Source organism: Melanerpes formicivorus, unplaced genomic scaffold (genome assembly GCF_026170545.1).
Source record: "Melanerpes formicivorus ecotype bairdi unplaced genomic scaffold, bMelFor1.0.p_v2 SCAF_5, whole genome shotgun sequence".
NCBI lineage: Eukaryota > Metazoa > Chordata > Aves > Piciformes > Picidae > Melanerpes > Melanerpes formicivorus.
The window spans coordinates 27,566,012-28,142,727 of NW_027142357.1; the positions used below are offsets into that span (position 1 = coordinate 27,566,012).

General features: G+C 39.3%; 1 protein-coding gene and 1 long non-coding RNA gene across 2 annotated transcripts in view; one reads left to right on the top strand and one right to left on the bottom strand.

Annotated features, from left to right (window-relative positions):
• The window catches only part of LOC137441031 (uncharacterized), a 5,668-nt gene extending 1,288 nt beyond the window's left edge, over positions 1-4,380 (top strand). The window contains exons 2-3 of the long non-coding RNA XR_010987297.1: positions 924-966; positions 3,727-4,380. This is a non-coding gene — a long non-coding RNA (uncharacterized lncRNA). The remainder of the gene's footprint in view (positions 1-923; positions 967-3,726) is intronic.
• Positions 4,381-43,414: 39,034 nt separating this feature from the next.
• On the bottom strand, positions 43,415-347,038 carry CNTNAP5 (contactin associated protein family member 5). Its single transcript, XM_068138943.1, has 24 exons — positions 346,715-347,038; positions 267,640-267,750; positions 260,775-260,968; positions 211,665-211,812; positions 202,347-202,550; positions 200,291-200,475; positions 196,901-197,044; positions 183,649-183,913; positions 180,658-180,807; positions 179,495-179,666; positions 160,705-160,811; positions 146,056-146,175; positions 129,980-130,180; positions 99,598-99,754; positions 92,181-92,308; positions 91,841-92,011; positions 89,502-89,720; positions 80,120-80,359; positions 77,999-78,223; positions 63,665-63,795; positions 62,305-62,389; positions 51,535-51,753; positions 45,811-45,882; positions 43,415-44,665 (listed from the first exon to the last, which is right to left on the bottom strand). The coding sequence occupies exons 1-24, from the start codon at positions 346,788-346,790 to the stop codon at positions 44,469-44,471; spliced, it is 3,921 nt and encodes a 1,306-aa protein (XP_067995044.1). The 5' UTR covers positions 346,791-347,038; the 3' UTR covers positions 43,415-44,468.
• Positions 347,039-576,716: the final 229,678 nt, after the last annotated feature.

The window sequence follows — 576,716 nt, forward strand, 5'->3', positions numbered from 1 at the left end:
TAAATTGATCAGTTGTGAATCTCTGCATTTGTTATTTTTTATGTCAGTGGAAAGGTAAAAAAGAGCCTACATCCAAAACACCCTAATTTGATCAGCCTTGGCAAGAGGAAATAAAACCTTACAAAGACTCACTTGATTTTCTTTGAAGGACAGATGGGAACCATCACAACATACAGTATCCAGGCTTCAGCATGCACAATTCAGATGTGAAGTCAAATGCACATAACAGCATTTTCTAACTCTGGCAAACTCTACAGCATGCAATTTTTCTTTTCCTGCTAAATATGGAGCCTGAGCTAGATATAGCAGCCATAATTTTGAAGACAACTTCGCTGAGCTAGGAGGCTGGAATAAGGACCTCCAGAGGTCCCTTCCAGCCCAAATTTCCCTATGATTATGATGCTAGAAGTAAGACTCCCTCAAACTTTGTTCTCAGCTCCTGTTATGAGTCACTGAAGTTCTAGATCTATAGTTTTAAAACCACCATATCTTCTAGGCTCTTTCCAGTCCTGGAAGGCTTTACTGACCCACAGGTGGATGCCAATATTTTCATATTTCTGTATGCTTTTCTTTTGAATTGAAGCTCTGGAAGATTTCCTGCACTTTTTCCCCTCAGGGTGAACTCCCTGTCACAGCTCTCACTCAAAGAAGCATCAAAGTACAGTTTGATGGAGCTGAAATAAGACATATACGAATCCTTAAGTAGCTGGCAGGTCTCTGAGAAATAGCAAAAACCAGTAATCAACTGGGTATAGCTGTGGCACATACCTTACCTGTAGCCCCACAGACAATGTTTTTCACCTTTTAAACTATCTATTAACAAAGGTTGAATGGAAACCATGAACATCCATTCTTATGCTGCCTTTATTTTTTTCTTTACCATGATACCACTTTCCCTAAACTGATCATGTGCTTCTTTCTAGGTTGCCTCTGGAGAGGGAAGAACTCTGAAGGTTTAAAAGACTGGTAAGAGAGTATTCATTGTTTCATGCTGTTTCCCTCCAAGCAACTTGCTGTAAGCAAAAGCAACAGAAAAAAAAAAATGAATATACAAGATAGAGAAAGAAACAGCCCGAGGAGAAAACATTCATAGCATCATTTAGATGAACTATGCAGCTATCTCTCAACACAGTTATTTCACAAGCATGTTTCTTCTCAACCTTGTATTCATTTTCTGTCTTCCTTCATTACATTAGTGATTCTTTTTCCCTGTCCTACTCTGACTACAGTCTGATAAACATGCTTATTTTTTGGCTGTATTAGCCAGGTGGTTTGGATTGCTGTCCCACAGGTGACCTAGCAGCTCAAACTAATAACACATATTTCATTGTCAACATCTTACTCTCCAAGCTTGTTGAAGATATTTTAGATGTCCAAACTGTAGTGATATATTTTGGGGATAACAACATAGAAATGGAATTAGTGCCTTTTGGACCTTTCCTTTCTTGCAGCATTGGACTGGTCTAGATAAATGGTTTTATTATCCAGCTTATTTCAGTTTTCTTTTGTTTCAAAGTCTCTGAATTTAATAATGTTTTCACAGAACTCTCAGTAAATTTTTCACATTTGTTCCACTTGGTTTGTTCTTATAGAGCAAAATCTGCAAGTTCTGGTTCTAACTAAAAATAGAATAAATTGAGACATTCCAATATCATGAAGGTGTGATTGGTTTAATTTACATTGCACAGTGCCTAAGGCTGAGACATTTATATGTGTAGTGTACCTATCATAATGAGGCTTCTCAACTAGAAAGAAGAAACTGGACTGTGTTTGAGATTCCTGGCACACAACTGAGGCAGTGTTCATGGTAAAGATAAATTTGTTTCAGAAATAAGGTAGAATAATTTTTTTATCTTCCACAGTTTACCTTATCACTAAACTTGAAGGAACATTGTACCTTCAAGTCTGTGACAAAGTTGGTTGAAAACTTCTAGTACAGTCAAAGCTAAATGGACACAGGCCAGGATGCTGTTTTCCTTCTTGGCCACCTGAGCACACTGCTGACTCAGGTTCAGCTGGCTGTCAACCAGCAGCCCAAGGTCCTTTTCTGTCAGGTAACTTTCCAGCCACTCTGCCCCAAGCTATGGCATTGAATGGGATTGTTGTGACTCAAGTGCAGGACTCAGAACTTGGCTTGGTTAAACCTCATATTGTTGACTTCAGACCATCAATCCAGTCTGTCAGGATCCCTTTGCTAAGCCTTCCTACCCTCAAACAGATCCCACCCAATTTAGTGCACTCAGTTCCCTCATCCAGCTCACTGATGAAAATATTAAAGGGAATTGGCCCAAATACTGAGCCCTGGCGTGCATCACTTGTGACTGGCCAGCAACTGGATGATTTCGATTTCTTTGTTTTTGTAATGTTTATTCTGGCCATAACTAGACTTTTCACTTGGTTTTAATGGGGAGAAACAACCTCTAGTCACATTCATGCAAAAATAAACAGTTTCAAGTTTAATTATGAACCATTAGCATATCTATTCTAATGTGAGGGGTTTAAAACATACAATTAACCTGTATAGATAGGGCCTAATAGTTGTAGAAAGGGTGCTGGTTTGTTTTGCCACAAGTTTCCACCAATGGTTCAGGCTGGGTATTCCAGGTAAGATCTGTATGAATATGTTAGCTCAGACACTGAGCCTTGCACTCTATCCTGTTAGCCACACTACACAAACTGTGGCTCCAGTCTGGAGCATCCCAACCGTAAGATTACCAGTCTGCTTGCAGTGTGGTTACAGCTGGCTCCATACACTGGCCCTGCAGACTCATACATAGCCACCTAGGGGTAGATCAAAGTGTTCATTTCCTTAATAGCAGGGATATGAAAAAGATTAATTGAATTTCCTCAAAGAAACAAATTTATTTAGCTTTGGGGGGAAAAAAAGAAAAAAGGTGAAGACCGTGGAAAATCAGGTGTGTTAATATTGTTAAAAATGGGCATAAACTAGCTATGGCTACATTTAAAATAGAATTTGGATGATGATTTCTGACATTCAGAGGGACAAAGTAGCTGAATAACTTTTAAATTACCTGACTTGTTTTAGAAGACTCTTCATCCTTTTTCAAAAGTACTCTGAATAGCTTAGTAATTTCCCTTTTTAATTGAGGAACATGATTCACTTCACAGTGAACATTGTGAGGAAAAACGAATAAATGGCTGTGGGATGCTAAAAGAGATTCTAAATATTAGATGGTCAAAGAGGTTCAGCTGTGAACGCTGCCAAAAGCTCAACATGTAAAATGCAAGCTGTCTTGTCTCCAGGCCATTCTGGAGTTTATCCTACTGTATCTTTTCAAATTAGCCATATTCTGGTAATATGTTATGTAGTGTATGTGAGCCAGAGCATAGTGAAGAAGACAAGAAATACTGTCTTTCACTTGAAGAGAGTGGATTCATGCAGGTAAAATGAGCCATAGTATTTGAAATGTCAAAGCCGTTAATACAGCTTTGCATATGTTTGGCTGCTAATTTGTATTTATAATTGAAGCACAAGGAAAAAAAAAAGGTGGCAAGAAGCAGGTGACAGGTTTTCCCCAAAGTGTCTACTCCAATCATTTCTAATGATAAAAGCATTTAGAGTCTAAGAGATGAAACGGATTTTCTGATCAACTGAAACAAGTATGAGAGTTAACAATGTGTGGGACAGGAAAGCAGGTTAATTTAGTGCACTTCGGCAGCAAGGTCGAGATGCTTACAACCAAGAGATGTTTCTTTTATCTCTAGGAATGAAGATCAATGAAGCTGGCTTGACAAGTGGCTGAAAGGAGTCTTGTGAAGAAAAGATGGCTCTGTTTTGGCTAAAACTAATGAAGCAAGGGCAGAAAAACAAGAACCACGGAGCTTCAAAACATATTTTGAATGCTATAGTATCTGAGGGAAGACCTTTGAGTACAATTTTAATATTAAAGCTGACACCCTTCCTTCAATATGATAATGAGCAAAACAAAATACATTCTAAACATGACTGTTACTCAACATGCTAAACGCCACCTAAAGAAGGCAGAAACAGCCAGGATTTGGACATAAAAGAAAACATGAGAGGAACAACTCTTTTTGAGGAAAGATTATGAGTTTAGCGGAGATGTGGTCGACAGACTGTGCTCCTTTTCCTCCAACAAAGACAGGGATTCCTTCTTTGCAAGAACTACACATTCAGCATATTACAGCTCAACTTCTGCTACCATTACCATTTCTATTATATTAGTGCTGTGTGCATCTGACTTTGCTGGTTGTTACCCAAGATTTATTAACTTGAGCTCAATCACTTGCAGTTAGTGCATTTATCACTGACAATTCTGAATCTGTGGTATCTGTTGCTTTAATAAATTAAACCTATCAATTATTTTAGCTTTCTGAACATGTGTCAGTGAACATCCTTATTGAGAGACTGGAACTGCTAATTTTGTCAAACATTAGGCTCTGTAAGAGTCCTGGGGCTCTAAAACAGGCAGCTATCAGGATCTTACACATAATGTGATACCAGCTCCCCGTATCTATATATATGAAAATCCAAAGAACTTTGATATACTCTAAATCTTTTTTTTGTGAGGTACATATTACCAGCTTGTGGGTATTCTGTGAATCAAAATCCTTTAGAAATGTGCAAAGCTAATATCTTCCTAACAAACAGGAAGTGAAGATACTTGCTTTCAGGGATCTCTGATGGAAATTGGAGATTTTCCCTTCTCAGTCAATAAAGCTGTGTCTTCAAGCAGACAGAGAAGGTAGGGGGGGGAGAGGGTAGGGTTGGGGGGTGGAGGGTGGAAAAAGTTTTCAGCATCAAGAAAACAGATATTTTTAACAAGCGTAAGGTGATAATATTCCAATATACCCTGCTCACCATCTCGGCAGTGGTTAGCATTTTAACCATTCTCACAGGTTTTCCTATTCTAATCTGAGGAAACAGTTCAAGTGACAGGGAGAATTTCCCTAATGGGCTTATATTTGGTGGCAGATTGTAGTGTGGGCACCAGACATCTCTCACTGCATGCTCTAGAAAGAAATAAAACCAAGTTGTCGCACTTGAGCACTTATTTGACATGAAATTTTCATTTCATCAGGCACAGTGTTGGTGCTTTGAATTCTAAACACTTGGTCTTCTGATGCTGTAAACTGCTACGTGAGCTCTAAAGCAAACCACTTCATATTTTTCTTGTGTCAGTGTTTCTCCTTATTCCCATACCAAGATAATTCTTGGAGAGGTCACACAATGGGATCTTTTGCCTGCGAGCAACTTCTTCAGATCTGACTGCAGAGCTCCAAAATTTGAACTGTAACACTGATTCTGTTTTATGTCAACAGGAAAGGGGGAGTTACTTGAAAAGAAAATACTGATTTAACTTTCTCTTTGCTTAACTTCCTGGCATCTTGAACAATATTGAGTATGTCTATGCATCTATGTACAAGTACACATGATTGAACACCCATGGACTTGTGACTGGTGTAAATTAGGTACCTATTTGGTTATCCTTCTCAAAGGCCTCCTTTTGGAAGAGTAAATTGTTATATACTGCCCAGGTCCTCTGACCTCAAGAGAAAGAATCAGAATCTTTTTCATTTCTTTTTTATTACTGTTGTTGTAATCACAGATTTACTCATCTCTAAGCTATTGGGAGTACACTGCAGAAATAATTATATTTATCAGTCTTGCATTTAGAAGAAGTGGCCAGGCTACTTGAGATCAACACCTGAGCATGTCAAAGAGTAAAAGATAAATTCAAGATGATTTCATGGTTTTCTTCTCAGTGGACTTCATAATTAAGAAGATAATTTTGTCTCATGCTGAAATATTTCCAATCACTGACATTTGATGTTTGTCTCAGTTACTCCTCTATCATCAAACTTTAGGTATTTGCCTCTGATAAAAGTGGGGTATTAGCATGGATGGATTGCTCTAGGTTTAGATAAACCTTTCTCTTTGCCTTGTACTTTGAAAAGAGTTAAGTGTGAGACACACTTGTCCTTTACATTGGATTAGCAGCTAGAAAAATGGGGAGAGAGGTTTGGTTTTGTTTGTTGGTTTGGGTTTTTTTTTGTGAAATGTAGCTGCAGTGGCATTTCACATACACAGTGATTCCACAGTACTTCAAAGTTTACTATAGCTGGAGGAATAGCTAAATGATAAGCCAGCCTCTTTGTTGGCAACCCACAGCACAGACTTCCAAAGTGAACTTGGTACTGTTTTTGTTCTTCGTTCCATTGATTTGTGAATCCATACTCGTCATAAAGTGTGATTTTGTTCTTGTTTCTCACACTTCCCCTGAGCTAACTGTGACTGTTATTGTGTTTTGGACTTGTCTTCAGGTTCCAACTGAGATTTTATACCTTTGATATAGAGTGCAAATTAAAAGAAAAGAAGAAGAAAAAAAAAACAAACCACCACCAACAAAAAAACCCAAACCCACAAACCACACACCCAAAACAACCCAACCCACACCCCCAATAAAAAGAGAAAAATCCAACAAAGGAAAGCAAACAAGGAGGGAAAAGATGGGTCCTAATATCTATGGGTGGTCATTTTCCAGCCTGGTCTACAGGAAAAGATTTCTTAAATTATGTTTTTTATCCTCAGAGAAACAATGCAGTTGTGCACTTCATTTTGCGAGCATGGATTGAAGGGTGCACCTACAGGAGAGGTCAGCTGCTCTGTAACCAAGCTCTTATCTTAGTCAGGGCCACAGTGGGGCATGTCCTTGCCTCACTGTGTCATAATGTCTGGTTTTACTGATCAAAAATAAAGAGGAAGAAGAGGAACATGGATGAAACCTGGAATTCAGGAACAGGATTTGGGGGATTATCTCCAGCAGGCTGCTGCTTCTTGATGCCTCCATTCCTCTATAAATGCAAAAATTATTGCAGAAAAACTTAAACTCAGGGATGTGACAGGTTTAAATCTTCCTCAGACATGGAACTGAAAGATGCTTTTACATTTGGAGAGGTGAGATGCTGTTATAGAATCTAAAGGTTATACAGAATGGGAAATGATCATATATTAGGAAGACATTAAATCTTATCTTCAAACAAATAATGTTTATTCCCTGTATTATTCTATGCGGAATTCTAAGGCTCAATTCAGATCTCTGAGCATAGTTGTGGGAAGCCAGAAATTCTGGTCTTATTTCTTTTAATGACACAATATCCTCACTATCTCGGTTTTCTTTAATCTAGAATTGGAATAATCTATCTTCTAACAGACAGCATGCTGATGATTTGTTTCATGTTTCACTCTAAAAATGATATGTTATTATGAATCCATCCCTTCTTGCACTGAGTGTGTGATGATAAGGAATTGCAGTACCTCTAAGTAAAGGCAAAACATGAAACAACAGCTGCTTCTTTGGCACTGATGAGTTCACTTAGAATTTTTTGTATCCCAAGCTATACAAATAGAGAAGCTTAGAATAAATTGCTCACATTACATTCCTCTGAGATTTCACCCTCTACTATGCCCTGGTGATACTACACCTGGAATAATGTGTCCAGTTTTGGGCTCCCCAGTTCAAGAGAGACAAGGATGTGCTGGATAGAGTCCAATAAATAGCTACAAGGATGACTGCAGGACTTGAACATCTCCCCTGTGAAGAAAGACTCAGAGAACTGGGGCTGTTTATTCTTGAGAAGAGAAGGCTGAGAAGTGATCTCATCAACATCTATAATTATCTGACAGGTGGGTGTCAAGATGAAGGTGCCAGTCTCTTTTTGGTGGTGCCCAGTGATAGGACAAGGAACAAAAGTCAAAAGTTACAATCTAGAAAACAGGAGGTTCCACCTCAAGACTTCTTTATGGTAAGGGTCATGGAGCACTGGAACAGGATGCCCAGAGAGGTTGTGGATTCTCCTTCTCTTGAGACTTTCAAAACCAACCTGGATGCATTCCTGTGCAGCCTGCCCTAGGTAATCCTGCTTTGGCAGGAGGGTTCAGACTCAATGATTTATGGAGGTCCCTTACAACCCCTAACATTCTGTGATTCTATGATTCAACAATTCTTGTTACAGAGCTCCTTTGCAGGGTTAATTGTCAAACTTTAGTTTGGGACTATATAACATACTTCATGACTCCATAACTTGACTTAAGTATTACCATAAATGCAGTAGGTGATAAAAAGAGTTGCTTTTCATACTACTTTGAAAGATTGATCTCATATCATTATTCATGATGGAGTAAACAGGTTTTTATTCCAGGTTACTAACTGCACTATAAATGCTCACTTTAAGTCTTCTGGATCTCACCTAACTCTCATTGAAGTTGATGAAAAGGTGTACCTTGATACCCATGTTCTTTGGATCAGATTCCTTACCTAGAATGACTGTGATTTACCTTTCCTTGGTCATCTGGAGCCATATTTTCAAAACTGCCTCAAAAGAATGAAATGTTTAAAAACAGATGCTGATTGCTCAAATGTTGTGTCCTCTTCTCTCCCTTGCAGTGAAGTGATGGAGCAATTGTGCAAATTATACTGATTGTTGCACCCCTTGCCTCATCTGCTACAAAGGAATGATAAGACAGATGCTCTTTATAAAGTCCTTGTAAATCTATCAAGGGAAAAGCGCTATGGAAGAGTTAGATACAAGAGATATTGTGGAAGTTCCTATGTGCTTTCATTTTTCTCTGACATTGTGCACGTACTTGCATTTCCTGAGCTCAGGAATTGTTGTGGGTTAAGGCCTGCAGGAGGGTGGGATGGAAATCTGACTCCTTAGATGGACCCCCAGGTGGGTGGGAGGTGGACCCAAGGTGGGCAGAGAAACCTGACCCCTTGGGCAGGGTCCCTGGGTCATGTTCCACTCATACTTCCTAACACTCTGTATGAGAGGGAGCCACTTCCTACCCTACCACTCTCTTCTTGCCTTCACCTTCTTGCCTGGTGGAGCTGTTTTGCTGCTGCTGAGAGCTGGTGACCACATGGTCTGGGCCTGCCACTTCATGTCTGGGCTTGCCATTTGGAGAATCCACCGCCATCCAATCTGGTTCTGTATACATACCTGTATATATTCTTTTCCCTGATACCTCTGTACTTTCCTCTTCCTTAAATACCTTTATTTTTTTGTTTAAATTACTTTTTTTAACTTCTGAGTCAGTACATGTCTTTTCTTTTGTGGTCTAACCTTTTGTCTTCTACTACCTAACTTTTCCCTGCTTGGAGAAGCAGAATGGGGGGCAACCTACATCTGTCCTGTTGGGGTTTTGGATCTGGGAAAAACTCAAATGGCTATAGGAACTCATCTGGGCAAAGCCACCTCCTGGATTTCACCTTGTGACTGCAATACACCTTTTAAAAGTAAGAATGTGATAACAAGTGCTGACACTGGCAATGCCCTGGAATAAATAGTTTTAAAACATTGTCAGTTTTTCATTACTGAGTATTTAGAAGAGAAAGACACAGAAACATCTACCAGGAAGGAAACCATTTTTATTGGGAACAGGCAGTAGAGTAGAAAGCAAGCTGAGGTCCCTGCTGAAGGACTATGATTTTTTAAATTGAATTCCAAAAGCAGATTGAGATCAAATAATAGCAGTTTTGTAACAAGGATCATTTTGGTGCTCAAATTGATGTTATTCTTGCTGGAATTAATTCCAGCATTTGGGAAGTGCTTGACATTTGTTACTGTGAAAAAACATAGCATTGCAAGGAATGACGCCACAGTCCATACCCAATAGCACCAAACAGGATTATCAGTCACTGTGGAGGATATCTGTTCTGCTGCTCTTCACGAGGTACAAGGCAGTTAGAAAAGATACAGAGAAGAACCTATCATGGAAAGTCATTCCTCTCAGTTGCTGAATTCCTTTATTAGGCTTTGCACAAGTCTAGTTGGATGATTCTTAACATGCATGCAACTAGGTGTGGACAGAACCTCAATTACTCCTTTTCCTCAGGTTGTGTCACCACTTAAAGCACCTAAGCTAAGTCACCACTGTCACAGGAGTTTGCTATCTCATGGCAAGACCAAGTACAGCTGGGTTCCCTGAAGGAGGAATCAGCTTTAACTTGGTAATTCCTGAGTGCTGAGAGTTGCAAAACTTTGGTTGTTCTCTCATTTGTTCCACACTATAGGGTGCCCTAGATAATACCTGAAATCAATCAGGAATGTATCATATGTATATCTGTTTGTATGCATGTATGTATAGTGTGTATATGTATCTCTCTAAAAATGGGGATGTATATGTGTATGTGTGTCTCTATGTACACACTATTTATAGCTGGTGAAGCAACAGTGAAGAAAGTTCAAGTTACTAGCTCAAGTAACTAGAAAAGGAAGATGATGTTAGTTTTGGACAGTGCTTTTCTGTCAGGAAAAGTCCAATACATCATTTTGTCACTAGACTGTGGACTGGAGTTTGCAACATCACTGAGTAAGTCCACTACAGAATGTTGTCTCCTGCAGATAAAAGTTGAGTGGCTGTTTCTGTGAAGGAATTTTGTCTCTCTGAGCACAGATTCAGGACACAGCTGCACTTACATGGACCTTGTTATAGCATTTCTTAGATCATACCAGAGAGACTTATGACCTTCATAAAGCCAAGAAGGACAAACACTGCTGCTTTAAAAGCTTTTAGGAACTGATCGTTTTTCATGCCCACTTGTCTGTAGCAGTTATAGTAAATTTGCTGTTCTCTGCAAGGCTCCAAGAAACACTTCCCTTATTACAGAACCACAACAAAAAATACTGTAGTAATATATGTCTGGCTTCAAATACAGCTGTATTGCATTTGTTAATTTCCACTTAACTTAATATCAACTGTATGCAGGTGGTTCTTTTGCCTTCAGAAGGTGACATATAGAAGTCCATACAAAGGGGATTGGTTTTCATTTACAGCTTTCTTAGATTCAGATGTCCCTAAAATGTATTATTTTTGCTATAGCAGTAAGTGCTCTTGCCATAATCCAGAACCCTTTTAGTTCTGCTCTGTGTATGTACTAAGGAACAGATCTTTGCCCAAAGTTCTTATAATCTCAAAAAGTATACAATTTCTACTATTTTCATTATTATTATTCTTATTAACGCACTAAGTAGCACAGTGCTTCTCAGCCTTTGGATTTATTAGACCAGAAGTGAATTACCAAACAGAAAATCTTACTCTCCCAGAAATAGGAATCCAAAGGATTTATCTGAACCTTATTGTTCTGCATGCTATGCAAATGGAAAGAGTGTTCTTCTGACACCAAATATATTATTATTTAAATGTGAGACAAGATAAAATAGGTGCAGAGTCCATGGAAACAGACAGACTCACAGTATACTCTTCTGAAAGTTCAGCCCTCAAAGACAACAGAGTCTGGCTTGATCTTTCTTTTCAGTGCTGTGATATAAATAATTAACACTTTGCAACAAGTGCCCTTCAGATGGAAATATACAATTAAGTTGTCCTTAGCTTTGCTATTCTCTTTATTTCTAACAGTTCCCAAAGCTAGTATTTATGTTCCCTTTTTTATGCATGGCTAAGGAGAATTTTTCAGGCAAGAAAGCACAAGCTTAACTGTGCAATAATTTCAGGATGTTTATTTTGAGATTATTTGACATATTTCAGTTTGTTTGTGCAGCAGTGGAATATGGTTTTGGTTTGTTTCTTTCCCAGGTGGCATTTGCAAGTTCTGGCAATAAGTCTGCAAGGCATTTTGCCCAGATTTCCAAAAACAGCTCCACTTCTTAACAGAGTGTAATAACCAAGATTGGAGATTGGAAACAGATAGAATACCCTTTTGTGGGAATTTTCACAGATCTTGGTCAAAAGCAGTAATATTTATGTTTGTTGAAGTTAAGCATTAAATTGAACTGAAAATTATTCTCCCTCAGGAGTAGAATTGTGTGTAACACTTGAAAAAAAACCAAAACCAAACCAGCAACAAAATCCCCAACAAATTAACAAAGGAGAGCAGAGCTGCAGAAAGCAGGACATTTTCTGTTAATTTTGATACAATTTATTCCTAAAATATTAAATCATATATAGGATATATGAACATTAGGAGGTAGTACGGTCTGTGAAAAGAGAAACTGAACAGGAGAAAAATGAAAACCACCACACACCCACCAAAACAAAACACAACCAACCAACCAAAGAAAAACAAACCACAAAAGAAAAACAACCCAAACAAAACCAACCAAAATAACCCCAAACCAAACAACAAAAAACACAACAAAACCAACCAACCAAAAAATGAAACAAACAAACCAAAACCCTAGGCCAAAAGCTTCAACTCAGGAGAAATAGGGAAAAAAAAATAAGGGAATCAATTACGAGATCTGATTTAGCACAACAAAAGGGGTTGAGAAGCAACCTAGTCACCGTAAGAGTCTAAACTACAGGAGTATAGTTTCTGTGTCTGTAGTGCTGTGCGTGCCCCTGAGACATATTTTCCAGTTGAGCAGGCCACAACCTTTTGAAGTAAACCTGGGGATGTGGGCAGCAAAGGAGCTGCCCACGGTAGCGGGGTCCTCAGTTTGCCTGATCAAAGGACCAAAATTCAGGTACATTTGCTGTAGAGGTATAACCAACTGACTCGGGCAATGGAATTCAGCATGTAAGGAATTGATGAGACCATGAAACTGAAAGAAAGAAAAAGGCCTAGTGTCTTTTCTTTTTTTCCCCATAGTTTTCTATTCTTTTGGAAAAATGATGCTAAACAAAATAAACAGCTGGGATGTGCAGGCACTTACTTTCTTTCAGAAACAAGAAACACAAGCTGAGCATTTCTTCCAACTGAGCTACTAAATACTGCAAGGATCACAATAAATTATTGAAAGGTGGTAATACTGTAAGATTTTTGGAGTTAAAGGAGGTGAGACCTATGCCATGGGAGCCCTTCCTGCAAGTTCAGGTTCATGACACTCACATACTTCCCTTCACCAGGGGGGACAAAATTGTTTATTTTTTTACAAACTGTGGATGTGAAGCATATTCTAGAGTTCAGTAATGGTGATTCACAATGCAGTATCAAATATTAATGTTCTATAGGACATCTGGAAAATACTGACTGGAAAATTAAAGAGAGATTAATGTTCCTTCTGATGTTTTTATCCTCTTCATGCCTCATCATCATGACCACTGTACCATGAGATCAACAAGATTAAATATCTTTGAAACCTGCTCACCAGTAGAATGTAAAATTCAGGCTGAGGTAAGAAGTTTAGAACAACTGACCTGCATGATTAAGGTGACAAATTAGACGTCCAGCTGGACATCTTTGTTCTAAATAAGTGAGTTATGAATCCATGATGCATGGATGTGTTAACTTCTCATCTGAACCATAATTCATAAAAGCTGCAAACACAGATTTTGTTGCTGATTGTTCATGGTTCAAGGGACAATGAATAACACTGGTCAGCACAGAAGGCAGTGGGAAAGACAAAAAGAACTTTGAGTAAATAAGAGTAAAATAAATAATAAATAAGGTGAATGCTAATTATATGGCAAATTATATGTTAAATAAATAATACATCTATTATATGATGTTCATATATGTATCTGCACATATATATATACACACACATATATGTGTATATGTGCAAAATGGAATATATGCAGACTCCACATATATGTGTAATAATCAGATACTTCATTGTCCATCTTCCTAGCTCAAGAAGTCATAGGTTCAAAATGCAGCTTTACAGTCAACAGGAAAAATGCTAACAAATATTCTTCTGGATTCTGTGGAACAGACTAGTTTGCATTGCTGAAAATTAGTATGAATAGGCTGGACAAACATTTGCTAGTCCTTGACATAGCTATGTTTTAGCCTTAAAATTACTTTTCAGCACTCTGCTAACCCTATGATTCTATAGGAGAGGATGCTCAGGGGAGACCTTATTGCTCTCTACAACTACCTGAGGGGAGGTTGTAGACAGTCCGGGGCTTGTCTCTTCTCCCAGGAAACCAGCACCAGAACAAGAGAACACTATCTCAAGCTGCACCAGGGGAGGTTCAGACTGGACGTTAGGAAGCAATTGCTAATAATGAAATGTTTCATAGAATGTAGGGTTTAATATCATAACGAGAAACAACTAAGACATTTTCCTATTCCTGGGAATTACTTCTTGTTTATTGCTCAGAAATGTTGAGTAACACAAGCACCTATAAGGAATGTAATGAATCTCCTTTATGGCAGTCTGCAGGCTTCATGAAAGAATATTGCAGAATTTTCAGGATCAGATGAAGAGGAAGCTGTTTGGAAAGGGCACCACTAAATAAATTCAATCTAAAATAAATGTTGAGTGATTCAATCATCAGAATGTATGAATAGAATGAGCTCTGAAGTGAAACACAGTGACCAAAGAAATTAGTGGAGCCAAGTTGCTAAGCAGAGATAAATAGGCATCTAATTGGGTTTATACATCTCAATTGAGGTACTTATTCAAGTGCAAAAAACTCACAACATTTAAAATAATTTGATTTAGAAATTGTTTTCATGGAAAGCATTTGGTATGAAGTTTCCTGTATCAGTGTAATAGAGTGACGGCAGAAAAGAAGATATTTCCAATTAAACACTTGAAAGCTTCATACCCATAAATTAGTCAGTAGTCAATAAAGTTCGCATGAACTGTGGCTCTGAATGGGAAAGTATGTTCTCTTCAGAAAAATCAATTACTTGAAGAATATAAACATAATCTACAAATTCTGATAGGTCAGTAATTATCTTTGTAGTTAAATGGCAATTACGCTTTTTAATGTGCTTATTTGTTTTCTTCTATTGGTGGATATCAATGTAGCTCCAAATTTTTGGGTGTCCACACAACTCTGGGGAGCAATAGAATTATGTACATCCCTTGTTAACTACCTCTTTAATATTATTTACTATCAGTCAAAATTAGTTTGGGATGCCATTACCCTGAACATTTCAAGTGTATGCAGATAAAATAAACAATCTAGTTTCTAGATTACCCAGTATCATACTCTATTGGTTTTGGGGTTTTGTTTGTTTTCTCTTGTTTCCTTCTTAACTCATTCTTGGTGCTCCATGAAATGAGATGTGGGAACAAGCTATTTAATAGCTTCTTAAATATTTAATATTCCAGCTGATGAAGGATGGAAGCTTCAACATGAAGTTAAAGCCACATATCTTACTGGATGGGGTCTTATGCTGCTAGAGTTTGCAAGGTAACTTGAACTTGGTTACTCAAGGAGTCCCTTGTTGGTATGTGTGTGGTAGCTGTACTCTGACTCAACCTGCTTCTCCAAAAACTTTCCAAAGACCTAGAGCACTGGCTGTCAAGTATTTTGGCCTCATCCCTTTCTTCTTTCCTTTGTGTTAGTAGTCATACTGTTGCACTGCTCTCACCTTACCTGATGGTACTTCATTGTATACATGCCCTGGCCGCTGTCACTTTGATGCTTCCTGGTTTTGGCATCATCAGCATGGAAGTTACTATATTGCATGCAAAAATGCTTAGCAGCTGAGTGGGTTCTTTTACAGGAGTGAAAAACACAGGATTTGACCTCACCAGATGGGAATCTCAGATCTTGACTACAGCTCCTGGTTTGATGTATGTGAGCCATATTTCTGGTGGAAGGATGTGCTCAGATGAAAAATTTTGGGCACTTAGAGTTCACCGCAAGTTTCCCAGTGAGTTCAGACTCCAGCTTGGGGTTATATACTTCCAACCTGTCTGCTTTTATTTCGTATAAAGAACCCCATGGATGCAAAGACATACCTTGTATTTGTTGTAGCTTTGAGAATTACAAATAAGTAAAAGTTTGCCTGACTTTTACTGAGAAAACAGTCATGATAAAAGCAAAAATTCAGTAATGCACTTGTTGAACCAGTCTAAAATGAAGTCAAACATTGACCTCCTAGATTATTTCTTACATGGAAGCAAGGAAAAGACAGGTGCTGCTCTTTGCTGGAACTTAATAAAACATGTATAATTCAATGGAAAGAAAATAGCCTTCTAGTTGAAAAGCATGTTTTCAAGACAAAGAGATATGTCATACAAATGCTGATATAAGTAAGTGAATTTTCAGTTTTGAAATGTTAATCTTATTTAATTGTATTTCATTTAATGGAAGGTTGTAATAGCGCAGATAAAACAATTAATGTGGAGATCTTTTCTAAATGGAAATGAAGTCTGTTTCCCAGTATTCTAACAAACTTTAAAAATATGTAAAACTGAAAAAAAAAAGATAAAAAAAGAAAAAAAGAAAGGTTTTGTTTGTTTGAGTATTCTGAATATACACGTAATGATTTTTATCTTTTTTATAATGTGACTCAAAAGAGAAACAGTTTCCAGTGACATCATGAGCATCAAGCGGCCTTTGACCAGGTAAAGAAAGAAGTAGTCCAAGCAATGGGTCTGGGACCTGTCTGAACTGGTCCAGCCATTAAGAACATTTTGTACATGGATGCAAGTGACAATGGTCCAACCTGGTGCTTGTGGCAAAGAGCTCCAGATGAGACATGTGGGCATCCATTTGGTTTCTGGAGTCAAGGCTACAGAGGCTCAGAGGGAAATTGCACTCCAACAGAGAATGAGATTCTAGTTGCCTGTGAAGGAGTAAAAGCTGCTTCTGAAGTAATTAGAACTGAGTCGCAACTTCTTCTAGCTCCTAGATTGCCAGTTTTGAATTGGATGTTCAAAGGTAAAGGTTCTACACCACATCATGCCACAGATGCCACATGGTCCAAGTGAATTCAGTGTATTCCATAAAGGAATCTAACTTTAGCTGAGAGAGTTTAAATTCAGTGTTGTACAGATACAACATTGCACCCAGAAAGAAGAATCCATGAGTCGTCTATGGTGCACAAACCCTGAGTCACCTGAGAGTCCCTGTTCCTTTTCTTTGCCTCATCTGCAGAGAAACAAACTGTTTTCTGTTTTCTTGTTTCCTGATTTTTTGGACTTCTGAATCATCTACGTCTGAGATAGCCAGAATGGACTATGAACTTTATGTGGTCATTATTGTAGATATTGTTTTAGATTAGATGATTAGTATTAGCAGGCAATGAAATTGTTTAGGAGGAGCGGATTGTGGTGGTTTTAGTCTATGCCTTTAAAATTTAGTTACAGATTTTGAGCAGAAAAGTAGAAAAATATATATCATAGTATCATAGTATCAGTCATGGTTGGAAAGGACCACAAGGATCATCTAGTTCCAACCCCCCTGCCATGGGCAGGGACACCCCACACTAGATCAGGCTGGCCACAGCCTCATCCAGCCTGCTCTTAAACACCTCCAGGGACGGGGCCTCAGCCACCTCCCTGGACAACCTATTCCAGGGTTTCACCACTCTCATGGTGAAGAACTTCCTCCTCACATCCAGCCTGAATCTCCCCATCTCCAGCTTCATTCCATTCCCCCTAGTCCTATCACTACCTGAGATCCTGAGCAGTCTCTCCCCAGCCTTCCTGTAGGCCCCCTTCAGATACTGGAAGGCCACAATTAGGTCACCTGGGAGCCTTCTCTTCTGCAGACTGAACAGCCCCAACTCCTTCAGTCTGTCCTCATAGGAGAGGTGCTCCAGCCCTCTGATCATCCTCATGGCCCTTCTCTGGACACGTTCCAGCACCTCCACATCCCTCTTGTAATAGGGGCTCCAGAACTGGACACAGTACTCCAGGTGGGGTCTCACCAGGGCTGAGTAGAGGGGGAGGATCACCTCCCTCGACCTGCTAGCCACACTTCTCCTGATGCAGCCCAGGATCTGATTGGCTTTGCGGGCTGCAAGTGCACACTGAGAGCTCATGTTGAGCTTCTCGTCCACCAGCACCCCCAAGGCTCTCTCCTCAGGGCTGCTCTCCAGCCAGTCACTGCCCAGCCTGTATTTGTGCCTGGGATTGCCTCGACCCAGATGCAGGACCCTGCACTTGCTCTTATTGAACCTCATGAGGCTGGCTTGTGCCCACCTCTCCAGCCTGTCAAGGTCCCTCTGGATGGCCTCCCTTCCCTCCAGCGTGTCTGCTGCACCACACAGCTTGGTGTCATCAGCAAACTTACTGAGGGTGCACTCAATGCCACTGTCCATGTCACCCACAAAGATGTTGAACAAGACAGGTCCCAGGACTGATCCCTGAGGGACTCCGCTTGTCCCTTGCCTCCACTGGGACATGGAGCCATTGACAGCCACTCTTTGGGTGTGGCCATCAAGCCAGTTCCTTATCCATCTACATAAATCACTATTGTATGTAAAAAGGAAAACAAAAGATTATTCTAAACAAATTCATTGGGTAAATATCTGGAATAAGAGGAGCTGTACCATAACAATTCTTCTCTTTTCTCTTCTCTTCTGATCTCTTCCTGTTTTGCTTCACTCAGGAGAGAACCTGCTTATTGGCTGGCTTTGGCTAAGTCTAACTTGTCTGCTCCTTTCTCTTGTCCCTGTTGCACAGGGGGTAAGGGAGGCAGGGGGGCAGAATCTAGTAGCTCATTGGCCAGGGGTCCTTATGCTGCTTATTAATTGTAAATATCTGTATAATATTGTAAATACTGTATATTTTGTATACATTCATTGCATTCCATTGTAGATTTTGCTTGTAAGTACAGTTTCATTTGCTTCTGAGTTGGTCTGGCAAAAGTTAAAGCTGGGGGGAAACTTCAACCCACCACACAGGTAACAATTTTTATCTTCTTTATAATTTTCATCAAACTTAATGCCCTGAAATCCTCTTAAGAAGGAAAAAGGTGTGGAGAAACATCTCTTGCAGGTCTGTGTAATGAATGCCGAATGACAGCTACTCTGGAAAGCAAGAAATTTATTTTTGTTTGTTTAGTTTGGTTTTGTTTGGGTTTCTTGTTTTTGTTTTTTTGGTTTTTCTTTAATGAAAGAGTGTTGTCATTTTGTACTCATCCCAGACAAAAAGGATACCACTGTGAAAGTCCTGTGGATGAGGTAAAGAGACAGACTGATTCACCACACTTCTGAGTTTTGCACTGTGCACAGCAGAGATCGTTCCCAAATGATGAGAATGAGGACTATTTATGAACTTTAAAATTGTTTTTTATTACAAAAGCAGCATAGGACAGAGACTCACAAAGCCTACTATTTGAGACATGAATTTAACTTTCTACAGGTTACCTCTCACACCTCTATTTTTGCTGGATTTCATAGCAGAGAAGCAATCAGCACAAGACTGTTTAATCTGTCCACAGAAAGAAATAACTCAATACTCCAAATTTTTTTAACCTGACCACCTTTAAATTCCATCAACAAAGGACTGTGACAGCCCTCCCCCCACCTCCTCCCATCTTTGGGATTCTGTTCCCTTTGTTTGAATTAACACAGCACAGGCAATTTTTCCACTCACGTTTCACAAAGGTTTATTTCCCAGAAGTCCGAAGTAGATGGTTAGCTGCTTTTAAAACTTGTGGAGCTCTGTAATTGGAATACTAAATTATTCTGTGCACAAACCCTCCTCAGATGCTGCTCACTCACAACATACACCAAACTTTGGGGGTTATGTTATCATTTCTCTCTTTTTCTATTGAAAATGTACAGAAAATGTACTTTACAGGAAAATTACTTTTAAAAAGGTAATATCTTGATCTGGTGGTTCTAAAACATGTTGGTTTGTTTTTTTTCCCTGTGGTCATGTTGAACTGACACATTGTGGCCTCCACAGGTTTAATGTTGAATGTATTCAGCATGATCAGGGTTACTGTGACCTGAATGTTATATAGGATCTATACATAATGTTTACCAGAGTTAAACAAAATATTGCAGCTAGAGAAGTACTCAGTGGAGTGTGGTAGGCCTAGTCTATTGAACTGGAAACATACTTTAAAATTCTCTTAAAATACAAGATATTTATGTATTTTATGTATTCATGCATGTTTGCATATATGTATGTACATGTCAATATCTCTTGATGTGTGCATGGGTGTATATGTACACAGCCTTCTCTGAAGCTAGCTAAGATATAATTAGATAATGTTTTAGAATAGAATAGAATTAACCAGGTTGGAAAAGACTTTTCAGAAAATGTGTTGCTTTAAAAGTTTTTGAGATATTGAAACAAACCAACCACTTAAAAACCAGAATACATTCTAAAGCCACTGACTTTGGAATATCTCATATCAAATAATTTATAATCTTTCTTGAGGGCATATGTTAATTTCCTTATAAGAACTAGAGCCCAGCTTCTTAAAGGTATTTCACTTTCTAATTCCCAGTGAAATCAGTGTGGATTAGAGACTTAAATTGGCATTAGACTTTTAAATAATTTTGAGAGTCTGGATATAGTCTCTTAACCACAATGGCATTTATAGCAATTAAGACAAATAATACTCAAATTATAAGTATGAACTAGTTTACATTATTAAATGAAAATTATCTCTGTCAATACAGTTAAGGCAGTCTCCCAAATATGGAAGCATTCAGCTGTGGATTTAAATTGTTGTTTCTGAAAGTGTCTCTGTCCAGAGAGGGAAAGAGACTTAGTTCTTTTGAATATTCCCATGTTATGATATTAGGGGCACAAACAAGGCCAAAATATCAACAGTGAGACTATTTATTAACAGAGTAAAGTGGACGGAACAGAAGAAGGGAGAGAGAGAAAAAAATAGAGAGAGGGGGAAAAGAGGGAGAGGGAAGTGGAAAGGAATTATATTACCACATTCCCCACTCCCCCAAGACAGTTTGGGTCTGTGGAGGAAGGGTGCTGCTGCTTTGGCGTGGAGGAGGTGTCCTTGTTGGCTGTGCTGTCCTCCACTGGAAGAGGGGAGGGAGAGATCCTGAAGTCCAAGTCCTTCTCTGAGCAGTCTCTTCAGCTCCATAAGTTGCAGCAGGCAGAATTTAGCACACAGAAGGAGGCTTCCTCCTGATCTGCTTCTTCCAGGCTACATGGTGATTTCTCTGTCCTTTTCTCTCCTGGTATTTTCTTTGGTTTTCTTCAGAGAGGAATTGCCCAGGTGTTTTCCTTCTCTCAAGCCAGTAGTTACTCAGATCTTTTATACAGTTTTTTAGGTATGTGTCCAGGTGGTGAATTTATTGTCCTTTCACCATCCTCCCTTTCTGTGTTACCAGATGTGTGGAGATGATTTTGGTTTATGCATATTCCAGAGAGTATCGATAGCAGTGGCATCTGCCCATTATTTCCAGGGCAGCTGCAGTCTGGTGAGCAATCTTTATCCTTTGTTGGGGCAGGTGCAGTCCAGTGAGCAATCATTATCATTTGTTGGGGCACATCTCAGTTCATGATACAATCACAAGGTGATTTTGCATCCAGGATTTGTAGACAGGATTCCTACAGAAAGATAATGGGACTGAGAGGTAGTCAACATCCTGAAAAAAGTCGCCTGCTAGAAATAAGGAGATTTTTCAGTATCAGTCTACAAGTGAATATGATTAAATAGTGCCTAGTCACAGGCCTTAGCATTATCTTAGTCATGCAGATGACTAGATTAGAGGTCACTTATCCTAATCCCATTACAGGGCACCTACTTGTCCTGTCTTACCATATCTTCATTTAGATGCTGCATTCTGTTATGGTTTTGTGTTATTCTCTTGCTCCTGCAAATATTTACTCTGTGCTACTGGATGATTGTTTTCTTCTGCCCCAGAGGTGGCTTCATTCATCTCTGCAGTGGCAGAAATAACTCCTAAACAGTGTTTGTGTTCATAAAATGTTCATGGATACCTGAGATGAAAGTGATGGATCTGTTGTAGAGCCCAGCTGACACAGGTGGCTGAGTTATGTTAGCTGGTGTAAATATACATATATATACGCACACAGAGATATTTGTATAGCTTGTGAAAGGGTTGCTTTCTTACTAGTCTATTGTTGTTCAGGATCTCTCCCTCCCCACCTCCAATTAGCTAATTTGATACAATAAAAGCATTCCATGCATTTACTTCCACAATCACTTTGCTTTGGTTTTGGTTTTGTTCTTTTATTTTTCTTTTTAAACCAGCAATTGTCCTTTTAAATAGCTGATGCTAATTCAATAACTAAAACATATCCAGATTATTGTGAAAACTGGTGGTAGTCTGTGGATTAAATTAATAAGGACAAAGAGAAGTTAAGCTCATTAAGGCTTGCAGGGGTTAATGAACAGGAGCATTAGGCACATATTGAGAATTGTAAAGAGGGGCTTCATTGGCATGTGATCTAATGCAAAGGCTACATCTGAGATGGTGTATGGGGGCATGAATAAAATATCACAAGTGAGGGCAAAGATCTGCAGAAACCAGCTACTCCACAGTTGCTTTTAGGTAATGACCAGCATGTTGTGAAAACATACAGCAGATCTTCCTGTTATAAAAGATGGATGGGTAATATCAATTGTGTGGTACAATGGTTGAGGGCTGTGGAATTTTGTGGAGGCAAAGCCTTTGCCTGATGGAAAAGTCATGGGACTGATGCCAAGCATCCAGGTAAGCCAAAGCAGGGTCTGGTCTGTTGTCACATGCAACAACTTGCAGGACAAGAAAAAATGGCCTCAGATTGTGCCAGGGAAGGTTCAGATTGGATATTAGGAAAAAATTTCTTCATAGAAGAGGTTATCAAGCATTGCAACAGGCTGCCCAGGGAGATAGTGTAGCCACCATCCCTGAAGGTTTTTAAAAGGTGCATAGATTTGTGCTCAGGGTCATAGTTTACTGGCTTACAAGTAGAGGTGTAGTGGTGGGATTGTGAGCTCTAGGTGAGCAGTTGGACTCAATGACCTCAGAAGTCTTGTCTGTCTTCAACAATTCTATGTTTCTATGGTTCTAAGGCTTTTGGGGGAACTCGTTATTCTATACAGGTAGGAATTGTTGTAATACACTGAACTCTATTGCTGCTTTAATGATGTATCAATTGTACATGAAACATAGTTGCACTTGGGCTATATGCTATATATATGTGCATGTAAAAAGCGTGTCATGTTTTAGCTAACTGCTGAGCTTGTGCACTATAACACACTGTGGTACAACGCAGCATATGCAAACACCATTGTGAATGTCCAGAATATCAACTGCAATAATGTCCAGGTTAGATTATTGAAACTAAACAAACGAAAATCCCTAAACTAAAACCAGAACCAAACCCCTTTCCTTACTATTTTCAACCGACCCAACGGGATCTGACTGCCCACGAGTTAATAAATATTTCATGGATGAGTTCAGTCACGCAGATGCTGTAACTGAAATATCCAAGAGAATTTGTATTCTGCACTATTGGCCACTATTTTTGTAAGGCAACAAAAGATGCCTGCATTGGCAGGTGGTAGGCAATAAACGTCACTCCAGTTCTCCCAAATTTGGATGATAGGAGGTAATATGAGAGTGGCTTGGAAAAGGTAACCAGGCAAACCTAGGTAGGCAACAAGGAATAAGTAAAAATAAGCCAAATGAGGCCTAGAAACAGCAAAGATAGAAAATGTATTAAATAGAGGACATAATTAGAATTGACTGCAGTACAGAATGTTCAGTATTAGGCCTTTTCAAAAATGTTTGATATTGGCACTTTCTCTCAGGAGAGGTGGGTGGTTTTAAGAACCTTTGTGAGAAGGAGCTTTATACAAATGGATGGGCTTGCTTTACACAAAAGTACTCTACCATCTGTGTCAAAGACAGGATCTCTCAGGTCCCAGAGGAACCAGGAGACATTTGCTTCAGGTGTTGACCATTCTTTAAGCATATTTGGCTAATTCCTGGTAGAAATTCTGCTACGCATAGAGTACATTGATTATTCTAGAGGAAGCTTATCCTAGTAATCATCTGAGAAAGAAAAAAAAATTGCTGGTGACTTCCAAAGGTCTTGGATTTTCCCTAGTGTATTTAGATAAGCTGAAGTGTGAGGTCTCCGAGGCTCAACAATTTCGTTCAGGCTTCCCCGGGACCCAGAATTATGTATCAACAAAATACTCCAAGAGGACCAGATTTTTAATCCTAGCTGACCTCTGGTGCACAGGTGTGTGGTTGCCCTTCTACAGTGGTGATAATACTTCCTGTGCACAACATTTCCATGGGGCAGAGCACTAAAAATATATTTTAAATAAAAGTATCCACTGAGTTCTCAGCAAAATGGTTGCATTTGAAATTGTTCTTCCTTTCTTCCTATGTCCTTGATTTGAGGATTAGCAAGTAAACAGGAGAAACAAATTAACTTTCATGCAGCTCTTTTATGTGCATCTCAGTAACCTCCAATATGGAGGGAAATGCAACTGAACAAAGATGCAAATTATCAATATTAAAAGGTCATCTTCACTATAATTGATGTATTGGGACATAATTGGAGTACTGAGGAATGCTGAGTGAATTAGTTTTGTTTGTGGTTTAAGGAACAGAAATCAACCCGTTTGAATAGCACAACAATATTATGGAAACTTCCTCTGAAGTAGTAACTTTTTACATTGAAATGCAATAGAAGATTAGGACCTCTACAAGTGGTACCATCTTTGCATAAAGTAAGACCAAGCTTCTGTCCCCAAATGTTTTATCAAGATGAGACAGCCAGCACATGTGCTACAAAGGCCAGACTAAAAGCCAGAAAGTCTAATTTATCTGCAGAAAGATACCACACTTTTGCTAAGCCTGGGTCATGACCGAGCCTATCTTGAAACCTAAACCGGAAAGTTCATTAGCTGCAGGCCAGCCCTCCCCTGCCTACAGGGCTCATGATAAAGAGAAGGGCTACCATTAATTTCAAGAGGCAAGAACTGAAGGGCCACATTGCTAGATCTTGTTTTATTTTTTCTTACTATTAACTGAAACTTCTCACAAATGCCAAAGCACAAGGGAGATTTGCTTTGGGCAGGGTACAGTGGAGGTCTGGTGCCAAACCTTTGGCAATAATTTGCACGGAGGTCTGTCCCCTCAGTGAGGTAAAAGGTTGCTGAGTCTGTTACTTGGACCATTTTTTCACACTTTATAATTAATTCTTTTCCTTCAACGAAAATTACATCATTTTTTTTTACAGCTCAGTACCATTTACTGGTGCAAAAATCATCTTTTGAGATCTGCAGGCTGTTTCACAGATATTTGACATCTTGGGTAGGAGAGTGTTTCTGCATGGAAAACTCACCAAATTTTGGGAGTTGCAACAAAGAATTTAATGTTACTCAGTACTAAGATTTATTTCAAGTCCTAATTTCTTAAACACAATTTGAAAACGACTCAGTCCTTTTAATGAGGATCTGGTTTGCTGTGTAAAACTATACAAAGCAATGATTCAAACCATATACCACAGACAGTGCCTGCAGATATTTTGACTACTGATCAGGGGGTTATGCTTTTTTATTTTAAACTGCTTTGATAACTATTACTACTGAGGGGAGTGTGCAATATTTTTGGTAGTCCGAAGCAACCAGTCTCCTGATCAATGTGTGGGAGCTGTGGATGTATGAAACACATGGAATGTTGCCCACATGCTAAGGGGCCATTATGAATTGCTAATAGTGGTCAGCACCACTAACATTCTTTATGGGACAGGAATATCATGTAAGATGGTTTCTGCTAGGAAGCACTTAGTCTTCAGATTAGGAATGCATTATCATAATGACTTCTGAGACACCTGCCTCTGAGGCTCTGAACACTTTAGGAGATGCTCTGAGCTACTTTAGTGCATGAAATCTCCAGGTAAGAGACCTGGGATGATATCTTCAAAGAGACACTTCAGAACTTATAATATCCAAAGGTACCTTGAAGGTATCTTTGAGCCTTATCTTTTCCTCATAACAGTTATCCTTTGCTTAGATATCAAAAAATTTAGTAAATGCATTTGAAATTCAACACATTTTGGACAGAAAAGAAGAAAAGGTTCTTTTCTGAAATTATTGAACATAAAAATGGGAAGGATGATAATAATAGGGTAAAAGAAAGTTTTGAATAAAATGGAATCATATCCTTTTAATCATCATATCCTTCTATATCTCTATTATATCATTCTTCTAATTGGTTTTGTTAGTAAAAACAATAGAGAATAGCAGCCAACCAGCTCTAGTGTCTGTATTCACAAAAATGTCACATGTAGGGAGTTTTTGTAGAAAAGAATATTGTAGGGTCTGGGAATTTAGTTTTATGATCTATGTGGTCTTGGTTTACTGAATATGCTTGCAATGTTTCAAGACTTTTCCTTATATGAATGAAGAAAATGAAGCAAGCAGTGCCACAAGCAGAACAAAGTCCTGTTTCATGTGGCTTTAGATGCTCTGACTGAATTCTCATCTCTCATCTAATGAAAACCTGGCTAAAGCTTATCCTAGAGATGGTTCTAGCAGGTGCCTTTCCCGAGGCAGCAGAGAAGGATTTCTTTTTTCCTGCCTCATACACGGCTGTGTGTTTTCCTGAATCTCAGGAATAGTTAAAAATGCACCCTGCCAAATGGATAAATAAATGGTGTTACTACATGTGTAAGTAGTTCTCAGGTAAAATACCAGTAGATGGCACTTGAGAATGTGCAGTCCTATTCCTTGTTTCTGCAGCATAGTAAGTCGTCTTCTTGGGCACCATGAGGTATTTTATCAGCACAATGTTTTATAACATTTCCAACAGGAGCCCCCTCAAAGAGTCTCTTGATCACTGGAGGCAGCTGCACTCCCCAATTAGAAGTCACCTGTAGCTGGGGTGGGTGAAAACATGTTGGTACTCTTAGGGGGAATAGTTTTTACTCACAAATATTATGATTTCTTTTGAATACTAAAAGATGAGATTGTTAGAATAAGGAAGCACAGGTGTGCTTTACAAAATGGGCAAGCACACATCTGGTAGGTGAAGAGAAAGCCAATTTTATAACTTTCAAATGACACACAGTGGGCAGCCTGGGCCAGCTGTGTACCAAGCCATAAAGCCACTGCAGTGCCACAGATCCTTCCCCTTCCATGTTAAGCCTTCTTGTGCCACACCACACAGAAGCATATCTCCCTTTATTTGAAGGAAAGTTCAAGTGAAATACCACAAAATGATCCAAGATAACAACTATCTTACAGTAACGAGATAATCAGTAACAATGGAAAGACACAGATCCTTTTTCAATACACCCTGGTAAGATCATAGTATCATAATATCAGTCAGGGTTGGAAGGGACCACAAGGATCATCTAGTTCCAACCCCCCTGCCATGGGCAGGGACACCCCACACTGGATCAGGCTGGCCAGAGCCTCATCCAGCCTGGTCTTAAACACCTCCAGGGATGGGGCCTCAACCACCTCTTCATATTACCCTTCCAAGACAGAGATCTTTTTATGACTCTTGAAAGAGAGACAATGGAGCTTATAAACTTTAGAGAAAGATTAACATGGATAATGGTACCTCTGCCTCCTTGCAGTGGTGTTTCCTTCTCCTTTGGTCCACTAATTCCCCCAGCTTCTTCAGACAAACACCACACCAGAAAGGTAATATGATCAAAATGTGATCTTTAGAGAGGTGTCAGAAAAAGAGCATTAAATTAGGACTATTGATGGTGGTGGGAATCAATGGTGAAGCAGATGTACCTCCCCTGTGTTCTTCATGCTGCCATTTGAAGAGATCACAGGTACCCTGCAGCAAAACATGTCATGTGCCACTTCGGTGGCTACTGGAGTACTGCCTGTTACAAGTAGAGGTGATGCTCTATTTTGCTGCTCTGAATAGCTTGTTTTAAAGGAATAGTAGAAAAAAGTCTGCTGCCCTTGTTGATACAGTCCCCATGCTTTCTTTGAAACTCTGCCACCAGTTATGCAATGCTGAAAGGCTTTTAGGCTGGCTTGCTTAGACTTTTTTCATTCTACTACTGTACTACAGGAATCTAGTAAGTTAAATATCTTGTAGGTAGTTATTCCTTGATCTGGCAAAGGTGGGGATATTTATTGTGACTGGGAAAAAAAGAGAATAAAGAATAGAATAACCATGCAACAAAGCATCCTATCAAGTCTCCTCCTGAACACCTCCAATGATGGTGACTCCACCTTCCCCAGGCAGCCCATTCCAATGGGCAATCACTAGAGAGAGGGAGAGAAAAAAAAATCAGGTAGGTGTGTATGGAATTTATGTAATTTTTTCATAGATATGACTTCCCATTTTCCTAGCATCTCTACCACAAGGGACCTCTGAGCTGTAGTTGGAGGCAAACAGCACGCCATAATGTGAGAGAGAAATTCTGCTAGCGCTTTGCTAGAGTAATGGGCAAGATTATGCATTTTTATCCTCTGGAAAAGCTGGTGTTGCAAAAGGCCTTTTTGTCCCAAGTGAGCACCTGAATGATATTTTTATCAACATGTCATGAAGAAAATATACTGTTTCTGAGAAGAGTTTTGTTTTTCTTTCACATAGCTGCATGCAATTTCACCTTTACTCCATTGCCAATTCATCCGAAGCCTCTTTCTCTATTGATTAATGAGGCATATTTCATATTGTGTAGAAGATTTTCAATACTCATGAAAACACTGACAAAATGTTCACATTTCTGCAAACAGTTTATAGGCAAAAAAATACTTTTTTTTTCCAGAATTATTATTATTACCCAGACTTACATTTGTTTCCTATAAACCTTTTCCTGCAAGGTGGATTTAGAAACACAAATTCATGAAACCTTGCAGCCAGTTCTTGGTGACTCAAATCAAGGCTCTATAATGCCTTAGAGCGTTGCTTCAGAGAGAATAATATCAGTGAGGAGATTTCCATGAAGGGGCTGGTCCTCTATTCATTGAAACTGGGGCAATATTCTGGCTTCAGCTTGTGTGGAAGAAGGAACTCAACATTTTTCCCCAGTCACACAATCAGTCAGTTTTAGTGGAACAGATTTTGAGGGTTATGCTACGTTATCACCCCTTCCTGCGTTTCTATAATTTAAATCCTGAAGAGCGATCAAATCATCCATTAACCTCCCACAACAAGCCCTAAAATATTTTATAATCCTTAGAGCCTTCTCCTTGCAGGGAGGTGAAATGGTAGATGGAAAGAGAGGTAGAAGGGAGAAAAATAGAGTGATCTTATTTAGGTCTAGCTGACCCTCGAGTATAGATTGAATAGCTGAAGAATTAAAAATTAATAACTGCAGGAGTAAGCAAATAGGGAGAATTTGATGTGTCTGTGGAGGATGAGAATACATGTGAAGGTGAGAATATCTGTGTGTTACAATGCAAAACATTTCCCAGTGTTCAGAGAACACCTGACTAACATTCAGCAAAACCAGAAAACTGTGAAAAGGTGAAACAGTGATAATCCTTCAAAAAAACAAAAACAAAAGCAATACAACCAAAACCCCAGATCTGTGGGTAAGCTAAGAAGTTGTCTGGGGAAAATTCTGCTGAGATATCATGGTAATGGTTTGGGTAATACAGCAACTGTAATACCACACAGTCTGTGTATTAAGATCAAGGGTTGCTAGCTCTGGGATAAATACCCAGTTGAGTTAACAAACTGCATCACTATCTTCTATTTGGAGGGGAAGAATATAAGCATGGAGGAGGAGGTGGAAGAAACATCAACAACAACATCAAAAACCCCCAAACTGCATTTTTCTGAGGGCCCCAGGGATAAGGAAATGCAGGAAGTAGAAAATAATTTATTACAGTATAGTATTTTATTTCAGCCAGAACTTTGTCAGAGTGCTACAAAGTGCAACTCAGCTTTAATCAGTGGAAATTCCGAGCTTGATTCATTTTTGAGTAGCATTAAATTTCATTTGGTTTATAATGATATAAATGAAGAGCTCTCAAGGTGATCTAGTCTTTAATAGTTACTAGTGAACTTGGCCCACACATTGCATTAGTTAACTGTACTATAAAGATGCTAATGAGGTGAAGGGTAAGTAGGTAATTTTTTTTTTGGTAGCATAATTCCAATGAACTATGAAGGAATTTATTATGGTGTAATTTGTTTGTTCTGAATATCTTGGTCTGTAGTGCAAGCTAGTGGAAAGCTGGAGACAGTTAAGGCACCTATTTAGCAGCAGAAGTTATTTTTATACAAAAATTTAAGAAAAAAACAGAACCAAACCATAAACAGGAACAGAAACATAAGTAATATTAAAAAAAAAAAAAAAAAAAAACCATTCAAACATAGTGACTCCAGAAAAACAGATCTCAGGTATTTTGAATGACAGTAAACTGCAAAAAATGTGAAAATACTGAAAGAGGTGAACTGGACTGTTTGATGGTTCTGGCTAGCAATAGGAAATCCACTGGAACAACAATGATGGGGAAAGTTGAACATCCCTCTCACTGACTCAGGAGGTATTTCTGACCTATTGAAGTCACAGAAAAACATCCTGATGATTTTCTAGAAACTTTGACTCAGATATTTATCAACTGCTTAAAAATTCCTGAAGCACATGAGTGTTGCTGTAAGGTTAGAATAGAATAGAATAAACCAGGTTGGAAGAGACCTTCAAGATCATCGCATCCAACCCATCATCCCACACCACCTAATCAACTAACCCATGTATCCAAGCACCCTGTCAAGTCTCCTCCTGAACACCTCCAGTGACAGCGACTCCACCACCTCCCTGGGCAGTCCATTCCAATGGGCAATCACTCTCTCTGTGTAAAACTTCCTCCTGACCTCCAGCCTGAACTTCCCCTGGTGCAGCCTGAGACTGTGTCCTCTTGTTCTGGTGCTGGCTGCCTGGGAGAAGAGACCAACCTCTGCCTGTTTACAACCCCCCTTCAGGTAGTTGAAGAGAGCAATAAGGTCACCCCTGAGTCTCCTCCTCTCCAGGCTAAGCAGCCCCAGCTCCCTCAGTCTCTCCTCATAGGGCTTGTGTTCCAAGCCCCTCACTAACTTCGATGACCAAAGCCAGGAAGACAAAACACAAGCAGAGTATAGAGAGAGAGCACCCAAGAGACCAAAGACTCCCCTCAAGCAACTTGTATTTGTATCTCTCTTCTTAATATGGCTTCATGGGATTGGTTAATATGGCTGCATGGGACTGGTTAACAGACTTTTCTTGAGACTCTTGCTGGCTAATGATACTCGTTAAGCTAGCACAGTTGGCTCCTATCTAATCTACTATAGTTACTTGTTAAGCCAATGCAGGTGGTTCCTATCTCATCTCACAGTTTCTCACCCTTAAACATTCAGTCCAGGGGACTTTCCAGATTCTCATGGGAACACAGATTCATCGCAGGCTCCCCCCACATGAGTAGCAACTCGGTGGAGAGGGAAGGCAGGCAGGGGGACAGTTTTGAGATTAGATAGCAGAGTATCCTGACAACCCACATGCAAGTGTTTTGAAAAGTCCTCAGCTTTGTTAATTCACCTGAATGGCAACAGCTCCAGCCTGTATATGGTGAATGTTAGGTGTGGAAAACAGCTGCCCAACATTTTTTTTAAACTATGCTGGTTACTTTTAGTTCAATGTCTCTTTAAACCTGAACTGCTGCCTTATCATCACACTCTGAGAAACCTGCCTTCTGGCAGTTCCCCTTTGATTTTTTTTTGTTTATAAGGTGCAGATGCTTAGCAGCAAACATATTTTCTCCCCTTCTCATCCCTTTGCACTAAGAATACAAAAGGAAATTTCTTCAAGATTTCATGCTGTTCAAGAAGTCAGATGGTTATCTGGCAGACTTATGACTTCACTGGATTTAGTGCCTGTGTGTGAAGATGTACAGGTTTGATTAAAATGGGCACTTGCTCTGCAAAGCTCTGTACACCCTAGGAGATCATGCTATGAAAGTGTGCAAAGGTATATGGCATTGCATAGTCTCCATGCACATACACATAGATGCAGTTTTGCAGCTTGACATTGTGTTGGAGATGATTCAGCTTGCAAAGTAGGATATCTATATTGAAGAGTTAAGGGTGAAATCTGGCTGCTTGCATACTGGCATCTGGTGCCACCATAGACATTTTTTGATACAGTACTTGTCTGTCTACTATTCTGATCTCTCAAGAAGTCTTCTATCAGATCTGCCAACCATATGTTTGTGTTGGGTATAGCAAATAGCAGTAGAAAGTGTACTGAACCCTTAAATTAGGTGCTGCAACCCAAAACTGAACCTCATCCTTGTCGAAGTCAGAACAGATTTTAACTTCACCTTTGACTTGCCAAGTGGAAGACAGTGTCTGACCTTAGAAAAGCATCAACTTATATTTAATCATTAAAAGGACTCTCATGTTGGCCTTTTCATTTATGCTTGGTGGGCATTGGTACTGTGTTACCTTCTCAATAGACCTAAGTCCTTTCTAGTCTGGCTGTGTTCTCCATCCTTATGGAGAAGTTGTGAGTTTGTGTTTGGATGCTCAGTTGGGTATTCCCGTGCATCTCATGAGAAGGCAGCAGAAACAGTGTGTGAGTATGAGCACTATATTTTCAAACTATGTTTGATATTATTTTCTAGCTGTAAAAGAGAATTCCCCCCCGGCCCCAACTCCCCCTCAATTATGCATAATGTTAAACCTGCAAAGTAACACTGGCAATGACACTAATGTTTCTGAATATCAGAAACATTATCATTATCAGGCTCTCTTGTGCTGAGCTCTCAAAAGCCCATAGATGTGAATAATATGTTTGTGTGGTTCCTTCCCACCAATTATGATCAAATAGATTAAATTAGTGCAACACAGGAACTTTAAATTTTAACTCTTCTGAACATCACTGGAAGTTGCTCTGATCCAAATCCTTGCAGCTAAACAGTTCTTTTCAGTCCTGGTTCTTAATCTCTTTCCATGGTGGCATATGGTGTATGTGGCACCTATGTTCGGAGGCAAGCATAAGCTCATTAGCTCTTTGTATTTTGGCAGACCACAAGTTAACTCTTCACAGTTTTCTCTAGAGATCTTTTCTTGTACTAAGACTCTACAAAAAGACCAAAATAACAGAAGCTCTAGTCTAAGACAAGCAAACATCGACAGGTTTTTGGCACAAGATGGTGAATGTCAATAGACGAGCCAACATTATGGAGATTTGGACCCCAAATACTTAAAGTCTCAAAAATATTCAGTCAATTAGAAGCTTTTAAACAAGATTTTATCATTTTATGAGAGCGTTGTCAAATCTAGTGAAAATTTAAACCTAATTAATTCCCTACTAGGGTAGCAAACTGCTCTGTTGCTTGGTTTACACAAATACATGAATAGACTGGGCCTGAAACATAATCCTTACCCAGAATATCCACTTTGAATATGGATCTTTGGTATATGTAAGTAGTGCTGTTGTGAATGTTTCCTCTTTTCCATCATGCAGTCCTGCCTGTGTTCCTATTAGCCATGCTTTACTATGGCTGAGAAATCAGCAGAGAAGCTGTTCCTGATTTTGTCACACTCCAACCAACTTCAAGTGAGAGATGACTTTAAAAAATAGAAGGTCCTAAGGAAGTCTTACTACAAAAAAAATAATCTTTCTGTCACTCCATCTCCAGCAGCTGTCTTGTCAGGGTTACTGCATTTTAGGCACCAGACTCTAGGACCACCACCTAGCACTGATGTCTTTATGGAAGTAAAAAGTCCATTGTACCTTTCACTTCTTTTGTCATCACTTCTATTCCTACCCCAAGACCAATACTGTGCCCAAGTACACAATCCTTCATTCAGGAAAAAAAAATAAAATCCTTCATTTTAACCATATAAACTTTCTAGCAGACTGCTAGGTTAGGTTATTGAAGCTGAACTATTTCATACTGAGTCTTTCATTTGTTATGTAGCAGCTTGTTGCCTTTCATACATTCATCATCCAAACATTTCTTACATTAGATCCTGTTCATTTCCTGCTCTGTCCTGTTTGTTACACGTTATTTTACAATGAAGCTTGTAACACAAAATATTCAATTCTCTTCCACATTAAAGATTTTCTTTTTCTATGGCAGCAGCTTAGCAATGAACTCCTTATTAAATGAAGTATAAAGCAGAGATCTTCTGACAGACCTGTCCATTCCTGTTTTTCTTATTGCCCAACACCTTCCAAAGCAGGAATGAACTAAGAAGTGGTCTTTTGGACCACTGGTCACCCCCTTGTATTTCCTAGTGAGGCAGAAGCACTGTAATCCATCACATGATGGATTTCTTGATGGAATAGCATTTGATGTGTCTAAGGGGCTTGTAGCAGACTCTAAATCACACTGTTGTTGCCACATAAGTGTTCTGGCTTTGCAGCGTGGCTTGGCCCTCATCACTGCCGAGGTCTAATGACATTTTTTTTTTAGAGAAGGGTGCAGGGAGTAGTTCTGAGGAAAATAAATTGGGGAGAGGGGAAAAATATTCTGTAGATTAGGTATGCAACAATTATTCCTGACACCCTGACTGGTAAAATTAATCACTAAGTTATTATTGGGCTGCTTTCTGTGCTTATACTGGGCGGGGGGAAATTGCAAGAAAAGGTGTAAGGGAAGTGGGGTTGGTTTCTCTGAAAACAAGGAAGGCTGAAATGTGGAGCTGGAGGGATAAGGTCTGTTGTGTGGCAGGAAGGGATCAAGCTGTTCCTTCTATTCCCTTGGAAATACAACAAACTGTAATGGGCTTAAATTGAGGCAAAGGCTGTTTAGTTTAGGCTTTGAAAAAGACAGCAAGGGTCTCACACTAAGAAGAGTTAAATACAGACAGCACTGGTGTAGGGCAGGTGGAAGAAAAATATGTCCTTTTATGGCTGGTTTTTTATGATTTCTTGCTAGGCTAACAGGTATAGAAAAATAAGCACTGACTGCAGCAGCCTAATGCACACACTGTGGGGGAAAAGCAAAACAGTACCACAGCTAACTATAGCAGGGCTCCCCTGCATTTCTTTCACAGCAGTGCCCACTTAATGGTATTTGTCTACATACATTTGCCACTGGGCCTTTGGTTGAAGGAATAAAGCTTTAACACAAAGCACTTGCTGCTGATGCTGCAAATGAGGTGATTCTTTTTTTCCATTCTGTCTGATAGAAAAGGACAGCAGGTGCTGAGGAAGAGGGAGATTTGATGACAGCCCACCACAGCACTTTCTCCCCTCTTCCAGACATTGCTAACTAGCCATAAACTGCAATTAATGATGTTTTGTCAGGCTGCCGAATAGATACATGCATTTCCATTACAGTAGTGCAACGATTTAATGCCACTTTCTGAATAATGTCTTCAACACATCACATGAGAGTTCAGGAAGACAGAAGCATAATGAATTAAAAAAAAACAAAACACAAAACAACACACAAATTTAAAAAACACACAAGCACAAAACATCTAGGAGGCAGAAGCAGCCACCTAAAGTGCTAAAGAACAAAACAAAAAGCTCTCTCTGCAGTCAGAAAAACAGAAAACAAGTCACAGTGACATTTCTAGACTGTAAGCCATGCAAACAATTACCAAGGAGTGGATTAAAATAAAGTTGTAGGAGTCAGAACTATCCTTACATGCCTTTGCAGGGTTACTGCTCCCACTCCATTAGCTATGAAGAAGGAAGGATGGAAGATTTATATTGATATTACTCTTTCTTGTTAAATATTTTCCTGAGAAAAGTAACTTTGTATGGAACTAATGAAGTTTCTGCTATGTCAAGTGATATCTAACACCTGTTCCTGCACACACCAGAAACAAGGGGGACACCAGGATTGTGCTGTAGGGTAGGATGGGTTTTGTGCCTGCATGCCTGCTTGTGGACTAAGACACCTCTGATGGGCTGGATCAGCCCTGCAGGATGTGCACTGTTGCCTGTGAAACTGCAAGGTTCAATCCCCAGTTGCAAAGCTCTCCTGGCAGGATAGCACACCTCCATACAGGACATGTTAACCCTGTCTTCTGGATGATAGCCCATCCAGAAATGAAGGGCAAAACCCCCAAACTTCCCAGAGAAGTTTCTAATACAATGAGACATAGCTTTCTTGCTAGTATAAAAGTCTTTGGCTGACTGAAACACAGGATGTGTAAGCACTGAGAGTTTAGGATGGGGGATCACACCAAATCCAAGCATGTGAAACTCTTGAGGAGGAGTCCTCCTCTTTGTACTAGGATTTTCTAAGTGAGTGTCTACTGGCTCTTGGTCAATAGTATCAAAGACTGAGATTTTTCAAAGGAGAATAAGAGATTTATGTGCATGGTTTCCACATAGCAGGGTAATAATAATCAGTAGGACTGACAGATCATGCCAAGGACACCTGTGAAGGTGGCAGTGTTTGAGTGCAATCTCCATGACAGCCAGAACTGCAGTTGTTGCATGAAGCAGGACACGTTTGCTCTTTATGCATGACAGGCTGGAGAGAGAGTATGTATGTGTGTGCACACATATGTGTGCAGGAAAACCTGGATAGCTATAGAGTTATGGCTAGACATGTTTCCTAACCACAACTAAAGCACATCTTAGGCATCTCTACCCCAAGGTAGGTGCTGAAAACCAGCATTAATCAGTTATGTCAGGGATGTGCATGATGACCAGATATTCTCAGAAAATTACTTCTAACCATAGCTGAAATCAATAAATCCAGGTTGATGGGCACTTCAGCTTTTATTAACATCATGTGAGATCTGTTGGCTTATAGTTAACACGTGAACACCTGAAAATTAGGACTTCTAATGTCCATTCAGTTAGAAGAGAAAAATAAAAACACAGGAGGAGGCGTTTGTCTTCCACACAAAATCATACAAAAAGTCTCTTTTTATTAAATATACATTATTTACAGTTTAAGTCTTTCTTCTGTACAACAGTAACCATAGAAAACCAAAGAAGCTAAGGCTAAATTTTTATTCTTTTTTTCAGTCCCCAAACAGTGTATTAAGACATGTTACTTTGTCTACAAAACTGACTTGGACTGAGGCAACTTCCCGTGGACTTCTCTTTAGAAAACCAGATAGTGAAAGGGGAATAATCTAAATCTCCATTTTGCTTTTTACTGTAACTGAGAGACTCTTGCATTACGCTTGGACAGACCATTAAAAAAAAAAGAAGAAGAAGAAAAAAGTCTTGTTTTGGTTTGGTTTTGGTTTTTTTTTGCTTTGCTACTGAAATGAGCAGTGTTCTGAGAGATTTAGTTAATATAATTTGAGCAGAACAAAGTAAAACGACTGATGAAGCGCTCACATATAGAAAGATCCAAAGTTTTATTGTTACAAGTATTTCATCTTGGTTAGGTTTCATAGCCTGTGGAACTGCTCTTCTTGCCCTTTCTCAGGGGTTTTTTATGATACAGTTCACCACAGTCCACTCAGGGGTGGACTCTATCTCCATTAAAATCCCCACAAAATCCTCCTAAAATCAGTGGGTGGGTATCCAAGTTGTGCCACCCACAGACCACATTTTCCCATACATTTCCACAAACTCCTGAAGGTGACTTATATCATGGGCTTAAGTGGAGCTGAAATTTGTTGCCTTATCCCAAGTTTTATCTACAGTTCTGCTAGAAGACACAGACGACCGCAGTGAATGCAACTCTTGTTGACAGCAGTAGGGGATGATGAACATAAGGTCCTGAGGTGAATACATATATGTCAACCCCAGTTTACAGGAGATCATCACCGCCCTTGCCCAGGGCAATTCAAGGCTAAATTCATCTGTGATGCATCCACATTGATCTCAGCAGGATAACAACCAGCTATGAATTTGGCTGTTTCTTTCAGAAAGTGGGTTTCAAAGCAGGGCAGGTACAATAATGTTTAGCTTCTCGCTGTCATCTAGATATAATGGTCTATGTTAAACATGTGATTTGTAAAACTCAGATGTTTTTTTGGCTGGATGCTTGAGATAAAACCCAAACTTGTACCTGCTTGTTCTCCTAATGTCTATGGGAAATTTCATGGAGTGGGTTGGGTGTCTGCATATTCCTCTGTATCATAAATAGGATATGAGGCTATGACTGGCTGTGTCTAAACTTTACCTCAGAAGCAATCAGTTTTCTTTCTTAACAATATGTGTGCTCAGCACTGGCAGCAATGACAAAACACCTCAGAAAATGGTTTGTCTAAATGATGCAAGAAGGAACTGTAAAGGGCATGCAAAAGTGACTAAATAATTTCTCATGCAAAAATTGTATCAGATGGACTCTCTTTGAGATAGTGAGATTTAAATTCATGAAGAGAGTAATGATGAGAATACCAAGAAGCAAATGGTGTTGCAATGTGAACAGCAGTCAGTAGTTTAGAAAAAAGCTGCCACAAGTATCCTAAGTGAGGGAGAGATGGGGAGAGGAGAGTCCCTGTGCAGACAGGGTGTTTTGGATCACCTGTTGTATCCAGTGTTTTATTAAAAGTTACATCTGCTTGAGAGAAGCCATCCCAGATTCTTCTCTGGGGTATTAGAGCTCTAGTGATAGAAGTGGAGAGATTCAGATTAATGTTGGCCAGAGGTTTGAAATTCTCTCTCGCATTTGAAGCATATCTCTGGTACTTTGCAGATAATCAGGACAATTAAGGCTATGTTTGGCAGGCTTACTAGCAATTTATTCCATGGAAAAATTGAATCATGGAAAGAGATCTGAAACCTCATATCTACGTGACAGTTACCATGTGTGTTTTCCAGCAGCATAACTATTCTGAGAACGTTTGATCCTGCACTGCCTCACTGTAATTGTAATTTGGAGATTTAATGTCCCCATCCCCCCTTACAGGTCACCACTTCCAGGTGGCTACATTGCTATGGTAGAATGCAGTCTCCCTTCTGGCTGAATACCCAGCTGACATTTTGAAAATCACGTAAATTCTGTGAATTTGTGGTTTCTGTGACTGCCAGGAATAAAATCATAACCTTAGTTAGAATAGTAACACAAGTTCCTCTTCCTCCTACCACCAATTTGATAGCCCCACACATTAAAGAAAAAAAAAATGAGATAAAGAGAAAGTAGAGGTGAACTAGATGTGGAGTGACACTGTCAACACAAACTGTTGCCTTAATCCTTCTTTAGCTTGGCTTGTAGACTCAGTACATTACAAACAACAAACAATGAGCTTACAAATTACAATAGTTCACCAGAAAGTGTGCTTTTTTTCCCCCCGCCCCCAGGTTTTCTTTTTGTCAGAGTAACTTAGTGCAAAAGATCACAAAAATAAGTACCAATACATTAAAATATCCAAACTGCTATATGCATGAATCAGAATAACCAACCAAAATAAAAAACCCTATATTGGACCCAAAAAGAAGACTGTGTGTAGAAGTTTCATGTACAAAAGCAGCACAGAGGAGGGGGCCGCCCACAACAAAAGGGGAGATGGAGAACTTTTCATTGAAAAAGGAAGTGCAGCAAAGTGTAAAATCAAAGGGAACAAATCATGTTTTGAAGTCGTGATAGTTACTTGTGAAGAAAACACCCCAAACCCCAAAGGACATAGTGCAACTCTAACTGTAGCCAACCAAGAGGCCTCCCACCAAACTCAGAAGACTGTGGATAAGGCCCTTGGTTTGTCAGGGATGTAACTGTATCACTTGACTTGTTTGATAAGTAGGCATCACAAAACTGCATGAAAGCTTTGGAATAGTACTCGTCTTAGAGATCCTCAGGAGGTCTCAGCTTTTGCTCAAGTCTTTTTTACAAAGCATTTCTTGCTGAAAAAGAAAATACATATTTTTTTTTAAAAAATCCCTTTGTGTCTGTGGAAGGCTGGCAGTGTAGGACAATACATGAAATTGGGTCTTCCATGTAAGCTTTGTGTAGGATGGCAACAAACAATGGCCTGAGATAGTGGAGCACAAGGGGCTCAAATTTCTGCCTCCTCTTGTTAAGCTGAGGTGAAGGACATATTTCAACTGTTTGGCTTATGCTGACAGAAAAGGAGGTTTCTTTCATTTCAAATTTTCCCCCCAGGAAGTTAAATTATCAAGAACTTTGGGATTCCTGGTATCAGACATATCTGCTAGGGGCCAGCAGTTATGAAACATGACAGACAGGAGACTCGCATCCTTACTGGAGCTGCAGAGGTACTGGTGAGACCACACCTGGAATACTGTGTCCAGTTTTGGGCTCCCCAATTCAAGAAGGACAGGAATCTACTAGAGAGGGTCCAACAAAGAGCTATGGGGATGATTAAGGGACTTGAACATTTCTCCTATGAAGAAACACTGACAGAACTGGGACTGTTTAGTCTGAGCAGGAATCTTATTAGTGTCTGAGGAGTAGACATCAAGAGGAAGGGGACAGGCTCTTCAGTGGCACCCATTAATAGAACAAAGAATAATGGATATAAGCTAGAACACATGAAGTTCCAGCTCAACAAGAGGAGAAAATTCATTACTGTGAGGGTGTTGGAGCACTGGAACAGGCTGCCTAGAGAGGTTGTGAAGTCTCCTTCTCTGGAGACTTTCAAAGCCAACCTGGATGTGTTCCTGTACGGCCTGCCCTAGGTGATCCTGCTTTGGCAGTGGGGTTGGAGCCGACAATCTCTGGAGGTCCCTTCCAACCCCCAACATTCTCTGATTCTAATGGCACCAGACATACAGGGCTAGAAAGGCATCTTAGCAATCTGAGTTAGCTTTTGATTATGAAATGTGTGTAGATCTGTCCCTGTGTATGCTACCTGCCAAAGCTTATATATGAGGCAATGATCTTGAATCTAGAATAGACTAGAGCTATAGTCTTTGAAGCCTCACAGATTATTGATCAGATGTGCACCAAGGAGTGGTCCTTTCTTGATCCCAGCTGGCATGTCAATAAAAAATCCAAGCTACTTTTAAGATCTGTGCAGATGTGTCTATGAGAACTGCAAGAGCAAGATAAAATTCCTATGTAAGGGCAAATTCTGCCAGACACAACTAACATATTGCCATGAGCCTACCCTGTCTTTAGGATCAATGGAGAGAAGGATGCACCTCTAGGGAGTGATTTACCTAATTTTAAAGATGCTTGAGACATTTGCCCTGTCCTCACTGATCACAGGACAGGACTGGATGACAAGTGTAAAATGGGTAGCTTGTAAAACCAAATGTAAAATGAAACCAACCCAAATCATTCTGGTTCTATGACTGATAAAAACAGCCTTCAATTCTTCCATAGTTCTAGGGCTCAGTCTTATGCCCAGCAAAATCAATAGCTGACTTAATTAGGGGAAGAGTCACATCCTCTCACCATAGTGAAACTATACAACGTATTGATTGCTCCTCAACCAATATGTGAAGTAAGCAATAAAACAAATGCTAATATAAACAAATATCTCATTAAAATAAGGGTTTGGCTTATAATGCAAAGCGTGTTCAATTGCTAAACAGGATGGATTAAGTCTGGCTAGATTAGGTTAAAATCAAGCATAGAGAAAAACCCTCATGTTTGTATTCTGGCTATCAGTTTTAACTTAAATGTCAGGGCAATCTCATGAATCATCACAGTCTGATAGCAGTACAGACCTAAATGGTTTGTTTTCACACCTGGTTTAGCCAATGTGAGTTAAAAGCCTGTCTTTGGTCTGGCTTTATTTTCACTGCAGACATGCCCTAAGTGCTTGGGCATGGCAAGAAAAAGAAAAAGAAACAGAAGTAAACCCATTAAAAATTTTCTCAAAACACTCACAGCATCTTGTCTCTAATAGTGAATAGGGACAGATGAAATACTGCAAATTACATAGGTGACTTACTTAGGACCAATGTTTTATTTCCAAAAGAGAAATGAGACTGAACTTTCAAAGGTATTTAAGTATCTTGCAGTTTTAAAAAAACATTTCACAGCAAGGGTGAAGCAGAAATCCAACTGAAATTAATTTGAGTCAAGGGCTTATCCTACTTAGTCACTTAAGCATTGACACATATCCTTAGGAGACTAAATTCCTTTGAAAGCCCACACTTCACTCAGGTGGTAGCCTACGTCTCATGGAAAGTTAGTGGGATTTAGATTTCTGACAGACAGTCTTAATTTGTCTTCTATAGCCAGACACCAGAGTTCTCAGTCCTTCTAAGCATCCAACTCAGACTTTGCATGACTAAATATCTTTGTCTGTATGGCTGTTATTTGCCAAGTAATTTCTGAGAAACAGGAATCTTCAGTGCTTAAATCCATATCTAAGTGACTTACAAATTTCATAGTCTAAAAATCTCTGCCCGTCAAAATCAATTTCAGAAGACACATACTAAAGGTGGTTGTAGCCAGGAGGGGTTTGGTCTCTTCTCCCAGGCAACCAGCACCAGAACAAGAGGACACAGTCTCAAGCTGTGCCAGGGGAAGTTTAGGCTCAAGGTGAGGAGAAAGTTCTTCACAGAGAGAGTTGTTGGCCATTGGAATGTGCTGCCCAGGGAGGTGGTGGAGTCACCGTCCCTGGAGGTGTTCAAGAGGGGACTGGACGTGGCACTTGGTGCCATGCTTTAGTAGTCATGAGGTCTGTGGTGACAGGTTGGACTTGATGATTTTTGAGGTCTTTTCCAACCTTATTGATTCTATGATTCTATATCACTAAATGACTTGGTATCTCTCTGCCAGCCCCTCAGTTTTGTTATGAAATTTGTCTTGGGAGAAGAAAGAGAATCCAAGTGATGCTTCCAAGCGATTCTTTTATACTTTCATGTTTTCCACTGAAATAAATCCTAACATTTTATACTTAAAAAGGTATTGTCCCCTGTGTTTACTGAAAAATGTTATCAAGAATGATAGCAAAAAGAATAAAAGGAGACTCCTACATTTAAAAAGCAATTAAAAAATCCCAGCAGAAATGTTTTGCAATACATGGGAAAAAAGGTCTAAGTTGAAATGTGGAAAATGAAAGCTAATGAGTCCATCACTACACATCTCATCATTCAGAAACATTCTCAAGTAATTATGTATCATGCAACCAACCAGCATGAGGCAAGAGGGCTGTTGTAAACCACATGCCAGGGATATCATTCCAAGATTGCTTTCTCAGCATCAGACACTGCTTCTCATAAAGTCTTCCAAAAGAATTGGCAAGGAACCACCAAATCTAGACTGTCATTTATTTTTTCTTCCTTGTCTGTCCCTTTGGCCCATCAGAAAAATAACCAGCAACATACCTTTGCAAGGCAGTACCAGGAAAAATAGCATGTGTAACCTCATCTTAGTTTGCTGTAGGTTATTAACTCATACAGTGACTCTCTATTTTTAATCTGTGTAAAAAGAATCATAAGGCAGAAACCTCAGGATGGCTGCAGGATGGTACAGAAGGCCAAGAAAGAGATTCAGCTGCACAATTAATTGTCTTGAATTAATTCATACCAGGAGTTCAGGATTATTTTTTTTTCTTAGCTGTTGGATTGATTCCATTCCTAACAGAACTCTTCAAGTGTGACAGCAAATACTACATACTCTTCAGAAGCCCTGAGAAGGCAGTATGCCACACAGACACAAGTAGGGTGTGAAAAACCTCCCTTGGTAGGAGTTGTCCATTTTTTCTTTCGGGATGTCTGTGACTGAAAAGAAGTTTTTTTCAGTCTCACACTGAAACCATGCAGCATAAGTAAAATGGGCAAGATTTGAGTCTTCAGCATTGTTCTCAATCAGGAAAGGACATAATACTTTAGAAAAACAGGAGAGAAGATTAATACAAACTAGAGTGCTTGGGAATTTAGAAAAAAAAATTATTGTTTCCCTAATGTTCTGCTTTGTCAACAATGTTGATCAAATATCAACCTTTTAAAACACGACCTCAGACCTCTCTCTACTTAGCTTTGGAGAAGATATTCCAAATTCTACAAAGAGGAAATACTAATCAATCTTTCATGCAGTTTTGGGGGCGGGGGGGGGGGGGGGGGAGCAGATGCTGTGTAGTTGGATTTTTTTTTCTTTTTTAGAAGAAGTGATAGAAGTCATGAATCATGTTCAAGATTAAACTACCTTTGCTTTTTGCTTGTCTGTGTACTTTTTCTTTGCCACAATGTCAACAACGTTTAACCTCAGCGTGTGATAATCCTCCATATGGCATGAACAGTTATATGCTGCATTTCTAACATTTCAGACAAATATAGAGCACCTAAGTCCTAGCAGCTTCCTAAAACCCTTGGAGATTCAAGCTACTATTTTCCATGCTTCAGCTAGAGTTATGCTAGAGTATGTTGGGTCTACATAGTCAGCCTTATGAGATGGAGGTGAAAGAGGTGCATGGGAATGACATTTATTGTTAATACATATACTGTTGGAAAAGTACTGATAAGCCTAAAAGTTACAGTAAAAGGACAGGAAGTTGGGGGAAGGAGCTCAATCAGGGCATTTTTATTTTTCCTCACCTCATACCAGCTTCTTAGCTAGTATCAATTAATGTAACGCAATTGAAATCAATAGATATATATCAATTCATATAATTTGAGAATTTGGCCAGTTCTTTATGACTGTTGTTACTAAGCCTGGAAAATAAATCAGGCATTTTGGTCTCATTCATTCCCTCTATCCTGTCCCAGTATCTGTAGAAGCTACGTGTTCAGCTACTTTACCTCTACTTTACATAGTCCAGTTCTAACGTAAAAGCGATGAATTAAATGGCTCTTGAGAAAACCAGAAACAAATGTAGGGACTTTGAAACATCCAGGAACCCATAGCAGAAACCAGGTGTGCATGTGGATCTTATTTTGTGCAGGGTGGAGTAACATGTCTCTTGAGCTGCAGAAGTAAACTCTGACTGCCAGGTTCTTTGTGTAGAGAATGAGGCACTGTGACTGTTACCAGTGTTTCCTGTACAGGGCGGTGTTTTCCAACTGAAAGTCAGCAAAAAATGAATGATTAAAAGAAAACTACAAAAAGTAAAAAGGAAGGAAAAAAGGAATAAAGGAAGGTAGGTTAGGGGAGTAAGAGCAAGAAGAAATTGCATTGTCCATCAGATGAAATATTCCCGTTTGCACTCGCTCACTGTGTTCTGCAAGTCAATGTCAGCTTTATAGGAGCTCTCGAGGTTTTCTGGGTATTCTTTCTCCTTTGTCTGGTTACTTCGATGTGCTTGTTTGTGCTGATAGAGGAATCTGCTCATGATGGCAATGATGCAAAAGATGATGAATATCACAACTGCTATTACACCTGAAAAGGGGGAAAATAGGAAGGAAGGATAAAAAGAGTATAAAACAAACCCAAATCCAACCCCCCAGTGACCTCAAAAATACACTCCCAACGCACAACAGCTAATGGATATGACAGATCAGTTCACCTCAGTCTGTACACAGTTATCTTCCTCTATCACACCTTTCCTAGTAGCTTTTATTTCTATTTTGTCTCTTTAAGTAAGACTTATAGCAGCAAGCTTTGATGTAATTCACCTTCTAATTTCAGGTAAATTCTGCGTTGGAAGTAAAGTTTGGTCAGTGTGTTTGTTTTCAAAAAGATAGACCTGTATGCTCATTCAAATTCCTGCTCTGTCGTATTTTCTTGTGTGTTATCTCTGGAAACCTTGCATGAGCCTTGTATACTTTACTTTATAGCTTCTAGATATTATCAAAGGCAGTTCCCTACAGGGCATCCTATAAAGTAAACAGAGATAATTTGCCTTCCCAGTTCTTAAAGGAAAATGAAAACCATACATGAAGCTATGAGGACAACTTTCCCTAGTATATAAATACTTCCACATGACCTAGTAAGTCACCACAACATCACTAGCTTGCAGAGAGTGAGCTCAAGAAATCAGAATATTATAGAATGGTCCAGGCCAGAAGGGGCCTCCAAAGGTCATCTAGTCCAACCTCCCTGAAGTCAGAAGGGACAGCCCCAACTAGACCAGGTTACCCAGGGCCTCGTTGAGCCTCACATTGAATATCTCCAGGGAAGGGTCCTCAACCACCTCCCTGGGTAATCTGTTCCTAAGTTCCACCACCTTCATGGCAAAGAATGTCTTCCTGATATCCAATCTAAATCTGCCCTTCTCTAGCTTGAAGCCATTGCCCCTTGTCCTGTCACTGCAGGCCCTTGCAAACAGTCTCTCCCCATCCTTCATGTAGGCCCCCTTCAGGTACTGGAATATTGTGAATATTGTGTTGAGGCTCCCCTCAGAGTGGTGTATAAGACTGTTACTAGTTAACTTAGTCTTAGATCACAGAATCACATGGAATCAGAGCATGGCTGACATTGGAAGGGACCTCTGGAAGTCAACTTGTTCAAATGCCCTACTCAAGCAGTCAGACACTGCCTTGACAGAATTATTTTTCAATTGTAATCTTTAAAAATGAACTTACCTCCAATCACAGCTGAATCACTTCTGACTGCATTGGTGAGAGGTTCTCTTTCATCTGTCTTCCCAAAAGGATCTGCAGTTGGTTAAACAAAACAGAACTTATTTTCTATATCAACTATATTCATTTTTCCTCTGGCTTAGAGAGAAGCATCCTCTTACAGTCATGAATTCTAAGCGTCCTCTTACACTCATGAATTCTAATCTGTTTTCAAAAGATGTGATTTAGGGGACTGAAGAATCAAACCAGAAAGCTCTCTGAAAAAAATAAAGTGAGCTTGCAGGACAATTTTCTTCTACATCTTCAGGAGCAAAGCCTGTTAAGGGTATATTTAAAATGAAATAGAAAGGCTCACAGTAACATCTGAAATGGTTCTCTCAGTTTATTGGCAAAAGAATCAGACAGACATTCTAACTAAATAACCCATCAGGAACTTATCTCAGAACCTTTTTTTCTTTTCTCTCTTTCTATTTTTTTTAATTAACTTAAGAAACAATATCAGAAAGAATCAAAAGGAAAGGAAGGGCAGACAGACTTAGATCTGACCTATGTTTGTAGATGTAGATACAAAAGTCAAATTTAATTCCATAAAGAGAAGCAGTCTCTGCTTGGCATAGCTTCCTGGAAGGGATGATTTTGTCTCTGTTGCAGAAATTCAGTGGTCAAATTGGATTCAAAATCGAGAGGAGGAGGACTCAGAAATCTGATATTAAAAGTTGCTCAATGTTGGATGATTCTTGTATCCTATCTATAAATATCTACTGTCAATACACGGGGCCAGGGAGTCTATATGATGCCTGTTTCAAATTCAGTTTTATAAACCTGGGAAGTCAAGACCTCCCTGAAGTCCCTGGAGTTACAGCAGTGTACCTACTTTAGTCTTGTAAGTTTCAGAAAATGCTGTTTTCTACTGCTAGTTGAATCCAGCTTTTCTGCACTTTCACCTTTTTATTTTTCCTTTCAGTTTACCTTCTCCTTTGATGAGATTCCTATCTCTTTTTCCCTCCTTTACAAGCTTCCAGACTATTATACAGAGGATGTATGTGAGAGTTACAGATGACTGTCTGTGCTATATATTATGCTGCTTTGTCAAACTGATCTTTTTGATGAAAGAGGTGGAAGCCTAAGTGAGAAACCTGGTGTTGGAAGGTTTGTTGTAATAGAACATTCTTGCCTTATTAGGTGACTCAACTACATTTTGGTATCTCATTGACCAAGATTTTCTTTATTGAAACAAGCAGTAATTTTGTATTTGTGTATCAGGAGGCAGTATTTAGTTTCATAAGGGGGAATTTTTTTCCTTATTCTCTAAATCACTGATACTGGCCCCAAAGATGAGAAGCAGCCAACAGTCTTTTCATGTTTGTCATGATTTAAAAGGTGTAACTCTACTGCTAGTTTTAGGAGTAGAAGGATTTCTCATTGATAATACACATACTGAAATGTGAGGGTTCCCCAGTTCTGCAGTTCATTGACTGAGCTATTAGCATAAAAGGAACATCTGGGGCCAACTGACCAACTCCCATACACTTGTTATCAATGTGAATGGTGGTTGCCAATGATAGATTTGGCCACTGAGTTCGAGACCTACTTATATGAGGCCCCATGCTTGGATATTGGGTGCCTATAGTGATGTTGCCAAGAAATAAATGGTCATGACAATGCTTCATCTAATGTAATACATGTGTGGGACTGAGATGGGAATAAAAGTTGATGTTTTACACATAAATAAAGATAAGATCCTGGAAAAGGTTAGGTTGGAAGGGAAATCTGGGGGTTATTTAGCCTAATCTCAAGCCTTTGAGCCTGAGATCAAAGCACAGCCAAATCAAAAAATCAGATCCAGGTAGCTCATAATTTAGTACATTATGGGAAGGTTCATCTCCTTTATTTTTCAGTATCTCATAGTTAGTTAAATAAATCAAAATGATTAACTTAGGTTCTTTTTATTTAGTAAAACAGAGGAAAAAAACTGCAGATACTCTATAGCCTAAAGATGGCTGTCAAAGATAGACAGTGCAATTTGTCTATTTCTTTCCACAAAGTAGTAGGGGAATAATCATTGTTTTAACCTCACAATGATTTAATGTTCAGATACTGGAGGTTTGGTAAGGTATTTTCTACCCCAGCGCTCAACTGGTGCAAGTGAAAATAGTTACAGTAAAAATTCACATCTGTTGAACATTAATCCTTCCATACTAGAGAAAAATCTCCAGCTGGTATCTGGTGCATAGCATTAGTAAATAGAGTCATGAAAGACTATTAACTATGCATGAAAAAAGCATGAAATTAAATTTCTACCTTAAAAATTAAATAAGACATCACTCATGCCTAAAAGATTATGTAAGATCTGACAATAAATGCTATTAAAGCTCCACTGGTTTTTGGCAACTGTTACCAGAATTTAAGCACTGAAAGGAAACCAGAACAAATGTTGGAGATCATTTTCAGAATGGAGGCCAACAGACACAGGCCTTAAGAATTATGTTTTGCCTGAGAAATAAAATCAGGATATAAGGAGAGGAATGTTTGTTACAGAAGAGCAGATGGTATGTGATGGCAGAACCATCTCCAGTGGGAACACAATAAACTCTGAAACTCAGGAAAAAGCAATACTGTGTCTCTTATGAGATCTTTACAGGACATCCTTCTCCTTTAAAATAAAACTGATGACATTACACTGCATCTGGAAGCACTGCTGAAGTCAGAAGGCCCTTCTGGAAATCATCTAGTCAAATCAGGGTCTACTGCAGCAAGTTTCTCAGAGCTGTATCCATTTGGGTTTTGAATATATCCAATGATTAAAACTTCATAGCATTTCTGGGCCTCCTCCCACCTTTGCTTCATTTCCCATTCATTCTGATGGGGAGGTGGTGGAGTCGCCGTCACTGGAGGTGTTCAGGAAGAGACTTGACAGGGTGCTTGGTTACATGGGTTAGTTGATTAGGTGGTGTTGGATGATAGGTTGGACGCGATGATCTTGAAGGTCTCTTCCAACCTGGTTTATTCTATTCTATTCTATTCTATTCTATTCTATTCTATTCTATTCTATTCTATTCTATTCTATTCTATTCTATTCTATTCTATTCTATTCTATTCTATTCTATTCTATTCTATTCTATTTTAACTTGGAGGAGGTGATCCTTGAACCAGCTCTCTGGGAGTCCTCTAATCGACAGAGTGATTCTTCCAAGCAGGTCCATGACCAAGTCAAATGTTGTTCTCCTGAAGTCTGGAATTGCAGTGATACTTTCTGGTTTGTTGTTTTTGACTTTCCTTTCAGGATCTTGATCTCTCCCATCTCATATTTACTACAGTCCAGGCTGTCCTGGCATATCCCTTGTCAGTTTCTCCTTGTTTAGAAGTACCAGGTGCTGCACAGATAGCAGAGTGAGACAGGGGCTTGCAATGTTTAAGCTGCTTCTTTTTCAGAAGAAGAATTTTTCTGTGTAGCTTCTGATTCATGAAAGTCTTTGGCACTTTTTTACTTTCAATGCATGATGACCTTCTCTTTAGCTGGAGTAGACAGCTTAAGACTCTACCATTCACACAGCTAAATCTGCTCTGGCATTTACAGTATTTTAATATTAAAAAAAAACATACCACAAACCCCAAAGCACAGAAAAGTCTACCATGTCTATGCCATCAGAGTTCAGAATACCAAAACCTCTCCATGTACCTCAAGCAAGGAAGAAAGCGATTTGCAGATCTTTGTTAAATATCAAAACCACAGTAAGTCACCTTTTATTTCATGTTTCCTAATCAGAAACAGTGTGTATGAATAACTGAGCTGTGAGTGAATGGATTTTATTCCACATCTGTCTGCTTGGAAACTCTCTTGAAGACAACAAGTATTCCTCTCTGAAGGAAAGAGCTTCAATTGTTTTCAGAGCTTCAATTGTTTTCATGTTATAAATATAGAAAGCTTTTTTCACACATTTAAAGAGAGATTTCCTAGAGGGCTTTTTTGTTGTATCTGTACATTAGAAAATCGACAGAGTCAACTTTGAAGTTCTATTTTTCTTCTCAGGCACGAAATAATGAGAAATTGGGGACTGAGGAATTGAGATATGAGCAGTAAATTTGAAAGCTAATCCTTAACTCTCTCTTCTTTTTTATTTCTTCAAATGTGTCCTTTCCATGTATAAATCTAATTCTCAAGTACATCTATACAAAGTATAATTTGCTATAAATTGGATTTTTTTTTTTCAACAAGAATCTACCACCCAGTACTCTTACTACAGCATAGAAAGAAATGAAGTCTCCAGAACTAACTTGTTTGAAAGATCTTATTCAGGCTTTAATCAAATCCAGGGTGACTTGTGACACAATAGTGTCAGTTAATTCATCACAATGAGAGTATATAGTATTTTAAAGCAGAGAGTGGCAAAAACAGGCATGAAGTTTAATAATAAGTGTGCACTTCTGATGTAACAGTACTTAACTTTCACAACTGGGTGCAACTTATTATGAGCTATAAATGTTTAATTCCAAGCATGCTACACTCTGTGTTCTGTCCTGCAGTTCTCAGCATCAGGTTTTTCTGTGTTCAAACTCTTTAGAAATATTAGATCAATGAGGCGACAAATCACAGGGCAAGAAGGTCATATTTTCAGTATCACTGCCCATTCAATATTTTAAGACATTCTTCCGTGCATGAGAGCAGATACCTTAGATAACTCTGGGTGGTGAGAAGAAACTAGGGAGGTGGGGAACAGTACAGACACAGACAGACACTGGCAGACGCTTTCCACAGAATAATCAGCAGCCTTTTTCTCTATGCAGAATGCTAATAGCATCATTTGTTTTCTGTTGAATATCCTAGGCAGAAGCTGCAGGAAGCGGGGATTTGATGCAAGTACAAATGTCAAAGAGATCATATTATTGTCTAAACCTCAGTTTTATTAGCTATCATAAAAGAGAAGGTGGCTTCACAGGTCAAGGGGCAAAAAATAGCCTTTAATTTGTATCCCTTTCTGGTCATTAAGAATTCTGCCATATCTACCGGTGACTAAAGCAGCAACTTGATTGCCTTCATTCTTGGTGACAACACTTCCAGCTGCTCTGCGTATCCTTCTCTGCATACAAATTCATATATGAAAATTACTTAAGATTCCCAGAGGAGAGTTTCAGGATTGAAAAAAAATAAAAAATTAACTATTTGGATCATCTTGCTGGTACCACTCAAGTAGTGCTCCTTCTCTTTAACATGAGAGAATAAAGTACAAGCAATCAATGAAAATCATGCACATGTGTCGAGGGGCTTATTCAAGGAGGTTTTGTTCATTTCTATAGGGCAGGAAGAAATTTGACTTGTTTGTTGTATGACTCCTATTACTTCATCACCACTGGGAAAGCAAAGCTGTCTAACATTTATGTTCTCCTTTGAGATCTGCAGCACTGGAACTATTTAGAGTGCACAGGATGGAAAATCAGGTGCATAATCACACTTCCAATGCTGTTTCTACTATACCTTTGGAATTTGTTGTTGTTGTTGTTGAAGGCATATTTTAGGCAATCTATGAACTTATCCTGAAAACTTTGTTTTAGTACAACAACTTTTAAAAGGACCTTGACAAATCTTAATGCCCATCCTCAATACTCTTAGTTTTGAGAGAAAACACAACTTCCCAGTTCCCAGCTGTCACAACTGCATTTCAGCAAAAAACCAGAAACCCCATTGTATAGTACCCTTTAAATTCTCCATTCCCTCTTCACAGGACGTACCTGATGAGGAATATATTGTGGTTACTGTGTTCACATCAGCTTCCATTGTGGATGCACAGCTGGATTCAGTCAAGGAGCCTTTGACAGTCACAGGAGCAATGCTTGGATGCCGTAAGGCAGCTTTCAGGGGAGCAATGTGGTTGTACTGAACAGAGGACAGGCAGCCAGTGAAACCATAGGCATTTGCCTTTGAGACTTCAGGGTCCAGTGGCACACTATCTGCATGGCAACAGAAAATCACTCTGGTTATTATCTGGTTTAGGAAGGCATTAATTAAGAAATTAATCTTTTTTTGCCTTACCACATTTTTACTTCTCTTCATCCAATCTCAACTGTTCAGGTTTACCTTTAACAGTCTACAAGTCAGTCCTCCCTGGCCTGACCCATGAGGTTCCCATCCCCAGTCCCTCCTCTGCAATGGTACTTGCTTTGAATCAAATTGGCTCAGACACAGAAGACTGCATTGCAAACAAAGGAGGACTTGTGGGTGGATATAATGACTGGAGGCCATCCTGGGCAGAGAGATCACAACATTATTGATAGAATTCTCATTTGTTGAGGAAGAGGGTTACCTTGGACTTCCAGCAGGTAGACTTTGGCCTGTTTCAGAGACTGGTCAACAGACTCCCTTGGGGGCAGTTCTGAAGAGCCAAGGAGACCATGAAAGCTGCACATTCTTAACGAAGGGAGTCTTAAATGGTGCAGTCCCTATCCCCATGTACTGAAATATGAATCTGAGGAAAAGGTGGCCATCCTGGCTGAATACATAGATTTAGTTGCAGTTTAGGGAGAAAAGGAGAGCTTATGGCCATTGGAAGAGGTGCAGGCCACTCAGGAAGACTAAAAAGTTGTTGTGTGACTATGTAGAGAGAAAATTAGAAGGGCCAAAGCCCAAGTAGAAATTAATTTGGCTTCAGCTGTTAAAGTGAACAGGAAATCCTTCTACAAATATGCTAGCAACAAAAGGAGGTCCAAGCAGAATCTCTGTCCTCTGTTGGATGCAAGGGAGAACATAGGGGCTGTCTTGAGAAGATTGTCTGGGCTGTTAGTAACTGAAAAATAGAGACATGGGAAAGGAAACAGGCTTTGCCACTGGAAAAACTGTAGCCTTACAGGGGTTCACATCTGCTGTTCACAAAGTGTGTAGGAATTGGCTGTAGTCATGTTTTTAATGAGATTTTGGCAGGGATGTTATAAAACAGACAAAGAATCGTTTCCAAGTTCCTGCAAGAAGGCTTATATAAAACTGAAAGATTGATTTACAGTATTTGCCATCTTTGTTGAATTTATAAAACCCTTAGTAAACATTCCTAGTCTTAGCCTTTCCAGTTTTTTAGTTCTGACACAAACGGTGGATTTGTTGGTGCCTTTCAGGCATCAGGCAATCTAAACTGCTCTGTTTTGCCCCAACGTGCAAAAGGTAAAGCCTAACAAATAATGAATTCTTTTTTTCATGGTACAATAGTTTGAAAAGTCTAAGATACAGTACTTTTGAAAGCTTTTTTGAAAAAGTCAAATTAAGGGCCAATTCCAGGAGCCTTTTGTCAAAGTAAGCTTTTAATGAATAAGAACTAAGAGGTTTGTTGTCGAAATGCAAAACAAACCAAAACAAAAAACCCCACCCAAAACACAAACCCCAACAAACAAACAAAAAACTCCAACATACAAACAAAATCCCCAAACCTCAAAGCAAACAAACAAACACCAACAAAAAACCCCAACCCAACCCAAAACCAATCCCTCTGGCAAAAATCCCACTAGCACAGGTACAGATTGCTTTATTATATGGCTTCTGGTGGATGCTTTATGTCTTTCAGAAAGTGAGGGTTCTGCTGTTCTCAACAAGAGACCTGCATAACTTGCCTGTGAACAATTCGTGCTCCACTCTGAATTTTTGAACAGATGATGTAAATCTGTGACTATGACATGGTTACCTCTGTGAAGGCTTATTAAAGGCCGCTCTGTCACTTGAACTCTTTAAATCGTGACAAAAATGTTTTTCTCAAGAGTTATTTTCACTACATGACACAGTCCTCAGTTAGAGAAGCAACTTGGTGAAGTTCCAAAGTCTGTGTTAAAGCAAGGTCACATGAAATATCAGTGGCCTTCCTCGGACCTGGTTATTATGCTGTGAAACTTTCCATGCATTTGACTGGCCTGTAAAATGACACTGAAATGCTGCTGATGCCTTGGTTTGTTCTTCTGACATTTTGGCACTGCATTTTTGTTCTTGATACTGGAGACCTTTGGATGATTTCAACAGGGAGGGTGACAAGGCAATGTTCTTAAGCTTTTGAGTAACCTAACTATTCATTCTCCACATATTAAGTTTATCCATATCTTTGGGAAGCAATTTTAAATCTTTAAAGTTTGTGTCATATTTGCTTTCCAGTTTCCCATGTATTGGCAACCAGAAAAACTTTCTGTCATTAAGTCTAACATGGAGTTGTATTTTCTATGACTTTATTGATGGTGTGAACGTTATTTATCTGCTGATTAATTCCTAGTCACCAAAACAGACATCTTGTTCTACTGCTGTTTCTTTGTGCATCTCTGCCATATACAGCACATTAGTTTTATGATTTTAAATACAGCAATTTTAAGTCTTAATATCTCAATAATGAGGAATTAATTTTCAACATAAAATTAATTTTCACCATCTCAGAAAGAATTCTCTAGAGCCCAAAATTAAAATTGACATAGTAAGTGATAACTAACAGGACAAGGAACTGGAATCAAAGAGAAATCAAGTGTGATTTTTGTGTAGCGAGAGTGGCTCAGAAAACCTTCTTTCAAAAGACAGCACTGTGGAAAATGGGATCATAAGCACAATCATATATCTTTTTGTTCTTTCTTCATAAACACTAATTTCATGTCACTCAGAAACTTAAATCTGAGCCCAAGGCTTACTTGTGTGTTCACTTATACCCAGAAAGGCCTATCATGGATTTGCTTAATGGAAATTTATTTTTAATGTCAGTGAGAGCAGACGTAGTCTCTTTTAAATGTCTGTGCCCTAATTAATTAAACTAAGTGAACTGCTGGTAGAAGCACAAAGGGTAATTTACTCTATATGCTGAAGCACTGATTGTCCTTTTTTGAGTCTGAGAAATAGAAATACAATTTTTATGGGAGTTAAAGTGTGTCTATCACCTCATTTTGTCAAGGTGCTGAACAGCAATGGCAAGATTACTTCTTGGACATTGTCACTAGATTTGAGCCCATGACCTTGAAGTAAAAGTCTTGTAGTCTCAACATTGCATCTGTCTCAGAAGAACTGACTAGCAGGTACTATGTAGTTATCTGATGCGAATCTTTACTTTAGGAAGGACAGAAATCATGTCTTGCATTAGACAGGAATCTACAAAAAGGCATGTTTGAAATAATCACAACTCCTGGTGTGAGCCTGCTACAAAGGCAGAGTCAACAACACAGATTTTTTTCCTGGTTAGAACCATTGAGCTCAACCCATTTGGCTCTTGCTTTTAAAAAAGGATATCTGAACATAAGACAGGCTCCAGGCACCTCCAAGACACTTCTGAAAAAGGAAGGGACAGCAAGAGCAAAGTAAAGGTACTCTTTCTCACAAATTTTCCCAGGAATGAGCAGAATAAACTAGGACTTGCCTGCTGGCAACTGAACATTTTGTGCCATGTGGAACATTTGAGAATTCTTACTTCATTAGGCTTAGCAAGAGACAATTTCAGATATGCATTTACTAAGTTTCCTAAAGACAGATTTGTCATTGAAAATGAAGCATTGCTTGGTGATGCAATGTGAAATTTCTTACATATCATGACTTTTGACATTTAAATCCTAATCTGTCACAACGCAGCCACCCCTGTTTTGATTTTGCATGGGCTTAAAATACAATCTATAAAAAGAAAATACACAAGAAAATGGAGAGACAGTATGCAAAGTGTACCATATGCAATTCTTCATCAAACTTTGCTTAACTGCTGCCATCTTCATCCCAAATGCCTCATTTCCATTTTCCTTAATGCTTTACTAGGCTACAAGGAGGAAAACCACTGATTGATAAAGGTGCCCCATAAGAGATCCTTTTCTGGGAGATAGTCCTTCTAAGAAATAAGTATTTAGGGTGAGTCTGCAGCAAAGAGCCTTGCAGTGACCAGAAGAGTCCAGCCAATATCTCTTGCAAACATTGCTGGATTGTTAAGAAAAGCTAGAGCACAATATTACAAGATTGTGACTTTAAATTTCTCAAGGAAACTGTAAACTTATGAATTCAATAAAGGGAATGACTTTCTATGAAAAAAAACACCAATGGGGGACTTAAGTCTTTTCCATAAAAATGCTGTAAAAGGCTGTGCTTCTTTAGGAAAGCTTTTGTACCTGAGAGTTAATGTCACACAGTATCACAGTATCACTTAGGTTGGAAAGGACCTCGAGGATCATCGAGTCCAACCTGACACCACAGACCCCATGACTAGACCATGGCACCAAGTGCCACGTCCAATCTCCCCTTGAACGCCTCCAGGGTCGATGACTCAACCACCTCCCTGGGCAACCCATTCCAATGCCGAATGACTCGCTCAGTGAAGAACTTCCTCCTCACCTCGAGTCTGAACCTCCCCTGGCGCAGCTTGAGACTGTGTCCCCTTGTTCTGGTGCTGGTTGCCTGGGAGAAGAGGCCAACTCCCTCCTGGCTACAACCACCCTTCAGGTAGTTGTAGAGGGCAATAAGGTCACCCCTGAGCCTCCTCTTCTCCAGGCTAAACAATCCCAGCTCCCTCAGCCTCTCCTCATAGGGCTTGTGTTCAAGGCCTCTCACCAGCCTTGTTGCCCTTCTCTGGACATGCTCAAGTGTCTCAATGTCCTTCTTAAACTGAGGAGCCCAGAACTGGACACAGTACTCAAGGTGCGGCCTAACCAGAGCAGAGTACAGGGGCACTATGACCTCCCTGCTCCTGCTATTATATATATATATATATATATATATATATATAATAGTGGCCACACTATTCCTAATGCAGGCCAGGATGCTATTGGCCCTCCTGGCCACCTGGGCACACTGCTGGCTCATATTCAGGTGGCTGTCGATCAGCACACCCAGGTCCCTCTCTGTTTGGGAGCTCTCCAGCCACTCCGACCCCAGCCTGTAGCTCTGCATGGGATTGCCATAGCCAAAGTGCAGCACTCGGCACTTGGACTTATTGAATGCCATCCCATTGGACTCTGCCCATCTGTCCAGTCGGTCGAGGTCCCTCTGCAGAGCCTTTCTACCCTCTAATTGACTAACATCTGCCCCTAACTTTGTGTCATCTGCAAACTTGCTGATGACTGACTCTACCCCTTCATCCAGATCATCAACGAATATGTTGAAGAGGACAGGGCCCAGCACTGATCCCTGGGGGACACCACTGGTGACTGGCCTCCAGCTGGATGCGGCACCGTTCACGACCACTCTCTGGGCCCGGCCCTCCAGCCAGTTCCTAACCCAGCACAGAGTGTCGTGGTCCAATCCACAGGCTGACAGCTTAGTCAGCAGTTTGCTGTGGGGGACGGTGTCAAAGGCCTTGCTGAAGTCCAGGTAGACCACATCCACAGGCCTCCCCACATCCACCAGGCAGTCACCTGATCATAGAAAGAGATCAGGTTGGAGAGGCAGGATCTGCCCTTCCTGAATCCATGTTGGCTGGACCTGAGCCCTTGGCCATCCTTCAGGTGCGCAGTTATTGCTGCCAGGATAATCTGCTCCATCACTTTCCCTGGCACTGAGGTCAGGCTGACTGGCCTGTAGTTTCCAGGTTCCTCCATCCGACCCTTCTTGTGGATGGGGACCACGTTGGCCAGTTTCCAGTCATCTGGGACCTCACCTGTGAGCCAGGACTGGAGGAAAATGATGGAGAGTGGCCTAGCTAGCACATCCGCCAGCTCTCTCAGCACCCTAGGATGGATCCCATCTGGTCCCATGGACTTGTGGATATCCAAGTGGCTCAGCAGGTCCCGAACTAACTCCTCATGGATTTCCAGGGTATTACTCTGCTCCCCGACCCCAACGCCCAGCTCCGGAGACCACTCGTCCTGAACTCCTGCCTTGCTGTTAAAAATTGAGGCAAAGAAGGTGTTCAGGACCTCAGCTTTATCCTCATCCTCAGTAACTGTGTTCCCCTCCAGGTCCACTAGGGAGTTCAGGTTCTTCCTGCCCTTCTTCTTATTGTTAATATATTTATAAAAATGCTTTTTATTGTCTTTGACTGAGGTGGCCAGCTTCAGTTCCAGCTGGGCCTTAGCCTCCCTAATTTTATTCCTACATAATCTAACAGCTTTCTTGAACATACCTCGAGAAGCCTTCCCCTCCTTCCAAAGGTGATACAGCCTCCTCTTCCCCCTTAAATCCTCCAGGAGCTGCTTGCTCATCCAGGCCGGTCGCCTTCCCCGCCGGCTTGCCTTCCGGCACGTGGGAACCGCCAATTCCTGTGCCTTCAAGAGCTCCTGTTTGAAGTAGGTCCAACCCTCCTGAACCCCTTGGTTCATGAGGGCTGGTACCCAGGGGACTTTGCAGACAAGTTTTTTAAATAGGCTGAAGTTCGCCCTTCGGAAGTCCAAGGTGGAGGTTCTGTTGGTGTTCCTCCCAATCTCCCTGCATATTGAAAACTTCACTATCTCGTGGTCACTGCACCCTAGGCAGCCTCCCACGATCACATCTCCCAACTTAACTTCAACTTCAACTTCAACTTCAACTTAACTCTTCTGATTTAATAATCCCATCATCTCTGCCAGTATAATATCACTCTTGGATACTCTCTAATCTTTCAGTATATAGATGCCATTTTCTTCTTGTGAACTTTTAATGAGAAAACTATTGCAGAAACCATACTGCACCTACATAATGATTTTAATAAAATAGCTTCCCAGATAAATGTTCTTCTATGTGTATTTTATACAAAAGCTGAAAGACACAACTAGAGTGTTTCATCTTAGGCTTTTAGAGGTAAAAGATATCATGATCATGTGCTAAACTATACAGTTCTTCATACTGTCAGTGTGGGAAGGTCTGCTAATTCATCATAGAAGCATAGAAGCAATCATAGAATGGTCCAGGCCAGAAGGGAGCTCCAAAGGTCATTCGGTTCAACCTCCTTGCAGTCAGCAGGGACATCCCCAACTTTGACCAGGGCTCAGGGCTTTGTCAAGCCTTACCTTGAATACTCCAGGGAAGGGGCCTCAACCACCAAAGTCACATTTACACATGTCACTTTGAAGACATGTGTAATTAGGTCAACATGGATAGGTGCTAGAGATATCTTTGTTTATCTTCACAGGGACTGTAATGGTGAAAGATTTAGACATGTTGGGGCACAGTGAGAAGTTTTCAAATATTCATTAAGGTTAATCCCCAAACAAATTATGTTTTCCACTGGGATAGCAGCTTTTTCCAGGCAAGGTTTAAACATATGCAAGCATGTCTCTGAGATCAGAGCATTACAGAATAATTTAAGTTGAAAGACACCTCTGGAGGTCATACAGTTCAATCCCTTGTTCAAAGCAGTCAGTTTCAGAGTTAGGTCAGATTGCCAATAGAGTTCATGTGGTTAGATACAGCAGTATGGTCTCTGCAAGGAGTACTTAAAGTAAATGAAGTGGGACTCTGGTTAAGATTTCACTGAGGCTTTGCCATAAACTGTATGACCCCTTTGAGGCCTGAATCCAGTATTTGTTAAAATCCATGGAAAACCTCCCATTGATATTGATGAACTTTGGTAGTTTTTTTCCCCCCTGTCTTGGTTCTCTACTTGTGAAGTAAAAATGACAACAATAATAATATTTTTCTATTGCTGTCAGATACTGTGAGGATGAATTCAACAAATGATGTCTGTCGGCTACTTGATTGCTGCTTCTTTTTACTCCCTTGTCTTCAAAGCCATACTTATATTTAGATTGATCTTCCTAAGGCAGCTATATGGCCCCATTACTGTGGATCTGAACAGCTCACAGCCTTTAATGCTTTTATCCTTCTAGCACCCCTCTGATGTAGGGAAGTTCTATTATCCATGCTTTACTGATGGAGAACAGAGATAGTAAAGCCCAGACTGGTTCCACTGGGAATAAAATGCCTGCTTATCTTTATATCTGCACATAAATGGTTTGTCCAAGGTCATTCAAGCAGTCTCTGGCAGAGTGAGTGTCCCCATGTTTTTAATTCCAGTTGAGCCTACTCTGCCTTAAAAAAATGGAGGGTTTTTTCCCTTGGAATTGAGAACTGGGTGTAGGCTAACCATAGGAAAATAAAGACATTTGAGAAGTAGAAAAAAATATCTGAGTTTAAGCAGCTTTTGACTAAAGTGCAATAGAGCTGGGAGGCAGTAGTAGGGTGGAAAGCATTACTATTTAAGAACTGGCCATTGTGTAAAAATGCACATTTCAAAACTTCCAGCTGTGCTAAAAAGGTTACCATAAGAAAATTTGGTGAGACTTCAAGCTTTTATGATGTCCTGCTGGAAGCTCTCTTTGAGATTTCTCAGCCAGTGGGAAATGAATGGTGGAATTGAGACTTAAGGTGGTATAATCACCTGGTTAAGCACCAAGGGTCAGACTGTTAGAGCAGGCAAATGAGAAGTGGTACAACAGGAATGAAGACTGACAAATTTTCACAACACTGACAAAGTTTCAGAAAAGTACGGTGTTGGAAGAGGTTTTTGCATAGCTTTAGAAGACTATAGGAAGATGTAAAAGAGGTTGTTTTCAGATAGCTTTGTAGGACAGTAGGAAAGATTTGCCTTTGCTCGAGTTAGAGAAAGCTATGTTTTGTCTTTGATGCTGAGAGTAATGTAAACACCTTGTAACTGAAGGAGACGAGCTGGGTAGAATTTGGTTGGATGTGTTAAAATATTGTTTTGTTATTTTGATCTATTGTATGCCTTAATTACATGTATGCCAGTAGAAAATGACCAATTGAGATGTGACACATGTGCCTTCTGATAGACTATATAACTTTGCTGTATAACGTAATAAAGGTCTTTGCTTGCTTACATCTGGTCCTGAAAGCATCGCTCCGAGGTGAATCTGGACATCTGTACTTTTACAGTACAGCATGGATATGTAGGCCATGTAGAAAAGAAAGGTTTTTTTAATATGGTTCTATTTCAGTGGACTCTTAAATTTTCCTAATGAATGCTTTTAAGTATTTAAATCCCAGTGGCATCCAAAACAAACACTAAAGGAATTCTAGGTCTGCTTCAAAGTATCATATGCCTCTGGAGGTTTATGCCTTGCTGAGGGCATGAGCAATAACAAGGAAGAACTTGAAGAATATTTGTTTAGGTCACCAGTATTCACCTTCTGGTGAGCCATCATTAAAGAAAGCTATAGTTGACTTTTCACCCATACAAGTAATATAACTGATGGCCGGATTTATGCAAGTTCTACATCTCTAAAATGACAAGGTCCAGCTCTCCTCTCCTCTTAATACAAGAAGGCAGTACTCTTGACTTTGGGTTTTCTTGTGGTTTTGTTTTGTTTTCCTGAGCATGGGACAGTGTGCAACCTCAGTAAGTTTGGCCAATGTACAAAATTGGGAAGAGCAATTGGTAGATGAGATAGCTGTGCCACCATTCAGATGGACATTCACAAGCTAGAGAAATAGAAAAACAGGAACTTCATGAAATTCAACAAAAGAAACACAAAGATCTGCACCTGGGTTAGGAATAACCCCATCACCAACACTGATGGGGCTGACCACATGGAATGAATCTTTGCAGAGAACAACACGGGGGTACTGATGGACAACAAACTGACCATGAGCCAGATAAGTGCCTTTGGAGCAAAGGCAACCAACAACATCCTGGCATCCAAGATTGCTGCTGGAGTGCTGATTCTAGTTCTGGCCTCCTCAGTGGAACAGAGACATGAACTTACTCCAGAAGTCCAATGAAGGACTGCAAATCTGACTAAGGGACTGGAGCTGAAGAATGTCAGGTCCCCAAATTTGTTCTCATAGGCTTGTAAGATTGCTGGATTCTGAACAAACAGTAACTATAATTAAAGGGAAAATCATGATCTACTTAGTAAAACATGATGCAGAGTGCACTGTTGTCATTATATAAAATTATTATTAATAAAACAGATAACTGTAACAGATGTCAGGCTTAATATGGAGGCCCAATTCTAACAATGGACTAAAATATCTATAACCAAGGATGCATTTAGAAACTTACTGGAAATTTGTAAGTCTCTTATGTAAAAAAATATTACATACTTGGCAACAAAATCACAGAGTTCTACTTTCCAAATTTTAATCAAAGTTTTTCTGTTCTTGTAATGGTTTTGTAGCATGAAAGGGTAAAGGCCTAGAAGGTCCAACAATAGAGCATTCAGAATTGTGGCCTCAGTTCCATAAGTAATACTGATATTCCTTGCAGAATTGAAATGGAAAAGGATTGGGAGAGGATGAAGGTTCACATTTCTGTTCTTCTTACCATTAGGAAACAGAGATAGCTTAAGAGGAGCAAGCTGTAGTCAGCAAAGTTATACCATTAGTCTACAATGCCATCCTGTGCAGCCACACAGGCACTACGAATCACTTTACTGCAGGGCGCTATGGGAAAAGTTCACGTTGCTATCAGTGCAAACAGGTGAAGCTGCCACATTTTTTGCATCAATGAGATATATAAATAGGACAACTGGAATGTGCAGGCCAACTCTTAGAGAAAAAAACAGCCAAACAAAACCCCAATTCTATTAAAAAGCCAACACAGAACAACCCACCTCCAGCACTAACACTGATGAACTTTTAGCAAAACCTACCTGTGACCTTGCCCAAGGTGAGTGATTTGATGGCCTTAAAATCAGTCTCAGAAAAGTTGTGTTTGAGTTTGAGAACTTGATCAACCTAGAAGAGGTCAACAAAATTAGTTCATTACAAAAGCATGTAGACACTCCTAGATGTCTCTGTACTGCAAACGTCTGGGAATGCTCTCAGCTGCAAATCAGTTAATTCTGCCCCCAAGCGTGATTCAGTTTCTAAAGATAGCAAAGTGAATGTGCTTTGATTCTAGCAGTAGAAGCTGAACGGTACACCAAAATAGTCATATATAGGGCTTTGAAGAAACTTCCCCTGCAGAAAAGCTTAAAATGTTCGATTCTGAAATCCCCCTGCTTCCCCAACCTGTGTAGTCACTTCAGAACAAACTCAAAGGAGGCATAGAAACATATTGTGAAGAATTAGCTCTCCATACAAGAAAACCACAGTGAAGGAGACAATAGAAGACTGGTACTCCAGGAAAACCCTGGCTTTTAGCATAAGCTTCCTTCCTAGATAATCAGGCCTACCCAACCTAGCTACATGCCACCTATGTTATCATTTTACCATCCAGACATGGAAACTGTAGAGGAGAAAAGCTTGGGGTGCTTCCCAAGTTTCTGTCTCCTCCTTATTCTGTTCCTTAACACACAACTTCTATGCAGACTTTGTCACCCTTCCTTGTTAAATAACCATTGCCCAGATCTAGTCAATTTGTTTTGTAAAATGAACTATCATAATTAACCTCAGAAGGTATGCAGGAGCAGTAAAACACTCATCTTCACCCTGCCCTGGAAAAAATGGAAATGCAGGAAAACAAGGCAGAGGAACGTTCTTGTCTCCCAGTGGGCTGTCACATTCAGGATAGCTTGATTCTAGTTAAAAGATAAGGCACCATAATACACCATATCGGTGGCTGTACTCTGTGTTACCTCTCCTTTTGTGAGAGGGTAAGGCAGTTTGGGTTACATTTGTTTTTGGAACACATACCTTAAATGACACTACATTCCCAGGTGCTCAATCCTAACCTGTTTTTCTCTCCTTTGCCAGGCTTTCAATGATCCAAACTGTGTGGTTCCTCTGGGATTACAGATACCCATAGTCCCAGAACCACTCCAAAGGTCCAGGTTAATTTCTGCCAAAAGGTATTTCCCAATTCACAGACTGTCAGAGACAAGGGAAGGCTCAATGAACAGCAAACACCATGGTTGGGCAGTTTTTGAAGCAGGGTCGGATGGAGTTTTGATTTAATCTATAGGGTTGTTCTGCTGCTGGACCAGCTTTGGTTGCACCTGATCAGTGTGAAACCTTTGACTCCTGCTGGTGATCAGGCATAAATACCAGTGGGTCTGAGCCACAGTGTACCTGAATGACGAGCTCTCTGCCTTCTCTGTTAATCTTCACATGGTGCAGCTCTCGGTTGGCAAAATTTCCGGAGTCAATGGTGAAAATGAGGAGCCCATCCTTACTCAGCTTGTATCGGACCTGTAAGCTGCCTTAAGAGCAGAGCAAAATTCTATGTATAAAACTTGTGACAATAAAGAGAGACTGTTCAGTATCTCTACACAACATATAACTCATTTTGTTCTTATTACAGTAGAGTGACAAGGTTAAAAAGTCAAGAAGGAGTTCAAATTAATAAACAGTATGGGGAAAAAATAATGTGCTGGAAAAGCTTTTCTTCCTACTAGCTAACAAACTCTGCTATGGAGAAATATAACTTAATTGAGTAACAAAGTATATCAAAGGAGAGTGTGTCTGTCTGCAGGTCAGACATTTCCTGCTGCCACAGAAGCTGATCTAGATTAGTCTGTTAAGGATCGCTTCCACCAGAGGGCATGCAGGTCTTGCACTATTCTATTAAACTAATATTGGTGATTTTCAAATTCGCTTTCATCAAAATGTAACACACAACGCAGAAGATGGTGACACCTCTGAAAATTATAACTTAATTTCAAACATTTAAAGGCTTAGGCTACTTATGATTTCTGTGCAATACAAGAAAAGATATATTGCAAACGATTACACAGACAAATGCAAATTACCACAACCCTGAGCAAAGAGTCCTTAATTTATATCCTGGTTTGAAAATCATAATAAAAACACTCCACTCTCTTTCCATATCAGCACTTCTTCAGCACAAATTCAAATCATTCCACGTATCACTAGATTTTGTAGACAGCTACAGGCACATGTTACCTGCGCTGAATGATAAGAGTTGACTGATTGTTCTGCCACCGAAGGATAGATGTGTTCATGGGTTTTTTTAGCTCTAGAACCAGTCACAGTGTTTGAATAGGCAATACTTGTGTGCACATTGCTATGCAGTGCCATGTCAGAGAAGGCCATACTACAGCCGCACATGTGGTACACTGCAACATTACTCAGAGGCACCTCTGACCCCCCAAACAGGCTGGCTGTTTGATAAGGTGCATGAACAGCCCTGCTTGGCTCCTATATTCAGCTCTATAACTGCTGCAAGACTGACTGCAGGTCTCAAGAGAGGACATACCTGCTGCTTTCAGCCTTTCTAATCTACCCTCAATAAGGTTGGCCCTTGTCCTACAAGCTACTGTAAAACAACTTTATAAAAGCTTAAAACAATGTATAAATTTCCTGCTCAGGGGAAATTTTGCCACAAGTCAAGGTGAATTTGACAGTCCTTCCAGACTGGACCCAGAATCTTGTTAATACATCCCTTTTCCTGTTTCCCCACCAGGGTGTTTGGATGCTCAGGCTCTTAAGAGCTCTACTTCTTGTAACATTCATTTTATCCCAGATGAGGGCTGCTGCTCTCTGAGCTTTGAAAGATAGAAACAGAGCTTCCAAAAAAATGAAGGAAAATGGAGAATGAGCTGCTTGGATGAAAGCTTTTCATTGGGCTGCTGGATTAGGTGAGCTTGGAAATGAAAAAGAAAAAAAAAAAAGAAAAAGAAAAAAAGATAAAAGGCATTTGCTTTCTCATACACAGTCACAGATGTTAGAGGGAAATTTGTGAAGCGATCAAGGTCAGTAACAACTGATAAATTATTCACTGTGATTTTACAGGACTTGATTCAGCTGCCCCGAAACACATTGCAAAGCTCCTATCTCCTCATGGCATAGCCAGGACATGGAGCTACTGTCCATCACCATTAATGTCACACTTAAGATTCAAACTTAAATCACAATCCCATTTTCTAGTAGTGATGAAAGATCCATCAACAGGGATTATCAGTGTAAACATCTTACAATTGTTTTGCTCTAGAAAGACATGAGAAAAGAAGTCCAAGTGCAAGGAAGTTAAGGGACCTTCTTCATGCTTCCTTGTTAGGCCAGTGGGAGACGTGATAAAAAATGAAAACATTGCCTGACTCTGTACACCACTGCTGAGGCGGCCACATAGAATATGCTGAAACAAAGATGTGATAGTCTAGTAAAGTGACCCAACCTGAAAATCACATCCTAGTATGAATACTTTATGGGCTGCCTCTTAGAGCCTTTAAAAGGGGTGTAATAGGAAAAAAAGGAACAGGGCCTAAATTTGGTCTGTGACCTTGAACCAGTTGCTTAGTTTGTACATGTGAAAAAACTTCTGTGCTCTTCTTTGAATGCTGTGAACACATCCACATATAAAATATAAATAGTACTACTATTTCCAGATGATTAACTTAGTAACCAGCACATTTATGTTCAAAGTGAGACAGCAAAATATGCAATTTCTCTAGGTTTTCAGATTCTGCAAAGGGGGATTTTATCCACTGACTTTACCAGAGAAGTATTGATTTTAAAGCAGAAACCTTTTTACACAGAGAGAGTGATTGCCCATTGGAATGGGCTGCCCGGGGAGGTTGTGGAGTCGCCATCACTGGAGGTGTTCAGCAGGAGACTTGACAGGGTGCTTGGTTGCATGGGTTAGTTGGTTGGGTGGTGTTGGATGATAGGTTGGATGTGATGATCTTGAAGTCTCTTCCAACCTGGTTTATTCTATTCTATTCTATTCTATTCTATTCTATTCCATTCATTGGGAGACAATGGGGGAGGTTCTTGACATCCATTAATAACAGATCAGACTTTCTATAGTAACACAATTTTACCTTAAAACATTAAAAGTGATCAGCGATCAGCACCTTATTTTATCAAATTGCTTTGAATTCCAATGGCAAGCTTTTTTTCATTTTGGGTGGTGGGTCTTCAGAACCACTGAATCCAAGCTGGCATTTTGCCTGGGGTCACATGTGCATTAATAAAAACCAGAAGTACATGGGCTCATCTCTCCAGATGTGTTTTGGAATTTACACAAAAGTTGATTTTGACTTGCATTCATTACCAAAACTTATTCTGCTTTCAGAGTACAGAATAATTTGTCTAGCAGATTACATTGTTATTTTGCTACTTGACAGGCAAAATAAATGGATTATTAATTAGGATTATTATTAAGGGTTTTTTTTATTATTGTTGTTATCTGGTCCACTGACTTTCACCATCACATCAGCCTGGTGTCACTAACTGCAAATAAAAAGCTGTACATAAACCAGCTCTACTTTCCTTATTCCTTATTCTCTCTCTATTTTGCATCATTTCTGTCTCACAATAGGGATTCATACTAATCATGAACAATGTAATCTCCGGCAGTCTTGTGGCAGTCATGCCTGTCATCCTCTTTTCAGTTCCCTGTGACTGAGAATGCACACCTGGAGTGCCATAATGCTCAAGCTACACACTGCCTGTCGTGTTTTCTTTCTTCTCTAATGTATGTGGAATTGCTGGAGGCAATTTCTATTAAGTCCATAAATGAGGAGGGAAGGAAAGACAGAGGTGTTATGTTTTTGGCCTTGAACTGGAAAATTTTACTGGGCATTTTACTCTAGCAGTTTTAGGTAAGAGCAGATTCACACTTGTTTATTATAGTAATCCCTTTTTGTTTCAGCTTCTACAGACCAGCATAGAGATATGCTGTGCTAGCTCCAGAACAGCTCAGGAGTGGAGCAGGCATAGTTTAGCCTTAATGTTACAGAATAGCATGGCCTCTTTTCAACACTTCTGAAGGAAATGAGCCCATGTAGGCTCACATGTTACTGTGATGAGACCACTAGCAGTATCAAAGCTGACTTGCTACATATGATTATGTTCTTCTGCCTGTAATTTGCAGTAGTATAATCCATGACTATAGATAGGGATGAATGACATCTCTCAGCTGATACCAGATACAGAATAATTTTAAGAGTATCCAACTTCTGGAAAACAGCGACCAAAAGGGCAGAATTTATGATATCCTAGGCTGGTGACTAGGTTGAGGATGACTCTTCTGAAACAAAACACTCCCAGGAAATTCCTTCAGTGGTGATAGAGGCCTGAGCTAGTACTTGCTATCAATACACTAACAATTAGTGTAACCAACCTCCAGGCAGCTACAGGAATAGCATCATGTATTCAAACTGCATCTTTTTGCTGAGGGCAAGAAAGCTGTAGTAGCAGCTCTTAAATCTAGTGGCAGCTCTTAAGTCTAGTTGCAATAGGAACATTAAACTAGTTAGAGATTTCAAAGTGTTCAGCCTGAAGAATTAAAAAACCTTAGTCCCAAACAGTAGTGTGTTACATATTCTATATCCAAAAGCTTTATTGAATGTGTCAACAGGAGGGTTGTCTTTTGGGTTTTTCTTTTAATTGCTTGTGTCTACAGCAGTACCTGAGTGGAATGTCAGAAACACTGCCTACTGGAAAGATCTCACCCTGTGCTAGATTATTTGGGGAAAAGGTTAAAGATGCTCTGTGGACAATAAAAAAGTGGATTCCAGGAATTTGTTTTATAAATCCACCATTCATAAGCAAGGTTCTTGTCACACAGCACCACAGGTCTTGTGTCATTTAGTTTTGATGAACAAAACAGCAGAAGAGAATGACATGCACTTGGGAGTCTGAGACTTCTCTACAGGACCTTCATTTACATAAACTGGTTTTAAATGAGCCCAGATTGAATCCAACATCTCTGCCAGCTTCAACAGCACTTCTTAATTACTTAAACTGGCTGAAGCAGCTGGCAAGACATCTTGCATCATTTGATGAAGCTGAGGTTAGTTCAATGAGCACATGGGTGACACACGTAAAACATACAACTTTATCACCATCATGTTATATGGGAAAAATAATTTCACTCAGGGCAGCTGACAATTCTGATCTGGGAGAGATGTACATGTATAAAATAATGAAAATAATGAAATTTATTAAGAAAAGAGCCATAGACTACCCCTCTGTATCCCCTTGCCTCAAAGGCACCCAGAAATAAAGGAGTTTAAGACCAACAGAACCACTTACTGCTGCTACCCTTGTAGAATTGTAAGATAACTATAGCACTACATCCACACTCAGCACTCACCCTCAAAACTCCCCTGAGCTATAGCTAAAGAAAAAATAATTAAGGCACAATTAAACAAATAGTGAGGAGAAGAAGAAGTATTTCTATCAGAAAGCCATTTGTAGCATGAAATCTAGAAGTGTTTGTTCCTTCCTGAATCACAGAGCAGCAAATAAAAGTTTTCAGTCATCTCTATGTCTCTCTGACACAATATCTCTCTGGCAACTTGCACAGCTTCAGCATGACAACGTCCCTTTTCATAGCCTAGATATTTTAAAATGAACCAGCATTTTCTCGGTAAAAAGCAGCTGGCTAAGAAACCTGCTCCTTAATTAGCAGCTTCTCCCCAGGGATATTTACTCAGTAAATTCACTCTTCAGTGGAAGTGCCGCTGGTGATTGGAAAGAACAGGGCCCATCTCTTCAGCATCCAGTGGCATTTAACTAAGAAAGTACTTGCACATTTTTAGGAGGTGACTCTTGCTATTTGCTTTGCATGGAGAAAACAAGGAGGTGAAACTGCTGAACATGTTTGCTGAACATATGACTACTCAGCTACTGCATTTGTTTAGATGACACTGTTACACAGAGTTTAAAAAAAAAATAAAATCCACCCCCAATTTGTCATAATCTTTCACAGCAGTGTAAAGCAAAGGTGTCTATTTCTTATTTCCTCCCACTCAGTGCTTGAGACATTCAGAACTTAAGGATCATGTTCAGGCCATCCTATATTAAAAAAACACTTTCATGTTGCATTTCTTCAACTTTGAAAAAAACACACCCCTACAAGCCCCTAAAGGAGCTTATCTGGAGGCCCATGACCTCAGTTCACTTTGCAATCCTGCTAGGCAGTTGGATTCAGACCGAGAATGTCACTTAAGTATCAACAAATGTAGCTAGTTCCCTTATATGACTGACAAATGTGTTTAACCTTCATAGACATCTCATTCCCACCAGTTAGTTTAACACAGGCTGACCAGCAATTAAAGAGGGACTGGCAGATGGTTCTTGCTCCAGAGCTAGGAAGTATTGCAGGTCTAAAAGATGACTCAGAGGACCACAGTCACAGAGCTCATTATGCACATACTAAGTGGCTTAAACACAGAGCTTATTCCAGTGATTATAAAAAGGAACTATTATCTAAACAAAACCAGTGCATGTCCATGCTGATGTGGCTGGGCCTAAAATGGGAACAGGGCTGAACCATAGTCATGGGACAACACTAAACACTGGCTCTCCATTTCAGCTCATGGGTAAACATACAGAGTGGTGTATTTACGGAGGCAACGGACAGAGCACTGACACAACTTGGAATCTACCAGCATGATGACTGCTGACAAATCACCTTCCTTGTGTCAATTTATCTTTTGGTGAAATAGATGAATGTGAGCATCCTTTGGAAAAATAACAGGAAACTTCGGGGTGAGCAGCAATTAAAAAATATACTCTTAGTCATTATCAGTATCTCTGCTTTCCCAAATATTGCTTTTTCAGGAAGAAACTCATTGCTTGTTTTTTGTTTTTTTTTACAAAGTGATGCTACATTAATTACCTTTTTCCCCTGAAGAGTGACTGAATGTAAAGATGAAGCAAAGAGCTAGGGACATCTGATGCAGCTAAATGTCCTTGAAATTACCTGCTCTCTGATGAGTTTTATTCTAGTACATTTTAACCTATACTTTTTTCTACATATTCTTTGTAATTTTAAAGTCACTCTAAGATGCTTCATTAGCAAAAGCTATCTGCATGATACTATTGGATCTGATGTTCAGATCTCACCTCCTCTCTTTGAACACAGACACACACACACACACACAGAGGATGCCATTAATCTTCTCATGATCAAGACATTCAGTAGGCTCTATGGTTTTGTATGTAGAAGAATCTTACCAGGCTTTCATATCACACTGTATTTTTCATTTAAAACTAGCATAGCAGCCAGGCTGGCAGGAAGAACTTTTATTCTGTAACCACTGAATGAAATAAAACGTGTCATCGCATGAATTTCATTCCAAAAGTTCAGCCTGGCTTTGCAAATTATGCACCACGGTAACTCTGTAAGAACAGCTTGCAGGCAAAAAAGACAGAGTACCTTTTGTGATATCCTAAGGGATTCCTTCCAATTTGCCCTCACCAAGACTGTAGCTTATAGCTTCCATTCTTTTCCTATTATCTTTCAACCATTCCTGTTTCATTTATGGCAGTTGAGACACCTGTTCAAGCAAGGATTGTTTCATGCTGACCTAACAAATAACCATAATACTCAGCAATGAGAATATGGAAAAAGATGATGTGAACAGAGAAAAAGAAACAATCAACTTGAGCACTACATAATGTCTGTGGAGCAGGAGAGCAAGCAATAATATTTTAAAACTAGAGGAAAAAAATAATCATATGCCTCCCTTCTCAAACTTCTTTTTCACTCAACTTATAATAAAAACAGCACAGAACTTTAAGGATAAATGGTTTTCTGAGGTTAATGATAATTTGTGTTGAGCTTTATGGACACTGCCTGGATGGTCACAAATCTCTGGGAACTGCTCTGATTCTTTGACCAGCTAGTTAACCTGAGCACTGCCTAGGTCATAGGTCATGCCAGCATCTTTGACTGGAGAATTTGGACCTTTTAATCAATGGCCTTCTCCTGATTCTGGCAAACCCTCAAGAGAATTATTTGAGTTTCCTAATAAGCCATAGCCATTGGCATACAAAGAACTGACTCATGTTCCTAGGTCATATGATGGAGAAAATTAGGATGAAAACTTCTACTTAGTACTTGTACCTAGTACAAGAATGGTATTAACAGTGGCATTGTGATTACTCTTCTGTAGCAAAATACATGCTTATACAGACATAATTTCACTGCTTCACTTTTGAATGTGTACTTCTGCAATCTTTCACAGAATCACAGAATGGTTGAAGTTGCAAGGAACCTCTGGAGGTCATACTGTCCACCTCCATCATTCTCAAGCAGGGACATGGAGACAGCTGCCCAAGGCCCTGTTCAGACACCTTCTGAATATCTCCAAAGAGCGAGATTCTGCAATTTTCTAGGCAAGATGTGCCAGTCCTCAGTCACCCTTACATTAGAAAAAAGAGTTTTATGTGTTTCAATTTGTCTCTGTTGCCTCTTGAGTGGCCTTGCAATGATATCTGTCAGCTTTCCTAGCACTTCTGTGTGCATCCTATCAGGGATCATGGATTTATGTGTGCTGAATTTACTTAAGCATTCTCTGATCTGATCCTCTTCCACTAAGACGACATCTTCCTTGCTCCAGAATTCTTCTTTGACCTGGAATTCCTGTAGGCCAGTCTAGCTTGTAAAGACTCAGGCACTCTCAGTTTCATCAGGAAAGAAGGACAAAGTCACCTTTTCAATATCCATCCAAGATAACTGATATGTTATCAGGAAAAAATAACACGCTAGTAAGACAGAGCATACAAGCAAGACAGAGAAGGAGGCTTGCTTGGGGCCAGGCTGGTTCCTTCAAGTATTAATAGCTTGGGCTCTACATTGTGTAGAAACAGATACACTGTTCCCAAGGGAGCACTTGAGTCAGCATTTCTGATAGACTAGAGATCTCACCACACAGCTCTCTATGTCCACGACACACATAATTCACTACTGAAGAATAACTGAGAAACAACTAATATCAATCCTCAGGGCTAAAAGTTTTGGTAAAATGGTTTCTGAAAAGACCTTCATTCCAGAATTATTGAAAAGCATATCTGTATTTCCAGTATCCATTTAAACATAGGATCTTGTGACCTTCTGTCCTTCCTCTCCACTCTTTTCAGGACAGTCACACAGAAACTGAATAATAAAAATGACTTTCCAACTGCAAAAAGCAAGTACTTCAGTCTTCAAGGAGATAAACACCTTCTTCAAGCAAATGGGAATGTATGCTTTCTTCTGGGCTGATTATCTGCAGCCAGTGTTCTGAGGTTTTATGCCAGATACCAGTAAGTTCAAAGTCAGTCTGTATAGATGCAGAGCACATATCAATTATTAACTGCATGCTCAGCTTTTCCTGCTCAATGTAATCCAATTACAGTTCCCTTGTTTTTCTCTTGTGGGTCTTCAGAACATCTCTTGACCCTTCAGCATGCCAAAATGATCTTTATGAGTACAAACATGTCCATGAATTCAGCTAATGAGACAGATCTTTCAGTTCTCTCCTCTTGGAAAGCAGATAAAGAAATCTGCCAGAGTTCTTGGCTGAATGTTGTAGTTGCTTCTCCTTTCAAGTTAGTTTTGCACACTTAGAGGTTGAGAGTGGCCATATGCTAAAAAAACCAAAAAAATATGTTGGATTTGGGTGCCAAGTCCACCTCAGAGACTTTGCAGTGCTGGATTTCAAATGAAAACTCTAATCAGCATTGCTACTTTCTGTGAAGCATGCTTGCAGCAGGGAATCATCCAAAGGACCAGAGATGTTTCTAGCAGTAGTTCTTCTGTTTACATAAATGAACCAATTGGGAGATCTCCTGCCACCCCAGACCTTTCTATTTGGGGTGCCACAAGCAACCTCCCATTTACAAGCAACTGGGGAAAATATCTTTTGCATTCAATGTTCCCAGCCAAAACTGTCTCCCACACTTTCCAACACAACTCATTTTTCTGCTCCTGCTCTGTTAAAAATAACTATACCTGAACCCTGGCACCATTCTCAGTCACATAAATGGTGCAGATTGTTCAACGGATGTGGAAAGTCTCTAAGACAGAAGGTGTTCTCAGAAGACAACTGCACTAGCAATAGCACAGCCTAGAAAGTCTTTCCACAGCAGTTAGTTATGTTCTATGGTACTCACAGCCCAAAACCAAAATCTTCAAGGTGATAAAGCAAAAGAATCAGGAAATTGACCCCTCAAACCCACCCCAGTGTTTCAGTGAGTCCTACTTTCCTCATTTAGGGGCTTTGCCTCATGGAACTCCAGAGTGCACAGCATGAACAGAATCAAAAGGTTCTTTGCCTTAAAGACTGAACTAGATTTTTTGCCTTTCTTTACTACTGAATGACAAAAGCTTTGATTTTGCCTGAGAAAAGTTGTTGGAGATGAAGCTCAACAAACTTGCAAAGCAATAACAACATGGGAATTCATATGGCTTCAACAGAAAGGCTTCTTCTGACTAGAGACAGGAGGAGATTACAGTAGATTTCTAGTTTATTAAAAATATCAGTAGCTTCTCACTGATGGCACTGGAGTTGATCTGGGTTCTGCTAGTATGGTCTGAGTATCAGAGACCTAACTTTTGTTTTTAACTATCCCTTTTGTGTTGTCTTTAATCTTACCTATGAAATTTCAGTCTTACTTTCTAAAACAAATTGAGAACAGAGCTCACTGGGATGGCAATAAGTACAGGGCAGAAACAAACCAAAAAGAAAAGGACTCAAATTGTTTAGTTTCTTATGAGATCAGATAATAAATACAGATAAATTTTCAATCACTCTAGGATAGTTTGAGATTCTATCTCTTTACTTTGATGCTGGCTATCTGCTGTTTTTCCAGATTAGGAATCATTGTTTCCATGGAGAAAGCCAACAACACTGAGAATCAAAGACTTGGGGAAACATTTTCTAGACAATATACTTCATCATATTCATATCACATTTTATCACTTGCAGAGGGGAAGGAAAAATGGAGAAAGGAGAAGCACTTATAGTTTCTCTCAACACTTTTCTGTGCCATTAATTATTGTCTTTATGGATCAAGGCAAAGATACTAATATTAAGGCACTTGTAGCTTGGTGAAATCATGTAATTCAAAACTGTACGGTGAAAATTTAGAAGGAAAAGAAAAAAAAGATACCTTTGTCTTGGTGGTAGCTTCCTGTGATATGGACTGACACACTGAAAAGGCTAATTGGAGATATTTGCCCATTTTATGTACCTTAGTAATGGGCACCATAATATGAAATTGTTCCAGCACTAATATTAAAACTACACTGCCAATTATTGCAGTACTATTAATCTTGTGAATGTGGGATCAATGTGACTGTGAGAGCTTCACATATATACCAATCTATATATAAATACACATACCCATCGATATATAATACGTACACATCAATATGTATGTGCAGTTTAAACATCCAAGGGTATAATATGTGAGTTTGTGGAGAAGGGGACAATGCTATGTTATGACATGATTTTCAAAGACATGTAGGATTTAGAAGCATAAATATTAACTTATGGTGGAAAGAACACCCAAGTGATCTTTAAAAACATCAACTTCAAAAAGCTTACCTGTAAGCGTCCAGGACATAAGCCAACTGATCAGAGGTAAGAGTAATCTTGTGATACAGATAACTTCTTTGGGTGGGAATTATATCTAGAAATATTAGCTGCTAGACACTACTGAGCATTTCCTTCTATGGAAGGAGGACATCTGAATAGGTCTGGGCTTGTAGTTACTACATTGACATATGGTGGTACCCAACATCTGTTATAACTTTACCACCCTTATGAACTACCTTCCCTCTAATGCTTCAAGGAGCAGAAGGGCTTTCTGTGTGGGCAGCATTGATCTGTATGGGTAAAGCCATGAGTGGGAATAAAGTAATTTTATTTCTTTTCACAGACCTGACTCTGGCCTGCTAGAAAACTCTAAATGAATAATTTTACTACCACAATTCTAGTGTCTCAATCAATATGTACTGTATCTCCTAGTGGTATCACCTTCTTTACAGACTGACAGTGCAAAATATGTTGGGGTTAAATGTGATTATTTCTTAATTTTACTGAAACAAATTGATTTAACAGGAAATATTTCACACCTGACTGAATTAGACCACAGCTGCCTACAAGAATTCACTCTCACAAGCTCCTTTTATTATAGTCTAACTATGAATGAGCCTTGCAGACACTTTAGCTCCTTTTATGGTAAATATTTAACAAGGCAAGTCTGAATTACAAGAAAAAAATATTCACATTTTCACTTTTATTAACTAATAATTTGCCTAGTAATTTTGTGGATAATAGAAAAGAGGAATAAGCAGTTTGAAAAATACATATAGAAGGTGAGGTATCAAAGTATACTTAGACTATTCCAATATAGTTTCTAAAAAAGTGGAAAGGGTCTTGAGATTACGGCAAAGAACATAACCGCTCAAGTCTTAAGTGAGAATGTCCATTCCTATTTCACCTGGACTCTAACTTTAATTTAACCAATCAGTTATCCAGCAGGGACATGCTTAGGCCCTACTACACATTGCCAGACACAGCAAGATTCCTTGAAAGACAGCCAGTAAAGAGAAGGAATTGCGCTCACTTTCAACGCTACAAAGGACATTGTTATTCGTAGTCCAGGAACTTTAATGCATGCATAAACCTTTTGGAGGAACAAAGAGTAACATATCTGAGTATTATTTTCATTGGAATAATTTCAATTCCAACATGACTAAGGAATAAGTGAGTATGAGATTAAAAAAAAAAAAAAAAAAAAGGATGATTATGTTTGGGACAAACATACTGAAATGACTCTCTTAAAAGAGTCACACGGAAGCATGCACAGAGTAACCCTGAACAAAACCTCAGGAGCTAACCAAGGTCAGCTTAGTAAATCTGTGCATATAGTGCTACATTTTATATTCCAGAATTTTGGAACCTAACATCTCAACAAGCCTCTAAACTACTGTTGCATTATCTTCTTTTTACAAGTGAGTAAACAGAGGTACAGATATGATAAAAAAGCGCCACTCTTTCAATTGCTTGAGTGTTCTGCGAGCTGCACCACCCTGATTTCCAGAAGTATTGAGATTCCCTGTCTCTGTGTGAGCCAAGCAGAGACCTGCAGATGGTGCAGCTGCCAAAATGAAGTTTATCTCTGTTCCTGCTAGGCTGCTACAAGAGATCCTAGTGTTTTGATTCCAGTCCTGTCCCCAACCACCATTACATTTGCCCCTTTCAGAACTTCACAATTATAGCTAGCTTATGATTGTATTTCATCAATAAAAGTCAACTGACTCATGTTTCTAAGGTCATTTTACACTACTCTGGCAGCAGTAAAGGTGATTTAAATGGATATTACATTTTCATTCACTTTAGGGCTATTTTCAATTGCATGAGTGTCATCGAGAGACCTGAGTGTAACAGAAGCAGATTCCAATGTCTGACCTCAGCAGGGGATAACTTCTGGCACTGTGGACCTACATACTGGAAAATTCCTACATCTGCAAATCACACACACTTGCATTTGAGAGCATATCAGAGACAGAAATCTGGGACTGAATTGGGAGAGTGGAGAGTTTCCTCAGTAGTTTTATTGCTCTGCTGCAACTTCACTTTGGGGTGATGGGTCCAGGCTGATGCTGTCCCAGCTGACCCTCCTAGGGATTTGGATACTCATCCCATGCCAGCTGGCACGCTAGCCATGTGACATAACTGGAAGATAAACTACTAAAAAGCCCAGACAGAGAATAAAAATCTTTGTGCTTCTTACCTTCCCCCTTCCCCCCCGCTTTTTGTTTTCTTAGAGTTTTGTTTTACTGGTACTTGAAAGCTTAGCTATTTTGAAATTTGCAAGGCTTCAGAGTGGTCTGGGTCATTCGGTCAAATGTCCATATCCAAACCACATAGCATTAACTTTCTATTGTTCTGCCACAGGCTAGTGACTCACCAACACACTTACTCATCACTTCCAGTGCCTGATAACTCTTGAATAATTCAAACATCCCCATTTGTCTTGGACGATGTTCATCTGGAGTGAGTTTTCTGAAAGCACTGCAAGGACTCAGAAGCTAGAGTCATATTGAGAAGCCACAGAACCTATGCCACCAAAATCTTGACATGTTTTCAGAAAGTCCCCACACCATGTGTCTTTTAATAAAACCTGGATTTGCAGCTCATGTTTTTGTCAGTGAACCTAGAAAACTTTTACATTTTCTGGCTTCAATATTCAAACATACTGGTCATATTCCATTGAAACAACCCAGTGAAGAGCAATACATGTGCCAAGACAGAATGCAAAAGATAAAATGATAATATATTTCTGCACCAAGTGTTCTTGTACATTCATGGTATTTCTCATTCCCTTATCTTGGAGGCCTAATGGATCTCAGTGTGGAATAAATAGCAAAGGACTGCTATTGTACAGTCTTGCCAAATGAAACTCAAAGCACATTTTAAGCCCCAACAACATGATTATTCAAAGACTGAATAGGCAAGTGTAGCACTGAATGCCAAATAAAGGGCTATAAACAAGAGTGATAGCCATTTGTGTGAACTGAATACCATCAAGTTAATAAAGTTGCAGACACAGAAATGAACTTAAATCAGTGCAGAATTCTATACTATTCTCACAAAAAAAAAAACCCTTAACACAGCTACCCTGGTCTCTCTTTGGTAGCAAATCAAGAGTACTTACCATTCTTGGAGAGAATTACAGCCAAATATTCATGAAGGTAGGTGTTGATGTACAGCAGAAGGCTTGGAGTATGTGCAGTGAGAAAGCTAAGCGCAATATTTTCCTTGGATATGACAGCATCTGCATAAATGGCAGAGCTTGAGGTGCTTGCATTTTTTGTGACGGGATAAGGCTCTTGGAAAATATAGGTAATGGAAGTGCCGGCTTCAAATAATGCAGAAACATCTGAAAGAATACATAAACCAAGGGGATAATTTCAGCTACTGCATTTTCAGGTCTCCCAGACAGGCATGGACATGAACTGACTGCCTCAGAAGCAGAACACTGCAAAACTCCTCTGACCCAGCTGACACCACTGTTCCTTATTTAGGTGAGCAGTATGTCCTTCTTTACAGTCTGTTTGCAGGGCACAAAGAAGGACAGTGTATGGAGAGAGACCTCTAAATTAAACTATTTTAGTTCTGAAATCAGAATTATACAGAATGGAACAGGCCAAAATGTCTATTAGCCAAATAAATGCCTGCTTTACCATCTTCTGACAGCTGACATGTAAGGCAATATTCTCTGTCTTCCCCCCTCAGGAAAGACAGTATGTTTGTCCTTTCTAGTCTCTTTCTTTAAACAAAGTAATTATTAAAGCAACACATTGGACCAAAGACAACCAGCAAGAGAAGTTGACTAGGCTAACTCCAAAAGAAGAGAAACACCTATTTGTGCATGCACAGATTCCAAGAACTCCTGCTTGTGTCTTCAATAAACACAGCACAGTCTGGCCACGACATACAAAGGTGTGATAACAGCATGATTTTATCTAATGTGAGGCACAATAAAGTCAAGATGGCAGTATCTCCAGCTACCGACTGACTGCAAGTGCATCTTCACCTCTACAGCAGCATCTCACACCAGGAGACTGTGGTTATTTGATATGCCTCTTTTGGCATTGGTGCCAAATCCTCAGCTTGTGTGAGTATAGTGGGACTGTGCTACAACTAGGCTGATTTACACCAGCAGATGATGTGACTCTCTGAGTGAGGTGAGCAGCAGCCACAGTAATTAAAATCCTTGTTGCTATTGAGCAGGTTTACTATTTCTTTCCTTTTACTAAGCACATGCTGTCTAAATTAGGTGTTCTTTATTTGCCCCACTGCTTTTTCTGGTGTTGGCAACATCTATAAGCCACCAGAAATGTTTGGTGAGGACATGTTCAAGAGACTGAATGCTTTACGCTTATTTTTAAAATCTCTTAAGTTCTGAATGGGTTGTCACAGGAATGGTAAACACACCCACATTCTTGTAACACCTTTGTTCAAAAACTCTGCAAAGAAAAACCCTTGAGATTTTAAGGTGAACAAAGCTGCATGAAGTTTAAAACCAAGCAAAGTAAATGTTCAGACACGGGCAGACAAATGTTACAGAAAATTACAGCCCTATATTGTTAATATCTTGTGCCTCGAGCACAAGCCCTACAAGGAGCGGCTGAGGGAGCTGGGATTGTTTAGGCTGGAGGAGGCTCAGGGGAGACCTTATTGCTGTCTACAACTAACTGAAGGGTGGTTGTGGCCAGGAGGGGGTTGGCCTCTTCTCCCAGGCAACCAGCACCAGAACAAGAGGACACAGTCTCAAGTTGCACCAGGGGAAGTCTAGGCTCAAGGTGTGGATAAAGTTCTTCACAGAGAGTGTTGTTAGCCATTGGAATGGGCTGCCCAGGGAGGTGGTGGAGTCACTGTCCCTGGAGATGTCCAAGAGGGGATTGGACGTGGCACTTGGTGCCATGGTTTAGTCATGAGGTCTGTGGTGACAGGTTGGACTTGGTGATCTTTGAGGTCTCTTCCAACCTTGACGATTCTATGATTCTAAGATACAGGTAACTCAATAGAGGAGTCATAGTGGGACACAGTTGGTAACTTTAATAGTACAACTAGCACCATTCTGATTTCTGAGGCCATTAGTGGAGTCAACAAAAGGAGGCATTATAGCCCGCTTAAGATAAACAGTAATGCTGAAGGGTCAGCTGATATTAGAGCATCTTCTTGTAACATGAGGGACATCAAGCTGACATGGATGAAATTGTGACATAATTCAGAGACCACTAAGGACCTGGGACCAAAGCTTGCTGCCTACCTTCCTTGCAGAAAGGTCCTTCATATGCTGAGTTGGTACAATCACAGGAATAACCATTATACTTCTCCACACATCTTCCTCCGTTATGACACAGGTTACCATAACTGCTGCAATGTCCTGGACATCCAGGTTTAACACCAGGTGTCATTTTAGCTCTCTCCTCAAGGTCAAGTTTCTGTCCATTTAAATGTAGAGATCGAATGCATCCCAAAAAGCCCTTAAGTCTGGAGGCTGTTCCCCCTGAAAAAGAGAGAAAAAAGGACATGCTTTCATTGTTGAATCTGCAGAGTAATCAAAGCCCAATATCCAATCCAGGGGTATAAATATGAATCCATGAATTTTAAAACCCAAAATTCATTATATATCAATGCATACAGTGGCAAAAGTTGTCAAACTTCCAGACCTGAAAACTAGAGGTCTCTATCTGTATGAAAGGACTAAAAAGCTATATGTGACACGTTCTTGTTGCCATTCTTCTCTTTTCTGCCTTATCTACTGCCCTGTCTGGCATTTAAACTGCAAATTCATTTGGGAAAAAGATTAGCTTCTTTATCGTATGTCTGCGTATCACATAATACATGAAAAATCCAAACCTAAAATGTTGGGCTTATTTTTTTTTATATTTGTTGCCATAGTGCAGAGCATAAATAACACCCTAATCCTAGCAGTAGGTGAGTTACACATTCTGATGAGGCCAGATAGCAGGGATGAATCACGTTCAGCATGAGGCCTGCTGGCGGAAGGGAAATTAAATATTTGAGTCTGAACTTTATGCATGTCTGCCCAAACTGTTGCTGCACGTGAATGGTTACTTAGCCAAGAAACAGGACTTCAGGTCACAGTTGTATTATTTATTACAGTTATTAAATATAATTGCATGTCTTCTTGAGGACCAGAGCTGCATGGATCTACACAATTCAGTCTCTGCAAGCTAGCTAACATATTTGCCCCATGAAATTGCTAACAGGGTTACAATGAAGACACTTCTTTTCGGTAAGAGATGATCTCTGATAATGATAATAATGACGATTGTTAGAGCACTTCATGAAAATATCTCCACTTTTCTTACTGTAGGCTTTGTTTGGTGGTTGCCAATAATTTGCTTCTGATGACACTGCAATTTTGATTTCTACTAAGAAATCTAATTCTGGTTCAGGAGCTGCCAGCATTTGTAGGCTCTGAAATGCTAGATTCACTGCAAAAGTAGCATGAAAAAAATTACCTTTCCTAATTATTCTTCTGAAGAATTTGGTTCTACATCAAACTTCATGAGATAAGAGATTGCATTTGTTTAGTAAGTCCTTGCAGAACAGCATCTAGATTTTAGTTTTGTCTTGTGTTTTTCAAAAATTGTTTAATTAAAGCAAGACTTCTGCAAGCTAAGAGAATGAAGCAATGGTCTGAAAATAAATCTCACCAAACCCATGCTGTTCTGCTAAAAAATTCTAGCACATTTTTCTTTCTTGTACACTAATAGGAGAAATATTGGATTTGAATTAGAATAAATGAACTACAGGTAGTATGTGTGAAACAGGTTTATTTTGTGGTAATTTTATGATGTCTTTCTCAGAGAAACAAATATTTTCAAATTCCTCTCTAGCTAGCTATTCTTTTCAGGTGAGCAAATGTTAACTCACTTATTTTAAGGGCCCTCTGAGGACAATAATTGGGCCCTCTGCATTTGCAGCACTGTGCACACATAATCCTTTCCTTCGGGGATTTTGCTCCAAAACCAAACGTACCATGCAAAACATTCTGTAATGTCCAAACAAGTAGAAATGTGATTTCCCCCTTTAAGGTTTCTGATTACCTTGGTTTGCGTGGGAGGTAATCATAAATATTACAAGCAGAAATGGTGAACTATTGCTAACTATTCCACAGATGTCATGTTTATTGCATTATTCATATTTTTACTTCTCTCTAAAGCACTCTGGAAGCCATGTGAAGTTCCTCACTCTTCTCTTTTAGTTTCTGGAGACTATAGAGCTTAACTGAGACCATCTATATGATCCTAGATTTACACAGTGTTGATTAAGCAAGTATGTTTATTATTTGGACAGTTTTCTTCAACTGACTAGATCTAATCTTCAAATACATCCCCATGAAGCAGAGAAAAACTCCAAACAAACACACAGACCTCCTCTCCAAATTAGGCTTTGCAGATTCTTCATATTCTAACTGACCTGTTGAACTGGACAATTCCATGGATGCAACCTAGAAGTTTTATTCAGGAAAACAGATTTTAGAATAAACTTCAGGACCACAAACATGAAGGTTAAAGGGTGTTCTTTGTTGAGTGGAGGCAACAGTCAAAAGAGCCAAGTCCTTTTCAGCAAGGTATTTATGCAGTTTAATTTTACTGAAAAATTTTGGAGGAGAGAGTCTGAGAGGAGGGGGCAAATAGCTCATAACTGACCACTTGCAGTGTAGCTTGGTGATACAATTGGCTAAATAATTAACATTCTATCAATGGTTGGAAGATTTGCTTTAAAAAGCAAACAACTTTTTGCTGGTAACAACTGGAACAAGGAGGCTACAGCAGCATGAGTAAGTATTAGGAACATTCTTGCTTTATGTAACTCATACAAAGAAAAGGAACTCTCATGGGAGTATAAGATTCGTAATTATTATTACTCAGCAGTAGGAGAATTTGCAATCATATTCCTCAGAAGACATCCAAGTCACATTTGTTAGTCTCAAACTGAAAGTTGCAAAAAGTACTCAGGATACACAAAGGACTTAAGAACTAATTCCTCCTTCTGGCCTCCAAAACATCCCAAAGTGTCTACAGATCCCTTTAAAAACAGCAATAAACAAACTCTGTTCTTTCTTTTTCTTTTTTTTTTCTTTCTTTTTTTCCATCTCCTAAGAAAATTTCTCAGATGTTGACTGTCTCTGGCGTACATTGCATTTTTACAACACACAGAGGACAGTCACTAAGGATTTCTTGCTCCCTTGATTCCAAAACAAAACCAGGAAGCCAGGAACTTAACTTTGCTAGTCTCCCTTAATATATCAAATGAACAGCACAAAAGCTTCTCATCAAAGACTTACGCATGAAATTAATTTCTTAGGATTTCTGTTTTGCTTCTCAAATGTTAACAGTCTGTGTGCAAATCCTTTTCTCAAAGAGGCCTGTGGAGACTCTTTCCATGCCCTGCCCTATACTGGAGTATTATGGTCATGCTTTCTCCGTTAGATAAGTTTCATTTCAGACTATGCCATGACCAGAGGTGATGACGTACCTCCTCCAGGACCACAAGGATACAGCAGAGGACAGCTGCTGTATGTAGAAGGATGTCACTTCTTCTGAATGCTGAAAGTGACTATCCACTGAAAGAAGTAACTTTTCCTTGTGCCTTTAGAGTAAGTAATGTGCCAAATTAGGCTATTGCTGGGTATTTGGTCAGCTGATATTATCTAGCCTGCATTTGTTTGGGGTTTGCTCCTTCTACTGTAACACTTTTAAATTAACAGAAGAAACAGCCAGGTGCAAGAATATCCTTCTTGTGACTCAGGATAATAAATCAGCTAGATGCCCAAGACCCACTAAAAGGAAGCAAGAAATGGTTTTCCAATTCCTTTAAGCTGCTTTAAAACCCAAACTTGTTTGATTTTGAGTGTACTGGCAAGGAAAAGTCAGTTCTCCCTTCCACTTGCACATAAAGAAAGATATCTCAGAAGCCTGCCATATATTCCATGTGTCAGTGTCAGTGTCGAATTTAAGCAGACTTTTTAAGTTCTTGGAACAAGAGCAGAGATAGAAAAACCTCTTTCTGGCAATGCATAGATAAATACATAATCAATTACACATTTAACACAAAAGCTGATCATAAACACTGCTTAATCTACACTCTGTCTCTTACTGACTATGCAGCACTGTTTCTTCATAACAGTGAGAAGCTGTAATTGGATATTATCGGGTAATTATAGGAAGTATTGGAATAAAACAATTGCAAATTTGTACCCTGTCAAATTGTGTGTTGCTATGGATGAGGAGATAAAAGGAGATTACATTTGAACATCTCCATTTTAACTTCCCTTCTTTTGGTTTTTACCTCCAGACAGATCCATTTAAGAAGGTAGACATTTTCTGTCGTCTATTTTGAACAGCAAGTGTGAGATATCATCAGTGCAGTGAAATTCTGGGAATATCAAGAAATGACAATTTCTTATACAAGCTATTGTGGCATGCTGGCCAGAGCAAATGCTTAGGTTTTGCTCCCCTAAGGGGAACATCCCCAAAAGACAGATGTGCAGGGTATGCATAATGTCAGCATGATGCAAGAACAGCCAAGACCATTGAATTAAACACAAAACAGGACAATGAAAGGTGGCAGGGCAGAAGAAAATGGAGAACAGGTGGTATGAAAAGAAAGGACATCCAAATTCCAGCATTTCTGTGATTACAATGAATAGTATCAGCATATGGGAAAAAGACCTGATTCTAGCTCTATCAATTCCTTTTATACATTATCGAGATATAAAAGAGATTTTGGGGTAAACAGAAATCACTATGTGAGTACATTTTTTTCAGGATATAGAAAACTTCGGTGAACTTCTCTATCTGTGGGGATGTACAGCTCCAAAATGGAACGATATTTCAGTGCAGATAATGAATTATGGCTATTTCACACTTATCAAGTCCAGGAGTACCACAGATAGTACTGTTAATCCAAGCACTGTAATGTGAGTTCAAGCCCAGTAAGATGTGCCTAACATTCAGAGAACATAGAAATGCAGTTAGAAAACATTAAACACACCCATGGTTATATCTAAGTACACAGGCCAAGTTGAAAATGGATTTTTATCCTATCAGTGATGCAGACAGTCCTAAAATTCAAGAACATGCACAACTCAAAATTAGCATCGGTACAATCTAAGTCTTAGTGAGACTTCCAGATTGTGCTATAGTCTCTGAACCTCTGGATTTCTCTGCTGGAATAAGCAATCACAACATCCAAAGAGTGAACTGACTGTCATCATCTATCAGTTAGTATTCCTCTGAGACAACTCAAGTTCACATTTTTTAGTCTTTTGGATAATGATTTGCATTAGTTTGCAATGAGTATTTTCTCCATCTAAAATGACTACACTTTTGTTGTTATTTGAGGGATTTGATTTCTTATGGAAAAGGATATTTGCTCATTCCTGTGGTATATTTTCACTTCTGAATCCATTCCTTTTTTAATTTCTTGCCCAAATTTAAGACAGACTATTATACCCTCTCACGTTTCAGGAAAAGTGGTAGAAGGGTGAAAAAGAAGAAAGACATAGCAACAAGGTCTCCACTCAGCAAGACAGAAGTGTGAATTTGTCTATTACTGGACATAAAAGCACCTACAAACATAAAAGGGAAATTCTTCTCTGTGTTTAGTCATTGGAAAATCTTCAGTAAAAGCCCAAACTTCCTAAAATAGTCAGTCAGTCTGAAGATAAAATTCAAGGAAAGTCAGGTGCTCTTCACTCCTGTTCTTACAAAGTATTTAAAGGCTGATTAACTTCCTCACAATGTGTCAGTATCGCCAGATCAGAAGTAAATGAAGCACAGCTCCATGACTGCCTTCAACCAACTGTTTTGTGACCATCGCTGGAAAAGGATTCTGTTCAAGTTTCCTCACTATAAATCATAGAAAATAAAGTCTGTTTGACAGGCCAGCTTTTTGTATTTAAATAAAACCAAAACAGAATAAACACAAACAAACCACCAACAGACTAATATAAAACCCCAAAAGCTATAGACTGCTGTTACAAACAGTCCCAAATATATCTGGGTTTTGGGTTCAGAAGGAAAAATGTGTCCAAAAAACCAAGTAAATAACTTGTTTACAAAACAGGCAGAAACAGCTGAGAAGGAATTAATTGGCCCAAATTATCAGAACCCATTTAAAATTATATTGCATGCCAACTGTCTCTGTAATCACGTTTTGCAAATGTCTAATTTATTTTATATGCGTGATTTCCTGCACATAACTCCCTAAAAAGACAAAGACACAAGAACACCTCACATATACTGCATATAGGCTGATGTCTCTGAAGCAACAGGAAAAGAATGGTAGTTTGAAAGCTACAGCGGGTCTCCATTTCCATTATCATCATAATGCTACATGATACTAATATAGTTCCTTTATCCCAGAGGATCAATAAATCCTTCCAGAAGATAAATAAACTAAATTAAATTTTGACATTGAGCCTTACTTATGAGATTGACAAAAGATGTGAATTGATTCTGGAAAAAAAAATCAAGAAAATATGGGGAGGGGGGGTTGGGAATGGGGAAAAAGATTTTATCATAATGACTAGCTATCTCCACTATGGAAACAATATTCCATGTTTCAACAGAATGAAAAAGGGAGATGCAATTAAAAAAAAAATATAAATATTTTGAACATTTTATAAACAGCAATCAATCAGGTCAGTTATACAGATTATTAATTAAGAATGGGCATACTAATGGTGGAAACCCCAGAAATTTTGCCAGTATGCATATCACAGAATAACAGAATCACCAAGGTTGGAAGAGACCTCAAAGATCCTCAAGTCCAACCTGTCACCACAGACCTCATGACTAAACCATGGCACCAAGTGCCACATCCAATGCCCTCTTGAACACCTCCAGGGATGGTGACTCCACCACCTCCCTGGGCAGCACATTCCAATGGCAAAAGACTCTCTCGGTGAAGAACTCTCTCCTCACCTCGAGCCTAAACTTCCCCTGGCACAGCTTGAGACTGTGTCCTCTTGTTCTGGTGCTGGTTGCTTGAGAGAAGAGACCAACTCCCTCCTGACTACAACCACCCTTCAGGTAGTTGTAGACAGCAATAAGGTCTCTCCTGAGTCTCCTCTTCTGGCTAAACAATCCCAGCTCCCTCAGCCTCTCCTCGCAGGGCTTGTGCTCAAGGCCTCTCACCAGCCTCATTGCCCTTCTCTGGATATGTTCAAGTGTCTCAATGTCCTTCTTAAACTGAGTGGCCCAGGACTGGACATAGTACTCAAGGTGTGGCCTAACCAGTGCAGAGTACAGGGGCACAATGACTTCCCTGCTCCTGCTGGCCACATAATGCTGCAGAAACAAATACATTATGGCTTATGGGGTAAGTAGGGAGTAGTATTATGTGCTGCTGCTTCTTTTCTTTTTTATAATGTTGTTTATGCATTCATTTTTCAGATAGGTTAAAATTCACTCCGCATGTTTAAGGTATTAAATCAGTTGCTTCCTATTAGAGATTGGAATGAGACCTTCAGCAGAGACAAATTATGCCACATCTGTGTATTGTTGGACTTCTGCCACCCTTCCCTCAAACACCTGGGGACAAACAGTGCCAGAAGCAGGAATCTGCCCAGGTTTCCAGCTCTTCTGACTGCTCTTAGAAATACTCAGGAAGTCACAAACAGTTTTGGCCTTCAATATGATAAAGCTAAGGGCAGAAAAAGAACACCTGAAAACATTAGGTTTTGTGTCCCTTTTGTTCAGGGTTCAATAGAAATGTTGATGGATAACTGAATACAATCTAGTTACTGCACAATGAGTACTTTTCACCTTTTTGTTGAGACACAGTAAATGTCCTTGAATTGGCTGTACATATTAAGTACAATCAGAGAAAAATTTAGGTTGGAAGTTACTGCTGGATATCAACTGGTCCAACCTGATCCTAAAAGCACAGCAATATTCAGGTGACATATAGATTCATTTCTCAACCAAAATCAACAGGACCTTTTCTGCACAGCTGCTACCCACTCTCTCAATCCCCAGCTTGTATGGTACAAGATGCTATTCTGCCCCAGGTGCAGGGCTTTGCATTTGTCTTTGCCGACATGAGCTCCTGTGGGCACATTTCTCTGTTGAGATCCTTGGATATCCTGCAATTCAATGAGCTATGTCACTTTTAAAACCACCATCAAGTTTGTTTAGGTAACCCCTTTATTTTGCTGAGGCAGAGAAGGAAGCTTATAGGCAGATACTGCTTTTCAGAGGTGAGATGGTAAGCAGTTAACATATGATGTATCTAGTCACAGAATCATGGAGTCATTCTGGTTGCAAGAGGCTTTTAAGATCAAGTCCATCCATTAAATAGCATTGCCAAGTCACCACTCACCCATGTCCCTCAGCACAACACCTACGCAGTTTTTCCAGCCCTCCATGGGTAGGGACTTCACTTGCCTGAGCAGCCTGTTTCAGGGCTTGACAACTCTTGCAGAGAAGACATTCTTGCTAACGTCTAACCTAAAACTCCTCTGGTGCAATCTCAGACTTTTCTGTTTGACTCTAACTTTGAGAAGGAGGGTCAGGAACAGGAGGTCTCAGCATCACTGTGCGTCCCTAAGCCTTCATAGTCTTCTAATAACAAAAATTGTGGGTTGCAGTTCTCATCCTGCTACACATCACCAGAAGTGGTAGCACAAGGAGGTCACTGCATTAGGGGAGCTTAAATTGCCCCTCTGATTTGAAAGAGATTTTGCTGAAACAGTGTGGAAACAAACATTAAGGCATTACCAGTAAGGGGCTTGAATTTCTGATAGATGAATTATGATAAATATTTTATTTTTACTCCTTTAAAAAGACAAACCCAGAAATTTGGAAAAGTCTATCCAGCCATTACATTCTTTAAGTTTTCTAATTGGAAATGGTATCTTGGCTAACTTTCCCTGATAATTCTAAGATGTCTAGCAGCTCAACACTGCCTTCTGGTCTGGCCTCCTGTAGAACATGCTTAGAGTCATCTTAGCATTTGAGAAACAAGTGATCAGCAGCATGCTTCATCACTCAGCAGATTACTCAGGAAGACTGTTTGAATATAGAAGAGGATGTCTCTTTGCGTTCCCTGAGTATATTATCAAATACAAGCTGGTCTTGATCTAATTTTTTCCCCTTTGAAAGATCACCTTCAGTTGAAATACCTGTGTTTGTTTTAACTGTGTTCATAGTTCTCTCACACAAGCACTCTATGATGAAATAAGGGTTTTAGGAGTCATGCTGAAGGAACAAACTTTAAGACCATATTGCTATCAAGATTTTTCCTAGAAGCTCACATGGTGAATTTGTGCCCTTTACATCTCATCTAAAATGAGAGATCACATTTGCTACAGCTACATGGCCAGTGCTGCATAAGAAGAAATAATGGGAATTCTTTGGCAATAAATACGTTTCAAGCAATCTTAGATCTTAAAAATACCACCTAGTATAATATGATTAAACTATAGCTAGTTCTTTGAGTGTAAAGGCACTAGCTTGTATTTACTTTATGTTGCAAATGCAGGAATGGAAGATGAGAAAGCAAAATCTGGTCACCACATGCAAACTCAATGGTGAAACAATAGCATTACCAAGGTATGGACATAGAGATATTGTACATATCTACAGAAACCCTTAAATGGTCCCTACCTACAAATAATTGGCTGTTGAGCTGCAAGCGGAAGTGCCCCTCAGTAGGTGCCTCCAGGACCTTCTTGGGGAGGCTATCCACCTGGAGAGACGTTTGCTTGAGGTTCCTCTCCGCTCGAACATAGTGCCACTGGTTGTCATTCAAGGGTGTGGGAGACTGCACAGTGACTTCTGTGGGGCCATTCCCAACATCTATGGAGAAGGTGATCTCTTTAGGGGCTAGAATAGATTAACAAATATGAAGAGGAAGTGAAGGTCTGAATTAAATCATGGTTTTGACATCAAGAAATCTTATATAAATATAGGGTCCATTAACTTTTATGTCAGCAAACAGTACAGCATCATTTACCTCCCATCTCCCACGCAGCAGCTTACACATAAATCTAAGCCTGCAGCCTCCCTGTTTCATTTCTGCTATGATATGCTTAGCTGTGAATACCCATCTTTTTTTTTTTTTTGCTGTAACAATTACAGTGCTCTAGAAATAGTAGTTCTCTTTTTGAAGCAAAAGTGCCAAATGTTATACAAAAGTCACACAATGGTAGCAAAAGATTTTGGATAAATAATGCTAAGATGGGAGAAAAGATGAAGGAGCTCTTTCTGACTATATCTTCCAAAAATGGATGCACTTAATTATTGAACTTGGATACATATGGCAGGAGAGAATCCTACAAGCATTTGTTTACCTGAATAATGCTGACCCAGGAAGCTAGGAAAAACAGATGAGCAAAACTAATTAAGTGGTGATCTTAAACTAAAGAGGCACATGTAACAAATATCCAGAGATAGTAAGGCTCCTAGAAGTAGGATGATTGAAAAACAACAGCCATAAAAAGAAGTCCATCTTGCTCATCTGGAAGCCTGAAAGGGGCCAGAACTTCTTAATATTCTTGCTACTGGTTATTTTTCCTCCTCCTAAAGTGCTAAATACACCAGAAGGACCAAGAATGAGGTTCACAAACCACAAAACCAGAGGGGTGTGGATTGAAAATTCATAAAAACCTGTTATTTCAAGCCCAATAAATTGGATAGGTCTGGGTTTGGAAGCTCATTCTTCGATAGTTTAGATAGGAAACACTCCATAGGGATAGACAAAGATCTATTCTGAGCTCCTGCATCTGCTAAAAGGCCATTTTCCTTCGAAGCAGCTGGTTTGTGGAGCTTCACTGATACAAGGCCTTTAGGCTGCAAATTCCATCTGGCAGCAAGAAACACAACATCAAACTACTAATGAGAAGTCTAAGTTTAAAAGACAAGACTTTCCCCAAACTTTTAAATAACTCGCTTCTTTAGGAGTTCACATTTAATACACATGAAAAAGCTTCCACTGAACAATCCTCTTAGCAGTTTATGGTATTGGTTAGACTTGGATTCAAAATGTCTTTTTCACTTCTATAACCCTGAGACTGAAATACAGTACTGAAGTACAACCAAATTGGACTTTGATGTGCAATTAATAGTAAATCATACCTCATTACCTTGTGATAATGCACCATGACATTTACCATTGGTTTAATGAAGCACAGGGCCTTGGGGCCCTGTTTTATTAAATGTTTGGGTTATTATAAGCATATTATAAAATGTGTAGCACTTGGGCGTTGGGTTTTTTTTTCCTAAGCTTGACAGAATTTGGAATACAGGAGTCATATTTCATGTCAAAACCATGGTATTCTTTTGTCACTAATAAATATTTGAGCTCATCTGGACAGGAGTAAGGCAAAAAGCTCACTAATCAAGTTCCCTGCTACTCTCCTTTATATACTGAGTAGCAGTTATACCGCAGTCACTTACTGGATTTTGAAGTATTCAAGGCCCATTACAATTTTGGCTGACTTATCTTGCATTAGCATCATGTCCCTCACAGGCTTTCACCTCATAGCTGTACCATACACACAGCTCCTCTGAAACACTAGGGCTGCATTGGACTGGGTATGATGTTGATGGAGGGGGGAAAAAAAAAGTAATTATCAGAGTGGTTGTATTAATTTTTTTCGTCTTTCAACCAAAGCTATAGTCTAGTTAAATCTAACCAGCAGTTTTTTCTGTAAAGAGGAAGAGAAAAGAAAAAATAAATAAATCAGTGTTAAAAAAAGTAAATTCAATTTGCTGTTTAAGAAAGATAAACCTAGCCGTAACAAGATTAAGTACAATGATCAAGGTGATACAGGGAAATTCTGACAGGAGCAATAGATAAATCTAGATTAATGAGTCTTTATCTCTCCATCTTATCCTCTTCAGGCACCTCCAACCATCTCAAGACAATAAAATACAACCTTCTTATATCTCTGCATCTGCCAAATTGGGCAAATACACCAAGATTTCTTGGCAGTGAAACTTACAGCTTATTTCAACTCGAATGAAGTCTTTAATTCCAAGGTTTTCCAAGAATACCCCAGAAATGGCAGTAGTTTTGAAGAAGAAGGAGATATCTGCGCTGACCTCAGCATGGAAGGTAGGGAAGTGCAGGTAGGAGGCCTCTGTGTTGAAGGAAGCGGCGTTCCAGAACTGCCCTGCAAACACAACCCCCTTCTCTATAGTTAATTGGCACAGGATAGCAGCTGCAAACTGCATGTGAAAAGCCACCTTTCATCAGATAAATACATTAAAAACAAAAAACAAAGCCAAAACAAAGAGAGAACATTCTGTACCTATGGAAATTGAGAAGAGCTAGGTACTCACTGTCTCCATAGCAACGCAAAGGGCCGATTTTCCAAGCAGCCTCAGAATTTGATCTGTTTGTGTCAGTGATCACTATCTGAGTTACAGGCAAATGGTCTTTGAAAGCAAGGAGGCCAGTATCATTTGTCCTGGATTACAACAACCAAACAGAAAGAGACAGATTAACCACAGACAAAATCCCCAGCATTCTTCATGCAAGGCAATATTTGAAAGATGCTCACTTAAAGATGAAAAGCTTTTCAAAGTATTACCTAGAAGGATTGTGAGTGGCACACACCACTTAAGATACGTAGGTACACAAGTATATTCTACGTTCATACATGATACTGACCACTGAAGATGCTGTATTTGGACACATGATATTGTCTGGTATGGACTGTAACTGAGCTCCACTTGTGCAAAACAATTGTAAAGCTGAGGCAGATTGCTGCTATTCTGGCCAGCATGCATTAATGTAAACTGGTCTCTAGCAGGTTTCCTCAGCAGGTTCAATTTGATGTAGATGACTTTTAAGTCCAAGTTTGCATTTCTGTTAAGTTAGCTGGAGACAGATAATGGCATTTATGCTGGCTTTATGCTTTACCTGAGCAGAAAGAGGATACCCAATACCTGATCCAATATGCTGTTAGCATAGGGCAGCCAGACAATACCTGATCCAACTTCAAGATGGCTGCTACTGAACTGACTCAGCACACCATGAAGATGACTGAATTGTCAGAGTGAGTTTGGACTGTATCAGCTCTTTGCAGCACATATCTGTGGAAATTTTGCTTCAGCAATGGAAATACTGAAGGCTGACTTACTGCAATTGCCAAACTACAGTCTCTTATCTGTATCAGCAGGGATTATTCTTCAGCTGCAACTAACTTATATGTAGCTGCTAGAAAGCAAGAAGAAAGAAAATTCCTAAAGGATGATTTCTATGTTTTTAATCCTAGTGTGCTGGGGAAATTGTTGTCCTAAAAATGCAGCACGGTGTTTCATGGCAGTCCTTTGGTCCCTAAGCTGATGCAGTAGCTTTGACTCTGGCAGGAAATACAGATGTGCACTTATCCTGCTGTACTTCATAAACTGAATCCCTCAGGCATTCTGCCCTGACCTTACCAGAGAACTGCCCTCTGGAGGTATTTCTCTATCAATTGATTATACAGAGGTGAGTGCTACTGTATCTTATCTCTGCAGTGATGATTTTTTTCTTCTCCTAGCTCTTTTCTCCCCCTCCTAGTTCTTTTTTTCTTCTCCTAGCTCTCCTATGCATACAGCCAAGTAAGCCTAGCAGAGCATCCTTTGTAGAGCCAAATCTCAATAGTTCTGGAGAGAAGGACACCTACCTCTGCATGGCCCAGCAATCTGCATGCAGAGTCTGGACTTAATTCACCTGACTGCTCAGAGGTGAAAGGCTCCATGTTTATTGCTCAAAAATGCCAATACCACCAAATTTACACCTACTGCTCTTTCAGGTAGATATGACACAAAGCCTAGGAAACAAGTATCACTTTTCGAGTGATATCCCTGCCAATGGGTCTCATATCTTAGCAGGATCCCAGATTACCTATATGCTGCTTGTGATGCCACCTTCCACAAATGTACCTCTCACTCTAGTTTAAAGGGAGACAGGACTTAAATAAAGAAACAATGACCAGAATGAACACTGAAGCTATGCTCTGACACAGTCTCAGATGTTTGTTTAGCTAAGTGCTCTACTCTGATTAACATTAGAAAAAAGTAGAAGGGGTATTTTGAACTTTTTTTTTACAGGCTGCATATATTTATTTTTCATTATGTCTAATTGCATGCAGCATAGTTAATTGTCTCGTAATTCCAAAGGGAAAGGGAGAGGTACCCTCTCCAACCCAAAGATCTTTTCTTGCTTCAGTGGGTGTCTGACATGCAGATAATTACAGACAAAGTTCAGCAAGACAAAATTCCCAAGCATGAGGCAGAGTGATGCTTTTAGTACAGACTCATAAGATAAAATACTATGCATGAATCAAAAGTATGTGGCCTCTAAATCACTTCACAGGTATTTCTCAGCAGCATATTTGTATAGCTTATTGTATCAGTCTTGGAAAGTTAGTGTAAATGCTCTCAGGAGATTACAAAACAGTTGTAATAAACACCGAACTATTTCATTATTTCTTAAGAAGATAATTAAATAAGGTGTTTCAGTGGGTGGGAGGAAGAAAACCAAATAAATGAATTAAAAAAAAGGCAGAATGACGCACAGAGTGAGCAAATAAAATATGCAATATACACACGAAAAACTAAGCTGGAAGTTACTTCTTAAGAAAACAAACAAAAGAAATAATGATAAAATATTTAGGGAGGTTTCCTGCCAATTTACTTTAATTAAAAAAATAATGCAGTCTTTTGACTAGCTATGACCAGCATTAAAATAAAAAACAGTATCTTCCAACAGCCACCACTGAAGATATCTACAGAAAAATGAAATGGTGACATTTTAAAGATATCTGTTCCACATCTCTGAAAATGGCATTGTTTATTAGATATTCTTTTATATTGCATCCAGTTCTTTTATATTAAATTTTATGACTCTTGAGTTCTCACTAGTTAAATTCCAGTGTGAGAGAACTTTGGTAGCATAGCTGAGCCGTGAGAAAGAAAAATATTCTGGAACTAATAAAAATCTTCACTTTTATGTCAATGCCTTGAAAATTCAATCAAATTTCTCTTGAAGCTCAAGAAGCACATTTTATGTATTTATTCTCTTACATATGGAAAAAAGTCTGGTGTAAGGATATATATTCTCATACAAGCAGACACTGACATAAAACCTATCAGAAAAGAATCCTGCTCTTCAGAGACTGTGCTAATGATAAAAACAACAGCCCCATTGTTGCAGTTTATTATTATTATTATTTCATAGTGGAAAAAATCAGGGTGTTTTTTGGTGAAAAACCAACACCTACTACGTTTCAGCTAAGAAAAGCCTAAAGTCTGAGTGTGGTGCATTCTTGGTATTCCTTAAATTGAACTTATTTCAGGCTCCATTCCTCACAAAGCACCATGATTCCTCTTTTCTTCACGTGATACATATGGCAGCCCCTCAAGTATAGCATAGTTTGTCTCAGAGAGGAGCGAGAGAGCTTCGTCTACCTCTACGATAATTTCCTGGAGGCACAGCTGTACCACTACAAAATACAAATATTCCAGGGTTTGGACAAAACATTTTGAATTTTGCCTGAAGGGGGCTTGGGGATCACTTTCATTGTACAGTTTTCAAATAAAAAGAGTTATATTCTGATAGAAAGCAACTGCACTATGATGTGAACACACATGATTTTTGTCTTTTTTAATGAAAAATAAGACTTCATTAGGTTAATTGTTTGTGTATTTGTTCCCAGAGCTATTTCTATTTATATGTATTTTAATTCAGCAGTTCACAAACTCTTAAAACCAAACTATATTTCATTATTGTGGTTAGCCAAACCCACAAGCGCTTCCTAACATCCAATCTGAATCCACCCATTTCTATTTTTACTCCATTCCACCTAGTCCTATCATTACCTGACAGCCTAAAAAATCCCTCACCAGCTTTCTTGTAGGCCCCTTGAAGATAGGAGAAGGCCACAATAAGGTCTCCTCGGAGACTTTTCTTCTCCAGACTGACCCCAACTCCCTCAGCCTGTCCTCACAGGAGAGGTGTTCTGGCCCTCTGATCATCCTCGTGGCCCTTCTCTGCACACGCTCCAGCACATCCACATCTTTTTTGTAACAGGGGTTCCAGAACTGGACGCAGTACTCCAGGTGGGGTCTCACCAGAGCAGAGTAGCGGGGGAGAATCACCTCCCTTGACTTGCTAAATCCCTCTCTGCATTTCAGAAAGGCTTTATTCTTTAGGTTAGTTTACCACCTTTCCTCAATAATGCCTGCATCAAGAATGCACCTTCTGTTTGAAACAGTGTGTATCTTTTGAAAGACAATGACAAATCCAGCTCTTTTGTACATAACTTGTCCCAATAACTATTCTTAGTGTGGGGAAGGGAGAGAGAAAATAAAATCACTTTCTGAACAAGATTTAGCTTCAGATGGCAGCCACTGGATTTCTATGAACACTTCCACCAACTAGCAAGAACTTTCAACAGTCAGAAATCTTTTTTTTTTAGAAACATGCATAAACTACAGTCAAGTCATATTTAACACCTTTCCAGATCCCATGCTTTGGTCAGAGTGACAATTTATGCCTCTGCTCCCTTAGCAGAGGTCTTCTCCTGTTCTCCAGCAAATACCATGAAAATGCTCTGCTATTCTGCAGTGACAGAATTAGCTGTCATCATATTGCAGGGTTTGGAAGTATAGTGAGCAGCTGAATGCAAAAAGACACTTTTCAGTAGAATGTTTTAACAAAACAGAAAGGTTAAAAAACCCCAAATTACATTCCTGTTCATCTGGTCAGCATAATTTCAGAAGGGCAAAATTGGTGCCAAGTAAAGAGCCCAGAGATAGCAGCTGGCTGAGATGTTGGCTTAGATATCATTTAAAAGTCAGCATGCCTAGAAGTGCATCTCGTGTGATGCCAAACATCTGGCTCAGGAGCTTTTTAATGTCTGTTTTTTCTTGTTTCTTCTGTTTCTTTTATTGCTGTGAGGATTTAGTAGCTCCTTTTGCACCCAAGACTTAGTCTAGCGAAACCAAATCAAAGCAAAATCTTAAGCCTGTCTCCTCTTCAGAAGGATACTACAGCAATTCTGGTGAATTCCTACCTTGGAGCTGCAGTAAACAGCCTGATTTATTTCAAAGGAGCAAAAATTATTTTCTGGTTTTCCACTCTGCAGCACCTATTTTATTTCATGCTGAGGCAAATAAATGCATCTATTGCTGTCTTGCTCCTTCCACGATAACATATAGCAGGTTAAAGTCACAGTTCAGATCTCAGTGGGTTTCAGATTCAAATGCTCATTATATATCAGGGTGTCAGTGTTCAAGCAGAGAGACACAAAAGCAATGTTCAAGAGGCATGAAATTTCTTATGTTTAGAAACTCTTTGTAAAGGTCAGAGGATTTTACCTCTTAAAAAGGCAACCTACAATTTAGAATACTACCCAAGTCCAAATTTCAAAAGGATTAAAAACCAAAACAAAACACCTGAACCTCCCAAACCAACAAACAGTAGGCAGTTCAGCTGAGGAAACTTATACACTTCCTGCTATTATAATGAAATTAGGAGAAACAAGTAGCTCTGTGAGCTGCCAAGCTAATGAAGCATGATTTCCAACATCTCTCTCTCGAGGGTTTTCCAAAGTCTAATAAAAGTGTATGCTTCCTAACTTGCTTCTTGTGGGTTTTAATTGGCTTTTTCTCCTATGCCTGGCATAAATTTTCATAGCATGTGTAATTTCTAATACTTTCGAGATTTCTCCTTCTTCATTAAAGACGTTTGAAATGTGTCTGCTTGTTCAAAATCATTGGGCGTGGGGGGAAAATGGAGATAAACACCTGGAGCATAACATGCTTAGGTCTCCTTTCCTTAGGAGACTCAGTTGCTACATTATGAAAGTGTATTTTAGATTTCACCTTGCACTGGTTTGTACAATCCAGTGCATTGTTCTGCAATCTCAAACTGCAACCCCAACAGTCTGCCAGTGTAACACACCCTGCTCCACTTGAGTACAAGCTCACCAAAAAGCAAAATGCGGATTATGAAAGAAGCCAAGCAGCAATAAAACCAAATGCTTTTGCTGCTCCTTCACAAACGTCACCAAAGTACATCTGATAATCAAACATTAGAGAAAAAAAGACAGATTAACATGCACTGCTAGGCCCTTCTATACAAGTCTATAAAAATCAGAGGCTTAAACCAACATTTACATAAAGACCCCCTTAGAGCTATAATTTTTGGAAGGTAATAGTGATTCCAGGATATAAAAGGTCCAAGTGAATATTCACATTTCTGGACCTAAGAAACTAATAAAAAGGTACAACACATAGAGCGACAAGTCATTTCTGAATTATATTTTTTCTTCCTTTCAAGACCCTTACAGTTCTTTTCTACTTACTCTCTTTAAAGTGAAGCTTTCACAAGGATAATTTGGACACCATTTAAAACACGGTAGCCTAATACAGGAAGACATTTCTTGTCTACTTCCATTATTTGCCATTTCTGAACTATTTGAGGTTAAAGTATCTTTTTTTTTAGAGAAAGGGCAGCAGTTCCTATCAGTGAGTGGTCCAGGAAGCACAGTTTTCACATGTATTTTCGGTGTATCAAAATGTACTTTCAACAACACTCATCTGACATTTGTGTCTCCTCAAATGCAAGTATGGAATTAATTGGAAAATTCACCAACTAGCCCTCAGCTATTGGTGTAGAAAATGGGAGAAGGTTGTGAGGTGGCCTTCATAAATTAATGCAGCATTAGGGCACAACAGAAGTCTGAATCCAAGGAAGCCTTTGAATCTTTATGCTATAAGTCTAAAACTTCCTACGGAGACTGAACAAAACCTACAGAAGCCAAAGGAAGCATTTGCATTTACTTCAAAAACTTTAGTACCCAGTGTAAAAGAAAACTGAGGAACGTACAGATACACTGTTTCAGAAGCAAAACACAAATCCTTTTGATAGTACAGATTTCTTGTTCTTTACTTGCCTATATCAGAATTTTGCTATCTATGCCTCAAATTCCTGCTTTGCTGTGTACTTATGAACCAACCTCCTAGAGCTTTTATTCACCCAATGAACTAATTGCATTGTTGGATGTTTTCAAAGAAATAAAAACTGTGGGAACCCAAAAAGGGAATAATAATGGAATGTTTAGATGGACTCCATGTCTGTGAGGCCCTGGAGGTGGTAATAGATTTTGTACCTGCAAGCCATGTGAGAAAAGGATGGGAATAAAAAATAACAAAGTGTGGCAGCTTTGAAACACATGGGAAGGCATTTGGGGAGAAAGTCACAAGTTAAAACAAAGACAAATCAGTGGGCTTAACAAGGCAGGCTGTGTGAAACTGAACTGTAACATTCACGTACATCTCAATAATAAACACCAGCTCCACAGGTCTGGACACTTTTGCCCAGCCTTCAGTGAGTGGTCACCTCTTCACAACTGTCTATTGATTGGATTTCTAGTCTCTGTCTTGAGGGCTGAGATCAACATATCACTCAATGAACTCAGGAAAACCAACAAAAAGCCTGGATTTGGCATTCAACTTTTTGAAGATAACAGATCCCAGCAATTTGCTTCAGACTGATAACTTGTCTTTGGTTCAAATAAGAAATTAAGATGAAATCAAATCAGAAGTCCACATTCTAGTTTGACTTTCATTCTCATTTGATCATACTCAAGCCATTCAAGACTCCTGAGATGTGAATCGGAAAAAAAAGATTTAAACCTTCTTGCTTTACTTCCTATTCCCAGCTCTCAGGCAGACACTGCTGTACACATGTTAAAATAATTACCATTCTTCTCTATCTGCGTCACAGTTGCAAAAATATCTCATATCCAGACAACTTTCTTCTAGTCCACATGCACACTGCTGAATACCCGGAAGAGATCCTCCCCAGTAAAGATGCTTTTCATTGGCACGGCCAACCCACCAAGCAAATGGCATTCCATCTGGATGAAAGGGAAAAAGAGGGAGAAAAAAAGAGAAAAGAGAAAAAGAGAGAGAAAGAGAACTTGATAAGTAAATTGGATTCTGTGAGAATGAAATAAAAAGAATGGAGGTGGACGTGTCAAGAAATACTGAAATAAAAGATGCAAACTACAGACAAAGTCACAAACCGTAAACTTCATCCAAGTTCTGTTTTATGGAATACACATTGAGAAAGCAACAGCTCTATGGAATTCCATACAGTTTGAGGAGCAGATGTTTTCCCTGTAAGGTCTATGTGCCAGTCATCAACGAGAACCTTGGCACATTTCATCTGCAAAGACTTTTGATGTGTGAACCCCACACCGTTGTCTGCACCAGCTGTGTCCATTTTTTTGTGTGTGATGCTAGAGGGGAGATCTGATCACTGAAGGAGTCTGGAAACAATTCTCCTGCTATGACTCTCACTGCACAGCTGTCTTGAACTACCCATTATTGACCACGGACCTCTTGCAGATTCAACCCATCATGAAACAGACTTTAGCTCTTAGGATTTTTCACCTTGAGACTTGTACATAAAGATAACTCTTCAGAAATAACACACTGACTGACCTATTACTATGAGCTTAGTACAGTTCCTCGCAAAAATAAGAAAAAAAAATTGTATTGGTTTTCTGGGGGAGCAGGAATAATAATTTCAATGTGTTCTCCAAGGGTGGAATGTGCAAATGCAAAGCTCCATAAGATATTAAAATATCCTAGATTAAGGATTCAGGTAGGACATAAGTGGAGAGAAAAAAAATAATCCCTGCCTGGGAATTCATTTGTCTCTATGAAGTTATTTTCTATCTACAGGAGCTCTAAGATCTATGTATTTATGTGAACCAAGATAGTTGTTGTTTAAGTTTCATAATCCGTTATACATCAAGCATTAAATATTAATAGTTAGACACAGTAAGCGGATTCAGAGGTAATGAAATTCATGGATTAGCATTTTTGCTAAGATTGACTTTGTCTTCCAGCTCAGATAATTCTTCATTGACTTCTTAATCCTTAAATCAAGAAATGTAATCACTTACACATGCAGGTAGATGGCAAAATTTAGCAAAATTGACATATCAAGACTTTTTGATCAAAGGAGATTGGAAAAATAAACTGCACTGCTAATGTAGAAAAATGTATCCATTTACTCTTCTGTTTTACTAACATTATTAGTGGGGAGTATTCCTCATTATACAAAGCAAGAAAGTCTAAAATATGAAATGCAATCATGGTTAACTGTAGAGTGTAAGGGACTAATTAAAATGAGTTTTGGAATCGCTTGCCAAAATTAATTCAGATTTGTTTTCCTTCTAAGCTTAGACTGCTGAACTGTAAATTCATGGGGAAAAAAAAAAAAAAGAAAAGAAAAATAGGAAGAGTAACTCCATTCTCATGATACTAACAATTAAGATATGACGAGCTTGCCCAATACCCAGTGGTACTCATTAGAAAAGTACAATTCAAGAACATCTAAGGATCCATCTTACAACAATGTGCACACTCATTTTAGGTCTCAATTTATTGTCAACACATTTATGTTTTCTTGCTTTTCAGTTGATTTTCTTGTAGAAGTTGATTGCTGCAGCCAGTGAAACAAGTCTATACTATATTACTGGGAAATTACTTGGTAAAGCTTGGAATAGTAAAGTTAATTGAATAAAAGGGTTATCCGTCTTGGAGTTGAAATAGATATTACACAGAAGTGCTTAATCTAATTTTGAAAGTGCCCATTCTGGAAGAAGTGGTTGGATAAAGATAAATCCTTCAGGCCATCAACAAATAATAGTATTCATTAATCAAATTCAACCTGTGTCAGATTCTTTTGGAAGAAATCATTATGCGCTTAAACATAGCAGTGAAATAAGCAATCACTCACAAGAATTAAGCACAAGTAGTTCTCCGATGTCTTTTTGAGATCTGTTGTTGTTTGCTTTATCGAGCAGTACCAAGCAAACACATACACATTTGGATTTATGATATAGACTGGGGAAGTGGTAGAAGCACCACAGTTCCAGTCGTTTGCAATTAAATTAAATACAGTGCTAAAAAATAGAGCATTCAACATTATAAGGAACAATCCTAGACTGTCAAGGGAACAGACTATAAAAAAATACAGTGTCTATTCAAAAATTCTATTTATTAAGGATGGTTCTGCCACACTTTACTTGAGTAAATTTTTCTCCCTAACTAGTCCCTTAGAAATCAATTGTAGTATTAAAGAATATTACACTCTTCTTCTTCAAAACTCTCTTCCACACGCTTAATTTTCAACACATGAGGAATCACAAAGCTGTTAAGCAATCTGATGTACTTCAGCAATGTCTGAAGTATTTAGGAATTACTGAAGTATACATTGTATGTCACATATTTGTAATACTGAGAAAATAATGTAACATTTAACGAGGAATGCAAATCAGTCTATCCCTGAGTTCTTTCCAGATAGTTTACACCATTACTCCTTGGCAGAGCTGAAGGGTGTTCTTGCATTGCAATTGAGTCTGGCCAAGAGGTGTGTTGATTATGATTCTGCTAATCCCATAGATCTTTTGGCAATATCACTTCTGTAATCATGGTATTATAATTTTTTTTCAAATTATCAACTCTCCACCATGTCAAAATGAAGTAATATCCCTCTTGTTATGAAGGCATAGCCTAGAGCCAGTGATGTAAATTGATGAGTTAACATGGCCCCACAAACTAATGGTTACATAGGTCAGTAGAAATCCACTATAAAATGTCCAAGCTAAAAAGTCTATTTAATAAAAACTGCTACTAATTCTTCGTTCTGTGCTTACATTGTACTTACTAACACATTATTTAGTCAAACAAGGTAATCAAAAGCCTACTGCAGACCTAGAAGCATTATTTTCCACACATTTTTTTGTCTATTTAGAGTGGAAAAAAACAAAGATCTGCTATAATAAATTTATCAAGGCTGACTCTGAACTCCAGTCCACGTGTCTGAAGAAAAACATGAGTGAAAAAAAATCCCAAGCTAAGCAAAACAAGCAAGCCACAAGTGACTGAATTCACCAGTAGAAGAGCAGAGACGAGTTTCTTTCAAGTGATTTCTTCCTGCACTGCTCAAGCTGCAGTTTTTAATTTTCATAATAAGATCTACAAAAAAGGCAAATAAAAAATTCATATCATGTAGAGGACAATAACCTTTTCTGTGATTATTCTGTCTGAAAGTCTCTACAAACAGTTATGATATTTACAACGCTGTTTTTACCATAATTTAATGTGGTATTGAATAAAAGAACTGAGCAAACAGAGAGTATTTTGTAATAAAACAGGTACTACTACTTTGGAGCACAAGCCCTATGAGGAGAGGCTGAGGGAGCTGGGGTTGCTTAGCCTGGAGAAGAGGAGAGTCAGGGCAGACCTTATTGCTCTCTACAACTACCTGAAGGGAGGTTGTAGACAGGCGGGGACTGGTCTCTTCTCCCTGGCAACCAGCACCAGAACAAGAGGACACAGTCTCAAGCTGCACCAGGGGATGTTTGGGCTGGATGTTAGGAAGAAGTTCTTCATAGAAAGAGTGATTGGCCATTGGAATGTGCTGCCCAGGGAGGTGGTAGAGTTACCATCACTGGAGGTGTTTAGGAAGAGACTTGTTGCCATGGTTTAGTTGATTAGTGTTGGTTGATAAGTTGGACTCGATGATCTCAAAGGTCTCTTCCAAACTGGTCTATTCTATTCACACTGCCAGGCTCAGGATGCACAAAGTAAGGTTGGCATAAGTCTTCAGAAAGCAAAAAATAAGGCGTTTATCTTCAGCTGATCTCCTTGATGTTTCCCTCCACCTGTCTTCATAAGCTGTGGTTGGGGTTTTTTTGTGTGTATGTGTTGTGAAGGTTTTGTTTTGTGTTTTGGTTTTGTTTTTTTTTATGTGTGGTGTGTTGGTCTATTTAACAGCTACTGAATGTATGTATCTGCACAGCTAAGTGAGGCTTTGGATAGGCTGGACAATAACTCATTTTTTGGTCCATCTAGCAAGGCACAGAGAATAAGCTCTTTCAAAGGTCAGTTTTTCAGCAGATGCCCATCACCTTTGTCAATGTGCTTAACTAAACTGCTCTTTGTTAGCTCTCTATACGCAATCTGTTTCAGCAGAAGCAAGGCTGGCACAGGCTGTACAGTTCATAAACACAAAGGCTGAGGACTATGGGGAGAACAGCAGACACAGAGGTTGTTTCCAGTGATCCTTAGAAGGAGATGCAGATTGAGATCAAATTTATCTGCAATGCGTATCTGGCTCTTCTAGTGATATGAAGGGCTGAAGGTATTTGGTGTCTCTCTACCAGCTTATAATAAAATGCCTGTCTTCATCCCAGTTGTGTTGACAGTTCTCCCATTTTCTGTATTAGAAGGCCCTGATATTGCAAGCAGTAAGGGCTATTTTTAAAGGCTTCAGACTTCCTGATGCTTTAAATCTTTTTAAAAATTGTGTAGGCAGTAAGAAGCTAAATAAGAGGGAAAAGCAGCACATTCCAACAGCATTTAAAACTAACTTCTGTGAACTCAGTTCACGTTTATATGGGCAAAATGTCCTACCATGAGTTAAAACAAAGCCATGCATTTTTAACATTTAAAGTGTTTGTCAAAATTCATCTGCATCATTTGCCAGGTGGTTCATGTTATTGCAAAACCCAAACACCTAATGATAGGAATACAACAAGATAAACTGGATCCTTTGTAAACCTCCTGTGTTGTCTAAAGTCTGATGCAGTAATTACATAAACTTAACATAGGTAAGGCTTTTGGGACACCCAAGTTACTGAAACAGGACAGTTAAAGGTCTCCCACCATCAAAAGTCAATTTATTTGTATCTGTCTGTTGAAACACTGTAACCACGTTGCATTAAACCAACATTCCCTGAGCAGTCATCTTGTTCAGTTTTTGTCTCCAAAATCAAATTGAGTTAAGCAGAATGGAATTTGTTAAATGTTATACCCCTACATCCTACAGGTGAAAATGTAGATTCATTTACATCTGCACTGTTTTCTCTTAAAAGGATAGTGATCACTTACCAAGAGACAGCAAAAACATCAGGAAATATTTACTGTAGAATTGCATAAAGCAATCAAAGCCAATTCTTTGCTATCCCATGCAAAAGCATAAAATATCTGTGCAATATCAAATCCTACACATGGCTGACCATGCTGTGAAACAAGCAGCTAGTGTATGTTCATTCATATATCTGTACAAATACACACATGTATGTGTATGAGGCAATTCCAACCTGAAAAACTGAATCCAAAAGCCAACCCAGAGTACAAGCGATAACCTCAGATAAACCATTTCTAAAAGGTTCTTGAAAAATCTGAAGGAGGGATAAGACACTGAGAACAAGGCAAAACTGTGATGCAATATTTTTTTCCCTAGGAGTTTATTAGGGTCTTGTTTTACCATGATTCATTTTTTCTATCACAACATTTTCTATAAGAATTTTAAATATTTGCTTGAAGTAAAACTAAATTTTTCACCTTTGGCCTTTTCCACAGGGAAAAAAAATTACACTTTTGATAAAGCAAAGAAGAGGAGTGTATAATAATTCTGAACAAAGCATTCCATATTTAGTGAATAACACAAAATGAACATATATTTAGAGGCTGTTTGTTGAGTGAAGAAGCCTATGGTGTTACTGACTGTATTGGTTAAACTGACACTCATACCTCTGGGAGAATATATAAGCAACAAAGAGCAGGGTGAATGCACACTGTGTTGCCCTAACCAATATGTGCTTACCCATTCTTTGAGGTGCGTGCTGATATTACTCAGTGAAAAAAGTTTCACTTTGGTTTACAGACCCCAGTAAGGTTCTTGTGGCTCTGCCCCAGCCAGAGGGAAGCAACAACTGCCCTCCAAGGTGGCAGGCTCTTTGGACTTCACAAACAAAACCCTGTTTTTAACTCAAAATCAGGTTAACTTGGACAAATTGAATGCACGTAATATGACCCATGGGAAAAATGAGAATCTCCAATGACACAGTTCCTTTCAACATTATTCACTGAGTGTGTCACCAAGTCATCCAGTTGCTTTTGTTCCACATTAATCTGCTTCCATATGAACACACATCTGTTTTATGCATGGCTCGTCTCTTTTCAGGACAACCATAATGATCATTTGACTCTTTTATTCAACACCTTCCTTGTGGCGGCTGTGCAATTTTTTGACTGTTCAGTTTTCTTTCTTAAAGCTGTAACTCACATACTACTGCCCTGATTTTCAGAGATGACAAATATGACTTCATTGGAAATCATGGCTGGTCAAACACTACAGCAAGACAGATGCCGCAGTTTACTTAGTAGCAATGGTGTCAAACCAGTGTTGCCAAGATTCCCACTTGAATTTGATTTCAATTCCTGGTCAGATCCTGTACCCTTTATTCAAAGCACCTATCTGAAGGTGAAGTAGTCCTCCTAATGTCAGTGGACTTACTCCCTGGGCAAACATTACTTAGTCATAAAGTCTGTTCTGCATTTTAAAATTTTGTTAAATGTGGTTAGAAAAAGGGGAAAGCCAGAATTTTCTGATATTTTTTCTTGTTCTTATTCAGCTTTGCTGCCAAAGTTCAGTGCTTTCATAGAGAGTCTCAGGCTGAAGTAATTGTTTGAAAAAGAAAAGAAAAAAATAATGAAGCATTTGTCTGCATCTCTTCAGCAGAGAAATGCTGTTACCCTCTGGAGCAGCTGTTATCACGGTGTGCTCTTTTCTTCCTGGAGCTGTTAAGATGTTCTCACAGATGAGAATGGGCAGAAAAAAAAAGAGACAAATAAACACAGACCTTTGCTGCTTCTATATTTAACAGAAGGGTAATGAGCAGAACTGCTGAGCTTCAATGAGAGTTGTGCCATTGCTCACTAACAGTGCTTCAGTAAAAGTAAAATCATCATCAGGCCTTTGAGCGACAGATTTGAGGATGGGCATAAGGGTTTTAGATACAAATACTTTTATATGTTGAAGAAGATTGAATCTACATCCAAAATAAAATTTTATGCCTTGTGAATGTCTGCTGAAGGCCAGAGAAGGCTGAAAACATTATGACTACTTGCATTCTCCTCTGCCAGCTCAGGCTGGCTTGTTTTCTCAATAAATTTCTGGCAAAGTGTCAAGCTTCCTGAAAGATGCAAGTGGGACTCCAGCCAGCAACAGAAACTATGGGAACAGCTGAAAGCATAAAGGTTAGGAAGAAAAAGCAACAATAGCCACAAACCAACTCCCAAAACAAAAATGCAGAAAAGGTTTACAGCTTTTAGTGACAAATGAGAAAATCTTTGAGTCCTCTCAAGTTTTTCTGAAGATAGACGGGATATCTAAACCTGCCAAAACAAACAAATTTTATTTCCTTTACCTTCTTCATTCCACCTCAACTTCATATCAAACCTGTCCTTCTTGCTTTCAACTCCTTTTCCTCTTCAGAAAAATCACAGAATTGTGTAAGGGTTGGAAGGGACCTCTGGAGATTATCTAGTCCAAACCTAAGGCTAAGGCAGGTAATTCCTTCCTCATTCCCTTTTTTCCTTTCCTACTTTTCTGTTCAACTGAATTCTTCCAGGTAAACGCAGACAAAATAAGCCCTGCATTGCTTTAACAAACAGGCCTTTGACATTTATGCGTGTTCTGTCACATCCTTAGTCTTTGCTGGGACTGGATACGCATCCATGGCCTGGATTCAATTGCAAGTGGATAATGACCATGGACAAGCTATAGTGGGCTCCAGCCTGACCCTGCCTGGGTCAGAGGCTCATTGTTTGGGTTCTGTTTTTAGATTACCATATACCACATGGACTGAAGGGAAGCATGCGAGCGGTAAGTGAATTTGTTAGTTTAGACAGATCATTCGTTCTTCTTCAGAGTTTTGTTTTAGAGTGTTTTATAATGGCTGTGAAAGGGCTACAGGCTAAGGAGAGACTACTGACCTAATGCACCGTATAAACTACTGCAAGGTGAGAGAAGCAGGTTATCACAGCATTTTGTTTTGAAAAGCTATTAGAGTTTTCATAGAGGAAAGCAATTTCAGAGCCTAGAAATAACACTGTGGAGAATACAGGGGAATAGCTTAAGTGTCAAAGATTATGAACGGTGCATCAAACCATAAACCTATCATTTCACTACAAGAAAACTTAGCATTCAACTATTATTCTTGGAAACACTGAAGTGAGACAACAACCTTTACAGAACTATAAAACTACACTTGGAGCAACTGTCCCAGGAATGACTGCCAGGAAAACACACTTTGCACCTCATTGATTCACTATTGTTTTCCAGGGATAAAATGCACCTGGCTGTAGTGAAAAAAGGGTAGTCATGTTGATTTGCACTCACTGAGTATTAGATTGTCCACAAGAGGTCACAATGGTTGAGGCTGGAGGGTACCTCAGGAGACAATTTAGTCCAGCCCCTCCTTCAAGCTGATCTGAAACATTCAGGTTATAAGAATTCCTTAGAAACACGATGGCTGTTACCGAACCAGGAAAAGGCACCATTTGCAGTTATGCAGCAACTGAAATAAAAACCTGAGGTATTTATTTTTAAAAGGGGTAAGAAAGGAAAATTAATTGTGTAGTTGATACTTTTGAAAGATCCATTGCAACAGTTCAAGATCTCGGGGACAGGGTAAAAGAGATGAGGAGTAACAGAAGGGCCCTATCTGCAGCACTTAGCCCTTCATGCACTCAATGTGGTGCAACAATGGAGCTGTACAGCAAAGTCCCCAGCTCTACACAGCTCCCAGGCTCATGTACTCTAACCTGCCTACCAGACCTTCATCATGACCATGAAGAACAAGGTCTACAATCTAGCCTAATGGCAGTCTGGTACAACTCAGAGCAGATTGCTCAAATTTATGGACACAGGTCAATTGGAGTAAAGCTGAGTGGAATCAATACAAGTTTAATTCAGCTCATGTAGGAGCCCATGGAAGGTTTGCTGGATCATGCCCACAGCAAAATGGAATTTGATAGACTAGAAAGAAAAAATAGATATAATAGGGACATTTGGGACATTTAATAGGAGACTGGATAAGTTACAGAAAAACATGCTGTGGAAAGCAATCTTTGCTTGGTCCTTTGGGAGAAAGTGCATACACTAATAACAGTTCTTCTCCCTCCCCTTTATTTTGAAAAGTGTCTGAATAAAAATGGAATTACCTTACTCAACAGAACTATTTCCTGTATATGCAGTTTTAGCTACCAGCATTAATAATGAGGAAAGTATCCTTATTATTACTTTTTTCCCCCTCCCGCTCACATTGCACCTATACGGTTGCTCATGACTGAAATGGACTATCTTGTGACTTGACAACCCTCCACAAAAGACAGATTAATTTTGTTCCCATTGTACTTGTGATGGCAGCTTCTAGGGATAACAAAAACTAGATCTGAGTATTGAGAATCTTTATTAGCAATATTGATTCACAAAGCAATGAGAGTACACCTTGTCTTTGAGCTCCCAGGTTAATACAGCAGGGCTGACAGTAACATCTATTTACACAGGGTGAATCTGATCAAAGTCACTGGGACAATGTCATTTCCACAGAGTGCCTTTTTGAAGCATAACAGCTAACTAGTTCCTGTAAGTGGCTGGCAATAACTACTGAATTTCATGGCTTAGAGTGATCCTAAAGCAATGACAAAACATCATCAGTAAATATGCTGAATTCCTGAACCAGCATAAAAATAGCAACACACGCTTAACAGAACACAATTTAGAAGAGGCAAGAACATATTGTTAATCACTTTAAAACTGCAATCTCAAATAAATAAAGGGGTTTTTCTTAAGACTTACAATAACACTCACAGATATTGTTTGGATAGCGCTTCTGGTTTGAAAAGAATATTTTGGCAAGCGAGATGTGAACATCTCAAGTTCCCTGTAAAATTAATTGGGCCAATGAGCATCTTCACTAAGAGGGAAATCCACTATCACTCCCTGTGCAGCTTTACATAAAAAAGCCAGAGGATTTTTGTTGTTTCTTGTGTTTGTTGTTTTGGATTTGCTTTATGCTAAATAGATGAAAATGTCCCTTGCAGAGGATGGAATGTATTTGCTGTACTCTAAGAGATGAGCACTGTAAAGAAAAAACAAACAAATAATAATAATAAATAAATAATAAAAAAAAAAGCAAACCAAAAAAATCCAAATGAAACCAACACCTGAAAAAGAGTCTAGAGAACAATTCAGGCCTATTTCTGAGTTTCATACTACTTATGAGCTAAAAAGGCAGTTTGGACAAGCAAAGCAAAACCCACGGTCTTAGTGTCTCCTACTCTTCTATCACACCCCTGTTGAATTCAAATCTCACAGGGCCAGTTGAATTGAATTGTTTAATTTTTTTTGATCCCAAAATGTGTTAGCTCGTAAAACATACCATTTAGTTGAATTTCCAAGGATCAGAACAGTACCCATCTAACACACAGCAATAAAGAAAGTCCATTTTTCATCATTTTGTCAAAAAAGATAAAAAAGAAACCCCAAAGCTCATCAAACTGCATCTCAGTATCTCTGAGAGGCTACAAGCATTATTGCAACTCATTAAACTTCTTTATAGTCCGATGTGTTACAACACATTATAGAGGAATGGTAAATAAATAACTGCTGATTTGACACTGCTTTCAACTGCTGAGCAATTCTGCTTCCCTCAATGTTACAATTAATGTCAGCAGTTAATGCCTTAAGTGGTGGGATTGGAAACTTGACTACAATAAACAAACGCAGTCAACTTCCAACTCAAGGATATACCCAAACTGCAGCATGGCATTGGTTCAGCTGTTTCCATCTCAGGCTGCAATTACAGTTCTGTTGGTCAGAGCAGCATGGGCATCATTTGTCATCCTAAGGAAGGTTGGAGTGCTTTGAAATTGGGCACTTTGGAAAAATGCAGCTGTAGCAGAACATATGTATAGGCAAGACCATGAAATGAACTGGCTCTAAGCCAGCATGCAAGGAGAAAAACAAGAGAATATAAATGAAAAAATTCATAGAATACAGAAGATGCTTCTACTGATATACCCTGACAAGCTTTAAAGGTCAGGATGACAACAACCCCTCTTCTCTTTGGAATAGCTTAATCAATTTGCAGCCCTTTTTTCTTCACCCTGTTAGCAATGAGTTTACATCTTTCAAACAGACCTTCTATTTAGTTTTTGTTGTCTAATTGGTCTCAGGTTCCTATATATCTCTCTGTACAACAACAGAAGGATATATACATGGGTGTACATACATATTCTTGCAGACTGTACTAGATAGAGTATGAACTGCTCATCTATGCTCCATAGCTTTGTAGTTACTAATAGATGTTATTATTCAGCTCAAGAGACAGTTTTCTGCTCTTGGAGCCAAGGGAAGAACTCAGTTGAGGCTTTACCACTACAGTGAATGATGGAAAAGGCAGCAGATACAGGAACAACAACCATTCACCGACAAGAAGCCACCAGTCTCAGAACTGTCAGGGTTGGAAGGGACCTCCAAAGATCATCTAATTCCAACCACACTGCCATGGGCGGTCCTTCCACTGAACAGAACCACACTGGAGACACAGACTCTTTCCCACAGACACACAAAGGCTTCAGAGTGGGGCTGAACACTTCAGGGTTTCTAGGAAATGTATCACCATATGCCCAGTATCATTGAGCCCTGAAGCTTCAGTTTCCAGACACAGCACCTCCTGCCCTTTGGGTATGATTAGAGCAACTTATTCCAGTCCAGGGGAATATGACCAGGTCTCACTCTTTTTTCTTGCTTTGTTTTGTTTGTTTGTTTGTTTTGGCAGTAGTGGAGAACAGCTCTTGACTCTTGAGACAACTTCAGCTGACACATCACTTGTGAGGATCAATCACATAGGCTGCAAGACCATATCAAATCCTTCTCAAAATTTTCTTCCTTCTCCTGGAATGTACTAACCTTGAGACAAGGATAACCTACTACAAATCTTGTCTACTACTGGTTTGGAGAGAAGCAGGGATCTTCCTCCTGTAGTGATGCTTGGGTGTAAACGTACAACTGGTTTCTAAGACTTCCAAAGGATTTTGGCAAGGTATAGAGATTTCTATTATGTATTCTATATATTTAAGAGTTATGCAAAAAGTAACTAGGCTCCATCACTCTTGCTTAATTATCTACATTATTTGCCTGCCCTCTTTTCAAGACACAGAGGGGACCAGGGGCCAGAGGAAACGAAGGCATGGACAAGATCAGCCCAAAGAGGTGTAATTCAGAGCCAGTCCTAGACTGGACAAAAAGGGAATCCTTGAGAGGCAAATTAATTTAAAAAACATACAAGAGCCTGTCCCTCTAAAGCTCTTCTCACTCCACATATGCCTGCATGCATATGCATATCTCTATAATGGAAGCTTTTCCACTCAGTTTTACCTTACAGAATTAATAAATTGAAGTTACACATTTATGGCTGTAATACACTCATAAGGATTATGCTTTTTCTCACATTTGAAGTGCAGAAACAAATGCAAAGGCAACCATTATCCTGAAGTATGCTTCATTACAGAAAAGATTGCAGAAACAATCAGCAATATGCAATCCTGTGCAAAGTAAATTAATAACTTTGCCCCCTCCCCTCATCACAATATTGTCTTTTTTCTCCCCTCGTTCTCAGACAAATGGCATTTAGCAGCTCTGACACTGCACTGTGTACTGCTCCATTCACATGCAACTGGTTAAGATAAGGTACAGCTGTTTGGAGATAGAGGTAAGGTGCAGCTGTATTATGCTGTAAATTCAAAGATACAGAGAAATGATGCACTTAAAGGATGTAACCCCCTAATACAGGAAGAAATGTATCTGCCTGAATTCGGGGATCTTTTCCTTTCAATGTTTTGAGTAAAGGTTTTAATTGTACAGACTTACTTTTAAATAAAATATATAAATGACTCACAAACAGCTGTCCTACTTAATGCTACTGTGTAAACATCTGTTCACATTCATGCATGCAAATAAGTACATCAGCTAGCAAGTCTCTTCGGCTCAGATTAGTCTGTATTAAGTCCTCCCAGAAACCACTGAGTTGGAGGCCAACCACTATGTATGTTTATTTAAATGGAGCTTTCTTTCCTGCCTCTTTGCAGTGGTTTCCTACCATGTATTTTAGCCACTTGTATAAATGTAACATTGTGTCAAGCTTTTATTCCACTTGATTCAAAGTGCCAAGGATCCTAAGGCCTGCTCCTACTGAACTAAATGCGATTCTTGACATTGACATGTATGGAAATGGGACTCGGCCAGCTGTATGCCTCATTAGATACGCAATTCTATAGCACCCTCCCAAATTCTGCTGAACTCTCCTTTTCAAGCAAATAAAGCAGGTAAACTCAAAGGCCATGAAATGTCACTATTACATTTTGACACTTCAACTGAGGTGCCTGATGAATTAGCCATCTTCTTGCCAAGCATCTTAGAAAACTGCAGCCCCCAGGGGATTTCCCCTGGCTGTTACCACTTATTGCAAAGTCAAAGAGAGAAAGTTAAGGTTATTGTTTTGCCTGTGGAATCAAAATATGCTGAGAGAGCATGTTATTCCCCAGACTTACAGGGTTATTGCGTTTCTAATTCACACCTAAGGTCACCATATGTCAAGTGAGTATGCATTTTGCTACCATGGCTACTGTCATCATTTTAACTCTAATGCTAAATAGCCCTACACTGGAACAACACTGGCTTAGAAACAGCACAATATAGTGCTTATAGCAGAAGACTGGTCTTCTGATTAATAATGGAAAATTAAATGTTCTGGTTCCACCTTTGGGTTTGTCAGACTCTCCAAAATCATACAAGGCAGTCGATCACTTGGGGCCTTTGTTTTCACACCATAAACTTGAAGAAGTAAATGTCCTATATAAACAAACTACACAAAGTAGCACAGTAACAATTCTATCTTTCTATTATAGAGTTTGATCAAATTTCACTCAGCATTTTAAACTACAAGATGAGGCTTGAAATCAGTTTCTTGTGGCCTGATATGATTATGCCACGCTGACAATGCTTACCTCTCCATAATGCATTCATGTGAATTTGACCACACAATTGTCATTTCTTGTCATTTAAGTAGTTATACGGTTAAGCAGCCATAATTGTCTTTTGGGTGTTACCATAAACACATTAAAAAAGAAACTGAATGCTTTCATCACAATATAGCCAGGACATTTTTTCAAAGATGATTTCTGTGTCTGTGAATTATTCATAACATACTTCAAACAGACTTTTCTGGATAAGGTAATTGACCTTGGCTGCATGAAGCACCTACTACCTTGCCTTGGGATAATTAGATCTACGATGTGGTCGATTATTTAAAGGTAATGTCTTTTCATTAGATTAGGCAATATATTACCACTCAAGTAGTCACCTAATTCTGCATTTAATGCATTTAAGTTTCCACTGTTTTGTCATGGGTTACACTCATTATAGCAATATCTCACATTAAGTAGCATGGTATAACATTAAGACAGCATTATCTTGATAAATGGAAGCAGGACATTGAGGACTAAAATTTCAAGATTTACCATTGTATTTGCAAGCTCAGTTGGCTGTGCTTGTTACTTTTCTGTGGGTGGAAGAAATAAAGTGTGTATATTAAGTAAAAAAATTGTGTTGGGTCAAAACTCAGCTACAACTACTGTACCAGGTGGCAGTAGCTTTAGAAATTCACATATTGTTCAATGGAAATACTCATATGCTGTTGAAAGGTATGCCAAAACGAATGTGTTGAATTCCATGATCTAAACTAGTTCAGGTACTTCTATGGAGTTTTGTTTTGCTGTGTAAAGAAACCCTTGGTTGGCCCGACATCCGAGGATGCAATTAGCAAGGCTGGCTGTTAATCAGCCTAGCTATGAAGCATCTCAGCCTTCACTGTAACCAATTACTAGAAATCAAGTCCCCACTGTGTATTTCCACAAAAACTGTTGCTTGTGAAGACCAAAGTAACTGATTTTTTTTTAACGCATATACATGGAGTGAAACGTTCTGAGAGAGAAGGTTAAACAGTTGAGCACTCAACTGTCTTCGGTGCTCCAACCACTTTGAACCACTTTCAGCAGAATAAAGCAGCTCTGAATCTATTTTAGTCACTGACAAAGTCCTCCTGCTCTTGAGTGGCACCGTAATCTGAAGGAGCTCCTGCCTCAATCCCTTTCCTGGCTCTGAAAAATGGACAGAGATAGTATTTGAATTTATATTGCATCACTCTAGTAACTTGGTTTAAAGATGCTTCTCCACTCCCCTGTACTGCAATTTTGCAGGCTACCTCTCTGTTCTGTTAGAGTAATACATTTTTCCCTTTGTTAGTCTATCAGTGCTGAAGTATTTAGATTGGTGCAAATGCCGCATTAATATGATATGGATGAACTTGTTAGCATCTCTAAATAGCTGAACTTTTACACTGTTTCTGTGTTTTGTAGTTTGTTTTACACTGAAGTGGAATTTAGTGAAAAATACATTAACTAAGGAGTTAATCCACCATCTTACTTTCCTAAATCCATATAAATATACTGAATCAAATAGAACTGATCCTGCATATCTTTGAGTTTTGTATTTTTTCAGCTGAATCATTTGATATTGTAGCGACTCTCAAGCTGCCCATTAATAGAATGTTATGATTATGTTAGCTATTCAAAGCTTTTTAATCATGTTATACAAACACAGTTCAGCTTATGAGTCGTTTATCTTGATTAGATATTGTTTGAGTGTTCACTTAAAATTACAAAGCGTTGGTTTAGAGCAGAAATAAAGACAAGGACATCAAAAAGACTTCAAGGTGTTAGAGAGAACATCTACTCTGAAGACCTTTGGCTGAATTCCTATTTGCATGAATATTCATGCCCAGTTTCTTCATGCCTCAGGAATATTTCCCCAAACACAAAAATCTCAGCAGCATTGTGGTCCAGAATTAAAAAAAAAAAAAAAAAAGAAGATTATGGAAATTATCAAAGTGAAACTGAAATGAAATTCTAGTAGGATGGGAAAGAAATAGCTGTGATTTATCATTTTCCATCAGCTAAACCAAACTAGCCAAGGAAAGTATTGCCCTAAGCAAGATTACCTGCATCTGGCTTGTCTGCTAAATCATATTTCATAATGGTTGACTGCCTTCCATTGTGTAACCACAGTTGTGTACTATACGTTGATAGCTCCTGTGACTATAATATGATTATGTTTACCCATTAGATCCTGCTTTTGTGCCACAACCCAGCAACTACAATATTACAATGGTTCTAATGGTCTGTTTCACTTTGTTCATTTACCTATTAATTTTGGAAATGGCATATTTCATGGAACATAAATTTCATCCTCTGAAAACATGACAACCTGTAGTACAATATGGTCAGACAAATTCTGGAGCTTTGTGTGGAAGGAAAATGAATTGTCCAGGGTGGCATTCTGGAAAGAACACCCCTCCCTCTGGAGGCATTGGTTATATCTAAGGTGATTACTTCAGCAGTAATAGGATGTAATTATTCACTCAATAAAACTCTGCCTCTATTAAGTACATACTTCTAATGTTCTGCAGATTGACTGGTGCCATAGCATGTCTCACAGAGGTGGTAAACAAAATGCAACACAATCTTTATCTGAATCCAGAACACATTTGTGCACTGGGAAGAAAGTGACCTAGACAGATGTCACTGCTTTGCACCTGGAAGCTCTGGGAATCAGGACCCCAAACCGAAACCTGCAAAATGGTCACTGCCAGGAGAATCTTCCCCAGTTTAGTAATAGATATTAAAATGGCAAAACAATGGACCAAACAGACTTTTCACAGAGAGAAAAAAAGCCAAAAGGAGCTTAAACAGAGCCTTCAGGAGAAGACAACTCTTCCCAGAATCCTACCCTCTGCTCTTATGTTAGCATACAGTCATTCTGAGGAACATCTCTTAAACTTCTGCCACACATAAAAATCTGGATAAAATCTGAGAGCTGGAAGCCATGATAACACAGAGGTATGTAAATACTAATGTGTCTTTAGCCAATGGGGAAAAGAGTAATCAATACTAACCTCTCTTGCACCAGGCCTGACAATGATCCATCTATTCTAAGAAGCTAATTAGAGCCAGCCTTCACTCTTCCTCCTAACATATCTGAACATATGGACATAAATACAAAATCACATGCTCTCCCAGAAAGGAGGACATAATTTTATGGAATATATTGACCATTTGAATCAAAAGATAAAAGTTACTATTTAAAACAAATACTACTTAATACTTAATACAAATACTATTTAAAACAAATACAAAAGTAACTGATACCACTTTTTCCTCAGAACAAATTTTCAGATCTCTGCTCATTTTTTAAAACATCCCATCACAGACTTGGATTCATCAATAAAACAAACCTGTCAGGTCTGAATTAGGTTCAGCAACACAAAATTGCTAAAAGAACATCCAGGAATTATTATCATCATATCCTTCCTACCAACAACTGCCACTATGCACATTTTGATCACATTGAATGAAACAGCCTGAACAAATAGAAGAATAGAAAATGGCTACTGATTGAAGAAGTAAGCTACTGGGAGCACTTTCATGCACTGTTAATGTTAATAGATTGGAATCACTACATGTTGTAAATTAGACACACAATTTCAAACTTTTTTTGGCAAACCAAAGATCAAGGGAAAGGAAGACAGGGTACTAAGCATCCTGGATAAAGAAACAGGCAATCCATGAAGCAGATGGGCACTGAATCTAGTACAGCAGCATGTGTCCAAAGATCTGTGAAAGACTAATGGGTGCTAATGAAGTTCAGTTGCATTTAGGATGTATATTTGGTTTAAGTTTTTGCTTCTATGCTGAGGAGACAAACATTTGTGCATCTGCCATAGTGAGAACATATAGGCATCTGCATCTTATTTTAGCCCTTGTAGCACCAGGACATTTGGAGTTAGTTGCAACTGTATAGTACTCTAGAAACAGTATTGATTCTGGTAGGCTCTAGATACTAATATAATTTTCTAGAGAAATTAAACATATTGGAACATGCCACATGAATGTGCACATGTGCCCACTGTTCAAGTAACTCATGAACCCACTGGCTAATTTAAAGTACATTTGATCACTTCCTGTTTAGAAAGAGATCTAAAGTAAGCTGGAAGTACTACTACCATCTTCAGTTGCATATCTCTCTGCGTGGAAGTACTGGGGCATTTACCTGGGGCTGAACACATAACCTTAAGACAGTTACAGTAAGACTACATGGATTCTATCCTAGAAATTCTATCCTAGCTTCCAGTAGCTCTACTAGGGGTCTTCTCCAAATACAAGGGTGCTGTTTCTTAATCATATTGAGTCCCTCTTGCCCTTTACAAAGGGAGACAGGATCCTTATCATACAACTACATGATTTACTACAGTAACAGGTATGACCAAGGAACAGATAGAATTGTTGTAAAGGTCTCTAAATAGTCTGGGTAAGAACAGCCATCTATCAACAGCTGGATGAATTTTAGCATTGAGTAAGCATTACTGGAGACAGACTCTGAAGACCAGATTATGAATCCTGCCTGCTCCCTCTGCATACCTTGATTCAAGACATCACGGTTAAGCTAACGCTTTCTGAATGCTTCACACTCATTCTAAAGTGAGTTTATCATTCCTCAAAACGCCTGTGAACAAGAAAAATTAGGTTGTCCACATGGTATCCTAGTATCTGATAAAGAGATAGGCTTGGGGTTCTCACATTTCTCCCTTTTAGAAACAAAAAGTAAAGCAAAGCAAAATCCAAATACTGTCTGGGAGACAAAAAAAAGAAGTTGTCTGGATGCTTTATTGATATTTGAGACTGATGATAGCATTCCTAGGCTAGAATATAGAATCATATCTTTTTTTTTTTTTCCCTTATTTGCGTGAATATACCAAACATACCACTATACCCCACCCAAATATACCCTTACCTCTCTTGCTAGGCCTATAAAAATATACAGAATCACACATTCCTTGTCAGATCACAGGAACTGTGTTAACCAGCTCACTACAAAAATCACATGTACCTCTAAGGGATGACACATTAATTCTTCCACGAGAAGATACAGGTATGTACATAAGACAGGCTAGAGGTGCCTACACAAATTTCATACCTAGAATGTAAGACTTCAGGGGAGTTAATCTGCGAGGAACCACTCTTACAGTTCTTTGTCATGGCTACACAAACTTGGTCATTATTTTTAGGGTGGTACTTTCAAATAAATCTAATGGCCTGCTCCAGTTACAGTTGAAATTGTCATCAGTACCACTGAGGTCTCAATTTTCCTCTCTGCAAAACAAGGTAAGAAAATTGCCTTTTGAGGAGGACTGCTTAGATTAATTAGTTAATCTAAATGCTTCTAATGTTTTAGGAAAAAAAAAAAACAAAAACAAAAAACCAAAAACAAAACAAGAAGAAGGATAACTCTTTCTAGGACTTTTGAATTTTGGTTTTGAGAGCAAAGAAGGCTCTGGATGTTGCTTTGAGTCCTGGACAGCTCAGGCAAGAGCACGCCCCTTGGCTAAATCAGTCCCCATTGAAGTCTGAGCCTTCCTTCTAGGAAAGTGACTTGGAGCAAATTCAGGCTCAAAAGCTTTTTTCATTTTTGCTCTCAATCTTTCTGGCCCAGCAGATATGAAATAATTTTCTGTAAATCAAGTTTTAAAAGGGTTGTTTCCTTTCAGGTCACCACATCTTTCTAGCTACTTGTCAAGTCTCAGTCAGATCTGATCCTCTACAAATTGATCTGAGTTGGACAGGGGTAAATAATTATGAATTACTTTTACAGATGCTTCTTCTGGGAGGCGAAAAATACAGATTTATTTTTTCCCCCCCAAAAGGTGTGAAGACATTTTCTCCAAGCATACTTTATTGCTCTCTATTTTTAAAATATATATTTTTTTTACACAAGAGAACAACAGGCATTTAGAAGAGCTACTTTTATAGCTTAATATCAGATTGTTCACATAAGCAAAACACTGAACTAAATGCTCTTAAAGAAGGCTCATGTCTTGTTACTCTTTGAACACCAAGCACAAAGCAATCTGAAAATACGGCCTTCACTGAACCTCTAATAGATGCTCTGGACTCACACTTTCAAAAGCAGAACATGTATTTCCCACAGGCTATCGTTACACAGTAATGGGGGTAAAATTCCTGGACTTGAGGTTTACAAGCAATGAATCTTAGTCTAATGCAATCTATGAAGATTAATAACTAGACTTATTTTGCCATAGGCTTATGTTTTCTTTTACCCCAAATACATGATATAATTAAATTATGCTATTTTTCCATTTTGCATATAGCCTCTTAACACCTGTATCATCCTGAACAGGTCAAATAATTAAAGCAAAAACAGCGTATGGGCTTTAGCTTATTAACTTTCTTCATCCCATCTGATTTTCAGCGAGTGCCTTGTTTTCCATGTATTTTTTTTTTTTCCTGAGATTGAAAGCAAGAGTCAGATGAACTCAAAACACACATAAAAAATTATAGACTGCAGACCAAAATGCTTTGCTGTCCTCAAGGGTAATGTGAATAGAAATGCAAATTACTACTGCTTCACTCATGTAGCATCTTGGTAGAAGAGTAGTTAGCTGAGAACTCTTTCACTGCTATGATTTACATCTTCTATTTTTCAAAATCAGAAAACATCACTCTCTTCACTGCCCCAGGTTTGGCTGAGAAATTAGTTTAATGTTAGTAAGACAGTTTGAGTCTAATGAAGCCCAGGATGCTCAAAGTAGGACAGCCAAATGAACCAGACAAATGGAAGTGTGATGAGAACACACTCCCCACTGTGGCTTTAATGAGGGAGAATGCACACTTTTTCACTCAGGCAACAGTACTACTTTTTTCCTCGAGTGGTGGACAGGTTACTGTTATATCTAATACAGTTATAGAATGAATATAACCAACCACAGATTAACAGTTTGTTTCTGACTGCCATTGTTTATATATTGTTGGCAATATTCCAAGTCCTGAAAATAAATAAAAGGAACAAAACTGTCACTTTTGCCTTGGAACCGTGTGTATGAATAGCTTGGGGGACTAGGTCTCTTAAATCAGAGGTAGCATTAAGACAAGTTTGCTTCAGCAAGATACCATTAACTTTACCCTAGATCAGAGGTTCTTTGGAAACAGAAGTCCCAATTTACTGGATTACAGAGGTTAAGTACACGTCTTGCAGCAACAGCCCACAGCGCTGACTTCCTTACAGCACCACCAATAACAGTTCATGCAATGACTTCCTGATTCCAAGCTCAAGATCTGTTGTCTAGGTCTACATTTCGTTTACCTGTCCTGTGTGTCTTAATTAACACCCCTGGTAAAAGCTTCCTTGCATTAAGAAGAGGTACTTTCTGAGTCAGTAAAACACAGCAGCTATATTCAGTTTGGAATGACAAATTTGTTTCCTAGGTAAATTGTAATGGGCCTCTAAAAAAAAAATAATAAAATAGTGCAATCCATAATTGCTGCTTAGACTTTTTTTTTTGTTGTTAATAAATAAAACAAAATCATGCAAGCAAGGAAAAAAAGAAGCCAAACCACACACACACCAAACAAACAAAAAAAAAACCCAAACCAACAACCGATCAACAAAAAAAAGCACATTAAAAAAAACCAAAACAACCAATAAAAAACAAACAAGAGAAATATTCAGTGATAGAAATCTGAAGGACATATTCCACAGAAGCAAACAGGAAGCACTTATGCAGGCTGCTTCCTCACTACTCTACCAATTCCCACTTTTTTTGAGAAATGTTTTAAAATCACCTGACATATTTTGTCTGCAGAAAACACAGGTAATGGTGCTCACAGGTATTCACTGAAATAATCCCAGGAGACTCCAGAATTATGCATACATCCTGTCCACTCTTGCAGAGGGATTCAAGGAGGGAGCATGTTTTCCTCCTAATGGGTTAGAAGATACCTAGTATGGATTTCTTCCCATCACTTAGGCTTTTGGCTGCATTGTGATTGCAGAGAAGCACAAGGGGATTAGAGAAGAAGTAACACAAGCAGCTGCAATTCATTCCTTGGCAGCTGTAGCACACTTTAGCTCACTGCCAATCAGGAAGGATCATATATGGCAAGAGATGTAAGGGGTCAAAAACTGGGCTAATGATATTTCTATCACTCACAGATGCATGCATGCTTAATGCCAAGTTACCTCTTCCATGCAGCAGTTTTTTAATTCTGCTTTGACCATCTGCATTTTAATCAACTGCACGCTACTAACAATGCAACATTGTTAAAAAATAAAAAGGCCTTTAAATCCCTCCCCCAATAAATAAGGGGACATGCTGAATTACTATAGTGAACTCTGTTCAAAAGTCTCAAAATACAGCACAAGGTATCTAAAACTGTGCTTGTGAGAAGATGTCAGCTCTGCCACTTTGGAGGGCAGAGTCAAAGCATAGTGGTGGAAACACAAATGGCAAGTCAATCATTCTCAAGAAAGGAATCCTAATTACCCAATAATAATTATAACATACAACCTGTAACTGCCACCTATCCATAACTCCCTTCAGTATGAACCACTTTTTGAGGGCAGGTTGCCCTGTTCTATGTTATTTTGTACAGTCACAAATAGTCACCTGGTAATGCAATAACAACTTGAAGTACCTGGAATGATAAAATGAAAATTATATTTGAAAGGCATAAAATAATAGTGAGCAAAACCCCAGTGGTAAATGTCTGCTTGTTATGGGCTATTTTATATCACCTCATGGTATATCTATGTAAAGCAGTGCAGCAGTTTTCATACTCCTTTCTCCATAAATACTTATACTGATGTAAAAAGTGGTGTCTCCACTATAGGAAACCTTGGTGCAAACCATTCTTCAAACACTGTGGGTCACATCTGAAAAAAAGTAAAATACTAGAGCTAGGGAAGGCTCATGAAGGGCAACTAAAAGGACTAGAAAAGTAGTGGATGAGTGCAGAACTGTGACTGACTGTATTGTACAACATCAGAATTCAGTGCACTGGAGAAAACATTAGTTTAAAACGCATTAAAAGAAGAAAAAAAAAAAAGAAGTAATTCTATACACAGGTTGGGCATTAGAAACAATTTCTTACATGAAAGGGTTGTCAAGCCCTAGAAGAGGCTGCCCAGGGAAGTGGCTGAATCATCATCCCTGAAGGCATTTAAAAGACATGGAGACTTGGTGCTTAGCGACATGGTTTCCCAGCAGATTTGGTAGTGTTAGGTTAATGGTTAGACTTAATGATCTTAATGGCCTTTTCCATCTTAAATGACTGTACCCTTCAACATACTTAAGACATCCAGACTTCTGCACTCACTCTGAGCTGCATCTCTCAAGCAGCCACTATTAGGGGCAGCACCTTACAGGACATTTTTTAGCATCTTATGCTCTGACATCATGGGAGGTCTCATCTGGAACTAAACAAGGAGCCTGCATAAACAGAGAGCTCTAGCAATATACAAGGCATAGATAAAATACCACTGAACTGTCTGAGCAGCAGAATTAAGTCAAAACTGAAGTCTAAACTCAGGACATGCTCTCTGCTGTGAGGTAGCAGTACATCTTCCCCTCCAATAATAGACATACAGAATACAAGTGCAGTGGTTCACAGATTAGGGCAAACAGCTGTCTAGAATTAGGGCCACAGACCTGGAGACAGCATGTGGTGCAGCTCAGCACCGAGATACAGGTCTAGCCGGGAGGCAGAGGGGAGAAAAAGAGGTGGAAATCTAGGGGCAAGTCATATGATACTGGGACTTGACAGATCTTAAGAGGGACAAGCAGAAAGTTCAGGGAAGATGTGCATAGTTTAGGATGGACGTTTCAAATCAAAGCTTGAGGTTACATGGTGTGGGAGTTCTACTAGAAAGAGAAAAATAAGGAAGAAGGCAGGAAAAAAAATACCACCTAAAGACATTCCTGTATCTTTGATTTTTCTCTAGGACTGATCTTTTCTCAGTCCCTGCCTACACAAATGTGCTATGAACTTGACAGACTGTCAGCCGAGTATTGTAAAGTAAGCTATCCCTGCCACCGATACAGTCGTCACTGTGCTAAGTCCTTGATATGGTAGATGTGAGGCAGCTTCCCAAATGCTAAGCCTTTGAATACACCCACCGCCTCCAGAAAAATCAGCAAATTCAGTCAGAGTTAAGGTTTTCTGCAATTAATAAAGTGTTTTCACACCTTCAAACACCTTGTGTGTTAACAGCTTCAATAAACATGTGTGTACACATATGCATTTGTCCTTGTAGACATATCCTTTTCCTAGGTATTATGTGAGATACTGCACAGAGAAAAGCAATCAGAGACCCAAGGACTGAAATTTCTGATTCCCAGAACACAGACAGCATATTTAGAGGTAGTCCAAGAATCCTGCTCACTCCAATCCATCCTCCTAGCTTGTCTTGGTCTGTGCTTCTAAGGATGAGACAGGGCTAAAATGAGCAATGTTTTGCTAAGGATGTGGATGATTTTCCTAATCAATGCCCAGTGTCAGATTTGCTCTGGCTATGTGAGTCTGTGCAATAGGCATGGAGAAGTCACAAGAGACATGCAATGCCTGGTCATAAATTATAAGTTTCATTTCCCAACATCATGAGAAAACCTTTGATGAACAAACATCTATTTTGATGTTCACAGACCTCCTGAAAATCTGATGGCAGAGATGTACAAAAACGCAGTTCAGAGCAATTTAATTTTAGTTTTCAAAGACATGCTTGCAGCTAAGCTGTAGTATGACAGTGAGGACTGATAAGGCTGTTCCAGACAGCAGGAGGTGGAGATGAGTAAACTTCTTTGCCAACTGCCAGATTGCATGTCTGACACATTGTAGATGTAAATCCAAGTAACTCAATGAGGAGACTGCATTGAATCACACCCGCTGGGGATGAGCCTGTGTCTTCAGGGCAAGAGATTGGAACAATTTTATGCAAGCCAAGAGCCTTCTTTGGTTTCTGGCTGAGATAGCATGAAGTGCTGTGCTTGTCCCATTGCCCAGGCACATGGTCTTTTATCCCTGCATGTAAGAGGTGTAAACTCCAAATTACTACATAACAACATGCATCTTGGCTGGAAAGTAACATACATACAGAATGAAAGAGAAAACTTTTTATTGCTTGTCTGTGAAACATGATAGTGTTTAGATACCGAAGACAAGGATTTTAGGTGTTGGTGCTACCAGCTACTTTAATTATGTGTTCCACCGCCTCAGGAAAAAAAAAAAAAAGTCCAAAATGAGAGGAACTTCAGAAATGGGCAGAGTCCAACGGCATGAGATTTAACACATCCAAGTGCCAGGTTCTGCACATTGGCCACAATAACCCCATGCAGTGCTACAGGCTGGGGTCAGAGTGACTGGAGAGCGGCCAGGCAGAGAAGGACCTGGGGATACTGGTCAATGGTAGGCTGAACATGAGCCTGCAATGTGCCCAGGCAGCCAAGAGGGCCAATGGCATCCTGGCCTGCATCAGGAACAGTGTGACCAGCAGGAGCAGAGAGGACATTCTGCCCCTGTACGCTGCACTGGTTAGGCCACGCCTTGAGTCCTGTGTCCAGTTCTGGGACCCTCAGTTTAGCAAAGATGTTGACTTGCTGGAATGAGTCCAGAGAAGGGCAACAAAGCTGGTGAGGGGCTTGGAAAACAAGCCTAATGAGGAGAGACTGAGGCTGGGGTTGCTTAGCCTGGAGAAGAGGAGACTCAGGGCAGACCTTCTTGCTGTCTACAACTACCTGAAGGGAGGTTGTAGCCAGGTGAGAGTTGGTCTCTTCTCCCAGGCAACCAGCACCAGAACAAGAGGACACAGTCTCAAGCTGCACCAGGGGAGGTTTAGGCTGGAGGTTAGGAAGAAATTCTTCATAGAGAGAGTGATTGCCCATTGGAATGGGCTGCCCAGGGAGGTGGTGGAGTCACCATCATTGGCGGTGTTTAGGAGAAGACTTGATAGGGTGCTTGGTTGCATGGGTTAGTTGACTAGGTGGGTTGGATAATAGGTTGGATGCGGTGATCTTGAAGGTCTCTTCCAACCTGGTTTATTCTATTCTATTGTCTCTTCCAACCTGGTTCATTCTCTTCTATTTCAGGGCTTCTCTCAGACCACTCTGCACCCAGCCTGGATTTGTGCCACTACCCTTCACCTACCCCAAGCAGCTCCTGCTCCTCCCTCACCATCCTCCCTCCCTGCCTGAACAGCTTCTGCTCCACCACCACCATTTTTGCACCCATCCCAGAGCCTGGGGCAAGACCCTTAACCATTCAAGACACCACACAAAGGAGCTGAGCCTGAACAAGGAGGCCCAGCCAGCACCCGTGGATGATACCGGAATAATCATCAATCATTGCCCTACCTAACCGGGGGGCCACCAGGCCCCCCGGCCTTTTTTTGGTCACCACCACCACCATCACCCAGTGTGCACCATGGGGACTCACCAGTGATGAGAGGAGGATCCCTCAGCCCAGATGGGCTCAGCTTGGGGCTTCTGCCTTTCCTGAGGGGTATTTAAAAGGGGAGTGGGAGGGGAGGACAAAGTGGCCACACCTGGGGTGGGAGGAGACTCCAACAGAGCTCAGGTGCTCTGGGATTTTTAGACTGATGTTAGGAAAAAAAAATTCACAGAATGTGCTGCCCAGGGAGGTGGTTGAGTCACCCACCCTGGATGTGTTTAAAGGTTGTTTAGACCTAGTGCTTGGGGATATGGTTTAGGGGTGAACCTTGTAGAGTAGGATTATCAGTTGGACTTGGTGATCCTGAGGGTCTTTTCCAACCTGAATGTTCCTGTGAAATTGATTAGATTTCTTGCAGGAAGGAGAACTTTTATAGTTCTGTCAAGATCAGATATACCTCTGGGAGATGCCTTTCTATCAAACACACATCACTGGGGCTCAGTTTTTGGGGTATTAATGAGTAGTGGTATTCAGCAGGCTGAATTAGGTCATGCAGTGGTCTATGAATGCAGCATTGCCATCAATACACATACATCGTATACTCACTTCTGAAAGGTCTGCAGTGTGGTTCATTAACTGTAATTACAAATTACCATATTCTGGCAACAGCAGGAGAACATAATGCTTCAGGCATCCTAAAATCTAGGCCAAATCAAGAAAGAAAACCCAAGAGCTGTGATTTTTGTTCTGTTGCTCTGGTCCCAAATCATACTCCTTCCAGTCATGTCTGGACATAAACCACACAGGACTTCTGCACTTAGGCCAGCAAAATGCCCTAGGGTTTATTCACACTTGTAGCTCCTCTTCAAGTTTAGGAATGAAAATTCTTTAAATCTCAGAGCTTTAAGACACCTATCAGTACTGCTGGGTCTCTAGATTAAAATATAGCAGCAGTTCAATAATATCAATTAACAGAACAATTTAAGGCTTTGTGAGAAAAATGTCTATAATTTAAAAACTATTACTAGTCAGCTCAGAACAAATTGGTACCCATATCTTGTCATTTGGTGGTTGGATGTGATCTTAGAGGTCTTTTCCAATCAGAACAGTTCAATGATTCTACAATTTCAAGAACACATATGATTTATTTTTGAGTATGCCCTGTCTATTGACAAACTTAAATAGCCTGAGGCTATTGAGAATGCTCAGGATGAAAAATTAAAACTACAATTAAAAAGCATACAAAAGGAATTAAAATAAGAGGGGAAAAAATTATGATGCCTGCCAGTTTAGGTTGGATGTTAGGAAGAAGTTCTGTACAGAGACAGTGATTGCCCATTGGAATGGGCTGCCCGGGGAGGTGGTGGAGTCACCATCATTGGAGGTCTTCAGCAGGAGACTTGATGGGGTGCTTGGTGCCATGGTTTAGTTGTTTAGGTGGGTTGGATTGGTTGATGGGTTGGACATGATGATCTTGAAGGTCTCTTCCAACCTGGTTTATTCTATATTTAGGTATCTCTCTGCTTTCTATTTAGGTATATATATGTTATTTTAATGATTTATCAGTTGAAGCTTTACTAAAGAGTTACAAATTGCACAGTTGTGTTGTGCTCAACTGTCAGGAGCACAGTGGCACTGCAGCAGCTGGAAGAGTGAAGCTGGGCTGCTGGACACTGTCCCCTGTCATTCTTTCCCTTGAGGAGTGAGTCACAACTTTGATGAAATGCTGAAGGAGTTGCCTGCTAGGAATCATCTTAGTCATTCTGCTTTAGTCCTGAAGCAAGATAGTTTATATATGGTCAATTTAAATGAGATTGTTACTGCCAGAATTTTGGTTTTGTGGTGGCTTGTTTGTTTGGTTGTTGTTGGTTTTGGGTTGTTTTTTTTTTGTTTGTTTGTTTTCCCTGGGGTTTTGGGGGTTTTTAATTTTTTTTTCTTTGTTTTGGGTAATTCTTTTCTTGTTTGTTTGGATCCTTAAAAAGTGTCCCTAGCTTTACAGAAGGCACTGTAAACAAGAGGTATCTCAAAATCCACTCAGTGTACCTTTCTGCATATGCATGACCAAGTACTCACAGTAACATGCAAAACTAAACACATGCAGACCTGCTCTAATACTGTGGCCTTCCTCCTTACAAACAAAACATTTTGGAAATAATTAGTGTGCCATTATCGCTAATTAACGCATCCGGTGGAGTGGGGCACAGAAGACAGCAACACTGAAAGTATTTTTAAGCCATTATCTCCCCCTCCACATGAGCAGTTATGTTCTGCATTTTGTTTTCCTTTTGTGCTCTACATTTAATTCTTTAAAAAAATTATTAGCAATAGAAGCAGCTCTTGGCTGGTGAGGTGGTTTTAGGCGCAGCTGCAGCTGAGCACCATGTGGCTGCTCATGTGGCTGCTCACATGACTGCCCACCCCTGTCCCCCCCCCCCCACCCCCAACCCCAGTAGGATGGAAAGGAGGAGCTGAGAACAGAATGCAAACCCCTGCAGGCTGAGATAAGAAGAGTTTGATAGAGCAATAAAAAGAATTAATTAATAAAGGAATAACAACAATAGCAAAAAAGTAATATCTAAAAAGAGTAATATAAAATGGGACACACTCACTCAACACTGCTGATGCTTTGCTGCCCATGCCAAACCACCAGATAACTGCCCAGCTGCTGTATCAGCCTCCCTCCCCCAGCTCCCCACTTTATATACTGAGCATGACTGGCTGCTCAGCCAAAATTAAATCCCCTAGCATTACACACTGGACTTGAATCCGTCCTTCTGCATCATTCACCATGTGCACCCAGGTCCTTGTGTAAGCAAGCTCACAATCTTACAGACTAGAAACTGCCTTGCAGACCTTACATCAGTGGGCAGTCACTGCACCTTTGTATCCAAGAAGGCTGTGGTGGGTTGACCCTGTCTGGACACCCGTCTGTTTTATCACTCCCCCTTCTCAATGGTAGAGGGGAAGGAAAATACGACGACAGGCTAATGGCTTGAGACAAGGACAGGGAGGAATCACTTGACTTGGGGACAAACTAACTTATTGCCAATCACATCAGATTAGGGGAACAAGAAAATTAAAATTAATCCTAAAACAACTTCCCCCATCCCTTTCCTTCTTCCTGGACTCCCTTTCTCTCTAGCTCCATGAACTTCTCCAAAATGCTCCAGTGTGGGTCCCTTCCACAGAGTGCAGTCCTTCAGGAATAGACTGATCTAGCATGGCTCTCCCATGGGTTCACATTGGGACCCCCACCAGAGTGGGCTCGTCTCCTCAAGATGGAAGCACAGCCATCCAGCTGGGTTACAGCTTCCTTTGGGTATCCACCTGCTCTGGCATGGAGTCCTCCATGGGCTGCAGGAGAATAGTCTTGGTGACATGGGCTCCAAGAGAATCTCTGCTCTAGCACTTGAAGCACCTTCTCCCTCTCTTTCTTCACTGACCTTGGTGTCCGCAGAGTGGTTTCTCTCACATATTCTTACCTTGCTCTTTGGCTTCAATTGCTGATTTACCTTTCCCCCCCCCATTCTTAAATATATTATCCCAGAGGCCCTACAACCATTACTGATGGGCTCAGCCTCAGCCAACAGTGGGTCTGGAGCAGCTGTCTTGGAGCCAGCTGACACTGGTTCTGCCAGATGCAGGGGAAACCCCTAGCAGCTTCTCAGAGAAGGCACCTCTGTAAAAGACACTTAACTCTATTCTGTATTGCTATTATTTATTTGTTGGGTTTGCATTTTTTTTTCCTTTTTTCTCCCCCCCCCCACCCTCCTCCCCCCTTTAGTCACAGTGCAGCCTGTACCTGCTGTATAATCAACAAAAGCTAACAAGGAAAGATTTGGGATCATTGCACTTACTCGGAGTATTCAGCAGACGTGACTTTTTGCAGTGGTAGGCCGCCTCCTGCTCACAGTACTCTGCACTGTTTATCACGGCTTCAAGCTGCTCTGCACTGCTGTTGTAGTTAAAGGACATGGCGTAGGGCTTCTCCAGATCAGCTGCTTGGGCTCTAGTTAGCCTTGTATTGTTGTGCTGCACTGTAGTCCAGATTTTATCTTCTGTTAAATGAAAAAGAAATGAATGGAAAGTTAACAGCAAAAAACTTACAAGCAGGGAACAAAAAACCCCAAACCAACCCAACTGTCATATAAAGCTTTACTGCATTGGAAAGAGCATCAGCAGGACTCTGGTCTCCAAAATGTTCGCTCTGTGATGAAGAAATATTAGAGGTCAGTGTAGCCCCCAGAGGTGTTTCTCCCTGAACAAGCTCAAGAAAACACTACTGCTGAGCAAGAGAGAAATGACAAGCTTCCCAGGAACAATGGGATATATTCAGTATCTTCTATTGCCACGTATGTGAAAAAAATTAGGTACCTTTCAGCTGGTTTTGGCCCTGAGAGACAAGACATAATAATACAGCTCATGGAGTAACATTCATCTTTTGCAAACATAGCTGAATTTGAGAGCACAGCCCACTCTGTTATAACATGAAATGGTAGTAGACAACTGTGGCTCATGAGCTTGCACAAACTCACCACAAGCAGAAGCCACAATCTCTTATCAGAAAGCTGAGAGTGTGTTCTTACATGCTAGCTGGAAGTCAGATCACTCATTTTACTCTGTTCCCAGATTTTTCTGTGTAAGTTGAATGATGCCTTGCTTGGATGATTGTATAGAACAACGTATGACTCAGCATCTGAAGTTAACTGTAAATGTTGATGCTTTTGCACCATGAGGAACCCATTCTGATTTCCTTCATTGCGTTTACTAACAGAGAAAGGGATTTCACTGGTGACAGAAATCAGCATCTAGGCCTAAGCACAACCTGCACTGTAATAACCCATCTCATGACCGGCTTGGCATGATAACGAGAACATCACAATTAGAAGCAATTACCTTAGCAGGGAGGCTGTTTCCCAGCTGGTTGGGGTGAGATGGCAATGGGCAAGATAACAAGGACAGCCTGAAAAGCCAATCTGCCAAGCTGACCCACAATAAAATGCAAACTGTTTAATGAGGATTAACAGGAATAAGCTCTGCACACGTTCCACAATGTTATTAAGAGTCACAACCAGTAAAATTCCTCTTTATCAAAGACTCTACTTGCCCAGGGAGGATACAAGATATTGACAGGGTAAACACGTGAGGAAGCAAATTTTAATCATTGTATGAGGAAGACTTCAGTCTTGCAGAAATTTAAGGACAGTTACAGAGGAAGTGGCAAGATCTAGACAAGAGATTTCTGTTTTGTTATATATGCTTCAGCAGCGAAACCCTAGATAATGCTGAAGTGACTCTTTTCTAAACCCATCTTAAAAAAACATACATTTGAGTATTTAGGTAATTTTACCAGATTACTTTGTCTGCATTTTTGCAGAACATGAGGTTTCCAGTTGCTCTCCAATACAGACATGACAAGCCCAGTAGGTTTTATGGATACGGCAGTGCACTGGAGTTGAAGTGTTTTCTGTTCAGCTAGAAATATCCCACAGAATACTTCTAGTAGAACTTTCATAGGAATATAAAAATCCTAAATGAGCTATCTGTGCAAAGACACTCCGGTAATTTAGTATATTTTTGTTACGGAGGAAGTCAGATGACAGGCGAATCACAACCACCATCTGGAGACTACTTAAAGAGGTCTGTTTCAAGACCTGGCCACAAGTTAGGGAGAAATGACTCTTCTAGTAATGTATGACATTAATTGTAAGGACAGTAAGCTTGGCAAATCATACATTCACTCACAACGTTCTCATAATTTCTATCATGGCAGACAGAAACCTTGAGCTCATAGATCTGTAATTCTGTGTTTCTTACTGAGATCAGGATGCTTCCTGTGGATGTTTTGAGTTGGAGCCCAAAGAAACACTGCTGCAGTGTGTGATACAAAAAAGTTAGATTAAAATCACAATAAATATTACAAATGTATTGCTTGTAAAACTTGCCCTAGTGGCTGTTATCACAGGCAACACTGTAGCACAATACCCTGCACAATCCTGCATATATTGCTTCCAGAACAATATAATTCAAAGACTTCATAACACACATCTTGTATATCTGAAAGTAGTGATTCTTATCATCCAGAGTTTCTCTCGTTTTTTCCTTTCAGTCTCTCAAAGACTGACATGAACAGAGTGGATTTTTCAGACAGTTGAAGGTGAGCTAACTTTACTCTCAATGAAGTGAGTAGAATTTGAATTCCTGCCCTTACTGAAAAGGTGAACATCAAGTTGCTGACACTATAAGCAAGATGTAAAACCAAGAGACAATGTGATGAACTCATTTCCGAAATTTCAGGTGGGCAGGCATAAGCTCCTCCCCACCCAGAGTTATTAGCATACTATTTTGAGTATTTATTATTATTATTTATTTATTATTATTTTATTTATATTCATTATTTATTTAGTATTATTTATTTTAGTTGCAATAAAACCTACACTCACAGTAATGACTACAGTGTTGCTTGGGAAGGACAACACCCTAATGGTAGAGTTTCAGAGTAATTTCCAGCCTGTGTACTTCTACACCAGGAAAAGTCCTATGTAGGTGTCTGAAAAGCCAAAAGCATCAAGATCTAGCAATTTGGAAGCAACAATGGATTACTAGGAAAAAACTATTAAAAGTAGCATAAGACAAAACAGTCTTCTAAAGAATTGTCTGAAAGGTAATTAATTGACCTCTAAAATTAGTTTGGACAAGGTACCAGTGAACATACCATTAATGTCAAGCTCTCATTGTTGTCCACATTGCTGGACAATGCAACATATCTTTCTCTTATTTTCCTCTGTGATTGTTCATTAATTTTCAATGGCCTTCTTATCATTACAGCTGCACTCAGCTGTCCCTCTGAGATCTGAATTTTGACATTCAAGTACTGGTTTTCTTCACGGGATCCTTTAGAAATAGGAATCTAACTTCAGATTTTTTCCATCCTCTAGTTTGTGAAGGGAAAGTCAAACCAAAACAAATGACTTTCTGTACTCACTGTAATTGCGATTTAGCAAGTACATCAAAGAGGAAGCGAAGAATTCCAGAGTTATATTACAGATATCTCCTAATCTATACATCTGATCTGTTAGGTATACTACTTTTGCAGATGAGATCTGCGGTTTGCTGGTCATTTCGACAAGTCTCTCTTTGCTGCATCTTTGAAGTGAAAGTAAGCATCAGTACAGCTTCACAAAAAACCCCATACCTTTGGCTCACTGATCTAACAAAAGGGGAGTCACTGCCACCAGCAAGCATACCTCTGGGACAGCAAAAGCTGCCATCATTCAAAAGTTTGCTTCTTTTCCCTGTGCACAGTTGACATAGAAAGAGCAAAGAAAACCACATTGTCTGCTATATATTTTATTTTTTTTATCCCAAAACAGAACAAAGAAAAAGACTTAAAAAACTTGGGAGTCTGAAAGGAAGTCTTCAGATTAAAAGGATGACCAAAACCATGAAAGATCACAGAATCGCAGAAAATGTCTGATTGGAATAGACCTTGAAGGCCATCCAGTGCAACTTTTGACCCAGCACTGAAGGGTCAACACTAAACCATGTCCCTAAGTGCCAAGTTCACATGCCGCTTAAACACCTCCAGGGACGGTGACTCCACCACTGCCCTGGGCAGAGCATTCAAAGGTTTAATAACCCTCTCTCTGAAGAAGTATTTCCTAGCATCCAGCCTGAACCTCCCCTGGTGCTGCTTGAAACCATTTTTTTTAGTCCTGTTGCTTGTCACCAAGAAGAAGAGACTGGCTCCCTCCTTGCTCCAGTGTCCCTTCAGGTAGTTGTAGAGAGCAACGAGATCTCCCCTCAGCCTCCTCTTCTTCAGACTGAACAACCCCAGCTCACTCAGATGCTCCTTGTAGACCACATGCTCCAGCACCTCAGCGTCTTTTGTATAGTGAGGGGCCCAGAACTGAATACTCAAGGTGTGGCCTCACCACTGCTGAGTACAGGGGGATGATCACCTCTCTGTTTCCCTGCTGGCCACAGCATTTCTAATACAAGCCAGGATGCCATATGCTTTCTTGGCCACCTGAGCTCACTGATGACTCATATTTAATCAACTGTCAGCCAGAAAACCCCCAGGCCCCTCTCAGAGTTGCAGCTTTCCAACCACACATCCCCAAGTCTGTAGCTGGCCACGGGGTTGTTGGAGGGAAGATGCAAGACCTGAAGAGCTGCTGACAGCAATGTTACAGAAGGAAAAGGAAGAGAGATGTATTCAACTACCTCAGCTATGCTTTTTCCCATTTCCAGGTACTTCCATTCAAGAAAGAGGGATGTGAGGTCTAGAGAGGCCCTATGAAACATGCACAAAGTCACACAAAACTTGTTTCAAGAGGAAGGGATTATGTTCACATCACAGTAAAATAAGCAGAACAAGTTCTTCCAAAAGGATATCTTTGTTTACATGTGGCAAATGAGCCTAAAAAAAAAATATGAGATTTTAGTTTCAGACAGAGTGGAAGAGCTGACACTGCTGCCTCCTGCATCTCAACTGAGGGAAAAGTAATTAACAGCTGGAGGGCAGTAAATCTTCAACCATTCCAAGACAAGAACACGACCACGTGTACCTGCTTCTATAGATTAGAAAACTACACAAAAATAATTCCAGTCTTTCTTCTGGAGACCTTTACCATTCGGGTCAACTCTTGGGCTTTATTAAAGCACTATTTTCTCTACCTCAAGCCTGTCAGAATTTGGAAAAAGATCATACTCTTTTCTAAAATTCACATGCAGAAGTTTAGCTGGAAATGCTCCCAGAATATAGCTGCCTGCCTCAGAATCGGGTCAAAGAATTACAGCCTGACAGTTTGATCAGCGTGTACTCTGAAGTTTACTGATAACAATCTGTGAGCTTGCATTTCCAGTGTGCTTCAGGACCTATGTAAGAAATGCAGCTGCATTCTGGACATGCACACAGATCACTACAGCTAGAAAGCAGTGTGGCACCTGCCTGCAACTAAGCTCCAGGACTTGCATATGCTTTTGCAGAGGCATACCTCTGCATGCATTATGCCTATGGCTTCTGCAAATGGGGCTTCAAATACTGTTCCTCTTTCACAACATGAGAATTTAATTTTCTCACTTTATTGCTTTTTAAGACAAAATATTCTGGTTTGTTTTCATTATATTTTTAAGCAGTGACACTGTAATCATTGATGCATCCCAAATTGAGTGAAACTAGATCCTTCTAGCCATTTCCACATCCTGGAACTGTGAAACTAGTCAGATAAAGCTCTTTTCCTTTAACTCAGGTCTTTTCCTTTAATTGAACAAAGAAGTTATCATTATCTTTTTACATCTGTCCACCCTGTATTTTATTTTCTTGTTTGCTCAATTTAATGAACTCTCCCTGTATTTGTGAATGTGTGATGAGAATGAAAAAGCTCTTCTCCAGGCAAAGGTCACTGTTTATTTATACCTTCTATTATTCCACTTTATTATTTTATTACTTTCTCAGCTTGGTAACATTTCAAACCACACAAGCTAAAAGTCATTCAATACCCAGTAGGGGAGTGCAGCCACATCATCTACTGCACAACCTGGAATAGTTAAATGCAGCCTTGAAAAGCAGATTTCCTAAATGCTTATTAAATTGTTCCATAATTTAAAGGTGACAATGCCTTAATTTCAGGGTAATGCTACAGCTTTATGATCTCACAGTTTTATTTAATGGTCCAATTTAGTAAGATATTATGCTGCCTGTATTTGGTCCTAAGAGATGTTTTTACAGCATGGGACTGCAATGCATTCAGCATACTTTAGACCCTCCATTTGGCCTCACCCATAGTTCTATCATCTTGCTGGGAGCCTCCAAGTTGCTTTTGATGGCACACAAATTAAATTGTGGGAAATTAGAGCAGCTGCAAAACTGGTTTTCAATGAGTTCTATATTGCCTAATTCTCATTTTTATTCTTCAATTTGAAATATCTTTGTGGAACATATTTCACCCATACAAATTGCATCACTCCTTTGTGATTTAGAAGGTTTGTCACAAAACAAGATTATTCAGACTGATTAAATTGCCAACAAGCCAAACATATGGTAAATGCTACGTGAGAGAGAGAAAAATTGCTCTGAGAGCTCATATGATGCATTTGTTTCATGGTGCTCTGCATTGAATGCCAAATGTTGTCCTGAAAGCTGTACCTATAACCTCAAGAGTAACCACAGAAAAGACAGACTCTCCTCCTTGAACACTACACTGTTTTAAGCTGTAGTGGTTAAGACAGTCACTCTAACATACATCCTGCAAAGAATATGAAGAGGCAATTTCTCATCACAAACAGCTTTAACTCATTGCCTCCAAGGAGGTGTTTTCTGAGCATCCTGTAAAACCCACCCATTTTTTAAATTATTATTTTTTAATCTACTGGGTTTTTCTGTCTGCTGGAAGACCCAACAGTGTTTCCTTTAGGAGTTCATTTTGTGCTCATCATCCAGTTCCCATCTCCCCAGTCCTGCATCCAGCTCACTCTCCAATGGTCCTGGCAGACTACACCTGCAGGTGTGCATTCTTCCAGAATGCTCAAGCCAGGAACCATTCCCCATCTGTAAATCCCTCCTGACAGTCAGCAGCCAGCACCAGGAAGGCATCATGCCCCCAGGTCTACAGACATGCTGCCCCTGCCCTGGCAGAGAGGGAAGAGCTAGGTTCCCAACTCTTTTACACCCCAGGCAGGAAGCTTGATTGCTTTGAGCCCACAGTTCGAGGCATCTTAGTCAGAAGAATGACCATGCCAGACAGTTCTGATGGATGGGAACAAGACTTTTTGTCTGCACACTTTGCACCCTCATCCTCCATGTTGTGCTGAAGTCCAGACCTGGCAAGGTGCTATCCTGCCAGCCTACTTCATGATGATACTCCATTCTCCTCACTTCCTCTAATACAGAGTATCCACAGCAAACACTAAGAAAAATTGAAGCAACAGTCACTGTACTACTTCCTAGTACAAAATGGAGACTTCTCCACTATGCTCAGATTTGTGACAATAGGGAAGTCCTCTCTGACTTGTCTCATTCATCTTGCCACTAACTTCTGAGCACTGAAAATGTGACAGGAAAGTGATTAAGCTGCAGAAGCCCTTGGTTGAAAGATAAAGGCTAAAGGACAGTATCTACTGTTACATTCTTCTGTACTAAATCTTCCTTGTGGGGTCCTCCTGCAACTGTGACAGTGAAGAAGGCCTGCAGCACTTCTCCTGTGGTGCTCATAAGAAAGACAACAATTTTGCTGTAAAAAGCAAGGCAGCTGCTGACAGCTCAATGCTTTTGACATAATATAAACACTAACATGTTTTCATTTTATGAAGTTCTGAAATACTTAATGAAAATTCAAACCAGAAATGCATAAACTGTCAGGACTACAGTGCCAGAGGACCTGCAATGATTGAGGGGATAAATTGTAAATCTTTAAAGGCTGTCTTTAATCTAAACAGTAGTAAATAATTTGTAAAGGATTCTCATTTGTTGTTTTCTCCAGTGATTAAGTCCCTCACAAGTACAGAGTCCCTCACAACTACAGAGAGCAGGCTGTATTAAAAAAAAAAAAAAAGGAAAGTCAAACAACAAACAAGAAAGACACTCCAAAAACAACTTCTTTAGGAAGTTCAGAGCTATAAAATCTTATCTAGATCTTTATCAAAATCTCAGGGAGTTTCACCATTTAAGTTTTTGTTCCACAGTTATGTAGTGGCAGGTGATAAAACAAGAATTAAGGGCAAGACAACCTCCTTTTCCTCCTTCTCTCTGTTATTGTCTCAGCCTAACCAGCAGCAGTCCACCATTTTTCACATGAAAGTCTGCCATGTCCATGGGAAATGTGACAAGGGCTGAGGCACGTGGTGAATTCTTCAAAGTAAATGGAGACAATTTCTTATGGCGATATTGATTCATATGTTGCATAAGGAAAAGAACTGAGATTCATGCGTGGAAACAAAGGGAAAGTGAACACTATGGGCAGTAATGCCACTAGCTCCATGATTATTTTGGACACATTATACAGAATACAGAATTAACTAGGTTGGAAAAGGCCTTCGAGATCATTAAGTCCAACCTATCACCCAAAACCATCTAATCAACTGAACTATGGCACTAAGTGCCTCATCTAGTCTCTTTTTAAACACCTCCAATGATGGTGACTCCACCACCTCCCCGGGCAGCCCATTCCAATGGCCAGTCTCTCTTTCTGGGAAGAATTTCTTCCTAACATCCAGCCTAAACCTCTCCTGGTGCAGCTTGAGCTGTGTCCTCTTGTTCTGTCACTGATTATCTGGGAGAAGAGACCAACTCCCACCTGGCTACAACCTCCCTTCAGGTAGTTGTAGATAGCAATAAGATCTCCCCTTCACCCCTCCAGGCTAAACGCCCCCAGCTCCCTCAGCCACTCCTTGTAGAGCTGTGCTCCAAACCCCTCCCCAGCTTTGTTGTCCTTCTCTGGATTATGTTCCTCTCTCCCTCTTTGTACAGTGAACCTTTCTTCACTCATTGTCATTTTTGTTTCTAAGGCTGAAGAGCCTTTCTCCATTTCCTATTTGTATTTCTTCCAGGTTGCCTCTCATTCCATCACTTTATATTCCTGTATCCATTGACTTCTTCTCAAATCTGGCTTTTGGGAGGAATATTTTCCCTTTTTTATTTTCTTTTTTTTTTGATTAGGGACTGCCCTCAAATTCTGTGCTTTCATTCTTTGAAGTTTAAGTTCTAAGAGGGGCTCTTGGGCATTATAATGAAGTACTAAGACATCATGAAAAAGTGCATGAAGACATAATGGCATGAATGAGGGTGGTGGAACACTGGAATAGGTTGCCCAGGGGGGTGTTTGAGGCCCCTTCCCAGGAGATATTCAAGGTGAGGCTCGATGAGGCCCTGGGCAGCATGATCTAGTTGGGGATGTCCCTGCTGCCTGTGGGATGTCAGACTGGATGACCTTTGGAGGTGCCTTCTGGCCTGGATCATTCTATGATTCTATGAATTAATGGAATGGAATGGAATGGAATGGAATGGAATGGAATGGAATGGAATAGAATAGAATAGAATAGAATAGAATAGAATAGAATAGAATAGAATAGAATAGAATAGAATAGAATAGAATAGAATAGAATAGAATAGAATAGAATAGAATAGACCAGGTTGGAAGAGACCTTTGAGATCATCGAGTCCAACCTATCATCCAACACCATCTAATCAACTAAACCATGGTGCCAAGCACCCCATCAAGTCTCTTCCTAAACACCTCCAGTGATGGTGACTCCTTGAGCAACCCAGGGAGATTGGAGTAGATGGTTTCTAAGGTCTCTTCCAACCGAAGCCATTCTATGACCCCAACGGACACAAAAAGGTTGTATGGAGGGACTTACTTGGAGAGCTGGGTCCTGTCTTCAACATATCAATCAATGACTGGATGAAAGGACAATCTACTCTGAGCAAGATTGCTGGTGATACAGAACTGGGAGGAGTGGCTGACACCCCAGCAGGCTGTGCTACCATTTAGTGAGACCTGGCCAGGCAGAGGAGAACTTCATGAAATTCAACAAGGGCAAGTGTAGAGTCCTGCACCAGGGGAGGAACAACCCCCTGCAGCAATACAGGTGAGTGGGGACCTTCTGGAGAGCAGCTCTGCATAGAAGGACCTGGGAGTGCTGGCAGACAACAAATTTGTGAGCCAGCAATGTGCTCTTGTGGACAACAGTGTCCTGGGGTGGAGGTCCTTACCACAAGGACTCAGGTCCAGCCAGTTCTGTTTTGTAGTCCCATCTCTTTGTTGCTCATCTGCTCCTTGTTCCCAGTGAAGTGAGTAAAGCTGTACCTCTATAGCATTGTCCTCAAATAGCTGATCAAATAGTATTCTGTAAGAGGGACTATTCAGACACTTAAAGTACTTAGATACTTCAGCTACAAATAAAACTTGCATACTCCTGAATTCAACCCTTTTTACATACCATGGAATATGCCCTATATGCAAAACCAAAACATCATTGTTAGCTGACTGAAAAAAACAAAAGGCTAGAAGCAATTTACAAAAAATTGCAAATATAACTTGGGCAATCTCCTTCACATCTTCTTAGAATCCCTTACTTTGAGATTTAAACACAATTTGTATACAGTTTTCTGAGTTGGAGAAAATAGAGCTTTACATTTCGTGCATCAGGAAAGCAGGCAATATTTGCATTTTGAGAGGATACTGCAAAACAGAGATGATCTGCAGCAAAGACAGATATCTTTTTGTTCGTTAATGAATTTTTCATTATGGTAGTTTCAAAACCAGATCTTGCACTAGCAGTAAGACCTTGGATAGGGATTCATTTTCCCCAATCTGTATAGCTGGAAAACAAAAAGGGAAGAAAACAAAACAAAACAAAACAAAAAAAACAACTAACAAACAGAAAATGACAAACTATTTGAGAACTGGTGAATATCTGGCAAAGATAAAATGAACCATTGATCTAGTCATGGCAGTTTCTAAGCATTGTTGATTTGATAGCTTGCTGTCTACGACTACCTGAAGAGAGGTTGTAGGCAGGTGGGTGTTGGTCTCTTCTCCCAGGCACCTACCAGCAGAACAAGAGGACAGAATCTCAAGCTGCACCAGGGGAGGGCTGGATGTTAGGAAGAAGTTCATCACAGAAAGAGTGACTGGCCATTGGAGTGGGCTGCCCAGGGAGGTGGTGGAGTCACCATTACCAGAGGTGTTTAAGACTGGATGAGGCAGTTGGTGCCATGGTTTAGTTGATTAGATGGTGTTGGGTGATGAGTTGGACTTGATGATCCCGAAGGTCTTTTCCAACCTGGTTAATACTATTCTATTCTATTCTATTCTATTCTATTCTATTCTATTCTATTCTATTCTATTCTATTCTATTCTATTCTATTCTATTCTATTCTATTCTATTCTCATATAGTAAAAAAGCATTGGTAAAGAAATACAGTGACAGAATGACTCAAGTAAGCAAATCTTTCAGGTATCAAGTGTAAAATTTACTCTGAAGGCCATGAGGAAAGGTTACTAACACATACTTTTCATACAGGACAGCATAAAGAGTACATGGATGTAGCTTGCATGTCTATAGGCTTTGGGGAATATGATTATTAGCATTTAAATAGTACTCTAGACAGATCAATAGATTTCTAAGCAACAAGAGAAAAAGAATAAGCTTCACAATGATAGAAAGGTTGTCAGACCAGAGGTTCAGAGGGTCCATTAGATGTTTTCTGTATTGATTGCTATCAGTCACTTCAGAGGGAAGAGATTAGTTCAGTTGGGCTAATTAGCAAACAATCAGCCTACAAGGAAAATTTCTTTTCCACTGCTGGTGGTTGTTCATTCCTCCAAAGCATGCTAAGATACATTGTCTCTGTACTTTATGCAAAACAGTGTGGGTGTAGAGTACTATAGATGACAGGAGAATCCTGGTAAAACAAGCAGAGCTAATTCACATTCCTGTGCAGGATCCTCTGAAGAGTCTAGCTATGTTGTTACAGTGCTGAATGCAATCATCCCAAATTAATAATCCCTGAATGAGCCCACACAAAAACTCATGCTGCCTCTCAGAACATCCAGCAATATACCATCATGGTTTAGTCACAAATCTAGTTCACTTCCCTCACACACATGCATATTTTATGTGGTTTCCTCATTGTTTCTTAAAACTGATGAATTTTTCTTTAAGAGTTTACTTTGTTTTGTGTATAATGGGTACGCAAGGTGAAGAAAACATTATGTTAATAAGGTGCTGTCTTTATTTTTAATCTATTTTTGAGTTTGTTGCCTTTCTCTGTCATTGAACTGTCTCTCTACTCCCGTTGTAAAAACTATGCAAATGAATGTTGCCTTCTGTTAATAAGGCCCATTCGCTTTGGGTCATCCCAACCTAAATAGCCCTGGATTATTTCTTTCTAACCTCTCTTTGAACAAATATCATTCTATGCCTTTAATTAGGTATATTACTGTTCCTGATGACCCTCTATTTCAACAACATATTTTACTTTTACTAGAAATAAACAGCCTTCATGAAAAGTCCTTCTAAAGCACAGTACATACTCTTCCCTCTTCCTGACCAACTCAAATAATAGCATGTCACCTACAATTTTTGTCACCTTGATTTTTCAGACACTTCTCTAGACAATGAATAAATACATTTATCTACTCTGGTATTAGTGCATATTCTGTGACACTTTACTGCTAAATTTCCTGCCATGCTGAAAACTGGCTTCACATTTTTTAATACATTCTTCTTCTATTTTTCTCCCTGCAAAAATTCCCTTCCCTTACTTCTCTCTCCCTCCTTGTACATTGTCCAATTCCCCCTCAACACACAAAATGACAATTTTCTAGTTACTGCAGAATTTTTATTTGGCAGTGGGCTGTTAAAATTGACAGGATGCAGCCAAGTCACTGGAACCACAGACACAATACATTAACTTGCAGTGTTGATTCCTCCCATATCCTCATCACATATTGGATGCCTATGACCAGATATCAGTATGTAGGAAAGCTGGCGTTAATCTGCCTGCCCCAGCTAATAACTGGCTACAAACCAAGATCCCTATGTGTTTAATTACACAGGAAAAAAAAAGAGAACAAAAAATTAAACAAATGTAAGTGAACATTAAGGAACAACTCTAAATGCAATGATGCTGCTCATTTCTGATGATCCAGTTCTTTCTTTGAATTCAACCTTCACAGACTCAAGGCAATGACATCTGTAATTCCCAGAAGTCATTAGCTCACTGCACCTCTATACTCTTAAAAGCACTAAATGAGTCATTTCCCCAGATTTTCCATTACACCTCCAAATTCTTCAGACTGAACACATTTTGGGTATAAAGAGGTTACTGCTTCTTGAACTGTATACAAAAAGAACTGTAAAGCTTCATTTAGCCCAGGAGCTCACCTCTGCCTTCAAGGGTGAATAGATACCCAGGGAATTGTGGGAAGGCAAAAGGTTGTCCTGGAACTCATTCCTATTGTGCAATAATCTTTGTCTCATGGCTGCCTGAGTTACCAGCTGTAACTACTAACTTTCTGGCCAGGAGATTGAGGAAAGTGATTCTTGGTGCTCTACTCCTACCTAGTGAGACCTCACCTGAAGTACTATGTCCAGTTCTAGAGTCCAAGGTACAAGAATATGAACCTGTTGGATTGGATCCAGAGGAGGGTTACAAAAATAATCAGAGGGCTGGAACACCTTTCTTGTGAAAAAATGCAGAGCAGGTTGGGGTTATTCAGCCTGGAGAAAAAAGGGTTCTAGGCAGACCTTCTTGTGGCTTTTCAGTATTTAAAGGGGCCCTTTAAGAAAGATGGGGACAGACATTTTTTTAGTAGGGTCTGTTGCAACAGAGCAATGGGTCATGGTTTTAAACTAAGAAAGGGTTGATTTGAACTAGATAAAAGGAAGATATTTTTTACAGTGAGGATAGTGAAACACTGGCAAATGTTGCCGAGAGAGCTGGTAGAAGCCCCATCCCTGGAAGCATTCAAGGTCAGGTTGAAGGAGGCTCTCACTATCCTGATCTAGTTAAAGATGTCCCTGATCACTGTGGATGGGTTGGACTAGATGACTTTTAAAAGTCCCTTCCAACTCAAATCATTCAACAATTCAATGAACTAAACCTTCCCATTTAATTACACCTTCTGAGTCTATGAGACAGTATTAGGGCTTTTTCCAGCCTGTGTATTCACTTTCTGTTGATACACCGGTGTCATTGATGGCCTGTGGTAGTTAAGTTTCAAGCTGAATTATTAATTGCACTAGAAAAAATAGAACAAAAAACTCCCAAATCGTACTATCTAATAATTTAGCTGTCCTTTGGCTCATATGTAATGAAGAGGAATCAATCTCCATTTGCTTACTCTATGACATGTATGATCTCCATACCTTCCTCTAATAGTTCCCTTCACCACATTTTTCATTTGCTTAGGCTTCGAGCATACGAAACCCATTCATGTTTCTGTCTACTATTTTTTTCTTTCACAGGATGTGTGATATGGATTTATGTCACTGAACTGTAAAAAAATGATGACTTTTTTTCATCTGCTTCCTATATGTTCCTAATATAACAGCACAGATTTTTTTAATTATTATTATTTTCCCTGATTATCGATGCTTTTAGAAAGCTTTGCAGAAGCATTATTGAGAAAGACTAGCAAATTCAGAATCCATCCCTGTGTACACAGAGTTATTTCTTCCATACTTTGCACTTAATCTACTACTAGGTTGTTTTTTGTTGTTTTGTTTTGTTTTAATAACAATAAGGTATGTTCACAGAGAGAAGAAGCTCTTGTGATGAAAGCATCCAAACCATATTTAGATGATACAGAAGCACAACACAAATGTACCTCAAACTCTCTGGATAACTGTAAAATAGTTAATTTCTTTCTATGTTTCAGTCCTCTTTTATGCAACAGGAACAATGACCTTCCCCTACCACAAATGAGACATCTAGGGGAAAAGAAGAAATACAAAATACAACAGGTTTTCCAGGCTAGGAGGTTCTGTCAGTTTTCCTGTCTCCACTTTTCTTGTAACCAAACCAAAGCAAAAATGCCAGCAAGTTCATTACAGATAGAGAGTAAATTAGGTATATACCTTCTAGATTTCTGCCAGATAAAATTTAAGGAAAGCAGATGCTTTCTGCAAGGAGTTTGTCAAAAATCCTACTTCTTCAGCAGAGATAAAAAGCACTGACAATGTTTTGATCACATATATTTATATGGCAAATAATAAAAATGAGCACATTTCCCATACTGGAGATCAAGGAAGGATATTCAGACAGAAATGTGAAACTCTGTTTCAATTACTACGAGATTCAACAACAGTGAAGGAGACGCATCTTATTAAATATTTGTTACACTTGAATAAAAAACATACTTAATAATTAACTGGTGTGCATTTAATTAACATAATGATTGCCCAATTAAATCAAAATGAAAATTTAATTTGAGACACTTTAAGTACAAGGAGATTAAGGATAAAATATGAATATCCTGAGTCCTTAGTTTTCAGGACTGAGTGTGGAGGTGATATGCGACAAAGGAGCTCAACCTGAATTAGCAATTTATAATGTGTAATAAAACATTCTTTCATCCACATCTGGCCACAGGAAGCAAAAACCAGTAAACAGTATACAATCCATGAAATTTCCTCTCCATTACAAAAATAAAGAGCAGAAATGATGCTCTGCCATCTACCCCAATCCACAATACAGGCTAACTAATCTTTTCTCATACCCTTGCATGACAGTCTTATATGCAAAATGGGACCTGCTTAAGAGGAGAGTTTACCAGACAGGTACATTCATTTGAAACACTTCTTATATTAGAACTACAGAACTGTAAGGCTGAAAAGTCTCAACCAACAAGTCACCTGGCCAGGCTCTTGACCTGCCTCTTTGGTGCCCCTCCTCCTAACAGTCTTTCCCTCCATACAGATATTCAGGACAGTCAAGGTTTCTATTTTCTGTGATATCAAAGACACTACAGACATATGGGGAAGGGTATTCCTGCTTAAGTCGGACTGGAAGAGTTTACAGATAGCTCAGTGCAAGGAGTTTCATAATCATTCCCAGTTTTAGTTTTTTAGAAAAGCCAATAAACCATTCAGTTACAAAAGAAGGTTTGCATTCTAAGCTTCCTCATATTCAGTGAAAACCAAACCTATTAAAAGTTATGATATTATGAAAAATCCATCAGCAGCACCCTCTGTAAGGTGTAAATACTATTATAAATATGACTTTGCAACAGTGCCAGTCCTTCAAACCTAGCTTGAAAATCACATTTACATCGTACTTAAGAAAACAGAGTCAATTCAGCTACTACCAGTTCTCTGCTTTCCCCCCACCTACAATTGTGCTGTCTTCTTAGTAATACAATGATCGACCAATCAATAATGATAGAGCCAACAGAAGGCATCAAAGAGAAGGGAAAGTCATTACCTGTTATATTGCAAAACACACGGAGTGGTCCAAGAGGTCCGCTTCCATCAGAGTCGATGTAGAAGAAACCTGATGTCTTCCCTTGGTGTCGGTAAGCCTCACAAGATTGCTCATAGATAGCTTTAAAAGAGAGTGATTGCATCACAAACAAGGAGAAAACAAGACACGTTTTCTACATGAGTACTGCTTCATTCATTGCCATAAAAGAAACCATTGTTTCACTGCTGATTAACATGTGAATGCATTTACTGCATTTGCATGCTCTAAATTAGGCATATATTTAAGTGTTTTGTTGAACTTCACATATGGCAGCTTTAGGAGATGTATTTGCCCTATTTTGGATTAAAGCATGCAAATACTTAAGTTAATAGATATGAGCATTCAAATGTGCCACCATCTAGTTACATATATACAAATATGCACCCACATAATGATATTTCAAGGGCACACACACACAGATACACATATACATGACTTACGACCTAGCCTCAAGTATTGTCAACACAGATGACAGATATTTTTGCCAGTCCTCAGCTTCCCTGCAGGATATTGGGTCTTTTTTCCAGGCCCCTTCAACTCTTCAGGCAGCAAAGCAGTACAGTTAATCTTGCTATGGCACACTATCTGCTGTGTTGAAGTTATAAATATAACTGCTAAGTTCCCTATGCTTTTTACTTGGGAGGAATTCATGATTTGCAGAGCGAGTGCGGAGAAAGCATTTCCTCACCATTTACAAAATGCTGCCCCAGGACCTCCTGCAGAGGGCAGCAATTGTTCTGCACCAGCAGGAACAGCTTCTCATTCCCATTCCTGTGCACACAGACTCCCATCCCTCCTTTCCCTTCATACTGAAAAGTAGTTTTTCTAATGACACAGAGTTCAGAAAGGCTTAAATGGTCAGCCTGAAGTAGCCTTGTCTGTGATTCTGAAAAATGCAGTAAAGATAGTTCATCACTCAGATTTTAATGAAATGTGGGCATTTCTTTGCCTCTCCCCAGAACAGCAGAACCATAATTCTAGGGGATCTGATGACAATCTAGTTATGAATTAGAAGTCTCACCAGTGAATTACTTGTACCACTCAAGGAAATACGCTTTTCCACGGTATAGTCCTCTCCTGACCAGACATGTTTAGCAGGCACTGATAAGTGCTAAATATGCACAGCATTACCCTTCCTGGAGTTAGAGGCTGCTTAAGGTAGTGAGCACCTGGTGAGATGGTGCTTTAATTAGTATCCATCCTATAATAAATAGAATTAAGAATATGTCTTCCTGGCAGTCATTAGGCTGATGTAGAAAGCACTGTAGGAGTCTAGAAGATCTCTAATTCCCTCTCTGATAGTTGGCCAAAATATTAAATGCAAATAAGGTAAAATCCCCAAACCAGAACCTATTCTTCCAGTATTCACAACCCGAAGGGCTAACAGAGAGTCCCTCAGTCACCAAAGTGCTGACAAAAGCAACTGGGATATGGAGGGTCAGGAGAGAGACCGTAACAGGCAATTAAGTAAGCAATCAAGGAATCACAGTTTGATCAATTTGTAAAGTTCTCAAACTGCAGTTCACTTAGTGAATTTGCTGTCATCATCATTACAGGACACTATCTTGTCTCATTAGGGAATACACCAACTTTTTTTCCTTTGAATTGTTTTCTGAGTATGTTTTAAGACAAATGATAGTGCAATGGGCAGTGACATACACCTGATAGGTTGTCAATGAACTGGCACAGCTAGAAACTCATCACAAACTATGTCATACTAAGTATTTTGCTCCTTCTTGACAGCCATTTTGGATGGAGGCCAGATATACTTTTTTTTTTCCAAATCGATAAGGAAAGACATGAAGATTCAGTCATTGATAATGTGTGTAGATTCAAAGGGCAGTTAGCTCAGTTGGTAGAGCATGCAACCCTTAATCTCAGGGTCTTGGGTTCAAACCTGTGATGAACAGCAGGGTCTTTTTTTTTTTAGGAGACTTGATGGGGTGCTTGGTGCCATGATTTAGTTGTTTAGGTGGGTTGGATTGGTTGGTGGGTTGGACATGATGATCTTGAAGGTCTCTTCCAAACTGGTTTATTATTATTATTATTACTAATCTTCAGATGGCCCTTTTGTCGCTTCAGCTTTGGGAAAAAACCACATTGTACACAACTAGAAATCAGGCTAGAGGTACTCAGCTGGTATAAATCTCAAGGGATGCACAAGCTTCAATGGAAGCACAGTTAGTCTGTCAGAAGAAAATACATCCTGGGATGTTTCTTCTTGGTTATATGAGAACTCCAGCATCAAATAGGAGAAAGTAGCAGAAAAAAAAGTGGCAAAGTGCTAAACTCCCAAACTCTAGCACATAAAGTATATTCTAACCACCATGAATTACAGAAAAGCTGTTTTGATGAACAATTTATTTTGTAGCTGCACACTGAAAGTTTCATCTGTCTGTATCTTAAGCATTTGGTACTGCATACTTCTAGACTGGATAAGCCATTGCTTTTAGTTCTCTCTTTTTTTTTTTCTTTCTTTTTGCTATTTTATGCTGCATAATGCATTAAGGAGAAAGTGATATATGCTTTCCAGTCACGAGCAGATACCACCACAAACATTTCAAGTGCACCATCCATTCCAAGCTCTGCTCATTGTCTTTGCAGGCTGAGCTGATAATTTGTTTCAGAATAAAGTTATGCAATTACATTTGCTGAAAAAGGCCCTGTTACTCCAGTGATAACATCCCGAAGCTGTCTCCGTGGCTTAGTGAAAGACAAAATCTCTTTGCAGTCATGATTCTCATTATGCAATCAGAAATATCATATAAAAATAAAGACCAGATGAGCTGTCAGCTGCGACTGTTAAGATGCCAGAGCCTTACATTTGACAACTGCCTGCATGTTTATGTTCTGTTTGGTGTGAGGCTTCTCTGATGTAGATGGATATGTGGTCATTTTGGGGACAGTTGAAAACGAATAGAATAGAATAGAATAGAATAGAATAGAATAGAATAGGAATAGGCATAGAATAGAATAATAGAATAGGAATAGAATAGAATAGGAATAGGCATAGAATAGAATAATAGAATAGGAATAGAATAGAATAGAATAGAATAGAATAGAATAGAATAGAATAGAATAGAATAGAATAGACCAGACCAGACCAGACCAGACCAGACCAGACCAGGTTGGAAAAGACCTTTGAGATCATCGAGTCCAACCTATCATCCAACACTATCTAATCATAGTATCATAGTATCACAGTATCAGTCAGGGTTGGAAGGGACCACAAGGATCATATAGTTCCAAGCCCCCTGCCATGGGCAGGGACACCCCACACTAGATCAGGCTGGCCAGAGCCTCATCCAGTCTGGTCACCAATCACCCCATCCAATGTCTTCCTAAACACCTTCAGTGATGGTGACTCCACCACCTCCCCGGGCAGCACATTCCAATGGCCAATCACTCTTTCTATGAAGAACTTCTTCCTAACATCAAGCCTAAACCTCCCCTGGCACAGCTTGAGAATGTGTCCTCATGTTCTGGTGCTGGTTGTTGTCATTAAAGAGTCACTAACTATTTATATATGTAATTCAGCCTCACTTCCAAAAAGCAACCACCAAGAGTCGTTATGGAACTATTGATGAATGCATACATTTTAATGCCAAACAACATTTGTAGCAAAAGTACATTGTTTTAATAAAGGAGAGGTATTAATCAGTTCATTCAGAGTAGAACCCATCAACAGTTTTGTAAGTATTATTTATAAACAAAACCAAACAAAAATCCAAACCAAACAACAACAAAAAAAAAAAAAACCCACAATGAGAACAAAAAAAAAAAGGATTGTATTCCTTTCTGTGAAATATTTTAATAGTGTTTAATACTTTCATTCCGTTGACTTTATTTTCACATTTTAAAATGGTCACCAAAGTGGGACCAAAACAACACAAGCAATGCTCTTTATGGGCTGCTCATACAAAGCTTGCCTTCTTTAAAAAGCTTAATCAAGCACTTTAAAACCCCATAATTTAAAAAATGAAACTTCTAAGTTTTCTTTTGTCTTAAAAAAGCAAGATTAGTTTTCAGTCTCTAACCCTCCCAAAGATTTTTGGACTAATTTTGATGTATATCGGCTAATGAAGATAAAATGACAGTTTTCAGCAATGCTTTTTTTTTTCACTAAGCCAGAACCACAAATCACAGTTTGTGACTTTCAGTCCCTGCTGTGTTTGCTCAGGCCCTTTTGGGAACAAGCTGCACTATTGTGCAACAACAGCACTGCAGTTCCTGCCACCGAGTTCCCGCAGGCACTCAGGATGAAGCTGTTTGCTTCATGGAGTTGTGTTGCAAATGCTCTCAATGGAAAGAGATGTCAGCAGCACCCATGTTACCCACGCCCCTGCAAGTATGGCTTAGACCTCACAGTCAGATATGGCTGGTAAAAACATTAAACTACAGCACAGATTAAAATCAAAGTGTGCAAGGTGTAGCAGTGACAGGGCTAGCTGAGGAGATACTGCTTGTAACAGTGGCTATTCCAGGAACACAAAACACGAACCAGGTTGATTTCAAGGTCCCAGATTTAGTAAGGAAAACTGGACATCACAAATATCTTGGTCACACAAAAACTGGATGTCTTCTTTTCCCTTTTTCCCCCCAAGAATCACTTATAAACTATAACACTGGATCTTGTGCTGACATTTTTGCAGTGCACTCTTTAAAGATTTTTTGTAAAGGCTACTGCAGTGTTTCATAAGTTTACAATCTTCCCAGAGCTAGCTATAGAAACTGATGCAGCCTGAGAGGACCATTCTTCATACGAAGAGCTGCTTCCCAAAGTACTAGATGTGCTCTTGTCTACCTGCTAGGATGAGCCACGCTGATGGTATTCTGGCATGCACAAACCTAACAGCTTTCAAGATATCTACCTCCCAAGCTCTTGTAATCCTCTGCGAAACACATATACCAAACTTCTCCCTCAGGTATCTCTTTCAGCTTTAAGTATCTCAAATTAGGCCAGCTTTTCAGATCAACAACTCATCCCATCAGAGCATTTATTTTGAACGCAGCTTTACTCACTGATCATAATAGACATCTTTTTCCTTTCGTTTCCTTCTCATCTTCCAAGGTGCTTAAGAAATGGTTTGTCAAACTTTGATCAGCATTTATAACATAAACACTCTATCCTCAGTCAGATCACTATCAACCAATTTTGCATGTTCTCTTACATCTCCTGGGATATAAAGATTCATAAGTCCAAAAATCACAATTACAGAAACATATATATCCCATATTTTGCCATGCCACACACACTACATCTCTACAGATGCACACTACTGAAATTATAAATACGCATTTTGACCAAGGTTCAAGCTATAGATCCATGATTCAGACATCAATGACAGAAAGGCATCAAGAGTTTTTGTTTTACCTATTTTGACCTTCTGTGTACAATGAGCTACAGAATTTCATTCTTGCCTGTCTGTATCAAGACCCTTACAGCTTGTTAGAGCACACACAGTAGTTCTCTGCAAGTCGTAGTCAGGTCTGACAGGGTTGCAGTCTCTCTTAGCTTTGCTCTGCAATTGAAACTTCAAACTTGATTCACCACACTGCAGGAGCCTGACAAGTTTTAAATATGAGCAATTTCATCACTGTTCAGCTCTCTGAAGCATCTTGAACCTATTAATCCAAATTAATTATAGTCCTTAAAACAGAAGAGACTGTGTCCCTGTGCATAGCTGAAATCTTTAATAGCACATGGCTGAGCACAAACATTTGCAAGGTCAACCTTCCATCATTTCCAATAAAATGTTTTTATTCAGTTTTTCACTGACTACCTGTTGCTACACTGACATTTGCCTTTCAGTCTTACTTTTACCCTAACCAGTTCACCTGCAGTCTCCATGATAACCTTCACTAAGCACATACTTACTGTTTCATTGTGGAGCACCCTGGCAGATAAGCCTTCAGCTGCCCACAGTTTTTTTCAGCACTTAAGTACTCGGTTTCCTTTGCCCCCATGCTTCTAACTTATAAAACCTCACCACTTTTTCAGACCATTATAATTTCACCTTCAGTCATATTTTGGCTAAAAAAAGACAAAAAGGACTGTGCTAAGACTTGAAATCCTGCAAATGATCATATTTAAAGCCCTCTCTCTTCAATGGATGAATGAATGTTTTATTCACCCAGGTCCATGCTTTCCTTACCCATACTTAAAATAGTTCTGGCTGCTGGACTTAATGTGAGGGTTACAGTGATAATCCAGCAGTTTTACTACTGGGAGACCAAGAAAGGTAAATATCTCTCCCTTCCACCCTGCAGACCTACACAGATAGAACCAAGAGCTTTCCAGCCAGTTACTGCCCAGCCTGTATTTGTGCCTGGGATTGCCTCGACCCAGATGCAGGACCCTGCACTTGCTCTTATTGAACTTCATGAGGTTGGCTTGTGCCTACCTCTCCAGCCTGTCAAGGTCCCTCTGGATGGCCTCCCTTCCCTCCAGCGTGTCTGCTGCACCACACAGCTTGGTGTCATCAGCAAACTTGCTGAGGGTGCACTCAATGCCACTGTCCATGTCACCCACACAGATGTTGAACAAGACAGGTCCCAGGACTGATCCCTGAGGGACTCCGCTTGTCACTGGCCTCCACTGGGACATGGAGCCATTGACAGCCACTCTTTGGGTGCGGCCATCAAGCCAGTTCTTTATCCATCTAGTGGTCCACCCATCAAACCCATGTGTCACCAGTTTGGAGACCAGGATGTGGTGCGGGACAGTGTCGAAGGCTTTGCTCAGGTCCAGGTAAATTACATCAGTTGCAATTAAACAGCAATTTGTTTGATTGTGTTTTGGTTTTGTGGGGTTTTTTGTTTGTTTAATCAGAGGACTCTTTCCTTTTTTAAATTGAATGGATGACAGGATAATTTTTCTCAAAAAATTAAAAGTAAATTAAAAGTAAACCCTAAAATTTCCCATATTTCTTTCCTACTGCCAGCTCCTTTGGAAACTGATCACACACATTCCATTGAAAGGACTCGGAGATGGAGAATCAGAATCTGAGCTGTACTAGTTATGATTACCCAAATGAGTCCTCTAGTATTGTAGTTTTTAGATTGGATTCTCATAATAAAAATAGATGATAATTTTAAATTTCTCAGAAGGAGATAACATTTTATGGGATATAATAAATCAAAAATATTAAAGAGATGTAAAGAACTTGAATTCTTGATTTAATTGGGAGGTGCTGACACCGTCTGCTCCCTGGCTAAAACAGCGGTGAGATAGATGCTGTTGTGCTCTAACAATTGCACAATCATGGAAAATTGCAGGCAGAATACTGCTGGATTATGAGGGACTCATTTCATTGCTTTGTAATTCTTTGCACCCTAGATGCAAGGAGTAATAATAACCCGTAAATAGTTACTGCTATTGTATTCTGAGGTGAAAAATTATGTACTGGTTAGACTGGAAAGGCCAGTAAGGGCTGGAGATTCAGCTGGGATGTGCACTCAGCCCTGGACTGACCTTGGACAAACGACAGGCACAAACGCTGACACAGGTCGAATTAAGCACGCTCACCAAAATGCTTAGAGCTCCTGAAGGCAGACTGGAGATGACTGTTCCACCCTCTGCTTGTACATCTCAGACCTGACACATTTGTTCTTACAGTCTCGGAGTAATAAGTGCTCAGTCAAGGGTGTTTTCTCAATAACAAATGAAACAACATGCAATGGGAGGTTTCTTCCTCTCTTCACATTCCAACAACAGAGGGATTGGCACAAGCAACACACTCTGGGACTGATCATCATTCTCACATGATTCTCGCCCTTACAACATAATTGTCTTGTTAAACGTCAGAAAATGAAACCTGTACTCTCAAAAACTGGATTTTGACAGCTCTACTGTTGGCAGACCAATGCAGTCCCCACTGACAGGTGGCTTATTTTTTCTTTTAAAAATATGTATTTACTCATCTGATAAAGAATATGTTATTTCCGTAGATGACTTTAAAATTACTTTCACCACGATGTCACCTAAATGTATGTTTGTGAGGGATCCTTCCATTACACTTGGGGATTAGACAATTTCCTATAATTCAAACTAAGGCTCCCCCCAGCTGAGGTACAAAAGGTCATGTCGGCCTATCCTCACCTGTCACTTCCCTGCTGAGGTTTGAAGGTGGCTGTGTCAGTCACATACCCCAGCAGCCCCTGCCCAGTGCTGGTGCAGGGTAACCTGCAAGTCCTGCTGCTGCAAGAAAGCAGTGAGGGAGACCTACATTATTTTAAGAGCAATGTTGGAGGGAAAGGAGAAATCAAAATACTTGAGGGACACAGTGCAAGAGCATGGTATCTCAGCTTTGCTCTTCAAAGTACTGGTGCTCCTATGCTGATGGTCATACCTGATGCAGAGAGGCTTCAAAGGGGGACTGAGTCACTCCTCCACACGCTCGATTCTGAAGTGAAGTCCCAAAGTGGGATATCCTCTGTGCTATTAATTAGGAAATGTCAGGCACAGGAAAAGACTTTTTTTTTTTTTTTAATGAACACCACTGAGAAATACAGATGTACAATTTATAGATACAAAAAGTGATAGAAAAGCATTAACAAACAAATTATTACAAAATAAACAATGAAAATTCATATGCCAGAAGCATGGTGTGAACAAAAACATTCAGGAACGTGAAGTAAAGTACTGAAGGCTTGATATAAATATTAAGCCTGTTGTGTTTCGTCAAAGAAAAACAAGGTGTTTAAATACACATGGGAAAAAACCTACTGTAAGAATCTCAGACAGGAACACTGGCTACTCAGGACATGCAAGTTACATGACCAGACTCACTGTTAGACATCTGGTGGACTGAAACTCTCTGCATCTCATTTGCCCAACCAGCAAAGGTGTATGCATCGCCCTACCTTGGAACACAGCAGTATTACTGAATCCATGGCTGGCACTTCATGATCCAACTCCAGTACTGCTAACAATCTGTCTGAAGCTATATTAAGCTTTTCAGAACAAAAATTATATATATGGTAAAGATATTAATACTAAAAAATACATTTACAAAGCCTGAAGTTATGTTAACGTTTGGTCTCTTCTCCCAGGCAACCAGCACCAGAACAAGGGGACACAGTCTCAAGCTGCGCCAGGGGAGGTTTAGACTCAAGGTGCGGAGGAAGTTCTTCACCAAGCGAGTCATTCATCATTGGAACGGGTTGCCCAGGGAGGTGGTTGAGTCACCATCCCTGGAGGTGTTCAAGAGGAGATTGGACATGGCACTTGGTGCCATGGTCTAGTCATGGGGTCTGTGTTGATAGGTTGGACTCGACGATCCTCGAGGTCCTTTCCAACCTAAGTTATACTGTGATACTGTGATACTGTGAAGTTTATTTCATATCAGTGAATACATGACATTTGCATTATTGGATGGAATCACCTAGGCCAGTAAGACAGATACCTGTATGTGCAAGATAGACCACACACCAAAGCAAATATCCAGAATTAAATTACATTCTGTTAATTATCATGTTGCAAAGCTCTGGGATGGGTTGACATCACCAGAACATGAAGAATAAAATAATTATTTTATATGTCTCATCATCTTCTATGTCAATGTTCAACACTCTTCAAAATAACAATAAAAAAATACATCTTAGACTAAAGGCCCTCTGCAAATTATCATATATAAAAATAATCGAAATGCAGAAGGGGAAGATGAGGCTGAGGAACTGGCATAAGTCATAGAAAGAGAAGAGTACTAATCATTACCTTGCATTGAAGTTAAAACATTTTGTATCTCATGGCCATTTTACACTGGTCTATTGTTTTCACTATCACATGATAATTATATGGAGAATTAATAGTAAGAGAGAGATGACTATGCAGGTTTTTAAACTATGACCTTTCAATTAACAATATTTTGTACAAATTCACAGCTATAACTCCTTCTCCCCATCTATTTCTCTCTCCACCTAAAATTCTTATCAAGCTTCAATTTCCTACTGCATGTCTAAGCTAAAACAGCCTCCCTCTATAGACCGCAGAGGTTGGCGTGTTTCAGAGGTGGTCCAAGAACATACCATGGACATCCTATCTCAAATTCTGCAAATAGCTCACAGTTTGACACAGTCACAGTAGCAGACAGCAAGAAACAGATGAGCTGAACCCCACCCAGGACTTTTTCTCCAGCTGTGTACTAACAACAGTGTTTCTATTCAAGAGAGGCAGGCAGAAAGCAAACATTGCATTATTGTCTCTTTTGCTATAGTTCACACATGTGATTACATAATGGATAGTCTCCTATCTGGATTATATCAGACTACTCCAATACCAGATGGATCGGGAGCCTACCACCCTCCAAAATGTAGAATCTCCTATTAAAAAGCCCTCAGCTTCCAACCTATTTAAATGCAAGCTGTGTGAAGCACATTTAAAAGATAAACCAAATGAAAAATCAAACCCATGCATTTTACAGAGATTATATCCTCAAAGCACTGTCTTAGCTACTGATCAGCTCAAGTAGCGGTTAGCAAACAGCGGTTTCAAAGGAAAGAATCCATACCATTTTAGTAGACCATATAGATCACATACTTTCTAATATACCTGCAAATTAGATCTTATTCCCAAAAGAGGTGGGGAAGCTAAAGCACAATAAAACTCATACATGAGAAAAACGTAACTCATCTACCAGTGGTTTAATATCCTATAGGGTTATTCCATGACTCCTTGTTTCCCCCAACTGTGGGCAGTGAAATGGACACATGGGGACAGTCAGTGCAAGTCCTACATCCCCCATTGAATTACATGTCCACACACATTTGTGACAGCAGAGCACAAGCCCATGATATGGAGTTTCACAGCTACATGTAAGACAACATGAAAACATGATTGCTAATTAGTACTGTGACTAATGTGCAAGAAGATGTGAATTGCACGGAAGGCTGGAAGGATGAGAGGTAAACACAAATCCTCTTTCCCCATTGGAATAAAAAAAAAATCTCACCACCCAAAAAAAACCCAACAAAATACTTGGAAGGTATTGATAATATTCCACAAGTAGCAGCATTTGAAGGAGGACTGAGAGTTATTAAACAGAGAAATGGACTTAAGCACCAGGCAAAAAGCTATTCAAGAAACAATCTGTTTAGAAAACATTCAGAGTCTCCCCATATGTTACCTAAATCCAGAAAACACCAATGGGTTTTAGGACTATTTTATCTAATACCTAAGTTCAGAGGAGAAAAAAGTAGGACTAGATGAGACTTTAGGGTGAAATTTGCTTGCCACAGAATAGCTATTTAATGGGAAGTGATCCTATACATGTCCAGTCATAGATCTTCATTTGGATCAGGTAGATTGCCACACCTTCTGTGACAGTTTAGGAGCTTTCAGGATCAGAAGGGATTTTGAGTGAGCATGAGGATACCTGAGGTTTGCAGAAGACTGACTGCTTCCAGGAAGATTACATTAAGGCACTGTCTAGACCCAGCAAGTTTTTTATATATATCTTGAGATGTGCACTTTTGCTTTATTCACATGTCTTGAATTTCAAGTATACCCATTTTCTGTCATGACAGACACAATCTTGTCCCATGTATCTGATGTGGTCATGCAAGCATTGTCTCAGCTATGTCTTCTATCACCTTACTGTTCTGCCTTGCCATTGTCTACTTCCCCTCTGTTACATCAAACTCAAATTATTTATCTTTGTTTTTCATGGCATATTTCCAACCTATCTACCTGTTACAACTCTGGCATTTGCCTTGTCAGAAATGTCAAACTCCTCTGGTTACAGCCTCATATTTTTCAAACAAGCCCATTATTGCCTTCTCCCATGTCACTCCTTCATGCCTGTGAGCATTCAATTTCTTCTTCATTTTTAATCTCTGTTTTATGACTTTTTGCTTATAAGAAAGCCTTGCAATAATTATGTGCCTGGCAGACTCAGACTGTCACCTAAGATGCTGATGAAGATTCCCTGGCACTCCATCACTTGCACCAGCATGATTTTCTCTCAGAGAAGCTTAACTGAAAAGTCTTTGGAGCAAGGATAGTCTGCATTGTTAGCTGCTCCTCACAGCAGAATCCAGTGTGGTCCATGAATATTTGAAAGAAGGCAGTAAGGCTACTTATGCATCAACAACAAAACATATTTCAACGCTTTACAGATGACAACAATAAGTCAGGGACAATGCACCACCTTCAGATTTCTGTTCTTAAAATGATAAGGCCTCCTATTATGAGCTGGTAAAATATAAATCAATTAGTTTGGTTTGTAAATGCATGTCATGAAGTTCCTTCTAAAAGCATAGCATATTTTTCAACCAGCAGCACCCACCTCTTACAAATACCACACCACAAAGAGGCAAAACCCAGATTGCAACTAGACAGAAAAGAAATCCAGCTGACAATGAAACCATTCACACTGTGCTTGGCTTGCAGCAGATTGCCAGTTAAATCTCTCCAAGTTACTGCATGGACTTGGGTCTGAAGGGCAGTTTAATAAAAGAAATAGCCTCTCCAAAGTGGTACAAGTTCAATTTCAGGCTTGTCAGCCTGAGTGTTCTAGTCAAAATCAAAACCTGTTGAGATAATGTTTCAAAACTTAAGAAATCAGATGGTTTCCTTTGATAGAACTACACTGAATTATATGATTGGAAGAATTGTCTGTTCATTGAGGATATTCTGGAGTTGTGCTGTGATCAGATCTGTGGTTTTCTTTCACCTGCTGTAAGATACTCCTGTATGTCAGCCACTATCAGCTGAGCGATAACGTCTCTTGTTCTGCAGGTTTCTTATCAACAGTTTGCATTTGCCCACCAGCTTTGAAATGGTCTCGTTGCACATTTCAAGCACATGAACACATTTCTCCAGACTAACGTTGTAGTTTATCAGCACTGCTTGGCTTGCAGGGCAGTTGGCTCTACAATCTAGCTGGAATCAAATTAGCTGTTGATAATATGGTTGTAAATAAGCCGAGCAGCTGAATAGCTCTACATCACATGCCTGTGCAGCTTGATCTGCTTAAAAAAAGATCTTTCTGAGAAACTTTTTAGAGTAGTTTTTACACTGGTGAACTCCAAATAATAGCAGCTAGGTATTTGAGAGCAGAAGGAGAGTTTTCACCAGCTCCATGAAAATGTCTGTGGGAAAAACTACTAATGAACCAATCCTCTGCAGTAATGAGATGGTGTCCTATGGACATGAGCTGCACTGAGCTGGAAGAGACAGAGTGAGCCTCATGCCCCAAGCTAATATGACAGAGCAGATGTATCCCAGAGGTTAGCATCCATTATTGCCTGTGACAGTCCATAGCAACAGGTTTCTTCATTCCCCAAAGAACTGCTCCCTTCTCACCAGTGGATTTAGCTGTCTAGCTTTGTACCAGGCATTAGCTGGTGTAAATCACTCTGCTATCGCCTCAATCACTGCATGTTCTCTGTGTTGGGTCTGGAGCTTTTGAAGAGGGATAATGTCTTTTGGAGCAACAGAAAATTGGACAAAAAGTAAACCCTCTTAAACCCTCTTTTCGAAACTCTAAACTCAGCATTTTTGTTCCCACCCTGACTTGGCATGATTTCTGTACCAAACCCTTAACTTCCTTTGTGCTTATAATTGACAGTTCAGATGACAAATCTATGAATAGACCTCTCAACCCCTATTCTCTGCCAGATGCAGACCCCACATCTCAAATGATTTAATCATTAATTAGCAAACCATTGAAATCTCCAGAATCACGGCACAGTTGCCAATACTCTCAGCTTCAAACCCTTAAGTACCTTTTCTTCTTTTCTGATTTTTAACTTAACAAGGAAAAATGCATCTCACCAATCTCATCCCACCTGTGGTCAGAGTACTCATCAAACACCTGGAGTGGCTATAGTTGCAGCCTTGGAATTGTTATTCTTACTTACTCTTTTTTTCTCATAATTTCCAATAACGAAGAGACAAAGTTTAGCTTCCTCTTCTAATTCTTTTCCCTTTTAGTCATCTGTATAAACAGACTGTGTACTGGCTTTTCTCTTCTATTTTTTTTTTTTTATTAGAATATCCAGAATGTTGTGCTTCTGCTGTTTATTTATTTTTTAAAACCTGTAAAATACCTTTCCTATTCCTTCCACTGTGGATTTCAGTAGCTGAATGCTTCATGTAGTGCCACTGTTTCAGACACTGTATCCTTGCTAATGGCGCCAGCACAAATAACAGTTCAGTAAAATTCCAAAATTACAAACAGTTGAAAACTAGGTTCTTGCAACATGAACTTTCAGATCATCTACAAGCAAAGCAGCTCATCTTGGTAAAGTGACATACAGCCCCAACCACAGATTAAAATCACCCAGCTCAGCCCAGCTAAATTCAACCAAATGTGCAATAACCAAAGTGTCTGTGATCTGTATGTAACATAAATGAACATAAGATTTGCTAAAACTATCCAGAAAAAAAACAGGATAATAATCTGGTTTTGTCTTCTCCAAAATATTTGTCAAGAAGCATGCATCTTTACAGCCCAATTCATGACCTGTTCAAACCATGTCAGGGCATGCTACATCCTCTAATACTATATGACCCCTCACAAAGCTCCTCTCTGGTTTATGTGCCAGCTGTAGCAGATTTGATATACCAGCTGAATAAGCAAACACTGTATGTGTGAGTTTACTTACAGTTATGACAGGTAGCTCCCATGTAGCCTGTATCATTACAATCACAGTAAAAGGTGGTCCAGGACTGAGAGCATTTTCCTCCATGTTCACAGTAGTTGGGTAAACATCTAATTGGAGACATTTTTTGGGGAAAAAAAAAATCAATTAATTATAAAGATTTCAGTAAAAATATATATGCTAGAAAAAAAAAAAAAAAAGAAATTGTTTCAACTCATTGAGGCACAAGTTTCCTATGGCTGAATCACTGTATAGTACATGAAATCATTACTTATTCCTCTGATCTTTGATTCACTTCAAATACAAGCACTGAAAAAAACAATATTTAACGTATCCAGCATGTAGGTAAAGATCACTCTCAGTAATAAGATTCCATTTGTCCTCCACTTGTTAGCAATTAAAGTGTCACAAACTTTGTGAGCACAGAGAAAGACAAGTTACAGATGAAAATGCTGCTGAAAGCTTGTTTCAAGAAAGAATCCCCTGTTCCCTGATTAAACAGTCATCATTGTTATCAAAATTAAGTCAAGTTACATTTGTGGTAACACAAACAGCATGGAAATCTCAGAAGTGAGAGGAAAAAATATGCTTTAATTATGAGTTCTGTATGCTCTCTTCTTTCCCCTGATTTTACTTGGTATGCCTCTATTATTGTCAAGCAAATTATTAAAAGAAGAACGAGGCACAATAACATGCAGCTTGGGAAGTGAACAGAAAGAAAAGCCGTGGGAGATAAAGTCAATCTCCAAGACAAGACATGAATGCTGAGCTGAAGCACACCGATGTAAATGCAAGCAGTGCAATGGAGTTACACCAGCCTAAATTGAAGCAGAGATTGTTCCATTGCTTGCCTTTTCTTTCCTCACCTCCCAACTCCCACCCCTTACTGTATATTAGATAATGTCTTTTACACAGTATGTTTGGATTTTGAAAAATGAGTAACAACTAATTCAGTTGTGATGGGTGGGTGGATAGAAAACAGGCAATCAATTTATCTCGCACACACCAGTAATCCATTAGGGTTTGCTTTGCTGTAAATTGAGCTTCAAATCCTTTTTAATAGTCCAGATCTTTCAGTTGTTACTGGTGAAGTCACTAATGCTATTTAGATCTGACCTAGCTGAAGACATGATTTTATTGTTGTTCATCTCATCCTTAAAATAATTTTGCATTTAAGTATGGATATTGACTGTAACAGTGAGTTTCAGTCTTCTAGGATCCTTAAAATTAGAATTCATACATACAAGCAGAAAACCTCTATGTCACTAAAAGCTGTCATCTTCACCAGCCCTACCAGACAACGATTCATCAACATACTTGAGTACAAGGGTGTTTAGAGATGCCAAACACCGGTTTTGGACATAGAGGCCTATTAGACTAACTTGTCATCCTCACTATGCTGCAAGCAAGTTCATACACACACACATATATAGAATCATAGAATCAGTAAGGTTGGAAAAGACCTCAAAGATCATCAAGTCCAACCTGTCACCCAGGACCTCATGACTACTAAACCATGGCACCAAGTGCCATGGACAAATATATTTTCTGCCCATTTTAAGCTGCCTTTTATTTATTAACCCAATGCAGTAGAGCTAATTACTAGTCATTTGTGAATTGCCAAAGGCCTGTATCAGAAACTTAGCCACATTTATTCCCTTAAAACTGTTTCGTTTCAAAGGCTTTACACAAAGTTGAAGGTCACTTCTCATTTCTACTTGTCTTACAAATGCAGGCACTTTTTCTTCAGCCAACAATGCACAGAATGCAAGTTAAACTAGCCTTGTAAACTTTTAATGATATTCATAAATTCAGAATTAAGCCTTTTTTATTCCTTAGTCTATTTGCTTTAATTAGCACTAACTGCATTGATCTTGTTTTTGGTCAGATAACCAACCCTTCTAAGAGCTTATGAAACAAATTTCTTTGCAACTTTAATAATTACCATAATCCCATTTTAGCTGAACAGTTGTGTCTTCATTAAAAGCAAAATTTATCCTAATTGTCAGAAAACTCAACGTTAAGAAATAGCTATGATTAAAATTAATCAAGGAATGAATAAATCACAGATTGTTCCATTTGCTAACTGTCCTGGATTCTCATGGCACAGGATTTAAATGCATGTATTTTAATATATAAATTAATATTTGCATTCCAGTAGAGCCAAGTAATTTTAGCAAAAGAAGAAGTGGTATCACAGAAGGTTTAATAAGCAAAAAAATAATTGCAGCAGGCAGTCCCTGACCTATTTGCAACTGAAACAAACAAATATATCAACTCAATTTTTGCAATTATCATAAATGGAACACTGAAATTTAATTATTTGCCTGAGACAGTTTGTGACAGAGCAGGGACTCTGATTTTCCAGATTCCAGAGTAATTCACAGAATATATTATGGTGAATGAATCTTATAAAAAAATAAATGAAGCAAATAAAATTTGCTCCTTCAGCCAAGCAGGAAAACACACACCTTAGCCAACTAAGTGAGCAATATGCAGAGCCTGCACAAAAGCATTCACTGTCCTTAGATGAAACATTCACCTCTAAAACTGTATGTGCGCTTGCTTTGAATTCAAAGGACAAACTGCATAGATATTAGAGGGCAAAATTTGGCCCTTTGATAGGAATGATGAAGAAATAACAATGACAAAATGACTTGAGTGGGAAGGCTGAAGGAGTTCTACACATTTGATGTTACACTTGACTGGAAATAAACCTGGTACTTTCATTAAGCACCTCTCAGATTTTCTTATAGTCAGCACAACAGATCCTGCCTGCACCAGTCTATTCTTCCTAAATAAAGAGGAAAAAAGAGAACTAGTGGAGAGAGAAAGATAAAAGGAGCACCCATTTTCAATATTAAGGCTGTCAAGATAAAAATTTCTTTTGAGAACTGCTAACTCCCTAAAACTCAGCAATGCCCTAACAAGAAAATACACAAAATTTGGAAGTTTTTCTATCAAGAAAGCATTTGCCTAAATATTAGTTCAAATTAGTTTCAATTCATCACGTTTTCCTGTTTATGGGTTGCAGTTATTTCATGTAAAATTAGCAAATACAATGTTGACAGGGATGACTTCATAAAGCAGGCACAGATGTTATGATGAAATGCATGGTGTTATTGTAACAGCTGATACTTTCCTTCAGTAAAATGGTGTCTTTCCACTAAACTCAGTAGATTGAGGCCATTTGCAACAATTTTGGTTCTGCTCTGCTGAGGTGTAAATCTGTAAACTTCCTTGCCAAATGTTATTTTGGTTCAAGAAATGGATACAAGGGGATACCAGACAAGCATTTCAAAGAGCAATCTGCCAGTGTTACTACACAGACAACATGCAACTCCAGAGATTTACCAAGGAGAAAACAAATGAAGGCCAGAGTATTATAAAATACCACAGGAGTGCATAGAATCATAGAATAATTTTGGTTGGAATAGACCTTTAAGATCATTAAGTCCAACCATTAACTTAGAATGGCATAGTCGCCACTAAACCATGTCCCTCGACGCATCTTTTAAAAACCCACAGGGATAGTGGTATCACTGCCACTTCCCTGGGCAGCCTGTTCCAATGCTTCACAAACCTTTTGGTGAAGATTTTTTTCCTTAATATCCAACCTAAACCTCCCCTGATGCAACTTGAAGCCATTCCCTCTTATCCTACCATTTGTTAGATGGAAGAAGAGAGTCATTCGCATGTCATTACAACTTCCTTTCAGATAGTTGCAGATAGTGATATGGTCTCACACGACCTTCCTTTTCTTCAGGCTATACAACCCCAGTTCCCTCAGCCACTCTTCTTAAGACTTGTGCTCCCCCTTTTATTTTCTCCTGGATTTCTGTTCGTGGCCAACTAGTGGACTAGTCTCTTGAATTAAAAAGAACTACCAGAGGAAGGAGACAAAGTGAGTATAAACAATATTGAGACGAGTTAACATGCAAAAAAGTTAACAGACCAGACCTCTGGCTTTCCTCAGCACACGTTCCCTTGATCATCATCACACTTCTCAGCTTCTGTCTTCTATTGCAAATTTAGAAAACTGAACATCAGTTTTTAAAAAGTGTTGTAGCATGCTTTATTGGCTTGGTTTTTAAAGCCATCTACGTTTTCTTCCCTAAATTTATTATGTCCTGAGAACTCATGGAGTACAAACAGAACAACGGTAATGTGAACAAAGACAACTTCTTTTCCAAGCTGGAAATCATGTACTCTATCAGAGTGAACAGATGTGAAATAAATCTAAAAAGGTAAAATAAAAAGAAAAAAAAAAGGTATTTTTTTGTCATTTAATAATTAGTCACAAAGCCAGGTTCTCCTTTCTGAGACTGAACTTTTAAAACATATTCTATGACTTGCCACCTTCTCAGATTCGGCACTTGCATACCACTGTGACAGCAACACGTAGAAGATCTGAACATTGATGCCAGCTGCCCTTAGGCATGTGGCTAGGACAGAACTGTGGGAGGGAGGAAGTTGTACTGCAATTGGCACAAGTGAAGGGGAAAAAGTCTGTTATCTATGCCTTAGAAAAAAGGCATTTTATTAAGGTTTGATTGCTTTGTTACAACACCTACATTTTTTTAAGAGAGGTAAATGTGCTGACAGTTTGGCTTGGCATCAGCAGAAATGATTTAATACAAATAAATCTGGAAATGAAAAAAGGGAAGCAAATAAACCATCGTGTACAGACAGCTGTTCCATTTAGAATTCATCATTTTACAAAGCAAAAGCAGAAAAGCCATCTGCAAAAATCAAACAAACAAAAAGGACAGGATATTATATTCTACAAGCATCCTCATACTTGGCCTTTAATTTATCATGGGTTTGCACAGCCCTTGATTTTTGACTCCAAAGTAATGCAAAGGAGCTCTGTTCAGGTCCCCCCAGAAACTCAATTCCACTCTCAAGCTGGATTTCAAAAGCCATGTAAGTAACCACCTAGTAACCCTCAAACTACCTTTTTTTCTCCACACAGGTCTCATTGTGGACAAATTCCCTTTCCAGCTCCAGTGGGAAGTCCCTTCAGTCTGTATTAAGGACAAAAGCTAACTATCTCAAACTCCAACATCTTTGCACATTCAATTATAGGAAGGAGTTCACCCTACTTAAACCAGTTCTGTAGTTATCCCTTAGAGAATCTACTGAATAAATTTTAAAGGACAGATCAGCACTTCTCTAAGTTATTCTGCAGTGGCATCAGGTAAATGAGATTTGAATTCAGCACTATTTCATTGCTTCATGTGAAAATAAACAAACTTATCTGGAAAAGAGTAAGAACAATTTAAAACACAATCTGTCTCCAAAACAGATGCAGTGATGTGAACATGGGGAATGAATCTGAGGAACCTGTCTTTGTTTTGCACTCACTGTTTCTACAGACCAGTGCTCCCTTCATGGCCCTGAATCATTGTTTTCTGCAGCTTCTCTTGCATGTATGAAAAATTCAGGGAAAACAAAACCCCTTAAAATTAAAGTAAGGCAGACAAAACAAAATCATGGCACTGTCCAAATAATCTGAGTATTCTCTTCCATTTGCATTAAAGACACACAATGGGCAGAAAATTCCCTCTTCTTCAGAAGCAGATTTTTCCATTGTGACTGACTATTTTTATAGAGACTTTACTTTGTACAAACATATTCTTATTTTACAGCTACCGCAGAGCAAGCTCAACTGACAGTGCAAAGCTCAAGTGAAGGCTTTCTGAATCCTGTCCTTCCACTCTAAAACCTAGCGTGTATTAAGGTAGTTTTCAAGACTCAGACTCCAAAATGAGCTACCTGCAATAGTTTAATTACATTAGTTAGCATGTCTAATTTGTGATGTAAGTGCATACTTTTGGGAAGGACTCAAGAGGTTCTTCAACTTGTGCAGGATATCATGCATTCCCCAGTTTCTAATATGTTTTTGTTTTTTTTTTTTCCCCACTGTGCATGCATCTTCACAAGGAATTAAGCCAGCAAGCTATTTTTTTTTTTCATGTTTTCCTTCCCTCCCATGTAAAATAGTTTGGCTTTAAGATATTTGGCACCTTATATATCATTATGTGTAGTGTTTTGCTTTGGGTTTAGTACAGAGAAAGAGGTACATTCTGTAATGACACTTAGATGAAAAAGAGAGAGACTTGTCTAACAATATTCTTTTTTTTGTTGCACGAAGCAAGTTGTCAGTGTTTTACAAAGTACCAACACAAGCATTAGAAAGGGAAACTTTTTGAAAACCTGTCCACAATTTCCTTAACCAAAATAGAAACTGAAAGGAGATGTGAAGCTTCAGTGTGTGTTGTGATATTTGTAAACATGTCCACTGCATCCTACATCGGAAATAGGCAAGAGACAAGAGGTGAGGGTGGAAATAGTCACTCACAGGACTGAAGTGATCTTTTTAAGGTGATACAAAGAATCAGAAGAACTACAGGCAGGATAGCCCCTCCTGTGTGTGGAATTTAATGGAACAATTACAGTATCACAGTACATTAGAGGTTGGAAGGGACCTCCAGAGATCACTGGGTCCAAACTCCCTGCCAAAGCAGGATCACCTAAGGTAGTCCACACAGAAAAAGTTCCAGGTATTTTGGTATATGAAGGTGTGCAGTTTAAATGCTTTATTTTGTTTGATGATGGAGGTATAGGTGAGCAATATTCAAACATATTTCAAGCCAGAAATGTTTTATAAAGTCCAGGTGATATCCCCTCTTACATCTTCAACTGAGTTGCATCAATAAGGGTGTCACAAGCAGGGATACAGATGTCAATCTCCCACTCAGTGCTGGTCAGGCCACACCTTGAGTAATATGCACAGTTTTGGTCCTCACTGTACAAGAAGGATGTGGACAGGCTGGAAAGGGTCCAGAGAAGGGCCACAAGAACGATCAAAGGACTGAAATGTTTGTCATATGAAGGAAGGTTGAGAGAACTGGGTTTGTTCAGTCTTGAGAACAGAAGGCTTAGGGGAGACCTCATAACCATGTACAAGTACATGAAGGGCAGCTATCATGAGGTGTGAGACTCCCTTTGTACAAAGAGTTGCATGGCAAAGACAAGGGGTAATGGAGACAAGTTGCTACTTGGGAGATTTGGACCAGATGCCAGAAATTTTTTTTCACCATTTGAACTATTAAACAGTGGAATAAACTCCCAAGGGAGGTGGTGGATTCCCTTACATCAGACAGTTTCAAAGCCCAGCTTGACAGGTTGCTGAGCCATCTCCTTTAAGCTATATTCTCACCCCAAAAGGTTGGACTGGATGATCCCTGAGGTCATTTCCAACCCAATATTCTATGAATCTATGAACTCATCCCACCACCCATTCACTAGCTGCCATCCAAATTCAAATAGTGTTATCTGAAAACATCTGACTCATTGCTATAAAACCAAGAAGGGAAAACATGAAAGTATTTCCTGAAAACAAAAAAAATAATCTAGACTATGAAATGATTTGCATTTCTGCAGAGAAGACACTAAATACCAAAAATAAGAATACTAGAGAGAATGAAAAGAATGGAGGCCAAATTGTGGGTGGCAGTATGGGGTGTTTTTTTTTGTTTGTTTGTTTTGTTTTGGTGGGTCTTTTTTAATACTTTCTGTAATTCACTGCAGGTATTATGTGGGAGTGAGTGTAATATTAAGTGTTTGCTTTTTCAATCCCAGCGTGGGATTGTAATAAATAAAATTAAAGCTCACTGGGCATAATTAGCCAGGACATTTTCTTGTTTGCATGGCCAACTTCTTCAGGGGGAGGAGGGGAAAGGAAAAAAATAAAAAAGGAAGTTTGGCTTCTGCTGCAGGGCATCCATTAAATCTTAGAGGAGATTTGGGAAATGCAGAAAAGAGACTGCTTTCATCAGATTTATCCTAACACCCTTCACCTGCAATAGTAATTAATTTCCCAAAGGCCCATTTTGACAGTACAACACATGAAGCAATGTTAAGTTCAGTGCTAAAAGAAAAGCAGGAAGAAGTCAAAAAATATTATTTCTTACAAGTCAAAATTAGTAGTAAAATCTAATGGAATCTACAAAGGAAATAGGCATAAAGCAGGATCTTAAAGGTCAGCTCTATTTAGCAAGAAAAAAGAACACTTTAAGCTAATTTAGTTAGAAAATGTTATAAAGAATATTCATAGATAAAACATTGATAGGGACAAAAATATAGAGACTAAGTACATGATCTGTGCTCTCTAACTTGAGTAGTACTGGGAAATAAACCCATGAATCAACTCACTATGCTACTCCCTAATGAGGTAAACTCTTAATGCCAATCCCACTGCTGTAATTCTTATGTATACCACATCCTGCCCTCTCCAATTGTATTTGCTAGAAGAACTGGAATACAGATAAATGAGGATGGCAATATCCGTGTGTGCTTTTGTCTGCCCGCTGATGCTACAGAAATGAAACACTGCTAAGTTTCATAAGAAAATATCCATCCAGGTTTGTGTTCCTTATTGCAGATCTCTGGAATTCTCAGGATGTCCTGCAAGATGTGCCATCTGACCTTCTGCCAAGGTGGATTCAACATGAAACCATATTTTTTGCTTCTCCAGGTCACTTAAGAAAACTGAAGTTTCCACTGCTATCCTGGACAAGTACTGTTAGTATTTGCTATAGCAAGGGCAGGGTGTCAGCCAAATAAAAATAGGACAACTCAGTCAGTGCTTCATCAGTGCAAAATCAACAGGAACTGCAGCAATCAGATGAAAGTACACTAGCAGTTGCAGACAGGAAGATAAATGCATGCATTTATCCATGCCTTCATGCAAATCTGAGCCTAAAGGAAAGCAGGCTCCGACTACCCTCAGAGTTAATTTATGAATAATGACAGGTTCAACACATAAATGGTCTTAATCCAAAGACTACCCAGTCTCATATACTCAAGTACAAATGCATGCATACTACTTAATATAACAGTGGGTGTACAACAGTGTGCTTCTGCATCTGCCTAAGTACTACCTCTTTCCAGGTCAGCTTTGCTACCAAAAAGTCTAGGGTTTCAAGCTATTTCAAGAACAGCGAAGTCATGAAATTTCAGGCTCCTTAACAGAGTTTTCTCTGTCACTGTCCAGTTTAAATACCACATCCTTTGTGACAGGGTATGAGGAGTTCAAGTATTAATGTAACCAATGCCATCATTAAAAATGTGACTCAAAGGGATGCAACACATCACAGGATGTGCCTCAAAAAGTCTGGTGGAAGCTACCATTTGTCTAGCACCATCCTGAAGGGCAAAGGAGACACATCACAGGTGTCAAGTCAGGGGAAAAGGAGGGTGGTTTTCCCCTTTAAACAGCCATTTGGCTCAACCTATACCAATTGCAACAATTCCTAAACACTTCTCTTTACGGAATTTGGAGGAGCTGCTAGAGGAAACCACACCAGATCTTGCCTCTTCGTGTACACATATAGTGCCAGAATTCCTGGAAATGGAATTTTCTTTTCTGTGACTAATGCTTGCTAAATAATCTGTCCCACTGCATGCAAGAAGTGAATGAGATGGATCAATCCATGCCTACATGCCTCTGGCAACACCACAGCCCTTGGTGCTGTATTCAAAGGGATCCATCTGCTGTAAGGGCAGACAGCCTTGCTAAGCCCAAAGGGAGCATCCGTGTCATATGATGAAGGGTTGGAAATCACAGTGTTTCTGGACTGAGGTTTAATGATTTTCTGGCACATTTTCATAATATCCATGGCAACTCTTGAGCTGCAATATCTCTTGAGCCCACATTCCTGCATCTATTCTCTTAACAGAATGCCAACCACAGCAAACAACCAACTCAGCTTCAGGACTGAAGCTACTATTTCTCATCCCAAAATCTGGCATTCCAACCAACTGCTGAATGGGAAATCCCAGAGCTTCTTGACAGTGTGGCCAAATTCTCAGCATCTGCATATTTGTTTTCCTACCCATTTAATTTATTTTTAAATGAGAGGCTTCCTGCATTTTCCCCAGGCTATGCTTTCCATTGTTTGCCCACACACAGACAAACCCACACTCTCACTGTGCCACTGCCACGTAGGAAGAGAAAATGCAGTGCAGAAAGTGTAAGTACTTGGCAAAATACACAATCAGATACCAATGTATTTTGAGATTAGCACAGCAATAACAAAACATATATTGGCTTTGAACAACAGAGATACAAAGAACTGTCCATAATGAAAAGATTTTTGTTTTAAATGGTAAGGAACTTGGGTTTTCTAGCCCTAAAGTTATAACATCCCTTCAGACTTCAGATACACAGTGCCTCTCCAATTTCCTTATTTTCACAGTGTCACAGCAAAGATGCAGATGAAATAAGTTTAAGAGTACCCCATTGAACTATTTGCCAGTTTCCAGCAATCCGTGGCTTATGGATTCATGTATGCCTTACTGGCTTTTCCCTTTATATTTGACCTCAATCTACAGCATCTAACAACATCCAATTTGATGCTGTGTAAGATTTGAATTTATGATAATCAGCAAATTCTTGTTTATTATTCACTGACTCATAGTCACAACTCCACACAGAGCAACCTCTGAGCAGCCCAGAGACAACACACATCTTGGAAAGGACTGGTTAGGTTGAAGTCTGTGAATACATCCAACAAGATCTGCATTTCATCATTCAGCAACTGAAATATAGATTGTGAAGGCACCAATATACAGTTGTTAGCTTGGTTTACTATGGGAAAGATGTCTCCATAGTTAACCAGTGCCTCAACACCTGCTTCTCCTATCAGCTTGAAAACTTCCAATCCTCATTTTGGCTACATTAGAAAATGTAACGGACAACTCAACTCCAAGAAGTCACAAGGTCGTGTGAAAATAGAGAGCCAAGGGAGAACAGAGAGAAGGAAATCATGTCACTGTTCATCAAAGGAAAAAAACACAGCCTAAGATGAACCATCTTTCTAGGCATCATGGAATTTGCAAGAAAAAAAAAATCCAAGAAAAACATGAGGCAATCACAGAGCTTCATCCTGCTGCAGCAAAAGTGAATCACCCATTTTTAGAAGCAAAAAGCAAATCAGGGAAGTTATAAACGAGTAGTAGTATTGCTCCTTCTCCTCCATTTCCTTACTCTGCAAAACTTAACATATACATATCAAGTTCAAAAAAAAAAAAAATAAAAAGAAAGAAAAAAGCCACAAAACCATATCTTTGGGTGACATGGTTTCTACTCCCCACCACAGCCCTGCCTCAGAGAGAGTGTGTGGGAAATCCATGTATCAAACAAGCTTTCTCACAGGCGGGAGAAATCGTGAACTGCATTCCTGAAAGATTTCCACGGGTTTGATTTCTTTTGTTATTTGGGTTTTGCTGTTTTGTTTTGGGATTTTATTCATCAGGTTTGGGGTGGGGTGTTTTTGTTTCTTTGATTGGTGTTTGGGGTTTTGTTTGTTTGGGGTTTTTTTTGGTTGGTTTGGGTTTGTTTTGTTTTGTTTCCTTAAGCAGTGTTATTATTGATGACACTTCAGAACCCCTAAAGCAAGAACAAGACACATCTGTTCCAGCTGGAGGAGAAGCCTGACCAAACGCAACAGAACTGCACAGAGCTGGAGGGAATTTGGAAGATCACATAGTGCATGCTCACACCCCAAGGCAGGATCATCCGTACCTGTGTTTGTTATTTCTCACAGACTCATCTAACCTATTCTTAAAGCCTTCCAGTGACAGGAACTTGACAGTCTCCTCAGGCAGTCAATGCCATGGCTGCTCTTCTATACATTCTTGTCAGGAAATACGATTACTCCCTTCTGCACTGCAGCAGCCTTTTAGCCTCTGAAGACCATCAGGCTGCCTCCCCTCAGCAATCTCTTGTGGTTAAAGAAGCAGAACTTAATCTTTCTTTACAAGGTTATGTTTTCTAGACACTTTTTTTGTGTCTTTCCATGCAGACAAGGCCATTCAAGAAACAGTTTAGCCTCTGAATATGCTGAATATATTTTTAGAGTTGACAGTTACCCCAAATTTCAGAATGAAGTCTGTAGATACTAAGACCTTGGTATCTTGGTATCAGTACTATGCCTCAGGGGTCATGCTTAGACTAGGAGAATGACAGCAAGCAACTGATCTGAGGTTTCTGCACATCACAGAACTGAAAAAACCTCAGATTAGAAAATCATTACTAGCACTAGAGAAACCAATACTTTTGTTACAGCTCTCGAAAGTCACAGGTTAGGGTTTGTCAATTTGTGAAGACATAAGACCCAGCTCTCCATTCTGTTATGCACATATGCTGAGCCAGAGAAAGGAAGCATTTGCATCTCTGGAGACAGCAGCCTCTTGCCTTTCATCAGTGTTAAAAAGTCTGAAAGAAGAGCTGTGTGCCAGCCGCACTACCCCAGCTGGCTGCTGCACTGGATGCAGCTGTGATTTCTTGCCCTGCTGAGTGAGAGTTTCTAAAACCACATCCCTAACCCATTTCCAGGAGGTTGTTTAACAGTAGAAAACTCACGGCTTTTTGCAAATACTGTAAAATACTGAGGGGAGAAATGTGTTAACACACATTAGGAAAGAGACATCCTGTTGTATTGGTTTTGTGTTTGTTGGGCTTTTTTCCCCCCTCTAAACTGGATATACTTAGGAAAGTCACTCCAGCTTCTATCTGTAAAGCCCCTAAAAGTTATCTATAAGTGAAGAACAGGGAGCCTGGCCATACACTTAAAGCTAGAAACTTAATAAAGCTCAAGAAAAGGGAATAATCCCTTCTGACTTACAGCATCTGTGAGAAGCAATTTTATTTTTTTTTATACTGCTTGCCCCTTCCCCATCCTTTGACACTGACACCCTTCATATAGAGTATGGGCCAAAACCAGAAAGTATTATTCTGTTCTCATTAGACTTTCTTACTACTGAGGTTTTCCCCTGGAAGTTTTAAGGTTTAATATGTGTACACACACACACAACCCCCACCCCAAAGAAGATGCCTCCCTTCCAGAAAAGCACTTACAGTGCAAAACACAGGGAGTGAAGCCTGTACTGTCCCCATAGCCCTGAACTTAATCTATATCACTCTGAACTGAAAATAAATTCAAAGTGAGTCTGCATTGATTTGTTTGGGGCTATGCCAGATGGTTTTGGTCAGAGGTGGCCAATGTAGTACATGTACCAATGCAAAAAACTGCATAGACACACAAAGGTATTTCTTTCCCTCCTCCACAAAAATTCTCTGAATTAAATTCACTTCCAGACACCTCTGTGCTGTTATTTTTGTGTTCTGTACTATGCCATCGAGGGAAATGCCAGAATTCTATAAGAAAATATATTTTCTGACTTATTAGAATAGAATAGAATAAACCAGGTTGGAAGAGACCTTCAAGATCATCGTGTCCAACCCATCAACCAATCCAACCCACCTAAACAACTAAACCATGGCACCAAGTACCCCATCAAGTCTCCAAATTTATACACCAACACCTGCAAACAACCCCTGATGTGTACCTGCATTCCTAACCAAGCAGAAATCTTTAAAAAGCAACACTAAAGAGCAATAAAGTTAAACTCACTTCCCTTTAAATACAGAGCAGACAGACTGCATAGCATGATATTGTCTCATTTTGTGTTTACCTTTTATTGGAATGGGGATAAATACATTGCAGGCAGCTATGACCTCTAACACTTCATAACAAGACCACTGTAAGCACCACACTTTGCAACATCCTGAGAAAAGACTGAGCAATTGCTGCATTTGGACAAGCACAGCAAATACGCATACTATGAATAAAAGAGGGGAAAAAAAAAGTTAGTTGGGTTAACAACAAGCAGTGGGGATAATGTCAAGAGTCCTGCAAATGCATTGTTACCGGAAAAAATTGCTTCCTCCCACAGATTCTACTTTCTTGTTCAGAAAGGCACAGAGAACAGTTTGCAGAAATAGCATTTTCTTGAAGGAAGCCCAGCTTTGTAGAGCTTGTGGGGTAGAGACAGCTGATATGAATAGAATGGGGATACCTCTCCTTGCACAGATTGTGTCACCTAGGGATAACATGTAGTTACTATACAAGGGGAAGGCAAACCAGAGCTGACTTGATATGTAGTAGCAGGAACACCAGTGATGCTGGTAGTACAGCTCAGGACTAGAAACAAGCAGTCTCTTAATAGGAGGCGGTGCTAAATAGCTTTCTTCCATCATCAGAAAGGTTCATATTACTGTGTTTAACTCCAGACCGCACAACATCTTAACGTCCTACCAAAAGCACAAAAGCCACAACTTTTCTATGTATTATCTGCTAATCCCAGCTCTTGCAGGTACATCCTGAACCACCCACTCAGTCAGGACCAGAGCAGCTATTAGGTGGTCTCATTTGCAGGATCACTGAGGCTGCAAGACCCTTTAGAGGTCTCTAGCAAAAAACCCTCTGCTTAGAGTAGGTCAGCAGCAGGATCAGATCCATGTTGACCCTTGTGTCTCCATAAGCATCTTCACTTGGCACTGTCTCCTTAGCCACTGAATGGAAAGGCAGCAAAACTCAGTATATTTCTATGGGCATCCTCATTTTTCATGTGTACTTTTTGATAGCTCAATTAGTGACAAGGCATTTATTTCCCAAGGAGTAGTTACTGATAGATGGAAATAACGAACACAGGGAGACAGAAGGCATTCATGCCAAGTCCACTTGAGCACACATATAGTTCAAATACTAGAGATGAGATGTATAGGCTTAGTTCCTCAGATGGCTCCATCCTGGGGTGGGGAAGGTGTGTGTGTGTGTGTATAATATGCCTACACAACTAGATTCTCTGTCAAAACCATACTGCTGGCATCAGTTGTAGTCCCAGTTTGTCATTTTTCAAAACAAGGTCATTAATTCTCTTCTTTTGAAGCATGAGCACAAGTTGCAGTGAGCTGCCTAACCACTGCTTTCAGAACCCAGGTATGAAGGATCTTGGTGTACAAGCCTGTAACAAATAAATTGCTTTCTGAATAGAGGTATTTTCCTCAAAAGAGGTTTGTTGTTTTTTTTGCTTAGATAACTAAGACAAATGTCCCATTTACATGTTAATTAAACTACACAATTCTCCCGTGTTAAAATTACAAAAACATGTGCTTTACAGTGCACACAGCAATAAATCTTATAATTAAGAAAGGGGAGATCACTTTTTCTTAGAGAAGATGCTTCTACAAAGTTTTATTACCACTTACAAAGAGGGAATGAGCAGCTGGGTACTATGTGCCTCGAACCAGACCCTAACTTTCCTATACTCCAGAGCTGCTGTGATACAGAGTGCTAGTTGGTGACTAGTTGAATTACAGTGTCAGACATTTTGTGCCATCTAAACTACATTTGAAAACATACTCAAGGATACACCGTGCAGACTAGATAATAATGCAGTCCTTGGATGTGAATTAAAATCTCCTGTTCTCCCAAACAGAATCACAGAATTATCAAGGTTGGAAGAAATCTCAAAGATCATCAAGTCCAACCTGTCACCACAGACCCCATGACTAAACCATGGCACCAAGTGCCACATCCACTCCCCTCTTGAACACCTCCAGGGATGGTGACTCCACCACCTCCCTGAGCAGCACATTCCAATGGCTAACAACCCTCTCAGTGAAGAACTTTGGGCTTGTGCTCAAGACCTCTCCCCAGCCTTGTTGCCCTTCTCTGGAAATGTTCAAGTGTCTCAATATCCTTCTTAAATTGAGGAGCCCAGAACTGGACACAGTACTCAAGGTATGGCCTAACCAGTGGAGAGTATAGGGGAAGAATGACTAAGTCTGCCTTCTTGAAGTCCAAAGTAAGGGGTTTGTTGTTGCTCCTCCTTGTTTCCCTGCGTATTGAAAACTCCACTATTTCACAATTGCTGCACCCTAGACAGCTTCTGCAATCACATCTCCCACCAGCCCAATCATATCTACTATATAATCTAGGTAGGTCATACCTACTGTTTATGATCACAAATAGTATAGATCATCTTTACTACAGATCTACTTGGATCATATAGTACAGACATATAAAGTTAGTAGTGTCCAGAGAACTGCACTGGAAGAGAGTGCTTTAATTTTCACTAGATCACTTTTAACTCCATTTACATGTGTGATTTATTCAAGGCAATGATTATACAAAGTACCACCATTCTTATTATGTTTAAACCCTAAATAATTGCATGGCATGACCACAGAGTGATGCTTGTCATCCTTCAGATATTAGAGATGAGGAAGATCACTTGCAGTTGTACCATAGATTTACACTGTAGCCTGGACTATGGTGATGATAAAGGCACTGGAGATGTCACAATCAGGGAATGGTATGGGCTGGAAGATTATCTTGTCCAATCCCTCTGCTAACACAGGTACACCAAGATGAGGTTGCACAGGAATGCATCCATGCATGTTTTGAAAACCAGAGAAGGTGACTCCACAATCTGTCTAGGCAGGTTGTTCCAATGCTCTGTCACCCTCGAAGTAAGGAAGTTTTCCTTAAGTTCAGTTGAAATCTGTGTGCTAATTTGTACCTGATGCCCCTTGTCCTATCACTGGCCACCACTGAAAGGAATCCAGACCCATCCTCACCATCCTTTTGATATATTTATAGACAATGAGAAGTTCCCCTCTCAGTTTTCATCAGATCCCATCCCCTTCTCTTTTCCAGGCTGAAGTGCCCCAGATCTCTCAGTCTCTCCTTGTACTTGCTCCAGTCCCCTCATTGTCCTTGTGGCATACCACTGGGCTTTGTCCAATAGTTCGCTGTACCTCTCGAACCAGTACTGGACACAATACTCCATGTGTGGCCTTATAGAGGGTAGAATAGAGGGGAAGGGGAACATCCCTTAATCTGCTGGCCACACTTATCTTCATGTGCCCCAGAATACCACTGGCCTTCTTGGCCCCAAGGGCACATTGCTGGCTCATGGTGAATGTGTTCAGAAGTGCTTCCAGGTCCTTCTTCCCAAGCTGATTTTCAGCAGGTCAACTCCTGCAGGTCAGCCTGTATTGATGCATGGGATTGTAACACTTCCCCTTCTTGAACTTCATGAGGTTCACCTCTGCCCAACTCTCTAGCCTGTTGTGGTCCCACTCAATTGTAGCACAGCCTTTGGGAGTGTCAGCCACTCCTCTCAGTTTTGTATCATCAGCAAACTTGCTGAGAGTATACTCTGTTCCTTTATCCAGCTCATTTATGAAGATGTTGAGCAAGGCTGAACCCAGTATTGATCCCTGGGGAGCAGCACTAGCCACAGGCCTCCAATGAGACCCTGCACAATTGATCACAAACCTCTGCACTCTTGTTCAACCAGTTCACCAGCCATCTCACTGTCCACTCATCTAACCAATCTAATCCAAAAAGTACCTGAGGATGTTAAGTTGAAGTTGAGATAGACAACATCCACTGCTCTCCTTGCATCTACCCAGCTGGTTACACCAGCATAGAAGGCTATCAGATTGGTAATTTCCCCTTCCTGAATCCATGCTGACTATTCCTGATAATCTTTTTTCTTCCACATGTTTAGAAATGAGAATAGCTCCAGAACGAGCTATTCTGTCTCTGAATCGTAATAGAAAAGTTATCTTCTATTTCAAAATACAAATGTAGAAGGCACCTTAGAATGACCCACTCACACTTAAAGATCTGTTTTTCCAAGAAAACAGCAAAATGCTTTTTCTTAATTCTCAGGAAAGTTTACATTTTACTGCCTTTTGTTAAATCAGCTGCTTCTTACCAATTCTGTTCACCATTTCAGGCACACCAAGTGTGAAATTCATACAACCTTGAATTCAGACATTGTTAAACATGGAAACAGGTTTGATTAGCAGAGACAGTATTATCTCCCTCAAAGTGAACAATCCTGAACATATAAAATGAGCACAAAGATCTCACATAACTGGTTTTGCCCACTTTTCAAAAAATTGGAGCTCCAGCAGGCTGATCCCTCCTACAGTAATCAATAATGGAGATTGGTCTTTGGTTTCATCTAAGCAACACATCAGAAAAAATTACATCAAATGCTTAAGTTCCTAGCATACTTCCAAAATATCCTGACTACTCCCTTAACTGAAGCACATGAAATTCACAGCAGTTCCACTTCTCTTTGCAGAACTTACCTAGACTTAAAAAAGACAAACAGACAAACAAAAACACTACCAAAAAATCAGAGGCTTTTATTCCATGTGCTAGCTTCAAATAACACATTCGCAGAGCTAATGCAGAAATATTTAGACACCCAAAATCCATAGGAGGCAAAGGAGAAATTATTAAATGCTGTAAAAAGTAATTTTATTATTTCCTCTTCATTCCTTCTGAGAAAATCTGTATTTCCTGTCAGGTTTCAGTTCAGGAGAGATTCAGATAAGTATCTAAACTGAGATGTGTTTCTGGTAGATACAGGCATTCAATCACATCGCCCTACTGAAAGGGCAGTATGTTGCATGAGGTGACCATACCTTGATGATAAACATGCTGTGCTAACAAGAATTGTAAGTGAGCTACTTAAGCAAAACCATCTAATATATTAAGAGGGTGACATGCTCTGATGAAGCAAATAATTTTTCCTTCTCTTTGATTTCACTCTAAAACTTCAAAGAAATCCAATGTTGTTTATGCATAAAATGTAATCCTTTCACCTATCTGCAGATTGATTGAATTTGCATACTCTATTTCCTACAAGTCAATCTGAAGAGAGCCTCATGTAATTGAAACTATTTCCCCTCCAGTTCTCCTATCTTTGCTGTAATTTCTACTTTCTGTTGTAGCTCCATTATGCCTAATATCTATAATGCTGGTAGATTAGAATTTTCACTTAATGTAATCTGTATTTATAAACCATGAGGATAAAAAAAAAAGAACAAATACAAGAAAGAAACAATAATTACCTGTCTTTGATGCCACACAGATCAATGTGTAAATCACTAAAATTCCCCAGGGAGCCTTGCTGAACTAAAATGAGGTCCTTGGGCTGGTTATCAATAAAGATGAGCCTCATGCAGCCTTGAAAGGCAGTAATGGGATTTAAACATTGGGAATCAGTGAAATTGTCAGGGCACCCTGTGGAAAAAAGAGAAGTGGCTGAGAATAATATTGGAATGTTCATCTATTTCTGCTGGGATTTCCTGATGCAAGAACTTGGAAGAGGTGTTTTCGTTTCTTGTACTATGCAACCTTCTGTTCTATAAATCCTTCTGTAAAGAAGAAAACAAACAAAAGACAAGGGAAAAAAAAGCAAGCTGTGCAAACTGCAAAATCATTATGGGTTAAATTCTGCTCCTGAGGCAATGCACAGAGTGAAAGGTTGAAATCCTGTGGACAATGAGCAACAAAACCATTTGTATCTGAGTTTCCTCACCATGTGGCCAGCTCTGAGATCCAAAAGCTTCCATGCATCCTCACTTAATGCTGTATCTAGAGGGTTCTTTGAAATCAGAGCCCCACTATGGTAAGCACTACACAGAAACATACTAGATAAAAAGACAGTTGATGTGATTCCCTTTAACTAAATTAATGTTTGCACTCTGAAAAGGAAAAAGTAGCATTTTTGAAGACTCTTCTATTTTCAAAATTTAGGTCAATCTACAGTCTTTTTCATGAGAGCACAGTACCTAAGTATCTCTGTAGTTCTGAGCATTATGTCAATTAAGCTCTGAAGTCTAAAGTCTCTGAGCCTGATCAGGACAGTGATATCTACAGGAATATTAATATGACTAATAGTATTCAGGCCATTTAACTAGAAAAAACACTTATGGCTAATTCAGCCATCATGCTTTTGACACCCAGATGTAGGTACTCATTGGCTACCACTGCCAGCAGTCCATTTTACAGCTGTGCTAGAAGTTGTGTTTGCAATCTATCAGGGTTGACCAGTCTCTTCGATCTTCCCTCCTAAATTTATGAATTGCGGCTCAGTAGGGGGTCTAAAGTCACTTATTAGAACCTTTGCTTTTAGCTGCAAACAGAACACACGTGGGGACACCTTCAGTAGTGAAACCCAAAGTATCTGCACCATGAAAATCCCATCCTTCATCTGCCTGAATCAACCTACCTCCAAAGTAGTATCTGTTCCCAGAGTAGATCCTTGAGACAGTGGTTGCATGGTTAGCAGTGGCAGCATTGTTATCAAGCGTCAGGGTAATGCGATGTCTTCTGGCATTGATATTAACAGAATGCCAAAGCCCATCATGGAGATTGGTGCCTGGCAAAAAAAAATATGAAATGTGAAAGAAGAGATGCACGAGACAACTGTGCTCTTCAAACCCCCTTTTGCTTCCAACTTGTGACTACGAATGTGGACTTGACACCAAAAAAAGGGAGAACAGTCAGCGGAAAACTCATTACCTCTGGAAACAAACCATCACAGAAGAAAAGACCCAAGAAAGGGAAAGTTTTGGAGAGCATTTAAAGTAGGTTGTCTCACATTTTGTTCTAACCTACTTTGGGTACTGCAGGGATTCATTGAGCTAGCCAGACCCTTCATCTTTTTGGCAGGACATTATTACCATTTTGTGGGGGTCTATGTTTATCTTCAGTTTGTTGGGAAATGCTTAGAACTTACAGGAGCTCACAGAGATCCCTTGAGCTTCTGGTACTAAACATCTGCCTGAGATTAGATTCCATGAGATGGTCATACCCTGTCTTGAACTCCATTAAGAAACCTGACCAATTTCAGTATGCACCAGTAAGATATGCATTTCTTAAAGCCCTTCAGCACTACGCACACAGTCTTACTGAGAGATGTATTGGAGCCTGTCTATACTGGATTTCCATATGGGTCTTGTGAGAGCTGGGATTGTTCTTCTGACCAGGAACCTATGAAGGTACATGAGAGTATTACAGTACTGGGTATCTTCTTTCTCTTCTAGACACTTGTGCAAAGTGGAAAATAACCTCCCTGTTTCCTTATTCTGACAATCAGTGTTCCATCTCATGGCTCTTGAAATAGCACCACACACCATGAAAACCAGTGAGCAAGCTTCTGAGCTCACATGCACTGGTGCAGGTCAAAAGTAACCTATTTAAAGTTCAAAACGCACCTTCAGGCTGGAGTCACTAAAATAAGGCACAGACAACTAGTATTTATGCCTCTCCCTAATGGAATATTTTTCAGTAATGTAACTCTCAGGAAATAAAAAAAAAAAAGGCAAATGAGAAGGTAGTGGCACAAAGAGGTATGAGAACAGTTCAAAACAAAATAATAAAAAAAAGTGGGTGTTATGTGTATGAAAAGCCATTTCATTATGAATTTGAAAACGAGACAATTTTCACAGTAATGGCTGTTAATGCGTGTACAATTTCCATAGAATAAGAGGCTGGTTTCCCCAGCAAAAAATGGGCATTTTTTTTCCAGCTAGAACAAGTCCATTTTTCAGTGAAATATGTTATTGAAGTTTTAAAAGATGTCAAAACAAAATAAGCCCCATTTGGGGCAAAAATAGGTCCATTCTTGAGCAAGCGTAAGTTTATTGTGAGTACCTGACATCTGCAGAACATGGCACTTGCAATTTCTGCTTACTCTCCATGAATAAGTAGGTAGTTAAGAAATGTTTTGGATAGTGCAAAGGCTGGGCTCAGGTTCATGATTTCAGAACTACACAAAAGCAAATACACCCAACCAAATATTGATATTGTCTCAGCTTTGTCAACAATTTAATTAGGACTGCAATAAAGGCTAAAAACTCCATTTTCAGCATTCAATTGCAGCGAGCTAAGGCTGTAGCAATCTACATGAATCAGGATAGATGCAGGGCTGCCTCATTTTCTATCATAAAGGGGAATGAAACATGCATATGGAACAGCTCTGCTTTGACAACTCTGTCAAATTTTATCTCTGTTTCTTTTAATAGACACATCTGTCCTCTTTTAGTCTGTACCGGGAATATTTGAATATTACACATTTCCAAACAGCTGCTCTTTTAGAAAATACTATTATTACTACTTAGTTCCCTCTGAGTTCCATCAGTCTATTATAGTTCTACTTTTGAAAACTGGGTATTTGAACTATATAGAAAATTAATTCCCCAGTCTCTCAGCCAGCACGGCTGCATAGCAGCAATGGATGTGCAGAGGCCCTTGGATAAGAACATTTCTGTTTGGGATGCCAATATGGTTTATATAGGTCACACTGGGATGGTAGGGGCACTACTCTGGTATTGCCTCTGTTGTACAGTCTGAAATTGTTTCCCTGTTGTCTCTTGGAGCCAAAGCATAGATGTTCTGGTAGGTGTTTACAAGGAATTTCCCCTGAATTTTAAGTCAGAGCTAGGCAACCCCATTTCAACCTGTTACATCCCACCAGCTGCCCTTCACAAAGCAACTTGCAAACTGGCTAAGACAGGGTGGGAGGAGAGGAAGCCCAGGGTCAGTCTCTCTTCTGAGGTAACATAAAGGGAGAGTGTAAAGCTATAATTGGAGGAAAGAAATCAGCTCTGAGGATGCCTTAAATTGTAACAGGAAACAGTGAAGCAGCTGAGCTTGTTCCTAGCTAGCTTCAACACAATCTGAGAAGAAGAAATAGGAAGGACTTCATGTGATCTAACTGAAGGAAGTTTAGCATGACTGTTTAAGAACACAGAGCTAATTGTCAGGTAGGCTGAGTCTGGAGATCTCTGGATGCCAACTTCCCATGCTTAGATCTACCTCAAACTGCACAGAGTAGTTCTGCCACTGGAAATCAAAGTAGGTGCTGGTCTCTTCTCACAGGTAATTAGTGATAGAATGAAAGGGAATGGCCTCAAGCTGCGCCAGGGTAGGTTTAGGCTAGATATTAGGGAGGAAAAAAAAATCACTGAAAGAATATTCAAGTATTGGAACAGGCTGCTCAGGGAGGTGGTCGTGTCACCATCCCTGGCTGTGTTTAAAGGTCATTTAGATGTAGTGCTTGGCAATATGGTTTAGTGGTGAACTTGGTAGAGTAAGGTTAACAGTTGGACCTGGTGATCTCAAGGGTCTTTTCCAACCTTAACGATTCTTTCATCTGGTGGGGTTAGATCTTTGTATTTTAAAGGGAGGCAGGTGACAGTAAACAAAAATTATGTACCTTCACTGATTTCCACTGGGTTCTCCGCCTCTTTCTGAATAAGTAGCGTCAATCTCCCACCGCGGAGGTAAACCAAGAGAGCTCCTGAATTTTCAGACAATTTGGTGAACAGAAGTAAGCCATTTTTATTCCATGTTCGAAACTGAAAGCTGACTGACAAACCATCAATTTGAGGAGTGCCAGGCAGTAGCAAATAGCTTCGACTGGTGCTGACAAAACTGATAGGAACGATTTGTGGTTCTGAGCAAGAAAAGGTCACATTCCCCTGCAAATAATAAAATAAAATGTAATCAACGACTTTTTTTTTGGTCATTTCAAAACATTCACAGTTAAACGAGCATTTATGATTTCTGATGGCCCACAAGGATAAAATAGGTGTTGTTATACAGATACAAATCTTGGAACTCCTTCAGCAATGTCACTGTCCATTCTGGGAAAACACATCAGACTTCAAAATTTTACTTTCACTTCAAATGTGAGGCATCAAAAATCAAACCTCAGTTCTTAGAAGGTCCCTTATCAAGGCCATGCCTGGGTACAGAAGTGTTTCTTTGCTAGCCTAGACAGACCACCTCAATGTGGCCACATCTGCTCCGAGTTTCCTAGCACCTCCCATTTCAAGTTCAAGTTTAGCTTTATATCAAGAAAATCAAACTCCATTTGATCTATGCTGACCTCAGGAACTGATATCAAAGAACAGCAAACTGCAGTGGAAAAAATCACCAAACCAACATAGAATCCTCTAATGCACAGGGGTCCTCCCAAACAGATTAGTTTTAGTCCAAATACAAGTCAAAATTTAGTCATTAATGACAGTTTTTTGTTTGCTTGGTTGTTGTTTTTCTTCAGTTACAATGCTAAATATCCTTAAAAGTAAAAACTCCTTCAACCACTTAACTCCTGAAGTTAATTTCCTGGGTTTGTTTCAAATAATATATAGTTTTCAGTAACAGTAGTGGTTGTGTTTTCTTTTACCCAGAATGAGACGGGCCTATGCTACTCCAACTAACAAAAGGCCACTTATTAACACAAACAGCAAAAAATAATTAGCCTGTATTTATTCCAAAATTCATAAGGAAACTCAAAGGAAAGGTCACTTGAATACAGTACTTTTAGTGGGATTAAACAATAGAATTCCTGGCCTGTGCAAGATCCCACTTTTGAGGGATCATTTAAAATTGACATATACAGCAAGAGTGGTGAAATCCAACGTTTCAATGCCGAATTTAGTTGATTACCTCAATCATTGAGCCCTGAAATCTATGGTGCTATTTGCCCAAAAAAAGCAGTGCATTTACTCAAAGCAGTCAGCAGAACCTATACCAGCACATATCACTGCAGTTTGCAGGGGAAATGACTCCACCATTTTGTTCAGCCACTGTAGGCTATCCAACTAGGCGATTCAAGCCATGCAATAAAACCTTTACAATGTGCAAAGCCTAGACACATTTAAGGAAGCCACATCTTTCAAAGTCACTCCAGGAGACTATTGCAGCTGGCTTTCTTTGAACTAGACTGCTTTGTAAAATACCAACTGGAATGTGATAAAAAACATTGGAATAAAAGGCTTTCTTCATGGTACCACTACCACAGCTAGTATCTTGCTCTAATAGGGTAATTACAACTAACAGCACCTGATGGATGAGTAGGAAACACAGAATCCTCAGGGAATTCCTCTCTGAAATACTGAGACAGCTGAGGGAACCGTTCCCTATGACTTGCCAGTGCCTGTCTTGTCTTCATTTTAAAATGGAAAACAAAGTGTCTGAAACAGACTGAGTTACTAGATGAAACACCTCTTGATAGGTAAATATCTATATCAAGCTATTTGCATATTTCCTGAAGTGCCATATGATACATACCAGATTTAACATTAATGAAAGATATCCATGGGTATTATCATATGGAATGAGTTTTGAGATACAATCCAAAACTTATCCATACTCACCCAAACATTAGACAGGTGGGGAGTGGGATGGAAATTTGCTCTCAACCTTTAAGAAGTTTCTACCACCTGCTGAGTTCTACCTGCATAAGAGATGCTACAGGCTTTTTGTTTGTTTGTTTTGGTTGTTGTTATAGTTCCACTTTCACTTCCCATTGATTTTATGACTAATTACAGCAACATAAAGAAATATGGTTAACTCTCTCTAGAGCTTTGGAAAAGTTTAGATGTTTAAAATGCCAAGTTTTCTACGGAATTTCAGACATTTACAGTGATTCAAATAACTCCTCACAAAGCAGTAAGACATTTACAGATCTTATACCTATATGGATCTTGGAGGGAAGTTCTAACATTAGCTAAGTGTGCATTCACAAGTGCCTAATTTCCTACACCAATAGTGTTACAAAATGCAAGACTGTAGAGTAGAGGGTTTGCAGCATTTGAATAGGATTGTTGTCTCAAAGCCCTTTGCAGATTTTATCTATCAGCAGAACAAGGTATGCCCGAACTGACTTAGTGGTGCTGGAGAAGGTGGGTGCAAAGATGAAAAAAAAAAAAATATTTACAATGCACAACAAACTCTCAAATGGCCTTAAAATAAGCCTGTAAAGACTGCTGTGTAGTCAATAAGCTTTCGGCTGTTTGTAGCAGCACTGCAGCAAAGTATCCATGATGCATATGCATGCGTCCAAATATAACAGCAAATCTCAGCCTGATTTTGATACAAGGTTCTCAGCACATGCACCTAGTCCTAAACTCATGGATAGCTGCAAACCTTCGAAAAACTGAGCAACACTCTAGTAATTCACTCTAGCTAGCAAGTTATACCATTTGGGATCTGTACAGAAGTAATGAGGAGCAAAGAGTGCTGTATGAATCCATGGCCAATTTTTGGAGACAGGGACAGGATCTACATGCCTCTACCCATGTTTAAACCTGTGTAGACTTCAAGCTCTCTAGAGTCTCCACTGACTACACTAAAGCAGAGCAAATGCGATCCCACATTTCACAAGAACAAGCTGGTGGGAATGCACAAAGGCAGTGCTGTAATATTCTATGTACATGGAATTAAAGTACATTTTGGGGGATAGAAGAGACATGTTAACCTTTGGGGGGGATACTTTTAAGAAGGTATTTTTGTTACATTTATTCAAGAATTCAGACCTACATGAAGTAAGGGCCACAATTAATTTTAGTCAGAGCTAAAAGTTAGCCAGGACATTTTTTTTGGGAAAAAAAATAATAAACTAAAAAATTGATTGCCATGGGAACTTAAATCAGCCTGATTTGTTTAGGGGAGAAACACCTTCTGAAAGAAGCATCTCAGAGCAAAACCAAGTGATGTAAATACACACTAACAACAGCTGCTGATGTTGTTATGCTAAACAATGCTCTCTACTTGCTTAGAGACCACCACACAGAAGTTTGAAAAAGAAGTGCAGAATCATTTGTTCATTGAAGTGGAATAGGTTCCCAATTACAAAACTTTGCCCTGAATGTTATTCTCAAACAAATTATGCCAGCAGGTCTAAGTCAAAAGCACATTGCTCCTCCTAAACCTGCTCTGATCAAGAGCATTTTGCATTAATTGACAGTAGTTCTGGAACTCCTCAGGGTCCATGCAAGACTCCTGGCTGACACTTGATTTTATAACTGAACCCAGTTTAACTGAAAAGTCAAAGGTCATTGGCTAGGAAATGGGATAAGAATAATCTAATCCCAAGAGAAAATATAGGAGACAGTCATCTCTACCCAGATGCTGAAAACTCTAGATATCATGTGGCAATGAGAATTCCATTGAGTTCATCATCTCCAGACTGATTAATGACTCCTCTAATAAGTGGTGAAATCTTTTCAAGAGAGTTCTCATTTTGCTGGCAAAAGAAACCTCTGAACCTAGAAATGCAATGGAGATATTTGTAATTTGTTTTCTGGCTACTATGACACCAGGCTTAAAATAAGAGTTCAAACACTCCAGCTTTGTGCAGGCAAGGTATGGTCACAAAGGTGGTTCTTGTTCAAGTAAGATGTGGAGTGAAGAGGTGACAGCATGTTACATCATTTTAAGGAAGAATCAGAGCCACAGTTGCAAAGTGAGAAGGATGAAAGTTGTTTACAAAGAAGACACTCTGAGCTACAAGCCCCAACTAAAATGGAATGGAATCTTTCCAGAGACTTTGTTATGATTGTATTTAACATTTAATAGGTGGAATTATCAATAAAAAAATTAATAACTTTATTGTAATTAATAAAGATTTATGAAAATATTAATAAAACCTATTTACTGGTTCAAAATATTCAGTTGTGGAACAGATACCTCACCAGCAGGAACAATTTAAACAATATGAACAAAAATCCAGAAACAACAAACAGCAATTTAAACTGTAAAGAAAAAAAGAGAACAACATCAGCAACATGCTGGAGATTGCCCACAAGGGAGTGGAAATTCTCTAGGGCAACAGACCTTTTAACATATGCTTATAAAAATCAAATCTCATAGATTATTCACTGCAAATCACTTTAGTCTAGTATGTTCAGTTGCAACATTCATAATCCACTGATTGTGGTACCACGCGGCACACGTGGGCGTTTGAACAGAACCAAAATGGTGTCAACCATGTGAAAGCTGCAGGAACGCAGTTTCACTTTCCGTTGGCTTCTGCAGCTTGTAGCACATGCAGGGGTTATCTCTGAAGGCTTCATAGCTGAAAGCTTTGTAGAAAAGAGGTTGCTGCTGAGGCTTGCAGGGCTTGTTGGCTTTGTAGCTTTGCATGTTGTGGAGAGGTTCTCCAGCTGCAATCTTCACAGCGCTGCTTGTTACTTCTTACAATAAAACAAAACTGTCCTGGGGTCTCTGCTCCTCCTGGGGTTCATCTCTCGGCCCAGCAAAACATGGGTGTCTGCTCCCAGGCTTTACAATGCTTTTCAGCATGGGGTCTTGCAGTTTTTCTGGATAAACTGAAGCACAGCTCAGATTCCAAATTGCAAGGCAAGCAAGGCTTGTGACTTCTCCCAGAACTTGGACAAGGCAAGGCACTGTCTCTTTGGGCTAGTATATATAGATTTCCTGAGACAATGATGGCCAGTGACAACAAAGATTAAGAGATAAAAACCTGATACTTTAACCTATAGAATCAGTTTTCTCCAAATGTGGCCAAAGGCACCCACCCCTGGCCCACTTGGACTCCAGGGCATGTTCAGACAAGCCTGGGCAACGTAGGCAATCTCCTGAAAAATCAGACCTCCTAGCTCCTGCCCCATTGTCTGATTCAGTGCATTTTTGAGGCTTTTGTCCCTTCAGGACAGACTTCTGCAAGATTTCAATAAAACCTGTAATCCTTTAACTAATTATTTCAGGTTTTTTTCTGGCCTTTCTTCATGTCACATAACGTACTATTGAACGAAAAGAGAGAAGAATGCCACAACACCACAGTCAGGGCAATTTGTGACAAGTTTCTTACACATAACTGTCATTCTCACAGAATATTAATCAAAAGTAATATGTACTTGGGAAATTATTCAAACTGACAGCTGAACTGAAATCCTCAACCCTCAGCCTACCAAAGGATATAGGCCAAGATCACAGTTTGAACAGACAGAATAATGAATGAGTATTTCTGAGCTCTCACTCTACCTGCAGGCTAGAGTATGAAATGGGCACTTACTTTTCCTCATTAATCACTCTATGGATACTATAGAATAAAAAGGATATCTTGTTTTCTGCAGGAGAATATAAAGGAAGATTTCATGCAGTAGGTAAGGAAACTAAAATCTGAAGCCTGGCTGAGATACAAATGTAGGTAAACTGGCAAGAATATCTCCAGCTCGGAAATTGGAAGACTATTTCTAGGTGTGAAAAGACTGAGGTTTCAGATGAATTTGCAGAGACCAACAGAGGAAAAAGGTGACCTCCGATGCAGTTTTAAAAGGGTAAGATGAAAGGTTGACATTCAACTTTAAGCAACTGGATTTTAAGAACTGGGGAGGTGCCTTCAAATCCTGGTTTTAAATTAACTATCTCAAGAAGGACAGTTGTCAGGAGACCCACATAGATTTCAAGTACTTCTCAAATAATTGCTAAGGAGTGAATGAAATGCAAATCAAAGTGAGATACCAGCTCCAGCCTTCTGAATGGTGAAAAATGTCTTCAAACAGGATGTGGGAACATTACTTGAGTTAGCACTAGGTCACTGAGTGAACAATTAGTCTATCACAAGAGCAAGACTTATACTTTCAGAGAAGTTCCTATACTGAGGTGAATTTCTCTTTCTCCGAGAAAAATTTCTTATGGAAACCTGAGAACTTTTCTGATCAAAGTTTCATTCATTAGATGATCACCTTAGAGAACTGCTCTATGTTCATTCACTCTAGGTATCATGTATGTCAACAAAATACTGTTTACCACAGGCACTGATATGGGGGATATTCACTCTATCTTTGTCAGACCAAACATAGAATAGAATAGAATAGACCAGGTTGGAAGAGACCTTCAAGATCATCGCGTCCAACCTATCACCCAACACCACCTAATCAACTAACCCATGTAACCAAACACCCTGTCAAGTCTCCTCCTGAGCACCTCCAGTGACGGCGACTCCACCACCTCCCCGGGCAGTCCATTCCAATGGGCAATCACTCTCTGTGTAAAACTTCCTCCTGACCTCCAGCCTGAACTTCCCCTGGCGCAGCCTGAGACTGTGTCCTCTTGTTCTGGTGCTGGCTGCCTGGGAGAAGAGACCAACCTCTGCCTGCTTACAACCCCCCTTCAGGTAGTTGTAGAGAGCAATAAGATCACCCCTGAGTCTCCTCCTCTCCAGGCTAAGCAGCCCCAGCTCCCTCAGTCTCTCCTCATAGGGCTTGTGTTCCAAGCCCCTCACCAACTTTGTTGCCCTTCTCTGGACTCATTCCAGCAAGTCAACATCCTTCCTAAACTGAGGGGCCCAGAACTGGACACAGGACTCAAGGTGTGGCCTAACCAGTGCAGTGTACAGGGGCAGAATGACCTCCCTGCTCCTGCTGGCCACACTGTTCTTAATGCAGGCCAGGATGCCATTGGCCCTCTTGGCTGCCTGTGCACACTGCAGGCTCATGTTCATCCTACCATCAACCAGCACCCCCAGGTCCCTCTCTGCCTGGCTGCTCTCCAGCCACTCTGACCCCAGCCTGTAGCACTGCATGGGGTTGTTGTGGCCAATGTGCAGAACCCAGCACTTGGATGTGTTAAATCTCATGTTGTTGGACTCTGCCCATCTGTCCAGCCTGTCGAGGTCTCTCTGCAAAGCCTCTCAACCCTCCAGCAGATCAACTCCTGTCCCCAGCTTGGTGTCATCAGCAAATTTACTGATTATAGACTCAATGCCCTCATCCAGATCATCAATAAAGATGTTAAAGAGGATGGGGCCCAGCACTGATCCCTGGGGGACTCCACTACTGACTGGCCGCCAGCTGGATGTGACACCATTCACCACCACTCTCTGGGTTCGGCCATCCAGCCAGTTCCTAACCCAGCTCAGAGTGCTGCTGTCCAAGCCATGGGCTGACAGCTTGGCCAGGAGTTAGCTATGGGGGATGGTGTCAAAGGCCTTGCTGAAGTCCAGGTAAACTACATCCACAGGCCTCCCCACATCCACCAGGCGGGTCACCTGCTCTGAACAACCTCCTCTGAACAACAAACAGGAATGAAGCCAGTCTTCAAATTCTCCTTGTCTGACATAAGACAGATGCCTTAGATCGAACTGGCCAATTAGCACAATTCAGAGCTAATTTTTGTTTCAGATCAAGGTAAATTGATCTATAGCTTTTATTATCTGGGGGAAAACAAAACAAACCTCACAAACAAAAAAAGAAAACACCACACAAAAAAACCAACCAACCAAACACAGAACAAACACAAACCAAATACACAGCTGTAAGGAGATTACTATGGGGTTTGGAGGTTTTTGTTTGTTTTATTAAATTTTTATTAATATAATGAAAACAGAGTGACATCCACCTCAAAACAGGAAAAATACACAGAAAGCAATTCTTAAGAGCGTTGTTTTTTCTCTTTTTTTTAATGTATTATTATGTTTTATTAAATTTTCCTCTTTTAAATTCCGATCATGGCACAGCACCAGCCTAAATGGTTCATATGAACTGCACATACTCCAGGCTCTTGACTGTAATGGGGTCAGCTTGCCCCTCTCCGTTATGCCAAGCATCCAAGTATTAGGCAGTTCCTAAGTTCTTAGCAACTGGAATAAGACCTTATAAAAAATACATTTAAGCCTTGGCTTTACAGCAAACTACCTTCTCCTCCATTTTCCTTATCCTTTGCTAACTCATATAAAAACAATTAGCCATCTCTCTTTCTCTTCTACAGCCACTAACAGCCTTATCACCTTCTGCCTTAAAACATCCTTCTCTGCTCAGCAGGTACTAACTACCCTGTTCACTCAATTTCACTATCCAGATAACGTAGTAAATTAAATTCTGAACATTTATTTCTAACCTGCAATTTGCTGAAGGCTGGTGACTCTCTAAGAGGCCTTGTTTACTCAAAAATGTGTCCTTTATTCCTGCATGTCATCAGTCTTACCAAAAAATGTGGGGTTTCTCCCCAGAAGACTGGCTTGACTTGTGGCCATTGCATCTACCAAAATTCTAACACAAAGAAACTTTCATATCATGAGGAGAGTTAATTATTGTAGCCACATATGGGATTCAATATTTACAGAACGAAAGACAAAGACAACTGAAATCAATGAGTAAATTGTCAATTAAACAGACTTAATTTCAAGACTTTGACCAGGAGCCACATAATTTCTTTCAAAACCTTCTATTACATCGCTCAGTGACCTCATGAAATGAGACCTCAAAATGAATGCTATTTTTATACACTTTCTTACTATTCCATACTTCAGGTAGGATGTGACGGGGACTCATCTGAAGACCCAGAGACTAGACAGAAAGATAGAAGAAACCATAAAAAGCCATTCTAGCAGGAACCAGATATTTCTGGAATCTGGATTCACCTGTGTGTGTGAGACTTATGCTTCCATCAAATAATTCCATGCAATTTTTATTTTTATTTTTTTTTTAATATATTCAACTTAGTCCCATGGGAAGCTGTGGAAAATGTCACAAAACATTTCCAATGCTTTTTATTTACATTTACCTTAGTTCGACTGAAGTGTAAAATGCATAAAGAGTAAAAAATAATAATTAAAAAAATATTCATAATTTCATTCATTTTTTTTTAAAAAACCCTAGCAGGGGTCTTCACAAATCACCAACCTGATATTCACAGATAGATCAACACTTGCAATAGTACTTTGGTAGAATGAAAAGTGTAGAGAAGTAAATTCTTCTCAAAAGGAAGGTATCTCAAATCAGCTTAATAAAATAGTATGTTTGGATTCTCTATAAAGGGAATGAATTATTAGTTTACATTCTCCTGTCACCAGTTATCTTTTCTTGCTCTTTGATGCTGGCAATTGGTTATTTCCCTGAGGCACTACACTGATGCATTTACATGTCACCACATCCCTTGCTGTGCGGGGTTGTCACTCCCAGATTCAACATGGCAGGCGAATGTAGAAATTCAAACATATCTGAGGGCTGACAACTTCTGCCTTACAAATACCCTGCACTCCTTTCAAGTCAGTGCAGGGTTTTCTCTGCTAAATAAAAATACAACTCCAATTCCTATCACTCAAAGATAACAGAAAAGCAGATAAGGCTTTCCTCTATTTCAGTGAGGACGTGGGGTGGAACAATGAGACGATTAAATATAGCATCTTTTCATGACCTATGAATTTCTTCAGCTACACTGCTTCTTATTTTGGCATCACAAATCAGTGACATACACAAATGACTTAACACCCTGGCCACAAGTCACAGTAGAGCAATTTCTAAAGGGGCAAACTGCATCTAGCAGTAGGTAACTACTGATGGCCAGGATAATATAGCTATTTTCAGAATGCTATAGCTATTTTTCTCTAACTACTTCCTCAGCCAGATGTATTAAGCAATTTTTAATGGACTTCTCTTTCTAGAATTGTATCATCCCCTTCAGCATTTACATACATCCTTCACAAGCACAAAATCCTTCCACAAGGACTTATCCCAGATAACAGCAGGTCAAATGTCCTTCTGTGAAGGACAATTCCCCTTTTGCTTCTTGTAAATGAGACCCCTGCTAGTGTATTTTCCTGCACCTAAATAGTTGCCCAAGAAGCATGAGTAACTGATTTATGATTTCTTATAATGGGAAGTCTGCATTTCTATTGTGATAAGAAATTAATAAATAAGGCATATCTTTAGATTATTATTTTAAAGCATTTTCTGAGGTTTCACAAGGATCCAGCCCCACAACTATGAAAGTAGTAATTACAGAAATTTGACTTCTCACAAAGTCTTGCAAATAAAACCAGTAACTGCTTCAGAGAGAAAATAAAAGATTCTCTGTAATTTCTGCACTCTCAATGACCTAGAAGAGAAAAAACACAACCCCCCTAAAAAAAACCCAAAACCCAAACAAAAAAAAAACAAACCAAAACTGAAACAAACCAACCCCAAGCAAACAAAAACCAAAAAACACAAACCAAAATACCCATAACAACACAACAGAAAAAAACTCCAACATACCATCAGGGACAGAAGAAACCCCAGAGATACTCCAAATAGATATGGCTACCACATAGAGAGGTTAAGTATCAGGCAATATAAAAATGGAATTCTGAAGGCAAGATCCAGTTCAAAGAGACAGGCTGCCTTGTTATCTTGAGATGCTTTCTCAAGGGGATTTATTGCAAGTCTGACAACTGCAAATGAGTTACAGAAAAGAATAGGGGGAATGATAATCATAGCCACCACCTGAGAGTACAATACATGGTATAGTACTCTGTTATTGATAATCTGTAGTTTCTTCCTCTGACTTTAAATACACCTGACTTGGAAACATTATTTATATGGATAAGTAAGAGGAAATCTATACCTTCAAAGCTGATGCATCGTTCTCCTTCTTGTGTGAAAGATTTCAATGGTAAAAAACCCCAATGCTGATGGGTATGGAAACCCACAAGTTTACCTTATTGACTCTGTCAGCATTCACACAGGCACAGAGAATGAAGCAGAGATTACGTATTGAAATCAGCCTCCCTTCTGAAGTCAAAATCCAGTGTCTCTGGACAGTAACGGCTCTCTAATCCAAAACCAGACAGCCCATCCTCAAATATCTTTTGTTACAAGACAAAGGTGTTTGGGGGACTAAAATTGCAGAACCATCTCTGGTGATCTCCAGCCAGTGGTGAGGGAATACAGCTGCACAATACATTGTTGGAAGATGTGATTCAATCCCTGCTATATTTAATTATTCTTCTTTGCTGTTGCTTTCACTACATTTCCACTCCAGACAACCCTAGTGACTACAAAGATGTGAAGCAGAGATGCTTGCAGCTCTCTGGGGTATGGACTGTTGCTTAAAATCCTCAATGAACTTTGAGTAAAAGCATGTAGTGCAGAGGAAGTCTGGCAGGCAAAAGACTACATTTAGCAATAACAAGTTATTTTAATTTGAATAAGTAAATTGCTAGGGAATTGGGAAGAGCAACAATACGGAGGAGGGACATCAGCCAGTGAAGGCTGGAAATACCTGAGAGCTACTAGAGGAGGTAAATGGCTATAATGGAAAGGATGTTGGAAAACAACAGATTTACAGGGGCTCTTTCCTATAGAAGGATGTTAGTCTAAGATTAGGAGGCACTGAGAGTGTGGCAACCTTTCCATGCACTTTGGATAAAAATGTGTGACAGACATAGCACATAGCAGCTCATAAATCTTGCAAAATGCAGTACAGCAGCCAGCCTTTGAAAACTATTGCATTAAAATCATCACTTCTTGAGAGAAACTGAAAGATGGGGACACATCCACAGTACCTCATATAGATGAAATGAGCAGGATTCCTAGACCTTTGATCTATTGTAGGCTGAATCAAGTACTGTGAGTATCATTGCTTGGGGCCATGCTGTACCCAGACATTACTTTTCTCCTTTAGGAAGGCAAAACAACCAGCTGTTTAATGACCTAAGAAGTGAACCTGGGCTCTTTGATCCCCTTAGAAAGTAAGCTGGGTAGAAGAGCAATTTAACACCGTTCGCAAGATTTGTGCCTCAGAGTCCTGAGTCAGAACAATCAAACTTTAGTTTATTAAAACAAAGTCCCTCGGTCCCAAGCTTGGAGAGCATCCTGCAGGCAGTTCTTGACAGCCAACAACACAACACAGGATGTCTTACCCATCACCTTTCCATTTTTCATTTCCTTGTGCATTCAGCCTCAGCCTAGGCAGAGAAAGCGAGGAAACAAAGGACTTCTTGTGGTCTTCTGCCTTTGTTGTAGCTACACCTTGTTTATACGTGTTGTTTAAGACCAGGCTGTATGAGGCTTTGAGCAACTTGGTCTAGTGGGGGGCTATCCCTGCCCATGGTAGGGTTGGAATTAGATAATCTTTAAGCAATTATATGATTCTCCCCTTACTACAAACTAGAAGATGCCAGGAGAGCAAGAAGCAGTTTCACCTCCACATTCTCCAAAGACATAGCATCAACCAAAAGGCATAATTCAAAGCATGGTGCAGGAGGGAGGCACAAGCTAAATAAAAAGCTGAATAATGTACAGTTTGTCAAGGCTGCATGGGAGTGTACTGCTCCTTGTTCTTATGAAATAAAATGTTCTTTTGTTTGCTTACAATATGTTTGAATGTATCTGTAACTCCAGACATTATTATGTATGAAGTCATGTTTATACTTCCTGTTAGCAGGCTGGATAAGGCTGTAATTCCTTTTGTTTTACCTCTACCATCGCACATTCAGTGATACTCATACCAGGTCAATGGCTTTCAGAACCACCAATATACTGAATGTAACAGGCAGCACACAAGTAAATATTTTGCATAATAAAAGAAACATTTCTTCTTCTATAAGACAAACTCAAATAGCAAAATAACAGTTTTGCTGCAATGGGGATGGACAGAGTTTCAGAAAATAAAATCCTATTGAACCACGAAAAAAGAAAGTCTGTATGACTTCTATCCTGCCATCAAAAAGACACATTTTAATCTTGAAAAACGAACTACAAAGTTTCTCCAAACAATTTCTACTATACCTGGAAAGTCGGGCAAGTGTATTAATTTCCACATAGCCTCAGCCTATTTTTGACAAGCTAATTATGCCTGTAGGCTAACTAAAACTGAACTCTGTTCATTCAGTGCCACTGGCAGCACCAACAGCATAGAAGCGAAGAAGGAAAGGATATGTTATTGTCTCTTACCACAGTATAGATCTGAGGTTTGCGCCTTTTTGCTAGGTCAATTATATTGACTCCGTTGTAATAAAGGTTCTCAATGCACCCGTGGAAATTTTTCCTCTGAAAGGTTCCTGGTTTCCCTGGGACAGGAATCCCTCCAAAACTGAGCTTTTGAAAAAAATAAAAAGAAAAAAAGAATGGTATTGAGTTATCACCCCAAAATCAAGAGGACAGAGCCTCACTACATGCAAGCAGATAGGACATTATTTAAGAATCAAGCCAAATTGACAGCATCATCTCAGAGCACGAAGCAGGGCCTGGTTACCCAACATGGGAATCAGAGGCTGAATGGCATTACAGCTCTTGGAGAGTCGCTGCTGCTGCAGACAGCTCACCAGTTAGGAAAAAGCTCTTAAGTGCCCCAACAGACCAATTCACCAGCCTAGTGCCACCAGTCCTCCAAGGTAAAAGGTAATGTTCAAACGGTCTCCAGTCTACAGCCTCCACTGGCCTGGGGGCTGCCACGTATCAGCAGACCATAGCAACCAGGAACCACTATGCAATGGGGAATAAACTCTTCCAGCCCACAGCATGTATCTGAGCAGTTCAGGTTTCAGCCAGTGGAGGATAGTATTACACACGCTGCACCTTGTAGTCATTTTCCTTGAATTTCACTGTGGTTTGGTCTTTACAATACTGGCACACGATACTTGGGGCTGAGCATCATAACAGAGACAATGTGTGCAGGATACACATTTAAACAAAGCTTCTTCTCTACTGTTGTCTATGTACTGCAAGATGTTAGTATTGTGCAAGTTGCAACTCATCACTTAACTCAAGGGCTGAAATCCCTCCAAGAAGAAAGAGCCTAAGGACATAAAGCTTGTAAAATACTTGGAGCCCACATACCCTAGATTCATAAGAAAACACACAAACAAACAAAAACTGCCAAAACCAAACAAATTCACACACACACAAAGAAATCCCACAACCAACCCCCACAACAAAATTTCTAGTGGCCCTGTTTTCATTTTCCAGCTGACACAGGTAATTTCTAATTAGCTCCATTGGCCTATTTTCACAAAGTCTTACTGGTAGTACTGCTGTGGTTTTATTCACTTTCCCCATCACAGCCATCAGCATTATGAGTGGCATAATGCAGGTGGGAATCCTGCAGCCACCACATGTGACAGTGGTTTCAGTACACCAGGAGCTGTGTTGCATCCTGCTGCATCCACTGCAGCAAGGGCACACACTGCTCTGCAGTGCTGCCGACAGTGATGGCTGCTGGAACCTGGTCAGCCTTATTCTAACTCTGTCATGACTCTTAACAGTTTGCCTCAGCTCATTATTACAAAAAGAAAGGGAAATTTGGGGATTATGTTTCCTCCCACTCCACCTAGCAAGCTGGGATACGTACCCAAATTAAACCTCCCTGGATAACCTTGAAAGCAATTCTTTGAAAAGAAGTCCTTAATGAACTTGCACCTCAGATGTATTAATTGATCACTTCAGAGAAATAAAGAATGAATAGTCTGCTACTTTACATTACTTGCAGGTTTGTTACTGTCATGAGGGCTTATGTGGTAGTAATGTTTGGGTTTTATTCCAGGGAGAATCATTAGTTCTTCCTTACAACACCAATTTCCTTCTTTCCTGTTCTATTTGTTCAGTCTCCCTTTTAGGCACTCTGTCCTGGGTTTCAAAACAGAATAACAATCAATATCAATTATACCACTGCATTATTAAGAAAACAGTTTCCTTTGTGATTGTTAATAATTTTAATTACCAAATTAATGGTCTTATTACCCTCGGTAAGGCATTTAATTCCCAAAGTCTGCTGAGATAAACTTTCAGTAGACTGTATTGCTGTAATGTTTTACTGAAAGATTGCCTCAGTGCAAGGAGAACTAAAACATATTGTGTGAAAAAACAGGATGGAGTGCCACAGAGGTCAGTGGTGATGCTGATTTACACTAGCTGAAGATCTCCAGCATGCTCCCTGTCTGGGACGTCTGGAAAAATGTTCTGCAGAATACATTGGAGCCTGAGCTTTCCCTAATTTGCATCAATCTTATAGCAGGAAGCAAGCAATTTTATTACTTTGAAATTAGGAAAGCTGATGACTCAACCATTTGGCTTTTCTCAATCCCATCTTAAAAGTAGTTACACCTTTGACCCTTGCTAGTCGAGCCTGAAGCTGTTTTGGAATCTTGCTGCTCAAATGTGCTGTCTCTACTAAATGTGCTTGAAATTTAGAACAGCAGTGCCAGGAGACTGGTACCACTCTCTCCACCTTGCTTTGAGGAATGCAAAGAAGGGAATTTCAGCTGGAACAAGAGAAGAGCAGAGAACAAGTACCTGCCACTGCTGAGTCACCTGCTTTTGTCCCTTGGGTGCTCTAAGAATTGATCCTTTCCAGAAAAATGAATCCAAAGTGCAGAGGGGAAACTTGTGGTCTCTTAAGCAATGAACCATGCCAGCTCAGTGCATCCAGACAGAGTGATGGCTCTGACTGTGCAAGCATGACCCTGTGCCTTGTGAGCTAGCAAGACTTAGTAGACAAGTGGTAATAAAAATGAACATGGATAATTTGCACACAGGTGTGCATTGATGCGGGGAACAGCTAAGGAGCTGTCTTGCATGGACATATGATGATATAATGGGTTTTAAAAGATATTTTTTAACTGCTACAAGCCATGAGCACTAAACTGCTGGAGTGATACAAACCATGCTCTGCCACACCTTGGCCTCATCACAGGGAAGCACACCAACTTTGGGTTCTGTGGGCAGGCAGGATGTTTCCCCTGCTCAGTCTCCCTAAAGCATCACTACCCCAGATATGAAAGAACTTGGGTCAGAACTAGGTGTCTTGACAGCCATACTCAGGGTCTTCCATTCCTAATGGGAAAACAATCGTCTTTATCTGATCATCTCTACATGGAGAGCTGTAATTTGAGGAACTGGTGGCTTGATAGAGGCACAACTCACAGCTGATATCCCCATGGTCATGTCAATATGGTCCAGAGATGCTGCATAATGATCCCATTAAAATCATACTGGAGATGATGACGCTGCACCTCTCTTTACAGATAAGTATAGTTACTCCCTGAAGATTTTACTAGAACCTTGATTATTCTTTTTAGTTTGGCTCAAAGCCTGCTGTACTTGGGAGTCTAAGCATAATCCCGTGTGTATTTGTCTAGACACTGGCATTTTTCTCAGACTGTTGTATATAGAATTGCACAGAGTCTATGTTTGGTGAGTATGAAAGGAGCTCTCTGGAAATGAAATACTAAATAAAGATCTTTGATGACAAAAAAACAGCTTAGAGGGTGGCTTTTTTTCCATCATATTAATTTCCTATCAATTCAGCCTCATCTCCTAGGTTATAACTTAAAGGGCTTCACACACCTCATAATCAATATCCAAATGATCTGAATCACCCTTCGTTCGGAAGTGTTGGGTGTGCTTGTCCACCGTGAAGTTCACTTGCTTGTTGAAACGCTCTATGAGAACCGAGTGCCAGTGTTGGTCATCCAAGAGGCTGCCCAGGGTGACAGATGTGTGGCTGTTACTGAAATGCAAGTTGGAGTCCCCTGGATAGGCAGAGACAGGCAGAAGACATCACAGAGTTACCTCCAGGCCCTTAGCTCAAGCATAGGAACTCAAGGGGAGCACAGAGCAATGCTCCTAGATGCAAACTAGATGCCCATCAAAAACAGACCCGTGTCAAAACTTGCTTTAGATTCCTTGGCCCCCTTGCTCATGTATGTGTATATATGCACATACACATACACACATATTTTTCCCCTGAAATCCTTGAAATAAATCAGGAGATTTTCCCAGTGGTGCACCCACACATCACAGCACACAGGAGTTCACCACCCTGTGTATGCCCTTCGTTCTGTTATGCATTCAAAGCCCTGGTTGTTAAAGAACTCTATTCAGGCTGCACCAAAATCTCCTGTCTATTCACATTAACTGATGACTTCTGACACTTCAGTTTCAGAGAAAAAAAAGCCACATGTCAGTGAAGCAACATGGACTCAGGTAGTTTGTTTAGCTGAGATTCTTAAACCTGGCCTAAATGTCCAAAAGCTTAGATCAAGAGTCATAGAAGTATTTAGGCCCTAACCCTGTTGATTTGTTGATTTCAAGCATTCTTCTGTTTTCCATCTGGCTATAGGTCTAAACACTTCAGAGTCTCTCATTTAAAAGGAGTGTGTGCCCTCTTGTTATATTCCAGTGGAACGAAGAGAATACGTGCTCCAAAACTGTCTGGTAAGACAGTTGTGAACAGGGGAATGAGACACTGCACTGTTACCTGCATTATCTGCTCCAGACAAACTTCTTACTGTGTCCCAGAATTGACAGTCTGAGATCTGTCCCTGTATGTTACTAGATGTTTGATCTCTCATTTTTATTAAAATCAGCCTTGGCAGTCTAGGCAGCATGTACAAGAACTGCCAATGACTCAGATCACTTTATTCATCACAGTTATTAAGAGTGAGATCAGTGGTGAGAAAACTTGGACCTTAATTCACTCCTCTCTTTCCCCACACCCTCATGTTTAACAGAGGGAGGTTTGTTTCAGCTTTCCACCTTGATAAGCCACTGAGACTTTCAGACCAAGTTCAGTACCCAAACAGGGTAAGTGCAGCTCCTGTGCTGAACGAAGTACAGCATTGCAGGCATGAATACTTCTGCCCAACTCAAACCCTTCAGTGTGAGAAATTAAGTCAACAGAAACTGCTGAGTCCAGTAGCACAGGTCACCCACAGAAGAAGCTAATGAAGATTTTGTAATCAGCCTTGGAGAGGAGGTATAGTCACTCTTGCTAACGCAGTTCCTGCCATTATCAAAGTGCTTTAGTGTATTCAGCAGGAAAATGCAAGCGTCCTTCTACAGAAAGAAATTAAAGCCAGGCTTTCATCTGTTCCTTTGATCCAACATGATCACACAGTGATGTGAAGGGCAGATATTAATTTTTCAATTGAAACCACCACCAGAAGCAAAGCAATGCCAGAGTGCACAATGTAATGACCAGAATGCTTTAATTTAAATTACGTGTTTTCAGCTCAGTTCCGATCACAGAGTGGGAAAAGCAAAACAGAAACCAAAACTAAGGGGTTTTCACTCCAAATCAAACTTCCTGGGAATACTATTCTTAAAAAGACCCAATGAGCTGCTCAACCTTAGCCAGCACTAGTTAGATGAGCCAAGGTGTCTTCTTGGCTAAAGCTATCAGGTACTGCATGAAATCAGTCATGCCTATCCTCTTTTGTTTCTCCTTGCACCTTCTCTAACCAGTATTTAGCTGTGAGCTGTCTGAGGCACTCAACATACTTTGTGGATCTCACCTGAAGTTTCTAGATGTAGATGCTGTCCAATATAAATATTTATAATGGCAAAGCAAGACATTCCTTGTTACAGTAATATGTGAACCAACAATCCTAATTACCCTTACCCAGGTTGATGTGCAAGGAGAGCTTCCCTTTCTGTAGTTCCAAGGTAATGTAGTCTCCACGCTGTCCTTCTCCATGGAATAAGACTCCATCCCCCTGCATGCTCTTGAACTTCAAAGAAACCACATCTTTGAATGTGCTCATAAGCTTCTGATTAAACCTGTAGAGGAGTGAACTTCTGCCATCGAAGTCTGCAATATCTGACTCTGAGAGAAAGAGGGTGACAAAGTGAAGAGCAGAGACAGCATCAGAGCTCTGTGTTTTCAGGATCTTTTCAAATATCAGTTGAAACCAAGTATTCCAGAAGCATACATACACAGGATATACATGACATTTGGGCAACAGCATTTTACCCATTTCCAACCCCAATCCTCTCTCCAGTGAAAGGGAAGACTGCAAGAAAATTACTCTTCATTTGTTCTCCCCTTTCTTATCATGTAAGACTGCTTTCTTGTTCACCTTTTTAGAACAGAACAGAAGCCTTCCATTGTACTCAAATTTCCAGATCATCCCTCACCATATTTGCTATTTGTCTCATACATACACCCAGGATGTAATCCACTACTTTAAACACTTCAGTTCTCTATTTTTCTGTAGCTTCATAGGCATCTGTTGAGCTGTTTCTGCGTGTTGGCCTTGCCTGCACCCACCTTTGCATCCAAATGTGCATCATCTTTGCCTCTGTGTACTGGCTTCTTGTTTGTGATGGAATTTATCAGCTGTGTTTCTGCATGCAAATTGACTAAACTAGCAGGACTAGCCAAATACCAATTCAAAAAGCTCTTGAAGGGATTTCATGGAACCAGGTATCTAAACTGATTATACACCTTCAAAAATCCTATTAGAAACATATTTTCCCCTTCAGCCAGGCTCTAAAACCCAATCACTGTGATGGGAAACAAGCTTTTAACACTTCAATTGCAATTAATATTTCCTTTGGCAGCAGCAGTACTCTTTCTGTTTTACAAAGTGGCATCTTAAGCAAAATGTATTTTTAATAAACTTTGTATTTTTTTTTTAAATAAAATAATCAGAACATTTCAGGTAGCTGTAAATATTTTCAGCTAACATACTGCATTCAAACATGTGACTGACATAATGTAAATGCAGTCCCAACTTGGCACAAATTACGGATAAAATATCTATTGCAAATAATAAATCTGGCAGTTGGTATTCCTTTTTCTCAGCAAAAATAATAAAGATTAAGAACATTAAATGATGCAGAATTTGAATAAGAGTTTACTGAGATGCATATCTACTGCAATGCATTCACATAGACAAAGAATACCTTCACAATCACCAAAAAAAAAAAGAGCAGAATCTTTGCTAACCATATTTTAATGATAATCCAAAGCTATCAGTTTTCCATTTTCTTTTTCAAAGTAAGTGAGAGGTCTATATACCAAAAGAATAAAAAATTTCAGGTCAACAACTGCATTGTGATCAAAGTCTCTGATTGAAGTAATCTAAGCTGCCTTCAAAATCCCAGGACTTTTAGCACTAATGGTAGCTTCATTTGTTCTCTTTGAAAACAGAAATCATAGGAGTTAGGTGGGGTTTGGGGATTTTTCTCTTTTTTTTTTTTTTTTTCCATTTTTTTAAAGTGGACCAGGTTTAAAGAAATAGCATAGAATAAACCAGGTTGGAAGAGACCTTAGATATCACCGCGTCCAACCTATCATCCAACACCACCTAATCAACTAACCCATGCAACCAAGCACCCTATCAAGTCTCCTCCTAAACACCTCCAACAATGGTGACTCCACCACCTCCCTAGGCAGCCCATTCCAATGGGCAATCACTCTCTCTATGAAGAATTTCTTCCTAACCTCCAGCCTAAATCTCCCCTGGTGCAGCCTGAGACTGTGTCCTCTTGTTCTGGTACTGGCCACCTGGGAGAAGAGACAAACCTCTGCCTGTCTACAGCATCCCTTAAGGTAGCTGTAGAGAGCAATAAAGTCTCCCCTGAGTCTCCTCCAGGCTAAGCAGCCCCAGCTCCCTCAGTCTCTCCTCATAGGGCTTATGTTCCAAACCCCTCACCAACTTTGTTGCCCTTCTCTGGACACATTCCAGCAAGTCAACATCCTTCCTAAACTGAGGGCCCAGAACTGGACATAGGACTCGAGGTGTGGCCTAACCAGTGCAGTGTACAGGGGCAGAATGACCTCCCTGCTCCTGCTGGCCACACTGTTCTTGATACACGCCAGGATGCCATTGGCCCTCTTGGCTGCCTAGGCACACTGCAGGCTCATGTCCAGCCTACCATTGATCAGTACCCCCAGGTCCCTTTCTGCCTGGCCGCTCTCCAGCCACTCTGACCCCAGCCTGTAGCACTGCATGGGGTTGCTGTGGCCAATGTACAGAACCCGGCACTTGGATGTGTTAAATTTCATGCCATTGGATTCTGTCCATCGGTCCAGCCTGTCAACGTCCCTCTGCAAAGCCTCTCAACCCTCCAGCAGCTCAACACCTGCCCCCAGCTTGGTGTCTTCTGCAAATTTACTGGACTCAATGCCCTCATCCAAATCATCAATAAAGATATTAAAGAGCATGAGATCTAGCACTGGAGCATGGGGCCTTAGTTTGCTATCAAGAGCTATAGCAATTTCAGAAAATAAATGGCCTTTAATAACTTCTGCATGTCAGTATGACCATTTGTACAGAAGTCTGATGGAACATAAACTTGCAAGGAGCTCAAAATTTACATTTGATGAGAAATTATGTCACTCCAAAACTAATTCCATTCCAAATCAGAAGGCAACTGATTGTATTTAATGTGAATATAACTACAAAAAAATTGAATCCTGGGATAAAATACTTCAGAATAAATTAAGACTAAATTCTTACCTGTGATATTAGAATTATCACATGCTGTTTAGCATCATACATAGAACAATTGCTAATTTAGGAAGTATCATAAATACAGAAGTTTTCCTGCCATTTTTACTTCTTTACTGGTTTTTACTTCTGAAATAGGTCTTCAGAAACATATCCTTCAGATATTCTGATTTTTCTCACTTGACACTTTGACTGCCAGAGTGAGGTTGGACTAAATGATCTTTTGAGGTCCCTTCCAGTCCATAACATTCTGTGATCCTGTTTCTACAAAGGGAATTAATTTCTAGTTTAGATCCTATGAATTTCCCATAGATACATTTAATAGTTCAATTTCTTTAAAGTAAACTGCAGGTGTATCATGAAAATCAGTTCATTTCAACACAGGGAGCAATTAAGAAATAGCTTATAAAGAAGATACAGTCTTTGATTTCCTGTGCATTTTACAGCTAAAATTGATAGTCCTTTTAGCTCTCAAAGATGATTCAGTGTTGCCATAATAGTAGCCCTTTTTCCTTCTTAAGATTTAAGACTTTGAACAGTCTGAATTCATAATTCAATCCTTTTTTCTTAACTCTCCACAAAGCCACAGCATAACACAGTTTCTTGAAGAGAAATTTACAGACATTTGACATTTACAGAGTATAACACAAAGGAAAACCCGTTTCTGGAAAGTTCTGCTTCACTAATTATCATTTGTGAGTACACTGGCCAATAAACAGCCCTGAATGAAATGGGAATATGTCAAATAAATGCTAACACTGGCAGCCAAAAGCCATTAGTGACAGTTTGCAAGACAATAAATCGTTGGCTTCCTGTTAAAAATCAAAAGACATAGCAGAACCCTAATACAATCACTCCTGAAAATCTGACTGTTTGCTTAGTGTTTATTTGCTCCATATATGTCCATAATCCACTTGCAGGAAGAGAACAAGGATAAGAAGTGTTGTAAATCCTAGAAAACCTGCATGAATGAAACCGGACCACAAAAAAGTGGGTTTCATTCTGGACTGCCTGCTGGTTTACTTCTGCTCCCTGAAGAAGGACTTCACTCTGTCTCAGTACTTTTCTACACTGTCCTCACCAACAAGTCATCAAATGTGGGATCAGCTAAAATATGCTTGTTTCATGTTCCTTCTCTCTGAACAACAATTCAAACAAATGCTTCTGCTGTAAATGCGTATGTGCTTCTGCTTACAGCCAAAGAAGTTGCCATGAAGTAGAAATAATTCATCATGGAATTTTTCTGAAATATAGTAGAACTCAAACCCTCAGGGGTTTTGGTTACATTATTCCATTTGAATTTCCAGTCCCAACATAAGTCCAAATGGCAGTTACTTGGGAGTGGGTGGAAACAAAGGCAGTTGAAACTAGACTCCCTAGTTAATCCATAATCAACTAAAAACAGAAACAACAAACCAACAAAACACCCCAAAACAAACAAAACCCCAAATAAACACAGCAAACAAATAGAAAAAAAAAAAAACAAAACACCAAAAACCAAACCAAAGAAACAAAATCATCAAACCAAAGCACAAAAAGGCAAAAAGACAAATACAACATTACATATAACACAAAGAATGTGACCACAGGGCTTAACTTGTGGGACCAGCTATGCTAAGAGATGCCAGGCTGGGAGCAATGCGAGAGCATGGATGGCATTTATTTGTGCAGCAATATACTCCGGAGCAGCAGCGGAGAGGATACACATTTATTCTAACAAAATAGTTCTCACAGTGATTTGAGAAAAAGTAAATACTTGGCCAAGTTTTCCAAAACACAATAACACTGCAATTTGAGACAGGAACTTCTTGTCTTGCATCAAAGAACAGAAGCTTTAACTACCTACAGGAAAGAGGAACTGGTCCTGGTCTGAACAGATGTCTCTCTTGGCCAGTCATGCTTTATTGGCTTGAGTGAGTCTGAAGCAGTCTGACTTCCATCTCCATACCCTTCTCAGACATGAAAACAGGGGATGAATGTGGATGTGGACCTCAGAAGTGACAGTTCTACCATGCAGATCTATCACAAATCCATGTCTGCCTCTTAGTAAGCAATCATTTGAGTATTTATCCAACATAACTGGTTACAAGCACTACTCATCAGTGCCCAGACTGTAAGTGGTTCTCCACAATGCATTCTTTTCTATTTCATAAGAAGACAAAGGAGAGAATGGAGGAAGGTGGAGGGAAAAAAAATAATACATATGTATAAATTTAATGAAAAAGCACAATATCAGATCATATTCCCTGAAGCAATGACAGCAGAAGATGAGAAATCAGAACCCTGACCTGCAAATTAAGAACTCAGCTCTCAAAGGTAGAAGATACCCTGTCTCACACCTTGTCATTGTTTCTCCTGTGGTTTCCCAGCCTGTTAAATGCACATACACCTGATTGTGCTGATGCATTTTGGGCTGTTTATAGAATATGACCAGCATCTTCAATGCAGCTATAAATCTTATCCCATGGAAGCAATTGTGTCAGCAGATTTTTATTCCTGCACTAAGCTAACGAGACTTTTCCCAAGTATAAAAGATATTCCCCCTTCACTGCCCCCAGCATCAAAAGCAATTGGTTTGTCATTTGTCTGAACATGTCCTCCATTGCAGCTCTGGTTATCTGTTACAATCACACTGCTGCTGGAGCCTCTGCTGCAAAGGGACAATGAGAGCTTACACATACCTCTGCAGGGAAATTTCCATTTAACTTATAAATCCTTTTCTGAACAGGTAATGTCAACATATGTTTTCAGATCAAGACCATCTCTTTCATATTTCAGTACCTATTTTGAGGATGTGAGATGAAATCTTGACAAGACTTTCAAATAAATGTAATTAATTTTCATTTAGGTGCATTCTTTCTGTGTAAGAAAGTAAACAACAATTAGCATGTGTCATCTGTGCATTCCAGCTGATTTGACTGCCTTGGAGTGGTTTCTTGCACAGGAACTTCAATCTGTGCAGGACAGGGTCAATCACACTCACATGCCTGAAACAGCTTTGTTGTTAAAACATGGATTTATGTTTTAAAGAAACATCAACTAGCAGCTAATTAGATGGTGACAAGAAAAAGTGGTGAAGGAAAAAAAAACAACAAAGATGCAAGCTGTCTTGCTTGGCAGTGCAGTTTTGGGGATAAATTTATAGAAGTAAATTACTTCTAGCAGGAATAATAAACAACAGTGAGTGCCATTCAGCAGCGTAGTGCAATCATGTTAAGTTAGTCCCTTTGGCAACCACTGCACATAGGACCTAATCTCTACCAGGATTCATCAGGGTTTTTTGTTACTGTGTCCTAGCAGAGCATTTGGTGACCTACAAGACCTGATGCCTTCCACATGTCCCCTACTAAACAGTAATCAAAAGCTTTGTTTGCCAAATGTCAGCACAAGGTTGTGTTCCTGGGACCTCTTCAGCAGAATATGCTGCACAGGACTTCATATTCCAAAAATGAGAGGTCAGAACCTTGTGCTGGCACAAGACTGTCACATTCACCTAACTGCATCACAAAATGCTTAAGCAGCAGCAAAGCTGCAAGCTTCTCTTACAGCTGTCATCTTCTGCTCAAATATGCAAAGGTAAAAAGGAGCTGATGTGAGCAGAGTTCACCCAAGGAACCACAGGCTATCTTCCACACCCTGAGGTGTATTATTGTATATTTGGCAGTAGTCCCAGGGTTTCAGCAGATGTGCAGCAGCACATGAAATTCTGGTGGCCTGCACCATCAGTGTCTGCAGACGTTTGTTTCAGCCAAGCAATGAATGTTGCCTCTCACACATAAAGTATCTCCAGCTTGCTTGTAAATGAAAATTGCAGTTTTCTGCCCCACTATCACTATAAACCAACTCTGTTTCCAGATCAGATGTTCTGCTTCTAGAGCAATGTTTTCCCGGAAAGTGAAAGGGAGAGCCAGCAGGCCAGCATCATCTGAATTTCATCCTGCCTATACAAGTAGGTTAAGAGGTAGAAATGACCCCACAGTCACACATGCACCGTTGTGTAGGATTTGGTTCATACGTGTTCTCCATGCACATGTTTTCTTTTTATCTTATACCTCAGAAATACATCCAAAGTTCAAATGCCTGTGGAAATCCTTTCTTCAGCTTCAGAGGACTTAAGATCAAGTACTCTGGGAATTTTTTTTACCTACAGAAGCCTTTAAGTCATTCCAACATCTTAAAGAAGACAGGGCATAAATGGGAATTAGGCACTCTCAGATGAATTTTTACGAGCTGAAGCCTTTGGTACAAGGAGGAATGTTGTTCCTACTCCCAGCCTTACATCCTTTCTTTCATACACAGACACTTGTGTGAAGGGTCATCTCTTAGAGATGATTCACATTTGGGATATTTATTCTCCTTCTAGATTAATTTCTTTCCTGGCTTGTCCAAGAGCCTGTCTCTACTGATTTCTATTTTTTTTCCGAACTCTTCAAATTATGGCTATATTTCTCGTGAGAGAATTGAACATGGTGGATGAGTCTGTGTGCTGTCAAACATTACAAAATGCAGTTATGTAGGTGTACACCAGCTCAAGATCTGCTGCAGATATTCTGTCAGTATAACAGTAAAGATGACATTTTATAAATGATCAAACATCTTTTGTAGAGTGCTGGAGTGCCTGGTTTAGGCATAGCCAAGACTGTGAAACTATCTAAGCAAAACTTGCAGACAGATATTGCTTGGCATATCTAATTTGCCAGAGAGAAACTTGAATGGCACAATTTATAAAAATGAAATGAATATTTCAACATTCTGTAAAACTTTTATGAGTCCTTTTATTTCTTTTTTTTCAATCTCCTACCTTAATTGTGCACAACTGTTTTTGTTCCCTGTAACTGCAGGCTACAGGACAAAGATGAAGACAGATGATATCAGCACAAGGAAAGAGCCTGAAAGTGCCTTTGAAGTCTTTTTCATATGATAGAAGATACAACCACAATCTGACATGAAAGTAGAGCCTGTACAGTATTTCACATGGACTAGAACCAAAACACACTGAGCTACAAAAGTTTCAACCTTTATTTCAAGTTCTATGTGTTTCACATCTGTTTGGATTATACTCTTCACTGCAGAGGTTCGTTCATTGCTAACAGAAGAAAGCTCTTTGAAAACAGATTAGATACTTGCTTTGGAATAATGTCATCAAGGGCAGTCAGCTTTCATTTATAGGTTTCAGTTTCCATGTCCACTGTTAGGGCTGGAAAAGGTCTCTTGCCTTACCAACTATCCATTCAGACTAGGCTGCTGCAGGTCTGTACTTAAATGAGTAATAGTCCACAGTGCCTGGGCATCAGCGTAGGTGGAGAGGCAGCATTTTTAAAAAGCTGAATGGTTCTTTCAGACCTACAGATAGATCTGTAGAGACTACAAAAAGGATCTCCCCATGATACCACGTGAATCAGTCCTAAGGCCCAGGTGTAGTGATGAGACCACTAAAAATCCTGGAGCTCTAATCAATGGGATTCTGCTCAGATAAATTTGAGAAGTCTCCTGAATAGGAGATTTTACACTTACTACTTTACAACCCCTTTTCTGCACCTGTCAGGAGCAGATGAGAAACTAAGCTAAATGGGGAGATGTACAAGAACAAGTGTCACTTGATGGTGACCTGTGCCACATCATATTGAGCTTACTGGTAAAATGCTGTTAATTGCCTGAAATCTCCCCAGAAAAACCTCACCCATCTCCAGCAGTATCTCAAGTCACATTTACCTATTTCAGAAACAGATTCATGGTCACCTGAGAAACAAACACTGGAATTGTGTCTCCTCATTTGTAGACTTGTTTGGTGCGAGGGAGTGATACTGGTCCTTTGTCTTTACATTTGCACTCTTTCATGGTGATAGGCAGTCCACCAATGTGTATGCTAGCCAAAACACCCCATGGAACAGTATTTATAGGCTGTTTCAAAGACTGTGTGACAAAGTGCTGCAGACCATGTCTTAGAGGATCCTCATCATGTGTTATGTGTTATGAAGAAGTCTGCCAAAGAAAACACTCATGCAAAAGCAGTTAAATCAACAGATTAGTTCTCTCAGGTGCTATAAAGTCATCAGCCTCAAATAGAATACCAGTACTAGCTGCTCGGTCTGCAGGACTTCCCTCAACAACTAATTAACTTGCTTTAAAACCAGAAATTAACTATTTAAGCAAAAGGTAGTATTGTTCCTAAGTATAGTTATACAGCCCATCCCAGGTATCTTTGTGTCCTTCAGCAGGGTGGGAAATTTTGCTGCATCTCACTGCTTTGCACTCACAAAAATCAGCAAATCATTCTGTGGTGGGTTCAGCTGTCAGAAAGCTTCACCAGCTGAGCTAGATAGGCCAGCACATCTCCAAGAAGAAAGACAAGAACAACTACTGAAAAACAAATTAATGACAGCTATGTATTTCACATTACATTTTAACTCATAAAACTTGTGCTGGACCCCTCTCAAAACACAAAAAGCTTTTTTCAGAGCACATAAGATGCAACCACTTACTATAGGAGCAGCCGAAGACCTCAACTCTCAGTCCTATCTGCCCAGCGTTGTTCCACTTTAGAGGGACGAAGCGCAAGAAGCGAGCTTTCACAGAGTGCAGAAATTTGTGGTGTACCACACTGTCAGCATTGCTGTTGCCTGTGAAAACCTGGAAGGACAGAAAGCCTTGGTGAGACACTTTGCACCCAGAAGTGAACGCAGGTTTCTGAATTAAGGCTGCAAACTGCCAACCTTCCTCCTGATTCTCAGTCTCATTCCAAAATCATTTAAACTGATTGTTAAATTTTCTTCTAGTTGTTGTGTCTTTTATGGAGGGAAAGGAAGGAGGCAGCAGCTCACAGAGGACCTCATTGGAGTGTATACAATGAGTTACAGAAGGAGGCTGCAGATGGGGAGCTTTCAGAAGGTGCTGCATGATTTCTCCAATTTCAGGATTACTCCATCAGCCTCTAACATACTCACAGTCCCTTCAGCATAAGTGAAGGATGCAGCCCCAGTTTAGCTTCTGGTGCATTCAGCATAGTAGAAAAAGGTGGTCACAAGGCACTGGGGTTGGTCAGAGCCTGGAAAGATGACCAGGAAACTAGATACACCACAGAAATCTCAGGCAAGACAGGGGAAGAGATGAAAGCCTGAGTCAGTACACAGGAGAGTCAGCATTTTGATTGTATTAGCACCCAAGAGAGTTAAAGCTTGCAAACAATAATAATTTAACTTTTTTTTTTTTTCTTGCCTACTTGATTAATTGCCTGCAACTTGAAGACAAAATTAATGGCCCTATCAGAATTATCATTTAACAATAGCAAACTCTCTCATGGATGAAGAATGACTGCAGAATTTCAAAGACACTGCAGCCAAACTTTGATCCCGCCTGAAGCATTTTCAATTCCTTTTACCCCCTTATTCTGAAGTATCAGGCTAGGAATATCATAGATGTCCTACAATCTTCAGAACAATTGAGCAACTCGGCTATGATTGGAGTTTGAAGCTAACAGTTTTCTAAGACATGAAAACTGAAGTCAGACCTCACAAAAAAACTCACAGGCAGGCTCTATTTGCAAAAGAGGTAATTTGCTTTACAATTATAAAAGTTGTACCAGGTTTAAAGGCTTCTGCAGCTCAAACTTGGCACCATTCACCTATGCAATACAAATGGAAGCACAAACTGGAATAAACCCAATAAAGTAGTTGGGGGGGGTGGGGGAAGGAAAAAGGACTACTTAGCAACTGTTTAATTTTTTACTCAACTATTGCAACTTTTCCCCAACATACTTAAAAGTAGTGTAAAACTTCAAACTCAAGGTGTTCTTGAGTTACTAAACCCCATGTGCTAGTTTTTTTAGAATCATATTCAGTAGAAAATATCCTTGAACACTTCTATGGCACAGTATTTTGAAAGCACTTATTTGAAAGCACATACTTATTTCATTTCACCTTAAAAACTCTAACCTAGGAAAGTTCTTTTACAAATAATACACCTTATTTCCCACCCACTTCAGTCATGGATGTAAAAAAAGACACCATATATTCCAATTCCTAATGCTTTGCAACGCTAACATTGCTTGCCCCTGATGAAATGATGCCTTGCAACTTCAGTTGCCTCAGTGAAGAAACATTCTTCAAAACACATGATTTATAAAGTTATTTTCACTAGCAGCTGAAAATAACATATAATTCAGCTATCTCAACTGCCCCAAAGCTTTGCTTAGCCTACATCCCTTCTCCTGGACTTCTATGGCACAAGACCTTGTTTCCTACAAGTAATAACGTGACTGTTAAATAACCTCTCGTAAGTCCAGCTTTTTTTAATGATTATTTTTGGATGGGGATACTTGTTGACATCTATTCAGCTAACCATACACGGCAGTTCAGCAATCTTGCCTGTCAGATGTTCTTTGAGGAGAGCCACAAGTAGTACTTCAGGATGTCCTGAGCTTACTCATACTGCTTTACTGATAGGAGACAAATTCAAACTCCAGCAAAGAGTACTTCAGAGGTTTTTTCCTTATATTTCAAGTGAAAAATCCTGTTGTTCTTAGTAATGAAACTGTCAGCAGAGACTAAAACTCACAGTCAGAGCTGTGGCAATGTTTGCATATTTGTTAAGATACTCATAGATGTGTAAGATGGATAAAAGGAAGTGTTGGTTTTGTTTGTTTAGAAAGTTCATCCTCATGGAATCCTGTTACGAAAAGTTTAAAATGCAGTGATGAGAATGCAACCAAAAGGTGAAAACAAAGAGGCAAACCAAAAAACACACATTAATATAACAGCATTGTCTGTCTTTTCTTTTCTTTTGTTTTTTCTCATAATCCTCTTCTACACAAGGCTGTCAATATTGCAAGTAAATAACTACTGCAAGGAAATAACTTTTTGTTTTATATAAATAGAAAATATTCTAGGAGAAAAAAAAACAAGTTAAAAAGCACAGTGCCTCTAAAAATATCTCCTTGTAATTAGAAAATAATAGGAACCAGGTGATTTGTGAACATGACTGTGTGCTAAACAGCACGCACACGCCTGCTTGGAAAGCAGGCGGGAATGCAGCTCGCACCGGCACACAGCAGCATGCAGTGACCTGCGGGTCCTTGTAGCTGTTGGAAAACCACAGGGGAAATCACAACTACCTGCAACTACTGGTAAGAGTAGCCTTGACACCCCTCTTGCAGGGCAAACCTGTACAGACTTGTTTTATGAAGCTCGTGCATGCCACACACCCAAGTACAATGTATGAGAGCATCCCCACTGCTGGCAGGCCCAGAGGCAGCCCTCTGCCTCCAGGCAGATGGTGTGTACAGCACACTTCAGGGACTGTCTGTGCACTCGAAGGAGCTTTGCGGTTTTGCGAGGTAAAACAGAGAGAGCTGTACTTCACTGTCCACAAGCAGACCCACATGCCCACCCACAGGCATCTGTGCTAGATAGTTTCCTTCACAACACCTCCAGGAAGTGCCAGAATTACCCATATCCAAATCAGTTATCTACAAATCTGATGTGCAAGTATGTAAAAACATCATTCCTGTGTTGAAACAGCCATGTTGGTAAACAAAACAAAAACAACAAACAAACCCAAACTTCAAAAGCCCAATATACCCCTTAGAGTGGTGTTTCTCAAGCTTTCCTAACAATCAAATAGCCAATGAAATTTTTGGGGAGGAAATTCCACGGGCAATGCTGTATCCATCGATCCATGCCTACCAGATGGTTCTGCATGCAGCTGGCACATCACTGCTCACCGCTAACTGCAGGGCATCACTGTGTACGCTTTTAGGATTGCTTTGATTTTCACTTCCAACTCCCACTGCTATACAGATCACCTTCTGATGTTTTATGGACCACCTGTGGGCTGTAGACCATTGATTGAATAACACCAATTGCCACAGATGGTCACTTGAAAACTTAGATCCACAGCTGACACAGAATTAGTCCATCTATTAAAGAAGATGAAACAAGGATGCAGGACCAGATTTCATAGCCCTGGAGGTTCAAATATTGATTAACAGTAAACTTATCAGTAGGAATAGCAGAAATACTTCCTCTTGAGAAACAGCCTCCATTACAACGTGTTGTTGATAGGGATTAATTCATGGGAAGGAAAAAGACAAACTGGCAAAAAACCTCAAAGCACCCACCTGCCGTTTCCCATGCAGCACAGTAGCTGTGGGAGAGCATGTAACACTAAAATCTATCAGTCCTTGCAAGTCCTGTAAACACAACAGACTGATGATTTACCTAGGAAATCCTGCTTCTGGCATTCTGTGGGCTCATACATCCAAAAGTTCCATTAGCATCAAATCTTGCCATCAGCTTCTTGAAGGCAAAAGATTTTCCCTAGTGCTGGGGTCTGTAAGGTTAACAGCTTGCCATGGGCAGGGCTGCCTTTCGAACCAAGCCTGTTTCACGATGCCTGTCTGCATGGTGCCCTGCTGTGACACAGACCATAGCACCACAGTAATATTTTATGAGGCTTTCTTTAAGAGCCAGCAAAGGCAGGTCCCACTGGCATGAAGAAGTGAGGTAAGAATAGTTTCAGGGGTTTGGAGCAGGGTGAAACCAGCCCAGTGCTGCCTCCTTGGTGGCAGCTTTTGGCACACAGGAAAGGGGAAGACCAAGACGTGCATACATAACATTTTTCCCAGTGCTCAGCCTACCTGCTTCCTAGGCTATACCAAAGTGGAAAAAAAAGCAGTGTTACATTTAGATGTAAAAGAAAACTTCAAATCTCAAGACCACCATCATTACCTGTGATTTGGGTGTATGACTCTCTTAGGAAAAGCAACAATTCAAATGAATGGACTGTTTATAGAACTCTCCCATTCAGGGGGATCCCAAAAGCTATTCAAGGGCAGTTCAGGAAAATGTCACACAACTGTGGTAAAATATGACAGCTTAACAACCCTGTAGACACACACTTTTTTCCCCTACCTCATATATTAATTCTGATCTGAGCCACACCAGTAAAATCTGATGTGCTAAATATTAGACTGCCCTTTGGCCAGACTTTTAGACTGGTCTCCACCTTGAGACAGACAAGTGGGAACTGTGGGTAAGAAGAGTGTCTGTTCATGAAAGCCTAATCAGTTCAAAAGACAGCATCAGATGCAGGACTTTATTTTAGACTCTCCTGCATGCACATTCTGCACAGCAAATGTCAGCTTATTTACAGAGTAGCAGAAGGTGGTTCCCATAATGACCCCGATGAATGTGTTTTGCTCATTCACTTTGTTAGGCAGGTAATCAGATGGGTTCAAAATGAGTATGTAAGCAGCAATATCGGCACAATCAGCCCTGAATGGTGAGCAGGCAGACCTGATGTTAACTACCTTTTAAGGGAGACATTTTAAGACATATTGGGTACTGTCATTTCTGCCAAAGTCACTCTGATGAACTGAAGTTAAAAATTAAATAAATAAATTTAAAAAATCAGATGATGACTGCACAGAGGGCAAATAATGCAGATGTCAGCAGTTCACAACATATCAACCTTCACTGAAAGAAATGCAAGCACAGAAAAGTGCACTCCGCCTTCAAATCTCATCCATGACATCACAGTATGATGCCTCCAGTGTCTAAATAGATGAGGACAGAAACACACATAATTCAAGCTATCCAGCAGCTTAGTGAAGGAATCAAATTGAGATGAAAGGCAGCTAAGTCTGTCATAAATCTCAAAAGTGCAATACTTAGGGGAAAGAAAAAAAACTACAACAAAACAACAGTGTCATTCTCCCTTTTAAACTTCCTTCACAGTATCACAGTATCACTTAGGTTGGAAAGGACCTTGAGGATCATCGAGTCCAACCTATCAACGCAGACCCCATGACTAGACCATGGCACCAAGTGCCACGTCCAATCTCCTCCTGAACACCTCCAGGGTCGATGACTCAACCACCTCCCTGGGCAACCTGTTTCAAGGACGAATGACTCGCTTGGTGAAGAACTTCCTCCTCACCTCGAGTCTAAACCTCCCCTGGTGCAGCTTGAGACTGTGTCCCCTTGTTCTGGTGCTGGTTGCCTGGGAGAAGAGGCCAACCCCTTCCTGGCTACAACCACCTTTCAGGTAGTTGTAGAGGGCAATGAGGTCACCCCTGAGCCTCCTCTTCTCCAGGCTAAACAATCCCAGCTCCCTCAGCCTCTCCTCATAGGGCTTGGGTTCAAGGCCTCTCCCCAGCCTTGTTGCCCTTCTCCAGACACGTTCAAGTGTTTCGATGTCGTCCTTAAACTGAGGGGCCCAGAACTGGACACTAGGATGAGAAAGATCAGGAGCTAGGAGTTAGCACTGTGATACAGAACATGTTTCCTGGAACATGCCTCCCAGGACTCACTCAAATATTTGATTGTACATGCAGGGTAAAGAAAACATGCATTTTTGGCTAAGAAGCAAGACAGAAATCTGAAGCATGAAAGGGAATGCATTGTCCAGCTTTTCACATTTTCTAGGTTGACATGAACTCTGACTCAAGGATAGCTTTTATCTTCTCCAGAGGCAACAGACTTTCCTCTCTACTCAAATTCATGTTACCTAGGACTCATTTCTGTGGGAGTATTGAGTCCAAGCATTATATACACATTCTGGGGGAAATGGTGACAGAAACCAAATTACAGCAAAGGCCCTTTGTCTCTATACATGTAGAGATTGAATGTTACCATGATGAGGACAATACAGCCACAAATGCACCATATGGAAACTCAGCAGCCTCTGATTTGAATGAGATGCTACAGGGTATTTTTCACATAACAGTCATATTGCATGAGTACCTGATAGCAACACCTTGGGCCAGAACAGGTCTGCAGTGACATTTTAGAACAATAAAAAAATGTATTCATAGTTTCTGCTGTGAAATGAAAGCAACTGTCAGTGCAGGCAGTTCTAGAATCTCTCCCCTTCACCTCAGCCCTGCCCCTGCCCTGAAACCTAGAGAGATTATACACAGATGAAAAACAAACAAAAATCCCCAAACCAAACAAAAAAATTAAAAAGAAAAAGAGGTAAGGTAAAGAAAAAAAGGTAAGGTAAAGAAAAAAACCCACAACCTGGAAGTCTAAAAGTTCATTTTACTTTTTGCCTTCCCTACATACTGTACATGTCAACAGTGAAAAAATCTTGCTTTGCTTATGTAATAAAAAAAGCCCTGCCCAACACATCAAAGCCAGAACTGTTAATATCCTGTCACAAGGAAACACAGCAAAATGGCTTTGCTGACATCTCAATCGCACTGTGTTGAGCCTGGGAGCTGCTAAAAGCTCCACTTGATTTGGAGGGTGTGTTAAGAGCAGCTCTCCAGCATGGGGGCTTATGGCAGGTCCTGGCCCCTGGGAGTTGCCCTCTTTCAGCATGTGGCCTTAAAAGTCCTTTTGCTATTAGCGGGGGGTCAGACCATTGGGAGAAGGAAAAGATGAAAATGAGGATTGCTTGGCTCCTTGAAGAGCTACAGTTTAGATCTCTGTTTTCACTACCACGCAGCCACATTTGGCATATGGACAGCAAACTTACTCATTGTATTTTCTTAGTTTTTTTTTCCCAAGAGACAATTTTAATTTTGTTTTGTTTTTATTTTCAAGCAGTCTCTAAAAATAAAGTATATTGTTACTTCAAGTACAAGAATCCTGCCTGCTTTTGAGAGTCAGTGGGAGCCTTTTCCACTAAGTAGGTTTCAGTCTGAGCCAAGGATGACATGACTGCTAGCTTGGTGTAGGGACTGGAGGGCAGGATGTATCTTCTTAGCAGCATATCACTTGTCTCTGAGCATCTCCTCCTTCTTCACATCTGTCTTTCCTGTTAATCATGGTCTTTGTAACAAAAGGTAATCAGTCATTCCTGGTTTACCACCTTAGCAAAGTTGCCTGTTTCCAGGCTCAAGATTTCACTTCCAGGCTGAACACTGTGACTTTAGCTAGTTTACAGCCTATCATACCATCAGACAAAGAAGCCTCTGTTCCCCTTATGTTTCTTATTTTCTTTCCTAACAGCATCTACATTTTGCCTTTTGTGATACCCATCCTTAACCAGAACCTGAGAAACAATATGCCCTGGCACAGTGTCAGAGCTGCTATTGGGAGGAGCAGTGGGGGTGGGGGGGAAATAAAACCACACAAAAACACAAGAGGCACCTGTCAAAATTATCTTCCAACAATGCATTATCTGGGGAAGTTACAGCCACCCTTCCATTCCTTCACACTCCCCCCCCCCCCCCCAAAAAAAAAAAAGGCAGGTCTGTACAGTAAGAATTACAATGAATGGCTGCAGTATAGGGTTGTACTGGGAAGTATGCATTCCATTTGTTATTGCTGAGGGGCTGACCACTGTGCTTCAGCAATTCAGCATCTGCCTGGGATCCTGACCATTAGTCAGTCCCCTACTAGCCATGGTAATTTCTTTATACAGGAGGGTACACAGTCCATGGGAAGAGATGATGCAATAACGTGGCAGTATCCATACTACTTCATTACTTCCTTGAATAATCTACTCAAGTGGGTTAGTTGCAAATAGAATAGAATAGAATAGAATAGACCAGACCATGTTGGAAGAGATCTTCAAGATCATCATGTCCAACCTATCATCCAGCACCACCTAATCAACTAACCCATGCAACCAAGCACCCAGTCAAGTCTCCTCCTGAACACCTCCAGTGATGGCGATTCCACCACCTCCCCAGGCAGCCCATTCCCTAATCTACCCTGCTACACCGAATGCATACTCTTCTCTCTGCTTAGTTACTTTCCAAACACAGGAACAAATACTCTTAACAGCATAAGCCATATTTATACTAAAGAGGTTGTTTATTATCCTTCTGCTAACAGTAGAGATATTCACAGATTCTCCAATAAAATCCATAATTTTTGCACTGTCAAACTACTTTGCTTTTTTCAAAAATTAGGGAATATCCATTAAGACAATCAATGTTATAAACTGGTGTTTTCTGGATTGATACAGCACCTCTGAACTGACAGCTGGGTCTCCTCAGGACAATACAACATTTCTGTTAAGACTGAAGAAAAGGAAACAAAGTACTAGAGAACTTTTGACTTTTTATGCCTTTACAAAAAAAAAAATTCTCTTTTTCTGATTTACCCCTATAAAATTCTAATTTCTTTTCTTGCTTTGCTCAGCAGCACCTCTCAATCTGCTGGTTTTCTGCAACGGAATGGACGGTTTGATCTTCAGTTTGAATTATTATCAATCTGTTTCCAGAGTCTAACAGACTGTACCTTGGCAAAGTCTGAGGTATTGTGTCCAGCACAGACCACTCCCAAAGGGCAGCCTGAGGATAGCGAACTCTTTCGAAGAAAAGAAAATTTACCAAGGAATAATAAATTATCTATATCACTTGACCTCATGACTAGAAAAATGGTCCCTGTCTTCTTCTATTTTCTCATACAGATGAAGCCCAAGTGTTTGATCCAATCTATAGCTGGGCAGGCTGCCCTTGTTCTTCCCAGCAATGAGCCAAGTGCAATTTCCTCATTCTACTGAGACACTCTTCACATACATATGGGATGTTGCATCTCACATAACTTCATTCCAGTGATGGATAATTGATCTTCATCTTTAGTTTATAGAATCAGCTCTGTCTTTAGAGCACCGGGAGGTGAAGCTGTTATTGCTGTTATCATTATCACTACTACATAAATTAATAATAATGGAAGAAAGAAGCAGCAAAATTAAACCTATAAGTTACAAGTCTAAGATAATGTTGGCACCTAATTCCTGTTTCTGCTGAGCCTCCTGCAATTTATCTTAAAGGCAATCCTACATATAGGTAGTATTTTAAGCTGTATCATAGCAAGGATAAATATTTCCCCAGTACCTTGACTAGATTAACCTCAGCCAATAGACTGAAACTGCTCTTTCCACTGCCAGCGCTAATCATAGATTTCAGTTCTTCTTCTGCATAAATCTCATGGAAACCTTCATGCTTTACATTAAATGAGAAGGATTAACAATGCAGTGAATGTGTTTGTGTGTGGCAATGTTGGGGAACTCTGAGAACCCTCCCTGTATTTAGCTTCATCAAAGAGAATTTAATTTCAATTTAAACACCTAGTTCTGTACACTTGGTACCTCTCTTGTCATAATTTGCCTGACAGATCCAGCAAGATGACACCAGAGAGGTGTTAGTTATTCCATGCAACAGTGACTTTAGATGAATATTGTGCTTCATTATCTTACATTATTTCCCTGTTAAGAAGTTTGATGGCTTTTTCATTTGGATTACTAAAGTAATATCCTGCAGAAGATAAATAGGTAGGCTTGGCTTTCTCTACTGTTTTATAATGCACTGAAATGTATACGCACACACTACTTCTTTTGCTACACATTGTCTTCTGCACCACACCTCTGTGCTCCCTCCTCTCACTAGAATGCATGTGGCAGCCCTAACAGCAGGATATGTAGTGCTGATTTATAAAAACAGATCAGTGTTTAAGCAGTTGTTATGGATTACCCATAGGAAGGCAAACAAATCCAGCAAATTGTCATCCTCTCTTGTACCATCTCCATTTAAGGAAAGACAACAAAGAATGAGGAGTGGAAATACTCCTAAGCCTTGCATTCTGTGGCACTAGGTTCAGAAGCCTCACCCACCATCTTAAAAGATGAAAGAATATGAAGTAGTTCATTTCTCTATGGACCTGCAGCCCAATATTTACCTCAGTGAATACTTGTAAAGAAACCAAATCAGAACTATGGCTTAGTGAAGGGAAAAGATTTAAGTGAAGCAAAAATGAGAACTACATTTTTAAATGGCATGTCAATAACTTCAATGTAACATCTCTTGAAATAATTGGATATTTTGCTTTCCCAGAGTGTTCTTTTATCACACATATTGTAAACTGCCCCTTCTCCTTTTACTTCTATAGTTTTCACTGAATTGTAGCCAGGCAAACACTTAAAACTAGAAACCTTAGCAGTCTCTCCAATGGTACCAGTATTTCCCATGGAAAATGAGAAATAGTGTTTCAATAAATAAATAAATAAACATAAATCAATAGCTGCTTAACAAGCCCTTCTCCTGCAGTGTGAAATCTGGCACAAGGCTCTTTTATTCTTTTTAATCTTCTGATCATTGGTAAATGAAAGAACCCAGGAGCTTGAGCCATGAAAGAGCTTGCCTTTAGAACAAGGAAAAGAAACACCTAACATTTTTTGAAAATATTAAGATGAAGATATTGTGTTTAAGACTTTTTTTTTCTCTTCCCCTGCAAGCAGTTTGAGTAACTACACCTTGAAAAGTAACAGAGAAGTGTTTTAGACAATGCAACCCACAGAGAGGAAAATTAACCTATTACAAGATTTCCTTTCAAAACTTCTGCATACTGTGAAAGCTGCATAATAAGCTGTGATAGGACGTATGTTCACTGTTCAGTCTTCAGCAAAGACGAGCTCATTTTCTGCCAAACAGGAGTGTGAAAATATATGAATTTGATTGCTAATAAAGATGGATACCAACATGTCCTCAAGTTCATCTGCATCAACAATGGGGTCTCAAGCACATTTGAACTCCTCAGGTTTCTGCTACATAGCATTAATGAAGACCTGAATTTGGTCCTCATGCTGAGAAAACACAGCATTAAGACAACAGTTATTTAAACTACTACTAAATCAACACATTATGACTAAAAATGCAATGCAGGCTCCCAGCTCTTTTATTGTATGACATCCTTGGAGAGTCTCAGTTTAGCATTCTCAGAGAGTTTGATTTCCTTCTATGTTGATGTTTATATGAGTCATTGAGGAATGAAGACAGAGAGAGAGACTTTTATCCTTGATTACAGCACAGGTCAAAAATGGACAAAATGCACACATTTTAACCAGTAAATGCATGGTCCCAGGAAGTCAAGTCTTGTTTAAGCAGAACATGTCACTACAGTTCTCTAGGGTTATGTCATACGTACACACGCTAATTCTGGAAGTCTAACTAACCTGGGTGAAAGCCATGTTTGTTTGAAAAGACATCCTCACAGACATATTGGGAGCTTAGTAAAAAGAAGACATTTAGAAGAGGTAGTATAGCTGCAGGATACAAATGACATGAGAATGGAGTGGAAAACACTGTGAAAGTAATGTCAAAACCCAAAATGGACAAGCAGTAAACAATTAATCATCCTCATATTTATATGAATTGAGTTATCCATAACTTGACCAGGTGATGTTACCATTTCACACAACAGAAGATAAGGCAGTTAAAAAGATCCATGAGTAGAGAAAACACCTTTGAATAGAGTGGGTAACTGTCATAGTGATTTCAACTTGAAATTTTAGAGAACAGAAATTCACATTACTGGAGTTGGTAGGCAAGGCACCTCACACAAAGACACACTTGCTCAAGACTTAAGCAGCACTCAGGATGAAAACTGCTATTGAGGAGCTGCTCTACAATACTGGCCACATTATACTGAAATTCCCAGTTCTGAAAATAAATTTCCTTAAAGGAAAGCAGACCAAAAAGAGCTATTTTAAGTAGGAAGACTCCTTTATAAAGAAGAGATGACAATTAAAGAGTAAAAATGGAGGATGAGTTCTGCAAATACAGAACACCAGCAGAATGTTTACAAAAATAAAAATAAAATATGACTTAATGTAAGGCATAAAAACTAGGAATAAATGCCTCTTTATACATGGGACAGGAAGAAAGCCTGAGGAAAAAAAAAGTATGTAAGACAAGCTTGAAGACAACAAGGTTATTGCCACGATGTTAAATTAATTCTTTGCATTAGAGTAGGGTAATTTCAACTCTAAGCCCTTTCTTTTGGGGGAATGAGTGAGACAAAACATTTTAAATTACAGTACTGAATTAACATATAAAATAATCCACTAAGATCTCTTAATACTCTTCCAGAAGAAAATTCAATATGAAGTTGCTGAACTGTTAGCTGCAGCGTCTATCTATCCTATCAAGGACATTGACTTCATTACCAGAGAAACAGAAGGTAGCAAATGCAGCCCTTTTATAAAGGGCTTTGAGACAGGCCCGAGTACTCACATACAAAAAACATCCATAAATAAGTAGAAATTATTTTTAAAATCAGAATAAACAAGCAGGCACTTCATTACATAATGACTAAAATACATTGTTTTGTTTTGTTTTTTCAGAGGGAAGACAGACCTCACAAATTTATTAGAAGTCTTCAAAAGAATCAGTTTATGCATTGATAATGATGGTATATTTGTAACTCTGCACTTGCACTTTCATCAAGTTTTTGTTGAAAACCATTGAAAAACAAAAAGCAAACCAACCAAGCTGATATATAACAAAAGGGAATGTGCCCTTACAGCTTAATTTATTAGATAAAAGGAAAGAAAGATTGGGAGGAAAATTTTCAGTGGACAGTACAGGAGATCTAGTCTAATCAATAATATTTTTCAACATGGGATGTAGAGAACTGAAACAATGTCATGGCAACATGAAATTTGGTAGCATGTAAAACTAAAGACTGACTGAAAAGCTCCACAAGGATCTGATGATACTGAATGATCAGGCAGTAAAATGAAAAATGAACAGCATCAGCAAATGTAAAATGCCAGGGTGTGCAAACAAAATCATCCTCACCAAACACCTCTCCCCTGAAATAGGTTGCAAACCTACTACCATCATCCAGGAATATTGAAGACTCATAAACTATTGTATGCAAGCATCAGTTCTGGTCTCAAACATGATTAAAAGCCCAAAGAGGTTATTAGGAATTACTAGATATAGTAAAGAACAAGCCAACCAGAAAGTATCCAAATGGTGTTGCATATTAAACAGCTATGTGGCCATGACTTGAAAATTGTGAAGCTTTGTCTCTCCATCTGACAAAGATGCAGTTGGAGTGGAAAAAAACACAGCAAACAGTAGGTAGGTCAAATACCTTTGGAATGTGGAAAGATTGAGCAAGATTTTTCAGTCTGAAAAAAATGGTATCTGAAGTAGAATACAACACAGAGCTATCAAATAATGAATGGCAGACATAGCAGGAGACTGGGGAAATATTATTCATGATTCCTAGCACATGAAAGCCAGACAACTAACATCACTTTCAGCGAACTTGTGGAACAAACAGATTTTATTAGAGATTTCTGGACATGATTTTTCTAGTCAGATTTTTAGGACTGTCTATATGAAACATCAAATCTACTGCTAAATTTTGCTGATCTCTTCCCCAACTCTGAAAAGAAAAACGAGTAGAAACTACAAAGCTGATAAAACATGTAAACTCTTAGATTAAGATGGGTATATTGAGATTCAGAATTATTCAGTGCTTCAGAGCATTTACTGACAAAGGAGTTGAAAACACTCTGCTCCTTTTCCCTTATTGAAAAAAAAAAGACAATGAAGATTTCTTGTTTGGAGCTGATGACATTTCACAGGAAACCGTGCATAAAAAAAACCCCAATTAATTTTATTTCTGAACTATATATTCATTGGCTTATTTTCCAACAACCAAACAGAAGAAATCTGAAAACCAATAAAAACATAATTTGATTTCAAAGGCTCTATTTGAAAAAGATCTCTGTTAAAAAAAAAAAAAAAAAGGAAAGTAGTAAATGGTACTGACACAGGTAGTTTTACAGAAGGAAAATTTCTCCATAAATTGAGTAGTGTATTGGGTTGGACTGAGCTGGAGTTAATTCTCCTCACAGCATCTTTCTAGTGCTGTGTTTTTGCAGCAGTAGTTGATAAGATAGCAGTGTTTTGGCTACTGTTGAATAAGTATCCAGGCTGTGGTTGTAGCGCCGAAGGAGTTGGTCTCTTCTCCCAGGCAACCAGCACCAGAACAAGAAGACAGTCTCAAGCTGCACCAGCGGAAATTTAGGCTCGAGGTGAGGAGAAAGTTCTTCACTAAGAGAGTCATTTGCCATTGGAATGGGCTGCCCAGGGAGGTGGTGGAGTCACCGTCCCTGGAGGTGTTCAAGAGGGGACTGGACATGGCACTTGGTGCCACGATCTAGTCATGAGGTCTGTGGTGACAGGTTGGACTCGATGATTTTGAGGTCTCTTCCAACCTTGCTGATACTGTGATATTGTAACATTTCCCTGCCCCAAGAGTACATTGAGGGGTGGGCCAGATCTTGGGAGGGGATACAGCTGAGCCAGCTGACTCAGACTGGCCAAAGAGGTATTCCATACCATATGTCGTCAGCTCAGGTATAAGAATGAAGTGAAAGAAGGAAGTTAGGGGGTTCGTCCATGGCACCTGTCCTCCCAAGTCACCACCAAGCTTAGAGGGCCCTACTTCCCGAGACTGACCGTCATCCTGCTGATGGGAAGTAGAGACTAACATCTCTCTCTCTGCTTTTTGCTTCTGCACAGTCTACTGCTGTTTGCTTATTAGTGTTATTAAAATTGCTCCTATCCTATTCCTGGCTTCTGTTATTTTTTTTTCCCCTTCTCCCCCAGTTCACGTAAGAGGGGGAGTGAATGAGCGGCTTTGGTGGGCACCTGGCCTCCAGGCCAGGGCCAGACCACCACAGGTAGTCAATCTAACACAGTAGCTGCGAAGTTATTTGGAAATCAAATACAGATTTTGCACCACAAAATTATTTTCTGTCTACTTCATATCTGACCATCCTTACAAACCATCACACTTCTGAAGCATCAGTAACTACAAGGGTATTCACATTTCTAAATAAGCCAACTTAGTTTAATGACATCTGAATTTCTCTGACCATATTCATTACTTCAGATGGGTATATCTGCCTCAAACTGACCCAGAATTAAAGAAATAAGTACCAAATATTACTTGAATAATTTTACGTGGGTTTTGCAAAGAAATTTTGTGTTTTCACTAGTTCTGAAGATTTTAGGGTGCTCCCCAAGGAGTGGCACATGGCCGACAGAAGACCATCCGTCTCCCTGTCAGGGATTCCCAGGCAGGTGTGTGCAGCTGCTGCCCACCACTATGGATCCTTTGCAAACCATTCAAACATATCACTCATGAAATCTACAATTCTAAACTAGATGGAGGGGAGGATGAAAAATCAAACATGTTAATTACTGTCAATCAATTAAAACAGATTTCTCTTATTTCAAGCAGGGATGTTTGGTTTGGGTGCTTTCTTAACTCAGAAGTAAAATACCTTAGTTATGTGAAACACCCTATAAAAAACTCAGTTTTCTTTTGGATAAACTTCACATTTGCAAATCTAAAAATAAGATTTATAGCCATGCAATTAAAGGGGATTGAGACATGAAAGAGTTAAAGGAAAAAAGCCAAGGCAATCAGAAAGTTTAAAACTGGCACTCAGTCTTTTAATTCCTGTGATTCTGTATGTAATCCTAGGTATTTTTTATTACATTGCTTTCATTTCCACAACTCTGACTTACACTCACCCAGCCCTTGTGTAAGCAAAGAGTTCTCCACATTTATGCAGGAAACTGGAAGAGTCTGTAGCATGAACTACTGTTTACTCACTACATTGATGCTACACTTCTTTTCAAATAGCCACTTGGACTCCTGCAAAAGGCTAACAGCAATATAAACAAACCCAGATGGCATTGTTTTGACACATGTAAAATCTTGAATCTGCCATCAGAGGGATGTGAGAAATCTCTAGCTTTCCACCACCCAATTAAACAAACACATCTATGCTTTAACACTCAGGCAGATGCTTGTATAGCTATCACCAGGGACACATCTTGTGTATTTTAGATCCTCTCCAAAGATCTAGAAATCCTAAAGTTTAGGATTTTTTTAAAACAATTAATCTCTAAGAAAGAACACTGGGGGAGAGAAGGCTTCACAATAAAGGGGTATGCACTAAAAACCTGGTTTCTTACCATCTATAATTTCTCAGTTTTGATACACTGTTTCTGTTCTCAAGCAAGAAGTCTTTAAACACACATAACATCTAGCTGACGCACTGGTGGTGCTCACCTCTTCCTCCTGTCTGAGTCTAATGGGTTGAGCCTCTTTTGAATCGCCTAATCCTTTTCCTACCTTTTTTTCCTACTGTCATGACTTTACAAGATGGTTTAATGAAATCTATAGATATTGGAGTCACAGAAACAAAGCAAGTTTCAACAATTCCTGCGGAGTTTTGTCTGCCCTAGCTATGTCATCTTAGTAAAATCCCTGTTTGCTATTAAAATGTGCTTTAATGTTCACATTTCTCATTCAGAAAGACTCTTGGGATCACACACTAGGAAAACCACCTCTCTGCTTCCTGGGGCATACCATGTGGGAAGAGGTTGTTTTCGGATGGCTTTGGAAGGCTATAGGGAAGATTTGCCTTTGCTTGAATTAGAGAAAGCTATGTTTTGTCTTTGAGGGTAATGTAAACGCCTTGTAACTGAAGGAGAAAAACTTGGCAGAGTTTGGTTGGATGTGTTAAAATATTCTTTTGTTATTTTAACCTATTGTATGCCTTGGTTACATGCATGCCAATAGAAAAGGACCAGTTGAGGTGTGTCTTCTGATAGAGTATACAACTTTGCTGTATAATGTAACAAAGGTCTTAGCCTGATTACATCTTGTCCTGACCACTTGCTCAAGGTAAATAGACCAACTATACAACAATACCATGCCTCCTTGGAATAACAACCTGAACTTCTCAGTCCCTGAATTCTAGTCTGTTTGGGACAGATCCCCATCCAGAAGCATGACTTGTAACAGTCTGTGCAAATACACACACCTTTGCATCCCTGTTCTGGACACTCACAGAAACACTACAGTTAAAGGACCTGTAAGAGTTGAGATAATTGTCATCGTATCCTATCGCTCCTTTCTGGCAGAAAATATAGTCTGGTCCCACAAGCCATTAATAATATAACACTACAAAGTGATTTGTGTCTGTAATAATATATTTGCTCAATGCATTATGGGAAGAATGTGCTTAATTGAATTATGTAAATGGAAAGATTTTTTTTTTTCATTTGTTTGATTTTTACCCTTTCAAAGATTTATTTTTTTTTTTTACATTTGCTTGTGCTTGCAAGTTTTAAATATTAGATGAAGGAAACAAATTAAACCAGAACAAAAATGAAATAAAGAAACATCGATACTAAAAAAATGAATACAATGTTTCTAGCTATTCATTTATCCCAGATGATATGACAGCACACTGATAAGTCTTCCACTAGAATACAGAAACCCCAAACCACAAGTCAGATTGCATTCTGCCAGGAACTTCAAAGAATGATCTTTCCCAAACAAAATTATCACAGCCAACAAGGCAAAAGCTTGATTACAGATAATTCTCATCCCTGTTGGTACAATGGGTCAGCGAACCACAGAGGAACTTGCCCAAGTGAGGACAGGAGCCTGTAGTAGGATATAAAAATCAATCCTTTATCTCAAATAAAAATCAGAAACATATTTTTATTAATCTACTTGGTAGGAACAAAACTTAAAACCAAACATTTTGGAAGGTTAAAAAGTCTAAACAATGTCTTGAATCAGGTTCCTCACCTCCAAAAGCAGGAATGATTGGGCAGTGGAGTACAGACCCACGGAGTTTTCTTCAAATCCCAACCCCAGTGAAATCTAACACCTCTTTATGTCAGTGTAACTGTGGCGATGCTGGAAAGTTTTAAATTCATTTAGAATTTGAACACAGGAGTTGCAGCAAGAAGGAAGTCTAAAAGGAAAAAATAAAATTTTTTCTTTACTCACCACTTGAGTCCTGTATTTGGTATTTACACTTGCCTTCCATTTAGTTAATCATTAGCAGCAATTGCTTCTAGAGCAATGGTACACAACCTACTTCTGCTGAAGGTACTGATGAGGGTACTTGCAAATAATTGTAGGTATTTTACAGGCTCCACTGAAACCAGAAGGTGAATACTGAAATGCCTCTAATATATAAAGGGAGAGATACTGTCTCTGTGTAGCCTAATGTCTTAACAATACCTTGGGATTTGAAGTAACACAGTACTAGCATCTGGAATTTCTGTTCTTTTATTTTAGGCCTGATGTGAACCTTAACACAAAGCCTCAGTCAGTAGCTGTCATAACTACTTCCAGGCAAAACTATCAGACAATATCTTGTTTCTCAAATGTGTTACTGTCAGTAGCTGACCCACTATGAACTCATCAGAACATAATCAACATCAATTCATAACTATAAGCTGATTGTCCTTTTTAGTCTATTGTAACTACTTTTTAATTCCTTTCTCTGTTTTGCTGCATTGCCTTATATGTAAGGAGAATAAGAGTCTCTTATCTATTTGAAGAGCTCCTAGAGGGACATACAGTCTTTGTCTGGCAAACTGTTCTGTATTCTCCTCAATGGCAATGACAAAAAGGGATCTCAAGTCTCATAAATAACTTTCTGAACCCTTACTTAGAGAGATGTGGATTTAATGGGGCCTGAAACATGGTCCAGACTAAACAAAATCAAAGTACTGATACTGATTTTCAAAAGAAGAGAAGAAAGAAGCTCCAAAAGCTTCAGGTTGGTTGTTTGTGTGGTGGAGAGTATTGTTGGCATCAAAGTTCCAAAATTCCTAGTTGTGAGAAACACACCTATTTTATACTGAGGAAGCAAAACACCTGCTCTACTGACTATATGCAACAATATTTTAGGTCACTGATAATTCTGCCCATTGGACTCTGTACTGATGTCCAACTACCATTACCAAATGCTGGATGCAAGAAAACCATTCCATTTGTGATCGCGACAACCACTGGCAAGGCTGTTTAGACATCTGTTACACCACTGACTTATTTCAGTCATGCTGACTCAGCATTCTCCACCAGTCTCTCATAAAAATGCTGCCAGTCCTTGGCCTTCAGTCTGTTCATTGGAAGAGGCTATTGCAATCAGCTTGGATTTGCAGAACAAGAGGGAGTGAGAAGGAGCAAGGGACTCTGTTTAGCAATGAGCAGTGGCTAAAACACTGCTATCAATGCATGAAGTTGGCTCACATCACCAGGTTTATGATGCTCTGGATAACCACATTCCTAGAGTGAACTACAACTGATGAATATGCCCACAATGTCATCATCCAAGCACATGATTGAAGGATATTGCTATAATGATTCTCAGCAGTACACTCTCTCATCACTGAAATTCTGCTCATTTCACAGGGACATATTTTAATTCACACTTGCAGTTTGGTTTGTAGCCACTACAAAGAGCAGGCATTGCATTGGTAACCACAAATCTCAGGCAGGGGGGTGTGGATGAGAATTGAAAATTGGTTTCACTCACACCTAAACTCTTGTGTCTTACACCTCATGATTTAGAACTGTATTTCTTCAGACACAATCATTATGTTTTGAGTGGGCATACATCTTAAAGTAACAAGAAATTTCAGAATGATACTGTAGCAAAGTAGATTCCTGTAAAAACAAACAATACACACCACAGATGATAAACTCTTGGAGTCTGTAGAAAAGCAGCAATCCTGCTGAAATGTGCTTTAGCCGTTAACAGGTGTATGAAAATGCACTCAAGTAGTCAGAAATTGACAGCAAACATTAAAAAAACAACAACAACAGCTTAGAGTCCATAATGCAAAGGAAGGTAGACAACTTCCATGAGTTTTTCCACAATGGCTTTACCCTCCATTGTCCCTTGAAATATCATGCAAGAAAATGTAGCTAATTTTTTTCCAGTAACATGACACTTTACACTGAACAACTAAAATAGAAAGATTCCCTCAGGTTACAAATTGGCAGCAAAATTTCCAAGACAGCAGGATGCGCATCTTACCTGTCCCACAAACTTCCTGCTTATGACCCTGCTATCTCCACTTTAAAATCTAGAGTCTAAATTTCTTGCATTTCAGTGCTTAATGTATACTAAAGTAACTCTGCTTTGTCCTTAATGACTTAACAAATCTGCATAATGCTCAGCAATGAATAAAAATCTCTAATTAGATTAGTTGGGAACTCATACTTCCTCTCACAAGTGATCTACACTAACAGCCCATCCTGTGCTGTATAGGTTCTGAGGTATTTGCAGAAATTATGTGCCTCCTGTGCCAACAAAATACTTCACATCTCCAGCTCATCTTGGGTCACATAGGAGGAGAGCTAATTCAGCATTTCTGTTCAGAAGCTTCCTAAACAAATGTCACTAAGTGACTTGTTTGCTTATTGCATCTCTAGTCAAAGTCAAGCCGTTGTGATGCCACCAAAGTGAGGACCAGAGCACATGAATTTCCAGTGTTTAGTGAACTGAGGAAATTTGGCTGTTTCTCCCCAAAGCATCATATTATTCCTACAAAATAGCATTGTGGAGTTTTTTGGGTTTTTTGGTTCTGTCTTTTTCCTGCAACATTAAAATAAATATCTGCTAACTGTGAGAAAAAGCATTCTTTAACAGATTTTGAACGTATTTGTTTTGGCATTTATCAGATAAGAAGCAATGTAGAACAACAAGACTGAAATATTTCAGAACTAGACATTATAGGCCTTCAGCAGAGTAAATGTTAGGAAAAAAGTTCACCAGACCATAGTTTAAGACCTAGGCTGCTCATCAGCTAGGCACAGTCTCTTGGGTGCCATCTGAGGTGCACTTATCAAGTTCCTTCGTCCATATGAATGTCCTTGTCTCAAAATGCTGTACTGACTGCTTAGCCATCTTTTTCCAGCTTTGAGATCCCACTTTCCATGGCAAAGAAATGACATGGCATAAGAAATTTCTAGCATGCTCTAGAACCAGGTTCCTGGACCGAACAACACAGTACACCAGGATCCCAGGCAACCTGTGACAGAACAAGAGGACACAGACTCAAGATGTACCAGGGGAGGTTTAGGCTGGATGTTAGGAAGAAATTCTTCACAGGAATAGTGATTGGCCATTGGAATGGGCTGCCCAGGGAGGTGGTGGAGTCACCATCACTGGAGGTGTTTAAAGAGAGATGGATGAGGCACTTAGTGCCATGGTTTAGTTGTTTAGATGGTGTTGGGTGATAGGTTGGACTTGATGATCTCAAAGGTCTTTTCCCACCTGGTTAATTCTGTATTCTGTAAAGAACCACATATTGGGTTTTTGCCACCCAATTCAGAGAGTCCTGGCTCCGTGTCTGTCAAATAGAGGCAATAATACCTTGTCTGTTGGGTTTTTTTCCCCACATATTACAACATCTCCTAAGCAAAAATCATCTCACTTGATAGATGGCTTGGTGCAGGGCACTTGCTTAATCTTACCTGAGATCCCTCTATATACTCCTGTAAAAATGCTATAAAATAATAGCAATGTGAAAAAAAACCTCTCTCTCTCTCTCGCTAGAACAAACCTTATCCACAGTTCACCAAGGAATTACCACTAATTGCAGGTGTCAGGAAACTTGAGATCACTGAAAAGCACTAAAAATATAAACAGCTTGCAAAAGGAAATTAAGGTGCCAAAGGTATTTTGATGCATACACACACAACTCACTGTATCCCACTTTCCCCACCATCCCCCAACCCACATCCTGACCAAAAAAAACAAAGATTAAAAAAAAAAAAAAAAAAAAAAAAAGAAGAAAAATATCTACCTCCAGAACATTCTTGGATGTTGCAAAATCTTTTTTATGGAGGGTATTTAGAAGGAGTCCCTCACACGTCACACACAGTGTAAGAAGAATTACACAAACAGGCTCACTCCAGCATGTTTCCAAAAAGGCACAGACTGTTTACTTATTTTAAAAGAGAGACTTCAACTATTTTTTGATAGGGCTAAAGAAAATAAATATGCTAAGTTCAAATTATATGGATGTGTTTAAATCTGGAGCAACTTTTTTCTTTTTGGCAAGATAAATCTGCTGCTTAACTGGCTAGAAACTGAAATTACTGACACAAGTTAGAGTGCCACATTTCAGCGGATTTAAGTGTAATCCAGAGACCATTATTACTCTTCCCTGTAGATGCAATGTACACTTTTGATTGAAGGCAGAATTACTTGCAATTAGCATGCTAAATTTTCCATCACAGATTAATCCTTTCCTCTCCCAACAGACAGAATTTATTTTTGTAAGAAGCCATCCTAGGGAGGATAAGTGAAAGCATCTCTGAGGATTACATTCCCCTTTGGATCTGTTCTCCTAGGCCTTGCCCGCTGATAATGGGCATATTATTCAAATGGTTTATCCAATCCAAAAGACTGTAGAGCTCACAGAGCTTAACAGATAAAACAATGACATTTTACTGTAACCTTTCTCATTTCAAAATCGTCACCTAATTGTTCAGGACCTTTTAGCAATGATCAGACAGGGAAAATCAAGGTGATCCTTGCTGTTGAGGACATTTAAAAGCACCAGATATGGGCCTTTCAACCTAGTTTTGTGTCATGCAAGACTCAAGGACACCACACAACAGGGCTTGCCCATTCCCCATTCCACCTATTTTTGATGGTTTTTATTTGGTTGGTTAGTTTGTTGTTTGGGTATTTTTTTAAAGCATGGACATACAGATATTTGCATACTTGTACACCAACACATGCACACTCACCCATCCACCATTATTTGTCAAAATAGAAAGACTGCCAAGCAGATACTTAAAAAGCTAGGAAATGTTGTATTCAGTGGCATAGAGACTACTGTGGGCTCCTCTTCTCCTATATTGCATAGTCATTTATTATTTCTGAGGACCCTAGTTTCAATCAGCAGTGGAGAATGTTTCTAGAAAGCATTACTGCTAAATATGGTTCCTCAGAAAAGCAGAGGTGCTGCCTCTAACACCTCCTTGCAAAATTTGAGTATCAGCAGTAAATGAGCAAGAGGACAGGAAGACAGAAAAAAAAACTAAGTTTAATTCATGAAGTCTGGGAGAACACACTTAAATCCCACCTGCACCTCAGAGACAAAAGTAACTACCAATTGTAAGATATCAGTTTTTGGGAGACAAAGTAAAATACAGTGAAGAGAGTTTTTCTAAAACAGAATCATAGAATTGTTAGTGTTGGAAGGGACCTCAAGGACCATCTAGTTCCAACCCCCTGCCACGGGCATGGACACATCCAAATCCTTCTTGTATTAGGGGCTCCAGAACTGGATGCAGTACTCCATGTGGGGTCTCACCAGAGCAGAGTAGAGGGGGAGAATCACCTCCCTTGACTTCTTGGCTATACTTCTCTTGATGCAGCCCAGGATGTAATTGGCTTTCTGGGCTGCAAGTGCACACTGGTGGCTCATGTTGATCACTGCTCACGATTGCCCTGACCCAGATGCAGGACCTTTCACTTGCTCTCACTATGACCAGAATTGGCCCTTCTGATAGACAGAAAGTGATTTTAAGTACAGCTCTTTACCATCTCAAAGGTAGTAGTTTAACACCTTAATGGCATGGCTAGGGAAGGAACATCTTTCTCTGGCACAAGGCATATTCTTACTCCCACTTGTTTTTCCCTTTAAACAGGCCAAAATCTTGTTTTCAGCCTATGCAAGGTGTGGAGAAATAAAAATCTGTTTTATATAGCATGATATAATTGGCTTTAACAGGTAATATATGCAACAGAAGTAAAATGAATGTTTTCTTCAAATGCATATATACTGCTGAGAGACAGTTGCATTTGTCTTAAACTAAGCTTCCAAATCAATACATGGTCTTTATTTGTGACACAATTTGCCATCTGAAAAAAGTGTAATAACCCAGCATCCCTTTTGGATGCCATGAAAATAAACAAACATTTGTGAGATATTCTTGTGAAGTGTACTTCAGAATTTCCCATTAAGAAATGAATAATTATGGGGTTTTGAGCTAGGTTTAAAAACTATACAGTGAATAAAACTGCTGCTTATTGGGGAGAAAACAGAACATTGAATAGTTGTTCATTAATTAAAGACTATCTGGTTTCTATGCTGAAAGGAGTGGAGGATGCTGTGCAAAAAATAGTTTGTGATCAGGTAATTAAAGCCCTTCATACTGCATACACATTAGGGAGTCTAATTAAGTTTGCAATGACATTTTCTATCCTTCAAGTTTCTAACTTCACAGCTTAATAATGTTCTTTTAACATTTGTTCTTCTAACATTTGTTCTTCATTTGTGCTAGGGCTCTACGATGTCCCAACAACATATTTAAGCATTATAAATGCATCTGCTTTTGATTTTTTTTTTTTTTGTGTGTGTGTGTCTGTGTTAAAGAATTACTGAGTCATTATACCACAGACATAAAATGAAAGATGTGGTGCTTTTTTGCCTACAAGGAAATTCAATATCTCATTTTTATCTCAGACACTTTGAGTGCTTAGAATATGCTGTGAGATCTCTATATTCAGCTTCACTCCAGCTTTGGAGTTAACAGCTAAAGAGCTGTTACAAAAGAAAAGAGTTACAAAAGAAAAAAAGTTGACAGATAGGTGGGATTACCAGAGAAAACAGCCACTTCACAGACTTTTCATAAAAATCATTCCTCCCTACAGAGTGCTCTTCTTTTCCTGTGAGTCTGAGCAAGCTTGGTAAGGGCAGGGAAATCTTCAATTCCACTTTCCTTCTTTCTTCACTCTTTTACAGAATCAGACAGTTTAAAGCAAAGACTATAAATTCATATTTAAATTGCACAGATGTGGGAATCTCCAAGTGTGTGAAAGACTAAGCTCTGCTTATAATCCTAATAGAGAGTGAAGATTTTCTCACTATGACTTGGAAAACATCAGTTATTCCTAGCTATACTTTAAGAAACATGAAGATACAGTCCTCATAGCAGAGGCATTACTTAGTCTTGTTCTGGTGAATGCTATCACTTACTACTGTACTTAAGATCTTCCCTCTTTGCATGAGCTCTGCATGCCTCCAGACACTCTAACAGACAACAGGTGCCAGCCGCCAACAATCCCAGACACGCTGCCTTTTCCCATTCCACATTTGGAGGTGCTGAGGATGCCCAAGGCTGAACTGCTCAGCCGTGAACTTGGTGTTACTGAAAAAATATGGAGTATACCTCTTCTCCGTAACCTCCTCCCCTAGGATTAATAGAATCAACCATCACAGCACAAAGTACAGGTTACACATACATTAACAAAAGCATTGCCTATAAATTACCTCTTCTCTGCAGTGGGCACTTTACACCACCGCATCTTCTTATCACCAAGATTTTTCTCCATCTAATTCTATTTGCTGTTCCACAGTGACTATCAACAATAACTCATTTAGTTTTAATGACATTAAAAGTAGAGTCTGTCCTTGAGATAGAATCTAATTTTTCTTTATGAAAGCCAACATAAATTCTATCCATGAGGCCTCTGACAGGCTGGTAATAGAGGTGTTGTTAAAGTGAGCTAAAAATACAAACCAGGAAAAAAAAGAAAAAAAGAAAAAAGTATCTTTCAGAGGAATCATTAGAGAAATTGATGAGGTCTGTTTGCTTTCCTTGCAATCTCTGAGGACACATTATGTATATAAAGCATAGAGCTAGCACTAAGCCTGTCACACAAAGATACTCATTGGAAAGAAAGGTCAAGATCTGTTCATCTATGCAATACAGATAAAGGTTATTAAGGAGTTCTGCACCAGCCCCTTATTAAAGTTATCTCACATTTCATAGGAAAGTTAGTAAACATGTAGCTATTTTTGTTTCCTCTTTAGCTGTCTCCCATGGGGGGAGGAATAAAAAAAAATAATAAATAGATTCTGACCCTTAAGTCCTACATCAAAATGCACATAATTAATGGAATCAGACTAATGTTGCCCAGGCAACTAGTTCTGCTATTTCCTAACTTTCTACTTGACTTTGTAGCCTTGCTATTTATATTTGTACTTAGCAGTGTATCTGAAAGTAATTATTAATAGATTTGTGAGATTGTGATATGCACCACTGACTGTTCCCTACCGTGATGAGTGAATTTATCACTCATTAATGACAAAATTAACAGTACAGTCCTGAACTATAAGTATGGTCTGAATAGAAACAACAATGAAATCCTTAGGGGGACTTTACCTATTTAATACAGGATGAAACATGATTTCACAGATATAATGATATCAAACTGCTTTTGCATTCTCAAAGGATTTTCCCAGGGCTTTTGAGGCCTCTGCAGTGTGGTAGAGAATGGGGTGAAGGAACACAATTGCCCTTACAGACTGAGATAGAGAGAAACAATGCTGAAAACAGAGATAGCTTATGATAACAATCGAGTTCTAGAACTGCTTCATTTAGTGTGGTACTAATGTCAGAGACTTGCCCACTGTCACTTCAACACAGGAAACACCAGACTGTGCTATCCTGGAGAAGAAACTGCAGTCCTGGGCAAGGACATAACTCAAGCTGATTAAATAGGAATATAAAATTTCCATCCATATGCCAAGCAATGCAAACCTCCAAAAGCTTCATAATGGGAAAAAAATAATAATAAAAAAAAAGATAAATAAAATCTGCTGAGTGCAGAGTTTTGTGGGAGAAAGCAAACACCAAATTTGCATATTTCTCAGGAATAGTTACCAGATAAGAAAGTCTGAAAGAGATGCACATCCACCCTGTGCCACCTGATGTAACACTTTCTTTTTTCCCTTCTGATAACAGATGCTTTCCTAACACGCTGATTTTACTCAGCACTTTTACATGTTTAAATTGCACATGCATCTCAGGAATACAGGATTACCCTCACAGTTTGTCTTGTGTGGCTTTAACTTAAGGTAGTACCAGGAAGAAAACTCCGGGGAAAGCATAAATTAAAAAGAAAAAACAAATTGTTTTGTTGGAATTTTTAATATATTTTATCAAGAACATTAACTGCATTCTTAGTTTTGTTTTCTGTGGGAGAAAACAAATTATCCTATTTACATAAAAGGCTGATGAGTCACAGAGTTGGCTCCTGGAGCAAATGAAAATCTTGTAGTATGTCAGCAATGTATTTCACCACCATAAATGTGATGCATGACTTTAGAGTTTGCCACGCACTCCTCTGCCCACAATAAGCGAAGTGCATTCTTGAAGCTGCCAGTCATGATTGCTAACAGACTCTTCTTACAGACATTCCTGCTGGAGTCTGAACCTACAGATACAGGCACTTGTAACTGCAAGAACAGATGGGTCTCACAGGCAGCCCCAGTGTCCCAAAAACTTGGTTGTGGCACTGGGGAGACTCTTTTGAAGTTACCATGTGCCACTCCAGGCCAATGCACCTAGATTTCTAGTAGTGTGAAAACCGAATTAGGCTTCATGCATCCACCCAGCTAAACTGAATAGATATGGAGTGGTACATGATAAGTAGAATTCTCCCTTATGAAAGAATGAGCTGTTCTCACATTTGATTTTTGCTTTTGTAAGACTTCAGGAAAGTCTTTTTCTCTCTTTCTGTGCTCCAGTTTCTCCAAGTTTGTTTCTTCCCTGGGCAGCAACAGTAACAAGTACTGAGCTTTACAGCAACAACAATTACATATCTGTTTAAAACAAAGGTATTTGTGTTACTGCAAACTGTTACAGTGTAGATGGGAATTCAGTGTGCTTGGAAACAGCAGAATGCTTATGGAGAACATAATGGTACACTGTAAAAAATGAAAGCAAAGTGCATATCAAAGACAGAGTAGCTAATTATCTCCAATAAAGATTCAATGCTCCACCAAGTTTTCACTGCAAAATGTGACTTTCATGAATACAATCTGGAAAAAGCAGATGGAAAAGACCTTAGAAACAAATTTCTAATGGCAATTGAAAGAACTGTTCTTTCAAGAATCAGTAATTTTGTTTGAGTCTGCACACACCAGCATCTTAATAACCCGGATGAATAGTAACCTTTGGCAGTTTTGGGAAGGTAAGGTGTAATTAATGTAATCCCTCCTTTCTAAAAGGATTTGTTTACCCTCTGTTTTGTCACGGGTACCAAAAGGTCAAATCCGGCCCTGATCCCAAGCATCATTACAAGTTTCTTAATGCCTCCAGGCCACTAAGATCATGAAAGCTAAACCACATTACTGCTAATGTGCATGTTATTTCTGAAGGTATCTGATAGCCTCAGAAAAAGGAAACATCCCTCTTGGACACCTGGCAAGAATGTATTATAAATCCAGATCTATGTGAACCTGCACTACCATTTAGACAGTTTGTGAAGTCATGCTGCAGTAATCACTTACACAGAATAACATTAATTTGAAAGTTGGTGATTAGCCAGCAGTGATGCAGGCAAGTTGAAGGGCACAATTTTGCCCACAAAGCAAAAAACCCCAAGACTTTAAATAAATAAATAAATAGCCTCTCCCTCTGTCAAAACCTAAACAGTATCACAGTATCACAGCATAACTTAGGTTGGAAAGGACCTCGAGGATCATCGAGTCCAACCTGTCAACACAGACCCCATGACTAGACCATGGCACCAAGTGCCACGTCCAATCCCCTTTTGAATGCCTCCAGGGACGATGACTCAACCACCTCTCTGGGCAACCCATTCCAATGACGAATGACTCGCTTGGTGAAGAACTTCCTCCTCACCTCGAGCCTAAACCTCCCCTGGCGCAGCTTGAGACTGTGTCCCCTTGTTCTGGTGCTGGTCGCCTGGGAGAAGAGACCAACCCCTTCCTGGCTACAACCACCTTTCAGGTAGTTGTAGAGGGCAATGAGGTCACCCCTGAGCCTCCTCTTCTCCAGGCTAAACAATCCCAGCTCCCTCAGCCTCTCCTCAAATCAAATCAAATCTAAAAGTTTCTAAATCAAAGATTGTTTTAAAAGACAGGTTTTTATACCACTGGTGAAGCTTGCAATGTTTATTTTCTAAAGCGACTAATAAGGAATTCTTTGGCACTCCAAATTCATGCTTTGCTAATAGCACTGCAGGGCTACATGTTTAAAATTGATGATAAAGTATATTGATCAATGTAAGAGGCAGCACATAACTTTGCATCCACCCAGTTAGGTAACCCTGCCATACTGGCAGCTCTACAAACCTTTTTTCTTCTTCTATTAATTTTAAATGTAAAAAAGAAAAAGAAAAAGAAAAAGAGAAAAAGTTTGCAGCCCAGTCCCATAAATCTTACTGAACAACTGTATTGTCTACTTTAAAAAATATAAATAAAGCTTTTCTATATCATCAAAATATTTAACCGATGAAAAGTTAATACCAATATAAGATCATTACCTTATAAGTATTCATACACAAAATACCATCCTTTGTGACTCTCCATTTTCACTAACCAAAACTATATTGTCCAGAGCTTAACTCCCTTCTTCCTCCAAGTCCTACATCTTTGGCTCTGCTTTTGACACTTTGGCCAAGACACTAGTCAGGAACTTCCCAATGGAAATTAAAGGTATATCTCGCTCCCCTGTAAATCACAGTATCACAGTATCACTTAGGTTGGAAAGGACCTCAGGGATCATTGAGTCCAACCTATCAACACAGACCCCATGACTAGACCATGGCACCAAGTGCCATGTCCAATCTCCCCTTGAACGCCTCCAGGGTCGATGACTCAACCACCTCCCTGGGCAACCGGTTCCAATGACGAATGACTCGCTCGGTGAAGAACTTCCTCCTCACCTCGAGTCTGAACCTCCCCTGGCGCAGCTTGAGACTGTGTCCCCTTGTTCTGGTGCTGGTTGCCTGGGAGAAGAGGCCAACCCCCTCCTGGCTACAACCACCCTTCAGGTAGTTGTAGAGGGCAATGAGGTCACCCCTGAGCCTCCTCTTCTCCAGGCTAAACAATCCCAGCTCCCTCAGCCTTTCCTCATAGGGCTTGTGTTCAAGGCCTCTCACCAGCCTTGTTGCCCTTCTCTGGACACGCTCAAGTGTTTCGATGTCCTTCTTAAACTGAGGGGCCCAGAACTGGACACAGTACTCAAGGTGCGGCCTAACCAAAGCAGAGTACAGGGGCACTATGACCTCCCTGCTCTTGCTGGCCACACTATTCCTCATGCAGGCCAGGATGCCATTGGCCCTCCTGGCCACCTGGGCACAAAATGTTTTTGATGACGAGAGCAGCTTAAAAATTGGACAAAGTTGGCACTAGGTTCATAACAGTGACAAAGTCACCAGGAGTCAGAACTGATATTGGAGCCTGAAGAAAACAAATTTGCAAATTCAGACTCAACTGTGGCACATTAATGCATGAATAGCATTATTCTGTAAATATTTCCAAAGAATTCTCTGAAGTTTTGCTTGATGTGTAGCAGGTCCACAAGAGCCTCACACATTACTAGACAATTGCAGCACACAAGGACTAGTGAACCTTGCAAACGACCCTGGGGATCACAGAAAGAATCTCAAGGTCCAGTGTAAAAGACACAAACAAAAGCTTTACCTACAGATTTCTTTTTGAGAGAAGTGGTGGACCAGAATTTTCATTTGTATCCTTAAGTCAAAGGAAAATGAAAAGGCTCCTCTCTAGATAATGTGACTATGTCCTCTAGCAAAATTAGGATGTAGTGACTTTCAGAGAACTAAGTTTGATGAAACTGAGATTGGTGCTTTTTTCTCTGGTTTTTTATTCCTGAAAACTTGAGTTCATGCTGTCTCTTACAAGGCTGGCAAAAAAAAAGTATTCCCCTGATACATATCAGATTATATTTTTGTGTCTGCACTACATGAATGTTTATTAGCTAAGTGGCAAAAAAAAACAACTCTATGCCATAAAATTAATACAAACACTACAGCAAATAATGCATGGAAATTACACCCAGCAAAACTTTTCAAGAAGGACTAAATAACAGACATAACAAAATTACACTAAAGGGTGTAAAACCAAACCAACCCAACTCAAACCAAAACAACAAAAACCCACACCACACACTGTTCTCCAAATATTAAAAGAAACCAAGAAATTAAAGGTGAAAGAGGGTTCTACAGAGGGAGCTCTGCCAAACAGTATCTACAGGCAGGGAAGATGACTAATTTCTCTAAATAAACACAGAAATAAATGTGCTGGGAAACAAACACCTTAATTGGCATACCCTCTCATGTGCCTCTCAAATGACACCTCTTTTATCACTTACAATTTTTTTCTAGCTTTCATTTTAATGTATACCTTAACTTTTCAGTGAATGGACAGCTCCAGCAGTGTAGTGCCTTGCCTCACAAAGGTCTTTTAATCCCTCTTGAATGACAAACAAATAAAAGGAATCTATGTATTACATAGTTTGAATAGATTTGTCACCTTCCTGTTGGACCTCCTATCTCATCCATATGCAAGCTGATGTTATGCTAGCTCAAGTGTTTTGCTCAGTGTCACTGACCATCTTGCACCTCAGTATGCCAGAGGCACACCAAATCATTGTCTGCAGCACATTTTTCTAGAAAAGGTCATGTCCCACACTGAATTAGCCTAGAGAGCACACTGATTAAGTAGCCTTTGCTCCTCTCCTGCTCCTGAATGTGAGCCCTGCTAATTAGTAAACTCAAGCAAATAAATTTCCACCCCTAATATGCTCTTCTCTGCCATTTCCTGGGAAGTGCAGAGGAATGACTAGTGGTTGTTGTATAGATGTTCTATTCACCTCAAGCACAGCTTCCAGGACAAGATGTAAGTAGGCAAAGACGTTTATTATGTTACGCAGCAAAGTTGTATACTCTATCAGGTAGTGTATACTCTATCAGGTAGTGATAGAACTAGGAGGAATGGAATGAAGCTGGAGGTGGGGAGATTCAGGCTAGATGTGAGAAGGAGGTTCCTCACCATGAGAGTGGTGAAACCCTGGAATGGGTTGTCCAGGGAGGTGGTCGAGGCCCCATCCCTGGAGGTGTTTAAGACCAGGCTAGACGAGGCTCTGGCCAGCCTGATGTAGTGTGGGGTGTCCCTGCCCATGGCAGGGGGGTTGGAACTAGATGATCCTTGTGGTCCCTTCCAACCCTGAATGATACTATGATACTATGATCAGGAGGCACATGGGTCACATCTTCATTGGTCATTTTCTATTGGCATGTGTGTAACCTAGGCACACAATAGGTTTAAATAAGAAAACAATGTTTCAATACATCCAACCAAATTCTGCCTAATTTCTCTCCTTCCGTTACAAGATGTTTGCATTCTTTTCTGAGTCAAAGACTAAACAGAGCCTTCTCTAATTTGAGCAAAGGCAAATTTCCATAGCCTTCCAAAGCTATCCAAAAGCAACCTTTCTCCTAGAAGTAGTCAGATGAGTGGCAGCCTAGATTTGAGATTAAAAAAAATAATAAAAATTAAGGAAACAAATGACATGGTTTTTGTTCCCTTATGCATATAAAATCATAGTATCATTCAGGGTTGGAAGGGACCACAAGGATCATCTAGTTCCAACCCCCCTGCCATGGGCAGGGACACCCCACACTACATCAGCCTGGACAGAGCCTCATCCAGCCTGCTCTTAAACACCTCCAGGGACGGGGCCTCGACCACCTCCCTGGACAACCCTTTCCAGGGTCTCACCACTCTCATGGTGAAGAACCTCCTCCTCACATCTAGCCTGAATCTCCCCACCTCCAGCTTCACTCCATTCCCCCTAGTCCTATCACTACCTGAGATCCTGAGAAGTCCTTCCCCAGCTTTCCTGTAGGCCCCCTTCAGATACTGAAATGTTCTGATCTACTACCCAGAAAGGAAGTGCCTCTGGAACTCACAAGGGGAAGGAAAAAAAATTAAGGAAAGGAGACAGTTGAAGAAGGGTCTGAGTGCAAAAGCAACTTGCACAAAGTAACTCTGGAGTTTTGCAGTGAACTCTGGAAAGCAAGACACTGAAGGACACAGCTGCAGCTCCCACAGCAAGGTGACTGGCAGTGGAAAGCGTTTATGCCACTTAGTAAAACCCAGGCACATTTGCCCGGACAACAAGTGACTGAGTGGGTTTAACAAGTAGGATAATAGCTCAGGATGTGTTTTTGATCTGAATACATAATTAAAGGGGATCAAGAAAAGGCTCAGGTTTAGAAGTGGCCTTGAATATCTGCAGCCTAATTAAGATTGATTTTGCCAATCACTGCACAGAGCATGAGTCTTCGTGTTTGCACTTGGTTTCCAGTAAAACATCTCAGCTGCCTAGAGATCAGCATGCAGGCATTACCCACGTTGAAAATACGGTGGATTCAGACCTGGCCTATGACAGTTATACACAAATCCTATGGGTTGCTATCTTTTCGCTGTAGATTACTCACGACAAGAACAATCAATAAGGCTTGTTAGCCTGAGGCTCAGAAGGGCTGTAGCTATGTTTGGTTTTTTTTCTTGGTCTCATCCTGTATGCATAATATGACAGGGTGGCAAGGATGCACAGATGAAGCAGTTTGTTACTTATGACAATATCAATCAATGCATTCTATTACTAAATGAATTAAGTAGCACTGCAAAAACTTTTTTTTCTGCTGCAACTTTGATTTATTAAAAATTGCATAGAATAGTGATATTGATCTGCCTAAGTCTACTGCCATTTCATCACTACCCTTTTTTTTCTTTTTTTTTGTCTGTGATGGAACAGAGTCCCTTCTACCACTGTCACAAAATTTATGTAACCATAACACTAAACTTAACTAAAGACTCACAAAAGGGCTAGAGCATATTCACACCTTTAAAGTTCAAACCAGTGTTTCTAAACCTCTCATCAAGCCCTCTGTTTGACCCAGGAGATTCCTAAACTCTTTTACCATTTGGCATGAAGATTCCCCAATTTCCTACAGCTCACTTTCTCGGCATAGTGTAGAGATGTAATCCACAAAATCTCAGCTAGGCAGTCGGAGAAGAGACTGAAGCTGTATTTTACAAGCAATAATGAAATGCAATTAATATATACAAAATATACAGTATTTACAATATCATACGAGGATTTGCAGGAAAGAACATAACACAGAAATCCTCCCAAGGAGGATTTCACCTTGGGTCCCCCCCAGCCTCTTTCCCCCTTCCCTTTCTGTCCAGTTAATTAGACAAAAAAGGAGAAAGAGAGAGAAAAGGATATTAAGGGAATTTGTTAGCTCAAAGCTTTGTTAAGAAGTTAGTTTTTCTTATCTTATCAGTTTCAGTCCAGGGTCAGTAGCATGCATTCTGGCCAAGAAACAAAAGACAGACTGAGACAGAATGTATATTTGTAAAATTGCATCCCACTCATCTACCAATGAAATTCATTTAGAATTATTTAATTTTGTTTTCCTTTTTACACCCAAACATTCAGCTAGAGAATTTTGCAGCTATCCTTTCATAAAGGTGCAGCCTAAACTGTCACACATACCCAGACCTGCAAGTCTGTACACTCAGATACTATGCTGTTGTGTGACATGAGATCTAACAAAAGTGGATCTACTAAAAAGAGTTCTCCAGTACTAGCAGTGTCCTTGGTGTTGTTACAAATGGAAGTGGTCAGAAAAAAGTAACATGACATAAAAAGAAACAGGTGCTTTGGGAATGAAACACCTCTGCTCATTTGGAAATAAGGGATGGGGGTTCAGCTCTGCATCTCATCTGAAGGGAGCCTCACTATGGAGCCATCCTTCACCCTGTTTGACACTACAGCAAGAAACATTTCATTCTGGCTCACTGGGCCAGAAGATTAGAAAACAACAGGGAACCCAAAGGCAGATCTGGACCACTCATTTTATCATGGGAAAACCACAGGAGATGAGGGATTTGGTATTGATCAGGTGTGCTTTCATCTCTGAAGGAGATGTAAGGCCTAAAAGAATGTCCTGAGGTAGCAGCTATGTCCAGCTCTGGAGCTGGACAAGCTTCCAGTATTTAAAGGGAGTCTACAGGACTGCTAGAGATGGCTGAGGAGCTTTGTAAAAATGTCTGTAGTGACAAGACAAGGTGCAATGGCTCCAAACTAAATGAAGCTAGATTTAGATTACATATTAAGAAGAAATTCTTCACTATGAGGCTGGTAAAACACTGGAATAAGTTGCCCAGAAAAGTTGTGGAGGCTCCAAGTCTCAAAATGTTCAAAGCCAGCTGGATGGGGCCCTGAAAAACAACCTGATCTAGTAGGTGTTTGTGACAGTTTAGGCTGTGCCTTTAAGAAAAGATAGCTGCAAAATTCTTTAGCTGAACAGTCGGGTGTAAAAAGGAAAACAAAGATTAATTCTAAATTAATTTCATTGGCCCATGGCAAGGGGTTCAGACTAGGTGATATTTAAGGTCCCTTCCTACCTAAACCATTCTATGATTCTATGACATAGCTTCAGAGTGCTGAAAAAAAAATATGTGTGATTTGAGCAATATGAATGCAGAGATTTCAGCCTTTAGTGAGCTATAAACAATGTGAGAAAACTTCAGCCTATTTGCCAAATATGAATTACAGTGAACCAAATTGTGTAACCCCCATACAATGCTACAAGCCTGGGGCAGTGGCTGGAAAGCCCCCTGGCAGAAAAGGACCTAAGGATGGACTGCCAGATAAACATGAGCCAGCAGTGTGCTCAGGTGGCCAAGAAGGAAAACAGGATCCTGGCCTCTATCAAAAATAGTGAGGCCATCAGGAGCAGGGATGTGATTGTTCCCCTGTACTCAGCACTGGGGAGGCCACACCTCAAATTCTGTGTTCAGTTTTGGGCAAAGCAGTATGGAGTCACTATCCCTGGATGTGTTTAAAAAACATGTAGACATGGCACTTCAGGACATGATAGTGTCACATCCATGGTTGGACTCTATGATTTTAGAGGTCTTTTCCAGCCTTTATGATCCTATGTTTCTATAACCATGTATTTGAGAGATGTGATTGAGCCAGGAAGGTAGTGATAATGAAGCATGTCTAATTAGGGATTTAAGACAAATTGATAAAAGACAGGCCACAGCTCACTGTCTAGGGCTGCTAGATATCTAGGACTGACTGCCTTGCTATTTCATCTGCGGTGTTGTGATTTGCTTATCACAATGCCTGCTGCTGCCCTGACAAAGAAACCCTCTGGGATCATTTGAGGCTGCATTAAGTTTTGTGCCTGAATGCAGATGGATCCCTAGAAGGCAGCAAGAGATTTCTAGTTATTCTGTAGTGTTACAGGAAACAGCAGCAAAATTGGCGTACAATGTGATATGTAATTGCATGATAATATATAAGAATTTGGATATACACCTGGACACTCACCAGTTACCCTTTAGTATGCCCTTTTGTTTTCACACTTCAAAGCTAATGGCATTTTCAGTTTTGGGATGGTCTGTTTGGGGAGGGTAGAGGGGTTGGGATAAAAAATTTTCTGGTAGATACAAAGCTATCAAAAATGTGGTCTAGAATAATATGGCTTTATTTAACAAGGCCTTTGGAGGCCATGAAATCAGCCAGAGTTTTCCTTGAATGACACCACCAGCACATGAAGAACCATGAGGGAAAGGCATTAGTGGGCATGGGACCAAATATGAAACTTGGAGACCCTAAATTTAATATAATTTGACCCCTGAACATCCAGGCTTTACACAAACAAATGCAGAAAAGGGGTGCTCTGAAGTGTGAAGAGGCTAATTTTCAGATACCCACTAAAAGCATCTTCAAAGAGGAAATGCAGGTATGATCTTTTGTCTGACACTTTTTTAAAACCTGGAAGAATAAACCATCACTGCAATTCATAATAAAGATTCTGTTAGTGTAGAACCAACTCTGACTTGGTATATGCAGCTAGAGGAAATTTACTTGCTTCCACTTTGCTTTTACAACCAACTGAATGAGATAAGAGCCTGGACTAAGTCCAAGGGACTAAACCAATTATGATAAATAGCTAAATTTGTGAATATGTAGAATCAACTGATCATTGCATAATTACTTATACTCCCGAGGCTATGGTAAAAATGTGGCAGCAGAACCATCGTTATTTTCATCACAGTAATTATAAATCATCATCCTTGCAGATATGGCTGGATGAATGCCACCTGAAACTCTGCCTTCCCTCTGTGTCTTGGATTTGCTTCTCCACTGTCCTATGAATTTAGTTTATTTTTATACACACACACAACTGCTCTGCATGTTTGCCAATAACTCTTCAAAACTGCCTTAACTATCTGTGAATCTTTAATTTCATAAGATTATTCCTTGCAGATCACCATTCTGTTAACCTTTATAATGATGTATGTGTTGCCACAAGCACATATTTCTCAGGCTGAAACAGCACGCACATTTTACACGGCTATAACCAAACAATATCCATGGATTATAAACATAGATACCATTATAAGCCTTTGAATACTAAGGCTAAGCACTAAAAGCTTACCTCCAGCTTCATAGGGGGAAAAGAAGAAACAAAGTTAAGTGAAGGATAGTGAAAAGCCAAGGCATTATTTCATGGCAATGTGCTGCTGGAGCTTATTTTAACAAAAAAAATCAGACTGCACAGCTGCATTTTCTTCTAATGACTGTGGTCAGACAGGAAGTATAGGCAAGACAAACGGCCCTCAAGATGAACAAATAGGCAGAGAAAGAGTTCTCCAGGGAAAAGAAAAAAAAATTAAAAAAGGAAAACAAACTTCACAGTAAATGAGAAAACTCTGTAAGTAACTTTTAAGTTCATCAAGTATATAATTGCATAGCCCCTCTTCTACAATATGTTATGTTCAATACCTAATTACAGGTGCAAGATGCAATCCATGCATCGCTGCAAATTTTATTATAGAGTTATTTGGAATCAACATTTCAGATTTCCCAGTTTCTAAATTGTTATGCTTCATGGCTCATTCTGCAAATGTAAATGCATGAGTTAAGTGCCCATATGTTTGCCAGATCACGGGCTAAAATCCTCATTCAGATGAGTAGTTACTTGTATGTGAATAACCTCACAGATTTTAGAGAGCATTGTTCACATTGTGCAAAGTCAGTTACTACCTGCTTTATGTGGAAGCAACAGAAACTGGTCCTGCTAAAAAGGAGACATTGAGAACATTCAAAACCTCAATAACTATCTTTAGATCATTTTCCACTTGATAATTTCAGAGAAATTAAACATCTTTCTGAACTATAAAGGAAAGGAAACCCTATCTACAATTAAATCTTTGTCATCCTCTTCACAATATTAACTTAATTTGGAGAAGCAACCAGAGCAAAGGCAGTGTGATATGTGTCCGCTGTGGCTCAGTCTATTGGATAGATGAGTTGTTAAGGGAAAACTAAACTGAGATAAAGAAAGAAGTTGTGAAGATTACTTTTTCATTCATGCAGTACACAAAATTCCCTCTTCCTACAAGGAAATTAAGCAGCAGTCTCTGAACCTACTAGACATTGCCCCCATGGCCATCAAATTTCAAAGACTGAGTTTTTCAGTGGGTGACTGCCTTTGCTCTTCATGCATATTTTTGAGTACTGCAGGTAGAAGGAAGGGAGAGCACATCTGAAAGCTTTCTCCTTACCATAGTACAGTCTTGAAGTTTACTGCCAACAAAAAGCTGCTACCTGTAAAGGTGTCAGTCATGAACTACGTGACAGCTATACAAATCACAACTACTTTAAATTCTGCAGGGACAGCTTCTGCTTTGGCTGATTGAACTTTGTTATGGTTTGTTGGGTGTAATTTGCTAACACAATGTGCTCTCCACAGAAGTCAGCTGCACACTTCAGCTGTCTGCATTGAAATAAAGGACTAAAACTTGCAAAGGAGCTAACTCTGCTTAGACATTACAAAACTGTTCTCAACATCAAAACTAGGAGGTTTTCCTTTTCCTTCCAGAGAAAATGAAACCCAGAAAGAGCTGCATATATCACTGGACTAGCTCCAAATCTTCATCAGCATTAATCAGATATGGTTTCATGTGCTTCTGATCTTGTAACAAGAAACAAGCTGAAATTAGACTATAATTTAAATATATTAGAGAGGTCTAATAAAGAGCCACTTGTTGGGTGTATGTAAAAGCCTGAGTATATGATATGCCTTCCCTCCATCCTATTGCCTGTACCACACAGCTTGGTGTCGTCAGCAGAATTGCAGAGGGTGTGCTCAGTCTCACCATTCATATTATAAACAGAGATGTTAAACATCACCAGTCCCAGTACCAATCCCTGAGGAACACAACTCATCACTTGTCTCCACTTAGACATCAAGTCATTGACTGTTACTCTTTGAATGTGATCACCAAGACAATTCCTAATCCACCTTATGGTCCACCCACCAAATCCGTGTCTTCTCAGTTTAGAGACCAGGATGTTGTAGGCACTTATATCTGGGCTCTAGCTTTCCTGACCTGATCTCTGACTATCTAGACAATTTCTCTGTATTCTTCTCAGAATACCTGTCCTTGCTTCTACCCTTTGTAGGTCTCCTTTTTGTGTTGTAAAGTATCCAGTAACAGCTTTTTTTATCCCTACAAGCCGCCTGGCAGTTTTGTCTGCCTTTCTCTCTGTTGGTACTCCAGGTTTTGGAGGAGACAATCTTCCATTATTAACCAGCTTTTTGGGATTGCTCTACCTGCCAGGGCTTTATCCCATGGTACTCCTCCTAGGAAATCTCTAAAATAGCCAAAGTCTGCTCCACTTGGAGAAGGAAATTATCACCAATGCATTCCAGGAACCCCCTAGGATCCCTAGGCTCTGTTGTTCTGTTCCTCCAACAGATATCAGGGTGTTTGAAATCTCCCCATGAGGATCACAACATGTGAACAATACACTACACCCCTCTGTCTATGGAGAGCCTCATACCCTCCCTCCTCATGTTCAGATGTCCTGTAGCAGACCCCCATTACAGTATCATCTGTCCGTGCCCTGCCTTTAAATATGACCCACAAGTTCTCGGTCATTTCCTCATCCATCCCAGGTGGAGATCCATAGACTCCAGCTGGTCACTGACAGACAGTTATAGCTGTCTTTGTCTCCCCATCTGTCTTTACCAGTCCCATCCCTGTCCTTTCTAAAGAGCTTGTAACACTCTAGTCCAACACTCCAGTCATAGAATCCATTGCATCATGTCCCAGTGATGCCAACAGCATCACAGATTTGCACACATGCACATGTCTCTAGTTCCTCATTTGTCCTCCATGATGCATAGAGGCATTAGGGCCTACATATGGAGAATAACATATTCATTTTTGAAGGTATCAATAATCTCACTAATACTAATTATTCTTTCTTTTTTTTTCTTTTTTAACTAGGCAACATATATAATGAAATTTAGTAAATATTTTCATTTTTGTCTACATTAGGCATTAGAGAAACACTATTTACAGACTCTGAATATACTCAGACAGGATCTGATAGCGCCCAATTCCTAATGAGAACAAAACCTTTTTTTTTTCCTCCCCATAAGGTAAGAGAAAAATAAAACAATGTGAGAGAAAAAGAAAACAATGAGATTTTTTTATTCAGCCTCTGAAAAATAAATCCATATTATGCTGAAAGTACTTGGGGAGCTAGGAGGGAGAAAAAAAACTGCAAAGAGCGTATTTCCAGAAGTGTAAAGATGATATCACTACAGAATTACTGGCTTAGCACAAAACCAAGAAAATACTACTTATCAGAAAATTCCAAAACTGTATGGCTGCTTACTTATTTCTTTGGGGGTTTAAATTTTCATTATTTATTTTAATATGTAACAGGGTCACATCAGTTAAGTATCAAAAAATTAATTAGTCCCTACGTTCATCCAAGAAAGTATTGTGAGGTAGAATCCTAGCCAGCACATTTCTTTATCTTATGGTTCTGGGATCCCTGAAGAGTGACAGTAATGGGATCCTGGTCAGACCATAAAAGAGAAATGCAGAACACCCACATAACCAGAGACTTACAGGACATGGAACCTTAATACATTAGGGTTCTCCCTTTAGATCATCCAGGCCCTTGCACGATAATAATTTTCTATCTCCTCACCCTTACAATGTACTATGCAAAGATCCTATTTTGACATTGCAGGAAAGTTGGTGTGAATATAACCCTTTTCCAAGTATCTCAGAAGTGTTTTGTAGGGATATTGATATCATTGTTGGGTATCTAGTAGTAGGAAACAGAGCATATTAACCCAAAGGGATTCAGTTCTACTATCCAAGGAGATAAGACAAGGATGAGCAGAAATAACAGATCCTTGGTTTCTGTTGATGCTGTCTGAAAAAGATCTTTTGCTTAACTCCTACCAACATTTAATATTTTAATAAAACCCTAGCCTCTAGAGTAGATTACACTGATTTGTTTATAACTTGCCTTTTCTTCTTATGTGCCATTGCCACTAGTCAGAAGCAACAGGTTCATGAACTTCTCTCAATGGGAAAAGTTTAGGAAGGACTCAGAGCAAAACAGATAGTGTTGTAGCAATTACTGAAGGACTGAAAACTTCAAGTTGAACCAGCAGAACTGGTATTCTAGTTACTCATTTGGATTAATGTAATCAATAGAAGTGATACACTTGTCAGGACCAAAACAACCTGCCTTATTTTACAGTACATGATAGCACATTAAGAGTACTCTTGTTAGCCAGTTTCCCTAAAGAAATAGCTGCTGTAGAGCCATCCTCAGTTGTTCCAAAATGTACCAAACAACTGCAAGGAAACTCACTGCAACCTGAGCTCTGGCAACATATGGACTGGACCACTATTTGTTCCACATTTTTTGGTAATTTGCAAAGACATTTATTTGTAGGTTCACATACCAGAGAACACAATTTGCAAACAAAAATAATGAAATTTGGACTACTGATATAAAAGAGTTGCCAGCCAAAATCTTCTGTCTGAGAGGAAATGTCCACTCCTGTCCACAATAATCATTTTTGCAGGCTGCTACTAAATTTTACCCTTTTAGTAGGTGCCTAAAAAGGAATACAATTGCTTTCTAGGTGTGGCAGACAAACATTCTGGAGGTGGCTGGAAGACATATGTATTTTAGGGCCTGACTGCACCAACCACACCAACCACTCCAATCTGTTAAGGCCAATGGTATGGTGTTATCCCTAGCATGAAGCAGTGGAGAGACAAGGTCATACAGAATGTCTAGGATGAGAAATCAAGGAACATTTCACAGCCTTCCTGTGCTAAATGCTTAAAGAAAAGGTAAATTTCAGGCAATATGCAAAAGAGTGAGAGTGGGTGGTCAGTGATGTTGGCACAGACTGCAAATAACCACCTTATTTGCAGTTTCCTAGGTCAGGGTGAGCTGCTGCCAAATACCAAGCATGGAGAATTACTGAAGACATTACTGATGGATATCGTGTTAATATCAGCATTAAATTCTCTAGACTCCACCTTAACATCACTTTACAGTTAATCAACTATAAAAGCACACTGTAAGGTCACAGAATACACACTAAATTCAGTTAGCTTAAGGCTAACTTAAGTATCTCAACACTAAAGGGTAATTTGCAATCTAAGTATATCCATTTTATTCAAGCATAAATCCATACAGAGTGCACTTAACAGAAACAGATATACTGACACTTTGAATTATCCTCCCAGTGGGAGATCTACCCTGGCAATATCAAGGAAGACAGATTTCTTGTGACAATGTTCAAGAGGGCAGGTTTGCAGCCAGCTCAGTAAGCTAAACCAGAATTAGAAGAAAATTAGTAACATCCAAATGACATCTCAGAATCAGACAGTCTTAAATCAGAACAATCCTCAATGCAACATATGGGTAATGGTTGCCTTTTCAAAGGCTGTAACAACGCAGCACTTATAGGGAAAGTGATGAAAATCTCTGAAAAGCCTTGGTTCTCTGCACCAATACTCAACTGGTTCCTTCATTCCTAACAAGTTGCTTTTTCTTCTTTGCTTCTTAAAAAAAATGATGCAAAATAAAATAATCCATAGATACTTTGAATCATACTGGTTTGGGGCTGGGAGGGACCCCAAAGATCATCTAGAGGGCATGAGAAAGGGGGGAGACGGGAAGGAGAAGGGGAGGGAGAAGGGGGTCCTGTGTTCCTGTTGCCACTTCCCAAGACTCTGTGGCTTTCCTTTGCCAGGGCTTGTGTTAGTGCTTGTGACCATTGGAGCTGCCACTGTGTAAAGAAAATGAAATTCTTACTGTTTAACACCTATTTGCCTAGAAATTATTACTATGCATAGAAGATTAAATATATCTGAATAGGAGAAGAGCAGGAAGCATTATAACAAGACAGGTAGATACTCATTCTCTAATCCAAGCCAAAGTAGGAATTCTCATTGCTACAGGTAGGATTTTGTTCTGGCCGCCTTGCTTGGAGGGCATTAGGACTAGGAGCTGCAAGATGCTGTAGAATAAATTAGCACAACTATAAGTCTGACATGAAGATTAATATTCTAACTATGTTCACAATAATTAACTCTCCAAAACAGTTCCACAATCACTACCCAGCTAGAATGGAAATGGGAAAGTTTACAGCACTTCTGTAGATTTATAAGGCAGTTAAGACTGACCCTCTGGATTTCATTAGAAAAGCCTCTGGTTCAGCAAAAGCTTATATGTGCAAGTGAGATTTTTCTTGAGGAAAGGAGATACAAGGGATCTTTATCATCTCTATTAAATACATTTCCTTCTCCCCTAAGAATTGTATATTCCTAATGCATCCTCACCTTCCTGTCAACTCTCTGCCCTTGCACAGCCCTCTTACACATGCAAGAAGTGGGACTGACGTTGTGGCATTTCTCTGTGGGGAAAACTCTGCCCTGTGTCTTTCGTGACCCGTGCGTCATGGCCCAACATTAGAGATGCACTTCCTGTTTTGTAATCCAGCTTTGGGGTTAGGGCTCACAGCCTCTCTTACACCCAAAGCTATCTTCTCCCTTCCATGTATGGCTGACAGCCATTGTGTTAGAGGCTTCACCAACATACAGTGAACTCCAAACTCATGCTTAAAATGTGAAAGTATGTGGACATGTTTCCACAGAGTATAACATATCTCCTTGTTATCTCTGCCATTTTCTCCCTTCTTTGCCTTTTTGACACAGATTCAGTATTCTAATATAAGAGCCTTCTTTGGCACTGTCTTAGCAGTCTCCCTTTATCTCCAATTCCACAATTTACCTCTTCTCCTTTCAAAACTTGGTCTAAAGAACATCTCTTCTCCTTTTGTTGCATACATATGTGCCAACTGCATCCCCCTTGCTTTGTGTTTTCTTGCATAATTGCATTTTTCAGCTTTGCAAAGTATTTTTTAATAGAGATGGCAAAAAAAAAGCAGCTATCTAAAATGAAATAGCATTGTATCACAGCCCACACTTTTGTTCCAGTGATATACACAGTTTGGGCTGACTCAAGTTGTGGTGTGTATGCAGGTAAAGCAAATTCTGAATTATTCAACACTTCAAAACACTGAAAAATCATTTACTTGTTACAAGCAATAAGATTTATACTTTCTGTCTCCCAATCAATAGCTGGTGTGTCCACACACAGCTGATTTATCCATACTGAAAATATAATTATAAGTCTAGTTTGCTCTGAACCACGGAGTCCTTTCGTAACAAGATTATTTAAATACAAATGGGGTTGGAAAATTGGTTTTAAATGGCTAATCTGTCTTGTCTTCAATTCCGGCTGCAAAATTTACTAACATCATAAACACAGGCTGAGTGAAAATGTAAGAGGTTTTCTGATTCTCCGTGCGATCTGTCTATGCAGCGCTCATTAACGGTGAAGTTGATGGGAGCTGTATGCATGCCATGAGAGGAGGATAATAAGCCTTGTAATCTCTATAAAGAGAAAGGGATTTTTACTAGCGATATGTCATATATACTGGTGTGCAAATGTCTGTCCTGGCAGCAACCCAATAGAATTTATGTACCCAGGTCTCAGATGCACTAAAGGACACATATGCTGCATGGGTGGACAAAACCTACAGCTCAATGGTTGGAAATAACTCTTCGGGAACACCACTTGCAATGTGAAGCAGCTTGTGAAGATGTGATTAGAAAAAGTTTCATCCAGGAAGAGTTGATCAGGAGCTACTGCCTTCTTTATGTCTCCGCCAACTGTCGTCGATGGCCCATGCCATTTAGCTGGGAAAAGCAATGCCAGTATGTGTACCTCCAAGAGAGCACTGTAGTAGAGCCAGCTAGGGCATCATCCATACATTACACAGATGGGCTGGGGAAAACTGAAGTTCAAATCTGACTTGGGTTGAGTAAGAGATTAAAGTATTCTGACCGACTGACAAACAGTGGACAAGAAATTCCAAGACCCTGTTTTCCTTTGTTGGAATGCAAACAAAACAAAGTGAAACCTCAAAATTCTTCCTGAAATCCAATGCTTGGCTTAAACCCCAGTCTTCCTTTCAACAATTTAATATCTTGTTATTCTGTCAAATGGATCAGCACAAGTGGACCACCCTCTTCTCCTTGGTGTCAAGCTACAGGACCAAAGGAAATGGTTACAAGCTGTACTAGGAGAGGTTTAGACTGGATATTAGGTAATATTTCTTCACTGAAAGGGTTATCAAACATTGGAATGGTCTGCCCAGGGCAGTGGAAGAGTCACCATCCCCGGAGGTGTTTAAGCAACATGTGGACCTACTGCTTGGGGACATGGTTTAGCGTTCATCCGTCAGTGGTTGGTCAAGAGTTGGACTAGATGACCTTCCAACCAGATGTGTTCTGTGATAGTTACATTTCCTTCAGAAAATGAATTAATCAGACTAGGTCTCTTATACTAAAATACATAATCTCCCCTTTCAATAGCTGCAAATAAATAAATTGTCAATGATGAGCAACTGGTGTGAGACATTCAGTAACATCTATACAACAAAGCACAAACTTCCAGCTAGTTTTGCTAAAAAGAAGCTGCATAAGTGAACTTGACAATTCCAATGCATATCAATATCATATATTGATACAACAGATGTCATCTAAGGATTTCCAAGCAATAAGTATTCTGATTTCACAGCCCTATCTGAGCTATGAGTCACCTCTGAAGCTAGGAGTTTCTGAAACAAAAAGCAAGAAAGTAGGTAAACTTCTGAGCCTTTTAGCTATACACAAAAAGAAATAAATAAAAATAATTAAAAGGTATCTTAAAAAGCTCAAAGTCCTCAGGGACAGAGAAAGCACTAAAATCCTGTCCTAAGGACAGAGAAAAAAGCTTCAAAGTGAAAGCCCATGTGGGAGTTGTATTTCTGACCTGACTGTCTGACATTTCTGAAATGCTGCATGTTCCACAATAACCTAGGTTTTAACCACACCACCTCCTGTGGATGAGGGGTAACTTATTGACTTGCCATCTTGCCCCAACATAGGACACTTCTACCTTGAATCCTGCTTTGAAAGGCCACCCTCCCCACCATGAAAAAGGAATGGGATAGAGATTCCTATGTCTGAAACTAAGAATCTTGTGACAGATATGTACAGCACACACTGTGACAGATTGTGACAGTGAAAGCTGGCTCTGGGGTGTTGTTTTCCTACCCCTGTGAAATAGTCCATTCCCACTGTCTACCCTTTAGTCAAGGATGACAATTCTTTCCTATAGGGGTGCAACGTAGGACTTCCCTTGCAGCTATTTAACAGTCACATGTTTAAGCCAAGGACCACAGAATCATAGAATCATTTTGGCTGGAAGAGATCTTTAAGAGCAAGTCCAACCATGCTGTGCTTGACAACATATAATCCAATGGTATGACTTCTACAGGAAAATCTTCAACATACAGCTGGACAGTACAGTGCTATTTTTCTTCTTAGTTAGAAAAAAAGCCTAAGGAAAGGATTACTGCCAACAAAATAGGAACACTGCAAAATTTGAAATTATAATTCTATACACGCTTCTGAAAGCCTCTTTGGTTTTCCTCTTTATGCTCTGAATGGCTCTCAAGATCTAATTTAATTCAGTGAAACAAATCCAAAAGTGACAGGAAAAAAGAATCAACTCTTTAGGTAGAGCAAAAATTCTGCAGAAGGAATTCTTGATCTTCATTAATTCCATGGGCAGGCATAGAAAGCTCCTAGGTGTTAATGAGACTTGCCAGTTTAGGTAGACTGCAGAGTCTAATGAAATGTCAAATGAGCCCACTTTGGGTTTTCACTATCAGATACTTCCAGCAGCAAAGTTTGGCAAGGCAGTCTAGCAATCTCTTCAAGCCCTCTGACTGGGGATGTGGAGCAAACAATTCTTCTGGACTGGAATTATGTTACTGGCTTAGATGGTCAGTGTCACTTGTAGAAACTAATGTGAGAGGAAAAATATCCAAATCCTTCCCCAGCATTACCTTTTCCATTAAATTCTATTTAATTTTTCCTCAGTTGTGTACAAAAGTATCCTCTGTTGCCCATGGCAATTTCCATTAGAAGGGAGTGCACAAATTACGCTTTAGAAAGCAAGCTTCCAGGTCTTGAAGCTTTAGAATTTGTGCCAGGGTCTGCTCTGAATCAACTTCATGTCTGATCACTCAGCAATACAAGAGAGTTCAGGTTCTTCATAAATCCTAATTCACTGCTAAATGTCTACCAGGCTTGTCTTTATTCTTGTGTGCAATATTAGGTGCCAGATGGAAACTCACAAATTTGGATCCTTAGGGCACGAAGATTTGCTATGGTAAATTGTACATGTTGCCTTTCCAAGTTTCCCTTTAAGAAAAATGTACTAAAGAAAATAAAAGGGCAAGGCTTTCCAAAAAGAAAAGGACTGAAATGTTAGACATGTAATAAAAAATTAATTTGTCTTAATATAAAATTTTAACAGGGCACATAATTTTTTCAGGGAAGGAGGCACTTAATGACATCAAGTCTGTAAAAATATCTCAGTTCTGGATTTCTGAGTCCCCAGGGTAGAAGTCAAGAACCAGATTAAATGATCACTATATTCAGTCCAGAAGAAAATTCCACTTTTAAAACACTAACAAAAAAAAGAAAAAAAAAGTAGAAGTATCTGAAGCAAAGGCAGCCTAATATAACTTTACAAGTGACAGGTAAAGTATAACTACACTTGACAACTTTATGACTATCTTTGGGCCAAAGTTGCCTTTCTAAAAAAGGCACGATTTCATTAACTTTCCCTCAATCAAACTGTGATAAAACAAAGACAATGCAATGGATTTTAAAACCAGAACCTAACCTCCCCTATATGTGCAAGATGCTCAGTAAAGGATTAACCAGCCCTCTCCTCTCTGATTCACCCACAATTCTCTTCATTCATTGTCATTATGTTCTGAAAGTAAAAATCTGCTTTTCTTGACACAATAGTTAGCCAAGGTGTTAACTAACAGAAAATTACAGACAAAACCTGAAATCTACTTGGTCACCTTTAAAATGTTCCCTTATGTTTTCATGAAGATTGGTCTTCATTTACCACCGCACACTGTCGTGCTACCAGGGTTATTGATCCTCAGAATTGCAGAATATAACACAGATAAGATGCCACCATTCATTATCAGTTCACTAACAATTCACATTCTCCATATGAAAGGAAGACTTAAAATTTCTGTATCCACCTGTGAGGCAACATTGCTACTGCAAGCAGTCCTGCTGACAGCACCTGGTGTGGCCATGCATTGAACTAGTGACACAAGTGTCAAGCCTGCATTAACATTTTAGGGAAAGCCTTGAGCGCTTTTAGTGTATCTGCTACATCCTACAATTCATGCTGCAGCTCCAACCTTCTCCAGTCAAGGAGCAATTTACCACCCACATACCACAGCATGAGCTCTCTTGTTCTGGCCAGAAAGTCTCCCTAAGACACAGAGTTAATTTTCCTGTTTCTGAAGAAAGTATATAGGTGATTAACCTCATTTACACTGGTGTGCCTGAAACCAAGCCAACAAGGCACAGTAACATGCAGGTCATTGTAAGTGCCCTGAGCATCCTCATAGTCTGAAAATCAATGTCATCCTGAGGGCCTAAACTTGTATTACACAGACAGTTGGTGACATAATCCATTTAGATCAAAACATCCTATAGAGCCACTTGGGTCTGCTCTCTCATTACCTCACTCCTCTGATATGAAACCAAAGCTGTTTCTCCAAACGCCAAAATAAGCTTGAACCAGAAATATCTAGGGCCAAAGGCATCCACAATTCAGACCTACCCAGATGGTGTCGTCTTGTCTGTACTGTTTCCAGTTGTGGCCAGTGTCGCTGAACATCAGCATATAGCTGGTTACCCAGTCTGAGCTCCCGTACCTGCCCTGGGTAGCGACTGCTACAATCTCCACTCTGTCTCCTAGATCAACCTGGAGCCACTGTTGCTTGTTTGAGTCCAACGGGGACCAGCCACCTGCTCCTGAAAGAAATTGAATAAAGATTATTTACATGAGGATGACAGCACAAGAAGTTGTACTTGTAAAAGAACCATGTTATTTCAGGTCATTGGAAAGCAGTCATCTTCTCCAACACACAACTCTTTCCTGGTATTTTTGTATTAGGAAATACAGTACATGAGGTGTGTGCTTCCTTGAGGTTTTATTAATTAACCTAAAAGTCATAAGGAATTTTTAACATTTACAACATTTTAAGGAAATTTATTCTTTGTCAGCTGGACAAGTGGCTGTGAGGTTGGCACACCACAAAAAAATATCATATGTGCCCCCGCCACTCCCACATGCTGGTGCAAATCTGGGAACGCTGATTCCTAATTTCTAATTTGCTTTAACGTTTCCTTTTTTGTTATGTCTTGAAAGACAAAACATAAAATATTATCTTGATTTGAGCCCTATTAGGTATTTGAAAGAACTATTTAATTACAAGATGTAAATGCACTTCAGATAACAAAGGTGCAAAGCTAGAGACCATTTGACTGAACAGCTGAAAGGACAGTTTTCACACTGGAGAGGAGCTGCCTCCTTACACAAGATGCTTGATAAGTGAACAACTGCAACAGCAAACACAACTTGCAAAATATCCGTTTTCATTATCTGCTTCTCCAGTCAGGAATGGAGACATCAGAATTCATGATGATGTGGAAGCTGATAGCTTGTAACTCATGTTTGTCCTTTAAAAGTAAAGATAGGTACTAGCCCTTGAATCCTTTAAGAGGTTCAAGAGGTCCACGGTAATGCCAAGCCAATGAAACACAGAACTGCAACCACTGCTTGAAATTTACCATTTCATTCACTACATTAAATGTGAGCTTATGGTTAAAAGCAAATCCTTATGAACTGGAATATATTATTTTATGTTCCCTTGCTTTCTTTTACACCCTTAAATTATAGGCTATGTTTGTGGGTTTTTTAACTTGTTTCTACTTGCACACATTTATATTCTATATACACCCAGTATCCAGTTCAGCCTTACAAATAAGTGAACAATGCAGCTATGAAGAACACAGAAGCCATTAACAAAGTATCCAAAGCATAGCAAACTTTCAGGTTGTCACTGTTTCTGCAACCCATCACCTTGTTTGTTTTGCTGTTATTAAGGAAGTTTAGAAGATTTCACTCGTGTGATCTGAGTGATTGTGTTCACTGTAATGCAGAAATACAGAGTCGAGAGTAAAGCATTCACAATTCCTCATGTAAGCTACAAGAATGATTCCAAATATATGTTTTGGGGAAAATGTTGAAAACACAAAAAGCATCACTAAACTTTGGTTATGAATAGCTGAGTTTATTTTAATATTTTAATCTTATTAACTGATCTATCTCCAAGTTGCTCTATGAAGAGTTTATTGAAGTGAACTGAGCTGAAAAAAAACCCAAATCAATAAATGTTGGTTATATCAAGGAACTCAATTTCAATGACTTTGCCCTTTAAAACATTTCTTGCTTTTCCTAATCTGCACTGTAATTTTCAACCCGCAACTGAAATTCCTTTGTCTAAGAAGAGGTGTTAGAATTTTCATTATTTCCAGCTCATTAAGATAGGATTTAGGCCTAATTCCTGAAACAGAAGCATGTTTACTCTGTAGCTAGAACTAAATATTGTCTCTACTGCCTTGGATGACTCAGTTTTCATTCCTTTACAAGAACTCTCCAGGGAAAATAGTATTAAACAAACCAGTGCATACTGCTTGCTAGTGCCATGCTTTATTTTACCTTTTTTAATCACAATAGAAGTCTTCAATGTCCTTATTTTATCTGTCTTAAACAGAATATTTCTGCTATGAACATGCCATGAAAAGACCTAATGTGAATATTAGGAATTTCATCACTCTATTCTCTGACTACTTCATTGTTTTCTTTTAACTCCATAACTACACATGGCTTAAATAAGACTATAGTACTTCCTCTTAAAAATCCTAGTATTTCTTCTTCCTCCCTGCCCTTTTTTCTTAATTTTAAATGTCAGATCAAACAACATTTGTCTGGCTTTTAAACTGTCTTCAAAGACAGCAAGCTGAATATTTCTCCTACATGGAATTGTGACTAATGTGCAAGAAGCCAAAGGAAAACTTCCTTTGGATTGCAATATCTAATATCTGAAATGGATTCAGAACATCAGAGTTGCTGCTTTGATTACAGTTTTATCTCATGAACTGGCAGGACACAGAAATTCAGTTCAAAAGTTCTGTCTTTTACACAACAAAGCTGTTCCCTTCAACACTCCAAAAAGCTTATTCTAGACGTTTTCACTATAAATTAAAAGAAAGATGGGCATTTTAATCTTTCTTTTATTGCCTTTTTACAACATAAACAGCATCAACTAGATGGAGGAAAATCACTTATAATTAGTTGTTTGTTTGGTGAGTTTCCCATTAAAATAAAAAAAAAAAGAGAGAGAAAAAGAATCTTTGATTTCTCTGTTACAGTTTATATATAAAGCTTGCTACCACAGGTCCTTTCCAGTAGTTAGCTAAATATCATAACTACTATTTTTTCTATGTAGTTTATGCTCTTTCCCTTCTGCTTCTGGAAGTGGCAGAAAGGTGATATAATTTCCACAAAAGTATTTGGTTTTACTATACACCTCTACTTTCCAGTTTGACCATGGCACAACTGGCTTATTTTTCAAGTCAAACAAACAGTAGATTCTGAACAGACATTTGAGATCTCTGTGGTGAGCCTGAGCCCTCAAATTGCAGATTACACCAGATCTCTGAACTGTGTATCTCTTCACATAAGCACATTTGTCTGTTGGGAATGTCACTCTTTATAGATACAAGCACTGCATGACACAGCAGTAACACCACTCACAGCACCACCTTTCTAGAAGCTGGTCTTGCAAGCTGTTATCAATTACAAACCACGTCTTTACTGAACTGTAGCTGCTTTGTACACCTTCTTCCCTGGGAAAAATCTCCACTGTATTTCCCTCCCTCAAACCTTTCACCATTAACATTTGCACAGATGGGCAGTAATTCTACTCACAAGAGCGGTGGTTAAAAACCCTGCAACAGCAAAGCTGCATTGGCTGTGTGACTGAGGGTAGAACTAAAGCTTTTCCCATTGGGCTTTCACTTCTGACAATAAAGCAAATATGTAACTTCTGCTTATTTCTGTGGGTATCCCAAATCCCCATCAAATACTGCTGTGAGTGCCAAAAATCAAGATATTCTTTTTCCTCCATATTGGCTGTGTTATACAGAGCAAGTGCACCTACTTCCAGTGCAATCTATGGCTCACATTTCTTTTGGGTACATAATTCCTTCTAGTGTGTAAACACCCCACTCCATAATTTTCTCAGTAAGTAGCAAAAAAGCTCATCTAAAGTCTAGCACCTATTTTACAGCCATTTGCTCCTCTACCCACCAGTGATGCTCACCCTGGGGAACATTTCCCAGGGCAGACCCAAGGCAAGAATGTAGGATGCAAAGGCTCTAACTGGCAACAAAAAGGGCTACTGAAGACACAATATTTACAGGACATTAATTCATTTGAACAGATGCAAGCATAACCCTGACAATGTTTTCCTGCAACTGGGCACAAAGAAACTGAAGAGGGTCCTGCACCTTTTATTAATAGTGTGGCATAAACATAAAACAGACAAAACGTGGCTCTGATTTTGCAATTTATATGTCTGAGGGGCATACTGTTACCCTGTTCTGCCCACCAGATTCCTACCGGCATTGGGAGGATTCTGCATATTACACTACATCTTCATTCCTCACTGTTCACACATTTCACATTTCTGTGGATCATTTCAAGGGAGAGATTCAACACAGTGTGAAGAAAATGCCCTAATGGAGAGGCAGTATCACAGAAATCTGATAATGTTGCTCATTCCCCATGGCAAATAATGCTAGAAATGTGAAGAGAACAAAGATCTGATGGTTTCTCAGATGGAGATTCATATGACTCCATGAAATATGATCAAACACCTTTTTTCTGCTTTTCTCAGAAGATTTGTGTATTTTGGTATAACTGTTCCAAAACTTGCATTTAAGCCCAGTGTTCTGCAGCCAGTGCTCAGGATGCCCATATTTGTTTGTAGTTTATTAATACAAAGCAAAAGAATGCTTCTTCTCACCCTACAGTGCCTTAAAAAAAAAGCTCAACTGGCTTTACAGTGTGCTTGGACTTCATGTTGCAACTAAGTGTTTCTCTGTTGTGGAATTTAATTTTAATGCCTAGATCAAACACTTCCAGGCCATACAACAAATTATTTTTGACATTATATATGTTTTAGATTCCCATACATAATTGCCTATATGATTATTCAGGCTGAGAGCTAAGAGAGAACAGAAAAAGATTAGTTGATACAGTCATCTTGTAGTGATTTTTTATTATTTTTCATTATTTATTTACTGTAAACCAAAAAGTTGATTAATCCCTCTCATGGATAAGTAGAATCATATTTATCAGAATTACATTAACTACTTTACTATTGCCACTGCAGATTTATCAGCAGTTTAACTAAGCACTTTCAGCAGTTCATACAAGCTTTAGCCATAGATAGTTTGTGTATTGTTTTTTTAAATGGCACATTACATTGCTGCAGGCCTTTTTTTTTGTTGTTTAAACAGCCTTTTAGTTATTGTTATCTATTACTGAATCAACTTCATGAATTAGAACTTTCCCTTGATGTAAGTCTGGATGGTATTTTATAAATTCATCTTCATCTATTGCATTTATGCGAACCAATATATTTATCCAGCTTTCTAGCTGGAGGCACTGTTACTTGCAACACTGCCTTATCAATTACAAAGCTAAGCCAACTAATCAAAGCACTCTAATATTATTAGAAAGCCATGGCACAGCCCTTGTTAGTGAGTACTGTTTCTTGTAAAGGTATCTATTGTTTGCACTCAAATGTCATCCCAAGAAAATTCCTTCAGCCACTACCTCCTACTGGCCTCTCCTCCAACTCAAGATGAAGTAGCCATATGAATTCTGTTAGCACTACATCTGCACGTTTCTACAAAAGCTTGTGAGCCTTGAGCACAAGCCCTATGAGGAGAGGCTGAGGGAACTGGGATTGTTTAGCCTGGAGAAGAGGAGGCTTAGGGAAGACCTCATTGCTATCTACAACTACCTGAAGTGGGGTTGTAGCCGGGAGGGAGTTGGTCTCTTCTCTCAGGCAACCAGCACCAGAACAAGAGGACACAATTTCACATTGTGCCAGGGGAAGTTTAGGCTAGAGGTGAGGAGAAAGTTCTTCACTGAGAGTCGTTCATCATTGGAATGGGCTGCCCAGGGGGGTGGTGGAGTCACCATCCCTGGAGGTGTTCAGGAGGGGATTGGACATGGCGCTTGGTGCCACGGTTTAGTGAGGTCTGTGGTGACAGGTTGGTCTTGATGATCTTTGAGGTCTCTTCTAACCCTGGTGATTCTGATTCTGTGAACAAAGTGGACCTTACTGATGCAACACTGTGTGTCTAAACATCTAAAATACCTGACCCCCCACTGCATAGCAAAACTATGCTAGCACAGCTAAGTTCCTCATTTTCTGCCCTCAAATTACAATCATTGTCAATTTATTTTAGATATTGTATCACTTTAAAATGCAACACAGGCAGTGCTTGCCTTGCAATAATATTGATTTTTAATCTCCTCTTCTTTTCTGCAAATAAAAATAGTCATTAGAGCCATTTGCAAATCATGTAAGCACATCTACCCACTGTCCCAGCTAGCAGCTGGACACAAAGGCAGGCCAAACTTAAATGTCTAAATTAATGTTTATAAATTTATTTCTGTTGCACAACTATCATATGACCTTCTATTTGCTGAGGAAATCTGGTTCAAGAGTTTAAATATTATACAGTAACTTCTACCTTTTATTTCTCTAAGGACCTAGCAAGTCTTTATCATTAGTGCCAGGCATCTTAGAGTCCTTTACTGTCTTTCTATAGATTTAACAAACAGTGTTTGATTAAAACAGACATTTCTGATTAATTAGGAAAATTATCCTTTATTTTCAATTAAAATCTCTTTTCCAGTGGCATACTTTCCTTTGTTTTTGTTTTTAAATGAAAATCCTATGTAACATCATCATAGAGGGCTTTCCTCATTTAGAGGATCTAATTTGGGAAAAGATGGCAGCCAACAACCAAAATTCACAGCATGATGACAAATGGAATACTAGATACTGGTAACTTCTCTTTCCTGGTACCATGTTTGATCCTGATAGTTTCACCTTGTGTGTGAACTCAGCTGGGCCTCAGAAATTCTTCACTGCAAATGTCTGCAAAGTTTTTTCAGTAATTTTCACTATTTCTGCAGAGTTGTAACACCATTAAATTCCACTGAATACTTAATATTTATGTCCTGCTAGTCTTAACACCTACTTTGTAGAATAGAGCCTCAAGCACTAGCAACCCTCAAGTTCTAAAGACTATGGGAACTCTTCAAAATCAAAACCATCATCTGAACTTCCTTCAGGATGTTTCTGCAAGGGAAGTGGAGAGCTGCAAATTTAAACGTTTCCTATAATGAAGGAATTGCTCCTCAAAAGAGCTCACTCAGAAGCATAAATTAATGCCTCTATTCAACCTGGCTGTGAGTGCACTGCACAAAAACAGCATAAAAGGTCACTTTGTAAACGTGATTAAAAAGAATAGTTTAGGCATTTCAACCTTACCATCTCGCCTGTTGAGCTTTGCAAAGCTGGGACTGTGCGTACTGAAGAGCTGAGAGGAACTGGTAAGGGCTGTTGAAGGTAAGGGAGATACCAATGCATCATCACAATTATCTAAAAAAAAAGGCAAAAAACAAAACATACAGAGGTCATCACACGAGCAACAAATACACCAACTTGTGCTAACTTGGGGTGGTGTTTGTGTCTACTTAGTAGGCAGAGACTGGAGAAAGAGCACACTTGCACTTGAATTCATATACAAGACTGCAATTTACTCTCCAGAATGACAGCCTGGTGGGATGGCAACTGGACGGAAGCTGTTGTTAAGACCTCAAATGCTTGAAAATCTGGAAAATGTTTTCATTTCAGTGAATGAAATTTGATGATCTATTCATCATGGTTCAGTTAAAGAGTGCAATCATTCTTGTTGCAAAAGCCACTGGAAGCAGGTAGTAATGTCCTGGCAGACTTTAGAAAACACCCTAAATTTTGTGTTCAGTAAAGTCTCTCCACAGAGCAGATACATAATGTAGGAATTACAACTTTACACAACTTCATGTGGAAGCGACACACAGGGATACGTCACAACATGTAAAAGTGTGTTGCGTGCTGCACATAAGTCCTGTGCTGCATTGTAATTCCTAAACTTAAAAGCTCCATCATTTGTTCCCCAAGCTCAAACAAATATACATGGCCAAATTAATTTTATTTAAATGTCTTTCCCCCCTTACTTTCACATCTTCATTTGAGGACAGGTGGGCTAAGCTAACATTCAAGTTGAATTTTTAAGCTCATTATGTTTGAATAAGGATAAAGTTAGCTAAAATATGTCTGAACATTACAATGTTGTCACATACAGCACCCAACCTGTCAAGGTCAGGTTACATGGGTCTTTGATTAGTCTAGTAGAAGGTGTCACTGCCCATGGCAGAAGGAGTAGAACTGGATGATCTTTAAAGTCTCTTCCAAACCAAACTATTCTATAATTGTATGACACATGCTCAAGAACAACGAGTGAGGTTTCAGCAGATTATAGTAATAAAATCCTCTCATTTTTAATTGAATCTCCCATGGAGCAAACAGATCTAATTACTGGAAATGTCCTGCACATTAGCAGGATCTCAGGCACCATGGTGTTCTTGCACTAACAGAGTAAACATATGATTTGTGGAGGAGGGAAGGAAGTGATACGTCAATATTCCAGGGCTACAAATGACAAGAAATAAAAGCAATAATTCCTTTTTATTCATGATAGCAGATGTAAACTATGTCAAAACTGAATACCTTTTCCATAATGAACCAGATTGCATTACAATATTTCTCATCTCTTTCTACAATAATTGTCTAGAATAGCCCAGATGCTTTTGTAATCAAAATCCAGTTCTATATGAAAAAAATGTATCAGTGTAATCTATAGCATTCATATGAGTGCAATGACTGATGAACCTCAACAGGCTAACATAAGCACAAGGTCCTTTCCATCTCTTCAGTTACCATCAACAAGAAGACCTGACAAGATCTGTGAGTTAGACAAATTAAGCTCAAGTATACCACTGATGCTTTCACCATGGGGATAATTAACCAAGAAAACAAGTTATGAAGATCCTGAGCAGATTCTCTATTACTTTGAATGTCAAAGAGAACTTCTGACTGCAATGCATAAAGGTCTGTGAAGTGTTGCCCCCCCTGGTAAGAGTGGGGCCATAATTTGTTGCTTGCTGGACTTAAAACAAAACCCAAACAATCTGTAAATCAAAACAAAGCTCTTAAGTTCACTGTCACGTGTGAAATGAACAACGATTCAAAAGATTTCAGATGGTAAGTAGGCAAGTACATCAGTGCACCAAAGTTACCTAAACTTCTATGTTCTATAAACCTCAGCGGAAGTTTCAGGAACCTCTCAAAAGGATGTTCAAGTTTTAGAGATAAATCTGCATGACTACTCAGCAACATTTAAAACCTAAAACTGGAAATAACCAAATGCAGAGATTTCAATTTAAATAGTGTCTAGACTGTTAGCTCTCTTCAGTTCCCTGTGGACCATGAGAGAACTAAACACATCATCCTGTGATCCCAAGGTTGTCCCTGACAAGAGTCACACTGTCCATCTCTGGGTTCTTCCTGTTCCCTGATGGTATGATTGGATACTTCCAGGACACCAAGTGTCTCAGCACATCAGCAAGCGTAAATAATTTCAGAGTAATGCATTTAAGGTTTTCACTGGGATCTCTGGAGGCTCCAGACCAGAATGAAAATTCTCTCTTTCAACCACCAGATGCTTTGTCTAAATTTCCACACCTTTTGCTTTTGTCCCCAGACACACTTACCTTGGCTGTTACAGCATTATAACATAATTTTCATACCAAATTCTGAGAAACTTCTTTGGTTTTATTCTACAAACAAACAAGAAAAAAAACCCAAACAACACTTCTGCCAGGAATCCTTCCCTGAATTAATTAACATGTAATTTTAAGGATTTAGAGCTGCATATAAGCATTTGAAGATAGCTCTGAGAACACTAGGAACAATCCAATCCAACTTCCAATAGATAAGAGACTAATGACAGACTTTAGAGTGCAAACAGGACTTTCCTCCAATTGAAGCTGATTTTTGAATGAGTACTCTAAGAAGATGCGAGGTCTCTTCTGCTCTTCCCTCAGTCAAAACTAACCTTGGAGGTTTCACCTTACAGCCCTGTATGCACAGACCTACAACATAGGACATGGCACAGCTTTTACATGCTAAATGACATTTCACAGTAAAGTGCTTGGGATGCATTAGACAACTAGCAGACTAGCTCTGATGCATTCCTTACCAGAGATTCTACATATACAAACTTCTACAGATTTGAGATTGATAGCTCATTGCAAAACTGAGTTGAAATAGACCTTCAAAAAGGTCAGACATGCACATACAGCAAGGATCGTCCCACAGGTTCTGCTTCCATGAGAAGGCAGGATTTTAAAAAGGCAACAACAAACCCAACAAAGCCAACAGTCACCAAACAAAATAAAATAATCCAAAAACCAAACAAAAAAAGCCCACACCACCTAATACACACTAAACAACTAAGAAAAACATATCCAAGTCCTAGGAAGAGAGGAAATACAGCTAACATTACTAAAATTGTGTTTGCATAGAAATCAGAGATTCAGCCCAACTTCACTAATTTTTGCTAGTACATCTTTAACATCACCGTTGGTATGCATGCCATGATCCAGTTTATAAATTTCTTCAAGCTTGAGATAACACTCAGCAGCAGTAACCAATATAAATTTAAAAGATTTCTGATTAGCAGATAATGAAGATATTTAGGAAAAACCCACTGTGCTCAAACTAATGTTTCTTTCATCCTGTTCTTTGAAAACGATCAATCCCTGGAACACAGACAGGGTCATTACCTGTCCTGTTACTATTTCCCTTGTCCACTTGAAGAGTCAGTAGGACAAAACACATTGATTTCCACTTGTGAAAGCCATACAGAAAGGTCACTAACATTTCCTTAATGAAAGCTTTGATGAAAAAGACACAATCAATGAAAGATCAACTGTCTTTGGGCTCCACAGACTTCATGTACATCAGATTCGGTGCTTTATGCTGCAGCTGCTCTATCAGAGACCACAAGCACTATGAAATAGTCAGAAATACTGTAGGACAAGTGTACCCATACAACTGAAGGATGGGTAATGAACAGGACCCAGCAGGTAAACTATTAACAAAAAAACTACCCTCTTTTTTGCAAATTGGAGAAGAGGAAAAAGAAGACAAAGTTACAGCCCAGGAACAGGCTCACAATGGAGTCCAAAAGACAAACTCTGAAGAGCATAAGTGACTTGCCTCCTGCATCATCCAACAGTAATAAAAGGCCTCCTGTAGGTGCTGTTCTTCAAGTACACAGAGACTGGCACATCATCAAAGAGCTCCTGGATGAGACTTTGCTCATACATCTCTACAGAACCAGAATCAAACTGTGCAATGAGGGCAGGAGTGCTTGTGACCAGCTGTGCAAACCCTTGCCTGAACCATAATCCCTGAGCTTCAGAGGTTTCACAGAATCACACAGGCCTTTTCACAGAATCATAGAGTGGTAATGGTTAGAAGTGACTTCAGGGGATCATCTATAGTCCAATCCCCATGCTAAAGCAGGTTTGCCTACAGCAGGTTGCACAGGAACACATCCACACAGGTTTTGAAACCCTCTAGAGAAGAAGACTTTATAACCCCTGTGAGCAGCCTATTCCAGTGCTGTCATCCTCAAAGCAAAGAAGTGTTTTTCCTTATATTTATGTAGAACTTCCTGTTTTCTAGTTTGATCCACTGGAAAGAGACTGGCTCCATCTTTTTGACACCTGCTCAGATTTCTTTTTAGTCCTCCCCAGGCTAAATAGTCTCAGGTCTCTCAGGATCTCCTTGTAAGAGAAAAGCTCCAGCCTCATAATCATCTTTTACAAAGACTTTTTATGAATGTGTGTAGTGATAGGACAAGTTCAAACTCAAAGAAGCTCAATTTAGATTAGACATTGGGAAGAAATTCTTCACAGTTGAGGCACTAGAACAGGTTGCCCAGAGAATATTTGGAGGCTCCAAGCCTGCAAGTGTTCAGCAACAGGCTGCATGGGGCCCTGAGCAACCTGGTCTAGTAGATGTCCACGTCCATGGCAGGCGGGCTAGGTTAAAACTAGATGAACTTTAAGGTCCCGTTCAACCCACCCAAACCATTCTGTGATCCTATGATCTTGTAGCCTTCTATTTGGTCCTCTTCAGTAGCTCCCTGTCTTGAACTGAATAGCCCAGTAATGGATACATCACCTCACTAGGGCAGAGTAGGGGGAGAAGAGAACCTCCCTTGACCTACTGGTCACACTCTTCTTATTGCCCCCGCAGATATAGCATTCTTGGCCACAAGAGCACACTTCTGGCGTATGGTTAACTTCTTGTCCATCAGGATTCCCAGGTCTTTCTCCACAGATCTGCTTTCCAGCAAAACCCTCATTTTGTCCACAGCTTGCTATTTAAATGGAGAGAGAGGAGATTTCAGAGTAAGTCTGAAGCCTTGTAGCTTCTTTTTGGAGTTCTTGATTGGAACTTAAGTGAGATTTTTTTTTTTTTGTTGCCAAGATATAATTTTATTCATTATTAAAATTCCAGCAGAGTTGCAGATGGCAGTGAAGTTAAATTGTGTGCATCATTTTGATTGCAATTGTAAATTGTCTCCATACTGGGATTTGAAGTTGAAAAGTTTCACTGATATTTATAGGCCAGATAAAATTCCTCTTAGCATTACCCACTTAATGGCAGATTTGGTTTCAAAGATGTAAACCATGCGTTTTGTATCATGTCTCTAACAGTGCTCAGGAATGATAACTGATGCCTTCCCCTTCATCTCTTTTCCTCCTGCCTTCTGTAGCTACAGTTCTCCTTCGTAAAGACAAGAAATTGAAATATTTGGACTTACTGTGGACTTCCACCTTTAGAGGTCAATGAAGTGCATGCATATGGGAGAAGGAGAAGCCTCTGGTGGGGGAATACACAAAAGACACAGGAAATGCAGTAACACAGATTTAGAAGAGACAGAGATTATTTCCATGCCAAAAATTGCCACACAAAGCATCTCACAGAGTTCCACATACTACTAAGTTTTCCTACTACAAAAAATCTTAGTAAGTGATGCTTGGCAAGATGAAGAGAGGACTCCCCCACCCCAAAAAAAGCCAACCAAACAAACAGCAAACCACCACAAACCACCAACTACTTATAGTAAAAATGAATTTATTTACTTTTTTTCCTCTTCTCTTGTCCTGGAGACTGGCTACACTCACATGCACAGCTGTGAACTCCATCTGTTAGCTGAAAGGCATGGCATATTTTTCAAGATATAAGACACTAGAGAAAATACTTAACACAATGTTTCTCTTTCTTTCCTCACTATAGTGCAAGTAAACATCAATAGTTAAGCTAATCATGAACTCTTCCTAAATCAATGCAAATTACATGTGTTCTTTCATATGCTTGTAAACCTTGACATAAAAGTATTACTCAGAGCATTTATAGAGCATCCTTTTACAATGCAGCCTGCACATGTAACCCTGTCTCACAATGTCCTGGTTTGAATTAGAACTAATTCAGTTCAGTGATTTTACTTTTCAGCTCAGTCTCTTCCAAGTAACAGCACTTTCCACAATTAAGAGCATGTTTTCATAGACAGTCTCTGCTTCTAGCAGCGATAACGCTCAATGTTTCTAGGATTGCTATGCAGACCAAGATCACTGCCAAATCTTGTAGGTGCAGAGTAAAAGACTATCTGTGGGGAAGAGCAGACAGGACAGATGATCCTTAACTGATCAACTAGGCATTCTATTCCATAGACATTATATTCAGTATAAAGCTGAGGGATCATGAAGACTCTGCTTCAATGGCTGGCATCCCAGGAGAACTCAGTCTGTTCTCCTGCCTTTAATCTACTATTTCCTGAATTCAGTTCCAGAACCCAACTGCTGAATTTGGTCCCCATCTGCCACTGAGTCTGATCTAACACATCCCCTTGTCACAGTATTAGTGGTGACTGATGAAATTGCTATTAGATGGGTCGGGTTCATATTGGGTTTGTGTATATTTGTATATACTTAATTTAATAGACCTTTATTTAGAATAACCTTTATTTAGAATAAACCAAACCAGGTTGGAAGAGACCTTCAAGATCATCGCATCCAACCCATCAACCAATCAAACCCACCCAAACAGCTAACCCATGGCACCAAGCACCCCATCAAGTCTCCTCCTGAACACCTCCAATGACGGCGACTCCACCATCTCCTTGGGCAGCCCATTCCAATGGGCAATCACTCTTCCTGTATAGAACTTCTTCCTAACATCCAACCTGAACCTCCCCTGGTGCAGCCTGAGACTGTGTCCTCTTGTTCTGGTACTGGGTGCCTGGGAAAAGAGACCATCATCCACCTGTCTACAACCTCCCTTCAGGTAGTTGTAGAGAGTGATAAGGTCACCCCTGAGTCTCCTCTTCTCCAGGCTGAGCAATCCCAGCTCCTTCAGTCTTTCCTCATAGGGCTTGTGCTCCAAACCCCTCACCAACTTCGTTGCCCTTCTCTGGACTCGCTGCAGCAAGTCAACATCCTTCCTAAACTGAGGGGCCCAGAAATGGACACAGGACTCAAGGTGTGGTCTAACCAGTGCAGTGTACAGGGGCAGAATGACCTCCCTGCTCCTGCTGGCCACACTGTTCCTGATGCAGGCCAGGATGCCATTGGCCCTCTTGGCTGCCTGGGCACACTGCAGGCTCATGTTCAGCCTACCATCGACCAGTATCTCCAGGTCCCTCTCTGCCTGGCTGCTCTCCAGCCACTCTGACCCCCAGCCTGTAGCTCTGCATGGGGTTGTTGTGGCCAATGTGCAGAACCCGGCACTTGGATGTGTTAAATCTCATGTTGTTGGATTCTGCCCATCTGTCCTGCCTGTTAAGGTCCCTCTGCAGAGCCTCTCTACCCTCCAGCAGATCAGCTCCTACCCCCAGCTTGGTGTCGTCAGCAAATTACTGATGATGGACTCAATGCCCTCATCCAGATCATCAATAAAGATGGTAAAGAGCACAGGGCCCAGCACTGATCCTTGGGGCACACCACTAGTGACTGGCCGCCAGCTGGATGTGGCACCATTCACCATCATTTTTTTTTTCATTAAAGTAGTTTTACTTTCCTTTTTCCAGTCCATATGTCTGCCTTCCTTCTCTTCCCCTTTAGAAAGGGAGAGGAGTTAATAAAGAGCATCTTATTTAGTGGTTGGCCCAGGCCTAACCCTTGACGCACAAAATATGGTCAAGTCCAATTTTTAATAGTTCAAGGAGCTCACAAAAACCCCACCTCTGATTCAATACTGAGTCTTTTTTGTTTTTTAAACAAGCATATCTGCAGTGTAACTCCCTCTCGCAATGATGAAGCAGGAGTAAAATTTGAAGAATAGAGCAAACATGAGAGATTTGGACTTATTATGACAATATATGAATTTCAAATAGCCACCAATGCAGCTCCAGTAAACTAATATACACAAGCAATACTTGATTCAAGAGGCCCAAAGAACATCAGACACAGCTAATTATTAAAAACAAAACACCAAAAAAATGTTAAGGAAAATGCTCTTAAGGAACAACAGACTCCAGCTCTGTCATAATCCATGCCATTTAGGTGAGTTCCAATGTCTGCATCTACAAAATGAAAGTATTGGTCACATTATTTTACACTATGAACTTCGTATTAGATCACAGACCTTTTTAGGACAGGAATGAGTGTGGCCGGTTGATGTTGCCCCCTTAAGAAAGGGAATATGGTGGACGGAAGTTGGTAAACGGAAGGAATAGTCTAAACTATTTCATTGGTAAAGTGGGAGGAAGCACCTTCTGAACTGGGAGTGAAGTGGACATTTGCACGACTTTTCTGTCAGTCTTGCTTCCGCCTTTTCTTCGTGCAGCAGCTCTGTCTGTGCTGGGCTTTCTGCCAAGGCCTCGGCCTTGAAGACCAGATAACAGCCGGTATTAACTCCTTTCCAATTAACACAAACTGCTTCTAACTTTTTTTTCCTCTCTTTTCTTTCTCTTTCCATCCCACTCTGGGGAAAGGGGGGGAGAGAGGGGAGAGCGGAGGTGGGGAACCCCTCTCTGCCGAGGGGGTCACTCTCATTTCTGTGTTACTCTGTTGTATATCTTTGTATATATTGTAGATATTGTAAATTTGTAAATAATCCCCTGCATTCCCTACGTTGCTTTGTAAATATAGCTCCACTGCTTTGCTAATTCAGCTTGTGAGGTTTTTTTTCCTTTCCCTTCAATTTTTTTTCCCCTTTTACTTTACAAGGGGGAAGGGAGGAGGCTTCATGGCCTTACCCCTTCCAAACCTACCACAAATGAGCTGCTGCCAATAAACAAGAAATCAGTCACAGAAATCCATTGAATAAGAGGACAGTCTGAGATTTCAACAGTTATTGAAACACTTTTTTAATTTCTATATGGAAACAAACAATTAAAAAAAGACTACATTAAAAGGATGTAGTAGTTCAGCTGGTCAACATTTATATTCAAATGAATAAACCTTCAAAAGTACATCGTCTGTGACCGTTTGAGGCTGTGCCTTTAAGAAGAGGGACATTGTGACTGTATGTTTTATAAACAAAGGACAGGTCTAAACTAATTTAATTGGTGGAGTGGCAGAGTGCTGCCTTAAGTTTTGATTCCCAGAGTGACTCGGGTCAGTCTTGTAATTTCTTCCCCTCCTTTCGCAGTTTGCAGCTTCTGGGCTCTCGGCCAGACTGACCTTGGAAAGATAAGGCCTCCACTAACATATTCTGCTTTAATTAACGATTGCTCGTTTTCTCTCTTTCTAACCCTCTCTGGGGAAAAGGGGGAGAGAAGGGGGTACAGGGGGAAAACCCTTCCTCCTTCAGGGAGAGGGGAATCTCATTCCAGTGTTACTTTGTTGTATATTTCTGTGTATATATTGTAAATACTGTAAATTGTGTATATAAACCTGCATTTCCTAAACCGCTTGTAAATACAGCGCAATCCTTTCCTAATCCGGCTGTGGTTTTCTTTCAATTTTCTTCCCTTTACTTATGGGGGGGGGAGAAGGCTGGGCCTTCCCCTCAACCCTTGACATTGTCCAAAGCTGAGACTTACTCTCAGCTGGTGTAACTACAGTTGTCAAGGGTTCTTACTACTTTCTATTCAAAGTGCAACACTTCTTGCACTACTTTCCTTTTCCTTCCACATTTATGAGATCCTGCTAATTTATGAGTTCACTGATCTTTGACTTAAGATCAGAAAGCTACAAAGCTGAGCAGCAGATGGAATAGGTTTTATATCTAAAGTTTACCCTTTTAACACGTATCACACTTCAGTGGACAGATAGTATAAATCTCTTTAATCCATGGTGGGCAATATATTAGGAAATTGCCTTTCAGTACAGGAAAACACAGAGAAGGGATTTTATCAGCACAGGGCAGTTTTTATTACATTATGAAAAATGCAAGAACATAGAGGCACTGTGCTATATGGCCAAAGAGCATGACAAGCATCCTTTTCATCCTAGCCTATGACTCATCACTTGTGCATTTCAAAGTAATTGATATATTCCAGAGATCAAGACCGTATTCTGAAGTTTTGAAGTTTTAGCAGCACTCCAAAATGCAAACTTGATGTCCACCAAAAGTGTAAGGCTTTGCTACAAGCATGCCCTGTTCTCCAGACATCATCACAGTTTAGGACTCTAACAATTAGACCACAGATTACAAAAAGCATAACAGCATTTGCCTTAAAATATGTACAACTATCTATGTATGTACAACTAACACTGAATTTGCAGGAAGAAAAAAAAAAACCCACCCAAGCAAAAAAAAACCCAACAAACAGCCCACAACATTAATGTAGCTGCACCTATCCAAAAGGCTTCCAGGCTCATTATTAGATGAAAAAAAACCACCACGAGAATGATCAGAGGCAGCTGGATTGAGTTCACTATAGGCATTTACCAACATAAAATTAAAATGCAGTGGAAGTAAGGATGATTTTCCACTGATGTTACTCAGCGTTAAGATTGTTCAGGAATTCACTGGTGAAGCAGTTCTTCCAAGCTGTCTAAATACAAGTTTTTTAACGTGGGAATGTAAATACCTGTTGCAAGGAAAACAAGGTTTATTGAAACAAACAAACAAAACAAACAAACCCCCCACATCAAAAACAAACACAATCAAATAAAACAAAAGTAGGAGAGAAATATAGCAAAGCAAGCTTTCTGCACAACAGCAGCAGCAGCAAACAGGTTACCATGCTGACTGGAACATGTTAACCAGTTCACGGAAAGACAAGAGCTGTATTTTCAGGGGTGGAGAGAGTTGACCATCTTAGCTAACTGACCACATTTGGGAAAAATTTTCTCTCTAGTCCAATTTGGAAATAGAATATTTTCAGCAATCTAAGTGAGCCATGTCTCTTTCTACCACTTGATATTCAGCTCAATGAGACAAAAATATAGTTCTGACTACTTCTCCAGCCTGAATGAGCCTTTCAGAAAAGTAGACATTTATGCTGTTCTCCACACTTTGAGTGACCTTCAAACTCAGCATGCTTGCAACAACACTGCTGCAAACTTCAGTGGAGCATCTCCACACCAACTGCTTATCACCATCACACCTATTGCTACAAATAAATAAGCTCAGACCCTTAAATGAGATCTCACATTACCTTACTTTGCCTTTGAGGAGGTGCACAGGGTTAGTTAGAGAACAAAACAATGAATCTGATTGCCACACTGAGTTTCCTTCTGAACGGGTAGAAGATCTCCAGTGGTCCCTTCCTTCCCCTGACATCCTGTGATGCTGTGATTCACACTTGACCCTGATTTCCATGAGTTCCAGAATGAATGTTAAAAGGGAAATAAAGGAGAACAAACGTTTTATAAGTTCTTTTCTCCTCCTGCTTCTCCAGCACATATTCTCAGTTTCTTTGCAGTGTTAAAGTTCCCCCCCCAGTTTGCAGCAAGACCCATGAATATTTGTATAAGTGTAGTGCTCCATTCTCATTATTTCTCTTTTAAGCCCAACCACTGATTCAGAAGGGTAATGGAGTTGGGCAGCTTTCATCACGTGAGACAATATGAGGCCTTAGCTTTCTCAAACAAGACATTCCTGCTCTGATTTTCCTATTGATCTCTGTGGGAAAAGGCTCATTTATACAGTCAGTCATTGCAAAGACTTTCAGACAATGTCATATCTTTGTCTGGTAATTTTGTGCACATCTGAATTTACAGCTGCTATCTGTAAGCAAACAACAGAAGCAGCTAGAAAGCTGTGGAATACTGATGAATTTCACAGACATACCCTGCTAACAATGCACAACAATTTAAAAAGCCATCAATAACCAAGAGGATGTCCCTTGAATTTTCAAATCAAGCAAAATCAATTTTTCATTTTGCCTTTAAATCTCTGGTGAATTCATGGATAAGACTGACTAAAGGGGGGTGGGGAGGGGAAAGTACATAACATGGGGTTCACTAAATATTTTCTGTTTGGAAGGAACCTCTTGAAATCGTGTAACATGCCAGCTGACATACTGAAAAGCAATTATAACTCTGAGAATTTCAGTGAGTCCCATAAGGCTGAGAGAATGTTCAATTTGCAGGTTGAGAGCAGGGATTAAGAGAGATGAAGGTAGTAGCAAGTGCCCATGTACCACTGTATTTAAATGTAATGTCATTTCAGGCAATGATAAGTAATCATTTCGTGTCTCAATAACCTCCAACGAAAATGCCTTATTCAGCCCCAAACCACCAATTTTTAAGACTTCTCTATGCAAGTCAATGGTTTAGATAAGGGACAGGATTGAAAAGGAAAAAAAAAATGTTTAAAATTCCCATTCTTAAGCAAGGTGAATGCAATTTTGATGTCAGTTTAAAGATGAAAATTCTGCCAGGCATTTCTCAGGGCAGAGTATTCTCTTTGTCATTCACAGTGGCATTTTTAGCACAAGAGGATGACAAAACACACGGATCTCTTGGTTTGAACACATTATCAAATAAGCAAGAAAGTTTATACACAATTTTTATTTTTCTAACACTGGATTATTTTGTGAATCACTATTGAGGTCCTCGTGATGCAGTCTTTGCTACAATCTTATGCTACATTAGGCATTCAATCTACGCTCTGAACAAAATCCCTGGCCCTGAAAGGTCACAATCCTCGGCCTTCACATCATTACAGTTTTGGCCCATGATTTTAGACTCATTCCTGCATGCCTGTCATTGGATTTTCTTGCAAGTGGAAGGTATGTGCTAACTCTGTGAGAAGCTTTCATCTCCCACTGACATTCCACAAGTTTACTAGATGTTGGTCAACATAGCAAGCAGTCAGAATACTGGGTGGGGCACACCGTGAGGGTGATGGTAACGTCCTATTTCCTCAAATACAGTCCTAGAGCTATTAGGAAGGATGAGCCTGTGGTCCAGATATGGAAATAGTAAAGATATTTTCAATTACCAGTTCAGCCACAAACCCAGTTCAGAATTTGAGCATTGCTGAGCTCAGCTTTTCAAATGCATTATTTCCTGCCTTCATTGGCCAGGACAGGAACAATTTGAGGAAAAGGTGTTTCTCATTCGTGTAGCAAGCAAGGGTGAGAGCTATGTAGCTGCCTGAGAGTAGAGGATTAGCAGAACACCGTGGATGAAAATGCCCTCAGATACTCAGCACTCAGAGGGACTACCAAAACCTGAACTTTATTGGTATGCAAAACCAGAATCCTTTTCAGTCAGTACTGAAAATGCTTTAGAGAACAGATATGCCCCAAAAGATACATTAAAAAATGGATATTTACATTATCTATTATTAATAAACTCAGCATTCATATTTTCTTCATCTGGACTGATAATGCTTTCAATTCAGTACCCAGGAATATCTGCATGAACCATGGAATGTCTTTGAGGATCCCCAAAAATATGTTTTTTGCCTTAGTGGAAATCTTGGAAGGCAGCTAGTGATGGTGTCAAGGCCACGCTTGTCAAGGCTGGTTAGTGGCTCACTTCCCAGTCCTCTTCAAAATCAGCTCTAAGTTTTACATGTAATGATACAGGCTTGATACAAACATATCCCCTAATTATCACAATAATTTGGATCCACCTAATGTTTCATGCACCAAAGATTTTTCAAAACAGATAAATCCAGGACAGCTACTGGTGCTCTAATACAGAATACAGGAAGACTGGTGGGTGGAAGAAAAAAAGCTCATCACTTATGCAAGTATAGTATAATACAAAAAGAAAGGGAAAGGGCATGACAGGACTATTGATGCCAGGGTTTTGCAAAATTTGTTTTGCAACAAAGTCACCAATATTACTTACAGAATTAAGATGTAAAATACACTAAGGATACCAGTGCAGTATTTCTTTCACATGGTATTAAATAAACCCAGGCATTCTACATTTTAAGAGACACAGTGAGAACATATGGAACTAAAAAACCAAAAAGCAGAAATTCAACAAGATGGCAACTTCAATTTAAAGTATTGATTAATGCATCAGTTTAAAAGCCAGTAGAACTCCAGCAGTCAGCTATTTTTTATTTTATATAATGAGGTCATTTTTTTCACCCAAGGAAAAAGGTTCACATTCTATCAGTAGTCTTCCTTGTGATGAACTCTGCATATGGAAAATGAATAAAGTCTCAATTAAAAACAAACACCTAAGTTCCACTGTCCCCTGTCATCACCAGACTATAAAAGTGCCATCTTTGCAAAGATGCTGTAAGAAGCCTTTGTAGATACAACTGTCAAACACAGAACAATCTGGGTAATAACTTGATAACTTTCTTTTCAGATATGACAAACAGACAATTTCCCCAGGCTCCCTAATTGCTTGTCATTTTGTTTAGACAGATCCTATTCCTTCAATACTGGATGACTAGCTCAAATGCTTTCACATAGAACTATGGCTCAGTTGAGGCATGCATCCTTAAAAACAAGGAAACGGCCTATATTAAAGTAATAATCTTTTAAACACAGATGAAAGCTCAGCTGTGTATTTTCTTACTCTTTTTAAACCAAATTCAGATCCTGCTTAGATGTCTGCTGGTTCACATCCCATTTTAATGCACAATTCCCACAGGTTTTATCTCTTCAACAAAGCAATTAATAAAGTGTGGCTCAAGCCATTAAAGGTTTGGTTTATGCCCCTCTAAATCCCTTGTGATAAATCAGAATTGATATTTATTTTGAGTCTTTTGAAATCTGAATCATTTCTGCAAAGTCCTGCAGCCTTGAAACTAAAATCTAATTACCTGCAAGTGTTCACAGATACAAATATACATTCAAACTCATTCCCCTATGTAGCAAGCTTTTTAAAGATCAAAGAGCTACTTCTAGCCTTGAGGCTCCTTGTTTGAAAATGCATGTTAACATTTAATGGTGTCACACACCAAAGCCCTGAACACTGATTTGAAAACATACTTGTCAGTGATGGAAGTAGCCTTCCTTGATATTAGAACTATGCAATGAGAGCAAGAATCTTCAGAAGATCCACAGACAAGGCCTCCACCTCAAGAAATACAAAGTGGTTATTTGCAGCATCCCGACTTTGTGCATCTGCCTAGTGAAAAGCCGTAAGAAATCTGTTCCCTTCAATTTTGCCCTGGAGGAGTCAACAAGAGCATGCACTTGCAGCCCAGCAGCCAATCACATCCTAGCTGCATCAAAAGAAGCATGCTCTGGTAATAACCCAGATGGAGTACTATGTCCAGCTATGAAGTCCTCAACACAGGAAGGACAGTAGGTCCAGAGGAGGGCCACAATGATGATCAAGGGGCTGCAAAACACCTCTCCTACAAGGACAGGCTGAAGGAACTGAGGTTGCCACCAGAGAGACCTTAATAGTGCCCTTCCAGTACCTGAAGGGTACATCAGAAGGCTGGTGAGGGATTGTTTACAAAGGCCTGTAGGAGTAGGACAAGGGGCAATAGTTTTAAATTAGAATAGAATTAGATTGGATGCTAGAAATAAGTTATTTGCCATGAGGGTGGTAGAGCACAGGATCAGGTTGTCTGGGGAGGTAGTTGAGGCTTCATCCTTGGAGATACTCAAGGTCGAGTTCACCAAGACTGAGCAACCTGATCTAGTGGTGGGCATCCCGGCTAACTGCAGGGAAGGGTTGGACTAGATGGCCTTTGGAGGTCCTTTCCAACTCCAAACCATGCTATGATTTTATGCAACTGAACTGAAGAAAGCTGACATTGTGAGAGTGCCTGAAAAGTCATCTTTTCCAGGCCCCCTGCTCAAGCAATTGCTTGGGACCATGCCCAGATTTAAATGCTGGTAAGGCTTTTCCCTAACCCTAAGGGGCAGAGAGACAAGTGCCACTTTGTAGGTATATCGTATCTACCCTTTCTTATAGAATATGGCACACAGGAATAAAGAAGCTCTTCCAGTGTCCTATACCCTGAGGAAACTGTATGAAAAACCACCTTCTGTGTCCTGCTAAGCTGGGTGGAAGTCAGAGACCTTCAGATAAATTATTTTTTTCCCCTATTCTGGAGAATTCATCTCAATTTGCTAATAGTAATTTTAATATTATAACCTCAACATTTTTCTTTATATGATAATGTAGAAAATTAGACTAAAGTGATGAAGATATGGAACTCAAGTGTCTTCAGGGAAGGGTTAAAGAGGGCAGATAATTTTCTTAATCTGTATTCTTCATATTTGACCATATATTATTAGAGACCATAAAAGATACCCCACTGGTTTTTGCAACTTTTCAAGTTGCTCTTTTCACCTAGATTGCTAATAAAGAGAATAATGAGGGAAAGTGGTCAAACCCCTCCCAGAAAACCCAGGAAGTTCCAGAATTACCTGAGCGGACCATGTCACACACTTATCCCTGGAAGGTTAAGTGAATTTTGATGAAGCCATCAGCTTCAGCCACAAAGAGCTTGAGTCAATGCCAAATGAGGTCAAAGGGATTTTTTTCCACTTCCATTAGCTTCAGCAGGCTCTGAATAAAACCCAGTGGGCTCATGCATGCTTACTAATTGTAAAGGGAATTAGAATCACAGAGATTCATTCCAACTATGGACACTTGAAACCAGAAATTACATGATCACTTGCATGTCACTGTGTGAACCACTAAACTCATGCCGAAACCATGTCAATGTTGCCTCAGAATTTAGGTATATAACCTTAGGCAGTGCAAACCATTACCTGGTACAACAGATTAATTCCTGTCACTTTGAATACCAGAGAGATAATTCCTCATAAAACCAAGTGACTATGCATTCACATCAACCCTCCTTAAGAGCCTCTTTCACTCTCAAAAGTAATCTGCTTTCCACAAAGATTTTGGCAGTTCATGTTTATTGGTATAAACCAGAAACTGATTCAAAGGCTATGACACTGCATCTTTCAGGAATACAAATTATCAAGTGAGAAAGGTTTATATGGCCATATATAATCTTATTTTTAAGTAAAGATAGGCCAGTTTGCTAACTAAATGTACAGCACAGTGACAGACAAGCTGTTGCCATACAGAATTTCACATCGAGCCATTCTTTAAATGTTGGCCACCAATATTATGTTACTTAGCAGTTTAGTTATTAACTGGAGGATATCCATAGCATTTTGTCATTGCCTTGGCAAATGCTCAATTATGATAGGAGTCACCTTATTTCACTTATATCTCATCTGCACTAGTGTTTTCAGATTGAGTCCATGTCGCTATGACACTCATAGATATTCTCAGCAGACAGTTGCCCTAGCAAGATTATCCACAGTAATGTCTGTGGGCAGCACACATGAAATTGTGCCAAGCCTAGTTAAATGAACTGCAGCAAATGCAAGCTAGTTTGTTATTTGAAATAATATGGAGTAATTCTAACTACTGCTAGGAACCATTCAGGGAAGGAGATACATATAGCAGGAGAGCACTTCAGAACGAAGCTTCATGTAACAGGAAGTATGTTTTCTCTTTCTCTGGTAGGGCATGCTACTCTACTTCGCAATCACAGAAGAGATAAGAGACAGAAATCCTTTGGGATAAGAGGGATCTGAACTGCCCTCTCTAGCTCCGCAAAAGCAAGGAACTGTGCTTCCATTACTTCTTTTTCTCACTCTTATAGAGCCACAAGAACAAGACATTTGAAACTCACCACATGAGAAGTACTAGAAATGAAACCACTAAAACGATGGGGAAACTAAAGGAGAAAATTAAGAATACAGGCATTAGGAGAGTTGAATAGGATAAATACAATGAGAAGAGGAAAAGCCAGAACAGATATAACCTTACACTTCTCAAAGAGCTCAGATCTGTTAGTATAGTATTTGAATGAAGGAAAATGGTGTTCTATGAGGATGGTAGGGTAGAAGCTAATTTAGGTACATGTCTAGAGCTTAGGATGATTAGGTCATTCATAGCCTGAAGCTTTCTGGTCATAATAAAGCCTATTCCAAACCATCCCTGCTGTGTCTCACTTCTGTTTATTTGACTAGTTCTGTTCAAGGTCCAGATTTGGCAGAGCCTCTGTTCCCCCTAATGTGCATTTCATTTCCAACCATCTGCTGAAAACTCAGAGCCTCCTCTCTGAAATTTGAAAGATTTAATGACAATTAACTTCAAAATGCCCTTTATTTTATTAACGGATTGTAGAATCAAGAAAATTCACAGGGAAAAAGTGCTTTAAATAGTATTGCCTTTCCCCATCACTAGACCTGCCTACCAAGAGTTACATGCAAGGCACATGGATAGCTGCAAAGCATCTTGAATTCAGAGATATGACATCAATCCTTTAAGAATAGTCACAATTTCATATATATATGTGTGTATATATATAAATAACTTTGGTGACTTGAATAGTATCTTGTGGAGATGAACTAAGCCATACACATGTCATTCAACAGAATCTTGATAGAACAGGACCGAATACAACAGAACAGGACCGGACCAGGTTGGAAAAGACCTTCAAGATCATTGCATCCAACCCATCATCCAACACTACCTAATCAACTAAACCATGCAACCAAGCACCCTATCAAGTCTCCTCCTGTTATTTGTTGTCCCCTACCACTGGCCCAACCTCCCTGCTCCCTGACCCTTTCCCAAATACAGTATACAATAAATATGAGGAGGAAGGTATGTTCTTATGTAGCTGGTGTGAGAAGTTCAAGTTGAATAAGAAGTTAATCTGAAAAGCTTCATTGCTATACAATAGATATACAATACAGGACAACTTCTGTACTTTGAAAAGTTTTTACACTTAAAGAAAAACATTTCCTTGTTTCAAGATATATATAAATTCGTAACATTTCCATATGAGTTAAAAGCACTTTGCTTTTTCCTTTTTTTTTTTTTCAAAATGCCTTTCTAAACAAAAGAAAACAAACATGGCACAAACCCTCTCTCAACTTTAGAGTCATTCATGTCCCTGGCAACTTCTAGGAACTTGAGTCATGCTGTTAATAAAACAAAGCAGATGTAATTATGCCCTGAAAATATATCTAACAACTCTCTACTAACAACTCTATAGCTCTAACAACATCTCAGACATCAATTGGATTAGTTCTGCGTTTCCAAATGACAGGTGGTCAGATATGTCTCGAGACTATTTATCTGCTTAGGAGTTCATGTCCAATAACTAATATTCCTTCCAAAGGATAACTGACCTCTTTTGGTATATTTTGAACCCAAAATGTTTTATTTTTTTTCCTCTTGGAAGAGTCATCAGGTCTTTCTGTCTGCAAGCTTGTTCCCAACTTTGCCTTACAGACTAATAGAGAGCAGCATAGATCCAGTCTATGACCACATTTATTTATCACTGAGATTACACTGGGTATTCACAGTTTGTCACAATATCATCAAGGTTGGAAGAGACCTCAAAGATCATCGAGTCCAACCTGTCACCACAGGTATAATTAAATCATAGCTCCACTTTCTAAAGTTTCTTCAGTCTCAACATAGAAAGTCTCTCCCTGTGTATTGTTTCATAAAGAGATCACATAGTTGAACAGACTTGTCAAGGTTGCTGGCATTCTTTTGAAGCGCTTTGAAGTTGAGCACTTCTTGTTGGGGAAGGCAATAGGAAAATAAGCAGGTAAGGTTAAGATTGGAATCTCAGTACATACTGAGTATATGTACTCAGTACATATTCCATATATCCAAGCCACTCATTCTTCACAGGACCATCCAGATCTGCGCATCTCAAGTCTGCTCTCAAAAATAGTTTCTCCATAAAAAAATCATACAGGCCAGGACACCTGAGCTATAGTTGGAAGTGAGGCAGGAATTCAGAAAATTTGGTGCACAAAATCAATCCAGTCTATTTAGGGAACTCTGTTTATTTTGAATGATGTAATCTAGAAATCTTTAGTTTCAACAGGCTGAGGATAGAATTCCAAAGGTGAGCTACCTCTGTTCAAACAGGTACTTTTTTGAGAAGCAAGGCAGAAAGTTTTGCACACACTCCAACTTTCCATGAGGAAGCATTTGTGCAGTGCCTCTTACTGAAAGAACAACTTCATTATTTTTGGAAGCATAGAGGGAGGAGGTTGGATTTTAAAGCTAGTGGAAAAGTAATAGCTAATAAGCCAAGCAACTTCAGTGTGAAAATATGACAGGTGGAAAATTAGCTTCTGTTATTTCCATGCCAACCAGAGCATGCTTACTCATTCATAATTAAGCTTTTCACACCTTACATAGTCCAAACAGACTTCTGGCAACATTTACTATCATAACACTTCTCTTAACAGCAGAGACCTCAGTAAGGAAAAGTGCCTTTTGGTCACACAAGTACCGACTACATGTCTGAGTCCTGCTCTCACATTTTATATTACTTATAGGTTTTGTTTTAAACTTCTTCCTTTAACTAAATAACATTTCATAGCTCAACAAATACATAAAACTATAGATAATTTAGACAAATGGAAAGGTTTTCTTATTTTAAAACCATTTTTGTTTTGAAGCCTATTTCATTTCCAGTCTTGCAAATTAGTCATTCTTTTCCAAAACAGTCAATATTTCTTTACATGAAACCTTAATGATATCTCACTTTAAAAACCTCACATCTTGTTACATCTTGATATCAACTTGGCATGTGAAATAAGCTGTACTTATCTCTCTATAATTCAACAAACTGTCTATTGAGACAACTCCAATCAACAACTTCAATGGGAAAGTATTGCAGTAAACTAGAAGTTTCCAGCACTTATTCTAACAAACTTTGATACAACTATCTGCATTCCCTTTCTGGGAGAAGAGAATTGAATCTGTGTATTTAAATCCCACAAACATTAAATTTCCAGTTGAGGACCACATTTTAAACAAATACTTCCACAGTATTTTTTTTCCACATTTTACAAACTTACACTAGACATGTAAGTTGTTTCCATGCAGCTATTCACCAGACCTGTCATTTCTGTGTTTGATGCAAGATTATGTTTCTCATTTCATTATCTGACTCAAATAAACTATGAATTGGAACTTGTTTTACGCTTCAAACCTAGAACTACTAAGATGCTCCACAAAAAGTTCAATTTTCTTTAAGCATGACTTTTTTCTTTTGGCAAATCTTACCAAGTGATATAATTTGCATTGTTCTTACACATTCTTCAGGACTGAACCATGTTTAAGCCTCATTAAATTATTTTTTCTTGTATTTAAGAGGCTTGCTTCTGTTCTCCATAGCTATTAACATTTGTAGTCAACAGTCTTCACCCCTTCTTTGCCTTAAACCACTGACACCCAGTGATCATTTACATCACACTGCCCTGAAGATCTTCCTTGTCTAGCCACACCTCAGCAGGCTCCCTGGCAAGAGATAACAGCCTGCAGAGCTGGTGCTACCCAAGTGCTCCATCTTAGTAAAAGATCAGGGAACAGCTGGCTGAACAGTGAAAGCTTCTCAGACAAGCCAAAGCCTCCTCAGGACTGAAGAAAGAGCTGTCACTACTGTTTCTGGATCATCCCTTGATCACCTTTCAAAAGCAGCAGTGGGAGCATCTTGACCGGTGCTGTACAGCAAGGGCTGTTTGCTGCTACTGGGAATCAACTAGCTGGGCCAGAGAAGTCCATGGCATAATCCTGTGGACCTCCAGATTTGCCTTTACAATGCGGATTGCAGTTCAGAGTTTGTCTTTAAGATACTGCTGAGACCTCTGCTCCCATGACAATATGCTCCAAGCCTCTGTTCATTTGTTGTATCACTCATTGGGTTTTACTAGAAACTAGACCATCCCATAATATCCCAAGTTAGGTTTTAGAATATTCCTTCATGATTTTGCATGAGCATGCAAAGGATGAGAATCACATCTCTGGTGTGCTGAACTAGATGCACCAAATGCTGGGCTGACTTTTTCCACCCAGTTATTTCACTGCCGGCTTCATTTCCTTACTCAAAAGACACAAATACAAATCCCAGAAGATTCATATTTGGGATTAGTCCCAGCAGCCTAAAAGTTGTGGGTGGTATGGAAAGAAACTCCTAATAAAGTATCTCACACTGTCTTGCCCCATATCTAGATCTACACACTTCTGAGACTTCAAAGGGACTGTTACATCACCTTGTTTAACCTCCAGCCCAATTCAGGCTCTACAACCTTGCATCACCATTCTTGACATCAAAAACAGTAGAGCACTGCCAGATAAAGTCCCAGAAAAGTTATCTGAGGTTTGGAGGGCTTAGGACTTTGAGTTTTTAAATCAGGGGGAGGTTGTGGGTTCTTTTGAAACAAGTCTGTGTGCTTTCTTTAAAGAGAAGAGCAAATTACCAAAAAAAGATACAAGAGCTTACAGTATGTTTTTAAATGCATGAAGTCTTTTTGTATGTGCAATCTTGTGCTTCCTTCCTGCACTATGAATTGCTGTAATCCAACCATTATTTTCATCTTGAACATTTGCAGGGTCAGCACTGACTATATCCAGCTCCCCAAAGGCAATTCTGAAAATGTTCCTGCACTTTTCCTGCATAACAACCCTAACAAAGGTGTTATTTAAAGATCCCTCCAAGCCGCTGCATGGCATCACCATGTAAATGAGGGGAAGTAAAGCTGTGCTGACACGATGACAAGGAAAAAAAAAACCAAACCAACAAACAATCCCAACACATGCTTCTGTGCATGATTCAGCTCTTTATATTTTTCATGGGAAGAGCAAGTGCACATCCCTATGAACCTCATTACACATCTGATACAAATCAATATTGGTCTAGATCTCCAAACACTGACACACCTATGTTGCATTGCAGACTCTTCTGATAAATATCAAGGAAAAGGACACATGAAGAGATGGAGGGTGGTAAAACCAAAGTCAAACAAAAGCCCTTGCTGCTGTTGCTGCACAAAGCTGAAAACATCAGGAAGCCTCATGAGTTCTCACCTACTAAAGCCAGCAAAGGTTTTTCCTCAGTATCATGCAGCTCTGGAAGGAGGAAGGCTACAGCCAAGAATGCAGAATGATTCTATCTGCAAGCATCAAAAGGAAGCAAATAAAGAGAAACACAATGAAACATGGAGTCCAGCAGAAGGTTGGGGAGGTTTTGGTCTTTTAAAAAGACGAATGACCTCTAACTTGAGTCTGCCTCTGGAAATCTGAGGTTCTCTACTTTGGCTGCAACATACCAGGGTAGTAATTTTTCAGAATATTATGACCATTATTAACCCAGAAAGCACTGGTCCTCTCCAAGCCTCACAGACCGGAGAGCAAGCAGTAAATCAAGAAACCACTGCCTGCAAAGTAACCTGTTTCCTTCACAAGTGCTTACAGGAGGCACACAACTGGTCAGACACACACAGATGCAGAGCCCAGGGAGCAGGAGTTAAGCAATGGTCTGCCAGCACTCTAGGGGTAGGACTGCATGTAGAATGTTATGAGCCACAAAATGGTCAGATAACCACCCTAGAAATGATGCAATGTCACAGTAATGTGTAAATAAAGAGAGTAAACAAAAAATGTTATCTCCTAGTGTCAGGTACATATATCATCTGTTTTGCTTGAATAGTATTTTTATTCTTCCAGCTCCTGTGAGTTCCTGTAAGGAATATGACTGAGAAAACCTTTCTCTATTTTGCTTTCTTCATCTTCTAAAACTAATTCCTTCAAGACCTAAAGATTTTAAGGAACAATAATAATACTACTACATAAAATTGACATTATCTTCCCTGTTTCTTTCTTCTTGACTGTTTCAAACAGAGATGTCAGGAGTATTCACACTGAAATACCACGGTGTAGGAGAAAGTATTTCCTAAACTCAAGTACCTCTCTCACAGAGAATTGAAATTAGTTTTTGTGGGTGTTTGGTTTGAGGTTTTTTTTAAGGGCAAAATAGCAGATTCCAGGAACTAATTATTAATCAGACACATCCCCTACTTTGTTTTGCATTTCAAAATGCAGCTCTTCGTCATAATGGTTGGGTTTTTTTTTTCCCCATGTACCTAACTTCTGGGTTTCTGAACTCATATAAATGCAGTCATCCACTTTCTCTTAGCACAAAATCAATCATCGATCACTCCCAGCAAATTGGAGATAGCCCCAAGTGTTAGACAAGCCCTGTAAAACTGCCTGGAGAAGCCACATGAATTTCTACCATATATTTTAAATGAAAACCGTTTAAAGAGGTTTAACAACATCACAGCACCTACTTCTACCACCACCCTCCTCCATCAAGATTTGCTTTGCTATTTCAGCTATTCCAGATATTGCTGTACTGCTAGCAATAAACTATTCAGAATAATTTTATAGCAATGTCTTCCTTTTTAACCACCACAGTTCAACACAGCTTAGCACTGGGAAGCAAGTAACAGGTTTTGCTTTATCAGTCTGTATTTTAATGTTTCACATTGAATTAAAGGGTTGGTTTTTTTTGGAGGGGAGGGGGGAAGTTATCACCAGAAAAATATGGCAGTCCAAAAAGAAATGTCAGAAGTAATAACATACTGCATGGTCAGGCAAATCTCATGTAGTTGGATTTTGGTTGGTTGGTTGTGTTTCTTTGAAGTTTTCAGATATCAAATAAGCATTCTGGGTGTAATGGAAGGTAATGCTCACCCATGTCAAGTCTTTCACCCAGTGACCCTATACCTTTGTAACAGTGTGTTGGGGTTGTGTCTGGTGGGGTTTTGATAGCAGGGCTCCTGTAAGAAGCTTCAAGAAGATCCCCCAGACTCCCAAGTTAGACCCACCTCTGGCCAAAGGCAAGCAAATAACCTCTGTGAAAAACATATTTAACAGGGGAAAACCTGCTGGGAAAGTTCTTTTGTTTTGGGAGCTCCTTTGTTTCAGAGAAGAGCAGGACATGACTGAGAACCAGGAAGGTCAGTGACAAAAGAGTGAGGCACACTAGAGCAGCCATTCCCCTTCGGCTTCTGTTGATATTGCAGGCTGAGCCTTTTCAGCCCTTAGAACTCAACAGTGAAGAGAATCCCCTCTGCAGCCCATGGAGGACCCCATGCTTGAGCAGGGGACTGATCCTTAAGAAGTCCATGAAACCAAGGGAAACTCACACTGGAATGATCCATCAGTAGAAGGATGCCAACCCATATTAATTGAAGTTCATGGAGGCTGGTCTCCTGTGAGACAGATACTGTACTGCTGCAAGAGAGGACTGTGAGAAGTTTTTCCCCAAGGAAGAAGGAGCAGCAGGAGTAACATGAAACCCAATGGGAGTGACTGAGGAATTCCCTGCTCCCCTTGCACCACTGATGTAGAGGAAGTAGCAGAACTGGATCCAGGGAGGAAAGCGTGGGGGCAAGGTGTATTTAAGATCAGGTTGTATTTATCACTGTCCTACTATGATTCAGTCAGTGAATTGGTGGTGGTTTTGTTTAAACCAACTTGATTTTGCTTCCCCAAGTCAAGTCTATCTTTTGCCCATGACCATATTTGGTGAGTGTGTCCTCCCTGCCTTTTGCCTTGAGCCTTTTGTTGCATTTTTTCCTCCTTATCCCATTGGAGGGGGATAGGAGTGAGTGGCTTTGTGGTGCTTTGCTACCAGCTGGGTCAGCTCAAATCACAACAAGCAGAAATATTAGCTAGAAGTTGTTATGAATAAAGTATGAATGGAAACATGTGTGAAGCATCAGAAAGGCAAAGGAAAGGGGGAGAAAAATGCCTTAATTGATAAGAAAGAACACTGGGTCTAGTAGGAACAGAGGTTTATGGCATAACCGTGGAGCCTGCACTCTGACCTCACAGCACCATGGCTCATCAGCATAAGACCCTGTATTATCCTAGCAGATGATGTATGCCCATCCTTTTTTTGCTAACCAAAGAAAGGCCAGATCTCCTCCATATTCAAAATGGAGACTGAGGGAGCTGGGGCTGCTTAGGCTGGAGAGGAGGAGACTCAGGGGTGACCTCATTGCTCTCTACAACTACCTGAAGGGGGGTTGTAAACAGGCAGAGGTTGGTCTCTTCTCCCAGGCAGCCAGCACCAGAACAAGAGGACACAGTCTCAGGCTGCGCCAGGGGAAGTTCAGGCTGGAGGTCAGGAGGAAGTTTTACACAGAGAGAGTGATTGCCCATTGGAATGGACTACCTGGGGAGGTGGTGGAGTTGCCGTCACTGGAGGTGTTCAGGAGGAGACTTGACAGGGTGCTTGGTTACATGGGTTAGTTGATTAGGTGGTGTTGGGTGATAGGTTGGACGCGAGGATCTTGAAGGTCTCTTCCAACCTGGTTTATTCTATTCTATTCTAAAATGAGCTAAAAAAACCCCAGACAATAGGCAGCAACCTAGATGAAGATTTATGGAAGCTGCAGTCAGATACTGAGTCAAAGAATCACCCTGCAAGAGCTGATGACTCATGGAGGCCACAAATGACCTCTCCAGAAACTAGTTAGTCACCACTATCAAGAGGCACTTCTGAGATATGATGAGTTGTCAGCTGACATTAGATGCACTCATTTGGGGGCTTGCAAGTACACAGGCTACAATAGAATTTAATCTAGGACTACAAAAGTATGAACACTTAAAATCAACTGGCTTAAACACTTTGTAAATAAATACGACCTTCCCTTTTCATAAGATCTCACTTTGATTTTTATTATGCTCTTTTTCCCACATGTTTGGGGGGTGGAAAAGATCTATTGGAAACCCTTTAAGTGCTAGGGAGAACAATTAGTTCCCAGGAGAACAGGCATGAGTCTCAAGACCCTGTATCTTCCTGGAATATAGGCATACAGTTAGCTCATACATTAAGGACAGATACCAGTTGAGAATGAAGATGTTTTCCCCATGCAGAAATCAGTACTGTTCCTAAAATAAGCCTCAACTGGAGGCAAATAAGGCCCATTTTCATGTGCTTTGTGGCAGTGTCTCAAAACCAGACATCCCTAATTGCTACTTCATTGTGATTATCAATTCATGCAGGGATGATGCATGGCACATAGTAAAACAGAGCACAGCCCTGCCTACGGAAAGCACATCATACTTACAGTAAGATGGGAGAAATTGGTAATAATTGTAGAGGAGATGACAGGCCCAGTTTTATTGATACTTGCGTTTGGGTAGCCGAGGGAAAACGATGCCTCAGGGAAATGTGAACAAAACACAGATCAGTCAGGTTCATTCCTACAGTGTTTTAAGCAATACTAGAAATAAAAACTATGTAGCTGCTGCTATTCGGAAACCCTGAAGGTGTGAAGTCCCAATAAATACAGCCCCTGAGAGATAAAACAAACAAACAAACAAACAACTCTTTTCCACCACCCAAACTTCTTTTAGTTCCTTAAGGCTGAAAAAGGTGTTTTTTTTTTTCTTGATTTTGTTTGTTTACTTGGGGTTTTTGGTTGTTGGTTTGGGTTTTTTTTTGATGGAGGATGTGAATCACGTACAAGGACAAGCTCACCAGACAAAAGTTCTAAAGAAAAGTCACACATGATTAAGACACAGGTACAAACACACTCAGTCACTCAAAATATCTTATTTTGATCATTACTATTGAGTTCACCATCACCAGGGAGTCTCCAGCAAGCTTTACTAGTTATAATCAGACCCCTATATCCTGGAATGCCCTCCTGACTTCCTTTACTAAGAGGCTTCTCAAAAAGTGGGCATTTGTCCCTTACTGCCCTACAGTTAATTCTATCCAAATCTGCATCTGTACTAAGTTTTCTTTCATTTGAAGCTGAAATGTGATGGAAAAATTTCCAGTCCAACCTAAATTACAAGGGGATGGAGGAAGAGAAATGCCCTCCTAGGAGCGTAAGCTATATCTTTCTTTAGCTTTGATACTTCCTTTTTGTTACTATTTTTACACAGTTTTAGAAATAGAGATGTTTCAAAGGGCAGTTGCCCTGGTTAATGTTTTTCTGAAAGCCTTTATTCTTCAATTCACAGGACTAGGTGATAACCTCAGAAGAACAAGCCCTTTTACTGTGGTCATGCACTAAAGAGGCTATGTTCATGTCAGAAAATTCTTCTACAGGGCTGTGCACAATTTAAGTGTTTGGAGTATCTCTTTTCTCAGTAAAGAGTAAGACCTGTTGGTCTCAATGTATCTCTAGGGTGAACTCCAACGTGGCTTTTGGTGGTGCACTGCTTAAATTCATTCAAGTATTATTAAGCAAGAGAACAGAAAACCAAATTTCCTCAAAGGCAGCTTATTCACTATGAAGGAACAGAGATAACCCTTCATCAAATTCAACTGCATAACTTGGTCATCTTCCTTTTATAATCAGAGCTGCCTTTGACTACTGAGTTTCCTCTGCCCCATAGGTATTATCTATACATATTTAAAAAACAAAAGTGTCCCTTTGTTGTACTGAAAGCTGTCATACATGCAGGAATTTCTTCTCTCAGGCAACCAGCACCAGAACAAGAGGACACAGTCTCAAGCTGCACCAGGGGAGGTTCAGACTGGATGTTAGGAAGAAATTCTTCACAGAGAGAGTGACTGGCCATTGGAATGTTCTGCCCAAGGAGGTGGTGGAGTCGCCATCATTGGAAGTGCTTAGGAGGAGACTTGATAGGGTGCTTGGTGCCATGGTTTAGTTGATTAGGTGGTGTTGGATGATAGGTTGGACACGATCTTGAAGGTCCCTTCCAACCTGATTTATTCTATTCTAATTTGTCTTTAACTCCAGTAGGCTTAAAATGTATTTACTCCTACAGATATTTCCACTAAAAAGTAACATGGACCTCAATATTAAAGCTTGTTTTCACTTCAGACAAAACTGAGCAAAGACTTAAAAAAATGGCCACATAGCAGTTGATTTAAGATTTGCACACTGGGATAGTGTTTTAATACATTTTAAAGAGATTTTCATTGCACAAGACAAAAGCCTTCTCAGGTCCAAACCGGAATTAAATATACTTAATCACTGTCAACACAGAAGTGAATATTTCCATAGTGAACACTGAGTGGCGAAGTGGAGCTTCACAGAGATAATGATAGCAATCAAAGCACACATGGGCTACGAGCAGGGAGCTATTGCACTGGAGAGCACTTTCAAGCGATTCATTGCTATAGAGAAGTAAGTAAGTTCAGGAACACATTTAGAGCTATTTAAAGGGGCTATAATCAACAGCTAGTGCATTTTTTTTGTATATAAACAAAAAGTCACAAAGCCAGAAGTGCCAGGAAGAATTGTTTGCAAGATGCTGGTCCAACCCTCTTGATTCTGGTCTCTCATTACATAGCCCTAGGATGACAGCCCAGGAGCTACAGCAGGGCTCCTTTGTCACTCAGCACACAAGACAAAAATTAAAGCCAAGGGTAATGAAGTCCGTAGGAGGAATGAAAAACAGTCATCATTCTCAGGAGTTTTGCTACAGGACCTCTTCTCCCTGCTCATGTTGGAAAATGTGTAGTGGGCAGAAAATAGAAAAGAAAGGCAGTTTCAACCCTCACATTTGCAAAGATCTTGTTGGCTGAAAATCTAGCAAGACAGTTTCTTACTTCCTATCTGCAAACAGAGGCTTAGCATCAAGGTGAGCAAGCACAGGGGTTGAAAGGGCTGATCTTCATGGATCTGCTGGTTGGCAAAGGATGTCCTCAATTCAGGGTACATAAAGGTAGTTCTGCTCTCACACATTCAGTCTCACACAGAATCACAGAATGCCAGGTGGGAAGAGACCCCAAGGATCATTTGGTCCAACCTTTCTGTGTAACAGTACAGTTTAAAAAAGGTGGCCCAGCACTTTGTCAAGCTGAGTCTTAACAGTCTGAAGCAGAGGAATCCACTACTTCCTTTGGGAGACTACTCCAATGACTAATTGTTCTCACGATGAAAAAATTCCTTCTGGAGACCATTTGGAATCTCCCCAGGAGCAGCTTGTACTCATTACTCCTTGTCTTTTCCATGTGACTCCTTATAAGGTGGGAGTCTCCATCCTCCTGGTAGCCACCCCTATGTACTGGTACATCATAATAAATCTTCCCTAAGCCTTCTCTCCACTGCTTAGCCTTCAGTGCTGTCACCACTGCAGTGAGCAAATCTTAAGTAACTTTATCGACTTTAGCTTGCCAGTATCAATGCTAGTCACAGCAAGATCTAGACTGTAAGGGCTCAGTCCTGAAAACTTTGCAGTGTCTTCACCACCCTGAAGCTCTTCTTAACCAGCTGTTGGGCAAAGTAACCATACAGCAGACCTAAGTACTTAGGGACTTCCCATGGTGAAGGTGGGATACAGACCAATGTCAGCTCTGATTTGTCCCTATTTTCAGTCTCCTGTGTACAAGACATTAAGTTATTAATTGGTTTAAAGGTTAGGTTGGATGAGGGAAAGAATAAGGATATTATTAATTACTGTTATTGATTGCTTTAGTCATAAACATAGCTTTAGATGCAATAGCTTTAATTCTTTTTAACATTACATTCATTTCTAACAATTGCCACAGAAAACTTTTTCATCAAAACAGCTCAAAGCATGTCTCCTCTAAATATCACAGTAGGAACAACAAGATTATATTTCCATTTCTCTACCAAGATCTACCTGACCTTGATGAAGATCTAAAAATTAATATTCTATAATATGCATGTCTGCAGGGAGCACAGATGAACACAGTCAATCTGAAGTAAAGTCCCAGCTGCTGAGACCTAAAACTCAAATTTATCAAAGATGAACTAAAGTTCTGTTAATCCTCAAAAAAAAAACAACATGAAGGTTTTAGATAGATTTTAGTGAATGAAAATTGAAGCACTTCTGCCTTCAGATAAATTAGGACAGAAGATCTCCTCAGTTTAGTTGGTCTTTATATTATCAGATTCAAAATGGTATTTTAACTTCTGTTGTGTCTCACTCCCAAGAGGTCTGCAGAAAGTCGTGTTTCAGAATACATTTTAACATCTAACTAAGCATTGCAAGCACAAGCACACCTGAAAGTCAACCACCTTTATATTTTCATATTAGCAATTCCATAGTAACTTTACAAGCCTGGGACTGATTTAAAGTAATCTTTTAAGTGAGGCCTAATAAATATGTATGGCATTCATCATCAAAAACATTGTTGCACTTTTTTGTAGATTATAATTCATCTCTGCAGTGAGAAATGTGACTGGAGGCTTTTAATTCCATCCGTTAAACAATAAATTATGCAGAGGTAAACAAATTAGATGCCGGCAGTTCTGGTCTCAGCTCACAGTATAGAATGAAGATATTCTGTCATGCTATTGTACAAGGACTGAATTGTATTTCCATTTTCAACCAGGACATTGAAGCAGCCAAACTGGATGAAACTGGAAATGAGGAAAAGCATACCGCAAAGTCTATCATTATTTCTCATGTCTTTAGCTGACTTAACATTTTTAAAAGGAGATGTAAAATAAGATTTTTAATAAGCATGTTGTTGTTCCTCAGAACAGCGTGGATCATGTAAAAAGTAGCAATATACTTCCACAGCTCCTTCAAAGCCAAGCTGTGTTAGTATGAATTCAGCCTGACATATATTTCTATCCGCATGCCAATTACTTCAGCCAAAAGACTGATATGACATATTTAGAAAGGATTTAATTTTATTTCATGCTTAGCAGGCAAACAAGTACTGACCTATGAAAAAGGTGGTATAAAATACTGCAAACACATCACTAAGTTCAGCACAACACTGCAAGTTGATTAACGCAATGTTATTGTATCTAATTCCATGAAGGTATAATACCAGTTAATGGAAGTTAAGATCACTTCTCTACATTCCTAGAGCTGTCAGGAGATTTTCTGACATGATTTCTTGCTTATCAGAAACAATTCCTACAGAACCTTACTCCTCTATTTCACCAAAGTGAAATCTGACTGTATCATTTAAACTCAGGTCAACTCTTTTGTTCATCTTTTCTTATTCATCAGACTGAATTCAGAACATGGAGAACGAAACCATTCCTTTCCACCCAGTGTGCACTTGCTATTTCAGTATAAATTGGATAAGTAAGGACTAAGGATGTGACCTCTAACTTACAGTTACAGAGCTTGAGATGATATCAAGATCCCTTTGCTTTCCAGGTGAACTTGTTAATTTTCCCTTATAAATATGGTTCTTATTAAACACAGCAGAAGTACCTGGTTAGTGGCTTCATCTGGCACTTTTCAAAATTGCCCTTGGGCTTTTGTGTAACAGAGCACAACTCTACCTTTCTATATTGAGATGATGACATTGTCTATTAGAGCGTTATGGCCCCATGAGAGTTATAGATCATCCTGAAGAACGCAATATTCTCAATACATTAGAACTAGAATACATTCAGTGAAATAATTAGGTCTGCTTTGGTTAAGGAACAGTCTAATTGCGAAAGGGAGAAGACACAAAGGTAACTGAATTTTTCTTAACCTACAATAGCCAACACCAGGAAAATATGAAGGACTTGAGCTCACCTGAAATAGTTCTTGGGTATAAATCTATTGACTCTGTATGCACAACTGCACCAAGTATATAGGGGTAAAGTAGGTAGTTATACTTTTTCATTTGTGTATTTATCAGAGTATGATACTTGTTACACAAGAGATTTATGAATACAATTCACTTACAGTACTAAATACTTATTTCACAGGTCTGTAATTTGAATGCTAGCAGGACTGCCAACCTATCAATAGCAAGAACACATATTTACAAGCAGCTATCATTCACTCGAATCTCAACTGTAATGCGAGCCTGCACACACTTTGCTCCGGTCTCCACAACTAGAATTAAATTCAGCTTTTATTATGCTATTCTGTAGAACAAAGGCATTTCTGTAACAGCAGAAAAAATGAAAGTACCTAAACTATAAGCATATACCTGCATTCTATTTTATGCAGCTGTTGCTGTTCACGTAGAACACGCTGATATACAAATTCCACAGACAACTCGCATATCGAGGTTTGTGGTATTCACATCAAAATTCACAATAGTGCCAGGCTGAGGATGAACACTGAGAAAAGCTGCAAGACCAGAATTGAACCTGTCTGATGTTTTACATCAGCAATATTTGATGAGAGCAGCACTGAGGAAAATTGTTTGTAATCAAATCCCAGGTGATACTTAGGAGGGAGAATGGCACCAACTATGTTATCAAGGCACTTCCTCAGCAAAAAGAAGCCATAGGTTCCTCTGTCTGAGATAAGAATATGACCCACTAAATTTACATTTCTAGAGCTATGGTAAATTTAAAGCTGGTAGAAGGAATAAGATTGGCTGCAGTAAAAATTAATTTCTCTATATACTTAGAGAAAGAAATAAAAGGTAGTCAAAGCAGGACTAATTTTCCCTTGCCAAGCTTGCCCTGCTGATGTTATTTTCACCTTCACCTACATGTTCAGCCTAAAGCTGAAAGACTATGAATGTGAGTGCAAAGATGTCTGAAAATACATAAATCCCTCAGCTAATTCGCAGCTCTTCATAAGAAACAAAAAACCCACACACGCCATGTCCCTATGAAATCTTACTTTAACATCTTATAGCCTGAAACAAAATGCTAAACTGTCCTACAGGCATACTCTTTTTTTCTAATTGGAATATATGCAACTGTTAGAGTTCCCTGCATTATTAAATGTAACTCAGTAATACAATTTGCTTTAATGAGAACTGTATAATAACAACAATGAAATATCACATACAATGTTTTAATGAGGATTATGGCATGTTAATTTTAAACTGAACAATAGGGCATGTAATGTAACCCATGCCTTGTGTACAGTTCAACAGCTGCTAATGTGTTGGACTGGTTTGTACTTGTGCCTGACATAGAAAAATAATGAGTCAATTACAGAGCTGCCTGTTACACCTATTTATGATGTCAACTACTTTTTTGACCACTGAAATGAAGTCATAAGGGCCTCCTTGAACTTTTTCCTTGATCTTTTATGTTTTTACAATGAGGACAACACTAACACTCCTAGTGCTCCTTCCTGCATCTGTTTTAACTTAGGAGCAGACAAAACCACCCAATATGGGCTATTTTTACTGGTCTTTATGTACAGATTCAGCTATTTCTATATAAGTATACAATATACTTATATAAAATATAGAATATATATAAAATATAAAAGTCCACTTTGCATCCCACATGTAAAGTTCCACTAAAGTTGTTATTCTTCTACACTAGTGCACAAGTCTGAAATCAGTTCTTCATGGTCATTTCACACAGAATCACAAAAGGTTAAGGGTTGGAAGAGACTTCAAAAGATCATCTAAGTCCTGCCGCCCTCCTGCCAGAGCAGGATCACCTAGAGTAGGTCACACAAGAACATGTTCAGGAGGGTTTTGAATGTCTCCAAAGAAGGAGATTCCACAACCTACATTTAATAGATGATGCTCCAAATTATAGAGAAAGGACATAATTTCACATAGTCTGGAGGCAGATTTAGTTTCCAAAGCTAATATTATAACACAAACAGTTCAGTCAAAGTGCAGAGCTCTACAGTGTAGTCTATGCATGAGACAATAGACAATGAAAAGCCACTCCAAAAAAAGTGGCTGTTACCAGTCATATTCTCACTAAAACACAGTATTGATGAACAGACCACGCTGGCACAGGCAGTTCACTAATCTCTAAATATTTAGGGAACTTCAAATGAATAAAAAACAAGAACAAGACAGGCTCTCCTGAGGTGCCACATGGTATAAACACACCTAGATACTGAAGACACAGGTAAAGTAGGAGTTGTATTCAAAGACAAACATTGGTTTCAGGAAACAAAACAAAAACACCCAAGAAACCACTCAAAATCAAACCACACAAGAACAAAATAAACAAAAAAGAAATCAAGTAAAACAGCACCCCTTCCCCCCCCCCCCAAAAAAAAACCAAAAAACAACAAAGCAAACAAAAAATCCCACACACAAAACAATCAAAACCCACACAAACCTTGCCAAGAACTCCAGGAGAACCATAGAGAACATACTCATCCTCTCACAGTAGAGTCACACCTTCAGCTAAACTTCACTCTGCAAGGCCCTGGACATTGTAAGAAGACAAACAGGGCTCTAAACCTTGACAGTGTTGATGCCTCCTGTTTCCACAACCCATATGTTCAAATTTGAATGAATCTGGTGTAGCCTTCAGCAAGCCCCTCACTTGAATAGGACATATTATTTTATTAATAAACCACATACACCTCACTGGCATTCAGAAGTAAATTAAGGTCTGTTTTATCACAGGAAGACCAAATAGCAGAGTTCTTAAAATCATTCCCTCTCCTCTGCATTGTCAGATGATTATATGACAAGCACCAGGCTTATGTAAAACAAAAACCTCTTTTCATGCTAGGAGCTTATTTTAGTACAGTTCATGACATAACCTTTTTCATCTGAGCAAAACCAAAGCAACAACTAAAACAAACCAAGCCAAAAAAACCCCAACTCAACCAAAAGTAAAAATATAATTTAGAAAGACCAAAAAACAATTTAAAAAATGCCTACCTCCACAAACACATAGGAGGAATGACTGATATTTCCCTCCTAGCTTAACTGTCAGATGAAATGTGGAAGTTTACATATATTATTTAATTATTATTTTTTAAAAGATAAACCTTTTTTTTACACAGATAGACACTTAATTATATCCTTTTGGTTTTAGAGCTTTAGAATGTGTAAAACTAGAAGCAGTAAGAAGAAAAAAACAATTCTTCACAGTCCACATAGGTGAGACTCAAGAGAGTTTTTTTCAATGGTTTTGCCCTTCTTTCCCCAAGAACATAGAACTTGCCAGGGTGGTAGCCACAGATGCCACCCAAACCCAGTCAGTTCATTAAGATTTTTCCCCCTGCCAGTCTGAAGGATTGAGTTTTTTAAAAGGAAATATGAATCTGTAGAGAACTTTCCTTCAGATTTCAAGCAGAGGAAGTTGAATTAGCAAGAGAGATTTTAAGATGAGAAATTAATTTACATAATCACATTTGTAAAAGCAATAATGAGGCTTGTGAAAAAAAAAACAAACCATACACCGTTGTTTCAGAGACTTGATTTTGGTAGCAGGGTTTTTTGTTTTGTTTGCTTATTTATTGTTTAAAAAGGGGGGTTATTGAAAGTTGTGACTCAGAAAGAGAAAAAGCCTTAACTGATAATTTCCATATCTAAGCAGCAGCTTCCAAACTGTTACCAGTAAAACCTATTCCATTCTTCTCCACCTTCAAAAAATAAAAAAAAAAATCACCAAAATTGCAATTACCAAAACTGCTTTCCTTCCCTGTTATTTCAAGAGGTCATAAATTGACACAAAATGTCCAACTTCTTACTCTTTCTTCCACACTGCAGGCTGAAAACCGTACAGCTGACTGAAGAGAGATTTCTACAGAGAATTGCACTGGAAATAGAAAACCACAGGCTTATCCACCTCAGAGGCACAGAACTACTCGACCTAGCTGAGCAACCTCCCACTAAACCTCAAAAACCCCTCCCCAAATGCATCTGGGTTGTGGACAGTGGATATGGTTCAAGAAGGTTTTTTTCCATTCATTCACAGTCCTTCCTACTGCCACTCAAGGTTATTACTGGTATTCAGAGACATCAGGAAAGACATTCCCAAGCTGACCTATCCTGCAAACCCTCCTCAGCTTCCCCAGGCATACTGTACTGCACTCAAGCACAAATCAATTAACTCAATGGCTGTTTTGAAAGATTTAGGATTAAATGAACAGGCCATAATGTAGCTAACCATGCCAGGAATGAACAATGCAGACCATGGGTGTCTACAGCTGTCAGGAATTAAAACAAGAGGCTGCGTGAATGTTTATTGTATCAGCAGCTGGTTACTACAGAAGGGAGAAGCTAAGCTCCTTGCAAACATGCTTGACTTCCTGTGCAAATACTGAGTAACTGTATTACAGAAGTATAACCGCTTTGATACAGTCAATATAAGAATATGAATGCCCAATACAGTAGATTTTCTACTGCATAATTCACAAAGCATGTATTTTCTGTTAAAAATATATAAACAGGGGAAAAAAATATTAAAATTCAAGAGAATGAGTCCTTGTGGTTTCCTCTCAAACATACTTTTTGCCCTCAATATTTGCATGCACTGAACTCTACCACAAGAAACTGGCAATGATAATCAACTAAGCTTTCCTTCACCATTTGACTTCCAGCTTCTGGAGCACCTGAACCTACTTTGACAAGAACAGGGAAATACAAAGCAAGCAAAACAGGAACCCTCTTAGCTTTGTCCTGCCAGACCTAAAGCTCCAGACTGATTGAACATTGCATCTTGACAGGTACCTGCCCTTTGGGAAACAAACTGCAAAGACCCATCATGCAGGACTGGAAGGTGAAGAAGGTGAACAGGCACTTTCCTAAAAAATAACCCAACTTTTTTTAAGAGAAGCATGTAGACAACAACATAAACAACTTAATCACAAACAGAATAACATTACATTTTCAGTATGGCAAAAGTTGTTTTCTCAGCACTGCTACAGGACCAAGAAAGAGCTGTTTTCAAAAAGGTTTAATTTACTTCTGTAAGATATGCAACTTGCCTGTGTAACACTGGCAGAAGTTGTTACTGATATATTAGGAAACCATTCCCCCTGCCTTGACAATTGCCTAATACTTATAATACAGTTCATTTACTGAAATAAACAGAAAAAGAACCTCTCCTTCCTCTACTTTGCGGGGGGGTGGGGGGGGTGGAATAAAAATCTACAACCCAAAACCTTGTGTCTTAACTGTGGAGACTGTCACCAATTTGACCAAAAATTCAAAGTTTTTCAAAAAACCACTTTAAAAAGCAGTTCAAAACATGCACAACAGTTGATAAAGCTTCTGAGACAGCTGAGAGAGAGTTCAACACATTAAAAAGGAGTGATTTCTCTTCCACAGTAGATGGAGATAGAAACTATTTTTAAGTACATTACATTTTTCATTTGCTCTAGTGGCATTGCCCTGAAAAAGACAACGGCATAACACAAAGGTAGAGGTGATAAAACAACAATGCTTTGTGAAGGAAGAGAAGAATTATGAGGGAAGAGAGACATGCTCAAATACTTTGATAACTTAGGGAACATTAAAATCTATAATTTAACATTAAAAACAAAGTCAATATTTTCTTTTTGCAAGTCCTGTGTTGCCACTCACATTATTTCAAGAGTGCCTTGCACTGCAAGATCAAGACACTAACTACAACAGCTGAGAATAACAGAGTATTGCACTTCAAGTATTTCATAAGTGATTTTCTTCTTTGCATCTACTTTTATATCATATGTTGATAACTCCACACTAGAAAGGTGGGGTTTGACTCCATTGTACCCCTTTTCAGACAAAGAAATGCCTGACTGTATTCTCTGTAGATCTTCTAATGATTGTCCTTAAGCATTCTTGGAATAGGATATTCTCAGTAAGTCAGAGAGAGCACAGCTTTACTCTAGTACAACTTGTCCCATCAATAGGCTTTGAGATTGAAGGGAATCAAGTATGTGAGACACTATTAGCATATATGCAACTCCTCACTATGCCAAGGACCTGGTTTGCTGTATTAACAGACTCTGGAATGAATAAATACAAGTTATATTGTGACCAAAAGAAAATCACACAGCAAAACAAACCACACGCATCCTCCACTGTAGCACAAAGAAGGTGATGTAATACATGCTACCTATCTTTTACTTTGGAAGATTAGCTGGCTATTTTCTTGCCCCATTTAGCCTGGATAAGTCCATGTGAAGAAACAGACATTTTACTAGAACAAGAACTCGGCTTTATCAAGGAATGATGGATGTGCACAATAAGTAGTGGTGTCTCTCAACAACCAAGCACTAAAAGGAAGAAGTTCTTCACCATGAGGGTGGTGAGACACTGGAACAGGTTGCCCGGGGAAGTGGTAGAAGCCCTGTCCCTGGAGGTTTTTAAGGCTGGACTGGATGTGGTTCTGAGCAACCTGATCTAGTGTGAGGGGTTGGAACCAGATGAGCCTTGAGGTCCCTTCCAACCCTAACAATTCTATGATTCTAATTCTATAAAGACCTGCAATTTGTTTAAAGGAAAAGGCTCAAGAAGCAATAGATACTTAAGTGAGCAGTTGTCGGACACAGAAAATGCCACAGACTGGTATTTCCCTGCCCACCTGATACAGGGAAATAAAACTACTTCTTTAAACTTCCCCAGTAAAGGCAGAAGTTCTTGTTTTGACTTTATAGTTGGGATCACCCACTGCTTTAATAAACCATGGTTCAGTGCCATCATATATAACTTCCCATCAATTAGCTTGTCTGAATGCTCTGGGACCAAACTGCAGCTGCAAGAGATCACAGACACGTACAGACCATGAAGAACTGTGTGACCCAGGCATAGACTTCTATTACTGAAAGCTTTACAGATACCTCTAAACAGCACACCTCAGTCATTCAAAAACATCTTACTGTGGGACCCCAGTTAAAAAAATACTATGCAATGAGCAATCCTATGACAGGTAAAGGAGTTACAGCTACCATAAGAATGATTTAGGTGAAAAATAACATGAATAAAGGTTTTTCAGTAACTACCTGATTTTCTGTTTACCTAATCAGACAGCTCTAGAAGCTGGGGAGGTGTATTTTCACATTGCCACCACAACATGAGTATGTTCAACTGGTAAATTAGCTAGCAAGCACTATCTCAACAACCACTCAGTTTAGGTTCCCAGTGAAGCAACAGCTACATAAATCAGTCCTACATAAATCAGTCATTACTCTGACGTCTCAGAAGAAAACTGTCCTAATTACACTCTGACATTTCAGCTGCAAGAATAAGAGGTAAGGGGGGGGGGGGGGGAAGAAAACACACTCAACTTATTTCATGGTTATCACTTCCTTTTTCCTCCCCTATTGTTCAATGAGTTTCTACTCAAAAAACAAATTCAGACACTCCCTTCTCCCCAAACTATTTATCTTTTAATCTTTGTGCCTTCTTTTCCACTAATAAATACTGCAAAAAACTGTGTGCTACTTCACTTTCTCTACTGATTCAGCTCACTTACTGTTTTGCTAACTTTTATTACAGCTGAGGTTTCCATAATTCATTTCATTTCCATTCCCAGTTACTTTTCCTAATAATAGGTATAAATTCACCTTTTTTCTTGGGACAGCAAACAGAATATCTTCTTAGTTTGCCCTCATTATTTTTGACACCCATCTTATTCAGTGGCATAAACTCTGCAAGTCCGTGATCCTGCTGTTTTTGTTTGCAGCACTATACATTTGAAGCCTCGTTGGGCTGTGGCACTTGCACTGCAATCACTGAAAAATTCATTTAAGAAAAATCAAAAGGAAAAGCAGACACGTGGGTAAAGAAATACCTGCTGTTTGTCTAATTTGTTACAAACACTCAAGAAGTCCCTAGCTCCCATGTAATTAAGGTAGGCAGCTTGAACAATTTAAATATTAAAAAAGTGTTTTATTATTTAAACATTTCATAGGAGGAACACAGAATCTCTGCAGCAGACAAAACTGAGGTATAGTTAGAATGCCAAGCGCATAGTGGGCTGTCAGAAAGAAATAGGTTTTTCCTGTATTTGGTACAATTTAAATTTACAAACCCTGCAGCACAAAGAGGGCAATTGCCTCACGTTAACCTTAAGCACAGGGTTCTGGAACAAAGCTTTGGTCACAGCTTGTGAACTCTCAGCCTTGCAGCCATCACAAATTCACTGACAGTGTCTACAGAGATACCATTCAGTTCAAACCCCGATACCACCTTGTAATTTTTTTCCCCCTTATAATATTATTCTACAAAACACACAAATGTCTCCTCTCTCCCCACACCCCCATCCTCCACCATTCTCAGCTAAGCATTGGCATGGAGACCTGGAGGAAATGCAGAGAGATTATTTGCTTCGGGGATTTCTTTTTGTAGAATGTTGACTTGCTGGAACGAGTCCAGAGAAGGGCAACAAAGATGGTGAGGGGTTTGGAGCACAAGCCCTATGAGGAGAGGCTGAGGGAGCTGGGGCTGCTTAGCCTGGAGAGGAGGAGACTCAGGGGTCAGCTTATTGCTTTCTACAACTACGTGAAGGGAGGTGGTAGACAGGCAGATGTTGGTCTCTTCTCCCAGGCAGCCAGTACCAGAACAAGAGGACACAGTCTCAGGCTGCACCAGGAGAAGTTTAGGCTGGATGTTAGGAGGAAGTTCTATACAGAAAGAGTGATTGCCCATTGGAATGGGCTGCCTGGGGAGGTGGTGCAGTCACCATCATTGGAGGCGTTCAGGAGGAGACTTGATAGGGTGCTTGGTGTCATGGTTTAGTTGTTTAGGTGGGTTGGACGCGATGATCCTGAAGGTCTCTTCCAACCTGGTTTACTCTATTCTATTCTAATTTCAGGAGGTGGTTTGTGACAGGAGATGAGCATTAAAATTAGAGGGCAGAATAGACCCAAATGAGCATCTATCCTCATTGATTCCTCCACAAATTCATTTGCATACAAACTCCAACTACCAACATTAAAGAACATTTTTCATTGAGCTGACAAAGCTACAATACCAGTACAGTCATCTGTCTTGAAACATAGATGTTACTGAGATTCTGCCTTACTTCTTGACAGCTGATGTGGTGGCACTGTTCTCAAAATGGCATTGATCCAGAACAATAAACACAAAAAGTGGGCAAAGGTAAAGGTCATTAACTCATGCTTTGACTTACATTTTGGTTGTCTCAGCTCCCCACTCTGCTGTGTTCAAGCTCCCATGTACAGCTGTCAGACACACAAGCAGAAGACACTTTGGACAGGGACCAAACTAACTTTGGCCCCGCTTTGGCTACCTACCCACACTTAAGTGGAACTGTGCCTCTGCAAATACAGTTCAGGCTCACACCTTTCCTATCATTTAATGAAGGCCAGTGTGGCCAAATTACTTAAGTTTCAAATATACTCTCTCACACCACACAGAAGTGTTAGCTTTCCTTTCCTTCTGCAAAAGGCTTGTAGAACCCAAAAGTTCTTTTGACCTTTTATTCTTTCACAAATTAAGGCTGGTACCCTATTTGAGACTGAAGACAAGAACATGGGTTTCCCTATTGCTCTCTGAGCATCTGAATGTCTTTATCTCTAGTCATTATATGCCTATCTTGACTGGTTTTCACACAGATCCCATTAAAAGTTACAGTACTAAGTGTTCCAGCAGGATGTGCTTAATAAGATATCCACAGTTAGATGAGCTTCAAATCCCTGACAGATCATTTCCATACCCACACCGTTATTTTATGTTGTTATTCAGAGACCAACACTTCACAGCACCTGTACAAGCTGTGCATTCACACTCATGTGAGGCATAAGCAATTCAAAGCAAATTTTCCAGGAACATGAGAGACTGACTAAATAACCAGCTACTGAAGGATCCTCAGACACTTCCCCACAACAGTTTATGACCAAAATACCTGTCACTTGTGGCAACTTATAGCAATCAAGACTTCAGGGTAACAGAGCACTTCCAGGGTGCCACACAACCACAAGAGATATAAAACATTTCCTGGCCAGCAGCTGCCATCACCTGGGGTTTTATTACTTCTTAAAATTACCATTTTCCCAGCTAGTAGCAGCACTCAGGAAAAGAAAAAGAAGTACAACACTGGCTTTATACAGGTTCAGGACTCCCCCTGAAACTCTACATTAGCAATTTATTCCACTTTCTCACTAGTCCACCAGTCTATACCTTACCGCTTCATCTCAACAGGTTCCCCTCCAAAGCTGCTCTCTTCAGACTTCACCCTGAAATTTATCCTAACCTAGCAAGTGAAACCCCTTTATAGATCTGTGTTGGCCATGCCCAGGTGCAAACAACTACCTAGTTAAAGCTGAGCAGAGGTAATTAGGTCACTTTTGCAATCCTGTCAGTTATGGGGTGGTTTTAGGCTATGCCTTTAAAATTTAGTTACAGATTTCAAGCAGAAAAGTAGAAAAGGCCACAAAGGCCTAAAGCATTTCCACTTGTAAATCTTGATTTGCAATCTTGAGTTTTGCCTCAGTGTTTTGCAAGCATTTCAATTTATCTATTCCTTCAAAACACAGCTACACGCTGAGCAGTATGGGGCAGCAACAAATAAACTCCATTTTATTTTTCAAGGGGTACTTGGACGTGTTTTCTCATGCAAAGTCTTATCTCACCTTCAAGTGGTGAGCCAAGCATTACATTACAAACTAGACCACTACCACAGGAACAGGCAAAATGGAAATATGAGCCCTCAGCCACAGCCTGGGGAGTCCCTGAAAGCTGAGGAACTGAGTGAAGCAGTAGGGAACTCTGAATAAAACTTGCAAGTGGTGTATCTTCCTAAAGCATTGGGCAAAGGCAATATTAACAAGGCTTATTTCTGTGTTCTACTTCACCCCAGCATGCAATGAAAATAAACTCCTGTGCTTTGGACTGCAAACCAGCACCAGAGAGCAGCAGACTGTACCTACTTTGCATTGTCCTATCTACAAGCCATCATCTCAACAGTAAGCTTAAACCCTGAACAGAGAATATCAAACACCTCAAGAAGCTACTGTACCATAGGAAGAGAACATAGAAATTTGGGTCAGGCAACCACATGAAATGTTCCAGGCGAACATTTTTGCACGGTCTCCATGTCTCTACATACTCAGTGAGATTTTACAACAGTTGGCTTGCCTTCATTTTTCCCCTATCCAATCATAAACCAATTTACTACCCTTTTGTTGTTTCTTCATTACACTTGTAAGATTTGAGAAAGGATATTTACCTCTGGATTCAATCCAAAACCACACTCAAGCATACTTGAAACATGAAGGACACAAGTGATCCAATTGCAGACAGTGAGATAGAGCATACATCTCATTTTTCAGAACACCAGCTGTCCAGTAAAGTTCTATCTTTTCCCTGTTTATTTTATGACATTCTAAAGCAAAATGAAAACTTAATTCCTTCTTGACATTCTAAAATTTTGTTACTCCACCCTAAATAACTATGACACAAGACCAAGCTTTCTGACAGGAAACATCAAACTTCAAGAAATTAAGAAATGCCAGCTTATATTCTCCCCTCTGTATCAAACTATATCACTCTGAGTTATTGTGAGATTGTTTCTTTGTCCCTGCTCAAAGTTTATCTTTCATAATGCTTCATGGTGGCATTGGAATGGAGAGAGACAGTAGCACATCATAACTGAGCCAGAAACCCTGACCTAAGTAGGAGAATAAGCACACAAAGAACCTTAAAAATCCAATTTGTGATGCACCAAAGCATGTCCTATTTGAGTATTTAATAGCTGTAAAACATTTTGAGCAAAATGCTTAGTGTACCTGCAGAAAGAAAATTATAAAGATGAGCTTCTGGGAAACTTCCCATTGAGGAAAACTCTCAAAGACATTTCAGTCTGAAAGTACTTTGAATGTACCCAATATAAATACCAACATGGAATATTAAAAAAGTCCATTCAGTTAATCTTAAAAATGTGAGAATGAATGCTTAGATTTTTTTTTTAAAAGGTTAGACCTTTGTTCATCTTTTGTTTGCACTTTTTCCTGATAAAGTTGAGGATTTTCCATTTCTTCCCTACTGCATTCCTTGCCTTCACTTCCTAATGCAAGCAGCCACGCAGTAGTTTGAAATCTGCATGTGAAGTAAGTCATTCTCAGTTAGCAGACACTTCTGTAGGAATGTCTTGCTCAGATGTGCTTTGTTAAGTTGAGCTACTGATCCTTGTAGTTCTATAGCCTGTTCTGAGTAATGCTCCCGAAACACACATGCATCAATATATATGAGGGGAAGAAATTTTCACACTCCTGCAGTGATGTGTTTTGGTTGTGAAACGTGGTATTTGATTATTTATAGAGCAAAATGACCATATTCCAAACAGGAGTTTGTTCCTTCAGCTACACTGAAGTCAGTTCATGACTAGCTATACATTTCACTTTAAGAACACATTATGTGCTTCTCGGTGACACTGACAGATGCTTTCATAATGTGTTAGAATGTGAACCTAATCATCTAGAGAAAATGGAAATTATCATATGGCCTTCAACTCTTGTAAATTACTTTCTTGATAGCACAGAAAATAATCTTCCTGGTCATTTCTCCCTCACTGTGTAATTCTAAATTTCATGCATTTCCTTATTCCAGATCTGTTTCCTTTGCTCTGTTACTTATTAAAGTATCTCAAAACTAATTTTATGTATGATAGCAAGGTAAGTAAAAAATGGCTCTACTCATACATTTGTCTGTAAGTTCTACCAGCTACAAAGCTGTGTCTGCTTTCTCATTAACTTTTTCCATCTTTATCTAACATAGTATGTTACAGATTAATATTTAACTGTACTCTAAGTAGAATGCAAACATCACTGAAATTTTCAAGTGACCATGCCTTTTTGGATCTTAACTGACAAGTCTGATTGCAAGTAGAATAAAACCATTTTAAACTCACCTCAGTAATCACTGTAAAAAGATGTAACATTGTAGGTCAGGTTGTTTTTTTCGGGCGCTGGTTGTTTTCTTTTTAATTAGTTACTTCACTCCAAAAGGTATTTTTGCTGAATGGTCTTTTCCATTAAAAATATGGAGGAAATATACCCATGCTGGACTAATTCTCAGTTGTGATGCCCTCTAAGGGAAAACCAAGAAACATTGTGGGGAAATACTCTATTGATGCACTTCAAGAGCATATCTGAAATCACAAATGTGTCTCTGCTGGGATAACTTGTGGTTCTATTTGTTTCATGGATCAGAATGGTTGCAACTTCAAAAGGGAATTCCTGTATTTATAACCCCCAAAGTTCACTAGTAGTTAGGCAGCAGCAAAAGTTCTGTAAGAAGAAGATGTGGCAATTTCAGATGCTGTATTTGGTTCAGAAATTGCACCTTCTTGACTTTGCTTACTGATAAACCTCACATGACTGCTTGACATTGCTAATTTTCATAGTGTACAGTCATTTACATGGACTCTGTGCAATTATTTTCTTGGTGTGCATTTTGTACTTTTCTGTTTCTAAGAAAAAATATTGGTTAACTACTTATTAAACTTCCAAAGTTGTTTGTTTGTTTGTTTTCAATAAGCTCTGTATATTGCTAACCACTCTAACAATAAATCAGAATTACAATATGTATTTTAATTTGATTGCTAGTCCTCATCTGTAACATAAAAGACTCTTCCTGCTAAAAGTGCAATGGAAATTAAAGCTAAGAAATACCCTAGTTTGTTTTTTTTTTTTCCCCCAAGACAGCAGGAAATATATATACAACTTGACAGGCAATAATTGCTCTAAATAAATATGGAAAAAAGAAGTCAGTTGAACTGAGTGATATTTATATGGACAAGATGGTTATTTTTACATTGAACTATTTGCCATATGCAGTTACATGAAATGGATCCAATTTAAATTCCCTGAATGTAATCAACCCACACATACATACTGTTGGATGGTGGATTTTCCACCAAACAAACCATGAACATAGCAATACCATCTTAATTATGTTGCTGTAGGACATGAAAATATTAAAAAGATTAGTTTAATCCTTGCCATGCAGCTTGAATTTTTGTGTCTCAGGAGAGAGGAATTTAGATTAGAGAAGGAAATTCCCACACAAGAGGCACTTGTTGCCAATCCTTTGTCTATCTCAACATCACACATAAAATTGCCTGAAATGTCCATGGCCCTAAAAAATTATAAACTGATGCATGGGACCTAATTATGAGAATCCAATGCAGCAGGGAACATAGGTCAAAACTGTGCATTACTCTGAAAGAATCCCCCTTGGATTGCTCAAGCCATCAGTGTCTTTGAACATCCCAACAGCACTGCCTCTCTCATGATCTGAACCAATTCTAAACTAGGTAGCAGGAAGCAGGAGCTCTGGGGGTCTTAAAAACACAAACATCTAATGGACAATTATCCAAGTGAAAAGATATGTATATAGTTTCTCCCATTTTGACTGGTTTATTTCCTTATGACAATATTGGTAGGATCACCTTGTTGCCTTGTGATATATTTAAGTCAGCAAATTATACAAGCTGCAGAGAAGCACTGAGAAGCAGCTAAGAAAGCAAAAAGGGAAGAAAGGCAGAAGAAAGCAAATAGTTCTGTGTTCTGTTGAAGTGGGTTTGCAGTTATACATCTACAGCAAATCCAAAAGCAAATACAGAAGTTCTAGAATGTACTTGTCATTTTACAGTTAGAGCAGTATGAGACAAGGGATTTGGGACATTTTGCATGGATGTTCTTCAATGAGCAGTTTGGGGTCAGTTCCAGAGACAACTGTTGCTGTTTCAGACACCTATTCCATAACATCAAAATTACAGAATAGAGGTAATTACAGATATAAAGAAACTAAATAACAGAGAAGATATGTCTGTCATTGTTCCATCTCTCTCTTTGCCTTTGATGGTACTACAAAAGCAAACTCCATAAGATTATTAATAATGGGTGGCAAGACCCCTCAAAGGCCCTTTAAATCTGTAGATATATAACCCCTCTAAGGGAGGACTTCTACAGAGGCAAGAAGAAGACATCACACTCCTCTGTTTTCTGAGCATGGAGCTAGTTTGCTGTGCATTTAAATAGTGGTTTTCTCAAGTAGATTGGTATATAAACAACCTATCCTGAAAGCCACTTGGAAATCTAATGGTGTCAGATATGACAGGGACTTAAATGAAAAAGAAAGGTGCTGATGTCTCCAGCTGGCTCAGATGTTTACCTTAGGAATGTGTATTCTGTACCTTAGATGGTAAAGATGAAATTTAAAAACTGACAAGGTGTTATGAGTGATAACTGAGATTCTGTTCCTGGCTCTGCCCCTTCTTTTTCACAGGGGTCAAGGCAATTAATCAATTTTCTCTTGTATAAAAATGGAAATAACTACATTTATTAATTTATCTTAGAGCTATGGAAATGATTAGTTAATATCTGTGTAGTAATGTGAATATGTCAAATGAGCAATAAAGACTAAGTATGCTTCCCACCTCCATCAAGAGGCAGTTCACACCTACCTGTACTGTATGAAATATGTATTTAACATTTTAGAGCTTCCTTCTAAACTCATTCCCATTTATCCAGAGGAACTCAGATGGATTATTGAAAAGACCTTACTGACAGGCATACAAAGCCCCCAAATACAGGCACTGAAGCAAAACTAGATACATTCAAGCAAGAATGTAAGATTTTAATTACATTTTCTGCTGTCATAATGCATAGTTTATGAGGCAGGAAGAAAATGCCCTTCTTTTGGGCTATAATCATGAACTACATCATATTGAATAAAGTGTTTTCCTCCTGTATGTCTCATTATTTGACATGGGAAAGTGGTTTGCTTTTTAGTTTGTTGTGGGTTTTTTTCATGATGTAGTTTGTTTTCTTACACACACAGAGGCAGAAATTCAACTCAAATTCTACATTGTATAAAATATTGGTGAGGGCCATGAAAATAATCGGGGGTTGGAACACCTCTCCTATGAGGATAGGCTGAGGGAACTGGGGTAGTTCACCCGGGAGAAGAGAAGGCTTCAGGGAAACCTAATTGTGACCTTCCAGTACCTGAAGGGGACCTACAAGAAGGTCAGAGAGGGACCGTATATATAGGCCTGTAGGGATAGGAAAAGGGGCAATGGTTTTAAATTAGAATAGAATTAGACTGGATGTTAGGAACAAGTTCTTCACCATGAAGGTGGTAGAGCACTCAACAGGTTGCCCAGGAAAGTAGCTGAGGCCCCATCCTTGGAGATATTTAAAGTCAGGCTCACCAAGGCTCTGAGCAACCCGACCTAGAGGAGGATATCCCTGCTGACTTCAGGGGGCTTGGATTAGATGACTTTTTGAGATCTCGCCCAAGCCAAACAATTCTATGATTCTAACTTGTCTAAGTCAACCTTTGTTTATGTGTCATCATTAAAGGAGTCATTTCATATATTTATTAGCTGGTTAGCCATAAATACAATGTAGTAGCCTTTCATTTAATGGAAGCCTCCTACATATTGCTTCAAAACTACTTTGAAATTAATTAATGAAACTTTTTACTAAACACAGTCTAAGTACAATGAATGTAAATGCCATGAAGATTCTACTCATATTTTTTCCAAAAGTTCATTAGGATGGTAAGAGTTTTAATAGCACTGCACCTCTTTTCCCTAAATGAAGAAAATCTCATTGTCCTTGTAATTCTTACTTTCATTACAACAGCAGCATGAGAGATGGATTAGATCTCTAATGAGCCTTTCGAATGAACGGCCCCATGAACTTGCTGAGGCATTGTAGTGGGAAATGTACATTAGTTAGGCTTTGGCCTTTACAAATTAGCAAAAATTCAACATGATTTTTTTTTTTTTACTCCTCTTTGTTATTCCATTACATTTTCAAATGCAGGATGCTGAGAAAATGGAAGAAAACAGTCCCAAGAGCAACCGTAGCAAAGCATGTAGTCCATAATCATTGGTATCCTCTAGTGTGCTTTTTTGCCTTCATGTTTTAAGACTACTGGATCAAAGATTTTAAATTTGATTATGCTAAAATTATGCATTAAGTATCTTCTTGCCTTTGTATTTTATTTATATCTTTGTAAAAATACATTTCCTCCCCACAAAAGAAAATACTACGAGCAGGGGTTTATATTGAGAACTTTAGCCCTTTTCAGTAGTTTACTTTGGGGCAGAGCTTTTAATTCACACTGGAAATCTGCAGAATTTTTTCCTGTGTGATTTCATGTCTGTTGAACTAAGTACAACGCAACAGAGAACATGAGGTGTTGAATGAAGAAATTATGCTTTCTTGACCTTAATAGCAAGCTACTTGAAAGATCAGCCATAAAAGTAACTAGGAAGTCAGAGTTTGTCTTTATATAGTGTCACCTTAACAGTCTTAACAACCCAGTGCTTTCCCCCATGGGTGAATTTCACTGAACCACAACACATGCAATGCCTCTATCTCCTAATTAAAGCCCAAAATCAGACCTAAAAGATCTTTAAAATTCTAATAGTGCTCCAACATTTCTCTGGCCAGCCTGATCTAGTGTGGGGTGTCCCTGCCCATGGCTGGGGGGTTGGAACTAGATGATCCTTGTGGTCCTTTCCAACCCTGACTGATACTATGATACTAATACTGAAGAAAAGCTATTTAGAGTACCTCTCACTACAGCACTTCATTTCTTTATGGATACTCATGTTGTACTGTTTATATTCATGTTAATAGAGATGTACAAATGAAAAATAGGTATGACCAGATATAAAACATGGGGAATGTACCTAGAAATAGAAGTTACCATTCTGACAGGCAAAGCCTCTTTGTTCTTCTCCGATCATTCCTCAGTATACAGATGTTCAATACCCATTAGCAACAAAGCTGCTTAAAATAAAGTTTTTATCTTGAAATAATTTCTGCAGCTGGAAAGAATAAGCTTCTCCTTGATGGAGAAAGCAAACTGACATGGGTTTCCCTGGGGCATGGCTGAGGCAGATTTTCATGATAGGTGAACTCTTCCACAATGAAATTACCAGGGAGCAGTGTGACAGCCCAGACTGCTATGGCCCTAGCCCTTTTTTACATTTCTATCCACCCTGAGCTGTTGTCTAAAGACAAGGATAGGGCTCATCTTCAGAAGTTTGGTCCTGAGTACTGAAAGGATGTTGCAGCAGGATGAAACACAGGAATTCAATGCGGAATTGCAACAAACGTATGCAAAGACATAGTCCTGTGAGGCTTTTATGTTCACACAAGGTCAAAATCTCCATACACAGTCTCCATAAAGCTACTCCAACAGGAGGCCACCATGGTGAGATAAGAGGTAGATCTAGTGGTGTGCTTGCCTCTTCTCTCTGAAGTATGCCCACAATTCTATATGGGCTTCCAATCTGAAAACTCATTTGTCTACAGACAAATTAGAACCAAGAACATTTTAAAGTAAAGAAAACTTAGAGACAGTGCCTAACAAATCTCTCCACATTTCCACAGCATCCTAAATGGACAGGTTATTTCCTTAGGCCTGTTGTCAAGTCTGGCATGCAGCTAAATCTTTAGCAACCTCGCCTTACAAAGACTTTTTCACAGACTTCTCTAGGCTTCTAGAAAAAGCCTGAACTCCTATTGGGGAATTGCTGTGTGTCTGATAACTGCACTTCTAATGACCTGTGCTATTTGCAGATACATGACTGTGCTTCATCAGCAGGTTCTTCACAGGCTCATCCCCCTCCTTCCCTTTGCTCCAGCCTTGCAGCTGTACTGCGAGAAAGAGCCCAGCCCCTTTTTTCCCTCTTCCAAAGTGCTTTCACAACAACAAGCAGCCTTCAACACTGCTGTCAAGCTGCAGTTAGCAGATCATGAGAAAATCATCCATACTGCTCCTTCAAGATTCGGAAGTTCATTGTTTTTAGGCAACATGATAGGATTTGGAAAAAGTCCTAACAATTAATATTATTTAAAGGGGCCTCGAAAATGAACAATGAAATGACAAAATTGCTGGCAGCTGTTTCACAATTATTTTCAAGCAGCAAATCTGTATCTGGAGAACCAGTTTTCAATCAGGGAAAAATAAATTTCTATTGGGGAAAGGTTTCAGAAATGTAATTACCACACTATCACTTGCCCTGATAAAGACTTCTCAAGCAATGAGATACAACCTGGCAAAATCATCTCATTTTACCCTGAGCTTGAGATTATGTCTTAATGTGAACCAGCTGGACCGAGTCCAGGCAGGCAACAAAGATCATCAGAAAGCTGGAGTCCCTCGCCTATGAAAACAGGCTGAAAGAGTTGGCTGAAGAGAAGGCTCCAGAGAGACCTCCTATCAGCCTTCTAGTACCTAAAACGGGCCTACAAGAAATCCAGAGTGAGACTTTTTACAAGAGTATGTAGTGATAGGGCAAAGGGTAATGGTTTTAAACTGAAAGAGGGCAGATTTAGATTAGATATTAGGAAGAAATTATTCACTGAGGGTGGTGAGGCACTGGAACAGATTGCCCAGAGAGGCTGTGGATGTCCCTTCCCTGGAAGTGATCAAGGCCAGCCAGGGGAGGTTTAGGTTGGATGTTAGGAAGAAGTTCTATACAGAGAGAGTGATTGCCTATTGGAATGGGCTGCCCATGGAGGTGGTGGAGTCACCATCATTGGAGGTCTTCAGGGGGAGACTTGATGGGGTGCTTGGTGCCATGGTTTAGTTGTTTAGGTGGGTTGGATTGGTTGATGGGTTGGACATGATGATCTTGAAGGTCTCTTCCAACCTGGTTTATTCTGTGTATTCTATGAACAACCTGGTCTAGCCAGAGGTGTTCCTGCCCATGGCAAGGGGTTGGAAATAAAAGATCTATAAGGTCCTTTTCAACTCAAACCATTCTATGTATAGTTTAATGCTTAAAGAAGATGCTTTATTGAGCTTTCTGAAGAATAGATTGGTACATTTTAGAACAAAGGCACTCAATATGAGGAGATTAAGAGTAATGTGAGAGGGAAAGTACTGTGCTGAAGGCAGGCAGTATTTAAAAAGTGCTTATCTTACCAAAACAAAAGGCTTTATCTCATGAACATTGCAATCAAGTCTGCAGGAAACTTCTTTTTAATTTAAAGATAGTTGCAATAATTAAAAGTTAAATCAGTTGAATCTGCTGATGATACTCAATACCATGCTGCAGTCATGCCAGCTGGCTAGAGCAAAGTATCATGGGGCTTGAAGTTCAGATTGTAACATGAGAGGCTTTCTGCTGTGGCTGCTGCTTCTGCTTGCTGGTTTTGGGGTGTTGGTCTTTCTGTTGGGTTGGCTGCTGTGTGCTTAAGTGGGGAAAGCTGGTTTATCACTGCCTTTTTCTGCTGCCTCTGCTTTTTGCTGTTCTTTTCTCCAAACAGGCTAAAGTAATTGTGCATTGTATTATCTCATCATATTACTTATCTCGACCCAGAGGGTTTTTTGTGTATTACTTCCCCTTCCCATGTGTGTCAGGGGGAGAGGGAGGCTGTGCATGTGAGCTGTGTTAACCCAGGACAGCTGCATTCATATGATTTTGGTTTTCTAAAAAGTTTCCTTAACCAAGGCATCTAAGTCTTGTTAATGGAACATTTATTCTTAAAGTCAGACCCATATAGTTCTTTCTATAGTCACAGGCATTTCTGCGCACAGAGATAACACAGAGCCTGCTCTGCTCCTATGTACAGACAGAGCCATGAAGTTCAATCCTCTGAAGAGAAGAGCAAGGTACCTAACAACAACCACACCAGATGGATAGATCCCCCTCCTCAATATATCTGCTGTTCCTCACAAGACAAACAAGTGCCAAATAATTCAACATGGCACAAGGTAAAAACATACACCAAATCCCTCTCAAGTCTCCCTCCAAGTCAAACACACATGGCCAAACTCTATCACTTTTCCAGGGAAAAGCAAAGCCAAGGGTAACTGTACAGGTATCTCAGCTCTGATCAGTCACTACTGGATATTTTGTCTGGGTTTAATTAACAATGTCAAACAAAACTGATTTGCAGTACTTATAATGCATCACAGTTTCATTAGTAGTATCATCCCTGGGCAAGTTTTTTATCAATCATGTTTCAATTAATTCAGTTCATAGATGTCTAATTATGGGTGTTCCATGAGTTCATGTATAGTCATGAATGAAGTGCACATTTGTACAGGGGAAGGAAGCATCACAAGAAAATACTGAACTGTGTTATGAGGTTGGATCAGTACTTGAGATGTATTGAGAGAGCCAGCTTTAAAGGCTCCTTTTTTTTTTTTCTGCATTTATTTTTCCTCAGTGGATTGCCTGATAACTTGCAAGTGAAGATTTTTCTAATTGGCTGATCACATACCAATTTTGAATCTGGAGAGGGCTAGACTTCTCTAGCTTCATATAACTCACAGCAAGCAATTCTTTTGTGTATATGTATTCTGAAATGCATGGAAGCTAAGAAAAATCCAGTGTGCCTTTCTGCATCAACACAGTCTCCACACTGCTGACAAAACCAAATAGTTTCTTTTGGCAACAAACCTAAACAGATATCACCTGGAGGATATCCAGGAAAGTGGTATTAGTATCATCAAAGCACCATTCTGATGGAATCATTCTTCAGATCCTAGAAATGCTTCTGAAACTGCTGCTCACCTCCTCATTCTCTGTCAATATGGGACCAGGTTAAAAGAAAAAAAGAAAAAAATCTATTTATCAAAGGTGAGTGCATTCCTTCTAAGCATCAAGGTAAATGACAATCTGCTTTCTAAGTCTTCTGCCAGGATTTAGGGTTGGTTTGTGGTTGTGTGTTTTTGAAAGTAGAAATTATATTAAAGAGTTGCATACATGGAAAAAAATATCTGCAGTGTGAAAAAGAAATAAAAATAAAATAGTTCCCTATACCTGAAATAGTGCTGCCCGGTATTTATGGCCACTTTCTGGGAGCAGTGGCCTGTAGACTAACTGTAGCACTCTAGTCCAGTCACATACTTCACAATAATTGTGTTTTCTTTCATGTTATTAACAGTGAATGCTAACACATCTCTTAATATGCTGGTGTTTGAGAAACCTTTAGAAAGGAACAGGTTTCCTTTCAGCACAGATGCTGTGCACGCAGAACTCAATGCACAACCAAAGCCAGACAGATTTAGAAATTGTCTCTCTGTCCAAATGCATGAATCTGACTTACATAGACACAAATATATGGAGAAGTGTAATGTGAGAAGTCTTGCGATGTTTTGGAGGTCCAACATAAAAAAGTGTGAGGGGAGGTGGGAAAAAAAATAAATCCTTTCACAGCCAATACTAGAGTTTCTTCCAAATGCACCTTCAATGCCTGTGCCAGCCTCATAATTTGGAGCTTTCCTTTGGCACTCTTCCAGCCCCATCCCTGCTGCCCACCATACTGTAATCCCTTCTGTATTTAACGTGCATCACCTCTAAATACATTTCCTAAAAATGTTCTCATTGTGATTTTGTTTATTCTAAGGGACCTTTGTGAGTCACAGGGAAGATTTAACCAAACTCCTGAAGCATAATGTCATCTTTAGATCATGCTCATTATAATTCATCAGTACTTCTCTGCTTGATAGCTCTGTGGTTGCAGTTTCAATCTTACATTAGTTTTTGGTGTTTTTTTTTTTCTTGAGAGCCCTTTTCAATTTTCCACATTGCTAATAGAGCCTGAGGCAAAGCTCAGAATCATTTGGGCTCCTTGAAAGGATCAATAATTTTTGTGTGCTGTGCATTTTAGAATACGCAGCATCACTGACAGAAACACTGTTCCTGCACTGATAAATATATCAAATAATGTCAGAAGTTTCCACACAACATTAACTAAAATACCTGATAAATTCAGTACATACCTGCATGCAGACTGCAGTGTTAAGCACATCAGACAAAAAAACCAAAAAGCTTAAAAATTAAGCTACCAGAAGACTGGCATAAGAAGAATTGAATAAATTCTCTGCCAGACACCGTCATCTTCTCTGTCCTGACTCACAAGAGACTATGTAGAGCTAGAAGGTCTAACATTTTCATTACTTTCAGGTTTATACCACCACAAAATCTGATAGGAAAAAGTTTATTCAGCTTTGTCACCCATCCAAGTAGTCAATGATATCCGATAAGTGCTTATACATGCTGTACTCAAACAGTTAGCTCAATAAATTATTCATTCAGCACCATGCAGAGCAAATTGTATTTTAGGTGGACAGCATTTTTGTTCATAGTTCACTCACAAAAGAAGTAAGAGACTGCAGAGAAAGAAAGGGAAGAAAATGATCACTAATATAGAGCTGTGTTTTCCTCAATTTCAATCTTCTCAAGAAATTGCTTACAGAACACACTGGGGCTGAAAGAGTGCTACTCCTCTGGCATCTCTTTAACCCTTGCCAGGAGCATGTTACTTCACTTAAGATATGGAAATGTGCATTTCTCAGAGAAAGTGAGCAGCATTTATCAGACCATATAGCAAGCATGATTTCACGTGAAGAAATCTCTCACATAAATGTATCATAGGGTGATAGTACAAGGAATAAGAGAAAGACTGCAATGACAGACTCTTGTCTTGCTTCTTTTTCACCCAACTGTGCCCCATTCTTTGCTTCTGCTACTATTTCCAATATAATTTAGACTGCTTCAACTCAGTGCCCATGATTTCCAACCTTAGTTTTAATTCTCCACTGCTGTAGTTCTTGAAATCAAATACGAAACTGAGAATTGGGATATTTGATACAATTCTGTGAGCAGGTCGTCTGTGCAGGCACCAGAAAATAAATAAGTGTCAAGTGTTGAAGTGTTAGCATTTTGCATCCACTGAGCGGGTCTTGCCTATGCAGCATTCAGTAAAGCAGAGCATCTTCTGTTGTATTTTGCATGTCTGATTTTTACCACAATTAAAAAGACTTTCCCTAACTGAAAATGCTTCACTGAAGAAAGCTGTCATGAAAGTATCTAAAACTGGTTGAAAGCCTTTACAGGAAAAATTAATTTTGACAAAATATTATTTAGAAAGTTCCAAAGGGAGGAAGAAAAAAACCAAACAACAACATTTGAACAACAAAATACTTTTAAAAACTGAGCGCTACATCTCATCCCAAATGGAAATATCAAACAATTCCAATGATTCAAAAGCTTCCTGTAATCCATATTCAAAGAAAAAAGTACAATGAGTTATATTGGGTCAGAAACATCTGGATGAGGCTAAACCAGATACACTAATTAAGCTACCTCAATGTAAATATCTGCTCAAAATACATTTTTTTTTTGTTGTCACCAGTTGGAGAGGATCACTACCCTCTTCCCCCAGCTTTTCTAGCCTGCTGCCTTATGACTGGCAAGAGATAAATCCCTGCCCCATTGGAGGTTTTCTGCATGCTGGAAGAGAGAGCTGGGTTTCCTCTTTTAGGTGCAGAAGCATTTCCCCACCTTGATACATGCCTCTGCTTTTCAGTGTCGGGAGAAGACTGAGCAAGTATGGAAGAATTTCACAGTGACCCACTCTCTTCTAAGCCAAATGATGTACATAGGTGGTACTAATTGGAGGGCTATGAGATATCTTGAGATCCACTTAGCCCACAGTTAATGACAATTCTACTCTCCCTCCCAAGGAAGGCGTTCTAACACTTCATTAATCTGACTGACAGCTCCCTATTGATTTAGATTAAATTTGTGAGGTAAAATATGAGATTAACCTATGCCTCACACTTGAGTGATTTTCCCAGCCTGTGAAGAAAAAAGGCCTCAGCTCACCACTGCAGAAGTCCAAGTAAACAAGTCTTCTGTCCTGTGGCTTTTTTCCTCTGGCTGCCTATTTCTTTTGCCTGAGCTATTCCTTCGCAGGAAACCTAAAAATGTCTTAGGAGACATGCCTTTAATAACTCCCACATTTATTCCTCACTTACTGTGCTGCCGCCCTTTCATCAGATCAGCTTTCTTCCATCATTGTTTCTGATCTCATTATTCAACATTTAGTTGAACTGAACCACATTTACCATTCATTAGGTATTTCTGAGCCAGAGATGATCATATGATCCAGTACTTCCTAGATTTCATTGTAGCTTGTTATGAGCTACGTTCCCATGGTTGAGTGGTGTGTTTCAATTTGGCTTTGAATACCATCATTGGGAACAATTTGTATGAATAGCACAAATTGCAAGACGTGAAAGATAATGTAGAGCAGCAATAGGAATCTCTATTGCATCACCTGATCAAGCCAGCATGCCAATGATGCTGACAAATCTTCAGTAACTCTGGTGATACAAGCTTGAATCTACTATCTAATAAAAGGGGTTTGAGTCCACTACTATTAGTATGCTAAATGGCAGAGATCCCTAGCATGATGATATGCATTACAGAGACAGTAAAATAAAGAGAGGAGGAAAAAAAAAAAATCTGCTTTGCTTCCCCAAGTTTTTAAATGGTAATTTCCATTTGAATTGAAATTCTCATTTTATGTTAAAAAAAAAAATAGATACAAGTTTTGTAGTCAAAAACAATGATCAAGTCTTTCCTTCCTGCTTCTCTATTTCTCTCCTCCAGAGAGATTTATTTTCTTTTTCAGATTACTCCAGCTCTGAGAAAATTACAAAGATAAGAAATTATAAAAGGGAAGGGAGGGAAAGCAAGGAAATAGAGGAGACAGAAGAGGAAGCCAAACTGTTTGGCACTTTGAATTAATAATAAAACTAAGTAAGAAGCCTCCTTTTTATTAACAAATCAAATTCACTTCTCAGTAACAAAACAAGCTATCAAACTTTTGCATATAAAAATGTTTTGAGACGTGCTCAGCCTTCTTCTCCAGTGGGACTGTGCACTGCAGAAATAATTACTTCTCTGCAGTTTTTTCTCTGCATACATTCCCTCTTTTAATGGCTTTTGGAGTTCATGTCCCTATGAAAGTTTAAAAGGGGATTTAAAACTGTCCTCCTCTGCTTCATATCTCAAATTACCTCTGAGATAGTTCTCAGCAAGGAGTGACATAAATCTACATTTTCTTTTCAAACTATATTTAACATTCATATGTAAACTTCATCTTTCTCAGTTTTCTACCACTATGCTGCAGATACCTTCAGCTGCAGTTACTGGACTCTGAGAGCCAGATCCATGTCTAGTGTGATATGTCCTAGACCAACAGCTCCACATGCTTAATGCTAACATTAGATAACCTCCATCCCTCAGTCTCCAAGACATACTAAAGTCTTAATTTGAGTTTCATGCTAAAATCAGAAGTTAAATAGCACACAGGCAAAAAATATTCCAGATTTCATATTGATTGTCAGGGTTTTTTTTTTTTTTACAATTCAGATAGCTAACAGTTAAGCTGCCCTGTGGTACCCATTTGGTCAGCTGATATCTCAGAGGAAGTTGTGGAAATCCTGCCACCATGCTGTTTCCTCCTTTTCAGAAATGGAAAAGGAAAAGAACACATTATTGACCAAATACCATGTTACTGTACCATCCCTGTCATGGTCAAATCTGCCAAGACATGTGATAACGAACTTGTGGTGGTTTGAACCACATAATATTCCCCACTATCAGAATCACGAATTTACAGATACAGCATTTACAGCTGTGTGGTGTTGCGGCTCTGGAAAAAGGACAGTCTTCATCTCTCTCTCACTTTTCCAGTCCTTCAGTGGGTGGCTGTGTTTTTGCCTTTTACAGGATTTGGACAAGTATTCCTTCCCCTTTTCCTTCTGTTCTCTATATATACTGATGTAATCTGATATCTTTGTAGCAGAGGAGTAAAATATTTTGTGTAAATCAAGTGAAAACTCTCCCTCTGCCTTCCTGCCCCCCCCCCCCCCCCGCCTTTCTTATCTCCTGGTAAGGAGAGAGGAAGCGAAATAGGGGGACTTTAGCCCTTGCACTAAACCATTACAGAACTGGAGATGAGAAGATCACATTAGAAATGCTACAGAAAGGCATGTTTGAAAGAAGACTCTTTAATAGGAAAGATTCATGGCAGTAGCTTCAAATAGTAGTTGAGAAATATTTCTCCATTTCTCCTGTGCCAGTATTTTCCTTGATGACACATAAGCACCCAAACCAATCAAAACTGAAATAACAGAAGTGGATTTGTCTTATTGGAAGACCGGAATCTTGTGCAGCTCCCTGTAGATAATGCAAGGTAATGAGATTAGAGATGAAAAATAAGATACTGAATAAACCCAGAAAAGCAAGCATGAGACACCCGAGGGTAGTTGTGGATCATTTCACTTAAGACCTGTGTTTGCAATAAGAATGAACAAAGTAGGCCATGGGACATTTGAAACCAATAATATGTGTGGATATAGCACATGGAAGGGCTCTGGCACAGTGCCTCCAAACAGCTGTTTCAGGGCTTTCATTTGTTCTTTGACATACAATGTGTCAATGTGATGGTGTAGGCAAGCATGTGCTGAAGAACATTCATTAAAACCTGCTTTTTTTTCTTCATATTGTATTTTCTCCTGTAGTAACTACTTTCCCATCATGCAAGACAAAAGTGATGTGGATATTTGAACATGCTTATTCCAACATTTATATTTATCTTAATAGTTAACCTTAATGGCATTCTAGGCAATTGCATATTTATGACCATGCTTCACTATCACAAATCTGATTTATGTATTCATCTTTATAAATATGACACAATATGCTAAATATTTTATCTTACAACTATTCTGCCTTAAATAAATGAATAAATTCTATCATATTTTATAAAAGAAGCTAGCTACATCTTAGGAGGACCAAAAACCATATTACCCTATCTTGTGAAAATTTTAATTTTGAATGCTTGTTTGTTGACATTCCATTGTCCTCACACTCCACTCTAAAACAGAGCATAAACTGAAATAAAACCAGTTTACAAAACAAGATAGGTTTTGATTTAAGCATTGAAAGATACAAGGAGAAATAGGGCAACAAAGCTGGTGAGGGGTTTGGAGCACAAGCCCTATGAGGAGAGGCTGAGGGAGCTGGGGTTGCTCAGCCTGGAGAAGAGGAGGCTCAGGGGAGACTGTATTGCTCTCTACAACTACCTGAAGGGAGGTTGTAGCCAGGCAGGGGCTGATCTCTTCTCCCAGGCAACCAGTACCAGAACAAGAGGACAGTCTCAAGCTGTGCCAGGGGAGGTTTAGACTGGATGTTAGGAAGAAATTCTTCATAGAGAGAGTGATTGCCCATTAGAATGGGCCACCTGGGGAGGTGGTGGAGTCACCATCACTGGAAGTGTTTAGGACGAGACTTGATGGGGTGCTTGGTGCCATGGTTTAGTTGATTAGATGGTGTTGGATGATAGGTTAGATACAATGATCTTAATGGTCTCTTCCAACCTGGTTTATTCTATTCTAATAAAAATGCCAATTCAATAAACTGGGTACCTTTAATGTTATGTCAAAAAACCCCTTGACAAGTCTTCTGTGGCTTCACTGAGTCAGCATTTTTGAGGGAGAAAAAAATGTGATTAAAAGCACTGCCAAGCCTCTCTCCCAACTTCTGAATACTGTGCATGAAGATCCAGCGCAAGTTGGCTTACTAGCTGCAGTATGTAAAGTCCTTATTACCACATAAGATAACCATACAGTTTTCAGAGAGGAGAAGCCTGTAGACAGCATATGCCTTAGATTTGACTGGAAATATTTTATAATATTATAAACCCATTAATTCAAAATCCACTATCTGTTTTTTTTTTCTTTTTTTCAGATGAGGTGCTACATGCAACAAGTCCCACAAGGCTCAGGTTATGCTTCATAAAGAGGCAGTAGAAAGGATGTGAAGACTCTGCAATCTCCAGAGAAGCACATTATATTCTACTAGTTCTGTAGAGGTTTCCAATATTATTATTTTTGAGCATGCACATATGAAAGCTGCTACATAATCTATATATAATTGTTTTATCCGTAGGTATATATTTGTATATAAACATTTACATACATATACATAATGTGTGGGTAATTACTTCTGTATATTTATATACATATACACAATCACACTTGTGTACAAATATAAAAGCACTCAAAGGAAATGGGAGTTAACTTGGAATGCCAGGTTCTATAAGATTTTGGACTTTGTGGCTTTGAAGAAAGGACTTTCCAGAGCCAAATCAGTAATGGATATGGAGGAGAGGTGGCTAGACTGATAAAGCAGACCCTGCTGTCTCTCTGAGATGCTCATTCAACCTGAATATCAACAAAACTGAGCTGCAGTTTCAGTCCTTCTTCTAACAGGGGCTGTGTCTCTTTGTTTGGAAGGCATTTTTTTCTGAAATCAGAAGTATTACTAGTGTTTTTCATTATTATTATATTAAAAGACCCTCAGTTTCCCTTCTCTTTCTGCTTTATGTAGACTTCCACTATAAACCGACACTTCTCACCTAACCAACCACCTCTAATGGAAGAGAGACAAGTTTGCATCTATCAGTGTGATATAGTGTGGTTGAAAACTGTATTTAATTTTGAGGAAGAAATTACAAGATTTGGACACAGGATGGTCTGTGGAAAGTTGGAGGAGTCTATAGCGGTAAGCCTGAAGGACACATAGAACAGTGACACCACTCTTAAAAATGATGAGAATTAGAGAGATCGTGGGAGGAAAAGCAGCTCTCTGGTTTCTTTGATTCTGAGAGACAGATTAGTCATTGAATCAGAGGGTTGAACAGAATAAGTAAAATGAAGAGAAAAAGACAAAGAAAGAAAAAGAGAAAGAGGTCAGCGTTTGCAGCATGACTGAAGACAAGATGAAAGATAGTAAGAATCATAGAATTGTTAGACTTGGAAGGGGCTTCAAGGATTATCTAGTTCCAACCCCTCTGCCATGGGCAGGGACACCTCACACTAGATCAGGCTGCTCAGAGCCACATCCAGCCTGGCCACAAAAACCTCCAGGGATGGCGCTTCTACCACTTCCCTGGGCAACCTGTTCCAGCATATCACCATCCTTACTGTGAAGAACTTCTTCCTAACAACCAATCTGAATCTACCCATTTCTGGGTTTTTTCTGTTACCCCTAGTCCTATCATTACCTGACACCCTAAAAAGTCCTTCACCAGCTTTCTTGTAAGGCCCCCTTCAGATACTGGAAGGCCACAATAAGGTCTCCTCAGAGCCTTCTCTTCTCCAGACTGAATAGCCCCAACTTTCAGTTTGTCTCCATAGGAGAGGTGCTCCAGCCCTCTGATCATCCTCATGGCCCTTCTCTGGACACGTTCCAGCACATCCACATCCCTCCTGTTATAAGGGCTCCAGAATCGGACGCAGTACTCCAGGTGGGATCTCACCAGAGTGGAGTAGAGGGGAAGAATCACCTCCCTCAACCTCTTGGCTATGCTTCTCTTGATGCAGCTCAGAATGTGATTGGCTTTCTGGGTTGCAAGTGTACACTAGTGGCTCATGTTGAGCTTCTCATCCACCAGCACCCCCAAGTCCTTTTCTTCAGGGCTGCTAAACAGTAGGAACAGAAATCAGTGTACATGGCATGAAGGTCCTTCTGCATGCAATCTTACCAGAAACAGCAGAAAGCTCTTGAGCAAGAGGGTTAAGAAGTTGTAGGGATAACTAATAATATCCCTTTCTAGGCAACTTCTTTGGTATTCCTAAAAGGACATATAATCAGTACAAAAAGTCCACCTCTCACCCCAAAGGAAAATTCCTATGCATTAATTTTATAATGAAATAGGGAGAGTTTAATCATAGCAGATTCTTCTAGCTCATCGTAGTGTCTTTTACTTGGTGTTACAGAGCATCAGGAGCACACTAACCATCATTAAATGAAAAATGACAGAAAGCCACAAATCAGAGAAATTCCTTGAAAGGACTGACGTGAGTCAAATTAATGAGTCATTTAAAAACAAAATGATAAATGTCTCAGAATATTGGAGCTATCTAATCTTAGAAAATAATTGGAAATAAATGCAACTATAACAAAGGAAATAATAAAAGTGGAAATTAATGGATTTCATCAGGGAACTGTCTGATTCCATCCTCTAATTTTATGGTTTTAGTAACTGTAAAGAAGTGGGTTTCTATAAAAGCAACAGTATCTAAAATACTATCCTGGTCTGTACAAAGAACATTTAGCTTCAGTTAAAATATCATATATAGCACATTAATGCACAAACAGAAGTCAGTAGAAAAGTCTGGACATGCCTGTTCAAGGCCAAACTTTCAAGTGATCCATTTACAATAGGAAATTATGAACAGAATTCAAGAGAAGCATATTTGGAGGATTTGACGTCTCACTGCCGAGCATTCTTTGTTGGATTTCAGGGTGGAGTGATTAACATTTAGATGACAGAACGGAAAAAAAGAAGTTAAATTGCCCTAAAAGAAGGAAAAGAGGGAGCATTTATTTTCATTTGCTCTACATATTTTTCAATATTCTCAAATTATTAGGAGTTATAAATACTTTTCTCCCAGTTAAGCCGTTCTGGCTTCTGATACTGCTTACTGAAACATTTTACTTCAGTGAGAAAACTGACTAGCCTTTTCAGTTCACCATTCCCTATGTGTGCTATCACTTTATTTAACAATAAGCTATGAATAAAATCCTCCAGACTCAACAGTTTATACTGTAAAACCTAACCTCGTTAGTCTTAATGAAATTCTGCAACCATTTTCTTTTCAAACTACAAAGGCAGATATTTAAATGTTAAACAAAGCATCAGGCACAGAAACATAATGTGACCTGAAAAATGAAGATAATTTCCCCAAAGAGTCTTAGAAACAGCACTAGAAGTACTTTCTGACTTGTACTTCCATCAAAACTGACCAACAACCTTAGAAAACTAGTAAGTCATTTCCAGAAGACATCTGAGACAAATCTTTGCTGACCTGTATAATAAATATCAGTGCCCTTCTGTATTCAGAAAGCTAATTTCTACTACCTTACTTATTTGACAGGCACTTGATTCTAACAGTGTTTCATTATTTAAAGGATTTAAATTTTAATATAGCTGAAATGATACTACAACACCTAAGCAGCTTCATGTTGCAGCCTGCCAGATTTTACAAAGAAAAAATAAAGGACAAAGATGGAAAAGACAAGCAGGAAAGAGCAGCTGTTTCTGATTCTGTTGGTACCACAAGGGGGGAAAATGAAAACAGGAGTTAGTGAAGATGGAAAGATCCAAACTTATGAAGATGATCCTGTTTCTTTCCTGTTTGCACATCTACCTGTGCCTTCAGCAGCCACCAAATTTCCAAGGCTTTGACAGAGATAAATAGACATGACTTATTATTCTCAATTCCCCTTGAATTTCATTTTAATTAAACCTTTCTTTCTCTCCATGGAAGCTTAATCAAAAAACAACCCATCAAATTACAGACTTAACATAAGCAGTGTCTTGTGCATTTGCATAGCTGATAACTCTTTCATTCTTTTCGATCTTCTTGGTCACTCCAGTGAATGAAGTGAGGCTATGTTTATCCATAACACTTACACTAAGTGTAATAAATCTTATTTATTTGCTAGTATATGTAAGACTAGAATAGGAATAGACCAGACCAGACTGGAACAGACTTTCAAGATCACCAAGTTCAACCCATCACCCAACACCATCTAATCAACTAAACCATGGCACCAGGTGCCCCATCCAGTCTCTTCCTAAACACCACCAGTGACGGTGAGTCAGCCACCTCCCCAGGCAACCCATTCCAATGGCCAAACACCCTTTCTGTGAAGAACTGCTTCCTAACATCCAGCCTAAACCTCCCCTGGCACAGCTTGAGACTGTGTCTTCCTGCTCTGGTACTGGTTGCCTGGAAGAAGAGACCAACCCCCACCTGGCTACAACCTCCCTTCAGGTAGTTGTAGACAGCAATAAGGTCTGCCCTGAGCCTCCTTTTCTCCAGGCTAAGCAACCCCAGCTCCCTCAGCCTCTCCTCATAGGGATTGTGCTCCAAACCCCTCACCAGCTTTGTTGCCTTTCTCTGGACACATTCCAGCAACTCAACATCTTTCCTAGGGGAAAAGTTCTGGGGCCCAGAACCGGACACAGGACCCAAGATGTGGCCTAACCAGTGCTGAATAGAGGGGCAGAATGCCTTCCCTGCTCCTGCTGGCCACACTATTCCTGACACAGGCCAGGATGCCATTGGCCTTCTTGGCCACCTGAGCCTACTATTAACCAATACCCTTTCTGCCTGGCCGCTCTCCAGCCACCCTGACCCCAGCCTGTAGCACTGCATGGGGTTGTTGTGGCCAGTGTGTAGAACCCACCACTTAGATGTGTTAAATCTCATGCCATTAGATTTAACACACCTAAGTGCTGGGTTCTATTACAGTTTGTAATCACTTTGACAAAAACTATCATGGAATGGGATAATCATATGGTTGCATTTGGGTTTTACACATACTCGTTCTTGCTTCAGACTTTCACTTTGGTACTCTGCTTCATACAGAAATACCCTTCATGAAATAAATGGACTTCTTGATTAATGCAGTGCTTTGGAGTATAGTGAATGACTCACCTTCTTCATATATTTACGCTCAAAAGTAGGTTACAGATATGGGAAGGAGGAGGGATTTTCCATCACCGTTATTTCCTAGTTGAGGAAAATCTCTATGCATGTATTAGATTGCAAGTATCTAAGAATCACACTTTGCTGCCTTCAATATCAGCTTAATAAGTTTCCTGCTTCTTAGTTAAGGGCTATTACAAAAAAACTTTTCATTCCTTGAGGGGTTAAAGATTGGCTTATTAGTTCTAGACTAGAACAGTCTGGCTGTTCTCAAACTATCTATTCCCTCAAAGTCACCAGACTGCCACCAGTCAGTGACATACTTACAAATACGCTGAAGAAGCAGAAGACATATTTGGATTTGTATGTAGTCTTCAGAGCAGAAACTTTGCTGTTATCAGTGGCATGATGAGATCCTCCTACTTGAAGACCTTGTACTTCACATAAATAGAGAAAACCCTTTCCTGTTCTGAAGGAGTCCAAATCAATTACCCTTCTCTGTGCATCTTGTGGAAGAAAAGAACAGGCATTTCCAGCTGTGAACTGTTTTTCTCCCTGCCTGAACACTGAATTAAGTGCCTGTCTTGGAATTTACAAAGCTTAGCTTGAACATGACTTTATGGATTTGTCCTAAATTTCTTCTAAGCTAAGATTATAGCTTCCCTTAATGTAAGGAATAAAAGGGAATAACCCTTCTCTCATGCAGTTCTTTTGGCTATTTCAGGACAGTACTTTATGGTTCTATCTAACCAGTTATTTTTTACCTTAACATGAACGCCTCACATTCATCACACAATTTTAGTTTAGCATCAGTGCAGGCAATTTCATGCAAACTTACATGCTCTTGCATGGAGATGCAAGTTAGCTCTACCCACATGCCATATAGAAATGACTGGAAGGGCACAGTGCTCACAACTTTTGTTTTCACATTGAAGATTGCAAAACCGTAGATATACACAAAGATCCTGAAAGTTTCTGCATACAGACCACTATGGAAGTCAAGGAGAGCCAGCACAATCACAATGGTTTAGAGACTCCATTATTCATTGATGCAGTCAGTACTTCTAAAAGCATGCCAATAGCATTATTGCTGCCTAGCATAAGGGTCTCTTTCTGTAAAGCAATAAAACACATCACCTGATGATGCCCAGGAAAACTTTGAAAGAGTCAAGTATCAAACCCAGCCTTTTCAAATTTGAAGATGGCAACTCTCCCCTAGTGCCCATTCTTGCATCCTAACACTTAGGGGTTTTATGTTAATTTTCATTTGCTACATTTTTCAGTGCAGTGGAAAAACAGATAATTGCACTTGTAATTGTGGTGTTCCCTTGTAAAGGCTGTCAGGTGTTAGAACAGTGACCCCAGTGCCTGTGCTAATTAGATGAAGTTGCAAAAAAATAAGCACTATAAATCAGATGCTACTAAGGTGTCAGGGGGGGAAGGCTGAAGAGGGTAGGAGGAAAATTTGCTCTGTTACAGCTCTGAGTCATTGTCTACTTTTAATCAGAGAAAGGCTGTCAAATCAGGACTTCTTTACTTAATTCACACAAGTCATTGATGTCCAGACCCAATGACAGAATTTGTGATGTTTAGATCAACCCTGTCAGAGCAAGTGTATGTGCTATGAAATGTGATGAGTCATGGTGGTTGATACTTCTTTTCATAAGCTCAAGTGCAAAATAACTTATGATTTACTGAGCAGATATTTTTCCTTTCTCTTCGGCTGAGATAAAGAATGTAAGCCACTTCCACAACATTGTCTGAACTTGCCCAAAGCCAAACACAGCTCCTAAGCAAAAGTGCAGATGAAAAGCACATCTCCATTGCTTGTCTGAAAAACAGATTGGGCTTTTGCAAAGACTCACTGATGAATGTGGATGTGTGAATGAGTTTATAATGCAAACTCATAATACTGCAGGAAACAGATTACTTCAGCTTGTGTGCAGCCTCTCTGGAGGAGGCCCCAGGGAATGGTACCAGCTACCAGGTGTAGATTCCGAAAAGAGAAGGCTTAATGACTTGTTCACAGAGACTGTTTGTTTGGTCTATCAGCTTTTCAGAACATTTAAAATGCTTTTGCTTGTAAAAAAATTACCATAATGTAATACTGTGTGCTATAGAGGCTCATATTCACCTCAAAAGAACAGGAGGACCCAGAAAACAGAAAAAATGTTGGCAAAAATGTGAAAAAAAGATGCACAAAGGTATGTAACTTTAACTGAGCATGCTGTCAATAAGTTGGATATAAGGTTGGCATAGAATGTAACAACAGAGTAGGGCAATGTACTCTTACATGTTATACTCAAAAGGAGCAACTACAAGGAAAATGAATAGTTCTTCATACTGACAAACACTTCTTGTATTGCATACATTGCCAGACAGATCTTAAGGAAAATATACTACACAGGAGAGCAGTAACAAGGACTTACACACTGGATGAACTGACTTCTGAAGTAAACATGATCAAAATTCAAGTACAAGTCGTTTCCCTTATTTTCAGGAAGTTTAGACCAGGTCCTCAATGAACTGAGTCTGCACAAGCATTCTGTGAATAACTGCCTAACAATAATGAGAATTAATATTGCGTAGAAGATAAGCTCTGCACTTAAGAATCAGAGCTGGGAAAAGGGAATTTGCTAATGTATAAATATTTGAATGCTGCGAGCTACATCTGATTGAAATTCATCAAATTTTCATTTTCTTTTCAAAACAAACAGTCTCTGTGAAAAATGCCATAGCTGTTTAATCTTTTGCTTGGGGTCGTTGAAGGAGGTTCTTCCTCTAAAATTGAAATGCAAACTATTTTGGTACAAATTTAAAAAATAATAAAACAACGTACACCAACATCTCTGAATTTTGGGGGGGGAAGGTAGGAAGAAATCCAACAGCACTGTTCTCTGTGTGAGGTTTCTCTTCTTCCTTTTCTCTCCATCCCTGCTTAGTGTCCACATAAGCAGATGCACCAAGATTAGGGCAGCCTATGGGTAAAATGCCCACTACTTCATACTGTATTTTCTTCTCAGAGGTATCCTTGGTAGCTATAGACAAAACATTTTAGCTCCTCTGAAGTACCAGTCTCTTTAGAAGCCGATGCTCCTGCTGACATGAACATCCAGGAGCAGATGGGCAGATGTCCACTGGGATTATCTGAGTATGCAAAACCTTGCATGTTCCAGACCATGTGCTCTGGATAGAGGTGGTGCATTACCAGCATCTTCACAGAAATGTAGAGACTGTGGAAAAACCACGGACCCTTACAGGTACTACAAAACCACTGCCATTACTCATGAAGGTAGTTTCCAAAGGACTATTTATGTAGGTGCATTACCAGTGCTTTCAAGGCACACTTGAGAGGACGAGATCCTGTGAACAGACACTCCCTCTCCATTATGCTTGCTGTTTCTGTTGGGTTTAGCTTACTCTCTGCAGTATGGAGAATGAGTGCTCCTTAGCTCATTACCCTGTGGGGCAGGCATTTCTCATAATCTATTAAATATTTAGACCTTCATATAGCAAGTAACGCTGCTAACTTGTTTGACTTAAATTACACCCCACTGGCAAATCAAATTAGAGAAGATTTGAGTAAATCTACCTTTTAAAACAAAAGCTGATTTTCTCTCTGTTCAGCCATTTGTGGGATTAACTTTTTTAATGGGTTCTTATGTGCACTGTTTTTGTTTTCATGGATACTAGAAAAGGATGAATTATTCAACAGGGAAAAAAAATCTGCAACATGCATTTTCATAGCATATTTAGTCCCTTTTGTTCTATTCATAAATCAATCCTGATTACTACAAATGAATGTGTTACTCCTAACGGTTCACTGATGACTCACTTGGACCATTAAAGCAGAACTCCTCATTGAGTTCATTAGAAAGCTGTCACTAGTAATGGGAAATTTAGAGAAGATCCTTTGCACTCTCTCCTCCTACAAAGAATAGCCTCCATATCCTGCCCCTTTCCTTACATATAATTTTATAGACACACAGATATTCACTAGTAAAATAAAACCAAAAAACCAAAACAACCACCCAAACCATTCCCTTCTTGCTCCAGTGATAAATTTACATGGAGGAAAGGAAGAAAATGGCCTCATTAATGCTCAGTAGGTTGTTTTTATGACCTACGAGGACAGAGAGCAATGGCTCATAGTATCTACATCAGAAATGGACACAATTTAGGGCCAAACATATAGAGACATCACGGAACTCATATGGGAATGACTACAGCTATGTCACTGGTAGCATAGATCACAAGGTATTTGTCTCTGTTCCTGAACCGCTGACGAGCTGTCAGCAGTGAAGAACCATTGTCATCAAGAAACAATGCCTCACCATTTAGAGCAGAAGTAAATGGAACTTGACAATTCTTATCCAGGCAGCGCAGCATTTATCAACTCCTTATTGCCCAGCTGGGAACAAAGACAGGATTCTACCCATTTGAAAATTATTATTATTATTTACTACTATATTGACAACGCAGTGCACTGAATAGTTTTAGATGAAAAATTTATGCTCCAGAATTCCTAAGGGCCAACACTCAATCCTTCTCAATACACACAATAAAACAGAGAATGAAAAACATTTATTTCTTTTCCAGTCCAATTGCTACTGTGCCACAATGGTTAGTATTGAATAGTATTCTGTTTGTTTCATGGGTTGGATCACTGTACTAAACTCTAATTACCAGTGTCAAAAGGGAAAATCTCCCCAGAATGATACCACAGTTATTTTTTTGCAGTTTCAACTGCTATAGTTGTTGTTATCTTTTGAGTATTTCTGGGTACTGGGCTGAAAGGAGTGCAGTGTGGTCCTACTCTTCCTGGGTTTTAGGCCCTTTCATGCCATAAAGGTCATAGATCTCAGGCAGTTAAGCTTGGAAGAGTACCTTAACAGCAGCCACCGAAACCTTGAATGAGCAATTACAAAGTTAACTTTTCCTCGTTACTGCTCTTAGGAATCCATGTAGCAGTCATGTTCATTGAGACTATCCCTTAATCTTAAATTTGTAGTTGTGCTGTCCAGCATATAAACAGTGTTGGCATATATATGCTAATCACGGTTGTAATGTCTGATGTTCATTATGACAGGAGGGAGTCACAGAGACTTCCCAGCAAGCCTCTAGCACCTACATCCAACTCATCAGTACGTCAGCTGCTATGGTAAGGAATATGGACTTCCTGGGCCAAATACAAGCACAGCAACGCAATCCTGGATCTGAAACAGCCTCCAGACCTTGAATCACAGCGATGTTGATGGATGTTACTTTAAATTTAGTTAAGTAATCACCACTGATGGCTTCAGTGGTAGCTGGCAACAGACAAGAGGTAACAGTTGCAAAGTTGAACACCAGAAATTTCATCTAAACATGAGGAGGAAATTTATTTCTTTGAGGGTGGGAGAGCACTGAAACAGGCTGCCCAGAGAGGTGGTAGAGTCTCCCTCTCTAGAGTCATTCAAAAACCCATCTGGATACCATCCTATGCAACCTGCTTTAAGTGAGCCTGTTCTGGTAGGGGGCTTGGACTAGACAGTCTACAGAGGTCCCTTCCAACCGCTATCATTCTGTGATTCTGTGACAGAACAAAGTGTTGAGCTGCTGCTATCCAAAGCCAATTAGACTCAAATGTACTAGTTCAATTAAAACCCCATTTGCACCCTGGTTCACTAGAAACTTCCTCTCATCTACAACACTACCACAGAGGGGTCTGACTCCTCTCTGTGATTTGGCACATGCATAGGATGAGGACAAAAATTACACTGCTGCGCTTCTACTGATATAGAAGACGACTAAGGAACTAGTGCCATTTTTGCCATTTGAATAATTTCTTGATACTAAGGTCTTCTATTCAACCAGGAAATAGTCTCCAAATACATAATACAGTATCTGAAAACAGCATCACTCACTCAAAATTATTTCCACAGACAACTTCTGCCATGGAAGAAATCATCACAGACATCCACAAACTCCTTGCATCCTGCTGCCCTCTCTGTAGCATGGTTCTGATATTTGGTGTTATTCAATGCCTATGCAGATTGAGACCTCTGGTGTTGCACTAGGGGCTGAAAGTTTGAACAGGTCTTTATTATGGCAGAGAAGTACATGACAGATTAAAAGCTACCATTACCTAGAAGGCTGTCTCCAAATTTGAGCTCTGCATCTTATTTTCAGTTAAGACATTTTCAGTTGCACATTCAAAAAAATCAAGGCTGCAAGCTTTTAATTCACAGGTTACAAAATAACAATAGTACTTGAACCAACCAGTACTAAAATACTCATTTAGTATTGTAAATAGGTTCATACAGACTTTCATTGCTGTATTCATAACCTGTGTTGATAACCTCTGAGCACAAACTTCCATAGGAAATGGGCCAAGTTGTCCAAATTCCAGCTTATGTTTGTTAGAATGTAGAGAAAGAGCTAATATCACACAAAGGCAAAATGCAGCCAGGAAAACAGGACTTCCTTTCCTGGAATACAGATCAGGCAACATCTTTCGTGGCATTTAAAAATGGCTACATGCTTTCTCTTTTTATTAAGTTACTTTATTTTTTTGGAGAAAATACTAGCTAAAATCTTAAATAGTTTCTGCATATCTGTTTAGAAGGGCAGTCACATCACCATATTGTGAACAATTGTGGGTTTTTTTTTAACAGCTTAACAGAGCAGATAATTAAAAATAAATAAATCAGTGTTTTGGCACCTCTTTTTCTCCCCCCCCCCCCCCCCCCCCCCCCCCCCCCAATTCTATATTGTGCTGTTTTCTTCATTTAAAACATTATCAGTTGCACTGATCCACTGAACAGATGGTATTATCAACCCACAAGAATCTGCACTGGGCAATTAGAAAAATTCAGAGACAAGATTAATACAAGAAAAATTAATTCTCAATTATACAAGTCCAGCACTGTGTACAAAAATGTCTTTGTTTTCTGCTGACTCTACATAGACATGCTACTAGGTCTACTGATGCTTCATCCCCAAGAACTCCCTGAAACTTTAAACCTTTATTACATCAGGGCTATATTATTGTCTTCTCCTCTTTCTTGGTTTGAATAGAGGGAGTTTAGCTGATGAAAAAAACCCACAGTACTTCACATCTTTTAACAATACCTTACTGACAGGAGAAAGAAAATATTCAGGCATTCTAACAGTTCTTTTCTCTTTTGCACCCTTCCTTTCTGCATAGATCCAGAAGAGATATGTCTAGTGAGAACCACATCCTATAGACATGAAGTAAACATTGCCCTTTTATCTGTAATTGCCCTTTTATCTGATGATAACTAGCAGTCTGAAAATGAATGCTACAGGACCAGAGTATCTTTCCCCCAGTTCTGGAGGGGCAAAACTCAGAAGTCATACATAAATAAACAAACAAACAGCACAGCAAATTACCTGGTGCCCTATACAGACAGCCCACTCCCTTTAACACTTGTTAGGACACTGGAAGCTGATAGGCTAAGAGAAAGAAAGTGCATACAGAGAGCCTCTGTCATGTGCTATGCTGGCAGATGTACTTGCAGTTATGTGTCTCCCCAATTCTGTTTCAAAGCAGGGGGGATACAGTGTCTATCTAAGACAGTAATTCAGGTTTAGAAAGTGACTTGAAACCTGTCACATCTTTAGAAAATGCAGTTAGGGGTCTAAAAATAAATGCCATCCCACACTTGACTGCCTCTCAGTATTCAGCTATCCAAATTCTACTTGCTTCAAATAGCACCAGAGAAAGAGGAGGAAGCAGAGGAAATGGGATGTAATCCACTGATTTAGAAACAACAACATATATCAGGGTAAATATGAATATGATCTAACAGGACATGGGACATGGTTGCACCACATGGGATCAGCTCAATTGACTACAAAGTCAATCTGAGGATATAGGATAGGGTAGGATAGAATAGGGTAAGGTACGGTAGGGTAGAGTAGGGTAGGTTAGGGTAGGGTAGGGTAGAATAGAATAGACCAGGTTGGAAGAGACCTTCAAGATCATCACATCCAACCTATCAACCAATCCAACCCACCTAAACAACTAACCCATGGCACCAAGCACCCCAGCAAGTCTCCTCCTGAACACCTCCCCTGGTGCAGCCTGAGACTGTGTCCTCTTGTTCTGGTACTGGCTGCCTGGGAGAAGAGACCAACATCCGCCTGTCTACAACCTCCCTTCAGGTAGTTGTAGAGAGCAATAAGGTCACCCCTGAGTCTCCTCCTCTCCAGGCTAAGCAATCCCAGCTCCCTCAGTTTCTCCTCATTGGGCTTGTGTTCCAAACCCCTCACCAACTTTGTTGCCCTTCTCTGGACTTGCTCCAGCAAGTCAACATCCTTCCTAAACTGAGGGGCCCAGAACTGGACACAGGACTCGAAGTGCAGCCTAACCAGTGCAGTGTACAGGGGCAGAATGACCTCCCTGCTCCTGCTGGCCACACTGTTCTTGATGCAGACCAGGATGCCATTGGCCCTCTTGGCTGCCTGGGCACACTGCAGGCTCATGTTCAGCCTACCATTGACCAGTACCCCCAAGTCCCTCTCTACCTGGCTGTTTTCCAGCCACTCTGACCCCAGCCTGTAGCACTGCATGGGGTTGTTGTGGCCAATGTGCAGAACCCGGCACTTGGATGTGTTAAATCTCATGCCATTGGATTCTGCCCATCGGTCCAGCCTGTCGAGGATAGGATAGACCAGGTTGGAAGAGACCTTTGAGATCATCAAGTCCATCTCACCACCCAACGCCATCTAATCCACTAAACCATGGCACCAAGTGCCTCATCTAGTCTCTTCTTAAATACCTCCAGTTACCTACCTCTAGGCTTGCTTATAACACATTGCCTCAGTTTCCAATTAGTAAAAGAATTATTACAGTGATTAAAAAACATTCACCAGTCCTAAACTCACTGAGGTTCTGGCAGGACTCTGCACATGTAGTGTACTGGGAGAGCCTCACAAGTGTGTTTTTCTACCTACAATCACCATATTTTCTACTTGAAGTCTATACTTCATACAAGTGTACCATGCACATCTGAAAACAATTTGTTCTAGCTGTTAATTCATATGAAATTTGCACTACATTAAGAGCAAAACCAGGGGAAAAAAAATACCTAAATGGCCAAACAGAAAATGTATTTCATACCAAGATTATAATAACCCTGGACAGATTCCCATGGGTTGGCAATGCCATCTGCCTAGTGCATGTAGAATCCAAAGATCATTGTAGTCCTTGGAAAGACCATCTTCAAGACTGATTCAAAGCCAAGGAATGCTAGTTGAGTCACACTGATTGAAAGCTAGATAATGTCAGACACACAAGCGAGGCACAGATGAGCAGCGGCTCATTCACAGCCTTTCTCTCAGGAATTCTCATTATTCTAGACCATTTCTTCATTGTTGCATCTGAAGGCACGATAAAGCTAACATTTGTATGTTTTTCCCCCTGTATGGAACAAAAAGGAGGAAATCAGGTCTGAGTACTAGTCTCTTGTACAGAATATTTAAGTACTGGAGCCAGAGGAAATGGAAGAGAAGTGTGTCTGAACCCTTTTACTCTACTTGCAAGCAAATGAGCCACAGCCATAAGGTGATCAATATTCTACCTATTTCAGCAGATCTCTTCAAAACTTAGCATTTCTGACCACACAGATAGAAAGGTCACTGTTTAAGAGACCTCTTGCCTTTACCACTACTGACCTTACAGGTCTCATTTGTGCTGTTACAAGTTCCAAATACACATACTGATCCTGATGGCCTCAAGTATCCAGAGTCACATTTTCTCCTGTAAGTTTTGACTTACACTTCTCTGACTTCTGCACAGTTTCTATCAATTTAGATCACTGCAGAGAAAGATTAAAATCACATTAAATGCTTTTCTTGCCTATAATAAAGTCTCCTTGTCCAATAAAATATATATTGTCTTTGAAATTCTTTCAATTTCAGAATAAATACAGACACACACTACCAACCTTCCAACTGAGTTAAATAGAGTCTCCTGTAAGGACACATCTATATCTGCTGCAGAGTGGTAGACCATACATTGGCCATACATTTCCAGAAGCTAAATAGGAGATCTGAGTCTTCCAAATATAAAATTTCTGCAGCTTCCACTGACAGTCATGACTGGGTTTAAGTACAAGGTTTGAAAGTCTCATAATCTAGTAAGAAGTGTTAGTGAACTGAGGTAATAAATGTTAGTGATTCTGTGGGAAGAAGAGGAGACTGTATTCAGGAACAGAAATACACAATCATGGCTGAGAATAACTTTTGCAATTGGAGGTAGAGAGTGATGCTTCTCCAGGAGATGTTTTAATATTCTACGTCTTTCTGGCCATGTGAGAAAAGTCAGTCAAGAAAGATGAAGGGGAAGGGGCCATGGTGTGTAAAATAGCAACAGGAAAAATTTCTTAAGATATGACACCAAACTAAATGGAGGACTACTAACCAAGCACACTCCTGTCACTGTCTTCTACAGCAGCAGACTAGCCCTGAACTGCTATGTCAAAGTGGTTGGAGAAAACAAGTCCATTTCTCCCCTCATATTTTCACTATTTTCCCTCCCTCCAACTTTAAAAAGGAAAAATAAAAAGGAGGGGGAAAAAATATGCGCTCAACAGCTGGAAATCTAGACTTACCAAGGCTACTAATGTTTCCAGATCACAGAATATGCTGCTAAAGGCCAACTAATTTGTTATATCGCAGGCAAGGCTTTGCGTCTCCTTGTCTGTGTGATAAATGTAGAAGTCTCAGTTCCCCCAGATATTGTGTGCAACACATTCCCAATGGTACGTACATGGCTATTTATTAATTTTCTAGTAACTAGTATCCTAAGGTGAAATCCTATTGCCACTCAATTTACCTAATGTAATAAAGTATTGCAAAAAGCTAAGTGGGAGGAATTCTGTATTAGCATTTGGTAATTTTGATCTTTCTAATTATGTTTACTGACCCCTAGCCTGTAGCTGGGTTTCAAAGCAGTTTCCTTGGCAATTCTTTGTTTAATTAAAAACTATTATAAAATAGGAAACTGGAATCAAATATCTCAGTGGTGCTGTTTGGCTTAGGGTTTTCACTTTACAGAAAATAATAAGAGAGAAGAGTAATTTCTAAGAGTGTCCTAATACAGAGGCAAGAAGGAAAAGGCTAAATTAGATTAATGCCATGTCATATATTAGGGAGAAACTAAATAAATGGCATTCTTCCTCTCAGAAGTGCAGTCTTTTTCCACTGTAAATACTGTTCCCAGTTATCTTCTTGTTTGCAACATCTGTCAGAAACAAGACTGTTAAAGCCGTTGTAAATATACAAGTGTAGACATCGGAATCAGACTAATTCAACCAAACTGTTCAAACCAAGGAAAGCACAGAAGCAATGCTTTTTCATTTACACTTTGGCTCTCATATAGAAGGACCTCAGCTCCCAACAGCAGCCTTCACCCAAGCTTTCCATCTGCAGAATTTGCCAATTTCTTTTTGAAAGTTTACGGGGTACCTGGGGGCTCAGTAATCCTTAAAAGTATCCTTATGCAGCTTTTTAAATATACTTCAGGATACTACTTATAGGCACATAACCTTCAATAGTTTTGCCCATATATATGCCCTCTCAGCCCAAAACCAAGTAAGCAACACAGCTTCCCTGAGCTCCAGCAAGCAGAGATGATTTATTTTAGACGATGATGAATTTTCATACTGGATGCAATTATTGAGGTCTGTCTGCACACACAGGTATCTTCACATGCAAATCTAACGAGGTTTCAAGGGAAATGGTAGCTATTACAGATTCACAGGCTCCTTCACCCAGCTCCTGGGAAGGCACTTACAGCTGATTCCATGCTAATTCATTGCTCAATGAATAAGTAAAATCTGTACAGTATAATAAAACCATTGATCATTATGCCTTAAAAAGATTGACTCCTAAATATTTAGCAAGCAGTGTGTATTCAGTGGAAATGTTTATTGGCACTGGGAAATTAAACTGTCACCCGTGAAATAGTAAAACTCATTAATGCAGAGTTTCTTTTTAAGTGTTAGGAATTAACTTTATGACTGCATCAGTAATGGCAAGCCTCAGCCTTAAATCGCCTGCCATTTAGTATTCGAGAACATTATTAAAACATATTAACCGTAATTTAATTGACTGAAAATTAAAAAAAAAAAAAAAAAGAAAAAGAAAAAAAAAAAAAAAAAAAAGAAAAAGAAAAAAAAAAAAAAAAAAGAAAAAGAAAAAAAAAAAAAAAAAAAAAAAAAAGAAAGAAAAGAAAAAAAAGGAGAAGAAGAAGAAGTTGTCCCCCTTCAGCGCGGGAGCTCGTCTGGAAGCGTTCTGGGAGCGGACGGTCGGGGGAGGCCGCGCAGACCGGGCCCCTCAGCCGGAGCACCGGGCCGGGCCGGCACAGGCAGGACGGGGCGGCCGCCCCGCTCCGCCGGCGGGGCAACATCGCCCTCTAGCGGCCGCAACGGCTCAGCGGCCGCGCAGTACCGCCCGACGGGCCGCGGCAGTGAGGGAGGCCGTGCACCGCAGGGACTCGCTACCCGCGGCACCGGCTGCCTCCTCCCCGACCCGTACTTTCCCTTGTGGGGCGGGTCACAGAGCATCTCCTTCTCCAGGCTCCAGGGGCCATCAGTGCCTAAGACCCACGGCTGTACCGCTTTCTCCGTAGCGCCCGTACAGCTACCGCCTGTGCCTACCCGCCGCGGCACTGCAAAGCCCAGCGGCAAAGAAGGCTACTCCTGCGGGGACAGACCTGAGTGGCACCGCCGGTAGGGTCAACAGCATTACTTAGGAAACTCAGGAGGGGATCTCCCGAGGAAGAGGGAGCGAGCATTGCTTTTTCACCCGGAATGTTGTGGGGGCAGCGGGGGCAGCGAACGCATCCGTGGGAACAGACGGCACCTGCCAGGGGAAGATCCCCGGTGCTTCCAGCGCTGCTCCTCCAGGCTGGACCGAGGATGCGCCCGCAAAATCCCGTTCCCACGACTCATGCGAGATGGACCGACCCCTTCCAACACGTCAGGCAGAGGCACACGGCCCCAGCCCCGTCCCAGCCGGCGGCCCGCACCTGAGACAGGGCAAGCAGCGCCGATACTGGCCGTAGAAAAATGCGGCCGACGGAAGGACAGAAAACCGCGAGGGAAGACCAGCGAGCGGCTCTGTTCAGGCGCTAGCGGTTCCCATTCACTTCCATGTCCACACCGGCAGGACGCTGGCAAGTAGTCCCTCCGTATGGCTGCAACTTTGCATTTCTTAGCTCCATTAGCAAACTGGGGCCGGGCTAACTTTCTTAGAGGTCGTGTTGCAATAAGCCGCCTTTTCAGGGAGTTTTTTCCTGTCTCTTTCATCCCCTCCGCCCCACTCCCAGGCAACTCGTCGCACTCCCGCTACTCACAGTTTGTTGCAGTTAATCCCACGTGCCAAAAGCTGAAAAGCAGCACAATGAAACCTCCCAGGGTTTGGGAATCCATGTTCAGCCCTGGAGGGGGAAACCAGACGCCTGCCTGTTTCCGCTGGTCCCGGTCTCGGAGCGCCTCTCAGCTTCTGTGCACTCCTTCCACATCCGCTCATTTACTCCATTCAGCATCCATGCACCCCGGGTGAAGGGGGAGCCGGAGCCAGGGTCAGCCGAGGGACTGTCCCTTGGAGGAGCCACTCCAATCGCCGGTGGCAGAGCCTGAGCCGAGACAGCTCCCCGGCTGCTGCCGCGGAAATTCACCTTGTGAGCTGCGGCTAGAAAGCAGCAGCCGGGCGCTGTGCACCTCCTTATAGGCGAGAGCCGCGCTGCACTCCACCTCCTCCCAGCCCCCTGGAAGTCACTCCTCCTCGCCTTCCAGGGAGGATCCTTATTGCAATCTTCACGCGTTGTTGATAAGCATCAGAGTCACGGAGAAAATCAGATGCCTGGAGGGGGAAAAAAAAAACCACACCACTTCTTTTTTTTTTTTTACTCCTTTTGGTACTGCTGTGGCTGAAACATTTTAAAGAGCCCCCGGCTCAGTTGTTTGCTTACAGATACATATGTTTTATACTCCTATGTGAAATATATGTATATCCTGGCATATGCAGTGCTGACACAGCCCGAGGAGCCCAGCCTCTCTCCCGAAGCTCAGCCTCGCCCCTGGGAAGAGGAGATGGAACCTTCGTTGCAGCTGATGTTTGATCCGCTCTCCCGTCGCAGCTGGTTCAGAGCCTTCCTGCCTAGCCCTCCTGGAGCGGCCCCGAGGGTCCCTCCCAGCAGGGCTCTCGTTACTGTTCCTCGCCCCAAAAGGAAAGAGGCCCCTGGGGTTGTGGACCAAAGCAGACCTGCACCCAAGGACTGCAACCCACTCCCAGCTGCCGAGGTATCACAGAGTGATCACACTTGACAAAATCGGATTTCAAGACTGATTTATTGATGAACTGATTACCCGGCTGCTCAGGACCTGAACAGGCCGGGATTATCTGCCAGAAGAGGTGTACAGGAAAACTGAGATTAAAAAGCATCATGCCTTCCCTCTGCGGTCTGGTGCACAGGCATCTGGAGCACTCAGAGCTGGCACCTTGCGTCGAGCCTAGCCGCCTCCCTGCACGCCTGCACACATGGGAGGCAAACGTCCTCCCAGGAACTCCAGCTTCATCACCGCTGAGATCTAACCTTGTTGCTTTGCTGCGGTGTCACCCCACATCAATAGAGTGCTACATCAAAGTCAGGTCAAAATTGCATTAGTGATTCTGCTGTAATCTGCAAGGAGAGTGCCTTTGGACCATTAAAGTCTTTGTGAGGGGAAAGTCACTGGTCCTCAGCCATATTCCCTCACAATGGCAAGGGATAATCAGAAGATACAGAATGCTCACCAAAGCCATCTCGACTTGCCAATGGAGAGGGGGGGGTTAAATTGCTGGCATGCTTTAAGCCTCATATTAAAAAGTAAGGAGAGTGGAGGAAAGGCATCATGCATAGCTATTAGGCATTCTGTCAGAGAGAGGTGTCAGGGGGAAATCTTAGCATTAAAGGAGCAGTCATCTTGGAAAGCAAAAGTCCATGTTTAAAAAAATGACCAAATTATTTCACTTTCTATTGTTACAAGTGACACAAGGTTAAACAGGAAGGATAGCTGCCTGGCACTGAGACTTTCAATCAGTCAATAAAGGATTTAGACAGAGAAAACCAAGACTTAGGAGAAACTCAAAAGCCTAATGAGGTCTCCAAGTCTTTCATTTTTGGCTTTAAATAGATCTGCACACACCAAGGTTTCATCTTTGCTCATGCAAAGACTTGACCCAGTTGCTCTGTTTTACACTTAAATCTGAGCCCAGTGAGATTTCAGAAACCAGGGATGAGACTCAGTTGAAGGCTAACAGAATTGCATGAGGTGTCTGTTTTCCCTTCCAAAGGCCCCAAAGGAGATGTTCAAGTAATCACCTAGGAGATGTTTGTGTAAGGGCACAGACATCATCCACTCTAAGCAGGCTTGCTTTGTAGGCAGTGAGCTCTGTTTATTTCACTCAATGGATAGAAAGAGAGAGGGTTTCACCTTCATGTTTTCTGTTCCTAGTCAGAAACATCTCATTTTCTCCATGCAGACCATGTACCAGACTCTGGTCCAGAAACTAAGCACTGTATTGCTTTGTTGCAATAGGCCAGGAGTTGCAAAATCTATGTTATTAACTTGACTTTTTCAGGTGACTGACTTAAAGCAGGCTTTAGAAGTGATAGCAGTGTTTCCAGAGCTATTATTTGAGTAAAACTAAGCAGTAGAATATATCAGAAGGTTTAAAGCCAGTATGGGTTTCCTCTGGAGACACACAAGTCTTTGACACAGTCAGAACTTTGAAACTATATATTCTGAAATTAGCAGAGAAATTCAGAAGGAGATTAAATATGGCTGGGGTTGTTGTTGTTGGTTTTGTGTTTGTTGTTTGGTGGGGGTTTTTTGTGGTTTTTGGGTTTTTGTGTGTGTGTGCTCTCCTTTTAAAAAAATAACTGAAACTAAATGGACTGTGTTTCAAATATTTTTAGTGTCTCTTTCATTAAACTATCTGGCACAATGGTACGCTTTTTAAACTGACTCGCTCAACTAATTAAGTGGTTTCTTTATAGGAAAGTAAATGCTGAAATGAGCTATGCAGGCTAATTAAAAGCCACCAGTAAATATGACCCTAATTCTGTAATGCATCCCAGTGGTTACCTGTATGGATTTGACTGCAGGATCTTTATTACCCCTCTGGTTTTCAAATCACTTGTGAAACACACCTCTTCCATAAGATCCTTTGTATCATAATTCCCTGGCAGGTGCCTTAAGATTTGTGAATGTTTGGGTGTAGGAGCGCTGCAACTGAGAAGTTATGACCAAAGTGGAGGGCTATGCAGCTGTTTGTTGCAGGAAATTATGTAAATAATGTCATGTTCAAGGGCTTTTTGCCAGCAAGGATTTTATTAGACTAAATTTATTAATCACTATTAAAGCTGCTCAGACAAAAAATGTGGCTTATCCTCAGCCACAGATCTATGTTCCTTGAGTTTTGAGAAAACGTTGTTGATCTAGTTTTAGTATATCTGGACATTGTTCAAAATTATTGTGATGATTGCCACTGAAGCACTGCAAGCCTTGGCAATGAGTGAAGGCTTTGTTACACATATTACTCCTTTCTAACTCAGTGATAACTCCTTTTTAATTCACCCTTTCACTGTGTCACATTTTTTCCTCCTCAATAAAAGCAAAGCTGACCTTAACAGTGAAGTCCCTGAGACCTTTCCTTTCAATTCCTGCATCTTTGTCACATTTCATATATCACCTTTTGCCAGTAACTCGATGTTCACTTCCTGTTTGTTAAAGAGAAGGAGCGCACACTATTTCATCTCACACAGAGGACAGGAGGAGAAATATCCTCATGTCTAGCACATGGTCAGAGTCTGCAGTCATGGTGATTCTACAAGTGCGCTTATAATTTCAGAGGCATCGTAGACCATCTGAGATTGTAAAGAAAATGCTACATTGCTCCTCAGTGAGAAAGTTTAACATGAGCCTTTGTCCCCTCCTCCCTGGCAGCAGCTGAGTATCCATGCAAATGATGCTTAAGACAAGCAGCAGATGACCTGCATGATGGGGAGAGGAAGATGGGCAACATTACACCAATAGCTGTTCCCATCACGATCTTAGTAGCTTTACAGTGCAAGCCATGAATCACTGAAAGTAAGCATTTATGTTGTCAGTCCCAGTGTCCTAGCCATGTTTGTTCTGCTGGTCTGGAGCCTTGATATTTGAGCAGAAAGAACCATTTCTGGGAGTTAGGTGACAGAATATGAAGAGGAAAACAAAAGAAGGTCGTGAAGACATACAGAAGAGCAGGTAAAGCTGGCTGCCACTAGTAAGAAAAAGTATTTCTGAGGGAGAAAGTTTTTGTATTTAAATTTTCATATGAGAAGGTAAGTTTATCTCGTGACAAGAGAAACTTGTTTTCTTTCCCAGATTCAGTAAAGAGCATTAGTACTGCTGTAACCCATGCTGAGTTTGTCACTAGGAATTTGAATTCAATCAATCCAGATGTTTGGTTAGTTACAGCTGGAAGTTTTATGTCGTACCCCAAACATACAGCATTTAGGGAAGGAGAATAGTATTATGTATATGAATTTTGAAGAGCACATACTGTCACAAACTTTATTGTACATGGCTCTTGGATCATATACTGCTGTTTCCTGTTGATAACTAGGGTTATTTTTTTCTGAAGAATATTGTGGTGTTTTTTATTTAAAAACACCCTAAAAAACATGTCAAAAACCCTTAAAGGTCACTTGTTTTTTTTTTTTTTTTTTTTTCTTTCCATTTTCCCTTAGAGTTCTTCTCTATAAAAAGAAAAAAATTATTCATTAAAGAGAATATGTGGGGAGCTTTCATAAAACACATAGACCCCAACCAGGTGAGTGCACCAGCAGGCTGCTCATTATCCTTAGATAGTTCTACAGCATACCTAAGTCCAGAGGATAAGAAAATTTAATGATCTGCTGGGATAATCTGATGGCCAGTAGCATTTTTGAGATACATGCTGAGATTAGGGTAAAAGAAATCAGATGTCAAGCTGTGCAGTGATTATTAGGAGACAAAAAACTAAAATCACCTCTTCCTCTCCATTGCCTTTCCCTACATTATTTTACCACTGTCTGCTGGTATTATGGCTTTCATTATGTTACCTTGTCTGCCTATGAAGATGCTTGTGTCAATCACAGCCAGATACAGCTACTGGATTTAAAAGATTAATAATCTGATTAAATAATAGTACAAGTAGCTATGGCTACAAATTACCTAGGGACTTCAACAGGCAGTAAATGGGTCATGGGTCATAGAAGACACTCTCCATTGGTCTGTTCTCTGTGCTAGTTACCCACCACACACAGTGATCAGCTCCAGCTGGGCCAGCCACAATTGCCCCTGACTGATACTGTATTTTAACTAAAATGCAGTATAATCCTGTCACATTTCTTGTCTCAGAAGCAGCTGTCAAACAGTGTCCAAAGGTAGGATAGACTTCCAGAGATGCTGGCATAAATGCAAAACCCACTCCTGTGACCTGATCAGCCACAATCTGTCCTGTAGAGAGAACTCATATGCAAACTAAACATTGCAATTTTTTTACCCTGTTTTGAAGCTACACAAATTAGAATAAAGAAACCCCTAAAGGGTCCCTGGACAGTCAGGTGTCAAAGGATAAATTGTAATCCTTGGGGTACAGCTGACTAACTAATGGGAACATACTGTAATAAGGACTGTGAGTCCCAGATGAGGTCAAAGCCCTTACATTATTTAGAAACTTCAAGGTAAACTAAAGTAAAACAAACAAACAATAACCCAACCCAAAATAAAACAAAAACAAGGGACAGAAGATGGGGAGACATTTCAGCAAAACTCCATTTAATAGACATTCCACTTCAGACCACATAGTCAGAAGAGAGACAATGCTATCTGTTTGAATGCCTCTTTCCATACATAAAGAAAGCATCTTTCTCATTCATTAGTGGCTAACAAGTCTCCATTTTGCAGAGATCCAGTCATTCAGTCATGGATTTACAATATTTGCAATGCCACTGATTCAATGACATATAATGAATAGAAACTGGGATAGATTTTCAGAAGCAATTAGTGATTTTGCATGAACTACCAAGGTATCCCTTAAGGGACAATTTTTCAGAATGATTCGGGCTTTTACCTGCTGAATAGCAGTGTCATGATCTGTCTGTCCAAGCAGGACAGGTGAAAAGAGAAGCATCCAGAATCATTAGTCTCCATTGAACACTTGCACCTCAGTGTGCCACTAATCCATAGTCTCATGCTTGAGAAGAGAAACAATCACCTGGGCCTATATACATAATGAACAGCTTGAATGTCTCCTTCATTTTGCAGGGAAAGTTTGCAAGGAGAGGAAGAGAGACCTAATTTCATTAAATAAATCATTCGTGACAAATGGCTCATCCAGTGCTAGCACTCAGAAAATTATTATTAGCAACAGCTGGGCTGGGTATGACAACCTATATTCAGGCATTCTTTTTCCTTTTCTTCCTGTCCTTCACTAGTCTCTGCTATGGATGGAGGTCAGAGAGGAGTGAAAAGAGGAAAATTGTGTGGAAACTAATGCAATCATTAGTTCATTTTTAACCTTGCTGCAATTACAATGTAGAAGGAACCAAGTGGAAGTAATGGAAGGTGAGACTGTAATTGATATTTCCCTGAAGAAGAGGAAGAAATGAACGTACCTTCTCTCAGAAGCCACCAGAATTTCCATGTTGAATCCCACAGGAATGAGCAGCTCTTGAGCACTCCTGTGTTGTTCACTTCTCTAGCATAGGCACAGGATGTTCAGAGTCTTTGGCCTGTATTTTTCACAAAAGCCTGCCTTTCTAATTCTCGTGCTGTCAGATTCTTGGATGTAGACTTGAAGGATATGGAAGAGAAAATGGAATAAATAGAGATTCTTTAATCACAGTATCACTCAGAGGCTGCTTCTGGACAAAGTCCTTGCTGAGGGCTGGGCTGGAAGTTATTCTGAATTAAACTACAAAAATTCCCATATATATGTTATGTTCTATACATAGACATATGTATATGGGATCTGTTTGAGGGAAGGGAGGCTCAACAGAGGGATCTGCACAAGCTGGATTGATGGGCTGGCTGAAGCCAGTTGTATGAGATGTTCAACTAGGTCAAGTGCTGGGTCCTGCACTTTGGTCACAGCAACCCCCTGCAAAGATACATGTTTGGGGATGACTGGGGAAAGCTGCCCGGCAGAAAAGAACCTGGGGCTATTGGCTGAGAAACCAGCAGTGTGCTCAGGTGGCCAAGAAGGCCAGCAGCATTCTCACCTGTGTCAGAAATGGACAGGACTAGGGAGGTGATTTTCTTTCTGTACCCAGCACTGATGAGAATACACCTTGAGTGCTGTGTTCAGTTTTGGGCCCCTCACTACAAGAAAGAATGGGTCCAGAGAAGGGAAACAAAGCTGGTGAAGTGTCTAGAGAACAAGTCCTGTGGGGAGCAGCTGGAGGAACTGGAAGTGTTTAGTCTCGGGAAAGACTTTCTCACTCTCCACAACTACCCAAAAGGAGGTTGTAGCAAGGTGGGTGTTGGTCTGTTCTTTCAAGTAGCAAGTGACAGAGAGAGACGAAATGGCCTCAGGTTGCACCAGGGGGGGGTTAGGTTGGACACTAGGAGCAATTTCTTCCCTGAAAGGGTTGCCAAGCCCTAGAATAGGCTGCCAGGGACATGTCTGACTCTTCACCCCTGGAGATTTATAAAAGACATGTAGATGTGGTCCTAAAAGACATAGAATAGAATAGAATAGAATAGAATAGAGTAGAGTAGAATAGAATAGAATAGAATAGAATAGAATAGAATAGAATAGAATAGAATAGAATAGAATAGAATAGAATAGAATAGAATAGAATAGACCAGGTTGGAAGAGACCTTCAAGATCATCACGTCCAACCTATCACCCAACACCACATGGTTTAGCGGCAGACTTGGTAGTGTTAGGTTAATGGTTGGGTCAGATGATGGTAAACTTTTATTCAGCCTAAACAATTCTATGATTCTATGTATGCACGTATGCATACATATGTACATGCAGGCAAATATACACACAGACAAGTATGTGTAAAATGAAAAATCAAACAAAGTAAACTAAGCCCTCACTAGGAGATCCATTTATTTAACACTTAGTGACTAAAAATGTTTATTTCCTCTAGAAAGTGGATGCATTTGCATCAGAACAAAGTAATTTCATGTAGACCTACCACTGTCTTTTCAAAGCAAAGTAATTTTAACTCTGAGAAATAGCTGATTACGCTGTAATGCGTAGGCCCGAGTTCCACTCATCTTACTTGTGACTTAAGCCAGTTTGAGGCATAGGAAGCTTTCACTTTCTGCCAGTCTAGATTGCAGATTACACTGGAGTTACTGAATCCCTGCTACTCAGTAAAGATCTGCTGACAACATGATAATATTAGCATAGTGTAGCTATGTAGAAGGGTGGACATTCAGGGGTTCTTTTGCAATCAATCTATTTTGCATTAGTTAAAAAAGAAAAAAAAAGAAAAAAAAAAAAGTCATTAGTGATATTGAGCAACCACTATAAAAAATAAGCCAAAATAAAATATCCCACTTGATGCACACCTTTTCTGACTCTCAGGGGTTTCCTTTTGCTTGTTCTAAGGATGATTATCTGTACTTGGATGATGTTTTGAATTCCAGGCGAGGGGAAAAAATCAAACTTGCGGTTGAAAGTTTTTATCCTCAGGATTTATGCTAGAGCAAACAAGTCCCTCTAGGTTCCCATGAAGGGGGAAAAGTCCCAATTCTGTTCACTTCTTAGATGTGTGTTGAATCAGTTGAGGTTCAGGCAGAAAATGTGAAACAGAACCGCAGAGATTTCATTGAGCTCCTGTGAAAGGAGGCCTTCTTGGCTGTGTGCAGGGAGGAAGACAGAGGGGTGAACCAGGCACTGGTACTCACCAAATCCCTAGACTTTATTATAAACTGTCATTCACACAGTTTTAACATTAAGTGAGTTTAAGGTTGAGAGTAGGTTCAGGCTCACTTTCAAAGCTTGAAGAGATGTACCCAAGTTAAAAAAAAATAGGTTTAAGCCACAGAGAAAATGTGGTAGAGCCAGGACATTAGCCCAAGCTATCTTTGCTTTCTTAATTGTAATCTATCTCCTCTATTATTTCTATTTAAGTTTACAGCTCGGTTTCATAAATGTAACAACTCAAGAGGATGATAGTCACCTGCAACAACAGCATAGGTCTCAAATCTTTTCCAAAGAGGCAGCAAAGCATGACATAAATACCTTACTTGACTTTGTTTCTCTATTTTAGGGGTTAAGATGCTCATTGCAGGCAGATCCAGGCAGCAGAGAATTTCAGCAGTGGCAGGAAGGCCACAGGCACTCAAATGTGCCCTGTAGAAACCTTTAGCATTGTCTAGTATGAAAAAAAAAATAAAATCTGGAAATTAGCAGTATGTGTTGACATGTACCCTCTACATGTGTGAGTACCACTTATGTCATTGCACTTATTATAAGCAACTCAGTTCTCATAGTGCAATTATAACAGATGGATAAACAAGATGCAATATACTGTTCATTTTATGACAACGATCACATAATTCCAGCTTCACTGCTTTTAACTGTTTGCATGAAACACTGATTAATAAAGCTTCCAAACTCTGTCAGACAAGGACATATGAATGTGTATGTCATACAAGTGAAGTTATTGCCCAGTATAAATATCCCTAACATTGCAAATATAGTGAAGCTCTATCAGGGATGAACATAATCGGTTTTGTTCATTGTGTTCTCCTTGATAATGGCTGAGAAGTGACTAAAACCAGCTGTAATCTTTATTCACCACTTTCCTTCTTTTTGTATCTACTTTTGTGTTTAGACCATAATCCTTTTAGAAACAGCCCTTTCCCCCCCATTTATATGTAGTCCTGATCCTTCTATGAAGTCTGTAGAGGCATGCACAATACTACCACAGGGCAACCATTAGAGACAGTTATAGCAATCTGCACACAAGTGTGTAAAAGTCACAACAAGGAAAAGAACTAAGAGTCTCAAAGAGCTTAGGAGGACGGAAGGTTAATTTATTTATCACAAAGACATGTCACTGGAGCTTCATTCTGTGGATTATCATTACTAATACATGTATTTGATTAAGTGGATGCAGTTGTCTGCTGACATATTTACTTGAGAGGATTGCATTATTGACGTATCTCACGAAAACTGATACTGATTCATGTCAATGATTTTAGCAAAACTACAACCTAGTGGTTTCAGCTTTGAAATTTCTGAATCTTTTTAATTTAAAGAATGGACCATTTAACAATCGTTTTAGTCCTGTTTAAGAATTAAATTATTGGCAGTGTGAGGAGGAAAAAGGGTGCTTAAAAAAAAAAAAAAAAAAAAAGAAGAAAAAGATATCTGGCTATATCTAGGTGAATTCCTTCTCTATCATCTCAGCAGTGATTGAAATGAAAGGTCAGATCTGTGATGGTGGGCTTATTAGGTGATATGCCATGGCTAGTTTATGCTTCTGGCACATGAGATTTCCAAACTTCCAGAAGTGCTCTTCTCTGAGAATTATTCAGTTCTCAAACCTGTTGAATATACCATCTTGCCCTTGGGAACTGCGATTTTGAAAACTACTTCTTAAACTTTGTGTTAGAGCATCCCCCATAGATGTACATAGATGGACCATGGATCCTCTATAGAATCATTCATAGCTTGATCTACCTTTAATGCTGACTCACATTAGCTGGATGTCATATGGTGCTAAAATAAAATGCAGAATCTATATTTTAAAGGGTTTATATAATCTTAAGCTACCTGGATAGATCAGGAGTGTTCAGCTCTGGGGATCTCATGTTAGCTTGTTTCACACTGATGCAAAAGAAGGTAACAGCGAATGAAGAGGTCATAAAGCAAATGGATTTTTTTTTTTAATTCTTTGCTAATCTTCACAGGTGTTTTTCCTTGATTTTTTTCCTTCCCCTTTCATAAGCTCTTCTCAGAGTGTACATGATAGGCTATTACCTGGGAATAATCCTGTTAGGAACAGTGTTGTATACACATATATCTCTCTACATTTCATTGTACAGGAACAGCAACATTTGAAATCAAAAAGTGATCCCTAACCCTATATTTCTTAGAGATCTCACCTTTACTGCACTATATAGCCTATATCTGTGAGATTAAACAATGAAGCAAAGGTGAAAAAGATGCTTAAAAATTAAGTTTTGTCTTTTTGACCTCAAGAGGCATGGGGTGAGAGAGCATCATGCCACATCCTCAGTAAGTGCTGAACACAGGATACCTTGTGTGTCAGAAGGATCTGAAAGAGCTTGAACTAAACCCCACTGAAGACAAAAAATCATTGCTTTAATTTTAATGTTTTTAATGTTTTGTTTTGTTTTGTTTTGTTTTATGGCTTGTTTGGTCAGCTTCTTTTTCACCCAAGTATGGGGTCCAATTTTCTTACACCAGTATGACAGACAACAAATATCCCGTAATTCCAGAATACTCTGAATGCAAGAAAGATTGCTATCTGGCCACAAGCTCCCTACTCTTTGAGTCTACTGAATGACTAAATCACATGCTTTCTTTCTCTATTATACACTTTTTTCTGAAGATAAACAGTTGTTTTATTGGAACAGGAGATTGCATAATCATTGTGAAGTCCTTGAGCTTTCTGCTGGCTGCGGATTTCTCTGTTCAAGTCCAGATGAGCTATACAATGCAAAAACATATCTGGTAAGTTTTTCATTGACATTACTAGGAAGGTGTAATGACTGTCGGCCTGAAGTCAGCGGGAGGTGCTGTCAAGAAGGGGAAGGGAAAAAAAGCCTTAAAACCCCCTGCAGACATTCAAGAAGAAATCTTGTACTGTTGAGTAATTACAATTCTCAAAGGAAAAAATAGACTTGGATAAACCTGGAGGCACCTTTATGTTTTTCCTTTTGAAACCTTCCATCCTGACATGATGTTTTGCTGTTCTGTCGTTTCTGTTGCCATGCCATGCTGGGATAGTTCTTTTTCAGGAAGGAGGGAGTATTTTTGGTTCTTAGGGACCATACTGTTCAAATATTTAAAATAAACAAAGTCTTTGTTGAGATTTTTTAAAAGCCATTTAATCACCAAACAGATACATTCTTTGTCTGTTGGAAGAGAAGCTGCAATTACCAGCAGAAATTCATTTCAAATGGCACATATGTTCTTCATGTGGGTGGTAAGGTAGGCAGGCATCTCAGTGGCAGGTTATAGTCATGTTTATTATATACTTTGAATGCTACTTTGTCCATGTCAGTATGGTGCTTTTTTCTGAGGTGCACAGGAAGCCTGGAGCAGTAAAGAGCCTTCCTTCCATGCCATTTTCCCACTTGTAAAGAAGTCATGACTGAGATTGTAATTGTGAAAGTATGCAGCCACAGAAATTGCATCCCAGGGAGGTGTAGTGTCTTGCTGCAAGTTTTTGCTGTCCTTTTGTCTAGACAGAAAATGGCTGAACCTTCCTCTTGTGTTACGCCGTTTTCTCCCCATTCTTTCCTGCATCACTCCTTTTCACTGCTTTCTTCCTCACTCACTTTTTTCTCACCACTCAATCAACAGCATTTTTTCTTAATTTATGGGTCTATCAGGTCATGTGCTATCAAATTATACCTTTCCTCATGATCTCTTTTACTCTCATAAGGTTCCTAATGTCATCAATCATATGATTTAGTTTTGAGGAGGTTTTTTTTTGTTGGTTTGGTTTTGTGTGGGGAGATGTTGTTTGTTTATTTGCTTGTTGTTGTGTTTGTTTTTCTGATTTAAACTGATTTTCCCTTTAACTGCTTCTTTTTTTTTCTTTTTTTTTTCTTTCCAGAAACTCTATTATATTTTCTGCACTGTTTCTGTCTCTGCTTTCTGTCTTTTCTGTTAGTGTTCCTCAGGCTTAGAGAGCTCCTGTGAGAGCTCTACTATCTTTAGTTTGGCTTCCTGTTCTCCAGTTTGGGAGAAACACTTCTATTCCTCTATGGATAATTTCCATACTCACTCTTTTTCATTGCTTTACATGTTGTTTTGTTATTGCTATCTTTACAAACCTATCTTCACCTGTCACTGTGTGCCCTTGATTTAAAAAATGGAGGGCAGGTTATGTATCTTGCTGCATGGAGAAAATATTGCTGATAGAAAGCTGCAGGGCTGAAGGCAATGGCTAAAATGCTCAAACTTTTCTATGCAAGATTTCCCTACAACCTCGTCTTCTTGATCGATGGCTGTTTTATGACAGTGAAGCAAGCACAGATTAGATTCATCTGTCCTAGTGCTTTCATATTTCATCCACATATATGTTGAAAAATATTTGCTATTTGCTGTGAGTATTTGCTATCGCTCTTTTGTGTTTGATGAAGTGAATTTTTTCCATCTCATAAAGGCTCTTTGGGTGGGACTCAGCTGCTTAACTTTGGGCATGCACTGTTATTTTAAACATTATAGATTTCCTGTTTGGCCAGTTATTAAGTTGCCAGAAGGGTATGAGGCTTGCACAAGTTGTGTGCCCCATGCAGATGTCTCATACTGCTATGGAATGCATTACCCTGGTGCACATACCCTACTGTATCTGTGTGTTAAATGGCTGTGACTAAACAACACAACATCTCTCTTCTTATCTTGCCATCTTAAACTTCCTCTGTCAGCTTCTCAGGAAGTCATAGGAGTCACATTTGTGCAGAAACCAAATGGAGGAACAAATTACAGCAAATGGGAAACAAACCCATACTACAGAGTAATAATTTCCTAGAGAAAATACCACTGAGTGAAAAAGTATGGCCAGGTACAATAATAAAAGATAAAAATAGGGAAAAAGAGTAAAGTAGGAATAAACCAAAATAAACCATTAAGAGTAGCATTATAAGAAAGCCCTGTTAAATTCAGCCATCATAGAGTTTAGACTGGACTGCCACTTCTTTATGATTTTTTATTTAGTTTAACCCTCACCTTGAAAAATACCTCCTCAACACCATGGATCTTCTGCTAGAACCCTTTTCTTTACACCCCCCCACCCCACCCCCCATTTTAATCTTAAATGTATTTCCTGAGTCAGTTTGTAGTCTGTTGTGCAGTAACATTTCTGACCATATTAAATTGAGACTGGCATACCTTTGTCCCTTACACCAGGAGCAAAAGAATCTTTGCAGCACCTTTTTCAAAGATCTGAGAACAACTGTAGTTCCACAGAATTAAGCTACTTAATATGAGGACCTTTCTGCTGGATAAATTAGAATGTGAAATATACCTCTTTTTCCTGGCACATATTTTCCACTTCCATTATGGACTTTGTATCCCACATGGAAAAGACAAGACAGAATTTTCCACCTATTATTTCTTAAAAACAAACCACCAACAAAATTCTCTGTAATTACAGAGTCTCAAAATGTTAGAGGTAATATTGAAATGTTGACAGGTACCTAACTTCTACTGGAAGGGAATGAGCAATTTAGTTAGGGTGAGCTAATAATTTATTTCCAGTGGTAAGTAGCAACTCTCTGTTCTGGATAAAAATGATTATTTTAATAAGGCTTGAAATTGCAGACATGATATGTGCTGTGATAGTACGTAGGATGAACCAGTAACAGAAAACCAAAAAATACTAAATGAAGCTTGAGCAGGGTTCCTCTGAGGGATTATTAAAGATTTTAACAATAGTCTGTTATCCACTGAAATTAGATATATATGACTATGCACAAAACAATTATTTGCAATCTGGAATCTGGGTGAGGGGAGGGAGCCACAATAACAATATGCAAAAGCCTTTTTTTGGTCTTTTCCAATTTTTTTAGTGGGGTTGTTTTTGTGGTTTGGGGTTTGGTTTTACTTTTTTTTTTTTTTTCAATATGTATATTGCTGTTTAATATTTAAAATGCATTTTCACATTGTTGCTTATTGCCTATTATTGAGTATGATATAGAAGTTAATTCTGCTACTGTTTAATGACCGCAGGATATATCTCAGGGTATCACGTTAATAGTGGAGGAAAAATCTAGCTTTTCCAGGGTGCAGACTGGGGCTGCTGTTGATGTCCTTCTTGTATGTTAACAGCAACCATATATTAGAAGGTAACCAGCCCTGAAGAGGCTCATGGTCTGCTGTAAAGCAATTTCTCTGGTAGGTAGCCCATGGCCCTCCTGGTAGCCAGCTATGTTACTTAAGGCATATCAACTTCTTTGCTTTCTGCCTCTCCTTGTCCCTCTTGTTTTTGTAAGCCACAAGCTCTTTTGAGAGAAGCTGACAAAATCTGCTACACAAGGCTGTGCTTGGCACAGTGGGACACAGATCTTGGCTGGAATTTTTTGGCAATGCAGTGGAACAGATACTACACTGATAATAAAGGTTTCACACAGAAAGATCAATAGGTACAAGACATTAGTTCTTTAAAGCCTCCTCTCTTTTATGATGAGTAGGGAACAATTCATACACAATCCATCACCCTCATAAGACTTCTGTGAGAATCAATTACATAATGCTTGTACAGTGCTTTGAAGATGCAAAGGCAGGTCTCTGGCTGTGTTCAAGTTCAAATAGCACAAGGTAGCTTAACGTGACCAAAGCAAAAAAATCATCTACAGGATTTCTTAGCTACTGGAGAGGTTGTGAAGGTCAGTTCCCCATCACACCTAGCCTGTCTGTCAGGATGAGAAGCCTCCTGCCACTCTCTAGATTCACCACTCCTTAGGGATAGACTTCAAATAAGCTTTTGGCAGGGAGGAGCCTGAGGATACTAATTTCCTCTGTAAGCTGTCCTTCATGTTGTCTGGATAGAGTAGGATATTAGAGCAAAGCATAAAACAGAGTCCATAGCATATACCCTGCCCTGCATTAGCACAGTGTTCAGCAGTACACTTTACAGAAAGGCTGCAACTGTCAGTGTGCACTTAAGATACAGAATCTCAAAGCCAAACATGTCGTGAGCCTTCCTCGCTCATTTAGTGTAGACATAACTTCAATGGCCCCACATCTAGTGTAGACTTCAAGGCAACCAAGTCTACACTGTATCCTTCCTCCTCCACCTTATTTTCTCTTTCATCATTTTTGACACCAGACCTGACTAATGAGTTTCAGATCCCATGTCTTGAGTATATATAAACTATATTTCATTACCAGAAAATTAACTCCAGATTCAGCATGCATCCATGAGTTACACCTACACCATTTGAAACTGATGGGGCTACAATGGATTTCAGTTAGGATGGAGAAAGCGGTAGGGAAGAAGTTAGCATTTTCTATGCCAAATCCCATTTTGCTGAAGCTTTTTGTGTATGTAGCCTATGTAGTCTCTGTCTCCATGTCATGCTGCCATTTGTTGTACTGTTGAACATAAATGTGAATGAAAATGATAAAAAATACATAAAGCAAAGTCAGACCAAGAGAATAGATGTATAACAAGGAAGGATAGGATAGGATAGGATAGGATAGGATAGGATAGGATAGGATAGGATAGGATAGGATAGGATAGGATAGAATAGAATTAACCAGGTTGGAAAAGACCTTCAAGATCATCAAGTCCAACCCATCATCCAACACCATCTAATCAACTAAACCATGGCACCAAGTGCCTCATCCAGTCTCAAACACCTCCAGTGATGGTGATTCCACCACGTCCCTGGGCAGCCCATTCTAATGGCCAATCACACTTTCTGTGAAGAACTTCTTCCTAACATCCAGCCTAAACCTCCCCTGGTGCAGCTTGAGACTATGTCCTCTTGTTCTGTCACAGGTTGCCTGGGAGAAGAGACCAGACCAACCTCCACCTGGTACAACCTCCCTTCAGGTAGTTGTAGACAGCAAGAAGGTCTCCTTTGAAACTTCTCCACACTAAGCAACCCCAGCTCCCTCAGCCTCTCCTCATAGGGCTTGTGCTCCAGACCTCTCACCAGCTTTGCTACCCTTCTCCGGGCATGTTCGAGCAAGTCAACATCTTTCCTAAATTGAGGGCCCCAGAACTGGACACAGGACTCAAGGTGTGGCCTAAGCAGTGCTGAGTATAGGGGCAGAATGCCTTCCCTGCTCCTGCTGGCCACACTATTCCTGATACAGGCGAGCATGCCATTGGCCTTCGTGGCCACCTGGGCACACTGCTGAGAGACTTTCTTAGTAATATTCTCTTATCAAGCAAAAAATCTGAAGATTTAAAAAAACCCAAACACACTAGAGCTAAACAACTCATATTCACTTCTGTCCATTTAAGCTTTTTAGTGGGTATAGAAGGACATCTCTCAAGACTTACAGAGAGACATAAAATGAGGCAAATTCATGCCTTTCTGAGAGCTCTTTAAAAAAAACAAAACTGTACAGCAAACACATTTGTCAGAAACAGAACAGAGACTATGTCAATCTGCTTTAGAGTAAGTCTCTGGAACAACCTACACAGAAAACAGTACTTGGGACCTTCTGATAGTATTTAGTGCTTTTCTAACAGGAGGGTTGCAATGCTAGAAGTTACTAGTTTGGCATAAGAGTCGCTTCACAAAAATCTGTGGCTTGTATTATGCAAAGGACTTTAGAAGGTTTTATTTTCTGACTTAAATATATATATCCCCATTAATTTCTTTATGACAAATCAAAGTCCATCACCAGCATTCACGTATTCATGGTGCAGAGCTGGAAATAGAGATCCTAATGTGTTCTCTGACAGCCTGTGAAGTTATTTTGGCAGACTAGGCAATGGAAGAACTAGTTCTTGCACCACCAGATGATGGGATTCAGTACACAAAAGTGATGGCAATTGTTACAGAAAGCTGTGGTGTTTTTTGCAGAAGCAGAAAAGATACTAGGAGAAGTGGAAACCAAGCCCTCAAAACAGTCTGTGTGAGGGCTTTTGATGCTCTGATTTTGACCACGCATGAAAAAGTGAAGAGCTGTTTCAAAAGCACTTCTTGTCCTCCATTGACTGCCATTAAGAATCACAGTTCTTGCTATCCTGAATAACCCCTGTGTGTGTGTGCTTGTGGGTATACGTATATAGATAGCTGCAAGATTTCTCATTGAGGGGGATGGAACGAGCTGACACAGCCCTGCTTGCACCAGGTTTTACCTAGACTCTCTTCTTTCTTCAGAGAACCTTTCTCTTTCTTCTTACTTAACATCTAAACACTTCTAAAGAAGCTGCTTCTTCCCAGAATGAGGCTTTATACACAAAAAAACCCAACCAGCAAACAAACAAACAAAAAAACCCACCCAAAACTGTATAAAATATTTTTAACAAATAAAAGCAAATGAACATACAAAACACTTCTATGAGTAGTTGCACAAGAAGGCATGAGTACAAGAGAGCAAGACACAAGCCCACCTAGGACAGAGTTGTCCTAGGGCTTCTAAACAAGCTTTAATGTTAGGTCTGTCCCATTTGCACTTAAGTTTCAAGACAGACTTTGCTGTTCTAGATGTCTGTTTAAATTGCATGTATGAGTTGTTCTAAAGGAAAAAATCAACCCAGAATGTTTCTCCTCTAAAACTATCATGATTATTATTGGTTTTTTTTAATATCAGCACACAGAGTTTGGAAAGTTTTAAACTGATGATGTTAATATGGACTCTGGAGGATGTTTCACACAGGACAGTTTTCTGTTTCAAAATAATTTTCTTTCTCTTGAACTAATTTGATGAAATTTTAGAATGCTCTTTTCAAATGAGTGTGAAGGACGCAATGCAACATTTTTTGACAGAAAATCCTTTGACAAGTCAACAAAAGATTACATAGATCTGCTGCAGGTACCAAAGAGGCAACATGAGTGAGGCCAGCATCTGAAAAGGAAAGGATAGCGCCAACTGATCCTGTTTAGGGTCATGGGCCTTATGGTGTTTTGCTCCAAGAAAGAAGTCAGTGGCAAGGAAAAACCCAAAGGTTAGAGCAGCACACTGAAGCTTCTGCCTTAATTCCTGACAGGCACAATTTTCAAGAAACCTGAAGACTTCTTATGCCCTTCCAGCCAATATAACTGTGTAGATATTCAGCAACTGGAGAAATTGCTAGGTCTTGTTAGGGGCCGGTCATAAAGCTTCTCTCAGTTCAACCATTTGTACAACAGAACTAATGATCTAACGATTACTTGCCTGCTGAACAGAGTCAGGTAGTAGACGGGAGATGCAAATAATTTTGAAAGAATTTGTGTTTCTTTGCAGAGAGTCATTCAAGTGGGAAAACAGTATTACTCTTCTACCATTTTTAAACAGAGTTTTCAAAGGTTGTTTTAATAGATGGAAATACTGGTTTAAAAGTCAGAGACTAGTTTCATACTACAAAGCCAGTGGATAAAGAAGTTGTCCTCTTCTTTTTATACTAATTGCTTGAGTTTTGGATGCATTTTTTGCTCATAGGTACTTGTCGTGGGATGGAAGGTAAGGCCAAGAAGCCTCTTCCCTTCCCCCTTGTAAAGTAAAAGGGAAAAAAAATTGAAGGGAAAGGAAAAAAAAACTCGCAAGCTGAATTAGCAAAGCAGTGGAGCTATATTTACAAAGCGATGTAGGGTTTGCAGGGAGATATTTACAAATTTACAATATCTACAATATATACAAAGATATACAACAGAGTAACACAGAAATGAGAGTAATCCCCCCTCGGCAGAGGGGTCCCCCACCTCCGCTCTCCCCTCTCTTCCCCCCCCTTTCCCCAGATCAGGTTAGAAGAGAGAGAGAGCGAAAGAAAGAAGTTAAAAGCAGTTTTGTGTTAATTGGAAAAGAGTTAATATACAGGCCTGGTATCTTGTTTTCAAGGCCGGGGCCTTGGCAGAAAGCCCAGCACAGAGTTAGCTGCAGAGCCGCTGCACCATGCAAAGGCGGAAGCAAGACTGAAGATAAGGTGCTGGAGAAACTCAGTATAGTCCCAGCTCATAAAGTGCTTCCTCCCACTCGTCCAATGAAATTAGTTTAGACTATTCCTTCCGTTTACCAACTTCCGTCCACCATATTCCCTTTCTTAAGGGGGCAACGTCAACCGGCCACAGTCCACCCCTTCTAAACAATTTCATTGGCTGTTCATACTGTCCATCCAATCCAAAACGATATTTACAGTTCGTGAGTAAAGTTCATAGTCCATTCCGGCTATGCTCAGATGTAGATGATTCAAAAGTCCAAGAAAATCAGAAAATGAGAAAAATGGAAAACAGTTCATTTCTTCACTGACGAAGCGAAGAAAAGGGACACAGGGAAATCTCAGGGTCTCTTAGTTGACTCAGGGCTCTCAGGGATCTCAGGGTTCGTGCACCGTAGATTCCTCGTTGATTCTTCCTCTGGACGCGATGTAGCTGTACAGCAGTTCAAAATTAACCTCTTTCAGCTAAAGTTAAATTTCTTTGTGGAATACACTGAATTTCACCATTCTTTTGCATTACCCTATAAGTGTGACCCGGACCTTCAGCTGAAACCACCCCTCGGACAGGTTTAGCCTCTCCTGAGGGTGAAAATACCCACACAGTTTTACCTAACAGATTCTTTTCTCTAACAACAGGAACTCTATCACCTTCTACTTTCCGTAGCAAATCTGAATGTGCAGGTCCAGCTCGGTTCACTGAACCTCTACTATTTACCAGCCAGGTTGCTTGTGCTAAATGCTTTTCCCAGTTTTTCAAAGATCCACCTCCCATGGCTTTGAGAGTGGTCTTCAACAAACCGTTGTAGCGTTCAATCTTCCCTGAAGCTGGTGCATAGTAGGGAATATGGAATATCCACTCAATACCGTGCTCTTTTGCCCAGTTCTTTACAAGGTTGTTCTTGAAATGAGTTCCGTTGTCTGACTCAATCCTCTCTGGAGTTCCGTGTCTCCACAGGATCTGTCTCTCCAGACCGAGAATGGTGTTGCGTGCAGTTGCATGTGGAACTGGATAAGTTTCCAACCACCCAGTGTTTGCCTCTACCATAGTAAGCACGTATTGCTTACCAGAACGAGAACGTGGTAGAGTGATGTAGTCAATCTGCCAAGCTTCACCATACTTGTACTTGGACCATCTGTCACCATACCACAAGGGCTTAAGTCGTTTTGCCTGCTTAATAGCAGCACAAATGTCACAGTCATGGATGACTTGTGTGATAGCATCCATGGAAATGTCTATGGATCTGTCACGAGCCCATTGGTATGTTGCATCTCTGCCTTGATGTCCTGACGAATCGTGAGCCCACCGAGCTAAGAATATCTCACCTCGGTGTTTCCAGTCGAGATCAAGATTAGAGTCCATGTCTACTTGAGAAACTCTTGCAGCTAGATCTGCCTGATGGTTGTGTTGCTGTTCCTCAGTAGCTTTGCTCTTAGGAATGTGAGCATCGATGTGTCTTACTTTCACTGGAATTCTCTTGATTCGATCAGCAATGTCCTGCCACAGGTTGGCTGCCCAAATGGGTTTTCCTTTCCTCTGCCAACCACTCTTCTTCCAGTTCTTTAGCCAACCCCATAGAGCATTGGCTACCATCCATGAGTCGGTGTAGAGATAAAGCTTTGGCCATCTCTCACGTTCAGCTACGTCGAGAGCTAGCTGGACAGCTTTTACCTCTGCGAACTGACTGGATTCTCCTTCTCCATCTTTCGCTTCTGCAACTCGGCGTGTTGGACTCCACACTGCAGACTTCCACCTTCGCTTGTTTCCAACAAGACGACAGGAACCGTCTGTGAACAAAGCAAATTTCTTTTCATCATCAGAAAGGTCATTGTAAGGAGGAGCTTCCTCAGCACGAGTTACTTTCTCCTCTGGAGGTTTAGCACAGTTGATGCCTTCAGGCCAACTTGAGATCACCTCCACTAGACCAGGTCTTTCAAGATTTCCCATTCGAGCTCTCTGTGTTATCAGAGCCATCCACTTAGACCATGTTGAGTCTGTGGCATGATGTGGTGTGGATCCTTTGCCTTTGAACATCCAATTCAAAACTGGTAATCTGGGAGCTAAAAGAAGTTGTGATTCAGTTCCAATCACTTCAGAAGATGCTTTTACTCCTTCATAGGCAGCTAGAATTTCTTTCTCTGTTGGAGTATAGTTAGCCTCTGAACCTCTGTAACCTCGACTCCAGAAACCAAGAGGTCGTCCACGTGTCTCACCTGGAGCTTTTTGCCACAAGCACCAGGTTGGACCATTGTCACTCGCAGCCGTGTACAAAATGTTCTTAATGTCTGGACCATCTCGGACAGGTCCTAGACCCATTGCTTGAATTACTTCTTGCTTTATCTGGTCAAAGGCTGCTTGTTGTTCAGGTCCCCAGTGGAAATGGTTTCTCTTTCGAGTTACATCATACAGAGGTTTCACAATCTGACTGTATCCAGGAATGTGTAGTCTCCAAAATCCCACTATCCCCAAGAAACGTAGGGTCTCTTGCTTGTTTGTGGGACTTGCCATGGTAGAGACTCTATTTACCACATCCACTGGAATGTGTCGGCGTCCATCTTGCCATCGCACTCCCAGAAACTGAATCTCTGTGGTAGGTCCTTTCACCTTGTCTCGTTTGATGGCAAAACCTGCATCCAGAAGAATGTCAATGATTTTGTTACCTTTCTTGAAGACTTCCTCAGCAGTTTTACCCCAGACGATGATATCATCGATGAACTGGATGTGTTCTGGAGCACCTCCTTTCTCCAGAGCATCGTGGATCACTGCATGACAGATGCTTGAGCTGTGGATCCAGCCCATTGGCAGCCTGTTGAAAGTGTACTGGATTCCTCTCCAGGTGAAAGCAAACTGAGGCCTGCATTCCTCTGCTATGGGAATAGAGAAAAATGCATTAGCAATGTCTATGGTAGCATACCATTTGGCCTCTTTGGATTCCAGCTCATACTGTAGCTCCATCATGTCTGGTACTGCTGCACTCATAGGTGGTGTTACTTCATTTAGGGCTCGGTAGTCTACCGTCAGACGCCAGTCTCCATTCTGCTTCCGCACAGGCCACACTGGACTGTTGAAAGGTGAATGAGTTTTGCTGACGACTTTCTGACTCTCCAACTGACGAATCAGATTCTGAATGGGCAACAAAGAGTCACGGTTGGTTCTGTATTGTCTGTGATGCACAGTCTGAGAAGCAACCGGCAATTTAATGTCCTGTATCTTATGTTGTCCCACAACTGCAGATTCATCAGAAAGTTCAGGTCTGGCAGACAGCTTCAATTTTTGTCCATCAATTTCTATTGAAGCTACTCCAAAAGCCCATTTGTAACCTCTAGGGTCTTTGAAACGCCCTTCTCTCAGAAAATCAATTCCCAAAATACAAGGTGCGTCAGGTCCGGTCACAACTGTATGCTTCCTCCATTGTTTACCAGTTAAACTTATATTAACCTCTACCTTACTTAACTCTTGAGATCCACCAGTGACTCCCAGAATAGTTATAGACTCTGATCCCTGATAATTTGATGGTATTATGGTGCACTGAGCTCCTGTGTCAACCAAGGCCCTGTACTTCCGAAATTGTGAAGTGCCAGGCCACTGGATGTACACATCCCAATAGATTCTATTATCTCTGTTATCCCTCTCCTCCCCCTGGCGGGAGGCAGGGCACCCCTAGTTATGGGGAACATGCGCACATGTGCATTGCACATATTGTGCAGGGTTATAACTTTGCATGTTATAACTGGAGCCACTGTTGGAGCCATAAGAGTCGCTCTGGGGAACTGTGGAAGTAACAGCTACCCTTCTGGTATTGCTACCTCGGGTTCTGCCACTTTGCAATTCCCTCAGTCTCCTGAAAAGATTAGAAGTTGGTTGGCCATCCCAGCGGTTCATGTTCTCACCAAACTGATCACGCAGAGTTATCCAAATAGTTCTACGTGATTGCCTTGGTGGTCTGTTTTGGAATGACCTGTTTTGGAATGACCTGTTTTGGAATGACCTCCTTGGAGGACGTGTATTCCTCACAGATGAAACTTGTACCCACCTGGAGGAAGAATTGAAATTATCCCTTTGTGCCAATTGGTATATGGAATCTTTCAGATCCTTCATGCAATTCTCAATTTTTCCAGACAGAGTTTCAATGGCTGAAACCAAAGAACCACGTGTCATGCTATCCTCCAATTGTCTCATTTGATCACTGAATTGGCCAACCGTAGGAGAAGCTCCACCATAACTTCTTGACACAATTCTGCTTGCCAGAATGTTTGCATAATTAGAAGGAGCAAGCTTGATGATCTTTTTAGCAAGACCAATACCCACAGGAACGTCATCAGGATTCAGAGTTTCATGTTCACCATAGAGTAGCTCTCTAACAGCAAATTCTCTCAAGCGCTTAATTCCCTCATCTATGGTAGTCCAGGGTTTAGGATTCCATGGAAGATCATCTCGGGAAGGGTATCTCAGGGCAACCGCTATTAAAAGGCGTATCCACAGATTAACCTTACCGAGAGCTTCGCCTAGATGTCTATCTATTCCATTGTCCCTTGAGAGAGTTCCTAACTGAGCTGCTGACTTGTCTCCAACTGTTAGAGCTGAAGCACCTGTATCATAACACCTACTAAGCCAAGCTAGAACTGGCTCCTTATCTGCCCTGGTGAAATCTTTACGGACATTTCGCAATTCCTCCCGTGGTGACGAACAGTCCGTAATATCATCTTCATCTTCATCTCCCTGAATTCTTTGCCCATAAAATCCTGCTGTCATTCTCCTAAGGATCTCTTTAAGCTGAGAACCACCTTTGCCAGCTGCTTTCCTAGCTTCATCTCTATCCTGCTTTGATCTCACTAGGTTAGCTAGATCTTTAAAACAAACCTTCTCTTCCTCCTGAGCAGGATCTTTTAGAGTAGAGGGCCCCTCACCAGGATCAGTCTCCTCCTCTTCTTCTCCATCTTTGGCCTTTCCAGCTCTAGTCTTTAAAGGAGCCACCTTAACTGGAGCTGTGTTTGAATTTACAGCCACCTTAATGGAAGCTGACAGGTCCTGAGATAAATCAGCTGCTGGGGCAGTGACTTCCGGTCCCACCGAGGGAGTGGGTGGAAGTGACGTTGCTCCATTAATGGCCAATGGAGAAGAAGAAGAAGGAGAAGGAGTGGGAGAAGGAGTAGGTGCCATGTTGATACCAGCCGATGCCCTTGGCTGCTTGCTAGAATCAGCAAAGTCATTTAGAGCTGCCTTACCAATTAACTTTTTAGCCTTCTTTTTAACTGACACGGGTTCTCCACAGTCCTCGTCACTAGATGACTCTGGGACTGATCGAGAGCCACGGCGTTTTCTTTTTGATCTAGTTTTAATAACAAAACACGCCCTGGACACCTTTTTCTCTCGCCGTAAAGAGAACAGTAAATATGCGATTACCATCACCAGCAACAGATTTATACACATCAAATAAATCACTTTTGGATCCCAGGCATCACCTAAAGTTACTGTCTCCTCAGGCGGAATCTTAAAACCCTTTATCTCAATTGGGAGAGTGGTGGAGGTAACATTCCTGTATCTCACTGGCCATAATAAATTAATACATTTTCCATACCATAATTTAACTTTATACATATCCCACATATAAATTGTCCGCACCAAATATTTACCCAGGTAATCCAAAATCAAACCCAAACAATACCGGTAAACCAGAGCCCCAAAAATTGAAAAGAACAATCGCTCCACAAACCACAATACCTTCATGTTTGCTAATTCAGCTGGAAAACACTAAATCAATCAAGTAATAAATTAAACTAATTATCTGCCCCACGTTGGGCGCCAATAAAAAAAATGTCGTGGGATGGAAGGTAAGGCCAAGAAGCCTCTTCCCTTCCCCCTTGTAAAGTAAAAGGGAAAAAAAATTGAAGGGAAAGGAAAAAAAAACTCGCAAGCTGAATTAGCAAAGCAGTGGAGCTATATTTACAAAGCGATGTAGGGTTTGCAGGGAGATATTTACAAATTTACAATATCTACAATATATACAAAGATATACAACAGAGTAACACAGAAATGAGAGTAATCCCCCCTCGGCAGAGGGGTCCCCCACCTCCGCTCTCCCCTCTCTTCCCCCCCCTTTCCCCAGATCAGGTTAGAAGAGAGAGAGAGCGAAAGAAAGAAGTTAAAAGCAGTTTTGTGTTAATTGGAAAAGAGTTAATATACAGGCCTGGTATCTTGTTTTCAAGGCCGGGGCCTTGGCAGAAAGCCCAGCACAGAGTTAGCTGCAGAGCCGCTGCACCATGCAAAGGCGGAAGCAAGACTGAAGATAAGGTGCTGGAGAAACTCAGTATAGTCCCAGCTCATAAAGTGCTTCCTCCCACTCGTCCAATGAAATTAGTTTAGACTATTCCTTCCGTTTACCAACTTCCGTCCACCATATTCCCTTTCTTAAGGGGGCAACGTCAACCGGCCACAGTACTGTAAAACAAAATGTAAATTTTACAATGAAGCAACTGGAACAGCCTCCTTTATCAGTGTATAATTCACAGTATTTCAGGGACATCTAACAACATCCTATTACAGATCACTTATCAGATAGTTCTTGAGTTAACTATTATTATCTTCGTTGCCATCCACCATAATTTGATGTGAATAGCTTCTGATATTTGCAGGATGGTAATAATCTTCCTATATTTTCATGGAGCCATTCTTTCATTTTTAGAATTCATTTCCTGTTTCTGCTCTTGTTCAGTTTGCATTATCACCTGTATGCAGTGCTGTACAGATTATACTACTTAATGCTTAATCTTTCTTTATGCCTTTCACATTGGCCAAGGCTATATCCCAATACATTGAGCTAGACTGACTGGTTTGATAGAGCTGCTGTTACATTTGCAGTTGCTGCTGGCTTTCTAATGCAGGTGCTGATATACTCAGGATGGCTGAGCACTAAAGCTCCTGCCTTAGCACTGCCTGCCTGCAGTGGGCATTGTAATTGTCTTTAAATTTCCTTTCTCCCAGGCAACAACCAACAGAGCAAGATGACACAGTCTCAAGCTGTGTCAGGGGAGATTTAGGCTGGATATTAGGAAGAAATTCTTCACAGAAAGAGTGATTTGCCTTCGGAATGGGCTGCCCAGGGGGGTGGTGGAGTCACCGTCACTGGAGGTGTTTAAGAAGAGACTGAATGAGGCACTTGGTGCCATGGTATAGTTGATTAGATGGTGTTGGGTGATGGGTTGGACTTGAAGATCTTGAAGGCCTTTTCCTGCCTGGTTAATTCTATTCTATTCTATTCTATTCTATTCTATTCTATTCTATTCTATTCTATTCTATTCTATTCTATTCTATTCTATTCTATTCTATTCTATTCTAATCTATGCTATGCTATGCTATGCTGTGCTATGCTATGCTATTCTATTCTATTTCGCAGTTAGCTGTGGCCCTCTTTAGTGCCTGTTGTTACACATAGATGTGTGTGAATAGCACTTTTGGGGACTTATTTCCTACTCCCCTTGTACTTCCCTTTCACTAGCATCATTCACAGCTTTCTGACTTGTTAAACTCTGGGACCACTCTCTGCTGCTGCTCTCTGGGACACCCACCAGTCCAAAGGGGTAGGGATGTTGGGGAATGGTGAGGGCATGTTTCACCCCCAAGGCCAAGTAGCCTGAACTCTCCACCATGAGCAGCTACTGTTTTACTGCTTTTCTGCCCTCCAGCGTACCTTCCACAGAGCAGTCAGCTTCCTGATTTGCTTGGAGAACCTGTCTGCAGACAAAATTTAGCCACACATGGGGATAGCAGGAGGAGGCACAGGATCCATGATAATTGGCCAGTCATCATCTGGCTACGAACCTTCTCACAGCAGGTAATCAGGCAGAACAGTTCTGGTCAGGAAACCAAGACCATGAACTTTCTCTGTGTGTTAGGAAAATAGTTTTGTGCCTGTGTGATCTCTGGTAGCAGTCAATGCAGGCAGATTTCAGCACGGTGATCAGAGCCTTGAGGGTTATAATGCAAACTTATTTCTTATTATTTCATTTCGGTTCTGTTTTTAAGCAGTCTGATTGCCAGGTACATCAGTACTACAAGTTTCTCAGTACATTATAGTGCATATTGTGTCATTTATTATGTCTGAATATGCACCTGTTAAAGACACCTTGAATTTTCCCATACTTGCTTTACCTAGGCATTTAAGTTTTAATCAAATGTCAAAGCACTGAGCAGTAATTTTATAATGCTTTTTCACCAACTGACCTAAAACTGAAGTGCTTAATGCATCATTAGTACTCTTCACTACAGCAGGCCTATCCTACAGTACTAATATTCCCAAGTAGAAATACCCAGCACTCTTGCATTGACTGTTGCCTTTCTCCTTCTGAAATACTCATGAAAAATACTTGAGAATATTTCAGGATCATTCATAAGAAAATAACAGAATGTCTTGTTTATGTAATCTTCTTTATTCCTGTCCAGGTACTAATTCAGTACTTAGCTCAGTTCATCCCAAAGTGCATGAACCCATTTCCTAATAGAAAGTGAAGTTTCCCTACAGGAGCAGAGAGCTGTCAGCTATCTTTCTGCTTCCTTTTATTTATTTTTCTACCTTTCCCTTTTGCTAGCTCTTGTCAAATTTCTCTGGAATACTTTTTCTCTCTTTGCTATTCTGCAAGAGCAGAAGAAAAGAGAATTGGGGGGTGAGAGGGGGAGCAAAAGGCTTTAAAGTTTGAAAAATAAACACAATTTGGGAGCTGTAGAAGCAACTGTTAGTTGCACAGGCCATAATTTACTAGAATGCACATGACTGTAGTCAGCAAAATTAGTATTTGCTTGGGTTTGCATTTCAGACATCTCACCACTTTTAAAACCAGAATATAACAAAACCAGCAAGGAAAACAAAGAAAAAGGAGGGTTTCTGTCATTTTTATTCTAGCTCACTTATAAATTCCCCTTCTTCAAATCATGTGTGATTCCTTCCATTTTATGATCACTGTCATCATTCTGTGAATGTCAGCAGTTGGTCTAGGCACCAACAGCACAGCCTCATGGAAGCCTGCCTTCAGGGGAAGGAATGACTGTGGGTATGGAAGGTTTATGAATTAGGTGAAAAACTACAGTTGCTTGTCTTGACTACATTTTATTTCTCTTCCAGTAACATGTCTACCTAACATTAAAAGATCTTGGTGAGAAATACCTCAATTTCAGAGTCCCACTCTAAGGACCATCTGCTCTTCTGGTTAATAATAGGAAAGAAGGATCACATTTTAGGTGCTGGGAAATTCAGGGGTAAAAGAGACAACTCCTTCAGTTTAATTCAAATCCAGCACCTAACAAAAAGAAATACACCTGGGGGATTTCTTAGCCTGTTACTTCAGTGAAGTGTACCAAAAAGTGATGCTAAGCATTCCTCCTTTCCCCCCACAGAATCACAGAATCAGTAAGGTTGGAAAAGACGTCAGAGATCATCTAGTCCAACTTATCACCCAACACCCCATGACTAACTGAACCATGGCTGCAAGTGTCATGTCCAATCCCCTCTTGAGCACCTCCAGGGACAGTGAGTCCACCACCTCCCTGGGCAGCCCATTCCAAACTCAGAAAGATTTCCTCCAGTGTTCACAGCATCCCTTCTGCCTGGAACTGCTGCTCCATTTGAAGATCTCTGCAAATCCCACCAGCTGTTGCCAAGATAGGGTAATTATACCTGTACAATCACAGGTCAGCTGTGATATTATCCAGCTGAAATGTCAATGATGTGTTATTACTAAAGTGGTTGGTGTAAAGCATGTACAACTGAACATGGTCATGTTTGTTTATAGATCCGGAGCACAAGGGGTAAGGAAACAGAATGAAACAAGTTCATTTCAAAGCACAATCTAACTTAAAAGAGTTTTTGCCCCAAACCAGATATTTGATATGTTTCCAGTAATAGAAATCCGAATTCTTTAGAGGATCCAAAGACTTAGCACGGGTCCCGTAAGACACAGATGAGTTTAGATGATCTGGTTTAAGTCTCCACTCTACCACAAATTCTTATTTAATCTTGGCAAAAGCCTGAGGATAAAATTAAGGCTCTTAATTAAAGGCTGAAGGAAGATAGGTCCCCTAATTACTGCAATACTTTTGGAAATGTTTAGTCTTTGACCTTCTCTATTGTCAAAACTTGCATCGAAGTTCTTCCTGATACCATTGCCAGCACAAAGCCACTAGAATCCGTGATGCTCACAAGCGAGAATGCAAATAACTGGTGTCACAGTGGCAAAAAAAAGTGAAAAAAAAAACCCAAAACAAATACAAGAACATACAACTTTTTTTTTTTTTTTTTTTTTTTTTTTTTGTGTGTGGTTGTGACCAGATTTCTAAACATAATAAATCAGTTTGAATCTATGAAATATATGGCCCTTGAACAACTGTCAATACAGCAAACAGTGGGTTTTTTCCATGCTTTCACCTTAAAAATTACTGTACTAAGTGAAAATTAACCCCATTTACCCTCCAAGTCACTGTTCATTATGAGATTACCTATAAATGCTATGCTGCCACAGCAATGTCTGATCAGATAGGCATTCCATCAATGTAACTGAGGACAAATAATAAAAATAATGGGATGAAACAAGAACCAAAGATAAATTTTATGATTAAATATTGATGTAGAAAATATTATTTATGTATCCTGGCTTTTTCTACATTTAGTACTTGTAAACAGTGTCCTTCACTCATGAAACATTAATGTTCTATTTTAAACCTCATTTCTGTTCTTAATCTGAGTTATTTTATGATGCTGAGAATTTTTTGGTGCTGAGGATTCGGATTCTTTCTGCCTGTTGAGCTGTACCACTATTGTCACCTCAGGTGCAGCACTGCTTTTTTAAAGCTATTTTTAGAAGGAAGGAGAGTCTTTGTATCCCTCTGCAGATTAGCCTCTGTGAGAGACTTGAGTCTGTCCATGTTCACAGCCTGCAGAACATCCTCCAGACATTGCTTTGGGTGTTATACACCTGTTAGAATGGTAAATCCTGTAAGCCTTGAAATATGTGAAGTACTGGTTCAATGCAATCTCAAATGCATGTGATATCAACGGTATGAGATCATAAACACCATGAACATCAGGACAGTCACAGCCAGACTGTGGTCCATTTGACTCATCACTCAGTGTACAAGCAGGGCTAGTAACAGATAATTAAGAGAGAGTATTTGAAAGGACAAAGGGTACAAGCAAGAGAAGAATAATATTTTCTCACTGCATCTTCCCAGATTTCACCTAGTGTGCAACTTAGAAAAGGATAATGTCTTGGTTTGACAGCCTTTGTACAGTTTTTTTATTCACATATTTATTGAAATTAGTTTGTGGGATGCAGACTGTTCTGAACCACAAGCTCTGCAAACACATCCTGCAAAATATTAATTCCTCTTCTTTGTTTGGAATGTGTCACTTGAACACATAATTAGATACCTCCAAGTTTTGTGTTTTGAAAAGCAGTGAGAAACCTTTCCTCACTGATCCTCCCTGACCTGCCTGTGATCTTTTGTCCAGTGCCTCTTTTTGATACCTGAGTCCTAATAATTTTTGTCACTCCTCAAGAGTAAACTATTTCTTATGTTTGATCATCTTCAGAGCACTTTGGGCATTTCAAATTTTCCTGGGAAAAATTGACTAAAATTTGATCAGGAATTACTGGCTGTGATTTTTGCACATTTCTCCTTTTCTCTAACAGTTCTGTTAATATTCTACATAAAATGCTATGGGGAAGTTTCACTCTAAAATAACTTTGGAATGACTAATCTTCAGTAAAGGAATCTGCTAAAACCTTGTAAAACTTCTATGATCTCCCTTAAGTTTCATTTTGCCTATGTGCAGAAAAAAACCCAAACAGCAGTTTAGAGCAGATCTCATCCTGGTGTAAGTCTAATGGCTCCCACGGCTGGTGTGTATCGATGTAGCTCTATCGATTTAGAGTGCTACACTGATTTATATCAGGCAAGAATTTGGACCTCTATGTCCCAGCAGTACCCAGTGATAAACTTTGTTTTAAAACAAGTTAGGGAGAGTAATTCTGTTGAACCACATCCTTGCATCAGGTACATACTCCTAATGAGAACATTTTAAATGTTGCTGACTTTAGAAAGGCATCGTCTGTGATAACAGCAGCAGATTTCTGTTGTGGCCACAAGATGGCCGTATTTCTGAATACACTTTGTCAGGAGTGTTACAGCACAGGAAGTGAATTTACTCCTTTCAGTTGGAGATGGCAGTCACCACTGACAGTGGCATTGTGCTTAAGGCACGTACTATGTCTCAGCTGCCTGTCTAATATCACTGAACACCAAATGCTGCAGGAGTCAGCAGATGCTGATGTGCTTTAATAAAGGACAGTAGCCTGGAGGTTGCCAGAAGTGTGTGGACTGGATGCAATCCCTGTTACCTCACAGATGATAGATCACACTCTAAATTTGGCTGTGCCAGATTATTTGTTGGTCTAAAGATACCCACCATCAAATCTCTGCCTGTTAGGCATAGCAAAACTGTCCTATGCAATTTGTGGCACTAACAAAAGGATGATGGAGGAACTTACATGGTGTGTCACTAGCTGTCAAAAAAAGAAGTGAAGACATAAGCCATATGTCGTTTGTCCTCATGTTTGAAAGCTTGGTGTGGCCAACAAAATGCTGATCTGCCCCACATTATAGATCAGCAAATCAATTAACCAATGTCGCAAAACATTCGTTGGGAAATCAGTGTGTCCCTATTTTTAAAGGACATCTTTCTGGTAGGTACCACACAGCTAAGTGAGCTAAGTGTGGAGGAATGCAGATAACTCTTTACTCTTTAGGGATTCTTTTTATTATTATTTAAAGTACAGTAATGCTTCCATTTTATAATTAGAAAATGCAAATCACCCACTAATCTCTCAGTGATTAATGTCCGAAGTTTGCACTTTATTTAATCTATTTTATCAATTTACATTTTATTAAGAACTTCAGAAGTTTAAGTATCTGTCTATTTATTTCCATACCTACTGACTCATGCAATAGAGGAATAGAGGCACAAATGAGAATTTGGAAATTTAAGGGGTCACAAACCACCTAAAAGTGTTTAACTGAATATGTCTTTGTCAGCTGCTACATCTGTCCTTCACAGCTAAACAGAGAGCACCGCTGTCTCTGTTTACCTGCAGGCAACTGAAGCATATGGATAAAACAGTCCTGATTCACCTCAGAGTGCAGCCATCTAAAGAAATCCCACTTTGACTTCAGTAGGGAGGATCGAGCAAGTAAGAATAGGTTTGCAGTAACAGTCTGTTCACAGGAGAAATTGAATGATGTACTTTTCAATCCTGGTCTAGTTCCTCAGCTGATTGTCTGTCTTACAAATTTCTCTTTGACCCCAGTTTAAGAGTACATACTTAATCACATGATAACTTCAGGAATGTGATTCATCAAGGCTACTTATGAGCTTATATTTATGCATGTTCTCAGGTATTCTGCTAAAACTCCATTCACTCTTTAAATAGACCTTTCAGGTATCATCTTTTCCTTTTATTTCCCAAAGTATATTGTTAAGATAAAAAATAAACAAGAATCCAAGCAGCAGAAGCTGATGTTAACTTGCAAAGCACCTTCCTAATTCTTACTATTCTTTTGTAATTATGACAGAGATCAAGAGATCATCAATAAAATAGATTGTCTTCATTGCTTGTGCCACTCTCAATAAGATCATAAAGTATGATTTTGGAGAGGTTCTTAGATATAAATGGTTTTATCGATTGAAAAACAATGATTCCAAACTACATATAAGACTTACAGAGATCCTGAACAAGAAATCACATAACGAGAACATGTTCCTAGGCAGCTACAAAGCTTCATCTTCAGCAGTGCCTGTCAAACAGTTTAATTGGCATCCTTTTTATAGAGCTATACTATATAATGCAGGCTCAAGACCAGGAACCCCCCCAATTTCTCATGTTCCAGGAAAATCTTCAATTGTATTTATCAGCTCTGCAAATAAAATATTTGCAGGAAGTAACTTCTGTATGTCAGCAGAGTAGTATTTTAACACTATAGAGAATCCTTGTTTAGCTGTAGATAATTGGAGTACACTTTAAAATGCACATACATTACAATTACGGTATTGTAAGAGAAGTAACAAAGCAAACATTAAGGTGGCATACACTTAGTATTTCCTCTCTGTCATTTAGAATTAGGAAGGAAGAAAGAAATTTGTGAGTGTGCATTTGAATTAGATCAAGAGACTGGTGAATATTTTATCATTGTCTGCCAGAAATGCATTCTGAACAGCGTGGGTCTTCCAGAAAAACCTACTTGAACATCAAATACAAACAGTATGTGAAATGGATACACTGTTCTGATATTCCCATGGTGAGATCCCAGATGCATGGAAAATAAATGGTAGAGAGTATTTCATGCTCTCCTGATCATTATGTAGTGTTTTCACAGTCTTCATAAATTTTATACTTCAGGCAGGACTTTGTGAACACAATATAAATATATGGAACCAAAAGAAGGCACTCATTCCAATTCCATGAAAATAAGAGAAAACAGGTGAAAAACAAAACAAAATCAAATAGAATATCTGACAGTAGGGTAAGTCATGGTCTGAAAATTTACTTCTCATTATTTTTTGTGGGTATCTGAAACACATTTTACCAAAAGAGCAGGCAGAGGACAGTGAGGCAGCTTTGTGGGTTCTTTGGGAAACTTCTTTCAGACAGCAGAACAGAATGGCAGGAAGACTGTAAGTGCTACCTTGAAAATCTTACAAGGGAATAAAATGGGCACCAGGACAAAGTGGGAACAATGAGTTCACCTGTCCTTAACTGATGAAAGATACAATATGGAGGGCAGACTGGAAAGGACTTTACAAGAGGGACAGTTAACTCTCACTTAAAAGTTTGAACTAAACTATTAACTCTTAAGACTGTTACTATGAAAATGATGTAAATTCTGAATCCTCTTCACTGAAAGAAGTCACCGACCAACACAGCAGTTAAATAAATGCTCGCTCTGCTGGTCACTGTTAAACATTCCTTACTGACCCTCTGCTACACACTTTGGTTGCATGATCTCTCCTTAATCTGCTTCAAACAGACTCATTAAACCATTAAGGGAAGTAGATTGAATTTACCCCACTCATTTCGCCTGAAGTGGATTAGGGAATGCTAATCCATTCCCTACAGATTTGAGGTTACTAAGCCTTCCAACATCACTATAAAATCTGGAAGATCATATTTATGCATGACTACATTAAAAGAATAAATAAATAAAACCCAGCCCAAGAAAAACCCTTGGGCCTGACATATCCTTCGATTAAACATGTGATTTAAGCTTTGACCCAGACCTATAGCTTGTGATGTCTTACAGCAGCGCATACTAAGGCACAGGAGTACCTGCAATAGCCTTTACAACACATAGTCCTTACAGACAGATTTCTAACAGTCTCTGTGGCCTCATTCCTTTCTCTGAGGGACAAACCACATAAGAGAACAGAAAGCTAAATCATGACTACTTAGACTGTGGATCCTGGGAGTCCTTTTACCAGTGCTGGGAGCAAGTGGGCAGAAAGACCTGTAAAAGGCAGAATTTCACTAAGTGTGGAGCAAGCTCAGGCCAGAACAATAATAGTTTTACAGGAAGCCCACTTCCTTCCTACTCAGAATTGCTGGTTCAGCTCTCACTAGCATCTGCAAAGTTATCAGTTAAACTCAGACATGCTTTCAAGCTTCTCCATAAGAATCTACATCATCACCATTACACTTGAAAATATTTTAATACAGACACACAACCCTCTCAGAATCAGAATGTGTTGGATTGGAAAGGATCTTCAAGGATCATCTAGTGCAACCCCCAACCCTCTTCCCATTCATCAAAGTAATTAAGAAGCTGCAGCAGCTTGCTCCATCATGAACAATCTCAGCATGTCAGAGTTCAGGAAGGACAGATCCTGCTTGACAAACCTGATTTCTTTCTACAACAAGGCGATCTGCTCAGTGGATGAGGGAAAGGCTGTGTACATTGTTTACCTGGACATTAGTAAAACATTTGATGCTGTCTCCCACAGCATCCTCCTGGAGAAACTGGTTGCACTTAGCTTGGATGGATGGACGCTCTGCTGGGTCAGAAACTGGCTGGATGGCCAGTCCAAAGAGTGGTGGTAAATCCAGTTGATGGCCAGTCACAAGTGGTGTTTCCCAGGGCTCTGATTTGGGGTCAGTCCTGTTTATCTATATCAATGATCTGGACAAGGGAATTTAGTGCACCCTCAGTAAATTTAAAGACAGCAAATATGGTGGGAGTGTTGACCTGCTTGAGGGTCGAAGGCCCTAGAGAGAAGTTTGGACAGGCTGATGAGCAGAGGTCAAATGTATGAGGTCTAACAAAACCAAGTGCTGGGTTCTGCACTTGGGATACAACCCCTTGCAGCAATACAGGCTTGGGGAAGAGTGGCTGGAAAACTGACCAGAAAAAGGGACCTGGCTGTATTGACTGACAGTTGTCTGAACATGAGCCAACAGTGTGCTCAGGTGACCAAGAAGGCCAACAGCATCTTGGCTGGTATCAGGAATTGTGTGGCCAGATAGAGTAAGGAAGTGATTGTGCCCCTGTGATCAGCACAGATGAGGCTGCACCTCAAATACTGTGTCTAGTTTTGGGCCCCTCACTGCAAGAAAGACACTGAGTTGATGGAGCTTGTCCAGGAAAGGACAACAAAACTGGTAAAGGGTCTGGAGATCAAGAGAAGTGGCTGAAGGAACTGGGGATTGTTTAGTCTGGAGAAAGCTGAGGGGAGACCTCATTGATCTCTACAACTCCCTGAAAGGAGGTTATAGTGAGGTAGGTCTCTTCTCCCTAGTATCAAGTGATGGAATGGGAGGAAATGGCCTCAAACTGCATGAGAGAAGGTTTAGATTGGATATTAGGAAAAATGTATTTACTGAAAGAGTGGTCAGGCATTAGAATAGGCTTCCCAAGGAGGTGGTGGAATCATCATCTATGGAGGTATTAAAAAATGTGTAGACATGGCACTTCAGGACATGGTTTAGCAACCATGGTAGCATCATATTGACGGTTGGACTCTATGAACTTAGAGGTCTTTTCCAACTGAAGCAATTCTGTTATTCTATGAAACAGCATTCCTTCATGTTCATGTGTCTTGGGACAAACAAAAGTTCATCTGTTGAGCTTGTGGCCCATTCTTTGCCAGATTTGAAAGTTTGAAAGTGAAGCTGTGTTCCTAAGCTGAGAGACCTGAGAGCTCTGAACTGTTCTGCTGTTCAAGAGAAAAAAGGCCATGAGAAGGATGTGTCTTCTGGGGCTGGGCAGAGTGGGGCCAGGAGAATGAGGGGGAATGAAGAATGGCCTTTGACACCTTTGTAAAAAAAAAAGACTTTTAATGGAAAATACCTGACTCCAGTTGTAATATGGTTGGTATTGTTAAACCTACAATTAATCTTACAGTTGCCAAACTGTTGAACAGCAAATGATGCAGAAACAAAATTAGTAAATGACTTGTTGAGCTTGATAGAGAATCCCAAGGATCATCCTTCACAGAGGTCAGATAATCTACTTAGGAGGAGAGACATCATTAGATAACCATCTCCCTCTTTAAAATGAGCACCTGATTATTCAAGTCAGCTTTGAATTGTCTCCTTTGTACAAGTGAGGTGTTATTTAAGATTTGGTTTAGTGATTGTGCTCTGCATTTAAAACCTCCTTTGTGCATAATCTTTTACTCTCTCTTTTTTCTTGTAAAAGAGATGAAGGAAGTAACTCCTGCCAGCCTTTTTGTTTCTCATTTGATATATTGCTATAAACTGTACACACAGACCTTCATAAAAGCTTTTATTCAGCATCTTTTATTAAGAATCTTGTTGCATGTGTGTGTGTCTGTATTTAGAATCATCTATGTTTTCATAAAATGGAAGAGGCTAACATCCAGGATGAACCTCAGCAGTCTGAGAATACAGCTCTTAAATTGTTAGGCTCTTTAAAGAATTTAGACTAATTCATGAGAAGTTTTGTCTTTGAAACTTCCTGGCTACAGGGATTTGCTTATACAAACCCAGCAAATCCATTAATAAACCAGAATTCTCCAGCAATCTTTCCATGTTTTTTCATGCAGTTTTCCCAAAAGTCTGATATATTGAGATGTCCTGCCTTAGAATTGAATGCTGTACTTTATAACTATTATGCTGAGCACATTTATAGATGTGTAGTGCACTTTAGAAATATGAGGTAGCACTATCTAAGTGCAATGTATTTATTCAGAATTGTAAATATTCATGGTGCTTCTTATGTCAATAGAAAATAACAAATTATATTGTGCTCTTGGTTACAGTGATACTGATCTTTGATTATTCCACTGACTGCATAGTGGTGCTCCAGACTTTAATAAGTGTAACAAATACAGAGATATGGCCTATGTAAGAAAAGATGGAAATAAATTTTAAAAAATAAGTAAAAGCATTGAAGCACAAAGCTTTTCAGGCTCCCTCTTCATTCTGCACTGAGATCTGACCTAAAGTTAGATGACAGGCTTTTTGTAGTCAGATTTGAAACTGAAGCTTAAAGTGTCTGCCTTGGGAGAAACTGCAGGCATGTAGAAAACATTTGTGGATGCTGCATTTCTAAGTACCTGATGGAGGCTGTTAAAAAGTAATTGCTGTTTGCTAATCCGAGCTCTAAACTTCCTGATAATTACTGCACTAGTGGATACTGACTGAAGTAAAATGGTTAATGTCGATATTACAAAAGATGAAAGAGAAGAAAGGAGGGAAATGAGCAAACTTTTGTCCAAACTATCCAGACTATACAAAGTTTTTAGCTAAGGCATACACTGCCATTGCTATTTGCATTGTTGCGAGAGAGCACACTATTGCTCCTTTTCAGCATTCCTTGCATTTCACCTGGAACTCTGCAGAGACATCATATTTTAGGCACTGGAGAAGTCATATGGTAGGTTAGGAAGTGGCAGATGAATAATGGTGAGTCTGAGGCTCAGTACAGATGTATATAGCGGGAATGTAAAGGTTTGCTGCAAAAGCACTCTGTAATAACTGCGACTTAGGGTCTTTGAAATCAGATAGCCTGACTATGACTTTAATGGTAAAGGAAGGAGATCTCAGGCTTGCTCACAATACCTGGGAGTTTAGGTAGAAGCTGGAAAAGCAGAGTCTGGGCACGCACAGCTGACACCTATTCTGAGGGATCTTTGCAGAAGTGTAAGATGAAGTTATTTCTGGTTCCCCTCTTTTTTTGTTTTTTTAAAGAACAATTTTTTAGTAATGAGATTATCAGAGAAATAATATTTTTGTTCCTTTTTAATATTAAGCAGAGATGACACCCTACCACCTCATCTTCAAGAAAATCAAGAAAAGCACATAATGAGATTTCAATGCCTAGATCCTAGATGGATATCTTTAATTTCAACAATGTAAGTAAAGATGTTGGTGCTGACTCTTACATCTTTGTAATCTAAACTTGCAAAGCACTGTTGTTTCTTGATTCTGAAAAGAAAATAAAAAAAGCTGAAAATTTAAGAAATAGTTTACAAATTATGAGATTTGTAGTAACTTTGTAAATGAGTAACACCATTTAGGTACTAAGAGAAAGTGATGTTGCCTTTTCAATCAGTTCATACACTGATTTGTGGGGTTTTTTTCATTCTCAAACTCAGAGGTATTGTCTTTCCTTTTATAAACTAGGATTGATATATTGCAAAGGCACACCAAGGGTAGAAATTTCACAGATGTTTTACAAGTAGTTTATGGACTAATGCAAAATCAAAGGTAATATTTCACATAGTTGTAGTTGTTTAATAGCTGACCTACTGCAGTAAAGGTAAGATCACAGATCACTCTGCTGAGTGCAGCTCGTGAAGGAATGTAAGGCTATCTCAGACACCTGTCCATTTCATCTTCAAATATTATCTTAAAATATTAACAAATCACATTCCCCTTCCTTTCAAATCAGATCTTAAGAAAAGGCACATGAATTATGGATTTCCTTCTCAAAGTCTTCTGTGATTTCTTTCATGGTCATGAGACACACTGGACTGATTTCTAGAGTTTCCAGAGTGATGTCCTTTAAATGTTAGGAAGACATATAAAGGTTTTTGTGCTTTGTCACTGCCTGCTGCCTTTCAGCCAGTGAAGCTCATGCAAATACATGACCAGTGGGGCACAAGTGCATGATAAACTTGATGATGGTTTCAGTGATATGGATCCAGAGATCTCAATCTTTCCAACTCCTTACATCCTCATTTCTTAAAATATAGAGGCTTAGAAAAATAAAAACTGGTTATTTGGACCATTCCCCCAAATATTTGCCTACACTTCTTTGTGAAATTAATGGTCCCAAGGACAATAAAATGCAATTTAATTTCACCTTGATTTATGTAAATGATGAAGGGGTAACACTGTCTGGTCATATTTACAGAGTCCATCATGAACTGGGCAGGGCTGTAGGGGCTTCTAATAAAAAAAAAGGGAGATTCCCTGCATTCGCTGGCTGTTCTGCTCACCACCGTATTTCTCTTTCTTCATGACATTATGCTTATACTGGCTAATTCTGTAAGCAGTGCTTTTATCTTGCCCTCAATATCTTTAGGCAGGGAGCCCCAGAGCCTGCTCTGTGGAGCAGTAATTCATCCTCTGCATTTTACATCTGGACAGAATAATTTCTTTGTTCTGGAAGAGTAAATAAGAATGTCAGATTTACCTTCCTCAGGTCATGTCTCTCTATATTGTGATTTTTCTAACTCTGCTCCTCTCTAAACAACATTAAGGTATTTCATTTTCTTCTATCATTATCTGTAATGGACTTTCAGAGCTAAGACAGGTGAGAATAAATATGAAAAGAAATCATATTTTTTCCACAGAAACCTGATCACATAACTTTTGTTTTACATAGCTCTCAACTGTTTACTTATTTACTCATGTAGCAGAGGAGCAGAAGCAGATAGCACTGATGAAAACGGATATAGTGAGAGGGTAGCATAGCTAAATAAGTTTGCAGAAGAGATTGGAAAGGAAAAAGTGAAACCGCTAAGCAAAGAGCACAATGAAGACTGCAGGGCCTGGATAGCATAGGGAAAAAAAGCATGACAAATATAGAGGAAGTGGGCTGAACTCAACCACCTATAGGTGGTAGCACTAGCTGAAATATTTAATTGTCATGTTGCTGGATAATATTTTGCTTCTTGTGATCCAATGGTAAATGGAAAATATAGACCATGTAAAAAGCATATAACAAATCATCTTATTTATAGTAACAATGAGGAAATATTTTTCCATTGGAATATATATATTATTTCACTTGAAAATAGTTATTTTGTCCACCGAGAAATCAAATGACAAACCATATTCACAATAATGCAAAACCATATACACCATGTGTTTTAAAGAGCTGAAATGATCAATTAAAATAGTGGAGACACAAATAGCTAGACATGAATCCCATGCATAAAGAGGTGCAGAAGGAACTGAAACCTAAACCTGCTGATTCCCTATGTTTTCCTCTAATGACTTATCACATCTTTATTAAATCTGTTTTTATGGATGTCTTTTTTGTTTTGGTTTTGGTTTTATTGTTGTTGTTGGTTTTGGTTTGGGTTTTTTGGGGGAGGGGGAAGAGTTTTTGTTTTGTTGGTTGGTTTTTTGGTTTTGGTTATGTTTTTCAGTCTGGATTATTTATTTTTACAGTCTACCATGAAGAATGCTGGGGAATTCTGGAGTTCCCTGTGCTTTGGTAAACTGTATATTTTGCAATCACTAGAGAAGAAGCTGATGTTCTGTAATAACTTCATAATCTCTCTGTGACAGTATTTCTGCATTGAATCAGAAAGGACAATTTCCCCATTGGACACCCTACAGCCATTCCACAAATATATCCTATGTAGTTCTTTGGTTTAATGAACTAATTTAAACAGAAGGGCTTTGGGAACTGACTGACAACTTTGCTGAGGATGAGCAAAGTAAATGAGGACTCACTCACTTTATGCTGAACTGTATAGTCAAGTGGAATTAAAAACTGTGTCAAAAGTGAAAAATCAGTTTCCAGTTCCAGCCAGCAGAATGAGTAATATTTTGCCTGGTTATGTCACAGAAGTAGTGAATGATTCAGGGTTTCAAGCTCAGTAGAGTTAATACAGCATTTGGAAGAAGATGATAACACTAGTGTCCTACCTTACTTTGAAGTTACAGCTTTTGAGAGGGCATTTTACTATCACTTTTGTAACAGTTGTGGCAGAATTGTGCACAAAGGGCTGCTTATTACTGTCATTTAATCTAGATCTTATTAAGATCAAGAGAACATTCAGACATTTAACCATATATTTTCAGTTTTTACATGTGTTACATGATCATAAGAAACAGAGCTGGAAGTAACAGATACCAAAGTAGTGTCAGTCACATTGGAAGTAAAACTGGAGAAAATTTCATGTATTTGAAGGGTGGTTTAAAAACCTGGAAGGAGTCTTCTCTCAAGAACTAGGCCTGTTTGCTTAGGCTTAAGTGAGTATGTTAGGAGATATTACAGAACCATGTGAGGCAGACTAGGAAACAATGTTTCTATACCCTCTACCTGGATCTCTTACTCACCTTCTATACACAGTGACTTTTACCTATGTCTTTTCTTCTCCTGTCAACTATCTATTCAGCCAAGTTCTTTCTTAAGGGATTTATTTGTACAGTGTTGAGCATATAGAGCCTGACTGCAGTAACCATTGATTCTGTATAATTTTTCAACAGTGCTTATGAAGACATGATGATGTTTTGTGATGCAATCATCTTGTGACCCTTGGGGGGAAAAAAAAGTCAGGGAAAATGTTTTCAACCTCCTTTCCCATCATGATGCCTGAAAAAATGGAGCATAAACTAGATGCTAGGTCTAAATATCTAGGGCAGAGTTTCAGGTATTATTTTCTGAAGACATTTTCCTAAATGAAGGAATGGAGCCGCTCTAGATTTGCATCTCTATGAAGGAAAGTGAAGTTTCCCATCCAGATAAACCAAGATTAGTAGGAACCCCCCAATATACATATATATTTTTAAGCATACACACACAACCCCCAAAACAACAACACAAGAAAACAGTGAGAAGGATTTAAAGACATTTAAGTTTCTAAGATCTAAAGAATCCAATGTTCAAGCTCTGGATAACATCACTGATGTCTGTTAGTTTCCAAGGACCCTACCATAGTACTCTGATGAGTGGGGAAGGGACTAGATACCACACGTTCCAGTCTCTACACTTACCCCAATCAAAAAAATAAGCAGGAATAAACCAAATACGTGGGTAAGTATCAGATAATAAGATTGCATCCTGCATATATTGAACCCACTCTGGCAGGGACCTTTGTACAGCGTGTATGCCCTGATCAGGTATTTCTTGCTCTCACTTCAGAGTTCCTTAGGTGGTGAACGTGCATCAGCCCCATCAAAGCACCTTTGTGCTCTGAAGATGGAGAGCAATTCATCCTGCTTCCAAAATATCTCTCCTGCATGTGTAATTATGTCAGAAGAACATCTGAAAGAAGCTGCCACATTGCAAAGCAGACCATGTGTGATGTGTCATGCCTGTATGATGATATGCTGAGGACCACCCTGAATATCTATGATATCTATTTTCTTGTGCTCATTTTGCTGTTTTGGGTCAAAAACTGAATTAAAAACAAGAGATTAGACAGACACATGGAGACTGAATTCGTCAGCTACTGTTAAACACAATGGTCTGAATGCAACCTGTTAAAATGTCTTTGAAGTGCTGGTTGATGAAGGCTGGAAGGAGAGAGGCAAGGGAAGACTACCTTCAGATTTTCTATTTCTTTTACTTTGTGTCAAGTGTTCACACCTGTAGAGAGAACTACAATCCCGAGCTACCACACTATCTAACTTAACCCTTTCTACAACAGTCCATTCATATGCATCTGTTATTTCTTTAATTTACATAAGCCAGAAGAGTCTCCTTTGAAGGTGATTGTCCTGAGTCATCTTGAAATTGAGTTGCTTCAGCATGAAATTTATGTTAAAGACCTGGTTAATTCCACTAAGCCAAGGCAGTGTGGGGAGGACAAATCTCCATGGACTCAGAAGCTGTTTTCACATAAACTTTGACAGATCCATTCGTTTCAGTTTTCATAGGCAGACTAGAACTTGGAACCTACTAGTTCTGCATAATCTTGGAAAATACATTACAAGGAAAGGGCTTGCTATTTGCAAGCAAGCAGGAAAAACACCGCCAAACAAACATCGTATGTCTGTTCTCAAACAAACAGAAAAAAGCCCGTGGCATTTTCCTCTTCGCACACCTAGGAAAATTCTGCAGTAGCTTTTTTGTTTAGGGATTGGTGGGAGAGGTTGTACAGCAGACCATCTTGGGGGCAATCACTGCATACCTAAAGGATGGCCAAGGGATCAGGTCTAGCCAACATGGATTTAGGAAGGGCAGATCCTGCCTCTCCAAACTGATCTCCTTCTATGATCAGGTGACCTGCCTGGTGGATGTGGGAAAGGCTGTGGATGTAGTCCATCTAGACTTCAACAAGGCCTTTGATACCGTCCCCCAAAGCAAACTCCTGGCCAAGCTGTCAGCCCGTGGCTTGGACAGGAGCACTCTGAGCGGGGTTGGGAACTGGCTGGAGGGCCGAGCCCAGAGAATGGTGGTGAATGGTGCCACATACAGCTGGCGGCCAGTCACTAGCAGTGTCCCCCAGAGATCAGTGCTGGGCCCCATTCTGTTCAATATCTTCATTGATGATCTGGATGAGGGGGTTGAGGCAGTCATCAACAAATTTGCAGATGATACCAAGTTGGGAGCAGATGTTGATCAGTTAGAGGGTAGAAGGGCTCTACAGAGGGACCTTGACCAGCTGGACAGATGGGTAGAGCCAACATGATGACATTCAACAAGTCCAAGTGCCAGGTGTTGCACTTTGGCCACAACAACCACATACAGAGCTACAGGCTGGGGTTAGAGTGGCTGGAGAGCAGCCAAACAGAAAGAGACCTGGGGGTACTGATTGACAGCCAGCTGAACATGAGCCAGCAGTGTGCCCAGGTGGCCAAGAAGGCCAATAGCATCCTGGTCTGCATCAGAAATAGTGTGGCCAGCAGAAGCAGGGAGGTCATTCTGCCCCTGTACTCTACATTGGTTAGGCCGCACTTTGAGTACTGTGTCCAGTTCTGGGCCCCTCAGTTTAAAAAGGACATTGAGACACTTGAAAGTTTCCAGAGAAGGGCAACAAGGCTGGTGAGAGGTCTGGAGCTGGGATTGTTTAGCCTGGAGAAGAGGAGGCTCAGGGGAGACCTTATTGCTCTCTACAACTCCCTGAGGGGAGGTTGTGGCCAGGAGGGGGTTGGTCTCTTCTCCCAGGCAACTAGCACCAGCACTAAAGAACACAGTCTCAAGTTGTGCCAGGGGAAATTTAGGCTAAAGGTAAGGAGAAAGTTCTTCACAGAGAGAGTTGTTAGCCATTGGAATGGGCTGCCCAGGGAGGTGGTGGAGTCACCATCCCTGGAGGTATTCAAGAGGGGATTGGACATGGCACTTGGTGCCATGGTTTAGTAGTCATGAGGTCTTGGGTGACATGTTGGACTTGATGATCTTTGAGGTCGTTTCCAAACCTTGTTGATTCTATGATTCTATGACTCCTGAAGAACTCTAATGATAATATAATGTTAATAGCTTTTTCAAGAGCAGACAAGCTAAGACAAGAAAGAACATGGTAATGAACTGACAAAAGAATGCCTGGTGGTAGATTCATACTGCACCACTGCTTTAGTAACATTTTGCTGACAGAGCCTTTAATGATGAAGATCAATTCTGGAATCTTTGGATCTGATCAAGTTTTGATTGTGTTGTCTTCTCCTCACATTGCAGTTCTGGCATTGTCACCATAGTAAATCAATGCTGTGCACTGGTGGAAGGATGCTAAGCAGGTGACTTTTCACTTGTATATTCTGTTCCAGAAACATGACAAAGAATGTTTCTTTATAAGGACAGTGGAATGCACTGTTTATATTAAAAGAAACAATTAAAGGAATCTGAGGCAAGGAGAAAAGAAGAGCTGAAGTCCTGTTGGTAACTCTGGGTGATGCAGACCTCAGAATATGACTCTGAACAAAGTTTCCATGAACTTCCTTGTTTCTTCCATGGCTGTCAGTTTCTTATTCCAGTTAGGATGTCAGACCCTGATAAGCTTCTCTGTGTTCCGTGTAATTTGTGAGCCATGTCTCAGATCTGTTTCCAATAGCTATCAATTAAAGAAATCCTCCCTCCTAGTGCAGTTGAAGACTAGAAGATTTCCTGGCTAGGTGCACTCTTAAAGGAAATACAATGAGATTTGCTAACTTTGAGCATGAGCCAGATCTTAGAATACATTGAAAATGTTGCAAAGACACTGCCAGTCTCTCACCTGGTGTCTCATCTGAGTTACAGGCCTCTGAGAATGTCATGACAAGATGCTGAAACATTACAGGACTAAACCTAGCATACATCTTCTATCCCTCTCAATGTCAACAGTCAACTTCTTTGTTCACTCTTCCCTTTTTTTCTTCAGCAACAGGAAAGACTAATTACATAGATCTAAATTAAAAATTCAAAGTGCTTGCTACAACTTTTAGATTTTGAATAGCATGAAACAGGGTTTCCTTCCTCCAAAGCAATAATGAAAACCAAAGATAGTACATTTGGGCAATTTAATCATCTGACCCAGGGTTCATTCTTCCTGTGAAAAGAGGCAGATCTGCCTTCTCTTTCACCACTACATTTTCATTTATTCTGGTAGGCTTTTCCACTATTACATTAAACAAAGAAACAAAAAAACAAAAAACACTTTCCTAGAGCTGCAGCAATCAATTACTCAACCATTTTCCCCTTGTTTCTTAAAAGGTATATTGGACTACTTAGCTGTTTCCAAAACTCGTTGATTCAAAGGCAGGATCACACCTTCAACAGCCAGCACTGATGTACTGTGGTGACAGCCCACGTAAATCACAGTATCACAATATCACAGTATCGCCAAGGTTGGAAGAGACCTCGAGGATCATCGAGTCCAACCTGTCACCACAGACCCATGATTAGACCATGGCACCAAGTGCCACGTCCAATCTCCTCTTGAACACCTCCAGGGATGGTGACTCCACCACCTCCCCGGGCAGCCCATTCCAATGACGAATGACTCTCTCAGTGAAGAATTTTCTCCTCACCTCAAGCCTAAACTTCCCCTGCCACAGCTTGAGACTGTGTCCCCTTGTTCTGGTGCTGGTTGCCTGGGAGAAGAGACCAACCCCTTCCTGGCTACAACCACCTTTCAGGTAGTTGTAGAGGGCAATGAGGTCTCCCCTGAGCCTTCTCTTCTCCAGGCTAAACAATCCCAGCTCCCTCGGCCTCTCCTCATAGGTCTTGTGCTCAAGGCCTCTCACCAACCTTGTTGCCCTTCTCTGGACACTTTCAAGTGTCTCAATGTCCTTCTTAAACTGAGGGGCCCAGAACTGGACACAGTACTCAAAGTGCGGCCTAACCAATGTAGAGTACAGGGGCAGAATGACCTCCCTGCTTCTGCTGGCCACACTATTCCTAATTCAGGCCAGGATGCCATTGGCCCTCTTGGCCACCTGGGCACACTGCTGGCTCATGTTTAGGCAGCTGTCGATCAGCATCCCCAGGTCCCTCTCCATTTGGCAGCTCTCCAGCCACTCTGACCCCAGCCTGTAGCTCTGCATGGGGTTGTTGTGACCAAAGTGCAGCATCCGGCACTTGAACTTGTTGAATGTCATCATGTTGGACTCTGCCCATCTGTCCAGTTGGTCAAGGTCCCTCTGCAGAGCCTTTCTATCCTCTAACTGACTAACATCTGCTCCTAACTTGGTGTCATCTGCAAATTTGCTGATGACTGACTCAATCCCCTCATCCAGATCATCAATGAAGATGTTAAAGAGGATGGGGCCCAGTACTGAGCTCTGGGGGACGCCACTGGGGGGTTGCCATGGCCAAAGTGCAGCACCCAGCACTCGGACTTGTTGAATGAAATCCCATTGGACTCCGCCCATCTGTCTAGTTGGTCAAGGTCAGGGATTAGGGAACATAGGAGGGGACAGAGATGCTTCAGCCTGTCTTTGGTATAAAAAAGTTTTATGTACTGCAACGAGCTTTGCTCAGGTACTTAGATTATCTAGTTTTCTACTGTCTTTTCACCAAAGAACATCATCACTTAATGGGACTCAGTGATGACCTTAATTGAGATTAAAGAATAATAGATACTAGAAAATTAATGGTGAGGAAGACTGAGGGGATGTTAGGGCCGACACTACCAATGAATCACAGAATTTTTGCCCTTCATCACCAGAATGGACAAAACATTGATGGAATTGTTTGTACAAGTCAGTGACAATAATGAAGGGATATTATTGGACTTCCAGCTTAATGATGCTCTGGAGCACCAGAAGCAAGATAGGGGTCCTCTCTTCCTTCTGTTCAAATTTTCATACAAATAATCTCAACTTAAACTGAATGACAGGGTATTTCCTTTTTCTCTGACAAGTGAATGACATCAAATCCATTGAAATTCTTTCTTTTGATGTTAATAATAGTATTGTCTCTTTACTTTTCCTCCTCAGATCCTCAAAGTCTGTTAAGAAATGTTGAGGGTCTGGTAAGATTTTGCACACAAGTTTTGGTGAAGGAAAAGAAAAAAGCAATTTTTTACATGTGGAGAAAATCTACTTTTACTACCATTAAAAATAATTCATAAGAAATAGCTTTTAAGTAAAAACAATTTTCCAATTAGAACAATACAAACAAAATGCTACCACTCATTCATTCATTCATTCATGGTGCCATGGGTTAGTTGATTAGATAGTGTTGGATGATAGGTTGGACACAATGATCTCAAAGGTCTCTTCCAACCTGGTCTATTCTATTCTATTCTATTCTATTCTATTCTATTCTATTCTATTCTATTCTATTCTATTCTACTCTACTCTACTCTACTCTACTCTATTAATTTAAATTTTCTTTTTTCTTTTAAACAAGGTTTACTGTCTCAAAAGGAATAATGCAATCTTTCATCAATGATCAAATCCTGTCTTGTATCAGTCCTTGTTAGCTGAATTATACTGAATTGTGAAATTTTACTTTGATGTAATGCTGCATGATGTGTGACTTTCTGTTCAGTATGGTTGTTAGAAGGACTTATCTGCAAAGCAATTGCTTCATATCATAGCTGTAGCACAAGATGGTATTTTTTAAAACTTTCTGGTTTCAAAGGAAATCTACTTTGTGTTCCTCATTTCAAAAGGCAGTGCAAGGTGCTCTGAGTGTATGTAAAACTCCTCTGGCACTTAATGTATGCGTAAGAGACTATCTTCAATTTAGCTGGTTGCATCCCTCATTTCAAGCTACTGCAGTCTATTAACTCTGAAGTTAAGCTTTCTTAAGAAAGCTAGTGACCTTGCTTTCTCACCCAGAACTTTAGCCATAATTTATTTAGTACTTGGTGCTATATGGTACTTTGATCCTGTAGGATATGATGGTGTTACTGGATACAGTTTCAACTGGCCTTTATATGGCCCAGAAAATGCTGCATCAAGTACAGATGTTTGAATGCACAACCTAACTTTTCCAACTACTGTTTTCATGCTAAACCCATTGCTGCTGGGAGCCTGACTGGATGTGAAATCATCCATTTCATTCACATCAGGTTCATGTGGAAACCAACTGCAACTGTAAGGATAGCACAGAAACTGTAGTAGCTTACTGAACAAAACACTGCCCTCGACTTTGGCTCAGTATAGGTCACTTTCTCTCCTTTAAAAATCAGTTTTAAGAAGCTGGAGTACTTGCTCATGTGTCACCACGTATTCTGGCTGAAAACATTCTTAGCAAAAGTATAGTGCTAAGGACAAATCATTTCCCCTCTGTGAGTGGCAGCATTGTTAATCTGCATGATTAATTCTGTGACTATTAAAGAAACTACAAAGCACTCTCCATTTAGTTAATATCACTAACAAATACACATCTGTCACTCAAAATTCTGTGTACTCAACAATGTTGTTCTTATGATATTAAATATTTACTATTTATTATGATTGTTACTTCAGCTATTTATTGGCTTGCAGAAACCAAAACCATGCCAGGCAGCCTGGGGAGGATGTAGAAAAACAATTTCAAACCAGCCTGTCTTAAAGTGAAGCACTTAAATAGAACATTAGATATTTTGGCCTCAATTCACAGAAGTCCTTTTCACCATATGTGCAAATCCTACAGGATGGATGTTAGGCACATGCTGTGGTTATTTGCTGGGGACAGAAGGAATTACAAGGAGTTTTGCTGGATCAAGGCTGTGGCCCGTAGCTAGAAGCATGCTCCTTCCTTTTGCTGAACAATGGCCTTTACCCTCAGGTAGCACTGAAAGTGGGAGCAAAATTTGATGGAGATTCACAATTGTTTTCCTGTGAGAAGATTTCTTGCAGATGGATCTTGATATTGTGTTTACACATATATTTCTATTCTCAGTGTGAGTAGTTAGAACTGCCTGATAAAAAGATTCCTGTCTGACCAGAGGTCTGTAATCCATTCACAGAAGACCCCACCAATCTATTAGCACATTTTGGGGACTTATATCCATTGTATCCCTTTTTTGAAGCTGCTATTAAATTGTGGATGAGTACAACTGTAGCAAATATTGCTTCTTATCATGTCATTATCTTCCTTTTCTTATGATTCCTACAGAGCTGAATGAAGCCATGATAATAATTGCAGTGAAGTTCAATTTCCATGCCTCAGAAAACAGCTGAGTTTTGACAGGAAGAATGTTTCCCTTCATGATGTAAAATTGTTTCATTTTTCAGGCTCTTTGCCTTGCCTGTAACTTCTTACTCAGGCGGCATTAAGTATAGATTTTAGAGAAACAAACCAGACTGGGTAGAACTAAATGAACACTCATTCAAGTACTTACTGTAACTAATGAACTTGCAAATTGTTAATGAAGCTGGGAAAGAAATTCCAGGAAACCCACATCTTCTTTGTATTGTATTCTGTTGTTTTCTGCCTGGTGTGACTATTTTCTGATGTATTTGTATTGCTTGGGTTTATATATGTTATAAAATGAAGTCAAATTATATTCTTAAAGCTATTTCTTTCAAAGGTTTTGATAAATAACTATATTTCCATAGACTTCACTGAATTGTCTTTAAGTGAGACCACTTGTTATGAGATGATATCAGAGCTCAAGACTGGTGGCTGGTTTTTCTCTCCACAATGTCGCTCCTAGCAAACAATCAGATAGGAGTCTCCTCAGGAACACAGAGCCTTTTTTAACTAGCATTATAACTCACCAGTAAATATAGAAGGTTATAACATCTTAAAATAATTTATGGTACTGTCAGGCTTGAAGAAGGAAAGACTTCTCTTGGGAAGCAGTTTCAGCAGGAACTTCAAAAACTGTATGTTTGATGAATAGCACCACAACTAACAATGTTCAAAGTGCACGGATCAAGGGAACTTTAAATTAGGAATTTAGACTCTCAGGTCCACATAAAACTATTATGGAGGAAGGTGCTATGACCAAGAAAAAGACAAACATTTGATCCGTCAATGAAATCAACAAGAGAAATGTAACCACTGATCTTTTGGGAGCTGAGTTTTGACCTGTCTAAATAGAAGGATGTCACTGATAAAAAGTATGAATTTGTATCCTAAAAGAATGATATTTTCTACTCCTCTAAATTTTTTGAGAATCCTAGACATTTTTATATCTCATATTCAGGCTCAGAATTCAACATGTCAGAAAAGAGAAATAAGCCAATAATGATTATAGCTGAGAAAAAGTAAATATTAGTGATATGATTTTTTTCAATGCTTATCATTTTTATCTTGCTGCATTTGAGCTGATGCTTTAAAACAATATGTTCCTTCCTTTGGAAATATTTTCAAAATTAAATTACTTGGATGGAAAATCTTGATTTTTTAAGATTTTTTTTTTTTTTTTTTTTTTTTTAAACAAGGTGGACTGAAAGGTCCATTGAAGCAGAAAATGACTTAAAGTACTGCTTCATACTAACTGGCATTTTCCAATGAAAAACAATTTATTGAAAGATTCTTGATAAGGTCTATTCCTTGTTATAGGCTATGGCTTTTGGAGAAAACACATTATTGAGGACCAGGAGTCACTTGCCTTAAAAGAATGTCCCACTTACCCGTAGCTTATCTAAGGATGGATGGATAGATGTGCTTTAAAATCAGTTGCTCTCAACAATAGGACAGCACATCAAATGCTAAATTTTATTAAGGTTCCCTTCAGCTCTTGTGGACATAACCACTCAGAATTCTGAATTTACACAACATCTGCATTCTGCTACTGCTACCTTGGTTCCTTTGCTAAGGCCATATGCTTTGACGGAGATAAGAAAGAGAGGATTTGCTGTTTGTGAATATTCATTAGAACGGTAATGAATGAGATAACATTGATTAACAAAGAAATTAAGAACTCTGTTCTTTGCAGAACAAGGTACCCCACTCATCAAATCCATATAAGTATTCAACATTAAACAGGTGAGTCATTCTATTGATCTCAATTTCTTATAGTTTTAAACCTGTTTGAGTGTTTTATTAACACGTGAAATTTGCAAGGGTTCCATTATTCATCCAAAATTCTTTTTAAATTAAAGCTAATCAGAAACAGAAAAAATAGGTTTTTGACAGACTGAACACAATTTTTCCACACATTGATAAGTGCAAATAGTTGCATAAAATATGTTCTGTATGCCCACGCCTCCAGGTATCTGTGCATTACCTTCTTTGACAGTGTAATGCTCTCCTTTGAAACACTTTTTTACACTACAGTGTTTAGAACAAACTTCCCAATTTCCCATTTAAATTACTGATTGACTTCTGGGTACTTCTAATAAGGAATCCCTGTCTTTAAACAGAAGAAAGAGTACTGCTATAGCATCTCTGAGCTACAAATATCTGGGTATCAGAGAGGAGATTAGTGGTGTCTTTCATGTCTAAAGAGTTTTTAGGACTCATGAACACTCCAGGGAGAGGCCAAACCTGGGCCACAACAATAGCTTCAATATTGAAATGGCCTAAATGTCACACAAGAACTTAGGATAGAAAATATTGCTTAAAAATAACCACATCCTCTGCTAATCCAAAGCTTTGGGATTCAACTGGTCTTCTGTGTAAACATCCAAATACTCACACAAACACATTCCCCTCCTATGCCATCTATGCCACTCACCTGTATTCTGTAACGAGTCCTACAGAGGTAGAAACAATTGTCTTGCATCTGATTTGCATAACAACCAGTCGCATTAGGACCATTGTACTGATTGTAACAAAAAAACCCTAGAATTTGTGGGTTAGCCTCACTCCTGAAAGTGGACCCAGAAACACATCTGTCTGTCTATCTCCTGGTATTTCTACAAAGCTTATCACTAGGGACAGTCTTCCCAGATGTGCAAAGACAAATCACAGTGAAGGGAAGTTTGAGTGTTGAGACGGGAGTGAGAATAGTAGCAGTCCTTAGGAGAGAGGTTGCTTAAGTTGCACTGCAAAGATGCTCCTCAGTAGCAGCAGATATGTTGCCCATGACCTGACTTTGAAAGAAAACAACTACCACAAAAAAAAAAAAAAGAAAAAAAAGAAAATATCTCTTTAGAAATTAATTTAAGAAAAGCTTTCTACTTGTGCCACACAGGGCTCATTTTTCATTAAGTTGTTAGCTTCCCAGTGTCTGTCTTTAACTGCCTTGCACTCTCAGCAGTTGAAAACCATCACAGGTGTTTTAAATGTCTACTGAGTCCCATGCTGTTATATGTATGTAAAGCAGCCATGCAATGCTCAAGAAGTAGTCTGGCCTCTTTGGGGTTGCTGCTTGTCAATTATGGCACAACAGATCTCATTTATACTCTAAGTCATGTTCTTTTTAAGTTCCTTTCTCATATTGTGAGTTTTAGAATAAATTAACTGCACTTGATAAGCTGTGATCCAAAGTGCAATGTCAGGGAGCTTTTCCACCAAAACTACACGAGCAAACTCATTTTAGTAAGCATTACCCTTATGTGCTCCCTCCAGGATCCTAGCAGGCTTCATCTGAGAGGAGTTTTGTTGATGTGATCCTTTGCCAGCTAGATAATCGCCTCTTAAAACCAGGCCTGTAGGCAGGCATCTATGCCAAACAAGCACATTTTATGATCATAAAATATCATCTTCAGAGTATTTCCAGACCCCACATTGTGCTTGCAGGCTGTCTGCACTCCCCCCATTTTAATTGAGAAGCCCTCTTGTGCTCATGCTTGGACTGTTGCATACAATGAACCTTGGCTTTTCTAGATGTGTTTCTCTTCTTTAATGCATTACTACTTATACATGTCTGCAGACTGATGTATTTCAAACAAATCTTTAATCTTTGAACATGTCCAGAGAAGGGCAACGAGGCTGGTGAGAGACCTCGAGCACAAGTCCTGTGAAGAGAGGCTGAGGGAGCTGGCATTGTTCAGCCTGGAGAAGAGGAGGCTCCGGGGAGACCTTATTGCTGTCTACAACTCCCTGAAGCCAGGTGGGGGTTGGTCTTTTCTCCCAGGCAACTAGCACCAGAACAAGAGGACAGAGTCTCAAGCTGCACCAGGGGAAGTTTAGGCTCAAAGTAAGGAGAAAGTTCTTCACTGAGAGAGTTGTTAGCTCTTGGAATGGGCTGCCCAGGGAGGTGGTTGAGTCACTGTCCCTGGACATGTTCAAGAGCGGATTGGACGTGACACTTGGTGCCATGCCATGAGGTCTCGGGTAACAGGTTGGACTTGATGACCTTTGAGGTCCTTTCAACCTTATTGATTCTATGATTCTATGATTCACTTGTGCATAGCTTTGACACAGTAAAATTCACAACAGGCATACCAAGCTGCTGTAAGCATGATGCATTACAAGAGTATCAGACTTTGCCTGACTCTAGGGAAGTAGCCATCACCTTCAGAAATATTAAACAAAGAGATGACAAAAAAAAAAAGAGAAAAAAGCTGGCATATTTATTGTGCTCACTTTCTACCTACAATATTCACTGTTGGTCTTTCAGGCCAGGTATGGGGAAGACTGTGGCATATTGCACGAAGTAGTATAATATTTCTACAATATTGAAGTCATTGAACCATGGATAAGGATAAGATATAAAATGTGGTGAAGGAGAAACAGAGACAGCCTCAACAGCAAGCTGAGCCCTATGAGTCTCTTCTTCCCCTTCCTTCCCTCTCCCATGACAAGAAGGTCATTTCACCTCCTCTTTTGGAGTGGTTAAATTCACTTCTACAGATAAGAAGACTGAGTGATTGGATTATTTTTTAATCCAAAGAGAGTCAGAGCCAATCCCAAATAATCTTAATGTAAATTTTGTACTCTTGTGGTAAGATTGCCTCATTATTCAGGGATTTCAAACTGGAATAGCTTGACTTGTCCTGGGCTAGCTTGTTCAGCTGCCCACAGCCTTAGAAATCAAGACCATAAATCACATTTTTATAAAGATCAAAATGAGGTATGAATGCACATATCTGTTGTCAAATTTTGTAACAGTGGGGTTTTGGTTGTTTGGTTTTTTTTTATTCTCTAAGCAGTTGAATATGCAAAAGGAAATTATTTATATGCCCTTTTTTTTCCCCTAGTGCCATTTAATAGAGGGCTAGAACTGAGTTACAAAAGAGGTTGAATTCTTTTTTGTGGATTTATGTGTTTATGTTTTTTCATTATTTTTTTTAAACAGTCAAATATCAGCTGTAGCAACTCCTACAAGAGAAGATACAACCTTAATAATTTATGCAGTCTTTGAGAAAAGAAGAGATTACTGTGGTACATCCTCAACCTAGAAATTACTATTGTTCAGAAGGAATAATAATAATGAAAAAAAGATTAAGCATCCATATCCAGGCTAGAATTGCTATTGTAAATGAGGCTGTAGACTGAGGAATTGATCCTTTTAGACAGAACAGGAGAATCTTTCTGTGAATTATGGAACACCCCTGGAAGTTAACATCTATCTACAGCCCAAAATGCTTTATACTAGCTAAAGAAATGATGTGCTGTGATGTGGACCTTCCCACATATGTATGTAATCTAGAGTGTGAAATGAAGTGTTCTTATAAAGTAGTTGAAATGTCCCTGACAAATAGTAGACCCCAGGAAATATTTTTGAAACATCAAGGCTCTCAATGTATGCTTTCATTGACCTTAGGGAATCAGAAAGGAAGTCCCACTGCCATGTTCTGCTTACCACCCTTTCATGGCAGTATGCTTTCTGAGATGTATCTTTCAGTTTGCTTTGACTTTTAATGGTGGAATAATCATTATTCCCAGATTTTCTCAAGGAAGCCTGAGTTTCTGGGAAATCAGGGAAACTGGTATGATGCCTGCCTTCAAAAAGCTTTGTTTTATGATCCCAGGCTTAGTCTGCTAGAGTTAATGCCTGTAATTCTGGCACAGAAGCAGAGTATCACAGTATAACTAAGGCTATACAAAGAAATGACATTTCTGTAGAAACATGGAGAGGCACAGACATTGCTTGCTTTGGACAAGCCTGAAAAGCCAGAGCAAGGAGACACTTCTTTTGTGTCCATTATACAATGGCATTCAGTGAAGTATTCCCTGGTGACAGGGTGATGTCTTGGGATGCTGAAGATTCAAGTTCAGCTTCCTGGTTCACTGCAAAGGCAGCAGAAAGGAATAGTATGTGTCCACATTTCATCTGCTCTAGTTCACAGCTGTGTGTGAGCATAAAGGCACTTTCCTTGCTTAGACTAGCAGACAAAATTGGTTGGTTTTAACACAAATTAGTTACCACACCATTTCTTCCAAAGTTAGGTACCCCTTCAGAGGCTTATGAGTGTCACGACCTAAATTGAAAAGCAAAAGATGAGCAAAATATACTCCCATTGAGCTTGCTTAAATGGTGATGTCTACATTATTAAACACTGCATAAGTCTCTTCACCTTTTGATTTCTTATTGTATCTTCAGACTTGTCTGTAAAGCACTGACCACAATTTTAATGCTAGATAAATCATGGGAAAGAATAATAGTTTCTGACCATTTACACTACATGACTTTTCCCTAACCTGCCCTTTCTGCATACGATTTTAAAATTGATGTACTTGTGACTGCTGCCTAGCCATCTCCCACACAGCTAAACGATTATTCAAGTATTGGCTCTTTGCTGTTAATACCCACCTTTTATTGCTTCATCAATACTGGGCACAGGATGAAATAGAGCCACTGCAACTTTTTAAGGCTTCAAGATCATAGTCATGGAGGTGATAGACTCAAATTCACCTTGTCTATGAGTGTTGTGTTATTCCTCATACAAGTGAAATTTTTTGGCCACAAAAGTGAAATACTAAATTCACTAAAAGCATGTAAAGACAGGTGCTACAAGTCCTCCTGGTGAGTAAACACCAAGTGGCCTCAAAGGAGTTACAATACAATGAAATTAGATGTGCAGAGTTTCTATTTTGTGAAGAGAAAAAAAAAAAACCACCAACAACCAGCAATACATTCAGTCTCATTTTGATCCTTCGCAGATTAACTCTCTTCTTTGTATATCACATTCTCAGCTGGGAAAATTTCAGCCCCAAATAAATGAGATGTTGAAATGTTACAAGGAAAGCAATTTGGTCCATTGTCAGTAACTGTGCATGTGTTTCCTTATCTGGGGATTCAGTTGTCATCTTTTAAAAACAAATGCATAAACTCTGAAGAATATCTTTGTTCCTTTTTGCTCTTTTAGGACTACCAGGGATTGTAGGTAACTAAACCTGTTTGCGTGCTTATGTTCTCTGTGTTATTTAAATGAGATTAATTAATGAGAGTGTAAGAGATCATAGTTAAGTAGTAATTCATGAAGTCAAAGATCAACTACAGCAAAATTCTCTGGTAGAAATTGTGGCCTAATGTGTTTTAAATTAATATAGTTATCTGGCAGCTCTTGGGGTACAGCAATGTAAGATCAGCTGAGAACCCAAATAAAGGAAGTCTAAGAGCAGTAAATAAAATGTTTGCAAATTTACTCAGACCAAGCAGTGCTCATCTGTCAAGCACTGATCATTTGTCACCCTGTTACTGCAAGACCATTTACCCAGAATAGTTGAAGAAATAGTCAGAACTGACTGAGGCTTTCCCATCAGAAAGGGTGGAAAAATCACAGACTCATTTAAATTGTAAAGGATCTCTTGAAATCCTCAGGTTTGATTGTCTTGGTTGGTTAGCCAGGGAGTAGTCACACTCCCACACTGTTTAATAAAGTCTGTCACTCAAATGGGAGAATATGGTACAGAAAACAAAACAAACAGGATAGGGGTAGATGAGAAAACACTGAAAATTAATTATGCTTCCTGGTAAATGTTTTCCAAGGAAAAATTTTGATGTGTATTGGGTTTTGATTAAAACTAATTTTGCAGGTTGTATTTGCCTTCTGCATTTCTTAGCTTTAAGAGAGCAAATCAGTCCAAAAGCCTTTCTTTTTACTCTGAGAAATTATATTTGTAAAGTAAATCTATAATTAAATTCTGATAAGACATACATGCATTTAGATATTTTATAGATGTTACTGCATAAAAATAGTGTCTACACTTAGCCCATTTTGGGGGTTAAACTATAGCAGTTACTCTATTACCCAGTTATACCTTCCCAGCAAAGATGGGGAACTGGGAGAAGGCCTATGGGTTGAAATGAAAACGAACTTAATGAAGCAGCAGACTACTACTAATGCCAATATAAAGTAGACAAACCTACACTCAGCCCAGTGAATGTGCAGCAGCCACAAAGTCCTCAAAAAGAAGGGCCAGGACAAACTCAATGACAAAAGTAGAGACAAAAGTAAACTATCCACTGTGGAGTGTCGCATTTATGGTATGGGATACACCTGTAAGCCAACTCAGGTCAACTGTTTTGGTTGACTCAAAGCTGCTAAATATGGTAGTTTTAGGCTATACCTTTAATGATCTGCAGATCATGGCTGGCCTATCATTCTGTCCCAGCAAAACCAGGACAAATAGAAAATAATTTCCAGGTAACTATAATTAGGGATTAACCTAGACATAGTTACAATTTTCTTCACACAGATTCCTGTTGCTCAGGTGTCCCAAATACAGTCACCTTCTGGAAATACAGAAGTCCTCAGTCAATATCAGCATTTGAGCAACATGCCAGGGTGTGTTTAACCCTAACCCAAGAGCATGGTGATTCTCCTCTCTTTTGGGTGCTGTGACAGTAGCACAGCTTCCTACAGTGAGGGCATATGGCATGGGCAAAAACATCCACCTGTGTACACATCCCAGTCACCTAGAAATACTGCTAAATACAAGAGAATAGAAGCTTCTGAAAATAACAATTTAAAATGATATTATCAGTTAGGAAAGCCTGAAGTGGATTAAATGATCTTTCCCAGAGGAAACAAATAGTCAGCTCAAAGATATCATTAAAAACAGTGACAAATGCCCATCCTTATTTATAAAAAGATTCTTCTCAACAGGTTTTGATATCCATGTTTATAAAAGGATTCCTCTAGCAGGTTTTGATAAGCAAAAAGGAAGGAGTGGTTTAATTTCCAGAACATCCTCTCAGGTTTTTCTCAATTATGTGAGACTTTGCACAGGCCTGCCTTCTAATGAGTGACTCCAGACATGGACATAAAACAGAGCTGTCTCAGCTAGCCATATTTCCTACCCACATACAGTATCTATCTGCCTTGAAGGACAGCACTACAGTAAGAGACAGAAGCACTACATGGTTAAGGAAACAACAGCTGAACCATGGAGAATTAGTTTTAAGGTAGAAGAATCTAAGCAACATAATAATCCATCTTTTTCTAATGTTTACAGTGCCAGGGGTTTGTTGATTTGTTCCTGTGCTTACTTTTGTGATACTAAATTTGATTAGAATGAACCTTCCCTCTGGGTGCATTGGCAAACCATAACATAGAGATACACGGAAGCCCATTATAAAGTCAAAATCTATAAATAAATTTAGAGTTACACAAAACAATGCTAGGCATACTGAGCATTTTATTATTCAATATGTCTTTTTGCTGGTGGCATATCTACTTAATTCTGAGAGATCTGTGTTTTACTAAGCCTAGCAAGCATTTAATAACTAGCACTTTACAACAACTTCTGTATAAACAAATATTCAAAGGTGCTTTTCAATGATTCTAGGTCTTTTCTTTAGTAAACAAATGGAAATGCAAAGCTGTTTGGAAGGTTATGGACATTTTCTAGACAATGAGTAAAAACGAGACTTGAATCAAAACAGCTCAAATGGAAACTTATGACTACTTCTAGTGGAACATAATGGTTTTATATAGACAAATCTATAAACTTATATGATGTTCCAATACCTAAATGAGATGTTTGTGGTTCTTAATTGAACAACAGAGCTTTCAATTTGCTAAAACTAGGGTTTTTCTTTATTTCTTGTACACATCAGCTCAATCCTAATCAAAGCTCTTAATTTTGATGCCTAATGATGGAGGTTCTGAATATCATACATAGCTATTTGGTCTAGCAGGATTCTCAAAAGAAGTGACATTCAGACCTCGCCAGACAATCTTTGTGTGAAAAGAGAAACTGTCTACTGAGACCTATCCTTGAGGTAAATCTGTGGACTTGAAAGATTATGTTTCAAAACCACAAGTCTCTGAAGGCTGGCAAGTTAAATGCTCAACAATTTCATTAAAGAATGTTTTCTTGACTTGCAACAAAACCTAACTACTGTCATGAAATGCATTCATTTATACTCTGCAAACTCAAAGTATGGAGAGGTCCAATCTAATATAAGACTTCCTCCAGCACCATAATTTTTAGCTACTCTATACAAAGTTGAAAGGAAGACATTTTGTACAATCTGAATTCAATGATATTAAAAAGTTGCAGAAATAAAATGACACATCAAAGGGTTAATGTCAAAGATCATTATTTTCATGATTGAACATAGTTAGGGCCCACTGTTCAACTGGACTGGCAACAGAAAAATCATCCTGAAACAATGGAGCATAATAAATGCTCAGAAATTTTTAAAGCATCTTGGCATTTTCTTTAGGTCAGATAGGAAGTCCCAAGTGAAGCACCCAGTAGGCTATTTTCTCCATCACTGTTATGGGGATGACACTGCCATTTGACTGGAGATCACCGGGAATCAAATGTAATCCTCCACATGCCTTTCAAACATAACTGAGGTGAGCAGGAAATCTGTCGATTTAGTAGATGGATAACCCAGGATCCAGTAATTCCATGACAAAAGGAGAGTCCTGACTCCAGCTCAAGGACTGGTGTCAGACTGGCAGCTGAGGTTCTGCCTTGAGAATTTCCCCTTACAAAATACCGCAGTCCTTACTCAAGCAGAATTTCTTCTGAAGTAAAAAAAGTAACCATTAACATCAGTTGGGAAGGAATCTTTTTGAACATTTTAGTTATGACCAACAGAAGCCATTAATGACTACATTTATGTCAAAACCCTAGTAAATGCTGTTAGGTTTGGAGTAAGATGAGCCAATAGTTTTCCAGGTAGAAAGATAGCTAAATATCTGAGTTGTGCTTGTGTTAATAGTATTCTAAGTGGAAACTGGTTTGAGCTTAGTAAGTTTCACTTTGTGAGCACTTCTAGATGAAAATAGATGAGCCCTGAAGCTAAATATATAGTTGATTCATAGGTCATGCTAGACTTGCAATTCTTAATTAACTGATTTTGATAATACAGAACAAGTAGCATTATCAACAGACCATCAGCCTCCACAGAGTTGTAAATGCAGCTGCTTTGCATAGTCAACAATTAATGCATTAAAATTTATTCAAATTTCAAATACATATTCTGTTTAATAATTCCATTGATTGCATTTTATTTCTTTTTATGACTTATTAAAATCATCTTGTTTCATTTAATTGTATTCTATACAAAATTTTCAACCTGTAAATAAATTAACATAGCCCTTTTTACTCCTTACACTAACTTAATTTCTTAATAGAGGTAAACAAGACCCTGATCAGAATGTTACCATATTTTACACGAATATGGTGTATTCCTGTTTTGGTTCTGTGTTTAGTGATGCATATTAATCATTAAATTAAACACACCAAGCCAAATGCCATTAGCATACATTCTAGACTCCAGTACTGCTTCAAAGCCACAGATACCCTAGGTATGGTTCTGGAAGCATCATCTGAGAGGCTGAGTGTGGTCTGCTGCACGAAGATTGGAAAACATTATTAAAATAAACACTTATAATTGCAACTGGATTTTTTATTTCTATTTTTTTTATCCAGTACTGTAGCAAATCAAAATCCCTTATGAAAGAAGACAGGAAAGAAAGAGAATTCTTTTATAGAAAATACCCAATCCATAAAATCAGATAATATCTACCATCCATTGTATTTTTTTTCTGCAACTTTTTGGTTTTCTGGCACCTCAGAAGTCAAAACTGCACCAGCTTTTAGTTGTGCAGTAATTTATATTGATTTACCAAGCTGCAGTTTTCATTGTCATTGCCATCAGTGTGTCTGGATTTCTCAGATGAAATTAAAAAGTCTCAAGAGACTATAAGATTGCACCAGAGAAGAAAGTTGATAGAGTGGAGCAGTTTTCTGCTTCTGTAAGGATCACTTCATTTTTGTGCGTTTAAGAATATCTGAAGGCTAGTTTTGCAGCACAAACTCGACAGAAGTAGCTATGGTACTTGCTCCCTACCAAAGTAATTTGAAAAGAGTTTTCCAGTCTACAGAAAGCACTGCTGAATTAAGGATCTGTCCTTTCCCTGAGAAAACAAAATTTAAATGGGCAGTTTCCAGTCTGAGCGTGTCTTTGTGATAATAATTGAAATCAAAGGTACTTGGCTGTACTTGTGCCAGGGCTGAAGTTGCCTTTTTTTCTTTTTTCCTTTTTATCCTGAGCCTTGTGATCCTGAGACTGGATTAATGAAAGGAGCTGCCTAGTTATGCTGACAAGCAAAGATAGTTCAGGAGAGAAATAAAATAGAAACCCATGTACTGATCCTGAGACTATTGCCTGCTTGCCTTTGAATAGATTTTGCATTACAGTGGGATGAGCTCTGAAAATAGTTTGTACTTTATTTTGAATATTTGTTTGTTTCAAATATATATGGTTGGGGAGTTGTGTTGGTTTTGTTTGTTTGTGTGTTTGTTTGTTTGTTTTTTGTTGTTGTTGTTTTAATTAATAAAAAAAAGAAAGCAGCTGAGACAAACTTTCCAGCTACGTGAACAGGTTGAGCAGCTTATGCAGCCAGTCCTCCCTTCAAAGTGATGTGCTATTGATAATTAGCATTTGTTTTTATTTAGACATCTGAATTTTGTTTTCTATCCCTCATGCATCAGTGCAAATCCGTATCATCAGTTGCAAAGCAAGAGCAAAAAGCCTCATACATGTTGTGCCTGAGGCCAGCAAACTTGCTGAGCAAAGTGTATGATGAGTTGTTTAACAGTAAGGTTATCTTAAGGTTCATGTCCACCTCCATCAAGAGTCCTAGATCACTTGTTTTATTCACCGTGAGAGTTATGACGGATGAGAGTTTCTCCTGATGTGACATAAAAGACTAGAATCTCTCTTGATGTGACAGGCTCCATTGCAAAGGTTTACATGCCAGTTATTCCCAGAAAGTGGTCCCCAGCCCAGTTCACAATCCCAGTGAGCATTACCTGCATTGCTGCACCACTAGCCTGGGACCAACTCTCTCCATCATCTAATGATTTCGCAGTTGATAGTGACAATGTATTCTTTCAGTGTCCAGTGGGAGTTTTGCCATGAACTTGCAATGAACCCAAGATTTTAAATGAAGTTTTCAGATGGTGAGGAGAGGAGGTATCGCTTTGGCTCTCTGTGAAAATGAGGCAAACTCAATGAGATCCTGCCTCTCACTGTAACCCTGATGTGGCCCCTCATGGCATGAAGTCGCTTCAGTCCTGCTCTTGTATATACTGGAGAAAATTTGCAAATCATGGTAAGGAACTGTTTTGTCTAAAGACCGGGTTGTAAGCACTTGGTGGCTGAGTGTACAGGAGAGCATGGCAGTAAATCAGAACATTTTGTGGTGAGGACTCCTCAAGCACTGACCTAACTCCCTCCCCTGTCTGGTGTCAGGATAACTTGGCTTACACAGATCCTCAGGACTGTTTGAGCTGTATGCAAAGGCTCTCCCAACCTGACATCCCTTTCCCTTCTCCATCTGCTCCACACCTCTACAGATAATATGAAAAGTTACACCTCAAAGACAGTAATTGATTTGTGTATACTTGATGCCCTGTGTGGTTGATAAGTTTGCTGTCACAGACTCAGTGACATAGAATGTCGGGTCTCAGATGGTGCAGAAGGTCACTAGTATCTGTTTATTCTATTTTCCCTGTAGCAGCCAGAATTCCTCCTATTACAGCATTTACTTGATCATAACATCATGATCTTTGATTTAATTAAATGTAAATGACGTGATATTTTTATCTCTAGATGTCTAAATTCTTTATATAGATTTCCTTTTAAGGGTATAGTGGTTTGTTTTGTGTGGTTTTTTGGTTGGTTGGTTGGTTGGTTTTAGTTGTTTTACTTTTCCAACTTGTGACTGATGTTTAGTACATTCAATAGTTTGATTTATTTAATTTCTAATAGAGTGTGGCTGATAATCTAATACTTGAAAATAGCTTCAAATTGCTATGTATTACTAAAAAAAGTAAGGATTTAAGTTAGTGCCTACATTAAATACTAATGTCAGAAGAAAAATATTCCTGTTTCATGTCTTTGAAGAATCAGGCCTTGTCATCTCAGTACCCATGTTATCATTCTTAAACATTTTTACTTTGTACATCTCATTTTATTATATCTTAAGCATGTACAAAATGAGGCCTAAAGGAAGTGTCTACTATCCTATTAAGTCAAATCCTTAATATTACATTCTACAGCTTAGGTTTTGTCTTGAAAAAAACCCACAACATTTAATGAGCTTTTGTGTAACGTTAGATATTATTCATGCAGGTACAATAGGAGAAATGGTTTCTTACATAACTTATAAGGAAAGAGGTTCACTTGTAGGCATGTAATTTCTGAGGAAAACACATTTATTATTCACTGAGTGGTAACCTGAAGGAAAATAGAAAAGGAAAAAAAAAGCTAGCCTAGAGCTTTGGGGAAATGCTGCTCTCATCCTCTTCTCAGAGGAAATTTAAATAAAATTAGAACTAGCATATTTTCCTACAGCATTTATGAGCAAGTCAATTTTGGGGGGCAAATTATGGTCTGTTTTGACTAATTATCAAAAAACACTTTAATTTGCACAACTGTTCACAAAATTCAAGGCACTCACACTCAGAGGTACCTCTGGGTAGTTACCTGTCCCCATCCTCAGGTGATTTCACATCACTGATTTGCGTATCTCTGCTTATTGAGGCAATTAATCACTTTTTGGGGGGGGCATGATAATCTTTGACCGCATCAGATTTTGGAAAATACTCCAGTGCTAATGCAAGAAGGAAGGGCAGAAAAAAAATAGCTCTGATTTAAATTGGCTAAGCTGGTCCTGTACCCACTACAAAGCAGTAAATTCTGGTGAGCTGCCTTCACATCTTGTGAGGGCTACAGGTGCTGGGCAGCCCCTGCAGGCAGCACCGTCAGCTCTTAGCATTAAGACAAGGAAGAAGAACACAGTATAATAGAAGACCCTGACATGGAAATATTGCATTGATTGACAGGCTGTAGTAAATGATGTTTCCATTTTAGAGAAGAGATTTCAGGTATCAAAGGATGGACTAATGCTGAAACAGAAGCCCTACTCAAACAGTGACCACAACTATTGGAAGCATGCGCTGATTCCCACAAGCCTTGGCTCCATCACAGTGCCTTAGATTCTACCACAGAATAAAAATTTCCTTGCTCTCAATACTTTTGTTATTCCTTTATTCCCTTTTCCCCCTAAGATCTAAATGTTTCATCTGAACTAGTTGGAATTTTTCATACTTTGGTTATCTCTAAGTCTTCAGAACATTACACCTCTTTGGAGATGTCAATGGGCCTCCCCTTTTACAGAAGCATTGAAAAGAACAGGATCACCGTATGACAACTGGAAAAGGAGAAGATACATACACCATTGCATTGCACTTCTTTCACTACTTCATTTTATATAAAGATATACAAGCAGGTTACAGATAGTTTTCAAAACCTGTATTTTCTCACCTCCAACATGAAGTCAGCTCATTTCTTAAGGAGGGTGAATCATGAAATTCCTATGCAAACTTCATAATTAATAACTCACAATATTAGGCTTTTCTTCATTTGCAGGTTCCTAAATATTTTCTCGTGGAACTGCAGGCTCCTGTACTACAAATGCAAGCCTAGTGGCCGCATTCTGCCCTTTTCTAGCTACAGATGTCTTGGAAGTATTATATTATTTCCCTTCTGTCCTTGATTCCAACTCTCTTAGGCTTTAGTTTAGTAAATGGCTTAAGTCCCACTGAATGAATATGCTATGTCCCATTAAATAAACATATGAATATGACTTTGATTTAAAATACAACTTCTTATGTTAAATGTTAGTAAGTACTGATGTGTGGTTATGGATTAGGGCCTTAGCTACTAAATCCTTTTAGGCATAACTTGTATTTGTACCACTTTCATACCACAGTCTGCTCACAAAACAGCAAAAAAACCAACAATGTTATTGGGCATCTCTAACTTTTCCATTTATAACTGGAATATACTTGGATGCACGTACATCTCAGATTTCTACTCCAATAAATTAAGGAGAGAATATTTATGCCAAACATCACTGGAAAATTAATTACATTTAGAGGTCCCATTAAGGTCTAAATTATTCCTGCTTGTCTGCGATATCAATGATCTTCATTTAGGTAGTAAATTTAATTCACAATATTTAAAACCATTGTGCTGGCACTTTTAAAAATGAGACAGCTAAATGCAGAAAAAAAATTATAGATGCCCTGAAAAATGTGCTCATTTATAAAGCTGATCTTATTAACCTTGATTAGATACATTACTTACATGGTATGTCCATTGTCTCACACCGAGTTCTTACAAGATTTGTGAAAAAGAGTATGCAGGGGAAAACTTATGAATAGCTCCTGGGAGGAAAATGGCAGTCTATGAATCTAAACCACATTTGTTCCCAGTTTGCAGAGGATTACCCTCATGACAGACATCAGTAGGAATGCTCTCTTATTAGTCCCTTGCTCCAGAACTACTTATTTTTAATTTTAGAAACATGGACATAACTGCATAAATGACTTACTTGTTTTTATTCTTTTTTTCTTTTCTCATGATGCACTTAATGGTAGATACAGGATAATTCAATGTTATTTTTCAGGGTTTAGTGGAAGGTTTCTATAGGTTTCTATGTTTTTCCCGGTGTCCAAATAAAGCGTAGATGATAGGCTGCTGAATAATTGAGGAACAGAGAAACATTACGATGAAAGAATGGTTGAGTTCTTCCAACAGTAGAGTACAAAAAAAAGAATCGTTTTCTGTCCTTAAATTCATCTTGCCATAACAATTTAAGTGGAGATTACAGCTTCTGTTTTAAAAAATAAACTGAAAGTGTTTCAAATCCTTTGAACCATCATTGAAATGCCAGAAGGTGGCCTATAATACAAATGTGAAGATATTTATTCAAGGGATCTCCAATTCACAGCCAGATCACTCCCACAATGAGCTGTACATGATTTCTTTTTACCTTAGTAGTTGCTTATATAGAGAGATTTCAATTAAATTTAGCTTTAGTGAATCATTACCATAGTGGGAGAGAGTTTAATCAGAATATTCTTCAAGTCAAATGCAGATTTCAAACCTACACTTTCCAAAACTGGAGGGTTTTCAAGGACCTCACATTCTGTCAGGCTCACCCACTTAGTTTAATCATGCAAGTAACTAATGGGGTTAGTGTATGAGGAAAATTCAAGCTGAGTATCTAGAAGGAAAAAAAACAATAGCCTGGACAGTGGAGATGCACTGAGCCATGAAATTAGCCTCCCTGAGGGATGGAAAAGAAACAAGAAAATTTTAAAATACCAGAAAGTTGCTGTGAGGCAAGGAGCTAGATGGAGGGATCTGAGATCTCAGACAGGCATCCCCTGTCTGACTCCTAGAGTGATTTAACATGTTACTGTGCTTGTACTCCTGCCAGATAGGATCACCTCCAGAGCAGAATCAGAAAGCAAATGGGAGGTTTATCAACTTCAGTACTCTGACTTGCTTCCTAGGTTGAAAAGCTGATAAAATGGGGTTAAATTCATGGGTCAGGCTGTCAATCAGTCAATGTGATGTGTAGACTCCTTCCGCATTATGTCTTCTGGATAGTGTGGGGGAGGAGAGGGGCAAGCTTAGGAAAAATAACATTTTTAACCTCCCTGGAAATATTTGTCAGAGGACACTTGTCAGAGCTCTGGCAGTTTTGGAGGTTTTTCATTTCCATTTTTGACTTAGAAGTACAAAAAGAATAGTGAGGTAAAAAATAGGCTGGCACACACATCTCCAGAGATAGAGAAGTAAAAATAGATTTAAATAAGCCAGGGTAAATAATATTGTTAAAGACAACTTCACACAAATTGTCTTCCACCCACTTCTAAGTTGGTCCCCTATATTTAAAGACTTTCCTCCATCTCGGGTGCTCTGGTAATGGCTAGAACAACTATTCTTGGCTCTATTTCCTTCCTTCACATGCTTTATTAGGCAAGAAAAGCTGCCAAAGAGTGGGAGTTTTATGAAAGCAACCATAAAATGTTATGGGTAATGCTAAACAAATTATGTGTTACTCTACAAAAATGGCCCTTTCTTTGGGTAAAAACCAACATCTGCCTGAGACAGATCAGGCTTACCTCTCTCAAAGCAATGATAAACCAACTATCAAGGGCTGTAGCTGGCAACTGTGGAGGCTGTGGAAAGTCAACATTATTGAAGCTACTTTCCTGACAGTCATTTCTAAGAAGCTAGTAGTGATTTGATATCTTGATATCCTAAAGAGCAACATGAGTTTGCACATGTAAATGAAATTCAGTGGCCCACCCTGGGATTCAGGAGATCTTTTTATTGCTTCTTGTTGCTACACAGTTTCAAAGGCCAGTACTAAGAGATTTTCCTCTTGGTCTATCAAATTCATCACTGCTTTCCTAAGTGGAAACTACCCCTATCACTCCTTGCTATGATGGGACCAATTAATCAGGACCGCCATACAGTTACTACAAAAGATGCAGATAACAATATCTGGGCTGTTGGATGTTATGGCTTTTCCCCCCCAGATTATTTGTTTTGTGTATGTGATTCTGGTATATTGAAAGCAATTTGTAATGCTACAGAAAGTAGTTCAAGGAAGTCCAGCTCTGACAGCCAGCATAAGCCCTTTCTATATGCATCTTACTGTTCTTTTGGTCCATAACTATGATAGTCCTATGGACAGTTCTGGAGTACCTTTCCTCTAAATACAAAGGAATTTTAGAAACTGAAGTGAGACTTTTGCAGTGTTTGAAGTAGCTCTGTGCCTAATCTTAAACCCTTTCATTTAGCTGGCACCAGAATTTGGAGTTGAAGTGCTTTGGCTGTCTCAATTTCTCTTCCTCCATATAATAAAATAAAAAGCTTCTGATCTGTCTCACACAAGGAGGATCTGGTTCCTCGGCCCTTTGTAATTCACACATTAGGCATTTCTCCAAGTATCATATAGAGATACCCAATTCAGAAAACATGGTTGGGGCACATCTACCACACAGCAGTATGCACAATATACACCCATCTACAGTATTCTTCAGTTATACCACGGAGCTGAAAAGGAGAAGACCTGAATTTAACTCTTCTTTTTGAGATGCAAATCCACTCTTCCTGAGAGTGCAATAACTACTAATCAACTGGCTAATATGAGTTGGCATTTTCAATTTCTCCTGTAAAAATCTATTCCACATTTCACAAAAGACTGGAGGGAATGGGAGAGAGTGCAGCAGAGCCTGACTCCATGTTTTTGTGATAGGCACTCACCTGGAAACAGAGTAATGTGGGTCTCTATCTTCTCTTAAAGTACTGTTTATGCATTTCATTCCATGACTATTTAATGCAGAAGATATAAAATTAGGAGTCCATGAAGCATTAATTAATTTATAACCATTGTTCACTGGCTTTCCTCCTCTGAGAGTAGAACATTTTGTGCTCTGGAATATGAATGACAAGTGCTGCTTCCCTACCTTCTTTCTGCTTCCAATTTTACCATATGACAAGATCTTTTACCTATACTTAGATCTTCAGTGGATGGAAGGTTGACCATGAGCCAGCAATGTGCTCTTGTGGCCAAGAAGGCCAATGGTACCCCGGTTTGTATTAAAAGGGATGTGGTCAGTAGGTTGAGAGAGGTTCTCCTCCCTCTCTACTCTGCCCTGGAGTATTGTGTCTAGTTCTGGGCCCTTCAGTTGAAGAAGGACAGGGAACTGCTTGAAAGAGTCCAACACAGAGCCACAAAAATGATTAAGGGAGTGGAACTTATTCCTTCTGAGGAGGGACTGAGGGAGCTGGGGCTCTTCAGGTTGGAGAAGAGGAGACTAAGGGGTGACCTCATTAATGTTTATAAACATGTGAAGGGTGCATGCCAAGAGGATGGAGTGGGGCTCTTCTCTGCGATGCCCAATGACAGGACAAGGGGCAATAGGTGGAAGCTGAGGCATAGAAAGTTCTATGGAAATGGGAGGAAGAATTTTGTCACTGTGAAGGTGACAGAACACTGGAACAGGGTGCCCAAGGGGATTGTGCAGTCTCCCTCTCTGGAGATATTCAAGACCTGCCTGGATGCATTCCTGTGTGATCTGGTATAGGCGATCCTGCTGTGGCAGGGAGGTAGAACTACATGATCTCTCCAGGTCCCTTCCAACCCCTAACATTCTGTGATTCTGTGATCTTCAGAGGCACCCATAATGACTTGTTTCAGGTTGCATTGTAAAAGACACTTGTGGAGAGTAAATAGTGCAATAGTATGGCTGATAAGTAAAGGGTGTTTCCAGGGGTAAATTTAGTATATATCTGTAAATCTATTAAGCCTTAACAAGGAACATCTCTGTGGTCCTCCCTCCTTTAAAGGTAACCCTTACCACTGTTTCAAATTCTAAATGACTGAAATGATACACATTCACAAATCCTGAAAAGCAGGTTTATACCACGAAATTCCAGGGCAAATTTATGCTTTATTGGCATGATGTAAAGTGCAGAAATATACACTGTTTGGATAAAACAAACAGCTCACTTGTACAAGCTGTTTTGCTTTGCACTTATGCAATCTATTCTGTGTAATTGTCTTCCCTTTCTGATAATTCTTTCTGGCCTTCTATAAGAAATTAAGATAATTTTACTACCTTTACTCACTGGTATCTGTTCCTTCTTCATTAAGAAGGGTTTAGGAGTGTTATCCTCATGAAATTCATATTTTAAGACACAGACCAAGACTTTAAGCCACTGAGCGATTGCTGAGAGTGAGGTACAACATAGAAGTAACCTTCGTAGAAGAAACTGTGGCACAGTGGCCATGTAAGGAACACAAATCTATTAGTTTGCACACATGAACACAATTCAGCTTTTACTGGTATAATCAGGCCCTTAGCTTTTGCAGTCCATACAGAGGAAGAGAAGGTTACAATAGAAAAATAGCCATCAGTTAGCAAGCACATGAGGTATACTAGAAAGCAACGAGGCAGACATTGCCTGACCAAGTCTGTTGAAAGCAACTGTTGGACTCTATCTTTGAGGTCTCTTCCAACCTTAGTGATACTGAATACTGATCCACAATGAGTTTTGTCACCTACAGGTTCTGCTGCTTGACCCTAATGCAAACACACCAAATTTTTCAAGCATTTCAGGATCCAATTTATTATTTTAAACCATTATATTTTTTCCAAAACAATATTTGAAAGAAGACATTAAAGATTTCTTGCAACAAGCTACAATTCAGGTCTGCAAATAGTTTTTTTTCTGTGTTTGTTTTTTTTTTTTTTTTTTAATCTATGTAAATCAAGCTTATAATGTAGGGATGAGAAAGAAGCTTGTATAGAGATATTAGTCTTGGACAAACTGTACTTAAAACCAGAAGCAATAAATACAGTCCATGGGAATCAATGTTGTCTAGAAATCTACCTATTTACCCAGGATCCTAGGTGCTTTTTACAGCCTAGGCTGAATGCCACTCTTTCAGCTGTGCTATTATTAATATTGTGCTAACATGTGGAAAACTTTCTCAAGTAGAACTTAACAAGCAGTTCTACATTCCTCAGATGTGAGCAGGGATTTGCAGTAGTTTTCTTTTCAGAGATGGTTCTGAAATCTAATTAAGACAGCCTGCAAACTCTTTCTCCCACATACAGTTTGGGTAGGATGCAGTGCTTTGCTTGATCTGAAGTAAAACTTTCCTGTTCTGAATATCTATTTATTTAAAATCTACAGATTTAGGAATTTCTCAATATGATGCAATCTCAGAAAAACAAAACCATTTGACATAGAAAACATTACACAAGTCTAAAAACAAACAAAAAAACCCCACCCCAAAACAACCTAAAAGTTTAAAAAAAATATATGAAGAGAAACATTCATCCTTTTTTCAATTTTTGTGCTTTTTTTGTCCTCTTGGTCAGAAATAACTCAGCCCACTGCCTAAATTAGCAACATTTACATTCAGGAATTTGCACATATAATCCATAATGACAAAGGACTGTAGCTGAAATGGTTTTTATTAAGAGAAATTTAAAACACTAAAACCATATCCACTAAATTATTCTGATTAATATTTTAGATATTCTAAAGAGACTTTGAACCTGCTGCTCATTTAAACTGAGCTGGATAAACCCCTCTAGCCAGCTCTGCCAGTGAAATCAGAAGTTAGAAGCCTAAATTCCTTTGAGGGTCCTGGGCAAAGTTTCTTAATGCAGGAGAAAATCAGATTCAGTTTCTTAAAATGTCATGGTTTTAATAATTCAATAAATGTCATAATTATTTTATATATTTTTTAGGCATAAGAAATAGTACACGAGACATATTCTGCTTTTTTAGGATTCTTTTATACAATAACAAGTAAAAGAACTCAGAATGACTCTACGCTAAACTATGTACTATAAATTCCCAAATAACAATAAAAAAAAATACTCTAAAAGCCTAAAAAATACATAATACCCAAACAAAGCCATAATATTGCTAGCACAAGGTTCATATAAAGATTTCCTACAGTGAGACAGAAATGATCTGTTCAATATTCTATTCTAATGTCTTTTTTTACCATTATATTTTTCAGGTTTTTGCATATTTGTCAGGGCAGAAATTGGGGCATTTTAAGAAAGCCTGCAAACAACATCAACTATGCTTATTCTCTTTGTCCAGCCTTGGCTGCACTAAAAAGAAAACCTACTCCCCACTTTCCCCTCTATTAATTTCTCAGCAGCTATGAGCAAATTTAGAAATACTTTCACAACGTATCGTTTACTTGCAGAATTGGCCAAGGTTTATGAGTGAGAATGGAAGTATTCATGAAGCCTTGTGGTTTCTGCAGACAGTCATAATTTGAGCAAATGCATGGTTTTGTTGCTCAGTAATGAAGGAAATGGCTCATAATGCAACACATGTATTTCCATATGTGTATTAGGGTGTGTGTTTGTGTGATCATATAGGATTTGGGTTGTTAGAACCTATTGACTGATAACAGATCCAAATTCTAATACAGGCAGTGGTGTTCTGCCTACCTGATTTCCCCTGCATTTTGAATTTGAAATGGCTACTCTCCACTCACTATCCACACACAATCACATAATGTGGATGTGTCCTTTTAAACAGGTAGAATGTCAATTGAAGTTAAAATTTCTTGGATATTTACTTTCAAAAAACTTCTGTTTAGATGATGAAGCAGTAAAATCTTTATTGCCTCTTCAATGTCACTCATGAGGCTGAATGTGATTTGACTCTCTGAGTTCTGCAAGCACTTCTGCATTTCTTAGAAAAAGAAGTTCCATTTGGCTCAGTGGATGTAAGGAAGTTTCATGTCAAAAGTATTTGAGCGCTGAAAAGAAGGGCTGCTCATGGAAAAATTGTAGTGTAGCCACTGAAAAATACCACAGTATAGTATGTGCTGCGAAAGGCCACATAAAAAATTTCCAGAATACTCATATGTGGGTCCTAACACAAATTTGTCATAGTCATTTTGCGCACAAAGTTTCAAGAACAATTATTAAGACAGTTCAGGACTTTAGTACTCTAGTGTCTTTCACCTAGCTACTTTTCCCTTCATGTTGGAATCAGATGCTTCAGATGAGGTCTCAGCTCAGAATATAATCAAGTAAGACATTCCCAGATTTGATTATCCTGTGGTGCAAATAAGATAATGTCAGAAAGAGTTGGGATACCTATTCCAGTTTATATAGAAAGTCAGAGTGAAAACCGGAAGAAAATGTCCATTTATGTCCAAACCACTCTTATGTTGATAACTATTGGACAATGCAGATTTCCACCTGTCACAATCTCCAAGCTGATGCTATGCAGAGATCTGAGTATTTGCTCATTTCAATGTTTCTTTTTGTATTACCTCTTCTCATTACTTGTCTTAAAGACTAAGGCATATGACCATATGGATGCCTTTTGAGATAGTCCCTTCAGATGACACCAGATGTACATTAAGACAAAAGCCAAGAACCTTTGGAAATAACCATGTTGCTTGAAATGATCAGCAAAGACCCTTGGTCCCAAATGTGTCTGATAACTGGAGTCAGATGATGTCAATGAAGATACAGACTGTAAATAATAAGGCTGAGGCTAGTTATGTATTGCCCTTACCAAGTTTGCATTGATTAGAAGGTAAAAATTTTGAGCTCCTACTTTTCCTTACAGCAGTGTTTTAAGGTAGGATTCCTGAGCTAACTATACCGACGTTTTTCAACTACTAGGTCAGATTGTCAGGGTGATAAGGCACTGAAAATATTATGAATCTAAAACAGAAAAAAAATCTTATTCACAAAGTATTCACATCCTTCAAGGCCAAGTGATTTCTGTAATATTTCCTAATATAGTAAGCATTGTTCCCATGGACACTTTCTATTCTCCCCTTAGTAAAAAATACGTCAATCTAGAAACAATTAAAAACAGAATTTATGATGCTTTCCCCCCTGTTCTTTCTGATTAGTTTTTTCTTTTTAAATTTAATTCATTGACAGCATTTCTGTGTGAAACATGAAATACTTTCCCTCATGCCTTTCCCCATTAAACATAAATATATATATTTATATATAAACATATATAAATATATAATTAAATACTACTTACAAAGGGCAAGTCTCAGTAGCTTGGAGGAAGAAAAATCTTACCTATAACTTCAGTAGCACTTCTAAAAGCTCTGTATGCAATAGGCTGAAAAGCCAAAACAAGATGAAAAGAATACTGAAGTTGTAAATTCTTCTTCTGTGATGGCAAAACCCAGGGTAGCCAGGCAAAAAATCATGTTTGCTACATAAAAACAACTTATTCATTTATAATGAAGAAGAGGAAACAACCATAGGAACAAACAACAACAAAACCAATAAACATGCAAATTCCTAAGTCTGCCTTCCAAATATATTCAATTTTAAAACCTGTTTATCCTTCAGACAAGCTGATGAAACAGGAAAGAAAAAAAAAATAGTGTAATCTCTAGCTTTAAGAAATTGCTTATGGAAAAAGCTTAAGCTGATGAGACTATTGAGTGAACAAGATGATTTCATAATACAATTTATGCCTGTTTGGTAATGACACTAAATGTGTGTGGTAAAACCCAAGAACAATCATTCAGCAATTCAAGCAAAGTCAAGGCTTATTTATTTATGTTTTTAATGCTGTTTTGCTGCTGCCAGACTTTCCCTCAGAAATTAGGTGTATTGTCTGAAGCTGGTCAGAGTCTAAGAAACTCTCACCACTTACATCCTCTTCCAGTGGGTGCTCAATTTTTATCGAGGTTTGCAGGAAAAAAATTCTGAGGTGTTTTCAAAAGGAAGCAGCGAACCAAGCTACAGATTGCTTTGTGTCAGAGCTGTGAAAGTACCTTGGCCACTTCATGAGTTACTAGGCAGAAGGTGAAAAAGTGAATATGATCTTTTAGCATGTATTGCAACACCAAAGTTATATCCAAATTGTGCTTTTAAAGGCTACAGTTGAAAGTCAAAGCTTTGTTTTGCCTGTCGAATGGGGTGGACCTGCTTTATGACATAGACATCTCCAAAGGGTAGAGAAAGTTAATTTAAGCACTTTTGAGGTACAACAAATATTTCAGTAGGAATTCATCCCATCCAAACACAATTGGTTGCATTTGGCAGCCACTTTGGTTGCAATTGTTTGCAGTTGGCAGACAATTTCTGTGGATTGATTAGCGTGAGCTGAGACATGGTGGGAGATTCTTTTCACTGATGGTATACATCTAGTTGAAGATGTGATGGTTCATTTTCCCTAATACCTTTGTCTTTCCATTGACTACAGCAGGAGCAGTTTGACAGGCTGCTCCTGGATATCTTTCAGGCAGACAAGATGAATTCCCACACTCTTTGGCTCAGGCTGGATGTGATACATAATGTTCAGCTGAAGCCAGACCTCACTTCTGTTTTAGTTGTGCCTGCTAAGACTTGCTCCTGTTAGAGAAAGCTTGCTGGAGAAGATGAAGCCCAGATAAATAGACTTGAGGGAAAGATGAATCCTGGTATTGTCACATTGCAGCAGTTTAGTGTTCACACACTGGCTCTGTAAGTGAAAGCTTCCCCGTGTTACTTGCATTCCTTCTAGCCTTCACAGTGATTTTCAGAAAGGAAATACATACCCCCCTGGATTGGTCAATGGCTCCAAAGATTGATGCAAAAGAGATATTGCTATTGCTGTGGTGTCAGAGAAGCCCCAGGACCACAGCTATAGGGTACTTTATAAGTCTGTCACTGAGGTAGAATTACAAAACTTGTATAGAATTTCTTGTGTGATTTCTGGTCAATACAAGCTGATACTGGAAGTTAATGGTATAACATACTGGTTATCATCAGATGACGTCACTTACTATCTAAGAAGAGTTGTGAGACTGATCCTTAATTATTAAGTATCAATACAGATAATACCGAGGCAGATTACTTCTGACCTCTCCTGTGTATTTCCTTAGACCAGCACTTCAAATTAAATTGTTTAGGTTGCATCAAATATATAGAGCTGTATCATTTGAAAGGATAGGTATCTACTTCAATATTTTTCAATAACTTTTCTATTAAAAGATAAGTACAGAGGTCTGTGAGAAAGAATACAAAAGCAGAAAACATGCAGTCCTGTTTTCCAGGCCTTGTTTTATTCCCTGACTTTTTTCCCTAAGGTTTTGGGCAAATCACTTCAATTGCATATCTTAGTATCCCTCATTACAAAGTGTAAAACTCACAAAAATAAATGTTTTCCTGCTTCAAATATCAGTTACTGACCAAACAGTGTGTGGAACTTTAAATGTTCACTATTACCTCATCATAAATACATCTTAATGTTGATTGACCAAAATGGTCACTTTGTAGCTGTTTTAAAAGTTGGGTTTAATAGTTGACCTTATATTTTATTTCTGCTTTTTGCTTTTGTGTAGTCTCTCTCAACACCTGTGGTCCATTCAGCTACATTTAAATTACTTCATTTCTGTGTCTGAAAGCAGTTATTCAAAAGGTAGATTATCTTTGAATTTACTGAATAAATACACTTAACATATTGCTGACAAGGCTTGACTCTTGAATTCTGTTTTTTAAGTTTTACATCTTACTGCAGAATTGTAGTCCTTGCAACAACCCGACACATAGAGATTTCTGGGTTTGTTTTGCCAGGCAATGTACTTTAAAAGGGACTTACACTTCAATCTGCTATTCAGACTACGAACGGCTTAATGGATTGTTGACAGAGAATGTAGAGCTCAAACAGGATACGATGACACCAGGTGTTTTCTCACTTTATGAAGTTTATATAACTTTTATTTTCATTTCATTCCTGCCTGTCACTTTGCACTTAGCAGCAGTAATGACCTTCATAGTAAAGACTAGAGGAAAAAAGAAATTGCAGAATCAGAACACATATCAGAGATAACAATATACTGCTTCTGATCAAAGGATGGTGCATGACTGTGACCAATTGCAACATGAGGGACATTCAGATGATGGCTTATACTCCTTTCAGTCCCCAGGCCTACAATGAGGTGTTTTCATTTCTGTAGTTAAGAATCAGCTTTGGTTTAATAACTGAGGATATTAAGTTTGAAGTTTACCTTATGAAATTTCAGAAGATGCTCTTTACAGAAAGAATAGTTGCATGGCTGCCCTTGATAGGGACACTCATAGAGAGGTAGATTGCCTTCTTTCATTAAGTCTGCCAGAGTTCATAGATTTATAGAATCATTGAATGGTTTGGGTTGGAAGGGACTTTACAGTTCATCGAGTTCCAACTGCCCTGCCATGAACAGGGATATTCTTCACTAGACCAGGTTGCTCAAGGCCTCATCCAACCTTGCATTGAATGCTTCCAGGAAGGGGGCATCCACAACATTCCTGGACAACCTGTTCCAGTGTCTTACCACCCTTACTGTAAGTAATTTCTTCCTAATGTCTTGTCTAAGTATGCCTTCCTCAAGATTCAATCCATTCCCTCTCATCCTATCACTACACGCCCTTGTAAAAAGTCTCTTCCCAGCTTTCTTGTAAGACCCTTTTAGATACTGGAAAGATGCTGTAAAGTCTCTGTGGAGTCTTGGCCATTGGAATGTGATGCCCAGGGAGGTGGTGGAGTCACCATCACTGGAAGTGTTTAAGAAGAGACTGGATGAGGCACTTGGTGCCGCAGTTTAGTTGATTGGATGATGTTGGGTGATAGGTTGGCCATGATGATCTCAAAGGTCTTTTCCAACATGGTTAATTCTATTCTATTCTATTCTATTCTATTCTATTCTATTCCATTCTATTCTATTCTATTCTATTCTATTCTATTCTATTCTATTCTATTCTATTCTATTCTATTCTATTCTATTCTATTCTATTCTATTCTATTCTATTCTATTCTATTCTATTCTCTATTCTTCTATTCTCCAGGGTGAAGGGCCCCAATTCTCATAGCCTGTCCCAATCAGGGAGGTGCTTCAGCCCTCTGATCATCTTTGTGGCCCTCATCTGGACCTGCTCCAGCAGTTTGATGCCTCTCTTATGCTGACAGCACCAGAACTGGACACAGTACTCCTAGTGGGGTCTTCTTGCTTTTAGTTTTTCCCCTTTGGTTTTGTGTCACTATTGCTTCAGTAGGTCAATTCAGAGGAAAATTCCTAAACCACCAGAGCCATCATTCATCAGAAAAGTTTATTTGGTGATTTACATCTGCATATACCCTTATGTATTGCAGATTGCTGCCATCCAGCATATTTAGTTCTTGTTCCTTTCCAAAGCGCCCCTGTGAGGGCATGGTGGCTGAAATGCAAAGCTATCCATCCACTCCTAGATTCATGCAGGCTCTAGCCTCAGATGATGCTCCAGGAAAAGGCTTTTAAATCATCTGAAGAAATACCTCACAATTTTATTCTTTTTCCCTGAACACCCTGAACATGATAGAAGATGAGACAAAGGAACAGAGACAATCTGCCTGTCCACATTTCTGTGACATTTGCCCTCAACAACAATTTTTAAAATTTGCAGTAATTTCCCCGTGCATTTTCCAGGTTTGTCATAGTAAATCATAATTACCTGAAATTGCCACAAGAGACACTCTAATACCACTAGAAAAATTATCATCTTACCTAGGGAGAGAAAAGTTGAGTAGTACAGAAACAGTTTTTCTTTGCTTGCTTATTTGATTTTTCTGTAAAGATGGGAGAATATTTTTAGAAAGTGATTATGGTTAGACTTTAAAGTCATGTGAATGCACACACATATACCTGTCATTTTGCATTTATTTACCTCAGGTAGCAATCACCTGAGAATATATCTTGTATCATCATTTTCTGTATTTTATTTTTCTTTGGAAAGCCAAAGTGACAGCTTACAGTCTGTGCAATCAAACCAGAGCCTGTCAGAAAGGCATCTCAGAGAATGACCTGTGAATCTTTGTGTACAACAGGTTAAATATATGGCTGCAGTGCTCTGTTGTGGCCAGAAAGGCCAATGGTATCCTGGAGTGCATTAAGAGGAGTGTTACCAATAGGTTGTGAGATGTTTTCTTCCCCCTCTACTCTGCTCTAGTGATGTACTCCACCCTCATCTGGGCTCCCCAGCTCAAGAGAGACAGGAACTTCTGGAGAGAGTCTAGTGAAGGTCTTCAAAGATGATTTTGAGATTGGAGCATCCGTCTTACAAGGAGAGCCTGAGAGACCTGGGGCTGCCTAGCCTGGAAGAGAGAGGAATGATTATCAATGTCTACAGGGTGTGTGCCAAGAGAATGAGGCTGGGCTCTTTCCAGTGGTGCCCAATGATAGGGTAAGGGGCAATGGACACAAACTATAACACCAGAAATCCCACATCAACATAAGGAAGAACTTCTTTGACAGTGATGGAGTACTGCAATGGACTGCCCAGAGAGATAGTATAGTCTCATTCCCTGGAGACTTTAAAAATCTGCCTGGACATGTTCCTGTGAAACCTGATCTAGGCAAACCAGCTTTGGCAGGAGGGTTGGACCAGATGATCCCCAGTGGTCCCTTCCAACCCCTAGCATTCCGTGAAAATGTGATTATGTGAACTGCAGTATTTAGACATTACCTCTGGCATGCAACAAAATGCATCCAATCCCACAAAGAGTCAAACACATTTTTGTCAAAATATTTATCATCACACTGGGAATTAATGAAATAACAAAAGTTATTAGTCACAGAGAGCTGCAAAGCCACAGCTGAAAACAAGAATTTGGTTTAAAAGAATGAACTTAGCTAGTTACTAAGAATGACGCATCTCAGTCCTGGCCCACTCTTTTGTGCAAGTATACTTGGATTCTAGAAAGTGAGTTCTGAAAAAAGTCAATAAGACACCAAAAGGGCCAGGCATACTGCCATAGAAGTTGGAGAAAAGCCCTATCTAGCTATCAGTTGCAAAACCCACCTGGAATCCTGAGTCTTTGTACTAAAATTCATCCGCTGTATGCAAAGTGAGTTTGAATTGACATTCAGGCCCACATTCACAACTGCTCCCTAAATTCAGAATTTAGAATCCCTAGATTCGTCATACCTTAGGGTCACCTTGGTTAATGGGGTTCCTCTAGTGAAAATATATGGCACAGTACTGGCCACACTTTGGATCCTCATTAGCATGGCTGTTCTGTTTTCTGCATTACTCTGTTGGGTTTCATTGCACCTGGTATGATGTCAACCATTTTAGTACTATCTGGCACTGAGAGGATATTGAGAATTCAAGCCCACACACATGGGTTTATAAACATCTTTGTGGTCACAGTCTGTGCTGTGTAGACATCGGGTTTTTTTCTATTACCACTTTTCTTACTACAGTTCAACTAAAACCAACTTCCATTAATAGCCCTGTGAGCAAGCAGCACTATCCAGATACATCACTAGTAAGCATGGGTGACGATTTCTCACAGTTGGGAGCTAAATTACAGGCAGCTACTTTTTTTCTTTTTTCTTTTTTAAATCCTGCTAGAAGACCTGTGAGAGATTACATTTTTATTCTTGGATCTTAAGGTTATTACAAAGAGACCCAAGAAAAGACTGGAAAGGAGCATCTATAAATTATCTGCTTTTAGGGCAGAGTCCTTGCAGCCTGGAAGCAAAATGAAGACAAGGCAAGAAGGAATTCCAACCTTGCACGTTATTTGGAAGATAGATCAACTTGCTGACTTCATTTAAGCAGAAAAAGATGCAAGACAAATGATGAATCTCTTCTTTGCTGGTAAATTCCTCATTTGTTATCACTGTCTTAGCCAGTGGGAACCTCTGACTGGGAAAGCACTTCAGTGATGATTACTTCTATCTATCTATCTATCTATCTATCTATCTATCTATCTATCTATCTATCTATCTATCTATCTATCTATCGATCGATCTATCGATCTATCGATCTATCTCTCTCTCTATCTATCCATCCATCCATCCATCTACCTACCTACCTACCTACCTACCTACCTATTTATATACAGAAATGTATCTTTCCTCTGCTCCACAGAGATGTTCTGAAGCAACTTGCAGTGAAAGAAATTGTGACCAGAATTTCCACCTACTATTTATCTTCGCTTCTACTCTTCAAATGGCTTTAGGTAATTGAGATGCAAATATCATTCAAATATAGGTGGAATACCATAAGGTCATGAAATCTCATACCTTGGAGATTTCAGTTATGCAACCTGTGTTGTCAGAAAGCAACTGTCTTCCTAATGTAAAATCAGCCAAAGTGCTTATGATGAAATTTCCCAGGATTTCATGATATGTTATCAAGTTTCCTTTTATTTGCCTTCATCTGGGTGCAAGACTCTCAGAGGCCTCAGGGAGCAGATGTGGTATTTGCAATTTTGTACTGAACAATCTGGCTGTTTTGAAAATATTCACAGGAAAACACCAGCCACAACACCAGATGTGAATGTAGCAAAGCAGCATCTTGTGTTTACATTTTAATCTCTCCAGCTAGGAAGGCACTGGGAACACAATACAGGCTGCACGCTCTAATAATCTATCATATTTATATGGTGCCATTCACCTCAGTGCTCAGCAAGCCTTTTGTGTAGAGGACCCACCCATTCCAAACACATGTCCCACAGGTCTGTGATACAGCAGCTGTATATTAATTCTAAATAGTAATAACCTTAGTGTAGGCATAAAGGGTAAATGAGACCTGCATCTAACAGCAGTATCTGAAAGGACTTAAAGTTGTCAGGTCTCCAGCTGCTTGTGTGTGTGAGATTTTTACAGCTTTTGCACATCTGCAAGACTCCTTGGTTTTATAGTGCTGCTGCAAATGCCTTTAAATAATCAAGTCCCAGGAAAACAAATTCAAAGCGCAGGGAGTGAAAGCCCAAGCTCATCTTTTGCTGTGGAAGTGGTATTTTTCTGTTCTGTATATCTGAGGGAGCTAAATAATACCAAAGCAAGAAACAAACCCATCTGGCACCGTGGCAACCCATTTAACTCGCTGCAGGCAGCAGCCAGGTAAAGGATCTGAGTCTCAAATTCATGCCAGGTTTGAAGTGTTGCAGAGAGACTGCTCTGTATGACAGAAGGTAGGACTGACATTGCACAGAGCTCAAATCTCTGTTTCCTAACAGTGGTTTCAGGATAGTGCTTAGTGTCTTCAACATGCACAAATCTAGGAAATAAAAAGAGAAAACTCAAGTTGCTGTTAATGGGATGTGGTGGATGTGCTAATGAACAACGGAGCCAGGAAACAAGGCTACATGCCCTGCCAGGAGGTCTCAGTAAGTCGCTGCATTTGTCCTTTTATGTTTGTGCAACTAGATGGGAGAGGATTCTGCTTTGTGGATGTATAATCGGCCTGTGGCTAGTAAAGCCAATGGCAGTACAGTCAAAGATACAGAAAGCCATTTATTTCTAAAAACCTTCTGGTAGCTGTAATAGAGACCTGGCTGTGACAGCTGCTGCTCTGAAACCCAAATGTACCACCAGACTGGAAGGGGAGTAAAGCCTTCAGTGGAGGAAAGACTTAAGGGGAAGAATAGAGATGTAACTGTGAAGGCAGTATCCCTTCAAAACCAATCTCCTAAATGTTGAGGAGGCCACCAACATCCTCATTTCATTCTGCTCTGCTTCACCTCAGTTCCAAGACCAAATTTTTCTGTTTTAGTGAAGACCTCTAGTGACAAATAGGGATAAATTGAAAACTCTTCTGATTAAATCAATGAATTCTCACTGTGGCTGTTAGAATAAATGCTCAAGGAGTCCTAGAGCACTACGTCATTGAAAATAGGCCGCGTTTACATGGAATTGATTTGAGTCTTGCATTTTATGACTCCCCTGTGAACCTGATGTGGCCAAATTGGCCCTCTCTTAGGACACTTTATCAGGGAGTTATATCTTTTGTCTAATTAACAGGACTCAGCACTAAAAGACATGACTATATAGACAATTTAATGTGCAGACTCCAGTGGCAAATGAACACTTTACAATGCACTGCTACCGGAGTGAGAGGCAGTGGTGGTTTTAAGAAAACCACTCAGGAAAAAAAAAAATAAAAGATCCTATCCTGTTTTCCCCTATATCATATCTATGTTTGGAAACTTCCTCCCTAAATATTTAATGAAGGCAGAATGGGGTTTGAAAAACAGCTGGAGGACATTGATCTACACACTCCAATTTGTTTATGTATAAAACATGCATAAAGGATTAAATGCTGCTTAACAGTTTGTCTGCTTTCAGCTGCTTTCATGCCTCTGCTTTGCTGTAGCACCAATCCATGTCAGAAGATACCCTAAGGGGGCTTTTGAATAATAAATAGGTTCCTTTGGAGGACTTCAGGTTTTTTTTGAATCTAATATTAATTGACACACAAAATGGTAATTATACTCACTCTCGAAATAAGCTGTGCCACTCATTCTTCCCTGGTCCATGGCATTTGCCCTGTCTCACAGTAGCTGTAGGAGCATGGGAGACCAGAACTAAGGTTGGGAGTGATGTCAGACTAAATTAAGTACTCATGCATTTATGTATCAGTATGAAGCAATGCAAATGCATTTATAAGGTATGAATGATTTATCATGAAGTCGTTTTGATGCCTTTCTGTTGCATGTGGCTAATATGGTGAACAAGTTGGTTCATTGATTCCAGTTCAGGATCCTAGTTCAGCTGTTATTGTGAAGAGACTGTTTTAAAAGCCTGAATTTTAAGTACTTTTATTTTCTTTCTTTTTTTTAGCCCACTGAGGTTGGTTCACATCTATCAGTCTGAATGATCTGCTAAGCAAGAAATATGAATGGCTCTGCTTACAAGCAAAATGCTGAAAATGCTCTCTTCAAAATAATACACTCTGTTTCCCGCTCATCTAATCCTATTTTACACAGAAGCACACAAAATATATTGGAGAGGCTGGTAATTTTAAAAGATAGGCAGCTGTCCATGCTACAGGAGGTCACAAGCACAAGCTGTGTAGAAAGAACCAAATAAGTCACCTGTCACTCAGATCAGCAGTGGCAAAATGCTAATTCATAACGGCCTAAAATCCCAAACTTCAGGTTTTCTTCAGATATGCTGCTGATAACTGACAGCTCTGTAGCATAGCATGGGGATCAGTTTGTAGATAAGATCAAAACAGTTCTAGCAGAGATGTGAGCTTCAGTCTCATGTTGGATATGCAAGATTTCTTATCTCCCAATGATGTATCTGTCTCTGGCATTCTTGGTTCACAAAGTGAGCCATGCCAAGTTTCACAATTGAATCCTATAACATAGAAAAGCACCATATGGTCACATTCTTTATTCTCATCCCAACTGTCATCATGAGTCCAAGGTCTTTTCAGATCAGAATCAGGCAGTAAGATCATCAGAATTAAAACTGAGCACTCTGACACCAGTAATGGGATATGTTTTGACAATGGAGTTAGTGCAGGCACGTTTAATGATCCATTGTAACTCACACTTGCACGCTCCTAGAGAAACTGCCAAGGGTTAAAGAGCATAAAGAGTTAAAAGTCTATTAATTTAGCATTCTGTGTTACCTTTCTATTGAGGAAAGACAATTCTCTCCTAGCTAATACTGCTGCTAGAAAAAGTCACTGAATGCTTCAGGAGCAAGAAACCAGGTCTCTTGTGAGATATTCCACAAGTTATAAATTTAAGAGTGGAAAGATCTGTGAAAACCATGGACTGCAAGAAAGATTTGCTAATGAAATCCCCAGAAAATCCCAGCACAGGACAGCATTTGATTAACTCAAGGCTAAACTAACTTCACTGATCGGATGTGCTTTCAAGCATTCGAGTTACCAACACAATGGAAACACAACCTTGGTACTGATCAAGTGACTGCAATTTACAGTGCAAATCTTGTCTCTCCAATCCTTTTTCTTATTTCCAGTTTCACAGTATTCCTGGGCAGTTTAAGGCAAAATTATCTTTATTTTCATCCATTAGCAGTAGAAATGCATGTCCATCATTGTCCTGGAAGAGGTATTAACAAGCCAGTTAACCCAGTTCGGCCACCACTCTTTCTCTTCCCTCCCAGTTGCAGGGTCCAGGTTTGAGGTTGAGGAGCCAATAGGTAGGTGCCTTTGAGGCTTCCTGAAGGGGGTGGAAGCTGGACCCTGAGCCTCACATTTCAGAGAGGCAACTGCATGTGTCAGAGGCTATGAGAGAAGGTGTGTGCAGTTTTGGCCACCATACAACATTTTGAACTGATTGGTGGGGTTTGAATAGCTAATGCGCCATTGGGCTGTTCAGTTTTCAAAAGGGGAATTTATAGGAGAAGATTTCAGAGCCCACATCTTTCTCTTCTCTCACCTACTTCATGCTCCTGTCGCCAGGGCAATTAGCTTCTTTTGTCCTAGCAGCATAGTGTTTAGATCTCTGCTACAGAAGTGTGTCTCCCTCTATTTCACTTCCTCTAATTTTAGATACTTCCTTTTGGATTATTCCTGCCCTTTGGATTACAAATACGAACTCAGAGCATCGCTTCATTCAGCAAAAGTTTTGGTAGCTAAGAGTGGTTTGTGAGTAACTTACACTAATTTACCTGGTTATTTCTAAGGTTTATAGTTTGTTTACCTGTTGGTTACCTCTGTTGTGAACCTGAGGAGGTCCATCTCACCACCTGGGGCAGCATTGCTTTTGTTTCAGTCTTATAAGAAGTTTCCAGTTTGTTACTCTGTATTCCAAGTTCTGATTTTGCTAGACTGTTACTCCGCTGTTTATTACCATCTTACTGTGTGTAATTAACCTATCATCAACCGGGCAGCTGAACCTGGATCAAATGGGCTCGGAAAAAATATTTTTTTAATATATTTAATAAATCATATTAATATTTTATCATATTTGCATCTTATCAGTTTGATAAAAAATTATATCAATCATGCCAGCCTCTCTGACCAAAAAGTGAATTGAAGGGACATAAAGAAAAAATAAAAGGAAATCTAAAACTACAAAGGGATATGAACATTGGATCATTTACTTGGTAAATACAAATTGGCATACCGTCTGCACTAGAATTACAAGGGCATATGCAAGAAAGAAGCTGGTTCAATCTATAAATCTTTTAGAAGCTTTATTGGGCCTTTCTCCTCCTACCAAATGCCACCTAACAAAGCAGAGAAGTGAAATTATTTATCCAATGTCAAAAGAAAGTTTGTAGAGGAACTCAGAGCTCAGGTCTTCTCACAGCCACAGTCCATCACCTAGTTACGTGAAGGCTTTGCCTACTGAGAATATAGCTCACAGTATTATGTCTGGGTCAGAAAAGCAGTATTTTGGTTTTCTGCAACACGATTAATTCAAAATGAGTTCTAGTTCCTTTCAAATGGGAAGGAGATAACAAGTGTTATTGCTTTCTTATTTATAGGGTGAGATGATATCTGCCTTAATCTTAGTCATAACTAAGCTACAAAGTGATATTTTGGTTGCCAGGGTGCATGCTTCCACATTCTTCCAACCTTCTGTACCCAACTCTTCCAAGATACAAACCCATGGCTATCCACGTCTGAAGAATTTTCAACCCAGTAGTTCTCTAGCTTCCATCCATGCACATTTTGCACACCTGCATAGTGCTTGAATTCAGTGCTATTGCACACAACCTATTCCTTGACTCCAGCCCTCACTACTCCCGGGCACAGTTCCCATAGATCTTTTGTTGCACCTGCCAACCTTCAGTAATGCTCAGGTCACCTAGGTACATATGTTTAGGAACTTGAATCTATCCTATGAAAAAAAATTATTAAAGGAATTTAGGATTGTTTCATCAATGTTCTCTTTTGAGGAGTATCAGGTGCTTGCACAAAAATCATTGCAAAGCTCACCCTGAGGTCTGTCCCAGACCAAGTTTTCTACTGTGGTAGGCTTTGGATCTTGCCCTAGGTTCATTTGAAAAACAAAATCATAATCTTTTTTTCTTTCTTTTCAGTGTACTAAATATAGATATGTAAACAAAATCCTCAGCTAGATAAAGATAGCAGCACACAGATGGCATAAAAAACAAAGCACTTAGCAAGTTCTGAGACAGGCTGTACCCACATATACTTTGTAGTGCTGCTTGTTGCCAGCTAATGTATTTCTACAAAGGTTAAAATCACACTCAACCTTGTAAGTTGTCTCACTTTATTAGTGAATAAATATTGCAAATAGGTCTCTGTGATTCTTCTATGAAGAGGTGGCCTTATCATCCTAAAATATTTACATTTTATTTTGTGAGCAAGTGATTTCCTTCTTTCAAAACACTTTGATGGGTACCTCCCCTTCCTGTCACACACATTCACCCAGTATGAACACTTGTTAGACCCCAGTATGTGGGAACTCAGGTTGCCGAGGTAGCAGATGTTTTTCAGTCTGACTCTCTTCTGCTAGATAAATATCATTATTCAGAGTACATTTGGGATTAGGTGAGGGAGAGAGAATTCCTTCTAGGCTTTCTAGAACTGCTGAACAAAGTTCTCCTATTCACTAAGTGAACCAGCTATGCCTTTCTTTGTGCAAGGTAGAGAAAATTTTTGTTCAGAGAAAGGTCTAGCTCTTTAAGTCTGTGGTAAAAAAAAATCCTGACATTTTAATGACAATGTTGTTAATTTAAAAATTGCATTAACACTGTGAATGGTTAATATTTTAACTTTCCAGATATTATTTCATGGAATTTAAAAACAAAACTCTCAATATTTTTATTTTTTTTTTAAAATATCTGTATTCTAAGTGTTGTTATTTCCTGCTTATTCTCTTCCTAGCCCATTCTCTGCAGCAAATTGGGAAACATTTCAGTAAAAGAGCAAGAAAAAATAAATCAGAAAAGGTGACAGGACAACTGAAAACCAAAAAGGGGAAAAAATGGAAAACTTGAAGTATACTCTGTGTATTTGATATACATAAAAAAAAATAACGTTTCTTTTGTGGTGCAAGACTCAATAAAGAATTAACAAATGTTGACATAATAAATGCCAATGAACAGTTTTATATAAAATAAATGAGATATCCTTCTATAATGAGTTCTAGTAACAAATTTCAGTAAGGCGTTTCACTTGGTACCATGAAACCACAATCATAGTATCATAGTATCATTCAGGGTTGGAAGGGACCACAAGGATCATCTAGTTCCAACCCCCCTGCCATGGGCAGGGACACCCCACACTAGATCAGGCTGGCCAGAGCCTCATCCAGCCTGGTCTTAAACACCTCCAGGGACGGGTGCTAATCTAAGTTTCTAATTTTTTACAAGCATCCATCATTAAATGGTGCAAACCAAGATAATAAAAGATTCAGAACACCGGCTCAGCCCAGCAGTCCGTATAGCCCAGCGTCTTCTTCCTAACAGTGGTCAGAAGCAAACAGCCTAGTTCCCCGCTGGTCTGCAGGGCCTTTCAGGACTCATTTTTGGATCAGTATTTATGATAATTTTTAAACAGCGACTTGTGAGGAAAGATAAATCTGTCACTGACACAATGCAGATAATGCAAGGACTGGAGGGTTGATAAATTACTGTTAAAGGGGAATATTGAAAAAACTGAAGAATGAGTTTACTGAAAGATGAGCCTTACAGCGAATGATGTGAATAAACCAGCAGTATATTTAAGAGTAGATTGTGGGGATGTGTTGGACTCACCATCACTGGTAATTCTAAGGTCCAGATTGGATTTTTCCCCTGAAAGTTGTATCCTACAGACAGGATTGAAATCTGGGTGCCTTGTCAACGCTTATAAGGCAAGATAAACTCAGCATGTCAATGAGCATGCTTTACAAAATGGATGTAGGCATTTAGAAACCACGTCTAACACTTTTTAAATTATGATACCTTTCTTGAGTGTTGTGATAGTTAGCTGATACCTTGAAGCAGAAGGGAAAGGAGTGAAAAAGAAAAGTAATGGTGACAATGTTGTAAAATGGGAAGAGGGAAGGAAGGGCAGAGAATGGGAAGAAACACAACTTTTCCCCCTAAATCCTAGCTAAACTGTTGGGGTTTTTGGTTTGTTTTTCTTTTACATGTACTAAGTAAAGGCTATTTACCTTCTCCCCCAACTTTCTCAAATACATGCACTCACTGCCTTCTTGAGGACTACAGTGCTACTCATTAATCTCTAAGTTTTTGGAGGTTATCGCTTTATGTTTTTCTTGCTTATCTTCATTGTGGAATTCAGTTATAATGACCACATTGGTATGCCATGAATCACACAGGCAGAACACAAATCAGCGTAACTAGTACACTTAGTTATAGTGGATGTTACAGAGAATAGAGCTAGCAAAAATACTTGAATAATTTCAGAAAATAACATGGGGAGAAGAAAGGGAGAGAGTCACATTTGCCTTCTAGAGACCCTTTTCCCAGTATAGGAGATTGCTGTAACCACCTTTTGTCACACTTGAGATTAAATCTATTGTCCTTTTTGCACTTAGCCTAGGGAAGGCTTTTGATGCATAATGGTTAATACTAATACTACTACTCCTGCTGCTAATGATAATATTAATAATGTTGATGCTTAATTATTAAATGGGACTGACTCCAGATAAGATAAGGTAATAGAATTCAAAATCAAAAATATCCATGAAGTGCTGCTCAAGAGTAGGTACACCTATAGAACCTTTGGATAGCATTGGTGCTACATAAATGAATCACATTATTAAAACATTTCAGAATTGATTACCACTGGGTGAGAGATGAACTTAAGGAACTACTTTATATTAATATCAGACTTTGTCCTTTCAACAAAGTGGTTCTGAAAAGCCTCAGTGAAGTTGGTAATATAATCCTCCAGCATAAGGCCATGCTTTATTACTTTGCTGAGTGAGTTGTGGAAAGTATTAGTGAAGAAAAGTATGGGTTTCAAAAGGAAAGATGAGCTGACAAAATAGATTTTATTTCCTACTTTCTCACCTGTTGGACCAATAGGAGAATTTTTGAACCAAAATTCTTGCCATTTTTACTTTTAGTTTTAAAAAGTGAATTTCAATTTTTATTTTTATTGGATGATAAAAAGCAAAACAAACTAATCCCTCTGCATATGGAAGCCCAGCTTAATTTTTCCAAGAATCAGTCAAACACTTTTATTACATTTCTCAAGTATCCTTTAAAATAATTGATTAGACAATAAACATAAAAAGTACATTAATTATAGTGTGAGAAAAATTTTACTGCAGCCTCCAACTTGACACATTTTTCTCCCACAAAAGCTGCTAAATTGCTATGAAACAATTTGATATTGCCTGTAATAAATCTTTAAACCTAAGCTGTGTAGATATAAAATGACAAATTTAACCGCATTTATATTAAAGCAATTTTCTGCCTATCAGAGAGATGAAAAAATTAATATGTAAACCATTAACTTATAGTCAGAAACAGTGTGCACTGCAACTGAAATGAGGATGTTTTGGATGTTATCACTTACGTTTTATTGCTTTCTCAAAAGGAAAATACTTACCAAAATTTACTATCATTGCATTTAAAGGAGGCTCATTAGAAGAATGTATACTTTGAGGGAAATCATCCATCAATTATGGGGCAGTCATGTTTACAAACCCTTATTTTTAATATTTTTTAATTATTTTTTTTTTTTTTGTTCCAGTAGCCTGTGAGCAGCTCAGTGCATTTCCAGTGCAGTCATCAGCAAACACTGGTGTACAGTGGAATGTTAGTGCTCTGTGGTGACCCTCGCCCTTCACCAAAATAAAGCTCCCTTGGAGAAATTAAACATACTGATTTAGAAGCCTGATTTGTTTGTCTTGTCTGTATTAAAAGCAGGTTTGATGCTTCTTTGTGCCAACCCTCCCTTAGCCTTCATCCTTCCATGCATTCTCATCTGCATTAGCTTTCTCCTGGGTCTTATGCATGCAGCACCACCTTTCATAGGAACTTAACAGGGAGGTTAGAACTAGATGATCCTTGTGGTCCCTTCCAACCCTGACTGATACTATGATACTATGACTACTAATGAACCAGAAGCACCTTGCCCAGAGCATCTACCAGCCTAGCTTAGTTCCCAAGGCTGCAGCTATAGATCATTATAGCTTTCTCATATTATTGCACTTGGAAAGATTCAGTCTTTCCTGGCTTTGTTCACTATACCTCTGCCCTCCTTCTTTGTTTTTGGTGGCATTTCAGCAGGCACCTAGCTGGGAGATAGGCAGGGTACACCATCCTTCCCAGAAACCAATTTTAAATTGGTCCCACATGTATCAAAGTTGTCTCTAAGTCTACTGCAACTTAATCTAATCAGAAGTCTAGAGCCAGGACGATGTCCCTGAACTCTGCTTATCTCCTCTATGAAGATAACTTCTTATCCTCATGTCCTCTCATTCTGCTACCCACTGTCAGTGGTGACTCTTTTATCCCCCTTCTGGAAAATCCATCTCACCCTGATCAACTGTTGTCTTATCTGTGCAAACCAGAAAGGAAAATAATGTATTAAAATGTTTTAAAATATTTTAAAACATTTGGTCTCACAGCCACTGCTCTGTTACAAAGCATAGCCAGCATTAATCTGTCTTCGTTGCCTACAGAATAGACAGCATTCCACAATATTAAGGGATAGTATGTCACTGAATAGCTTTAAAGGTGTGAAAATAAGTTGCCACTTTTCTTCCCCAGCTTCCCCAAGAAGGATGTTGCTTCTTTATGGAGGTTTTTTTTCCCCTCAATATAGCACCCAGATATTCTGCACAGCAGGTGAATTGTAGACTCATAGAATGATTTGGATTGGAAGAGACCTGTAAAGATCAGCTAGTCACACTTCTCTGCAATGGGCAGGGATATCCTTCAGTAGGTCAGGCTGCTCAAAGCAACATCCAGCCCAACTTTGAACAATTTCAGTGATGGAACATCCACAAATTCTCTGGGCATCATGTTTCAGTGTCTCACCACCTTCATCATAAAAAGTTTCTTCCTTATATTCAGTCTAAATCTCCTCTTATTCAGTTTAAGACCTTTTTCACTTGTGCTGTCACTGCAGACCCTGGTAAAAAGTCTTTCTTCATGTTTCTTATAAACCTCCTTCATATATTGAAAGGCTGCAAGAAGATATAACCCTCTCCTGTCATCCAGCATGGCTGGGATTTGAGTGCAGTCTGTACAGGTAAGCCTTTTTACAAGAAAAAAGACTAGGCTTGATAGCGACGGGTAGGTAGAAATCTAGCCACTGTTATAGAACAACAGCTCACTGGTTTTTAAGCAATTTCTTGTTTGACAACTGAGTATTTTTGTCTTTCTTACAATAATACATACCTTCTGTCTCAGGCTGGGAAATCAGACTCAAAAATAGTACTTTAAAGTAAGGAAATGTTGTATCCTATTCCTTAGTTTGACACCATTTACATAGTGCTTTCTTAGCTACCAAAATATACCACTTATTTTAACAAGCTTTAGTTCTAAACCAGTCAGATACATCTTACCTTCTCCTTACTTCCATCCCAATTAATGAACTCCACATTTTACATTTACTGATTATAAAACCACTGCACTGTCATAGTGCATGCATTCTTCATTGAAGTGTTTAATGGAAAAAACCCAACATGATGCATTTGGATTTGTCACAAATATGACCCAGTCAATTTCTCATGAAAATCCCCCTCTGCACAAAGGAAAATCAACAAGAGCACAAATACCTGTGAGAAATGTTTCCTACACTACTCAGATGGAGCATTGATCTACCTTGGGGTAAGGGGAATGGGAATTCTAGAAGGATTAAAGGAAGGGGTTTTTGTTTGCTTGTTTTGTTTTATTTTGTTTTTCTGGAAGAACTGGGCAGAATAAAACAAATAGAGAAGGAATTTTAAAGTGACTTGCACTGTTCTTCAGGACTTTCAAATACTGAAGCTGTTTTCAAATAAAAGTTATTTTCTGTTGCAACACATGGACACTGAAAAGCACAAACCAGAAATGTATTTTTATTCTGGTGCTTGGGGGCACATAGGCTTGGACTAGCCCCAGAAAGATGGGCATTTCCTGGGATTCACATGATTTTCCTGTCCTTGGGACATTCTTTTGATCCAGGTATACATTATCAGTACCTTTGAGGTTCTTTTGAGTCCATTTCAACAAACTTGAAGTAAAAACAACAGGATTGTATATTGTTTTTGCTGCTATTATTACACCTGAGCTAAGTAAATGTTGCATTCTCATTAACTGAATTGAATACATATCACAGAAGTGCACAATGAGAAAACACTAACAGAAGTGGTTTCATACCACTTGAAGACATTGCTTGAGTTGGATTACAACCTGCTGATCTGACAACCCCAGTTCTCTTTCCTCAATTGCTAAAGCCAACCATCCTAGAAGCTGTTTCTCTGACTTGCCTATGAGATTCTACTGTTAGCAAAACAACTCTCTGCAAGTCAGATTTTTTTTTCTTTCAATTTCTTTATTTTTTACTTTGTTTGAGGCTTTTTTGACTGAAAAGAAATTCACATCATTTGCTGAAAATGCATTAACTAAAATAATGCATCACAGTTAGTTTGGTTCTTCAGATAGAAGACACATGCTGTGTTTCGAACATGTTTTGTCAATGTTGAGGTCCTGTCCACAAATGCACAAATATCCTCTTTTATCTGCTGGGGAGTCTTAAATCCCAGAGCCCCAGTTGTCATGGCCTTATCAATGTTACCTCAAGAAAGTGAGAAATTACAGTGGCTGGTGGAATAAATCCTCACTACTGGGTAATCACAAAAAAGCATGAATGAGAAAAGAAAAGATCAGTCCCTTAGCAGATCCTTATCAACAGCATGTCCCTCATTCCCTACAAACTTAATCAGGTCCTGTGGTAATATTTTACCTACCTGCAAGTATGATCCCCAAAAGTGGCTGTTCAGCATGTGTGGTAGCTGCAAACTATGTCACTATTTACATTGAATTGCAGAATCGTGAAGCAAAGCAGAGTAGCTTGACACAGGAGATAGATGAATCATGTGAATATGTTTTCTTCCCCCTGCAAATGAAGGTAGTGAATTCAGCTGCAATATATGGCATCAGGATATTTATTGCTTGCAGGTGTTCAGGAAAATATATGAGAATCCCATGAGGTTCACAGATTTTAGAAGGAATTATTGTGCACCTGGAAATCTGTCCTGCAAAGTGTGGTATTTGTTTCCTGTTGTTATTTGCTGTCCTTTCTTTTCTAGTCACCATGCATTATTCATGGTTGTACTTGTAGGAGAGCCAAATTCTACAGATACTCTTCATCAAGAAGGAACAATTCAGATAGAAAGCCCTCCTTGGGAAAAGATGACTTGTTTGCTTGAGAGGTGCAGTACAGACAGAATTTTCCTTCTTGAGTTTTCTTTTAAAGCTAAATTTCTGTAACCTACCTCCAGCTAAAAAAGAAAAACAACAAAAAGAAACAGGCAAAAAGCAAAAGGAAGGAAAGCAAAGCCAGTAGCTTTCATATCTTTGTCATGCAGAAAATAAAACTTTGTACTAAGTCTATTATGCTAAGCTAACCTTTCTATAAAGACTTCAGGAAGCTCTGTACAATTCCTTTTCCTTGGAAGTTTAGGACAAAAACATCAACCCTTTTATGCAAAGTGAGTGCTTCCCTCTCATTGCGGAGGAAGTAGAAATAGGGGAAAACACTCCCGGGTGAGCCCTTCCTCACACTTCAAAGACCCAAATAATTCACCAACACCATGCAGGCCAGTTTGTTAGCACAACACACTGTAGGGTAGGTCACAAGGCTTATTATAAGAACACTTAAAAGGCAAGAGGTGTGGTAAAACCATGACAGAACATACAACTGGTCCCCCTGACACAACTTGTAGTTATATGAAAAAAATCACAGCAGATCCTCATGAGTTTGCAAAAGGTACAACCTATCCCATGCCTACATTTTGGTTGAGGGAGAAGCATTTAATTTGGATAACGTATTTGACATGCATCAGCTCCCTTCAGCCTTTAGGAAAAGAGGTGATGATGCTCCTGCAGTTGTTTGGCTAGCTATAATTGAAGTAATTTTGCAAATAGTTAAAAACCAGAAATATTTTCCTGAAGGCAGGACATATGAAAAAAAGCATCTGCAAGTAGGCGGAAGAAAGGATAAGATACTGTCCTATGCATTGCTGAGCCAGTTGACATCATCAAAATACTGAGACTGACAAGTTTTGCTAAGTTGCATTTTCTGACAAAAAAGCTTAAACCTCAAAACAGTAATGAAAGATTTCAGTTTTTTTCCTGTCTGTACTTCAATGTCAGCTTGTGAAGTGGGATCAAATGTTGAAAATTTTGCGTGAAATTCTGGCATTTTCTTAGTGGTTTTGCAAATGTATTGATACTTTCTTCAATCAGATCATTAGTTTGTTGTTGTATCTGACATAGTAGGGTTTTGATAGCAGAGTACTACAGGGATGGCTTCTGTGAGAAGCTCTGAGAAGCTTGCCATGCATCCACCAGAGCCAATGCTAGCCAGCTCCAAGACAGGCCCACCACTGGCCTGTCAGTGACAGTGGTATAGCCTCTTTGATAACATATTTAAGATGGTGAAAATAAACTTGCTGCACAACAGTATTTGTAGATGGAGAAAGGAGTGAGAATATGTGAGAGAAACAACACTGCAGATAGCAAGGTCAGGGAAGGAGGGGGAGGAAGTGCTCCAGGTACCAGAGCAGAGATTCTCCTGCAGTCCATGGAGGTTACTGATGGAGCAGATATCCACCTGTAGCCCCTGGAGCAAGTGAATGCCCAAGAGCCCCTGGAGCACACTAGAGCAAGTGAATGTCCAGGAGGCTGTGACCCTGTGGGAAGTCCATGCTGGAGAAGGCTCCTAGTGGGACCTGTGGATCGATGCAGAGAGTATGCTGTAGCAGGTTTGCTGGCAGGACCCTGCAGGCAATCCAGCTAGAGCAGTCTGTTGCTGAAGAAAAGGGCCCCAATACCCATGCTGGAGAGAGAAGCAGATTTGGGTGGAACTCATATTGGAGAAGTTCATGAAGAACTGTCTCCTGTATGAACAACCCCATGCTGGAGCAAGAGAATAATGTGAGGAGTCATCTCCCTGAAGGAGGGAGAAGTGTCAGAGATGATCTCTAATGAACCAAACAGAACATCCACTCCCTGTCCCCTGACACCACTGTGGGGATGAGGTAGCAAAAACTAGGAGTAAAGTTAAGATCAGGAAGATGACAGGCATCAGGGAAAGCTGTTATATTTGCTTTTATTTTCTCATTCCCTACTCTGATTTGAGTTTTCCCCAGAACCATCTCTGGTTTGTCTGTGACAGGAACTGATGAGTTGTCTCTCCTTGTGCTCTCTGGACCCATTAATTTTTTCCAGATGAGTGGGAGGTACAGAGCAGCTTTGGTGGACACTCACCAGGGTCAACCCACCACAACTGTAAAAAAGTCATTTGACTGTCTTGAATCATGGTTAAAACTGGACTACAGAGAACTAAGAAAAATCCCACAAAATTTCTAACAAATTATTTCCTTTTTATCATAATAGTAAAATGCTCGTAATTACAAAATAGAGCTCTTTCAATCCTCTTACAGCACAAGAACAAGACTTCTTGACAACATGGAGACAAATCATTAAGAAAAGAATACAAAAAACTTTCAAATGCTGGCCTCAGTGAGCTGTGAGGAGTCAAAGACAAAAACCAAATGGCATTGCATCGAAGAAGCCAAAGTCCTCTGTTTAGTTTCTGTATTTTCATTCCATTTCATATACCATAATATTTTCTTTGGAAGTCTCTGTTGGTAACTCTTGAATCCTTGAACACAGGTTAGAAGGGACCTCAAGGATCATCTGGTCCAACCTTTCTTGGGATAAGCACAGTCATAATTTCTCCCCAAACCTCTCTACTCTCATCTGTAGGTATGTTGTTTCCTACTGAAGGGGTTGGGAAAAGCCAATGAAGGATGAAACCAAAGGACTGTCCACCTCCAATCTCCCAGCAAGACACTGAAGGAGAGCATGGCTGCCTTCACCTCCTGCTCAGGCGTGCAGCCAAAAAAGCATAGATGGGGATGGAGAAGTTGGTGCATGCGAGTGGGGAAAAAAAAGACCCATAACCCAAAACTCAAAAAAAAAAATTAAAAAAAAATTACAAATCCAAAACCTGCAGACTTTTGCACAAAGCAATAGTGGTTAAATGAAATTCTGAACTTCCCTACTGCAGCCCACGACAGGCTTGATCTCTTCTGATCCATAAAGGAGATGGGCAGAAACCCTGTGAAATTGTCTACAAAAATTCTGCATGGCTTGGCCTACTCTTCTATTTCTCTTCAGATCACTTTCATTCCAGGTGTAAAACTTTCTATTTCCCTTTTTCATTAGAGGGACTGTCTTCAGTGGTCTCACCCATCTTCTCATGGAAGAGGGAGAACACTTGCATTCACTGAAATTTAGCTCCCATTTTCGCACACAATTTCTCAACGCCTATCTCATCTCCAATTTCATAGCTCATGAGAAAAACAACAGCTCCAAGACAACATTTCTGTCACTAGCACAACTGAATGGATTGGAAGCCTGTTCACAATTTGTTTTTCAGTCTGTTTGGCACAAAAATTTAAGCCCGCCCCTATCTGAGAACACGTAGCAAAGTGAGAGCTTTTATTTTAAGTGCTTTACACCTCTAGCAGCAGTGCCTTAGCAGTTCTCAGAAAATAATTATCTAGCGGATGTTTCTTTTTTGAATTTATGTGAGAAAGCATCCTATAGAACCAGCTCCCAAGTTTTCCTCTTGGAATTCTTTCTTCCTGCTAAAGGACCATCAGGTGCTATTACAAAATTCTCTGCTTCTCTCTGCTCTTATTCTTACAATTTAGACAGGGTGTGGTAACAGTCTCCCTAGATAGCTTTGTTCTCCAGTCTGGAGAAACAAGTCTAGGCCTGAAACAACTCTGAAACAAATGTTTGGACCAAGGCAGCCTTGAAAGACACTAGAGGAACTAGATTAATTAGGAAATCAACAGCCTTTGAAAAGCTTGCAGTAGAACTCTTGCCTCCACCTCCATCCCAAAACAAAACCCACAATGCAACTAGAAGCGTTACAGCATTTAAATGTGTATTTGTTAGCAGCAATAGAATATTTCATTAGCATGCAGGCTGGAATTAGGATGGTATTATGGCAAGTGTAAATATGTACACAACAGAAACAGATTATGCTCAAGATTTTCTGATTTAAATAGATAAGACAAAGGGTGAAAGGTAAACCAGAATCCAGAAGGACAGAGACTGAGAACGCAGGTTGGGAGCAGAGCTGGAAACAATCTCCGATGTTTTGGCTCCCAGGCCAGTTATTCTGCTGAATTTTTATTTCTACATTAACCTTTTAGACAGAAAATTATGATGATGACAATAATAATAATACTTTTCTTCCTCATTAGGGAAAAACCCACAACCTCACATAATTTTTCATTCCATTTGCTTACATGAGTGTCCTGGTATTTCCATAGCTAAAACCCTCTCCCTGATATACACTTTATTGCATATGCCTGAGAATTATTTCATTATAAAATTGTCTAAACTTCCTCATCATTAACTTCTTTAAATTATACTGTCTGAAGATGTTTATGGATTAGCTGTGGAGCACAAACTGCAAACCGAAGTAAAATTGAGTTCCCAAATGACTGAGAGGTAATTAATGATTTAACTGCACAACTGCTAGCAGATCTATAATGGAACTTAAAAGCTAATAGAGAACTGTACAGCCAAAAGAAAGAGGAAAGCACAGAGCAGCCACAACATGCCTTTGATAGTATTTGGTCAGCCTGCTGTCAGAGAAAGTGGAAAAATAACTATCTCTACCCCATATAACAATAAAGATTATACAAAAATATGTCCTAGTTTTGGGGAATTGGCATTTTAAGATCACCTCATTAAGAGGGCAAGTTTCTAGCAGAGCACTAGAATTCCACAACTTCCCCTTCTCAGTGGCCAGTAGCATTAATATGCTCCATTTCTCTCTCTACTTGTAATGCATCAAAACCCACCACAGCAAACCAGCTACCCCAAAAAGCCAGGAAATGCTTTCTGTTGCCATTTTATAGCACAGTTATCTTAATTAGCCCCAGCTGACTGAGGAAGCCCAGAAATAAGGCAATAGATTGAATGTGCTTTTACCCAGAGGAGCTTTTCTAGATTCGTGGCAGCTGCTCCAGAATGTTTAAGGATCAGCAGCTCTTTTGCCACCTTATGTCTGAGCAAGTGTTTTTCTTCTCACAGTACATGTAAGCATTTAGTATCCTACCACAGCCAAAGAAATGAATAATGATGTTAAGATGTACACAGATTTGCTTCACTTCAGCAGTGTGCAATCTGGAAGGAAGGCCATAGATTAGATTTATCAGACAAGGAGCATGCCTAAATCTCACTATTGTAGCCCTTAAGTCCTATACTATAAATAGCATAGGTGTACAATATATGTATAAAGCATATGCATACAATGCAGATCCCAAATTTTTAGTGTAATAATTATTACTAAAAGTGCCAAGGCCAAATTATGTAAAACTTTGCAGTACCAAAGCTGTATGCATTTGTCAGTATGGGGAACTCCTTTCAGGAACAAGTCAGGCTAGCATACTTTTTCTATATCTATTTAGTAGTTTGGACACTACTACACAAAGTATTTCAGAAGGACATGTCAATGTTCCCTTTTGCCATTCAGTTATGTAATTAAAGGGTCATTCAGATGTGATAGAGATCTGCAGTCACTCCAGCTCTCTCTCTGAAAGAACATGAACTGCATCATCAGCTACTGCCAAGGAAAATACTGTAACCTGTACCTCAGAAGTTGTTCTAATAGTTAACCTGGGAAACAGAGAATACAGACACACTAACATTTCCTCCAGCAGAAACAGGATTTCAGCTCGAGTCAATGCACTTCGCATAGTTGTACTACCCAACCTCTCAGTGTCAATCAATGCACCTCTCTCTAGCCATAATTTATGAGCCAGAATGGGTGCAAGTGTGTCAGTACAAGAAATGGACCACAGACCTAGTTCCTTTGTTTGAATGTTCTTGTATCTCAGTAAGGCGTATGTTGTTATCTACTCATAAGGCATATGAGAACCATGTCTCAGGACATTTCCTCAGAATCTCCTCTTGGCATGCCTGACATATTTGGTTGAGATTCATCGACAAGTTCAAAAGCTTTGGGGGCAATTATTCATTACAACTCCCCCACCCCCAAAAGCAACAACAAAACTGTATGGTCTTTGAACATCTAAGCTAAAATACTGACTGAAAGTCACACCCCTGCTGAAGTCAAAGGTGATTACATTTTGGTCCTGACAGTGAACCTTACATGTTCTATGAGCCAGCCTATGGAACTGTATATCAAAAAGACAGCTGTTTGTTTTGGTAATAAAATAAAAAGACAATACTAGTAAATCCATCATTTTTCTTCCCCTCCCTGATGAATATATTCTCCACAGTCTCTGCCTCTGAAAGGTTAGCTGTCTCCTAAAGGCAGGAGCTATGAAATCACAGTGTTCAGTTTCCTGCCTTTCTGTTTCACCTAAAATTGTTTTATTTAGAAGAAAAGAATCCTACATTTCCTAAAATAAGCTCTTAGTTGTGTACTCAAACACCATAGTTACAAGGTAACCACAACAGCTCTCTGATTAGATCCTACAATTTTCAAGCACTGTCTTTTTTTATGTCACTACAGCACCTGACACAATGAAGAAAAAAGCTTTCCATGCTCTTAACACTGTATGTAAATAAATAATGACTATTAGTTAAATATCCAATGCAGAACAATTTGAAGAATCACAGTAGCAGTGTTTTACTTTTTCCCTTGTTTCAATCCATTCTGCAAGCCAGAATTCAAAAGCTGAACAGAATGCAGAAAAATCCTGTGAACAGGCAGATTGACTGAAGGTACAGGTTGTTAATCCTCCAGAAATGGCCTGTTATCACAGATAAATCCCTCTCTCCAGGGAAAAAAAAAAAAAAAGAGAGAGAGGAAGAAAATTAGAAAGTAACTCCTATGTTTATGTTTGTGTTAGTTTATTGTGGTTTAATGGTCATTTTGCAATACAAGCAATGATTTCTGCTCAGGATATTCACAGGAGGTAATTCACCTCTGCCATTTCCCCTACGACCCAAATTGCTGAAACATTACAAGTTTTTAAAATAAATTAGTTGTTATTTTAATACTGCTTGTTTAAAGCTGAGAAATTATGTTGCTGTTGCACAGGTGGGAGGAGAACTAAGGAAGAAACCTTCTAGTCAGAAAGATTCCTTTTTGCACTTTCCCTGTTGGCAGTGTGATTTTTAGATAAAAGGAGAAATCTTGTTTGCACTGTTTGAAGCAAGGCCATTGAAAAGAAGGAGAAATGTTCTGTCAAGAGAAAAATAAACAATTTCATTCTCTGCAGAATTCTGAGTCCCTCTAAACAGTGGAGGTTAGATTTATAATCTAACACATATAGATGAATGTAATACCTGTAGAAAATACCACAGGTGCCTGGGTAAGATGGCAGTTATTAGAAAGAGACTGATGTGTCAGGCTGTTCATTAACTGTGTGCTAACATGTCTGTTCTGAATGTAAGATTTCACTATCTACTTACAGCCATCTTCCTAATGTGAAGTGTGGAGGGATATGGTATGCAAAAATGGCATCTATACAGACTGCATGTAATCAACAGAATTGTGATGGAGTTCACAGTGAGCTGGGATCTCAATTCATGAGACACTCAGTTTTATTGTATGTCTTACACATACTTTAGATCACAGTTCTGTGACAGAAATAGTTTTCCCCATCCAAACAACCTGCAATTTACAATCTTTCACGCGTCTAAATATCAACATTGTTGTTGTAGGTAATCTTGGAAAGCTGTGTGCAGCACTTGGCCATGCTGGATCTGAGAATTTTATTGAAAATCAGAAGCAAAACACTGGGGAAAAAGGAAAAAAAAGACTTTCTTTTGTGCTGTTAATACCTCAGCTCAGTCCTTTTCAATTAAATCAGGCATGTGCATAACTCCTTTGCTAAAGAGAAATAAATACAGACACGTGCCTTGGAACTCTGCTGAATCCAGGCCTGATATAGCATTTCTCCTTTTAAGCAGGCATTGGGAACAATATGTTCCTATGATATTAATATAAACCATCTGCTAGTTTCATAAAGGCTGGCAAATTACCTCATAATTTTTCATCCTGCATTACAAGAAAAGAAGTGGAAAAGAAACCTACCCCCAGTTTTACTGGCATGCTGCAATACTACGAAGGAAAATCTAGATGGTTTCAAAACACCTCTTGCCATGCTCTGAACACTGTTTAAATGTACAAATAATCCCAGAGTATCAAAATAACTCTGCAGGCATCAACGGTTACAGTCACAACTGTACTCTTGCTGAGCCTGACTGCACACTTGGAAACTAGAGCAGATATTCCTCTTGGTCCTAACAATGACCTGCAGTTTACATTCTCCAAGGAGTGAGCCACTCCCACAACTGCAGTAGCCACAGCAAATCCTGCCTCCTTCCTAGGCAAGTTTTGCTAAATCCCTATATGAAGAGTACTTTATCCATTCAGCCCTCTGTAAGAGCACTGTTGGTGGGCCTGCAGAGATACGTGGGGGTAGGAAACCAGCAAGCTCTACTTTTGGAATCCTCAGACTGAAAATGTAAGAGTCTGTTTAAATAGACACACAGAACAACCCTATCTCGGGGTTAATTAAGTCAGGTGCAGCACTGCACTTGTATGCTGGGTTTAGACTCAAACCAGTAATTTTCTATGAACTGGCCTAGCTGCTCTGTTACTTTGTCTCTCTAAATCATGTTCCACTGTGACCTTGATCAAGAAACCCACGTGGTTTGTTTGTTTCATTTTGAAGTCAGGTTTTTGCTGTGCTTGCACTTGTAAACAAATCTGAACTGGTACACAAATGTTGTTCTCCTTCAATACACATGAAATGTCTGAAGCAATGTTTTGAAATTTGATTCTCCAACACTGGATGAAGCTAGCAAGGAAAGGACTTCTTCATATGGGCTTACATATTATACTGCTATTGGTCTAAATAATCTTGGAAAACAAAAGCTGAAATATAATAGACAATTGTATTTTAATGATATGTATATATGTTATTTATGAAGAAGATTTTGCATGGGAACACTAGCTGGCATCAAACATAAACTCAGTTTTCAAGGTGAAAAGAAATCACAAATTAATTTTGACTAACTGCCTGCAAAGTAGCAGCCAAAGGCCATTATGCATTTGCAACTAGGTCCATAGATACTTTGCTGAGCTAGATGTTAAGAAAATATATTCAACTAAGATATTTAGTCCTGATTAAAAGACACACAACTCTTCCAAATGCCATACTGGGTCATTCTAATGCTTAATTTTCCTAATGTAAAAATAATGAATAAAAATTGTTAATTTCAGTAGATCTACAACTGTGCTTTTGGCTCTTGACTCAGATTGGCTTTGTATTTGATAGTAGTTCTGTTTATTTCCATCAGTTTCACCATTGCTTCATTACAAGGGCATGATTCCAGTGGAACAGTTCTAGAGACAGGGACCTCAATTGTGGCAGTTTTAGGCTGATGCCTAGGACTACTTAGAAAAGCATATAATAAACTTCTTTCATAAGACTTACACAAACCTGCAATAAAGCAAGCAGTAACAATGTTTATGAGTATTTTTATTAGTTTTTGTTTTATTTTCTTCCAGGAATTGTTTTATATTTGAATCAAAATAATTCATATCATGGCTCAAGAAGGAACAATATCATGTTGACTGAGAACTGGCTAAAGGGTCATAAACATAAGGCAATAATCATACATTAAGATGAGATACTGTATTCAGCAGGAAGAAAGGGACTGGTGTTAAGCCTGGTTTTACTTAAGAGAATTATTAATGGCCTTGAAGAAACAATGAGGATATTAGTTAAAGTCTGTGGATCCAACTGAATTGAGATGCTTTGCAAACATGATTGAGAAAGGGAAAATTATACAAAGGGAGAGACACAGGTTAGAAAAAGTAGCAGGTATTGGTACAGGCTCCACTTGGACCAAATGCAGGTGATGAGATGAGGGAAAGCAAACGTACACACATATTCAGTAGATGTGATCTCTGCAACTAAAATATCAGCACAGACATAATAGATAAAGCCAGATAGAAACAAAAAAGATATTGAAACAGGACAATAAGAAACAAGACAGCATAGCAATCTGAAAAAGGATGAGGTAGTAAGGCCCTAACTCAGGAAAACATCCAACTTTGCTGTAGCTATCAGCAGAGGGAAAAAAGTCTGTCTTGGTTCCACAGTTGTTTGGTTTGAGTGAACAAGGGCCTGACACGACAGACCAAAGTAACAGAGCTGGGACTTGTTCTAGAATACTTCTGGCATACTTTTAGATGCTAGAGATACAGTGAGTAAACAATCAGGAGGGTTTTAAAGGAAAATACAAAATGAGACCCTAGCTGCCATTTTTGAAAGAGGTTAAATCCCAGAGCTGTAAGGGCTTATTTTTAGGCTCACAGCAGTGTGCAACAGGTATAGCACACTCCTTTAGATAATGCATCGTCTCCATTGGCTTACCATTGTGATTAGCAGTTCCTGCTAGCAGCTGATCACACAGAAACTAATTCCTTATACATGACTGCAAAGGGGGAATAACTACAAAACACAGAAAGAAAAGAAACACAAAACACAAAACACAGAAAGAAAAATTCCAAGATCTTGGAACAGTTAAAAGGGATTAATTGCACAGTACAAGAAGCATTGCCCCAAAGCAAGCAGGTAACTATTGTAACTTCAGCTTAGCTTGCGAATCGCTCTGAGGTTTTGATTAAAACCTCACAGGTTCACACAGCTTCAGCTCAGGGGTCCGGGTCAAAGCTATGGCCCCATGAGGTTAGACCCTGAATATCCAAGTGACAATGTATGTTTGTACAAACAATGAAACATCTATGGTACAGTGAAAGGCAGTGTTTAACAAACCCTGCAGCTGAGCTACCATTAAGACCAAACCAGGCCTTTCCTGTGACCCTGCACCGCCCCTTCCCTGTTCGCTGCTAGCTCAACTTACCTCCAGTTCTGTTTCTTGAAGTTTTGCCATTTTGCACCAAGACAAAAAGCTTGTGTAGACAGTTAGGTGAAGTTGGTCTCTGCCATATTTTACAATCTCTTTCACCTTGATCAGCAATGTGGTGCGAGCAGACCACCACAACCGGTGTGTCGCACACCTACAGGTGAATCAGCAGAGCAGAACCTGCACTCTTGGGCGAGTTGCAAGAGATCCACCGGCTTCAAGAACAATCTACAGTTGGTTACTTGGCACTACTGAAAGCCAGACTGCAGCCTGGTTAATAAAAGTTGAAATTAGGAGACTGGGAGGGGACGTAGAAGGGATTGGCAGTGACTGGCAGAAAAAGCTCCCAAACGGGACCCAAAATTAGCCCAAATGGCCCCAAAGTGGACAGAGCCCAAACTGCGGGGAACTGGACCAATGCAACCAATGGGAGCGCTTCCCGCCTAAGCTGCGCTGACCAATGCGAGTGCAGCTCAGCTTTCCTGCTTTTTCCCCTCGCAGTGTTGGGAAGGGGGAGAGGAGACAAATCGGTGGTGGGGGGCACAAAATGGCAGCTCCCAGTGCTCCCAGTCCCTACACGGTCCCCTCACAGGCCCCTCCCTGTCCTCTTCCACTCCCTTGTCAGTCCCTCCAAGTCCCTTCCCAGTCCCTCACAATCCATTCCCAGTCCCCTCCCATTCCCCACCCAGTCCTTTCCAGTCCCTCCCAGATTCCTCCCAGGAGTATTTCAAGTATGTAACAAGAACAGTCCTAGGCAACAGTCCCGTTAGACTGGGCAGCATTCTGCCTCCTTCAGGGAGTGGGAGGAACCTTCATAGCTTGGATCATTTAGGCTGGACTCAATGATCCTCGAGGTCCTTTCCAACCTAAGTTATGCTGTGTGATACTGTGATTTAAAACTACTCTCAATAAAGTGTAGCTAAATATACAAGGAAGCAACCAATATTTACTTGAAGACATTATGGCAGTGCAACAAGGGATCTGCATGGTTTAGTCTTTCTACATGGTTTATGACTGACTATTTCTCTAGCTGCTGTGAGGTGGGGACATTTGTAAACCACTATACAAGACAAAGCCAATACATACATAAGGAATAATAATAATAATAATAATAATAACAATAATAACCACCAACCAGGTTGGAAGAGACATTCAAGATCATCATGTCCAACCCATCAACCAATCCAACCCACCTAAACAACTAGAATGAGGAGAATTTCTTTAAAAGGTTAAAAAAAACTGGATAAAACTTGAAGGATTTTATTTTCTCCCACTTCATGTGAAATACCTCAGTTTCATAAATCATAATCAACAACTTAACAGCAAAAACCTATTGTGACTGACCATAAATATGCTGGTAAGAGCAATACCTGAATATGCAAAAAGGAATATGTGTTAGATACCTCTGTTTGGCAGCCAGCAACTCCAAGTGCCAGGAAAATCAGTATTGGAGTTTGAGCCATATTCTTTCTATGACTTCCTGATGTAAATCTGGAATAACTCCACAAAATTTACTACAAAACCTTTGTATTTAGCGTGGTACAAGTGTTGAATTTGTAAAACTGCTGTGAATGGCTGAAGTTTTCCAGTTTCTCAGCTAAGCACTGAAAAAAAAACCCAAACTTGCATTCATCTAAATCCAAGTCATGATAGATTTATAGCTGGAGGACATGAAAATTAGCTTTGAGAGTAATGCAAAACAGAAAAAAGAAAGAAACATTCCAAAGATAAATTTAAGAGTACAGCTTTGTGTTTTGTCCTTCTTGACAGAAAACAATGACTTGCCTGAGATCTTGTGACTGATAATCTGTTCTTGTGTTGGTTTGATGCTTCTGCCCTGAGAAAAAGAGGAAAAAATTCATATAACACTAGGACTGGATGTAAAGGAAAGGGTGCCATTGGCAGCATTTCTCAGAGGTCTTTTCTGTTAAATACATTCATTGATGATCTGGGAAACAGCTCGATCTATGAGTTGATAAAGGTTTGTTTGTCATGCAGAAAGGTGACGGCTGATGGTGGAAAGAGGAGAAAGATCTAATGAAACTGATTAAGAAATAAAATGACAGATATAATTCGGTGTAGATAAATGGAAAGTGGTGCATGAATCTTACCATTACATATAAATAAAAAAGTCTTCAGATGACTGTTAATATTCAGAATTGAGATCTTGGTATTGTAACAGGTACTGATGACAATATCACTTCACTGCTCAACAGTGATCAAAAAGTACATGTTGGCAAAAGAATAAAGTACAGAACATAGCATTGTGAGGACATTTAAGAAAATCTCAATTACAACAGGAAGGTTTTGTCTCTCATCTCCTAAAGAATATAGCAGCACTATGAAGATATAGAAAGATAATTCAAGAAAGGTCAAAACTGTGTAACAGCCTCCAAATAAGAAAGAGCTACATTGACTTGTCAGCCTGAAAAAGAACTACTACGAAGTTATAGAGGGCTACAAAGTTATAACTGAAGAGGGAAAATATGAATATATTTTCACTGTTTCTGCCAGTAAAGAACTAAAGGACATAAACCAAATTCAAATTACTGAGTTATAAACAAAAAAACCCAACCCCAGATGGTTCTTTACTCAGTGCATAGATAAACTGTGATCCTTCTTGCACAGAATTTTGGATGTTCCATTTTCTACAGGAGTTTAAGAGATGATTGAACTCTTTCACGGATCTGAAATCTATTGAGTATCAAACACAGCTAGGCTGAACATTCATGGAGAAGAAGAGGCTGTTCCTAAGGAATGTTTGCTCTAGTATTTTATGTCTTCATAGTTTGCACTTTTACTAGTCACAGATGGATCTTTTGTCTGAGCAAATACTTCTGTTCTTATGTTCTAAGGTCATATAAAAATAGTTTTACCCATAGAAGAAAGATGGATTAGTGGTGTTTTCCTGGTGTTGTGACATGTGGTAATTTTATTTACTTAATATCTGAGGAGGGAGTATTCTATATCATTGCCCAGCAAAGCATTTAAACACACCCTAATTTAAGCCACAGTAACAAGATCTTCTGAGATCTTATTCAGAAAGATATGGACATAAAGGAGACTACACACAGGTTACAGTTTTGGATAAGAATGTATGAAGAACATATTTTTTTATAGGGGAGTTAAACTACAGCTGTTTAAATAAGAAAAAAAAAATAAAATAAAAATAAAGGGAATTGAGGATGACATAAGCTTGTTTTCAAAAATGAATGTATCCAAAATTTGTAAGCACTTTATCAACCGCTCTCCACCAGGATATCAGAAAGAACCTTAATTATGTTTAACAGTCTTGGGATCAGACAGATTTGGATAATACATTTATTGATGACTTTTGCTCTGAATAATACTAGGTTAAAGGTCTCTGAGGAGCCTATTAGTCTGCTGGGCTTTTGCGGATGAAGCAACCAATTTCTTTTGTGGGCTGACCCTATGCAAGAGGTCCAATCACCCCATTAGACTCAATATTAAACACTTCCCTGAGACAGGAGATCAGAATCTCATTTAAAACCTTGCCAGCAGGTGGAAGCTTTCCGTATAAGCTCAAGTAGGCTGAAACTCAAATCTTTAAGTTTGTAACAAAATACTTTAACTATTCTGTTATCCTTTTTTTTTTTTTTTTTTTGTCTGCCTGGGGCTTTAGAAGAAAAGAATAAATATAACATTTTAAAGAGATCATAAAATGCACTGAGGTGTGTAGCTGTTACAAGATAATTACATACTCTAGGGGTATAATGAGGGCCATGCACCTTGAAGATACAAGAAATATAGGTACTTCATCTGAGTACATTCCCTGGAGTATATAATTCTATGCTGAATATGGTATAATGGACTCTTAAGTGGACAAAAACAGAAAGGCTAAGTGGTTCTGAGCTAAGTATTGTCCCATCATGACACAGATTGGGCTCTTAATTAGTCAGTTAAATTACTTTCTCTCTCCTTTTCATTGGTTTCTGTTAGATGTTGTTTCATCTGCAAGCACAATTTTCATTTTGCTAAGGTTGATCATAACCACAGAAGACTACAAGAGCTCACAGTAGTCTAATGTAAACCCCTAATTACCTGAACACATTAACAAAAGGAATAAAATTTTACTTTCTCTTAACTTCACTGAAGTAATAAAATCAACACCCCACCAGGAAAAAAAAAATAGAGAAAAGAGAAAAGAATAAAAGAAAAGATGAAATAGACATCTGTAATGTCAGAGTCATGTATCCATGGTAATAAACTGAAACTGTCTGTGACAATGTAAAATGTCAGATACCATAATTATTCTTTCTAGATGGGACACCTTGTTTGGAAATGGTTTTAAACCCCTTCATGATTCTTCAAATTCTATAGTCACATTCTGATCTCACATGTGTCAGTGCACACAATACAGCACCAGTAGTCTGACATTACCAGAAAGCAGAAGTAAAAAAGACAGTACCATTCCCATTGCTTCTCCTGCCACCAGCTGTCTCCTGTCATAGAATAGTAGAATCAACCAGGTTGGACAAGACTTCAGATATCACCAAGTCCAACCTGTCACCCAACATCTCATGACTAGCTAAACCATGGCTCCAAGTGCCACTTCCAATCCTTTCTTGGAAAGAACACCTCCAGGGACGGTGACTCTGCCACCTCCCTGGGCAGCCCATTTCAAGGGCCAATTACCCTTTCTGTGAATAAGTTTCTCTTCACCTTAAGCCTAAACTTCCACTGGTGCTGCTTGAGACTGTGCTCTCTTGTTATGTTGCTGGTTACCTGGGAGAAGAGACCAACCCCCACCTGTCTACAATCTCCTTTCAGGTAGTTGTAGAAAGCAATAGGGTCTCCCCTAAGCCTCCTCTTCTCCAGGCTAAACAACCCCAGCTCCCTCAGCCTCTCCTCCTAGTGCTTGTGCTCATCCATTCCCTCATTCTGTAAAGGTCTTTGAAAAAGGCCTCTGAGATCTTCATAGTACTCATAGAATCATAGAACGATCTGGGTTAGAAGAGGCCTCTGAAGGTAATGTAGTCCAACCCCCTCTGCAGTAAGCAGGGGCATCCTCAACTAGATCAGGTTGCCCAGACCCCTTTTGAGCCCCACTTTGAATACCTCCACCTCCTTGGGTAACCCATTCCGGTGTTCCACCACTCTCATAGTAAAGAACCTGTTCCTAATATCCAATATAAACCAGGTCTTCTCCAATTTTCAGCCATTGCCCCTCATCCTTGTCACGGCAGGCCTTTGTACACAGTCTTTGTCCATACTTGTAGGCCCCTTCAGGGAATAGAATAGAATAGAATAGAATAGAATAGAATAGAATAGAATAGAATAGAATAGATCAGGTTGGAAAAGACCTTCAAGATCATCATCATCCAGCCCATCATCCAACACCATCTAATCAACTAAACCATGGCACCAAGTGCCCCATTCAGTCTCTTCCTAAACACCTCCAGTGATAGTGACTCCACCACCTCCCTGGGCAGCCCATTCCCATGGCCAATCACTCTTCCTATGAAGAACTTCTTCCTAACATCCAGCCTAAACCTCCCCTGGTGCAGCTTGAGACTGTGTCCTCTTGTTCTGGTGCTGGCCACCTGGGAGAAGAGACCAACCCCCATCTGGCTACAGCCTCCCTTCAGGTAGTTGTAGACATCAATAAGGTCTCCTCTGAGCCTCCTCTCCTCCAGACTAAGCAACCCCAGCTCCCTCAGCCTTTTGGGTATCCCTGAACTCTCAGTGCAATAACATAAAGAAATCCTTTTTCTTTGTTCAAAGATGTGAAAATACAATTTGCTTTTGTAATTTTGTATCTAATTCTGTTTGTTTCTGTACTGCACTGCATACAAGATATACTTTATCAGGAGGGAAAATAAGACCCATTGGTATCTACAAATGATTTCCTATCAGTCTGGAGAAACAATCTCATGTGTTTCACTGCCTGAGGGGGGAAATATTAATTTGACTCATAAGGACATGATAATACATGCTATACATTTTTTATGCATTATTGGCAGGTTTGGCCATTTGAAATGGAGAAATCACAGTCCTGTTCCTACTGGAACTATCTATTAACAAGTACATCTGCACCTGCAGACACAAAAGGGATTTCTTAGATCTCAAATTTTAATTTGTCTCTCTCTTTTCCAGGAATTCTCTTCAGCACACTGAGTTGTCAATAAATATTCTAGAAGTATACACACCAGAAGCATTCAGGGAACACTCAAAAAAGCTTGACTTTGCTCTCTTTTCATCTGTACTACTTCTCATTCTGTTAAGGGAGGAATTGTTTCATTTTCTACAGAATAAATTTGTAAATAGATGACAGGTTACATTTTTTCATTAAGTAGCATAGAAAAATCCTTCATAACCACACAATTACTTTTCTTATCTCGGAAGAAGAGGTCCATAAAACTCTCATGACATAGGAACAGATGTTTAGGTAGCTCCAATGAAACTGGGTTGATACCTGCAAGTAAAGTGGCCTCCAAACAATTTCTGACTAGTGCTAAGAAAAATAATGTTGCATTTAATAATAAAAAAAAAAAAAAAAGAAAAGATAAAAATCACTTAAATCCAGGATGATTTAAAAATTATTTCCTATGTAGTGGCTGAATAAACATGGCATGACATATTTATCCAGTAATAAATTTAATTGTGTTTCTCTCTTTCTTCCTGATCTAAGGAAGCAGAAAATATAATATCTCATAATATGATTAATATTGTTCTTAGTGTTCTAATCACAGAAGGCTCATCTAATACAATATTGCATTTGTGTCTACAGATAATTGCCTTCCTTCAGAGAGTGGTCTGAATAATAAGCTGGAGTAATTAAAATAAACTGGCATCATTTCAGAGCGTATTGCAACTGTACAAAAGTAACCAGCGGACACAGTTTTGGGGAAGTAGACTGCAGTATGACTTATTCACTCACAGATGGCAACGGCATTATGGCATCATAGTTTAATCTATGGCAGTGGAGCATTCTGCAAAAAAACTTGCCTGGATATGTGGAGTTTGAAAAATGTGAATGAGGAATGTTAGTTATTAAGTATAAGCCTGCATGGATGCACATGGAAAATACCCTTCTCTCCAACACAGAATCATCTGGCCATTAACCTCTCAAAGAGTTGTGCAGCCAAGTGAAAGGCATCTTTTTCTTTAGATAACATGCTCGTGCTCTCAGCCAGGGTTGCAACTGCATGCAGAACTAACACAGATACATGATTCCTCAACCAGTTTTTTGAAAAAAATCCAGTGTAAAAGATAGGCTTCAGGCTTATGCTTTCTCATATACAAGAACAACTGCAGGTGGAGTTCTTTCTATTTAATTTTTGCCTCCTAAAACTTATATATCTAGCTGATTGTGAAGTGTACAATGAGTATGACATAAGCCTGATCTAAAATGTGTCATCAAATAGATGGATGAGTCATTTTCATAAGGTACCAGTATCTTTGAGTTGTCTATAAAATACAATAGAATAGACCAGGTTGGAAGAGACCTTCAACATCATCATCATCCAACCCATCATCCAACACCATCTAATCAACTAAACAATGGCACCAAGCATCCCATCAAGTCTCCTAAACACCTCCAGTGACAGTGACTCCACCACCTCCCCAAGCAGCCCATTCCAATAGGCAATCACTCTCTCTATGAAGAATTTCTTCCTCACCTCTAGCCTAAACCTCCCCTGGTGCAGCTTGAGACTGTGCCCTCTTGTTCTGATGCTGATTGCCTGTGAGAAGAGACCAGCCCCCACCTGTCTACAACCTCCCTTCAGGTAGTTGTAGAGAGCAATAAGATCTCCCCTGAGTCTCCTCCTCTCCAGGCTAAGCAAGCCCAGCTCTCTCAGCCTCTCCTCATAAGGCTCCAAACCCTTCACCAGCTTTGTTGCCCTTTGTTGCCCTTCTCTGTCCTTCTGTGGGGAGAACCTAAAGAAATAGCATAAGCCTCAACTTTAGATTTTCACACAGTTAATGCTGAACACAAGCTTCTGCATCTACTCAAGATACATTTTCTTTCTAGATGCCATGTAGTGTCATATCTCTATCCATTTGGTCACACTGGTGCTGGGCATCATTTGTAGAAAGGCTGTACTCCAAACCAGATGGTAGCTTGAGGTCCACAAAACTCTTTCATTGTAAGACATTTTCCCTTTTCCCTATAATTTTTTATTATTGTCTGCATCTGCTCCAGCTTTGAAACAACCAACTAAATATATGATCAGAAGCGTACAGCTTTAATTTATCATTCTTTTGAGTTGATATATAAACCTAAAAATATTTTCCTTATAGCTACTGTTTCCCAGTTTCTAAATTCAAAAATCATATTGTACTTTTATTTTTAGCTGAACATGCTGTCAGAATGGAAGGATATATTCTTGATTGCAGATTTGTTTCTAGGTATCCAGAATGGCTTCCAGTTATGACAACAAGTTGTGAAACTGAATTTGTATTTATTAAATTGTATTTTTTCTACTCCAATTTAGCCATCACTTGTCACTCTACCGCCCTTCATCTCAGGTCCTAGTTTTAGAAGCAGCAATACTGCACACAACTTACTGACAAAACTGCTGAATAACATGAGGCCTACTGCTGCTTCCAGCAGTGAGGCAATTCAATTAGCCAATTCTTAATCATGTGCCCTCTTAACATTATATAATGCTGGGCTTTTTTTTCAGTACTTAATCAAATGACTCAGAAATGTTTGAATTCTTTGCAATTACTTAACTTCTAAAGTTATCAGAGAAAAGAAATTTTTGGAGAAGATTATTTTTCATAAAATAACTTTAGTATTGATTACATTCCTAGGCCTTAATTGTTGTGTTTTTTTATTGAATACTGCATCAGCTTTCCATTGTTTTGCACAGGATTGCTGGTAGACTAACAGTCCACAGCTACTCACATCAGTTACATTCTCTTTCAGGCTTTTGGCTTGTCTCCAGGGATCAAAGGTAATGGCTGGCCAAAGATTTTCTCAACAAAATCTGTTGGGATTCCTGAGTGAATTCATCTGAGCTTGAACTTCTTTAAAAAAAAAAATACACTTTCCTTGTAGATAAAGTTTGTTCTGTTTAAAAGTTCTTAATTACTACTGGACTTGGATTTGTTTAATTATTTCCACCTGCAAAAAGTACCGCCTTCTTCCACTTGCTGAACACAAACACCTATTGAAAACCTTTTTTCTTGTAATGTATTGATGATAACTATTTTATTATCTGCAGGTGTAATACTCTTACTCAAGGTTTCATATTTTCCTCAATATGCTAAAATATATCCTCTTTGTGTATCTAGTTCTACCAGCTCTTAAATATTTTCCTGATGTCTTTATCTTTCCTTAGTAATGTCTTTAATTGCTCCATCAGTTTAAGTAGACAATTTCCTCTTCCTTATCCTCTCTGGGCTAAATTAAAATGTTCTGTTACATAGTTTGTTGAGACTCCTTTCTGAGGCTATCTATCACTGAAATCCTCCTCATCGTTCATCTTTCCAGCATTTGAAATGTCATGCAAAGTTAATGTGGAATTAAAAATATAGCCCAGATAATATTTCCATTTAAAATAACACATTTTTGCAGTATTTACATGAGAAAAATCTGCCATGATCCTAACAGGCAGAGAAGGGGGCATTAGAGGCATGCGGACACTGCAGCCGGCCTCAGTACAGAAGACTCCAGACAACATTTGGAGCTCATAAGTCCAGCAAATGAACAAAACTCCCTTAGGCTTGCCAGCTCCTTCCTAAGAAAATAGGCCTGATTCAACACAGGGTGAGAGCCTGAAAACAGTAACTAAATTTAGTGGACAATTTCTAATTAATATCAAGTTTCCCTCCTGAATACGACATACCATGTCAAATTTCCACATAATATTCCCTAGCATCCTGCTGTTTTATCTTCAACTTGTAAACCCACAGATGGTCAGTAAATTGGATTAATTTCTTGCTCAAATATTTTTCCCTCCTTTCTGTCTTCACTTGTATCACATCGGCCAAGACCTTTATCTTATAACTCCAAGAAAACTTCAGATGTCTGAAGAAGTTGAACTATTTGTTGCTTTAGTTGGTGTTGCCAGATAGTTTTAAACAGCTTCTGTGTAATTTAAATGGGTCTATTTCTCTCTGTCTGGAATGGATTTCTACTTCAAGATGCTCGTTCAGCTGCTCATACTTCACCTTCCATGCTCCAAACATTGCTCTAATTTCTTTTTTGTTCTTTGCACTTGTTTTGAGATGCACCCAAAAAAAGCTTTCATACGAACTTCTAATTCCTTTTAGTAGGGATCTGGCAATCTTGCCTACTCGCAAGAATTGTGAAGCCTGCAAATGAAACCAAGAGCAAGAGCACAATCCTGTACTGCCATTCTGTGTAACTTTTGAGCTCTGCTGAAAGTTGGGATAACTGCTTATAGAAATCTTGCAAACACTCTCGATTAGTGATGGCAACTCCTTAAGCTAAATTATCCATCTCTTTGTGATTTTCTCTAGGAATTTTGTCTTCAGCCAGAGCAGGTAAGACAAACCAAACCTGCTTCTTTCTAATGTTTAATGTTGGGCAAAATCTTTGAGCTTAGCTCATTCTGTGCCTTCAAGAAGCAAGAAGGAAAGTGATAGAAACATTAGATGTTACTAAAAAAAGTTATGTATTTGGAAACTCTAAACTGCAGCATTGTTCATTGTTAAGGCAAAAGATGTGACGTGTCTTTTCTGTTTCACAATTGACTTCATCCACTAAAGTAAATCTTATTTAAATCTGAAGGACAGTAGGAAACACAAAATTATTTGATAAATATTAATGCTCATTGCATCTGATAATGAATTAGAAAGAAAATAAAATCTTGAGTCTTTGTTTTGTTCCTCTGACTTTGTAATGCAGTTGAATGATGTAAGCAGCGGTGTATCAATGAATTAATCTCCATAAAGAAAGCCAAAAAGGAAAACAGTTTCTGAATTTTTTGTTATTTTTATTGTAACAGTTATTTAATAACCATAGACAAATAGGAAAATATTTCTTCAGGAATCAGGTATATATGTACTGAAAGATCTGCAGCTGCTCAGTGGAATTAATGCTCTTCTCAGTATCAATACAATGGTTTACAGTTATGGTTTCACCAGGTTTACAGAGCTGCTTAATCCTCAGTTTATATGCAAAAGCGCAGAGGCCTATGTCTCTCTGCTTGCTCCAAGATGCACTTGCATTCTTGGATTTCAAGCAGATCCACAAGAAACCTGCCCTAAGTTTGGCAAGACATCTGAAAGGCAAAGATGGATCAACAAATTCTCACGTTCTCACTTTCACTAGAAACATCTCATTAACTGCTCTGGTGAATGAGAGCAATGATTTTCATTTAAACCACAAGTTACATTCACTTCAGTCTTTAGGAAAAAATATTTAATTAAAAATACAACTGCTGATAAATATATATGCAATGTATGCAACACACAGATGAGAATTACTCAATATAGCATGAATTTCTGTGGGAAATGTCAGCAGGAACAATTTTTTAAGCCACTTTTTATTCTTTCTGCAGGTTTTGGGTTTTTGGTTGTTGTTTTTGTTTTATTTTGTTTTCAGTATCCCCATACATACAGAAAGATTAGCAACAAAAAATATAAAATGTCTGTATAGATAAGTCATTATCAGAAAATACAAAGGAGGACCAATGTTTCCCATGGAGAATTGCTTATATAAAATTTGATTTTTATATTTAAAGAAAAATGTTTAGTCCAGGACTCCTAGTAGCTCTAACTTGGGTGATCTTAATTGTCTTTTTACCTTAGAAATTAATACCCATTATGTGACTGGTTCTTAGCTGTGTCCAGTTCAGAGAAAAGGAAGATTCCTGTGAGTCACTTCTCCATTCCCATGATCTAGTCTTTAGAAAGTGAAATGTCACCAGCATTTGTGGCAGAGGTTCTCAAACAAACCACTCAGTTGTAAAGGGGACACGCTGAATTACAGTTTGCACTGGTGTCACGTTTTCAACAGTTAGGAAATAGAAGCCCCAGTGAAGATACTGTAATTCTGGCTTATTTATTATCATTTTTGAAACAGTATTCCTTCATTATCACTTTTGAAACAGCTGCAAATATTGCTGAGTGATAGGGCAAGAGTACAGCAGCATTTCTCCCTCTCTGCCTCACAAATCTACACATCCTTGTGTTGTCAAGAGATCTATCCCCATATTCTCCTAGGGACTGCAACAGGCAAAGCTAAACTAATCAATGGGCTTTCCTCTGGATGTCAGGCCCTGTGAAGGTACCAAAGAAGGTATCAAAGAACAGTTCCATATTTCAACCATTGCAAACTCTGCAGCTTTCACTGAGGCTTTTGGAAGCCTCACATATTTTTATTTTAATTGGAGCAAGATTAGTACTCAAGCTCAGAGATTCATCTAGTGGACCTGACAGTCACCCCTCTAGCCATCCTATAGCATCCTAGCCATAGTATGTATATATATGTATATATGTATGTATGTATATATGACCAAAGCTCAGTGGTGAAGTGTCAAATGCTTCTTTCCTGTCAGATGAATGCAGAAGTTGAAACAAGGTAGCCTAAGAGCAAGAGGCTTGAAGGGTAACCTTATGGATGATGGGTGGAACCAATTTTAAAAGTCAGACCACTTCCAGACTTACACAGCATGAGAGATAGTCAGTGGTAGAGTCCTAGAGAGGGTCCTTAAAAGAGCTGGCTGCAGGGAATCACATGTGATCTAAATGGGACAGAGTGGGAAAATCCAGACATGGTTCAATGCTGTCTCTGAGATACTCTACAAGAAGCTGAGGAAATAGGAATTTTTTTAGATCTTAGAGCAGCAGATACAAAATGTAGTGATGACTCCTGCCAGGATAATTACATAGCTCTAGTGTCACATCTTTCAACAAGCAAAGTAATACAGAAGAACTGGGAACCTTAATTTGCAATATCATGTCATTGTTATTTTAGGAAGAAACGGGTGGGGGCATAAATGATGGGGAGATTGTGTTTCAGACATGCAACATGTGCACAAAGGCTCCCAGGTCCTGCAGGGAATCCTAAAAATAATTTTCTGCAGTCTAAAAAACTCAGGGGGTTGGTTAGACCTCAATGACATTTTCATTTCCCTAGTGGGGAAAATGAGATGTCCCCAGCAGCACAGCTTCACACTCTTAATAAGTAACAGGCTTTTAAAAGCACAATGTTATATGATGACATTTTATGCAGAAATCTAACTCATAAACTCAGAGAGCAAAGAAGGATATAGAGAATTACAAGCTACTTTCAGCACACATTAATATATGGCAGCAGTAAAAATCACGAAGGATGGATTGGACCCTTACACACAGGTGTAAGCATGAAAACCTCTTTCGCAGCCAGTAGGGGTAAGGCAGTTTAGTGAGGGCAGAAAAAGAGATGTGAATCAAGCTTCAATAGCTCAAAACTTACTTGTTCATATACACTATTGTTTAATAACAATGAAAGGAAGTATCAACATCTGAACAGCTGTAACGTGTTACTCAGTTGTCAGTAATGGCTTAACCTGTCCTTTTTCTCAGTGTTAAGTGTAGTCTTTACCTACTAGGTGACTTAGCCTAGACTTTGGCTTCTTTGTTGAATATCCATATATTGTTAGGTTCCATTTTAATTTAATGTAGTATCAAAAAAATAACTGTGAATACTTTGCTGAATCCCAGTTTCAGCTGCTGTTGAAATAATGCATTTCTCTGCAGACTATTACAGTTACTGGATATGTGGTAGTGGTCCAGGAAATCCAGGACTCATTGCAGTCTGTAATAGAGCAGAGGCACAAAGCTGGAACTTGAACTATATGGAAGTTCAGGTATTTTGCTATATACTTTCCAAGATTTTCTTCATTTGTCTTCTTCCTTTCTTTGCATTTTTAGTAACACCTTTTTAGGAGCATTTGCAGAAAGCTATGTGTTATTTCTTGCTATGTACAGTCATGATTCCAAGGGTATTTTTTGTAAGAGCATTTCACAACCATCCTGTGCAGCCTCCCCTCCAACTTTATACATAATTAGTCTCACTCCTGCACCACTCATTCTTTATGCTGTTGCATACATAATATACAGACATTTTTGGAGGTTGGCAGGGAACCAGTGTAAGAGAATTATCCATGTTAAAAATATTCTTTATGCTTGTTTACTTAATTATTTTAAGGCTTAGTTTTATCTTCAGTCAATTCCATGGTTCACTCCTCTGACTGGTCCTATACAAAGCTGTGGCACAGCTAAAGAGGAGGATGCCCATGCTTACTGCAGAGGGGGTGGACTACATGACCTTCAGCGGTCCCTTCCAACCCAGAGCATTCTATGACTCTGTGTGGGTACAGAAACACAGGGTAGCTAGGGCAGAAACTACCATCTTAGCACTGCTTTCCAGGGACATGCCCATAAACACATTCCTGGGAGACAACACCTTCTCTTCCCTATTTCTAAGGGTTGGTTCTGATACAGAACTGAATGATTAGAGGTAGACTTGTAACTGCCTGAGATGAGGGGTGAGGCTAAAATCTGACTTTTGAAGCTTACAAAACAGCAGGAACTGAGGATGTGAATGTGGTTGTAAAGGAAGTAAATCAACTGACAGAGTGGTGGTGGGAACCCACTCATCATCCATGGAAGGCAGGTGATCCACAGAGTAGGCAGAGTAGGAATGTTTACCTTGAAGGATTTATAGCCTGCTAAACTTCAGCATAGAGAAAGTAGAACTACCTCAGGCATCATAGAATGGGTTTTTTATGCCATTATTTTTTCTTGTTGCCCAAGGACATCAAAGGAAAGATTGGCAGACAATCAAGAGAGGTTTTTGACAGGCAAATGACAAACAGCGGTTGGAGAGGCCTAATATTGATATTCTTGGCAATAAACTTAAAATAAACCGCAAGAGAATGATGGTCTGGATTACTTCAGACCTTCTGGAATGGTCACACACTGTCACTGTGACTTGCTTCACATATAATTAACCAACTTTTTAAACACCATATAGGTATTTTAGAGGCAAAGTGAAAGATGCTTCAAATTTCCTCCACGGCAAATTCTTCTGTGCTAAAGGACAATGTGTGCCCTATTTACAATATCAGAAAGCTCAAAGTACATGCAAGAAAAGAGATGGGAAAATATACACTAAGTGTTTTGCAAAATGATTCATCAATAAATTATTCTGATTGAATTGTTGTGACTTGAATGTTTAATCCTTCAATCAGTTTTCATTTGTGGAAAATTCTTGACTAAGCTGTGGATAATAGTACTTTCAGTTAGCTGTGGGTTTGAATCTAGGGATGCTAAGGTTTTCTCACCTCACACAGACTGTTAAAACGGTAATAGTGTGTTGCAAGTTTGGATGGATTCATTGCATATATCTGTTCAAAATTTCTTTTTTACAGCTATAGGTGCCTTACATTTTTTATGCTGGTGTGACAGTGGTGGAAATGCAATGCTTGTAAGGGAGTGATTCCTGAGCTGTGTCACTGCAAGACCTCACTTCATCTCAGAGCCTACTCAATAAATCTTCAAGATTTTTGCAAGCACTAGAAGCCTAGTGGCTTGTTTTCATTCTTTTAATAGTAACAAATGCATTCTCCCTTGTTACCTACAAAACTGCAGCCTAGCAGGCAAATTGGTTTTATTTATATCAGATCATCATAAGCATGCCTTCCATTCTTCTGCTGATGTCCTTGGTACAATTGTGTACAGTGAACTTACTTTTCTTTGGCTGAAAAAGCCCCTGAAGTGTTTTAAGTTATAGAGGCATGGTATTGCAGCTATCTCATTCAGTTTCAGTGTTGGATTAGGTGCATAAACCAAAGGGCCAGGTTTATAGTTATAGCTAGACTTTAGATACATAACTTGTATATACATGCCCTGGCGTGCAGAGATTTGGCTGACCTATGCAGAAGATAAAACACCAGTACTCATTATGCACAGGCCATGCACATGTTTATGCACATCATATACAAAGAGAGGCTAAAAGGAATCTTTGTTCTCAGCAAGCTAAACAAATTCACTTAACAGTGAATCCAAACTTTTAAAACATTCTATTTGTAAGTTGCAGGCAAAATGTTATGCTTGGCCCTACAGCTCTCACCCCACTGGACTTCAATTAACAGAACCATTACAATACTCAACTGAAAAAACTTCAGAATGAAGTCGTCATCTGGTAACACTTCCTCTATTAAGAACCTCTTTGCTCACTAAACAGGTTCTCATTTCTCACCACAGTTCTACCACATTTGTCTTCTATTCCTTCTCTTTCTGAAATGGTGGTAACAGTTGACACCTGCACACACTTCTTAGGAGAACTGCAATATCTCCTGCCACACAGACCTCAGAGTCCTTAAATAACACAGAATAAATAGCAATCTCTTTTATACACTGCAGACAAGAGTCCTGGGAATACACCAAAAGGTGGGCATATTAAAAGATTCACACAGTTTATAAAGCCAGCATTAAGTGGAGAGGGAAATTAAGTACAAGCAAAGGAGAAAAGATACTGAAGTCTGAAAAATATTGAGGTTAAATGAAGTGGGAAAATGTTGCTTTAAGTATCATACTTTGTTTGATATGATCACAAGCACAGTGAATATGTTCTCCTTTGGAGCTGTTGGGAAAATATGTGGCTGTGTGTGCACAAATACACATCAGTGCATAGAAATACATCTCAAATGTGAATACATGTGCACATGGAAAATGGAAGCAAACCAAAACGCCAACACCAAGCTCTAAAATATCAGAGACATAACATAAAATTAATGGTCTGTGTTCTGAAGCCCTCACCCTGCAAAAGGAGTTTTAACTAAATAAGAACATCATGGTTTCGTGCCAACTGCGTAATACCAATACTTGCAATGTAATTTGAAAATCTTGATAGAAGGGCACAGAGAAGGTTAGAGTGTCTTTTGAAAGCACTTCTGTTACATTTACAGGTAGGAAAATTGAATACCTTGAAATCTTCTGCACGTTCATTTTTTCAATACCTACTGACAAAAACATGTGCAAGTTCACCACATACAAATAAAAGAGGCAGCAGAGGCCACGGTCAGGTCTAAATTGATTACCAGACTAAAATTTCAGGTCACCTACAAGCATCCAAAGCCGGTGAGCGGTGTCTCCTAATCAAATCAATTCAGCTGAGCTTCTGGGGATGAAGCTTGCTTTCTCACCACACTCTTCATTTTTCAAACTTTTCACCGTGCTTCAAACTCTGAAGTGAAGGAATTCTGCCCACAGCAACTTTGGAGTAACAATTCTGTTCATGAACAGCACCTTTCTGAATACCAGAACACAGGCTTCCTCCTCTAGTTGTGCCTAAGCACAGCCATCCCCAGGAGGACAAGCAGCACATCTGCAAATAACTTCCTAGAGAGACTTTCCATATTACACATTACAACAGAACCTGGATACATCCTAATAGGCTCAAGAAATAAGTAACTGGAGGTGAGCAGCCTAGGCAGGGACTGATTGACATGATGGCAGATGAAAGTACAGCAGACATAAGAACTGCTACTTGATTAATTTTTTGTTGTGGACCAGTTGGCTGAAAACAATGCACCACCTCTCACTAGTCCAGATGCTGTGTAATGACTTTGTAACTGAGGGCAATGAAGGGACACAATATTAAGTCTGGATGTCACCTTTCTGTGCTTCTTATTTACATTTGATATTGAGCAGATACTCTTCCCCCTCTCCTCACCATATGACTCCATTTCTCACTACTATCATTGTCAGAACAAGCAAGAAAATAAAGGTTTCATTATGACTTTCTAAGTCACTACTGGATATACTCATTCTTGAGACTCATGGGGCAGTTGGTGCTGCCTCTTCATCAAGGCATCTTCTCATATTACTATCTAGCCTGATAAGAGGTGCATATTAAAAACTCACTGGTTTAGTGAGCTAGATAAAACATAGCAATCATTTTTACCATATAGCTATTTGGTGCTCCATAAAAGCTGGCTGCAAAAACCTACACTGCTTAGATAGCTGGCTATCAGTTTTGACCTTCAAAGTTGAGGTTATAGAGAACTGTATAAATATTAAAATTACAGATGAGGCTGAACTGCAAAGTTCATACTCAGATCTCATATCAAACTTACCCAACACTTCAGTGCATTGGGAATGACTGATTTGGTTTGGGACCATCTCTAATTAAAAAAAATATATGTATCTAATAATCTCACATAATTCCCACTGCTATTTTTGCTATATACCTTGCCCTAGGTCTCTCTCACTTATTTCAGAAACCTGAGTCATACATTTGGGCTTTGGAGAATTGAGAGTTACCGTACAGATAACTCTAGCTCATAATGAATATATAGTATCCTTAGGAGAGTCCATGCACAAGCAAAGAGAGAGAGAGAAGAAAAATACAGCTGCAGTGAGAATCTACACAAAAGCTGGCAGACCAAAAATACAACTAAAGTGAGCAACTCGCTCTGTAGCTGGGAGGCAGAGAAGTGCAACAAAGATGTGCTCATGAATAAGCACTGGAAGAAAAAACCAATAAGCTAGAAAGGGGCATCAGAGAGACATAAATGAGGTGACTAATTTATTCAAGAAGACAGGAGAAAATTATACTTATTTCTAGCCATGTGAATTTTCTGTGGGCCCATGACTTTGGATGTGAGTGCATCTCCCCACTGTTTGAATCAAGAACTGCCTTCCTCATCACAGGTCCACAGCAGGGCTCTGGCTTTTTGTGGGCCTACTATACTATGGTAACACTGGGTAAAACAAACAAACAACAAAACAATTCCAGCATATGTAAGGCAAGTCCAGAGTTATGATCCAAACCAATAGTACAGAGTAACACCATTTTAGTCAGAGGAAATTAGGGAACTAAACCACTACATAATGTAAAATCCCATGAGCATGAAATCAATTGAGTTCATTAGAAACATCATGTCTCACCAGTCTTTGCTGATAATAAATTACCTGCTGCCTGTGAATAGCCAGAGACCAAACTGGGTAACAGAATCCAAAAAAGAAGAATTTCTCATATCACCTGCCAGTTCATCTAGATTTGAGGAAACAATTCAATAACACAGGGTGCTTTGCCAACAAAACGAAAGTTTCAGTTAAGAGCTTCATCTTCATTTCACAGAATATCAAATCAGTCTTAAAGATTCACAGTTATGGAATTACCATAAGGTAGACACTTTCTCCATTTATTTAACAGAACAGATTCAGACCAGGTCAGAATCTCCCCTGGTCATATTTTTTTGTTACCTGAAAAGCTGAAAATATTGCAGAAAACATTCTCAATAAGGATGTTTTGGTGTCTTGAGGAAAAGGTAGTTTGTGTTTGAGGAGAGCAAATTGGTCACAAAACGGATTTATTTTTCTCACAATGTTGAGATTATTTTTTTACTTTTACCATTCCACACTGATTTTTTTGTGTAAGCTACTCCCAGAGGATTCTGGTTTTCTAAGAGCAAACAAAAACTTCTTACATTAAGCATGTGCAGCCTGAAGACACATTATTTATTTTTTTTTTAAACACTACTTTCCCTTAATTTATTTTTTTTTTAAATGAATTTTTCAACCTTAAAGCTATGCAGAGAGCCAGTAGTTTGTAGGCAGTTTCTTGGAGGTTGGATTTTTTTTTTTTTCCTATTCACAGTGCAGCATGAAAATGATCAAAAATAATTGTAAGAGGGAGGAAATTCGTGATTAGCTTAGTGTAACACAAATTAATGATAGATGAAAGGAAGAGAATGTATGGTGTAAGTATTAGAGGCCATAAAAATAGTACAAAATAATAATGAAGAAAGGCTGAATTTCAGTGGAGGTAATTTGTATAGGCATGCAAGAAGCATTCACTGAAATCAATAAAATGAGGCAACAGAGGTAAAGGACACAGAGGAGAAATGGAAAGCATCCCTAGGTATATTAATATATACCCAGAGGGCTGTGTACATTTAAGTTAGGGCAAAATAAGCAAATGTAGTGAAAAGTGTAGTGAAAGAGTAATCAAATATAGAGAAGAGACACATGCAAGGAGTAAAATAACAGATCCAGGAGCAGAAGGTGATTCTAAATGTTCAGGACTTTGACTTACTAAGATTATTAAAACATGGTAGGAGCATGCTGATTGTTACATATGCATAGTTAGGTAAGAAAGGGACGATGAGGAGGAGAAAAAACATTGATCTGAGTGAGAAGAATGATGTCCAGTGTTTCTGGACATCTTATTATTGCTAGAGGACTTTTCTTTTTAGCACAGTTGATAGCATAAAAGCCAACATTCAATCCCTGCTGAAAGTGATCTCACTTAGAACAGATGTCAAAAGTGCTCAACTGTTATTTTGTCATTGATACGAATCAGAATGAAAGAGGAGAGAACATTTTAATTATTCAACAGAAAGTTAGGCAAATGGTATCTGAATTCTCCTGTCAAGTCACAAGTGTTTGGCAGCATTTATGCAGAAATTATTATAGTAGAGATTATAACTTAGATAAATGATGGAAGTTTGTTGAGCTGAACACCAGTCTGATTTAGAGAGGATACTCATGAACTAAACAAGCAAGTGTGAGGCTGAACACCATTCATGTTCATAACAAAATAAGACCTGGCTCTGTGGTGCAGTTTTCATATGTTCCAAAGGTCAGCCTCTCTCAGTTTCACACACAAGGACCTGTGAACTATTCACCTGTATTTTTCTCTCTTTTGTGTTTATTCTCACTGTTCCTGACCACTCAGTGTTGTGCTCCACTCCCAAACCACCTTTTAAATCTCACGTTCACGTCTCACTTCATCATTCCCACAATGGCATCAGAAAAATTTCTACTTCTGATTGGATCCCAGGCTGTTCATCCATCTGTGTTTATTTCAGTCTTTAAAAAGATGCATGCCATTTAGTCATGACTTTTAGAAGTTGTTCACAGGTTCACAGATTTTCCTCCTTCCTCGTGTTTAAGTCAATGTTTTGGATTCCCTCCCAGGGAAAATTTGACTGCATTGCTTATTTATTTATTTCCTCATTTCTCTTTAAAGAAAATAATAAGTAGCTTTGGCTGGTAGGGGTAGAAAATAACCCCTAGATTTATAACCTGAATTAAGGGATATCTTGTAAACAATATGTATTGCATAAAGTCAGAAATAAGAAGAAAAAGAAGGGTAAATGCTTGCAAATAGATATTAACAATGCTTTTCAAAGCCAGTTCCAAATATTTTGATTTCTGTGAGCTCCAATGTGCAATGCCATGAAGAGGAAAATCAATTGAGGGGAAAGAAATAGATCCAATTGTCACTTTTGGTAATTGACTTCAAATTTTATGAGAAAACAAAAATAAATAATTTTTTTAAAAAGAGCAAAATTATGATGAGATGACAAATGTTCAAAGTGCCAAGTAAGCTTACCCACAATCCAGGCTAGTTTGCAGAAAGATTGATACCTCAAGCCCTACGAGGAGAGGCTGAGTGAGCTGGGATTGTTTAGCCTGGAGAAGAGGAGGTTCAGGGGAGACCTCATTGCTGTCTACAACTACCTGAAGGGTGGTTGTAACCAGGAGTGGGTTGGTCTCTTCTCCCAGGCAACCAGCACCAGCACAAGAGGACACAGTCTCAATCTGTGCCAGGGGAAGTTTAGGCTCAAGGTGATGAAAAAGTTCTTCACTGAGAGAGTCGTTTGCCATTGGAATGTGCTGCCCAGGGAGGTGGTGGAGTCACCATCCCTGGAGGTGTTCAAGAGGGGATTGGACGTGGCACTTGGTGCCATGGTTTAGTCATGAGGTCTGTGGTGACAGGTTGGACTTGATGATCTTTGAGGTCTCTTCCAACCTTGGGGATTCTGTGATTCTGTGATTTTTTTTCTGTGATTCTCACCTTGAAGAAAAAGAAAAAAAATAACAAAACCCAAAACCAAAACCCACACACCAAAAAACAACCAAACAACAACAACAAAACCAAACTCAAACCCCAACTAAACAACCCACCCATTCAGTGAAATGTAGGATTACAAAAAAATATGATAAAATCTACTTATCTTTCCTGCATTGAAGCAGGGTATCTTCTATGCTTATCACAGTATCACAGTATAACTTAGGTTGGAAAGGTCTTCGAGGATCATTGAGTCCAACCTATCACCACAGACCCCATGACTAGACCATGGCACCAAGTGCCACGTCCAATCTCCTCTTGAACACCTCCAGGGTCAATGACTCAACCACCTCCCTGGGCAACCGGTTCCAATGCCGAATGACTTGCTCGGTGAAGAACTTCCTCCTCACCTCGAGTCTAAACCTCCCCTGGCGCAGCTTGAGACTGTGTCCCCTCGTTCTGGTGCTGGTTGCCTGGGAGAAGAGACCAACCCCCTCCCAGCCACAACCACCCCTCAGGTAGTTGTAGACAGCAATGAGGTCACCCCTGAGCCTCCTCTTCTCCAGGCTAAACAATCCCAGCTCCCTCAGCCTCTCCTCATAGGGCTTGTGTTCAAGGCCTCTCACCAGCCTTATCGAAGCTGAGGATACGAGGAAGATGCAAAATACAACCTGATAGATACAACTGACTGAAAAATGTGGATGTGAAATGTCATAAGAAACCACACCATAGCTAAAGGAAAAGAAAATTAGGTTTCGGGATATTTAATTTCTGCAAAGTGTTGTGCATCCAGCTTCTGTATCACACAAAGGAGCATCTATTCCTGCCTTATTGTCCTATTGCAGAAGGACTTACTATGTAGTTCTTATCATGCCATAAACTCTCTCTTATACAGAAAATTAAGTTTTGCCCCCTCTGGTTTTGCTGATGACTATGGCACTTACATTATTTAATTCATAGTTTTCAAAGAATTTAATATTTTGCTGAAGAGTTCCTTAGAACTTCCTAATTGTATGAAAAGATCAATCACTCATTCTCTGTCAGCTCTAGGTAGGCTTTAGGGGGGTAGGGAGGGAATTAAAATAAAAGACAAAATCAACATCCACTGATTCAATGGCTGGAAAAAAAATATTGATCAGTTGGGTCATTCTCTAAGCACATTTCATTCTCTTTGTGAAAGAAAAGATCAGCCTTGTAGGAATAAAAGATGCTCTAAAGGTAGCATCTTAATGCATTTCCACAAAGGGGCATACTTTAAATACTTTAAGCACTTTAAATCCTCATTTTTTAAGCCCTCATTTCAATACAGCTTTTGCATGGGCACGTAATTATCGCTTTGTATTGCAGTACCACCTTGAAGCAAGAAATAGAGTTCAGTTGGTCTAGGTGCTGTGCTAACATTAAGCCATAGCTCGGCTTCCCACTGAGGAGCTATTAGTCTAAATAGCCAAAACAGGATGAAAAGAGAGAACATAACTGGGAGCTATTTCACAGGGATGGAGCAGATCCACTTAGAGGCTGAAAAACCTGCCCAGAGTAACAGTAGCTGGTTGCTTTCAGACAAGAATACTGTGCATATTTCCCAAGCCTGTGACTATCACAAAAAAAAAAAAATCCTGCTTTTTCTTCCTTTTGCAGTAGCACCTCAAAAGGGGCAGAGTTGTCTTAGGAGACAATGGCAAGTTAGAATTATAAATACCAGGCTGGGCCATAGAAGTCCCTTTTCTCTTATGTTTCTGAGAAAAAGCGGAGATAACTTCAGTCCAACTGTGATGTGTCATTTTGTCAGTGTCATTTGGCACTCCAGAGCAGGCAGTGACTGTGTGACTCAGCACAGACGCATAGAAGAACACCTGGCAACACATGAAAAAAAGGAAGAATCTGGAGCTGGGAGACACTTCATTTTAAAATGACCTCAGTTCAAGCTTTTGTCTCTGAAAGAACACATTACACCTCTTTCCACAAAAACTATCTGACTCCCTCCATCTCCAGGAAAGCACCCCTCGGCACAGCTGGAGTACTAATTAGAGCAGTGATTTCAGGTCCTAACTAACCACATTCATGGTGGATCTGGCCCAGGAATGAGACATAATCAAGAGCTAACTAATGCTTTTCAAATGTTAGTCTAAATTAACAAGACTGAGACATGAAGCATAGGCAAGTGAAGTCAGGAAATGTCTTTGGATCATGCAGTTGCTTTAAGAAGAAATGTTTCTCCTTCAGGAAAATCCTGACCTGCTTGATCACTGTGGCTCCGGACTGTGAAGGGATAAACATGACAGTGAGATCTCCCTGTTTCCAGTGGTGCCTGGAAAGTGGCACCAAGGTAAAATGTAAGTGCTGAACTGAAACACAAGCTCTGTGGTCATAGTGCGAACACTTTAGAAGTGGAAACACAGGAAGCAACACTTCTTAATAATGTGTGGGAGGAAACTCTTCCTGACAGTAATGGGCTCTCAGCTCTTCCTATTAAAAGCAGAAAGGTCTCTGAAATAAGCATCAAAACACCAAGTTCAGAGAAGGATATCCACTTCACAGGGAGAGGAAAGGAAACAGGAGGAAGCAGAACAAATGTGAAACTCCCTTTCCCTCTCAAGCTTTTTTCTTGCTGATGCTCCCTGCAGCCATTAGTAGGTACAGGAACTTGAAACTAAGCTCTCTTTCACATTCTTCTTAGGCAAGATCACTGCTCCTTGACTGACTTTGAGAAAATATCTTTTAAAACCACAGGTACAGAGAAAAGCCATGACATGCTCTGCCCATCTTAGCAGGCCATTCGGGAAGAAACGGCAGCTTTTCACATTTTAGCCACTAGTTAGATACCCTGATGCTTTGTGGCTCATGTTGGCAGGTCAAAAGACTATGAGATAATACATTTTGGATGCGTTTCTTGGCTATTTAGCCCACCCACAACCCTAAATCTCTGTTTATTATTGAAATGGAGGAACTTACAGACTCTGCAAGGGAGAGAGAAAAGTGAATGTCTACCTCACTGTAGTTCAGCGTTGCAATTACAGCAGACATAAGCTCCCGTCATTTAGTTTGTAGCAGTATCTATGACAATGCAGCAGCACAGGCTGTGGTGTATAGCAAGCCAAGAAAGTACCCAGAATCCCAGTGCTGACTTTCAGAATGTGCAGTTCTTTAATTTTTGTTGCTACCTGCACTTGCTAAATTAGATCTAAAGCAAATATAACTACATGAGCTGCAAACATACCTTGGGAATATGGAACGAGCATACCCTCAGGCAGGAGAACATTGGGAATGAGAACAACCTTTGGTAGCAATGTTGGCTTCTAAAAATAAGTGCATCACAGCTGACAATAAGCATTTTCACAAAGTATTGCTTTCAGATCCTAGATTGGAACAGCTGGATGCTCACTTTTTTTTCAGTTGTAGAGTCAATATTTGGTTTTACAGAAAAAAAAAACACCCTAATCTAAAACTCATCAGCTACTGGAAATCTGACTTTTAAAAGGTTTAATGTCTGGAAAACATGTTTGAAAACTCATTAATTTCAAAATAATTTTATCCTTCCAAGCAGAGATAGGTGAGATTTAGTCTGAATGTTTTTGTGAACATCTAATCAGATTAAATCTGTGAAATCTTGCAAATTCATTTTTGTTTAATTTTTTTGGTTTGCTTGTTTGTTTCTTTTAGAGCTTTTCAATGCTTTCTGCTTTTTCTACTGAATCACTTGGAAAGAAAAAGGGAGAAAATATCCAGTTTTTCAGCCACAGATAATAATGCATTTCCAGCCTGAGGTGAAAATTTGGGTCACTTCTAATTTCATCTCAACCAGTCTATCCACCTCTATCAGCAGCCCAGAGCAGGATAAACTTTAATAGCCAGTACACAGAGGAAAGGGAAATAACTATTGTTGCAAATAAGGATTGTATCACATAAACCCTGGATTTATTGCTAAGAGAGTGACAGTGTTTCTCTGCATATGTGCTTGCATGGTTGCACTTTTCCTGGCTAGGAGAATTACATCTATAGTCCTTGTATGTTTGGAGCTGGATTGTGGTTTTCCTATTATGTCTCCAGTTTTGCCTGCACTCACAAACCACAATTCAGATTGCAGAGATGATTAGCAATATCCAGTTACACGAGAGCTAAAGTGCTACCGAGAAACTCAAAATCTGTGTAATGAAGGAAAATATAAATCTTATTGCTGCTTGGGTGTTGATTTATCTCCTTCAGTTCCTTCATATTTTTATTTTTGTGAGGAAAAGAATGTTAAAAAAGTTAAAATGAGGGAAAAAGAATAACAATTATAAAATCAAAACTGAAATACTTTGCTTACATACAAATATAGCCAAAGGCATACATATATTTCTTAAATATGCAAATATCCTTGGCATGCCTTCATGTTTTGGATGCACTGTCTTTATACATTCAGAAATAGAAAGAAATTATTTTTTTGTGGCTAGATGTTTTTAATCTGTTGTGAAAACTAAGACGCCTTACATTTTTCTGCAATCTTTTGTTTCTTTGTTCTCAGACCAAATCTACACATAGCAGTACTGAGCAGAGATTTTCAACACTGGTCTCAGAACAAGCCCCAGCACAGATAATGCATGAAAACCTTGTTCCTGTGTAGAGGCTGATGGTGCAACAAGCCATGAAGTCTGAACAATTATTTCCATAGGCAAAGAAGTCCTGCTACTACTAAGATCATAGTATCATAGTATCATAGTATCAGTCAGGGTTGGAAGGGACCACAAGGATCATCTAGTTCCAACCCCCCTGCCATGGGCAGGGACACCCCACACTAGATCAGGCTGGACAGAGCCTCATCCAGCCTGGTCTTAAACACTTCCAGGGACAGTGCCCCAACCACCTCCCTGGACAACCCATTCCAGGGCTTCACCACTGTCATGGTGAAGAAGTTCCTCCTCACATCCAGCCTGAATCTCCCCACCTCCAGCTTCATTCCATTCTCCCTAGTCCTATCACCACGTGATATCCTGAGAAGTCCCTCCCCAGCCTTCTTGTAGGCTCCCTTCATCTAGTAGGATAGGAAAGATTTCATCAACACAGTCAGTAAGAAGCATGGCTGATAGATAAGAGAATTGATGTAAACAATATTCTGTAATTGAAAATCCTCTTTTTTGTTTTTTCCTTTTTTTTTTTTTTCCCAGTGGTGAAAATGTGATAATCTGTTATAGCCCTCCATATTCCACTTTGCTAGACACCAGGCACGTGTTCTGGCACGTGATGTCTACAGAAAAAGGAAGTTTCACCCTGAAATCCTACATTTCTATTTCAAACAATGTGCTTGTATATACATGTATAATTATCACTGTTCATTATTGATCTTATTAAGGGGTAATTTTTCATTAATCAGAATAAACTAAGACTCATCATCCTTTCACCAAATTGTACTATTGCTTTCAAGTCCAAGAGATTTTTCCTTCACATGTTCTGTACCCATCTGAGAGACAAAATTTTTTGCCACAGATGATGCCACAGATGACTTCATTGCAGATGAGTGAGAAAAATCTGGTCCTTGTTTTGTTCAAGTATGGCTGAAGATACGAAGCCACACTATGGATGAGAGGTGTAAAGAGGGAAAAACAGTTTTCACATTGTATGATCTAGCTGAGTGCTGAAAGAGCACTCAACCCATTTGTTGTAGAATAGGACAAGACAGTCAGTGTCTGGATCTGTGACCTCAGCCCTTACTGTGGTTACCAGCTCTACTTCATAGTCATATCAGAAGGATTATCACAGCACTTAAAAACACATACAGCTATCTGTTTTCTTCTAGGCTTCCAGCAGATACTGATGGAGTTTTTCTTACTGCCTCCATGTTCATAGCAATGCATGCTTCTTGGAACAAAATAACTATTTTTAGAGGTGTAGTGTGCTCTTATTCATCTCTTAGCAAATCAAAGTCATGAAAATAATACAGAAAATTATGTTTGATACTTTGATTATACATGGATTTTGTAGCATCAGAATGTCAAAGCAAGACAATCTCCTTTCATTTTGATAATGTTCTCTGGATCGATGTCCAAATATTTGTAAAGCATCTGAATTTTCTTTAGGCAGAAGTCCCTGAAAAAACTGACTTCCCTGTGTCAGACCAATGCTGTGATTATGTCTGCTGTCACTTTTTTTCATTGTTTTGAACTTCTGCTTTGAGTCTTTGAGTCATTGGGAGTCATTACACAACTATTTATCTATGTCCAACAACAATACTACTGTAACGCCACATTAGTTTTTTCACTAAGATCTGGGTGTTCAAATGGAGCAATGATTGAGCTATATCCAGTGAGTCCATTCCCCCTTTATACATATATGTTCTCTGAAATAAAAATATCTGGAAAGGCATACATGGGGTTGCTTTGGGTTGCTGCGGTGGTTTGAGCCTTAACTGGTGTTTAAGAGCCCCGATGGGGACAAAACTGAAATCCCACCCCTGTTCCCTACTCCTCTTTCCCAACAGAGAGAAATAAAGGGAAGGGAGCAAATCCACTGAGAAATAATTTGGAGTCAGTTTGGAAGTAGAGGGGAAAAAACTTTTCTTTAAACAATATATATGTGTATAAACCAGGAAGGGTTCACAAGGGTAAGGAATAAAGATGAATGGGGGAAAATATGTATACAAAAACAGTCCTTTGAAGGGGTGCGGATGTAGCAGGGAGGAGGACCAGGCCTGACCGCATGGCAGAGAAGCTGGAAGCCAGCAGCAACTCTCTCTCATCCCCGTGAGGCAGAAGTAAACAGTGAGAAATGGATGCAGTGTCTTCCTTTTTATAGGCTTGTTGATCAGGGAGGGGGAGAGGAACAGACTAACTCAGTTCCCCAGGGGGAAAACACCCTCCAGGGAGAGCAAGGTTCACACAAGCCCTTGCCCCGCTGCTTTCAGGATGGGTGTAACCCATCACAGTTACTTTGAGGTGTTTTCTTTAAATTGCCACAATTTAGGTTAATACTTTGCTTCAAGGGCAGGAAATTGCAGTAACAATGTGGCATCACATTTTTTCTGCATCAAATAAATTGGCATCCCATTATACTAGTTTAAACTACGTGTATACCACTGTGCAGGACTCACAATACTAAACATTTGCTTCAAATTGACATTTTTCAAACATTTTTCTTTTGCAGCTTACATAAGAGAAATCCCAGGTTAATGTAGTAGTGAAGGTCGAGACTTGGAAGTGTGGATTGAAATCCCAGTAATAACAGTAAGATTCTTTTGATTCGCATTCATGAGCTTTGCATCACTTAAAATTTGGATTTCATAGGCTCTTCTTTTGTCCAGAAACATTCTAGTGTAATCCACGTCTAGAGGCAAAAATGTCCATTATGAACCAATGTAAAGACACCAAATTGATTGCTTGCTGTATTTTTACTGACAACTTTTGCAATTGCAGCCAGTAGCCTGAACCATAGAGGCCTTTGGTGTCCTAGGTATTAAATAGAGCCATAGAAACAGCATATGTTAAAATACTCAGGCTCCAAATAAACAAGGCAGGTATAATGACAGGAAGCTTAAAAAGTATTTTCAGGGTTCCTCAACCTCAAGTAATTAATACATACTAGTGACTCAATTATTTCAGACCCAGAAAATATTTACTATGAAAGTGGATCCTTACTTTCTGTGGATGTCTTAAATGATTTTTCAAAGTTTTACTTTAGCTGGTTTGTATAAAATTCAGAGTAGAATTTAGCTCCACATGGAAGCTACAAGCGGAGACCTAAAGCCAACATCTTTGATAGTTTCAAAAAGTACTGGGCCAGTACTAAAAAATAGATACATTTCAGTATTTTATTTTTTCAGTATCACCAAGGTTGGAAGAGACCTCAAAGATCATCAAGTCCAACCTGTCACCACAGACCTCATGACTAGACTATGGCACACAGTGCCACGTCCAATCCCCTCTTGAACACCTCCAGGGATGGTGACTCCACCACCTCCCTGGGCAGCACATTCCAACGGCAAACAACTCTCTCAGTGAAGAACTTTCTCCTCACCTCAAGCCTAAACTTCCCCTGGCACAGTTTGAGACTGTGTCCTCTTGTTCTGGTGCTAGTTGCTTGAGAGAAGAGACCAACCCCTTCCTGGCTACAATCACCCTTCAGGTAGTTGTAGGGAGCAATGAGAGAGCAATATGGGTCTTGTGTCTCAGAGTGCTGCCAAAAGATTAAGTTAAGGAAGGTGCTACTATTTTCTAGATTGCATATGTGTGAACTGGAGGTTTTTCAGCCTTAATACCAACACTAACCTAACACTAGCACAGAAACCTTTAAAACTTCTTGCTTTCATAAGTAACACTTGAAAGACTTTGTCATTTAAAACAACTTTTGAAAGATTGTTATTGCCTTAACAATGGTGTCTATTTATTTACACTAGGTTTATTAAACATTGAATTGTATTTAAGATTTTAAAATGTTTTTAAAGAGCACCATGCAGATATATATACATATATCTTTCCCTCTATCTTGAAATAACAGGCTGCTTTGTTTTAATATAAAGCATCATGAAAGTGCTAAAAGAACACAGTACAAATAAAATTGCTATTTGCATTTCTTTGGCCACCATAATGATTTGGTTTAGAAGATTTTAATGTAAGATATTGACTTGATTATTTCCTGCCCCAAATGAATAATCAGTAAAATGAAAGAGGGTGAAATGTTGTCACTGAAGAATTTCACAGACAAACTGTGAATTGTTTCCTGGTATGGTTCTGTTTTAAGTAGCTTACTTTCTGTCATGGCGACTGACTGAGCAGTCTATATTCCCTTTAGAATAGGGCTGGTGTGCCATTACTTCAATTGATCAAGTGTAAAAAATGCAGGAGTTTTGGATAGAATTATGTTCTAGTCAAAAGGAAAAAGGCCACATCAAATATACATGCACACAGAGAGATATATGTACACGCAAACCATGTTTCTGTCGAAAGTGAAAACCTGAGACTAAAATGGAACCTTTCAAATGGTGTTTTGAAATGTTGAAAGCATAGCTATTTCAAAATGAAATATTTGTTCCTCATTTCAGTATTTGTAAAGAAATATTGCCATGACAATTGCTGATATAAACCTTTCTCATCCCATTTTGTGAAGAAAGCATATGTCAAAATATCAACATTTCCTATGGGACAGGGACTTTGAACAGCTCTAATCAGTGTCATTTTCAGTAGATTTTGCTCTGGTGTTTGTATCTGTCTTCAGAAAAATTTCTGCTGGTTTTCTATCATTCAGGGGGAAAAAAAAAAGTGAGTATGGAATCATGACTTGAGGAAGGGACTGCATGAGTTAATATAATCTGTTCTCACTATTGTGCAGGCCTGATATATGTGTTTTGTTACTAAAATTACTCTTTGCAACAATCTGCTTTTTTCCAGACTGGGAAGAGTCATGGTGTATCATCCTAAATTTATACTCACTCTTTCATCACCAAGGAAGTATTCACCTCATCTAATCTGTTGTTATCTGAAAGTTAGGCACCTAGTTGAAACTAATTTGCTATTTGCTGTCAATAACCACATCAGAGAAAGAGGTGTCAACCTTCCTTTGGTATCAACAGGCACTGACAGAGGAATATTTACTTGTTGCAGAACAGTCAAAAGAACTTAGGTGATTCAAGGGTATAATGATGAGCCCCAATTCAATGTTTTGCTCATTCTTTCTCCAGTCATAAGTAGCAGCAGCCTCTGTCAAGAACAGGGGTGTTTGTTTCTGAACGCATCATCTCTTCTGCTGGAGAAGCTGTTTCTTCAGTGCTGAGGAAAAGAGCTGCAACTGTGTGCTTAAGCCAAATATAATTGCTATAAGTTAATTAGTTCAAAAACGACTCAAAGGAAAGGTGTTGATAAACTAATAAATCCTAGGAAAAGAACTACCTCTTTTCCTAACAACATACTTGGATATGGCCCCAAGACTATCTTTGCAGTTTGGGCAAGTAACAACTAAAGCCTCTCATTCTGATTCTTAAAAATATTTAGGCCCCTATATATAGAGTCCCAATAGTAATCTAGTCAGCTTTTCTAGTCAGTCAGACCTTCCTGAGGGCCTTTTTCACCAAAGCAATGCACCAGGTGCAAGTGACTAGATATTGGCTTATAAATGTAAATACATCTAAAATATGCATATTTATAGACAGGATGTGTATGAATATATAAAACTATAAAGTAATAATAAATATAAAAATGGTCTTGCCAGCATGGGCTTGTCATGCAGGAGTTTCCAAACCATGAACTATATCTGCTTTCATTTTTTCTCCTTAATGAACTGGAAGAAAAGGTAGAAGGTGTCAGAGAACAAATAAACAATAGCATGCAAGGCATTGCTAAATTGCCCAGAGTTTACTTCAAATTATATGACCCATAAAGAAGAAAGATTAGTCTGCATAAATTTAGCTAGCCAGAAGTCAAAATACACCTAAGTAATAATAATTTTAAAAATCAGCTAAACTAAAATGTTCACAGCCTCACTTGAGTGAAATGTACTATATTTACAGTTTTCCAAAAACAATTTGGTTTATAAATATGCTTTTTGAACCCAAGGCTGGTGGTGTCTGATGAGCCTGGAGCAGACACAAGCTCACAAGTGAAAGCAGGGAACGTGTGGAACAGCTTATTTCATGTGTTAAGCAGGTGGATTTCAGTACTGCATCGAGCCCTGCTCTCTGCCAGGCTGTGTCACCAGCCATGCTGTGCTGTGTCACAGCATGGTTAGTGGTAGGACAAATGCAACTGGTGTACATAGATGTGTGCCTCAAGATTAATGAATTCCCTTGGCACAATATTTGCAGAACTTACTATTTTCCAATTTAGTTATTTTTATTATTTTCAATGGAAAAGCTGGACAGAGGAAATGATACTTGAAAAGATCATAATTAAAATTATATGCCTTTTTTTTACTGCTATGAAATCATGCCAAAGTATCTTGTGATCTGCTAAATGTGCTTCTCTGTAGAACGAAGTTGGGAGTTGAGCTGTTAGGATGAAGCACTCATGCTAAATATTGTTAAAGTCAACAAAAATCTACAGGAGCTTGTTCCTTTTCCCACTTGAGTCTGTTCTTTCACTTTTGTGAGTTTTGGATCAAGCCCATTATGAAACATTGTCTACTGAAACATCCCTGTTTCACAGAGAAAAGGGCTCACTGATGAAACAGTCATTTTCTGCCTCTGAACTGAAACTCATACATTATGGATGTTCTGATTGGAAGTTTTATCATGAAATCCTATTCATTTTTATATCAATACTAAAACTGCCATTAAACTCAGTAGGGTTAAATTTTCTATCTGGATCTTTCATAGAACTGGAGATCAGATTACTATGTTAAATCCAACACTTCCCAAAACAGAGAGAAAAAAAAAATATCAAGAACATGCACATGTTAGGATATTAAAAGTTAGCCTAACTTTGATGCTCAGCTCACCTTGGGAACCTTTATTTTTCAGAAACCAAGATAAGGAAAAGATGGTGCCTGTTGAGCCTTAACAGGTTTTCTCCTTTTGTATTGCAAAGTTATTTATATCTTAGTATGTATATAATCTGTGAATATCAGTTCCAGGTTTGCAATTCTAAATACAAGAAGCAAGAAAAGCTGCTGAAGTATCTCCTGTCTTTATGGTGCTGAAACATGAAAGTGTGTTTCTGAGATGTCAAAAGCAACTCAAATAATACACTAGATCCTAATCATCAGAAGTCATCATCATAGTTATTTTTGTATTGCTCTCTACATCAACTTGTTTTCATAACAGAGACACTTTACTTTATGCAGGAACAGATGTATTTGTGATTATTTGAACTAAAAGATCCAAACATTACAGTAAAGATGCAATTTACAGTTGGCTGACTGTGTCTCATCTTTAGTATACAATTAGTGAACAATTAAAAACTAATTATATTCTTATTTCATTAAGCTAGGGAAGCAAACAATTAAATTTGGTGTTTTAAAAGAAAATATAAACAAGCAAAAAGCATCCTGACTTCTCAGAAGGAGCCAAAAACACATCAAAGGGGTGTGCTCTTAAAGAGAGTTTCTCTTAACTTTCAGGCCAAGAATGATAGAGAATAAACACATACATTTGGGGCTGTTCAGTCTGGAGAAAATAAGGCTCCGAGGTGACCTAATTGTAGCCTTCCAGTATCTGAAGGGAGCCTCCAAGAAGTCTAGGGAGGGACTTCTCCGGATATCAGGTAGTGATAGGACTAGGGAGAATGGAATGAAGCTGGAGGTGGGGAGATTCAGGCTGGATGTGAGGAGGAACTTCTTCACCATGAGAGTGGTGAAGCCCTGGAATGGATTGTCCAGGGAGGTGGTCGAGGCCCTGTCCCTGGAGGTGTTTAAGACCAGGCTGGATGAAGCTCTGGCCAGCCTGATGTAGTGTGGAGTGTCTCTGATCATGGCAGGGGGGTTGGAACTAGATGATCCTTGTGGTCCCTTCCAACCCTGACTGATAATATAATATGATACATCCACCACCATCAGGCTACTTATTCATGCAATATAAACTGACACGTGGTTAACATATATAGGAATCTAAGCATCTCTGAACTGTTTTAAAATATCATTATTTTCTTTTTGTTTTTTGACTTTCAGATTTGGTTAGTGTTTGACTCAGGCCACGAAGTATGGAACTTTGTTTCTATCTCAGCATCTCTAACTTGCTTTTTCACTAAGTAAATGGCCAAATATTGCCTGAATCTTGAAAAGCTCTTGTTTATGGGGTTTTTGTATTGTAGAAATGCATGATGATTAATTGTAGCATGAAAGATTAACCCATTTTTAACAGTTTTGAAATAATGTATTTTTTCATATTCCCTGGCTTTCCACTCATGATAATGTTGCTAAAAAGAAAGAGATAAAAAAGCCAGCTGAGTGAAATCTGGGCATGCCACCTATTAGTATAGAGAAGTCTGTTTTGTCTTTTCCTTTTTAGTTTTCTAGTAGTCATTTTGCCTGTATTTCCTCTGATAAAAATCAAGTAGTCAAGGAATCTTCACTCCCAGTATATAGATGTACATATATTGCTTGTGAGGCACAGCAACTCTGGTGATTCCACATTTCACAGGTTGATCTGCACCATTTCTTTATAAAAAATTAGTGCTTTGTTTTTCATGCATTCTCATAAGTTATAGGTCATGTAGCTTGAATTTGGAATCCACAGGGTAGAGACAGATTGATCTTTCTTACGCAGGTTCATCAATGCCAATTTTCCCTAAGCTATCCACTGATTCAGTTCAGTGCTCTGAAATATCATCAGTCCCCCCCCCACCCCGGTTTTTTTTTTTCTGCCTTATCTTCTTAAAGAAAAAAAAAAGAGAAGAGAAGAGAAGAGAAGAGAAGAGAAGAGAAGAGAAGAGAAGAGAAGAGAAGAGAAGAGAAGAGAAGAGAAGAGAAGAGAAGAGAAGAGAAGAGAAGAGAAGAGAAGAGAAGAGAAGAGAAGAGAAGAGAAGAGAAGAGAAGAGAAGAGAAGAGAAGAGAAGAGAAGAGAAGAAAAAAAGAAAAAAGAAAAGAGAAAAGAAGAGAAAAGAAGAGAAAAGAAGAGAAAAGAAGAGGAAGAGAAAAGAAGAGAAAAGAAGAGAAAAGAAGAGAAAAGAAGAGAAAAGAAGAGAAAAGAAAAGAAGAGAAAAGAAGAGAAAAGAAGAGAAAAGAAGAGAAAAGAAAAGAAAAGAAAAGAAAAGAAAAGAAAAGAAAAGAAAAGAAAAGAAAAGAAAAGAAAAGAAAAGAAAAGAAAAGAAAAGAAAAGAAAAGAAAAGAAAAGAAAAGAAAAGAAAAGAAAAGAAAAGAAAAGAAAAGAAAAGAAAAGAAAAGAAAAGAAAAGTGTTTTGATTAATTCATGGTTTTGCTACAGTCCAGACTCTTCCATAGGATGCTAAGCAATATATGTCCCCAAATCCTGATTTGTTAAAGGTTATTTGATCTCCCTGACGCTACTTATATTTTTAACGTTGAACAGAGCCAAAGGGTACAAAACTTCTGTAGTTTGCGACATTGTGATAGATCTTTTCCTCTATGATTCAGGATGGTAGAGAAAAAGATGTTCAAAAGCAGAATGAGTTGTAAGTTCACTCACTTCATGTTGATTTTTCACAAAGAATCGATCTACATTTCTTTTATGAATTCAGGCTTACTTCTCCCTTTCACATCCTATGTAATTCTTCAGATACTGTTTCACAGCTTAATATTGACTGATGCTGCTCACTTGCTTCACTTCAGCTTTTGTGAGCATTCACTTTAAAACCTTTAATTCTATAATTGAGGAGACGTGCTTGTGGATGGGCATCTTTGTAATACCATCGCATGTGAAAGGTGATGCAAGATATTTTAATTCCATTGTCTCCTTCTCATTTATTTATCCCTTACTCTGCTAATATCAGTAGCAAAAGGCTGAATGTTAAATTTCATGATGTCATTTGTGATTTTGTGTGATTTCTATTTAATCTGACTAACTACAAAATAAGCCATATCTTACCCCCAGTAAGGAGTTTTGAAGCACTAACCAGTTCTCAGATGAAAGGAGACACAGAGTGTAAAAGATGCTGATACAGAACCCCACAGTAAAAGACATAATTCTTTAGTACATAGAATGCACATGTCTAGGTGAAGACCTACATTAGAATTAATCTCAGAATAAGAATCCACTCTCATCTACTTTTCCCATGATAACCAGAGGAGAGAACTAACATTTGGAATCATAAAAAATTAAATTAATAAGATTAACCTCATGAAGAAGAAAAACAAATATAAAGCCAAATATAAAGGAAAGGAACAGAAATCATACTTAATCCAAATTCACATGCATCTAAATTCTTTTCCATTTTGTTGGGGAAGGGAGCAGAGAGAAAAGACATCCATCCATGCTTATTACTAAACGAAAGCTTTGCAAAGATCACATAGAGGAATCCAAGAATCTCCAGGACATAGATTAAATGTTACAGAGGGTAAAGATCAAGCAGCTCAGAGAAGGGGACTGTAACATTTAAACTGCACAAGCATTGTAGATGCTTCCTCATTTTTAGTGGCTGCAATGACAGTCCTCCCTATACGTGCATTGTACTTCTAGATGTGTGTCTAGATCTTCATCTACCTTATATGCATTTCTCAAGATTTTGCAGTGATTAGAACTAGTATTTTCTGAATTACCATTACAGAGAACCTGTAACACCACCAGTCAAGCTAAACTCTTCCAATAAATTTGTCACTTATCTACTTCAAAAATATAATGAGAGGAGTACCAGGATAAACATACATGTGTGTAGGTGAGTATTAATATTTGCTTAGTGGTGAATAGTCTATTTGAGTTTGTGCTCAGCACTTATTAATGGATAAACACTGCTAGCCATGATAATGTTTGCTGTCTGGCTCGAAGAGGAAGCACACTAAGGCAAATCCTTGGCATAACTGGTGAAATTCATGTCTGCAGCCTTCTGCTGAAATGGGATTTTTGCCATTGATTTCACAAGAGAAAGGAGTGCTCCACTACCAAGATTTAGTTGCCTCCAGAGAATCTGGTTGTGTTTGCTGTTAAGACCGAATCTCTCCTGTTTCATCTTTGCTGGGCTGTTTCCAGCTCTGTGTAGAGGCTGCTTTTAAGGCCCACCAAAGAAGTATCACAGCACCCCTGCTAGTGGAGGCTGCTGAAGGTATGTTTTGAATTAATGTGCCTCTATCAACAGATCATAAGCCTTACCTGACTACTGCCAGTGAAGATCTCAGTAATATGCCAGGCCACTCTTCCTATTACTGTTTTTCACTTTGTGTCTAACATTCTGAGTTCAGTATAGCTCAGACTAATTCCTGAAGAGATGACTTCTTATAAAATAACAAAAGAAAGTAAATACTAAACAAAATGGAAATCTGGAACTAAATTTCTTCACATAGGTTAAAAAAGCAAAAACAAAAACAAAAACAAAAACAAAAACAAAAACAAAAACAAAAACAAAAACAGGCAACCTTTTTTCTTCCTTCTAGGACCTTTATTTATTGCATATTTGAGCAGCTGCTATCGTGTGATGAGTCTATCAAATGATAATGTACCTGCTGACTTCATTTATTAACTTCACAAGGGCCAGGCATGAAGTGTAAATAGAAAAATCACTTTCTCTGAATGACAACAATGATTGCAGCTACAGTTATTTTGAAGGCAGTAGAGTGCTTTGTGGAGTAAATGAGAAATGGGTTTTTCTTCAATAGATAAACATCCTGTTATAGTTCTGAGTGAGCAAAGAGATAGCACAAGCAACACAACTGTTTAGCAAATGCACTCCTTATCATTTGGTTAGTTGAAGGGAAGAGGTAGGAATTATAAACTTAAGTAAAAATATAGAAATGAATATTGAACCCTGATCAAGACTGAGATATATGTCCTGACTTATCTCCAGGTCAACACAACACTGAGAATGAATTATCAAATTCATCCCTGCATTATTCAAATAATAAGTACATGATTCTAGTGCAGCATAATCCTTCTGCCTCCCCAGCATATCTTCAGCATATTCCCACGTGGGTATCTTCCAGCATTTATGACTTTTACATATCATTCTGCTTTGAAGATTTAAGCTCAATGCAACACAATATTTAACAATGTTCCATCATGGAAACAAAAAGAGAAGATGGACAATTCATTACAAAGAAAGCAGCTTTGGGCACAAGATGCAGGGGTCACGTTTTCCTGCACAAAGAAAAGGCTCTGAAGTAAGTTTTGAGAGATTTATTATGAGAACACTGAAAGACTGAAAATGCAAAGCTTGGGGCCTTGCTAAAACAGCCGAAAGGAAGTTGTACTACTCTGATTAGAGTCTAATTCTTGGGTGTCTCTTTTGTTCAGTGAGAGTAAATGGTTCTGTCACTATGCTATGAGATTGAGAGTCAGAAGACGGCAGCTCAGTTCATCACTCTTAGGCCAATTCTAGGGACAGACATACAAAATAGGAGTGAAGGATGCCAGACTTTTCTCACTTGTTTTTCCAGATGGGCAAATGAAGTAGCGCATTCTACCAACAGCAGAGAGAGTGTGAGAGGGCAGGGTTCAAAGACTGGCTATGCTTTCTCTCTGAGTAACTTCTACAGCCCCAAAGATTAAGGGGAAACTTTTATTCTTCCTCCAATATTGATTGTAAGCTTGTAAGAAGTCTTTATTTTACCACCATCCCTTTGACTAACAGCAGCTAAAGCAGAATGTTCATTTGTGCTTCAACTTCTGAAGCAACAAAATGGCAATAGTACTATTTCCTCATTGTGTATCTCAGAAAGAATATCAACAGCACAAAGATGCTATTTTGTTATTATACACCTTATGGTAGGAAGAAAGGCTGGAAAAGTTATTTCAGAATATATCTGAAGGCAGAAATTATTATTTATTTTTTTTAAACCAGCAATGGAAAAACAAGAGCAGATTTTAGGGCAGGTGGTAAAGAACCAGATGACAAATTAATAAATCTTCAAATAATAACAAAAGTAACTTCTAAGTGAACTCAGACTATAAAGTTTTTTTGGGAGTGGGTCAAACTAACATATGGTCGGCTTAGACACTGAGATGACAGACAGAATCTGAACAGAGGCAATCAAAACAAAATCTGTTAAGGAACAGACAGCAAAAGCATGATCAGTGGAGGCAGGAAAATTACACTGACAGCTGAGAGAAGCAAATATGTGATAAGTGATTTGGCTTTTTTTTTTTTTTTACAACAGAAGTTCAAGCAATTGTCCCACTTGCTATATTATTTCATAAGCTTTGGGTAACTTAAGAGGTTGATAATAGGAAAGTAATTGAAAAATAAATACCCTGTTTCCATAGGGAGTGTAGCACAAAGCAGAACTGATCCTGTTTCCAGAAAGGATGTATTTTTGTAGTTGCCTGAAATTATTCTCTCATTTGCACTTCACTTAACAATAGCAGCTGTGACCAACAGGTTGAGAGAGGTTCTTCTCCCCCTCTACTCTGTCCAGGACACACCTGGAGTACTGTGCCCAATTCTGGTCTTTCCAGTTCAAGATGAACACAGAGGTACTGGAGAGAATCCAATGGGAAGCTGCAAAAGTAATTAGAGGATTGGACCATCTGTCTTATGAGGACAGCCTGAGAGACTCGGAGCTGTTAACCTGAAGAAGACTGAGAGGATCTTATCAATGCTTAGAACTATCTAAAGAGCAGGTGTTAGGAGGGTGGAGCTGGACCCTTTCAGCAGTGCCTAGTGAAAGTACAAGAGGCAATGGGCACAAACTGGAACACAAGAAGTTCCTCCTAAACATAAAGAAAAAGTCTTTAAGAGTGATTGACGGAACACTGAAATGGACTGCCCAGAGAGGTTGTGGAGTCTTTTTCTCTGGAAACTTTCAAAACCCACCTGAACACATTGCTGTGCAACCTGCTGTAGGCAAACCTGCTTCAACAGGAGGCCTGGATTATATAACCTCCAGATGGAGATCTTCCAAGGCCATTCTGTTATTCTGTGATTCACATCTGTATTCCTGGAGATCCATCAGTAAAATACTGAAAATGCAAGTGCCAACAATGGGCAGTGCAACAAGGTGAACAGAACCTTCTGTTGGTAAAAACGGTTATTGCTTTTCTTTTCTTACAAGGATGCATTAATTTGTTATGACTAAGTGCTTAAGTTAACTACACTGGTGATGGTTATTCAAAAATTAATACAAAAATTAGCTCAACACACAATAGGAAGGAGGTGCAGCTAATGAAGGCTTTTCTCCCTCAGTGAACAAAGGCAAACTTGTTTGCCAGATAAAGTCTTATTAAAAATTAAATTACTAAAACATTTCTCTATTTTGTATTCTGCAAGCAATTTTAAGTTGGATATTTGCATTTCAACTTCAATTCTATTTGTGGTTTCTATGCTAACGAATAAGGAGTAGGATTGCAGAATGAGAATACTGGACTATTATCTCAGGTTTGAAATGTCAGGATATATATATTTACATTTCCTAAAGAACATATTAAGTAGTGGATAAAAGATAACAAAAGAAATATAATACAGGTGAAAGGCAATAGTACTAAATGAATGTAATTTTTAATCCCTCTGAAACACCAGTGGAGAAGATTTTCTGCCTACAGATATAGAAAAGTGTAAAACAGAACAATGGATGAAAAAAATCCATAGAAGCCACACAGATTGCATGAGTTAACTATGTTCAGATTATGATTTGCACTGGAAAGAGGATTATCCCTGCATTGCTATTGTGGATGATACAATCAAGGCAAGAGTTACTTTCCAACCAACTGAAATGAAAACAGCTTAGCCTGGACAGACTGGTTCAAATAAGGTAGAGGTGAAATTAGAAAAAAGATGATCTGAAAGATGGAAACTCTAAGGTCTATGAAATAGTGTTTTTTCAGATTGATGACTGCAAAGCTGTGTTTCTAGCCAGTTACATTATAATATGATCCAAAATCCATTAGAACCATTCCTTTTGAAACTACAAGGTTGGGAGACATTTCTGGTTTGAAACTTGAAACATACACCTCAGCTAAATATGTCACTGATAAAATTAGAGGGCTTTACTGAATCAAAGCCTTTCCTATCAAAGCAGAAAAATTAAAAGATTACCATTCCTCAACTGATCTGCTGTAAGCAAGAATCTACACGTGAGCTGTCTGCTACCATATAAAATCAAATACGTTAGCTGAAACTTTCTGTTGTTTACTTTTTCTTTTATCATTTCAATTTGATCATTTGCAGATATCAAAACATGCACTCAGTGTCTCACCTGAGTCAACAAAACTCTCACACTGGTTTGATATCTCTGGAGGTCCAGTGATGGAGGGACAGGCATGAGATTTGTATTTGGATGTTTACTTGCTGGAATGAGTTCAGAGAAGGGCAACGAAGTTGGTGAGGGGTTTGGAACACAAGCCCTGTGAGGAGAGACTGAGGGAGCTGGGGTTTCTTAGCCTGGAAAAGAGGAGACTCAGGGGTGACCTTATTGCTCTCTACAACTACCTGAAGGGAGGTTGTAGACAGGCGGATGTTGGTCTCTTCTCCCAGGCAGCCAGTACCAGAACAAGAGGACACAGTCTCAGGCTGCACCAGGGGAGGTTTAGGTTGGATGTTAGGAAGAAGTTCTATACAGAGAGAGTGATTGCCTGTAGAAATGGACTGCCCGTGGAGGTGGTGGAGTCACCATCATTGGAGGTGTTCAGGAGGAGACTTGATGGTGTTCTTGGTGCCATGGTTTAGTTGTTTAGGTGGGTTGGATTGGTTGATGGGTTGGACATGATGATCTTGAAGGTCTCTTCCAACCTGGTTTATTATTCTATTCTATTCTATTCTATTCTATTCTATTCTATTCTATTCTATTCTATTCTATTCTATTCTATTCTATTCTATTCTATTCTCCTCACAGCACACTGGTTAAGACATCCACTTCTTTCAGGTGGCTGCCTTCTTGGGGCTCAAGCAGTCTTTCTGAAGAGGTGAGGCACTGTACAATTGAAGCCTTTTGCCATTTGAGAACTGCAAAGTGCCAGCAAGTATTTTACTTTCTACTTTATGATTTTTTTTTATTTTTTTAGTAAATGAAGTGCATAAAGGAACTAAAGAGGTGATAACATTTTCTGTATTTCTATTCCTTCTTTATGACCCCACGAATATTAGGTGAAAATCTCTAAGTTTATCCATAAAGTGCAATGATACAGCACATAGATTCTAATAGGTGGTATTACAGGGACTAGATCTCCCAAAACAGGCTGATGAAAATGGATTTCACTGCATGTGGAGCTGGGAAGATACTTGTCAGCTAAGCTTTTCAACAATATTAAATGCATAATAAAAACAAACAGTCATTGTTATTCTTGCTGTAGTCTTGTGTGATCACTAAGGTATCTGGTATATTTTAAGGAGATAAATTGTCTAGACCACAGACTGCATAGGAAGAGATGTAGCGATGCTCGACTGACAAATAATTTTAACCCTATGTTCTTTAATGTAAACATTTGAGGAATTTTTCAGTCCAGTGATAGATGCCCATTAAGTGCTGAGTGTATATAAAAAGATACTTTATGAAATAAATTTTTATTTTTAAGTCACTTGTATCTCTTTGCTGTCCTTAATTAGTTAGTCAATACGTGTGGCATTGGATTGGTTTTGACAGAGAAAGAAATCAATTATATGACTAGAAGCATACTTGATCTCATCTTACTTGCTTGGATTTAGTTTTCAGGTTGGCTAAGACACTCTTTAGAGATAAGGTGGCTTTTATTTTCAGTTCATCCTAGAAATAGCCACAAGCAAATTCAATAATGAAATATGGCAAAGACTTGCTTTCAAATAAATTCAGCAGCAGTAAGGATACCATAGCTCAGAAATGATCACAGAGAACATTTTTGAGCTATTTGGTTGCATTTAACAAAGGAATTTTCAACAGCATTAAAATGCTTGCCTTGCTGATAAACACAATATGTTTATGAGTAGTCCAGGCTCTTGAGTTGGAATTAGCAAAGCATAATTAGGTGACCATCAAATAACCTAGCTTCCACAGTCCCTCAGAGCATCCTGGGATTCTATGGTATGCAGTTGATAAAATTTTCAGACTGTTGGTGGATTAAATGAATATAAGAGAAATTGCTTCCTAGTAAACTGAAACATGGGACAGTCCGGACTAAATTTCAGTTTGGCTTTTCACTAAGGCTGATTTTGGGGTGGATATGGTTGTTACATCACCCAGATACTTGTGGTTCCGTAATGACGTCTTACAGATCTACCTTTAAGCTTGGACATAGCCATAAATGTAGCAAGGAAGAAAAAACATAGCAGCTCAAGTAACTAGATTGTTCCTTTCCTCTCTTCAATCCTTTCCTCTCTTCAAAGTCCTTGCAAGACTTAGGGGCCCTACTAGCAAAGCCTGAGCAGTCCAGAGGAGGCTTTAGAGTGCACCTAATCTACATTAAAAATATATATATTTTATGCTTTTTTTTTTTTTTTTCTTCTAATTTCCCCTGCCCTAAAGTGAAAATATTACAATAGTGAAGCCACAGTGGGTGCTACAGATGCATAGGATCCTACAATCGTGGGAACATGGGATGATCATGATCATCTAGGATGAAGGGGACATCAGAAGATCTCTATTCTGATTTCCTACTTCAAGTGGGAACAGATACAAGATCAAGATGTACTGAGGTGGTTACAAAACACCTTGATTACACAACCGCTGAAGCTAAGCAGGAAGGCACTGAATTTGCTCTTAACCAAGGCCAAAGGCAAAAAAGGAGTGGGAATACCTACAGAATTACAGCTAAGCTCTGAGATGAAAAGCAGTTGTTTGATTCACATTAGACATTATTAGGTCTAAGCTACAGGCAGTTGTCTGTCCACAATATAAACATAAGATCATTACTAAAACACCATCTATGTTTGGACTCTAAATATACAAAAATTATTAACACTTCAGAGAATAAATCTTTTAGCAAGGCTTGGAATATAACAGTGTGGGTAGATGGAAAAATCTGTCTTTGGCAGACCTAGATGTATGTTTAATAATAGTATACATGTATTCCTACCCTGCTTTTTTAGTAGAGACTTTTGACCCACGGAAGTATGTCTGCCACACAGACATGGAAGAAGAAATTTGGAAGGAAGGAATTCATAAGGAAAGAAAGAAGAAAGAAAGGGAGAAAGAAAGAGGGGAAGAGATAAGGAAGGAAATAGTGAGAGAGATGTAAATGGAATATTTTAAAGAAAGTGGAAGTGATTTGCCCCAGTGGATGAGAAAGTCACTAGGCAACGACCCTTTATACACAGCTTGCAAACATAGGCCTATGATTTATTAGGAAGGTTCAATTTATTGCTGTAAGCCTTGAGCACAACAGCTTCAAAGTTTTTTGTTTGACAAACCCATAGTAGATTATGCTTGTTTTCCTTTGGCCATGTCTGTGACCCTGATCCACACAGCTCAGTTCCTGAAATGGCAGCAGCATTAGAAAAATACTCACAACTATAAAATCACAGAGAGGTGATAAGAGTCTTTCTGCACACAAAACAGGTATGATGAGTGCTTTTGAATAAGCTACTCTGTTGGAGTGATGGTATTGATTGAGAAAAGAGGGATAATCATGCACTGATTTGACTTTTTTCTTTTTTTTAATCAGATATACCTCTGAATTTTCTAAGCAAGAAAATCTAGTATATTATTATTACAACTGTATAAATTTATGCACTGAGGCAGTTGTAGCTAGTATTTTTGCCTGTCCCTTCTCAAGTTCTTCTGCCATGTGACACTTGTGTTCCCTTCTGCATTTCAGGAGAGAGACACCATTTATGTGATCAATTGGTCTTGCCTGCATAGTGTGATACAAATGCATCAGGCTTTATTGTCATCTTTATTTATTCTTGCATTATATAGTATAGTAGCAGCAGCAATATTTATCATATTCTTTCATATACATGGCAGTGCCCAGAGCACCCAAGATTTATCCAACATAAGAATTTGTCAAGAGCTCCAGAAGTACAAACCAGCAAATAACAGCTACAAGAACCTGTTCTAAAACACTCCTGATTTTGCACAGAACCACCAAAATAATTAATTCGTGCTCTTGTCAGTGATTTCCATCTCCTCTTTCCACACTAAAAGGTATCACTTTGGGATATGTTTCTCTTTCCCAGCATGTTCAGAATAGTAATAAGAGCTCCAGTAAGCAGAGATGGGAATGCTTACCATGAGAGTGCTGAGAGATGATCATGAAAAACTGGCCAGAGAAGTTGTAACAGGCAACTTCTTCTTTGACCTTCCTCAGCTGCATGGAGAAAGAAGACTCCAGGATTTTTCCAGAGCCTTTAAATCTAAAGGACTATATATTCAGGTTCAAGGACAGCATCTGAAGATACCTGTGTTTGGAATATATTCACCCACTCAGAGACATAAAAACCTCTCATTCCTTCAGTGTACTTGTTATTGCTGAACAGCGATGAAAACAGAACCTTGATTTTGGAATTATTTGTTCAGGTTAATCTAAAACATTTATCAAAGGTATAATAATTTGTTATGTTTCTTTATGAGGTCCCCAAAGCACAGTCAGATCTATTAGGGACAGTCAAGAACACAAGTATATCTCATACTTATCCTTTAGACTACCTGAAGGGAGGTTATAGCCAAGTGGGGGTTGGTGTCTTCTCCCAGACAACCAGCACTAGAACAAGAGGACATCGTCTAAAGATGCACCAGAGGACATTTAGGCTGGATGTTAGGAAGAAGTTCTTCACAGAAAGAGTAATTGTCTATTGGAATGGGCTGCCTGGGGGGGTGGTGGAGTCACCATCGCTAGAGGTGTTTAGGAAGAGGCTTGATGGGATGCTTGGTATCATAGTATCATAGTATCATAGTATCATTCAGGGTTGGAAGGGACCACAAGGATCATCTAGTTCCAACCCCCCTGCCATGGGCCAGAGCCTCATCCAGCCTGCTCTTAAACACCTCCAGGCATGGGGCCTCGACCACCTCCCTGGACAACCCATTCCAGGGCTTCACCACTCTCATGGTGAAGAACCTCCTCCTCACATCTAGCCTGAATCTCCCCACCTCCAGCTTCATTCCATTCCCCCTAGTCCTATCACTACCTGAGATCCTGAGAAGTCCTTCCCCAGCCTTCCTGTAGGCCCCCTTCAGATACTGGAAGGCCACAATTAGGTCACCTCAGAGCCTTATTTTCTCCAGACTGAACAGCCCCAGCTCCTTCAGTCTGTCGTCATAGGAGAGGTGCTCCGGACCTCTGATCATCCTTGTGGCCCTTCTCTGGACATGTTCCAGCACCTCCACATCCCTCTTGTAATAGGGGCTCCAGAACTGGATGCAGTACTCCAGGTGGGGTCTCACCAGGGCTGAGTAGAGGGGGAGGATCACCTCCCTCGACCTGCTGGCCACACTTCTGCTGATGCAGCCCAGGATCTGACTGGCTTTGCGGGCTGCAAGTGCATGGTGCCATGGTTTATTAGAATAGAATAGAATAGAATAGAATAGAATAGAATAGACCTTCAAGATCATCGCGTCCAACCTATCATCCAACACCACCCAACCAACTAAATCATGCAATCCAGCACCCTGCGAAGTCTCCTCCTGAACACTGCCAGCAATGGCAACTCCACCACCTCCCCGGGCAGTCCATTCCAATGGGCAATCACTCTCTCTGTGTAAAACTTCCTCCTGACCTCTAGTGTCATATGGAGAAGAACCATATTTAAAAGAGCTACAGAGGCTGGATGTATAAAAAAAAAAAAATATATGTATATCAGGGCTGGGCAGATGCTTAGTACATGTTATGGAAATAATCTCACATACAGAAGACTGCCGTGAAAAAAGCATTGGTTGTTTTGGTAGATTACATGGCCACAACAAACTATAAAGCAAGACAGGAATATCTGCTCTGCTCCAAGGTGCCTCTTACCAACCCTTTTTGAGTACAAGCATCACATGATATGTACATGAGTAAATTCAGAATTTATCCATATTAATCTGGTGGAATAAAACTGACATATCAAAAGTGCAAACCAAATCTCAAATTTCGTTGTCCAAAGGGCAAAATACAAAACAGGAATATAGCATGGCTGATACCTATGTGAAATAGAAGGCTACTTGCTGCATAGAGTTGCAGCCATCTCTTTTAGTCCTCTCTTTAATCTGGCTAAGCTAACTGCTTGATTAACAATATCCCTTTTCAAAACAGAAAGCTGTATGGCAGTGCTCATAACAAAAGTAGTGTTCATTTGTCAACTGAATAATAATAGGGAACTTTCCAGCACTTAAATAATTCTGATGATTGCCAAATAAGCATTTTTTTACCCCTGGTTATTTTTTCAGTGAACAGTATTGCCTTATCTTACCATGCCTGGAAAGCCTCTTGCTAGTGGTAGTACTAGGCTTCTTCCTCACAAGCCTTATCCACTGTTTCCCACCCCATGTATTTTACTGTTTCAAGATGCAATTTCCCACTCTTTCTCCCTTGATGCAGCCTATTTTCTGAGCGTAATTTGAGTGGACTGCAGTAGAAAGAAGATGGCTAGGCTGTCAGGTATTTGCTTCATTAAAGAGCTGTCTCATCAAGGAGCTATTTACACGTTCTCTCTGCTGCCACATTACCTGTGTTTATTTGAAAGAACTAGAGTCTCAAAGAAGTGCCTCAGTCTATATGACAACTACACTCCAAAGCCCCAATCAGTCAATTGTACATAGAAATCTGCTTTCTTAAAACTTTTTCCTGTGCTTAACTCCTTCACTCTTGGAGTTAAGTTGATCTTTTGCAGATGCCTCAGTGCTCTGCATCCTGACACACAAATGTAAAATGCAATCAGCCAGGTCACTGATCTGGGTATGGACTTCTGAACTTGCTTTCTTTAGATGAAGGTCAGGCACTGCAGTTTAATTTTTCACAGCCAATCAGGGTGCATTCCCACTCCAGCTGAAGGGAGTGCAGGCTCTGCAACAATAACATGTTTGTTTTTTTTAAAACCTGGACAGTTTCAAACCCTGTGTATAAATCCTGTTTCTTCCCCCCATGATTTAGCCTGCAAGTGAGATGTGCCAGCATACTCATAAGGAAAACAAAGCGATTACTCTTTCCACCACTATGCTGTGGTGGGATTCTGCCAGTCAAAGAGAAATTTCTGGGCCATTGATTCTGTGTTGATCCAGTTCTATTAACTTTGCAGTTTCACCCACGAGAATTATTTGAGGCATATTAGCTTTTACCATTAATATTCAACATAGCAATAACTAATAAGATTCTACATAGCAATAACAAATACAAAATAAGTTTTGTTGATTTTTTTGTCGTCTTAGTTTTCTGCAATTGAAGACCAGCATTTTCCAGTCTGTTTTGTAGTCAATATTTGAAGTGTATGAAGCAGCACAGAAACAGCCATTTGCAATGAAAATAGCCATTTAAATGAAAAGGTCACCTGCCTCTTTTGCTGTCACAGCCTGTTTGAGTGACAGGGCTGTTCCCCTTCTGCCTTTTAGTCTGGTACCCACTGATAGGCCTCTGTTTTCAAGGCATGTGTGCAGACAGCCAGCCTTGATTTTGTTTTTTTCCTTTAGGTTCAGTTTTTCCCTGCAAACAGTCTTCTTTCTAGAAGAGAGGTTGGAAGCTGCAAAAAGCTATATTCCAAAGAATGTGAGCTGCAGCTGGGTGAAGGCTGTTTTCTCTGATCCATCAGCCCATTCAGGCATTGCGGATATACAGCAGAAAGCAAGGATATAGCTTAATTTCATAGAATCATAGAATGGTTTGAGTTGAAGAGTACCTTTACTGGTCATCTAATCTAGTCCAAACGTCCTGCACTAAGCAAGGATATCTTTAGATCAGGTTTCCCAGAGCCCTGTCCAACCTGACATTAAGTCAGGATGTGATGGATTTCTTCCTCCCTCATGAGATATGGAGGGCCACCTCATCACAGTTTCAAAAAGCTTTTCATGACATAAAAGAAACAGACTGTTCCTGATGCACTCTTTACTGTTGGTAAATCTGTTCTCTCTATGATAGACTTCTCTCAGGATTGTGTTGACTGGGAAATACGAGCAGTAATATCGCAAATGAATATGACTTCAAGCTACACAATTAAAATGCTTGACATTGTGGTTTAAGCTTATATTTTATGCTTATTTCTTTAGTGACTGGATATGTCACATACGCCAGAAGCAGATTTCACCTATAGCAGTTTAGGAAATAGATCTAACCAATAAGGGTATAAAAGATTAAGATGCAGAGAAGCTACATGTACTTCAGCCATAAAAGTTAAGGAATAAAAGCCCTTGTAGTTCTTGCTGATAACACTGCATGAGATTTCAATGATTTGTACTACAGAAAATAAGAAAACGCTTAAACTTGTGCAGTTGCAAAGTTTCCCTATTCGATTCCCCTAAGTCAAGCCTCCTGGACAGCCAGATGCACAGTCCTGAGGCTCATTGAATTTTGTAATTCAAGCTGTTACCATGAAAGAAAACCCACACAAATACAACAGAAGGTTTTTTTGAGATAAGCTTTCCTTTTCTCTTCCATGCCTGCCTTTTCCACTCCACAAGCAAAATGTAGTAAAGCACAAAACTATCAAACTGAGAGTTGAAAAAGTAAAGTTCATTTAGATGTTCTAAATTCTTTCATATATGAAAATATATATTTGTACTTTGTACTATATATACTTGTGTCTTAATTTGTACTATGTGGAGAAAAGAAACCTCACAAGAGGACATCTACAAAAAATTTAGAGCAATAAATATCAGGTTTGTGGTTTGATTTCTTTTAAAAAAATATTTTATTGTGTTTTAAACAGACTTTTGAAGCATTCTAGGAAAAAGAAAATTAAAAAGTAAGGAACAAGTTTTTCTGGCTTTGGAAGTTAAATCTTAGGTTGGTGTTAGTGAGGACAGAAGAGTTTGTTGTTTTTTTTTCCCCAACATGCAGCTGATGTAATTTGCTACCATGTTTCAGATTCCACCACAATGTGTAGGGTTCCTGACAACTGCAATACAGGCCAGAGTTCAAATGACTCCAGTTCACCTTTGAGCCAAGCACAGCCTGAGGAGCTCTATATCTACCCCTTGTGGTCAGGATTTAGGAGCTGAGTAGCACTGTGACTGACATGTATAGCTATGTGAAAACTTTCATCTTTATAACAGGTATTTACTGCTGTGCCATAAAATTGTCATGCACACCTGAAAAGCTCTTTAAAATCGGAGAAATAATTACAATTTGCATCATTTGAAAAGTACCAAGATCCTGCAAAGTCTACAAAGCAAAACTTTAGCTAAATATTTTTTTTTCAGCCATCACTGAAATGAATTTTTTCTTTCAAAAGTCGAAAAATACAAACCTAAACTCTCTTCCAAGGAGCATGAAAGTGAAAAGAAATCTGTCATTCACTAAGAAAATTGGCAAAAATCAGAACAAGATTTCTTTCTTTTCCTTTTAAATACCATGAATATATCTACTAGCTGTGTTCTGCACAACACTGATCAGCCAGCAAAGAAAAGGTAAATGCTGTGGCATTCCAACAAAACTACTTCTAAAGGATACAATGCAGATGCCAACAAAAGAAATTTAAGCAGGTGTTTGCATGGTTGGTTTGGTTTTAGCTATTTAAACTGTAGCATCACTATTCTCAGACCTAAAACAGGATCTCAGGGGACTGTGAAAAATGGTTATTTCTTGAGTGAGGTCATAATCAGCTGAGCATAGGTGGTTTCTTTATTCTTTCTCTGAGAGGCACAAGGGAATAATTTATAGGCATGGTGTTACCTTGCCTATAGTGATCCACATTACATCCTTTTGTTTCAAGGCCATGGCCCACAGCATGGCAGAATAGTGATAGGATAAGTCATTGCTTACATGCTGACACACATTATTCCACACCATTTTGGAAGGATTCACAAAAATCTTCTTCTGAACAGTGGTGTGATCATCCAGAGGAAGCAATTTATAGTCATCAATGCACAGTCATTGGAGAAGGCCTGGAGCCAGCTCTGGTGTCTGGCTATTAGGGTAGTTATTCTTATTACTTGCACCAGTTCTCTATCTTGTTAAAGTCTTAAATTATTAAAAACAAGCAGGGTTTGTGAGTGTGCGTCTGGTGCACTGTCCTTGCAGCTGGAAAAAGAACCTGCCATTGGCATGATTAGCCATTGGAAAAATTATGCTTTTTAAAATCTGTCAGTTTGATCTTTCACTTCCTTAACTCCCATCTACTCTAGTCCCACTATTGCTGATTCTACAGCACTGTCTCTATATCCTTGTTCCCCTGGATCATACAAGGTTATCCATGAGCCCCATCCCTATGCCCATAAAGCATGACTTTGCTACTTGAAAGCAGTCTTTTTTTGTGGGAGGGAAGATGCAAAACAACTTAAAACCAGCAAAGCTCTCCCTTATCTGGAGGATATTATACATACAAATAATCTATTTATATAGAACACTAGCATTTACAAATTTGAAGCTTTATTTTGGGAATTTTAACTTAGCCTTCATTAATTTATAATGTATAGATCTCTGCAGGATGAGATGCCCTGTAAACACAAAGATATGTTGTAAATCTTCTTCACTCCCAGCTAAGCAGTTTTCTGAACAAGCTTCAAACCTGACGGCTGACTCCTCTGAGAGCCTTGCTCTCAGTGTGATTTATGCTGTCACAAACTGGCAATAGCCCTGTAAATGGGTGCCATGCTTTAGCAGGCTCATACTCCCACATAACTCTGCTGTGACAATCTCAAAGAAATGATTCTACCATGAAGGAACTCAAGGCTTTGTAGTTGGGTACAGTCTGTCTTGGATACTGATACAACCTGGGTATGTCCTATGCCTGAGGTTAGTGGATTTTGTTGGCATCGCTGTAGCTACACTAATGAGTCACTAGCAGAAAATGCCCATTTGTCAGGGTAATCTGCAGCTGGATCTCTCACAAAAAGAACATTATATACCCTAAGGCATATAAGGTGTGTCAAAACAAAGCAGATTGGGGAATCTTGTAGCAAAATTTGCCTCTTGAAGATTAGCCACTGTAAGGGGAAAATATCAACTGAGATATTCTCTGAAAGGCCAGGAGAGGAGGATGGATGGTAACACAAGACTCATTTCAGCAACGCTAAAAAATTCCATAGGCTGTCTGAAATCGCTTCTCCCTGCCCATTACTGATGCTGTGACTGTTCAAACACAGGAAAGGTGAGGGGTGGAAAAATGTGAACAGACCTGAACTAAAACAAGAGTTTGACAGGAGCCAAACCAAAACAATTTCTTGGACATGAGGTGAAAGACTATTTGGAAAACTGTAACAGAGCAAACGTAAATTAACATTTACTGAAAAAAACCCAAATCTCTCATCAAAACAAACATTTCACTTTAAGTGGCTGCTTTAAAAAGTATTATTTAGACTTACAGCTTCTCACCTTCAGCACCCCTACCCCTTACCCAAGTGACATATATGTTGAAAACTACCATTTTGGTTCTGCAATGGGTTTGTATCCAGCATGTGTTAGTACAACTCAGTGGTACTGTAATGAAGAGATTAATATTAAGAGGAGAAATCTAACTAGAGGTACATAGCTCATGAAAACTGATGACACTCCCCTTAGATCAAGACTTGGAATATTCCTCCTTCCAGTCATGTGCTTATTCTCATCAATAAAATGCCTTTTGTAGCACAGATGTTGTACAAGCTTATTCTCTAGCCAGTTACTCCACAGTAATGTAATTTAACCAAGCAGAAAAAGATGAAAGTTTACCTATAGCACTGGAAACTCATCTTAATCATTTTGAAATTATTCTGCTTGAACAAGTCTGAAGTCTCACCAAAGAGACAAGAGGAGGAATAAATTGGTCAACAGATGAGAGTTACAAGTAGTGTCTGTAAGTCTGCACACTGGGAGAAGATCGTATTTCTGCTTTTAAATGCCAGTCACAAAACAATCAAAAGCAAAATTCTCTTCTCTGAAAAGGACAGTTTACTTAGGCTACACAAAACATAACAATGCAGCCAATTCCTTCTTGGAAAATGTTTCGTTCTTTTACTGAGAAAGAAAGAAAGAAAGAAAGAAAGAAAGAAAGAAAGAAAGAAAGAAAGAAAGAAAGAAAGAAAGAAAGAAAGAAAGAAAGAAAGAAAGAAAGAAAGAAAGAAAGAAAGAAAGAAAGAAAGAAAGAAAAAGAAAGAAAGAAAGAAAGAAAGAGAAAGGAAGGAAGGAAGAAAGAAAAGGAAGGAAGAAAGAAAGAAAGGAAGAACGAAAGAGAAAAAAAAAGTCAAGAAATTACCATTAACTCAGTATCTGTGAGCTTTGCCAGGAACTCCATGTGATTTATAATTAACCAGCTCTCTGAGAGGGACCTTAAAACATGCAGTAAAACTCCATGAAAGGAAACTTAGCACTCATCAAGGATTACTCTTCCCTCAAGACATATGAAGGGAGAACAGGGGCAATTAGGGAATGAGAATTAGTGTGCTGCTTACCAAACAGCATTATTCTGGATATTCTTGAATTGGACACCAGAGAGGAGCTGAACTTTACATGGTCTTCTGGACCTCCAGAGAGCCTGTTAAATTTCACTGTAGTTCAAAAATGGCCAAGAGGGGGAAAAATAAACTTGAGCAGTATGGAATAGAAACCCTAGTGACTTCTGGTGGTTGTTTAATGATACACTTTGACTTGGTAAAATTATATATTTTAAAAAATATAACCTCTGTGATCATTAGAGGGCACACCTAACAATATATTACATGAAGCCCACTGTGCTTCATGTCAGGTGGTATTGAGTTATTGGTACGAGCCATGAGACATTGCAAAGTAGAAATTTCACAGCAAATAGTGATAAAAAACCTTTATTAGAATAAACCAAACCAGGTTGGAAGAGACCTTCAAGATCATCTTGTCCAACCCATCAACCAATCCAACCCACCCAAACAGCTAACCCATGGCACCAAGCACCCCATCAAGTCTCCTTCTGAACACCTTCAATGACGGCGACTCCACCACCTCCCTGGGCAACCCATTCCATAGCGCAATCACTCTCTCTGTATTGAACTTCTTCCTAACATCCAACCTGAACCTCCCCTGGCGCAGCCTGAGACTGTGTCCTCTTGTTCTGGTACTGGCTGCCTGGGAGAAGAGACCATCATCCGCCTGTCTACAACCTCCCTTCAGGTAGTTGTAGAGAGTGATAAGGTCACCCCTGAGTCTCCTCTTCTCCAGGCTGAGCAACCCCAGCTCCCTCAGCCTCTCCTCATAGGGCTTGTGTTCCAAACCCCTCACCAACTTTGTTGCTCTTCTCTGGACTCATTCCAGCAAGTCAACATCCTTCCTAAACTGAGGGGCCCAGAACTGGACATAGTACTCAAGGTGTGGCCTAACCAGTGCAGTATACAGGGGCAGAATGACCTCCCTGCTCCTGCTGGCCACACTGTTCCTGATGCAGGCCAGGATGCCATTGGCCCTCTTGGCTGCCTGTGCACACTGCAGGCTCATGTTCAGCCTACCATCGACCAGTACCCCCAGGTCCCTCTCTGCCTGGCTGCTCTCCAGCCACTCTGACCCCAGCCTGTAGCACTGCATGGGGTTGTTGTGGCCAACGTGCAGAACCCGGCACTTGGATGTGTTAAATCTCATGCCGTTGGATTCTGCCCATCTGTCCAGCCTGTCGAGGTCCCTCTGCAGAGCCTCTCTACCTGCCAGCAGATCAACTCTTGCCCCCAGCTTGGTGTCATCAGCAAGTTTACTGATGATGGACTCAATGCCCTCATCCAGATCATCAATAAAGATGTTAAAGAGCACAGGGCCCAGCATTGATCCTTGGGGCACACCACTAGTGACTGGCTGCCAGCTGGATGTGGCACCATTCACCACCACTCTCTGGGCTCGGCCCTCCAGCCAGTTCCTAACCCATCGCAGTGTGCTCCCGTCCAAGCCATGGGCTGACAGCTTGGCCAGCAGTTTGCTATGGGGGACAGTGTCAAAGACCTTGCTGAGGTCCAGGTAGACTACATCAACAGGCCTCCCCACATCCACCAGGCGGGTCACCTGCTCGTAGAAGGAGATCAGGTTGGTCAGGCAGGACCTGCCCTTCCTAAGTCCATACTGGTTAGGCCTGATTCCTTGGCCGTCCTGTAAGTGCTGTGTGATTGCACTCAGGATGACCTGTTCCATGATCTTGCCTGCCACTGAGGTCAGGCTGACAGGCCTGTAATTCCCTGGCTCATCCAACCGTCCCTTCTTGTGGATGGGCACCACGTTGACCAGCTTCCAGTCCTCTGGGACCTCACCAGTGAGCCAGGACTGCTGGAAAATTATGGAGAGTGGCTTGGCCAGCTCATCTGCCAGCTCTCTCAGCTCTCTCACAGGGCTCAGCCTAGTGTGCCTGTAAGAAGATACTCCCCTTTTCCAAAACAGGATGAATTAGGAAGACGTGACTGACAAGGTGAATCCAGAGCAGTCTGTCAAGCTGTGAGGACTTGTACTGACATATTTCTTCCTTTAAGCCTAAAGCAACATTTAAAACACAAAGACCCTGTAGTGACAATGTCAAACTCAATGCATGTGAAACACCTGAACCTAAGGAGACTGTAATTCAGCAGTGTCCAGAGAACAAAATAAGTAAGAAACCTGAACAAACTTCAAATTGATATGTGTTGAGGTATCAGTGACAGACATATTCATTTATCACTCTGTTAGGACTCATTCATGCCCCATATATGTAGCAATCTTTAAGGTTCTACTACTCACCAAAGGCCTCTGATTACAGTCAATTAAATATTCTCAGCAAGTTTGACAGCTTATAGGAAAATCACTCTACTGAAACCACTATTAATATATTTAAATGGCTTGAGAAGGTATGGATACCTCCCAAACAATATTAGTTTTCCATTTTCATGGAAAAATGATGATGTCTGGATCTGTGAAATATGCTTCATCATATTGGGATAGATGCTTTCATCTCCAGAATCACATCCCTTGGTCCCTGATTTCAATTACCAGTTCTCTCTCTGTTGCATATGTTGCATACAGAGGTCAGCTTTAGATTTCTTGTGTGCTTAAGGTTCTGCTGCTGAGCTTGAACTGGACAGTCTTCATCCTAACAGATTATGAACGAGATGCCTAGATCTTCTCTGGAAATGAACACATGGCTACCCTGTTAATAACACCCAGAACACATGCTGAACTCTGTACAAAACTTTATCATATAAGCATTGGTACTTTCTCCTTTTCTTTGGCTTCTTTTAAAGTTGTACACTTATTCAGAATGAGAAGTCTAAGACAAGTAAGATCAAATCAATTCCTTCCCTCACAAGGATTCAAATTAAAATGCCTTCCTGGCCACAGGAGCAGGCTAATTACCAAGCAACAGGCAATGCTGAAGCATAATGGTGACATTTCTCCAGCAAGAAAAGCCTCATAGAAGCTGGAAGTATTCATGCTTAGTAAACTAGAAGATGTGGCATCAAGTATGCTTCAGAGAGATGCAACACTGAGCTCTCAAATGCTTAGAAATTTACATTCTTATCTCTGCTGGTGTTTGGTAACAAACACTAACCAGCTAAGACCTATTTTCTTTCTCTCTACTGGAGACCTAAGATCCTATATTATGCTAGAAATGTCCAAGGTCAAACAAAAAAGTTTACGTCATGAGTTGTGACATCAAAGGCATTTCAAGAAACCATATTTCTTCCCCTGATTGTTTGAAATTGCTCTTCTTCACCACACTTCTTGTGTATGTACATTAGCAAGACAGTGCCCTCTGTGTAACTTGCCCTCCCTAGAAAGTAAGGGTTGTATCATGTTTTTCATCCCTAATTACTATCTGTTCTCATTAACTCCATCTTTATTGTGCAGTTTATTTCCAAAACATACACATGAAGAAGCTGATTATCTCTGTTTGAAGCTGAGAAAGCTGGGGTCAATGTAGACCTCACTATAGCAGAATGTTTTTATCTTCCCCATTCTCTGCTAGGGCATTGCATCCGTGTACAAAATTGGAGTAGACCTGAAGAAAGTATAAGGCTGTAAGAAGCAATAGGAGTAGGTAATGCAAAATTTTTCAAGGGGAACTCATTCACCTATTAAATACAAATTAAAAAAAAAAAAAAATTGGAAATGCTTCCTACAGCTTATTTTAGACAAATGGAGAAACTGAGACACAAGCCAACTAAGTGGACATCCCAGCAAAGAAATCCAATAGAAGAGAAGAGATCCAAGATACCTTTCTTGGTGCCATAGATTTCCACTTTACATCAAAGACTACCCTTTCTTTCACCAAAATAATATATAAAGAGTGAATCTGAATAACTGATCATCTGCTTGAACCATCTCTCCTGTCCCATGAATCTGAGTCAATTCAAGATTTGAAGAACAATGGGAATATCATACAAGTGCATCATCTTCCATTTTAACCATGACACAGGGAGAAACACAAAGTGCTTCTTTCCCTTCTCAGCTAAATCATGGTGTTTAACTGATGCACAGAATTCAAATATTTTTGATATAATAGTGCCAAATTATTTTGGGCTTCTAGAGTTTCATACTTCTTTTCTGGATGACTGCCTTAACAACTGACCTTCTGTCAGTTCTCAGATTTAAAGACTCATCTTATATAGCCATGAAGCAGACAGATATTTTTATACATATATTTGTTTTAAGGTAAAGATGGTTAAAATTATATCATTTGGAAAGTACAGGAAGTTATGTTTTATTTGTGTGTCATCTCACTTCATTATTACTACTATTATTATTACTACTATTATTATTAATACTATTATTATTAATACTATTGTTATCATACTTTTATTTTACTGTTGCTTCAAAACCCCTACACTGTTCATGCTGTGTGGAAAGCACTTAATCTCTGACACTCCTTCAAAGGTACCTGTGACAAGGAGTCTTACACAGCATAAAACAGATAGGTTCTGCAAGGACAATTCCTCATAAAGAATTTTATTTGAAACAAATGCTCTGTACTGGAAGCACACACATAAACACACACACAGATCCAGCCTACACATGCCACTTATGCAATTATGTCTCATAGCAGGAATCCAGCACCTAGAGAGTAGGCTAACACTCTGGCAAAATAAGACCTCTCACAAACCTGCACCTTCAGAAGTGCAATTTCTTCCAGGAATATGGTGTGTCCAACACACTGCAGACACACCCAGTCACTCTTCTTCACTGCTTAACTCTCATTTGCACATACCTGAAAGGCACAAGACAATATCCTACACACACACAATTTGCTTTCAGTTACTCAGCTCCAGCATTAAGCAACAAGATATCATCTGCATATTCTGCCCTTCTTCATCTGAATGTATGAAAGCCTTTTGCCTCCACCAGTCACAACATTGTTACACAACTTTCATGCATATTCAAATGTATGCATACCTCTGCCATTTCTAAAGGGGGAGTTATTTGAAAAAAAAACATATCCAGTTTGAATGAGTATGTCATTTGGGCTAATTACCTGGGCAAACCTTACATGGGATTTTTCAGTGCTGGTTTCACAGACCTTTATAAATGACATTAAAATAAACAATTAAGGATTTGAGCACCAGCTGCTGCTTCTCCTCCCTGCTTCTTTTCTTGTTCTTACGTGGAACCCCACTATGGTCAAATTAGATGAGGGCTAGACCAAGAGATAATCATAGGTTTAACAGATTCATCTGAGACTTTGGAAACCTGTATTTTTAATATATACTTATTTGATATATAATAATGCATGCATAATTAATATGTACATATTTAATATGTTATTAGCCTTTGATGCAATGTGATCTTCACTTCCATTTCTCTAGTTTCCCTCTCCCTGTCTCATCTGATAGCTCTGCTGTTCAGTTTACCTGCGGTAGCATCACAGTCAGCCTGGTCCTGTTCCCTCAGCAAAGGTCTGCTTGTGCTGCTGTGAACTTACTTATTTTATATCAATTATTTGTGCACAGTGTTCTTCCTGTTTAAGACTGACAGAACCTGCCTGTCCTGCACTGGGAATGTGAGAGAGGCCTTTGAGGGAGGAGTGATGATACTGTGATGAACCTGGCCCCATCCTCACTGCAGAGTTACTTAGATAGCATTCATAGTTTGCTGGAGGCATCCATAGATTACTTAAAGCTAAGGCAGGACTACTAAGCAGAGCTGCACTTCCCAGCTAGCAGTTTGAGGATTGTGCAGGCATTTGTAGAAATGACCTCATGGTGACTTTTGAGGAATGATATATTATAAAAATTCCAGGAGAAAAATAATAATATAGGTTTGATTGGAGTGAAAGAAACGCCTCTGTATTGTGTCTTAACTTCCCAGGTCTCCTTTCTTTCATTCATTGTCTTTAGAATTAAATGACACTCTTTTAAAATTACTAGGTTTGTGAAGCATAATGTAAAATGAAGGGGTATGTCAACTTAAAATATACAGTTCTCTGTCAGAGCAATTAATGGGTGAAATTAGTCATTGTTTCATAAACTAAAAGCAAGTAAAATACACGTTTTCAATTGATAAAAATGTCATCAATATCCTTTAATTATTCTTCCAACTAAGTCATTAGTATTTTCTTTACTCTTACAAAGGGAGGTTTTTCATAGTATAGTATTAGCTTGCAGATATCACCACCTCTGCTTCCCAGGTTGACTCCTTCCCTTTTTGTGCTGAATAAATAGCACTGAAATACAGCAATTAAGAACAAAAGCAACCCTCAAGCTCTATATATGAGTGGTTCCAGATTTACCACAGCATGAATAAAAGAATAAAAGCAGAATTGAGCCTAACTTTCTAATCACACTCAGATTATTTCCTTTTATTTTGCTTGTGATTATTGTAGGACCAGAATGCAACTAACCCACACTCTTTAGTCCAATAATAGGAAGGAATCATTATTTTATATTTTCTTATTATTTCTTTAAAAGTTAGGATGGTTTCAGTATTTAGTTGCTCTGCATTAGTTCAAATGTACAAGAATTGAAAGAAAACCAATTTAAAGAGAATGCTCTGCCACTGAGAACATCCATGGACTAAGAACATGCTCTGACTTAATGTCCACAAATTGTCACTCCAAAGTAAATTATCACAGAACACAGGTCATGTGTAGTCAAGCAGCTACAACTCATTCATTGTGCTAGTCGTGATCTTGTAATATTGACTGACTGAGACAGAGTTCCTTGTCCCTTCTCAATCATTGTAAATGGAAATGAGATTTGACCCTGTGAAATTGGAGCTTCAGCTTGTGCTTTCAAAATTAAAACACCCATATTTAATCCTTCTGTCAAAAATGCAGCCAGAGATGCAATTGTAAGCCGTAGCCCACAGAGGAGTTGCACCTCATAAGATACATGCTCAGAAGCCTTAAAAAAAAATAAATAAAAAATACTTTAAGATTAAATTAACTAATTTGGAAAAGTTTGGTTTTACCTAATCTAGAGCAATGTCTGGAGTCTTTAGGAAGTGAAGCTAGAAGCACCACATGCGCTGAATCTCCATCCATGCTGTTTTAGAAAACAGAGGTACAGGCTGGGGACAGAGTGGTTGGACACCAGCCAGGCAGAAAGGGACCTGGGGGTACTGGTTGACAGCTGTCTGTACATGAGCCAGCAGTGTGCCCAGGTGGTCAAGAAGGCCAGTGGCATCCTGGCCTGCATCGGAAATATAGTGTGGCCAGCAGGAGCAGGGAGGTCTCATTCTGCCCCTGTACTCAGCACTGGTTAGGCCAGACCTTGAGTACTGTGTCCAGTTCTGGGCCCCTCAATTTAAGAAAGATATTGAGACACTTGAACATGTCCAGAGAAGGGCAATGAGGCTGGTGAGAGGCCTCGAGCACAAGCCCATTGAGGAGAGGCTGAGGGAGCTGGGGTTGCTTAGCCTGGAGAGGAGGTGGCTCAGGGGGGACCTTATTGCTCTCTACAACTACCTGAAGGGAGGTTGTAGACAGGTGGGGGTTGGTCTCTTCTCCCAGGCAACCAGCACCAGAATAAGAGGACACAGTCTCAAGCTGCACCAGGGGAAATTTAGGCTCAAGGTGAGGAGAAAGTTCTTCACAGAAAGAGTAATTGGCCATTGGAATATCCTGCCCAGGGAGGTGGTGGAGTCATCATCCCTGGAGGAGTGGATTGGACATGGCACTTGAAGCCATGGTTTAGTTATTCATGAGGTGTTGGATTATAGGTTAGACTTGATGATCTCTGAGGTCTTTTCCAACCTTATTGATTCTATGATTCTGTGGTATTGCAAGAATTGTCAAAAAAACCCATCACAAATTGCAAACACACCAAAATAAATGAATAAATAATCTCATACTGCTCAAAGAAATAGTCCTATAATTTATTTTATTATTCACTGTAGCACTTTGTCAAAGGGAAAAGGATTCCTGATGTTATTGGTGAAGTCATCTCAGTTCTGAATGGGGCAGAGTTCAGTGTCAAGAGATCTGGAGTCAAATATGATTTTTGATGCAGTTTGTTGTAGCAGCTACTGAATATCCAGGATATCTTGGATAAGCAATGCCTCTTTCTTCAATCAAAGTGTAATATTGATTTGCATAGCTAGCAGAAACTACTTTAGACTATCATGTAATAGAGCTGATTTTTACTTCCAAAGGTCTAAGAATTGTGTCTTGTCATCTTAAGTTACCAGGCTTGTAGCTGGGGTCAAGCCAGAATAGCAACCAACCCCACATATTAAGCACTTGCTATGTTCTACTCTTAATGAGAAATGACCCACTTAACACTGGAAAATAAATATATAGATAAAAGAAGTTACTTAAAATATGAATAGCCCTAACAGTTTCAAAATGATACTTTATGTAATTACTATATATTTAATGGTAATTAAACACTGGTTAAATAATTTCCTCAGGAATTAATTTACTAATGGTATTTCTGGATATTCCTTTTCCTTTTATACGTTTCATAGCTGTTGTTGAGTAATAATGTTCACTAATTAATTTTGAAGTAAAAGTCCTGACCCTTCAAGCAGTCTAGGAAAGGAATTCCCTTAGCTGATGTGTATTCATTTAAAGCAATTCACAGTATGACTGAAAAATATTATGTCTTATAGAGGACAAAACACCAGTGCCTTAAACTCCTGGAATTTGAGGATTATCAGTGAGGTTTGAGTTTCTAGAGGCATGTCTGCAAGGATTTGGGCATTTTAACATTTTGGTGTGCTGTAAGCGATTTGATGATATGCCTCTACTCCAGTGTGGCATCTATGCATATATCTTTAAATTGTTGCATTTGCCTAGTTAAATGGATTAACTGAAAGATTACAGTGTTTCTCAGTTTAATTTTTCACTTTCTCCCAAGTTTGATGGAAGCCATTACCTCCTTCTTTCCTTCTATGCTCTGGTAAAATGCCTGCTTTCATAAAGCCTGGGTGCTGGTCAGTCCAAAGGAATGAATCATAGAATCATAGAATCAATAAGATTGAAAAAGACCTCAGGGATCATCAAGTCCAACCTATAATCCAACACCTCATGACTAACTAAACCATGGCTTCAAGTGCTATGTCCAATCGCCTCTTGGACACCTCCAGAGACAGTGACTCCACCACCTCCCTGGGCAGCCCGTTGCAATGGCCAATCACTCTTTCTGTGCAGTACTCCAATTGTGTGAATCATCCCACCATGTTTCTGTAATGGCAACTACATCATAGTTTTCCTGGTGAACCAAGACTTCCAGTTCCTCTTGTTTGTTACCCATACTATGTGTGTTGGTGTACTTCAGATGGGCTGCTGATTTCTCATCTAACTCTAGTTTATGTCCCTCTGTCTCCTCTCCAGAGAGATTAGTTTCATCACCCACCCCCTTCAAATTAAGTTTAAAGCCCTCCCAATGAGCCCTGCCAACTCTAGTGCTAGAGCCCTCTTACCCTTTCTAGATAGATTCACCCCATCTAGGTCCAGCAGATCAGGTGAGGTAAAAGTTGTCCCTTGATAAAAGAACTGAAAATTCCACTGCTGATCTGCTTACGAACAGAAAAGGAGCAATATTCCCCAAGTCCTTATAGCGGACAAATTATATGGACAAATTGCCAAATAGTTGTATTTAGTGCCAGATTATCCAAACCTTTTGGTATAAAATTGGAATACAATGGTCACTGAGAACAAATGGATTTCTTCATTTTTCCAAAGGTTATCTGACATTGCCTTAGGTCTCATTCCATCCTTCTATCTGTTTAAAGGTGTTGCAGAACATCCCAACTCCGACTAGGTTTAATTATGTTTCTACTTCACGGATCTCCAGTTACATTTTTATTTTTTTTACAGAATTCATAGCAATTTCAAGATGAAGCAAGAGCAAAAAAAAATTATATTTGCTCATGACCCAGATTGCTCAGTTAAAAAGAAAAACAAAAACCCACAAAAAACTTCTCCTGCTGTTTTTTAATTGGAGCCATCTGCTATTCCATTTCTTTTCTGTAAAGAACAAAAACTATAAACTCTGATCTAGGTGTCAACTATATGTAGCATGAAAAGTTAGTGTGTGAAGTTTGGACTGAGAAGGTGTTAGGAGACATTGCAGATGATATACTAGGTATCAAAACAGTTATTAAGAGACAAGGAAAACTTACACAAATCCTAGAACCATTTTTAACCTTTTTTTCCCTTCACATCATTGCTGAAAATATTTGTGTAGTTTTCATTTCTTTTTTTATCCCTTCTCTAGTCAGTCATACCCAAAACATTGTAAGCTACCCTTCCTTTTGGTGTTTAGAAACATTCACATTGCATTTCTAAGAAAGGAGCTTCCACAATTTCAGCTCTGGGGGTATCCTGCCCCAGAAGTGAAGCACATTCACTGTGATATTCTTTTTTTCTTTTCCTCATATCCAACCAGAATTTGCCTTCCTGCAGCTTCTGCCCAGATTCTCTCAAATTCTCATAATTTGAAAACAGTCTGATTTGGCTTCCTAATGGGTAATTATACAGAAGAGGACACAAGATAACCTTCCTGACCTTATCCTCTCCAAGCTAAAGAAACACTTCAAGCACGTGCAGGCCATCTTGGTGATTCTCCCCTGAAGTCCCTCCAGGTAGTTAACATCTTTTCTACACTGGGAAGATCCAAACTGGTCCTAGCACTCCCTATGCAGTCTCACAAGCACTGGATGGGGGGGGGGGTCAATCATTAACCTCCACCTGCTGGCTGAGATGTTGTTACCTGAGCATGAAGTTAAAATTACATATCTGAAAGTAAAACATTGTATACTCTATGGTAATCCCATTAAAAACAGGTAAGAAAATTACCTAGAGCAGAGACTGAAAATATTACATTAACATCTTGACTGTATATAAAATTGGACAACAAAAAGGTGTAAAAATAGGAGAAGCTAAAAATGAATTAATTTTCTTCAGAAAACATAATTGCAAGTATATTCCATCTCAGAGTGCAAAGATGTAATCATCTCTGGTGGTTTACAGCTAGTACCTCATACCTATTTCTGAAATGATATTATTGTTAATTTCCTTTTTTTCATCTCTGTTTCCACTGGAGATGATTATACACTAAGACAGAGATCACTGAGAAGGCACAGTGAGAGGGATCATCCTGTAGATCAAGTGAATTAAAATATTAATAAAGAAAAAATGGGTTCTGCATCCATCTATGAGAAACTTTAAAAATATAATTTGCTAAATTTTGCTTACATTGGAGAGAACCACATAGTTACAGATTTGCTGTTTGATGATATCTGTGATCACTAGCATTCTTAAGCTCTTTTCCTTTCTGGTCACATTAGCCTTGTACACTGTACATGTGAAACAATCTAGCAAGTATATTCTGTTTCAGAAACCCTTTACAGAAACATCTGCCCTAGGCCAGCACAGAGCCAGCACAAGCCTGACAGATAATGTTTTCTGGGATCACAGAATCACAGAATTCTCATGGTTAGAAGGCACCTCAAGGAACATCTAGTTCCAACTCCCCCACCATGGGCAGAGACACTTTCAACTAGATAAGATTGACCAGAGCCACATCCAGCCTGACTTTAAAACCATCCAGGGGTGGGGCTTCCACCACCTCCCTGGGCAACCTGTTTCAGTGTCTCACCACAGTTATGGTCCTGGATCATAATAATTTAAAATGTACCTTCATCAGTCAAAAAAGAGAAAATGCACTACATTGGATTTTCTTTGTAGGCATCCTTCCAAACTTCCTATTTTGGAGTATTCCAAATCTGAATTATGTTAAAATATTAACTTTCTGGAAGTTAACCAAGGCATGTTCTGAAGTAAGACAGTATTGCTTTTGACATGCTACTGACACCAGGCAGTTGTTGGGATCTTTTTTTCCCACAAATGTTAGATGTCTTTGCAATAATGCCTGTTTTTAACACAAACAATGACAAAAAAATAGTCAGTTACAATATTTCTTCTCACCCAGCTGTCTTTGAAATGCTGAATAGAAGAAGTGTTTCTTTGTCAGAAGGCCAGACCACTGAAAATAGTAAGCCAGAAGAAGCAATTAAATGGTTTGCACTCAGTGTGATGTAAATTTCTTCTAGCATTACTGGTTTTAAACACCTAAGTATTTTGAGACAGACTGTCATTCATTTTCTAATTGCATGTAAAAATATTTATATGGATTAAATAGTAGCGTTCAAATGTTTAATTCTCCACCCACCCTACCCCTTGCCCTGCATGGAAAAATAAAGAATTCATGACATATGTTGTCCATCATATTCCCATACTTTAAGTTCAATGCAGAATGTCTGTATATGTATGCTAATGATTATCTCCTGAGACTAATCTTTTCAGGTAAAATCAACTTCAACTGGTTTTAAACACTTGAGTGAAGCAGCTAAGTGTAAAACCTAGATGCCTCAAGGAACCTCTATAGTCAATGATGAGAGATAGGTATCTCTACATCATGATTCAACTCATTTAAATCACCTTATTTAAAATACACATCTAAAATTAGACAGATTATTTTGAATCATAAAACTCTGCATGTGTAAGAAAGATCAGGAGATAATTCAGGAGTAGAAGCAAAAGGGGAAAATCATTGATGATGCTTGCTACCCTAAAGCTCTGGCAAGAACATTCATGCTGACTGTCTGCCATAGCTGACTCAGATTCAGGTTTTTTTATGAATGTGAATACTTTTTTTATGAATGTAGCTGAAAAGTTTTACCCACTCCTAACATATAGCACAGGATGTTGGTGGAATTATTTTAGAACTCAGTAGACAGAAATACATTAGTAGCAACACCAAAAATGCTACAGCAAAAGCAAGACAATGAGAGGTAGTCCAGTCTCAGTGCTACCAAACACAGATTTGTAGTTTCATCTATGGCCTAACTTCCTCCTAAATGTCAGTTATATCATTGGCAGATGAGCTCTGGGAAAAGTAGAAAGATCATATTTGGAAACACTATAGCACAAGGAGATGAAGGTTAAGACCTTCAAAATGGTTAGATCATTTTGGTCCCTTTTTTCTGGATTCAGTTTATTGAATCCAGTTCCACAATGGAGGCACCTAAAAAAAATAGAATCTTAAAAGTGTGTCCTAAGTGGCTTTCCATGGTGATATAGAAAATCTTATATAACCCCTAATCTGAACTCCAGATCTACTTCCTGCTCACCTACCAAGTAATAATTAAAACACTAGAAAGAGCAATTGACGCTTCTATATTTACCTATTCAGCTCAATATAACTATTGGTGTTCTCTACTAGAAGACTCTTTCCAAAGAGCTCCTAAAACATAGAATGGTAGAATCATAGAATCATTAGGCTGGATCATCTAGTCCAGCTGCAATCCTTGCCCTGGCAAAAGTACTTCTGCAGTCAGACCTCTCCTTTACTCAACTGTCAAAGGGCAATTATCTTCTAATTGTAGCGTAGTCTCAATTTGTTAAGATCAGCTGCGTAACATGCTCTTCTCTCATCTTGCTTTTCTGTCACAGAATCACAGCCTTTGAGGGCCATCTTGGCATCTGATTTGATGTTGAGTGTGATCCATTAAGTCTTGTTGATATTTTTTTCCCCGGCGGTCCAAATCAAACTCCCCCAAACCCTAGCATTACAGTCCGGTGTTATTTCCATGGCTCTGCCCGTAGATCAGCAACAAAGTGATTTCTCCAAAGGGAAATACTGGCTTAAAAGCTAACAATTGCAACAAGAGCTCATTTTGGTTCCATTTCCCCTTATCTTGTAATAATTTGTAGTGTACAAGTGGGTTTTGTGCTTTGTTTCTTTGTCTTCCTGGAAGCTGCCCTAAGAAAACTCACATCAGAAAACATGTTCTGGTCTCAGCCATGCCATTAAGATCTATATGCCGAACCCACTATGCCTTTTCCTTAATGTGAGACTGAAGACCAAAGCATAATCTTGGGACAAATATCTACATTTTTCTGCTGGGGCTCATAGAAATCTCCCTTCTTTTAGTTCTCCAGCACAGGTCCCTAAAGGCCTGAGAAGCTCCTGGGCCAGTCCTATGGCAGTTGTTACCAACAAAAGAAACAATAACTTGTCAAAAATTACTTCCTGTCTTAATTCCTTGGGGCTTTTAGATGAGAAAGGAATGGGGAAAAAAGAGGAAATTAAAATTTCCCTAGCAAGACTGAGAAAGATACATTTTAAAAGTGTTTATTTACCTAGAAATATATGCAAGCACCTAGCAGGAGTTTCATAAACAATTGTGGAGCATGCTCCATGCTCCCTGCAGAAAAAAATGGGCAAAAAAATGAAATAAATAAATAAGTCCTCCAGCTATTTGTTCGACCTACAGGACACCTAAACAACTTGGATGTTGGCTCATATGGATGACAGCCTCAGTAGGACAAACAATCTTTAGAGATTTGCTGGAAGTCTGAGGTCACTCTGCTGTGGTCACATGCAGTGATGGCTTTTCTGAAAGATCATTTTCCTACAGCTAGTCCCATCAAAATCTGCCTGGAAGCATCAGTATGCATTTCAGTTCTACTGTACTTTTGATCTGCCTGGATCTGCATGATCAGGAAATATCATTGAAATTGGAAATACACTTTTTTCAAGCACCATGGCCAAATCCTTTAAAAGTCCATTGCCTCAGATCATGATTTGCTATTTGAAATGAAGAGGCATGAATAACAAAATAAAGCTTCACCGATAAACCGCTGACTGCAATTCCCAGAAACACTTTTACCCATGGATCCCACCTTTTTCTTTTCATTTTCTGATTCCCAAGGTAGAAGATATGAAAACTTTTAAACTTTCCTGGTATTTTACTGAGGATATGCCTGTGCTGCAGTCAGCAGTGTTGTGTGAATACATTTGAGGTTGCTTTAAATGAGATAGGTTAGATTCTGAGACTCAGTTGTTCTATAGTACCACAATGCTCAGTATGAGCTGATTTTCTCCACTTCTTGTGTTTACAGGGGGATTAATGCCAAGCAACCAAACACAGACACTCCTCTGCTGGGGGAACAACAAGGAAGAGAAACGGTGTATTTCATCCACACTGTCAAAAACAAAACAAAATAAAAGACAATAGGGACCAGTCAGAGGCATTGTTAGAAAACAACAGGTTTTTTGCCACAAAGTGATGACTGGACCTACTCCACAATAGTTTTTAGAAGGGCAGTGATTTGACTGGCATTTTCAATGCCAGCAAAGAAGGCAGAACAACTAAAGGTTTTGTTTGGTCTTTATCATGTCAATTTTTTTTCCTGTTTCCTTGTTCTGTTTGAATAAGATTACATCAGTGCTTACAAAACAATTGCTCCTTATGCTGCACTATTGTTTCGTTCCTTCATTTTAAAAGAAATATTTCACAGGGAATTTAAAGCCTTTCTATTTGCATTGTAAGCAGGGATCTGTGCAATGTACTGCTGTGGGCTGAATTCTGCATGCAGTCTCTTCCTTCAGTCTCACTTCAGATACCAGCCTGATCATTCTGCTTGTGCTCTCCTTTACAGGATTTGACCCACAGACACTTAAATGAAAATTTACTGCTTTCATGCAGCTCTGGTTTATTAACACCATAACTGTGAGTAGTATCTCAGCAGAAGCTGCCACAGCCCTGATACTTCCCAGTAGGAGCTTCATTCAGATGTTATATGGGAAATGGAAGTTTGAAAGGGTGTTTGAATATAATCTGAAACCTTCATATTTAAACAATGGAAAAAAAAATAAGATGAAATAAAATAAATATTCAGCCTTGATTCTTCTACTTTCATAGTTATTCAAAGACAAGACACCTTCTCTTTAACCCAATACACATTGCTCTGCCAAAGTACATTTTTTATAAAGAAAGAAGTACTTGAAATACCTTAGGTGTTATTTTCAATCTTTTGCATTATAATATGATAATGACAGTACATCTCAGATCACACTGTCAACTCTGCGTTAAAATAGCCTTTCCATGTATATGGGGATACTTTTTCTTCATGTAGCCATATGAGTATTATTTTTTTTACATTAAGGACCATAGATGGTGTCAAGAATTTATAAACAGAATAATAGCAGAGCCTCTGCCTCAGCTCATTTGGTAAGAGCTGAATTTTCACTGATTTGAAGAGACACATCCAACCACAAAAAATTAATGAGAGAGTGCTCCCAGGGTCACTTCTAAGTACCACCATGGTATTTTGATTAGCGCTGAAACCTGGGACCTCGTTGTGGGTACAATCCGTAGTCATTATAGAAGAGAATATGTACTCCGAGATAAAGGATAAAATCTTGACCACATACTCATGACATGTAAGAATTCTTACCTGGCAAAAGAGACTACGTCTTTGTAAGACTAGAAGCAGCAGGATCTTTTCAGGAACAGCTGAGTGCAAACTGCTACTGCTCTTCTTACAGAAAGGAAGACAATGGTAAAAATAAGAATATGAGCACAAAAGAGTGGCTTTACTGATTCTGATAGCATCTTTTTGCAATTCAGAACAGAACATAATAATGAATAATGCCATAATGAAGGCATGTAGAAATAGAAAAGGGATTTAAAGCCACCTGCAGTTGAGATTGGCAGCCAGGAACACCTGTATTTCATTTTTACATTTGCTCAATACTGACCCAAAGAGGACTAGCATACTTGTTAGCTACATCACACTATATTATTTGTTAACAATAAACTGGGGATATCTCTGAAGTCCAAAGGTATACTTAAGACTTACATGCTATTAAAAGGTCAATCACTGCCTCTGAAATCTGAAAGTAAAAAGTCCTGTAGGTGTTCAGAAAATGTACACTATCCCATCAAAGATATTAACTACTTGACTTTTGAAAGATATAGAGAAGCTTCATCTGCCAGGTTATTTCTATCATAAGGAAAAGTGTCAGCAAATACATACACATCTTCAATGCTGAATTTTACTACCATAACTGGTCTTTAATACACTGTAAAAAATAAGAAATAAATACACAGGGCAGACTTAAATTTTATAGTTCTTTATACATATGCATAGAGAAACATTGTCAGTGAAAAAAATTAAAGTTAAAAGCAGTTTCAGGATCTGTGCTTGTTCCAGAGTCCCCAAGCAAATTTTTGGCAAGTGCCTATTTTCTACTATGTAGGTTTTATTCCTTCCTCTATGTCTGCCTGAGGTATCCACACTGACAACAAAATGTTATCTGGATAATTCTACAAAAAGATGTAGAGAACTGAATGAACATAAGGTCACATGAAGAAAGGAAATATATTGAAAAAGTCAGAGGTACTATGTGTTTGTTTTTTTCTAGTATTACCTATACACATAATTGATGGCACTTGGAGTGGAAAGATGATCTCATATTTCAAATGATGGATATGGATTCTGACAACTAAATTCAGGTCTCTTGATTTCCCGGTTAACTTGAAGTTAACTCACTTTACTTAACTGAACAATATGGTGTTCTCTTCTTTTCAGGTTCATTTACTTAAATGATAAACTTTCCCAGGCAGACATTTTCTCACATTATAAATGTGCACTGCAGAACCCAGTTCCTTTTGTATCTGTATTCCCAAGGTTAACCCTCAGCATTGAGAATATGGATGTTTAGATTCATACAATAGGACTGGAATGGACCTATGGAAATCCTCTGGTCCAGCTACCCTGCTCATAGAGGATCAAATTCAAAGTCAGATCAGGCTGCTGTGGATGTCATCCAGTCATCTTTTGAGTATCCCAATAGAATTCATAATAATTGTGCATTGATTTTAGCAGGGCTTGGGTAAATTTATTACTTTATTTTGTTCCTTTTTATATATTTTTATTTTACTTTCTGCAATGCATTCTTAAATCTTAGCCTTCTGCGGTGATTTCAAAGCCTACTGTAAGTTGATATAGGTGACTGCATTTCTCTCTCTCTCTATTTTTCTTTTTGCTGTATAAAGTTAATGAAAACTTTATGTAAGAAACTGTTTCCACATCCAGAAAGAGTGACCTCATGTTTCATCCTTATATTACAGTATCACAGTACATTAGAAGTTGGAAGTGACCTCCAGAGATCATTGGGTTCAACTGCTCTTGCCAAAGCAGGATCACCTAGGGCAGTCCATACAGGAATGCATCCAGGTGGGTTTTGAAAGTCTATAGAGACTCCACAACCTCCCTGGGCAGCCTGTTCCAGTGCTCAGTCACCTTCACTGTAAAGAAGTTTCTCCTCATGTTGAGGTGAAATCTTCTCTGTTCAAGTTTGTATCTGCTGTTTCTTGTCTTATTATTGTGCACCACCAAAAAGAGATTGACCCCCTCCACTTGACACCCACCCCTCAGATATTTATACACATTGATGAGATCCCCTCGGTCTTCTGTTCTCAAGACTAAACAGCCCCAGGGATCTCAGTCTCTCTTTGTAGGGGAGATGCTCAAATCCCCTAATCGTCCTAGTGGCTCTCTATTGGACACTCTCTAGCAGTTCTCTGTCTTTCTTGAACTAGAAAGCCCAAAACCAGACACAGTATTCCAGGTGTGGTATCACCAGGGCAGAGTAGAGGGGTAGAACTTCCCTGGACCTGCTGGACACACTTTTCTTGATTCACCCCAGGATACCATTGGCTCTCTTGGCCACAAGGGCACATTGTTGTTCCATGGAGGACTTGCTGTCCACCAGCAAGTGTTAGTCTTGTTTCCCATTTTTCATGCTTTTTAAATTAATCATGTTAATTTGTAAAAAGTCAATTGATACAAAGGTAATGGGGTTTTGAGAAAGCTGTTAACAGTAATCTGCTTAATTAACAAATCATGTATAAAATCATGCTCACTATAAACACTGCTGTGGAGAACATGCAGTCTATTAAGATTCATAGGAAGGCAACATGTTCTGCTTTGTCAAAAAGGTTTAACTGCTGATGAGCAGGTTTTGAATCCTGAAAGCTGTATAAATTCATACTCCCTTACTGTATTTCCATTAAATTTTCCCAGAATGTGGGCTACTTAGGTCCTAACCTGTCATTTCCTCTCAAGAATAGAATAGAATAGAATAGAATAGAATAGAATAGAATAGAATAGAATAGAATAGAATAGAATAGAATAGAATAGAATTAACCAGGTTGAAAAATACCTTTGAGATCATTGAGTGCAACCTATCATCCAAAACCATCTAATCAACTAAACCGTGGCACCAAGCGCTCCATCCAGTCTGCTCTTAAACACCTCCATGATGGTGACTCCACCAGTTCCCTGGGCGGCCCATTCCAAAGAGCAATCACTCTTTCTGTGAAGAACTTCTTCCTAACATCCAGCCTAAACCTCACCTGGTGCAGCTCAAGACTGTGTCCTCCTGTTCTGTTGGTGGTTGCCTGAGAGAAGAGACCAACCCCCACCTGTCTACAACCTCCCTTCAGGTAGCTGTAGACAGCAATAAGGTCTCCTCTGAGATCTGTGCTGAAGCCCTATTTAGTTAAAGGGGACATGTCACATCATATAACATACTTCACCACTTGGAAGGTAGTGGTGAATGTCCTGCTTGCAGTAGGGTTAGCATCTGATAGGATTGGTGATAAATATCAAGCAGCAGAATGTTATTACTATATGAGGAAATGGAAGACAGGGCAGAATAGAAAAGCACAGCACATGATGACCAGCCCTGCTGGTCAAAGAGGATAAGAGAGTGCATCTTCAAGTCATAACAGAAGATGCAAAATAGATACTTTATTGTAGTGAATCATCTGTGCATTGATGAACTAGTTATGAAACAAATCAGTTTTGAGTTGTCTTATTAGGTTACTTCTTACTCTGCTAGGTAAGGATGACAGATCTGCCTGCCAGTCAGTGAGATAGCAGCCAGGGCAAGGACCGGCCAGAAGCCAGGAACACATTAGAGATTTTTCTGTTCACCAGACTGGATCTATTTCCTTTAGAATGATGAAGAGAATGAAGCTGCTCTAATATATTCTATGAAAAAAAAATTACCTTTTTTTTTTTTTTTTTCATTCTGTTTCATTTTGCATTTGATTTAGTGCAACAATTTGTTGTTGTCCTTTGTGATATTAGCTGATGATTAGCTTGTGACCACTGTAGTAGCTGACAGATCTTCTTTGCCAAGTTCAGAGTCAGACTTCCAAGGTTTCCATCCTTAAGGATTCAGAGACTTCATTATTCAATTATGACCAAAGGCAACAGACAAGATCCTCTTTCACAGTTATATGAGAACTACGATGCATTTAGCATGAATAGATCTGAATTAAATCATGTTTTCTGAAGGACACTTTGTAACAAAGACATAGGTCAGGAAAATTGTGTGTTGATGTAAAATTAGGTTTTTCTTACAAATACAGCTCCTAACTAACCATCTAAAACTTCCTAAGGATGTCTACAAATATATATATTTATTTAATAATAAATTATTTCTATGGTCATATTAGCTGGCAATGAAGTTGGTGAGGGGTTTGGAACACAAGCCCTATGAGGAGAGACTGAGGGAGCTGGGGTTGCTTAGCCTGGAAAAGAGGAGACTCAGAGGTAACCTTATTGCTCTCTACAACTACCTGAAGGGAGGTTGTAGACAGGCTGATGATGGTCTCTTCTCCCAGGCAGCCAGTACCAGAACAAGAGGACACAGTCTCAGGCTGCACCAGGGGAGGTTTAGGTTGGATGTTAGGAAGAAGTTCTATACAGAGAGAGTGATTGCCCATTGGAATGGGCTGCCCATGGAGGTGGTGGAGTCACTATCCTTCGAGGTGTTCAGGAGGAGACTTGATGGGGTTCTTGGTGCCATGGGTTAGTTGTTTAGGTGGGTTGGATAGGTTGATGGGTTGGACGCTATGTATTCTATAAAAATTAACTTTTACACACACACAAAAAAATTGGTCTCAAGTCCTTCAGGGTCATTATCTCATCTTAGCAAGCACTCCAGAGCAACTTCATTTAATCTATTTGCACCAGGCAATGGTTCCTAACCATCTATATCAGCTGTAGAAGGCACTTAAAACCAGTTGGAATCATTTGCCAAAAAGAAAAAAAAAATCTCAAGGTCCCTAAGGAAGGTGTGAAAGCTTCTCTGTATTACATGAACCAACAGCTCTGTCCATTTTCCTCTTCATTTACAATCATCACACAGAGCAGGGATCCAGGAGGGGGTTATCTCCACCACTGAGAAATAAAAAAATTCTGACACTATCTGGACATAATTTATTATAACCTATATAGCACACGTCCAAGGTCATTGGCATGTTCCAGCAAAATTTTGGTAAGGCCTGCCTGGTTCATCAACTTGGACACTCCTGAATATTGCTACTGCTTCTAAAACTTTAGATTTAACATAGACTAAGGGTGTTTAAAAAGAATTCTGACTGCTTGAGGCGAGTGTATTCAAGACTGCCCTTTTCTCAATTTCCAGTCTTTCTGCACATGCTGTATCAGTCACTATTAGCCTGTTTTCTGTGTCAGTCCCTCTGGTACAACATACTTGAAGCCAGGAGAGGATGAAGGCAGAGTTCTTGAAATCTGGGACCCTTGCCTAAAAAAAAAGCATGGATGCAACTGAGCCAAAGTCATAATCTTGGAAAAGGATTCACTACACATCTGGTTTCTGCCTGCCAGCCATCTGTTAAGTGGATTGGGTGTTGGCTGGAAAACCCCAGCTATCAAGAGGAAAAACAAAGATCTGTGCATTGGGAAAAGACAAGTGAGAAGTGAAAAGGCAATAAAATAGGAGAAAGGTGAATGACAGAAAGTTTAGGAAGAATACACTGACATTTTACCAGGCCTTTTGTAATCAACTCTCATTCTTAAAAGCCAATTGAGTGCAAAATTCTCCTCTCAGGGAACAGACAGCCTTGAAAACAAAATACCAAAGCCAAAGGAGATGCTGTTCAGAGAAGCAGTGCTGGCTTCTTAACAATACAAATTATACTCTGTATAGAACTACTTTACAAAAGTTTCATAGGACAAAATTTAGTTCAAGGTAAAAAATACGGATGAATATGTGCCTATGTGTATATATATGTAAAATATGTATCTATCACTCCAGTTTCACTGAAACTGCACTGAGCCGCACAAGCCAAGGAGCTGGTTTCCTAAGAATAAAGAGATGTAAAGTATAGTCATATTCTAGAGGAAAATGAATATCAATATACAGCTTCTACATGATACTAGTATCATTGATTTTTGGCAGTAGTCCACATATGAATGAGCTACAGTTTATGCCATAGGAAGTTATGACAATTCTGTTTGTAAGTACTGCTTATTTGTTACCACACTCTGCTCCTGAGTGAAAGGGTTCTTTGGTGGCTAGCTGCTGTGAAACTCAATCACAATGTTCCATGTGCCATGCCACGGTAATTGTTTGGCAAATGATTACAGTGAGTGTGTGTGTGCATACAAAAGCAGCTAAGCCTGTCTAAAACACAGAAAAAATGCGGGAGAAATCCTGTGACTTTTCATTATTCACTGAATGCTACTCATGGAATCTAGGCCAGGAGAAACCACTACGGTCATCTGAGCTGATTCTCCTGAAAACCCAGTCACGATACCACCCCAGAGTAATTATTACCTGAATTTAATTTCCTGTGAAGAATGACTGAGAGAACTGGGGCTGTTTAGTCTTGAGAAGGCTGAGAGGGGATCTTATTAGTATCTATAAATATCTGAGGAATGGGTGTCAAGATGAAGGTGACAGCCAGTCTTTTTTCAGTGGTGCCCAGAAATAGAATAAGGAACAATGGAGATAAGCTAGAACACAGGAAGTTCCACCTCAACATGAGGGGACACTTCTTTACAGTGAGGGTGATGGATCACTGGAACAGGCTGCCAAGAGACATTGTGGAGTCTCCCCTGGAGACTTTCAAAACCTGTCTGAATGCATTCCTGTGTGGCCTGCCCTAGGTGAACCTTCTTTGGCAGGGGTGTTGGACTCGATGATCTCTGGCAGTCCTTTCTAATCCTTAATATGCTATGATTCTATGATTCTATGACTGATTCCCAGACAACTGGAAACTGGCCATTGTGATGCCCTTCCACAAGAAGTGCCAGATGGAGGAACCTGCAAACTACAGGCCTGTCGGTCTGACCTCAGTGCCAGGAAAAATTATGGAGCAAATAATCTTAGGGGCAATCACTGTGCACCTAAAGGATGACCAAGGGATCAGGCCCAGCCAGCATGGATTTAGGAAGGGAAGATCCTGCCTGACCAACCTGAGCTCCTTCTATGATCAAGTGACAGCCTGGTGGATGTGGGGAAGGCTGTGGATGTGGGGAAGGCTGTGGATGTAGGCTACCTGGACTTCATCAAGGCCTTTAACACTGTCCCCCACAGCAAACTCCTGGACGAGCTGTAAGCCTGTGGCTTGGACAGCAGCACTCTCTGCTGGGTTAAGAACTTGCTGTCCACCAGGACTCCAAGGTCTTTATCCATGGAGCTGCTTTCCAGCAGGGCAGCCCCTAACCTGTACTAGTGTTTGTTGTTACTCCTCCCCAGATGCAGGAACTTGTACTTGTCTTTATTGAACTTCATGTGGTTTGACTTCCCCAGCTCTCCAGACTGTCCAGATCTCATTGGATGCACAACTTGAGGGAGTGTTGGCCACCTCCCTATCCCCCCATCCAGTTTTGTATAATCAGCAAACTTGTTGATAGTAGTCTCTATCCTCTCATCCAGGTTATTGATAAAGATATTGAACAAAATTGGACCCAGGACTGATCCCTGGGGAACATGACTGGCCACAAGTTGATTATGCCACTGACAACGACCCTCTGAACTCTGTTGTCAAGTCAACTTTCAATCCACCCAATGGAACATTCTATGAGGATGTTGTGGGAGTCAGTGTTAGAAGCCTTACTGAAGTCATCCACTGCTCTTCCTTCATCTACCCATTTGGTCACAGATTCATAGAAGGCTATCAGATTAGTAAAGATCTGCCCTTGGCAAACCCATATTTGCTACTTCCAGTAACCTTCTTTTTTTCTCCATGTGGTTAGAATGAGCTTCTTCATCATCTGTCCAGGAATGGAGGTGAAGATGACTGGTCTGTGGTTCCCTGGGTCTTCCTTCTTGCCTTTTCTGAAGACTGGATTGACATTTGCTTTCTTCCAGTTGTCAGGCACCTCTCCTGTTCTCTATGACTTTCCAAAAATGGTGAAGAGAGGCTCAGCAACACTATCAGCCAGCTCTCACAGCACACATGGACACATCCCATCGGGGCCCATGGATTTGTGTGTTTTCGGTTGGTACAAGTGATCTCTAACCCAGTCCTGACTGACTCGTGGAGTGTTCTCTTCCCTCCAGTTCTGCTCTCTTGCTTCCAGAGACCGAGGTTCCTGAGGGCTGGTCTTAGGAGTAAAGACTGAGGCAAAGAAGGCATTCAGCAACTCTGCCATCTCTGAATCCTCTGTTACCACATCTCCCGTATGATTCAGTAGTGGACTGACCTTTTCCCTGTTCTTCCTTTTAATCATTGATGTGTTTGAAAAAACTCTTCTTGTTTTCTTTCGCCTCCCTGGCAAGACTCAGTTCCAGGAGGGCCTTGCTCTTTCTTGTTGCATCTCTATATTCTCTGGCAATATTTCTATAATCTTCCCAATTGACCAGACCTTTTTTCCCACATACTGTAAGCCTCCTTTTTCTTTTTGAGTTTTCCTAAGAGCTCCTTGCTTACCCATGCAGGTCTTCTTCCTCCCTTACTTGATTTTTATTTTTTTTTCCCAAGGGAACACATTTTTCTTAAGCTTGGAGGAGGTAATATTTTAATATTAACCAGCTCTCTTGGGCCCCATTTCCTCCTAGCCCACTGAATGCTTCTAAATAGTCTTGAAGAAGACAAACTTACCCCTCCCAAAGTCTAGAGCTGAAATTTTACTTATCACCCTGCTTCTTGATCTAGTGATATTAAATTCTAACATGTCATGGCCACAATCATGGAACGATAGACCAAACTGTCACATTCAGTCATACTTCAATCTCAATTCCTGTTCTACAAATCAAAGAACTCATCTCTGCAAGACCATTCCCTGGATTTTTTTTGTGTCTTTCATTCATTCTCCCTTCTCCCCAGTATGCAGGGCATACTGGTCACCCTGCAGCCAATCATTTGTTTCCCTGGGTGTTACTCACATATGATGTACCAGGCAGACAGGCATGCAGGAAAATCATACCATGGTCCTTCTTTGCTCAGGGTCTGTATCCTTTTTAGATAAGACTCATTCTCCTAGTAAAGTTTCACATATATTCTCTGTGGATCCTTCATTAAGGGATATTTAGTGCTTGATTAATTTGCTAGCAGGATAGAGTTATCTTATGACTATGACTCTGTATTAATGTACCCTAAATAGGCTACACATTAATAAACTTGAATGTGACAGTAAAACTTTAAGAGGCACAGTACCAGCTCAATTCTCCCTCCTTCAGATCAGATGCTGCATAATGACTAAACATGATAGTTTTATGTAAATGAGAGAGATGGCAAGATAAGACTTAAGCACTTTAATATTTTCTTGATTGTATTTCATTTGGTATTAAGTAACCTTGAATAAACAAGACTTTACAAGTACATCAAGAGACTGCAATTAACATGTTGTTGGTAAACACTTGGAATTAGAACTTTTTCTCTCTCACACCACAAGAAAGATGGGCAAGTATTTCTTATTCTTCTGCCTACAACATCTAGTTGTTAAAACCATGAAGCCTGGTGAATTATAAGCACTTCTGATGTGTTCTCAGATAGGTTTTGTGAAGAAGACAAAATAAGGGTAGCATTTCTAAAAATGTTTTAAATGTAGATGTTTGATAGGCTACAGTGCAGAGTCCTCAATAAACCACAGCATCAAGTAGAACTGTGGGGAAAGCAGAGATGGCTCACAATTAACTTCCCAGCAGCAGCTTCAGAATGAAGGGTCAAAACTTGGAAATCAAAAGACAAAAAGAAAAGATGTTCTTACAAGGTGCATGAAAACCAGATTTATTCCATTAAAAAAACCAAAAGCTAACTCACTTTTCTTGGAGAAATGTGTGGGATAAGTTTAGAGGAATGGCTATTTAGGATTACTGGAGGAGGGCTCTTCAATCCTCTTCCTAGCAAAAAATCAAAGCCCATTGCCAAACAAGGCTGCACTCAAGTGGATATTGCTGTCCTGCTGCCTGCATCCTAGTGCTTTTCTAACATCAGATATCATTGGTGATATTTTCAATCCCAATGTAATGTACTTCACATCCAGCCTTTGACTTGTCCTCCATAAGTGTTATAGATCTCCCCACACATCCTTTCCCACTGTCTTTCTGCCAGATGAACAAATTACTGACCTCACCTCCCTCCAGCTGTGCGGTACAACTTTTCACTCTCCTTACCTCTGCCTGCTGAAGCACTCACATGGATTCTAACTTGTCTCAGGCAAAAATAACTAAGGTTAGCAAGGACCTGCTGCTTAAAGTGCTGTGGAAAATTTAGAACATTTTTACTTAAATGGATGAAGAAGCAATTCTTACAAGCATCTGAGCTTGCCAGTCACCAAAGACCTTTAGCTTGGATAGAAGTTTTAAGTCGTATTGACAGCTAATGAAAATGCCCCAGCACACTTCTCAGGTACAAGAAAAATGGGAAGAAAGCAAGGGATAGTAAGTCAATGCAAGGGAGCTGGAAGCAACAAGTCCTGACTATATATCAATTTTCCTTTCTAAACACCTGATTCCTTTCCTCAGAACTCTCTGCTCTGCTAAAGACAGCCTGAATTACCAGGAATGACAGTACGTTTGCCCCAGTCAGACTCCTGTTCTCTGAAAATCTAGTTTTATATGCAGAAACACTGAAATCGTCAACACAGGGGTGAAGCAAAGGACCAAATCATGACATTTAATTTCACTTACTGGTGTCTCTCTCATGCCTCTTAGTAATCAGCATCTCTCTGCTAGACTCTCTCCAATAGGTCCATATCGTTCTTATACTAGGGGCCCTAGAGCTGAAGACAATACTCTAGGTGAAGTCTCATCAGAGCAGAGGAGCACCTCCCTCGACCTTCTGCCCACACTTCTTTTGATGTAGCCCAGGATATGGTTGAATTTCTGAGCTACTATATCAATTTTTTGCCCAACCTGTATTTGTGCTTTGGATTACTCCAACCCAGGAGTTGGATCTTGCACTTGACTTTATTGAACTTTTTGAGGCTTGCAGTGGCCTATCTTTCAAGGCTGTCAATGTCCCTCTGAGTGGCATCCCTTCCCTCCATCATGTAAATAACACTACCTCATCTCCTACAAGTCATGCTTTTCTGAAGTTGAAATGGTGGTGACATGAATCCGTTATGTAAAAGACTGACTATAAATCAGAATCACAAAGATTTTTCAGGAAAAATGAAAGATCCTCTGACATCTTTTTAGCAGAAATAGGCTTTATTGTTGTTTGATGTTTGGGTTTTTTGGTTTGCTGTTTTTCTCTCTCTGTGTGTTGGTTTTATTTCTTTGATGGATTTTATTTGAAAAAAGAAAGTTACTTTCTTTTTAGCAGATTGAAATCTTTTTTCTTTCCTCCTGTTTCTTTTCTACCCCAATGTTCCCTACAAGAGCTAATCCCTCAGCATGGCATTGTTAGACAGCATGAAGGTTAAGTAAGTCTTCATTGCATTGCATTGAGTTGCTTGGAAGCATTCAGTCTTAATTTTAAAGCTATTTTATTAGCTTTTTTGCTTTGAATTTCTTTGGAACCTACAGCCTATATAAACCATCAGCCTAATTGTATAAAGTTATGCAGTGGAAATAGCTACAATGAGTACCACACAAAATTTTAAAAGCTCTTATTACCTTTGCATATAGTATTTAGCCTGGATGAAATAAAATTAGAAATCTGTGAATATAGAAGTACCATGAAAGGATCAACACAATTGTTCCTTCTTTGCCTTGAAACACTGAGTTTTCAGATTCAATTCTTAGTGCTTTTCCAACATTATAAATCTGGAGTAACTTCATTTGAAATACTTGGATTACTCTGATGTAAAACCTGAGTATGTGAAAGAGGAATCACAGCTTCTAATATCTTACTGTATAGATAATCTTAAACATATTGGGAAAAACAGTGGCAGATCTTTATATTTTTTTTTTTTGTTTTAGTATTCTGTATGGCAAAATAAATACACCAAAAGTTTGCATAGTTTTTATTTCAGCTGAAATATTATTTTCAGTGCTTAAAAGAAGGAATTTTAGTCATTTGGTGTAAATCTGGAGTACTGTATATAACAACATTGAAATCATTAGGTCTTGTAATCAACAGAATCACACAGGATTTACATTTGTCAAACTGGGCTCACTATGTGGCCTAGCTGTACATCTTTATACAAAGAGCATCTGAAATAACAAGGCATCAGTGCAGCGTTACAACCAGACTCCCAAAGTTGCCTCATTAAAGAACATGAACTCTATACTTAGTGAAATGTGTGTAGTGTGTAACAAACTGTAAATTTATCTTAGATTCAGCATGTATCAAGCTAGAGCAATCTCTCCTCTGTTCTATTCTTTCTCAATATGATCGTTTGGCACTGAATGCTCTGGGAGTTTTACCCTTTCTTTTCCACATTTATGCATGCTGAGACCATGTTGCTAACTGCATGCTGATAAATAAAACTGATTTTCATCCTGGTTTGAAAGCAGTATTTCGTGACAAATACTGTATTTTCCAGTTAGCAAAGAATGTAGAATGGCTTTGAATGTTTAAACTACTAGATATAGCTGTGGCAATTGAGTCTATACAATAGATTTGCAAGTACCCAAATGATTCACAGGGAGAAGAAGGGGAAAATTTGATGTTGAAACTTAACAGCAATTAGAATATAGAAAACACATCTTTGCAAGCTAACAGAGTATGGCACATTATAAAGCTGAATTTGAAGCTCTGACTCAGAGCTTTGCAGTGTATCTAATTTAATAACATCTCAGAATAGCTTGTGTTGTGGTATTAAAAGAACTACATTGAGAATTCATTAATCAATTCTTTCCTCCCATCATGTGACCTTAATATATTTATTTGATACTAATTTCAAGAGCTTATCAACAATCCAAGCCCTGATTGTGGGTCAGGCAAGAAAGGAGCATCAAACTGCAGCAAACAGAAGCAAGTGGAAAAGAGTAAACAAGATGGATATCCTCCTTTCTCAAGTCAACCTTCCCAGGAACTCAGGCTTCTGCAGCTATCTCCCAGTGTTAAACAGCTTGCTCTGTAGATGGTCTTGTTCTCTTTTGTGATCTTTTAAAGTGTCTCAGTCTCCTATGGTAAAGTATCTCTTAATACATCTATCTACTTGTACAGCATCATGGAGAATCTGTTGAACTGTCTATGCTTCTTTGCATGTTGACTTCAAGAGAAAAGGACCTGACCCTCCTACAGATCTTCAAACCCTTTAATAGTTTATGAGTAAGTCTGTTCCATGTATGATTTTGTCTTCATTTTAATGAAAGTATTTGTTGCTTTGTAGAGTCTGTATAGTGATGTCCACATTTTAGTAAAAGTAGTCTTTCTTTGTGGTGTTCTAGTACAATCTGAAGTGTTGTGAATTATTAAAAACATAAAATAATAAAAAAAAATAATCCAGAGGTAAGCCAGAGCAACTGAACCTCTGTGGATCATTTTTAACAGTCTTTAGTCACAACAGCTCATCTCCATCTCCCCTCAAATCAAATGCATTTAAAAGCTAACCAGATAACCAAACTAGAAGGAAGCAAGAAACCCTGAAAGACTGCCCACGTCGTTTTTTCCCTGTAAGATTACTTGGTATGCATCTCATGGAAAATGATATCTTAAAGAGAACATAGAGTACTGAAAGGAACCCTGTGCTCAGAAAATTGGGAGCTACAAACATTAATGGATGGCCAGAGATTTTAACAAGTTTGTAAAACAAAAGGACCATTTTTCTATAATAAGTAAAGCAAAAGCAACCCACACCCAGTTTCTGCTGCCAAGAGTAAAAGGCCACAGGAGGTTGTTTCTAAGGTGTTATTTATACTTGATTTTTAAATGGTCTGAGGGGACAGAGGGTTAAGCTATCAATTATGTAATTGTAAACGAAGAACCTTTGGGAAGAGAAGCAGAAAATTGTGCACTTAGAGAACAAGCAAGACATTTAGGAGAGGTTCAAGGTTAACTCCTTTCCTCCGCTCCTCTGAATTGTATTAGAGTTCACATCATGGTACAAAGCTCAGAGAACAATTCTGGAGCAATAGGAAAGCAATTCCTAAAACTGTGATTTTCTGAGAAACTTGAGGGATGCAGTAGGAAATGTAACAAGAGGAAGGAGAGGACGAGTACAGTCTCTATCCTACCGAGATCACATTGTAGTGACTGCAATTCAAGTGCCACAGACTTTCTGTAAGGTTATTGTAAGGCACTGCTAGACGTGTGAAAAAAGTGTACAGCTAGTGTGAAAACAGGAAATCTGACATGAAATAGAAACAGAAAATGGTCCATGTGCCTGTACAAGTGGAATTGGAGAAAGAGAGAGATAGTAAATGCCATTCCCTAAAAGTAAAGTAGTACAATCCAATTGTTCCCAAAAGCTGAGATTCATATGGAAAGCTTTTTCTTTCATGAATCTTCTGGCTGCTGAAAATACAGTTTTTTTCTGGATATGCAGACAGGAAGGAGTGAGAGAGATTGTAAACCTTTCTCCTTCCTCTTCCCCATTTTATTTTTTAGGAGCTACTCTAAAACCTAAACCCCATCTTTCCACCTTGAAACCTCATTTATAGGCCTAAGCACCTCAGCCATGCTAGGAAGTAGCAAGGTTGATAGTTTGGGGTTCAGATAACATGTTTGCATGTCAAGATAAAAGGCACATGTTGGATGCATTTTCTTTTCTTGGAGATGTTCTTACCGTATTTGGGTTTTAAACTATAGCACAAGAGCGGCATAGATTATGGAAAGGATGTTCCTGTTCTCCCATATGTTCTGTAAACTGTTTAATATTCTGCTGGTTTATGTCTGTGAAAGTATCAGGTCTGCCACGCACAGTAGAAAATGATCACTTCAGGAAATACTCAGGGGGAATTAAAGCGCACAAGTTCGAAACAAATATACATTTGTCCCTCTAGTTGATTGATTTTATTTTTTTTTCCATGTTGAAGCATCTGTGGAGTAGAGAAGACACACATTTTTAATTGAAATCAATGGTCTAGGATTTCAAGCCACATTACCTGATGCAGAACTCAGTAAAGTCAATGGCAGTCTTTCCATTCACTCCAGTGGTCTTTGAATGAAATCCATGCAGCTGAAAGTGATGACCTGCACTTTCAGATGCACCCTAATGCATGCATCTTTTAAAATGCATTTCTATGCTTTTCCTGCTGTGTCTCTTTATAATGCTGTTAATTCACTATAGTATTATGCAATATGTAAATATATTAGTACTATTGTATTGTGTAATGTGTCAATGTATTAGTACTAAGAACGGGGCTTTACATTCTAAGACTCAAATTATGATGTTTCTCATGTAAGCGATTCTTATAAAATCAAATTATATAATTAACAAAAAATTTACTGGTTTTATTTTCATCATTCTATAATGTTGTTTGTTTTCTTGAAAAGTTGTATTTCACTGAATGCTTAATAAAATGTAATTCCATTAGTACCATTGTAATTTAATGATGACCTTTATATAAGGCATTCTAAGGAAATGCAGCCTCCAAGATATTTAGTATCCCAATCCTCTGAGCATCTAGACCAGAACATGCGACTGCAGACTAATTGGTTTTCCCTCCCACAGGGATGATGAATTTCTCAAATGCTGGCAAAAGACAGAGCCTGGATGTATAAAAGTGTTCACCCAGTCCCAGGAGAATTGGGAAGCACTCCTAGGTTTTGTAGTTTAGAGAAACCCATAAAATTTCTTTGTTCTCAGTCTTGGATCAGCCTGTGCTGCTACAGGCTATTAAAAAACACGCACAACACAACCCTTTCCTTATACCAAAGGGCTTACAATCTATGTAAGGGAGACCAAAACTGACTTAGAACTAGTCTGAAGCACACTCATAAAATAGTTTTAGACAGGGATTTGAAGGTAGATAGCATAGAGGTCCTGTGGGAGTCTCCTCTCCCTGCTTGTCCATCTTGCCATATTGCAAAATGTCCATTGTGCTTGACAGAACAGACAAAAATGGCTTATACTAAAATATAGTCTCCTTTTACCACAGAAAATCACTTAAAATTTGTAATAGTTCAGCAAAATTTTGCACCTCATAATGACTACTAATTCATTAACAGAGAAGATTAACAATGACTAATTTCAAGAGGTATTAATGAGTTATTTCTAATAGAAAGAAGGCCTTTTTCTGAATGAATGGCATCAGTTATATGTCAAGTATTTTTTCCTTGCCATCCAGGACTGAATCATTGACATCTATAATTTCCTCAAAAAAATGGCAGAGTTGCCTTGTGCTATAACTTTCTAGAATAGAATGGCTAATAAGTCTATCCTTATTGTCCATGGAAAGTACACAGTACCAAGGCATTTACAGGTACAGCAGGCAAGGTGGCTAAAAGAAATGTAAAATATAATAACTGTTGTAAACAGGAAGGTAGCAACAGAATTAACAGAATATGGACTTGCTCCATTTATCATCGAAGTTTCGTCATCAAATGAGAAGGAATTTCAAAATATAAGACCTAAAATTGATTTAAAAAATTGTGTCTTTTTCGAGTGAGAAACAAACTCTTTGCTTTATTGTGAAGCATTGCCTCACAGCCATTGTTCTAGAAGTGACTACTCTCTTGACCCTGTCTGTAAAGAAACTTTCCTCTCAACAGAAATGTTCATAATATACCAAGGAGTTGCATGCTTTTGGTGATGATCAGGATACTGGATTTCTATGGGAAATACCACATGTAAATCGTTTCGAGTTGCACAGCGATGTCCTTTAGACTGCAATGAGTGCTCTGACCAGCTGGTGGCATCTTTTTGACGATTTCTCAAATGAAGACTATGATCACCAAATCACAGGCGAAAGTCTACAGCTGGGCAATGCTCAGTTTAGTGTCAACACACTGCAGAGTGCCGCTAGTAACATACAATTTTGAACAAGCCAAAATGCAAGTCAGACTGCAAGATGCAAAACTACGGCAACTTTAGGATTTGCTTTTAAAGCACCTATATCATTCTTTTTCCTGCAGTATAACTGGTGTATATCACAGGTGCTATTGCCTGGGCTGCTTGTGGTTTTTTAGTTTGGTTTTGTTTTCTTTCATGTATTAATGTAATTACTAAATGTAAATTAGAACTGAATGTTAGTAAATTAGAACTGAATGTTAACAGATCAGGAATCATTAACTTAAGTCTAACTCTGTTCTATCAAAATCTCTTTAAGCTATTGTCATTGTGATTAATCAAGGCTAGTGTAGGGATGATCTGAGCAACAAATCTGGCTTTCATAAATGTATTCATTTCTGGTTTAGATAAATCAACAGTTGTTCTTAGATTAGAAAGCATTTTCCTGATTTCTAAAGTAGTCTTTCATAAAGAATAAAAAGTATTAACTCAGGTGTCAAAAATGTAAATGTTGTGAAGATAAAAGCCAAATTAAAATAGCTGTTAGTTCTTCTAATGGGGCACAAATAGAGCTGCCAATGTAATCCTTTGTAATATTCACTTCTCTCCCTCTAAGATTTGCTACATTAAGATAGAAAAGGTAGCACTAAGAAAAGACGTAACTTACAGTCATGGTTTTTGGCTCAGAATGATAGACAGCACACTCAGTCCCATGAAAACACCATATAGTCTCAATGAAGGCTACCCTCAGTTGCTAATAATGCCTTATTTAACATCTATCATGAAGTACAGGTAAAGCACATTCCCCATTTTGGGGGGAAGAATGGCAATGCATCGAAGAACGTGACTCTTTACAATTTTGTTTGCAGAGACCTTAACATTAATAAAAACAAAAACTTGCCCATTCCCACAGAAAACAAAAAGCCCAAATGATCTAATGACCAAATCAAACTATATATCTTTAATTATCTCTATGAAATATGACCCAAATCAAACTATATATCTTTAATTACCTGGTGGGATTTTGTTATGTTTTGTTTTCCTCAGAATTTAAAACACAAGGTGAGATTGTTGTTGTTGCTGTTGTTTTGTTTTGTTTTTCTTTTTGAGACAGAGAAAATTGGAAATTCTCTGGAAATTGAACATTAAACTCAATCAGGTAATGTCATATAGAGAAACAACCCATGACTGGGCAAATGAAATAAAAAAAACATACTAATTGGAAGACAATCTAAAATTGTTCTCCTCCCACAGAAACAAAGAAGAAAGCACAGACAAACCAGTGAAAACACAAGGCAAGAAGACAGGTGGAATTAACAAAACTTATAGCCCAAGATGTTACAATTACTTCCATGGAAGCCAAAGTTACTCTGTATTGCAATAAAAACAAGCCCAAATAAGTAAGTTAAGAACAAACATTACACCAACAAGGTTAAGACATGAGAAACATATATGGACTCTGACCTCACTAAGAAACTTGTCCAGCTGGCAATGCCTGGCCTTGTTTTTGTACCTGCTGCCATGCAGATAAGTGTTTTTTTAAACCTTATCCTCATTTCACACTTGCAGTTATCCAGTTGCACTAAAAGCCTGTGAGGAATACTCGGAGTTTCCCCCAATTTTGCTGCTGTTCACCAGCCATTTTTACAGGATGCTTTTGGAGAAATATATAAACCAAAGCTTTGTTTAAGCTCTTGGTCTAAGGTACTGCAGCAATATTTTAACAAGGAGTGTTTTGATTCTTACATTGCAACTGTCTGAGTAAGTCCAGAGGACAAATAATTACTGCTAAAATCCTTTATAATACAATCAATAAAAGAGATCATCACAGGTCTACTTCTAATTATACTAATTGCTGGGTGAGAATGATCAAGGTCAGATGCTCAAACTTACTTTCAATAATTTGAAGTGCTCAAACTATCAAGTCATTGTATTTCTGTGTACCTGCTAATAGTAAACTATTACTGGTTATTACTTAAGATCTTGATGCTAAAATATTTGTATCCATGTTTCCTTAGAATTTCTGTAGTGCTTCTTCCTTAATATCATGCATAAAATGAATTGTGTTGTATAAAGTAATATATATTGCTTGTTTTTTCCCCAAGGCATGGAAATTCTTATTTCTACACAACAGAACAAAATGTACTGCAAAGCAAGTTTTATTTAGGGTCACAAGTTATGGAGCTTACACAGTGGCCATTGAAAGATATTCAGGAATTTTTTTTGCTTTTGAAATAAAGCCATTTTCTGTATAGTTGGTTTTATACAAGAACTTTTTTTTCTTTTTTTTTTTCCTTTTTAATCAGAACATATTCTCATCAGGTTGCATCACTCACCTTGATGGGAAAAAAAAAAACATTTTCACCCATAAGCCCACAAGTGCAGGACATGGTATAAATTACTGTCTTCTAAGTGCTGAATAAAATTATTATCTTGCCAGTATCAAAGTTCTTTGGAGTTTGCACAGGAACAAAAAAAAAGAAAAAGAAACAAACAAACAAAAAACCCCAACAGCTGTTTTCAAAAAGACACTGGCACTTGATCCATTGCTGGCCAGTTTTCTAGGACATGGATCAATCCGACTTCTGAAAATCCAGTCACAAATATAAGCAACATGCAGTGATTTCCTGTGTGTAATCTAGGAGGACTCAAACAAATTTTGTTTTTCTTAAACATCTCTAGCTCTCTCAGGTAAATTCTGTGTTGCACATACTTTACTTGCTTCACTTATTTGCCTATTTTATTGTGGAAGCTTAGTGATGAAGGTGTTCACAGGAAATATTTGCAGAGGACTTCAAATCAAAATGAAGAAAACCAGCCTGTAAGTTCAAACAAACATGCAGGGGGCTGTATTTTTCAGCACATTGTAGGTCACACCACAGGTGAGGAGAGGTGCAGAAGAGGAGACTTTATTACTCTCTACAACTACCTTAAGGGAGGTTGTAGCCAGGAGGGGGTTGGTCTCTTCTCCCAGGCAACCAGCACCAGAACAAGAGGACGCAGTCTCAAGCTGCACCAGGGGAGGTTTTGGCTGGAGGTTAGAAAGAAGTTCTCTACAGAGAGAGTGATTGCCCATTGGAATGGGCTGCCCAGGGAGCTGGTGGAGTCACCATCATTGGAGGTGTTCAGGAGGAGACTTGGTAAGGTTTTTGGTTGCATGGTTTAGTTGATTAACTGGGTTGGATAATAGGTTGGAGGCAATGATCTTGAAGGTCTCTTCCAACCTGGTCTATTCATTAACAAATATGACGAGAGAGATATTACAGCCCAACTGGAGTGTGTAAATGCCCTCATGATCCTTGAGAAAAGAGCCCTGTTTCCACTGTTTCGAAGAGGACAAATAGACAGTGGCTTTATTTTGAATATTTGCACAAGGTAAATAAGGTTGGCTAAGAAAATTCTGTTTATTGTATGCCTTCCCTAAGACCTGACTGAGCACTTTCCCAATAAAAATTATTTTGGAAGAGTTATTTGTTGCTGTCTGGATCAGGAAATCAAGAGAATATTAACATCCGAGTCATTGATCAGTCACAGCTGGGCACACTAGGTCCTGTGTTATTTTAGCCAAATGAAAGGCTGAAGTTCCTCACAGAGAAACTTGAAGTAAGCAAAAAAAAAAAGTGTTTAGGAAAGCATGTATGAGTGATGTAGAACTACCACTCCTATAGACCAGAGCAGTAAGGTATAGTGAGACTATTATCAGCATGAAATGAAGCAATCCATTTTGACATTTCCAAGCTCCACTTTTTCCGTATAACTTTTTATCCCTATGAAAAATTTTGCTATTTTATTTTTTCCTGACTCAGGACCGAGTGTCAAAATATCAATCTTTAGTGAGACAGAAATTCCACTTTATATTAGCTTTCATATCAAGAGTGACATCTCATTTTCTCATTTGAAGCATCTCTATTTTTACACCATTCAGCCTCTGAAGAAAAATAATATATGTCAGAACATGGAATCTTTTGGGGGACACTACTTCTACTTTATATTCCCCTTTCAGATGTAGTAGTTTAGATTTAAGAGGTTCAGTCTGCTTCTTTCCATGAATTCTGCTTTAGCTGGCTAGATTAGAAAGCACAAAGTACCCACTCTTCTGCTGGGAAGGCTCACTGATCTATGCAGAAGCTAGTAAGTTTAGCCCTGTAAAGACTACTCTTGGAGGTATTCCACCAGGAAAATGTAGTGAAGAACAGCACACAGATCTCAAAATGCTTAAATATCAGTGAGAATCTAACAAAGGTCTTTAAGGTGCATGTTTTGGTGTCTTTCACAGAACACATTCTGATAGGTTTTTTCAATCCTACTGGGACTCACTGGAGGCATGTTTTAATTTTAACTGTTCAAGTCTGTGCTATCAATTACAATGAGCTGGGGAACAAACTGCTTCAGTACAAAAGGAAGATCCACTCCCTCCTGAAATTTATATATTTCCAAGATAATCCTTTCCAGCTCTACAGCAAATACGAATGGCAAAAGAGGTAAATTACAAACTCTCCCAAAGTAAGGAAAAAAAAAAAGGGGGGGGGGGGGGGGCAGCGGAATAAAAGAGAATTCCTTGGTCACATGGAAAATACTCTCAGATCATTATACTTTTTATCTTAGCAACACACAGAGAACCTAAATCAGGGAGAGCCAGATTCCCATGTGTACAGAATAAACAGTTTCCCTCTTTCTCAAAAGGCTGTTTAAAATACAGTAAAATGTGCAGAGGAAACAGAGGTATGGAGAGAAGTCCTTTGCTTGTGATCTGTCAGCAGGTTCACAGCCAAGCTAAATCTGATAATTCTTATTTCAATGCCCTCTCTGGGGAATCTTCCAGCTCTTGGATGCAAACTGTTATTAAAGAAGAGTATTAGCTGTTAAAGCAGTGTAATAAAAGATTCCATAAGGTCTTATGGTTCTTGGAAGACGCAAAGAACAGCTGGGAATAAAAACAGTAGATTTGTGATCAGCAGAAAGAAGTAAACTTGCCTTCATATGGATTTATGCCATCAGTTTGAACAATGTGCACTCTCAGATGTCTAATAAGCGACAAGCTCTTGCTACAGACTCTCTTATGGGAGGAAATTAAATGGGTCTCTTGTTCTTACCTGTATTTCTATTTTCACACTGTAGAAAATAATTTCCTTCAGGCCTATGTCCTCCTTTCAAAACTGTGGTTGAAATTGCCCAGTCAGCTCAACATTATGGAGGGAGAGGGACAAAATCAGACATTTAAGTGGTTATACACATATTGTTTCACACAGACTCATGCATACAGCATGATAAAAGAAGCCATATTTCCTTAGGAAAACAAGCTTAAAATAAATGTAATGCTACTTTTCTGACAGCCATTTGGAGCTTTGGCAGGACAAATTGTTTTATTCAATAGCATTTCATAAAGAAAAATATAAGTTACAGTTTTGCCTCCTGTACTCTATGAAGAAAATTAATTTGACCTCTAGGGCTCCTTGCTATTAATCTCCATCAAGTACCCCTGCCAACATGCCTCAAGGGGCCATGAGCCCACAGAAGCACTTATGTCCAAGAGCAGCCCTAGAGATTTCAGCTGTCACAGGTTTAAAGTTTAGCATGCCTAAGAGTTCACTGTCATGGTAAATTCAATCTTTAGGATAATATTGAGAATGGAGGTCTGTGCAATATGCATCATTGAGATATTGTAATAAAACCCTCCCAACCTGCTTAGTCTATTCTGAGGCAATTTTGCACCAAAGTTAGAAGTATTTGGGACACTAAAGTTAGGCTAGGATGGATTTATCCCATGTCTGTACCTAAAAAAATGTCTTAATAGTGCACTTGCTAAAGCACATGTCAAGCTGAGAAATCAAAGCCTAATGACTGAGAACTGAGGCTGGCTTTGAGGCCCTGAGTCGTGCCACATATACAGTAAAAGAATCGGAAGACATGTATAACAGGTCTCTGAGGTACTAGCTAAGAACTGTCAGTTAGGTGGGTGGGCTTCTTCTCAAGTTAATTACACTTCAGAGGTGATCTAAAATCCATGGATTTATAAAGAAAAAACTTTGATGGGATTATTTTTGGATCGATCAAGATCTTCTGAAAGCCTAAGCAGTCAAGTGTGACACAAGAATAAAACTTATCAGCTGGTTGTGGCAATTACAAATAATGCGAATCAGGGACTTTTGAACTTCTAATTCCTATGATACTAAGTAATAATTTAGTTGTCTGTGGCTATTCAATTGTGTACTTCTTTTTTGCAAGGACTTCAGCTGCTTCTTTTTTTTTTTTTCCCACAGAAGATCTAATTAGATGAGTAATGTCAAAGTTTTGCTGGCCACTGAAAGAATATTGAAGTAAAACCAATGAGAGGATACTGCTCTTTGCTTACCCTGCCAACTTGGAGTGTAGTGGCGCAACTGTGGATGTAGATAAATCAGAGATCTCAGAAAAAAAAGGTTAGCAGTAAGCAACAGAATAGAAGCCTTTCAAGTCCTACTTCAAGGTCACATGGAAGAGGGGATAAGCCTCTTCTTTTTGCCACTTCTCAAGTGACTATATATGGCACCAAAGAGGCTCTTTTAAGCTTTGCTTTCATCATTAGCAGGCAATGCCTTCTCTGTAATAGATCCTCAAAGAGTTTGGAAATATAATAACAGCACTCATTTATTGATTGCTTTGATCAGATACTAGATAGGAGGGAAGAAAACCTCAACATACACATCAATAAACAACCTGGAACCTCTAAAGCCATACTGAGAGCCAGAGAACTAACAAGGAGGCTGAGATGCTCAAAAAAGAAAACCCATGACAGTGAATCAATATAAAGCCTTGTGGCAAAGTTGCTGAAGTAAGAGAAGGAATGTTGTATCTCTGTGAAAAGAATTATGTGGCCTGCATTTAAATTCTGAGACAACTAATAAGGGATCTTTCAGGTACAAACAGTGGGTGAGACCATTTCCCTCTCTCCAAATTACTATAGATGATGCTCAAAATGACAAGACTTCAGACAAAGGTCAGGTTATACAGGCTGCATCAAGACACTGATTTGCTGTATACTTCTGACATCAAGTAGACATGAGACTAAGTGGCTTATCCCTTTCCCTGGAAATAAACAGCTTGTGCTTTATACAGGCACTAATGGTATCTGAATGCAGTGGGTTTGGACAAACTCTACAGGGCTATGAGTTGTTTGAGGTGAAGTTGTTCCTGGAGTGCTTATAGCACTCTTATAGCACAGATACACTGAAGAGTCATTCAGAAAAACAAATGGGAAGGGGAAAGAACTGGCAGGAGACATGCAGCCCTTTATTGAAGATTATTAAGAGAAAATGATAGGAAAAGGCTTTCAACTGAGATGAAACGAATGCTTGCCGGAAGCTGAAAACAGCCCTACAACCTCGACAGTATTTGACAGAGACAGGTTGCAACCCAGTCAGAAGGTCTGAAAACTTTTGTGTCTGTTATGGTATATCCTGTGTATGGTAAGCTATGAGGTAGAGCTACCAATAGACTTTAAAAATCCCATTGATGTGTTTTTTCAAAAGCTGTGTTTCTTCTGCAAGAGTAAATACACAAAATGTCTTCAGAAGGCCAGTCATTCCCTTGATATAACCAATTACAAATTCTCAAAGAGAAAGCTGAAAAGTATGTAGATACACAATAACCTCCAGGGATACTTGGTCCTAAAATATAATGCCTAATATCAAAGACCGTGAGCTCAGGGGTCTAAAACGGCCATGAAATTGAAACAGAAGTTCAGCAAGTCCTAGACCTATAAAACTGCAACATTTTTGAAGAATGTTACACAAGAGTCTTTAATCTTCAGACTTACAGATGCTCTAATCTTATCTTTTTGGTGGAATTGTAATGCCAAACTCCTAAGTGTGAGACCATGGGTATCCAAACACTCCCTGAGGGAAAGCCTGGCTGTGAAATATGCACAACTTTCTTTGGGATGTTGTCTATGTGTTCACTTTATTACTATTAGTTTTAGATGTTTTGGCTCTCAGCAGAAGATATGCAAACTCTCATTTCCTAAATGGATCCACATATGTCTGCAGGCTCTCATGGCATACTGAGTAGAATAGCTCTTGTTTCTACTTGTCCATTTTGATAAAGCAGGACAGGAAAGAAACGAGTATTATGTGAACAATGGAGCCACCAAAGATTGACTTGACCTAGGATTTGTATCCCACTATGGTATAAAGCTCCCTATCATCATGGCAGGGCTGGCTTACTTTGCAAAGCATCCTGCAGTCTCGGTCCCCTACACACATATCCTGACTTTCTCCAAAGCCAGAGATTTGGAAATATAAGTTACAACATAAGTTACAACACAGCTGTCCACCTCTAGAAGGAAGCTCCTGAGCACTCCAAAATATTCCCAGAGTTAGATCAATGCCAGCCAGGCAACAAAGCTCACAAATACCCCACCTTCCACATAGCTTTGAAGGTCCGGTATCCAACCAAAGCTTTTTCTGTGCCTCAAGCACAGACAGTTCACATTGCATATGAATGCATGAAATTACTTGAGATCACAGTGTGGTTTCCAACTCATGTAGGATACGAACAGAAGCTCTCTTTTCCATCCAGCTGATTAAACAGACAGATAGTGAAAGTGTGAGTTTCATTTCCCTATGAAACAAGGCTAAGAAGAGCCTCCTGTGAAGTGCTGAAGATCAAAAATGCCAAGTTTTACCAGTTCCTGTTGCTAATGAGGAAAACATTCATTACAAATGTTTTCAAGAGTAACAGTATGTTTGCTCCCACAAATGGGCATCACTGACAAGCTCTATTTGTAGATATTTGGTAAATGATTAAAACTCTCTTTTTTTGTACCATAAAAAAAAAGTGTAGAATCTGATGAGTCAGCAGGGCAATGATAATATTTTTTTTGCTAATTATGTCCTAAGGATTATGAAACTAATAACTGTTTTAAGTAGCTGTGAGAAGGAGGAAGCTTACATTTAATGAAGGTAATTGGATTGTGTGGGAATTCAAGATAAGAAAAACGTAATTAAAAAAAAAAACCAACAAAACCAAACCCAAATGACCCAGGGTTTGGGTTTTAATCCCTTCAATACCACCTTGAAAAAAAAATAAATTAATTTAAATCTCAGTGCAATCATGACTACTCAATTAGAAGAGCTAGGCACACAACAAGTATATAAAGAGGAAAAGGGCGTTAAGAATTTCAGAGTTCATCTATTAAAGTTGCACTTATACAGGTCCAGATTACTGTGAGAGGCCAACAACCAACCCCTAAACCAGGCAGTTACAATTTCCTGTTTCTTCTATCTCTCTGCCTATCTTTCCTCCTTGTGATGGCTACTTTCTTTTAGACCATCCTCACGGAAATAAATTAGCTTTGTTATTTGCAGTGTTAGGTCTCCATTCCCCTATTGTCACTCAACTTCAGAGTTGATACCATCTCACTTCCAACTCCTAATAAATCTTCTGCATTAGCTAGGACATACTCCACCACTTTTGCACTGTGTTTTCACCCAAGTTCCAATCTGGAAAGGTCTTTTCTCTTAGTCTCTATGTCATATGTATCTCAGATTAATTTTTTAAATGTTTCTGAGAGGAACACATAGGATATTGAGTGGTTTTAGATGTGAGTTTGGATGATTAGAGAATGCTCTGGATAAGAGGACAAATATACATGCTGTAGGAAAAAGAATGGTCTATTAATTCTTGTTCTGGCTTCAAAGATCCATTGATCCAGTGATCCAGAGATCATTACTGGGAGGGTGACTGAGCACAGGTTTCCCTGAGTGGTTATGGAATTCCACCTTTGGTGATATTAAAAGTATGCCTGCACCATATTAAAAATAATGATATTAAAATTATGCCATGGACTGGGCAACCAGCTTTAGATAACTCTGCAGTGGGGGACCCCAGTAAAATCAGTGTCTGCTATTCCCAGATTTGAAAACTACAGTGCCTTCAGTGCCTGTCTCAGCAGTAGACAGACTGCTGTTGGGAAAGTCTGTCACTAAAAGGGCAAGCCTGAGGTTAAATAGTATTCAATCTGCTGCCTAATTTCATAGTGCCTTTTACAGGACATAGTTGGGGAAATGCAGTTATTACTCTGTTTTTATTTTATTTTTTTGTTTTCCCAGAGAAAACTCTTCTCCAATAGGATAAAAATAACCTTCCAGAATTGTTCTATCCCTTTAGACTTAGTGAATAATTGAAGAATGCTTTCCCGGTAGTTAGTAATGAAAGAGGTTTACTCTGAATCTTTCTCCATTATCCAGCCCCAGCACTTTCCCCCATTGTTGAGGTTGCAACAGCGGCCTTGGCTGAGCAGTCTAACCCTTGCTTTCTCTCTGCTCCTTTTCTCTCTTGGGACAAGGAGAGGTGGGAGGCAGGCAGTGGAATGGCTTCCCTGGCTTCTCTGACTAGGGGAGTTTTTGTGTTGTCTGCTAATTGTAAATATCTGCATCATATTGTAAATACTGCATAGTTTGTACATATTCATTGCATTCCATTGTGGAGTGTAGTTTTTGCTTGTAAATACAGCTTCATTTGCTTCTAACTGAGTTGGTCTGGCAAAGTTAATGCTAGGGAGGAAACATCAACCCACCACAAACAGAAAGTGAGGGGTAACAGGTACTTTCATATCTCTTCATGAGCAAAATAAGCAAATTCTGCTGCCATCTGGCTGGGAGTAAATCTGCAGTAGCTCCAGTGGATAAGTGAGAAGACTTTGGATTTACTCAGGAATAACTGCAAGCAAAATGTTCAATTACGTTTTTCATCTGGCATGTTCAAACAAACATGTGACTAATGAGACTGACATGTCTATAAATGTATGACAAAGCATCAACCCATATGGCTTACTTTTTTTACCAGCTCTTCCCTCCTACTCTCTTGATTATTCACCTATGGTACCAACATTAACCTCAAAGCAGTTTTCCTCCTATTATATCTTGGTTCTTTCTGTACCCATGTTAAACAAACTTTACTGAATTTCTTCTCTGCTAAATAGATACTCTTTTTCATATAAAATAGTTTCCTATAGCAACCACTAGCAGCTTATGCTTCCAGCCTACAGAAGAAAGAGTCTGTTCAAAGAAAGTTCTGCCTCTATTCCCAGTATAATTTGGCTTCCCTTCTCTATTACGGCAAACATCTACCTGGTTGCAATCACAGATCAGGGGCCCCTGCCTCTACATGACATTGAAAGACTGAGCCCCTAATTTAACTTTTTATGAACTACTCCACTCCAGAGAAACCAGAAAAGAAGCTGCATATTCAAACTGCTTTAATTTTCTTCTAATTTCTTTCGTGATTGTAATGGCACTTATATAAGCTCCATCTTGAAAGAGATGATCTGAAAGGCAAAAAATGAGGAGGGGAATATGTTTGGTTTGGGGTTTTATTTGTTTAATTTTTTTTTAATCTCTTCTTCTTCCTTCTCCCTTCTTCGAGATTTTGCTCCTGCAAATTGGGAAGAGCAGGGGAGCTTTTATAAAAGTGTAGGGACACTAGAGGACACAAGTAATACATTAAAAATTCAAGCCTCAGGAGTGATAAAGGCTATTTAGGTTCCATTTATCTATGGACTCATAGCACTTGGGTTTCTAAAAACAAAAAGCAAGTGAAAGTCCTGCAGCTTATTTCTCTTCTCAGAAGAGGAAATTAAAGGATCTTAGGTACGGAACTGAAAAATTAGAAGTAAGTATTGCCTCATTTTCTGTTACTAGAGCTTCATGGATTCTAGAAATCCTAGGAGGAGTGAGATTTTATGTAACAGGGACAGAAAGCTTAGTCACTGGAAAAATAAGCTACCAGAAGCCCCATGCTGAGAGTTGACACTGAATTGAACCATGCCTGTAATACTTTGAGGGTGAAGGAATAGGGTAAAATGTAAGGCATCCTTTGTTTTGGTGCAGACCTTAAACTGCTATCTCTAGCTAACTGAATGTTAAAAGGAATTACTGTGTTTGTGCATCCTGTAAGATTGCAAAAGAAGAGGCATTAAAACTTGCTTTAATTAAAAAAAAAATAATAAAAAAATTAAAAATTAAAAAAGCCAAACTGGTGAGGAAAAATCATAGTGAGATTGTTCCTTCATTGCTCTCCTTGTCTTAAACTTACTCTGAAATCAAACTCCCTTTGCCTTCTAATGCACAACACTAAACCAATTGACAATACTATCATTCCATTTTATTTATTTTTCACTTCTGCTTACAATTATGAAATTCTCATCTTGATTCCTAAAATAAAAGTAAATAAAAAAATAAGTGCAGTACAACCAAATTAAAAGAAAATTAACCTGTGTTTCAGAATGAAAAAGTTATGACTTTGCTTAAAGTGCCCTATATTAAGCTTTATATGAGCTACTGAAATATGAATTACCTGATCTTTTGAAGAAGTTAATTGATTGCAAACCCTTGCATTTAGCAGTGTTTCTGAAATTATTCCTTCCATTCAGTGCCTAGGCATCACAGAGAAGAAACGGCAAGAGAAAGAAGGAGGAAAAGGACCACACTTTTTGAAAGGCAATGAGAAATGAATAAAGCATCTTTGAACAAGAACAGCTCAACCACTAAGGTATCCAAGAGCAGGATCAGAAATGATTGAAGTTTTCAGCAGGCTCTCCTTAAGACTCCATAGGACTTCATGGAACAGACTTGTTCCACTCCTGAATCTCAGATCTCACTTCTACCTAGTGAACTGTCTTTCCCCGTGAACTACACTTACTACCTGGGCTAGTCTTTCTATGGATTCTGAATATTATATGTTTAGCAATTCAGGAGTTTTTTCTTTCTCTTTTCCACTGTTTAAATAATCTGACTCACTACGTTAAAAACATTCCTTGGATCCCTGGACCTTTATTTATGTTCAAGGCAAAACCTAAATGATTATCCCAGTGTTCTCCTGTGAGTGTTATGTCTGTGTTGGGACATAACAGTTTCTTCCATTAGATTCTGTGAAAGATGATGGTACTTATTAGAGCATATACAAACTATGCAACTTGTTTGCTAAATTCCTGATGGGACTTAACAAGGTAAAGACCCTGGTGCTGAGCAAATAAAATTCAGCTCTTTGCATAGGATTAACTCTCTCATAATGCACAAGAAATCAAACTGTGCATCTATATAACCTCATGTACTAATGAAGCTGCTGCTTGTTACTGCACAATAGGGACAGGTAACACTTCATTATCTGGATACAGCTATTCCTGTATTGCTAAATACAAAATAGTTGACTAAATCGAGACAAGATCCAAAGCAGGATCACAATAGTTTCTGTTGCCATCAAACAAGGATCTGTGAGAGTAGTATGTATGAAATAGTGCACATACTACATGAAGTGAGTTTGGGTGTGTGGTGAACAGGGAAGGCTGTTCTAAATAGAAATATAAATATAAAATGTAGTAGAAACAGACAACACACATGTTAAAGGAGATGAAAAGAACAATAAAGAAGCCCCAGATGGAGAAAACTCACTTGTGAGAAAGTAATAAAGATGCAAGTGGGGCAAAAAGAAAAAAAAATGCTGTTTTTCACCTTCTCAATAGACTGGATCAGTACTGCAGCATGATAGAGAGGCTCTTTATAGAGATATGCTGTCAACTTGATTTTTAGTTTCTGTTTCAAAAAAAACCTAAGCAGCAGGCAAAGTCAGAAAATTACTGCAGAAGGAAAAAACTCAGGTGAAGGGAAAACACACCTAGCATTTTCTGCAGCCTCTTGTTTAGATTGCCTGAGTCTCAGTAAGGTGTTTTTTTTATTCTTTATTTTAGGAGTTGGAGTTGAGACTTGCCCATTGCCTCTGCCAGTTTAGTTTGACATCTTGGAAAAAACTCTTGCCTTCCTGTTAACTGTACACCAAAGAGAGACATGGTGTGCACTACTGTGTCTCATAATACTGAAAATATTTTTTAAGCTTTTTTAAATTATTATTTCTTGGTGATCAGTGAAAAAGGAAAAAAAGAACACAGAACTATAGAGACATTTAAGCATGTGTTAAATTCTGGCAGATATTAGTAATAAAGGAACATGATTTTTTTTTTAGCTATATTTATCTTGGTTCTAATGCTTTGTGTGAAAATTCTGCTAGCTCAGTTAAGCTCTATTATACAAATTCCTTGTTGCATGTTATCTTGTTTCAGTGCTACAAACAGCTCCTCATGGCTTTAAACTTTGATCTCATAGATTTCAGCAGATATGGTGAAAGTTAAGCATGAATAGAGTTGCTCTCACAACAGAATCATATTTCTCATTTCTGCAGAGTGTTGTCTGAAGGTAATCTACCTGAACATGTTTGATTAGAAGATAACAGGGCTACAATGCCCAGTGAGGGGAGTGAAGGTGAAAAAAATCAAATTTTTTGAAAGGGTCTTTTTGTTGAAGCTTTGTTTCACGTATAGTTTGATAATTTTGCAGAAAAGCTGATCTCTCAGCTGATCTCAGTTCTGCTTTTCCATTTATCCAGACCCATACAATGGAAGTATTTGTATATAGCAAAGCAAATAACAAAACCAATTTTTTTTTTTTTTGTTTAGGGGTGGTGTTGCTTCATTTGGTTTGGTATTTGATAATAGAAGTCCATGGGCTATGACCAACCTGATCTCTTTTATGACCAGGTGACTCGTGTGGTGGATGCAGGGAAGGCTGTGGATGTAGTCTACCTGGACTTCAGCAAGGCCTTTGACATCATCCCACATAGCAAACTCCCAGCCAAGCTGTCAGCCTGTGGCTTGGACAGGAGCAATCTGCACTGGGTTAAGAACTGGCTGGATGGCTGAGACCGAAGAATGATGGTGAATGGTGCCACATCCAGCTGGAGGCCAGTCACTAGTGGTGTCCCCCAGGGATCAGTGTTGAGCCCAATCCTATTTAATATCTTTTTTGATGATCTGGATGAGGAAATAGAGTCCACCATTAGTAAGTTTGTAGATGACACCAATTTGGGGGCAGGAGTCAATCTGTTAGAAGGTAGGAGAGCTCTGCAGAGGGACCTTGACAGGCTGGACAGATGGGCAGAGTCCAACAGGATGTCATTTAATCAGTGTCAGGTTCTGCACTTTGGACACAATGACCCCGTGCAGCACTACAGGTTGGGAACAAAGTGGCTGGAGAGCAGCCAGGCAGAAAGGGACCTGGGGGTACTTGTTGATAGTAGGCTGAACACAAGCCAGCAGTGTGCCCAGGTGACCAAGAAGGCCAATGTCATCCTGGCCTTCATTAGAAATAATGTGGCCAGCAGGAGCAGGGAAGTCATTGTGCCTCTGTACTCAGCACTGGTTAGGCCATGCCTTGAATACTGTGTCCAGTTCTGGGCTCCTCAATTTAAGAAGGACATTGAGATACTCGAATGTGTCTGTGTCCAGAGAAGGGCAATGAGGCTGATGAAAGGTCTTGAGCACAAGCCCTGTGAGGAGAGGCTGAGGGAGCTGGGGTTGTTTAGCCTGGAGAAGAGGCAGCCTGGGGGAGACCTTATTGCTCTCTACAACTTTCTGAAAGGATAACTACTTGCTAGGTTGCTTGTAATCAAGACTAATCATTATCAATTATTTTCTTATACTGTATTTATTGCTACCTAAGACTCATAGTATGAATTTTAATAACAGTACCTAGTAATATGTGTTATCTGGTACTTAAAGATTCCTTGTTTTCAGAAAAACATATTATTATCCTGTGCAGGAAAAATAGCTATGATGTGCCACTACTTCATAAACTTTCATTACTTTAGTGATGGAAATGACCGTTCATAACCCAAAGTAGCTACAGAATGAATCTCTCATGAAGGTTTTCTAGAAATATATTAAAGTTGGAATATTTAGAATTAAATTAAATTATAGAAGTCTTGACCTGAGGGTTAGGTTAAAAATTAGTAACAAGGAGATACATGAAAAAGCATTATTCAGAGTTATAATAAAAAAATAATCCTAGCCATACTAGTGCACAGAAGCCCACAAGCTATTTTAAGGAGCTGTTAACATTGAGTTTATTTGAGAAACATATATTTTAGCAAAAAAAATATTGAAATGCATTAGGAAATATAAGATTATGTAAAACAACTTTGAGGATTAACATTATTTACCTAGCAAAGACATGCAGCTCCTTATCAACTAGAAAGCATTGCAGCCAGTCACTAGTGGTGTGCCCCAAGGATCAGTGCTGGGCCCTGTGCTCTTTAACATCTTTACTGATGATCTGGATGAGGGCATTGAGTCCAACATCAGTAAATTTGCTGACGACACCAAGCTGGGGGCAAGACTTGATCTGCTGGAGGGTAGAGAGGCTCTGCAGAGGGACCTTGACAGGCTGGACAGATGGGCAGAATCCAACGGCATGAGATTTAACACATCCAAGTGCCGGATTCTGCACATTGGCCACAACAACACCATGCAGTGCTACAGGCTGGGGTCAGAGTGGCTGGAGAGCAGCCAGGCAGAGAGGGACCTGGGGGTGCTGGTTGATGGTAGGCTGAACATGAGCCTGCAGTGTGCACAGGCAGCCAAGAGGGCCAATGGCATCCTGGCCTGCATCAAGAACAGTGTGGCCAGCAAGAGCAGGGAGGTCATTCTGCTCCTGTACACTGCACTGGTTAGGCCACACCTCGAGTACTGTGTCCAGTTCTGGGCCCCTCAGTTTAGGAAGGATGTTGACTTGCTGGAATGAGTCCAGAGAAGAGCAACAAAGTTGGTGAGGGGTTTGGAACACAAGCCCTATGAGGAGAGGCTGAGGGAGCTGGGGTTGCTCAGCCTGGAGAAGAGGAGACTCAGGGGTGACCTTATCACTCTCGACAACTACCTGAAGGGAGGTTGTAGACAGGCTGATGATGGTCTCTTCTCCCAGGCACCCAGTACCAGAACAAGAGAACACAGTCTCAGGCTGCGCCAGGGGAGGTTCAGGTTGGATGTTAGGAAGAAGTTCTATACAGAAAGAGTGATTGCACTATGGAATGGGTTGCCCGGGGAGGTGGTGGAGTCGCCGTCATTGAAGGTGTTCAGAAGGAGACTTGATGGGGTGCTTGGTGCCATGGGTTAGCTGTTTGGGTGGGTTGGATTGGTTGATGGGTTGGACACGATGATCTTGAAGGTCTCTTCCAACCTGGTTTGGTTTATTCTAATAAAGGTTTATTCTAATAAAGAATATGTCAGCATGGTCATCTTTGTCACATTATATCATCATAAAGAACGATTGTCTTAAGGGAGTGTGAGAAATGCGTCTTTAAAGAGGGAAAAAAAAACAAAGATTCCAATCTCCTGCTCTATATTTTTATAGAGGACACTTCACAGTAATGAGGTTCTTCATGGTTTGGATTTTAAGGGAGTCTCTGCCTTTCACCTGTCACAGGGCAATGAGAAAGGGTAGCAAGAGTCCTCACTGTTTTTACTGAAGCCTTCACTCCCAGCTGACAAAGTTGTGAACAGACACCTGATTAATTAGGTTTGAAAAATAAAGACATCTGAAAATAATGGTCTCTCTTGGATACTGCTGGTGATGGGAATTGTGTTGATGTATGTGCACAAGGCTTAAATTTGGCCTTTTTATTGAGGCCACTACTCCCATTGAAATCCATTCTCTTGATGTTAATGTGATATAAATAAGTGACTCCCTTATGCCAATGACTACTCATCTGGTAGACTGTACAACATTTGGCTCCGTGCCACAAGATTGATTGCTTTTCTAAATGTTGGAGTGCCTCAAAATTAAAGTTGAGTTACGCTATTAATTGATTCAGGATGGCTTTTTTGAAGTAATTATGTTCAAGAAGGGTCTGTCAATACAATTTGCTCTCAGTTGTCACTGTACCATCAAATATAATGCAACTGGGTGCACACAGGACACTAACTGATACGACTACAGCAGTACTTGCCAAAAAAATTACATAGAGAGAAGAAATACAGAGAAGCTGTAGATAATGGTTTCTATTGCAGGACATGTTATAATAGATGTAGCTCTGCTGTTTATTTATGTATCAAGGTAATGATGATATGTTGATAACATTGCTGCATATTTTTGCCCTTTGGGCTCAAATCATTAAGTTGAAGCCCTGGGCCAGAAGGCTGTGCAAACACACATTTCCTGACTATCCCCCAGACAGCCTTTTGAAATGTAGTAAATTGTGTTGGTGAGGGAACAGCAGTCCAGAAAGGTTCATCAGGTGCACAAAAATTCATCACAAAAGTTACGTTTAGAATGTGGGTATGCACAGATTAGTGATGTGCTTGACACAGTTCATCATCTGGTCTTCTGAACAGGAAAACACTCCAGGCTGCTCAAAACATCCTAAACCAAATTTTGCACAGATCCAAGATCACTTTCAATAAATTATCATACGAAATGGCTACACACAAACATCTGTCTTCCACTGGCTTCTGTCACTTTCCTAGAGTACTGTTTAGAAAATATTTTGTTTTCTTCATGCTAGCATACAGAGGAGAACCGCACATCTCACGTTTTTTCTGTTTTGTTTGGTTACAGTCATAGATGGGCAGATATACCACATGTTGTTAGTCATCTCACTGAATTCAGACTGGTTTGTAAACCTTTCCTCAATTAGTACTCAAATCTACTTCCCACGTCCACTGACTTTCATTTTAAGGTGACATCTTTTTCCAAAAGTACAACTATTTTCTCTTCTATTGGGTCTAAGCAGCAGCAAGATAAAAAACTACTTTCTGATTACACCTTAAAGTTATAGAAATGAAGTGCCTTCTATTCTTTAAAGTCAGGATAGCCTGTCTGATGCAAGATAAGAATTTTAAGGTCTATAATTTTCCAGAAAAATAATTTGTCATTTCTCAGACAAATGTAGACTCCTACTTATGCCTCACCTTGTTTCCAAGATCCACCTTGGAGTCAGTGCAGCATTTTAATTTCATTCCCTGTTTTGGCATAAAAAGGATGCAAAGACACCAGGCTAGCTCATAGCCCACAGCCTGAAAGTAATTTTCAGCAATCCTATTAAAATTAGTTGGATGATCTGGATGAGTTAGTGTTGGAGGGATAAGTAATGGTCACAAGTGTGTAATGCAGATTGGTTGCATAGATGTATTATAAAGCATCCACTCATGACTAGGTTAGCTTCTTTTTCACCACCAAAATTGTGTCTGTTCTCCTCTTGTGCAGCAGAAGTGTAAGTTGGCCAGGGATTAAAATCATTACTTCTGTTACATGCTTACAGAACAGGATTCAAACACCTGTTAATTTGCTGAGGCAGGTGTTTCTGTTCACCTTCTTTAATCACCCTTCTATAGTTTGTATTTCTCAGGTTCTGCAGGGGCACTGAGTTAACTAGTCCTGTTCATATTTCAGAGAAAATGCAATCAATAAATCACCTATATTAGTCTGATGTCCACACACAGGGGTTTTATATTAAGGGTATTTTGAAAGGTTCACTGAATATTACACATTGAAATAAGTGTCTGTTGCCTGGGAGCAATTTCCAAGCTGTCTTCTGGGAACTAGGACACACTTAAAAGGATTTAGTGGTGGAAATCTTTCATTTAGAAAATCCATTTCTGCAATTCACATGTTAAAGAAATAGAAAATGTTTCTTTTCCAACTTCAGCTTTAGTAAGTGCATGTGAATAGCTCCCCACCCCTGAAACAAGGCTAATTTCTGCAGAAGTTTATCCCTGAGATGTATTTCTGAGCAGGTGTTTTGCTTCACTGTTCACATCTTGAATGGTGTGCATTCCATCATATCTATCATTTTGCCCTTACACAGTCAAAGAATTTGGTCTTCTCAGTTGGGTGAGCTGTGAAAGAAGAGAGCATCACTTCTTGTTTTAAAACACTCCACAATACTTGGCTCCTGTGCATGTCTGAAAACAGTAAATGTGTAATGAAATAGCTGGGAAAACAAAGCACAAATTACCACATATATCATGCTCTGCATTTACAGGAGCACAAGCAGCAGCACTTTCAAAGTATTTTCCTAACTGCTCTACTTCCTGAACATTGTTGCTGTCATTTTTGTCATTTTCTTGCAGATATCACAAAGTCCTTACATTTGTCAAGCCATCATTTCTCAGAAATGAAGATGATCCAGACAAACTCGGCTCCAGCTACAGGAGGCAAGTGTCCCTTGACACTTGGTTAGAAGTTTTTGACATCTGGCTCATTCCTTAGATAAGGATTTGGGAAACGGGGAAGGAAGAAAAGGTCTATTACTGATTTAGTTTAAAAGACAGCTTCTGTCTCAGGCTTGATTTCCAACACTATAATCTTCATTAAGAGTGTTCACAAGTATTAAGCAAAAGGAGATTTCCTAGATTGAAATCACCAAATGAAAGGCACAAATGCCTGATTTGTCTTGATATTTGATTTTCATAACTGATTCTCCCTTTGTTTCCGTGGCAATTAAACATGATGAAAGAAGAATTGACTGAATATCCAGGACTAATTCTAGCCTTTGAAAAGTTGAGTTTTTCAAGTATGCACTCTGTCCAGGTATTTCCTGTGTGATTTCAGGCTGATTTGTTACTTTTCCTAAGACTTGTCTATCTATAAAGTAGGGATTATACTGCCCTGCCCCATATGCAGATGGTGAGGTAAATCTTCTAAATACTATAAAGCTTTCTGATGCACAGTACAAAACTCTGGATTTTTAGACACAGGGCATAGTATAGTATTTTGCATCTAAAATATTGTCAGGTGAAGTTAATGCCTCAGTGGTTCTCTGATCGTTATTATTAAAAGCTATTTTTGGCGAGTTTTCTTGGCCATCATACATATGATGGTCAGATGAGCAACCAAAGCAAGCACTTCCTCAACATCTGAGTGAAAGACCCCAAAGGATGTTTAGGCTGTAACACCCAATTAGAGAAAAAAATACTTTTTTCCCCATCTTGCTACTTTTAACCTAGAAACAATGCCACAAAGCAACTCTTTCTACACTTTCCTCTGAATTCACGGAATTTAATGCAAGTCAAGCTTCTAGAGGAAGACTAGAACATGTAGACTCAGGGGAGGCCTGCAGTTTGTGAGTACAACATCACTGCAAAAGAGCATGAGAGAATAGAGAGAAAACTCAATAGCCTCTTAATTGTCTGGTATTTCTCTCTACTCACAGAAATTTTAAATGGAAAGCTACTGGAACTCTTCCTATGAAACAACCAAAACTGAAGTTTACTTTGGATGCCAGCAGGAAGAGACTGCCTGCACGAGTCATGGTTTAGGGCCACAGGGTGTTAAGATTTTGAAAAGGGAGGCATGTATTTCCCCAGGTACTCCTACAGTAGCAGCCTCTGCTACTAGGAAACAGTTCTGAACAGTTCTGAGTAGTGTGAGAAAGATATGTCCTCAAATATTACAGCATTGACCAAGATCTTAATGCTGACTGGGAACTCTTTTACTATATGGTTGTTGTACAGTCCAGCGTAAACAGACATGATATATGTTGGGAAAAGCAATTAATCTAAAACTGCCAAATAATACAGTAGCAAAACCAGGATTAGACTGTCTCTCTCTCTTGAGATTTGACCCACTAAATCAGCCCCAAATGGATAACAAATGCAAACCTTTTCTGGTCTGAGCAATGAGATCCAAATAACTTACCTCCACATTTGAATCCATAACCCACCACTCCAAAGTAAAAGGTGGCATACTGGTCACAACAGAGGAAAAGAGTATAACCCAGAATTTGTCTTTCTGTATTTGCTCTACTTTGTCTTTACCATACCATTCTGCACAGCCGTTTGTTTGATTAGGTCACTTTGCTCAATGTATTTTGTTTTCCTTTCAAACAGATGGTGTGAGCCTAGGAATGGTTTTAATAAAATTTGTTGCATGCTGGTTATATGGCATTTATTTGTCAAATGTCACTCCACAGACATACTCTAAGTTTAAGATGATACTGTAATGGTTTAAATCTTCCACCAGCTGCCACAAAATTAGAGCCACATTAATATCAACAGAATTATGAGTTCTGGTTATTCATCTGGAAACTCAAGGGAAAACTGTACAGGCATTTGGAAGACTTGCAATGGGAAGAGAATGTGAGAGTCTGCCCTAGGATTAGACAATAACAGTATTAGGATTTGAAAGTCTGAAATATACTTTGTCCTTTACTCTCTGAGCTGACCAGCCAATACAGGTGGTCTGTATTTTAATCTTGACAGCCTGGAAGGACTGTTGGCAAGGTGCATATATCTTAGATTAATACTATTCAATGAACTATCAGAAAAAAAAAGGTTTTGAAAATGAAGTTTATGCTATAGAGGGCTCTATACTATGAAGCAATAAAGTGGGAATTTCCTAACACCTGTAGATAAGGCTTCTGTATTGCATGGAAATATAAGACTGGAGGCACAGCTACACTCCGATAACCAGAACTGCTCTGCTACCCCAACCCCATTCAATTAATAGATTCACTTTAAAAACCAATCACAAATACCTGGTCAGTCAGAGCCTGGTAATCTTCTAATTACACATCCTAAATCACACAGAAAAAAGTGCAGGCCAGAAAATTAAATACAGTGCAGAGATCATAGCACAACTGGGGAATGTAGCAAGGAATGTGTAGAACATCATGGGATATGGAGAGCCCAGACATCTGTTAGGACAGGGAGTACTTGGGAAAGCCAGAGAGTACAGAAGACTCCCTGTAAAATCAGAATGATTCAAAGCAAAGATAGAAGACTGCAAGTTCAGGCGCCACTCTGGATGTTACACTCAGACTGGCTGCAGAGACGTACAACTGTTTCAATGTGCTGTATTAATCTTTCACCTTCACCTCCCTCGATCTCCCAGACATCAATGCATTTAGCAGGGCTTTGTGCTGGAAGTGAATGGTGTGAATGCTATGCTACAACAGTTAAAAGCAATCTCAACAAGCTTCCCCTGTGGATAACACAGTGCTGTTCAGTTATTTTTTACTATTATGGACAATGGGGAAATTACATTTCTTTTGGAATATATGTGATTGACTGTGGTCTGAGATGGGATATCACAGTAGATGGACTACTACTGTGCTCTCTGATGGCAGGTCCTCTATTCCAGAGTGCATGCGCATTATTTGATAGCTGCAAATGAACATATGAAAACTGAGAGGCTTTTTGAAAATGATGGGTTTTAGCCTGAAATATTACATTAATTACGCCACAGAGGTATGAGAAATTATCATTAGGATGATCACACTAAAATGATGGATAAAGAAACAGTTTTAAGTAGAAGGGACTGAGTAGCCAGGATAATTAGGAGTTTTTCTGCTGAAATAATTAATGGCAAAAAGGCAAAAAGAAAAAAAAAGAAGTGTTAAATGAAAAGAGGTAACTTTTAATATTATAAGAGAGGTCTTGAAAATAGGGCAGCTAATGGGGATATTCACTCAAAGTGAATAAATCTGCATTAGCATTAGTCTTTCAGATCACTGCTGGATATAAAATGACAGTTTTCAGATTGTAGAGAAGCTGGTTTATAACTGTCAATCTCTGGAAAAATGGGTCTATGCCAAACCCGATTCAACAGCCAGTAAGCACGCTTAGCTAAATATCTCCTGATATTCAGAGCTGAACTAATGGCTATTATTCTGACTGCAACAGGCCACTCTGTAATTTTATTAGATCTTCTTCTGATACCTGACATTTTGAGGTATATTTTGTGGGGCATTGTATGTGTTATTACTAATTTCTTTTTTGGGGTGGGGGTGTGTGTGAAAGGCACTGAAATGAACAGCTGCTAGCCAGAAAGCATTTAAGAAGGCCCAGAACTAAAGGCAAGACTAGTCCAGCCAGTCACAATAATAGATGGATTTTCAGAGCCTTGCAAATTTGCATGCACAGATTTGTGGTCCAAGTTGATATATATTATCAGCACATGTTTCATGTGCGATTGTTGTGACTGCACAGCAGCTAATTGAATAACTGAATTGCTTTACCAGTTAAACTAAGCCTAGTGATTACACCTGCAAATCAGGTAACCAACAATGAGAGCTATTTGCACATGAAATTGGAGATATTGATACTTCTAGTTTCATATGCAGTCAGACACCAAAAAGTAAAGCCAGGAAAACAGTCCTGGTGTCTAGATCCACTATACATAACATTTCTTCAAAAAAGCTTCTTGCCTTGAGAATTACTTGTAGAAAAATGCAATACAATTGTAATAAAAAAGTAATTATATGGATGTACACATATATACATGCATATTATGCACATCAATATGCATGTATGCAGAGAAATGTGTTTGCAAATATATATAAAAATATATATATACACACACACATATATATAGTCATGAGTGAGTAACTGCTGCCTGGGATCTTAAGGATTTATCTGTATGTGAGCAGCACTATATAACCATAGCAGAGCAGGGAAGGACTTGAGTATTTGATTTGTGGCTGTGTGGAGATTTCTGTGGCTCTAATTGAGCAAACACTGGTTCACTGGGCTTGACATTGCTCTTGTAATGGTATAAAGCTGAAAGAACTCTATCAAGGGCAGATGACCTCTGTGAACATAAACAAGGAGAATTATGTCCTCCATTGAATAAAAAGCATAGAGGAGCACTTTTAAGACATAAGCAAGGAAATTCATTAGGTTTGGATGTTGTTTCATCCTTCCTAAAGGTTGTCATTGTGACTGCAGTAGAAATTTGATCTGGGTATAATTTTTAGAAGCTTTTATTTGGGGATTTTTTTTCTTGATTTGATCTTACTGTTCTAGCTGCTACATACTAAGTATCATAACTGGGCAGTAGCTCAGATATATTCTGTTAGAAATCTTAAATTTATCTCACAATGAAATTGCACTCTTGTCTACCTTATTTGAATAGACTTTGAAAAACAATGTAACTTATTTGGAATGGAAAAGGCATGATGTAAACTCCCATGTCTTCTGTTCTATAAACAAACATTATCAGCCCTGACTATGGAGGTAAAGGATTTGCCTCCCCTCCACAAATACCACCTGTTTATACAGAGATGCCTGTAACAAGATGCAATAGAAGTTTTCAGTACTGCAATTAGACCTTATGACAGGATCCAAATAATCTTTCTATTGAAGACCAGCCTTTTACTCTGATAAGCATGAAATTGATCCTGCCATTTGTTTCCATTTCTTAAAAGCAGACAAACTGGGGACAGTAGCAGAAGCATGATTTTTACATTAAATGCATTGTATCATTTACTATTTTTTCCAAGTGAGCATTTTTGGACCCACTTTATGCTTACAGCTGCAGAAGCCAGTTAAATGAATGTAATCATGATGATTAAACGTAAATGTTGCTTTAGTTATTACTAATGGAATTTGTCTTCCTGCTTTTTTAAACAGGTATTCAATTTGCTGTTCAGTTTTCTATTAGACCATTTCCCCTTCTCCTGGCTTTAATTTGTTTCTTGCTGCACAGAGTAGAAAAGAAAAATGTCTGCTGCCTTGACTCCTGCCTTACCTCTAAGCTATATGCTCTTCCATAACCAAATAGGGAAGAAAAATGTCCTTTTAAATTGTTCTGGCATACAGTATCTTACATTCCAAGGCACTCCACAAATCAAAGTGATCATGTTTCACCGACATTGAATTTACATCCCTGGTTTCATCAGAAGACTAATAAGATATTTGTTAGGTCTGTCAGGTTTCAAACTACCTGTCAGAGAAATTCTGATCTGACACACTCTCAAAACATTCATGACCAACTGGCCTGAATCTTCTAAAAATAATAAGAAATTATTAACAAATAAAAAAATAAAAATAATAGAAGGAAATTCTTTTATAAAAAGGTGAAGAGCTTTCAGAGCAAGTTACCCCTCCACGTTACAGGTCCAGATAACCTTCCTTATGCTACTATCCCTCCTTCCTTACAAAAAAGGAAATTTGTGTAAAGCAATTTTACATCTTCATACAACAGACATAGGTAGAAGCAAAGCCAGGTTCCTCCAGCCAGAGATAGAGAGTGAACCTATCACTTATCATGCTATACCCTTAGCTTCAGATATCATGAAATACTGATCTCGTGTACTTAAAGCATCTAAAAATAACAGGGGGCAAGCAGTCTTCCCTGCCACCAGAACTGCACACTGATCTTTAAAGGTTCTAAAATGTGATGTTTAACATTTTAGAATCCAACTGGCACCAATTTAAAAGAATGAAAGTCATATTTTAATTCATTTTTACTATTTTGGACTCAGCTCCCAGATTAGGCATGTTTGCTCTCCTTAAACCCATCAGTTTCTTGCAGTTTCTCAGCTGAATGCTAACCTGAGTTTTCTGCTTTCAAACCACACTGATCAAGCTGTGACTGAGCAGAAACCAAACTCATGTTGATAATTTTATACACAATTAGTGCCAATATTTTAGTCTTAGATCCTCAACAGTACTTATTCAGCCACATCCCAGATACAGAGTGGGAATGAAACAAAGCATTCTCTCGACGTCTGGCTAATCTAAAATTGCGGCATAAAAACGTGTCCATTCTTGCATCCATTCAAACTCATTAAGTACCAGCAAAGTCTGCTCACACTGTTGTGCTGCTTTGTATTCCTAGGAGCCTAAAGGAATCTGTATTTTATATACAATTTGAATAGAATTCACTGCTCCCTATGTTCAATGGTCTTTCATGTTCTTAATTTCATTGCTGGTCTTGTCACCGAATTCTACATCTCATGGATATAATATCAAAGTTTCTAGAAGTATCATCTCAGCAGCACTCAATAGCTTTAAACTCAGGCATGTGAAACAGTTATAATCTGATTATTAAAAATTGCTAAACATTGCTAACACATACTAATACTTAACTACAAGCTGTCTGTAAGAGGAACATGGGGTTTTCTACTGCTATTAGTGAATGCAATCACCAATATGATATAACATGAAGTGCCTCCTTCCTCTTCAAGAAGAGTTCTTGTAAGAACATCAGCCTGATATTTTTAATTAGCAAGGCCAAATTTACTACCAGAATTTTCTTCCCAAGTGTTGATTATACTGGAAGTTTAATGTACCTCACAAAGTCAGTCAAGGGCTTTTGACCATCTTGGTAATATCTAGATATGAGTAAAAATAATGAACAAGACAACTATCTATTGGTTATTCATATTAAATAACATAAATTAATATTATTTTGATACATAGTAGTGCTGTCTCACTGAGTTGCAGGCCTGAAATTGCTGTAACAAAGTACAGATTCCCATAGAATGCCAGTGGACCTAAATAAGCATTGCTTTGTTATTATACAAGCAGCACTCTGTCTAAAGATGTATAGTAAAACCATACATAATCCAGATTCCTATGTACCTTTCTCTATTAATGACATTCATATTTTACAAATGCACCTTCAAAAATCCATCTGTTATGTTTTTGGTTATTTGCTTATTTATTTTCTTTTCCTTTTCTAGGACACTAAAAGGTTCCCAGTGGTTATGGTGAATCTCAGAGCTAGCACCCCTGAGCCTAGGGTATCAGGCATGTCCAGAAAGTCAGGCCACAACAAAGAAGTCAGGTTGTGGGTCAGAGCTCTAGATGAGACTCAGTGAGGGTAACCAAGGTCAGACACAGCTTTATGATGGCAAGGCAGGGCCCTGACATCAGGCCACATGTGAGGAAGTCATGATCAGCAATACCCACAACCAGGCATAGAAATAGATTGACAGTGCCAGGCAAAACTTGAATAGAACCAAGATTAAACAGTTCTTGAGCTCATGGTTGTGGCTGCAGGCCCTAGGTGAGGCTGGTTAGAGTCATTAAAGTTTATCAGTGCCTTCAGGATTCTGACAGCTTCAGATATTATTTGAAATGTTGTTATACATCTTGCCCACTTGGAATAATTTCTTTCTTATTACTTGACCAAAGCCCTTTCAGGCTTGCATCTAGAAATCATTCTAATATTGAGGTGGCAATGTTCTTTATTTACAGCTGAACCTTCCACTTGCTTATCAACTTATTCAAAGGTAGAAAATTTCCAGTAGACAACCAAACACTCCCAGTAAGCAAGCTAGCCCAGTTTTGCTTTTCTATTTCCAGTTACCTCACAGCTGTTGCAAGATGTAAGTGAAATATCAGAGGCAAGATACCCAAGTAAAATTATATCAACCCTGTTGTTCTTCTCCCTGTTTGGGGGCCATTGGGTGATGGATGAAGGCATGAACCAACAAGATTCCAGAAAGCAGGGAATCTCAGAAGTCTTCTCAGCAGTCCTTTATTGCTGCATTGTAGAATCCCCAGCATTACAGAGTCTCAGAGTCCCACTTGCAAAAGTCCCAGAAGCCCTTAACAGACAAAGCAGCTAATAGAAGTCCTGAGCATATACCTCGCAGCATCCCTACACTAAAGCCCTAGCTGAATCCCTAACCTAAGTATCACAGTATCACAGTATCACTTAGGTTGGAAAGGACCTCGAGGATCATCGAGTCCAACCTATCAACACAGACCCCATGACTAGACCATGGCACCAAGTGCCATGTCCAATCTCCTCCTGAACGCCTCCAGGGACGATGACTCAACCACCTCCCTGGGCAGCCCGTTCCAATGACGAATGACTCGCTCGGTGAAGAACTTCCTCCTCACCTCGAGTCTAAACCTCCCCTGGCGCAGCTTGAGACTGTGTCCCCTTGTTCTGGTGCTGGTTGCCTGGGAGAAGAGGCCAACTATTGCTCAGAGTGGCTGTAGATTCTTTGTCATCAACAGCTTAACCAGTAAAATCCAACCACATATATAAGCTAAAATATTTTTACAGTAAGAGGTGCCAGCATGTCAAGGAGGTGGCTTCTGCATCATGTTCCAATCAAATGGTGCCAACATGAGGTTTTGTTCTTGGCACACACAGAAATGTTATTGTTTTGGTCTACACAGCATGCTAAGGAATTGGTCAGCTAAGGAATTATGCACTCTCCACATGTCCACTATCTGCTCTCAGAACAGTGGCTGCAACAAACCCACCCAGTTAAGCCTAGAGTTTAACAAAACCTTTATTAGTTTTAATCTGCTAGTTTTAATCTCTCTGTCAGCAAAGTCTATTGAAGTTAATGAGGCAAATTCCACAGACATAGAAGAGCTCTGAATCATGCTGTAAATTATCTACTACTAAATTATTATGGGCCTGAGTGTGGTTTAATCATTGCAAGATAATTTGGAGGAACAAATAATATTCCTGATTGATTTAACTATAGTCTGGACCAACATCAGGAGAAATAAACAGCTGGTGCAAGAATCATTTAAGAATCCAAGGCTTCCTCAAGTCTCTGGAACGCTGATTTTTTGGTATAAAATTAGATATCTATGTCTATACCCATGTTTAGCCACAATTCATCATCTGCTCCGAAGCAGATACCTTAGAAGCTAATTTGCACAGTGAGAAGCACTAGGGACTAGTAGAACTCCTTTGCAGGATGTCGGCTGTCAGCACTTTATTGGGCCATACACTCAAGCAAGTTAGTACCAAGTATAAGCCATACATGCACACTTTCTATGTTTTTCCACCCATTCTCACTTTTCATCTTAGTCATCAAAAACACTTTTGCAGAGAGACATTTTTAAGCATAAATGAGGCCCTTTATATAATAAAATGCATGGGAAACAAGATACATAGAGAGAAAAGAGTAATCTCTGTCAGACAGCGCTGAAAGCACCAGGGTAATTTTCTGTGTCAAAACTCAAGCTTAGCAGAAAGTATGCCCAGCAAATAACCTCTTATCTCCAACAACAGACTCAGTGCATGGTAAACACCACAGCAATCATGTCAGTCAACCCATATACACTCCTACTACTAGACAGGGCTTTTTCACTACAGAGTGCACTACACTCTCATAGTCCCTTGCTGCAGTGTCTACTGCCACTTTCATCTTCTGGGGCGTGACAATGAATTGCATAGGAGCCAAGGGAAGGAAACAGAGAGAAAAGCTTCCAGGGATGTAATATACTCAGGTTTCCACACTCTCTTATTTCCATTTTATGTGGACTATAGAGTAAGAGTGCAGGACGATGAAACTGCCTAGAGAATTCCTACAAAAGAATGACCTTTTCCACTCTTCACTATCCTGTGATTTATTTACTTCTGTTCACTGACATTTTCTGTCATCATTTAGATGATTTTCACAGTTTCCCCCCTCCCTTTTGCTCTTTGATTCTTCAGGTCTTTTACCCTTCAAAGAATATCTCACACTCTTCTCACACCTGGAACTAGCCACAACCCTCAAGTGCAGAAAATGGGCAAACTGCAACTTTGATAAGGTACGTAGTTGATATCTTCCAAATTGTGCGAAATATACTTTACAGATGACTATTTATTAATAAATATAAACTACAATAAATCATATTTTAAAATAATATTAATTTTCTGCAATCCATCAGGATTAGTAATAGTAATTATACAAGTCTATTATGCAATAGGTTAAAACTTTTATAAGGAAGTTAGCACATTTCCTAATCACTAAGAAGGATGTTTCTTGACATAATTTTATTGACTTACCCTAGCAGAAATAGTTGTCACTGGTTTCTTCTCCTAGGTAATATATATTCACCTATGAAAAAGTAGGAAAAAAAAAAACCAGTCATGTTAGGAAGTGGAAGTATCTATATCGCTGTTTTATGAGTGGCAAACAACATAGAAGATGAAATGTTATTTAAGCTATAGACAAAATTCCACTGTGTTGCAGAACCAGAATTCCACCTGTGAATGTATAAAGATCAAAGGCCACATACCATATGACAGAAAAGAGAACTAAAGTCTGTGCTGCTGAGTTTTGGACTACTTAAATAATCATAATTCCACAGAATACAGACTGCTGATTTATATGAAACAGTTACTGGTTTGTTATGAGCTAAACAGAACCCATATGTTCCCATAGGGAATGGAAGAATCAATAAATGCCATCCTTGTTTATCCAGATCTGTCTGGTGTTACATTCAAAAGAGAAGCCAAAATTTTAATATCTTAATGTCAAAATCTGAGAGAAGTCACCTCCTAAGTTCTTTCAGAAAGAATGTATTCTTTTAGTTAAATAGATATTGAATGCCATTATATGTGCTGACACTGAGCAGTTGGTGTTAATGACTTGTGAATTCATATGGCATTTGAAGCTTAAAGACAATAGTTTGCAAAAATCCTTTGGAAAAAGATAGCATAGGTCTGAATGGTAGAACTGTGCTAATGGGTACAGATTATAGAGCTTTATTTTTCTTATTAGTATTAGTTCTGCCCATGGCAGGGGGGGTGGAATTAGATGATCCTTGTGGTCCCTTCCAACCCTGACTGATTCTATGATTTTATTCTATGATTCTATGTATGATGCTTTGAGACCATAGAGTGATTAGTTTTCTGGATAGTAATTCAAGTATTTTGCATTTAAGTATCTCTGCCCATATGCAGCCACATCTGTGAAAAAGAAATAGCAGGTGTTTCATTTTTATGGTTTCCTTCTGTTTATTTTTGACAAGTCCATTTGTTATTCTAAAATAAAATGATTAATTTCTGAGTCCATTTGATTTGGAATAGAGTGCCCTGTCTGTTTATGATCATTAGTACTCCCACTGCAATAGTCTGGCCATTACATAACCAGATACATTTAGCTAGTAAGAATAAAAATGTTCTGTGTACCATTTGACTTGATCCATAAAAGGACAAACCTATTAGACCAATATTGCTCCATTTTATTAGTTTTCATACAACCAATTTTAAATTGAATGTTGTTCAGATTTGTCACATACTAACACCTCCATGCTTACATACTGTAGCTAATAAAACTTTGTAAATGCAGGCAAAAGACTTTCTTTTCGTTTACTATAATGTGACAAGATGAAGAAAGAAAAGTTTCACCCTAAATGCCACCATGATGAATCATTTATAGAGACATGTCTGTTTTCCTTATGCTGAGTTTATTATGCAGCTATGAGTGGATAGTTTATATACAATAAAAAGTAGTAGTAAAGCAAGCAACAAACGGATCACCTCTGAAGCACATTCCCTCTTCTGACAAGGAAATAACAGTTACTTTTAATTAGTGCATAAAAGAGAGGCCTTCCAGGAAAAAACATGATATTGTAGGAAGAGAAGACTCTGCTTTGGAAAGTGGCCAATGTCCCTGTGGATCAGTGACTCACAACTCCATTGACAGTGACCAATAAAATTTATTCAGCGTTAGGAATCATAGTGTGGATGAGATTTAAATGCTTGGGAGAGAGGCAAAATTGAAATATTTTACCAGCTTTCTAATATTTAGATATAATAGGTTCTCATGTACCTTTATAAACAATTTTAGATAATTACCTACAACTAGTTGAGATAAAATGCTTGCAGTGTGCACCTGTAGGGCCATGTGCCTCATCTACAATGGTTTAGATATTAAAATTCTTCCTGTAGTGTCAAAAGGATGTAGAATTATTTTCTCCCTCTGTTAACACAGTGGCCTAATGAATTCTAATGACCCAGAGGTGATTATTTGTAGAGGTGGGTGAAGTTAATTTTGTGTGCATTACCAGTCTTGAACATTTGACAGAACATCTAACTGAGAATAAAAAGTGATTGTTTAAAATACAAAGCCAAGGCTATAAATCCTAGGACTAAGTTATTAAATGGAAAAGACTTGTTTTCAGACCAAAGAAGGTTAGAATCTTAGTAATGACAGGTAGCAGCTAGATGTTCCTTTCATTCCTTTAATGAAAAGACAAGTTTGTAAACTCCACACTGCTCTCAACAAAGCTTGAACAACACTGAGCTGTAAGAAAGGTTTGGCTTTATTGAGGATGACAGATAACAACAGACCATAAAATCCAGTCTCTCCTCTATGAATGAGAAGATGTGAGAGAGCAGTTGTGAGGGTGCCTGGCTTCCAGCCAGTTACAACACAAAACCAGTGCTAGAGATGCCAAGTACACAGATGTTTTCATCCTCTGCCGTTTGAAGATACTTAAAGATCCTGCTATTAGAGTGTTGGTTACAGTTTCTCTATGCACTTAAGCATGTCTTCACGGAGGTTGTTTGATTTAGTCATTAGTACTGTGATCTTCTTCTTGGCTCAGTACCTTTGAAATGGTATAACTTATCAGGGATTGAATATGCAGCTGTCAAAACAGCAAATTTGTCATTTTTTTGGATGTCATTAAGAGAAAATCCTTATGTTATTTTTGAAGCCAGCCCTTTAAGTTCTTCTTTTTGGTGCCATTTCCTGTGACATCCTTTTAGATCGACCAGCGTTAAAAATAGGATGAGAAATTATGTTTCAAAATAGCTCATGCTCCAATCTTATTAAAGTCCTTTGCTCTATAGACAGCATTTTTAAACTGAAATATCACTTAAAGCCTTTAAATGAAGGGGGGGGGGGGGGGGGGGGGGGGGGGGAAGAAACCAAACCAAAAGCAATCCTTCCAAACTTCAAGGAAACAATTGTCTTTTTTTCTTATCAACATGTGATGAAGGAAAGCCTGTCTTTATTATTTTGGTAAGATGTTGCCTAAATGTTGCCAGATAATGTAGTAATTTTCCAGCTAATCTCCATATATTTATCTTCAAATAGCCTGTTATTTCAGAAGACAGTTACGGATTGTCTATAAAGTTGCTGTGCTTTACTTACAACATCTTGGTATTCATAATATCAGACAATTACTAATGACAAAAGTTTCAGCAAATTTCCATACAGAAACATTCCAGCATGTAAGGAATGCTTTATATGCAAACATTTTTTGCAAACTATTGTACAAGTTTAAACAGCAAAAAGCAATTCACCTTCAAAATGGAAATCTTGCCTTAGAAGTAACAGCTATCTTTTCTGAAACATTTCTCAGTGAAGTGATGTCCTGAAATTTTAAAGTACTGTGTACAAGAAATCTGTAAGGATTTTCCTATTGTTCTTTGTCCAGGGTTAAACTACAGGCTTTCCTTCTTACAAGGGAAAAAGGCCTTATTTTATGGCATGTTTTACAGATCTGGTAAGACATAGCACTATTTTCAGGGAACAAAATGATTTTCCTTGAAATAAAATCTTAGACCCTTCCCTTCCTGTTTCTACTCTTTTCTTTTTCTTTTTTTTTTTTTCCCTGATAGGGATCAACTCTTTATTAGATGAGAGTCTTGTATAGAGGAGTGAATAAATGGTACTGCACTTGTTTGCTTCTTTCCACAGGAATTGTATGGCACGTCATGATTTTGTGGAGAGGAAGGGTGCAATAGTGAAAAACAAAATCTTGGCTGTACATAACTAGGTACGGTTCTTCTACCTATTTTGTACTGAGACAAGTCTCAGTACACGGAAGAGTGGCCTTGAGTGAGACAGAGGCCTATGGAGGGGACAGGCTCATTTGTAAGATTCAAATTCACAATTAGTGTAGGCAGTGAGCAGCCGGACAGTGCTTTTCTCACCAAGTTTTCTCATTGGATATTGATTATTTTTACCTGCTTGATGTATTAAACTTCCAGTTTTACATTCCGAAACCTCATTAATCACTAATCGGAAATGTTGTATGGGAAACAGAGGTCATAGCAGAACTAGTTGATAAGCAGAGAAGTGAAAAGTAGAGAACATGCAGCTAAAACTTGCAGATAGCTTGAGTACTCCAGAAATTCAGCATATCATCAGAGGAGTTCCAAAAAAACCCAAGTTTGTCTCTCTAAGAAAATATTGCTATCAAATATGGGCAAAACTTATACCTTATGTACAGCTGGATTAAGGTCACTGGGCCTAGGAGTTTACTCAGAAGTAAAAGCCATATAAGTTATATACTTAAATTAGATACGAGCAGAAACCACCAACAAAACAGGGTCCAAATTAATTTTGCTTGACATACTCTCTACTTCTGTAACACCTTTCTTAGATGTGAAATGGTAATGTGATTTGTAATTAATTCACAAAATACCTCTGTAGCATTGCAATATATAGTGGAAAACCAAGTAAAATAGTTTAAAATTGCAACAGAGGCTGCACATGGTTTTGGATAAGAAGCAGAGAGAAGAAATGAGATAAACAGAGTAGCAAGAAGGAAAACTGCCCAGCCAAGAATGCAGTCTCTCAAAGATGACCTGTCAATGACTTGTCAAGTCTTCAGCTTGACAAACAGTGATTATCTGGGGCCCTGAAGTGCAACTGCTTAGACAACAGAGTGGAAGATCTCTGTGAAGAGTTTTACTATGAAAATGTTTGTATAAGCATTTTCAGCTTCTTGCTGCAAAGAGCAAATTTGAATGGTTTCTATGCTGTGGAAATACTACAGGACTTGATATGATACCTATGAGCAAGCCCAAAGAAAGCCAGTTAACACTTTCTTCTACACAGTAGCTGCTGTCTAGAGTACAATCACTAGAAAAAAATGCTAGTTTTGACAATTTTCTATTGACATTTTGATCATTGATGACAGCATTATCATTCCTTGTTTAGATTTTGTTTTCCTTTGTTTTGGTTTGGTTTTGTCAATGCCATTTTAACAAAGGAGCTGTGAATATAAAACCTTGAGTTTCTGCAGGTAACACTGAAATAGCAAAGCCTGCATAAACTATTAAGAAACAAAAACACCAAAAAATTTAAAATGTTACTTTTTCCCCCACATGAGCTTGTTTTGCGAGCAGCCTTTTTGTGTGGGGATATATTTTCATGTGGCTGAACACATTCCTTTGATACAGAACACTAGTTCACTACAATACTAGTTCTCTACAACTTTCCTAATAAGCCAATTGCATTTTCCTTTATGCACAAAAACTCAGTGTGAGTTCTATAGGTAATGCAACTGCTCCTTATTGACAGTCTAGCTATTTTGAATGTTACAATAGTAGGCATATAATGCAATGAAGCAAACATTGCTAATTTCTACAGAAATGTATGGTAATTGCACTGAAAATTCTGTTTTGAGCTTCCACTGTGTTTGGCAGAATACACTGAAAAGAAATAATAGCCTTTATGAAGCACACACAAATGAAAACTTAAAAGAGTTTTGATCAAGTTTAACAGACATTAATACTTCTAATTTCTTCTCAGTTCAGTAGCCTTCAAAATGTACCAAGGTTTACTTTACATAAATATTTCTATCTTACAAATGCTGTGGCCTTCCATAGAGAGGCTTATCAACATTAAAGAGGATGGTTTGTGAGCTTTGAAAACCAAACTTTTATAGTTAGAAAGGGTCTATGGGCAGAAGGATATCTGCTTTTAAGGATTTTAGAGTATACACATTGTATTTATGAGAAGCAGATCATAACCTTAATAACAACAAAAAAATCCCCACAGTTGTTCTGTTGGTTGGATTCTGCAGCAGACCACCTTGGGATTCATTTATTTCAGCTGTTTTAAAGAGGTGAGTTTGGGATAGATGCAACTATATATTCATTCAAGTGGCTCAGTAGCTATTTTATTGAATCTTACATAATGAGTCAGATGCAGCAAATTTGGAAGACTTAAAAGAATTTAAGTGTCTCTGGGCTTGTAGAACTTGTCCTAACTTAGCAGGAAAAACTAATGCAAACTTGCTTATAACCAGACCCCTCAATAATGTCATTCTCCTCTGTAGATACTGTGTATAAAAGAAATAGGGACTACATCCCATATTAACACCCATTGCCCATCTGACATCTTTTCTCTGCACCTCTTCACCTGCCTGTTCCCTAGTAGTGCTGGCCTCTGGAAATTTTCATGCTGATCTGCTGTTCCAAGTTTCAACAGCAGTCCAGATCAATGTGAAGAGAAATTTTCAATAATGGTAATTCAGGGAAAATAAAGAGCTGCAAATGATAGCCAGGACTTTCAACAAGAAAGGCAGAGTTTGGAGCACTGTAAGATTTGTTATAATTGCCCAACATAAATATTACCTTAAAATGTCTGACACAATATGGTACAGGTTTAATCCAAGACTACTAAAATCAGTGAAAAGTCTTCAGTTGACTTTCAGTGGTGCTTGGATTATTCTTTTATCAAGGAATGTGTTTTCTTGCTTAGTGTGCAGAGAAAACAGTAGTTTGAAAAGGGTCTGGAGATGGTAAAGAAATACATTTATTTACCTTTCTTAATGTTGAAGAGTATTCATGTACGATAACAGCTTTTGTTCAGTTATATTTAACAATGCTTATAAGTTGATTTTGAACTACCACCACATGTCATTCATCTGCTCACATAGTGTAACAGAGTGGGAAGTGCAGACGTTTTACTTATCCTACTACATACCATGAACTAACATTGACAAAACTGACAACTCTCTGGTTTAGTATAGAATGTCCTTAGAGATCAAACCAAATGGTTTAGCAGATAGCTGCTGAATTTCCAATTTTTGTGATCATCACTTCTTCATTTTTTTTTCTTTGGGTTTATTCTATTTAAAAAAATGAATCCACAACACAAGCAAAACCAAAAAAAACTACCAACCCAACAAAACCCAGCAAAACCAAACAAAAACCCACATATGGTGGGTTATGCCCACCCTGAAAGCAGCAGGGGGAGGGCTTGTGAGAGCATTGCCTTCCCTGGAGGGGGTTTTCCCCCTGGGAAACTGAGTTTAGTCTGTTCCACTCCCCCTCCTTGTCCAGCAAGCCTATAAAATGCAGGACAGTGCAGCCATTATCTCTCTCTTGGCCCCTGCCTTTTGCCTGGATGAGTACTGCTGCTGGTTCCCCTGCTTCTCTGCCACGTTGTCCTCCATGCACCCACGCCTTTGCAAAGGTCTGGTTTTGTATTTCATATTTCTTTTTTCCCATACAACCTTGTTCCTTAACCTTGTGAACCCTACCTGTTATAGTTACACACACGCACACACACATACATATATATATATTAAATTCTTTACCTCTCTACTTTCAAGCTGAATCTTGGTGGATTTGCTCCTTTCCTTTCTTTTCCTCTCTATGGGAAAAGAGGAGGTCAGAGCAGGGGAGGGATTCTCAGCCTGGCCCCCATCTGAGCTCTTAAGTCCCAATTAAAGCTCGAACCACCACACCACCACAAGACCAAAACAACCTTCTGGCACTCTCTGAGGCATTTTGTTAATTTAATTTTCAAACACAGACCATCAGTTTCTCTTGTCATTATTTTGGAATGAAGTTCATTTCAGCTATACTTTTCCCGAACTGTCTTG

Excerpts from the sequence above, each read along its gene's own strand:
- CNTNAP5 (XM_068138943.1), bottom strand. The coding sequence starts at position 346,790 with ATGGATTCCCAAACCCTGGGAGGTTTCATTGTGCTGCTTTTCAGCTTT. Across the intron at positions 267,751-346,714 it reads GGGATTAACTGCAACAAACT|ATAATTGTGATGATGCATTG; the intron begins GTGAGTAGCGGG and ends CTTTTTTTTTAG. Across the intron at positions 146,176-160,704 it reads GGGAGCTACCTGTCATAACT|CTATCTATGAGCAATCTTGT; the intron begins GTAAGTAAACTC and ends TCTCTTTTAAAG.